The sequence below is a fragment of the Thamnophis sirtalis genome, unplaced genomic scaffold (genome assembly GCF_051295495.1).
Source record: "Thamnophis sirtalis isolate CommonGarterSnake01/CBP01778 unplaced genomic scaffold, rThaSir2_p1.2 scaffold_5, whole genome shotgun sequence".
Classification (NCBI taxonomy): domain Eukaryota; kingdom Metazoa; phylum Chordata; class Lepidosauria; order Squamata; family Natricidae; genus Thamnophis; species Thamnophis sirtalis.
The window spans coordinates 78,455,475-78,903,635 of record NW_028261385.1 but is presented as its reverse complement, the minus strand read 5'-3'; the positions used below and the strand labels follow the sequence as shown (position 1 = coordinate 78,903,635).

At 39.2% G+C, this 448,161-nt stretch overlaps 3 protein-coding genes and 1 long non-coding RNA gene across 15 annotated transcripts in view; 1 reads left to right on the top strand and 3 right to left on the bottom strand.

Annotated features, from left to right (window-relative positions):
- Nucleotides 1–108,229: 108,229 nt before the first annotated feature.
- On the bottom strand, nucleotides 108,230–383,216 carry CCDC171 (coiled-coil domain containing 171). 7 transcript variants are annotated; one of them, XM_087716105.1, is made up of 27 exons: nucleotides 382,762–383,209; nucleotides 380,989–381,135; nucleotides 378,916–379,042; nucleotides 375,186–375,360; nucleotides 372,990–373,180; nucleotides 369,767–369,898; nucleotides 353,205–353,351; nucleotides 347,319–347,411; nucleotides 345,355–345,515; nucleotides 341,912–342,050; nucleotides 317,183–317,285; nucleotides 311,263–311,369; nucleotides 309,137–309,226; nucleotides 308,507–308,707; nucleotides 306,569–306,736; nucleotides 301,728–301,916; nucleotides 289,771–290,281; nucleotides 288,160–288,276; nucleotides 282,474–282,700; nucleotides 281,647–281,829; nucleotides 279,518–279,703; nucleotides 260,744–260,889; nucleotides 258,451–258,505; nucleotides 243,318–243,449; nucleotides 224,206–224,358; nucleotides 220,640–220,693; nucleotides 108,230–108,323 (listed from the first exon to the last, which is right to left on the bottom strand). In XM_087716105.1, exons 2-26 carry the CDS (start codon nucleotides 381,027–381,029, stop codon nucleotides 220,664–220,666), a joined length of 3,804 nt encoding a protein of 1,267 aa, XP_087572231.1. In that variant the 5' UTR covers nucleotides 381,030–381,135; nucleotides 382,762–383,209; the 3' UTR covers nucleotides 108,230–108,323; nucleotides 220,640–220,663. The 7 variants fall into 7 exon arrangements, with proteins under 7 accessions (XP_087572231.1, XP_087572229.1, XP_087572226.1 ...); XM_087716104.1 differs by lacking the exon at nucleotides 108,230–108,323 and adding an exon at nucleotides 197,770–197,906 and having other exon boundaries at nucleotides 382,762–383,208; XM_087716103.1 differs by lacking the exons at nucleotides 108,230–108,323; nucleotides 220,640–220,693 and adding an exon at nucleotides 178,486–179,095.
- A 2,351-nt stretch (nucleotides 383,217–385,567) lies between these two features.
- Nucleotides 385,568–389,459, bottom strand: LOC148045438 (uncharacterized). The gene is made up of 2 exons (XR_015696737.1): nucleotides 387,747–389,459; nucleotides 385,568–385,988 (listed from the first exon to the last, which is right to left on the bottom strand). It is a non-coding gene; the product is annotated as an uncharacterized LOC148045438 (long non-coding RNA).
- Nucleotides 389,460–389,695: 236 nt separating this feature from the next.
- On the top strand, nucleotides 389,696–418,735 carry PSIP1 (PC4 and SRSF1 interacting protein 1). Of its 5 annotated transcripts, none has more exons than XM_087716097.1 (17): nucleotides 389,696–389,714; nucleotides 390,314–390,494; nucleotides 394,150–394,226; nucleotides 397,364–397,502; nucleotides 399,529–399,651; nucleotides 406,475–406,576; nucleotides 407,143–407,205; nucleotides 408,140–408,242; nucleotides 409,278–409,353; nucleotides 410,863–411,091; nucleotides 411,911–412,026; nucleotides 413,571–413,626; nucleotides 414,823–414,893; nucleotides 415,262–415,363; nucleotides 415,575–415,794; nucleotides 417,003–417,114; nucleotides 418,141–418,735. In XM_087716097.1, the coding sequence occupies exons 2-17, from the start codon at nucleotides 390,423–390,425 to the stop codon at nucleotides 418,199–418,201; spliced, it is 1,722 nt and encodes a 573-aa protein (XP_087572223.1). In that variant the 5' UTR covers nucleotides 389,696–389,714; nucleotides 390,314–390,422; the 3' UTR covers nucleotides 418,202–418,735. The 5 variants fall into 5 exon arrangements, with proteins under 5 accessions (XP_087572223.1, XP_087572224.1, XP_087572222.1 ...); XM_087716098.1 differs by lacking the exon at nucleotides 389,696–389,714 and adding an exon at nucleotides 389,908–389,923; XM_087716096.1 differs by lacking the exon at nucleotides 389,696–389,714 and adding an exon at nucleotides 389,939–390,004.
- An 8,582-nt stretch (nucleotides 418,736–427,317) lies between these two features.
- SNAPC3 (small nuclear RNA activating complex polypeptide 3) overlaps nucleotides 427,318–448,161 on the bottom strand; it is a 21,957-nt gene continuing 1,113 nt past the window's right edge. Inside the window, exons 2-10 of one of the 2 annotated variants that reach the window (XM_014069364.2) lie at nucleotides 442,428–442,502; nucleotides 439,594–439,678; nucleotides 438,578–438,682; nucleotides 437,018–437,167; nucleotides 435,224–435,306; nucleotides 432,869–433,033; nucleotides 431,983–432,090; nucleotides 428,302–428,479; nucleotides 427,318–427,797 (exon numbers count right to left, since the gene is read on the bottom strand). In XM_014069364.2, the coding sequence (XP_013924839.1) occupies nucleotides 428,332–428,479; nucleotides 431,983–432,090; nucleotides 432,869–433,033; nucleotides 435,224–435,306; nucleotides 437,018–437,167; nucleotides 438,578–438,682; nucleotides 439,594–439,678; nucleotides 442,428–442,502 (919 nt within the window). In that variant the 3' untranslated portion in view covers nucleotides 427,318–427,797; nucleotides 428,302–428,331. Of the gene's footprint in view, nucleotides 427,798–428,237; nucleotides 428,480–431,982; nucleotides 432,091–432,868; nucleotides 433,034–435,223; nucleotides 435,307–437,017; nucleotides 437,168–438,577; nucleotides 438,683–439,593; nucleotides 439,679–442,427; nucleotides 442,503–448,161 lie in introns of those variants that run through there. The other variant, XM_014069354.2, reaches the window with a different exon arrangement.

Here is a 448,161-nt window from a genome sequence, read left to right as displayed (position 1 = left end):
TTGTATCCACACATCACATTTGATGAAAATCTTTCACCGAGGAAGCCTACCTTTTATCACCTCATTTGGACTCTTTTGTTTTACTGTTTCACCAGCCTGGATTGCTAGCGAACTTTGCCTATAATGGAACTGGAAGATGGTAGTTCCCTTCAGGTTAAGGAAAGCCAGGGCATAAATTGATGCCAATTACACAAACTATAGGAGAAACATGTATTATATTATTAAATTACGTATATCACACGCTGAGGTAAATACATTGCCTGAGGGAATGGACTCATTCACCCTGAGCTAGACCCATCAGCCACTAAATCAGGAACTCTAGCCAGTGATTTTTTTAAAATGTCATCTTTGAATAAAATGGCATTAAAGGCATCATCTCTTGAGTCAAAGGCTTCGTTACTGAATCAAAGGCAGCCTGTCACCCAATAAATCATGCAAATGTGACCCCTGTTGCACAACTAGGAGATGCGTCCTCAATAAGTTAAATATCTGATATGCTAAAGGCTGACATATCCTTCAAGTCGTTTTTTTAAAGAGCCAGATTCAATTTGTCAGTCACTCATCTTGGGAGATCAGCTTTCTCTGTGAAAGGGAACTTGGCTAAAACACTTGGGTTTGATTGAAATTATATTGCTCTACTTCAACCTGGGCAAATGGTCGTCCCCCACAAGTACCACCTTTCACTGGGCCATTTAGATGCCACAGAAAACTTGGGGAAATGTAGAGGACAATAAATATAAGTGGCAAATAGTTATCCTTTTTCACTGGGATAACAAAAAGCTTCTTTCCATTTGAACTACTAAGGACATATAAATGTATATATATACATATTAATGACTGAAATGCCAGGAAAAAAAATTATGTAAGAAAACATTTCGCTCTCTCTCTTTCCTTTTCTCTTTCTCTTGCTCTTTTTCTTTCTTTTCCTTTCTATCTCTTTCTGTTTTTCCCTCCCATACTCTTACTATATTTCCTTTTCTTTCTTTCTCATTCTCTCTTTCCCTTTCCCTCTCTCTATTTCTTTCTTTCTCTTTCCTCCGCCTCTTTCTATTTTTCTATTTCTCTTTCCCTTTCTTCTTCCCTTTCTATCCTTTTCTCTCTTTCTCTTTCCTTTTCCCTCTTTCTTTTTTCTTTCCTCCATTTTTTCTCTTTTTCTCTTTCCTCCACCTCTTTCTATTTCTCTATTTCTCTATTTCTCTTTCCCTTTCTCTCTTTCCCTCTCCCGCTTTCTCTTTCCTTTTTTCACACTCTTTTCCCTTTCTTTCTTTTTCCTGTTCTCTCTCTTTTCCCTTTCTCTTTGTTTTTCCCCTTTCTCTTTCTCTCTTTCCCCTTCTCTCCCTTTCTCCCCTCCCCCCTCTTCTCTTTCTGTTTTAGGTCTTTGGGACTCATTTCTATACATAGATTTTTCTAGTAAAAGTTTCATTCTGATATGTAAATGCAGTTCACCCAAAACTGTTAAGCAAACCTAGTAGCCACAGAATAAGAATGTTCAATTAAACTGTTAAAAAATACAAAGTACAATATTAGGAACTGGATAGATGATGTAATGGAGACACTTGGATTATAGAGATAAAATAATAGTTCTCCAAGCTGGTATACTGAGCTATACTCTGCTCATTTTAATTTATACACACTTGATGTGAAGTTGAAAAAATAGATACATTTTCTGCTGACATTCAATTATTCAGGGCTGGCAAAACAAAAGATAAAAATTATAAAATCCAGAGCAGATTGGAAAATAGGCATGAATGGTAAATATAGTTCAGAGGTGGGTTGCTGCCGGTTGAGCCTGGTTCAGCCGAACCAGTAGTGGAATTCAGGTCTGGGTTGCAGAACTGGCAGCGACCCAGGCCTGCTACGCCCCCAAACTACTTTCCTCGCTGCCGCTTGGCTCCTGCCATTTTGGATTTTAGTGATTGAGTGTGCACAGTTCACTGTAAATTGTTCTGTGCATGTTCGCAGAACAATTTACATTGAACTGTGCATGTACACAGAACAATTTACATTGAACTGTGCATGTCTGGCGCATGCGCGCACATTGCACACGGGTTGCGAACTGACAGTAATGCTGGCAGCAACCCATCCCTGATATAATTCAATGGAAACATGTCTAAAAATATTTTAAAAATCATATCCTGGGGGTGTACTGCAGGTTACAGACCCTGAAAGGGTCTTGGGACTTTGACAATTCAGAAGCAAATTATTAGAACTGTTAAGATAGCCATGAAAATAGGAATCTATAGGTTAACATGTACCTTCAATATAACATAGAATGAAGCTGTTTACTTCTATCTACAATCTAAATATGGATTTTATGAAAATATGGAAGCAAAGGGCAAGGAAAATTATTGGAAAAGTAGGGTTGTGGGTGGTAGAAGAAAGAATCATTACAATGTTTGAGCTTCTTGGCTTAGAAAATGAAAAGTAAAAGGGAACCTTTAATACTGCAAAAAAAATTGCTCAAAATAGAATACAGATGATCGCACATCACTTGAGTTTGGCTGATCTTGAAAAGCTTAAGCAAGATCAGATCTGGTAAGTCTTGGTTAGATCCTTAGCAATAAATATTAGGGAAGATTTTTTTAAAAAGCAAAAAATGCCAAATACACAGTTGTATCCATATGTTATCAGGAGTTGAGCCTGCCTTGGGATTTTACTTTAGAACACAAAGCCAAGATTTTATTCGTCCAGAAGATAAACACTTCCTTACACAGGGTTTGAAAGAATCTTAGACAAATTTAAGGACTACAGACCTATCAGTGTCTATTAAACTCAGCACTATCGGCTATATAATTTTCCAGTTGCCCCTGAAGTTGCTATTTACTGTGAAAACACCTTCAAGAGCATATTAAGATCTAAAAGATGAGAGAATTTTCCTTCCAAAAACCTCACCACAAAAACTAGTCACATTTAATTTAAGCACCTTTTGATGCATTTCCCCCAGATTCAACAAGTTCTTCACAAAGGAGTAGCCCATGTTGTCTTATCATGATGGTCAACTTGCTTCCAGGTTTCAGTCTTGCTTGAATTGCAGTTAGTGTTGCTTCTTCTAATATGTCTACATAGGGAAAACTGGTACGGTTCCCTGAATCAGTGCCTGGCAAAGTATTTTTCCGCTTTCCGAAAAACAGGCAGTAACTCAGCAAAGTACTTAATGAGAATGACCTGTGCTTCCCCATCCATTGTCATCCTTGTGACAATCACGGTAAGGCAGTATCAAAAACAAGACATTGGAATTTCAAAGCCCAGTCAGCTGTAACAGACAGAGGTTCTGTGCTGTACTCCTTAACCTTTGGGAAAAAAAGAGTCTGTATTTTTTGAGTGGCTGGCTGTTCCACCTTTCTTTTTCTCCACTCTCTTTGCCCTCCTCCATCAGATTCCCATGGCTGTAGCCCTGGCGGTGGGAAGCAGTCAGCCACTCAGTCCAATTACAGTGTTTAGAGACTATGGATGTCAGTCACAGAAGGTATGAGCCAAGAAAAGAAAAATCTTCATTTGTGTGACAAAGTTTACAGTGGGAAAAAGTTGGCCTGGGAGGGTGTGGGGGGAGCAGGAGAGAAGGAAAAAAGGACAAGCACTAGAAGGTGTTCCTTAGTCAATGGCTGATATAAACATGAATAAGATTGTTTGTTAGTATATAATATATGTGGGTATATGCATACTTTTGTATTTATTTATTTATTTATTTATTTGTTTGTTTATTTATTTATTTTGCCATGTTTACGTAGTGTGTATTAGAGGTGGAGACCTTTTGAGAGCTATTTGCAATGAAATTTCATTTTAATGTATGCCAATTAGTGTACATTCAAAGTGACAATAAAGTTATTCTAAGTCTTGTTATTATCTCTTTAGGTAAGTGGTTTGCACACCCACAAGCTGCCCTGTGGTTGTATTAAATGTCCATTTTAATTCACATATTTAATAGCTATTCTGGATTGGGATTGCTGGATGATACTAGATTAAACAAGATTACTTTGGGTGTTTCCAGAATATGGATAATCTTGTGACTACTTCCCTTAGGAAAGCTATTTATTTATGAATGACAACAACAGCAACAACGAATTAGTGCTAGTGGAATTGAGAATTTTGCATGTGCCATGGTAGCCTTGGAAAGTTGTTTTCTATGGTCCTAGCTAGATCATCTAGAACAGTGATCGCTAACCTTTTTGTCGTTGCATGCTGAAATTGTGCATATGTGCGACAGCACCCATTCACATGCCCACATCTACAATGCAATGTGCCATTCCCCTCTGCCCCACATGGCATATGTGGAACATGTGCCATAGGTTCGCCTTCATGGATCTAGAAGCACGAGGGTGGGTTACATCAACTCTTTTGATCTGTAGATACAACACATCTGTGAGTACTGACATTATTTATTTGTTTGCTTCATTTATTTCTTACTTTTATTTTTGATGCCACTCATCTCCAACCACCTTTGGCCAGCTCATAAAGTAAAGCACAACATAAAAACCGCAAGTAAATAGGAACAAAATAAAGTGAATACAAAAAGAATTATAAAATAAATACAAGATGGTGATCCAGTCAATACACCAATGATAATGTGGTTACTGTAAGACCTAAGAGAATAGTCAGGGTTTCAAGACCTCCTAAAATGCCGTTGGGGAAGACGTCTGGGAGGAACCTCACTTTTATGACCTACATAAGTCAGATTGTTACATTTAGCACCACTAAAGTGTAAGACTTTTTCCAATCAGAAACTCCACATTCAGAAGGAAGAGAAATGGGAGGGTGGAAAGGGAAACTTCCTCTTGGCTAACTTTGTCCTAGGAAAGGTTGAGATGACCCCATCTCAAGTTTACATTTTGTTTTGTTTTGTTATGTTTTCAACTAACTGAGTTATAAGTTCAGTTTTGCTTTTCAAGAATTACCCTTTATCGTTGGTTTTTTTAGATTTTTGTACGTTTCTGAGGCTCTTGTGATTTGGTGTGGTATAAATACGGCAATAAACAAAATAAATCTCCCTGGAGTATTGGTGTTAGCGGAAGGTGTTGTCTTCTCTTTATATATGACTAGTTTGTGCTTCTTTTTATGGAGATGATTTGCAATTTATTATTGATTTTCTAAGATACAGGTAAAGTAATGCATGTCAAGAGTTTATAGAACAGACTCCTGGGAGCAAACGTTCAACATTCTCGGAAGACAAGAAATTGGGAAATGGGGCTATAGCAACTGCCAATTCAATCCAATAGAAGACCAACTCCACATTACTGTGTAGAAGTGTTGGATTGCTCGTAGGATATTGATACATATTTTTATGCCCTGGGCTATCTTCATTAAAGGAGTATTTGGGGATTAGTTCCAAAGGAGCCAGTTTTTAATATGACTAAAAACAGTCAACTCATCTATAATTAGGGAGGGAAGATTAATTCTATCTACTGTTTTTATTCTAAACTCTGTTTTCTTCTCTTGCTGGACTTGTCTCAGGCAAAAATGATACCAAATAGTTTTGGCTGGATTTCTAAATGTGTGTGTTCCTATTTTTACAAGTTCCAGTTGAGTTCCTTTTCTATCCTAACCCTGTAAGTTTCCAATCGAGGTCTGGAAAAATTAGGAATAATGTTTTTATATGGGGGGTTGGGAGTGGTAAAGTAGATGAACCAAATGCCCCAGAATGTATTGCAGTGCATCTGGCAGTACTCAGGATAAATACTGAAAAGCTCAGTGATCTTCAGCCAAGAGAATTTTTCTCTTCTTGCCCATTCCTCCATTTGTTCAGGTGCTGATAGGATTTATAGGGAAATAACAATCCTACCAGTGGTTATTGCATTTAGCTATTGCTTTAAAAGAAGGCAAAATAAGAAAAGAAAGCACTAAGATCCAAGGGCTTCCTCTTCGCTATCCAAGTAGTCCCTGGAGAAGGGCTACTGCACTGTAAAAGTCCTGGGCTCGATACTTTAGCTCCTTGATGCCTCTAAATGGGATCAGCCATCACTTCTCATTAGTACACACAGGCAATCCAGCAAGGGATATTACATAATGTGCAATCCTCCGATTACAGTTGCAGGACACTGAACTTCATAAGAACTAACATCAAGTTCTGAACTTTCAAGCAGGCCTAAAACAGAATAGCAACAGCAATATTTTATTTATTTATTTGTTTTGTTTTATCAAGCATGTATGAGAAAACAAGAATAAGTATGAATATAACATATAAACATATAAGTATAAGCAGGTCTAAGTATATACATAAGAAATGAGTACAAATAAATGGGAACAGTAGGACAGGGATGGCAGGCACGCTGGTGCGGTTACGCACGCCCCCTTACAGACCTCTTAGGATTGGGGTGAGGTCCATGGTAGACAGTTTAAGACTAAAGTTTTGGGGGGTTGAGGATATAACAACAGAGCCAGGTAGTGCATTTCAGGCATTGACCACTCTGTTGCTGAAGTATCATTTAGATATCACTTAGACTTATATACCACAGAAGTCAGCATATTGCACCAACAATCTGGGTCTTCATTTTACTTAACTCGGAAGGATAGAAGGCTGAGTCAACCTTGAGCCAGTGAGAATTGAACTTCTGGCAGTCAGCAGAATTAGCCTGCAATACTGCATTCTAATTACTGCACCACCATGGCTCTTATGGATGATGGCTTATCTGTTTCTCATTTACGAAGGGAGGGGTTTGATTGGACCTGCTCCTCTATCTTTTCCTTCAAAATAGATAACAAAATAACAGTATTGGAAGGAACCTTGGAGGTCTTCTAGTCCAACCTCCAAGCGGGAGACCCTACACCATTTCAGACAAATGGTTGTCCAATCTCTTCTTAAAAACTTCCAGTGTTGGAGCACCCACAACTTTTGGAGGCAAGTCATTCCACTGATTAATTTTTGTGTCAGAAAATTTCTCCTTACTTCTAAGGTGGTTCTCTCCTTGAGTAATTTCCATCCATTGCTTCTTGTTCTGCCTTCAGGTGCTGAATATCAGGTTTCATGCACTGAAGTTCTTATGCCTCCCAAAGTGTCTTGCTTTGTAAAAAGTGCCTTAAAAGCCCTCCATATATATAACTTTCTGGGCAGTATTACATCATGGCTATGAGAAAACATGGAACAGTTGCCTTCCTTATTGAATTAATAGTTGTCTTTGAACACATATGTTTGAATTGAACCTTAAGGATGAGAAAGAGTCAAACGCATATAAACCCAATGCAATGGTAAAATCACAATCCATTCTGAAGCCATGGAACCATGCCTTTTCCTCTTTGCCCTGAAGACATATAAGTACCAAACGTATGAGAAAACCTATGAGCAAAATAATTTCACTTTGCACTGAGTATACGACAGGGATATGGAAGTATCTAAAATCTGCAAGGTGGCTGGTTCAGCATCAAAAAGGAAACCCCACGTCTTTTGTTCATACATGGGGCTTTGATGAAGCCTCTGACATCTTGCACATTTTGACACCCACCAAGTAAATTTTGATATATGGACTGAAAAATTTATTTTGGAGAGAGTGTTATTTTGCCCAGGTAATTTTGGGTGTCACGATTATGATTTGTGTATATAGGTTCCACCCATTTTTTAAATATTATTTTTTTAAGCAAAAAGACTCTAAAGCATCAACAACAGTTCCCACAATAGCTTAGCCTAGCTTCCTGGTATTAATATGTGAGTGCAGGTGCATCACACCTAAGTGCCTTAATCCTCCCTAGATTTATCAATATGTTTGCAATGATAGCGGATCTGCCGTTCTCTTGTTTTCATCCTTAGAAAAACGACTTGGCAGAGTCTGAGCTGAACCAAGAGTCACCTTTTCAAACAGCAGTATTTTCTAGAAAGAGAGTACTTCGTTCCAACAGATTTGGATATGCCAAAATAAACAGCAGTATTTTATCTGGTTCTGAGTTGGCACCCAACGTACTGCAGGAGCTATTTGCTGCTCCCAATTCAGCTCCCAATGGTTGTAGAAAAGTATAAAGGAGGGTCCAATACTCAGCTACAAGGCAGGGCTGCCATTGTCAAGAAAATATATCATGAGCTACAAGTGACCTTGAAACGTCCTCCAAAAGATACTTTTCTGGATGGCTTCAAAGCTGGCCCAAGCCCTGTGACAAACATGCATAGGACATGCACACTCTACCAACATGTTGGGACTTCAGTGTTTAGAATCCCAGTCAGCAAACTGGTTTTATTGGCTGGAAAATGTGAGCATAACAAAAGCTGGGGAGGAGGAGAAGACAATTGATCTTATTGCTCCATGACCTGGTACGTTGCCATATTCCAAACATCTGGCTTCAGTCTGGACTGAGCACCCCTCGAATGATTTGGGGGGGAAGGGCCTGTCTCCAAAAATTTTTATGAAACTCCCTTCGCATTCCAGTGCACATATGGCCATTGCATTTTACAACGAGAAAATGTTTCCAGCCTTCAGCGTTATTAGGCAAAAACGTTGCCTTTTTGAACTATGCCTGCACAGATTCATAAATGCCATAGCTTCAGCTGCCCTGATGGGGCCAGGCAAGACGGAGCAAGTGAGGTTGGACAGAACTACGATAGATTGCTATGGAATGTATTTAATTTTGCTGGGATGCCTGGGCTGAGGCTGGACAGGCTAATAGATGGGGAAGCAAGGTGCTTTTTTGCCTTCAAATTGTTTTGTTTTGTTTTCTTAAAAGGAGGGGAGAGGGGGAAAAGAAGAAAAAGGACCAAAGGAAAAGCAAATTGAAACCTCTCGGGCTGCATCAACACAAAAGGAATGGGGGGAAAGCCAGGAAGAAATCAAATTCCTGTGTTTTTCTTTTTTTCAAGTGTAAGCTAATGGAATCCAATAGAACTGCTGAAAAGTTGTCATCCTCCCTATCAGTGGGCCTTTGAACACACTAAATCCTTAATCAGTACAGCCTAAGACCCAAATGACGATGTGTAGAAGTGTTAGGCCAGATAAATCCTTGAAGGGTTTCAAAGATTTGAAGGGCGCTGGTGCTTATCCTGTGTAGTGTCTGCCCTTTGTCCTTCCCTCCGTAATGTCATTATTGAAGTTTTACACTCACTATGCATGGGTGTAAGTTGACATTGACAGTTTCAACACTTTCACCCTGACTCTGGAGGATTGTTAGCTTTGAAGCTATTTGGCCTTGAGCAGTGAATTTTGCTTGAGCTCACAACAGCCTCGGAATATAAGGGGGGCAGGCTTGGTGAGCCAATCCAGCTCAGAGTGTAACAGGAAGCAGGTTTCTCATTTGGCACAGAGACCTGGAGACACAGGCGAGAGAGCGAGAGAGAGACAACCTCTTACCAAAGGGAGGTCTATGACCAAGTCACGGCTCCTGAACCCTCAAGATTTTGACCGGGCTTCAGAAGTTGGAGTGCCTTTCTCATGATCCTGGTTGTTCGTAGCACATATATATTGTAAAGTCTGTTTGTTATTAGGCTTGGGGGGGGGAGATACGTAAGGGGTTAGAGGCAACTTACATATGAATTTAATTAAAATAGTTTCTATAAGCAATAATAAGTGAGTATATATCAGGACCGATCATTTATAGTCCGATCCCATGTGTGCTGACTTGGAAATAATCACCAACCATTCAGATGGAGGATTTCAGTCCCCAAATAACAGCTGAGTGAATGTCTTATCGAAATGACTATGGGAACCTTCTTAAATTTACCTAGCAATGACAATGGCATTTTGCCTATGGTTTTCTCCAATAATCTGCTTTTCCCATAACAATGTTTTAAATGCAGAGTTATTAATGTAGCAATAGCATTTAGACTTAGACACTGCTTCAAAGTGCTTTACAGCCCTCTCTAACCACTGTTTACCGAGTTGGCCTACTGCCTCCAACAATCTGGGTCCTCAATTTGCTCACCTCAGAAAGATGGAAGGCTGAGTTAACCTTGAGCAGGTCAGGATCGAACTCCTGGCAATACTGCATTCTAACCACTGCACTATCACAGCTGCTGTATTGATCATTCATGGACCAATAGCTGGGTAGATGAAGATAAAATACCTCAGGGACATTTGAAGCTTCCAGTTACATTTCTAACTGCGTGAAGGTATGGTGGACCTGTGAGGAGGCAATTTTTTTTTGAAAAAGGATAAAAAATTGGCTGGAGGCAATAACAGGGGTTAAAATAGAATGGAAACCTAAAGGTTTTTTTATTAGGAATTATGTTTGTGAAATACAAAAAAGAAATCCAATATTTAATACTTCATATAATTACGGCAGCAAGGATTGCCTTTGCCCAGAAATGGAAAAACAAATTAATTTGAAGCAAAGATGAAATAATAAGAAAGGTTATGGATGTGCAGAAATGGATAAACTAACTAAAGAAATCCAGGGAAAAGAAGAATCAGAATTCTACCAGATATGGGATAAATGGTACAGGTGGATGGAGGAAAGAAACAAGAATCAATGAAAGAATATAACAAAACTCAAAATAATAGTTATGAGTAAAACAAGAGGGTTAAGAATGGTGAAATCCAAATGAAATACAATAGAAGGGGAAATAATATAAGGTGAGCGGTATCGATTGATGATTGCTATTATAAAAAACAGGAAGTTCCTGTTCGTACTGTATTGTATAAATGTGGTGTACATCTAACTTTTGTGTGTGTCTTTTTTACATGTTTGTTAATAAAAATCTTTTTAAAAAAAGAAGAAGGTATAAGGAACTGATCCATTTAAGGCATTTGTCACTCCTTATATTATGCCAATGTATGGCTCCAGATGAAAAATAGTTGCTTTGTTTGATGGGTTGCCTTGCCATCTGCCAAATTAATAAACTATACTTCAACTTTTATTCTGTCCCATCACGCTATGTCTACCTATCTTGCTTTGTTTTTAGGTGCCATTATATAATTCATTTTCCCAGGTATGTCTCAAGATGCTGAAAAGGCACACTCATTGAAACGTGGCACTGGAAACATACGTATTAACTGAATTAATTTTAGCTCTTTTATGTTCAGCTGAATCTTATACATTATTTCCAGTGGTGTAGAATATGTATAGCTCAGGGATGAAATGGGATCCTGGTGTTCCCACTGGTTGGTTTCCTTCTTGCAAACATTTCATTACCAAACTAGGCAATGTTGTCAGTGCTTTGACAGAAAGGAGTGGGGTATGTAGTTCTTTTTACAAGCGGTAGCTCATTCCATCTGTCTTGAACAGAGCTGTTTTAGTAGGTGTGGCTATTTCTGATGGGCTTACCTGATTTGGTTGACTAACTGTTTCATCTTAAATTGTCCCAACCTATTGTTTTAGTTCTCCCTTATCTTTATTAGAATCCAGGTATAAGTCTCTACATCTGTTAATGACTGATCTGGCAGAATGCCAGGTTTCTGATACAGTTTCTTAGAACATATTCATGAATACCAGTTGGCAAACAGAAGACCTGAAGAAAATCTTTTCATTTCACAACACATAGACAAACTATAACCATTTCAAATCCAGCTAAATCCAAGAATACAACAGAATTCCCAGACCATTCTGGGAATTATGGGCACATTGATATTAATCTAGTCTACAAATTATTCAAACAGCAATTGAAGAAAGCTGTTAAAACCTGCCTGTTCCGGCAGGCCTGGGGCTGTTGACCTCATTGTTGAGGTCCAGCCCTGATTAGAACGAATGCATGTGTTTTGTGAATTTTAAACTGTCTTTTCTTATTTTCCTTTTCTTTCTCCTCTTTCTTCTTTTGTAAGCCACCTGGAGTCCTTCAGGATTGGGCGGCATATAAATTTTTAATAATAAATAAATAAAGACCCAAGAAGGAAATGAATCGAAACAGACACACAGACCATAATATAACCTCATCAAGACAGTTAGGAAAAGCTTCCTGACATGAAACAGACAAACAAACAAACAAACAAACAAACAACAATTCTCCCACTCTGTTGTGTCAAACAATCTGGTTTGGCAATGAAGCATTTGCAAAGTGCAATCTAACAGCCTCAGAATGATAGGATTTGAACATTTCTGAAGAGCAGGAATCCATCCTGACCTAGCAAAGCAGCTCTTGTAATATTAGCAGAAGGATGGTTAATTTGGGGGGGGGGGTGTGTTACAAGATAGAATGAGCAGCAAGAAAAGAATGCAGAGCAACTGCTAGTTTGTCCGTCCATACCTCTTCCAAATGCCACTTGTGATTAGCAGATTGTGAGGTGCTGAAAAATCATTGCAAGTGGAAGTCAAACTCCCCCAAAAATGCCATTGTTTAATTAAAGTGCCAAATACTGCAGGGCAACACCTGAAAAGAAATTAGTTGGTCAAAATCCTAAAACCAATGAAGCAGGGTGTCCTAAAGACGTAGCCTTTTATATGTAAGATACTTTCTATCTCTGTGGTGTCTCCCTCTTTCTGGAACATCATTCCTCCAAAGATTAGAATGGCCCCTACTCCGTGATTCCCCGAAAATTATTTTCTTTTGACCCCTGAAATAAGCAGTGGCCTCATTTTCAGGGAGGTCCAGGAGTGGGTTCCTGCCAGTTCTAACCTCTTCTATAGAAGAGGTTCCACAAAACTACAGTGCCGTTTAGAACCGGTTCCAGCTCCCTCCCTCCGCCCATCCACACATCATCAAGATGAAGAGCGAGAGGAGGAATTCTGGGAGTTGAAGTCCACAAGTCTTAAAGCTGTCAAGTTTAAACACCCCTGGGGTTTTTTTCTAAAGGGTTGGGGGTGCAAGGGTCTTGACAGTTTTAAAACTTGTGTGCTTCAAATGCGAGAGTTTCTGAGCCAACATTTTGGTTGCTAAGCAAGAGCATTGTTAAGTGAGTTTCACCACATTTTACAAGTTGGCCACTCCCACCCGGTCACATGACTGCCAAGTCCTCCTACCCAGTCACATGGCCAGCAAGCCACCCCCACAAAGCAGGCCACACCTACAGAAGAGGTTCTAAAAAATTTTGAAACCCACCACTGGGGAGGTCATATTATTTTTGAGGTATAGGAGGTAGAGAGCATGGTCACCTCACAGCTGCTGCTGTGTTGCAATATTTTTGTGAGGGCTTATTTTGGGGGGAAGGCTTATTTTAGCGCATGTGCTCAAAAGCCCGATTGGGCTTATTATCTTATTTTGGGGGAAACAGGGTATTAGTTTTTATATATGATGTTTTTATATTCCTGTAAGCTGCCTTGGGTTGCCATGTGTGAATAGGCGGCAATATACATTTTTAAATAAATAAATAGCTTAATCCTGCAATGAATTGGTCTTTGTATAAACTAGGCAGATTGGAACCCTGTTTCGTGGAAATGTTCTCATTCATTGCTTCTGGCTATCTTTCCAGCTTATCATTTGTAATGTAAAGAAATCATTATCCTTGTTGTTTAAAGCCTTAGGAGACTATGAGAAGAACTTATATGAGGTTCAAAATCAGGAGTTGCTCCTTTCAGAAGTTTTTCTTTTGCTGCTAGAGCATTCCTGACCTTTGAAGCTGTTAACTGCAAAAACTCAGCCATGTATTTTTTAAAAAGTAGAAAAACTAGATGCAATTTTTTTGCACTGTAAACACATTTGTGTAATAACATGGTGGTGGAGGTGGTGACAATTAAGGCATTGAGGCAAGAGCAATGGTGATTGATGATGATTCAGGGTGGTGCAGTGGTTAGAGTGTAGTACTGCAGTCTACTTCTGCTGCCTGCCGGCTGTCTGCAATTTGTCAGTTCAAATCTCACCAGGCTCAAGGTTGACTCAGCCTTCCATCCTTCTGAGGTGGGTAAAATGAGGACCCAGATTGTTGGGGGCAATAGGCTGATTCTGTAAACCACTTAGAGAGGGCTGTAAAGTGCTTAGATCTGGCCATGAGGCCACCCTGGAAACAGTGAAGGACTGGCTTGTGGTGCCTCTGCCAGCGAAAATGGTGCTTGGGATGACTGCACAGGGCCCTCCCAAGCTGTGTTTTCACTGACAGAGGGTTGCAGGAGGCCGTCACAGCTGAAAACCTAAGCTCGGGAGTCTGTTTTTGCTGGCAGAGTGCTTGGGCCACCCCAGGCTCCCCCAGCATGTGTGATGATGAGCTGGCCACACACACTCTGGCCACGGCACCCCCCGGCGCCCTGGAGGTCAAACACAACCCTGATGTGGCCCTCAATGAAACTGAGTTTGACACCCCTGTGTTAAGGGTTGGGACTGTTCAGTTGCCATTCCTATCATGGCTAGCATAGTTTCTTCCCTCAAGAGTTATTTGTATATGGAAAGAAATTGCAAATCTGATCCTAAGGATGTTTGTAGAGAAATAGCTTTCTGTTTGTTAAAGGAATTTAGCTTTCAGGGAGGCTGTTGAAGACAGTAGACCTGTTAGTGAAACTGAAGAGCTTTGTAAATTGATCTGTCATTCTTCACAACTTTGTTGCCACTCAGCAATCAAGGGATGGCTTGCTGTTAATGGGATGAATTTGGTTTGGCGCACAGTTTTCTTCCTGTGGTTTTTCACCATAAACACACATAATTCTTCAAGTGCAGAAGGGAAATCCAGCAAGGATGCAAGGATTCAGCTGTGGGTATCTCTCCTGGTGATTGTAAGAAACTTGGCTTTCCTATTGCAGGCCCCCAGGTCTTTGTCAAATGAGAATGGAGCTTAATTTTGCTGTTTCTGATAAGAAACAAGAGAGAAGGAAGGAAGGAGGGAAGGAAGAAACAAAAGAAAGAAAGAAAGAAAGAAAGAAAGAAAGAAAGAAAGAAAGAAAGGGAGGGAGTGGGAAAAGAAAGAAAAGGAAAAGAAAGAGGGAGGGAGAAAGGAAAGAAGAAAGAGGAAGGAGGGAGGGAGGAAGGAAAAGAAAATAGAAAGACTGAAAGAAAAGGGAGGGAGGGAATAAAGAAAGAAATAAAAGAAAAGAAGGAGGGAGGAAAGAAAGAAGAAAGAAATATAGAGAAAGAAAGAAAGGAGGGAGGGAGGAAAAAAGGAAGGAAAAGAAAGTAGAAAGAAAGAAAAAGGAGGGAGGGAAAAAAAGAAAAGAAAAGAAGGAAGAAAGAAAAAGAAAGAAAGAAAGAAAGAAAGAAAGAAAGGGAAGGAGGGAGGGAGGGAAAGAAAGAAAGGAAAAGAAAAGAAAGGGAGGAAAGAAAGAAATTAAGAAAGAAATTACAAAAGAAAGAAGGAAGAAAGAAAAGAAGTGATGAAAATTGCTTTCAGAGAAACAGTGGGCTACCTGAAAATTTTCCAGAATTCAGAGGTGCCTAAGGGAAGTGATGTAGTACAGAAAGTTAATGCCACTGTTAATATGGAAAAACTACTCTCTCCCGCTCACTGACATATTCTTCTGGGATAATTTTGATATATGTACATGTGTGCTCAAAATGTCAGCCATTAGTTTCAGCCTCCCTCTAGGATGCTCCTTTCCAATTCCAGAGGTATGTGTGTTGGAGTCTGGGAAGAGGCGAGATCCAAATTATACCGCAATCAAGGTTTGTCATTTGGAGTAGGACGCAAGGAATCAGTCATGTTAATTCCTCATTACCTCTTAATATTAATGAGGAACGCAAGGTTTGCGCTTTAGGACAAAAGAGGCCTCTTAACGTGCCCAGGCATCTTGGCTGGGAAGAGAAGGGATGTACAATTAGAATAGATCCAGATCATCCCTGCGTAATGAGAAAAATACATCAGCTGAAGTAAACAAGATTAGGGGGAAACTCTGTCCCTGCTGAATTTTAACAAGCCCGTTGACCTATGGCTACCCCATAGCAGGTGACAGAACACAGTTCACAATAGAGGGACTGGCACATAAGACATGGATTCAAAAGGCAACTCCTTGCTGCTTTGGTGTATGTTAGTTATGCAGGAGAGTGGAGTAAGTTCCACTGAATAGCTACATTTTTCTGTGACCATAAGTGCCAACAAAAGTGTGTATAGTCAAGTCTATGGTTTTCCCAGTTGCAATGTATGGCCGTGCAAGTTGGACCGTAAGAAAGTCTGAGCACCAAAGAATTGAGGCCTTTGAACTATGGTGCTGGAGAAGACTCCTGTGAGTCCCTTGGACTGCAAAGCAATCAAACAGGTCAGTCCTAAAGGGGATCAACCCTGGCTGCTCTTTAGAAGGCCAGATCCTGAAGATGAAACTTGAATACTTTGGCCACCTAATGAGAAGGAAGGGCTCACTGGAGAAGAACCTAATGCTGGGAAAGATTGAGGGCAAGAGAAGAAGGAGATAACAAAGAATGAGGTGGCTGGATAGAGTCACCAAAGCAGTAGGCATGAGTTTAAATGGACTCCAGAGGATGGTACAGGACAGGAAGGCCTGGAGGAATGTTGTCCATGGGGTCGCAATGGTCGGACACAACTTCGCAACTAACAACAGTGAAGTTCCATCCACCAGGGTGTAAGAAACCTAGATCTACCTTTCTGACCCCTACAGTAATCTCCACTGAAGTCAATGGAAATTACTCCATAGATATTTACTGGATTTGCTCAACCGTTTGCAAGAAGATAGGGTTGTTTTTTTTAAATGGGAAACTACTTAGTAACATCTGAAGGACTGACATCCCCCAGTTTGATGTATCAGGTTGTGTTGAAGACTTTGAGTGCCCTGATTTGACCCATGCTGCTCCATGTTACAGTTTCTGGACTGCCAAAGATACTTAGGTTACAGCAAGGAAGGATTAATCCGCCATCATTTCTATTGAAAAGTTAGGACACTCTTTTTGGTGTGTACCAGGCACTAGTGGTGGGTTCCTACCAGATCGGACTGGTTCACTCGAACCAATAGTAGCTTTGGCGGCCTAGGTTGCTAGAACCAGCCATCTTGTTTTTTGCATGTGCAGAGCAATTTTAGTTGTACTGCGCATGTGCGCACTGCACACATTAAGCATGCACACAACCCGCCCCTGAGTAAACCAGCAGTAGTCTCTGTCAGAACCCACCACTGCCAGGCACCCTTCTTAAAAACCAATGCCACTTCTAGAAGCCCTCACACTTTGCAGTACTTAATAAGAAGGTCAAGGCCTCTAGAATCATAAGGGCTTTCCTGATTGGGAAAGACTCCTATACAAACCCAAGAATTATTGCTATCATTGAAGGCATTCCTGAGCTAGCTGTACTAATTCAGTTGGACTTGATGTAAGGTGGTGTAAGACTGTAAGACAGAATCCTTTACTGAACAGTCAGGATACAGAATACAGAAATTGAAAGGCACCTTGGAGGTCTTCTAGTCCAACCCCCTGCTCAAGCAGGAGACCCGATACCAGGGGTGTCAAATTTGATTTCATTGAGGGCCGCATCAAGCCTGTGTTTGACCTTAGGGGGCTGGGGTGGGTGTGGCCAGGATGGCATGGCCAGCTCGACATCAATCATGTCAGGGGGGGCTGTGATGGCCTGAGCACTCTGCTAAGGAAAACGGGCTCCCAAGCTCTGTTTTCGGCTGTGATAACCTCCTGCGAACCGCAGCCAGGAAAAAAGAACTTGGGAGGATGCAGCCTTCCCAAGCTCTGTTTTCACTGGCAGAAGCACTGCGGGCCAGTCCTTTGCTATTTCCAGGGAAGCCTCATGGGCCAGATCTAAGCATCTCATGGGCCAGATCCGGCCCGTGGGCCTTGAGTTGACACCCCTGCCCTATACCATTTCAGACAAGTGATGATCCAGTCCAGTGGTGGGTTTCAAAATTTTTTAGAACCTCTCCTGTAGGTATGGCCTGCTTTGTGGGAGTGGCTTGCTGGCCATGTGACCATGTGGGCATGGCTTACCGGCCATGTGACTGGGTGGGTGTGGCCAACTTGTAAAATGTGGTGAAACTAACTTAACAACACTCTTGCTTAGCAACCAAAATGTTGGCTCAGAAACTCTGGCATTTGAAGCGCGCAAGTCTTAAAGCTGTCAAGTTACAAGACCCTTGCACCCTTAACACTTTAGAAAAAAACCCCAGGGGTGTTCAAACTTGACAGCTTTAAGACTTGTGGACTTCAACTCCCAGAATTCCTCCTCTCGCTCTTCATCTTGATGATACGCGAATGGGTGGGGGAAGGGAGCTGGAAACGGTTCTAAACAGCACTGTAGATTTGTGGAATCTCTTCTATAGAAGAGGTTAGAACTGGCAGGAACTCACCCCTGGTCCAATCTCTTCTTAAAAACCTCCAGTGATGTAGCACCCACAAGTTCTGGAGACAAGCTGCTCCACTGGTTAATTGTTCTCACCGTTGGGAAGTTTCTTTTTAATTCCAGATTGCTTCTCTCCTTGATCAGCTTCTATCCATTGTTTCTTAGCTTGCTTTCTGGTGCTCATGAAAAAAAAGAAGCCCAAAAACGGTTGATGGGTAATACTCCTTTAGTATCAATCCTCATTTTGGTTTCCTAATGATGGATTTCTTTTTCATTCATGGACCATCCCACTCCACCTTTTGTATTTTGTACATGACTCAGAAAAAAAATTGCACCTAAATAGCATTTGCACTTATAGCAATAGCATTTAGACTCCGGATACGCTTCAAGGCGCTAGTCGTCACTTATAAAGCCCTTCATGGTATTGGACCTGGGTACTTGAGAGACCGCCTGCTGCCAATTACCTCCACTAGACCGATTAGATCCCACAGATTAGGCCTCCTCCGAATTCCATCCACCGGCCAGTGTCGACTGGCGACTACCCGGAGGAGAGCCTTCTCTGTGGCTGCTCCGACCCTCTGGAACGAACTCCCCGTGGAGATTCGAACCCTCACCACCCTCCAGGCCTTCCGCAAAGCCCTTAAAACCTGGCTGTTCCGACAGGCCTGGGGCTAGAGAACTGTTGCCCCCATCTCGAATGGTATGACTGTTGTGTGTTTTAAACTATGCATTGTTTGGTGTCGTTTTAATTTTTGTTTGTATCCCCCTTCCCTGGTTTGAGTTGTGAGCCGCCCTGAGTCCCCTTCGGGGGAAAAGGGCAGCATATAAATAAAATAAACATTCAAACATATACCCCTTCACAGTGCTTTACAGCTCTCTCTAAGCGGTGTACAGAGTCAGCCTCTTGCCCCCTAACAATCTGGGTCCTCATTTTACCCACCTCGGAAGGATGGAAGGCTGAGTCAACCTTTGACCGGTGAAATTTGAACTGCCAAACTGCAACTAGCAGTCAGCTGAAGTAGCCTGCAGTACTGCACTCTAACCACTGCGCCTCATCGACTCTATTATAAATGCTAAGTGCTAGTTCCGTTCTTAAAGTTTTACTTAAAGTTCAGACTCCAGTTGTCTGTGTGATCACGCTGACAATTGAGGATGTGGTACCTAGTATACTATGAGAAGTTCATAGAGGTACTTCAATGGTACATAGCAGTACCACTTTGTTTCCTTGCGGGGCAGAGCTGTGCTTGTCATCACTGTAGGGTTAGCACCTCTTTTCCACCGTTGTGCAATGCAGATGTTTAGCTGGATCCTTCCAAATGTTGTAACTGTAGATGTTGCAAAGGACGCCGCAGCCTACAGCTGCCCGTTTCATTACTTTGCTGATGGCTGATTTTCCTAATGTGGATTTGGAGGCAGTTCAGATCAGAGAAGATAAATCTCCCTATTCAAAAGCACCGTAAATAGCGGCATGATTAAGACAGCCTCAGGAATTTGGCACTGCAAACCTGCACCAATCTTCATGAGACATTATTTCATTTCTCCCATCAGTTTCTTGGTAATGCAGAGAAACTTGCTAGGGCTATTAAGTAATGTCCTAACTAGGCATGCAACTTATCACTGCTCGCTTACACAGCAGCCTAATAGACTATAAAGCTGTAGGTTGTTTCTCTCCAGGGAATATCCCATCGGAGAATGTTTTCTTTTTTCTCAAGATTGTTCTAATGGTGCTTCTGGCTGAGCGAAAGAGCAAGACCACCTCCAAGGCCGTTGAGTAAATCTGTAACTGAACGGAAGTCCTCTCAAGTGTTTTAGAGTGGATTATTTTTAGGATAGGTATCAGTTTCTTTGGGTTATACCAGTGGTAATCAACCTGGTCCCTACTGCCCACTAGTGGGCGTTCCAGCTTTCATGGTGGACGGTAGGGGTTTTGTCTGATACTGAAGCACTTTCTTTTTTTAAAAAAATTAATTGACTTTTTTAAAAAATGTCATAGCATTATTTAAAAATTTTCATTAGGTTTTCATAAAATCACCATTACTGTGGAACCGGTAGGCAGTCAGAAAATTTTACTACTAACAGAGATACAAGAGTGGGCGGTAGGTATAAAAAGGTTGACTACCCCTGGGTTATACTATACAGTAGTGTATTCAGGAGTGGTAATCACTTGCCTTCCCTACTGGTTTGCAAATGTGTGCACGCATGCTCGAATGCTTCACTCACACGCACCACATCTGTGCATGTGCTCCGCCTTCTGTGCATGCACTTTGTCTAAAAAAGGGCCTAAATGGGATGCCATGGAGCGGTGGTGGGTGGGCGAGGCCAACCACAATTTTCGCTACCGGTTCGGGTGAACCTGTCCGAACTGGTAGAATACTACCACTGAATATATTCCCTAGTAATCCTTTGAAGTAGGGCCAGTTCTTAGTTGGAAGGAAAACTGCCATCAATAGGAGGTTCTCTCCGGCATGGAATTATGATTCACCAGCTTTTCTGAAATGTGAGAAAAACAGCAGCAATGGTGAAATTAATATATTTCCAAGACTGTGACAGAAAATACCCATGACAACTTAGTTCAGTATTCATAACCAGTCTTACCACTGAAGTTTTCCATATTTCTCCACTCATTGCATGCTACTCCTAAAGCACACTGCAACACATGATGATAGCAAGATCTGGGAACCTGGTGACAGCTTTTGGAACAGCTTGAGGCTGGTTGTCCAAAGGAGACAAACACTGAACTCATATGGTTGTCACTAGGCATGTGAAAGATTGGCCCTGGTTTGATTTAGGACTGGGCACCCAGAGAACATATGAAACTTCCTGATCTACCTTCTCTTTGGACTCCAAAGATATTCCAGGAAGTATCTGGAGATTGAAGACAAGAAGCCTTGCAGATTGTGGCTGTTTATATTGTATACTAGAATTATTGTTTGGGAAGGACTTTGGAAGTTTTCTAGTCCAACCCCCTTCCTTAGATCATGGCTGCCAACATTTGTTTTGAACTTCCAGTGATGGAACAACCCCAAGTTCTATGTTAGAAGAATATTTTCACAGTATAATGGGATTTTTAATTACAATATTGTTGGCACGTTTATATTTTTTAAACCTGATTATGGAGATGGAGCTATGTCACACAAAATTTCAGCCTTTTGAAGCAGGCCGGGTCAAGGAATCAGCACAGCAGGTATTCCAGGAAGATTCTTAATTGTTGAATAATAGGATCTTGAATTTTTGGTAGAGTTTCTCTCTCCCTGATCTGATTCCAAACCAAATCAAGATGAAAATCTTTTGATATTCTTAGCATTTTTGTGTTTCTCATGGCTGAATAAAACTTTCTCATTCCTTCCCCATTTCTCATTCCTTCCCCCAATATACATAGAGAGGCCAAAAAAATGAAGATGATGGACAGGACCATGCAATCAAAGGAATGCACATTAAAAGGGGGGCAAAGCTTTCGTTAAACAATTTGATTTAATTTATTTGATTTTAACTGCTGCTCAATTCCAGAACAACTCTGGCCAACTCAACACATAGTGAAGACAATAGAAGAAAAAGACCAAGCCAATGCAAACAAATAGAGTCAGGGCAAGAGAAAGAACAAGATAGTGGACCTATCAGTTTCTTTGGGTTATACCAGTGATGGCTAACGTTTTCTGGACTGAGTGACAAAAGCACGTGCCTGAACCCCCAAAATGTAATGTGTGCATGGGCCCTGCGCATGCACTCTGCCCTTGCACATGCACACGCCTCCCCATGCACATCTCCCCATGCACATGTGCCTCCCTATACACAGCAGGGATGTTCAGTCAGGGGAGGCAGGGGAGGCAGAGCCTCACCACTGTCATCATGAAAAGAAAAAAATGTAAAAGGAAAAAGGCAAGAGCTAAGGTCAGGCTGAGCTAGTTGCTGCCAGAGTCACTGTGGATGACTCTGCTTAGTGCTTAATAGTTTAAAAAAGCATTTAAAAAAGCGCCCACTACAGGAGGAGGCAGGAGAACAATGTGCCTCATCTAGTCCTAACCCTAACCCTAGTTTTATGATTACTCGAGCAGAGTTAAGCAAGGGTTAAAAGCCTAAAAATTCCTGATGTAGGTGAGGCACGTCCTCCTCCTGCCTCCTCCTGTAGTGGGCGCTTTTTTATAGGCTTTTTTAAACAGTTAAGCAGAGTCATCCATGGTGACTCTGGCAGCAACTAGCTCAGCATGACCTCAGCTCTTTCCTTTTTCCTTTTACATTTTTTTTTCTTTTCATGATGACAGGCAAGAGCAGAATTGAAACAGCTGGAAAAGGTACGTGTGGGTTGGAGTGAGGGGGAGGAATTCAAACTTCATCCTCAAGTGTAGATCCCTCCCCAAGTGTAATTTGATTGCAGGCAGAGCCACGTTGCCTTTTCAAACACACACACAGACACACACACACACAGAGAGCTGGATAAAACTATATAAGCCCAGCTTCACTGATTACAAATTTGAAATGGCAATGTGGCTCTGCCTGCTTCACTGATTACAAATTTGAAAAGGCAATGTGGCTCTGCCTGCAATCAAAGGCTCGGATCGGCTCCAATCCAACTTCTCTGTGTGCATGTGTCTGTTTGAGAGAGGGGGGAGGGAGGGAGGAAGGATGGGGAGGGAGAAGAAATAGAATGAAGGAAACTTTTTCGCAAAGGAGAAAAACAAATGCTGTCACTTTAAATCAGAACTGAGCATGCCTGGCTGTGGAATTCTGGGAGTTGAAGTCCACAAGTCTAAAAAAATTTGAAACCCACCACTGTGTCAGTGCTTCACCAGCCATAAACCTCACCGCATGTCACTGATACACAGGCATCCCACCGCACGCCCCATGAACCCCAGCACATGTGCGGCAGAGACCCAAAGACCAGCTGGCCAGTGGGAGGTGTGCGCACATCCGCAGCAGAGCTAAACTGGCACGGCAGCTCACCTGCCATCAGAGAGGGCACTGTATGCCATCTCTGGCACGCCATCATGGGGTTATACTATTCAGTAATGTATTCCCTAGTTCTTTGAAGTAGGGCCGGTTCTTGGCTGGGAAGAAACATCCCATCAATGTGGTCCTTATGTTTTCTCCGGGATGCAATTATGATTAACCAGCTTTCCTGAAGTGTAGACAAAAAAAATTCCCATATCAACAAAGATTTCAAGGGATTCCAGGTACCCTAACTGAAGCACTGAAAGAACAGCCAGATCTTTAAGGTGTTCCAGAAGACTATTAAGGTGAGAACCACGGGATCTCAGTGGGAACTGCATAACAAATGGCTTTGCAACTATTACTAACCTCTTAACTTTGGGGTATTCATCTCTTCCTTTGCCCATGCTGACTAGAGATTATGGGAGTTGAAAGTACAACACTTCTGCAGAGGACCAAATTGGGGTAGACTGCATCATACAATGGCCTGGGAAGTTGAATGTCCTCCTGCTTTCTAAGGATAACATCACATGGTGCTCATTTGCAATCTTCTTGTTAACACCCATCTGTTGTGGTTAGCATCTTGCTTTGCCAAATAAGATTGGTGTTTAGTCTCTTCTTTAGCTGACCTAGAAAGTTCTACTTTCTACTTTTCCTCCAGCTTTTAAATTACTAAAGCTCTCATTGATGTAGACCCATCTCTAAAGTCAGGGTGGTTTTGGAAAGTACTCTTGAAATAAAATTAATATGTCTCTTAAAATGCAAAGTTTCAAGGTTTCTCTTCTTATTCCCTTTCTTCAGTCAGGAAGTCTGATTATGATAGAGGAGTTGCCTGTCCTCCAGCTGAGACTGTTTCCCAAGCAGTAGAATTGAATCTATTTATTCTTGTTCCTGATCAGCTTAATCCCCAAAAGCAAAAGTAAAAAAATGAGTTCTAGAATTTCCTAATGGAAACGGGGGATTTTATTTAAAAAACGGAGAGTCTAGCAGGCAAGCTATCCACATAGCAATGCTTGCTCATTATATATCAACACATACAGAGAGACATAAAGACCTACAATATGAGCCCAACCAGTGGCTTGCGAATGTATATGTTGCAGTCACTAAATATATAAATCAAGTGTGAATATAGGTCAGGCCTTTCTCCACCTTAGAGTTTCAGATTTTTTTCCCCTAGATCATAAACACTGAGTTGTTTATAAAAATAATAAAGGAAAAAATAAATAAAGGAAAAAAGTAACAATTCAAACACATGTGAGAAATGAGAATACAAACAGATTAGCATCCTTTGGCTCTCTGCTTGCAAAGTCTAGCAGTGGCTACCCTGTGATGGCTGTTGGAGTTACAGATTATGCCAAGATGGTGATGGCACCCCAACTGTGCGCCAAAGTGAGATGTGGTGGCTCAGTGGTTAGAATGCAGTAATGCAGGCTAACTTTGCCGACTGCTAGGAGTTCAATCCTGACTGGCTCAAGGTTGACTCAGCCTTCCATCCTTCCAAGCAGGGGTGAAATCTAGCAGGTTCTGGAGAACCGGTAGGAGAAATTTTGTGTAGTTTGGAGAACCAGCAAATAGCATCTCTGGCTGGCCCCAGAGTCGGGTGGGAATGGCGATTTTGCAGTATCCTTCCCCTGCCACTCCCACCAAGCTGTGCCCACTAAGCCATACCATGCCTGCCAAGCCATGCCTGCAGAACCAGTAGTAAAAAAATTAGAATTTCACCACTGCTTCCAAGGTCGGTAAAATAAGGAGCCAGATTGTTGGGGGCAATATACTGACTCTGTCAACTGCTTAGAGAGAGCTGCTATGAAGCAGTATATAAATCTAAGTGTTATTGCTATTGCTATTTGGGAAGAACTGCTTTCAGTGAAGAAAATTTATTTTTGATTTCTTTCACATCATGGAATGAAAGAGCAACAGGAAGGGGAGATGGTGAAAGGAGCAAGCAGGCAGCTGCATTGGTTGTCAAGGGCCAGAAGATACCAAAAAAAAATTATCATGCATCTGTAGCTACCATTTCAGAGAAGGAGCAAATTAGCTGGTGTTTGGGGAGCTGGGAGCATGAGAGCAGAATTAAATTATCATGGAGAATCATGCATGCTTTTTTTTTTAGGAAGGAAAGAAAAGCAGAAAGAAGAAGAAGACAAAAGTAGGATATCTGTTCTACAAGATTCCAATCCTTTGGAATGAAAGCTGGGTTACTCCAAATCTGTAGGGCTTCAATTTCTAAATCCCCCAACCCATCTGGTTTAAAGGCCTTGCACGCTGCTAAAAAACGAGGACTGAAATCCAATCCCGCTTGGGGTGACTGAGCTGGGGAAAACTAGGTATTCACATGGTTATTACCTAGCATATGATTTGTGTTTTGTGATACGAATAACACATTTGGCCGCTGTCACTCAGTGTGGCTCACTCCATTGCCCCACATTAGATGTATCTCAGCAGACTGCATTGGCACATTTCATTGCAAACTTTTGCATTTGACCTGGTGTGAATGAGTGTTTTTTTTAGGTCTGCCTAGGTTACATTCGGGAAGGGCCATTTGTGCATCATCACTTAATTTTGAAATTACAAATTAGTAAACAAACAGGTGTGAACCACCACAGGTGAAGCAAGTCGTAAGGAAAAAAATAGGGATAGGACTGATGAACACAGCATCTCCATCCTTAGCTTCAGGTTCAGCAACCATCACTACATAATGAAAAAATTCATATGAAAACAGCCTGGTTAAAATAGAAAAATGGGCACTCTAGCTGCACGGATGGATAAAACTGTGGACTTTTATATGGTCTTGCTCTGAAGGACAAAGGAAAATCAACAATAGGAAGGGAAGCAGAAATATATTGGAGGGGATACTAAAGGTGATCACAGCTGGGGACTCCGTGTCCTCATTTATCCATAATAGATATTGGAGCAGGACAACTAAGGGAGTGACTTAAAAGGAGACAATAAAGGAGGAAAGAGAACAATGGTGATTTAGGAAGTGAAGAAAAGAAGGTAATGGCAACATCAACGGTTCTGAAAATGAGCTGAGAATTACATATTTCTCACAACAAAGCAAACAAGGCAACTAGCAAAGTCCTGTAGGGAAAATGACATCACTGCACATTTTTAGGGATAATCATTTAACTGGATTAGTCCCAAAGTGCTGTGTCTAAAATCAGCATCCCTGTCTCTTTATGTACTCCAGATGAAACACATTAACAGAAATATGGCAAGGGACATTCACGAGGCACTGTTCTACACTCTCAGCATTTTTTGCAAATCTGCAATTAGTCTAAAGGGCCTGGATAAATTAGGCCTCTTGATAAATGAAGCACCTAGACAGGTCTCAGATTTATTGGATCGAGCTGTCCTGCTGTCCAGAGCCTGTCAGCTACAGCGCAGCTCAAAGGCGATACAATGGGAAGGATGGTAAAGCCAACAGAATGGAGGAAGAAAAAGTGAGGAACCCAGAAAGGAAGGAGTGGGCTGGAGCTGTGGATTGCTTAACCTTAAAAATGACTGCTAAGGACTCTCAGACAAGGAAAATTTGCCATGATGAACCATCCTGTCTGATCCACATCTCTGCTGAATACTACACCGGACCAATTCGCATATTCTCCAACATAGTTACATTGATATGATCTTACCCTGAAGAACCTGCACACTGCACAAAGATAGGAAGGCATATTTTATTTTGGCTAAAGTATAAGCGCACATCATTGTGACATTTAATGTGCATATGGGCGGGAGGAATTGCTCAGCGCACTCAGCACATCAGGAGCTTTGGCACCCCCTGTCAGAAAGCTCTCAGAGATAGCCACACTTACAGCTATGTTTCCAGATGTTGGTGCAGTGGGGGGGAGATACGAGAGTGATTTGCTTAGTCGTGAGATGAATTCTGCCTGATTTCTTTTTAGGAGATTGCAGGATCAGCCGGAGGATAATTGTGTTTTGCTCACCACAGAGACTTACCTCAATCTTTCCAAAGTTTTCCCACTCACTATCAAGGGGTGGGGAGTAGGAAAATGTCATTTGTGGAATAAATGCCCCTCTGCTATACATCCCCTGTGATTGTTTAAGGGCCCCGTCTCTGATGAAAGCTTCCTTACCAATTTCCCAGCACTGCTTCCAATAACAACTGTTTGAGTGTGATTGTGGACATGGTGACACAGCAGCTTAATGAACTGCCAGCCAGAAATGGTCTACACTCCAACAGTTTGAGCCTGGCTCCACAAGGTGGGGCGAGCTCCTGCTGCTTGCTTCCTGGTTCCTGCCCTCCCAGCAGCATGCAACATTATGAGTAGATAAATGAGTACCATTTTGGCGGGGAAAAACCTAGCTGCCTTCAGGCAGAGAGTGGAAGCTGGTGCTGGTACTGGACCTGGCTGGACACGAGGCAGTGCAACATGAGGTGAGGCAAGGCGAGATTGGCAGAGGAGCCCTGAAGAACCAGCAACCTGAATGCTGCTATTCAGCTGGTATAAGCTAGTTCACCCCCTGCTCTGGACCAAGAATAGGCATGCAGAACTAGCAATTTAGCCTGTCAGGACTGCATTTTGTCTAGCATTTTGTTGTGGCCTGCCAGCGGCCAGCAGAGCTGGAAGCAGATTTGGACAGTGGGGAGGTTGAGGAGGAACATGGGCCAGTCCTGGAGTCTGGAGAAGGCTTGGACGACGGCTGTGCACCGGAGGCAAAGAGGGGACCAAGGCCATCTGGTTGTTATTTGCTGCCTCCAGAGCCTCCGGAGTCTGACATCAACGAGGCAGAAGAACACTGTGAGCCTGTTCCCAGTGTGCGCATGCGCAGAGCTGCCAGAAGGCAAAAACAATTAAGAAAACAGGGTCGACTTGGGAGTAACGTTTGGAGATGATTGGCCCCTCCCATAAGACATAAAAGAGGAGAAAACAGGACATGAGCTTTTGCAGGAAGCAATTAGTTCAACTGGTTGGTTCAAGCTTTGAAAACTTCTGTTTGACTCTGTACTAAGTTTGGCCTTGCTCTGCATTTGGCAATTAGATCTCTGGCAGAATTCCAAGGGAGATAAGGTGGCTGTTTACCAACATTCCCCTGGAAGACTGTGGCAACTCAAGCAGACATCTGTCGGAACCTTCACAGACGTTTGTGAAGCCTTGCAGACTGTTAATGACCATAATTTACAGCCATATAAATAAAAGAAGGTTTTTGGGACTAAGATTGTGACTTATGCTTTCTCAGGAAGCCTAGATCATGAAAAAAACATTTATAGATTTGCAATAGTGGCAAATATCTGTAGCTCGCGTGTAGGATGAGGGTGAAGGTTCATTCTCCGAGTTTGTGGGTTGATTTCCAAACATTTCATTACCAGGCTAGGTAACATCGTCAACCTATTGTGAGTTTAGGAAATGTAGATGTTCTTCTGTTTATAAGGGCTTCAGGTATGGGTGTGTCAAGTGAGGGTCTTGTGATGGGTCTTGTGATAAGGAGGTTACATCAGGTCAGGACCATTGGGTGATTAACTGCTGGTGCACAGCCAACCAGAGACAGCACTGACCCGCAACCAACCCATGCAACCCCACCACCACCACCCCAGCAGTTTACCTCCCAATGATCCTGACCTGAGGTAACCTCCTTATCTCAAGACCTATCACAGGACACACTGATGACTCACACCTGACCCATCACAAGATCCTCACTTGACACACCCATACCTAAAGCCCTTATAAACAGAAGAATACTGACATCCTCTAAACTCTGCTGAAGATGTTACCTAGCCTGGTAATAAAATGTTCAGAAACCAACCCACAAGTTCGGAGAATGAACCTTCACCCTCATTTATAGATTTGCCGGACATTGTATGCCGTATGATAAATAAATACCTTATTGAAGTTTCATTACCCAACTAGGGAATATCATCAGTGTACCATGTTACCTAGTTGGACAATGAAACATCTGCAAACAAACAAACAAACAAACAAACAAACAAACAAACTTAGGTAGCACCAAGGACCCCTTGTTTCAAGCCTGAACTACAAATATTATCTTCTGCTGGGACTGTTTGCTAGTGCTAGTCATTACTTTTAAAGCCCTTCATGATTTAGGACCTGGCTACCTGAGACACCGCCTCCTGCCACTTACCTCCCAACGACCAACAAGATCGCACAGGTTGGGCCTCCTCTGGGTGCTGTCAGCTGGACAATGCTGGCTGGCGACTCCCCGGGGGAGGGCCTTCTCTGTTGCTGCGCCAGCCCTGTGGAACGATCTACCTGCAGAGATCCGGATCCTTACAACTCTCCCGGCCTTCCGTAATGCCGTCAAGACCTGGCTGTTCCGGCAGGCCTGGGGCTGTTGATTGATATCCAGCCCCGCTTAGATGGAATGGGTGACATGAATTTTAATACTGTATTTTTATTTTTATTTTATCTCTATTTTTTAAAATGAAATGTTTCTTGTCTGTTGTGAGCCGCCCAGAGTCCCTGTGGGAGTGTGGGGCATACAAATTCTAATAAACTTGAAACTTGTTTGAGATGTTATCCTATGCAGAATTGAGCCCAGTGAATCTTATTTGTGATTAGACCTGTTTCGGGCTGTACAATTGGTATTACTAGCTCGGGATTGGCTTGCGAGATTGTGAGGATTCTTTACACCTAATTTGGGAGTTGCAAATATTTCTTTATCCTACCAGGTTATCACCATGTGTCAAAAATGATTATTATAGAATACGTTCCACATATTCCAAGTGATGGATAAGGTACAAATATGGTGTATGGAGATCAGAAGAGCCAATAATTGTTTTTGGGAGTTGACGGTAAGATGAATTGATGTAAACATTTAATAATACAGTACAATGTTAGCTATGTAATAGTATACATGTGATTATATGTTATGAAAAAAATAAAAAAAACTTTATATATATAAAAAAGAATACGTTCCACAAAACTAATTGCTCTGTTCCCCCCCCCCCCCCAAATTATTCTGTGTGTAGTTCGACATGCAGCTAAACCCTCCTATCCTTTAATAAGCCAGACTGGAAACATAGATCTTGATACTTTATTAAAGAATAGCGATGCTACATATGAGGTATAGATTTTGTCTTCAGAAGAACATGTGTCCCAGACTAAGCTGGAGTCTTCTAGATGTTTCTGTTACTTCAGAACGTTACAAAATGAATTCTGGCTTCTTGGGATGTATATGTGCCCTATAGAGTCAAACACCATCAAATCAATTTTCAAACAATGAAAGAAGTGTGATCAAGACATGTTAAAGAACAACAACAGTAATAAAAATACACGAATTCTGTGCTGGAAGCATGGCGCTAATAGAAGCACATTGAGTAAATCTGTACGGTCTTATGCTGTTGAACTGCAGCTCTAGCAAACCTATTGAAGACTGCACTGTTAATTTCAAAGTACCTCGAGAGAAATGTACTTTACTAGTTTTATATCATATAGATCAGTATCTGTGTATTTTGTTGCTTATGGGAAATAGAGACCCAGATAGAAGGTAAGACAGAGTATCTATGGCTGTTTGCCTTATTCTGATTTACATCTTGACTTTATCTTCAGCAATTTCCTACTAAAAAGGGGTGACAGCTGCCAACTCTGCTGCTGAACTCAGCTGAGCAAGCAAGTGAGGATTCTCCAGCAGATGTTCAGGTACTGCTACTCATGCTTGCTCTCTGGAACTGTTAAAAAGCAAACAACCCCCCATTTCAAAGCTGTGGCAAATGTCTATTGTCTTTTTTTGCCTGCCAAATTTGATCTGGAGTGGAAAACGGCACTTTCCAAACACTCAAGGCAAAACTTGAACTCGGCGCTGTAACGAACGCTAGTTTGAAGGAGGGGGACAGAGGCAGAGCTGCTCAAGGGATTTTGTTGGCTAAATTACAAATGCAAATGAGAATATTGCAGCCTATTTGAGGTAACTATTCTTTAGGCTCTGTAGGCAGAAAAGTCTCACGCTTCCTCCATGAAAATCAAAATACAATAATTCTTAATTTAATAACTAGCCACGTGCTGTCTTTTCCTGCCCAAAGACAACTACTGTCAATCAGACCAAACAATATACAAGTAAAATAAATAAAGAAAACTAGGCACTTGGGGGGCGGGGGTGCATTTGAGCACTTCTCAGCAAAATGCCTCTTCTAAGTTCTGAAGCCGTTCCTCTTGGGGTAATCTTTCAGAGAGACCTTCCGCACTTCCCAAGGACCAAATCGGGTAGAAGAATGAGTCACAGATCTAATTATCCTCAGTTTGATCCTTCGTCTTCTGAATTATGGAAGTAAAATGGTTTGAGTCGGGATGAGAGACAAGCACCAGTGACAACTGCTGGAGTTAAGAATTTAAAGCACTCCACACATGGTTAAAAAAAGAAGTCTCTTTGAATATCTTCAAAGGGATGGGGTTTTTTTATTCCTTTTTAAATTTTGTTATAAAGTTAGATTTTTCCCTAAAAAATTTTTTCATAGAAAAAAGTTCTGCCTCATCGTATAGCCTTCCTTCCTTCCTCCCTTCTTCCCTCCCTTCCCCTCTTTTTCCTTCCTTTGTTTTTCCTCCCTCCTCCTTTTCCCTCCCTCCCTTCTTTCCTTTTTTCCACTCTTCCTCCTTCCTCCCTTTTTCTTCTTCCCCTTTTCCTCCCTCCTACTCCTTCCTTCTCCCTCCCTCCCTCTCTTCTTCTTTCATTTTCTTTCCCTTTTCCTTCTTCTCTTCTTTCCCTTTTCCTCCCTCCCACACCTTCCTCTCTTATTTTCTCCCTTCCTCTTTCTCCTTCCTTTGTTTTTCCTCCCTCCTCCTTTTTCCCTTCCTTTCTTCTTTCCTTTCCCCTCCATTCCTCCTCCCTCCCTTTCCTCTTTTTCCTCCCTCCCACTCTTTCTTTCCCTCCTCCCTTCTTTTCTTCTTCCCTTTTTCCTCCCTCCCACTCCTTCGTTCTCCTTCCTTCCTTCCTTCCTTTCCTCCTTCCTTCCACCATACTAGGTTTGTTTGCCAAAATACTAGGTTTTGCTTTAGCTTCACCCTGGCACTGAAACTCTGGCAGTAGATTCACACTGAGGCCCGCTTCACAGTGTTGCCAAAAAGCCAGAAGCAATTGGTGCTTTCTCAACCACTGGCTATTTCCAACAGCAACAGATGTCTGACATGAGTCTCCCAGCTCAACAGAAAACCAGGGTTGAACCGCAATGTGGGACTTGAGAGCCCCAGTAGCTCCCACATCGAAAACAGAGAGGAAGTGGGACAGAGGTCATGTCAGGGAGAACCTGGGCATTTGTCACTCATTGCAGTACATATAAGAGCGTGTATATATAGGAGAGAATATCTATGCATACAAATATGCTGTTGATACTACCATCTGAAAGTAATTAACACTGCACTGCTAGGAGGCCTTTTCCCTAAGCTGGGAATGCTCCTAATGATGCAAGAATTTGCTGCTTTCGAATGATAAATCATGTCCTTGGCTATATGGAATAATGTCCCTGAGTGCGCGGGATCCTGGCCAAGATACGTACGTATGTATGTGTGTATGAAATGTATCTGGATAGTTCTGCATTGTGGTAGCCTTTGTATATTTAGTTATCTGTAGTTTTGGCAGAATTCCTTTTACACACATTTGGAAACATTTCCCTCCATGAGCGATTCATGTTTGCACACTTGATAGGAATCTACAGATGGGCAAATCAGTGATGCAGTTCGGGAATTTTAAACTGTGGCTGAACGGTCTTCTACTCCTGAGACAGCTGCATTGTATTATATAAGCTGTGAACACAGGCCTAGTATTTCTGCTCTCTCTGGCCCGGCCTTTCATTCCAGATTTTACAACGGCTTCTCTAAACCCAGCCCAGCAAAACTGATTTACCAAATCTGATAACTCAAAAGAAAACAAAATGTGTCACCTGTCATGCTTGCTTATGTCACAAGGCCGTCATGACTACAGAAGTAAAACAGGACTCACTTATGCTATACGTTTCCTGGAGGAGAATGGGCTTCTAACTATGGGGAAGAATGATGCATTTTAAAAGTAAGAATAACAAAATGAATGTGCATAGCCATGTCCGTGTCTTTTAAAAATAAGAGGAAAAGAAAGAGGTTATGTTGACCAGCATTATGTCTAGTTTAATGTATAGAATGACTAGGGGGAGACATGATAGCAGTGTTCCAATATCTCAGGAGCTGCCACAAAAAAGAGAAAGTCAAGCTATTCTCCAAAGCACCTGAGGGTAGGACAAGAGGCAAAGGGTCAAGCAAAAATCAAGGAGAGAAGCAACTTAGAACTAAGGAGAAATTTCCTGACAGTTAGAACAATTAATCAGTGGAACGACTTGTCTCCAGAAGTTGTGAATGCTCCAACACTGGAAGTTTTAAAGAAGATGTTGGATAACCATTTGTCTGAAGTGGTATAGGGTTTCCTGCCTAAGCAGGAGGGGTTGGACTAGAAGACCTCCAAGGTTCCTTCCAACTCTGTTATTCTATATTATGCTACTACAGAGCAAATCATACCCTACAAGATTGAATCTTAAATCTGGGTCAGTCACCAAGACCAAAAGTTTACTCTTTCAAGCTTTTGGATTCATGCTGGAGCCCATCTTCAGGAATATGTACTGGAATATGTACTTTGGACTATTCTGGAGTTGTATTTATATGGTGCCTTCCTATTGGCTGATTGGTGTGTTGATGGCTGGCAACTGGATGTTGTTTCCTTGTGTTGCCAAGCCCTTGGCTCCTAAGTACTTCATAAGCTGGTGGTAAATCAGCTCTCCTGTAAACTGACAAGGGCCACATTTCCCAGGCTTCAACCATTTCCCTGGCTATCTTTGTACCTGCATGGCCAACAATCTTAGTAGCTGTGAAATTGAATGTGTGTCTTGGTTCATTTCAATGTGAATCTACCAATGAATTCGGGTCTCTTCAGCTGACTGCTCGCTTATGTTTTTGCAATCTGGTAGTTAGCTTCTCTCCCATTTGTCCTACAGTCACAATCCATGTAGAGAATACAGTATTACATTGGAAGTATCTCTGACTTCCAAGTGACCTTTACAATGCCTAATTTTTCCTTGTATGGTAGCCTCTGGGCAGCATGCAATGCCCACTTGCAGATTTACTTAACTGTACTGCTTCCTAATTTCAGTCCACATCAGTTGTACATATGTTCATCTGATCTGAAACTGCACATTTAAATCGATGCATCAATATGCTTAAAAAAAAGCAAAGGAGTTGACCTCTAGATAATATCTGTATGACTGATTTATTCTCCCCTCCCAGTTTGGTAGACTGTTTCTCTGGTCAAGGGACATATCCACACATGCTTAAACAAGCACAATCTGAAACCCCCTGAAACCATATTCCAGGCTAATTTTGCTATGACTAACTCTTATGCTAAACAAGAATTCTGAAAATCACTGGAAGGCAGCTGTAAGATGTTTGTTTGTGTTTAGCAGCTGTATGACTCCACTAGTTCATATTTAATTTGTGGTCAACAATTACACCAAGATCACTTTCAGAAGTATTATTGCCAAGTCTCCCCCATTGTGCCTTACATTTTAATTACTCTTAAATGCCACCCTTTCATTTCAGCCCTTTTTAACTTCTTATGTTGATTTAAAATATTATCCATCTCTTTCCATTTGAGAACATGTGTAGACTTGGTAAGTGGTCCCTTAACTCTCACATTTGTTAAATTCTTGATTAAAAAAAGGTTAAACATTCCAGGGTCTCTAGGACCTCATTCAATTCTTCCATCCAAACTAAATGAGCATTATTTGAGTGTGGCCATTGAGCCAACTTTGAGTTCATCTAAAACTGGTATCATATCTAGACCATATTTTACCATTTCATTGAAACGATTCATTGATTGCTTGACTTTATCAAACACATTGCTCAGGGCCAGGTAGACTCGATCTATAGGAGTATCTTGGTCTTCTAAGCTAGAAAGTTTATTAGACTGGGAGATAAGCATCTTCTGCCTCCTGTAACATGCCTATCCAAGTGCTGACAACATATTGATTGATAATCAGTATGGATATGGAGGTCTAGATGACAGGTCCTCCTCCTTCCACTTTTGAGGGGAGGATATTTGCTCTCTTCCAGTATTCTGGAATCTCCGGAAGCCTTGAAAGATTACCAGGAATGTTTTTTGTGATTGCCTTCATTAGTTCCTTCAGAACTCTGGGTACTAATCCATCTGGCCCTGGAAATGTGAGCTTGAGTTTAAATTAATTAAGTTCTCTCTTGTTCTCTTCTTATCCATCCTAAACTGCAGTTCCCTCTTCATCCAAGGCATAACAGGGACCAATGAGAGCTCCATCTTACACTTCATAGAAGCCAGATGCAAAATAGGGGAAGTTCTGCCTTCTCATCATCCTCCATTATCTTGCAATGAACTTATATCCTCTTTAGAGTTCCGATTATTTCTAATATGCCCAAAAAACTTTGCTGTTGTCGTTGTCATATCTCACAAGCCTCGGATTATTCGGGGCTTTAACAGTTTCTGAAAAATCATTTTTTTTATTAATTGTTAATTTCATTCCCTTCTTTCCATTTCAATTATCTGTCCCTTTTCTGCCTCAGTATTTTAGAGTACTCTGCCTTGTTTTGTTTCAGACTGGCACTGACCCGTTCAGACTTTGCTCTGCTGGGTCTTTTAATAAATTTCCTGCATTGGGAATTGGAGCTAATTGCTCACAAGTTTGGGCTGACTTTTAGTAAACATTGTAAATTACATGACTGCTGACATCGCAACTGCTTCAACAGCATATAACACAGAAGCTCTGACAACGTGTCTTACTTGTACAGTAGGAAGTACAAACCCTTCTCCCCACTGCATCCCAACATTGTCACAACATCTCTGCAAGTACTATCTCTGGAAATTATGGATTGAAAAACATGTTCTGATAACTTTTTTTAAATTGCATCAGAATAGCTTAGCATGAGGCTGAGCGCCAAAGAAATGAGGCCTTTGGCTTATGGTGCTGGAGCAGATTCCTGCGAGTCCCGTGGACTGCAAGGTGATCAAACCGGTCAGTCCCAGAGGAGATCAACCCTGGATGCTCTTCAGTCAGATCCTGAAGATGAAACTCAAGTACTTTGGCCACCTAATGAGAAGGAAGGACTCACTGGAGAAGAGCCTAATGCTGGGAAAGATTGAGGGCAAAAGAAAAAGGGGACAACAGAGAATGAAGTGGCTGGATGGAGTCACCGAAGCAGTAGGTGTGAGCTTAAATGGACTCCAGAGGATGGTAGAGGACAGGAAGGCCTGGAGGAACGTCCATGGGGTTGCAATGGGTCGGATATGACTTCACAACCATCAACAACTAAGTGTGAAAGCTAGAATGCGCTAAGCTCTAAAAGCATATTCAACCAGACAATGGAGATTTTATTTATTTATTTAAATTTATTGTAGCTGCCTGCTCCCTCTCAGATCGGGACAGCTTGTATTGAAACATGCAAGACTGATCTCCTTAAACATCTCTTCCCTCCACCCTCCCCCTCCCCCCAGTGTATTTTTTAAGACACTTTGGGGTTTCGGCAGTTTTGCAAGGAAGTACAGCAAACACTGTAGGAAATTAAAATGCTCTAAATAAGGTCGAACTGCCTCTCATGCAAACAATTGCACTCCGTTTTAATAGCTCCAAGGCAGAATAGGACATAGCTTCCAATGCCTCACTGGATTTTGACTTGGCTTTAGCTAAAACTGTAATGCCTGCTGTATTATTGCTTTTGTGTGCATTTGCTTTTGAGTCTGTGTTAACCCCTGGCAACTGCCTAGCCAAGTCCCTACAGTTTTCCTGACAAGATTTCAGAAGTTTTCCATTGCCTTCTTCCTAGGGCTGAGAGAAAGTGTCTGGTCCAAGGTCACCCAATATGTCTTAAGAGCCAAGGTGGCGCAGTGGTTAAATGCAGCACTGCAGGCTACTGCTAGATCAGCAGGTCAGCGGTTCAAATCTCACCGGCTCAGGGTTGACTCAGCCTTCCATCCTTCCGAGGTGGGTAAAATGAGGACCCAGATTGTTGGGGGCAATATGCTGACTCTCTGTAAACCGCTTAGAGAGGCCTGTAAGGCCTATGAAGCGGTATATAAGTCTACTGCTATTGCTATTGCTATTGCTATTGCTATATTAAGGCAGGACTAGAACTCACAATCTCCCACTTTCTAGATTGTTGCCTTAACCACTACACCAAAATGGCTCTCCTGCTGCAACTTTTCATAAGTTTTTCATAATCCCCAACCTCCGGTCCTTCCGACGCACCCTAAAAAGTTGGCTTTTCCAGCAAGCTGCCCTGGCCTGAATAGAATAAAATATAGGATTAATTTGATTGTTAATTTTAATTTAATTTTTAATTTTTTATTGTAAATATCAATTGGGGTTTTTTGGGATACTTTATTTAATGTCCCTTTTAATTTTTGTAAAATGTGTTTTCTTTTATGTTGTACACAGCCCTGAATCCTTGGGAGAAGGGCGGCATATAAATCCAATAAACCTAACCTAACCTAACCTAGCATTAACTTTCTGGAAAACAAGGGAGAACATCATCCCTCCCAAGAAATCCCCGGGAAGATGCTTTCGGCTTTGGCAACAGCTGCTGAGGACCACAGAGCTGTTGGTCAATTAGGGAAAGGTGCTTTCTGGGTGGTCCTCTGCACGGAGATGACAATGAATCCTACCAACCCTGTAAACCTGGAGGCACCGTATTTTAACTTAAGCAGCAATTCTGCCGCTGCCTGCTAGTCCTGGGCTCCCCATCTTTGAAGAGAAAAAGGAAGGAGGGGTGAAAACAAAGCCTGACATCTGAGCTTGTCACAGACCCTGAAGAAAAACCCTTGTCTCCCGCTTATCGTCACAGTTCAAGCCCTTACAAGCCGGCCGCTCACACGCAGCCTGCAAAGGCTTCCTCTGGTCCCTAACAATATGCTGCCCATTTTGAAGTACCGAGACAGATGATTGTTGAGGGAATATCGGCGGCTGTAAAAAACATGCTTTAAAGTTGGTTAATTTGTTGCATCACTATAATGGCACTTTAATAAAAAGCAGTGTTGGGCCTTAATAGCCACCCAATCAAGGGTTATTTATTTGCCGGCGTCCGTGTGCAGGACTGCCGACATCCAGGTGTGTCCCAGATTTTCAACCACTCAAGTGGTCCAGGGGGATGGCCTCTCTTTTGGAGAACCGAAATGAGGCTGATTAAACCAGGGCCATTTTGCCTAGTCACATCTGACGGCATGTGGCCTGCAGGAAGCTCTTGGCACGCAAACATGGCATTCTGATTTATTTGCATATTACGTTTAATTGTTTCCTTCTTGTGGAAGCCTTAACACGCCAGGCCTATAAATATCAGCCGACCCTTCCATATGGCATTCTGGTTTTCCATTTTCAGATGCAATAGCCCCAGTATAATGACTGTGGTATAACTCAATTTGAGTTCTGCTGCTGGGGACTTTATTACATAATGCTTTCTAATTGACCCTCGTAGTTTAATAAGACAGAACATTTCACCAGAACATTGACAAAAGTTATTAATTTTCACTTCAGCAGAGACCAGTGTCCCAATTAAATCCCATGATAATGCCTGACTGACTTACTGACCTCATTACGGCTAATGCTTATTAGTCTTGCCAAGAGGATAACATCACACAGTTAAAATGGCTAAATGAGCACATACAACTGTGCCGCGTGATTATAATTTACATACATGACTAATTTTACTTTACTGGTCTTTGCCTGGGGAAGTTAATGCTGTAAACGCCTGTCACACAACAAGAGAGCTCTTGCAATGACGGGGGTTTTCATAACAAGAGACTTAGGGTCAGTTTTAATTGCAGAACTGCCACGCAGAGACAGATGGAAGATCTTGCATTAGTGTTGCAGGTCATCCTGCTTTGAATAGACTTGCCCTGTTGAATCGGTGCCTGCCTGTGAAGAATCTCCGCAACAGATTGCGAACATTAGCAAAATATTTTTATTTGCTTAAATTCTAATTTCATTGAAGGAGAGCACATTTTTTGTGCGTCTTTCAAATAGGATAATTTTTGTGAGTTTTGTTTTGTTTTAATTAATAAGGTAGCACATTCGGCCCTGTCCAGGAAAAATTAACTTCCCCCAAAGTTTTCCTTGGTCAATGTCACTTAAAAAGAATATTAAATCTTCACTTGACATTGATTGCATTTGGAACCAAATCAGGGTTAGAGACAGGGGTGGGCTGCTGTGGGTTCATCTGGGTTCGGGAGAACCCTTAGCTAACACTATGGCCAGTTCGAAGAACCTCCAAATCCCACCCCTGGCTGGCCATGCCCATCATGCCCCACCCCTCCAACTCCACCCCTCCCCTCCCAGGGGTCTCCAAGTGGCTTGTTTTGGATGTAAGGTAAGTGCAGGGCCTGCATGGAGGCTCGGGGAGGGGAAACATTGGGTCTCCTGGAAAGCCTCCGGAGCCCGGAGAGGCAGGTTTCACTCTTCTAGAGACTCAAGGAAAGCCTCTGGAGCCTGAGGAAGGTGAAAACTCCACCCCCCATGGAGCAGGAGGCCAACTAGGCCACACCCATCATGGCCATGCCCACTATGGCCACCCCCACCCAGCAACCAGGCAGAGAACCCCTTGTTGAAATGTTTGAAGCCCACCTCTGGTTAGAGACCAATGACCTGCTACCAAACTGGTTGTAGAGCAATGACAAGAGATAAAAGTCAACAAGAGACGTTTCTTCTGTTCTGTTCCCTGTTACTTCCATTGGGGAAAATGGGGATTTTTCAGTCATGAGTTGGAGAAGCAGTTATATCAGTTAGACATGTGAGGACAGGACATATCCTTTGAGCCACAGCTTTCAGAAAATGACTTTGCATCGAATCTGTCTTTTCAACCTTGTCTATCAGGTTTCTTGGATCAGGTTTCTTGTGACAGTAAAAAAGAGAAACCGAAGTAGACATATCTAGGCAAGGGGCTGAGTGTTGTTTTTCTCCAGTTCTGCAAAGTCTCTTCACGAGCAGCTAGGATGAGTAAATACCGTATATACTCGAGTATAGGCCGACCCGAATATAAGCCGAGGCACCTAATTTTACCACAAAAAACTGGAAAAGTTATTGACTCGAGTATAAGCCTAGGGTGGGAAATGCAGCAGCTACCGGTAAATTTCAAAAATAAAAATAGATACCAATAATGTTTTTGAATATTTATTTCAAAGAAAAACAGTAAACTAGCGGTGTATTCAATGAAATACTTCACTCACCTCATGATGCTGATGTCCCGCTGTGATGATGATGTCCCGTGCAGCCGCGGGAGCGATGTCCCACCTCCTATGACACACGGCACAGTGATTCCTATCATTGGATCACTGTACCAGAGGAGGTGGGACATCGCTATGTGGCTGCTTGCCATAACAAGGAGGAGGTGGGACATCGTTGCAGAGCGGCAGGAGGGGGAGGAAGGGGAATCGTAAGACAGCCCTGCACTACATTAGAACGTGAGGAGGGGGGATGGTGCGGTGCGTGCTGCGCGGCAAACTGACACAGAGGGAGGGGAAACTCACAGGGGCACTGGGCCATTCACGAGTGTCACCCAGCGGCATGGCCCCACCCCTTTTTCTCCTCCATTTCGGGCAAATTTTTCACTGACTCGAGTATAAGCCGAGGCGGCTTTTTTCAGCCCCAAAAGTGGGCTGAAAAACTAGGCTTATACTCGAGTATATACAGTAACCTAACCCTCAGCTTAACCCTACTTTATAGATAACAATTAATGGTTTGCAGGACTGTGTAATCCAAGCATAAGTTGGCAGAAGTCTGAACCAGCATACAGTGACTTGGTTGCTTATGTGGAAATGCATCTTAGTAGGGTTAGCTTTTTCTAAATGTGTAAGTAAAACCAACATCTACAAATACTGAAGTCTCTTTTGTTCTCTTTTTGGGGACATGCTTTGTTCTTTGGGATTTGCAGTTGGTGAATCAAATGTATTTGTTCTTTCTTTGATTAGCTGATTAAGAGCCTGCTTTTCTGTTCAAACAAGCACTCCAGGTGGTTAACATAATTTAAATATACAATATAAAAGGCCCAAACATAAAAGGAATGCTAAAATCAATTAACCCTTAGAAGCAAGTTTGCAGTTATTCTAAATCCTGAGAAAGTAGGAGCCAAAGGCATCTGTGACAGAGGCATTCTATATGCTGGGAGCAACCCAGATGTTCTCTTCTGCTTTTCTTCTGCAGTCCAATAGATGAAATTTTGACCCTCCTATTTTGACAACTCCTAAAGGACCTGAGCTGCAGATTTTAATGGCCAGACAGATTCAGAGTAACAGAATTGGAAGGGACCTTGGAAGTATTCTAGTCCAACCCCATGCTCAAGAAAGAGATCCTATACATCCAAGTCATGGTTGTCCCAAAGCTGATTTTTTAAAAAGATGGTGAATCTATGGCATGCGTGCCACAGGTGGCACACAGAGCCCTTTTGTGGGCAGGCGAGCCATTGCCCAGCTCAGATCTACCGCACATTGCCACATGCCTCCTACTTTCCTATTTATCAGTAGCACCACTATCTTGTCTGGATTTAATTTGCATATCCTCACCCATCCCAAATGTACTTTTTTAAAAGGCAACTTTGTTTTGGAAAAACAAAGTCCAGTTGCCTTTTGAAAAAACACCTTTGGGACAACCATCACCTGGATGACTAAGAATCTCCATAGACTGTCTCACTCATCCATTCCTGAAATTAGGTAGCGTTCAAGAAAAATTAGTTTTTCTTGGGGTTTAATGACAAGTAGCTGCAGAGCTGGATGACATCAATATGCTAACGATATCCTACTTGAGTTTCAGGTGACCTCCACCAGCAGTTTTATGTAGATGTTAACCAGCTTAGGAGGGTTAGGAGGGAATATTATGGAACACCAAATATAGTGGCTTAAGTGTAGAGGTCTAGACATGCCTGGCTAATCTTGTTCTCAACATCACATTGATGATAAGAATATCATCATTGATAATGGCAAAAGCCAGTAAGAGATGCAACAAAAATTAGGATGTTCTCCAGTTCAGCTTCTATTAGAGGTCAAACAATTGTCATTCATTTGACTTCCTCCAACACTGGAGTCTAATTCAGAGTGAATTTGCTTCAGCTCCTCCACTCCTATATATTGGTGAAGGAGTTGACTGAGTATATGGAAAATCAAGACAGCCTGGTTCTACACAGCCTCAAGAGTAAGTCAGTTTTTCCCAGAGGTGGTATTCAGCAGGTTCTGACTAGTTCTGAAGAACCAGTAGCGGAAATTTTGAGTAGTTCAGAGAACCGGTAAATATCACCTCTGACTGGCTCCGCCCCCATCTATTCTCTGTCTCCCAAATCCTAACTGATCGGGAAGAAATTGGGATTTTTCAGTATCCTTCCCCTGCCACACCTACCAAGCCACACCCACAGAACCAGTAGTAAAAAAAATTGAATCCCACCACTGGTTTCTCCCCTTTCATTCCAGCAGACATCCTACCTGCTTCATCGCTCAAAATTCCCTAATAACAAAAAAAACCTGATTTATCGGTGCACAAGGGTGGGAAGAGTTTAAGAGCAATCCTCTCAATCATGTGAATATTGGGAAGAAACTGAAATTAGTTTCTCTCACTCGGTTCTTCCCTGTCAGACAGATCCTCTTCTCACTGGAAATCCTTATCTGAGTCCCTTTGTAAGCTAGAGCAATTCCTTTGTATTTGTCCTCTTGCGCAGGGAGTGGTGTGGTGTTACTGTAGTCATTAAGGCCCTTCATGAAATTTACCTAGATGACATTAGATTAATGAAGTGTTCTTATTCACTCTTAGTAACCCTTACAAATATCAACGAATATTTCTGGTAGTTGCATGTGAAAAATGTCATTCCTTCAGAGATAAAGACATTCAGCCCAAGCAGATACATATTTTTAAACATGTCTAATAAAAAATCTGTTGGAAATGGAAGAAAAAGAAGTCAATGATGTTTTTGGCACTTTGGAAATGTATGTATGTTATCTTTTTGTCTTGTTTTTAAGAAGTAAAGCACGGACATGTAAGAGATGTAATGTAGCATATTGGCTAAACGGGGCCTCGGGGAGACGAAGGGTTCAGACTTTGCTCGTTGGTGAAGTTCATCTGGCAAATTGTCACACCAAATTTTTGTAAAGAAAAACAAAACAGTCTCTCTCCTGTAGGTTTCTTGGAGGAAAAGGGGGATCAGAGTGAATAATACCTTTCAGTCCTGATCACCCATGTAATACATTATTCCACGGGTCTCGGAGATTTGATTTATTATAACTATGTAATTGAAGAGATTGCATTTTTATTTATTTGGATCAACCATGGTAGACATCTGCAGGGAAGAAAGGAAAACGAAGACCATGGCATACAGGTGATATTAATCAGACCAAAATATTTTGATATTTTAAGCTATTCTCTACTTTGAATATTGTTTTACAGCAGCCCTATTCAAATAATGTCATATATTTGGCTGAAATATGAATTAGGACAAACAAACCAATATTATTTAGCTCTGTTTCTCTAACCACAATCATTTATTCATTTTCATCTGAACTGCAACTAGTACAGAATGTACAGACGGTAACTGAGATGGTTGGTAAGTGAACTTTGCCCCGTTTTACAACCTTTCTTGCCACAGTTGTTAAGTGATTCACTGCAGTTGTTAAGTTAGTAACCCAGTTGTTAAGTGAATCTGGCTTCCCCGTTAAGTTAACGACCCTGGGGCATTGCAAACGTCATAAATAGGAGTCAATTGATTATGTGACTATCACGATGTTGCAATGGTGGTAAGTATGAAATAAGTCACTCTTTTCATTGTTACATCAAAAGGTGACTAAATGAACTGCTGTAAGTCAAGGACTAAATGTACTTACGAATGACAGATTCCAAAACTGGTTTATTTTGGAAAACATATATTTTAAACTTGGCTTTTCCTTGCCACTTAGCCTATGCAGATCATACCTGAACTTTCTCACAGAGGTATTTCTCTTCACATGAGAGAAAAAAAATACTGATTCAACTTATTTGGGCACTGATTCAATAAGAGTAGTTTCTGCAGATGTGCACAAGCCCTTAAATATCCCCAGAAGTCATTTTTATTGGTTTAAAGCAAAGTAGGGTAGCTGTTCCACTCTGAACTTTAGAAGTAAGGATCACTTCACTTCTCAACATTACTTCAAAGAGATGCTTTGAGAAAGCTTTGAATAATGCAAAGAACATCTTTAAAAATGTGCACGCCCTACTAAAACTTTCTGTAATGGCCTTAGTTCTTTTATTTTAATGGCATTGTTTTATAAAGTCATTGAAAAGTGCATCAAAATTTATATGATCCCCAAATAATATCCAATGTTTTAATAAAAGAATAAAAGGAAATAAAAAGCTGTGACTTATTCTCTGTAACACTATTTAGAATTCAATTATAATTACACACACACACACACACACACACACACACACACACACAGGATATATTCTGGATTTCAATGTCTCTTTCACCTCCTTTACTTCAGCTTAATAATAAAATAATAATAATAATTACAACTACCAACAAAAATAAATATTATTGGTAATGCATTTCTCTCACAGCCACAAGGACACAGTCCATCCACAATCAAAATATTTCTTTCCTGTATAAATTGCTTTTGAATCTTGCTAGATTGTTTTCTTGTAATAAAGCCTCTTGTTTAAGGCATTCTTCTTAGATTTCACATACCAAATAAAATGGAAGCATTTGGCCAGACACTTCACGATATGTGCTTATAACAAGAGTGAAATCTAACCAAGGGAGTATATTACAGCCAAAAAAAGTTAAATGCAACCCTGAGTTTTCTCCTATCACACTTGTGCCCAACTTTTAAATTTAAGTTGTACGCTTTGCATTTTCACTCCCATATTCTATTTTAAATGTTGAAAACATTGTTTAGCTACAGCTCTGACACTTGCCTACAGTGTAATATGATGCCATATGAGGTAAATAAGTCCAGACTTGCATCTGATCACACCCGCCCTGTAGAAATGCCTACCTCAGCAGATACCAGGTGCTGAAAAGGGGGTGCTCAGGCATTATGTCTATCTCAGGGTAGTATACGGTGGCTCACTATTTTTAAATCATCATCAAGGCTCCAGAGAAGGGGGTGCTTTGTAATTGAACCCCAGAGCAGAAGTGAGAAATTGTACTTGAAACACAAGCTGTTGACTCTGGGGTTGTTTTCAATGTCAGCATCATCCCATCACTCATCTTTCTCCTTTAATTACTCATAGACTGTTACTTTGAAAGCCAGGGCTTCAGTTGTATGCACACTCTTGGCCTTTCGAATTAGCATAGCTCAGAAGTGAGACATCCCCTTGATTCTTATTTATCCAAAGCAAGCTCCACTGAAATCAGAACCTCTTTCACAATAGTGATTATTTTGAGTTGAGAATCTGTCCTCTCAATTAGGTTAGGTTACTTCCCATGCAGTCATCTCAGAGTATCACGAAGTCCACTGGATGTTCTTCCGGAGAAGTGCTTCCCCTTTGACCATAGTGGAACATTGCACCCCATCCAAGTCCTTATGTGACCTCATTAAGTTTCCCCATTCATGCAAAAAGTTGGAACGGACCATTCTTTTGACAGCTTCCTTTCCATTTCAGTTGGTGCATAATGAGAAGTAGGAATGACCTTGCGAAACTAGGCAAAATGACGCTGCCAAGCAGGGATGGGCTGCTGGGGGTTCACACAGGTTCGGGCAATCCTCTAGCTAGGATTCTACCCAGTTCGGCAAACCCCCAAGTGCCACCCTGGCTGGTCATGCCCATTCCGCCCTTCCTGCCCCACCCTGCCCTCCCAGGAGTCTCCACATGGCCCATTCATCAGTGTAGGGCCCACGCGGAAGCTTGGGAAGGGGGGGGAGAAATGAGTCTACCCTTTCTGGCCTCTGGAGGGCCTCCAGAGCTCAGGGGAAGCAGTTTTTGCCCACCCGGAGGCTGGAGGATAGCCTCTGGAGCCTGGGGAAGGTGAAAAATGGGCCTATTGGAAGTCCCGGAGGTGGGAAAATGGACCAGTTTCCGGCCTCTGGAAGCTGGGGGAAGCAGTTTTCACCCTCCTGGAGGCTGGAGAAAAGCCTCCAGAGCCTGGGGAGGGCAAAAATGTGCCCCCCCCCCACCATGGTGCAGTAGGCCGGCTAGGCCACACCCACCATGACCACACCCACCCAGCAACAAGGCAGCGAACCCATTGCTGCAATTTTTGAAGCCCACCCCTGCTGCCAAGGGAATGGTGAGATCAGATAAGCTGGATAGGAGCAAGGGAAGAGACTCAGAGGAGAACCTCCCGAGTTTGTTGGGCTGTAAAGGATATGGGGTGTGGGTGAGGAATGTACTTTCAGATTTGCAATATTGATGTCGGACTTGTAGGGGAAACCAGAAGCACGGCCATATGAGTTAATTCTATTTTATTTCAAAAAGGCATTGACAAAATCTAGCAAAAAAACTTGAGGAGGAACCCTACTGGACTCAGGGCACTGACTCACTGAAGGCAGAGGCAGCTTAAAGTTGAGTTTATGGAACCGCTTAAGTACTCCTTACTAAAGTCCCACTGCTTTCCGTCAGTTACGGAGTGTGCACTTTCTGTCAGCATGCACAGAACGGGCCTGTCAGTTTCTTTAGTCAGACTGGTGCAGAACTGGTATTAACTCTGTATCAGAATGGGAGCTTGGGAAATTGGTGGGAAATGCTTTCTCCACTTGTAATTATTTATACAGCGATAAATATTTTAGATGAAAGCAATGAGTGTACTGCTAGACAGAAAATAAATCAGCATGCTTGTTTATGGGTTAAGGGCTGGGCTGGCTGCACTACATTGATGAGGCTTATCAACAGCAAGAAAAGAGGGGCAGGGCAAAACAGGTACTGTGGGGACAGATGGGAAATCACAAATATTTCAGATTAAATATAAAATATAAGGAGAAACACTAAGAGGAAAACAATATTTCACACATCTGGCTGGTGAGAGCTAAAAAAAAAAGAACATATCAAACTAATATCATCTAGACCTGGATAGAGATTTCATTGAAGTCAGTGAAATAAAATTCAAATCAGTGTGTGGATTGTTACTTTACTGTTTCACAGCTAGCCTGAGCATTATGTGCATTTACATAAATTGTATGCTGTGCACTGCTATGTATACAGTATTATCTTCTGAGAGGAGGCCTTTTCCTGCGTTAATTGGAAACTGGTCACCCACTGCGGCATCCCAGAGTGTGTAAAGAGTGAGTAGAGCCACATAGTAGTACTAGAAGTGCAAATGTGTTTCGTTAGTAGTTGCTGTTTCTTGCAGATAACAAAACTGTGGGTGATGAGACCCTGAACCAATGGGCATTGGGAAGTTAGTTCAACAGCACTGAAATGACTGAAGAATGACCAAAATATAAGGAAAAAGCATCTCACATCTTCCATCCACCACCGGTCTTGTCCATCAACAGTGGATTAGATTGGTGATCTTCTGATGGAATGACTGTAGCAGATGAAGAGTTGACTAAACCTGGTCACATTTCCCCCCACAGTGCATTCCATGTACAGTATGGAATTTGAGCTCTCTAAGGAATGCCACAAATATTTTCAGTGAACTTCCCCTAGCAATTCCTAATTGACAGAGAAGGATTGCTTTCCATGAAACTCAGCATCATCCAGAAGATACTGTATGGTAACTATAAATCAATATTATACCTTGGTGATGAAGGAGATGTTGATGGCAAGAAGGCCACATCTGGATCCAGGAAAATGCTATCCTTGTGATTTTTTTTAAAGATGGTTTTTATTTTATAATATATACATACATACATACATACATACATACATACACACACACACACACACACACACACACACACATACACACTTGGTTCCCTGTAAAGCAGTGGTGGGTTGCAGGAGGTACGCCCCGGTACAGATGTACAGGTGCCTGCCCAGAGCACTGGGTACCATTCCGGAATGGTGCTCCGGAGGGCCCACCTGCCTGCCCAAGTTCCTTACCTGTATTTGAGCTCTTTGGTGCTTCCGTGCACGGAGTGCATAGCACCTGCACAACACTCCGCTGAGCAGCTGGTGTGTTGCGGAGGCTGGCAGAGGTGTTGCAAGAGGTAAGGTCGCATGCAAGTGCTGCGTTCATGTGGTGGACGCCGGGCCCACCACTGCTGTAAAGGAACAATGTGCCAATTACTGTCTATATTTAGAAGGCTTCTTTCTTGTTTTCTGATGAGGAAGCAGCATGGCACCCAATCCCAACAGATTTGGGGTCTTCTTGGTCCTGAAGATCTGCTTTAGCTTGTTCCCTCCACAGTCAGTCAGCCACTGGAATTTTGCTGAATATTTGTGTGTCTTCTTGTGGCCTGCCAACACAACAACGCTTTCTGCTCAACGTTGGCAGCTATAATATAGCGGTGCTGTGAAACCCCTCATAAAAGGTAGGTGTAAAAGCCACTCTGAAAACAAAATTAAATATTTCAAAATAGTATTGATTTTGTCTAATAATCTATTTTGTTATTGTACTATAAGTTGTGGTAGCGCACCGGTTAGAATGCAGAATTGCAGGCTAATTCTGCCAACTGCTGGCAGTTCAATTCTTACCGGTTCAAGGTTGACTCAGCTTTCCATTCTTCCAAGGTGGATAAAATGAGGACCCAGATTGTTGGGGGAAAGAGACTGACTCTAAAAAACTGCTTAGAGAGGATTGTAAAAAGCATTATGAAGGAATATATAAGTCTAAGTGCTATTGCTATTGCTTATTAAATTCCAACCAGCTTAAAGAGGTTCCTTAATTCTCCTCCTCTTCTCCTCCTTTTCTCTTGGCCACATTACAGCCACATCAGGTAAGTTAAGATGACAAAGGATGGCTGGTCCCAAATCATAAATTGGTTGGTGTTTCCTACAGCAAATGGGCCCAATCTCTAACCTCTATGTCACTCATTTGCTAGTTCATTAAAGAAATCTGACCAGGGTCACCTTATAGAGGAGATGACCAGCAGAAAATAATAATAAATAAATGTAAATAAATACTCAATGGGCGACCCTCTTTTATGGACCAGAGGTTGGATAAGGAACTCTGCGTTGGTGGAGAAAAGATGTGTAACTTTGCTACTGGCTTTATGAAATCCTATTCCTCCCCTTGCCGGGAAAGTCCTCCTCCCATCAGCTAACATAGCTAGGTAGTATATTTCTCTGTTCACACTACTCAATAATGTAAGGCAGGTGAAAAAGTGTATACCTTGCTTGTGTCCCATGATGCGTTGTGTTGCATTAGTTATGAGGAAGAGAGAATAAAGAGACACAAAGGGGCTGACATTCCTTATTTCTTGAAGAATCTAGTTAGTGGGACAACCGCGAGGGAGGGCTATTGGATTCACCTCTGACTTCAGGGCTTCCCAGAGGTCTCTCGCTGGCCGCACAGAAAAAAGAAAACTGGACTTCACTCTGATTCAGGAGGGCTTTGGTTATGTTCCTACATATTGATCCTGGTGCTGTTGATATAGATGGTTGCCCAGGAGGTGACAGATTTTTTATGTATGTAATGATCTTCTCCTCTTTTGATTTGCTTCCATCACAGATTTACCATTTCATTGCCAAAAACAGCCAAGGTGAGTCAGATGAATAATAAATGATTTTGTAAATAAGCTCCACATGGAGATGATTATTACCTGTTTTGAAACGATTGGTCTCAGGCTGGTTCTAGCCAATCGTGACAAAACTGTAATGAGAACCAACCAACTAAAGGACAAAAGCTTTATATTCTATATTTGGAAATTTATCACATGTGCCTAAGTCAGGGACAGGTCTCTGAGGCTGCAATGGGGGGGGGGGAGCTTTCAAAGCATAGCAAATAAGTAATATCAATATTTATAATTTTATCAATTAAATCTTCAAATTACATTTCATCTATATATTTAATAATACAGCATAAAAGTAGAATGACTGCTGTAGCATCACACAGATGTACAAACACATGCACACATACCTACCTGCCTGTCCCCATTTCTCCATCATGGGAAGCATTGTGGGCTACAATGACAAGTGATTGGGCTTGTGCAAGTTAGAATAGGCTGTGACAATTAGGATATCAGAAATGCAAGGGAATACAAGAAGAAACAAGAAATCATGTCTAGAATTTAGAATCAGAATAGAGCTGGAAGGGACCTTGGAGGTCTTCTAGTCCAGCCTCCTGCTTCTATACCATTTCAGACATGTGGCTGTCCAATCTCTTAAAAACCTCCAGTGATGAAGCACCCACAACATCTGAAGGCAAGCTGTTCCATTCGTTAATTGTTCTCACTGTTAGGAAGCTTCTCCTCAATTCCAAGCTGCTTCTCTCTGGAGCTGCTATATTGCTATAATGTGTGTCCCCCCCCCCCCACTCCAGATCTTCTTTTTTCTAGACTAGCCAAATCCAAATCTTTTTTGTAAGGTGGTAACCAAAACTGTATGCAGCAGTTTTATCACACGGGGTGGGATTCAGCTGGATCAGACCGATTTGGGTGAACCAGTAGTTCCGGCGATCAGCTGGCCCCGCCCACTTACCCCTGCTCTATTCCATCCTATATTTTCCTTTGTTTGAAGCCCAGATGACCGGCGTGGATTGCCACGTCTCAGCTGCTTTACTCACCGGGGCTGCAGGAAAAGGTATGATTAAGTGCTGATTTCAAATGCAATGTGCGCGCAAAGCAAACTGGTTGCTACACTGGTTGAATCTCACCACTCTTATCACAATATAGTGTTTGAAAAATATTTTAAAGCATCTCTGGAAGGGTTTTTTCCGAATACAAAGGGTTCAAGAACTCAGTTCTTCATCTTTTCAAGAAAGCACCATGGTTAGACTCAGCATCATTCTTGAACCATGATTCAGGAGGACTTTGGTAGAGGGAACAGTGCCATCTACAGTGCTGAAATAGTGAAAGAGTGCGCGCACACACACACACACAAACACACAGGTATACAAAACTGTAACATTTCTCATAAAATACAGGAAAAACTACTTGCCCATAATAACTCAGAAAATTAAGGGTAAGGAAGAGGAAGAGGATGTTCACCTAGGTTAAAATGTTTTCAAGCCCCTAATATAAGAAATACGAGGTCAATGAAAGTGGCAACAAGAATTGTTCAAGATGCCCAGAGAAATTTATTGACCAAAAGAGCTGGGGATGGCGGGGGCAGAAATTACATATATCTTTTACCTTCTTCTTGTTCACAAAAGATCTGAGATGAAAATCCAAAGCAGACATAAATTTCCCAAGAGGTAGGGGAAAGTTATTGAAGGAAATCAAGATCATGTCAGATCTGTTTCTCGAGAAATTAGAACCTCAGAAGACTGAGAAATCTTCAGTTAGATTAGGCCACTCAGAAATATTAAAGCAACTCACAAACAGCACAGAAATACAGCAGAGGAATAAGGGCAATTTTTGCAGAAAGTCAGCACTCCTTGACATTTATTTTATGAAGCTTTATGTTACTTATAGATTGGAGATAGTGATGCAGTCGGGACTAGGAAACGTAAAGATTTCAGCACTGGGTGGGAATTTCCCCTGAAGGTTCTTGGAGCAAAAGCTATCGCTATCATGCTGGACTATAGAAAATATATTGATGGAGGCTTTTTTCATAAATAAGGCATACATTGGTTCTATAGTTCTACCGTGTCTAAAACACAAATAGAAAATGTATATTATTTAGCACCAGGGTAATCTGACTGCAAAAATCTAGATGACCACAAGATTAGGAGTTCCCATGCTAGCTGGGGAATTCTGGGAGTTGAAGTCCACACCTCTTAAAGTTGCCAGGTTTGGGAACCCCTGCACTAGATGACCACAAAGAGATGCAGGGAACACTTTTCACCCACTGCTGGTCTTCAGGTCTTCAGGATTATTGTTATCCTGTGGGCCTTTGAATCAGCCTTGACTCTTAGTGACTGGAAATTTCTTAACAAGATGTCTCAGATGGTTTGCTATATTGCTGCCTACCTAGAACTAAGAAAGAGTGAATAGCCCAGGTCACCCTACTGGCTTTGAACCTAAGGAGGGACTTGAACTCACAGTCTTCTGGCTTCTATGCTGATGACTTAACCACTACAGCAAATCAGATCTTGGGATTCTCTGCCTAATTTTATACAGTCTGAGTCAGACTTAAAATGTTCCCTGAAAATAATCAGTTCTGCCCAGAGGTGGTATTCAGCAGGTTCTGACCAGTTCTGGAGAACCGGTAGCGGAAATTTTGAGTAGTTCAGAGCTGATCAGGAGGAAATGGAGATTTTACAGTATTCTTTCCCTGCCACGCCCACCAAGCCATGCCACGCCCACCAAGCCATGCCACAGAACCATTAGTAAAAAAAAACTAAATCCCACCACTGGTTCTGTCTCTCCCTACTCTTTGGTCTGGAAGAGAAGTAAGAAGGCCCCACTAACTTTGGATTCATCTTTATTCTCTTTTGGCATGCCTCCTGTTCTTTTAAAACAAACATTGGATTTGACAGAAAATTGTTTACCCACTGCTGATTTATATAATTTACTAATATGAACTTTTTCAAAGCTGTTTCCTATGTAGTATCAATAATACCCCCGGGTGAGGTATTATGAAGAACATTAGCATATTTTTTTCCCTTAGTCACTAATTAATTGGATAGATTTTAATCGTTTACTGTGAACTACTTTTGATGTTAGGTAGGAATGCTAGGAGATACTGATGCATTTAGCTGTTGGACTGCCAGTGTAGGAAAGAAAAAAATGATTAAGTACACAGAGAGTAAATTACACTAATTGCATGTAATTATGTTAGTTATTCTATTAACTGTATTTTATTAAATCAAATCAAAGTTCATTCTGACCCCACCCGTGCCTTTCTTCTAGCTCTATACATTACTGGAGAACAACTACTCATAGGTCGGATACAACTCTGCGGCTGTGGAAAATTACATACTCCTGCTCTAAGTGGTTACTGGGACACTTATTTAATCAAGCTGGGGTCAGTTCTCAAGTTTTAGAAAAACATGAATTCAACAAAAATATAATGCATAGATGTCTGTGCATGTTCCATGTTACGTTCAACATTCAGCAGAGACAAGGTTGCAGGCATACCTCTATTTATTAGAAAACGTAGATGTGTAACAATGGCCACCTTCCTCAGAAAAGATCATTAGTGTATAAAATTCCTTCCTTCCCAGGATTTATATGACCACTTCATTCATACAATGCTTCTAGGTGGCTCACAAAAATCCATAAAACATCATTAAAACCAAAGGCACTCCTCTCCTCAGGTGCCAAACCAAACATCCTTACAGCTCAACCACTCTCCAAGCCCAATGCTTGGGAGAATAGCCACCTTTTCACTGCCCTCTAGAAGGTTAAATGAGTAGGGATGCCCTGGATCTCAGGTAAGAGGCTGGACCAAAGCACAGGAGCTACCACTGAGAAGACACTGAGGCCCATCAGGTGGCAATAGTTCAGAGATCCTGGAACATACCCACCTTATTTAACAGTGTAGAGTGGGCAGATGCTCTCAAATAACCTGACTCTGTGCCATATAGGACTTTAAAAGTGGTAACCACTATTTTGCATAGAAAGCAACCTGGAAAGCAACTGGAAAGCAACTGGAAACCAGTGCAGCTCACATACTGTAGCAATGGTGTTACATAGGTGAAGCATGGGATATCCCAAACCGCACATGTCTCTGCATTCTGGACCAGTTGCCAGTTCCAGATAATCTTCAAGGGCAGCCCCATGTACAGCACATTGCAGTAATCCTCCCTCCTTCCCTCCCTCCCTCCATCCATAAAATTTAATAGGCATCATATTTTATTGTTATTGCTGTCTATCTCCCTGGGGATGTTACCAGTATTGACTGATGAAATGCAACCAATATGGGACAAGAAATACATTAAATAATGCCAGCAATAAAGAAGAACCAACGTTTTTACTATATCCGGCTTCAAAATCTTTTTCAGCAGCCAGAATATTCTGCACAGGAAACACTATGAAAGCAAACAGTTGGGAAATGAGTACAGGGAATCCTTGATGTATGACAATAATTGAACCCAACATTCCTGTTGTTAAGTAAGACATTTGTTAAGTGAGTTTTGCCTCATTTTACTACTTTTCTTGTCTCCGTTGTTAAGTGAATTACTGCAGTCAATAAGTTAGTAACTCAGTTGTTAAAATAATCTGGATTTCCCATTACCTTTGCTTGTTAAAAGGTCACAAAAAGTGATCACATAACCTTGGGACAGTCATAAATATGAATCTTGCTAAGCATCCAGATTTTGATCAAGTAATCATGGCGAATGCAGCAAAGGCTGTAACTGTGAAGTTTAAGTTTAAGTTTAAAGTTTATTTATAGGCCGCCCTTTTCCCTGAGGGGACTCAGGGCGGCTTACAATTCATGGGGAAGGGGATACAAACAGTGACACATAAGAACAATACATAATTAAAAAGAACACAACATTCATACCATTCGGGAGGGGGTGGGTTACAATCTTTAGCCCCAGGCCTGACGGGATAGCCAGATTTTAAGGGCTGTGCGGAAGGTCTGGAGGGTGGTGAGGGTACGAATCTCCACGGGGAGATTGTTCCAAAGGGTCGGAGCTACTACCGAGAAGGCTCTCCTCCGCGTAGTTGCCAGTCGACACTGACTGGCAGATGGGATTCGGAGGAGGCCTAATCTATGTGATCTAATTGGTCGCGAGGAGGTAATTGGCAGGAGGCGGTCTCTCAAGTATCCAGATCCACTACCATGAAGGGCTTTATGGGTGGCAAGTAGCACCTTGAAGCGCACCCGGAGATCAACAGGTAGCCAGCGCAGCTCGCGGAGGATAGGTGTTATGTGGGTGAACCGAGGTGCACCCACAATCGCTCGCGCGACCGCATTCTGGACTAGCTGAAGTCGCCGGATGCTCTTCAAGGGCAGCCCCATGTAGAGCACGTTGCAGTACTCCAGCCTAGAGGTCACAAGGGCACGAGTGACTGTTGTGAGGGCCTCCCGGTTCAGGTAGGGTCGCAACTGGTGCACCAGGCGAACCTGGGCAAATGCCCCCCTGGTCACAGCTGACAAATGGTGGTCAAAGGTCAGTTGTGGGTCCAGGAGGACTCCCAAGTTGCGAACCCTGTCTGAGGGGTGTAATGTTTGACCCCCCATCCTGAGAGATGGAACACTTGCTGAATTAGTGGGAGGGAAACACAACAGCCACTCGGTCTTATCCGGGTTGAGCACAAGCTTGTTAGCCCTCATCCAGTCCCTAACAGCTTCAAGGCCCCGGTTCATCACGTCTACCGCTTCATTGAGTTGGCACGGGGCGGACAGATACAGCTGGGTATCGTCCGCATATTGATGGTATCTTATCCCGTGCCGCCGAATGATCTCGCCCAGCGGTTTCATGTAGATGTTGAATAGTAGGGGGGATAAGACCGAACCCTGCGGCACCCCATATGTTAGGGGCCTAGTGGTCGATCTCTGCCCTCCAACTAACACCGACTGCGACCTGTCCGAGAGGTAAGAGGAGAATCACTGCAAAACACCCACCCCCACCTCCTGCAGTCGTCGCAGAAGGATACCATGGTCAATGGTATCGAAAGCCGCTGAGAGGACAAGGAGAACCAGGATGGAGGCGTGGCCTCCGTCCCTGGCTCTCCAGAGGTCATCGGTCAATGGGACCAAAGCGGTTTCTGTGCTGTGAAAAATGGTAATAAGTCATTTTTCAGTGCCATGGTAACTTTGGTCACTAAACAAACTGGTATAAGTCAAGGAATACCGGTATAGAATGACAGTGCTCTGTGTATTTCTATAGGGGTTAAATTCAAGAGGATATCCCGTCTCCATTGAATCAGTACATATTATACTATGTAATCAAGTCATATCCATATGTCCTATTCAGAATATCAAAATGACATTGCACTAAGTCTCCCCCACTTTTTGTTGTAATATTATAAATCTTGACACACTTTGTTATTTCAATGCAGCGATATTCCTTCCTCCCACTGTGAGAATCTCACTATTCTTGCATCATTAAACCCACCTTCTTTTGAAAAACTCCTCATCTCCGAAATGGGACACCAGCCAGGCAGGAACAGGTGAACATCTATGGAAGCCTCCAATGTTGAATTGCAGCATGGCAGTGAAAACTGTGTTTTGTCTTGCAGGAAATCCTCTTCAACTGGGGGGGGGAAGCCTGTCAACCCTAAAGCTGGCCTGGCTGAAGCCACCTTGGAGCTTCAGTGCTGCCACACTGGAGCTGAGGGATATGGAGGGGGGATTAGAGGTAGCTGTAGTTGTGTAGTGAAAATAAAATACTTCCTCTTGGGAACCAAGGACGTTCTCATGCCTGGCCGGAGGAAGGAGGAGTGATGTCATCGGGCCACCAGACAGTGCCTTGATTGGACCATGTGACTGATTGTTTGGGGTTGAGGGGAAAACCTTTACTTTTAAGTAGGTGAAAACTGTGGGACTCTTCAGAGTTGGTTTTCACCAGATTTGTGCCAATATGATATATTCAATAAAGCTATTCTTTAAGGAATTCATCTGCCTGGGAGTTTTGCTTAGTATGGGTCTATTACTTGGAACCCCGATATTTCTGAAGATCCTTCAGAAATGCCCAAGGCTTTTGTAACCCTCTGAATGTTGAGTGTTGTCTGACATTGGAAACGGGAATCCTCCCCCCTTGAAGTCCTCCTGCAAAGATCTACCTCATTCTCTTATGGAATTTGACAAAGAGATTCAGAATCCATTGCTATAGAATTATATATTACTGTTACGTGCTTCATCTTTACTGTAAGTCCACTTTTTAAATTGCAAATGCAAGTGACCTATATCAAGGACTTCCGATTGATTGTTCCTCATTGATCTTGCTCTACTTAGAATGTCTTAGAATGGCTTTCAATTCAAACACAGCCCCAAACCTCTTAAGGCATATCATTGAATGTCACCCAAAACCCAGGTGGACGCACACACGTGTCATTTGTACATGTAAATGTTCCTGTTAGTGGTAAAAAAAAAACACTCTGAGGAAAACCAGAATAAATAATAGGAGCTGTGGGTTCGTGGAAGACTCCTCTATAAGCCCTGGCTCAAATCTTAAAATATATGTGGTAATAAATGATGGACAAATGCATTCATTGTGGAAGATGTGTGGTCTTTTTATCATGTTAAAATAGAAATAATTTGTGGAACTCTTTTCTGAATGGAAAAACTTGACCTGAATTGTGCTTTCCTGTTGCAATTGTTTTCTTCTTTCCCCAGCTCTGCCAAAGGATATAGGATACAAGGCTGCTTTAAGCGCCTTTTCTTTGCACTGTCTACCCTGGTATACAGGGAGTTGGTGGCTCAGTGGCTAAGATGCTTAGCTTGACAATCTGAAAGGTTGGCAGTTCAGCGGTTCAAATCCCTAGCGCCGCGTAACAGAGTGAGTTCCCGTTACTTGTCCCAGCTTCTGCCGACCTAGCAGTTCAAAAGCATGTAAAAATGCAAGCAGAAAAATAAAAAGCACCTTTGGTGGGAAGGTAACAGCGTTCTGTGTATCTTTGGCATTTACTCATGCTGGCCACATGACCACAGAGACGTCTTTGGACAGCGCTGGCTCTTCGGCTTTGAGATGGAGATGACCACTGCCCCTAGAGTCAGGAACGACTAGCACATATGTGCAAGGGGAACCTTTACATTTGCTTTTACCCTAGTATTAAAAAAAGAGCCTTTATTCTCTAAATTGATATTCCCTACTGCTCCTCTTCGCTTCCAAATTATCCTCTCCCCCACATTCTTTTCTACAGATATACGGGGGAAAGTTTTTTTCTCCACCCCCTTCCCAGGTATTAGAGAGAGATCTCTGTTCACTAGAAAATCAGTTCCAGGAAGCCCCAGCACATCTGCAACATAAAGGTGAGGCTTGAAAACAATGAAATCCAAGGTGGCACGGGGAGGTATCATCAGAGCGAGCAAAGCGATGTGGGTTGGCAGCCTCTTAAAAGCAAAAGCTATAACGGAGAGCAAAGCAGGGAGCCTTAAACCGAGAACGGAGGGCAATCGACTCCTAATGGAAACATATGCAATATTAAATGAAATTGCAGTCCACCAACTTCCTAAGGTGACACATGGGACCAAAGACTCCACCTATCATGGGATCCATTTAGAGCCATGGTGCAGGGGGATCAGGGAAGGAAGAAATCAACTGCGCCCCAACTGAACTCTGCTGAATGGCAGTGGGGGGCTCCCCATTCACGACGTGAATGAAATATTTACTTCTGCCTATTTAGTGAGGCTCCTTCTCAAGTTTCAAGGGAGAAGACAGTCAAGAGGGAGTTTCTCTACATCGATTAAGTAGAAGTGTAGGAACAGGAGAGCCATTCTACAGCCCAGCTCCTGCAGGAGGCTCTCGGCTAAAGACCTCAATGGGTCTGATTTTAATGAAGAATCAAATTGCATGAGCTAGACTTCTGACATACCTGAGAGTAACCCGCCAGGCCCTGAAGTCTTGAATTCCCCGCCAAGAAAGGAAATAGGTGTGCAGCACATTTCCTGCTGGGTGATATATTCGGCTTATCAATAAACTCAAACTGAGCTGCGATGGGGAAGGGTGATGAGTTATCCACACGTAATTTTTTTTTAAAAAAGAAAGTCACTGGTGACAGACGTTTGCTAGTTCAGGAAACACCAGGACACATACCCAGCTTATTCTTTCCACGGTTTTCTAACTTTGCTGTGTTCTAATGTGCATTCACCATTGCATTAAAATGCTTTACACAAATCAGCTCTGTTTATACATCGCCTTCGCCGATCTATTCTTCTTCTTTTTTTGTACAGTGGTGTGCGTAAAACACTGCTTTATCTATAACCAAATTCAGAGTATTTAGATTGAGTCCAAACAAAAGCCCATTCATCCAAATCCTATAGATGCGCATGAGAGGCTTGTGAGGAGGACATGAGGGCAATGTGGTTTTTTTTGTTTTTGTTTTTTTTACTGAAATTTCTTAGCTTTTGTGTCCAAGAGTTACGGTATTCCAAACAGCAGGGTTTTTTTTCATTCCGTTTCGGATATTGGTTTAAACTTTCTCTACGCTGTAAAATCATCAAGATCAAACTCATGGAATAATTCTTAGTGGATTTTTGTTTTCCTTTGTTTGATTTTGTTTCATTTTTGCCTCTAATGAAATACTTCTGAATGCGGTCGATGTGGACAAGAAATCAGAAAGTAATCCCCCCCCTCCCCTCAACAAATCTATCTTGGGATCAGACTGGCTGTTCTGTGTGATTTGCAAGCAAGCCTTTCTCGTTTCATTCCTTAAACTCATTTATAAGTTCAGCATATACTTGATATAGTTTAAGATATACACTTGGAACAAGGGGGTGGATGTGTTTGCAAAGTAACTAAAGATAAACCGTGCCTAGAGTCTTCGCCTGCATGGTCATTTCCAGAAAGTAGATAGACTTGTATATGGAGAAGTTGGAAATGTGCCAGCTGATCCAATCTCATCATGGCGTTTGACTTGAAGAACATCCGCAGCTGCTGATATCTGCTCTGGAGTTCTGCTGAAGGACATCACTGTTCATATGTCACACTGCTTTTTCTCTGCTGTGCCTGTATCTGTATCCTGCTGCTCTCTCAGATTTGTTCATTCAAATGAATTAAGCACATTGGCTCCATCAGCTGAGAAACCTATCTAGACAGAAACCTACATTGCATTGCAAACCAAAATCCGGTATGCCTTACCTGGACCATTGAAAAAAGAAGGTAGACAAGTTAGAAGAGCTATGCAAGGATGGGTATTGTCAGGGGTGGGATTCAACCGATTCGGACTGTTTCGGGTGAAATGGTAGCTCTGACGATCAGTTGGGAGCGAACTGGTTCGCTCCGACAATCAGTTTGGCCTCCTAACCCGCCCCTGCTCTATCCTGTCCTTTATTTCCTGCTTTCTAGCTCATCTCAATCGCGCAGTACAGCTGATTTCTCCCCCCCTCCCCCCAGCTGTTTTAGTTATCATTGACTTGGAAGGTAAGCAGGTGAGCTTCTAAATACTCCATTTTTACACATATGCGCACACTCACAAACCAGTTGTTCAACCAGCAGCATCCCACCACTGGGTATTGTACATACAGATGGTCCTTGACTTACAACAGTTTGTTTAGTAAACAGTTTGCTTCATTTGTTCAGTTACAGCAATACTGAAACATGTGACATGATTGTTTTTCATAATTATGACCTTTGCAGCATCTCCATGACTATGTGATCCAGATTCAAATGCTTGGCCACTGGTTCATATTTATGATGGTTGCAGTTTCCGGGATCATGTGATCACCTTTTGCGACCTTCTGAGAAGCGAAATCAATGGGGAAGCCGGATTCACTTAACCAGGTTATGCAGGTTAACAACTGCAGTGATTCACTGAGCAACAACTGTGGCAAAAAAAGTCATAAAATGGGGCAAAGTTCACTTAACAAACATCTCATTTAACAACAGAAAATTTGGGCTCAATTTTGGTCGTAAGTTGAGGACTACCTGTATTTGGTTCTTCAACATTATCCCATTGGAAATTAGAACCATCTGTGCCTTCTTGGCCATTAAGAGTGTATCAAATTTTTTCAACTTTCAATTTCCAAACATTAGGGGTACTCAAAAGTTGTGACATGCCTTGGGGATTGTAAAGGTATTTTGTTTACTTAAATATAATTTAGATGCACTGGGTAAGTAACTACATAAATGCCATAAACTTTCTAACATTTTGTTTGTTTCAAACATAGCAAATATGGGCTGTGGATCTCTGGCCCTACAGTAAACCTCACTGCACTGATAGCTCTTGTCCTTTCTGGTGGATTCTGCAGTTAAAAGGTTTAGTTAGCAATTGGATGTTGGAGTATCCCATTTTTGTTCTTATTCTCCTTTCTGATGCATGCATTCTGTTACAAAGGTGGGTATTCAGCAGGTTCTGACCAGTTCTGGAGAACCGGTAGCAGAAATTTTGAGTAGTTTGGAGAACCAGTAAATACCACCTCTGACCGGCCCTGCCCCCATCTATTCTCTGCCTCCTGAGTCCCAGCTGATTGGGAGGGAATGGGGATTTTGCAGTAACCTTCCCCCGCCACACCCACCAAGGCATGCCCACCAAGCCACACCATGGCCACCAAGCCATGTCCAGAGAACCAGTACTAAAAAAATTTGAATTTCACCACTGATTCTGTAATTCATCTGTGACAGCCCCCAAATAACAACATAAATAAAGAACCAAGTTTATAGATGAGCAAAGTACCCATTTCCCCCATCAAAATCCATTTTGAAAGCCTGATTTCTTTTTCAGTGATTTGTCATTATGTTTGTAGGATCGAATGAATGCTTACCTGGACTTGCTGGGATGAGAGATCATTTATGCTGTTCATCCATTCTCATACAAAATGGCACCTTCTTCCTGCTGAGAACAAACTCTAATTACAACAGTTAGAAAAGTCTTATATGCAACATTTATTTCTTATGTCTTTTCCTTCATTTTCAATCACCAAGGCTACAGTTCAGCGCTGGGAGGATATCAGCATTTTCATATTTGCATGCTGATTTCCCAGAGGTAGTTTCTCTTATATTATAAATAGCAAGAGAACTGTTTTGTTAGAAGGAAGGAAGGAAGGAAGGAAGGAAGGAAGGAAGGAAGGAAGGAAGGAAGGAAGGAAGGAAGGAAGGAAGGAACTTCTAATACTTAGTAACGCTCCCCCTTTTAAGTGGAAATGTATGTTGTTTTACTTATTTCAGAACATAGTAAGATTATGATTCTTCATTTGTATTGGGTGGGACCCCAGATTTCTAGCCCCAAAATCAATTTGTCTGTCTGTCCGTCCGTCTGTCTGTCTGTAATATCTATCTATCTATGTTGCATAAGGGAGGGGCAGGGTATCTTCCTTCTTTAAGCAGGTGTCTTATTTCAAAATATTTCATGAGAAGATGTTACTTGACACATCCAGATACTAAGACTGGAGTGAGATATTTTCTCTGGCATAAGAATAAACATTTTATAATCCAGATTACCTTGTACTTCAAAGAAACTAAGCTTCCAGCAAAGCCAAATGTAAATTTCACCAATCTCATGTTTTTTTCCAGATGGGTTAAATTACAATTGCCACCAAAAATTAAGCTCATTTGGTTGCAAATAAAATTGAAGGAAGAACCCCAATGATCCTTCTAACTGTAATAGAAATCAATGTTAAGGCTGAGGCTGAAATGTTACCTGATGGAAATTGTGTAAACATGACACTTAACTGTCTTTGGCCACAACTGTGATATTATTCAAGTGTGGCAATTTCTATCCACATATCTTCTTCAGTGAACTGAAAACAACTGCACCATGCATAATTCTCTTCATTGGGACCATTCTTTGTGGCCAAGTATGGACAACACAGCCAATACTCACAACTTTACAAAACAGGCAGAAGATCCAGTGGTAGACTTCAATGGATTGGAGAACTCTATGAAAAGAACTCTATCAGATGCCCATGCAGGAGGCATAAAAGAAATAAAGAAGCTCTAGTTTCAGTCTATCACTGAGGGGCATATATGAGAGATAGGCAGCACGGGTGGGCTGTTTTTCAAACTCTCCAAAATGTGGAGAGGAAATTTGCTTCTATTAACTAGGTTCTAACAAGCCACCTACCTGACTAATAAATTGCCATGCTGATAAATGAAACTTAAAGTGCTTCAAGATGGAGGATCCTAGCATAACCAATTAAGACATCTCTGCAGCTATTCCATCGCCTCCTTCTTAATTAGCATTTCTGTAGGAACAATTTATGGCATCATCCAATCTAGCTGGGATTATATATTGCCCACGAAAAACGGCTTTATCTTGCTGCCGTGACAGCTGAAGGATGCTATAAATTACTGGTTCAGAAATGCTGGGTGGGATTTGTCCATGATGATGGAAGAGAGATGGTGGTAAAGATGATATCATATGGAGGATCAGATCACATGGATCCTTAATTTCCAGAGGAAGGGCCAGAATGAGAACCTTTGAACAGGTTTGAACAGGAAAGGGAATATTTCAGGAACAGACCTGGAAAATTGGAGTATTTATTCCCTGAAAGAATGAGAGATTGGTGGAAAGGAAAAGGAATCAGGAAATAGAGAAGCAAGACTTTGTTCTTTCCTGCTACTCAAGTATTCAGATATTCCTGCATAAGTGAACGTGACTGACAAAGAGTAGAACGTTTATCTAAGCTCCATGCCTTCATCCAAAAGTATTGTGATTAGAATAAAAATTTGTCAGCCATTCAGTTGTTCATTTTGTTAGCATTCTTGATATATGGAAAATTCAAACAAAGCAATTGTTCTCAGCTTCCAAGGGATAATCTGATCATCTGTATTTTTGCTATCTTTCAGATCCCTCTTTGGGTTGCTGAACTAGCTTTCCTTCATTCCAGGAGACTTTTTCCTATGACATTTTTCCATAGTCACTTTGATGCATGTTCCTAGTATAAATGTTCCTTCTATTGCAGGGGTGTCAAACTCAAGGGACACGGGCCAAATCTGGCCTGCAGGGTGCTTAGATATGGCCCACAGAGCCACCCTGAGAACAGTGAAGGACCGACCTGCGGTGCCTCTGCCAGTGAAACAGAGCTCCGGAAGCTGCAACGGGCTCCTGAAACCCTCTGTCAATGAAAACGAAGCTCGGGAGAGCCGTGTGTGGCCCTCCCGATCACTGTTTTAGCTGGCAGATGGTTGCAAGAGGCCATCACAGCCTCCCGAGCTCTGTTTTCACTGGCAGAATTCTGGGGTCACCACAGGTGGCTCCCAACACAAGTGATGTTGAGTTGGCCACCCCCCTGGCCACGCCCACCCAGCTGCCAAGGCCAAACACAACCCTGATGCAGCCCTCAGTGAAATCGAGTTTGACACCCTTGCTCTATTGGATATACCTGTGTGACTACACAGACAGAAGCATGTAGCTGATCATGGTCAATTTCAAAGCAGCCTCTATAAGCCACTATAAAGCGGATCTCACAGAAAAGGGCACATGTGAGAGAGGGTCAGCCACTAAATGTGCCACTACATCCTGAACTAATTGAAATTGTTGGCTGATCTTCAGGGGCAGCCCTATGTTCAGCCCACTGCAGTAGTCCAACCACATGGAGATGAAGGTGATTCATTATTGTTACAATTAAACAAAGCTGAACCTGGTTAATACTTGGATGGGAGACTACCAGGAAATCCTAAACCTATAGTTTAGATTATAATCAAGAAAAGATCCCAGTAAGAATTGAAACCACTCCTGTACCACTAGTAGAATATGTCATGGGTGTTCCTATGAGTTGAATTTGAGCAACAAGCTCTATATATACTTATCCATTATGAATGTACATATAAGTCACAGAAATATAGAAATATAGAGTTGGAAGGAACCACAAAAATCAGTCCAATTCTGCAATATGCTGGGAAACAATTCAAACCATCCACGACAGGATTCCAGTCTTTTATTAAAAAGCTCCAAAGATGGAAAACCTTTGTCGCCATAGATAAATTGTTCCATTTTTATTCAGATATTAATATCAGGAGGTTTTTTCTTATGTTTCAATGAAATCTAGTTAACCATAACTTACAGAATATCCCACAGCCTGTTTAGTTGATTAGTTGATTGTCTCTGATGTCATATTTCGTTAAAGACACAAAGAGTTGTGGAAGTATCTGGAATCATCATAAGGACTAAGCAAATGTTGTCATTTCCAATATGAATTAAAGGCTTAATATGTGCCAAGAAATGGTGGACTTTTTAATTCTTTTTTGGTCAGCCTGTGTGGATCCAGTTTGACAGGGGGCCATTCTCACCCAGCTAAGTAAATCGGGAAAACGTTGTGAAACGTCACGTGACAGCAACATAATGCAGCAAGTTTGAGACCCATGTTTTATGAGATCTAAACATTAACCATATTCTGTTCCTGCCATCTAGAAAATGCTTGGACAATTATAACTCAGATCTAACAATAGTTTTGTCAGTGTCTTGATTTTGGACAAAATTCATTCTAGTGCTCCCTAAGCTCAGTAGCAATAGCTGGGAAATATGAATCTCATGTAACTAAGACTATTGCAGTGTAAGTGAAGGTTACTCCTAAACTACATTGTCACCTAAGCAAGACCTTTGAGAGCTCTAGAAAGCAGCACTGCATATCATTTTGTCCACAGCTCATGAGTAGCAAAGATCAGTGTCGGATATCAAAGTGGACCATGTCAATGAGAAATCTCATGTACTCACCCTCCTTTTTGCTCCTTTAATATTCTGAGTTCCCAAACAAGCATAAGAATGGTAGGTGGATGGTTCCTTTTGTTGGTACACTTCAGTGCTGAAATCCAAAAAATTTCCCTACCAGTTCTGTGGGCGTGGCTTGGTGTCATGTGACTGGATGGGCGTGGCTTGGTGTCATGTGACTGGATGGGTGTGGCTTGGTGGTCATGTGACCGGGTCGGTGTCGCTGCACAACTGACTCACACACAATGTAAAAACAGCTGGACTTCACACAAAATGCCCTCCGCAACAAGTAGAGACCTCACAGACAATCAGGCATAGCTGATTGTCACATAGCTGATCATCGGAACTTTTTTAAAAAACTTTTTTTTAGTATTTTTTATTATGGGTTCGGGCGAATAGGTAGTGAAAAAATAGTAAAAAAAGGTCCTACGATCTTGCGGCACAGCTGTTTGTTGCACAGCTGATTGTTGGAACTTTTTTTTAACCTTTTAAAGCATTGTTTTACTACCTGTTCGGGCAAACAGTAGCATTGTTTTACTACCGGTTCGAGCAAACAGGCCCGAACCGGTAGCATTTAACTCCTAGTACACTTTCCCCTTCACCACCTACTCTATCGAAACACTGATAATAACTGGATAATATGCTTGACTTGAGCCAGTTTTATCTGCAATCTGACACCTGCAACTTTCTAATCTTATTCTGAATGAATCCAATGGAAATCATGAGATGGCTTCCAATCCTAAGGAAAAAAAATAAACCCATTAGATGCAGTGAGCAAAAAGGCTCATTATAGTATCGAGTGTGAAGGCAGCTTGGAGGCTTCTGGCTAGATAGATGAAATCTTGCTTCCTCCTGACTTCGTGCAGAAAAGGCAAGTGCAGCCAAAACACTTAGAGCAATCAACTGAAGTTGTAGGGTAAAGTTGTTCCTTTCCATGTTCCATAAATTATTGAACAGTTAATTTCGTTTTTGTGCCTTCAAGACATTCTTGCTTTCGGGATGACAGCTTTATCCATTAAAGCTAACGTGGTGACAGGAGTACAGCGAGTGCTGAGAAGGGGCTGCAGGGAAAGGACGTCCATTCTCAACTGCATTACCATCACAAAGTGCTAGGACTCATCAGCATCTTAATCAATAAGCAAGAGTCAATTACTGAGGAAGCAGAAGCTTAAGCAAGATCTGATTGCTAGGTGTACATTCAGGCAGCCAAATGGGTTTAATCAAGATCTCCCTCCTGAACATTTCGGCCAGGCCACCTGAACACATAAACAGTCACATAGAATCAAAATGTTAGTACCCCTTAATAAATCCTTAGTAAGACCACACGTGGAATATTGCATCCAGTTTTGGTTACCATGTTACAAAAAAGATGTTGAGACTTTAGAAAAAGTGCAGGATAAGAGCAACTAATGATGATGAAAGGCCCAGAGACAAAAACATATGAAGAACAATTGGATTTGGATAGTCTAGAGCAGGGGTTTCCAAACTTGGCAACTTTAAGATTAGTGAACTTCAACTCCCAGAATTGCTCAGCCAAACATGTTGGCTGGGGAATTCTGGGAGTTGGAGTCCACAAGTCTTAAAGTTGCCAGTTTGGCGATCCCTGGTGTAGAGAAAAGAAGGACTAGTATGTGTGTGGGGGGGGGGGGGGACATGTATAGTATTCCAGTATCTGCCACAAAGAAGAGGGGGACAACTTATTTTCCAAAGCACCAGAAACAGGACAAGAAACAATGGATGGAAACTAATCAAGGAGAGAAGCAACCTGGAATAATGGAGAAACTTCCTAACAGTGAGAACAATTAACCATTGGAACAGCTCATCTTCAGAAACTGTAGTGCTTCATCACCAGAGGTTGTTAAGAAAAGACTGGACAGCCACCTGTCTGAAATGGTATAGGATCTCCTGCTTGAGCAGGGGGCTGGACTAGAAGACTTCCAAGGTCCCTTCCTGCTCTATTCTGATTGAACCTGAATATAAGGGGTCCTTTCACAAACAGCCCAACAAAATGCTGACTTATGCCTCACACAATCCAAGACATCTGAATACAAAAAGGCTACACATAAGCGTGTCCACATCAATCATATCATGTCTACATCAATCAAGACAAGGGAGATAATACATTATCTGCCAATAAAAGTCAACACTCCCTGGCCATGGACACTGATCATACCAATCTGCAGCTGTTATAAAAAAAGACATTTCAAAAATGGTTTTACAATAGTCCTCGGCCTAAGATCACAATTGAGCCCAATATTTCTGTTGCTAAGTGAGACAGTGGCTAAGTGAGTTTTGCCCCATTTTACAATCTTTCTTGCCACCGTGGTTCAGGGAATCACTGCAGTTATTAAGTTAGTGACAAAGTTGTAAAGTGACCCTAGCTTCCCCATTGACTTTGCTTGCCAGAAGGTTGCAAAAGATGATCACATGACCCCAGGACACTGCAACCGTCATAAATATGAGTCAGTTGCCAAGCATCTGAAGTTTGAACACATGACTGTAAGGTTGCTGCAATAGTTGTAGGTATGAAAAATGGTGATAAGCTATTTTTTTTTCAGTGCCATTGTAGCTTTATATGATCGCGAAACAAACTGTTGTAAGTAGAAAGAAATACAGACTAAGCTACCACTATAATGCCTTTTATATCTTTATATAATTGTTACATAAAGCAACAGATTTATCGTTGTACTACAAAACAGTATAAGCATTGACATCTGGTTGATCTCCATGGAAGCAGTATGCCAGCTTAGAGAGGTGTTTGGTCTATTCCAGCACATGCCATCTTATATTCTCTGTAGTAACAACATCATTGTTAAAGTAACCATCAAATCTTAGATTAAAGTTCAGAACTCCCCCACCACTCCAATTTTCATTCTAAAAAAGATATACTGGCACCCAGTTTAGATCCTGTTGCCATTTTTACTTTGTGATTATATCTGTTTGAATTTCATACTGTTTTATTCACTTTATGCATTTTATATCTTTTTAAAGCCTTTCTTTTGCAAATAACCACAGTGCTCTGGCTATGGAACAGTACACAATTGTAGGTTACAAATAAATCCAAACAGTGATGGGATTCATTTTTTTTTACCACCAGGTCTTTGGGCGTGGTTTGGTGGGTGTGGCAGGAGAAGGATACTGTAAAATCTCAATTCCCTCCCGATCAGCTGGTATTCGGGAGGCAGAAAATAGATGGGGGCGGGGCCAGTCAGAGGTGGTATTTACCGGTTCTCCACACTACTCAAAATTTCCGCCACCGGTTCTCCAGAACTGGTCAGAACCTGCTGAATACCACCTCTGAATCCAACCTGCAGAAAGTTTGGACTGTTTGTTAATTTATTTATTTTTTAAAGCGGTTTGGTACTTATGATTTAAACCATTGAAAGTCTGACCAAGCTGGGGGAGATGTAAATAAACCACAAAACTAACGAACAGAATTTTAGCTGCAAATCTAGGTCTGTTGCTACGTGTCATGAAGGACTCTGGCATAACTCTGCCACTGTGTTCACCCTCTTTTTTGCCCTCCAAAACTACATTTGGATGGAGTTATAAAACATTAACATGAAAAAAAAAATTGGGCTGTCCTTAAAGAGAGAATTCTTGTCCACCTTCTAGGACCACCTTGCCCCCAGATGAGATATGGGAAGCAGCCCCGTGAGGATGTTTTAACATCCTGAACAGATTCAGGATTTGGGTCTAAAAATCCTGTAGTGTCAGCTCTTCAGCTCTTGATGATCTTCAGAAAGGGCTAAGGGAAGGCACACCATCTGTCCCTACCCCAGCACATGGAGTTGAAATGTGGAGCAGGACAGGCGTCTCGGACGTGACTATGGTTGAAAATCCAAGGTGGAAAATGGGATCCTGCTAAGCTGAGGAAACAAATTGGCCCCAGCCACTGCCACAAGCCTCTCCAACTTTTATTATTGTCAGAGGCATGGAGGGCTGGGAGTGGGGTGGGGAAATGTGGTGGGGGGGAATGGCCTGTGTAACAGAATAATGAAAGAATGACATATTTGTCTTTTAAGTATAAATATGAACAGCTATGGAGATCTGGTGCTGTGGTGCTGCTAGGTTTTAACTCCAGCAACATTCATCTATTGCCAGGAAACAGATTTAGTACCTGAGGGATTGCAGTTTCAAATACCTTCTGCATTTCTTTTTTAATACGCTGCCAAGAATTTAAATTGGTAAAAGCTGGGGACTGACAAAAGGGGAGGAAAAAACCCGTCCTGATCCCCAAGAGCTTTTCTGGCACAAGTTTATCAGGGAATATGGTACCGTTATTTTTACTCTATTTATTATTTTTGGGGTGGTGGTCAAGGAACTCATCTATAACTCGATGACTTCTACCCCCACATCTCTTTTCAAAAAATGTTAAACAAACACAGGTTGGATTCTCTGGGTGATGCTAGGAGCTGTCATTCATTTTATATACAATATACTTTCTTGGACTGAACTTATTTTAGCATATTTTTGCAAAGGTTGGGAATGGGCAAAAATAAAAGCTGACTTCGGAACACTCATTCAGGCCGAATAACTCCTAACCAGCAGGAGTATCTCTAGTAGAATAAAGCAGGGCCCAAGATGCTTGGAGCTGCTCCAAACACATTCGCTGGTATTTGAAGAATTTATTGAAAAAGAGGGGAAGAGGAAAGCAGAATTCAAAAGCAATTGAGGAAGTTCAAATCCATGGACATCTTAAATTGCTCGACTGTTTGATTCCATCATAGTGAACAGTTCTGCTTGTTTTAGTAGAACGCCCTTTAAATACTGAGGCACAGATCGGACAGTGGCCAATGCTGCTGGCTTGGTTCACATTGATGGAATATAATGAAGAATTCTAGGGTATCTGCCAGGCTTACCCAGATTGCTCTTAACAGACTGTACAGATGCTTCTTAACAAGGTGTACACTCTCTCCCGCTATAAGTTTGTTGTTTGGGTATGTCAGTGGGAGGATAGCTTCATTAGAGGAGACCCACTCACTTTCTGTGAATTGGACTCTTCCAGAATAGAAACAGTTGAGAAGCTGTTATCCTGGGAGGAGGGGGGGGGCACTTCAAAAATTTCAGCAACGGGTTCTCTGCTCGGGAGCTGCGTGACCGTGGCCTAGTCAGCCTCCTGCACCACAGGGGGGGGATTTTTACCTTCCCCCGGCTTTCCTCAAGCGTTTGGGAGGGCAAAAACTGCCTCCCCCAGGCTTTGGAGGCCTTCCGAGAGACCCATTTCCCCCCACACTGAGCCTCCGTGCTGGCCCTGCACTTACCTCACATCCAAACCGGGCACCGTGGAGACTCCTGGGAGGGGCATGGTGTGTGGCAAGGGTGTGGCATGGTGGGTGGGGCCAGCCAGGGGCGGGATTTGGAGGTTCTCCAAATGGGCCATAACGTTAGCTACAGATTCTCCCAAACCCAGGAGAACCTGTAGCAGCCCAACCTTGTTGTTATCCATGTTGTGATGGCTTCCATAAGAGACCATGCTAATGCATTTCACATGATGCTGCTCTAAAGAAAGTTCAGTTGCTGTAGATAGCTCGAAATAAGGATACACACATCTTGCCAATGCTTAAACAGATGCACAGACTCTCAGCCTGCCTCTGGGACTGGGTGCAATTTAAAGTGCTTGCTTTTAAAACTCTAAATAATGTGAAGCTTAGAGAATTATCTTACAATGAGTCCTGGGGAAAAAACAAAAACCAGGATATGCTTTTGACTGCATTGGAAGTGCTGTAACCATTCTGGTATCACTGCAAGTGAGCAAATCTTAGCTATTGGAAGGGGGAAGAAAGGAAGCATGGCAGGTTGTTTATTCTTCTTCTGCTCATTACATCAGAAAAAGAAAAGAGAGTTTCAGTGCTGACTGGAAAAGACTTGGACACCCAGAGAGCAAAATACATTTCAACTCCATCCCTTCTCTGTTTCTTTGTTCTTTGTGTTATACTTCACTGGTAGATTTTCAGTCTGTGTGTTGGCTGAAACTAGTACAATTCAAGCACTATAGTTAATTCTCTACCTCAATTTGTAGCTCAGAGGGAAATCTACGTATGTTACCAATAACTGGAAAATTCAGACAGGAAGAGGTTAAAGAACATAGGAGCTTTTTCTACTGTTTCACATCTTTTCTGCAAGATGGTGAACTTCTTTTAGTAATAAGAACAATTGTATCCTTATGATTTATATTGATATTGTTTCCTGGTTGCTTATTTGTACCCTATGACTACCGTTAAGTGCTGTACCTTATGATTCTTGATGAATGTATGTCCTTTTATGTACACTGAGAGCATATGCACCAAAGACAAATTCCTTGTGTGTCCAATCACACTTGACCAATAAAGAATTCTATTCTATTCTATTCTATTCTATTCTATTCTATTCTAAAGAATGCATATGATTGTTTTAGTCTACCCTGAGAGAACAAGTAGCACAGGGCTTGTTTTCCTATAATTTATTCTTTTTTAAGAACTTCTGACCAATTGGGTAGACAAATGATTCTTTTCATCTGAAGTGACATGTGCATTTTGTTTTGTGTACAAATGGTCACATTGTAGGCAACACTAAAATTATCCTTAGATAGACTACAAAAGCACTAGTGAATAGTAGCACTGTTAGAGTCCATAAAAGTCTTTTTTAACCTGATACCTCCAGATGTTGGGGAATACAACTTTCAGGCCTAGATTTGGAAAACTGGAATCAAATGGGCCATTAATAAACTGTATTATGCAATTAAAAGGCCTCATACATAAGCAGCAAATAAATTTAACAAATAGTGAATATATTTTTAGCCAAGTAAATGGACAACAAAACTGCAACATTCAGAATTTGTCTAAGAGCTAATATGATATCAATCAGTGTTGAACTTCTCTGGCACAACTTGGTTTCACAACAGAATCAATAACAAGATTTTGGAAACATGTCTGGCATGAACATGGCCCTTTCCTCTGCTTCTACTTTGAGTTGTGAGCATACGCACACACAACAATGTATACAAAGGATCTTTAAATAGGTCTGGACTCTGGAGCCTAAGCCACACAATTATGGCATTGCACAATTTTGAAATAATGGCCACTCATTATATTTTTCAAGGGCACAAAGTGAAAGAATAAAACACAACTTTTGTAGGTCAGTGGAGTAACTTAAAATTAGAGGCTTCTGGAAGTTGTATCTAAACTTTCAAACTAAAGAAAACTTTGCAAGATAGACTTTGATTTTTATAGTGTAGAGGAGAGTTGGAAAGAAGTATTTTGAGGACTGTGATCACAAACACACATCCTATACATATACAATGTAAACATCATGATAGGATTCCTGGATTGTTGTTTTGTTTGTTTGTTTTCTTTTTTTTCTGAGTGGATAGAAGGTAAGTTTCATTTTCTTTGTATGAAAATTTTTGTTTGCTTTTTTTTAGTGGTGCTTTCCTTCTGCTGTTTGACTGCTTTATACCTATCTCTTCCCATGGAATTTAGAGTCTCAAGTTAGCATTACTGGAATTGGGGGTGGGATAGAAGGGGATGGGGGCAAACAGATATAATATATATGTCCTCACATCAGTCATCTGTATGCCTTAGTTTACCATGGAGAAAGCAGCTAAATTCTTTAAGTCAGTGGCAACTTGTCTTGAGTGCTTAATATGAAATCAGGCCAGTTTTAACAAGTAGCAAGGACAGGTTTATCATCAACTAGGTAATGAAACATTCACATCAAGAGACCCATTTTAATGTGTGGAAAGTAATATAAGAAAAGTGATTGGTCCAAAGTATGAATTACATGTGGGCAAATGTCTTGTACAAAAGTATGTTACTCCTAAATGTGCATTTTGGAAGGCAGATAATAAAGTATAGGAATGGCACCCATTAAATAATGCACTGTCCAGATTTAATATGCAGTTCTCATTACGTATATATTTGACATTAAAAAAAACAACTGTCTGCAACCTATTTAGGACAAACCTCTTGGATTGAACCAAACAAAAAAATATTTTTTATTCATTATGGCATTCAGTCCAAGTATGTGTGCTTTCTTAGGCTGTGAGCTAGAGTGTCATCCAGAAGGGTGCTAAGGCAAAATTAAATTACAAACAGAATCTTTATCTATGCATTCTTATCCAATCATAAATCTGTCATTTACCAGCTCTCAAAGAATAATACAAGAAAGATATGTACATCCATGCTTGCTTGGGGGAAGAGGGAGAGGGGGTGGGAAGACTTATAAGTTGTGTTGATCTCTAACATCAAAGGTTTTCCGCAGTAGAACAGGTATCAACACGTAGCATTTGTAGAGTTTTGCTAAGTGACCGAGAAAATTCCAGTTACGTTATCTCGAGATAGATCAGTATTGTACTTATAGATCAGAAATGTGAGGAGGGAAGCCTGAAGATAGAAGTTAAATTTGCAGTAATCTAAACAAAATGTATAGGTGACAACTTCATCATCAGGCAATTCCTGCTTTATCTTCCCTGTTGTACTTTCCCTACAGCATCATGAAGCAAGGCCGAGGTGACTTCATGAATGGAAGCCCATAGGTCCAACCAAAGTTTTTAATGAATGCATGGGAAACCTATGACTTCTTCACGCCACAAAAATACTCCTTTACATTATAATTTAGGACCAGACATCATTAGGAATCCACTTCCCAAAGTTCAAAGAGTTAACCCTTCACTGTTACATTGTCTTCCTCATCTGAATGGTAGTTGTACTTGCTCTAAGATGTCAAGGGACTTAAATCAGAGCTACATTGAACTTTTTATTTCTCTCCAGTTCACGGTGTTTATGAAGTTCGGGGTGCGGCAATGATTTAAATAGTATTTATGGAAATTCAGTGGGCTGGTAAAGAAAGGTTGTCTTAATCAGGACTGTTTTTCCCCTTGATTTCTTTGATCAGTGAAAAGACAATATCTACATTTATTGTTGACTGGAAACCTCTTAAGAGACATTTTGAGTGAACAGCAAAAACTGAATTTAGGATTTATGGTTTTGATGATTAGACAGGATAGATTATAGAAAGAAGAGAGTTATGTCGTAACCACAGAGTAATTACGAGGTAAACTTCTAATTGTATTTATAACTGCTATAAAGATGATTGGAAGCTACTTATTTCTGTGTTTTCTTTCCTTACTGTTGTTTTTTTTAATTCTGTCTTGCACTTTTAGTTTTCTTTTTTATTTCTTCTTTTCTTCTCACTTTATATTAGCTTGTATTGGTTTTCAACTTAGAAAAAATGATATTAAAAAAAGACTTTTTTCCTCTTAAACTTTTTTTTGGGACAAAATTGCAGTGTTAGGTGACTTTTGTTAGGAAAAAGATGTGACCAAGCAAACAGGATTTTTTAAAACTCTAAGTGGAAAAAAGTGAAGATTGCTTTTCAAATTATATCCAAAATTCTTTTACACTTACAAAAAATAGGGTAGATACCACTTCCAAGAAAAGGTTTTTTTTTTATTTTAGAAAAATAAATCTAAATTTTGCTTTCAGGATTTATTTAATATTCTTTTTGTTGGTCTTCAGAAAAATGTTAAAATTAGAACTGGTTCAGCACAAACATTTCAATTCAGATAATGTGCCTTGTTTTACTCTTTATTCCTTTTATTTTCATGGTGTTATTCTACTTTAGTTTGTTATATTATGTACTTGTTGGGGGCGGTGGTTTATGACTGATAGTTAATTTGTTATTTTAATCATACTGGTGGATGTTTTAAATTTTCTTTCTATACAATACATCATGTAAGCTGCCAAGAATTACTAGATTGTGGTGGGATATAACAGCAATGAATCCATCAGTCACTGCATAGTAGGTATGTTAATTACAATCTTTCCCAGCACTGTGGCTCCTGTTTAAACTGGGTCATTCCAAAATGGATTGAACATAAATATCAGGACATCTGATCTCAGATTATCATTTTGTCCATTGTGTTTATAAAAGGCTAGTGCACAAGTGTACCAAACCCATAAGAACAATGATTTCCTTTGATTTCAGAATGAACATTCTTAAACAAGCACTAATATCTTACTCCTTTAAGTACTGTGTCAAAACCTTAGTCAGTCAATAAGAGTTCACAGTCCTTTACTAAACTTTAAAAAAAAGGATAATTATCTTGGAAAATCAATCCTGTGCTCAGGATTTTCAGTGAACAAAACTAAACAAATAATAGAAACAGAATTAGGAATATTAGCACAGGAGGAGACCATGGGCCCTTCTACCCTACAAAAATCATTATTAGAATGTAGCTTCCTAATAGTTATTGAAAGTGTTTGGATTGTTACTTCAGGTTGGGAAAATCAGTTCTCCAGAGGCTGGGATATCTCCTGATTTCATTTGCTAGAGTTCTGCCAAAAACTCAATTTCTACTACTATCTTTGTTACCTCTATCCTAAATTTTCCTACTGTGATGAGTTATTGCCACGGGCTCCCAGATGCAAGTGTTGTATTTGAAGCATGCACATTATAGATTTCCCTTTTAATCTCAAAAACAAAGGAAAAATACCGCTGGGGAAAAAGCTTGATTTGTTTTGAAATACTGGCTGCTTCACATGATCCCCTGGCTTACATAGTCAGTCTATGCACCTTATTAACTTTATAAGAACTATGTGTTTTCATTCTTCATCAGTTCTGCCTTACTAGTTGTTACATATTCCAATCTTTTATTTAATTAAACACTAAAGAAACATTACAGGCATCACTGTAGCTAATTACATTTACTAGACGCATAGACCCTTACACGGTAGAATTTAATTTTTTTAAAAAAAAATTTAAAATGTGGTTGGAGATGAGAATATCCAAATACTGCTAAAAGGATTGCATGCATAAATGGGAATATTTTCAGTAAAGTCACATTCCATTGAACTGTCACTGAGGCAATGACTAAATAATGTAGAAGAGTGGGGAAATCAGTAAATGTAATATGCAATAAACCACTTTTAGGAGATATATATATATATATATATATATATATATATATATATATATATATATATATATATATATATATATATATATATATATATATATATATTCATGGCAATCATGTTTTGTTTTATGTGTCAAGGCTTCCTAATTTATATTATTCCCATTGCATTGTGGGAAACCATGTGTCTATTTTCAAGAATCCGCTTAAAGCAGATACTGAAACTCAGAGCTCATTTAACTTGGTGAATCAAGTTAAAATTGCAAGAATGTACAGCAAGCTAGTCTATGCTCACTGCATATTATACTAATCTTATAGTTTGGCATTAACTAGATTTCTTTTTCACTCCCTCTAATAGAGCAATCCAAACTGACATGTGGATTAGGATTCTGGTTCTAGAAATACAAATAAATAGAGAACATAATGTAAAAGTAGTTTTAAATAGATTTAAAATTATTTATGAGGTATACATGGCCCAATTTACAAACCAATCAAAATCTCCCCCAAAATGTTAAAACCATGAAAATGAAGCTGAGAACTGAGACTGATATTGCTATTGTTACTATTATTACTACAAGAAATACTATGGTATGTTGAATTTAACATTTTCAGATTCGTGAATCTGTGGACAACACAGGATTTGAACTTCATTAAGCATACTATTTCTTCATTGGTCTTTTTGAATCAATCCTGCAGATCCATTTTTTTCTGTTATCCACTGATGGGAACCACCATAAGCTTCCCACAGAAGCAACAGCTCATTTTCTTCTGTCCAGCAAGGGAATCTCCATAATAAAAAAGGAGATAATTTTCATTAATTCCCCTCTTTCCCTAAAGCTTTCACATTTACCTACTTCAGTGGGGTTGGGAATTCTGCATGGAAGTGAGTGAGGTAGCACTGAGGTTACAAAAGAAAGGACAATTAGTGAGAATTGCTTCCCCTCTTCAGCCAGTGGGAATATTCTGAATAGAATTAAAGCCACATGTAAAAAAAAAAACTACCCTCCAGTTTCCACTAGATGATGTTTGGAGACTTGTGTCTCTATCTTGGTTCATGCATAGAAAACACAATGACACCCCATTCTCTATGCTGATCTTTTTCTGTATGTTCAGTAAATGTGCTTATGTGAAAATAAGTAATACAAAACGGAAGATTAAAAGAGAAGGCTGAAAATCACATCATGCTGAGCGTGCTCTCTCTCTTTCTCTCATAATAATAAAGCCTCGGGGATCATTGTACTTACTTAGCAATTTTTAAGCATCTTCCATCAAAAGACCTCCATGTGCTTTGAAAACATTAATTAAACTTGACTGTATTCACTCACCGGTGGTAAAGATTATTAATCCCACTTTACATCTGGGAAACTGAACACTAGGACATGAACAGGTATACAGGTAAAGTTGTACCCTGGATAACTACAGGTAGTCCCAAGTGACTGATTGATAAAAAAATTGCACATATATACCTATATGGGCATGTGCCTATGTGTTTCAAATTAAAGATTATTTTGTTATCGTTCTTTCTTTTTGAAGCATGATAGAAATGTCACCCGAGGGAAAATAAGATAACAGCATCCTTAGAGATGTCATTTATACAGAATGTGCTGTACAAGTTCAATTTCTGTACCAGCAAGCCCCCAAAATGGGAATTGAAATTAAGAAACAGAGGAGTGTTGGTGAGGCTACTGATAGAAGAGTAAAGTTCCGAAAAATAACAAAATAGACAAGAGAAGAGAAGAACCCCCAAAAAAAGAATCCAGAAAAGAAAACCAGAAGACAAGGATTAAGATTCTATTCTTAAATTTTTGTTTTGTTTTTGTTAACAGCTCTTGTCTATCTTGCTACTGTTTTCTAGATTCTGGCCTTCCTAACAACAGTTATGTGAAAGTGTGCCAGATCCTTAGAGAGTGTTGTTGGCTCCTAAGAAACAAAGCATTCAGAAAGAGCTCCAATATCTCAGGTTCTAATGAGGATTTAATCCCTTGTATATCTTGTCTGAAGGTGAAATACCGGACTGCTGAACTTCAGTTTGCATACATTGCACTGTTTTCCCCACATTTCTTCATTGCTGAGAAAAAGCTCCACTGGATACTTATCCTCTGCATACAAGAAGTAAATACTGGGGGTGGGTGGGTGTGCTAGGTGCTTTTTAATTCACTGTTGTGAATTCAACATTCAGTATTCAAAGACATTTCAATCTAATTCACTTTTGTTTTATTCTTTTCTGGGCAGATGAATTTATTTCAAAGAGAGCAGTAGGATGAGTTTGGTGAAGCTTTTTTTATTATTTTCTAAAGGTGCCTAGGAGTCAATGTAGAAACCCAATCACTTTTTTTATAAAGAAAAATAAGGCTAGACTCTAGGCATCTCAGATGCTAGATTCCTGGTGTAAAACAGTTATATGGTATTTTTTAAAACAAATATGAAGTAGGACTATGAGACACAAAAGTGGTGTTCAAGGCACTATAACATTCCGGGTACTTGTTATTATTTATTATTTAGCTGTTGTGGCCACACATACCAGGCTGAGAACCAAAAACAACCCATCGTTTCCACAGAAAAGCTTGGACGAAATAACAAGAACGATAAGCATCTAAGAGGCGAGAGTCACTGGGCTAAGAGCTCGTGCACAAAAATAGTTGCATAAATTTTAGGCTGGAGAGAAGAGATCGGATTCCTGCAAGGCAGGCAGGCAGGCAGGGCGCATCTTCGTTCGGCACCCGTCCTTAGCTTGGTGGCGAACCTCAGGTTGGAGGATCCCGGATCCAATTGGGAAGATTCCCTCAATCCAGGAAGACGACACGCTTCGCCATCCGCGAACACCTCCCCGCCTGCCGCCCTATTCCATTGCTGACTCTTAATCCCTCCGCCCACCCCAAAACACGCGTCAAGCCAGGCCGGCGATGACCGCCGCTTCTTTCTATCTTCCACCCTCTCCGCTCCCGCGCCCTCCTCCTCCTCCTCCCCCCCTTTCAGACGCCTTGGGATTTTGCAAAAGTAATACATCTAAACTCCCAAACAAATCAATGTTCGCGGATCTGTAATAAGTTTCTTTCGGGCGCCCCCCCCTCCCTTTCCCGCCTTGTTTATTTATTTATTTATTTATTTCCTCCCCAGTCCCTAAAAGAAGCGGCGGCGGCGGCAACTTGCAAAGAGCAGCGCTTTGCCAGAGGGTGAATCATAGCTATATTGATTTGATTATGTAAAAGCTCAGGAGGAACCTCGAGCTAGATACAGAAATATCTCATAGCCCAAATCCGCTGGGACCCTCACGCTGGTTGGGGAAAGGAAGGGAAAGAGAGAAGAGGGGGGGAAAGCAATCTTATCCTGTTCCTTATAAAAGCATCATTAGTTTTCTCACAGCGAAGCTGTTTTGTGTCCCCCACCCCACTCGCCGCCGCTATACAGTGCCCGGTGTGTCTCCCCGTCTCTCCCCCGGCTCGTCTTTTCCTTCTTTTTCTCTCGGATCCACTCAGACCTAATTAACCCCGCGCGGCTAGACGCTGCATCCCTCCGCGGGAGAAAGCGGCGAAAGGGCGGCCGAGCCTTCCCCAAAGTTGCCTTATAGGGCCATGTCGCCGGGTCCGTCCCGCGAGGCGCGGATACGAAGCGGTGAGCTATGGCACCCTCTTCTGGGGCGTCCGCTCCGCTCGCTCGGGCTTCCCGGAACACAAAGTCACCAAGCCCCGTCTTCCCTTCCCTCCCCCTCACCTCCCGCAGCCTTGCGCCAGAACTTTCAACTACACGCACCACCATACACCTTTCTCTTTGCCTCCCCGTAAAAGTCTACCTCGGCCGCAGCGCCCCAACGCAGGCGCGAAATATAATATAAAGGCGCGCTTCCCGCTTGTCTTTATAACGAGGTTTGTTCTTCGCCCCTCGCTTCCCTGGCCGGGTCTCCCCACAGCGTGGAAGGGGGAGAGAGGCCAAAAACAAGCCGGGTCGCCTTTTTAATTTAATTTAATTTTTCCCCTGGTTAAGGCCGGGGAGTCCCGCTTCCCTCCGGCCACCCACTGTCGGGGAGGGGGGAAAAACAACCACCCAGCCGCCGTCGCACCGCGTATGCTTCTGTTTCCTCGTTAGGAGATTTAATCCTTGGCCCAAGAGTGATCCGCCTGGGCTAAATTCTTAAGTTTATGGTGGGAATGTCTGAATAGTCGCGGTAGACTTTAACATCGGACTCTCTAATGTTTCCTCCGCAGAAGAAAATACGACCCCTTCATCCGGAGGCCTCTCCTCTCTGTGGGTTATGAAGGATTTCCTTGGAAAAAAGAGCCGATTGTGACAGAGTTAAATTCACGGGCGTTTCTCCTCGTTTCGCTCCCTTCAGCCTGGCGGAAGAAAAGGCTTGGTTTAAGTTTTCCTAATATTTTGGATTTTTTTTCCAACTGGTACGATTCATTTTGTACAACTGGGTGTGATGGCTGGGGATCCCAAAAATCGGCGCTGCTATGTCTACTGCGTTCATAAATGCCTTTAAAATTCTGGCAATTGTAAAACTGTTAGGAATGTTGTTGGGTTTTTTGTATTTTTTAAAAAATTAAGAACAAGGGGGAAAATATGGCTTGGCTTTTAAGAATTTTTGACCAGTGTCCCCCAACTTCTTATCTTTCCAAAAGGTATTTGCTTTTTTTTTCTTTTAATGGGAATTATGGGAGTTAATTCCAGGACATATTGAAAGCTTCAGATTGGAGAAATCTGGTTTTGACTAGGGCAGTGTTTCTTTAACTTTTTTTTTCTCTCAAGACTTTTTCCCATTTTAAAAACTTAGGAAGGATCCCAAAATAACATTTATTCCTATTATATTTTTCAATATTTAGCATATTAAAGATTAAAATTGATGCATTTTGCTACCAGCTCTCATTATTGTTTAATGGGATTTTAATATTGCGTTATTTTTCAATGTAGGTTGGGAAATAATCTTGATTTTTGTGGACCCCTAAGAGGGCCTTGGGGGACCCTCCCCCCCCCCAGTACGCCTCAAGACCACACTTTACAAAATACTGGAGTAGGGCAAATTTGACAACTTCTTTAGACGCCAAAAGTATAGGAAGTCTTGTATTATCCTCAGTATGCCTTCAACCTAGACCTCAGCAATGTAGAATGAGAGTTGAGTTCCCCCCCCATTACTTTGTACAGTACAGCAACAATATGGAAATGATCTGCAATTGCCTTCTTTAAACTTGTTTTACATTTTAAAAACATAACTAATTTATAGTAATCAGTACCATCCCATAAAACTTGTCCCTAGGTCTAAATGGAAATAAGTTCTGATTTAAGACATGTTTATATTATTTTCCAATGTATACTGATCCCTTATCTCAGGCTATTCATAAGACCACATAAATACCTTTTGAAAATACTAGTCTTAGTCTGCACTCTGGCAGTCTCTGGTGTTTTGACTTCCAAATACTAACTATGCCCAATTGTGCTTAAGTAAATGCCCAATAAAGTCAGCCAGGTGCTTCCACCTGCTGAGCATTCCCAGTATATAAGAAGAAGTTTAATGCTTCTAACCTAACCTATGTTCCCTATGAAAACTCATCCCCATTCGGGGCAATGAAGAATAATGAGAACTCTCTCATACTTATTGTGATTGTGCAGTGTTTTTCAACCTTATCAGTTTTAAGATGCATGATAGGAATTCTGGGAGCTGAAGTCCATGCATCTTAAAAGTTGATGACATTGGAAAAATCACTATGATATAGAGGATTTTCCATAATATGGTTGAGAACTGTAAAATTAAGGTTTCTTCTATGTTTACTTTACTTTATGGTCGTTGCACCTTCTACAACGAAATTAAATGCCATATTCAGTGTACATTATAATTATAAAAATAAAACACAAATACATATCCTTCACATTATATACTGTTGAATTGAAAATTGATATTGCATTAATATTGCATTATACAGTAGAATTCAATATAGTTACTGCTCCGGGATAGCAGCTATTTTTCAGCCTATTTGTCCTTGTTTTTATTATCCTGTACCGTCTGCCAGATGGTAATAGTTCAAAAAAAAGATGAGATGGATGTTTAAGAATGTTTTGAACTTTCTTAAGGAGGCAGGAGCTATAAAGCTCTTTCAAAGAGGGGAGAGGGCAACCAGTGATCTTCTGGGCAATGACCCTCTGGAGTGCTGTCTTATCTGCCACTGTACAATTGGCAAACCATATACAGGTGCAGTAAGTTAAAATACTCTCTATGGTGCAGCCGTAGAAGGTCACAAGCAGTTTTTCATTCAGTTATTGTTTCCTGAGAAGTCTCAGGTAGTATAATCTCTGCTGGGCCCTTTTAACAAGTGCTGCAATATGAGTGCCCCAGGTCAAGTCCTCTTTTATGCCGACACCCAGAAACTTAAAACTGTCCACTTGCTCCCCATTGCTAAGCAAGGGCTAGGTGTCTGATCTATTCCTTCTATAGTCCACTATAAGCTCCTTGGTTTTATTGGTGTTAAGGACCAAGTTATTGTCTTCACACCACGAAAGCAACTGGTCCACCTCATCTCAATAGGCAGACTCATCCCCCCTCCCCGGGAGATGAGTCCCACCACTGTTCTATCATCTGCAAATTTAGTTATGCTCTGTGTTTTCAGGTAAATGGATGGAATGGGTCATGCACATGTCTCAAATGCATTTTGTCCCCGGAGTGAAACAATTGCCTCACATTTTGAAGTGGACTGTTCTAAATACTGTGAAATGCTTTGTGTTCAAAATCTTGCTTTTCTGTATCTTCTCCATGCTGGTCAATGCAATGCACCCAAATGATATTGTACATTTAATTTCAACTCCAGTGTCAAGTTTCAGTTGATAAAAATAAAGTTCAGGGTGGATTCAATTTTGTTGTTGTCAGTTTTTCACTTGATGTCCAGCTTTTGTCATTACTCTAATCCAGATATTTTGGGGCAGGGCAGGAGAAACCATTTATTACTAGTAGAATGGTGTTGTCTGCATATTTTAGATTGCTAATGTTTCTTCAACCAGTTTGTTTTCCAATTTCTATCTAAATCAAAGCTCATCAAAATTTCCACTATACGTATATGGAATAGAAATGGGCATAGACTTCAGCTCTGCAACACACCTTTTCCAATCTTGAACCAGTCTGCACCTCCATACATCATTCTGATAATTGCTTCTTGGTTGTTGTAAAATTGTTTTATTATTTAAAGTTCCATAAACAGAACCCAAAACAACAGCTACAATTATATATGACTAATCAAAAGATCCAGTTCCAGATGGTGCACGATCATTACAAAGCAGACTGAGTTACCAAGTTACAGTAAAACACAGAAAAAGGAATGGAGAAATATTACATATCATCTGGAAACTGCAGTTGCCAAGGTGCTGATAAGAGCAATAATTATGGAACATATAATACCCATTTTAAAATATCTGGAATGCTTACCTATTAGTTTTTAAGCCAAAATCAAATATTGTATTAGAATACAGAACCATAAACAGTTTGGGTTCTGGGTATCTTCAAGAACATTACTCTTTATGCAAATCTTCCATATTCTTAGATTTCATCCCATCATTACTATAAATAAAATACATCACATAGTAATATGAGAGGAATTTATCAATGGGGAAATCCTGAATGTGGAATATCACCTTCTAAAATATGGTGGATTACATTATGTTTTTTGATAAATCAGTGCCTGGTTAAATATATGTTTCATGGGTGTATAGTATTGCGCAGTTTGCTTTTTTCTCTCTGCTGTCGTTATTATTGTGATTCCACTGAAGTTTTAGTAGCATCATCCACCTATTTTTTTAAAGGGAGGTCTACAAATAGAAGTAATAAATAACAAGATATAAATTTAAAACACATTTCATTCCAGTTGGAATTGATCCTGTTAAAGGTTTCATTTACAATTTTATAGGAAGGTTTTGTAGAAAAAAATATTCCTATGAGTTTGACCAATGATTAAAACTTCCTTAAATTTGTCCTGTTTTTGTCTAAATGACAAAACTACCATATAAGGGAGCAAAGCATCATAGATTACTATTTTGTTTCTCTTGCCTTACTGGGAGACTTTTTTAGGAAAGAAAGTCGGGTTGCAAGGGGAAAAAAAACTCCTTTCCTAGACCTTTTGGTCTAGTTCTCTTTTCTCCATAGATCCTTTGTTTTGAGAAGAAAATCATCCCATACAGAGTTTCACGTTATGCATTAAATATACATGTATTTTTACTTGGGAGAAAGAAATCGAATGTTTGATGTTTCTTAGTGTACTGTTTTAATATACTGGAGGGACATCTTGAATGGTTTGTTCTTAGGAGTGGAATTTTGCTTTATTAATTAAAAAAGAAGTATAAATATTAGGATGTGTGGAATATTATTGATGCAGTCAAATTACGTTTTGGGATGAAGACATTAAAAGAAAGCCAAACACACTTTATTTCTTCCATCCTCTATCTATACTTCTCACATAAACCTTGATCCTGAAGAATCAAGGGATTCTCTTTTCAGAATGGATTTTCAAAGGAGGATATAAGCAAAAAAAGAATTCTTCTTTAATTCCAAAGAATGAAAATGTTTTCGGCATATAGGGCAGAAGCTCAGGATTTTCTGCTTAGAAATGTGTGTATCTGTGTGAGGGAGAGGGGGGAGGAGAGAGAGATTGTGTGCGTATATGAATGAAATGTGTGTGTGAAATGTGTATCTTGTTTTAGTTCAGGATATTAAGGTGCTTCAAATGCTAGGTATAAGAAAAAGTAAAGCTCTCTCTCTCTATCTCTCCCCCCCCTCTCTCTGTCATATATATAAATTGGATTTCTGAGTGAGTGAATATTTTTCAAGAAAAGTTAAACTTTTCTTGAAGTTCCAAAGTCTCACTGCTTCTTCTCCCACTCACTCAGAAATAGTCTGGAGATGTTCCAAGATCACTTGACTGTCTTCAGATCTGCTGACTTCAAAACTCTAAGAACAAAGAGCAAAAATCATTGCTCACTCCTGAGCTGTCATAGGTTCTACAGTAACAAAATTCCCCTTACTCTCTACTTCACACAAAGGGAATAAATTGCTTGCATATACCCACCTGTGCAGGTTGTCCATTTTGTGTGCAATTATTTGATTGAATGCAATAAACAAACAACTATCCCAGGTTTTGGTCATGTGGATAATCTAAAAAGCACTAAACTGGTTTTTATTTTGATGTATAGAAGCCCAGGACACATGGTGAGGGAACAGGCCACCCACAAGCCCCATAAAGCTTCAGTGGTTTAAAGCATGGAATCATTTTACTGCAGTTTTAAACATGCCACCGTTGTTGCAATGGAAATTGGCTCATAGCTGGTCGAGTAGTCCAGAGTGCCTTAAAACTAGTGCGAAATCCTCTTGTGAAAGTGCCCAAAGCCATCTGAAATTGGCTTTAAAAATGTTATAAATTCTCAGTTGGCTATTTAATGATATTTCTATTTACCTTCAAATTATAATTAGTTCATATGGTGAAAGAGCTCTGTGAAAAACGAGAAGCGCTGAAGAAAAGCCCTTAAGGAATCAAGGTTTCTTTCTCTCTTGTTTGTTTTAACCTTGGGATAAAAGGTCTTCTAAATAACTAGAGTGTGGAGCTGGGTGAAAAGGGGGAGACGAGCCAATTTTACCATTAGGGAAGTACAAGGGAAGCTGATGGTGACAAAAAATAAAAGTTGGATCAGATGTTTGGGGAATTTCAATCCTCAATAGATTGCTCCATAGTTATCTTATGGGTTATTGTTTGTTTTTGGTATCTAGGGGAATAGCTTGAATAGTCTGCTAGGGCCTATATTAAACAATCATTATAGTCAGTAGTATTTTGCCAGACATTGCATTGTTGAAATGAAATGCAGAGTCAAAGGTGGAATGGAATGGACATAATTTGATGATGAACATGTATGAATATTCTTGGAAACAGCCTCAGTAGCTCTACTCATGCATAGACATACTAAACATGATGACAGCAACTTATTTATTCATTTCTATCACAAAGGCAAAAGTCCACTGGAAGGTCAGAAATATTTCATAAGTGTTACTCAACAATAAGATTTTGACACTTTTATTCAGTGGGTAATCAATGTTTACTTTCTGCTTCTGAATCTTTATGAAGCATATCTCTTTGAGCAAATTGGCGAGAAAATGTCAGCTGATGGGTACTACCAGATTCAAAACAAGTTGGCCAGACTTAACAAGTTCTCCCTTCTAATAAAATAGGTTTTAATAGCAGAAACTACTTAAAATGTATGTGGCAATTCCAAGACCTTACCTTCCTCCAATTTTGTTTTATTTTTTATTTTTTTATTTTTTTAAATGGCTCTTTGGAAATACAAACTGATCTCTAAAATAGTCTCCTGAAACTCTTAAGTGGAAACCTCTTCAGGTGGCAATCTGCAAATTTCTTTCCAAGTCATCCGAGCATTCAAATGTAATGTTTCTGAAACAGGAAGATTGTGTCAGTGTCGATGTGTCACTAGACAGGCAATGTAGAAAAGCTGTAGCTGCTTTGAAAACCAGATCTGGAGATTCTTTGCTCATTCATCAAGTGATCTTTACAGGCCTGTTACACAAATCCATGGGGAAAAGGCTATCAGTGGCTATTAATCATGATAGATACTACATCCAGGATCAGAGGCAACATTTCTTTGAATATTAGTCACTGTGGAAGAACATCAGGAGAGGATGAAATACTTCAATAGTGAGTTTTCCATGAGGCATCTCGTTGACCACTGTAGAAAATTTAATGCTAAACCTGATTGACTTTTTGGTCTGATCCAGCAGAGTTGCTCTTGTGTTCAATTTTCCCCGCAGCCACTGAGTAAATTTTGCTTCAATGCCTTCCCACAGCTTTTACCATCTCACTGGGTTGGTGTGAGAATAGGAACCAGCTCAATTAAAACTATCATGGAATTCTTGGATGAAGGCTCGATAATACGATACAATGTCATCATGATGTAGTTGCAATTTTTAAAAAATTACTCAGCATTATTTTCAATTTCCTTATATGGATTTTCATTTGCTATTCCTGTTTAGAGATATGAGGGGAAATTAAAGGCCTAGTAAGTTCTGATAAAACTATTTTTTTTTGTTTCTCTTTTTGTAGTAAACACACATACACTGTAGTAAAGGAATGTGAATTTTTTGTGTGGTATATACAAGTAGAAAAAGATCTTTATTGGAGCATATTTTTCTTGCATTCAACATTTCTCAGGTCATTGGCTTAAGAATCTCTAAGAATTAATAACCTCTGAAAATTTGCTCTAGCCGGCAGCTTTAATGGTCCCTGCTTACTGCTCCCCAGTTTCCACCCCCTCAAACTAAACCAAAACCAAACTATAAATCAAAAGTACTGGAATGAAGTCCAGTTACACATCATAGAGCAATAGTTTTATGGGAAGAACGTGGTCCAGATAATTTCTAGAACAAATAATTGCATTTCATTTAGTGCTATCTGTCCCATATAGACATTTTGATTTTTTTAAAATAATGGCAAAAAGATTGTATATAGGCTTTGATCTATTTAATTTGCATTGGGATCATTTTTCATAAGCCAGCCCTTAGGGCTTCTATCTATAAAAATAGACAATGAGCCAAAAATTCATTGGATGAAACAAACTTCTAATTTACACTTTGTTAAATTATATCATTTAATAATGAGGCCGTTCAGAGGGTAGTTTTATTATTGGCTCCTTAAATCTGCCCATATCTGCCCAGCAGTTTGGAAGTTAGTATATAAGAGTTTCATGTTAAATTTAACAATAGGATTGCTACATTTATTTATTTAAGAAAGAAAAAAAGTCATGGATAGGCAGAAAAGTAAATGTATAATCCATATTCTTTTTTTATGATGAGAAAGGAAGAATGGGGCACGAGAAAGAAAGAAAAGATTAACTTGGAAAAGACTAGTTAAAAGTTTTGAAAATTGCATTTATGGTACTCATTAAAAGAGCTGGAGACCTGTTACTCTCATTATTCCAAAGTGTGACTTGCACACAGCCTGTTGCACATAAAAGATAGCTGTTTGATTCCCTGCACAGTTGGACTCCACTGTTACAGACAGCAGGGCTGCATGGATTTAAGAGCACTTTCTTCTCGAGGAAGTGAAAGTCCCAAGGAAGGGGCCAATTGGAAAAGCCTACCAATGATGTCTTGTATTGATGGACAATTTGACTGAGGGCACAAGGCTGATCAACCCAGCTAGAGAGATCAGACCAGTCTACAGCTAATTAGACAAAGCCACAAGTAACAAATGAGTATTCCCAAAGAGAATAGCACCCATCCTTTTGAATGTTTGCACCCTCTGGGTGACTGATTTATTAATTCAACCGCTTCCAAAACTTCTTCCAGACTATTCTTTGCATATATGAAAAACTTTTTGTTGTTTCTATCTACGTACTTAGATGTGCCGTTGTCTAAGATTAAATCATGTCTTCTGTCAATAAGTCAGAAAGCAGAAATACATCCAAGCCATTTGATTGAGTAAAATACCCATTGGTGTGATAATCATTCTATAAGGGAGGGATGTAAGAATTTTGCTCTGTCACAGCCAGTATTACCACTCTACACCTTTCTATTTGTTTGAAGCAGTCCACAAATGCTTACAAAAGAGCACAATGACAAACGTTTTCCAATTCAGAATGCCATTCTCTTGCAACCAGCCTGAAAATTAAAATGGATTTAAACAGCTTGATCTTATAGCAATAGCATTTAGATTTATACACCACTTTACAGTGCTTTACAGCCCTCTCTAAGCGGCTTACAGAGTCAGCACATTGCCCCCCACAATCTGGGTCCTCTTTTTACCCACCTTGGAAAGACAGAAGGCTGAGTCAACCTTGAGCCTGGTGAGATTTGAACTGCCAAATTGCAGGTAGTCAGCAGTCGGAAGAAGTAGTCTTCAGTACTGCATTCTAACCATCGTGCCACCGCGGCTCTTATACAGGTAGTCCCTGACTTATAACTGGTCACTTAGTGACTGTTCAAAGTTACAACGGACTCCTCTCTCCCAAAGATACTTACAACCTGGTTTCAAAGTCCTAATGCTCCTACTGCATGTCACAGCTATTTGCAGCATCCCATTGTCACATGGTCACATTTTATGACATTTTGCCATACTTCCTTTTTTGTGGGTGGGGGCAAAAGTAGGCAATAGTGAACAATAGATTTTATACTGTACGGCCACCACAAAAAAATGTCAATAAAATGGATTTGATCTGTTTCTTCTAGGAATAATAAAAAAATATTAGTAAAGATATCCAATATATAATGCTTCATATAATTACTGCTGCCAGAATCTCATTTGCCCAAAGTTGGAAACAAAAAACCATTCCCTCAAATGCAGAAATCATAAAAAAGGTGCTAGAATGCTCAGAAATGGAGAAACTAACAATGGAACTAAGAGACAGAGAGGAAACAGAGTACTACTAGATATGGAATAGGTGGCATAACTGGCTTGAAAAGAGATGTAAAATCAATGCATAAGGAACACATAGTAAACACACTGAAAAAGAGATGGCATATACTTAGAAAGCAATAGATATGGAAATATTGTATATAGATCTATGTATTGTAAAAATGAGAAAGTATGAAACAAAGAAGAATATGAGAATCCTAGTGGACAACCATTTAAATATGAGCCAGCAGTGTGCAGCAGCTGCCAAAAAAGCCAACACAGTTCTAGGCTACATAAACAGAGGGATAGAATCAAGATCACATGAAGTGTTAATACCACTTTATAATACCTTGGTAAGGCCACACTTGGAATACTGTATTCAGTTTTGGTCGCCATGATGTAGAAAAGATGTGGAGACTCTAGAAAGAGTGCAGAGAAGAGCAACAAAGATAATTAGGGGACTGGAGGCTAAAAACATGAGGAATGGTTGCAGGAACTGGGTATGTCTAGTTTAATGAAAAGAAGGACTAGGGGAGACATGATAACAATGTTCCAATATCTCAGGGGCCACCACAAAAAAGAGGGAGTTAAACTATTTTCCAAAGCACCTGAGGGTAGGACAAGAAGCAATGGGTGGAAACTAATCAAGGAGAGAAGCAACTTAGAACTGAGGAGAAATTTCCTGAAAGAACAATTAATCAGTGGAACAATTTGCCTCCAGAAGTTGTGAATGTCCCAACGCTGAAAGTCTTTTAAGAAGATGTTGGATAGCCATTTGTCTGAAGTGGTATAGGGTTTCCTGCCTAGGCAGAGGGTTGGACTAGAAGACCTCCAAGGTCCCTTCCAACTCTGCTATTGTGTAAGATAATAGAATGGAAAATGGAAAACCCGAAATCAGAAAAAAAGAAATACCAATAACAGAAAGCTGTAGAAGTGTAATTGGGATTTTAAAGTTGGGAAAATGTCAAGTAAAAAACACTTTTAAAAAATGGATCTGATCTTGTGGTGCTTTACATCCATCAATGCTTATCACTGTAATGGGCATGCTCCATTGCAATCACAAGTCAAGAGCTTCCTATACGTGCATTGTTAGGTAAGCTCCCCGTTGGGAGAGCGACTACGTTCAGCGAAGCATTGTGAGAGTTGTGTTGGAGAACACACAAACCAGCATACAGAGACACTGCAGTTTAAATAGGCTTTTACTTTCGTGGAAATAGAGATATCAGAATCCATCAAACAGTCCAAGTCATACACGGATAAATCAGTCAGTCATCAATGTCTTTCAGTTAAGGGATAATCCAAATAATATAGTCCAGTATCATATAATCAGTCCAGTAATCAAGGTTTGCTAACAGTTGCAAAACGTACAGTAACTCAGGGCACTTAGATCATCCCAGCATCTAACGAAACAGAGAGGGCGAGAGAGCTAACAGTCATTCTGGCTACCTCTTATGGCCGATTGAGGAAAACAGCAACCAATCACATTTTACAGTATGTTTAAAGCAACAGTTACAACATTGTTATATGATTTATATATTGCCAACCCAACCGTTAGATTATATTCCTAACATGCATGACTTCATATAAAAACCAAATCTAATGCATATACTTATTTTGAGACAGTTACAATGGAATGATGTGATTTTCAGTTGATCAAATCAAGTCATGCTGTTGATAATCAAACCTTTGAACAGGCTCTTTAAATCAACTCAAGGTGTAGCATAAGATCAGGAGTTTTCAAAGGCTTTGGAGAAATTCAAAGGCAATTTAAAGATTTGGTGCACTTTTCTGACACTGTTTGCCTTGATCGAGGCTCAAATATTGTTGCAGCTTTCCAGGGGTGAGCTGCTAGGGGTTCGCCTGGGTTCGGGAGAACCTGTAGCTAACATTATGGCTGGGTTGGAGAACCTCCAAATCACAACCTTGGCTGGCCCCACCCCTCCCACCCAATCTCACCCTACCCAGGAGTCTCCACGTGGCCCATTTTGGATATGAGATAAGTGCAGGCCTGCACGGAGGCTTAGGGAGAGGGGAAATGGGCCTCCTGGAAGTTCTGGAAGGCGTCTGGAGGGCCTCCAGAGCCTGGGGAAGGCAGTTTTGCTCTCCCAGAGCCTTAAGGAAAGCGTCAAGAGCCTGGGGAAGGCGAAAATGCCACACCTCTGTGTTGCAGGAGGCCATTTAGACCACACCCACCATGGACACGCCTACCCAGCAACCGGGCAGAGAACCCATTGCTGAAATTTTTGAAGCCCACCCCTGCAGCTTTTCTTCCATAGATGCGCAATAAATACAGAGTTCAGAGTTCAGGAATGAGATGAATAATTTGATGAGTCATTTGCAGCCAATCAAATTGCTGTGCCACAGCTAGAGAAAGAAGGGTTGGACTTTGCTTTTGAGTATAGTAAGAGGTCATTTTTAAAATAATCCAAAGTGTTTAATTTTTCTATTGGAGTAGAACACTTATATTTGTTCAACACAACTTCTTTGATTCTTTTACGGATTCTTGGGTTTTCCTTTTGGAGATTGCTGCATTGTCCTTTCCGGAGCGCTGCTCTCTATGCCTTGAAAGAGCTACTGAGATATATTTCAATCATGGAAGCTACCTGTCTGAAATTTACCATTTCTGTTACTCCCTCCCCATTTTGCCCCAAAACGCAGCAGCTAAAGTTTTGCTTTTTCCCATTAGAATTTGTGGTTGAATCTTTTATTGAATCATGCCACTTTTGAATATCAAATTCTAATCTTGGCTAATGTATAATAAGCTTGTTGATTTAAAATGGGCACATAATTAACTTCCCCACAGTATGGAGAGACGGGATGAGAATACTGATGCATTCTGAAATAATGGTGTTTTATGACTGCAAGCCATGTGCAGAGAAAATCATGAAGATACGCTGGCACTGTCTGAAAGTAAAAGGTCAACCTGCAAATAAGAGTACATTGGAAAATTCCTCTGGCTTCTGGTAGTATAAATGGGTTCCTTTGTGCCATTAGATATCCTACTCCTTTACTCCAGCAATTCTCCATTCTACCAAGTGATACTTATCTGATCATCAAGCTTGCATTAAGTCTCTTCCTACTGAAAAGACACTCAACCTCTGAGTCTTAATATAGTGAGAATGATCATATTAATTTTAAATTCCATGTAGATTGGTATCTCACTATTCATCATTAATTGGTTCTGGGAGGTGTGATGAGTGTCAAAAGCAATGAGTATCAAACATTTTCCCCCAAGTTGTAGCTTGTTCATTGATTACCAAACAAACAATGAGTACCGGGACAAAATTTTCATGTCAAAACACATTGAGTAGAAAATAGGATGAGTTTCAAAGCAGTTGAGTACCAAGATACCACTGTAATTTAATTCAACTGAGTGAGTCCAAAATTAATTTTGTTCTAACAACCTATGTGGTTGTCTTGGACCTACCCACACATTGGCATGCAATCATGGCAAACAGTGGTGAAATTCATTTTTTTTTTTTACTACTGGTTCTGTGGGCAAAGATTGGTGGGCATGGCAGGGGAAGGAAACTGCAAAATCCCCATTCCCACCCCACTCTGGGGCCAGCCAGAGGTGGTATTTGCCGGTTCTCCGAACTATTCAAAATTTCCGCTACTGGTTCTCCAGAATCTGTCAGAACCTGCTGAATTTCACCCCTGATGGCAACCCACTCAGTGGGCCAACCTTCGCCTTCCTAAAATTCTGCAATTCTGTTTTATTTCCTCTTTACATATATGGTGGCCAATACTCCTATGGTCAACCTATATCTTCAATTAACACCTGGAAAAGAAAGGCTGCTGAAACAAGCTAAGTATTCCTATTTATTCTTGCAAGTTGTGAGAGAACAAATGTTCTGCTCTAACCCCAATTAGATAATTATTTCCTTCTTTTGTTGTAGAGGGTTCTCAGTGCCTGCTGGTCATTTAATTCTCATTAATATATAACCTTCCCTTGCTGATACCTTAACTAAGCAACTCTGGGATTGGAGGGGGAGAGAAAACTTGGAAAGCCTTAAAGCTTTCCCAATGAAAGCAACCCCTTTGTTAGCTGAATTCTGGAGACCATCCCTGCTGCTTGGGCTCACAACTGCAAATTGGGGAAAGACGCCTGGTGCTGCAAATAATTAATGGAGATAATTTTTAAAAATTTGGGTTTGGGGTTGTTTTTACTTGCATTCTTTCACCTCCTTCAATTCTTCCTCCTTCATTATCTGTCCTGCAAATTCTAAATTAGCCAGCAACAAAAGAATTTCAGGAAACAATATTGCGAATTTGAAGCAGAAGCCATAAAACGTTCCATTTCCTAAGGTTTCTAAATGCTGGATATCTTGTCTGTCTGTCTGTCTGTCTGTCTGTCTGTCTGTCTTTCTTTCTTTCTTTTGGTGCATTATGATAGGGTTGTTAAGAAAAAAATCAGGCTAAATTTGTTTTCCCCTATTTATGCTGACAACTGGCTTCCAGTGTCAGAAAGAATTGGAGGTGGAGGAGGAAAGGGAAAAATATTTCACTCTTGAGTGTTTTCAGATACTAAATTAATCAAAGCCCTCTCCTTACCCAAGCTATGTTTTGTGGGCTAACTCAAATATGATAAACTTTAAAACTTGCTTCATGGTACTTTTTTGTGATTTTAGTAGGATTATTCTGTGGTCCCAGATTTGAATAGTCAAATAAATAGCCAACATTTCAAAATAGTCAAAAACAGACTGTCATTGTAATTGGTGACAGTGGAAACTCCATACTGCCATTATAACTTTTGCTCATTTTTTGAAAATGTTGTCATTTGAATAGCTATTTAGGATACTCTTTAGTGCAAAATTCTCCTTATTTCAATTTTATGGCTGTAGCTCAGCATGATCTAAGCTCAACAAAGAAGGCAAAGCAAGGAAGATACAGCAATTGTAAAGCTTTTCCAATAGTGTTGCCTAATTGAAGGATTAGTATGGCATCTGTTTTCTGCTTTTTATTCCATTTATATCCCCCGGAATATCAATCAGTGATTTTCGTTATAACCACTTGTGGGTTAGAATTTCAGCTGGGGGTGGGAGCAAACTGTATGGGGTTGTTTCTGTCCAAAGAACTGGTGTTAAAGATTCAAAATGATAGTATTATATTTCTGTCTTGCAAAGCAACATCCCAAATGAAATGCAGCCAAGATACATTAAGAATGAACAAGAGATAAGAGAGGAATTTCACTTATAACTCTTTCTGGAGGATTATGTTTAAGAACATTTGGAAAAGGAATGAACGCTTATCATTCAAAGAAATAAGATATCTTCCAAATTGCTGAAGGTATGAAACCTTGTATTAAACCCATTAAAGTTTACATATGGGAGACATATGACCAGCCTTGGAATGGTCACTAGTAAGATGGGTAAAGAATTCCATTACCTGACCCTTATGCTTGAAATACAAACCCAGCAGTGTAGCTACAAGACATGTCCAGATGCCTGCTATTGGTACAAAATACTCAACAAATTAATTCAATAATCACAGTGTCAGGGTTCCAAATAACACCCCCAAAGAAATAAGACTCCGAGGCTAGAGTTTCCTCCATGTTCCATTTTATTAGAGGTGTCATATTGGCACATCTGGGAAAACCCGAATCTGAAAGTTTCCAGGTTTTCCCCACCCAAGTGAAAGTTCAAGTCTCTGCCCAACACCCACATGTCCATCACATGGGCCAATCAGGCACCATCCCAACTGGATATGCCTCCCAGTCACACCACTCCAGGTGTAAGGCAAGAGGTCCTTGACTCTCTGAGAAAGGAATGTTATTTAGACTATAAATCTCATGTAACCCATATAATCCCACCTCTCATTTTCCCATAGTAGAAAATGTGTCAGGCCTGAAGGCCCAACACATAGGACCACACCTCAACATATAGATTTGTTCCTGTAAATGTTTAATTGTAGCTTTGAGTCAACTGATTAAATTGGGGGTGTGTGTGTGCTTATGTATGTGCAATTAACTGAGAAACATTACTCTTGGTTTGTTGTGACAATTTGTTGCTTGGAACTTTAGGTTATGATACTGACCAGAAAATATAATATAAGTGTGTGAGAATGTCTATCCAATCTGCAGTAATGTGTGGTAATTATATTCCTGCCAGCTATATTTAGCACTATTTCAGGGTTCCTGTAGTTATTGGAAAACAGAGCTCTTTTCATTAGTTATACATTAAAATTAAGAAGGGATTCCGTCAAAATATCAGGTTAACTCCATCCCTGTTAAAGTTCTGGAAACCCCTCAAAACCTGATTATGTCACCAATCTCAGGGGTCCCAGGGAACCAATACAATCTTAAAATGGCTCCACTATTGTTATGTTTACTTTCTCCCTGCCTGTGCTTTATATATTTTATTTTTTAATGTATTTAAATTGATAATATTTTTAATTTTTTTATAATGATTGTGTTCATATAATTGTGGCTTTTATTTGATTGTTGTACACTGCCCGGATTTACTTCTTGAGTGACTATATGAATTTCATTAATAGATCTGGAAATCATCCACAGCATGGAGACAGTTCAGCATACAATTTACAATACCATTATAGACTGAATACTGAATATTTTTGAATAGGATAATAAAGGTAGAAAGTGACATCGTTGGAATTATGCTCAAGCAGAATAATCTGCACCTAACTATATAATCCAATTAACCCACCCATGTCCATTTTAAATACTTCTTAGTTAAATCCTAGTAAGGTATCTTACTTTTAAAAATCTACACCTAATGTATACATACGGTATATGATTTATATAAGCAATACATCTCTTAATACAAAATTAATTTTTTCCATGGTGGCACATAGGACAATAGGAGTATAAAATCTCAAAGCCATCCAGCAACTATGGGCATTAAAATATATTACCATACTTGATTACTGTGGTTGAAGCCTTTAGGAGACCTGAAGAAAAAATTTAAAGAAGAAAATTTTGATCAATGCATATTTGTTTGTTTGTTTGTTCATTTGTAACATGTATATGGTCACTCATCTTAAACATGTAATTCTGGGTGACTATCAACAATAAATAAAAACAATGAAAATAAAAACCAGTATATATCAATATGGAATACAATTAAGAATAGCCATAATACTATAATCCAGGTGACTTCAAAATAATTCACAGCACCCAAAAAACACAACATATTCCATGAATGTCCTGGCTGTACCGTAATATCTCTACCAAATCTTTGTAGCCTTCTGGATCACTCAAAAGATCAGGGTCATCTGGGTATCATCAGGAAGACTACTGTAGTGCAGATGCCATGAAAAAGAGAGAGGGCTCATCTCCTGGGTGCCACAAAATTACATCGTTTCAGAAAAGGGATTTAGATTAATCCCAATCTGCCATATCCAATAGGACAATTGGAAACTACTGGAGATTGATGGTCCTGCAAGTAACCTAGCTCAGGGTCAACCTGGCCCTTTACAGGGTATAACCAGCAACTTGGGAGCCAATGAAGATCACACAGCAGTGGTGTCACATGGGCAAGTCTTAATTCATCCACTGCTGTTTTCTGGACCAACTATGCTTCTAAATGCTTTTCAAGACATATAGAGCAGATTGCAATAATCCAAAAGGGGAATTAACTAATTTATGAATGACTATGAGCAACCCCCCCCCCGATTCAGGAATGTGGGCATGGTTTCACATAATAATAATTCATATGGTTTCACAAAAAGCTGAACAAAAGAAAAAGCTCCTTGCTGAACCATCTAAAGTAGCTCTCTGAATTATATCTTGTTATATCAGAAGGTTAAGGTTGATTTTAATGGCAGAGATTTTACAGCGTTTAAGCCATGCAACAGTATCAGATACGGAAAGTATTCATTTCATTCTTAAAAGAAAGATAAGGGAATTCTTTTCCCCCCCTTTCCATTATTTTTCTCTGTGTAATCCTATCATTGCTTTTCTGAAAAGTTGCTAGCCCAGAAGCAACTGTTGGCTTCCAAACTTGGGGCCATTGGTGATACAATGAAAGAAATGAAATTCAAAGGATCACATGATTTGGTACTGTTTCATTTCCCAGTGTTGCCTAGAAGAGTCTCAACACCTCCACCTGAAGGCAATTGCAAAAGACCATTTGAAGATTTCAAAGAAGCCACTTACAGGATGTTTTAACTCCTCGACTTAAAACAGTTCACTTTGTGACTGTTCAAACTTACAACGGCACTGAAAAAAGTGGCTTTGGACCGTTTTTCGCATTTATGACCATTGTGGCATCCTCATGGTTACGTGATTTACATTCGGATGTTGATCACTGACTCACATTTATAATGGTGCAGTGTCCTGGAGTTGTGTGATCTCCTTTTGCGACTTTCTGACCAGCAAAGTCAATGGGCAAACCAGATTCACTGACAATCTCAGGTAACTAATGTAAGGATTGTGACAATTCAGTTAACAAAGTCATCAACTGAGGCAAAATTCACTTAATAAATTTCTTACTTAGCAACATAAATTTTGGGCTGAATTGTGGTTGTAAGTTGAGGACAACCTCTAATTCCACTTTGAAATGGGGCACCATTTTGCTTTGGGGAGCTGCACTGAAGAGATGTATTACTACTGCAATCTCAATTGAAGCCAACCACTAATTCATGGTTTCACAGAGAATTAGTTAATAATATTCTGTGGTAAGAGACCAAAGGTCTCTTTTAGGGCAAAGCAAGCCCTATTTGCCACTGGAGTGGAATGGTGGTGAATAGGTCACCCACTACTTATTGTGCAGTGAACAATTAGCACTGACAAAAACAGACTAAGGCAGTCATATGTATGTAAACTTTAAATCAATAGTCTTCCTCCCTAATACTTGAACTATGGATCATGTCATAAAACCGATTGACAACAGGTTCAAGTCAGAAAAAAAAAATCAGCAGTTCTTAAAAGCGTTTCCATAATTAATTGATGGAATTCAATACTACAAGATATCATGAAGATATTTTTCCCTTAAGAGTTAAATAAATTAATGGAGGATGGCTATTCACTATAACTACATAGAAGTAACTTCCAGGGACAACCAGGTCTTTGGAGCAGGAGTGGGTTGCTGCCAGCATTACTGCCAGTTCGGTGCATGAGCAGATTTTTCAATAAATTGAATGTGGGATGTTTATATTGGGTTCCGTTCAAAATATCTGGCAAAATATTTTAATAGAGCAAGTGCTTTACATGCACCACACAGACCTTGTGCTAGTTAATCCACTGCATAATGTCCTGTTTTTTCTTCTTCTCTCTCTCGTTTTCTATCTCTTTCCTTTATTTCTTGGGTGTGACTATTTTAATTTAATTTCAGGATAGAGAAATCAATAGATATAAAGGTAATAATTTAATGATTTAATATGTAAGGCAGAACACATTCCAATGACCTAAATAATGAAAGCAGGGTGGGGGGAATAGAAAACATAAAAAATATTATATAGTTTTTTCATCCCCAAAAGAAGAGATATGGGACTGTCTTACAGGGTAAAACAGATTCAAAACTTTAAAAAAAAAACAATTAATACACATATGTTGCTTATGCATCATAAAACAGGTAGTCCTCACTTACCAACAGCCTCTGTTCAAAAGTTATGGCAGTGCTGAAAAAGTAAGCATACAACCAATTCTCACTTGCAACCATTGTGGTGTTCCTGTGGGTAAGTGATTACAATTTGGGCACTTTGCAATTGAAGTGCATTTCTGATGGTCACAGCATCCCACAGTCATGTGATCACTGTTTGCAACCTTCACAACTAGCATTGCTTAGTGAAAGTGTTGCCAGTCTCAAATGTAGTTGGTAAGTATAAGACGCACCTTTCCCTCCCCCCAAAAAAGAGAATGAAAATCTGGGTGTGTCTTATAGACTGAATATAGCATTGTTGGCCTCCCAAAACCCCGTCCCCTTTGCAAAAATGGATGTGCATAGGCTTTGGGAGGCCTGCAAAGTGTTCCTGGGGGCTGAGGAGGGCAAAAATGAGCAAAAAATGAGCGAAAAATGGACCATTTTTGCCTCCGCCCGGAGCACCTTGCAGGCCTCTCAAACTCTCTGAATGTCCCATTTTTCACAAAAAACGAGGCGAAAACCTTTTTAAAAATTTACCTCTTCAAAATCTTGGTATGTCTTATAGTCCGAAAATGTGGTAGTCCTGCAGCTTTACGTCAATAGTTAATTTTTTTTAAGTGTCTGGCAACTATAATGGCCAGACATTAATAATAAAGTTTGAACCAACTGATCTCCATAAATTGTGGTCTGGAATATGCAAACTAAATGAACCATCACTCCTCCCTCCCCCCCCCCAAGCTCCAGTTAATTGCATTTTATATAGATTTGGTAAGGAAATTGAATTCTTTATAGGTTTGGTAAGGAAGCTTAATGACAAAAGACAAAACAAAAAGCCAGAAGTGTCACAATTCCAGTGTCATTTGTTTCCCAACCCTACAGCTACAATGTGGACTTTTGTTTTTCTTGCCTTGTGTGAAAGATCAGAAAAGACTAAAGGACAGCATGTAATATCTATTCTTGTGTACTGAGAAAAGAATAGAATAATAACTTTATTGTCACTTTGAATGTAGATTGATTGGCATACATTAAAATGAAATTTCATTGCATTCAGCTTTCAAAGTGTCACCACCTCCAATATACACTACATGAACAAATGAAAAAGAAGAATCTACATTCTGCATCTACATACTGACGAAATCTACATTCTCTCAAAGTTTATTAAAACCAGGACACTAAAAGCTACAGAAATGTTACCACACTTACCTTGCTTATTAAAAATTATGACCTAAAATAAGTGTATTGAAAATAACATTTTCACAGTTATACAGAGAGCAAGATACATTTATGGTTGGTAGCCGCTTGTTCTGATGGTGACTTGCCATTAGCCCAAAGCCTAGTGATTATCACCTTTTTTTAACTGAGCACAACTCACAACTGACTATACTGTCAGTGATATTTATCTTCATATTTCTAATTATTGTAACGTGTGGGTTGTGTGAGGGAATTGACACGCAGGAGCCGTGGTGCAAGACAGATCTTTATTATAACACAGGTGACAAGCGATTCAAACGTTCCCTGAACGGTCAGGGTATTTATACTAGCACTCAGACCAACTGTCAAACGACCAACCAATCAGGTCGCAGCTGGTATTTGCATATTGAATATGCAACACTCCTTCCCCCCAGTTCTAAAGACCAAATGACCAGCCAATCAGGTCGCAGCTGGTATTTGCATATTCAATCTCTCTCCTTCCCCCCAGTTCTGCGCATGCTCGGCCTCGCTGTTTCAAGATGCTGGTGAGTCCTTCGTAGCTAAATTTTAGAGCCAGGAAAGAAAGCAGGTCCTTTGGGATCTTTGCAGCGGGGAGGCTCTCGTCGTGTTGTCGGGAGGCTCTCGTTGGTTTTAGGGAGGCTCTCGTTGGTTCGAGAAGCAAGCGGTGGCCTTTGCAGTGGAAGGAGGCTCTCGTTGGTTTTTTTAGTTTAATAAGCGGCGCGGAACTAGGCTTTTGAATAGGCTAGCGGCGGAGCTGTAGACGGAGGCACAGCGGAGGCATGTGGATTGCACAGGAGTAGGGCGTGCTCATGGTGTAGAGGACAGTCTGGTGTATGTTGTGAGTGTGCTAGTGTTGGAGAGGCTGTGCGGTTGTTACTTCAGATGCGCTAAAAGCGGTTGCTGTGGAAACTTCGGTTACTGTTGACAGCTTCGGCTCTTCAAATTTATGCAGGCTGAGCCCCTTCAACTTTAGACAGGCTGAGAGAGCATAGCTGGTGTGTGCTAAGTGGCAGCTTGGAGAACGAGGCGGTTGTTGAACGCAGCGGTTGGAACGAGGCGGTTGGAGTGCCGTAGGAATAGCTGGCGGCAGGCAGGCAGGCAGCACAGCTGGCGCAGGCAGGCAGGCAGCGGCCCCATGCGCGGTTTAGCCGTCGCGGTCCATAGCTCGTCCCTGAGTAGCGGCGGCGGCTCCAGTCAAGGTTAAGCGTAGGAAGCCCGTCTCTCGGACGGATGGAGGCCGCGCCTGGGAGCTTACTGAGGTTGGCTACAACCGGAGGCCCACAGCGGTGGGTACTGCTGTTGATGTCGCTTGCTGGCCATAGCGGCGGCCCTGACAGGCCCTCAAATGGAGTAAAGAACAGAACTTTTTTTCTGCGTTCACGTTGGCTGATGATGTTCCCTCGCTTCTGTCTTAGGCTCTGCGGGAATCACATATCAATCCCACCCTCGTCGCCAGTATTGTAACGTGTGGGTTGTGTGAGGGAATTGACACGCAGGAGCCGTGGTGCAAGACAGATCTTTATTATAACACAGGTGACAAGCGATTCAAACGTTCCCTGAATGGTCAGGGTATTTATACTAGCACTCAGACCAACTGTCAAACGACCAACCAATCAGGTCGCAGCTGGTATTTGCATATTGAATATGCAACACTAATATTTTCCACTTTGCATATCAGTCACAGTCCTTACTGTTGGCCTTCAGTTTGATCTCAGCAAAATGTGGGCTCTCGAATGCCCTTCAAAATGTAATAAATGAAAACAGGAACAGTGATGTGTATTTCTATTTACAGTATTCTCTCACATACTTATAAATTAATAAAACTGTTCACTTCTGCAAGCTGTTCATTTTAATGTCTGTATTGCTGCCGCCGCTGCCACTTCTGTTGGAACTGAGAACCTGAACAACCGTGTCCATTGCATAATAATTTATTTTGAAGGTGCCATTTGTAGTGACTGTAATGCCCAGGTAGGTAATCTTTAGCCTCCCTTCAAAATCCCTTTGCAAGCAATCAACTTTGACCTCTGGCATAAGGAGGCTCTTCAAACGTACTAGGAAATGTGTGTGGACAAGGGAAGGAGAAAACGGCAGCTTTGGCAACCAAACTATAAACCTTAAGACATAATTACATTAATTAAAGCAAAAAAGCAAGAGAAAAAAAGAGATGTCCGAAAGTGACATTTACTTTCCCATCTGCATTTTGGTGGGGCTAAACCAGAGGTGGTATTCAGGAGGATCTGACCAGTTCTGGAGAACCAATAGTGGAAATTTTGTTCAGACTAGTTTTGTTTTGTTTGTACTAGTTCGGAGAACTGGTAAATACCACCTTTGATTGGCCCTGCCCTCATCTATTCTCTGCCTCCCGAGTCCCAGCTCATTGGGAGGAAATGGGAATTTTACAGTATCCTTCCCCTGCCATGCCCACCAAGCCAAGCCATGCCCACCATGCCCACAGAATAAGTAAGTACAACAGTACAGCCATTCTAAACCCATAACAGCACAACCATTCTAAATCCACAATTTAAAATATGAAACATTTTAAACACAGTTTTACCCAGTTTTAAAACTAAAGTAGAAACAGTAGGAATAACAATATCAAGGACAAGTTTCAGAAAATCATAAGCTACAGTTGGGCTTCTTCGAAGTCCTTTCAAATAATTATTTTCAATGCTGCTCACCGAGTGCAGTTCTTCTCACACTCATTTGTTAGTAAGGATTCCTATAATTCAATACAGCTTTCTTCTGACAATGTAAGAGAATTCTGAGAGGTATAGAAATGTATAGATATGCACAAAATCAGCTTCATTTTGCGTCTACGGTATTTTTGAGGACAGATTTTGTCTGCCCATAAACACCACTCACCACTCACCCACAAATATGGATTATTATAGTAATCTGGAGAAACAGCAAAATAACTAATTGTTATTTTTACTAGGCTCTTCCCTGTTCCATAACTACCAGCAACTTAAAATAAAACAAATATTTGGAGGGAAATGGAAGGAAATCCCATTTTTAAGCCTATAATAAGGAGGTCTAATGAAGCCAACTGTCTGAACTTGGGCTTTTCTATGCACTTATCCAATTTCCAAGGGTAACATTGAATGGCTGATCACACATAACCACTTCCATCTGTCCATAGTTGAAATTCCAAATATTGTTGCACAATTCAGTCATTATGCCTTTGTTTACACGCACTGAGACTTTAAACAGCCCTAAATCACAGAGAGATTCCAGAGGACATCCTATATTTTCCAGATACCTTCCAATTCTCACTCTGAAAACCATCACAGATATACAATTCTGTTGGTGTGGGCAGAACACATTTTATCTCCCCTAAATATCAACCACAAAAGACAAACTGGGGAAAAGAATGGATTACAGTATAACAAATGTTCAGAGACGGAGAAGGACGAGAACACCTCGGTAAAGGGGGGAAGAAGGATTGTTGATAAAAACAATATACAGTCTGCCATTGCTGATTATTCTCTCCCCAAGTAAAGAATAAATAATCTTTATTTGGAACACATGGGTTTCCCAAGGAATCAGTGAAAAGGTCTGTAAGAGATAAACTTGCATAATCAAATGATAAAATGGCAAACATTAGGAAAGTTAATAAGAAAAGAAATATCAGCTGTCACCATACAAGCTGGGAAATGGGCACCTTTAGTAAAATTCCTTCTTCTTCATCTCTGTCTTTATCTGAACATTGAATGGCCCACATAATCCAGTAAATAATTATGGCCAATAATTCAACAGAGAACTACAATTAGCAAGAGACAATTTGGGTAAATGACACTGCTTCACCTCAATTCATTGTCTAGAGCAGGAGTGTCAAACTCACATCCATCACTGCAGGGTCACGTGACTAGCGGGACTTTCCCCCCTCTTTGCTAAACCAGGTTTGGGTGTGGCCAGCACATGAAGCATCCGGCCAGTGGGCTGGGAGTTTGACAGCATTGGTCTAGAGCAAGAGTTTCCAGTCTTGGCTGGCTGGGAAATTCTGGGAGTTGAATCTTAAAGTTGCCAAGTTTGGGAAGTCCTTGCCTAAACACTCGATTAGTATTGAACCTTTCCTAAAAAGCAGCTATGACAAAAGTTAAAATCTTAATGAAGGCAAAAATTCTAGCGAATTCTGAATTTTCTGTCAGAGTTGGTTGCAGAAAAATCAAATCCAGAAAGCACACACAGATAACTGTTCAGCTGGATTCATTAACTTCTTTATGTACATAATGACAGATGAATAAATGCACAATACTAATAGTAGATTCTTTCAACGTGGTAGAAGTTACAAGCAGGAGAGAACGGCTGACAGACTAGTTTCACTTTTGATTCTCAGCAGAGACTCAGGTCTGTTTAAGCTTCCATTGGCTGACTTAGTTGCTATGCCTATTCATTGGCTGACCTTGTTACCATGTCTCTCCCTGTCATGAATATTGTAACATTTTCATATACATAAATTTATCCCACCTGCTTTGTAAAAAGTGTTTATTATTTCTTAGAAGAAGTGGAATTCGTTACGTTTGTTTGATTAACTGGTTAAATTAATTTAGTTAACTAACAAAGTTTTACTGGAATAAATTATTCTGTGAAAAATCAGAGACTTTCCTGAACCATTTATTCTCTACTTATTCAGTACATAGTAAAGTCTGTAATCTGAACATCTAAAAACTTCCAGAAGGACATAAAACAGGACATCAACCAAAGTAATATTCCAAATAATATTGGAAACTCTCCAAATGACATTCTTAATCCTTAGACCTCAAGAAGAGCGCATAGTTAAAGATATTGTATTCAAAAATCACTAAATTGATGCCATGAATATCTGCATTCTGAACATCAGGAGCAGTTAAGCAGCACTAAATGTAAGACAAAGCTACAAAGCTCTGGGCTGCAAAACTATACAGTAGCAAATAGGTACAAAAAACTATATTTGCTGCCATTTGTGGTACTCTGGATTTATGCTGCCCAGATCTTGTAGCCTTAATATAGGGGAGCTGATATAATTATTGGATAGGTAGTTGTCTCTCTGTATATTTGTTTATTTGTTTTGTACAATCTATAAATAAATATCTCCAACTTGTCATATAGAACACACAACTGGAAGGCTCTGAATACTGTTCAGTTCTCAGATATTCCACCTAGCACAAACACACTTTATAAAGCTTCTCTGAATGTGCTTCTAAGAGAAATTTAATTGGATTTCTTTATGGCTTGTATCAGTCCCGTGGAAAATTATGTAAGAATTGCATGATTCAATCTTAGCGTGCATTTCAGTCACTTTATTTTTAATCACAGCAGAAAGAATTCTCCTTTAAAAATAAAAAAAAGGGTGTGGAATGAAAACAGCCTCTTCGAAGCCATAACCCTGCATCATTTGTAACTTCACAATCAATGTCCATATGTCATTGTCCTAACTCGGGGTAACATAAATGTGCAAATTATAAGCAATTCATGATAAATTCTAAAACCTTTCAAGGCTTGTCATTGTTAGGGGGAAAAGGCTGTCTTTCATGCCGTCCCCATTTCTGAATCAAAGTATATGCTTCATGCACCAAAGAAAAAAAGAAAATAATACTGTTCCATCTCATTATTAGATCTGCCGTTCTGAATAATGGCAAGTCAGAAAATTACAGCTCTAAGATTTTGTGGACAAGCGTACAAGCTTAGAGCTTTGTTATTCCATATTATTTTATAATGAAGAAGAGCCCCCAACATAACTTTATTTTGAGAAAATGATTTGGTTTTAAGTGGACCAGACATAAGTGGGGACAAGGATCCTGTTGTTCTCAGATAGTCATTGCACCAACCATCAATTTTTTTCACTCTGGCGGTATCTTTCCATATTATCAACATTTCTTCTCCTTTTATTTAAATAATTATAAATACTGTACATACATAGATAATGAAACCCACTGTATTGAGTAATGCTGCATTTAATCAATGTGAGAGGACCCACAATTAGATACATAATTAGAAAGGATCACCCAAAAACATTTTCTAGATTAGTGTTGGCGAACCTTTTCGGCATTGAGTGCTGAAATGGGAGTGAGGGCATGTGGGGGAGTGCCGAAAACCAGAAGAGCAGCTCCCTGGCATGCATGAGCGGGAGCACTGGAAGCAGAAGAGCTTCTGGTTTCCGGTTTGGGCATGCATACCAGTCACCTGGTCTTCTGGTTTCTGGCACGCATGTGCATGCAAAGACCAACTGGTTGGCACGCATGTGCGCCAAGGAGCTGCTCTTCAGTTTCTGGCACTCCTGCATGCGCAAAGACCAGCTGACAGCCATGAATGTGCGCACCGGAACCCGGAAGAACAATAGGCAACGGCTGGCATGCCTGGAGAGATGGCTGTGCATGCCACTCCTGGCACACGTGCCATACGTTTGCCAGCACAGTTCTAGACCATTGTTTTTTAAACCCTAGCATCTTTAAGATATGGGGACTTCAACTCCCAGAATTCAGCATGCTGGTTCAGGAATTCTGGGAATTGAAGTCTCCATATCTTAAAATTGCTGACCTTTTGAAACATCAGGCCAAAGTTGTTGGCTTCATTGTTATGTAGACCAAACAACAACTTGGAAATAGCGGCATAAGAAAAGATACATAAAAAGTTGCTTATGTCTATTTGCAAATTGAATCTGCTTTATAGCAGCTACTTTCACTGTATGGCCTTATTATTTTGACTTTAAGAATGTCTATTTTTTCTTGAAAACTTTTCCAGGAATTTTGTTTCCCCCCGCTCCCCCCCCCTTGAAATTTGAGATAGTTTGAACAGCTTGAGTACTGACTGGTTTAAAGGCTAAATTCCAGCTGAATAAATTATCACCATCATGAAAAATGGATACCTATTTCCTATTTCCCTATCTGATTCTACAAGTTTCTACCTATACTGTTCTGATCCCCTCCTCCGTCCAGTAACGAATGCCGAGACAAGCTTAGCTGGAATGCCACAACACTTTATTAGCAGGAAATATAAATCTTGGTGGCTGAAAGCCCAAACACGAACAAACAGATAAAGAACCTTGGCAGCAACTCAGACTCCGACAGATACAGATAACAGCTTCTCTAGCGTTGATAATTAAGTTGAATCCTGCAACCGGCCTCCTCCCAAAGTGTCTCCTTAAATACTATCTTAAGAGGAGCCTAATTACAACCACCTGGGTCCAATTATCTTCTGTATCTGCATAGCTGTTCTCTATGTCGATTGGCTCGCCATTGCCGGGCGTCCAGGACCAACTCCCTTGTTTCCTCCCCACTGCTCCAAGGCCTGACGTCAGGAGCACACTCCCTTTGGCTTTCACTGCTGCTCCGTGCCTCAGGCGCCTCCTGGTGGCAACCAGCCTCTCTGATCCCTGCTCGGAGTCGGAACCCTGTCCAGGGTCCTCCACATCTTCCAGAGCCGACTCATAAGGCCCCTCGCTATTGGAGTCTGTTTGCAGCTCCAACAGCTCCTGCTGGGCCACAACACTATACTATCTTGAAAAACATGCTTTTTGGCTCCAGCTTGATAAGGGTCTTTTGTTCATTATGTTTCATTGTTTTCCCATTTCTTTATTTGGTGCAGGTAGTCCTTGATTTACCAGCATAATAGACCCCAACGTTTCTGCCGCTAAGTGAGACAGATCTTGGCCTCATTTCATGACCTGTCTTGTCACAGTTGTTAAACGAATCACTGCAATTGTTAAGTTAATAACACAGTTGTTAAGTGAATATGACTTCGTTTGCCAGAAGGTCACAAAAAGTGATCATATGACACCAGGCCACTGCAACCTGTCATAAATATGAATCAGTTGCTAAACCTCTGAATTTTAATCACGTGATCTTGGGGATGCTGCAAGGTCATAAGTGTGCAAAATGGTCATAAGTCACTTTTTTCAGTGCCATTGTAACTTCAGCCACAAAACAAACTGTTGTAAGTCGAGGAGTACCTGAATTAGACCCCACCTTATGCCTTTCTGGGTCGCTAAAACCGACTTCTCTCATCTGGCCTTTTCCTTTCTCCACCTGCTTTTCTAAATTTTAACAAAGATTGGTTTCATTTAACAAAGAAAGTTTTATTTTAATGTTAATTGAATACTTACATTCAACACTTACTTTTCAAGTATTTCACAGTGAAAAACAGCCAGATCTGTCCATGCACTCATATTGTCTCTTCTTACACAAACTCTTTGGTTGAATACAAAGAAATATGGCGAAATATAATAATCTTCAGAGTCCAAATGCAACAAGAAAGGTTTAATGCTACATTCACCACTGGTGGAAGAGATCTTGATGTGAGAAGGAATAGGAGAAAGCCATAAAAAAAATACATTTTTTATTACCTCTCTAAGGTTTCCACTTGTTCCACCATCTCTCTAAGCTTTCTCCAGGCTTAGAATCTTTTATGCAAATTTACTGTAGGACTGTGTTGACAGATTGTACATGTCCCTATTTTATACAGACAGACAGACACACAGACACAGACACAGACACACACACACATCTATCTATATATATATGTTGTGTTTGTGCTGATAAATAAATAAAGGGAGATCAGCACAAACACAACACAAATGTAACAAAGGCAACAGTAAAAATATTGGGTTTCTGTCTGGATGGTCTCTTATGACGAGCCGATGGACAGAGAATGGTAGTAGTGACCTTCCTCCCATATCTGGGCACACCAGGGGTTGTGACTATATGTGTGTGTGTGTGTGTGTGTGTGTGTGTGTGTGTGTCTGTGTGTCTATGTCTGTGTGTGTGTGCTTGTGTTTGTGTGTGTTGTATTTGTGCTGATAAATAAATAAAGGGAGATTAGTATAGATCTATTTCAAGCTATTTAGCTCTCATCAGCTAGCCATACCCTTACTGGGATTCGAACCTGTGCTGTATTGCATCTTAGGCAGATGTGTTAACCATTAAGCCACAGAGTTCCTCTCCTTATCAGTTCACTTGACGATAGATAGATAGATAGATAGATAGATAGAGAGAGAGAGAGAGAGAGAGAGAGAGAGAGAGAGAGATAGAGATTATATATATATATATATATATATATATATATATATATATATATATATATATAGAGAGAGAGAGAGAGAGAGAGAGAGAGAGAGAGAGAGAGAGAGAGAGAGAGAGAGAGAGAGAGAGAGAGAGAGCGCGCACACGCTATGGAGTGACAAGTAACTCTCTGAGGTTCCCTGAAGAACGGTATGAATCACCATTTCTTACTCACAGGTACAATAGAACCACAATCCCTGGAAAACATCAGCATCTTGACACTTTCTTCCACTTAAGTAGTAAGAAAACATAAAAAAGTGTTTATTCATCTAACCAGCAGCGCCCTCTCTTCTGAATCACAGAATAATCACAGAATCTCTTCATTCCATTTTTTCTGAAGTCTTTGTGTGTGTATACAGGTGGTCCTCGACATACAACAGTTCATTTAGTGACCATTCAAGGTTTCTATGGCACTAAAAAAAGTGACTAATGGCCGTTTTTCACATTTACGACCATTACAATGTCTCCATACTCACATAATCAAAATTTAGATGCTTGGGAACTGACTCATATTTATGATGGTTGCAGTGTCCTGGGATCACGGGATCACCTCCTGACAAGCAAAGACAAAGGGGAAGCCCAATTCACTTGACTAACTTAACAACCGTGCAAGAAAGGTCATAAAATGGGGTAAAATTCACTTAATTGTCACACTTAGCAACAGAAATTGTGGTCGTAAGTCAAGGACTACCTGCAATGTGTTTCCCTAAATGTTTGTAATGAGGTTCACCTCAGCTTTAGAATGGCAAATCATCACATAGAAATTTGGATTTCTTTTTTTTTGCCAAAAGCTTTTTTATTTTTTAACATACATATAATATAAACCAAAGTATACCATTACATCTTAACAAACATTTTTTGAATATTCAATAATATATCAATTCCTCTTGCCATTAAGCCCCTTCAATTTTTTATTTGCTCTTCTGCTTTTCCTACACCATATTATAGTCTATTTCATCTTCCACTCTTCTCCTCTCCCTCTCTCCTCCTTCCTGCCTCCTTTCTTCCCTCTGTCCTCTTCACTACTTCCCCTTGCTCTCTCTCTCTCCTCTCTTTCCACACCTTCCCTCTCTCCTACTCTTCCTTCCCTTTTACTTCCCTGTTTCCTGTCTCCTATCTCTCTCTTTTCCTCTCTTTATCTGCCCTTCCATTCTCTATTTTACATGGTGTATTGCTGTCTTTTATTAAACCCCATTTATTATCAGTGGTATTAATAATTATATTCTCAAAGAAAAAGGGAAAAAAGATTATTTTCCACATTGCTAGTTTTTCTTTTCAAGGTATACCTTTATATTAATTCCATTTGTGTAGTGCCCCACCCCCGTAACAACCTCTTTTTTGGACGCAGTGCAAGACAGATTGAAATTTCACGCTATCCTCATAATACTGTTACATACTTATACATCATTAAGCACCCATGTTTTTGTCTCATCTTGGAAATTTGCATTTCTGATTGTGAAGAATAAGTATTGAAGGAGACTTTAGAAAACTTTGTTCAGAGAGATTTTTTTTTTGCACTCAAGTTTTTTGATGAGGAAATTGATATTGGGCCAGAAAAAAATATGAATCAAACTCCCTGTCCAAAGGATAAAAAAGTCTTAATCATTAGCACTTAATCATGTTTTACTCCTTCTTTGAGTTTTAAGGCTATTAGAGTAATGGGTAGCAATTGTGTGTTATTTACTTTTTGGGTTGCTGAAGCTGCTAATACCATGTTACATTATCAAATAATTTGTCTCCATTAAAATAACAGGTGGCAACTATACATCTTTTTTTATAGGTGGCCATTACTGAGGTAATTCCTCTTCATTTATGTTCCCCTCCACCATTCTAGGGAAAATCCAACATTTTATATAGATCTGAATAAATGGACTTCTTAGACCCATATTCATTCACTGACTTAGACACATTATGCTTTTCTAAAATTTCAATGTGTCTATCAATCAAATGTAAGTAATAAGATTGAATTTACTGGACTGTCATCTAAATCCAATCTCAAATGTAAATTCAGAGATGTTAATGTTATTTCCTCCAGATGTGTTGACTAGCATAAATTATTGAAGAACCGAAAAGAACAATAATACCACCGTGCATTGTGTTTTATTTTATTTCTCCTTAACAAGGCATTAAGTCTGAAAATTATTCAACTTCCTGCTACAAAAAAGTAGCAGTGGCATGTATTTCTATCACGCTTTCTATTTCTAATTTACTAAAAGTAGCTAGCATTGAAAGACTATAAAAATGATATTTTGTAATATCAGGTGAGTGAGGTTGGACATATAGGTTGACAAAGGCTTCTTATCTCACACAAATTGATCTGAGTGTATAGTAATAAATTTCTCTGTCTGAATTTCTGAGGTGCAGAAGTTTTAGCTATCACTAGCAGTATTCAAACTCTGCCTGCCAAAAGTATTAAAGATTTGAGCTGTATTTTCTGCCTCCATTTGATGGATAAGACTTTTATCATATCATAAATATTTGATCTATGAGAGAATTGCAGAAAGTTTCATCCTAAGATCGACACTTATTTTGGACAAGTATGTTCACTATTTCAGACTCCTTCAAGGATTTTTCTCTCCTAGGCAATATGTCAAAGTATAAACTCATTGGATAACCATTTGGTCATCTGTTTTTAAAAAAATGATTTTGCTATAGACTTTCCAGAGTTGTCTGATTGGGGCAGTATAAGAAATGTGCGAAATAAATAAATAAGCAGCATACCAGTTATTGATTTGAGCATACATCTTATGTGAATCCCTTTGGATGGGTAGTGTCTACCTATTCTCTAAATACAGGGGGATGAGGTATGTTGTTCCTTATTTTCCAAACTGGTAATGCAGATGTAGCTATCTTTAAGCTTACACTTATCCTTGTCATAGAAAATGGAGATAAGACCAAACATGGGAAAGAAAAAAGAAAAAACAGAGTTAAAACTCAAATGCTTCTCCATTTACCAGCTTCAAACATGTTCAGTGTATACATTTATCAAAGAGAAAAATGTTTGTGAGTTTGATTTCAGAAGCTGAAAATGGGAGAGTGAAATTCCCTTTGAGCAGTGAAATTGTTGAGATATTCTTTTTTTTTTTAAGGAAAACGTGTTGAATGATTGTTCCAGATGATCCAGAGGTGGTATTCAGCAGGTTCTGATGGTTTCTGGAGAACCGGTAGCAGAAATTTTGAGTAGTTCGGAGAACCGGTAAATACCACCTCTGACTGGCCCCACCGCCATCTATTTTCTGCCTCCTGAGTCCCAGCTGATCGGGAGGAAATGGGGATTTTGCAGTAAGGTTCTCCTGGAGTGGGGAGGGAATGGAGATTTTATAGTATCCTTCTTCTGCCATGCCCACCAAGCCACGTCCACTGAACCGGTAGTAAACATTTTTGAATCCCATCACTGAGAAGATCCCAAATTGTTGTCCCATTATATGATTCAGCACCCTCTTTCTGTATTGACCACTTCTTGACTGAACAACACCATTATGAGTTACATACGCCATACACATCTTATATAGATCATCCTTGACTTATGACCACAACTGAGCCCAAAATTTCTGTTGCTAAGTGAGATGGTTGTTAAGTGAATTTTGCCCCATTTTATGGCCTTTCTCTTGCCACGGTTGTTTAGTGAATCACTGCAGTAGTTAAGTTGGTGACATAGTTGACTTTGGGATACTGCAACTGTCATAAATATGAGTCTGTGGCCATGCATCTGAATTTTGATCACATGACCACAGGGATGTTGCAATGGTCCTGTGTGAAAACAGTCATAAGTCACTTTTTTTCAGTGCCGTTGTAACTTTGAATGGTCACTAAATAAACTATTGTCAGTCAAGATCTATGTGCACAACTTCATTTTATTCAAAATTAAATAGAGACAAAACAAAATTTGATGAGAACATGTAAAAAGTTTTTTTTTAAAAAAGGACAAAACAAATAATTATTCCCTAGTGGAACACTGATAAATCTATTGCAATGATATAGCTTTTCCCCTCACAAAGCAGGCCCAAAATTTATAAATGTATAAATAGATTTGTACATCGATTTTCAGCCCAGTTGGCCTGTCATACATTACATATACAAAGAAGTTATCTATTCACATGAATCCTAGGGATGAGTTCAGAAGCAGCATTATAGCCACACACATATAGATAGACATACGCGAATGTGTCTTTTTAAATCATAGTATTTACTTCAAGATCAATTTAATATAGCCATTAATTAAGAGGAGGAGACACACAGAACAAAAATCCTGGACTATGAAATCTTATTTCAACAGACAAATAGGACCAAATGTTACTCATAAATATATAGGTTCCTCTAACCTTCATTGATCGGTATATGTTCCTAGAAATGTGTATTTAAGAAAAATGATTGGAGGTTGAAGAAGCAGGATAGAAAGAATGCTGACACTGCTGGTATTCAGAGGTAGTATTCAGCCGGTTTGTACCAGTTCTGGTGAACCAGTAGTGGAAATTTTGAGTAGTTCGGAGAACCGGCAAATACAACCTCTGATTGGCCTCACTCCCCCCCCCCCGCCCCTAATATTCCCTGTCCTATATTCCCTTGTTGTTTAGCTCAGCTGATTCGCGCAACAGAGTGGATTGCCACACTTCAGCTGAGCTAAACAAAACTCAGCTCACCAGCGCTGACACCAAGGGCCGTCTTTGACTGCTGTGCATGTGCACAAAGCACGTGTTAGGTGAGCATGCATGCATGAAGTGCGTTCTCATAGAATCGATAAGAAAATATTTGGAATCCCATCACTGCTGGTATTGTAGAAGATTTCTAAGAATACCGTGGATAACCCAGAGAATATACAACTGGATCATAGAGCAAATCAATCCAACATTTTCACTTGAGGCACAAATGACCAGGCTCAAATTATTCTCCTTTGAACACATTACGGAAAAAGCTGTCTCGCTTAAGATGTGTATAAGAGAAGAAAAGATGGAAGGAAAGAGAAAAAAGAGAACAGCCAGCAGCAATGTGAACAGACTCAATTACAGTTATGATGGATGCATAATTGGAATATCTGAACGGCCAGGCTGGAGACAGATTATCCTGGAGAAGGTCTATCAATGTGATCGCTAAAAGTTGACACCAACTTGATGACACATCTTGCATCCATACTTTATTTTATTTTTAAAAAAAGACTTTTGCCTTATTTTTATACCATTTAAAAGGAGTCCAGTATGGAATCCCTATGGATGAAATGTGCCCCTTGAGTTTCTCAGTGGTCTCTTGGGAAATAATGATTGTGAGGATGCAAAGGGTCCAACTTTTGAGATGGGTTCTCCAACATGGCAGCCAAGAGAAAATGAGGCAATGCTGAGGTTGTGGCTTTCTATAGGATCTATGATCATCTTTGTCCGATCACCTAGGTCTTAGCGGCCCCATTGCCTAAATGACCTTTTTTGATTGAGTATAGGAGGGATTTGCTTCTCACTGTGACACAGCAGCTGCCTGGAATTTAGGCTATTTTGGCGTGATCTTTAATTGGACCGGAGAGTGGAATAGTTGAGACTCTGTTGTACGGGCCAAGGGCACAGAGAGCTCTGTAGTAATGAACAGTGACAGCTCTCTCAGGCTAGAGAAGGACCTTAGAGGAAAGCATTGTGTTGTTGTGCAAGAGTCTATTCCTGGATGGCTTGTTTGGCATGAGTTGTATGTTTACAATTTGAGGATCAGATAGAAGAACTATCAATGTTTCTTAGGCATCATCACAGGGAATTCTGCTTGGAGATTTGGGTACCTGTTAGAGGTATTCCCACAAGTAGCTGATGGCGACTGATGGTTGAGAATACAGACACTCAATATTAGTAGGTATAGGTTATGGCTGGTAGGTCTCTGAAGTAAGTTTGTACAACTTGGATGTTTTCAACTATTTAGAGTTCCTATTTAATCTTCAGGTACTGGCCTCAAAGTAACTGAGATTCTGGGATGAAATGAAAAGAGACATCTATAACAATAATTGGGATCTGAAGTTTCTAGTTCAATGAATGATGCCATCATTGATCTGATTTAATCATAATCACATAAATGTTGGTTTGTTTGGTCATGAAGTGTTAACAACTGGATAATATGTTAATTTCAAATAAAATTAAGAATATTTTATCCCTGTCATGATACCCATAAAAATGAGAAGGAAAGGGTGGGGGACTTGACATGTTTGATATAAACTTCAATTAGTGGCATCACCAATTTCTGTTCCTTGCAGGAAGTAATGTAAAAGTAAAGATATCCTTGAGTCAAACTTGATTTCCACTAATTGCTTCTCTAGTTTTCTTGACCTTGTCACAGAAGTGGTTTGTCATTGTCTTCTGCAATGGTTTTCTGAAATTCTAGTTAACAGCCTTGGAATTCTCAAATGGTCTCCCATCCAAATTCCAGACAGAACTCATTCAGCTTAGCATGCCAAGTTCAGCTAGTTTTTCTAATAGAATGAAGCAGAAGTATCATTGGGTAAATAGTATTTCAGTCATGATTTTTTCTTTTCAAGGATTCATTGCTGGGAAGAGATGGAAGAAGCAGTAGTTGGCAGTATCTAGCACTCTTACAGTAATGTTATATTGCTTGAGCTGTAATCGCAGAGATAACTATTTATATTATTCATTCTCTACACAGATTTTATATTTCCTTCCTTCAACTCCAGATTTTCTTTTCTTTTCTTTGAATTTTGTTTAAATATTTTGAGATTTATTGCCTGTCACCCAGTGATGCATAGACTGAATGGTAATTTGAAATATGTTTAATCGCTTAATTAAATGGCAAAGGTTGAGCCACTGTTGGTTCCAACTACATTTTCTTCAATGAGATTCAATATATGTTTCATAGAGCCTAACTATAATTAAAGTTATCTAAAATTAATGCAACACATGGAAATAAACTTTAAGACTTTTGTGAGGTGCTCAGGGATTTTGTGTTGGTTATGCCACTACTTAGGTTGATTTAGCACAATGGAATGTTCACGGTACTGGCAGTCCTTGCTTAATGACCCTAATGGAGACCGGCAACTCTGCCACTAAGCAAAGTGATCACTAAATCAGAAATCACATGACTAAAACTGCTTTTTCAGCTAAAAAGAGACAAGATTACTTAATTTCTTATCTTCAGCTTTTGTTTGTCTCCTCTTCACTCTGCCCAGGAATGCTTAAGTGTCTGCTTGCTGTCTTCTACATATCAAAAGCAATGCAATCTCTCCTTTCCTTGACTCTTTTCCACTGAAGGCATAATCATATTTTTTTCAATGTGTAAAAGACTGAACAGTTGACTCACTTGAAATCCCTCACCAATGTTTTTGGTCTGTGGGCGAAGTTAAGAAGGTAAAAAAGAAAAAGACCAGAGTGCAGAGCCAATATTCCATGGGTATTGATAAGCATGGATTAACACCAGACAAACAATCAAGCAGAAACCAATACCCTAATCAATGAATTAAGGTTAAAAACATAAAAGTTTCCCTGTTTGATTCTAGGGCAGGTCTGTCAAACTGGCAACTCCTCAAAGGCAAAAAATGTTGCAATACGTCACGCAATACATCACAAGATGCAATCGAATTTGACACCTGTGCTCTAGGGGATGGTGCTCAATTCCATTTCCTAACCAAGAGAGCCAGCATTGTCCAAAGACACTTCCGTGGTCATGTGGCCAGCATAATTATATGTCGAGGTGCATGGAATGCTGTTTCTTTCCCACTGGAGTGGTACCTATGTATCTATTAGCATTTACATTCTTTAGAACTCTAGATTGCAAGACCCTGTGCACATGTACTTGGGTCTTGAATTGCCAACCTTCCAGTCCAAATGTTAGGCACCATGTCCCTCTGATCAAGGAACTATCAACACTGGCAAGACAAGCTACTGTGTATAAACAAGGAGCAAACTCCACATTCACTAGCACTGATGATGTTACCTAGTTGAGTATTTATTTGCAAGCAAACAATAAAATTGGTCAAGATTAACATTGGCAAGAGCAAGAAAAAATTGCTCTGATTAGACTGATAACATCAGCATCAATGTGGTATTCTTTACTTCGTAACAGAAAATACAAGATAGATTTGTGGTACATGAAGAATATAGAATTATGAAAAGTTGATGGGTTGCACAACATCTTTAACATTTCAATCAAGTCCTGATTGTTACATTCTTTCATCATGTTCAAACTGATAAATTTAGTAGGTGTGTGAGATTGTCTTAGCAAGTTGCATTAACCCTGTCCATTTGATTAGTTAATCGTACAGTGTATTGCATAAACTCAGGAAATAGGTTACTTCAGTAACCAGGTTGTAAAAAAACAGCCCTTACCTTATATTACCTTACCTTACTTCACCTTATATTCACAACGATAGAGACCAGGGGGTTGGGGCCAAAGAGTTCCAGTGAGACTCAAATGGGAGCCACTAATCTCCCTCACCTTTTGTGTGGTAGAGATTTTCTCATTGATTATATGATGTGGACCACATATGAGTGGGAAAGATGGTCAAGTACCACTAGAACTTTAAAGTTGATCATCATCAACCTGGACTAAACCCAAATTCTGTAATTAATGCAGTAACCTTGTAAGCATAGGCATACCACCATACCTGTAACACTGAATCAATTGCTTTGAGGGAACAGGTGAGCCACTACATATTATGTCTCAGCATCTGCAACTACACCAGGGGCAGTCTGGTGTAGATTTATTACAGTGGTCTATAGGGAGGTGGCAAGGGCTTGAGTTACTGTTGGCCAGATGTTTTGATCGAAGAAACCTGCAGCAGATGTAGTAGCTGGAGTTGGGCAAAGGCTGCCGAGTTATGATGTCCACTTGCTGCTCCAAGAGGAGCCAAAGATCTAAGAGGATGTACAAATGTCCATTTAGAACCCATCCTAAGAGCTAGAGGATTCTACCACCAACCAGGAATCAAAGTCCAGAAGCTTGTAGAGGGATGCATTTGTATTTCTATTTATGGTACTTCCTATTTAATCACTTCCAAACAAACAACCAAAAATGGTAAAGTTGACATTCTTTTAACCTAAATTGATCTTGTTCCATGTCCTATTGTATGAACATAATAACTAGTGAAATGCCAATTATACTGCAGAAATTAACGACATGTAGAGGATTGCATAATTGATAAAAAATAGAGTAATCCAGATGACTCAACCAAACAAAATAAATTGCAAAATAGGAGGGGGGGGAAGATGATGGAGAATAAGAATGAAAGAAAGAAGGAACCGGTACATAACATCCAAGCCAATCACAGATATTAGCAGTATTTCCATAAACTTCAAAAAAAAATTGATGCACAGAAATAGTTCTATTTCCTATATGTTTGCATATTTGCTTATCTGAATGCATACACTGTAATCACCTACAACTTCTATATTCACCTTTAATAGAAACTCAACTATGGGTTTCGTCCAAGAAATGGGAAACCTTGCACATCCACATGTTATAGATCAACAAATGCCTTGATTTTAACACTGTATCTATGAAGGTTACTTGGTTTCATATGCTGAAATTGTATATTGGAAAGAAACTGGGATTGGCCAAGAATACCAACAGACTATTACAATGACATGACATCAGTGTAGCACACAAATCAACTAAAGCTCTGCAGAACATCTTAAATAAACCAAAAGTCCCAGCAGCCATCTACAGGAGTCATCTACACATACAATATAAAGTAATACTGTATAACATAACATAACTGCTACTATGTACAACAAACAGGCAGAAGATTAACAGAGTGCATCCATGAATACCAACTGGCAATCAGAAGACATAATGAAATTCCATAACTGCACAATACATGAGCAGATTTAAACATAGTTTCAACTGGGAAATTGTGATCATTCTAGGCTAAGCTAACTTCAAAAATGCTATATAATTACCAGAAGCCTGGAACTCAGACAAATCAGCTATCTATGGGCACATAGAGCTAAATAACATATACATACCATTCAAAAGGACGATCAAAAAGCTAAAAAGGAAACCAAAACACCTCATCAGCCAGCATTGTCCAAAGGTGTTTCTGTGGTCATCTAGTCAGCATGATGAACACTGTTACCTTCCCACCAAAGTAGCACCTATTAATCTACTTGCATTTGCATGCTTTCAAACTGATAGATTGGCTGGAGTGAGAATGGGACCTCAGCCCATCGTGTGGCACTTGAGTCTCAAACCTGAGCTGTCAACGTTCCAGCTGACAAGTTCATCATCTTTAACCGCTGAGCTACCACATTACCCCTTATAACCTTATATATGTCTATAATAAAACAAGCCTGTTTGGAATTTACTTTGAGTTACATTTATTTCTTCTGGCTTCTGTCCAGGGTTTGGGGACTGTCCCAAAGAATTTGGACAAAATCTACTAAATATTAATGGAGGAAATATTTGCTTTCTTAACCAATAACTGAGGCCTCAAATTTCAAACTATAAGTATCTTTCATAAGATGCATGGTCATAATAAAACACAAATAAACAGAAATATGATTCTATGACCTTTTTCAAATGTTAGAAATATGATTGTATCAGTATTTTGGGGGGGGGAAAATAACCTTATTGTTCTGTAATTTTAAAAACAAAAAACTACTTTCCCTGTATCCTTCACAAAAGCATGCTCATAATTGCACTTTTAAAAGAGAGAGAGAGAGAGAGAGAGAGAGAGAGAGAGAGAGAGAGAGAGAGAGAGAGAGAGAGAGAGAGAGAGAGAGAGAGAGAGAGAGAGAGAGAGAGAGAGAGAGAGAGAGAGATCTCCATACTGAAGCTCAATGTTGGTGCAAATGCATGCAAATCTTAAGGTTTTCTCCCGGGGCCATTCAGGCAAAAGAGAATTGAGAATAATTATGTAATTATTTAGCAGTGGTATTCATTGCCTGTGGATCTCATAGCCATGGGCAGGTGAGTTTGAAGTATGACACAACATCCTTTGAAGTCACATGAGCATTCTTTCTTTAAGTAAGGATTGGCTTTGAATTAAATCACATACATGATTTTCTTAATACCAAATTATGTACCTAAAACTTAATGATTATACAAATTCCTGAGGGGAGTTTTGTTTTACATTTTTTTTGCTGCCATAGAGTCAATCAGTTTATATTTATGACCAACAAGTGAATAATAAGGAGAAAAAGAGAACGTTAGCAATATAAATTTCTAAACAGTTTAGGAAGCTACCTCAGGTTTGCTATAAAAGGTTGTTTTGCATGGCTGTCATCATCTTGTTCTCTGCTTCTCTGGAAAAGATTTTCAGGTGGTCTTCCACTCTAGCAGAGGTGGGTTCCTACCGGTTTGGACCGGTTCAGCTGAACCAGTAGTAACTTGGCAGCCTGGGACACTGAAACTGGCAGCGACCCAGGCCTGGTTCTCTCGGCATCGCCATAGGCAGTGCCATCTTATTTTTGCCTTCTGCACATGCGCGGAGCCATTTTTATTGCACTGTGCATGCGCACGCAGTGTATGCACACAAATGGCACATCCCTGAGTGAACCGGCAATTGTGGCAGCCAGAACCCACCCCTGCACCCTAGTACTGACTAGGTAAAAGTTGGGTTACTTCTTGAGACATGCCAAGATTGGCAAAGGTCCTATCACTTCTCTGGGCTGTGCTCAAGTACAATGACTGAGTAAGCCTCTCCATTATTAAACATTTTATTATGGAATATGTTTTTCCCAGGTCTGAGCCGATAGTGTTTTCTAGCTTTATTCTCTTTCTTACCCAGAAGAAGAATGAGAAGTGTATGTTGCTGAATGCGTAATTATCTGCTACATTGGGATTGACCAGGGGAGACGACTCCAAATCTGAAGAGATCATTCCATATGGAATTTTCACTTTCTCCCCTACTGTGGGAAGGATCTTCTGAGGTGGAGGAGGAACATTTGAGATGGGCCAATTTGGGGGGAAGGTTCAAGAGTGCAAGTTTCAGTTTGTAGTCATTATAACAACTACATCTGATCTTAGATTTACCGATAAACCACCACACCACCATTTATTTAATATGTAGATATATATAAGTTATTTTTATGGCATGGCCATCTCAAAGAGATACCATGTTTTCCCCAAAATAAGACAGGGTCTTATTTTCTTTTGACCAACGAAATAAATGCTTGGCCTTATTTTGGGGGAGGTCTTATTATTTTTGAGGTGCAGGAGGCGGCAAGCGTGGTCACCTCATGGCTGTTGCTATGTTGCAATATTTTCAGGGACGGCTTATTTTCAGGGGAGGGCTTATTTTATGCATGCACTCTAAATTGGGCTTATTATCTGGGGAGGTCTTACTTTCGGGGAAACAGGGTATTAATACTCTATACAAATTAAAGTGAAAAATAATGAAGTTCCAAGGAAAGCCATGACAAGCCTAAACTACTTTTTAAGTTTCTCTGAATTGTTACCATTTGATAAATCAATTTTTACTTTTAAAACCAGACTAGAGTAGATTGACTATAAACAACTTGGGATTCCATCAAAATTTGTACAAGGAAAAAATATGACAGTAAGTTTAATGATAAGAAGACAAGTTGTACCTGGAATACTTTTGAAGTACTATATAAAATTCATAGGATTAAATTAAGCATGGGTGTGCTGGGTTAAATCAAAGGCAGTATATTCATACCCTATTTTGAGTTGATACCGGCAATGCCAAACTCAGTCAACCATTTGAGTAAACTTGTATGCAGCAAATTAATGTAGCTCAAGTGCTTCATTATATCTCAGATTTGTCCTGTTAAATCCCACTTGGGTATTTTGCCAGAACACAAGGGGGAAAACCAAAGATCTCCATGGTTGATGGTCCTTTCCCCTGGGCTTAAAAAAGAAAAAAAAAGAAATAGCTGAGACATATTAGTGTCTTCTTAAAGCCTAGGGGAAGAGGACAAGTTGAGGCTGCCTACACAAAGCATATAAGCACATATGGGGCAGATGTCTAACTCTGATTCATACCTCTCAATTATTTTGAGAGGTAAATATTTAAGCAACAGAAATATAGGAGGAACATAAAAATAATGGGCAGGTGCAGATCTCACACCCTGCCCTACCAGCTTACTCATCCAAAATCTGGAAGCTGTGCCAGAATAATATTTTGTGTGGTCTAGTTTGTTTTTTTCCTTTTTTTATTAAAAAAAGAACTCTTTGATTAAGCGACAAGCGGATATTCTTGGCTCATCTGTTCTATATTTCATTTTCTTAAGAACAAAGCAAAGTTTCTCCAATTTCATCAGTCGATTCCCCCCCCCCCCAGGCACAACTAAAAGAAAGAGCACACATTTCAGCACATGAATACTTATACAATTTTACCCTATTGGTCACATTAGTGACCCTTTCATTTGATGTAGGCTCTGTAAGGTTTTGGCTTTTTCAACTTTAAGAAAGAAGCTCAGGAAGAAAAATAAAAAATCCAACCTGGAAAACTCTGTGGAAGTGAAAAAGACCTTAAAATGTAGACTCAGGGGCCTAACATTAGTGATGTATCTAGAATTTTATTTGGGCTATGCAGCTTCTTCTTTTGGGCTGGGACCAGAGGTGGTATTCAGCAGGTTCTGACCATTTCTGGAGAACCGGTAGCAGAAATTTTGAGTAATTCGGGGAACTGGTAAATACCACCTCTGACTGCCCCTGCCCCTATCTATTCGCTGCCTCCTGAGTCCCAGCTGATATGGAGGAAATGGGGATTTTGCTGTAACCTTCCCCTGGAGTGGGAAGGGAATGGAGATTTTAAAATATCCTTCCCCTGGAGTGGGGTAGGAATGGAGATTTTACAGTGTCCTTCCAATGCCATGCCCACCAAGCCACGCCAACCAAGCCATGCTCACAGAACCGGTAGTAAAAAAAATTGAATCCCACCACTGGCTGAGACATGAATTTTAAATTCTATGACAGGAGCTGCATTCCCCCCAAAACGAATGGGACATAAAAGTAGTGAAAGACACTAAAACAAGAACTAAACTTCATTTCATCTTAAATTTAATTAATCAAACCAATTAGTCACATGCAACAGAGCTAACAGAATGAAGAGGAGTATATACTTGTATCTGTTTACCTTATCTAGGTCCCAACATAGATCATTTACTAGAATGCTGTCTCAATTCTACATTCAAACTTGAAATGAAAGGAATCCAGATAATCTACTTCTTCTTGGGTACTCTATATCTGAATGTGAACACCAACCTTATCCCAAAAGGGATTGGATAATATGTGATAGTTATCAAACACAGTCAGATACCCAAAGAAGGCCTTCCTTGGAAGGTGGCACATCATAGCTTCTTTCAAAATGCAGGCATCTCTTCCTTCAAACTATGCACTGACCATTTCTTGGGGCTAGATGATAATTGCTCATCAAAACCTCATAGTTCCAGGTGGATATGGATCAAGACCACAACTTGCAGGAGACATGGCAAATAGTATAGTATCCAATGAATTCCTCTGGCTTAATATGCAAACATTCATAGCTCGTTACCTCAAGTGCACAACCTCTGATCACAAATAAGAGGTCTAATAAGTTCAATGACACTCCCTGACCTTGGTCTTGAGATTGCTGCAGGGCTTAAAACTTGGAAGAGCCAACATCCTTCATATTGCTAAATCAGGTATCAGTAATATACATCTAGTTTGTCTGTTCATTCATATTCATAAATAAATGTAGTATAGCATAGCATATCTTTATAAGATAGCTGGCATTTACCAGTAACAACCAGAACCCAAGATCATCAATGATGTAACTATCAGGATGTGGAAAGCAGATAATTATATCAAATTGTTAATCCCCATTCCTCCTAAATGTTGAGCTTATTGCCCCATACCATTTCCCCACAATCCATCGAATGCTGCTTTTATCTTTTAAAAAATGTGATCCCTCATAGATCCATTTCATAACCACACATTCCCACCAAAATCTATCATGCACCTGCATCTAGCCATACAATCACCACCTCTCAGGGCTGCCAATACCATGATCTAGGCAAGCCACTGAAGCTAGGTAGGTAAGCAGACCACACACAGAAAATCCCATTCTCATCACCGTTCAACTTTCCCCAAGATCTTCACCTGCATACCAAGTTTGTATAAATCAACCAGTTTCTCCCTACCCTGAGGGACCTCAGTTCCAAATCTCATACTTCTGTTGTCCAGCTTTCTGTCTCTCATATACTTATGATGGTACTTAGAACTGATAACATTTCCATCTGCCAATTACAAAAGGCCCAGTGCTTGGATCACATACACTACATTGACACATTACAACATCCTGGGTTCTTGGGAAGAACTCAATATTTATGAAGACCAACTAAAGAACTGGCAGCTATGATTTCACATTATTGTGTATATAACAATAATATAGATCAAGCCAAAAAAACAGAACTCAAAAATTGAAGAGGTAATACTAATACATGCATTATACAAGTAGCCAAACATTAAGCCGGCACTAATGTTGATTTATATATATAAAAGCAAAATACTATTCACGCATCATCATGAAATCTCCAGAACCGTAAAGCCTACAAACTTGAAATTTGGCACGTATGTTCCTCTTGGCTTCTAAGTGCTCCTTAAGAAAGGATTTTTTGAAATTACCATCAGATCATTAGTATTTCTTATATTATTATTGTTGTACAATTGTATCACAGCGGCCAGTTGTTTCGCCGGATTTGGCATTGGTTACTAGTCGGGCCCCATCCAGGGGCCTAGGACGTCGTAACGTATTTTCGTAATATGCGTGCAGATCCAAGCAGTGCGGCTTTTTGCATTTGACTGATGGTGATTTTGTCAATTTTTAACTGTTTTAAATGTAATTCCAGTGCTTTTGGAATAGCACCCAGTGTGCCAATTACCACTGGAATTACCACTGCTGGTTTGTGCCATAGTCGTTGAATTTCGATTTTTAAGTCCTGGTATCTTGCGATTTTTTCATGTTCCTTCTCGGCGACCCTGCTATCACCTGGTATTGCGATGTCTATGATTGTGACCTTATTTTTCTCAACCAGTGTGATGTCTGGTGTATTATGCGCCAGTATTTTGTCAGTTTGTATACGGAAATCCCACAAGATCTTGACCATCTGATTTTTGGTGACTTTTTCAGGCTGATGTTCCCACCAGTTTGTTGCTGTTTTAATATTATAATTTTTGCACAAATTCCAATGGATCATTTGTGCTACTGAATTGTGCCGCAATTTATAATCAGTCTGCGCGATTTTTTTACAGCAGCTGAGTATGTGATCAACAGTTTCATCAGCTTCTTTGCAAAGTCTACATTTGGCATCATCAGAGGATTTTTCGATTTTGGCCTTAATGGCATTTGTGCGGATAGCTTGTTCTTGCGCAGCCAGGATTAGTGACTCTGTTTCTTTCTTTAATGTACCTGTTTTTAACCATAACCAAGTTTGTTCCCTGTCCACTTTATCTTTTATTTTTTCCAGAAATTGACCATGCAGTGCTTTGTTCTGCCAACTCCATTCTTGATTTTATCACATCTTTTCTGTATTCTTGTTTTGTCTGTTGGGCCTTCAGTAGATTTTTGTTCTTTACTTCGATTAATAGATGTTCTTGACTTTCTTTTAAATAATCAGCCAGTGCATGTTTTTCTTCTTCAACTGTTTGCTTCACTTGTAATAATCCTCTGCCACCTGATTTTCGGGGCAGATATAGTCTATCAGTATCACCACGTGGATGTAAACTGTAGTGCATTGTCATTAGTTTCCTGGTTTTTCGGTCCAAAAGGTCCAAATCAGCTTGTGTCCAGTTAACTATGCCAGCTGTGTATCTTATAACTGGTATTGCCCAGGTATTTATGGCCTTGATTGTATTTCCACCATTCAATTTAGATTTCAAAATTTTCCTAACTCTGTTGGTGTACTCTCGCCTGACAATAGTTTTTACTTCTCCATGCTTGATGTTATCCAACTGCAGAATGCCTAAGTATTTGTAGGCTTCATTTTCTTTGCATTTAATTAGTTGGCCATTGGGCATTTCAATTCCCTCAGATGCAGTGATTTTGCCCCTTTTTATGGATACAGTGGCACATTTTTCCATGCCAAACTGCATTGAAATATCGGTGCTGAATACTCGGACTGTATTTGTCAATGATTGGATTTCTATTTCTGACTTTCCGTAGAGTTTCAAATCATCCATATATAGTAAATGCGAAATTTTTTCAGCTTTTTTGGCTGTTTGGTAGCCTAATTTCATTTTTTTTAAGATTACTGATAGTGGGATCATTGCGATGATGAAGAGAAGAGGTGAAAGTGAATCACCCTGGAAAATTCCTCGCTTGATATTAACCATTCCGTAGCTCTCATTCCCTACTGCCAACTCAGTTCTCCATTGTTTCATTGCCTTTTCAGTAAAGGATGTAATATTTTTGCTAATGCCAGTTGTTTCTAAGCATTTTATGATCCAACTATGTGGCAGTGAGTCAAATGCCTTTTTGTAATCAATCCAGACCATATTCAAGTTCGTTTTTCTGTTCTTACAATTTTCTAATATCATTTTATCAATTAGAAGCTGATCTTTTGTGCCCCTGCTCCTTCTTTTGTTGCCTTTTTGCTCTACTGGCAAGATGTTGTTTGTTTCCAAATAATCCATCATGTTATCTGCAATAATGCCTGTGAGTAATTTGAAGGTTGTTGGTAAGCATGTTATTGGTCTGTAGTTTTCAGGTGTTGTTCCTTTAGTTGGATCTTTCTGAATCAAGTATGTTTTTCCAGTTGTCAACCATTCATCAATTTGGCCCTTTTGTAAAATTTCATTCAGTTGCCTGGCCAATATTGCATGTAAACTGGTCAGATATTTGAGCCAGAAACCATGTAATTGGTCCTTTCCAGGTGATGTCCAATTCTTTACCTTTTTAACTCGATTTTTGACCATCTCAGTTGTTATTTCTAATACTTGCATTTGTTTGTTGCCAATGCTTTTCTCAAAGTCATGTATCCACTTTGCTTCCTTGTTGTAGTCCTTTGCATTTTCCCACAATTCTTTCCAGAATTCAACTGTGGCCTGCTTTTCTGGTTTTTCACTTTTGGTGTCACCATTCACATTAAGACTTTGATAAAAACGCCGTTGGTCTGATCGAAATTGCTGATTTTGTTTATATTGGATGATTCGTGCCTCATATCTTTCAATTTTTCTAGCTGTTGCTGTTATCTGCTGTTTTACAATCTCTACAGCTTCATTGATGTTTCTTGTATCCAATCTATATCTTCTGATTAGCCGATCTATGATTTTGTTGTTTTTAAGCCGTTGCTCATGCATGTTCTTTAAGTTACTAGCATCTGCCCTTAATTTTTTGATTTTTTGTTCTAGACGGATTTTCCACTTTGGCTTTGATGCTTTTTCTGTTGTGTGACTAGGTACTTTAATTTTAATGCCTAGTTCGTTAGTGACTATTACAGCTGCGCTGTACATTAACTGGTTTGTTTCCAAGATGGATCCCGGTTCAATTGTTGAAAACACTGCATTAACCATTTTCATGATAGGGGCCAAAATTTTCTTAGGCACAGTTTTTAGTGATGGTAAACGTTGCCTTTCCTCATTAAGCAGAAAATGCTCCATGATCTTATCCTTCAATTCTTTTTGTTTTTGAGTTAGTTCATCAGTTGGTTCAGTGATAACTGGTTCTAGTGGTGGTGATGTTATTTCCTCCCTGAGAGCTTCTTCTGGGAGTTCTACTATAGTGTCTTTAGTTGTGTCTTGAATATCAGTTATTTCCGCTTGTGATATTGTTTTTTGGGTTTTGCAATTTGCCTGAATTTCCTCATGTTCAACTTCACTAAACACTTTATTCCGTATAATAAATCGCCTTTGATCTGCTAGTCGTTGTTCACTAACATTTCAATCTGGATATTGTTGTTTCCATAATTCATACATTCGCTTTAAATATCCTCTTTTTTCTGGCTCTGAGTTGTAGTAACAGGCCATTATGGCACGGTTTTCATCTGCACTATATTTTTGTCGTTTTGTTGGCTGGTCCACTTGTAGCCCACTTGTCGACGGATGTCCAGGGACCCCAACATCCGCCGCGGCCCTTGTTAACCCGCGCGACGACCGATGCGGTATGGAATTCTTATTCATTTTTTTCACCATATTGTATGGGTTGGCGGGGGTTTTTTTACGGGACCAGATGCCAACCTGATCCCAACCTTCCTCCTTTCTCATCCGGGCTTGGGACCGGCAACGGCGGAGTTTTATTATTATTATTATTATTATTATTATTATTATTATTATTATTATTATTATTAACACACTCCGATGCTAAGGAGTTAGACATTCTACTTCCCCTTCCCACCTGAAAAGAACTCTGTTCAAACTGCCACTTGGGCATGGGTGTGGCCAACGTGTGACTCATCTGGCCTGTATGCTGGGTGTTTAGACATTCTACTCCCCCTCCCTACCTGAAAAACACTCTGATGCTAAGGAGTGAGACTGAGGGAGAGAAGGGGAGAGGAGAGGCCGATCAAAACTACTCATTAATTTTCAAGATGTAAGTGTCGATTTATCAAGGCCGATCACATAATTTCATAGTGGAGGACGGGTATCCAGCTAGTTCTTAAATAATCCAATTATTTAATGTTTCTTTTGTTGCTTGCTCATTTTCTGTTCAAGTAATTGTGGAAAGGAATAAAATATAATGTCTTCTTTCAGGTTATTTTATAATACTGTATGTATCTATTTGAATAGATATTGATACTACATTTCCCAGGAATGGCTGATGTACGAAGGATAAATTTATCCTCTTTGCATTTGACAGCTCATGTGGAACTCCTGGGGGAAAAAACAGGAAGTCCCATTGACCTCTCACCGTATTCCTGCCCAAATCAGAGAAGTCTCTCCACTCATGCTTTCTTCATCATTCCCTCAGCTGCTCGCTGTTGTTTTTATAGCTGTAATGACCCTTCCATAAATTCATCACTGTAAAACCCTGCTTTCTATTTGCAGTAGTGGAATTATTTGTCACAGCTGGTTACTGTTATTGCAGGCGGATGGGAAATGGAAGGAAATTTACTTGAGATGTCTTTATTACAGTTCATTACAAGGGTGTCTGGTGTAATTGTTTCAAACAGTGGGACACGGGACTTTTGTGAGTGCCAATTCCTAACAGGAATGAGAGATGACCACTACATAGCATATCCTACTAGCAACAGTCCATTTTACACTTTAAATTTTGTAGAATCCTCTGCCACCCATTTTTAATAAAATCCCTGAGCTTTTTCCCTCATCTTCTCAAAATGACTACTGCCACAGCACACAAAATCTCTTCAACTTGATCTTACATGACATTACCCCACATCGATCAGTTTTGGATGTTCAGTTCAGTCAAACTAGACTTTGTTTATGTTGTGGCCCACTGGCAGCCAGCAGAGCTGGCAGCAGAGTCGGACAGTGAGGAGGTTGGGGAGGAACATGGGCCAGTCCTGGAGGTTGAGGAAAGCTCAGACGAGCGCTTTGTGTCAGAGGCAGAGAGGGAGTTAGACAGCAGTGAGGCAGAAGAACAGCTGGAGCCTGTTCCCAGTGTGTGCATGCACAGAGCTGCCAGAAGACAAGAACAACTAAGAAAGCAGGGTCAACTTAGGAATAAAGCCACACCTTGGAGGTGATTGGCCCCTCCCATAGGAAACAAAAGAGGAACGAATGGGGAGTGGATTTTTGCAAGAAACAATTTGTTCATTTAGTCCGGAAAGTTCTCTTTATGATTATAAGAGACTCTGTACCAAGTTTTGCTTTGCCCTGTGTTTGGAAACTAGTTATCTGGCAGTGCTCGAAACGGGATAAAATGCATGGGAATAAACATTCCTCTGAAAGACTGTTTGCTAAGCCTTGCTGACTATGAATGAAAGGAATTCACAGTCATGTAAATAAAAGAGATTTTGTTGGGACCGAGACTTTGGTTCTTGCTTTCTAAGGAAGCCTGGGTCAGAACAGTCTAACAAAATTGCATACAACAAACACATATGTGCAAATAAATAAATGGTATGACTATCTTTCTCTTGTTTCAGACTTTTTTGGGGAGTCTGTGAGTTTAAAGCTGTTTCTGGCTGCTTTTGGTCAGACCGCTTCCTAAAACATTCTGCAATTGGATTCAGTTTTCTGTTTGTAATTTGTCTACCATCTAAGCAGCCATCCCTGGCCTCTAACGCTTTTTCCAGCAGGTTTTTCTGAAACTTTAGATTTCTCTAAATCTTTTCCCAGCAGTAGAAATTTGCTTTTCCCTTTAGCTCCATACCACACACAAATTCCTCAACTACTCTTGTCCGATTGAATATAGTCATCACAATGACTTTCTTGATTTAAAAACCAATCCAGTATCCCTAACCAAACCTATTACCTATGGACTTTCCAACTAAAAAAGAAATCTATATTTGTACTTGTTTGTGTATTCAGCAATAGTTCCTTCTATGTTTGAAATTGCTGCTTCAATCTACTCTTGCATCATTAGTTCTGTATATTTTCAGTAAGAGAGTAATGGAATAATTGATTAAAGAACTAATAATGAATTCATTACCGATAATCTTTGAAGTGTACTTCCTCTATAACTATTGTAATACAACAATATTATTGTATTAATATAGCTACACTTTAAGAAAACCTGACAAGCAACACAAGTGTGATCAAAGGGCTGATTCACACATTGCTTTCAACAATGTGTTTATGTTTATTCTTTTTAAAATAACTTTCAATTCAGCAACAGTAACTCAGTTTGTTTACAACCATGAAATAAATTACATAAAGTGCTTCCACTGTTTAGTCTGCCTTTCCTTGTAGAAGATCTCTTTCACTAGCTAATACCTGCTTCTGTTCTTTTTTCCCCCCAACAAAAACCAGTAATGGATCTGCCTTCTCTGACTTACTGTCAATCTAACTTATATTAGACTTATAGTTTGTTCTGTTTCCATGGCAGCTTTGCAATTTATGTATTTATTTATAAATAAATAAATAGCAATAGCAATAGCACTTAGACTTATACACAGCTTCACAGTACTCTACAGTACTCTTTAAGCTGTTCACAAAGTCAATATATTGCCCCCAACTGGGTCTTCATTTTACTGACCTTGGAAGGATGGAAGGCTCAGTCAACCTTGAACCAGTCAGGATCAAACTGTTGGCAATCTGCAGAGTTAGCCTGCAATACTTCATTCTAACCACTACGCCACCACGGCTCTTAAATGGCACTGTAGTGAAATATTGTGTAACCTATATTATAGGTTATAACTTAGAGTTCTAACTTAGAGTCTAATATAAGATAAAGGTTCCCCCTCGCACATATGTACTAGTTGTTCCCGACTCTAGGAGGTGGTGCTCATCTCCGTTTCAAAGCCAAAGAGCCAGCGCTGTCCGAAGACCTCTCGGTGGCCATGTGGCCGGCATGACTAAATGCCGATTGCGCACGGAATGCTGTTACCTTCCTACCAAAAGTGGTTCCTATTTTTCTACTTGCATTTTTACATGCTTTCGAATGACTAGGTTGGCAGAAGCTGGAACGAGTAACGGGAGCTCACTCCATTAAGCAGTGCTAGGGATTTGAACCGCCAAACTGCCAAACTTTCTGATTGACAAGCTCAGCATCTTAGCCACTATTACACTATATTTCACTAGTGACATTTATTTATTTATTTACAAAATTTGCAAAGCTGCCACAGAAACAGAATAGACTAATCCTGCTTTATAGAATCACATATATCAACCTAAATATCATCAGTTCAGAGAGGCACATACTGTAACACAAGAAATATACAAATATACATATAAACCAAGCCAATTTGTTAATTGCTTTCCTTTTCTCAGGATTTATCCATCGGCAGGTATTGGACAACCCAGCTGACCTACCTAGTAAACGGGCTTGAAGATTAGCTAAAAAGCTCCTGCATCAAAATTGCAGAAGGACAATATATATTTCACTGGCTGTAGCTCCTGATTATTACATGAAGAAGCCACAGAGCCTGCCAAATCCCCACATCTCTTCTCCTACATGCCTGAAAAGAGGTTTAAAAGCCTTTAATGTGTAAGCATTTTCACACACTGTTTGAAAAGGTGATATTATATAGACTGTAATAGTAAAGAATATATGCAATTTGAGGATATTTATCACTTGCTGTGTGCCATTTATTAATAAATCACTATGGATCCATAGTAGCATGTGACTGCTGTATCAAATATGCTCCTTGTTTTTCATTATTTATTTGATTTTTATACCACCCAGTTCACAATTATACTGCACTCCTGTCTAGGATGCCTTGAGAATAATAACAGTGTTCCATAGAATTTTTCTTCAATAGCATTTTTTATTCTCTCGGGGGGGGGGGTGTCTCTTGCTTGTATTTCTTAATTCTTTCCTTTACAAAAGAGAAAACAATTTAGCAGGACAATAAGGTAAATAAAATTAAGATCAAGCAACTAAGATGATTAAAGGCCTGGAGGCTAAAACATGTGAAGAACAGTTGAAGCGTTTGGGTTTGACTAGTCTAGAGAAAAGAAAGACATGACATGGGTATGACATGATAGCAGTATTCCAGTATTTGAGGGGTTGCCACAAAGAAGAAGCGGTCAAAATATTTTCCAAAGCACCCAGAGGACAGAACAAAAAACAATGGAAGGAAACTAATGAAGGAGAGAAGTAACTTTGAATTAAGGAGAAACTTCCTAACAGTGAGAACAATTAGCCAGTGGAACAGCTTGCCTTCAGAAATTGTGAGTACTCCATCACTGGAGGCTTTTAAGAAGGGTCTGGACCAGGGGTGGGTTCCAGCTGCCACTACTACAGATTCGATAGTAAAAAATGTACATGGTTCGTCCTGATTCTTCTATTTTCCAATCTCACCTGTCCACAGAAAGACAGACACACAGCCTGAATCTCTCTTTTAGCTGTACACAGATCTGCTCCATCCCTTTAGCATACTGATTGTTGCAGATTGTCAACTTGCATATTTGGTGCCTGTTCATTGTTCCTTTTTTAATTTTAACAATAGCAATAGCACTTAGACTTATATACTGCTTCATAGTGCTTTACAGCCCTCCCTAAGCAGTTTATAGAATCAGCATATTGCCCTCAACAATCTGGGTCCTCATTTTACCCACCCCAGAAGGATGGAAGGCTGAGTCAACCTTGAGCCTGGTGAAATTCGAACTGCAGAACTGTAACTAGCAGTCAGCTGAAGTAGCCTGCAGTACTGTACTCTAACCACTGCACCATGAGAGAGGAGCAAGTGATTTCAGATAGCAAGCAGAGCAGTAAAGATAAGGTGACCAGACGTCCCGCTTTTTGTGGGACAGTCCCAATTTTTTAAAATTTGTCCCGCGTTCCACAGCGTGTTCAAAAAGTCCTGATTTTCCAGTGCTCGGTCCAAGGCAATGCAGCTCAGCCATCGGAAGTTGGGGGGGGGTTGCCCACTTCTCTTGGGCACCGCTCTCCCTGCAGCCATACCGTGCAAGACGCCGTCAGCAACCTGGTCTGGGTGAGCCAAGGGGAGGCAGGCGGGGATCCAGTTGGGAGAGGCTGGCGATGGGGGTGGCTTTTGAAAGGGTTGGGGGGCATTGGGGGAAGGCAATCAGGGGAAGGTTGCTTTGCAACTGCCAGCAAAGTCCCGTCTAAACTTCTTGGTTCGCCCTCCCCGGCCCGGAGCAGACCGTTCTCGGGAAAGCTGAGTTCTTCCTCCCTCCCTCCCTTCTCTTCCCTTCCTCCCTTTCTTCTTCCTCCCTTTCGCCTCCCTCCCCTTTCCTTCCCTACCATCTTTCCTTCCTTCCTTCCTTCCTTCCTTCCTTCCTTCCTTCCTTCTCCTCCCCTCCCTCCAGCCCAGAGGAGAAGCAGCTGTTTCTGGAACTTCTTGAGAAGTTTCCTTGCCTGCTTTTTTCCTTCTCAAACACCTTCCAATGACTGGCCAAGAGCTCTCCGGAGTCTCTTTCTTCTGCCTGGGAATGGAATGGGGGGGGGTGTTATTGAATAAAACTTTTGCTACCCGCTGCTGCGGCTGAGGTGAAGCCACCAAGCTCCCGCCGGCACCCCCACCCGTGGCAGTGGCGCCTCCCCCTCCACTCGGAGCACCTGAGCTGGGCACCGCATTACCCCTGCTCTCTCCTCCTCCGCCATGCTTTTTTGGAGCCATGAGGCCGCAGGAGCCAGTAGGAAGGCGGCGGAGGGGGCGGGAGCAGAAAACAAAAGGCCCCATGGCTTCTCAAAAGCACGGCAGAGGAGGAGACAGGGGTAACGCAGTGCCCAGCTCAGGTGCTACAAGCGGAGGGGGAGGGAGGCGGCACTGCCGCTGCCACAGGCGGTGGCACCAGCAGGAGCTTTGGCGGTTTCACCTCAGTCGCAGCATTGGGCAGCAACATTTTTAATCAAGAACACACTGCCCCTCCCCCTCATCAAAGGTGTCCCGCTTAACCAATTTTAAAATCTGGTCACTTTAGGTAAAAATATTGGTACAGAGTTGAGAAAGCACAGCAAATATAAACCTTTATGCTGCAGTGTCAAAAACAGATTGCACCCACATAAACAAAAAGAATAACACATTACAATAATTAAGGCAAGCACACACTATTCTTCTCATAGCAAAAAAGAGGATAGTATGTCTCTCCTGAATAAAGCATTCCCAAACAAGCATCTTATTAGAAAGGAAATTTAAAGAGGAAAAATATTGCCAAACAATTAGAACAAGATTAACATTCTCAAAAAAATCCAAATTAAAAGGATAAATCATAGGATAGGAATATATCCGGTTATAATTTGATTCTTTAAAAAACTCTCCCATTCATGCTACAATGAATTAATACAAATGGGAGATTATGAAACAAAACAATGGTTTTAAAGGCTAAAGACAGGAGAAGGGAATGAATCCATTGTACCAGGGTGATATTGTGTTATCACACTTGTAAAAGAAACTGCCATCACTCGTATGTTATATATGATATATATAACGAAATATATATTCATATACTTCAATGTTTTGTTTTAACCTTTTAGAAGAAGCATGGTGTGTAAGCTACTTGACAAATACTCGAGAATCCTAGGTTCAAGTCCAGCCTCAACTCTGGAATCTCATTGCATAACTTTGGGCCAATTATAATTACTTAGCCAAACCTACTTCACAGAGTTATTAGGGGATAAAATTGGAGGAAAAGAATGCCATACCATGCATGTCCCTTTGAGTTTCTGGGAGAAAGGTATGCTATACATCAAATGAATGATACTCACAATCCATTCCATTTCCTTCTAAATACTTTTTTCTTCCATGTAGAAGCAGGTCATCCATCAATCTGAATCCAATCCGTTTCCTGCCTTGTGTACAGTGTAAGCATTGTTCCTTTAGAGCAGTGTTTCTCAACCTCAGGAACTTTAAGGTACCTGGACTTCAACTCTCAGAATTCACACTGGCTGGGGAGTTAATCTTAAATTTCCTGAGGTTGAGAAATACTGATCTAGAAATTCAGATTCTTAGACCTATATTCTTCCAGTTGCATGGACTTTCAAACTGATAAAATCTCATAAAGATATTCTTGCAACACGATGGCACTTATCAAGATTTTCATAAACGATACATTTGACAGACTAATTAGCCTTACTTCCCCTTGCTTGGACACTTTTTTTAGATGCCTGAATGTACAATAGAGATCTCTTTGTAAAACCACTTCTATATGCATTGACTTCCATGTGGTTGAGACTCACATGGATCCAATTATCTCCAGCTAGAGGCATAAATACCTCACTATAGAAATCTATGACAAACACATAGGTGCCTCTCCTGAAATGTCATCATGTTCACAGCATTACAGGGCTCATTATTGTCCTTGTATGGTATGTTTTCCCATACTAGCTGACATTTTATGCCTAGGAGCAGATATGAAAAGATATGCATGAATAACCAGAGTAAAAAAAAAGTTTTTTTTAAAAAAAGACAGAGAAGAAAGATGAGAGCTCATGCAATGAATATTGAAGCTTCAGATAGAACTTGCCCCAGCAGAACTTCATTGGTAAATGACAGTAGCTTTCCAATTTTACAAAATACAGTGGCATGAAGCTCATATGGAAGTCATCCCCTGGAGGTGCTCTTAATTTGAGAGACATGTGAGCTTTACCTTTTGCTGGCAGTGCCAAGGATGTGATACTGGTTGCAGGACATTTTGTGCGAGCTTCTACTGGTCAACTGGAGAGATTGCATTAATTAGCTCATTGTGATCTGAATGTGTGGGGCATTGGGAGTGGAAACAAAACACAGAATTCCCACAGCACTGTCTTACGCCTAAGGATATCTAATCTTGTAGTAGGACTGTATTACTATTATCCTTCTCTTTCCTGTTACCTATTCTTATTGGTAAGTATCATTTTGCTGGTTGTATCTTATGATTTATGATCATATCTAATAATTTTTTATCACTTTGTTGCTTGTATGTATATTGAGAGCTTATGCTTATTGTGTATGTCCAATCACACTTGGCCAATAAAAAATATTCTATTCTATTCTATCCCTACCCCTATCCCTATCCCACTCTATGCTATGCTATGCTATGCTATGCTATGCTGTGCTGTGCTGTGCTGTGCTGTGCTATGCTATGCTGTGCTACGCTGTGCTGTGCTATTTGCAAATGTCCACTATCCACATAGTACTGTATGTACTGGGAAAATAATGACATTGTTACACCAACCGTGTATCTAATAAAGGGGACTCTTTGGAAAGTCAGGCTATTACTAGAATGTTGTTCAAGAATATCTTGGCATGTTGTAAGAATACTTTTCTGTCTGACACATTAGTTTTTGTATCTAGAGTTTTTGTCACGCTCTTAGCTTTGCTGGCCATGATGCTACATTTCATTAGTGTTGAGGTTGACCTAAGAACTGGCTGCCATAGTGCAGTTAGAAGATCTGCCTGCCTTATCTTGAACTTTTAGAAAGTCTTACTTGTATTGCATGCCATCTTTAGCTGAAATTGGTCATGCTTTCCAAACGTGTAAGAAAAAGAAACCTAAGTTTCCAGCAAAATCCCCAAAGCTATTGACCAGACCTTCCCCAGGCTCTGAAATGAAGCTCGCACACTTCCTTAAGCCCTGAGCTGCAGCAGATGAATAGTGAATACAAAGATGATGTCAACAGTTGGTGCAGAAGCCAAAGAAAATGCTCAGGGGTTCTCCAGGGCTTCACCCCCAAGTTTGCTGAATGAGTAATAAGCTGCCTTTCCCTGAGATTCCAGCATTCATATGGGACATCCAAAATAAGGCTTTTGTGCATTTCTTTTGTTCCTTGCAAAGTTAGAATGCTCTGAGTTGAATAGATCAGTCAGAGTTGGTGTGAGGTTCTGAATGCCAGACTCTAGCAATGGTACTCTTTAGCTCAGAATAACAGTAATCATGATAATCATGCAATAAAGCTAGCCTAGCTTCACAGTTTGTACTAATGTAGTCTGTAGTCAGGTGGGCCTCCTTCCGCTCATTATGACTTAGGGGTGTCAAACTCGATTTCATTGAGGGCCACATCAGGGTTGTGTTTGACCTTGGGGGGAGGCATGGCCAGGGGCACCTGCAATGGCCTGAGTGCTTTACCAGCAAAAACGGGCTCCCAACTTATTTTTGGTTTTCCGGAGGGCCGGGAGAGGCTGTTTTTGCCCTCCCCGGGCTTCAGGAAAGCCTCTGGAACCTGGGGAGGACAAAAAAACAGGCCCATGGGCAAACAGGAAGTTCAGGAACGAACTTCCGGTTGGGCTGTTGGGCTGTTTTTCGCCCTCCCCAGGCTTCAGGAAAAACTCTGGAGCCTGGGGAGGGCGAAAAATGGCCCAACAGATCAACTGGAAGTTCAGGACTTCAGGATATATACAAAACAAAAAGGAGACTGTTCTGTTTATGATATCAACACAAGACATCTAAGACTATAACCCTGTGTTATTAGATTCCCTCAAAAATAAGCCCCTTTGAGATTTGCTTCTTAATGAGAGACCACATTCATTTATTTAGTTTATGAATTTATTAGGATATGATTTAGCATGGGAAGAGTTGTGCTTTGAAAAAAATGTTATTGTATAGAGTTAGGTAATATTGCAGACTGACTTATTGATTTGAAAAAAATCAGAAAACATCAGAAAACTAGATTGGAAGAAGCCAAAATACCTCCCCACTAGCAATCAACACTCAGTTGAGTATAGATTAACAGCAAGACTAACATCAGACCAACAATAAAAAAATAAACAATACCCCCGATCAAGGAACTGCCATTGAAATAAAGAAGCCAACCAAAGAACTTCCAAGACCACTCTCACCAATTCCGGTAGGACAAGCCACTAGAATATAAACTGAGAGAAAACCGCATTCTTTACTAACACTGATAATGTTACCTAGTTTGGGCAATTAAACGTCTGCAAGCAAACAACCAAGTTGAGAGAGCACAAAGGACCCCCTGAAACCAAATGCAATTTTCCTGCCTCAAATGAATTATAAAATCTGAGTATATCCTAACTTCACATTTAGTTTCAGGTTCATGCCAACCTACTACATAATTCTATTTTTCAATACTATGTTGTTGCTTAAAAATAGAGTCACTTGGGTATAAATTAAAATATAAATGTTTTATTTTGTTGAAGAAATTGACTGTTCATTTTAGGGTGGGTTTTTTTTAGTTTTTTTAAAAAATACGCATATATTGCTTTGTATCTGATTGTGTCTTTTATTTTATATGTTATAGCAATAAGTAAATTAGGAAAAGGTTTAATTGGAGTAAATCAAGCGAAACAGATGCATAAAGTTAATGAGTACATGGAAAGTTAAGCAAGTCAATTAAATAAGTGAAAAATAAATAAAAATGTGAAAAAATGAACAATCTGGGGAAAGGACGAAGGAGCTGAAAATACGGCTGATGTTCATCAGCCATATTTCTGCCCAATTAATACAAATTCTGCATTAATCCTTTGGAATACAGTATATACAGAATGAGAAAATATGCCTCTTAATTTAAAATGTTCCAATTGTTTTAGCATTTTCTGAAACTAGCAGGTACTATTCATGATAGAAAAAAGAATTATAACTCTACTTGTGGCTTCTGCCAGCACAGCAATGTGTGAACAGTGGTGAAATTCAAATTTTTTTTACTACCAGTTCTGTGGGCGTGGCTTGGTGGGCGGGTGTGGCTTGTTGGGCCTGGCTTGATGGGCATGACAGGAGAAGGATACTGCAAAATTTCCATTCTCACTTTACTCTGCGGCCAGCCAGAGGTGACATTTGCTGGTTCTCCAAACTACTCAAAATTTCCTCTACCAGTTCTCCAGAACCTGTCAGAACCTGCTGGATTTCACCCTTGTGTGTGAGGGCTTTGAAAGAAAGCACATCAGGTCTTACTACCTAGAAAAGTGTCATTACTAACTCAGAAGTGCTTCTTCCATGCTCACAAGTCAACATAAATCAGTACACTGACCAACAGCTTCTTAGCTAACAGCTGAAGAATTAAAAATGGGTCTGTGTTCATTTGTAATTACATTTTAGCTCTTTTCTCTCAAACAGAAAGCAACCCATGAAAAAGGGTTCATTTCAACCCTACCTTTCCAAGACACTGTATAATGGAGACAAAGTCCATCATGATGCCTTGTCATCTGATGTCCCATTGACAAGTGTGGTGTGAATTTGTTGTGGCCAATATAAACTTCATTGGAATCAATAGGCTTCAATTGCAATCTGATTTACATTGGATTGTGCCCAATGGTCTGTACAATCTCAGAAACTTGGCTCCAGCCACCTTTTGCCATTAACTGTTGGTGATGGATTTGCCATTGAATGACCTTACTCTTGGAAATCTGTTTGTAATGAGTAATAATAACAATGAAGATGTCAACAAGCAGTAAAATTCTCCGGAGAGGTAAAATCTGTTCTCAGTTCAGATGAGTATAAACAGACAAAATATATGTGGTGCTCCAGGATCCTAAATTCCTGCCTATGAAAATATTACAGAAAAAGCTTCCCCCTCTGTGCAGTCTCTTTTGGACAATCAGTGAAACTCAAAAGCTCTAGCATCTGCATTAACCGAGCAGAAAACAAAACCCGGGACAAAATCTAAAGTAATCTAATATTGAAGGGACGGATTAAGTAGCATAGCAGATGTTATGTAAATGTTTATTGAAATAATGAAAAGAAATTGGAGGTAGTTCTCCCACCTTAAGAAGGTATGTTGAACTGCCATTTTACAATTCATTTACCTCCATGGAAGGAATTTTATATCTATCTATCTATCTATCTATCTATCTATCTATCTATCTATCTATCTATAAATAATTATATGGCTGCCCACTCATTTAGAAACTTAGGCAGCTTACAAAATTTTGTATGTATGTATGTATGTATGTATGTATGTATGTATGTATGTATGTATGTATGTATGTATGTATGAATGAATGAATATATATATATATATATATATATATATATATATATATATATATATATATATATATATATATACACACACACATATATATATACATACATACACACACACACGCGCGCACAGACACATACACACACACACCATGGCAACTCCACAGCACTGTACAGTAGCCATTTTAAGGCAGTAGAAGCTGCTTTAAGGCACAACAGCCTCTTAACACAACACTCCCCCAAGAAGTGTTAAGGGTGTCTTACCCCCCACAATACAGTATTTGTTTCCAGAGGGTAAATAATCTGTGTACCAAGTTTGGTTGAAATTGCTTAAGGTGTTCCAGAGTTATGCTGGAACATACCCAGACACACACAGCCGTTTTTATACATATATAGATATAATACAATGGAGGAAGGAGCATCACTGACAGTTAAGGTATCAGAATCTCTAAAGATAACTTTGAGCTGTTCCCTTGATTGTACATTGATGTGCTACTTCTGACTCATGACAACTAGTAATATTAAACCTTATGCAACCTGATGTGTCATTATCAGCTATGTCTGCAGCAAAGGATATTATGAAATCAGAATGACAACATGCACATGGTAATATCAACATGCAAAAGCTGTCACTGTGCATTTGCATCACAGTGTAAGATGCTAGTATGTCTTTGCAAAATGTCACAGCACATTTGTCCACATTTGTCCAGCTGATTTTCTGATCTCTGCCATGTATGTGTGGGGGCAGAGTGCATTCGGGAAATGCACACATGTTTGTGTGGAGATGCATACGGAGGGTTGCATGTGGGGGCAGGGGAAGTGCGGGCCTCTCATGTGCATCCATGGGGGGGAGCGGGAGGGCATCACACATACGTTGCATTATGGGTGTGCCATGCTCTTTCGGCACACAATGATAAAAAGGTTAGCCATCATTGGCTTAGAGTATCATGGGAATAATCTTCCACGATGACACAATTGCTTGAGTTAAAAGATGTCTGAAAAGGTTTCATGAAGACAACTGAGGCATCACTAAAGGCCAAAATGTGGAAGAAAATGTGGGGGCCCATGACTAAGTTAAATCTTTGTATCATTTACATACCAGAACTACCAGATTCTGTAACAGTTTTGTTCCCTTGCCATCCACCTGGTAAACTCACAAAATTCGCTTTTCTCACCATGTACTGTACACGTATACATCCAAACTAGACTGTGTGTTTCTCTGTGTTATATATGTGGTACATGCATAATTTTGCATTTATGCAAGAACTGAGCTGCGGTGGCACAGTGGCTAGAGTGCAGTACTGCAGGCGACTTCTGCAGCCTGCAATTTGGCAGTTCAAATCTCCCCAGGCTCCAGGTTGACTCAGCCTTCTAGCCTTCCGAGGTGGGTAAAATGAGGACCCAGATTGTTGGGGGCAACATGCTGACTCTGTAAGCCACTTAGAGAGGGCTGTAAAACGCTGTGAAGTGGTATACAAGTCTAAGTGCTATTGCTATTGCTATTATTTTGTCAGGTTTATGTAGTGTATATTGGAGGTGGTGACCCTTTGAGAGCTGTATGCAACAAAATTTCATTTTAAATGTATGCTCATTAGTGTACATTCAAAGTGACAATAAAGTTATTCTAGGTCTATTCAGAGGAGTTTGGTATGGTTGCCATAAGATTAAGCCTTCTTGGTGGGGGGAGGGAGAGAAAGCCACTGATGGTTACACAAAATATCTTGGAAGCATTGGAGCTGTTATTTCTGAATATAGACTAAGCAATGAGATATCATAAAATGGACACACCCTTGTTGCCCCCCAAAAGGGGAAATTAAACAGTTAAGCTGGGAACAATGGGGAAAGACTGGGGAAAAAACTGGGAAAATTACAATAGAATTAAAAGGGAGAAAAAAAGATTGGGAAGAAAAAAATATAGGAACTACAAAAACAAGAAAAAGAAAAACCTAGGTGAATGGGTGAAAAGAAGAGAATATAAGAGAAGTGAAGTTTCTGAGAGACCAAGAGAAAATGGTTGAAAGGAGGAAAGAAGGAAAAGGATTTACTAGTAGAATAGAATGAAATACATTAATATTGCCAATGGTATATAGCTAATGTGATGTGAGGGAAATAGATTAATACTATTAATTGTGGATAATTCACTTAGTGAAATGTTCATTATACAAAATTAAATTTGAGGGTATATGTTATCTATAGTTAAACAGAAAAATAGATGGAAATGAAATGTTAAATTTGATTAACTTGGAGGAGCAAATAATGATATTGTTTATATATTAAGAAGAAATTAAATTTAAATTGGAAAATATGGAAAGAAAATGAGATGGCTGAAGTTTGAAATGGAAATATGATGTAAAATGAACTATGCATAAGAGAAGATGTTAAGTGGGGAAACCCGGGCAACACTTTGTTTATAAAAGAAGTTAAAATATGTAACAAAAAATAAAAAAAACTTTGTTTCAAAAAATAAAATAAATTGGACGCTCTTATAAATCTATTGCCATCATTAACCATGGGTAACACCCTCTCCACAAACCAATGGAGAAGCTGAAAGAACATTCAGCCAATAAACACTGACACAAGAAGATGCATTCTTAGCTTCATGCTGATGTTCTGTTCAGATGAACCTTACAGATGTTGAAAAGTAGGTGAGGATTATCTGCCCTATATTGTTAATGCCAATAAAGGCACAATGAGAATAAGCAAAAGACATCTGTTTCTCATTTCAAAAGAAGCCGTCCGTATTCATGTTACTTGCAAGAAACCAAAACAAGGCTGTGATAACACAATCAAAAGTTGACAATATCCTGCCACCATGGTCAGACACCAGTTCTTGTATGCAAGCCTCAAGGCTATGAATTTTAAAAGCAGAGTGGTTTGAAAGCCGTCTCATTATAGGGGGGACTTTGTGTTGGTAGAAATGCCAATAATTTATGGGGCAGAATAATCCCTGGGTGCTATTAGAACTGATTTATATTCTACTCATCACATTGGGATTAGGAAACTGAAAAAGGTTGTGGTTGGTTATTGTGTATTTCTGGATGACATACATTTCATGACTTAAAGAAGGGGAAATGCTGTGAAATATGATACTAATCTATGACTAGGAGGCTTCAGTATGGCAGGAGAGTCTAGAAAGAAGAGAAGCAGGATTTAGCTAGTAAATGAGGTCTTCTAGGAAAAGTAGATTAGGGGCTACAAGCTATTATACTATCCATTACAGGTAGTTCTTGACTTATAACCATTTGTTTAGTAACTATTCAAAGTTACAAGAGTACTAAAAAAAAGTGACATGACCATTTTCACACTTATGACCATTGCAGCATCCCCATGAGCAGTTGATCAAAATTCAGATAGCAATTGTGATAGCACTTAGACTTATATACTGCTTCATAGTGCTTTACAGCCCTCTAAGCAGTTTAGAGTCAGCATATTGCCTCCAACAATCTGGTTCCTCATTTTACCGACATCAGAAGGATAGCAGGCTGAATCAAACTTGAGCTGGTCAGGCTCAAACTGCTGGCAATCGGCAAAATTAGGCTGCAATACTGCATTCTAACCACTGTGCCATGTGTCCCACGGTACTGTAAAGACTTGAGCTGGTGCGGCTAGAGCTCGGGCAGTAGCAAACATCTCAGGTCTGGAAGAATTAAGGAAATACCCCCGTCTTCTTTCATCTGATATATCTTTAAAGTCATTTGCGAACAGGAAACATTCGAATCTCTCAATAAACGATTCCCAAGATTCTCTATCAGGCATGAAGGCAGCGAACGGGGTGGTAGCCACCATAATAAAGTTAATTCCAATTATTTTAAGGCTTATAGTACTGACGCTATTAATTTAGAGGGACCTTTTCCTCAGGATCCCATCCTCATCGCCAGGTAAAATATACTCAGCGTCTGAAGTAATGACGAGATTTGTGATGATGCAACAGGTTTATTTCCGAACGGGCAACTATAACAAGAACAACAACTTGTGCTCTGACAGTTCTTGTTCTTTTATACTCCCAGCTGTCAGAGTGTTAACCAATAACAACGTGGCAATTCTCCTGCCTGAATGCAACCGTAAATAGTCCAATCAGCTAACGCCATGCCTGATTGACAGAAAGGGGGCAGGACACGTAAGGACGTAACAGAGGCATGTCAGCTTGATTTGAATTCTTGCTAAAGTGAGCCTTACCAAAGCCAAAGTCAACCCTGGTTTCTTCAATAAAAGGGAATCCCAAAGCATAAATAAAAGATTTCACCTGTGAAGAATGATTTATTATCTCTCTCTCTTGAGAGAGATAGATGTGATTTTCTCCATAGTGGCCACTGCTCTTAGTTTTAAAGTAAAAAAGAACCCAACAAACAAACAATCAATCTTCTGCAGAGAAGACAAAACTTAAAAACTGGTAAATTTGACTTCCACCAAAGCACATTGAAAAGAGCTAGCTTTTTCAGGGGCCATTCTGTGGCACTATTTAGGACAGAGTGGGTCAGGAGATGCCCTTTTTAAACATAAATCAGTATCCTTTTTTCTCACTGAAAACTGATGGCTTTTAAGAACCGGGAAAGGTAGAAGCTCAACAGGATTAGCTTTTCCTCTCTTTCATTGTATGGGCAGGAAAACCCAAATCCATTTCTGGCTCTAAGCAAAAGGCACCATCAGGATACGGAAGAAATACAAGAAGCAAATTTTATTAGCAAGAAGTAAATATGTAAAATTCTCTTCTAAAAATACCATTTGGAGGGGTGACTGCTTAGATAGATGTCTGATAAGAAAAAGCTGTGTGTTCTTTTTCAAATGGGGATAAGAGCAACTGTGGGAAGCCCCGCCTCCTCCCATGAAATATTTTGGGGAATATTTAAAAAGGCAGAATATTACATTTCCCCAAAGGAGGAATGGAATAACATGTTCTTAAAGGTAGAAAGCAGCCCCAGTCTTCCTACCATAAGAAAACAACCTCAAGCAGAAGTTTTAAGAGGCTGTTCTTTTGGAATGGATATTTTTGTATTCATTCAAAAAGGCTGGACCAATCTATTCATAAGCAAAAAGACTCCAAATAAGCAACACAATTAGGCAAGACAGAGCTGACAAGATTAGCTCAAACAAATACCCAGGACAGTGTTGGTGAACCTTTTTGGCACTGAGTGCCGAAACGGGAGGTGTGCGCAAGCAGGGAAGCACCGGAAACTGGAAAAACAGTTCCCTGGCACATATATGTGCGCTGGGAAGCTGAGCTTACAGTTTCTGGCATGGGCGTGTACAGGTGCATGTGTGCTGGTCACCTGATCTTCCAGTTTCTGGTGTGCATGCACATGCAAAAATCAGCTGGCCAGCTGATGGGTTGCTCCCGGTTTGGCCTGGATCGGGCAAACTAATAGTAGCGGCCTCGAACTGGTAGTAAAAACATTGGCAACCCACCACTGATGTGCATGCCGGAACCTGGAAGAGCAACAGGTGATGGTTGGCATGCCGAGAGAGATGGCTCTGTGTGCCACTTTCGGCATGCATGCCATAGCTTCGCCATAATGGCCCTAGGATTTGCATTTCCTCTTTTGCCTGAAGTGCCAGCCATGACCCCATAGGTATCTGGCAACAGCCATTAAAATATTCTTCTTGTTCTTGTTGTGTCATATCCACTATTGGATGTTGGCAATCATATTGGCAATCATTTTTTTTGTTTTAATTAATTAAAATATTAAAGGACACATTCTTACACAGGCATCTCAATCACAAAGCCCCAAAGCATGTATAAAAGCCTATCTATTCCAACCCCATTTTGTGAGCTACCCCAGAAACATGCTGCTGTCACTGAAGTTTCTAGAAAAACAAATAAAGAGGCCTTCTTTCCTTGTAGCAAGCCTCCATTTTATTTCCAGCGTCTTTCTCTCAGCTTGGAACCAGACCAGATTTTTCTTCCAACAGAACTATGTATAGGAGTATAAGAAATTAATTTTTACTAAGCCAGACCATCGAATCATGTAGCTGTGGAAGAGACTCTTAATTGGGGCAAATGGTCAGGTAGCCCTACCTGCAGATGCTAACATTCAAACCTGGACTTTGATATGCAAAGCAGATGCATTATTTTTTTTTAACATAAAGGGAACTTCTAAAAATCAAAGATACTTATTGTTAAAATCATTTTTTTGCCCTTGATGCTGTTTATCCATGATTGTAGCTGCAGTATCCTTTTTAATTGCCCTTTATTTGATCAGTAAAGTTTACATTCACCAACGTCAAGTAAATCACTATATAATAATTTGTTTTCTGGGTATAATTCCTAGTTATGAGGCATGATCACTTGAACCGGCAATAAGCTCTTTGGGCACAGTAAACATGCCAAATAGGCAGTTAAACGAATGTTTAATTTAAGAACCCATAGCAGCAACAAGAGACAGGTGATCCAAAGGTATACCGAATAATGTTATTTTTTTTTAATATCTAGGAAAGTTTTCAGAATGATCTGGCAGTCTCTGCTATTCATTAAGTGAACCTGACCTTTTTCAGGCCTCCGAGGAAATCTGAGAGAAAAAGAAAGATGCCACTTATTTAAGGAATCTGCTCATTAAAGTTAAGGCAGCTCTTAAAGCAATAGCACTTTCTTTAGGCTTGTGAAAAGATATCAGATCAGATTCAAAAAGTAATCAGCCATAGTCTCAATATTTGTGATTGCCTATGGGGGAGGGGGGAATCATCTGTCTCTTTAGGTTCAGAAGCCACAAAGATCCTTGGCAGATCGTCTGATGAAAGACAAGCAGTGTGTTTACATATGAGTGGCACTTTGGTGTTGTGATGAAATTGTTGGTCTGTAACCCGAGATACTGTGAATTCTAATTCTCCCTTAGACACAAAAGCTGGCTGGGTGATTTTGGATCAGGCAGCCTTTTTAGCCCAATCTACCTCACAGGATTGTTATTGTGGAGGAAAGAGGAAGTGTTTTACATAAAGTAAGCACACTACAGGCCATCACTGTGCAGAAACCATTTTACTAGAGAGTGAGTGATACAATAGGAACAGGAAATGCATCAGAGGAACAATACAGAGGAATCCTAGAATGGCAATATGATACAGGAAACAACTGCAATAGAGAGGAATGATAGAACTGCATATAAGGTAGGAATAACACTTGTAACCCAAGGAACGTAGTGGCTCAGTGGCTAAGACACTGAGCTTGTCAATCAGAAAGGTCAGCAGTTCAGTGGTTCAAATCCCTAATGCCGGATAACAGAGTGAGCTCCCGTAATTTATCCCAGCTTCTGCCAACCGAACAGTTTGAAAGCGGGTAAAAATGCAAATAGAAAAATAAGGACCACCTTTGGGAAGATAACAGCGTTCCTTGTGCCTTCAGCATTTAGTCATGCCCACGGAGACATCTTTGGACAGCACTGGCTCTTCGGCTTTGAAACAGAGATGAACACCTTCCCCTAGAGTCAGGAACGACTAGCACATATGCGAGAGGGGAACCTTTACCTTCAACACTTGTAACAGGAAGCAGAAGTATTAGGTATGTTCATTGCCTTGACTTGAGCAAACGTAAAAAAGCTGAGATTACAAAATCTAACAATATTCATTTATTTGTATCTTACCACTATTTTTTATAAATAACTCAAAGCAATGAACACACCTTCCTCCTTCTCTTTTCCCCTTAACATTAACCCTGTGAGGTGGGTCGGGCTGAGAGAGAGAGTGACTGGCCCAAGGTCATCCTGCTGTCTTTCATACCTAGAACTGGTGATGTCCCCTGATTACTAGCCTGGTGTCTTAACCACTAGACCAAACTTATTTATCATCAAATTATGTAGCCTTTGAAGTACAGGCAGTCCACAAGGTATAACCACAGTTGAGCCTGAAATTTCTTTTTTTAAGTGAGACATTTGTTAAGTGAGTTTTGTTCCATTTTACAACCTTTCTTAGCTCAGGTGTTAAATGAATTACTGCAATGAATAAGTTAGTAACCTGGTTGTTAAGTGAATCTGACTTCCTCGTTAATTTTGCTTGTCAGAAGGTTGCAAAAGGGAATCACACGACCTTGGGACACAGCAATGGTCATCAGTATGAACCAGTTGCCAAGCACCTGAAATTTGATCACATGATCATGGGGATGTTGCCAAGGCCATAACTGCGAAAAATGGTCATAACTCAATTTTTTCAGCGCCATTGTAACTTTGATCAGCCACTAAATGAACTGTTGTAAATCGAGGACTACTTGAAATAATTCAGATAATAACCTGACTAAAATAGGTAAGATCATGATGTAAGATGTGTTTCTTCCTTTGGAAAAATCCACCTAATTATTTCTTTTGGATGCCTTCAGTACACAACTCTAACAAGTTAACTCCGATTGTTTTCAACAGGATTTGCAGTGGGGGGAAATGCAAGCACCTGGGCTTTTAGCCCTAAAGCCTTCTGGGCTGGGGCTGGCAGTGATTGCGTTGGATCTCCTTTTCGTCCGCTGCCCCAGCTTTTAGAGGCAGCACTTTTCCTCTGGGTTCCTGCTGTGACGGATGGCAGCAACATGAAGTACAGATACAAGCCTTTAGTGTTAGGTGAATGTGTGTGAAGCATAATCAATACAGCTGAGATACTTCTAAAAGAAAAGACAACTTAAGACTAACCCAAGGACTTTGATTATAAAGTTCCCGATAACTTGGAATTCAGCACTTTTCTTTAAAAAAAAAAAACACCAACCAAGTGTTCCCCGATAAAATTACACTTTTTAAATGATATCTGACTTTTGCCATGATTGTTATGATTGAGTTAATGCTCCCAATATGTTGATTTTAGCCATGTTCATCAAGCTGAGGAGAATCCAAGTAGTTCTCGGTCACAAATGCAACACTTCAACTGATTACTGCATTCGTTCTGAATTTATGGAAAGAAAACAATCGTCTACAAAATGCAAAGGGTGTTCTGTGTAACTTTTTGCCCAAGTAGCAGACCTAGGAGTGATACTAAATGGGGTGGTTTGAGTAGGTTTGAGAAATCATTCATCCGTATAATGGTGATTACAAAACCCCGAATTATAAAACAGCCAATCAGTGCATAGGAAACAGCAGTTGCCATTGGATTTGCTTTGGGGAAAGATGTCTAAACAAACCTCCAACTTAGTATTTCAATATTCACAAAGGCAGAATAAGAGTCCAGTTCCCAGAATGCCAGATGGCACCTCAGAAAGCCATGCAGTTTGTCTCGATAAGAGGGGTGTTGTGGTAAGTGCCTTCTAGTTGTTATTGTTCCCATCATCCTTCACTGCAAGTTATGCCAACCAGAATGTGTGATACCTGGAGTTCAACAGCGTTTCATTCATTGGCATCCCTCAGTCTCTCCGTTTAGGCTATTGTATCTGAGCTGCACAGTAAAAATAACTACAAAGTGACAACAAAGAGTTAGTGTTTTCTGTATCTCTTTGCTGACATCTTATGGACATCAGGCGTTTGTGACTATGATATGACTACCGTAGTTCCAGCTTCTGCATCAGGTAGAACAAACTGATTCCCTAAAAGAGAGATAACAAGGGGATGAGTGAGTATCAACAACAGCTCTTGATCAAGGAATGGCTGCAACTGTGCACAGGATTTACCTGTGCACAGGGACAGAACTTCAACTGCATCTCCTTTCTAATTCAGAGGGTGTCATCAGCATATTGCTGCCTGGAATTCGGCAGCGATGGAGTCTCTTAACCGGATTGCGCCACTACGGCCGCTCCGAGGCAGTGGATCCAGGAGGCCTCCTTGGTTCACCGAGGAACTCCGGGAGAGGAAGCGCCGGAAGAGACGCCTAGAGCACTTATGGAGATCCAATAAATCCGAATCGAACCGAGCACTTCTAACATCTTGCATCAAGGAATACATCAGGGCAATTAGGACGGCGAAAAGAACTTATATTGCCACCTTGATTGCCTCCGCTGAGTCGCGCCCAGCCGCCCTGTTCAGGATAACCCGTTCCCTCCTAAATAGGAGGGATACGGGGGATCCCCTGCAGGGTAGGGCTGAGGATTACGTCCAGTTTCTAGTAGACAAAGTTGCTCGGTTTCGGTCGGACTTGGACTCCGATTCCGCAGATCCAGCCGAGGCACAAGGGGATAATCTGGTAGACCATCGCTGGGTTGAGTTTCAGGATGTTGCCCCTGAGGACGTGGACAAGGCCATGAGAGCTGTGAGTGCCTCCACATGTGTACTGGACCCGTGCCCCTCCTGGCTGGTTGCTAACAGCAAGGAGGTGACACGGGGCTGGATCCAGGCAGTTGTTACCGCCTCCCTTCGGGAGGGGGTCTTTCCCCCCGCACTTAAAGCGGTGGTGGTGAGACCCCTCCTGAAGAAACCATCTTTGGATCCAGCCGTTCTTAACAATTATCGTCCGGTCTCCAACCTCCCCTTTGTGGGGAAGGTTGTTGAGAAGGTGGTGGCCTTTCAGCTCCAACGGTCCTTGGAGGAAGCTAGTTATCTTGACCCATTCCAGTCCGGCTTCAGGCCTGGCTACAGCACAGAAACCGCTTTGGTCACATTGACTGATGACCTCTGGAGAGCCAGGGACGGAGGCTACGCCTCCATCCTGGTTCTCCTTGACCTCTCAGCGGCTTTCGATACCATCGACCATGGTATCCTTCTGCGACGACTGCGGGAGGTGGGGGTGGGAGGCACTGTTTTGCGGTGGTTCTCCTCTTACCTCTCGGACAGGTCGCAGTCGGTGTTAGTTGGAGGGCAGAGATCGACCCCTAGGCCCCTAACATATGGGGTGCCGCAGGGTTCGGTCTTGTCCCCCCTACTTTTCAACATCTACATGAAACCGCTAGGCGAGATCATTCGGTGGCACGGGATAAAATACCACCAGTATGCGGACGATACTCAGTTGTATCTGTCCGCCCCGTGCCAACTCAATGAAGTGGTGGACGTGATGAACCAGGGCCTTGAAGCTGTTAGGGACTGGTTGAGGGCTAACAAACTCGTGCTCAACCCAGATAAGACCGAGTGGCTGTTGTGTTTCCCTCCCACTAATTCGGCAAGTATTCCATCTCTCAGGCTGGGGGGTCAAACACTACGCCCCTCAGATAGGGTCCGCAACTTGGGAGTCCTCCTGGACCCACAGCTGACTTTTGAACACCATTTGTCAGCTGTGACCAGGGGGGCATTTGCCCAGGTTCGCCTGGTGCACCAGTTGCGCCCCTACCTGAACCGGGAGGCTCTCACAACAGTCACTCGTGCCCTTGTGACCTCTAGGCTGGAGTACTGCAATGTGATCTACATGGGGCTGCCCTTGAAGAGTATTCGGCGACTTCAGCTAGTCCAGAATGCGGCCGCGCGAGCGATTGTGGGGGCACCTCGCTTCACCCACATAACACCTATCCTCCGTGAGCTGCACTGGCTACCTGTCGATCTCCGGGTACGCTTCAAGGTGCTACTTGTCACCCATAAAGCCCTTCATGGTAGTGGATCTGGGTACTTGAGAGACCGCCTACTGCCAATCACCTCCACTCGACCTATTAGATCCCATAGACTAGGCCTCCTCCGAGTTCCATCTGCCGGTCAATGTCGACTGGCAACCACGCGGAGGAGAGCCTTCTCGGTGGCAGCTCCGACCCTATGGAACGATCTCCCCGTGGAGATTCGTACCCTCACCACCCTCCAGACCTTCCGCACAGCCCTCAAAATCTGGCTATCCCGTCAGGCCTGGGGCTAAAGGACTGTAACCCACCCGAATTGTACAAATGTTGTGTTTTTTTAATGACGTATTGTCCTATGTGTTAAATGTTTGTTTCCCCCCCCCTTTTTGAGTTGTAAGCCGCCCTGAGTCCCCCCAGGGAAAAGGGCGGCATATAAATAAACTTCTCAATCTCAATCTCAATCTCAATCTCAATATTGATACCTGACCCCCCACACTAGTGAATGACATATCCCAGTGACATCATGTAGATTTAAAGGGGACAGGGTTGAACCCTGTGACATCCCAAAACAGAGGACTTCCAGAACCAATGAAAATATCCCCTCACAGAAAGAACACCACCAAATCCAGAAGCACTGCACTCTCTTATCCTAGTCTCGCACAGGTCATCACAAAAGTAATGAAAGTCTATGGAGATTCTATAGACATCCAGGTCTTGGTTGTCCCAAAGGTGCTTTTTCAAGAGGCAACTGAACTTTCTGTTTTTTCTTTGAAGGCAAAACGTATAAATCCTTCCATTCCCCACCATCCAATCAGAGCTGAAGAAGCTTCTTGGATGAGAGGTGAAACATCTTCAAAGAAAAAACAGAAAGTCCAGATGCCTCTTGAAAAAGCACCTTTGGGAAAAGTAATGAGCACACCTCAATCCCAAACCGAAATAAAAAATGTCCAGATAATCATTAACAAAGGGGCCCACCCAGCTTTAAATAAGAGATCACACTAGAGATCAAAAAATAAGTCCACTAGTTTCTAAAATATAATGACGGTGATAAAAAGAGTTCTGAGGCAAACATAGCAGAGTTGGTATTCAGCAGGTTCTGACTAATTCTGGAGAACTGGTAGCGGAAATTTAGGGTAATTCAGAGAATCGGTAAATACCACCTCTGACTGGCTCCACCCCCATCTATTCTCTACCTCCCGAGTCCCAGCTGATCGGGAGGAAATGGGGATTTTGCAGTAACCTTCCCCTGGAGTGGGGAAGAATGGAGATTTTACAGTGTCCTTCCCCTGCCACGCCCACCAAACTACGCCTACACAACCGGTAGTAAAAAAAATTTGAATCCCACCATTGAAACATAGCTGTTGTGAGAATTCCGATTTTAGAAATACACAAGCTAATATGGAGGTTTTAAAGTTTTAAAGGGCTGATTTATTCAAGTCTGTCCTGGATTGTGCCCTCTTTGAGAAATGACGGGAGGAAAATCCACCCACGGGTGGATTTCCCAGAGAAGTATTTAATAGCCTCGACTATGATGCAAGCCATCATCTATTACACTGATTTTTCCCATTGTGATTTTGCCCCTCTCCTCACTGTCAGAGGGAAGTCAATATTTCCCTAATCCACTTCCTTTAGCAACAGAGAGGCAAGATTGATTATCTTTTTTTTCCACATTACCTTTGTATCGAAGACTTTTCTTCCCATCAATAAGAGCCTAGCTCTGGCTCTGTAATGTGTCCCCCCCCCCCGCCTCCCTCTTATTCCCTTCTTCCCGGCCCCAGATGTCCTTCACATCTCCCATCATGCACACGGCTAGAGGTGACTGGTTTATAAAGGGGGCAGCTCGGATTTATTGACCAGAAACAGGGGAGGGAAGAAATGGGCCATGCATAAAGCTCCAAGGTCCTGCCCTGACGAGTGAGGTGCCGGTAGTGAAAGAAAGCAGAAGACCATTTCAGAGTCGATCCGTCCGATTCGGTGCACGCAGCAGTAATAGGAAAATGTGATAAACTGTCACCAGGAGATGGTTCTTAATTCCCTGGGCCTTAATGGTGGGAGAAGACGAAAAAGATTTCCTTATGAAAATTTTATCAGTTTGGGTAAATTGCTGTGGGAAAGATGCTCAGCACTCAGGCAGACCTGGAACAACTTCTTCTTCTCCTCTTCCTCCTCCTCTTCCTCCTCCTCCTCCTTCTCCTTTTTTTCTTTCTTTTCTTTACAAGGTAAGGAGTACAACCCTTGCCTCTCACCCTTCCCCCCCCCTCAAGATATTAAGGGCACTCAAATTGAATTAACACCAAATCAGGCCGATGCACTTAACAATACAAATGCACTTAAGGGATGCCTCAGGATGATTTGTGACTAAAGAAAGCAAAGAAGAAAAGAGCCTTCCAGACCACAGGGGTGGTGTTGCGTGTCATATACAGGAAAAGCCATAAGTAGAACTTGGAATACCGGAAAGCCCTTGAACTTCGGGGGCCTCTCAAATACCTGAGGCCCAGCCATAAAAGAGATGGGCTATTTTGTGGGAGGCAGGCAGGCAAACAATTGATAAATAAATTACAGCCAATTTTCGCAGCGGTACGGTCTCCATTACCTCTGACAGCAGCAGAGTCCCTGGCTGAAACAATGAGAGGTGAATAATAGTGTATCAAGTAACCAGGGAGGGGATTATTATTTTTTTCCAAGAGTTCTCTTTGCGATAACAACGCTGTTCTGACTGAGGTTTCCCGAGAGCATGAAGCAAATTCCTTGTCCCGACAAAAAACCCTTTTATTAATTTACTGTGAATTCTGCTTATTCACATCCAGCAAAGTCTTTCAAGGGAGGATTTACAGTCACAGACCTTATCTGGCTCGGAGAGCTGACAGGCCAATATCTGCAAAACTTGGCAAGGAGTTTCGGAGAGTCGCGAATCAATTAAGCAAACTAATTGTCTCCTGCAAACTCCACTCCCCTTTCGCTCCTCTTTTATTTTCTCTGGGAGGTGCCATTCATCATCCACCTGTGGCCTGACTCCCAAGTCGACCCCTGTTCTTTACCTGTTCCCTTCGTCTGGCAACTCTGTGCAGGTACACACTGGGAACAGGCTCCAGCTGCTCATCTGCCTCACTGATGTCTGTCTCTGAAGGTATCTGATTAGCATATGGCTCTGGCCCCATCTCTGCCTCGGACACAGAGCCCTCATCAGCAATAGCAATAGCAATAGCAGTAGACTTATATACCGCTTCATAGGCCTTCCAGGCCTCTCTAAGCGGTTTACAGAGAGTCAGCATATTGCCCCCAACAATCTGGGTCCTCATTTTACCCACCTCGGAAGGATGGAAGGCTGAGTCAACCCTGAGCCGGTGAGATTTGAACCGCTGACCTGCTGATCTAGCAGTAGCCTGCAGTGCTGCATTTAACCACTGCGCCACCTTGGCTCTTAGAGGACTCTCAGAGTCTTCCCCAGACTCCAGGACTGGCCCATGTTCCTTCCCAACCTCCTCACTGTCCGAATCTGCTGCCAGCTCTGCTGGCCACTGGCGGACCACAGCAAATGAGACAAAGATCCCTCACCAAAGGGAACGGAGGTGAGCAGGGAAGGAGCAAGGAAAAGGGCCGGAATCTTTCACTGGGGAAGATGAAGTGCTTCTTGATGAGGGAGCAGTACAGATAGTCCTCAACTCATGACCACAATTGAGTCCAGAATTTATGTTGCTAATTGAGAAATTTGTTAAGTGAATTTGGCCCCATTTTACCATCTTTCTTGCCTCAAGGGAATCACTGCAATTGATAAGTTTGAGATAACTAATCAATTGCAGCAATTTGTTTAACAAATGTGGCAAGAAACGTCGTAAAATGGGGCAAAACTCAATTAACAAATGTCTCACTTAGCAACATAAATTCTGGACTCAATTGAGGTCATGAGTTGGGGACTACCTGTATTACTGAAGGAAAAAATAGAATGTATCCACTCTTTGGGTGGCAGGAAACATGGACAAAAATGGCAGAATAGTCACTACAATAAAGAAAAATTGAGGTCCAGCATTGAAAATATTTTGATAAATCCTATTCCCAATTATCTATTTAGTTGGAGTTTTTCTCGTGAAAAAATGAAATAACATTTTGGGGTATGGCTTCAGGCTTTGATCCTTGACATTTTACGCCCATCCATTGATTATTCCTCGTTCTCCACATCTCCAAAAACATCTCTACTGATCTCCAAGTCATTAAACATTTACAAATCACAAAACTGTACTCTGTCATAACACTATCCTAAAAAATATACATGTCGCACATTTTTATCGCCTTTATTTGATTTTTCTAGGGTGGCAGTAGCATCCCAAAAAGTTATCACATAGTCACAATAGGCCGATTTTTTTTAGGGTTCATTTTTAACTTGGAAAAGCCACCACAAGGTGATCCTTCATGAATGTTTCTCACTACTGAGGTGCAGCTTCAGTAGTGAGCTTTGGCACCACTAACATGACAATTAATTTATCTAGCATTTCCGTATTTAATTTAACTCTGGGTATACATGGCAACTTGCATTGTAGAACTGGGATGGCGAACCTATGGCACACGTGCCACAGGTGGCACGCAGAGCCTTCTTTGAGGGCATGTGAGCCGTTGCCCCAGCTCAGCTCCACCACGCATGTGCCTCCCACTAGCCAGCTGGCATGTGCCTCCCACTAGCCATGCATGCACAGGGGGCATGGAACATGCATGAGATACACATGCATGTGTGAGGGGGTTCCATGCAAATATGTGAGGGAGCATGGGGGATCCTGCGTGCATGTGCGGGGGCAGGGGGAGTGCAGGAGGTCACACGTGCATGCGCAGGGGTGGGGTATGTGCTGGGGGCACGCGCATGCACGGGGGCAGGGGAAGCGGGGGGGGTCATGCGCACATTGCATTATTTCGGCATGTGACGACAAAAAGGTTAGCCATCCCTGCTGTAGAAGATTAAAAATAACCATAAAATCTTAAAATTGTTTTTTAAAAATCATAAATAAAAGCAAAACTATTAAAAACTGTAGGCCAATCAACAGCTCTTTGAAAGAGGGCTAATTTTGTCACCTTGTGGAATATCATGAGGATAGGAGCACACCTAACTTAGTTTCTAAAATAGGGGTGAACAACTATGGCCCCTTGGTAACCTCCCAGAATTGCTGAGCCAGTATGGGAGAATTCTGGGATTTGAAGTCCACAGATCAGAAGCAATCCATACTTGCCAACTCTGTTCTAAAGGCTATGCAACAAAATACTTGTCCTTTACAAACTCTTTTCTTTTTGTTTTCGCCATTACTTTAATTCCCTAGGAGAATAAATATAAGATGTATGGTATTCCAGTTAGCAAATGATCTGGAAGATGCTGACCTGGATTCCTATTGTATGTACCGGTAATTACTAAAAGCCATCCTAAAATTTCCCTATAGATACCTTAAAATACAGCACTCCTCTATCCCGTTCCCAAGCCACATTAAGCAATCAAAGCTGCATTTTCTTCCCATGCTTTGCCGGATACTTGAGTTACCTCTTTTATGTGACTCAGTCTGAGCCAATGTTGAGAGCAGCAAATTCAACGAAACAATTTTGTAATGGCAACTCCATTGTTTCAATTGCGCTTTTTTTTTTGCTCCCTTTCTTTTGATTGTCAACAAAATAGGATTCTATTTTATCTGATCTCTCCAAATAACATATAGATAGTCCTCGACTTTCATTTCCATTGCTGAGTAAGGCTGTTGTTAAGTAGGTCACACCCAATATTGCAACCTTTTTGGCCATGGTTGTTAAGCAAAGCACTATGGTTGTTAAGTGAATCACGCAATCATTAAGTGAATCCATCTTCTCCCATTGACTTTGCTTGTCAGGAGCCGGCTGGGAAGGTCGTACATGGCAATTCCATGACTTCAACCATTGTAATTACATGCCAGTTGCAAAGTGCCTGAATTTTGATGATGTGACATGGGGATGCTGCAATGGTCATAAGTATGAGGACCAGTATAAGGGTGAGGATTGATCCTAAGTTACTTTTCTCAGCGTCATTGTAACGTTGCACACTTCAATGGTTGTAAGTTCAGGCCCACCTATATATGCTGCAATAGGAGTGACATAAGACAATCAGTGAGGAACACAATAGGCGTATAACATTTATTTTGGGGTATAATTCAACTAGGTTACTCTTTGTAGGGTTGTGAGAGGTGTTTTGGAGAAGGGCTCAGAGACGAACTCATCAGCCTGGCCAAATTCAGATATACCTGGAGAGCAACGAGTTCTCCAAGCTGCATATATGTTTAGGTATGTGATTTGGTGCTGGTATCATCCAATGGTGAAATGAAGCCCATGTCTTCTTCACCCACTCCACCCCTCTCTATGTTGGAAAGAAGGAGGCACAGTGGTTCCTTCTGACCCCTTTCCTTTCTGAGGCTCCAGTAGAGCCCAGTGCAGTGGTGGGTTTCAATTTTGTTTACTACTGGTTCGCTTGTGTGTGTGCGTGTGCTCGCACACCTGCAATGCTTCTGTGCATGAGCAAAAGCTTCTGCGTATGTGCAGAGCCATCCGGGCAAATGACCGTTCCGCTACCACCACTGCCACTACCAGTTCGCCCGATCCAAGCCATACCGGGAGCAACCCACCACTGCCACAGTGGATGTGATCATAACATATCCAGTTCCCTACATAAGGTTGTGTTCCTGCCTTACTACTGCTTTAGGATATGTTAAGGGAATTGCCAAATCTGACAGCCTTAGAGGGCCAGATTCCTTAAAAAGCTAAAGCAGAGCAGGGAACTTCTTACATCTTCCAAACAGTTCAAAACGCATTTTCAAAAAAAAAATAAAAATGATGCAGGGGTAGGAGGGGAAAATGCTTTTTTTTTTTTTTTACAAAGTCTGCTGTTGCTTTTACTCAGAGAAGCAGTTGCCTAGAGGCAGCATGTACACACATGAATATGCCAACCTGCAGAATAGATTTTATTCCGTTTCACGGCAAAGGGAAGTTCCAAAAAAATTAGGAAAAATAAAGTGAGCTCCAAAGAAAAACATTGACTTGTTACATGAGTCAAGGCTGAGACTGCATTCCTTTTGTCACAGTGTCTCTTGGGACTCATAGATTCCGGGATATACATGTTTTTCATTCTCTGGGAAATTGGGGAATAGATTGCTAAATAGATTAATCACATCCAAGAGAAATATGTTTGTGTCATCAAGTTAGATCCTAGTCAACAGACTGAGACAGTGAGCTTGAAGGCAATTGCAAGCCTGGTGCAGTCCTAAATCAACAGGGGCCACACACGGGTGGAGAAATAGAAGGAAACTTGTGAAGTGCAGAGAAATTCATGACTTACACTTGTTAGGGCAGCCTTAATTTATCTGGTACTTTCTTGGCATGCTGAGCTACAAGGCTGGGATAGAATGTTCAGATCTTTGGCAAAAGAAAAGAAAAAAGAGGGGAGGGGAGGGGAGAGGAGGGAGGATGAGAGGAGAGAGAAGAGAGAAGAGAAAGGAGAGAGAGAAATCTGTCTTCTTATCCAGTCAAAAATTAACTCAATAAAAAGTTTGGGGAAATGCTATTAAATTCAGTCCCTGACCTGTTAAAATCTTTCTCATGCTGGCTTGCGAAAGTAAGAATCAAGTTATCGTTGAAAAGGATTTGGACTTGACTAATTATTTATGTTACTTCCTACAAATCCATTGTAGTGTTTTATTCATTGTCTGATGTGGTACCCAGAACAATCTGAACTACTTGCCTTGAACTACTCCCTGAGGATGAAGAAAGTATCACATTGCTTTTATTTCTTCTGACTTTGACATACCCTCCCCGCCACCCCACACTTTCTTTAGTCACAATTTCCCTTTTTATCTTAACCTTCAATAGGCAGGTGCTCCCTTCAAAAGGTTTTATCTGTGCTGAATGAAGAAACAAACAAAGATCAACCTATATCTGAGTTACACTTTATATAGAGGACGTTTCTTATTCAATTGGATTGTTCACAAAAACTATTTTTTTTATCCTTCCTGGTCTATAACTGAGTAACCGGGAAGCAGGTTCCTCTGAAACTAAGAGACTTGAAAACTCTCTTGGCTTGAGTCTTGATCAGCACAGTGGGCAGTGAACTTCCACCATCCAGCATTGGCCTGGCATATTGTTGGCCCCACTAGGTAGACCATGAAGTCAACCCCACGAATAAAGAATAAGAATAAAACTTATTGATATTGACTATAGGAACAGAGTCGTGCAAATCTGATTGTGCTCTAGGTCCTCCTTTTTACGTTCTGCTGGACTAGAGAAGTTTTTAAATATTTCTCGTCCTGGATTTAAAAAAACCCCAAAACATTTTAGCCTTAGTAATGGTTCCTGCATATTTCCATCAGCAGCATCTTTTTTACTCTCTACCAGGGGTGGGTTCCTGACACCATTACTACCGGTTCGGTGCCAAAAAAGTTTGTGCTTCACGTCCATGCGCATTTGCACTTAAAACGGTCTGAGCATGTGGACAACATTAAAAAATGAATAACAATTACATTTTATCAATGAAGATTGTTCTGTGCATGTGCAGAACAGAAAATCAAGATGGCGCCACCAGGGATAGAACCGGTACGGTCCCGTGTCCACCAGGGTTACTACCTATTTGGCCGAACCGGACCGAATAGGTAGGAACCTACCTCTGCTCTCTACTCCTATGCATAGATATAAGATGACCCATATAGATGGCTGTCTTGACATTTATTATTCCCGATTCTCTCTTGAGTACTTGTGGACCTTTGGAGTAGCAGGGAAAACTGGAATGTGTTGCCTCACATGGGGCAATTCCAGCTACAGAAAGGCTACTTTTCTACTGAATTTTTATTAAAACTCAATGGCTACAAATTCTGTTTTTATCTGTTCCTTAATTGCACCCATTGCAACTTTGAGTATGTACCACAAAAAAATTTGTTGTGTATTCTTGGCGACATGTTTTTGAACATAGTTGCTGTTTTCATCGCAGTATTTATACTATCTATGGAAATTCCCAGTCTTCCAGGAAATGGTTGTCCTCAAAGAGAGTTATATTATGTGGATTAATAGATCCACAAAAGCCAGTATAAATACTGTCTCAGGTGCTTTTTCAAGAGGCAACTGGACTGGCTGGTTTTTCTTTGAAGATGTTTCGCCTCTCATCAGAGCTGAAGAAGCTTCTTGGATGAGAGGCAAAACGTCTTAAAAAAACCCAGAAAGTCCAGTTTCCTCTTGAAAAAGCACAGTATTTATACTGGCTTTTGTGGATCTATTAATCAACAAAATATAACTCTCTGAGGATGTTCTACCATCAACCTTAGGGAATTTAACATAGTTAGATGGAACCAGATGTGACAGTTCCTATCTACATTTTGATTAGTGTTTTTGAAAGTAGAGTAGATATAGTGGACAATATTCATTTACCGCCTGTTCAGTGTTCAATTAATCTCAAATTTTCAATTATATTTTATTGTCTAAAAGCTAATGTCTTTTCATTTTCACCCTCAGGTTATGTCTTAAAAAGTGAAAGGAAGGAGAAGACGATGATGATACTCAATTAGAAGCAACAATAGCTGCAGCATTGGAAGACTTGAAGGACTAAGCTGGGAAGAGGTGCTCCTGAAGAAAATTTATCTCTGTGATCACTAAGAATCAAAAATGATGGCACACAATCAGTCAATCAGCCAATCAATCATTGTATTTGAAGCTGCTTTATCAGAGAGACTGACTACATAAGTCACCTTACTGGAGAGAGGGGCTACATATACATTTAGTAAACAAACAAACAAACAAAATATCCAGTTTCATTTCCAGAAAGAAGCAATGCAAAGCAAAACTGTCATTTTTAATATTAAATTTAATAGTTGAAAATCAATAGATACATCCAGTATCTTTTCAATGATTTATAGATCAGAGCAGTGAGGTTCCATTAATTTGATAGGAAGCTTTTCCTAGGAAGTCAGTCTTGCAAATGAGCTTATCTAGATTTTATATACAGGAATTCACATGTTTTTCATCCATAACTGCCTAGCTTAATAATAAAAACATGACTCTGGAAGTGAGGGGCTTGGTGGTCTGGACTGGGCTTCCAGTTACAGGATCAAAGTAGCTCTTTTCTTTGGTTAATATTGTGAAAAATGCTAGTGGGATGGAATCCAATGAGAATAACTTCAGCAGAACCTGCCAGCAGTAACTGAGGCACACAGAGGTGAAAATAAAGGCCTACAATTCAAGGCCTACTTTAAAGGAAATTCCACTTCTGGAGCCAGGCCTTCTACCTAGAAGAGCAAACCATAAAGCTTGCAGTCCAACTTTAAGACCAATGGACTTTTCATGTGGGCTGGAAATTCTGGGAATTGAAGTCCATAAGTCTTAAAGTTGCCAAGGTTGGATCCCCCTCCCATAAAAAAAAGGGACTGACTGGATTTTCAATTGATTCCCTTCACAATACTCCAGCTGAGCATTGTGGACATGGGCCAGGCTTCCCAGGCTTATCAATAAAAGAGAAGTTGTCACTGGAGGTGGGTTTGAGTGGCTGACTGTGCCTTACTTTTACACTTTCTTTGATTGGCTTGTAGGAAGTTAGCACCCACCCCTCTCCTAGAAAAATGAAATATCCTGGGAAATATTGAAAAGGCAGAATATTATATTTCCCTGGATCAGAAATGGAGAATCATGTTTTTAGGCAGGAAACAGACTCACTCTTAATAGCTCCACCTTTCTCAATGGGCCATTAGGGGCCCTGAGCTAGTTAACTCTACATAACAAAGATAGGATTAGCCTTCTACAGAAACTCACCACATGGCATCTGGGAATTCAACCAAACTTGGACTCAAAACATAGCCTAGAGAGTTGCCCCTGCATGGCCCATGGGAGTCTGACAACCAATCAGAATACATTTCTTACACAGAAACAGGAAACAGAGAGGTGGAGCCGAACAGAGAGTATAAAGCCAGGAACTTTCAGGATCTCGCTGTCTTTTCTTCTTTACCCAACATCTGGAAGCATGTGATTCCCCTTTTCTGTTGAGAAACTCAAGCCATTGAGAAACTCAATGTGGTCCTGTCCACCATTAAACCATCTTTCCAAGCAGCCTCCATGTCTCCAGTGTCTTTTTCCCCACTTGGAGTTGAACCCAGAAGGACATTTCTTCCAACAGGCTGAAAATTCTTTTGGTGAAATTCTATTGACTGGTGATCTGCCAACTTAGTAGTCTCCATGTGGCTTTTTCAACCCCAAAGGAGGCTAAAATAATACCAGAAGAGAAGACCTTATGGTGCAGATCTGTTCTTCTGCCAGCAGGATATAGACTGGAGAGAAGCATTACAACAAACAAATTAAATTAGGATTGGTCAGCCATGATCACACAACTCTTTGTTTAAGTGCATTGACAGTATTGAAGTATTTCATTTGATGCCTTCCTTCCCTTTTTTCTTGGGAAGTTGGTTAGCCTTAAAAAGAAAACTACTGATTCCATCACCTTTGACTTTTTATCAGATATGGACTCCTGTTATACGTTTATCTACCACAAAAAACATTGGTGGTTTTTTTTAATGGTTAATATCCATCTTTAGTTCAAGGGCTCATTGAAGAAGATATAATGCTCCTTTCTCTATTTTTTCCCAGAACAACAACCCTGCACAGTAGATCAGACTGAGAGAGAATGGCAGCCCAAAGTCATATAATAATCTTCCTTGGCTGAGGGGAGATTTGAGCATAGATCTCCTGGCCCAAACCCAATTATTACTAACTCTCAATATTTAGTAATTAGGAGTCACTTTGGGCAGTGAGATGGGCAGCATATAAATTTAATATAAGTAAATACTGATTGGTTTATTAAGAATATGAGTCTATTCTGCCTCTCTTGGACTAGAGCCTCACCAGGATAATGCTCAGAATTGGATTGCACAAAAAGTTAAAAACAAAAATATTGGAAACCTTTGTTTTCTTCTGAAACTGCTTTGAAATCAATAAATAAATCCTTAAGTGTTACTTTGAAAGTGAAGAATTTAATATTATTATTAAACATCATGGATCTTTCAGTTATATAGTAATTCTTACATTATATAGTAATTGCCTATAATGTATTATTGTATCAATTGTTTTATTCTATGTTGGTACTGTCCTCAGTTACAAGGGCATAATAAATAAGACCACTACTACACGTTCAATAGTAGAAAATGAAGATGGGTCTTTATGAGGAACAAAAACCTTTCCTGTGGTGGCATCTCATTTAGGGAATTTTCTCCCCAGGAGAGTTTAATATCATTTTGGCACCCAGTGAGGACCAGTCTGTTTTCCCAGGCTTTTAAACTGGCTTTTAATTGTATTTTATTTTTACTATTTTATTTTAGGCAATTCTCTGATTGCCTTGCTTGCTGCCTTGTTTGTGTGGTGTTTTCATTTTGCATTTCATCCAATTTTATTGTACTTGTTTTCATTCAAACAATATCTTTGAATGTATTCCATTATAAACTTCCCAGAGAGCTGCAGTTATTGGGCATTTAAGAAAGAAAGAAAGAAAGAAAGAAAGAAAGAAAGAAAGAAAGAAGGAAGGAAGGAAGGAAGGAAGGAAGGAAGGAAGGAAGGAAGGAAGGAAGGAAGGAAGGAAAGAAAGAAAGAATAAATAAATTAACTGAATTAGATAAATTAAATAAATTAAACAAACACACACACACACACACACACACACACACACACACACACACACACACACTATGATTATTACTTTCCAAAAGCTACAAGGCAGCCCACTTGGATTTTCACAACAACCCCATAAGTAGGTTGGCTGAGAGACAGGGATGGATTCCTGCTGGCATTATTACTACCATTTCAGCAGGCAAAAAAAAATTGTGTGTATGCGCATTTGCACCTTTAAAGGTCTGGCCATGCGCACAACATTAGAAAAAGAAAAAAATATACATTTTTCCAATGAAGATTGTTCTGCCCATGTGCAGAACAGAAAATCAAGATGGCGCCACCGAGCATAGAACCGGTTTGGGCACATATCCGGCCGAGTTACTACCTACTTGGCTGAACCGGGCCAAGCCGGTAGGAACCCACCTCTGCTGAGAGATAATGGCAAGCCCCAAATGTCCAAAGTTTCTTAGACAGATAAAATTGTGGACGTGACAGGTCTCCAGCCCTAGTCTAACACTTTAAACACCAAAGCACGCTGGTTGGCAATGTTTCCAGCTGAAATTTTGCTCTAGAAGAAACCCAGACATTTACGCAGATCTGTTGTGATATGAGCAATATGTCAACGAATGGCTGGTTAGATATACTGCAGGTTCAGCCAAGGAACAGAAGAGAGGGGGAGAGAGCAGTAAAAGAACAGGCTCCCCCGAGAACTGTAACATCCTGGTGAACATGAATCAACATATTGACTAGGGTTGTTCAGATTAGGAGATGCTGAGATGGCCCAATCAAAACACATTGGAAGGAATCAGGTTATATCTTTGCTTGACATTTGAGAAATGTGAAGGCTTCGGTGTTCATATTACATGGTTTTCTGAATGACAAAGTTATGTACTTCCCTGAGGGAGCAGAACTCGGAAAGGAAGCTGAGAACGTTATTTTTGTTAACTTCTGCTCCAGTTAGCAAAACTATGCATCGGTGGCTCTTTTTATGGGAAAAATCCAGTTTAGGGCATCAATGGTGTTCCTGCAAATTTGTTAGAGCTTTGTTACACATGTTATTTTTATTCTGCAGATGCTCCTTGGAGAAGCCAAATCATATGGTGTCTTCCCATAGCATTAAGAGGCTCTTCCACATCACCATACTAGTCAGCTACAATAGGTGTCCTCATTCCTGTTCCTGTGGAATATATTACCACATTTGTCCAGATGCTATCAGTAGGACAGGACCCTGAAAATATGTGATTCCACATAGATTCATTAGCAGAGGTATTGCAGTCACAGCATGGAGAATTCCTTCCCTAGCAGCTTCAAGTGCCAGAAAGCCTGCATATTCATAAGATTTAACAAAACCAGAGTTCTGAATCAAATACCTAATTCTCACAGTGCTGTTTAATGTCTAAGTGTATTTACCCATGTACAATGGCTGCAGTATTATTATTCATCCTTCTTATTATCTTTTTACTCCTAACTCTTGTTGGGATGATGATGATGATTAACATTATTGTGTTGCTTTGCATGTACACTGAGACCTTCTCCGCCAGAGACAAATTCCTTGTGTGTCTAATCACACTCGGCCAAATAAAGTATTCAAATAAAATAAAGTATTCAACCATCAAACTCGCAATCAGCCTTTTATTGCCTTTTTTTAAAAGTATTGCAACTAATTTTGACAACCTCAGAAAGAGCAGTTGGTTGCACACTCCAGAATGCCTTCCCTCAGTCTGATAAAGGGGAACCAGAGTTCTGTAATTTTCCTGCTCATGCTATTAATTTAATTATTTTTAATAATTAAATTCATAGGCTGACCATTTCACTGCCAGGTGACTCTGGGCAGCTTACAACATAATGCAACAATACTATAAAACAATCAAAACCTGAAATCATTAAAAACACTGAGCATTAAACATGAACAGAATTAATGGAATTCGAAAGAACATCATGATGGTTGCAAAGGATTGTGCTACACACAGAACACCATTTTTCTTTCTGTCTTCCAACATACGAGCACCCTTTTCCTCTCTTCCCAACCTACATTCTGTCTTTCAAGGCCTAAAGGTCCAAAGAAAACAAGGCTGCAATCGAAGCTGAAAAACTATGTGGTACTGTGGGAGCATCTTCACTAAACCCAAATGAAGAAAGAATGCTTAAGTAATGTGTAAATTGACTGGGATAGAAGCAGAATTTGATATTCACCAATCCAACCAAATCCTTAAGAAATTTATTTCTTTGCCTAAGCATTTGTAAACATCACAGGTCTTGCTTTGTGGATCAGCTCAATGTTTGGCAACCACAAGCCACAGCATGGTCTAACAACCAGGCAGGGGCTGCATTATGAAGATGTACCCTTATAAATGGTTAGTCTTCTGTTTGGGCATTTGCGTTTGTGGAAATGAGGAATGTGCCCTAGACAGATATTTTTCAATGGCCTTTGGAATTTTTTGGTCCCTTTCGTGTTAATTTTGGGCCTATGCATAAAGAAGAAATGCACCATAACATTCTTCAAAATTGATGGACAGTGGAAAGGTAGCCCTAGAGTTATGACCCAAATTGGGATTGTAATTTCTGTCACTAAGCAAAGTGGTCATTAAGTAAAACATCACATAACTGCACCACTTAATGGCACCAGTCCAGCTGCTAGTCCAGATTGCAGTCATTAAGCCAGGACTGCATGGTTATAAGGTGAAGATCTCACACTTCGGCCTATGTGCTATTTCCCCCATGAATATTCCTCCATTATTTGAGGTTTTATGAGTCCTTTGAAGATTCCTGCCTCTGACTCTGGAGAGAAACTGCCAAAAAGGAGTTGAGATGGCTTGCATCAGGTAATAGGTGTCCCTGGATATCTTCATATATCAAGTAAATATACAAATCAACAGAAATTGAATTTCAGTTACTTCCAGTGGTATAAGGAGAGCCAGGAAACATAGCATCTGAATGGAATTTACTATATTTCGAAGCTTCTGAATTGTTGAATTGGTGTTTGTGTAAATCTGATCGTACCAATTGACTTACAGTCTAGTCCCAAAATGGGGCCTCAGTCCAGCAGTCCTTTTGGAGAATCCTGGGGGCAAGGTATGTGGTCTGTCACTTCTCAAAATTTGCTTCTACAGTAGAAGTAGCCACTGAAGAGCTAAATGGATGATAGGGTGATAATGTGTATTAGTCAGTTTGCTACTGTATATTTCTATGTTTATCTGTTGGTTTTACCAAAGTTGTTTATTAATTTATGTGATTGATCTTGGCTTCAATCGAACAAATTCTCAGCAGTTTTACAACTTCTGTCAATACAAAGAATAAAACACCTACGATAAAATATAACTAAGTAAACAAATGTGTTGTGGAATATAAAATCTGTATGGAACCACAGTTCTTTCTTGAAATTTGCCCGCCAAAAAAACCACCACCCAATTTGCAAGAAAGTCTTTCCATGGTGATAATAAAATGAAGGGAAATGGAAAAAGGGGGAATGATGTGAAAATAAGCTAGCCCTATCCAAATGTATTATTGCTATAGTCAGAATAGAGGTGGAAGACCATTGTAGCCTCAGCCTTTCTGGGAAACTGTCGGAGGACACATTAGGCGCACTCTTAGGCTGACAGCGGCATTAGTACTGCCCTCCCATAACATCCAGAAGCCGTTTTTCAGCCTCTCAGTGTGGCCAGAAATAGCACTAATGATTTTGTGAAAATTTAATACTCAATAGAACTTTGTGAGTTTGTCATTAGAAATCCCCAAACTCTAAGTAATTTCTGTTGAACGACATCATGGAAGATTAGGGGATGAAGACCATGGCAGTAAAGGACAGAAGGTGGAGCAACTATTGTAAGAAATAAAATGAAATACTCAGACGCTTTAATTTTTCAGGAGTATCACATTTTATTCTTTCTAATGTTGGAAAGAAATTATTTAAGGGGGCTTGGGACTTTATCTGAATATAGCTCTCCAAATGGAATAGGGATAACTTTGATAAGGAATAGACTTGGGACAAGCTGACCAATGAAAATCTGAGTTTGAAAATGGGCCAGTTCCAAACAAGGGGCTGCAGAGGAAAATATATATATCCAGAAAAAGTTTCCCAGTGCATCTCTTGGGAGGGACAGATGGACAATGGCTTGAAATGCTGCCTCTTGCACAATTCTAAGCTTCCTCCCCTTTGCCTGGTCACATGACCTAGCGCCCCGCATAAGGAACTTGCCTTCTGCTTCCTAGTCTACAATAGGAAGCAGAAGACAAATTGCTTATGTAACATGTTACTTCATTCCACAGAAGGAAGGATAGAATGGTCCCTGCTGATGAAAGAGTCTGAAGGAATTCCAGAAGCCATGCTCAAGGGTGAAATACTACTGGCTCGGACCAGTTTGCCTGAAGCGGTAGTAAAAAATACTACCGGTTCAGGCAAACTGGTATCTCCAACGATCAGCTGTGACGCACGATTTACATTAGCTAAAATTGTTGGGTTTCCTGCTTTCTAACTAATCTAAATCGTGTGGCACAGTGGATCCACCCCCCCCCCCACTCTCTGTTCTACTTATCTTTGCAGGCGCACTTGGCAACAAGCTCTGCCTATCTACTCGGATGTCATCACGTCCCGTTTTTGACGCTCTGCGCATGCATGGGAAGTCCTGCACATGCATGGAGGTGTTGCGTGCGAGCGAAACAGTAGCAAAGGTGAGTTGATTTTACCCCTGGCCATGCTCCATATTTTCCCCTACTTCTTTTGTGTTATATATAAGCCCTTCACATTCAATTTTTATTCCCTATTTTTAATTTATCAATGAAATGCCTCCAGCCTTACCTGCATTATACTGAATAGGCTTAAAGGTGCTTTTTCAAGAGGCAACTGGACCTTCTGGTTTTTCTTTGAAGAAAGTCCAGTTACCTCTTGAAAAAGCACCTTTGGGACCCTTAACACTCAGTTCTTCTTCTTCCTAGGCCAGGAGTGTCAAATTGGTGGCCCACGGGCCAGATGCGTCACATGCAGGCCACGTCCACCCCAGTTCTGCACAGGGGAAAAATGTTGTGATATGTCACTTGAGGCCACGAGTTTGACACCCCATTAGGCTTATGTAGGTTTACGTATACAGGTAATGCTTGACTTACGACCATAATTGAGTCCAAAATTTCTGTTGCTAATTGAGACAGTTGTTAAGTTATTTTTGCTCCGTTTTATGACCAATCTTGCCACAGTTGTTAAGCGAATCACTGCACTTGGTTAAGTGAATCTGGCTCCCCCATTGACTTTGGTTATCAATTGTCATAAATATGAACCACTTGCCACTTGGTCACATGACCATGGGGATGCTGCAGCTGTTGTAACAGTGTTGAGATTCAAAAAATTTTACTAGCGGTTCTGTGGGTGTGGCTTGTTGGGTATGGCTTGCTGTGTGTGGCAGGGGAAAGTTTACTGCAAAATCCCCATTCCCTCCCGATCAGCTGGGACTCGGGAGGCAGAGAATAGATGGGGGTGGGCCAGTCAGAGGTGGTCTTTACCAGTTCTCTGAACTACTCAAAATTCCCGCTACTGGTTCTCCAGAACTGATCAGAACTTGCTGAATACCACATCTGAGTTGTAAGTCTGAAAAATGGTCATACATTGCTTTTTTCAAGTGATGTCGTAAATTCAAATCGTCACTAAGTGAACTCCTGTAATTCGATGACTACCTGTACAGATGTCATGCCTGATGCATGCTGGATTGTTGAGAAAGCAAAAAAAAGAAATACCCCAAAGAAGTCAGCATGTGCTTCTTTGGTTATACAAAATTGTGTTGCTCATATGAAGCTATGGAATGCACTTTAGAAAAATGGGAATCTCAGAACATTTCATCGTCCTCGTGAGAAATCTACATACAGGTCAGGAAGCCACAAATACAGACAGAACACGGTGAAACAGACTGGATCCTGTCCAGCAAAGGAGTGAGGCCAGCTTCTCCTTTTATTTCTTTAATCTGCATGCTGAATATATATTAACCAAAGCTGAATTGGAAGAAGAAGAGTGTGGTTTTAAAAGTGGAGGAAGAAATATCAGTAACCTGTGCTATGCTTATGACATTAGCCTAATAGCTAAAATACAAAGGAATAAAAATAAGCACTATGAAAATATGCAACCAAAATTAAATATAAAGATCTAACTAAAATCAGGTAGAACAAGTAGCCTTAAAATTCACAATGAGCCTTCCTTCCTTCCTTCCTTCCTCCCTCCCTCCCTCCCTCCCTCCCTCCATCACTGGAGATCAGCCTGGCTATTTTCAGCCCTTTGTTCATTTTGTTTTATTATTCAATATAGGTGTATTAAGCTTCTGTATGGTTGAATCCATTCATTCAATTCACTTCTTGAGGATTAGAAATCACACACACAAAAATCATGTCCCAGATAACAATAGTTTTATCCTCCTGGTACAATGGCACATTTAGGGAAACTACGGTGCACAAAAGTGAGGACTACATTCTGCAGGTTGCAGGTCTGAAGCTGCCTTTCCTGCTCTAAGCCAATTCCCATGGTGCACACACATCACCTTAGCGGGGATTATACAACACACATCACCTTAGCGGGGATTATACAACACACATCACCTTAGCAGGGATTATACAACTGGTGATGTTATGCCTTAGCAAAAACTAAACAATTAGGGAAGGAGGTCAGGGGACCACTGCTACATTTTTTAGTTATAATTTTAGCTTTGCAAGGCCATAAGGGGAATTTCTAGTGACTGGAGTTTAGAGTTGTATATGCAGTGGTGGGATTCAGCCAGTTTGCACCACTTCGGGAGAATTGGTTGTTAACTTTCTGAGCAGTTTGGTGAACTGGTTGTTGGAAGAAATCATTAGGGCAGAGAACTGGTTGTTAAATAATTTGAATCCCACCACTGTGTATATGTTTAACTTATTTAATACTTCTGCCAGATTTGGTCAGGTTAAAACTTTGTGGAACTTGGCACAACTCTTTCAGGAAAGGGAAGAGTGAGAAAAATACACTGCTGACAATCTGTGGTTTTCCTGCATTTTCTGGTAGTGCGCTCTGTACGCCATTAAACTGGGCCGTGGGGTGTCAATCTCTCACTTCACGTGATGCCTGAACCTGGCCAATTCATGTTAATATTATCTTTGTTCTATATCTGAAGTCTTTCAATGATTGATTCACTCCACAATTTGTAGTGGAATAACTTGGTTTGTGCATCTCAGCCTCTTACTCAGAGTTTAAGAAACATATGGAGACATATATTACTACAACATTTTTATTAATGCTTCTAAAGTTCGTGTAGCTTTACCTACCATCGGGCTTTCCAAATGTGTTGAAGATCATCACGGCCAAAATTCACAGCCAGCATTTATTTCTTTATTTATAGGTAAAGGTTCTCCTCGCACATATGTGCTAGTCATTCCCGACTCTAGGGGGCAGTGCTCATCTCCGTTTCAAAGACAAAGAGCCAGCACTCTCCAAAGACGTCTCCATGGTTATGTGGACTAAACGCCGAAGTCGCACGGAACGCTGTTACCTTCCCACCAAAGGTGGTCCCTATTTTTCTACTTGCATTTATATGCTTTAGAACTGCTAGGTTGGCAGAAACTGGGACAAGTAGCGGGAGCACACTCCGTTACGCGGCGGTAAGGATTCGAACTGCCGAACTGCCGCCCCTCTGATTAAAAAACTCAGCATCTTAGCCACTGAGCCACTGCGTCCCATTTCTTTATTTATATCCTGCCTTTATTATTTTTACAAACAACTCCAGGCAGTGAATGTATCCATCACAATCTGTTCCTCCTATTTTGAGCTTGAGAGTAATCCTGTAGTCCCAGATTATGGGGAAGACGTTAGATTGGGAAAGGTTGACTAGTCTAGTCTTATGAGGTTGTCTAATTGCACATATTTTTCTTTCCTCTGCCCAATCTAAAATCATCTCACTCCCACAAGGCTCACAGGTATTCCAAGTAGTTGGCTGTGGTTACCATAAACCAGACGTAAACATTTAAAAAAAGTAGGATCAAAGAAGTGCCTTTTTTCTGTGAGGGGGAAAAAAAAGAGAATCCTTTTACACAAACCAAGAAATTATGAGTATTACATTTTTACGTTTCACCTCCTAGCCAACCTCAGGGAGCTGCCACAGGACATACAAAATAGAATTCCTGCCACGAAACACTCACGTAAATGTACAGGAATGGTATATTTTTGGCCTCAAAATACACAAGGCGGCTTCCCATTGCAGCAGAGCAGAAAATGGGCAAAATATTCCCTCGGTGCCCATGAATCTGTCATTAAAGGAGTTGTACGTCTCCTAGGGAAAGGATTACATGTTCCCCAACATTGCAGAATGTATCCCTTGCAGAGAATTTCGGCTACCACAAGGTAAGCAAACTGGTTTTTGTTTTCTTTTACAAAATTGTAGGAAATGGCCTCACAGATGCCATATTTCAAACTGATTTTATCCTTCTGTGGTTTCTGCCATGGTCACTCATGTAGTGCCTTTAACATGAAGTCCCTAAGTAATTGGCTGGGGGGGTGTAACAACCCACTGACAGACCACCATTTAATGGAGAAAAAGCAAATTCTTTCTCTGACAAGCTATAAACCAGTGTTTTTCCAAATGTGGCAACTTTTAAGATGTGTGGACTTCAACTCCCAGAATTCCCCAGCCAGGCATGGCTGGCTGGGGAATTCTGGGAATTGAAGTCCATACTTCTTAAAGTTGCCAGTTTTAAAAGCACTGCTGTAAACAACTAAGAAAAAGCCTCTTTTTTCCCCCCTGAGATGCCAGTTAAAGTACAAGTGTGAGATTAGAAGAACATATTTAAATCAAAAAGCCAACTTCCCCAGAGAGAATCCATCCGCTGAGTTTCTTCCCCCTGATCAGTTTGGAGTGTGTTCAGAAGAGAGGAGTGTTGTGTTACAAGGAAAAGCTGTTGGGGAGAGAAACAGCATTCAGGGACTACAATTTCAGCTGACATTGCTCAGTTGGCTCCATTCATAACTTATAAAGGAATATTTTAAAAAGCACATTTAAATACCTTTTCCCTTATAAATCAACTGCTATTTGAAAAGACCCTCATACATACATATTCAACACGTTACATTTAGTTTCCTGATTGGGCCCATCTGCCTTCTTTGGATTGTGATTTTCAGGCCATTTCATACAAGATATATATGTGGAACATGAGTGACCCCTAAAATAAACTGAGTTACGTTTTAAATGTAAGACATGTAGCCTGGTTCCCACAACGTGCTGTATCAGACTTTAGCCAACTTTAGTGTGCAGTGCAAACTAGGACACAATTTCATGGAAGCATCTACCAAGAAGTAAGCACCCTTGATTTCAGGAGCTGAAATTCTATGAATAATAGTTGAGAATGAACACTTTTACATAATAAAGGGGTATTTATCCTGATTAAATGTGGATTACCCTTGGGAAAATCCTTAAAAGGAAAAGTGATTTTTACAATGGACACCTGTCAGAACCTTTTTAGGCCTGAAATCTAGGAGAAAACCACATTGTTTTATTTTATTTTATCCATCTTAGCCTTCCTTTTCTCAGTGCATCTTACGGTTTTTCCTTCCCAAGCCCACCCTTTTTCTTGTGGTTCATTAAAGTCAATGATCCAGTAAAACAAGAAGGTGTGGAGAAATTCAAAACATTGTTAAAATTTTGGGATTCTACTTTGATTAGTACACTGCCTTGAATGAAAAGGTATAATTAATTCTTTAGTATCTCAAATACTGAACCAAATACTCATGATTGGCAACTCAGCTTCTATATCTGAACTGCAATTTTATTCTTTCTTTCAACTAAAAATGGAATTCTGCTTCATTCTTTCATCGCCAAAAATTAAATCCATGCCATTCAAAGTCATTCAGAGCAATTCATTTCTAGCTGATTCAATACACTGGATTTAATTTATCTGAGAACAGATTATAAGTAATCTTTGACTTACAGCAATTTGTTTAGCGACCATTTAAGTTACAATGACAGTGAAAAAGTGACTTATGGCTGTTTTTCACACAGTATCCCCATGGTCATCAAAATTCAGACACTTGGCACGTGGCCAGTGGTGGGTTTCAAATTTTTTTTAGAATCTCTTCTGTAGGTGTGGCCCGCTTTGTGGGAGTGGCTTGCTGGCCATGTGACCATGTGGGAGTGGCTTGCCAGCCATGTGACTGGGTGGGTGTGGCCAACTTGTAAAATGTGGTGAAATGCTCTTGCTTAGCAACCAAAATGTTGGCTCAGAAACTCTGGCATTTGAAGCACGCAAGTCTTAAAGCTATCAAGTTACGAGACCCTTGCACCCTTTAGAGAGAAAACCCCAGGGGTGTTCAAACTTGACAGCTTTAAGACTTGTGGACTTCAACTCCCAGAATTCTTCCTCTCGCTCTTCATCTTGCTTAGCAACAGAAATTTTGGGCTTAATTATGGTCATAAATCAAGGGGTACCTCTATTACAGGATGGGTCTTAAGAGACAGAATTTTCCCTCTTCTCCAAGAACCATGGGATAAAGCAGTTAATAAGACTCTTTATATATTGATTGCTCAATATTTTTTGCAAACACCATAATTTCTTTCTTGAGAAAATTTCACCTCACTTTTCCATCAAGTCTTACTATCCACCACCATATTCCACCAATCCTCCTATGGTGAGTAGCAAAGGATGAAGTGAAAAGCTTCTAATCTACACATTCTGCTAGATCAAGATTCTGTCACATAGAACGGATTTCATGCTCCAATGAATTAAGGGAGGGAATCATTGTTTTTGTTGTTGTTGCTGCTGCTGCTGTATGCTGAGTTAAAGTCATCACAATAAGGTTATGGGTTATGGGCACTTTCTCCTTTGTGCTTTTCAAGAGTGAGCAAAAATTCCTTATAAGGGTGAGCAATTGATCAAATGAAGGTTGATTTATTGAAAGTGTGACACAGAGAAAGGAAGGGCTGACACATTGTACCAAGCTAATGGATTTTTAACCATGATTTGTTGAATAAGATACAATGGCTGAGTTCACACAACATTAAGTTATTAACCATGATGATATGCTAAGCTAAAGTCAAACAAACTACTTCATTGTTTAGCATGAGATGTGAACCAGCTAAATAAGGATATGTCTTCGGGAGTAATTATTCTTAACTCTTGAAGATTTCATTTTATTCATTTTATTTATGCTTCATGTCATCGTTAACCTGTTCTTCCTTTGGCAAGCTTAATGTGGCAACCATGATTTCTTAACACAGTCTAACCCATAATTTTGTAGGTTACTATGAATAAGTTGAGTAGCCTGGGGTCCTGTAGTGATATTCTACCGGTTTGCACAGGTTCTAGCAAACCGGTAGTGCCGGTAAGCAGTTGGCTCCGCCCACCCACCCCTGCCCTTTCCTGTCCTATATTTCCATTTTTTAGCTTAGCTGATTTGTGCGGCACAGCGGATTGCCGCGCGTCAGCTGTTTTACTCACCAGCGCTGCATATGGAAGGTAAGTTTTAAAGCTTAAAATGGGTGGGGTTTGAATGCTGCCTGCACAAAGCGCGCGCTCACTGAACCGGTTATTAAACCGGTTGCATCCCACCACTGTTGGGGTCACAGTGAACCTTAGCTCTGTTTTGATATTTGTTTTCAAACATAAAATCATTACAATGCGTCAGTGGTAGGATTCAGCTAGTTCGCACCACTTCGGGAGAACTGGTTGTTAAGTTTCTGAGTAGTTTGGTGAACTGTTGGAAGAAATCATTAGGGCAGAGAACTGGTTGTTAAATTATTTGAATCCCACCACTGCAATGCATCCAACTGATAAGTAATTAAAAGTCCAAACTGAGGTCTGAGCTCACATTTCTCTATTCCAGGGGTCTCTAATCTTTTTGAACCAATAGATATTGTTTGAATTTTGAAACATGTCATGGATTTCTCTGATGCATTTTTCTCAACCTTGGCAACTTGAAGGTGTGTAGACTTCAACCCAGAATTCCCCAGCCAGCATCTTCAAGTTGCTACAGTTGAGACAAGCTGCTCTAAATTAAATGGTTGTCATGGAGAAAAAGTTACAAAACCACCCACAAACCAACTGTTTACTAGAAGAAAAGTAGTTTCCCCTCCTCCTGCTTTCTGTAGATGCCGAAGATGCTCAACTTATTTTTGCCTGTTTTTTAGGTTAGTTAACCATCCAAATGCCTTTGGGCTCAGTATGAGACCCAGAGGTATTTTTGCAAATAAATATGATGCTTGAAACGGCAGTTTTGCTTTAAGACGTGCTAGCTTCTCATTCTTTTTAATTAAAAGAATCTAAAAATATTAATAGAATAAAATCAAACAGAACATGATGTCTGGCAGATACCAAGAGATCCATCACCGAATTATTCCTAATAGTTCTAATATACAGTAATACTTTAGGGATTGGGGATCTCGAGGTATTTTAGACTTCAATTCCCATCCATCATGGACAAAAACCAATTTAGAAGTTATAGACCAAAACATCTGGGAGCATATTTTTTACATCTGTTCTATTTTTCATGTCTTACTTTCACAAGATACAGGTTGGCTATTTGATGGGTAGCCATTTGTTATATTGCTGGTGGCTAGCGTTTTCCTGACCATCATTGCCATTGCTAGATTCTTTTGGCAATTATTGAAATATATCAAGCTTTGGGAGGGAGGGAGGGAGGGAGGGAGGGAAGGAGGAAGGAAGGAAGGAAGGAAGGAAGGAAGGAAGGAAGGAAGGAAGGAAGGAAGGAAGGAAGGAAAAATAGGAGAAAGCATTTTTTAAAAATAGGCTGCTCTCCATTCAAATACAGGTTTGCAAAGATAAGGAAGTAGCATCTTACTATTTATGAAGTACCCTGATGAAACTCACTCACCCATGTCATAAATGACTCCTTGGATTATTTTTTTAAAATATTAATAACTCTGATAGGCTTGCTGTGGTTTCTTAATGAGTAAAGACAGACTTGTTTATCAACATGAGACAGTTCCGAGAAACTGCAACAAGTGGTGAAAATAAGTTGCTCTTATGTGGTAATGTCATGTCAAGGAGAAGCATTTTCCTACTACATTCTTGGGTGAGTCAGATTTTTTAAAAAACTAATTATGAGTATCAGAGGACAGACAATCTTTTCAGCGCTGGCTTTTCAAGTCATTAGCAAAGAAATTCAAACCCATTATTAAAGAGCATTATGAATGATCCTGTAAGGTTTTTTTGAATGAAAAGGTGAGAAAAGATCAATTTGATATGTTGAAATTGGAAAATCTGTCAAGGAAAATTTGCAGGCGGGAGGTGGGGTTGATTAGTTGGAAAGAGAACAATGTCTTCTATGAAAGATATCATATCATATTTAATAAATATACTATACTATACTATGCTATACTATACTATACTATACTATTACTATTACTATTATTATCACTATACCACACCACACCATACCATTACACTGTTGCTAAAAAGAATTCAGCTCCACATATTATATACACAGAGAAAGTACTGCACATTTTAATTCAAAAAGCAAATAGAGACTGAACTTGTGTGAAGTGTAAGAGAGTAGAAGAAAGTAGTTTAACCCTTCAGAATCTAAAGTTTAGATCCATCAATTTGAACCCTACTAATATCTGGAGTTTTTTTCCTAGTGCAAAGAGATGCTGGATGAATCCCACTGCTTTTCCCCAAGTATAAATGCTTTAGCAGTAGTAGAAGTACCATGGCCCCAATCCAGAGTGCTCCGAGGAGCTCCGGAGATCTCTCACAAGCTCCTTGTTTAGTTCTGAGGGACTATCCAAGCTTGCCTTCAGGTACAATACTGTAATGACTATGTGCCCATAATGATTATGTGCCTAAATCACCTATAATTTCCAGGTTGTATTGAAGTTTGCGGATCCGATTTTGTGCATACACACATACACGCTCTTCTGCCTGTCTTCCTGACTGAGTCCCATAGTAAGTTACTATGGGAATTGAGGACCGAGGCCAAGTTGCTTAGCTCTGGAAGCAAGGACCAGGGAAGTCAAATGCATCAGTGGCAGCAAAATCGGCAACAGCAGCTTCTGCATTGGGTGTGTTGTGGTTCATTGACTGCCAGCAAAGATGGCAGTCGAGTCAGAGGATATGGAGGGGATGCCTGGGTTACCATCAGAGCCGGCGGAAAGCTCTGAGGAGCAGGAGGATTCAGACTCAGATGCAGAACAGGGCCCATGTACTCATGCTCAGTTGGAAAGACAGCTGTTTTGGGGGCCTGAGCTGAGCTAGGGGGAGAAACAGCTGGGCCCTGTCCCAGATGCACGTATGCACAGATAAGTGTGGAGAGGACAGTAACGCTGGGCTGAGAGCCAGCTATCCAGGAAAAGAAGGAGACATTAACAAGCCCCCTCCCTGGCTGAGATATGAGGAGAAGGGGTGTGGGAGGCGTGGTTGTCGGAGACATCCATTCATGCTCCAGAAGAGTTACCTCCAGCAGATTCCTTGCCAGCATTTCCTTGCCACTAACCAGGTTGGTCAGGACTCTTTGTGTTGGGATTGAAATACTAATTGAGGCTCCCTGAGGAAAACTCAGACTCTGCTGAGTGAATCACCTATGAATGTGTGACCTGGAGCTTTGTCAGTGTATTCTAAATAAAAAGTGGTTTCTCCTCATGAGTAGGCTGTTGAGTGGGGCTTGTGAAGGCTGGGTCATAACAGGGTGTGGGAAACCGAGCAGAGACTGAAGTTGCCAGAAGCCCAACCTCAGCAGCTTCAACAAGGTCCTGAGGGATGCCTTTGAAGAGGTCCATTCAACTGTTGGTGAGAGAGAGAGATAAAGAAGGAGAGATTTAGCAGGTTGAATTGGCAACCCCAATTTCTATTCCATCTCAAGCCACTTAATAGTTCTTTGAGCTACCCTGCCCCCATATACAACAACACACACATATGCATTAACATAGTATATGACCATGTACTTTCCATCAGAATCATATCATGATTTCATCAACAAAGGCCCTAACCACATTTTGTGAACAAGCCCCTTTTTAATATTTGGTAGAATGTCCCTGTCTCCTTCTCCATCTTTCCACTAGTATTCGTCAAAACAACAACAACCGAAGTGAATTCTGAATTCCCACATTTCTGAACTTAAGGGTGTCTGTATCAGACTTTAGGATGAAGCAGAGAATGAAGTATGAAGACTTCTTCCAGATCTAGAAATCCTTGAATTGATCTCTAATTTCCTATAGCTTCTCTAAAATGCTGCCTGAAGAATTATGGGAGCTGAAGTCCATATGTTTTAAAGTTGCCATGGTTGAGAAATACTGTTCCATAGCATTCCCTTTCATGGTATATCTACTGACAGAGAAACATTACATTTGTTGACTTTTGCAACTTATGAGATGTTCCCAATACAGGTATGATCCTGCTGGTGTTTTTTTTCTCCAATTTGGAACGGACTTTTGAAACTGACTATTTTAAAACTCTACTTGATCAGATTCTCGACTAGGTGTGCCCAGTCCTATTTCTATGCTGCTGCCTGTTGCGTCACGGTTTTTCGTCTGTATTTCCTTGTGCACAACAGAATTTAGGGTGAAGCAGAAAATGAAGCATGAAGGCTTCTTCCAGATCTAGGAACCCTTGAAATTATCCCTATTGTCTATAGCTTTTATAGCCATGATGGTGAACCTATAGTAGGTGTGCCAGAGGTGGCATGCAGAGTTCTCTCTGATGGCATGTGAGCCGTCACCCCAGTTCAGCTCCAATGCGCATGCGTGCACACCTCCCACCGGCCAGCTGGCCTTTAGGTCTCTGCTGTGCATGCGCGAAAGATGGGGCATGCAGGGGGCTCATGCATGCATATGCAGGGGGAGCAGGGAGACAGGTGTGGACGCATGTGTGTGCATGTGTTGGGGTGGCACATGTGTGTTGTGCAGGGGAAACATGCAAGGGTACATGCATGCATGGGGATGGGCCACATGTGTGTGGGGACGCATTGCATTTTTGGGGTTTGGGCACACACACACGCTTTGGGCACTTGGCCTGGAAAAGGTTAGCCGTCCCTGTTCTATAGTATTTTAAAATAAATCTTGGTATTCTTTGAACCAAAAGTCTGAGCTTTAGTGATCCAAACCAAGTTTTTTCTTTTCTAGAGGAGACTTTGTGAGATGGTGTTCAAAAGGTAGCATGCTCTGTCCTAATATCACTTCTGATGGACTTCATCATTCTTTCGTGAGTTGGAGAACAGCTATCCAGGTAGAGAAAAATATGTTTCTACATAAATTTTGAAGCATGATCTGCAGTTTAGATTTCATTTCCCCAATATAATACAACACTTGTGGATCCTTGTTCCTTAGCAAAGTGTATTGTTTCCTCACTTCTGCTTTGAGGAAGAGAGGAAAAAAAGGAGGGAGATTACACAGCATACCCCATTAACTTGTCTGGAGTCAATTGTCCTTTCGCTATTCCTCTTCTCCAACTGCCTCCATCAGTATCTGTTCTATGTGGCAGTTAAACATTAATGACTAGTTATAAAAAATATCTTTGGGGTGTTAAGTTAATTTTCCAGCTTCATCTCTTTTTAAATGTAACAAGCCTATGAGATTACAAACTTGCAGACAGAAATTATTTTCCTCCTCATCTGTATACAAGATCTAAAAAATACTGGATGTGTTATCAGATACAATAGGACAGCGATGGCAAACCTTTTTTGGCTCGCATGCCATAAGCGGGGGGAATGCAGGGGGGGTTGTGCGTGGGTGTGCCGCACCCATAATGCAATGTGTGACACCCCCCAGCGCGCATGCATGCATGACAGGCACAACCTCCCATCTTTTGCATGCTTTTTTCGCCCTCCCCAGGCTCCAGAGACTTTATAGGAGCCTGGGGCGGGAGAAAACAGCCTGCCCCCCACTCCGAGGCCCTCCGGAGGCTTCAGGAACTTCCCTAAAGGCTCCAGAGGACTAAAAACAGCCCTACGAGCAAACCAGAAGTGACTTCCGGTTTGTCCATTGGGTCATTTTTCGTCCTCCGGAGCCTTCAGGAAAGCCTCCGGAAGGTGCCTGAAGGCTCCAGAGGACTTAAACCGGCCCTATGAGGTTTGCCCAAAGGGCCGATTTTTTGCATTTTTTGAGCAAGTTGGAATTCTGGAAAGTCCATATATCATCTGGATGAGAAGCAAAATGTCTTCAAAGAAAAGAAAAAAAAAGTCCAGTTGCCTCCTGAAAAAGCACTTTTGGGACAACCATGACCTGGATGACTCAGAATCTCCATAGACTTTCACCAGGGGTGGGTTGCTGTCGGCATTACTGCCAGTTTGGTGTGCGCGCAAATTTTGCCTGTGTGCACCCTTGCTTTGTGCACACATGCACATTTGCACATAAATAGATCTGTGCATGTGCAAAATGTTAAAAAATTAAAAAAATGACATTTGTGCAATAAAAATTGTTCCGCGCATGCACAGAACTGAAAATCAAGACAGTGCTGCAATAGGAGAACCAGTTTGGGGGCATGGTAGGCCTGGGTTTTTGCCGGTTCCAGTGACCGAGGCCATCAAACTGGTTGGAACCAGTAGGAACCCACCACTGACTTTCACACATCTTAAAGTGGTTGAGGTTGACAAACCCTGCTCTAAAGCATTAAAAAAGCCACACTGCAAAAGTCATTGTACCATCTTTCTGTTTAATATATAGAATATTATCAAACATGGAATCTATTTTACCAATGATTGAGGGAAAGGGATGGAGATTAAGAATGTAAATTTGTATTGTTAAGCAAATTAAATATCCAGATAACACGATATTTATTAAGCAATAAGAAATGTATTTAACAGAAAATCAATTTAAAAAAAGTCATTGTACCGATTTGCATTTTGTATACATTTTCGATATGCCAGTCTTGCTTAAGCTATGTATGGATTGAAGGCAATTAGGCTTTAAAACAAAGCCCAATTGTTTTATATCTTTTATCAAGTAGCAGTAGCTAGGCAACTTTGGAAAATTCCAGTCATCTCTGTTTAGTAATAGGCTAGAGGAATCACGGGAGATTCTGACTAAAAAGGCAAATCTTTTAAAAAAACACAAATGAAAGTAACAACAAACTTCTTTGTATTATTGTTGGGAAAGCGGTAGAGATGCAGTCAGTAAGAATTGAGCTTGAGACTTCACAATCTTTTACTCATTTTATCATCACAGCATGGTATATGTTGTTCTGTTGTTGATGGGTATATCCTACCTGGCCCAATATTGTAAATTAATTTACTGAGCCCATTAATAATCGACAAAAGTTATGTCCACCTTTAAAATTAGTATTACAGTTCAGAATCAAAGTGAAAAGGGTGTTCTTCAAAGCAGATCACAAAACATTTGATTTATTTTGGTCCTCACATCCCTGGTGACCAAAGACCTTCAAATCAATTGTAGACTTTGTAACTTCATACAAGTAAGTACATCCAGAAGACAAGGTGCATCTTTTCACTTTCGCTCAGGAGTAGAAAAAAAAATTTTTTTTTTGAAAAGTGATGCATGCATTGTATTGGCATTAGATCTCTGAAGAGCAATCAATCTAGAATCAATTCAAGAACCTACAGATACAACCTATCTGTTCTTGTTCATTCACAATGATGGGAAAGGTTTAATTAATATAATATATATTAGTCAATGCTTTCCTTTTAAACCTTACCTTTACCTATTAGTCGATCAATAAGTATTTTAATCTTTCTCCCCTTTTAAACATGTTTATTAGTCTCATAGAATAAGGACAGCAGATTTCACAATCATTAATTGCTCTTATCAGCCCTTTTGGTTTTCCAAACATCAGCAGTTTCTATAAAGGCTACTTTTATCTTCATACTAAATTACCTTGTTCTTCTTCATCACTTAGCTCTGGAGGCACTTAGTAACAGATGAGAAGCAGGTCCATTAAACCTAGTACAGCAACTGATTTAACAATGAGATTTTTTTCTGGATTGCAACAATGGGAAGACCCAAAGCTGTCCCATCACAAATTTCACTTTCTTTTTTGCATCCTCTTGTTTGGATGGCATAAAGACAAATCTTGCTCTTGTCAAAATGCCAACCTGCCATTACATTTCTCTCCGGCATAAGGTTGGGGGTTTACACAGAGTGGCCTCATTTGTGCATCCCATTTGCAATCCAAAATATGGGATGGCTATTCAGATTTCCACCTAAGATTATTACAGACCATTTACCAGTAAGGACATCTGGTAAATTTCAGCAGTGGGACAGAAAAGTTGCCTTTGTGTCTTCTAGCTGAGCAAAATTATAGCAAATATAACCATTTATGGAATTTTTGGGCGGTATTGCTTAAAAAAAAGCTTGCTGTATCATAAGAGTCCAGGTGGTAACACAATGAAATATGTACATGGTGGATCTGGAATATAATAATAAAAAAAAGGAAAATGAAACCAGAAATGATTTGGAGTTCTCAGTTCCAATTCCTGTTCAGTTCATTACGCTTTCTCAGTGATCTTGGGCCAATCAATGTATTTCTCTCAGTCCAACCTACTTTTTCACATGTTGATTGTGAAGATACAATCAGTAACCCTTACAGCAACCCTGTCCTGGATTCTTTGAAGAATGGAGCACAAATGGGATCAATCAGGCCCTCCCCAGATGGTACTTTCCAGGTGGTTTGGATTTCAGTTCCCAGAATATTCAGCCAACACATCTGGTGGGTGTCAGAAGAGGCTGTGATAAATAGATATATCTACCTTCAAGTGAATACTATTTTATCCATTATTTGGCACATTATCTCTGGAACTTTAAATGCTGGCTACCCTCAAAAGTAGAAAGCTTTGAGGCAGAAATCAGGGGCTCCTAATTTTTCTTGAAAAATAGCTGCTTCCCCAGATATTGTCAATAGGAAAGAATATATAGATCAGAAAAAAGGAATGCAGTGGCTCAGTGGCTAAGACGCTGAGCTTGTCGATCAGAAAATTCGGTGGTTTGAATCCCTAGCATTGCATAACAGAGTGAGCTCCCGTTACTTGTCCCAACTTCTGCCAACCTGGCAGTTCAAAAGGATGTAAAAATGCAAGTAGAAAAAAATAGGAACCACCTTTGGTGGGAAGGTAACAGCGCTCCATGCGCCTTTGGCATTTAGTCATGCTGGCCACATGATCATGGAAATGTCTTCAGACAGCACTGGCTCTTCGGCTTTGAAATGGAGATGAGCACCACCCCCTAGAGTAGGGAACGACTAGCACATATGTGCGAGGGGAATAGGCCCAAGCAAGACAAGTGTGCAGAATATTTCAACCGATCCTAAAGTAGAAGGGAGTCTGAGGTGGATAAAAGACGTTGGGTAGCAGGAAATATCTATACCTGGAGAGAACACGACAGTTAGGAGATGCCACACTGCTGTCACAAAACAGCCAACAATAATATATTTGCTTTGCAGTGGTAAATTGGGAATTCAATATTAAAATATCACTGGAAAGTTGCTGTGGTTTTGCAAACGAAGTAATAATTGGGACAAAAAATACCCAATTGATGAAAAATCTTCCCAAAGACTTTATAAGAAAAGAGCAAGGTGAACCAAAAAGTCTCTGCATGTTACACAACATGTATCACTTTTCCAGCTGTTGAAAAATTAAAGGTATCCTGGGTTTGAATGGTGCTTGGACTGTCATTCCACACATCAAAGACAGTTACATCATCTTGTGGTGTCTTTAATTCTCCTTTGTTTTATAGCAGGGAGGCAAGATGACCAGGCAAATCAGAGTTGGAAAAGTTAGTTTGACATTCTGCTGAAATTCCCATCACTATTGGCTATCTTTAGATTTAGTGGATGGGTGGTTAAATGAAATGAGGAAACATAGGCATAAACCACGAATGGGGTTTGATCTCATTCACACAAGCTACAGTGTGAACTAGAATCTATATATCAAATTTGTTTAATACCTGAAAATTGTGACTATTTGAATATAACCAGTGGACACAAATCACAATTTGGCTTATAGTGTTCATGTTATAGTCTACTTTGGCTTTAATGGTTGTTATATATCTGATCTTGCTTTTAAGAGCTGTTTAACTACAAGTTCAAGGTGGAACAGATGAATAAACATATACATGAAACATGTTTAATTATATTCATTCCTACTAAAGATGTTAACTAACTTATTAACTCTTCCCGTGTACAATATCTTGTTTGTATTAGCTCCATCCTTCTTGGTATCATCTCAAAGCTATCTTGGGTCTGTTTTGGATGGCTTAAAAATAAGCAGGCCTACAAGCGGGAACAGGGCTTCATTCTCAAAGCAGAGGTGGTATTCAGCAGGCTCTGACCAATTCTGGAGAACTGGTAGCAGAAACCTTGAGTAGTACAGACAACCGTTGAATACCACCTCTGACTGGCCCCGCCCCCATCTATTCTCTGCCTCCCAAGTCTCAGCTGATCGGGAGGAAATGGGGATTTTGTAGTAACCTTCCCCTGGAGTGGGGTGGAAATGGAGATTTTACAATATCCTGCCACGCCCATCAAGTCACACCCACCAAGCCATGCCATGCCCACCAAGCTACACCCACAGAACCGGTAGTAAAAAAATTTGAATCCCACCACTGTTTCAAAGGGCTCTGTTTCTCAACTTTAGTGTTGCACTTTAGTTTTGCTAATATAAATCTTACTCGTACAGTCCAAGTTGTTTCTTGCCAGCCTATTTACTGAGCTTTTTAGTATTTTTCCTTGCTTTGAGGACGGAGTCCAGTTACGGTAGTTTCTGCCAATATCTGACACTGCTTCTTGAAGTGTTTTCTTCATTCTTTTCCAGTCTGCTTTTACTTTTAATGTAATCTTTCTTTACACAGAATCTGGATCGTTCTATTTCTCTCTCTTGGAAATTCCAGATCCAGTGAATCACTTCACAGCAAGCTTCATCTCTGTCTCAGACATCCTTCAGGATGTGCTTAGCTGTTTCTGCCTGTGGTCTTCTTTGTCCCATCATGTTCAATCAGTCCTCCTGACTGTCCAACATCAATTCCTGCACATGTGGCTTCTTCCTTCAAAGAACATAGTCTACAGCAGTGGTTCCCAAACTTGGCAACTTTAAGACTTGTGGACTTCAACTCCCAGAATTCTCCAGCCAGCAGAGCTGGCTGGAGAATTCTGGGAGTTGAAGTCCACAAGTCTTAAAGTTGCCAAGTTTGGGAACCACTGGTCTACAGGCATATATGCCAGTTTCAGCATAACTTCCAAGTCTACCACCGTACACACTTCTGGTTGCATACATTACTATTGATCATTGGTTGGCTAGCAGGAGATGGTCTATTTTACAGGGAAGTACTTGCATCTAATTTTAGCCCAAATACCATCAATCAGAATAGAGCAGAAGGGACCTTTGAGATCTTCTAATCCAACCCCTTGCACAGGGGTGTCCAACTTGCAGCATCACATTGTCATGTGATGTATCACTTTTTCTCCATCACTAAAATGGGGATGAACATGGCCAACACATGACGCCTCTGGCTGCAAGCTGTGAGTTTGAAACCCCTGCCCTACACCATTTCAGACAAGTGACTTTCCAGTCTCTTCTTAAAAACCTCCAGGGATGAAGCACCAAAACCTCTGAAGACAAGCTGTCCCATTGGTTAATTCTTCTGCCAGAAAGTTACTCCTTAATTCCAGGTTGTTTCTCTCCTTGATTTAGTTTCCATCCATGGTTTCTAGTCCTGCCCTCTACTGCTTTGCAAAATAAGTGGCAACCTCTCAAGTACTGTAATACTGCTATCATGCCCTCTCCCATAGTCCTTCTTTTCACTAGACTAGTTAAATCCTGCAACCGTTCTTCATATGTTTATGTCTCCAGGCCTTTAATCATCTTTGTTGATTATCACTCACCAAGGGCTGAAATCCTCACCAAGGGGTGAGGAGTAGAATGACAAAGTTGCTGCTTGCCAGCCTCTTAAAACCTCTCTAGAGACAAACATGGGAAGGAAGAATTTGTATTTTCCAGATTCTCCTCTGGGAGGTGTTTTTCCACAACCCTATTATTTTTTTTAAAAAAAAAACATGCTATGGGAAAGAAAGACAGCAGACATAAAAGAAGACAGGGGAAAACTAAATAGGAGCAAGTTTCAAAAATGAAACATGCTGAATTTCTGCAGCATCTGCCATCTGTGGGAGTTTCTTAATTTACGTCTACAAAGAAAGGTCTTCCTAATTCTCTCTGTGCTTTCTTAGCCAACGTTGATGACATTATTGTCTTGCCCTTAAAATGTTTGATGCAGAAAACTATCTGGAAAGAACTAAGTTTGTATTCTCCCAGTCTACATGTTGAACCAGAACTCGTTGTTTAACTTTATATGGAAAAGTTCTTGCAGGCTGACAATAGGAAGAACCTTTCAGTGATTAAAAGAAACTTCCTTTTATGGGGTCCAGCACCAAAAGGAGAAGGGACCATCTCTTGCCCCTTACAACTTACAAATCTTTATAATGCAATTCTTTATGGCTAGTAGAAAACCTTCAGACACTTTTTCAAATAACCCTAACAGTTTAATCTGTACCCTTCAAGGAGTCCTGCTGTGTGTATTAGATGAGAGAGAAACATTGCGATTGAAGCGGGAACAATCTCTGGCTTCAGGTTGGCCTTCTCTTAAAAAGTAGCAGAAGACGGGGAATTTTCTTTATAGAAAATGGTATTGCAGGGATCATGAACCTCTATTCTTTCTTAACTTAGACAGAAGCGTCTTTCTCGATGGGAACTCTTGGATGAAAATGCACACAAATCCCTTTTGCAAAACGTGATCTGCTAACGTAGCCATTTGACTTTACTTATGTTGCAAAGGGGCAGCGTTGATTTTAATTTATAGCAAATAGATCAGGCTGGGCTTTTCTTGAAAGGTCTTATTCATCACTTCCTTTTAAAATTTACTCTTAGTGACAATCTCAAACCAGATCAGTCAGGGTGTTCTCCCTTAGGTTTTAAGTAATTTGTTTGGAATCTCAACAAATCTAATATCCCAATAGTAATGTTCATTGATCTCACTACCTTTCCCAGTGTGGGGACTAACCAATCAGTCACGTCTACATGCATAAACCCCGAATTGCACAAATACTCAGAAAATAGTATGGAAGAATCAATGTTACTACAGAGAAAATATTTTCTGCCCATGAAAACATATGTACATCAAAATGGATTCAAAATTTCCCAAGTTTCTTAATATATCCCCAGGCTTGAGGATTGTTTGTTTTCTTTGTTTTGTGAGCTGTGTTATTTTGTTACTTCTTTAATCTTGTTGTGCACACACCTTTTGGTGAGATGGGCGACTATATAAATTTGATTAATAAATATAGCAATAGCAATAGCAGTTAGACTTATATACTGCTTCATAGGGCTTTCATCCCTCTCTAAGCGGTTTACAGAGTCAGCATATCGCCCCCACAGTCTGGGTCCTCATTTCACCCACCTCGGAAGGATGGAAGGCTGAGTCAACCTTGAGCCGGTGAGATTAGAACCGCTGAACTGCAGATAACAGTCAGCTGAAGTGGCTTGCAGTACTGCACCCTAACCACTGCGCCACCTCGACTCTTCTAAATATAAAAGCAATCTTGTATATGTAAAAGGTTAATAGTAGAGAGATGTTTTGGTTGTGTTGATGTTGGTGCAGAAACTGCACAATGCAGAAAACTGTAGCCTTCCAAATGTTTTGAACTACTATGACTACAATACAATGCTTCTCTACTGGCAAGCATTAGGAAGTGAGACTCTGACTATTTGGAAGCTCGAAAGTTCTTTATTGATGAGAGATTGAAATATGAATTGTTTGTTCTTTGAAGTGACACATCTCCATTCCAAAAATCTACTCACACCTGTTTGAATTATAGTTTCCCCATCTTAGATATGAATAGTCTCTTTTCTTTCACAGTCTGGATTTTTTTTAAAATCAAAAATCTTGGATGTTACTTGAATGTATCTACTGTTTTGTACTCTCTACAGTTTTACCTAACACATATTTGTATAAGCACGTTTCCTAAAGGTTATCTGCACTTTTTTTTAACTTATATAAACATTTTTATGCTGGGCCACTTCCATTCCCCTGTATGCAAGGTTGGATCAACATTGCAAAATTTGGCTGGTGCCAATTAAAATATGAATTGGACAAATTTCTTCCCATATCTAGAAATTCATCATCTCATTATGGTGAGAAATTAAGAATTCATGTACTGTACACTGCAGCTAACAGGAGCAATTTGTCGTGTAAGCATTGGCATTGTTCAGAAGACACATTGAACTGAACAAAGGGAGAACAAACTGAATAAAGTTGGAGATGGAAGAGAGATAAAAAGGATTATCTCACAATTGCTAAAAAGGTGCATATTCAACTGAGCTGAAAATTGATCATGGCTAAGACCCTGAGCCTGTCAATCAGAAAGGTCAGCAGTTCGATGGTTCGAATCCCTAGCGCCACATAACAGAGTGAGCTTCCGTTACTTGTCCCAGCTTCTGCCAACCTAGCAGTTTGAAAGCATGTAAAAATGCAAGTAGAAAAATAGGAACCACCTTTGGTGGGAAGGTAACAGCGTTCCATGTGCCTTCAGTGTTTAGTCATGCCAGCCACATGACCACGGAGACATCTTCGGACAGCGCTGACTCTTAGGATTAGAAACGGAGAAGAGCACTACCCCATAGAGGCGGAAATGACTAGCAGATATGTGCAAGGGGAATCTTTCCCTTTCCCTATACTTTTATGTTTTCAAATGAAAAGAGCTATATAATTTTAATCCAGAAAATCCTTGGGTACCAGTGCTGAATTTTAATACATCATAGCAAGGGAGTTTTCAAAGAGTGGTGTAGTGGCCTAGAGGTGAAGCTCTTGCCTCATAATCAGAATGGTGTGTGAGTTCGTTCCTAGGTAGAGGCAGATATTTCTCTCTCTGGGCACAATGAGAATATATCTGCTGAACAAAACTCTGCATTCACGACAGGAAGGGGATCCAACCAGTAAACACTATGCTAGATCCATTCAGTTGCTAAGACTTCACGCCGCAAAAGATTATGGGGTCATTAAAAGTTGATGATAGCAAGAGAGTTTGCAACACACACACACACACACACACACACACACACACACACACACTAAAAGTTGATGATAGCAAGAGAGTTTGCAACACACACACACACACCTGCAAGGCAGAACCAGATATAATTTACTTTCCCATGTTTGGGGAAACGACAAGTGGCAGTACAACCAGAATAAAATGGATGAACTTTGCACTGTGAAAGCCATTTCATGATCATAGTATCACTTCGGCATGCTAGCATGTTGGGTTATCTCTTTTAGGAAACTGTGAAATACAATTTTATTTCCTATTTTTGGATTTTGTTTTGCTTTGCCTGAGGTGTCGTGATGGCCCAGTGGGTGAGATGCTGGGCTTGTTGACCTGAAGGTCGGCAGTTCGAGATCCATGTACCAGGGTGAGTTCCTGTTCTTGTCCAGCCCCTGCCACTAGCAGTTTGAAAACATGCAAATGTGAGTAGATAAATAGGTATTGCTTCAGTGGGAAGGTAATAGTTTTCCGTGCCCTTCAGCATATAGACATCACAGAAACTGTCTTTGGCCAATGCTGGCTCCTTTGACAAAGATAAGCACCATCTCCTAGAGTTGGACAAGGCTGGGCAGAGGAAACCTTTACCTTTTGCTTAACCATAGGCCTTTATATCATGGACGATTAAGAATGATACTTCCAATTTAGCTATCTAAACCAGCTCTCTTCAGACTGAATGCCCCACTCTCACAAATAAATTCCCAGTAAATACCACCCTGACTGGCCCCTGCCCCCATGTATCTCTGTCTGCCGAGTCGCAGCTGGTCAGGAGGGAATGGGGATTTTGCAGTAACCTTCCCCTGGAATGGGGAGGGAATGGGGATTTTACAGTATCCTTCCCCTGCCATGCTCACCAAGCCACGCCCACCTAGCCACACCATGCCCACCAAGCCACACCCACAGAACCGGTAGTAAAAAATGTTGAATCCACCACTGACCTGAATTCACATTCATAGCTATGCTGGCTAGAAAAGATAAGTCATGCAGAAACCCAAACATCAGGAGGCACTAGATTAGAAGCTGATACAAATCACTAAAACATTTCCCTCTTGAAATAGTAGAGAGCCTTGGAGGTGGGAGAGGGGGTGGGGAGAGAAACAGAACAGATTTTTTAAAAAAAAAAAATCCTTGCATGTTGTTTTCTACCTTTTAAGGCTGCTCTCACAGAGATGGCTCCTAAACACAATTCTCGAAATACAATAGTTACGTGAAGACTGGAATCAAAGGCTGCTTTGTCACTGTGTTCAGATAAAGAGCTGCCACTTCCTGATTTTTTATTTCTCTTAGTGCTGATTGCTGTCACTTCTGAATGCAGAAAATCCATACAGGGACAGAGGTCAAATGCCCTTTCTTTCTCTTCTTTTTTTCCCCAGACTATCTGAAAGCACAGATAGTCTCTGTAATCAGGTTTCAGGAATCTCCAAGTTTTTTTTTTAGTTTTTTTTAAACAATTGTAGTGGATCATTACTTGGGGAACATGTAAGAATTCTTCACATAATCACATTTATCATTTGAAATAGCTTGGAAAACTGGAAAAAACTGTTGTACTACCAAACAGAAGTTTCCTTACTACGTTGTCTCAAACATAAGATGCTAATTCAAGCTACATTCAGGCTACATTATCTTGGAATATTTGATTTAAGAGACTTTAATCTTTATATATTTTAGTATACCTTCATTAACATGAAAAACATGTTGCCTGAAAGGATAGCTACAGTATTTTGTTTTATCACTCTTTTTTTTAAAATTCTCATTTGAACTTGCATTAAGTGTTACCAACTATGTGACATTGCAATAAAACTGTAGCTTGGTTGAAGAGAGCTCTACCATAGAATGAAGAACACAGAATGACTGGATTCTCACATTACAGTCAGCTGTTCTTTGATTATTGTTTATTAAGCCACAAATGGCTGGATTTACATTACCTGATATATTATAAATTTAGTTTTATAAACCAGTGGCTAGTTTCAAGTAAAAACCAAACAAACCATTTTTTGACTATGTTGATGTGTGAATTCATTGTCTCATAATCTTGTTATCTATCATTTCAGCTTATCATTTGATCCGAATTCAAAGCCAATAATTGCATCCTTACTTAGAGATTCTAATTCTGTTCTTAATATGGTGCTTAATATTGTTCCAGCCTTTTATTTATTGCTTACACTCATCAAATCCATAGCTGAACATTTGAGACCTATTTAAGACAAAGTTGTTCCTGTGAGTCTATGAAAGCTAACTCAAAAATATATTCCAATGACTTCAATGAGGCTTATTCTTGGGAAGCTAATTAGAAGATGCTCTTCTGTTTCCCAGGTGTATTCCTGGTTTAAATAGAGGCGACAGAGATTTTGCAATCGCCCTTGCTTGTGGTTAGATCATCTCATGATGATTTCTACAATTTATCATAATCAAATATAAATTGCTTTTAAAACCTGACAGCGGGAAGCTATTTCCTGTAAGAAAAGGGATTTTTAAAAATTGCAGACATAACCTAACAGGTATCACAAAAACTAAAGATTGCATTCAATTATCTATATAGAAAATGTGTACAAGCAATCACAAATTGAATGCTCTTCTAATACTTTAATTGCCTAATCCTATACTTGCCTACTGAGAACTCATTAGAAGTGGGTTGAGTGGGAGCTTATATCAGCCAGGAGCATACTGTATAAATATGGAGCCTAGTAGCTTCTTTAGAAGTTTCTTTGGATGCACACAAACTAATATGCCAATACAAAGTTTGCATTTCTTCGTGGCTCCCTTTATTCAGTACAAGAACAGCGCCATGTATCAAAAATAAATGCATTTCCTTTAACAAGAAACTGGTTGTTCTAAATTTCCTGACAGTTAGAACAATTAATCAGTGGAACAGCTTGCCTCCAGAAGTTGTGAATGCCCCACACTGGAAGTCTTTAAGAAGATGTTGGATAGCCATTTGTCTGAAACAGTATAGGGTTTCCTGCCTAGGCAGGGGGTTGGACTAGAAGATCTCCAAGGTCCCTTCCAACTCTGCTATTGTATTATTGTATTATTATTCTGAAAAGCATGTGTGGAGCCCTAGTAAACAGTGTAGATTAGAAAACAAGTATGCTAGCAATATGGTAAAAACTTTGGCGAGTTTTGAAACTAAGCCTGGAAACAGAATAAAAATTACTTTATTTCAAGCCTACTTTTGTGCTAAATCCAACCTACTGCATTGCTAAGATATAATATGGTCAAATCTACTTCCTTAAAATGCTCTTCCATTCTGATTAATTTCATTCATCGGCCTCCCAATTTACAATTCACATGGTGCTTATATACAGCCATGTTGGAACATACAATAATTGTTTCTTGACTGTGTGCATTCAGAAGAAAGAAGCTATTTGAAATGCAAAACAGATTAAAATCTTATGTAGCCCAAACCCAGGGGTGAAATCCAGCACGTTCTGACAGGTTCTGGAGAACCGGTAGCAAAAATTTTGAGTAGTTCAGAGAACCGGCAAATGCCCTACCTCTGGCTGACCCCAGAGTGAGGTGGGAATGGGCATTTTGCAGTATCCTTCCCCTGGAATGGAGTGGGAATGGAGATTTTTCAGTATCCTTCCCCTGCCACACCCACCAAGCCACACCCACACAACCAGTAGTAAAAAAAATTGAACTTCACCACTGCCCAAACTTAAAAATTAAATAAAGGTGTGGAGAAGTTATTGTCAACTAAAATAAGGATGCTCATTAAAAAAAATGTTTTCTAAATGTTCTGAAAATTTTAGTAAATATAACCTTATTAGAATTATATCAATTGGGCCATGTCAATTGACATAAAATAGATCCATGATATTAACCGATTTGATAGACACTGTGGTTGAGAAAGCTTCAAAAACATTGCTTGTTTTCTAGTAGGCAGATAAACTGGACACAGAATGAGCTTAGACATTGGATATGGTACTTATCCAATTTCAATTATTATTCAAACTTAACTGGGTTAGTTTTAGTGGTGCATGTTAAGAACCAATTTTAAAAACGAATCAATGACGTGGAATTGCAATTCTAATTTCTGTTAAGAAATGCTAGCAAATCTTTTCTGTGTAAGAATTTTCCCAATCTTATGAAAAGTACTGCAATCTTTCGTTATATATAAGTTACAGCTGCATGAAAAAAAATACATGTTAAACTTCTTGAAGGAGTACAGTACAGTTTTATATACCTTTACTGGTATGATCAATCAAGTACAGGTAGTCCTCGACTTACTACCACAATTGAGCTCAAAATTTCTGTTGCTTTGTGAGACATTTATTAAGTGAATTTTCCCCTGTTTTATGACCTTTCTTGCCACAGTTGTTAAGTGCACAGAACTATACCTACCTACCTACCTACCTACCTACCTACCTACCTACCTACCTACCTACCTATCTTGAAGGCATGGGGAGAAGTATGCATGTGAGGGAATGGACAACATAAGTGAAATGAAGTAGGCTCTGCCACTTTTGCACATGCTCCTAATATCATAGTGGTAAAGAGGTAGGGCTTGTGTCATGCTGTTGGGACACTTGTGTTGTTATTTTGACCAAACTGTCAGATTGTGTGGACCTGATGCCTATACCTGGCTGAATAATTCTGTGTGTAGTAAGATTTAATGGTGAGTTCGTTTAATAAATGTGTGTTTTCTATTCACAGGGTTGATAAGTTCTGAATATCATCACTGGTTATATAAACATCTAAGCATGTCATGGATTAAAAAAAATGATGATAGAATTGTGATTTTATTACATTCTGTGCATTTATAATAATTAATTTTTAAATGCGGAGCTAATAAACTTGACATCTATACACAAATACACACACACACACATCTCCTAAATTTTGATCAGAATGCTGAGATCAGAAAAGAGGAAAAAATATTGGGAGAGAGAATTTTATATATGAATTCATGAGTATAGATATATTTTGTATAAATAGCAATATAAGCAGAACTGTGCAAATCCTAATTTGGTAAGAAAGCATTGCTGTGAGCAGCAGGGAATAAAGCAATGGGAACAAATTTTATTCTTGAGTATACATGTTTCCTTGGGAAATGCTGTGATAAAAAGATCTAAGATTACTGCTCTCATGTCTGTTCTGTGATGTAGCTGTAACTACTTCCAGAGAATATTAGCTGTGATCACTTTGCTTTGTAAACTCTCTGTTAAAAATATTAAGACTCATTGCTTGTAAAAGGTATATCTATCCATACACTCCTTATGCATTTCCAGTGCTCTGTAAAAAAAAAGGCAAACCAGATCTGTTCCAATTCTCCAAAACCAATAATGTTTAAATTATTATGTTGATTTTAATCTCAAACTGTGAGTTATTATACAGCTGATAAGTAAATCTTATCAGACTTCCATCTTATACCTCCTTTTTAAAAAAGCCTAACTATATACTATAATTAAAAAAATGAAAAACAGCACAAAACAAAGCATGCTAAAATTCCATGTGGAAAAGATAAGCAACCTCTGATTGGAATAACGCATGTTACTTTTTCTGGTTTTTCTCTTGGTAGAAGGAAAAAAAATATTGCCTTAAATAGACCAAAGATAACATGTTATGAAGAGAGACCTTTTTTTTAAAAAACAACAACGATTTGCTCATTTTTTAAATGAACACAGTTGCAACTGCAGGCATGAAAACCCTCTTGATATCTTAAAATAAGAAATACTTGAAAAATTTCAAAGTTCTACAGAGTGGCTTTGGAATTACCAGTCAGGAATTTACATGATTTTACTGATAGTGGTGGGTATATTACATATGCAAATTTATTGTCTTCTGGGATGATAGGACAAAGACAAATGTTAGCAGTCAGGTTTACGGAATCAAACCCTACTCTTATCAAAGCATGAGAAATTACAAATTCCACCAAGCACAATGTTATTTTTCTAATGTTATCTCTGATCTATAATGAGAAGCAATCTAACGTATAGATTTTGCATTCAATAACCCTGTCAAAAACTACATCACACATCAAATGTTAATGGCGCTGGGGAGTTGGGGTGATTAATACCATAACAAATAGTATATATTACAAAATTTCTTTTGTTCTTTCCTCACAATGATGCATACAACCAGAATTTAACCTTTAAGGGTTAAAGAGTTTAATCAATGTCAATGTCTGATCTTCTGAAGGCAATAAAGAACAGACTGTCTAGCGATACCCAACAGAATATCACTTTGTCAAGCCACAAAGCGCCCAAAAGCTTGTCAAGTAAGTTACCAGAAACCTCTTTGTGGTTAGAACTCAGCTCCTTCCTGCTTGACCTATTATTTGATATTTGACCACTTGGTTGCAAGACACTTGCTCTTTCCAGCTGAAATGTCACTGGGGCATCTTGTCAGCTCCCCGACATCTTGGCCTGACATACAATTTTACTTTTGTGTGCTACAAGGCAGAAAATGCAGGGCAATGGCCTTGTTTTAAATTCTGTCAGCATCAAAGATGGGCGTCACTCTTGGGTCCTACCAACAACAACAACAACAAAGAAAAGGAGCTTATTTTGAAGGTCAGAGCAGCCATTACTTTAAAGTCTTGAAACTCGGACTAAATTTATTACCTGTGATGCTGGCTTGAGAACTGCCTTTATTAAAGCACATAAACACGTCCTCTCCAAATCTCCCTACACCATTGTTTCTACTTCCTGATCAAATGCCGACTTGATAAAAAAAAGGCGGCCGTTAGGGACCGGATTCTGCACTTAACTTGTTCAAATGGGCAAGTGGTATCATGTAGCTTTACAAGGCGCAACCTGACCTTCTCACATTGACCAGGAGTGACATAATTGTGCAGGAGGAGAAGCAGTCACATCATTTCTGTTTTGCACAACCTGCTTAAAGTTTGCAACTAAATGCTTGTCTTCAGTTGAGCTGACAAGAGAGAAGAGAGGGCTCAGTGAACCATGGCAGGACTGCCATGAAATGACAGGAATCATTGGCATACATTTCAAATAGCTCTCTCAATCCTATTAAAGTATTGCAGCCCTGTTTTAAAATAGACAAGTATGAAACAACTTTGATAGATAGAGAATAAAATGGCTTATTGATTTTTTTTAAAGTCTGAGGAAAATTACCCCAAATGTGTCATTCCTTAACATTTAAAAATATATTACATAAAAATGAGCTACCACAGTAAATGAAAGTTTTTTTTAAAAATGACCCTTCTACTATGCTAGCCATGGGATGTGTGGCATGTGTGAACATGGCCCCCTCCTTCCTCCCATGAAGAATGTAAAATTAACGCCATAGAAATGCATAGAGAACAAACTTCAATTCAAAGGCTAAAAACATCCTAATAAAATCGGACTTTAATTAATTCTCTTTCGGCTGCTTACAAAATGACTAGATTCTAGCATCCATTTGGCATTGCTCTTTTGGCAGACATGACATGCAGGTTTGAAGGAAAGGATGATGAAATTGGAGATCTATTATGTGCCAAGGTAAAAGGCAGATCATAATCTGATTCGGACTTCAGTGGCAAAAACCCTGGAAGACAGCCTTGATCTAGCTGGGGTAAAGAGCTTGACACAGTAAGGATGCTTGAAGCGTTTCGTGAATCCTGGGGAGGGAAAAGACAACAAAAACATTTTCCATTAATTGGTTCATAAAAACAGTAGTTATTATCTCTAGAATGTAGTCCTTGTTTAGCAATTGCCTCATTTAGCAATTGTTTGTAATTATGATGGTGATGAAAAATAACTTTACAATCAATCTTCACATTTATAACCTTATTGAGTTTGTAAAGCAAAGGAAAAATGAGGTGTGATGGTAAGCATGGACTGTGGTTTCATTTAATGACCAAATTCCTGGTCCCAATTGTGGTCAGTCAATGAGGACTACAGGAAATATGCATAACTTTAAGTCCCACTGATTTTAAAGGGGTGTAAGTATACTGTATGTATCTATTGACTCTGCCCATTAATAACAACTTCTAAAAGTGCAGTTGGTTCTTTGGCTTATATGATGCTTTGATGACATACTGTATGTTCTTTTTAAATATTTGAATATAGTTACAAAGTCTGCTGTCATGAACTGGTTTATCTGTACATCTGATTATCTGGGTTTCTTAAATTTAAAGTAAGTCTCATAAACAATAAATAAAAACAGAAGTGTTTTCTGTTTTGAAAAGGTATCAAGAAATGGTTGTGAGATTTAAATATTTACCAGTTTTACCCTTCTTTGTCTGGAGTATTTTAAAAGTTGTCAATAACCATCTTTTGCTTTTCATAAGGACAGTCCTGTATACTTAAGAGTCCATGCATAGTAAAAGAAATTACTTGCAAACTGAATTCCTGTTTAGAAATCTCTTGTAAAACTCAAGCAAATTTTCCAGATTGTATATTGATGCTCTTGGAATACATCAAGGGTTGTGACTTTAAAAAAAGCTGTATCCAACCTTACTGGCTCCATGGACTGGCAGCAGTGGCGGTGGCAGCAAGGGAGATGGTTTCCTATCCTAGCTTCTGCGAATGAAGCTTTGCGTACACGCCCGCCACTTCCATGGACTAGTTCCCAAAGGGCAGTGGACCGGAACCAGTCTGCGGACCAGGGATTGGGGACCCCTGCTTTAAAACATATAACCTCAAGACAAATATATACACAGAAGAATTTAAAACAGACCAGTCACAATGCACCATTGTTGAAATGCCATGGCTTTGGTGGATTAAATAAATAAATAAAGTTGTTAGATATAAGGCTATATTTGGAATTCTGGGAGATTTTTTTAGAGTTTTTTTTCCTTCCCATTCCCATTACTGTTACTGGGAAGAAGGGAAAATCAATGGCTCTATCTACCACATAGTTCAGCAATTTTCTTTGATGTTGGTTCTTTGATTTCCTGATATTACACAAGGTTATTTTGGAGCTGGGTGGAAGTTGGACCTTTAAGACCCACCTATATAGCAGCAATTTCAAAAGGTTACCGCCAGGAGATACTTTAAAAGTAGTCATACTTTCAGTTCTGCAATGATTAAAAAAAGAATTTATAGACAAAATAGAAACACGCAGTCTTCGGGACAGCTGGATTTTAGTCTAACAGTGCCTAGCTATGCTACTCTCATCAAAGTCAGGTATTTGCACATTTGTCCCAAAGGTGGTTTCTCAGGAGGCAACTGGACTTTCTTGTTTCTTTTCTTTGAAGACGTTTTGCTTCTCCTCCAAGAAGTTTCTTCAGCTCCTTTGGGACAACCATGACCTGGATGACTGAGAATCTCTGCAGACTATTTGAACATTTATTATTTAAATCAGCAAGTTTTATGCATTTAGCTGAACACTTCAGCACAATATCAGAAAAACAATAAAAGAAAAAGATTGGGATGTCTTCATTTACTTTGAGTGAAGAATGAGCTTCTATACAAATGTGTGGTGTATTTTAAATGATGCTGCAGAACAGCAATGAAGCTAAATGTCTTGCTTAAGTAAACGACATCAATAAATAGTAGGAGCTAAAGGTCAGCTAAATGTGCATGTTTGCTGGCACTATTGTCTCTTCAAATCAACCTTGCTTATCCTGCGGGTTAAAGGACATTTTGGGGCTCACATTTTTTCCCTCCTCAAAAACCAGACTTTTTTTTTTTAAGAAACGAAAAAGGGAAGACCAGGAGGGAATACTACAACAACAACAACAACAAAACCCCAACAACCTCAAAAGTCCAAAGAAGGGGAGAGGTTAAACAAAAATCAGGTTTCCTTGGGGAGCCACGCTCAACAAAAGTATGAAACATAATGATTGGCAGCTAGTCAATAGAAATAGAAAAGGATTCAACGTTTGATAGAGATGGGGATGGTGTGGGGGTGGACGGAGAGGTGGCTAAGTTTCTATTCTATGGTCAGGTTGCTTCTCCTAAATTGCTCAGGTAGAATTAAAAAACATGGGATGAAGATCAGGGCTACTGTGACCTTGGCCATTATTAGCCCTCACTTTCTTTAATAAATTGAAGTGGACTGGTGCAGGGTGCAATAAAATTGTTGCCTATATTGGAATAACTCAAGAAATCCATCTCTGGATTAAAGTGGATGATTTGTTTCCAGTATCCTTATTTTCCTTTGCTTTTTAATGCACTTAGATTAGTTGTAGAGAAGCATGCACCACTATCTGAAGGGTTAATATGCTGGGAGGGTTTTTACTTTTACTGAGACAATTGCTTTTACTGATAAATAGTCTCCAAGGATAATAGTAGAGCAAATACTGTAGACCAGCCCCTTTAACAAAAACAAAACAAAACAAAAGGCAGCCAAACCTATGTTGATTGCCTTATAAATGTAAATGAACGTCTAAGGTTCTTAAAAAGATTGTACGAAAAGGAGCACAGAGGGAAGGTTGTAAGCCACCTGGAGTCATCAGTGTGTGAGCTGAGCAGCCACATACATTTGTTTAATAAAATAAAATAAACTTGTTTTTAACTGATTCTTAAAAAGCTTCTTTGCATTTGCTGCCTACATTTCCAGCCATTGTATCCAAAGGCAATTTTAGGAGTTGGGTCTCAAGACATCCGGAAGAACCAGATTAAGAATGCTGGTACCTTATCTTGAATATTCCTTTGTTTTGCTTCTGTTCAGGTTGGGTACTGTGGCAGTATATCATTCTCGTTAAGCATCTGTTCAAGATCTAGGCATTTTGTTGTTTCACAGAGTAATAATACTTGTGGAAGCTCAGGTGAGGGATTCATTTGTGAAAGATCTGAAGAGGCAAAAGTTTTGCTGCCCAGATCATAATCGGGATCTTTAATCACCAGGCTCCAGAACCCTTTACGGAGATGTGTGTCTGTCTAGTGCCCTTCTGGCGGTCTAATTTTTGTCAGAGCCTTGGAGCCCGATGTAGATTCTCGCTTTGGAAGGAAGAAGGGAAGGGGGAGCGTGGAGCAAGAATGAAAGATGATATTTACATTCACTTTGCCAAACATTAGCATCTTTTTGTCCAATCATTTGAATTCAGAAGAGTTAGGAAAAAACAGCTTAGAGAACAAGGGTTGACACTCCAGTGTGAAATCTTAAGGTGCTGGAATGCAATGAGGGAGAAAGTGAGACCGAACCACATTTCAACTCCCTAACTGGGCTGCAGCATGCGTGAACTTTGTGACAGGTCTCTGTCTCTCAGCCACAGTTGAATAGCTCCTGCTGACACTCAGCTGTCAGATAGCATCCCCTTACTATGCCCCTAACATGCTCTACAGCTTCACCCAATTAACTTGCTTTCACTTGACATTGCAGCAAAGAGCTTCATAATAGGTGGTCAAGGTGCAACGGTGCCTGCTTGCCCTCTCCCTGTTCATAAACGGCGAGATGTTTAACTATCTTCCTTTTTTTTTTTGCCATTTTGCTTAGAAGCAACATGACAGTGATGCACCGACTGAAGTGGGCAAGCAAAGCAGGGTAACTTCAAAGCACATTGTTCGAGCTTCCTTGTAAAGGAATCTCTCTCTCTCTCTCTCTCTCTCTCTCTCTCTCTCTCTCTCTCTCTCTCTCTCTCTCTCTCTCTCTCTCTCTCCCTCTCGCACGCGCACACACACACACACACACACACACACACACACACAAACACACACCGCCCCAAAGCAGGAACTCTAAACCATCAGAAAGAATTTGATTATTAAAAATAAAGCTTAGAGGAAACTTTGCTGAAAATTAGAAAAAGACACAAGAGGATGGGGAGAAGGCTCAAAGTAATTATTTCCTATAGTAGTGTTTAAGTTTAGTTTTTAAAAAAAGATACATGTAATTTATATGTTTCTATTCCAATCTTCTTACACTAGAGAAATCAGTAGGTATTTAAATAATGAATGTTATTATACATGCCATTGTAAGTCAAAAGAATAGGACTCTCTAAAATACATATCGAAGAAAGTAAATGTGGAACATAAAGGAAATATATAATATTCATTAATTTAAATGGCATCTCTTAAACAGATATTAGGATACTTAATTTTTTTTAGTTGCCTGGATAATTCTCCCGCTCTCCGCAACACACATATTTTTTAAAAAGAAAAATAAGAATCATGCAAATAATTGTGTATCTTATGTCATGAACAGCAGAGCCATGTATTAAGAAAGCTATAAAAGAATATATACCTAGGGCAGTATAATACACATCAGATTGTAGATGAACAACGCTTTCCGAAAGTTTTACCAGGGTAAGATCTTAAAAAGATTTTAGTTGCTGAATTTGGAGAGGGGGGTAAGAAAGAGAAGAACATTATAGTCAACCCAAATTATCATAATTGATCAGTTTGGATGCACACCGATCATCTCTATGCAACTTCCTGTGTAGCTATGTTTCTTTATATAGTGAAGATACCCATTTTCCACACAGTTCTTCTGAAATAGTTTTTTTTTAAAGACCTATTATTTATTTATCAAATTTATATGGCTAATCTATCTCACAAAAGTGGTTCTATTACAGCCAACCTTCCAAAACAAACTTAAGTATCAGGTGTGTAAACTAAGTAGATCCAAACTTATAGCTTAGTTCCTTTAGAAAATTCTAATTCTAGTCAATGAACTACATAAGTGGGTTCTGAATTGCAGACATATTCAAAACATCTTTCTATCCCTGCTGTGTACTATCTATAAGTTATCATTCTATGCTCACAAGCCAAAATATCTAGTTTCTTTATTAAAATTAGCTATATTTAATACTTCATAACAGAACTTTGGCATCCGGAGAAATGGGGGGTGCTCAATTGGAATGTTTTCTCTGGTGAAAAGAAACAATAGCACTTACAGTGAATCTTTGATAAACTGCTATGGTACTTAGGACAATCTTTTTTTGATGTGATGACTATATGAGATTTATTCTGAAATCAGAATACATTATCTTGGATTTCAGATAATCTTCCCGATACCTCTGAGGTTCTGAATGTAATGTTTAAATTGACTATGGCATTCACCCATTGTTTTTTTTTTAAATGTGCCTTGCATTTTGTTGGATAAAGAAATTAAAATATTTAGCCTTGTTTTCCAATCAATCAGATATCATGCTACATTCTGCCACAGAAACAGCAAGCACTCCACTTTTTATTAGACTGTATATGTCTGAGCCAGTGGTGGGATTCAGATTGTTTTATTACCGGTTCTGTGGGCATGGCTTGGTGGGCGTGGCAGGGCTAGGATAGGCATGGGAAGGATACTGTAAAATCTTCATTCCCGCCCAACTCCAGAGGAAGGATATTGCAAAATCCCCATTCCCTCTTGATCAGCTGGGACTCGGGAGGCAGAGAATAGATGGGGGTAAGGCCAGTGAGAGGTGGTATTTACTGGTTCTCTGAACTACTCAAAATTTCTGCTACCAGTTCTCTAGCTGTGTGAAGTAGAATGTTGTCAGGAAGTAAAGCTGGATGCATTCAAACATCTTTTAGCCTGGTTCGGATTTTACACATATTATATTTTGGATAAGTATAACAGTATTGACCTTGATCCAGCTTTTTCCTGGTATAAGTGGTCCAAAGGGAAATAAACAAACGAACAAACAAGTCAAACAATAAACCACCAGAAAACCCTCCACATTTCACGTTTATAAAACCTGAAATCAGCCAGAAAAGTACATTTATTTATTTTTTTTAAAAATCTTGCACGGGGAGGAAAGGATTCATCATTGTTGACATAGGAATAGCCAAGAGGCAAAAAGGTCACACTTTAGACTCAATGTCAGTTTATGTTTAATATGCATAAAAGCTTTAAATGTGCTAACTGAGCAAGAAACCAAGCTTCATCAGTTCTAAACTTGAATATGGGTGAGTTAAGGTTGCAGCTTCTACTGGTCCTGGTGTCATTCATATCTATGGTTATACTTTCATTTTGCACCTATATGACAATAACTAATAAGCCAAGAAAAACAATGTGTACACTCAGTCACTACAGACAACTCTCTAAGGACAAGAAGAGTATTTTTCTCCCTGATATTGTCATATCAACCAAACTCTCCTAAACAAGTAGAAATCAATATTTCCTACTTTCCAAAAGCTTGCTAAGTATTATGTTTTAAAAAGGAATTAATGGACTGTTGTCCTTTGGTACAAATGTACAATCTCTTCAGAATATTCATGAGGGGAGAACTTTTTTTTTTTTAAACCAGATAGAGTTCCAGGAAACACATCTTATTGATTTATATTTACATTGAATTTATTACTGTTATAATATACTTTTCTTTTATGGAGCTTGAAGAGGCTTACATGACTCTTTGTGTGCATGTAACTCGAACCTCACAACCATCTTGGGTGGTATGTCAGGTTGAGAAATGTGACTGGCTGAGAGGAACTCTGGACTCATGCCTTCTAGGTCTCAGGCCAGCATCTAGTCCTGGGTCCTCCGCATAACGCCTGGGAGTGGCGATGTTTCCACAACACATTGCTTGGCTCCTGCCAACTTTCTTGCCTCACCCACTTTCACATTTTAAAGCTCTTTTCAATTAAAAACTGAATGAAAAGTTAGCATGTTATAAAGCCAAAGCATGCCCTGAAGCTCCAATAATCTCCCATAAACCCTTGAGAAATTCTTACAAAGTAACTAAAAGTGAATGACTGCAACACAGTCCTTAGTTTGCCTTCTAGTATCTAAGTATTTTGTGAGTGGATACACTAACCATTTTGTGACCATGTCTATGATCTACTCCACATATCCTACTCGTCCCCACCTATGGGGGAATCCCAGCTCAAAACATTTTATATAAGAAAGAGCTGTGTGGAAACTTATTTACAATACTATGTTATGCCTGCATGTACAGAATAGACTTTAGGTTCAGATCACCCATGTAAAGGAGATAGGATAGAACTAGAGCCAAGCAATGTGTCTGGCAGATGTTTTTGACATGTAGCCATGGCCAGACCTGCTTAGTATTATGCAGCCAAGACACTGCCATGGAGTTTGACTGGATAAATGGACCACCCTTACCAACAACAGGGGAAACATAGTAAAAATTGAAATCAAGATGCTATATGGAAATAACATCAAACGCCTGGATGAAGAAGATTGCTACAAACATTGATAGTCATCACTTAATAACCGTTGCTTAATGTTGTTCAAAATTACAGCAAAAGTACTGTCTAAGAGCTAGCAAGTTGAAAAAAGACACAGGGGGACTAATTCTGTCAGCACAAGACCAAGCCTTTAAAAAATGCATACAAGGTCAGAATTAAGAAGACAGCAATAGAAAGCAAATACTGCCTCTGTAAAGAATCTGAAGAAACAGTGGACCACCTGCTTAGCTGCTTCAAAAAGATCACACAAACGGACCACAAACAACAACCAGGCCAAGTAGCAATAATGGCACATAGGAATATCTGCAAGAAATACCACTTGCCTGTAAGCAAGAACTGGTGGGATGACGAAAGAGACCAAGTAATATAAAATGAAGAAACCAGAGTGTTCTGGGACTTTAGAATTCAAACAGTCAAACATCTGCCACACAACACCTGGACTTAACAATTGTTGATATGAAAGACAAAACATTTTGGATACTGAACATCACTGACAGACAAATAGAAATAAAATGACTGTGGCAAAAGGGAGCGAAGATAATACCAACTGTAATAGGTGCTTTGGGTGCAAACCCCCCCCCCCCAAAAAAAAATCTGGAGCAACCCTTAAACATTATTAGCATTGACAAAATCACCTTCAGTCAATTGCAAAAGGCAGCTTTACTTAGAAAGCTTACATCCTGCAATAATACCTTTAATACCATCAAACAACAACATCTGCCTTGGAAAGGACTTGATAGATTAAGATGACCAGACATCCTGATTTCAGGGGGACAATCATGCTTTATAACAATTTGTCCCGTGTTCCGGGCTGTTTTTAAAAAGTCCCAATTTTCTGGCTTCATGTTGAAAGCCCAGTGGATTTGCTTAAGAAATCCTAACCGGGGCAAGACAAAAGACACTCTGTCTAATCCCTCTCTCTGTCTCAGTACTTTCATTGAAGATATTAAAAAATTAAAGCAACAAAACGGACACCCTCCGCGCCCCTTTTACCTCATTTTATAAGAAAAAATGACCAAGTACCATAGAGCTGCAGGAAACACTTGGCTAGAGAGGTCGCGAATGTTACTTCCTGGATTTTCCGGAGGGGAGGGGCACGGAGGTTGGAGGGCTGCTCGTGTGGGGAAAATATGGTGGCTTTGAAAAATATTTCCCTGACTAATTTCACCATTTCAATTTGCTCAGTTCTTTGTATTAACATCTACATCATTCTGGGTTGACTTGGAGTGCAAGCCTGCTGGTAAGTGAACTGGGTTTTTTTCTTTTATTTTTTTTAATGTATTTTAAAATAATATTTTATTTATTGTGCATAGGATTTTTTAAAATTCTGTGTGGATTCTTTTTTTAAATTGTCTTAGACTATTTTTAAAAAGATTCTATTCAAAATAAATTGAAGTGAAACCATGTTTAAAAATTCTATGCACAATACTTTGAAATATATTGTGCGTAGAAAGAATAGTTTGAAATGTTTTACTTCAATTTATTCTGTGTGGATTCTTTTTTTAAATTGTCTTAGGCTATTTAAAAAAAGATTCTAGTCAAAATACAAAATACCAGCTGCAGTTATTCACTTAAGAACTGTGGCAAGAAAGGTGGTATAATGGGCTTAGTGACCAAAGTTACAATGGCATTGAAAAAAGTGACTGATGACCATTTTTCACACTTAGCGACCATTTTCACACTTAGCAACCGTTGCAGCATCCTCATGGATCAAAATTTTGATGTTTGGCAACAGATTCGTATTTATGATGGTTTCAGTGTTCTGTGGTCATATAATCACCTTTTGACAAATGGGGAAACCAGATTCACTTATGTTACTAACTTATCAGCTGCAGTTATTCACTTAAGAACTGTGGCAAGAAAGATGGTATAGTGACCAAAGTTACAATGGCATTGAAAAAAGTGACTGATGACCATTTTTCACACTTAGCGACCATTTTCACACTTAGCGACCATTGCAGCATCCTCATGGTCACGTGATCAAAATTTTGATGTTTGGCAACAGTTACAATTTATATTTGTAAATTGTAGTTATGTTAAAATAAAAAAAATATTACAATACTATTTTTGCGTTGTATGAAAAAAAAATTTGCTCTGTATAAATTTTTTAATCAAGTTCCCCCCCCCCCCAGCTAATGAAGGAAAAGAGAGAGAAAGAGACAGACAAAGAGACTGAGAGATACAGACAGACCAAGAGACAGAGATCCCAAATCTTAGATATGTCTCTTCTGGGGATCAACCTTCTCGATTCTCTCATGTTGCTTCCTGGTCCTCTTAACTGGCATTGTCTGATAGATTGCCAAGTGTGCTAACCATCTCAACTAGAGGCCACTTTATTCTATGCTTAGATTTTAGTGAGACCTCTCTGCTCATGGATTTCAGCACTTTGCTCCACTCTAAATTCAAGTTGAGACATTCCTCATGTTGAAATCTCCAAGGGCAGACCAATCTCTGGCATATTAAAATAGTTTCAGTCAAAGTGGTACCAACTGAACAGAGGCAGACCCTGTACTGGAAATGGCTGAAGGTGGTGTGCCAGCCAGAGCAGAGTTGAGGCATTTGTGGCCAGAGCTGACATTTGACATCTAACCATAAAGTCTAGTCCAAAACAATTCTGAGGTGATACCTTTAATGAAATCATTTGAAATCCTTTCTGATTATTTGGATCAATCTGCAACATTTCTATCTGATCTAGACTGGGATGGAAGGCCATTTGTACAGCCACAAATATGTATACACCAAGAGATAACAGTTGAATATTGATCCTGTGTATACATTTATTCCTTTATACAAAAACATGCCAATTAGCAGTACGGTCAAGGAATAGTGAAATTCAAAGCTTTCTCTTGGGCTGTGGGATGTAAAGTGGCCTTTACACATCTACATATTGTTACTGAAGAATCTCAGAAAGTAGTACTTTTACAAATATGAGGAATGCTTGGTTTTATACGCAGCTGCTTTGTTGAAGCGTAAGGGATGGGGGGGGGAGGAAAAGTCAAAGTAGCATTAGCATGAATAGGCACCTCGGATTCCCTTGATTCAGGTGTCACCTGAGTAGAAAAACTCAATATAAGTTTTTTTAAAACCTCTTTCCAAAAGTCTCAGTTGATTCATAACCTCAGAACAAATCTGCCATCCTTTTGTGTTTAACCCACAGTTTAGCACTGAATAATGGATGTTCTTTATCTTGAAATAGTTTCTTCAAAAGGAAGGAGGAAATACCTAAGTAAAAGTGCCCGACTTTGGAAAGAAGTAAATGTATCTACTTTTGTATAGAATTGTTCTTTTCTTCTGCAAAGCCTGTTCAATTATATTCTGAGTTCTATTCTTTGTTAAAAAAAAAAAAAAACTTTCTCCCCAAGGTTAAGCATCCTGATCTAGTTTTCAAGGCAGCAGCCGCAAGCTTTTCCACTCTTCCTGCTGCAATTCAAGTGGTATTGTTGAAACTTTGTCTAACAATGGTTCTGATACTGTCACTTGGAAACAAACGGGAGGAAGGCAGATCGAGGAAAGAGTATATAATGAATGAAAACAGAAAATTAAGTTACTGTTGTTGCATGCCTGTTAATTGTACCACATATCGTTCCTTTTATATACCAAAGTTGACTTGACTAAAGTTAGACCTCTGTGGGCTGAAAATAACTTTCCTTTCAAGCAGTATTTTTGTATTTCTCCCTCCCCCCTGCTGCCCCATTTCATTGGACGATTCAGCCCAATCTACAAAATGCTAAGGATTCCTGCAGAATCTTAGCATGACAACTAGTGATCTGGTTCCAGACAACTTGATTTCAGCTAGAATCACATATTGATGCTACAATAGCCCTTGACTAATAATGATTTGTTTAGTGACCCTTCAAATTTACAAAGGCACTGAAAAAAGTGACTTAAAATGGTCCTCTTATGTACAACCATTACAGCATTTCCACAGTCACATGATTAAAATTCAGGCACTTGGCAAAGATCTATGACAGTGATGGTGAACCTTTTTTGGCTCCTGTGCCAAAAGCAGGGGGAGCACAGGGGGGGTCGTGCACCAGCGTGCCACACCCATAATGCTATGCGCACGACACCCCACCCGCTTTTGCTGCAGTTTTTTTGCCCTCCCCAGGCTCCAGAGGCTTTCTAGGAGCCTGGGGAGGGTGAAAACAGCCTCCCCCATCCCTCCCAGATGCCCTCCGGAGGCCACAGGAGCTTCCCCGAATCATCTGGAGGGCGAAAAACGGACCTACGGAGAACCCAGAAGTTTGGAAATGGTAACTTCTGGTTTGTCCGTAGGGCCGATTTTCGACCTCCGGAGCCTTCATGGGCCTCCAGGAGGCTTCCCTGACAGCTCTGGAGGGCAAAAACCAGCCCTCTGAGCAAATTCAGGGAAGCATCCTGAAGGCTCTGGCGGGTGAAAAACAGTCGTACGAGCAAACTGGAAGTCCATTCCTGAACTTTCGGTTTGCCCGTAGGGCTGGTTTTTTAGGGAAGCCTCCGGAGGGCAAAAAACAGCCTCAAAATAAAGCCGAAGTCAGCTGGCCAGCGCATGCATGCGTGCTGGCCAGCTGACAGGGCAATGCCTCACGTGCCCTAACAAATGGCTCCCAGTGCCACCTGTGGCATGCGTGCCATAGGTTCGCCATCACAGTCTATGACAATTCGCCATGGTCCACTTACTGGTCAACTCGCCATGGTCAACTCACTGCAGGACAAGAGTTACACTAATATCAAATATGGTGGAATAGAATCATTACAGAAAGGATGCAAAAGAAGGGACAGAATGAAATGTGAATGGCAAAAATTAAAATAATTTTTATTCATTTTAAATAATTAAATAGAACCGTTCAATTGTCCCACAATAGGTTGTCTTGTGGTGAGTTGGCCCTGGCGAGTTGTCCTGCATCAAGTTGCCCATGCTGAGATTTTAGATGATGAAAAAGTTGCCTGGGAAAACCTGGTTTTAAAGGTGTTTACAGTGTTTAAAAATATTGTTAAGGACTGAGTGTAATTTCAAATTTTCCACTGCAATAAAGTATGCGTATCAACATATTTAAATGAATGGCCTAATCCTTCCTACCCTTCCACAAAATAAATTAAAGGTATCTTACCCTGCTGAGGCAAAGGAAAGTTAAACTTGTGAGATTTGAAACTAGCCATTTTTCCCATAGTGCAAACATGACAATTTTATCTCCTGAAACTGCCAATGAAACTGTCAAGAAAATTAGATATCATAAAATTATCCTATTAAACCAACACACTGGATATCCACTAAAAAGCAGTTAAATCAATTAAAATTACATTATTATGTCACATCAGAGCAACTGTTCAAAAACTTTATTTTAAAATCCCGCACACACAAGTCTCCTCACCCCATACCAAAAAACCACAAAAGTGTCTTCCTTTGGGTAACTCTTCTACCTTGACTAAAAAAAATATGCTCAAGGTAGTATGCAACTTTTCTAGTGCAAAGTTAGAGAATGGTGGCTTCGGTCCAAGGCTGGCAAGTAACAGCTGATGTGCTCTGGAATCTGGAGCCCTAAATCAACATTGTTTTCACAGCTGTAATTAAACCACCTAATCAGAAGCACATTTTGATGGTACCGTTTCTGGAAGCCAGACACTGATTTTTTTTCGCTCAGAGCACAGTGGCATGTAAGAAGTCCTTATTTAATTTCTGTGTGTATACATTTCAAGAGGCGGGGGGGGGGGAGGAATGCCCTTCCTCCAAAGGAAAATGGAAAAGAGCCTTTAACTGTTGGAAAGAAGCAGCTTTATGCGTTCCGGCCTTCATTAACTCTACTACCCACTCTCCTTCGGCTCTCGGCCGAGTCCCCATCCCTCGAGAGGCAGCTGCACACAGTGAGAATAAGGACTTTTGCCAAAATCAACAGATGAGCTGGTCTGAACTGGCTCTCTGTGTGTTCCAACTGTAAATTGTGCTGTGATGATTAGAGAACTCCAACACAGGATGTTGACTCTTAAAACTGTCCAGAGAAAATAAGTTTGGAGTTACTTGCTTTTAAATTCAGGATGATGATAATGGTGATGATGACGATAATAATTATGATGATGATGATGATGATTGCAATGATAATTCTAAAAAGATGCATTTTGTCATTTGGTGCACAAAGTCCTATCTATGACAAGAGTCTTCTAATATGAATTCTGAAATAATCATTCATATTTTTATACATATATGCAGAGATTCAGACAATGATTTAACAGGCCCTGAAAGCATTCCTACCAATAGACCCATCTTCCTTAAATGTTTTTTCAAGAGAGCAATGAGTCTTGCCCTTCAATTGTCACAATAGACAATTGAAAGAAAAACATGCATCTTACCATCTGTTAAAGAAAATAACTGTGAGATCTTCAAAATTTAGAAACTGGTTACCGCTTCTAATGCTTAAAATATGTTGTTTGAATTAAACAACCACTGAATTATCATCTCATTCAAGTGGATTTAGTAACTTTAATATAAACTTTCAACCTCTGAGGCCATAATAAGGCTATCAGTAGGAAGGCCACAGTCATTGTGGTCTGATTACATTTAGTTCTGCATTTTAATTGCACATGGATTCCATTAAACTTTCTTTTTGCCTTTTAGGCAACATTTAAATCAAATTACTATAATTTCCAATAGCTTGACAAGGTAAAAGTTCACATGCTTAGCATATTCTGCTTTTTAAAATGTTTTCTATAGAAAAGGAAATATTGTGTATACAAATCAAGGATGCAGATATATTATCTGATTATACTACTTTGTTTTTTCAACTGTTGAAGTGGTAGCCCTATTGTGGCATTTTAACAATTACATGTAATATATTAAGAGATTAAGAAGTATGATGCAGGCATACAACATTTATCTAAGGTATATTTGCATTGTGATCTCTAGGCTGGAATACTGCAATGTGCTCTACATGGGGCTGCCCTTGAAGAGCATCCGGCGACTTCAGCTAGTCCAGAACGCGGCCGCGCGAGTGATCATGGGCGCACCACGGTTCGCCCATATAACACCAATCCTCCGTGAGCTGCGCTGGCTACCTGTTGATCGTCGGGTGCACTTCAAGGTCTTACTTACCACCTATAAAGCGCTCCATGGTAGTGGATCTGACTATTTGAGAGACCGCCTCCTGCCAATTACCTCCCTGCGTCCCATCAGATCGCACAGAGTAGGCCTCCTCCGAATTCCATCCGCCAGTCAGTGCCGACTGGCGACTACGCGGAGGAGAGCCTTCTCAGTTGCAGCTCCGACATTATGGAACAACCTCCCCGTGGAGATCCGTACCCTCACCACAGTCCAGGCCTTCCGCACAGCCCTCAAGAACTGGCTATCCCGTCAGGCCTGGGGATAGGATTACTCTCACCCCGCCCGAATGTTGAGTGAATGTTGTGTTTTTATGACCAATTTCCTTTAATCACGATTTTTTTTTTCTTTTTAAGTTTTGTCTTGCACCCCCTTCCCTTTATTGCTGTAAGCCGCCCTGAGTCCCCTCAGGGAAAAGGGCGGCATATAAATTTGCAATAAAACTAAACTAAAAAACTAAACTAAGCATTGTATGCCTTTCATTGTCCAACTTTTTGATTTGGTGCAGATCCTGGTCACCATTGCTGTAGAAAATTTTACTACATAGCAAGTTTTTGTAGATAACTGTTCTATCATTTGTGACAATGTTTTATAGCAATTCACATTATGTCAGGAAAATTCTTCCACAAGAAGGATGCACTTTCAACTTAGTTTCTTGCTTCCAGATGAAGATGAGACTATTATCCAGATGAAGATGAGACTATTATCTCTAACCATAAAATATGTAATTGGAGGCTACCAGGTTGAAAAGAGGAGGAGGAGGAGGAGGAGGAGGAGGAGGAGGAGGAGGAAGAGGAAGAGGAAGAGGAAGAAATAATAATAATCTTTTCCTTAGGGAATAATTCTAATATTTATCTGAATCTAAATCAATTGGAACTAATGTCTATCCAAATTGTTTTAAATTACAGGATTATATAATTTTTGTTTAGAATAATTAGTTTGGTGGTAAACATAGAAAGGTCCTGTTTGAATATTAAATACGGAGTGTACTTTTAAGCATGGAGCCGGTGGCTATTTCTAGTCATTATATAAATCCCTATCTTTATGAATAAATCCATCATCTATTAAATTGTTGTGGGTTTTTTAGTACCTGGAGAAAATTTAATTTACATGCACAGAACATATCTATACAATCATATCTGAAGCATTTAATTACAGAACTCTCACACCATACAGGTCTTGACTGACTAATCTTGTCTTTAAGCAACGACTCAAGTGGCCCTATCCAACTGCTTCAAAATAGTTGCAGAACCAGAAAATATTCTGCAGAGCTGCAGATCATTTTTCTACAACAGTAAGCAAAAGCAACTAGTCTCTTGTCCTATGTATTATAAAGTCATCCAGATCTGGATATTCTATGAAGGTTTGGACATGAATACCAAAGAAAGAGATGCAAAGTTAGTTGATGAATCCAAAACAGACAACTCCATCATGCCATCAACTGTTATCTGTTTCAGATAAAACTGAAATGAAGATCGTATAGGATATTGCTTCAGAAGTATAAGAAGCTGTAGACCAAGAATACCAAGCACTATACACCATGTTGCAGCATCTTGGAGGATGTACACATAGCATCAATGATAATCTTAGCAATACTTGTGGGATGTTTGCATATATTACTGTTAAGTCTATTTTCCATAATCAGTAAAATATTCATACAAATATTCCAACCCTGAACACAAAAGTGAAGAGAACAAATGGTCCATTAACCATGGCTGGATTTCATCCAATCCAGGACTGGTGTGACCAGATATTTATACTACAGAAATTATGGAAGAATGAATCCAAGGACATGAGTGAGTCATAATATTCATTCATTTTGCAATTGCCTCTAATCCACTCTTTGGAAAACACTTGCCACTACAGATTACAAAGTAAGGCATATGGTTCCTACAGCACACTTGTGACGGGTCAATCAGCAGTGGTCACATCAAAGGTGAACTATCAAAAAACATTTGAAATCTGCATGCAATCTGGGAATGCCAAGGAAGTGCCTTCTCCCTGCTGCTATTCAACTTTGCAGTAGATGCCATCATGAGAAAGGTTTTTGCAAACGGATGTGTGAATTTGACTAAGGACAATTCATCGATGAGCTCTTGAATGCAAGTGACATCATTTCTGTTGATCATGAAGTGGAAGCCATCTCAACGGGATACAACCCAGCGATCTGGGACTAGTCAGTGTGGGAAAACAATGACTTAGTCATTATTTATTTAGACTGATTAGACTGATGACTTTTTAGTGGTCATACAGCTAAAAGGAGTAAAATTAGAACAATTCATGTTTAAAAATATTTTTATTAAAAGTTTAATTACAGTAGTAAAAATACAAACTAAAAAAATAACTAAAAAAGAAAATAAAAAGGTGCAAAAAAGCAAAGAAGAAAAAAGGAAAAAAAAACTTTTAAGAAAGCAATTCCCCACCCTGATCATGACAAGTATAAGCAATTTCATTATCTCTTCCTCCTCTCAATTATAGATATAAAACTCATAACTTGTCTCTTAGCTATACATAGACCCAATAAGTAACATATTCTCTAATGCAGGTATCAGTCAAAAGTCCAGACAATAACATTAAAGAGGGGTAATTTCCCCTTTAAAGAGAATAAGATCACAAATATTTCCTACTTGAAGTGGAAAGACAATTAGATAGGGAAGCCAATTTAAATGTTATCAGATTAGAATACATAATGTAACTGTAGAGAAAATGTTTTAATTCAATGTTAATTGTTAGCAAATTCAATGTACAACATTTTTCCAGTCCAGAGGTCAGCAAGTCCCCAAATAATCACCCCAAATAACATGTCCCATTTCAACTGTGATCAAATAAACTGACCTTGTGTTCCCTCTTTTTACATAGAATAATCTTGTTTTTTAATCCAGTTAGATGATTGTTGATCTTTGTTTTGTATTTCTTCAATACATTAAAGAGCCTCTCTTGTTAGTCCAACAAAAAGAAATTATTCCAACTGTTCTCTCAGTTTATCATTTTTATTTCTTCTTAATTTTTAAAATCTCATCCATTTTTTTCCCCATCTAGTAGCAAATTCTTATTTATGTTCTTTCGGACACACTTTGTTGCATATCTTTTCTGTAACATTTTTTTTCTGGGAATAGATAGTTCCCAAGAAAACCCAACAGAACTGACATTATTGATTCAAAGTCCCATTACTGTTCCTCAAAAATGTCTCCAAATGCCATAAGTTATACCTTGTTATATTTCCAATATCAAAAACAGTTTTTCTTTCCCACAAAAATGTATTTATTCCTTAAAAGTACTTTCAAAGGCATAATATTCAAAATCCAATATACTGACATTTTCTGAGCTCGTAATCCATTTAAAACTTTCTGTATTCAAAACCTTGTCCTTTCTTATTCAGAAATAGAGCCATTCTTTTGAACAGTAGCTTCTTTCAAGAAGCTTAAGAACTGGAAGGTGGGCTTGCTTTACACACCCTCAATTTTCTCCTATTGACTGAATAATTTTATTACCTGCATTTGCCTAGATTCTTTATTTGTCTTTATATTTTGGATTAAATTTTGCTTTGTAGATTCTGATTTTACTTGTTGCTAATCTAACTAATGAATTCTGCCCTGTTCACCTACTTTGCTGCAAATTTTAGACACTTTGCCAGAAAAAAATCACACTACATGCACAACATAGTTGAAAACAACATTTCCAGGAAGGAACTTTTACATTTGAATGCTGGGAAAATACAGTGTCTCACAATCACAACTGTCTGGAAGACATATGTCAGGACTCCTTCAACAGATGAGTAAGAACTGTGTTCGCTCTACTTACAATGATCTGGAAAGACCCACAGATGTTATTTTTTGGACTTATTTCCAAAGATGAAAATATTCTCAGGCGATTTTACACTGTCTATCTAAAAGTTTACTGACTCATGTCATTTCTACTCCACTCCTTGCTTAACATGAGGTATTTCAACACAAAGACCTATCACGGAAACAAATGAAGTATCACACACAAAACCACATAAATGCATTCATGACAGAAACATACATTGGATAACAGCATCAATGAATACGTTCATCCAAAAACAACAACTCTTGGTATTTTCTGTGGAAGATGACAGCCCAACTCTTTCTCCAGCTGTTATCTCACTTGCAGCCTCCCTTGGGGATCATTATTCTTTCTCCCGCCTTCATCTGAAGCCATATGTCCTCCTGACCTTAGCAAATTTCCATCTCTGTGGATTCATGTGATTCCTCCATCTCTTCAGGTTCTCTCACTCTAAGCCATTCCCCCAATTCTTCTATTTCCCCTTTTCTTATACAATCTAAATTCCAAAGGACTGAGTAACTACTGGGACATTCTCCCAATATACTTGCCTGGTTCTACAGCCAGGTGGGCTCCTTCTAATTGCTTAAAGGTTTCAATATTTTGCTTATTCTCTTTATAAGCAGATATTTATAAAATTGCCCAGAATTTACAATAAAGCCCATTATCTGGTGTCAATAGCAGGAGTAAAACAAAGAGGAAGCAAGACTTTATAAAGAATGAGGATTAGGATCACAGTGTTTTTTGAGCTCTGAATGAATTACATTTATCCTCAAGAGAACAACACTTAAGGCATGACAAGTGAATCTTCTCTAGATAAAGTAACCTTATTATGCAGATAGCCAATATCTAATTTCATCCGGAAAGTTTACTGCTTCTTATTTCTAGGATAAGATGATTATATGCAAATATTTAGCTACCGCGGTCAAACATTTCTGCATCTTTTCTATCCACTCTTTTTTATTATTATTCAGAATTTCTAAACAATTGCATATATTGTAAGTATGCATTCAAATTTGCAGAAAGATATTGTATTTATTTATGAATTTATTCTACCATGAAAAGATTGTGTCAAGTTCTGTTCACTTCACCGAAACATAATTTTGCATGCAACTGTAGTGCTACAAAAGCTTTCTGAATCTAACAGCAATTCTCTGAACTGAACTTAAGAAAAGCTAATGACGCTCGGCTATTAAAATGGACATCCAGGATACCTTAGATTTATAGAATGTCTTTTTTAAGATAATAGTGGACATTTCTACTGTATTTGAAAGCCCATCTGTCCATTCAGTTTTACAAGACTCTGAACCTCCCCTTCACAGTACTGGCACTATTCATAACTTCGCTTACTTGAAAGCACATGAAGAGTTAAACAAAACAGAACTAGAGGGGTAATTCCTATCAATGTATGTCTTGTTGTTTTATTTATGTATTTATTTACTGGGCTTATATTGCCGCTCCAATCAAAACTGAGTATTCTATTTACCCAAATATGGTTGAAGGGGAGAGTATATTCTGTATTTTCTCCTGGAGTTCAAGGCAATGTTGCCTTGTGGAAATATGGGTGGCAAATAAATTTAATAAAAATAAATAAATAAATTCAGCACTCCTGCCTTTCACCTTTTTTTCCTTATTATTCTGAAAAATATATTGGGCTGAGAGATAAAAGTATAGTCCAGTGGCACTCAGCTTCCATAATTGACAGTAGATCTTGAATATAGGTCCTCTACATCAAAACAAGGCCACCAAGCCCAAGCTTTCCCTTGAAGGTAAGCAAGGAGTCTAGGGTTAGGATCCAAATCAATGATCTGTTGCATTAGGATTTTTCAGTACTTCTGGGAGATAAAGAACTTAGAAAGATAATATGGTTACAGAAGGTCAAAAGATCTCAATTCAGCACAGTTCACATTAAAACACCCAAATCACCAGTCTTACTCTCCAAAATTTTATTTGTCATTCATTTGTTTTAGAGGTCCAAAATCTTGTTTTACGGGGCTTTTCATCTTCTTAACTTCTTTCATCTCCTCTTTCATCTTTAGAAGTCTTTCATTCTTATTTCCGCAAAAGCTCTCATGATTCAGCCATCTTATTGCCCTGTTGCTCGAACATGAAGTTTCTTTCTCTGCAGGTTGTTCTAGAGATCCTCCACTCCATCCTTGGCGCTTTTCCGTGGTTGCCATTATATTATAATCCTCCCACCCCAAAAGTGTCTCAAATAAGGAAAAAAGAAAAGGCAAGGTTTCCCACCTTTTCCTCCTCTTTTATCTTTACATGCTCTTAATACTTTTGTCTCAATATTCCATGGTTAGTTCACATCACAATCTGGCTAATGTTACTTTTATCTTTTGCTTTGCAAACTCCACCATTGTTTGTAGTCTTTAATAGTAAACCAAAAAACTTTCCCACAAAAGTCTGGTTCTTTTGTCTAGCTTAATTTCAGATGGTTCAAAAATGTTTTCATGAAAAAAATATTTCAAAAGAATTATCTACTTTATTTTAGACTTTCTAATATTTTCTCTTCAATAAGCTTTTTGCCAAAAGATTTTAAGTGTTTAAACCTTTTTTTCTTCATTTCTTTATAATCCTTTATAAACCAGAAAAATAATAACTGACTAAGAGGAATCGTCTTGTCCTGCTGCTCTGAAAATCTCTATTTAGCTGTAAAGTAGTTGCATCCAAAAGTAGTTAAAATGAGGCTCATGGGAACCTTATGTTCATATAGGTTGTATTATGGCTGTGAACTTTATTCCAATCCCTCAATTTGCAACTGCTATCTCCTCATGAGGAACAGCTGCCCAGCATGCAAGTGGGAGATCTCATGATTTCTTCCTTCTCCAGAGAGGCAAAAAGTTGTTGCCTGGTGGCTGATGTCCACTGCAATGCTATCCCCATTCTTTCAAAGACATCTAGTTTGCCATAAATCTTCTCCAGAAGCTAAGATCCAAATAATTTCTTTCTTTCTTTCTTTCTTTCTTTCTTTCTTTCTTTCTTTCTTTCTTTCTTTCTTCTTTTCTTTCTTTCAACTTTATTCAAAGTACTGTCCACCAAAGAAAATCAACTCCCTTGATAAATACTGATAGTACCAAGAAAACCCGAATCAAAGGAGTAACCCACTGAAGCAGGGGTGAAATCCAGCAGGTTCTGACAGGTCTGGAGAACCGGTAACGGAATTTTTGAGTAGTTTGGAGAATTACCGGCAAATACCATCTCTGGCTGGCCCCAGAGTGGGGTGGAAATGGAAATTTTGCTGTATCCTTCCCCTGGAGTGGGGTGGGAATGGAGATTTTGCATTATCCTTCCCCTGCCATGCCCACCAAGAACTGGTGGAAAAATGAATTTCACCATTGCACTGAAGTTATAATAAATATGTGAATACAGCAAGGTAACTAAAACACTTTTTTAAAAACTTAAAGGGTTGGATTTAATTTGATTGAATTAGATTAAGATCCTAATCCTAATCCTGATCCTAAACTGTGTACCTACATTGCATGTAATTTGTCCTGGTTCACATTTATGATGGCACCCTAACTTGCCTCCTCCTATCAAAATAATGGTGTTGCATTTGCTGCATTTGCACAAAATGGTAAGATGTTAAAAAGTAAGCAGCGTGCTGCAGCACTCTGCTCTGAATACTACCCCGGCTCCTCCTTTCTAAACTTTGAAGAAGCAGGGTCGGAATAGTATAGATGCTTTTGAATTTTTGTATTGGAGAAGATTCCTGACAACAACATTGACAGATAAAAAAACAAATGAACAAACCAACCCAGACTTCTCACTGGAGGAACAAATAAGCAGACTCAAATTATCCTACTTTGGACACATTGTGCAAAGAGGTAGTTCTCTGGAGAAGTCTCTAAAACTGATAAAGATAAGAAGAGAATGGCCAGCAGCAGGGTTCATGGACTCAGTTACAGTGGCAATGAGTGCATCATTGGAAGATCTGAAAGAACAGGATGGGAACAGATCACGGTAGAGAAAATCTATCTAGAGTGTCACTAAAACCTGGCAACAAATTGATGGCACATAATCAAGCAAGCAATCCTCCTCTTAGTGGACCTAACTGATAAAGCCAGATAGCTTCAATTGAAAACTCTTGTCTTGTTATTCTTAACAAAAACCAGAATCAGTAACTACAAGTATGTCAAAAGTGTGTCCTAGTGGTCTGTCCAAACATGGTTATCATGTCTTAAGCTATGATCAATTAAATGAAACCATGCCATTTAAATAAGTGGAACCCACAGCAGACAACAAAGCAAAATCTGGAAACATAAACTGAGGATGTTTGTGTACTTCACTCAGTCTACATTCAGGACAGGATGATCAGTTAGGATCATTGTTCTATCTCAAAACCATCTTGTATCCTGGGGAACAACGTAATATTATAAAGCCATGATTCTAAGATTTAAACAGATGGGAAACAAACAGATAAATAACTCCTGCATCAAGACTCACCTGTTTTACATCTGGAAGCTCAAATTACGACGTACAGTAGGATTTCAATTTTGACTAGAAAAGATAAAAAATAAAAATGTTCCTCATTAGGCTTGAAAGCAGAAGAGGCTATGGACAGGAAGGGCAGGGCCATCAAAGCTGTTCTGCCGAGACAGAGACTAGTACTATACTAACTCATAGTTTGTCTATAGCTGGACCTCTCTTAAGCAGATCTTCAGTTCTTCCTCCTCATGTTTTAGTCCTTTGCACCTGTTGCAAGCCAAGGAGCCATTTAAAGCACAGAAGAAAATCAAATCACACAGTAATGAAGAAAACAAGCCTGGATGTTGTGGCATGCAATAGTCTTAGACACAAGGAAATGGAAAACAAAAGTCAGGTGTACTGAATATTCTTTACATGCACCTCATTCTTCTTCTAGTTGCTCCTATTTTTTATATGCATTTATGATGATTCCTTTATATGCATTTATGATGGCTACATATAAATATCTGCTTAGGGATGCCTGAGCCTGTACTCCAAACTAACTAAACAAAAAATAAACTGAACATAGGTAAACCCTCCAGTTTTGGAGTTAGCAGCTTGTAGGTTGAAAAGAGTGGAGGACACAAAAGGACAGTTCTCCCCATTGAGACAATAAAAATACATTAGTGTATTTGAAAGAGAAGAAAATTCAAGGTGATTATTCCCAAGGTGCGAGAGAATTTTTTCATCCAGAAAGTTTTGACTTTGCTTGATTGGTTGCTGAAAAGAGTAGTAGTCTTAGCCTTGTCTTTTGTTCCTCAAGAAAATGATGCACCACAAGATAATATAAGCTTTCTCCTTTCCTCTTAAACCATTCTAACTCCAATGGTTTCTTCTCCCATTCAAATTAAAAGTGAGCACATGGTTGGTTCTGTTTCAACTTTCTGTCCCTACAGGCAATTGGAGAAACTAAGTGACAAGACAAAAGAGCACAGAAGAAGCTTACTGAGAGATTGGCTTGCATATTATTAAAGCAGCCGAAAAGCAGATACAGAAGGAATGGACAAACAGCAATAAACTTATACAGACATAAGTTCAATAGTCAGTTGTTTCTGGAAAAATGAATATAAGCATAGCACTGGAGTGTTGGAATGTAAAGACGAAAATGGTGGATAGTGAATTGGTACGGTTTATCTTGATGAGATTGATTAGTTATATTTACTGAATTATTAACTATGAGAACTTTAAAAAACTTTTGCTTTCATTTGTAGATTAACCCCAAACTTGCCATGTTATAACAGCTCAGAAAAGCAATTTCAATTAAAATGCATTGCAGTATGTCAACATCACATAATAGTTTACAAAGTTGTATGCCGCCCTGAGTCCTTGGGAGAAGGGCGGCATATAAATCGAATAAACCTTAAACCTTATGATTCTGTAGTTAGAGTCAGAAGTTTTAAGTTGGCACTGTAGCTGACTTTCATGCAATAGAAATTAAGTCATCTGAAGTTACATGTAGAGCTGGTAGCTTGAAGATCATAGTTCAACTTAGCTGATTACAGGTTGATTTTTTTTAAATTTCCATATCAAGCAGGGATGGAATTTTTCAATCAAATATCTTCATTCAACAATTACAACTATTGAAAAATATGCTTAATCTGACATCCTTAGAAAGTTATCAAAAGTTAATCACTTCAAACAACAACAATAAAAGCAAAACCCTAGAACCAAACTCTTCAATGAAGAAAGGAGAAACAAATAGAAAATATAGAGTGTAAGTGGGTAAAAAATCACAATGACTGGAGAGAGAAGTCAAGGTATTAACCCAACAAGTAGACCAGATTAAGAAACCATTTTATATAGGACAGGATTATTCTTATTGCCACAGCTATGAGAATCCTGTAAGTCTCAATGTATTTCCCACATACACACTAACTTATCCTCATGTGAAATTAGGAAGGGTTTGTCTAAGGTGATTTCTCATGTTATTTTCTTGTCTTGTACTGAAGTCTCTATTATTTGATTGCTGCCTTCATAGCAATTCTTCCTCCTGTTTTTCAGTGCCATTCCCTATACACGTTATTTTTTAACTTATTTTTCTTCATGTAGACTTTATTACTGCATTTAACTTTTTCAAATAATGTTCAGATAACTATTCAATGTTGACCAATACATAATTATTTCAAAAAGTATGAAGAAATAAAGTTCTCATATTGGATTTGTCCAAGTAAGCAAACAAATATAAGTTCCATTTAAAAGAAAATAAATACATTTAAAAGGAACATCTATCATTCATCTTTATAATTATCTGAACCTTCTCTTCTCATCTGCTAACATGTGACATGTTTTTCAAGATTCTTATACCACAAAGAAAAAACAAGATGAGGGGGAGGAAATGATATTTTTTCTCATGGAGTAAAAGGATTCTAAGCAAGTTCTTAAAGGCAGGACTCATCCACATTTAGATATAACACTGTATTTAAACACACAACTTTAAGTAGATTTAGCTCAATATTTACAGGTGTAGGAGATGACTAGGCTGAGCCTGAAGGATGAGTCAAGTGTGTTATTAGTCTTTAATCCCTTTGTGCCCGTGAGAGATCTAATTCCAGCCCACCTTATCTACCACCAACTTGCTTTGACCATTAGTAGTTCAGATTCTTATAGAGAGTGTTAGGATGCAATAATTCATCTTAACCACCTTGATTCCTGATTTCTTGTGCTTGATAGCAAGGATTTTAATATGGCATGCAGAAGACATATAAGGTTTGAAAATGTAAAAGGGATGTTAAAAAATATACCACCAATTTGGAATCCCTAAAAGTGAAGAACTTTAGATTCCTCATGTGTCCTCATCTATTACCCCCATCCCCACCCCACCCCAAAGTTATTTTACTTCAGTAGAAAAAGCCCAGTGTACCTGATTTAAAACCCTGGATTGAAGTTATGTGCTCACTTATTGTCTATATGAAAATGTCGGGGTGGTACTAAGTACTAAGAGACAGAACATTATGCTGTGACATCACAACACACATTTTGTCACTTTGACAAAAGATTGACTTGCTGAAGATAACCCTGTATATGAATTGGTTCTTGGTCAGTGTAGTTTGATTTGATCAACGATTAATTTGCTATTTAGGATCTGATATTTTTCTTTCATATACATCTATTTCAATATGTATTATTATTGGTCTATTTTTTCTGGACATTAAAAACATCTTGCATTTGTTTAATAGAAGATTTTCTTCCTTTTGGTCATATACTAGAAACCGAGAAAAGAAATGTGTATTAAACTTATCACCTTAATATTGATTCTCCTTGAAATTCTTGAAAAGTAATTTCTTAAGACTTGTATGAGGCCAAATTTTCTAATGAGCAGTACTGCACAGACATGAAATTATTTTTCAACTGGATATATTCTTATAGCGCAGGGCAGAAAATATGCCAAATTAATCATGTGTTCTTTAATCAGAAAATATGTTGTGACCCAGTAACAAACCTTTTTCTGACCCAGTTATATAAGCAAAAGGAGGCTTCCAGAAAATAATGTGTCAACATAAATTAAAAAAACAATTGTGTGGAAAAAAAGAAAACCAGAAACTTACTGAGTGTAAGCTTTCATTTTCACGAAGACAAGCTGTTTGGAGTTCTGATTTCAGAGTTGCAATGTGATGCCGATGGGATGTTATTTCTCGTTCTAATGCAGAGACTCTGGAGCATGCAAACTGATAGACATCTATGAAACTTATAATCATCGCCTTAAAGGAAAAGCAAAAGGAATGATTATACTTCTGTATAAAAGATATGCCATTTTGCTGAGTTATATGTTTCTGAAAAGGAACTCTGTGTGTGTGTGTGTGTGTGTGTGTGTGTGTGTGTGTGTGTAAACATATATACAAGCACTAAACCTTAGATGCTGTCCCAAAGAAAAATATTATCACCTTAGAATAGAAAATACTGTATGCCAAATATCTTTTTGTATGCTGAAATTACAAACGGTACGTTGTGATTCAGTTGTTTAAATAAACACTGTGTTTTGATTTGTACATAAAGCTTTATTGGTTCTATTTAAACTCATCCCTCGGTTAATTTTATTCAGCCAAGCTGAGAATACCATCAGAGGTTAAGTATGAACATTCTGAAAATGAATGGAGTTGCTAATTCTCCCACCTCACATTGAAAAGGAATTGGATTTAATTTGGCATGGAACCTAAAGAAAGTAGCAGACCTTTGAAAATAAATAATCTGATTACAATATAGCTGGGAAAATAATTCTCTTCAGATATACAGAAGAAGAATGTCCCAGCAGTGTAATATTGATCCGACTGATAATAAAGTTAACAGCACAATTGAGTATAAATGATCTGGCAGTGTTGGTAACTTGATATCTGACCCAAATAGTATAACAGTGCTGGGATTACTGGAGTTCTTTACAACTGGTTAATCATTTTTTATTTTTTTTAGGTTATAGCTTCCTTCCGAAGTGATCTGCACTGATTTCTCAAATGTAAGAACAGCATTAAAGCTGATATTAGTAAAAAAAACCTATTAACCTCAATAAGTGAAGATTGTTAGACATATTTTCTCAAATAAAGCAACTCGGGGTTTGGGAATGATCAGGCCAGAAAACATAAATACTCATGTTTAAGATACCAAGTACATCCATACATATTCTTGGAACTGTTTTAAGATTCAAAACTTAACTCGTGTGGATTTTTTTTTTAAAAAAAAAGAATATTTCTGCAGAAGTATATTAGCAGATTACACTGTTTATGCGTTATTGGCTTCTCCAAATTGTTTGGTGCTGAATTACAGGTAGTCCTCCATTTACGACCACAATTTCTGTTGCTAAGTGAAACATTTGTGCAGTAAATTATGCCCAATTTTATGACCTTTCTTGCCACAATTGTTAAGTGAACCATTGTTAATCTGGACCCCTCATTGACTTTATGTGTCAAAAGGTTGCAAAAGGTGATCACATGACCCAGGGACACTACAACCGTCACAAAGATGAACCAGTGGTCAAGCATCCAAATTTGGATCAGGTGAGCATGGGGATGCTACAATGTTTGTAAGTGTGAAGACCAGCCATAAGTCACTTTTTTCAGTGCCGTTGTAACGGTCACTAAGTGAATTATTGTTAAGTCTAGGACTACCTGTATAATCAAAATGCCAAATGTGCTATTCTTGCTAAAGCTGAAATGAAAGCAGCTTGCATAGGCACCACAATTAATGCATTCTGCCATTGCTATTAAATAGAAATAAAACTAAGAGTTTTCACACATGATACCAATGAGTGTGCATTTCAAATGCAGCATTTGTAGATAATGTCAATGCATGTGGTAAAAAGCTGTAAATAAAGAGGTGTAAGTAAGTTGACTACTGTATAGTCAACAATATAGCAAGTTCTTCCCCCCAATTTAAATGAAATGCTCATAGATAACATCTAACAAAAGAACAATAAATAATTTAAAATACTTTATCTCAAGGTTTAAATATATTCAGGTATCATGGAAAAATAAATAAGCATTTTCTATGTTTCTTTGTCTCCTTCTCTAGGAGGTCAATTTTTCTTTTTTCTTTTTTACATATAAAAGGCGAAAATTAGAGTTTTATACGTGCAAACAACAAAAAGTTATACAAAAGTCTAAAGCGCTAAGTGTAACACCTTCATGCAATAATAATTTTTAAAAAACGCTATAGCTATTATGAATCTTGTAATAATCCAGTTTAATCTCCCAAGTGAAACTTCAACAGGGCAATATACATTTTAATTTGGACAAGTTCTTTGAGGTAACATTTCCTTGTTTCCCAAAAGGAACCTTGGAATTTTCAGTATCAAGTGCTCAGTGCCTCATATTTAAATCTCAGTGGAAAGATGGTATTTCCAGTAGTCCACTCCACTGTATTTATTAGTGTGCTGCCAAGAACTGATTTATTGCTGAGTCAGCATAAAATATCCTGGGGGATAATTAAGAAAAATCAAGGTTTCTGTTTAGGAAAAAGAGAAAAGTACTTTACTACAGACTATGGGCCAAAGAGTGTATAGAACCTGTAATACAAAGCTCTACTTTAGTTCTGTCAATACCAGACGACAATCTCGTGAAAATTAATTTTAGTTAGTTCATTAATTGTACAATGAAGGGGATATATCTGCACAAAGCTCCTTAAGATGATGAAAAAAACAATCTAGAGTTTTTGTGTTTTAAAGTTCACTGGGCCTTTGTCTCCAAACTACAGAGATTAATATTTTTACCACGTTATTTATAACTACCATTTATTTAAAATTAAATGGTGGGGCATAATTCTGATGTGGAGTTCAGTGGCAAGAGAAATTCTATGTGCAGATAGTTGTATATATAATGGAAAAATGTTTTTCTAGGAGTCATACAAGCATTCTACCTAAAATGTATTAAACTTTTGTATTTGGGTTGTGGAGGGAGGGGGGTAATGAATCCCAAGCAATTCCTAGCTAATTTGTCTTCTAAAATCATCTATACAAGAGAAAAATAAAATTACTGTTTTGACCTTCCATGTTTGCATGTGGAGAGTCATCTAAATTATCATAGAGAAGGGACTTGACTATCCATGTTCAAATTCAGTTTATATTTAATCTTAAATAAATACTAAATAAATTCTTCATTCTATTGAACAATGGAGAAGAGAGAGGAATAACTCACAAATTGTTCAGCCTTGCAAATAATCCTTTTAAATTGCCTACAGGATATATTTAGATACTTCTGCAGTGAATTCATTTATGTGTGGATCTTGGTTTAAGTGCATTATTGTAGACTTTTTAAAAATCCATAGCCAAAGCAGTGTCAATTCACATATAAGTATAACCTATTCAAAAAGCTTGCATTGCCATTTCCATAGACTTCCAGGTCTGGGTAAGATGGATGATGATGATTTCTGTCTCACTCTACTGATTTTAACGAATTTATCATGACATTCTGAATACAATCATCTTTAGGAACAACTTTTAATGAACCCCGAAAGTGCACAGCAAGAAGGGCGAGGTAGGAAATCCTCTATAGAACAAAACAGTAAAACTGTGAACCTACATACTGATTTCACAATTTAACTGAAACAGATGTCTAAAAAGGAATATAATGTCATAAGTATGCAATTTCTTGATTCTTTTTTTCTTGAAGCAATATGGCTACAGGAAAACTAACCAAAGGACATATGATACTAGCCTACCTCATTATAAATAACAGGAAAAGTACAGTTGTACCAGTTATCATATCCTTTATTAAAAAGCAGCTGAGTATTACCAGCTATTACATAGCAAGCAGGTTTTACAACCCACAAATATTCATATGGCACATTCACTTTAAAAATCAAGATCCCTTCCAGACTAAAGACCATTCGAGGATGCCAATGGAGAAGGAAATAGAGCCAAGCTATTTTGAAGGCTAAAGAATTTTAATTTTAAGCATTAAGAAGCCACTTTAAATTGAAATGCAGGATGTAGGTTAATAACATTTAAAACATACATACAGCTGCCAATTTTACAGTAGAAACATAAAAAACTATTCAGGAGAAACCAAAGGAATAAGAGGGGGGGAAATCTATTACCAGAGTGACTTTCTTCCTGTCCTTTTGCCTTCTTACCTTCTAATTATATATTGGTTAAGAATATATAAACATCTTGTGGCAATAGTAAGCATGGTCATAACACAAATGATTCCTAAAGAATTTGCCAACTGAAGAAATGCCCATTGGCAAAACCAACTTCCAAATATAATCACTTGCCAAATATATACAATAATATAGTAGTTTCACTTTGCAAAAAAACAAACAAAACCAAAGGAATTCCTGTGAGCATGGGAACTTGTAATAGAAAGAAAGAAATATTTAAGAAGAGAAAAAGGAATCATGATTTCCAAATGTTTCCAGAGCGAACATTTGTTTATATGTAATCATGAAAATATATAAATAGAAATGGAGAAAAAGATAAAAGAAAAAAAGAAAAAGTGAAAAAAACCCAATACAGATGGAAAAAGAAAAATATAAATCTCCTTTATAGTAGTGACAAGCAAATTTATTAGCTCTCCTCCATATTTAAGATTATATTACATGGTTCCCTTCTTCCCATATTCAACCACTTTTAATGAGAAAATTTATAAATCACCAATTCATTTTTTCCATTTTCAGCAAAAAAATATTCCCAAGAGTGTCCAGTCTTTTATAAGTTTATTCTCCAAATATTTGTTTAATGTGTATATTAGTGTGTGCACCTATGTGTTTAGATGAGAGAGTGAAAAAGAACAAACATTTAATATAAAGATGTCATGTTAAGAGTTGCCAATACGAGTCAATGAAGTTGAAGAGTAGATGGATATATAGACTCAGATTTTTGTCCAAGTTGTATCCATGTAAGGAAGCAAAGAATAGAAATGAAATCTCCAAGCTAACTAGTTCATATAAAATTATATCATAAAGCAAAAAATAAGAAGGTAATGGAGAAATTAAAAATGATTACAAATCTAAAAATATTTCATTAAAAGTATTTCGTATTCTTGTAAAGAAAAAAGAAGAAATATCCAAATTAATACTTTGTTGGGGTTTCAGCCTTTAGGAAATTTCTGAGTATTAGTAGAAAATAAGTTAACCTAATATGTATTTGAAGAATATACTGTATATTATTAAATTAGATATTAAATATGAGCCAACAGTGTGCAGCAGCAGCAGCCAAAAAAGCCAATGCAATCCTAGGCTGCATTAATAAAGAGATAGAATCAAGATCACACGAAGCATTAGTACCGCTTTATAAAGCCTTAATAAAACCACATCTTTCCAGTTTTGGTCACCACAATATAAAAAAGTTGTTGAGACTCTGGAAAGAGGGCCTGGAGACTAAAACATATGATAGTTGCAGCAATTGGGTATGTCCAGTCTGATGAAAAGAAGGATTAGAGGAGATTATGATAGCAATGTTCCAGTATTTAAGGGGCTGCCACAAAGATGAGCAGGGCAAACCATTTTCCAAACCATCAGAAGGCAAGATAAGAATTAATGGATGCAAAGTTATCAAGTAGAGAAGCAACCTAGAACTAAGGAGAAATTTTCTAATGGTGAAAACAATCAACCGGTGGAACAGCTTGCCTTCAGAAGTTGTGGGTGTCCCATCACTGGAGGCTTTCAAGAGGAGATAGCCACTTGCCTGAAATGCTATAGACTCTCCTATTTTTTGAGCATTTGGAGTAAATTATCTATTCCATCAAGAGGGCACAATCAAGCACTTTCTTTGCAATATAGGACTTTTATTTTATTTGCTATGTATGAAATACCCATCATCCTTGAAGTGCAGTTAGTGATGCTTAATGTAACATGCCAGAAAATAATGGCAAGAGAAGGCATCTGGCTTTCATTGCCATTTTCAATGGAAGTTTTGGTTAGCCTCCCACTTTCCACCCCAAAGGTCACTTGTTTCTCTTTTTTGCAGTTCTCTTACAGAGTGTGTAAAAGTTATGTGAAACTTTCCCCCATCCAGCAGATGAAGCTAACAAAGGAAATGAAAGTTCCATGCACCATTTTATTGTTAAGGTATGAGAGAAAAAGGTTGTGGTAGGTGAGGTGCAGAATTTCCCAAAAATGTACTTGTAAAAATCCTTTTGGGTTTCAGTCTTGTAGTGGCTACAGAACAATCTCTTGGGTGTTTTTGTGCAAAAAAAAACAAAAAAAAAAAAAACACTTGGGTGTCTCAAGAGAAAAAGAGAAGAGTATTTTTCCTGGTAAGGTCAAAGAATTTGAAAGAATATGAAATTTTGTTAACTTTGTTAATAAAAATGGTGATAGTTCAGAAAGATTATTAGGCACAAATACAAACATATACTATTTCCATAGTAAGGAAGCAGGAATGGTTAAATTGATTATTTTATTCAAAGAAGAGAATATATTTAAGTACATTTCTCATTTGGATATCACTTCTGTATTTTGTGCTTGTGATGAAAAAATATATATGAAACTTTGACTTTGGTTTTTGTCAATTAGATGGATTTGTCGTTATAGAAATGGCTAGTTATATACTAACGTGTCAAAGCAAAAACTTAAAGCTGAAGTGTTTTTTATCTTGTAGAGATTGGATAACCTCTTATCTAATCTCTACAAGATAAAAACACTTCAGCTTCAATTTTTTGCTTTGACACGTTAGTATATAACTAGCGTTTCCTGCCTACGGGGTTGGACTAGAAGACCTCCAAGGTCCCTTCCAACTCTGTTATTCTATTTTTAGATTGTATTGGGCTAAGAGGAGTCGGAAGTCAATGCCTTTTTTTCTTTATTCCTTTGTACCTCACATGGTCTTTTCCCCTCTCCTTTTCCTTTCCTTAATTACCTATTTCTATTTTTCTTTGTGTTTTATATATTAAATAAATACATAAATAAAGATGATAGCAAGGCAATATCTGTCTCTACCCTCCCTGTAAAAAAAGAAAAGAAAAGAGAGAGAGAAAACTGTTCTTTGCCATTATCTGGTATTCTCCATTTCATAGATTTTTCCTCCCTGGCCCCAACTCTTGTTCTGGACTACATTTAAATATGCAAAATGAGAACTGAAGACATCATGACTGAGAACTAAGTGGCTGTAGATTAATGTCCTATACTCTTTCTCTCTCTCCCCCCCCCCCCATCCTCCCAGAATAAGATGTTGGTAGATACCCCAAGAAGACAAAGCTCTCAATAACAACAGGATTTTCAAGGAACCCGAGCAGAGCAATCATTGAAAATTGATAGATAGGATGGAAAGTGTTTCTACTGGAAACCACAATAGACTGGCATATAAAAGCCATCGGGGCATTTATTGCCAAGCATAGATGTCCTAATACTGTGTTCTAAAATTAAACTTGCTTTAAACTGAATTCCTGATTTGAGCAGGGGTCTGGATTCACTCTCCCCCTCCAATTCTAAATATACTTGGAGGGAGGAAGAGAGATTATGATTATGATGATTAGATAATCATCAAAGTGCAGATATTTTCAATAATTAAGTCTTAGCAATCAGTTTTAAAAGGTAGTGTTATTTCACTGGCAGAGTTATTCATTGCAGTAACAGTTTTTTCCCTGGAAAGGGGCATCTGGGCCATTGAGTCCTACTGCCTGCTTGATGTAGAAGCTCAAACTACAGAAATTCACCAATGGACTGTAAACATCCATGGTGGAGTTGGTAGATAGGAGGGGACACTACTTTTCTGGGTAGGCCACCTGAGCTTGACTATTAGTAGGAGGAAAGAATTCCCAGATAGTTAACTACAATTTGGCCTTCAGTCCGTACATCTCATTGAACTTTATGTCTCTTGAATGTTTTCTAGCTAAACTGCCTTTCTATCAGGTAAATTCATTATTATTACATTCCTACCTTCTGGAATGATGGAAAATTTCATCTGAATGACATCTTTCATTCAAATTTAATGTCTAATCTCCTGATCATCTTCATTACTCTTCTTTGAACCTGTTCCAGTTTGCTAAATGCTTCTTAAAGTGTGATATCCAATTAAACAAGTAATTGGTTCAGATGGTGTGTGTGTGTGTGTGTGTGTGTGTGTGTGTGTGTGTGTCTGAAGATACCACCAGCTGTAAGCAGCTTCTTCCCTTTTTGTGTTGCACTGTTGCACTGAGATATCTGCTTTGAGGTTTCCCTGGATCTCCCTCTTTAATAAGAAAAATATTGCTAGAGTGGAAGGAGAGAGTACCATGAAATAGATTAAAAAGATGTGCTGCTGATACTGTAATTGTGGATATCTTAGCAATGTTTATCTTAGCAAACTATGGTATCTTTCAGAGTTACTTTGCCAGGGTAGGAACATCTTCCTTTTTCTGATAAGCTTTAGAATTGCATTTGCTATCAGAACAAAGAATTGACAATCACTTATAAAGATACAGCTCAAATGGCTACTTGGACCTTGCAGTCATTTCTGGAAATCTCCCTCTATGTCCTTTACCAATCTGAATTTAGGTTGCTTGTGTTTTGGAACGAAGGCAGAGTCAGTTAAGGTGCCTCATCAAAACTAATAATTCTTTGTAGGTAGTCTAACATAGCAACAATACTCCCAAATCAGCATGTCTTTGACTAATGAAAGCTTGAGAGGTGCAAAATATTTTATCCCTTCTGACACATGTTAGTATTACTATAATCACATATTTAGTATTTGATCAGTTGATCTTCTCTCATCAGTTTTATTTTATGATACCATGCTTTGGAAGAGTGGTGTAGTATATGATTATTTAGGAATATTATACTAATTATTACTTATTATTGTTGAATTTCTCATGCTAGAGAGAGAGACACCGGTATAATTTCAGTTTGGTACTTAAGTGTGGCTATTGAAATTGAAATTGTGGCAGCATAAATTCTGACCATATTGTTCTCTTTGTTGAGTAGGTAATAATATTTTTTTAAAAGCATATCTGCTCAAGTCCTATAATCCTCAATCTTCTGCAACACTCCAACTGGGAAGGGTTGAAATGTGAAATTTAGAGCAACAGTGTTCAGAGGTTACCTATTTATTTTGAAGGAGATTAAATATCCAGGACCAGATGGATTGCACTCTAGGGTTTTGAGGAAATTTGCAAACTTGCTGATGCTCTGACCAAATCTTTAAGGTCTTTTTTTTATTTATAGTTTAGCCAAACTTTAATCTTTGGGAAACACTGGGGTACAGGTGGCGTACTAGAAGACAGGAGAAGAGGAAATGTCTTTGTTTTATAAAAGGGAGAAAGGTGATCCAAATTATTACATGTGGGTTTGATGATACTACACTATATTCAACAGTTTTGTTGAAAATAACACTGAAAAGTGGTCATCAACTGCTCATTATCAGATTGAAGATGGTTTTGAGTAGATGTCTAATCTACTTGTATCTTGTCTCTTTGCAAGTTCAAATAATATTTTGTGTACTAGAATTGTGTTCTGAACATAGGTCACAAATATATCCCTAAAAAGTGTTCTTGTGTTTTTAATTGCTTTTGAGAATATACAAGTTATAAACAAAATAATTCAGGCATACAAGAATCTTGGGAATTGTTCTTTTAATTGTAATAAAAGTTAACCATATCTCTGACTAAATTACTGTCATGACACACCCCTCTTCCATTCATTTTGATGAGAAATGATGGCATTAAGAAGATCAGAGCTCTCTATTAAAGTAATTTATGCTATTGGTTAAAACATTGAATCATTTCAGCTTTGGCAAGATAAGCAATATATCCCAGAAAAAGTGCAATTATAATATGATGTCCAACTATGACTACAAGTTTGATATGAAGGGGAACATATTAAATTGCACCTTCTATTAATTTGAAAAAAGGGGACATAAGGTTACATTCAGGCTTGCACACAGTGACACTTATAACAACCATAGTATTCATGTTTTTTTAAAAAAAATCCTTAGATACATGTCATTTTAATGTGCTTAACGTTAATTACTTTGTTATAGTTGTAAACTCAGAAGATTACAGTCCAAAAGAAAAGTAGGATTCTGTTCCTCTAAGGCTAACACTTTAAACATTTCTTCTAAACTAACCCTGTCTTCACATATTGCCTCCTTGGGGTGCAGGTCACATTATTAGGGTGTGCAAAGATTTCTCAACTCTATTTCAGAACCATTTTTTGAACTTGTATCCTTTATCATTATCTTGCCAACTATTCCCATTTTTTGCAATACAGTACTTCACCAATGATGTGTTAAAAGAGGGACTGAAATGAAATCAACCCTTCTCAAGTCCGTTATCAATGTGTGGAACAAAGAACATGGCACTCTTAACACATGCCTCTAAGGAAGTTAGTAAAGTAACAAAATGTACCCTGTTTCCCTGAAAATAAGTCCTCCCTGGATAATAAGTCCTGCTGAAAATATTGCAATGCAGCAGCAGCCATGAGGCGATCATGCTCGCCACCTCCTGCACCTCAAAAATAATAAGATCTCCTCGAAAATAAGGCCAAGCACTTATTTTGGGAGTTAAAAGAAAATAAGACTCTGTCTTATTTTGGGGGAAACATAGTATGCCTCCTGAGAGTGATGCTGCAAACTACTAATAAACTGTACTAAGGTTTCAATAGCTGATCTTATCAACCATTTATTTCCACTAGATCACCAATCCATTCTGCAGACCAGACAACATACATAGACAGATAGACAAAAACATACAACCCCCACCCATATAACTGCATCAGAATAAAATGAAAAACTAAAGTCTCAAAAGCCTCAGATTTGAAATTAGCACTCTCTTAAAATGTAGCCTGCCAAGCCAAGCAAACATTCAGCAGACATCTTGAATATTAAATTCCCCTAAACTTTTTTTCCTCCCTTTAATTTTTTATTTAGAATATTACTTGACACCTAACACATCCTCTTTCTTCAATATAGAAGAATTGTGGAATTAATAATCCAGCCAGTTTCTGATGCACCGTTTTATATTCTGAGCCATTTTTCCTTGCATTTCCCTTAATACTATAGTTGCATATTCATTGGTAGATTCTCCTTTAACTGCTGTCACTTAAATTGTCATGCAGAACAGGGCAAATCAGGGTCAGTTTATGTAAGCGGTATCTCTCTGAAGAACTTCATCAGTCTTTATTTCAATGCATTATGCAAAAAACTTGACATTAAGTAGAGGCTTAACTGACAGCAAATGAAATCAATCACTAAATCACTAAGCCATAATAAACTCGCTCAAGTTGCAGATCAGCCTTCCTTCTCCAGATCTCCACCTTAGCACCCCATCAAATTATATTCTTCTCCATTAAAAAAAACTGACAGTTCCATCGCCAATCCAGTATTACTACATTATGAAATTTCAGATAAATGTTTGACTTTCAAAACTATTTTATAAGGACAAGAAAAGAAATCCGGAATCAATGCAGGCTGCTTCAGACAGGTAGGTAGCCTTAAAAAGTAAAAGGATTGGGACAGGCCGTTAAGAGGCAAACACAACTGAATCTGTCCTTAGTCAAAGACAAGACTAAAAAAATTCATTCCCCAACCTTTTCAAGTCTGTTAGTCAATATTCTCACATTGATTTTTAAGGCGCTTCAAAAGTGACCTTAGTTGCTCATTTCCACATGCAAAACATTCTATCAAAAATAAGACTTCTTCTCTGTTTAAACCTCAAAAGAAAGCTTTCAAGAACGAATGTGGCAACTTTCAACTTTTCTCTACATGGAAGTATTTAATATAACTTGCTGCTTATGTCAAAGTGTAATGTAGCTTTCCCCTGCATGATCCTGTGCACTTAAAAACTCTATCAATCTATCTCTTTCTCTATCACTGTATTTCTCTATCTCTTTCTTTATATCTTTCCACCTCTACCTAAAATAAATCCCATAGGTTCGCCATCATGGTTATAGACAGGAAAAAAACTTTATATATGAACATAGTCACACAGACTACCAAGATTTTAAATAAGTGATTTAAAAAAGAGAGGTATGTGCCCTACCCTCAACTAGTACTTTCATCCTCAAAGCAGCAAATTAATAGTTTATGTTGCAGACAAACGTATCTAGCTAAGGTAGCATCTTACTAACTTGGCTGATCTCAAAAAGCCAAGTAAGGCTAAATTGAAAAGACAAAGGAAAAAAGACAATGAGGAAACCATTCCCATTTTGTGGTCCAGGAAACAACATGAATCACAAACCCACAAAATCAGCAAGAGTTGAGCTTGGCTCTAGAAGACTTTATCTTTTGGGGAGGGACATAAGTCTGAAATGAAGTAATAAAAATTTTCCTTGTGTCAAATTGTACTCTTTGTCCATCACCTAATCATCCTGTTTCTTCTTTTAATGCGATGTCAAGAACTGGCCTCGCAAACTGTCTCCACCGGTGTTTCTCAACCTTGGCAACATAAAGAAGAGTGATCCACACATCTTAAAGTTGCCAAGGTTGAAAAGCACTGGTCTACACAAAGTATGGCCTTCCTCAGCCCCTGGGGAACATACCGTATTTTTCAGAGTATAAGACGGACCAGAGTATAAGACACACCTTAGTTTGGGGGGAGGAAAATAGGGGGGAAAATTCTGCCTACAAGGTATTCATCTAGCTAGCATCTATAGTCTGGTCAGCTTCAGCACATAAGTTTGCTGGTTTTGAGCATGCGCGTGCACAGGCTTTTTGATCTCCTAGCTGGGGATAAAAAACAGCTTCTAAAGCACAGCTGATCATCGAAGAGAGAAGCAATGAAAACAGCAGGGGATGCCTGGAAGATTGCTCCACTCCGTAGCACCTCATTAGGGCTGAAAAACAGCTTCTAAAGCACAGCTGATCTTCGGAGGGAGCAGCAATGAGAAAAGCAGGCAAAGCATGGAAGATCGCTTCACTTGTTTGCCCCTCATTAGGGCTGTAAAAAAGCTTAGAAAAAGCTACATTCGGAGTAATTCAGCCTCTTTTAGAGGGGAAAAGGTGTGTCTTATACTCTGAAAAATACATTATATAAAATAAACACTGTATCCCTTTCCAAAAGCCCAACACAATTTAGAAGAAAATCAAACATCCTGTGACACAGTGATCAAACCAGTAACATCTCTTAGAAGAAAAACAACAAAGCGTAGACTAAATCCACTTCCACCCCCAATTTTCCCCTAAATTACCGTGTTTTAAAATGCTCAAGGAAGGCCAGAAACCAAGCTTTGGCAAGGAGGCAATTTTGTACAGGATAGGAGGACCCGTCAAATATATTGGTCCTAGGTTATTTAGGGCTTTCTGGGTCAATACCTATAATTGTGCTTGGAAAGAGGGAATTCATGCAAATTAATTTGCCCCGGTCTCTTGGTGCCAGAGACCAGTGAAACAATCTCATTGTAGATCGGTTTCGAAGGTACCAGAGAGAGATACAAATCACGAAACACTTTGGGACCTAACAATATTGTATTTATATCTTCAGCAGGAATAAATTGTGTTAAAACTGTCCAGGGTAAGACAGTCTATGGGCTTCAAATCTGCTGCATAGTGTTGATCTGTGTATTTTGCATGCCGGCACACCATCGGTTTGAATGGAAAATAATGAGTGCTACCACCTGGAAAAAAAAGCACTTCTATTTGCCTTCAAAAGTCTTGTAGAGTACATTTTTCTAAGATGCAACGTTTGCCACAATGTTCCAAACAGACAAGAAACAACATAATTATCTTTGTATTTGTAGATAGATATTTTCCCTTGGGTCGCAAATGCTTATTTTCGCAGATCTACTAGTGCTATTGAAAGAAGCAGAAAATGCAGCAGGAATGGAACATCATTTTATGTTACATTTATCTTTGCCCAATTGATTAGAAGAGCAATCTTTTGCTCCTGTGTACAATACGATATGATAAGCCATGACTACATCATACATGGATGCATAATTTACATAAAATAAATGGAGGACATAAGCCCTTTATAAATTTATAATGATTATACTCTATCACTCAAAAGCAGTGTCAACACTTCCTCCTGCTACTATAAAACTAGCTAACACCCTCCTTCTCTTGCTGTAGCAGTTTTCAGACAAAAACAAAAATAAAAACAGGAGGTACCACACTGATAAACTGCAGGTACTTTATATGTTACCTATCTACATTTGCTACAATGCCTGAGTGCTAGCAAAATGAAGTTTCTCCTCACCTTCCCAGTTTGTCATTTCCCTCATCACAAAGGGATAAGGGAAGAAATAAATAATCCTAAATTCTTTCTGGTTATTCCTCACCCTCTTACATCCCATAAAGTTTACATTGATTTTGTGAAAGTGAAGTATGCATGCATGTTTGTGTGTATAGAGCATTCATAAGTTACCACTTAATTAAGTTGAATCTTATTCGTTGATGAGTTGCAAAAGTTTGGAATGACACACATAGCACCTCTTTCACACACCCAAACATCCCCAGGCACCCTATCTATCCTGTGTCACCTCTGCAAACACCATTTCCAACCAGCGTGGCACCTCTCACATACCATGATCCCCCATGCACTCCTGATCTGCTACAATTCCCATGTGCTCTTTGCAAACCACCCAGCACCTCTTGTTCAGCTCCATGTAGCATTTCCTGAAGTGCAACTCTGTGCAACCTCGCGTTTCCTCTCTTATCCAGTAGCAGCAATGTGCCTGGTGGCGTTGAACCTCCATATCCCTGTTGTCTTCCCCAATGACTTTCTCCCCTTCCCATAAGAAAAATGAATAGGGAAGCTGGCAGGAAGGCAGGTAGATGGGAAGGAAGGGAGGGAGGGAGGGAGTGTGGGAAGGAGGGCGGGAGGATGGAATGAAGGGGGAAGGAAGGAAAGAAGGAAGGAAGGGAAAGCAGTCAAAAAAGCTAAAACAATCCTTGGTTGTATAAACAGGCATAGAATCAAAATCACGTGCCCCTTTATAAATCCTTAGTAAGATCACACCTGGAATACTGCATCCAGTTTTGTTCACCACATTACAAAAAAGATGTTGAGACTTTGGAAAAAGTGCCAAGAGCAACTAAGATGATTAAGGGCCTGGAGACAAAAACATATGAAGAACGGTTGCAGAAACTGGGTTTTGTTAGTGTAGAGAAAAGATCCAGGGGTGACATGATAGCAGTATTCCACAAAGAAAAGGGGGGCAAATTATTTTCCAAAACACCTTAGTCTTTAGGGGGGAAAAGAGAAGGATGGAGCGCTATGTATGCTATCTTCAGTTCTTTAAAGAAAGTGGTGTAGAATTCAAACAAACTAACCAGCTAGCTATGAGATAGTAAGGCCTTCACATATGCATGGTACAAAATAACAAGCATAAAATGCAATCAATATCATAATGATTACTTTCTCCTCTTTATATAATTTAGACGTCAATCATATACACACATACATTTGAAAAAATACCAGAAGTAATAGGTTCAATATATATGCTGTCACCTCAGAAAAGAAATATACATGTTCTTCAGCAATATGGCCATTACCATCTATGGAGTCAGCTGCTGGAAAGTGAAACAAATATTCAGACTTTTAACTAATGTGCTAGCAGAAAGAAAACTACCTTTACTTCTAAATAAACACATGGTTAGAAGTTGGAGCAAATAACAACAACAACAACAACAACTTGCTTCCTGTAGAACAGAAAGGATGCTGCAAAAATTCAAGAGGAACAAAGGACCAACTGCTGATTGACAAACTAATCCTAAATAATTCAAAGAAAAGACAAACCAAACTGTTCATGGCTTGGATAGACTATAAGAAAGCATTTGATTCAGTTCCCCATAGCTGGATCAAAAAATGCCTGAAAATCTTTGGCATCAGCAGCAACATACAAAAATTCATGGAAACTTCAATGAACCTCTGGAAAACGAAGCTTATAGCTAATGAAGAAGTACTGGGTGAAATTAAACAAGGCATTTTCCAGGGCGATTCCATTTCACCCCTACTTTTTATACTCTCAATGCTACCACTGACAATCATTTTGAAGAAGATGAACTATGGATATGAACTTGCAAAGAAAGGACTGAAAATTTCGCACTTGGTGTACATGGATGATTTTAAGCTGTTTGGTAAAACAAAAGCTGAACTGAATTTATTAATTGAAAGCACAAAAGAATTTAGCCAAGACATTGGAATGCAGTTTGGAATTGACAAATGTGCAACAATGGCAACCAAAGTAGGCAAGGTCATAGAAGATGATGGAATAGAACTTGAGAATGAAGAAATGATAAAGGCAGTAAAACCAGAAGAAGGCTACAAGTACTTGGGGATTTTAGAGGTCCCTGACTTAATGCATAATAAAGTCAAGGAATGAACCTCAACCAAGTACATTCAACGAATTCACAAGATATTAAAGTCCAAATTGAATGGAGGAAACATCATAAAAGCGATAAATACCTGGGCTATTCCTGTGATTCGATATTCTGCAGGAATAATTGACTGGACCCAGATGGAATTGGACAATTTGGACAGAAGAACAAGGAAGCTTATGATAATGAATCATGCTTTGTACCCTAAAAGTGATGTTGACCGATTATATCTACCAAGAGCAGAGGGTGGTCGAGGACTCCTACAAGTAAAACAGACTGTGGAAGAAGAAAAACAGAGCTTGAATGATTACATCCAGAAAAGTGAAGAACCAATCATTAAGGAAGTAAATAAAGGAGGCATTTTAAAGACAACTAAGTCAAAAGCTGAATATAAGAAAGAAAAGCGAGCTGAAAATTGGAAAAACAAAGTTATGCATAGTCAATACTTGAAAAGTATTGAAGGCAAAGCTGACCAAAAGCTACCTTGGAACTGGTTAAGATCAGGAGCACTGAAAAAAGAAACATAAGGCTTTATTTTGGCAGCTCAAGAACAAGCCTTAGCCACAAACTGCATGAAGGCAAAAATTCAACATGTTACTACCAACAGCAAATGTCGCCTCTGTAATGAGAAAGACGAGACAGTCGACCACTTGATCATTGGGTACAGCAAAATTTCACAAACTGACTACCTACAATGCCATGACTGTGTTGCTAAGATCATTCACTGGAAATTGTGCCAAAAGTTTGGATTTGAGTACAGCAAAAACCACTGGGAACATCAGGTTCAGAAGGTTTTAGAGAATGAAAAAGTCAAGATCTTGTGGGACTTCAGAATTCAGACTGACAGGCATTTGGCCCACAACACACCTGACATAACAATAGTTGAAAAGAAAAAAGTATGATTCATTGACATTGCAATACCTGGAGATGCACGAATACAGCAAGAAAAAATCACAAAGAACCGGGACTTGCAAATTGAAGTTGAGCAACTGTGGAAAAAGAAATCATGTGTTGTCCGGATTGTAATTGGAGCCCTTGGAGCAATACCTAAAGGGCTACCTCGCTATTTGGAAATTTTAAATTTATCAGACTTGAACATTCTGATTCTACAAAAAACCAACCTACTTGGAACAGCTTATCCTCCAATGTTACCTTAACAGTTCCTAGGTCCTTGGTTAGGACTCGAGCTGTTGAGCTACCAACCAGCCCCAAAGGCTGTGAATCTCACCAAAGATCACATATAATAATAACAATAGAGCTAAATATAAACCTTGAGCAGGTGTGACTCATTCTTCTACATTAGTGGGATAGAGTTTACTCCTTTCTTTCTATGCCTAAATTTGAATGGATTATTTCATTTTAAAAAGAAATAACTTGTTGTGGATAGCCTGTTGTCAGACTTAGTTTGGGTCTCAATTTATGATAACTATTTGCAAGATAAGTATTTTGGTATTATCTAATAAATGTCACACATTTCCGCACTAGGCCTCTTCCCAAAGGAATATTTTTGCACCATGATTTTTCTGCTGTAACCATACTTTGTGTAGGAAATGGAATCAGGAATTCAAAACAAGGAAGGACAACTGCACATCAGGATATATTTGTACAATTGGTGTGAATTGTGTTATTCAAATACTGCCATGACACATGAGCCATGTATCCCATCCAGGGGTGAAATGCTACTGGTTCGGACCAGTTCACCTGAACTGGTAATAAAAATGCTACATGTTCGCCTGAACCGGTAATAAAAACCAGTTTGGGCAAACCAGTTTTTCCTACGATCAGCTGGGATGCGCTGTTTATATCAGCTAATCTAAATGGTGGTACATCAGATTCCCTCCCCCCCACTTTTCGCTTATCTTTTCAGGCGCTCTGGGTAGCAGGCTCCACCCACCTGCCCAGACCTTATCATGTCCGGTTTTGATGCTCTATGCATGCACGGAACGTCCTGTGTGTGCACGGAAGTGGCGCGTGTTCACATTGCTACCGAACCAGTAGCAAAGGTAAGTGGATTTCACCCCTGATCCTATCACATCCCAACCCCACCGACACTCACAGATAGATGTTTGCTTGGACACAAAATGCAGAATTTTATTAACTTAATTTTAGTAACAATTTTAGTACTATGCTTATGGAAGGATGAATCCTTTCACAAATTGCTCCATCCATACCCCACTGATGCCCACAGAAAGGATGTTTGTTTGCCCGGGCACAAAATGCAGAATTTTATTAACTTAGTTGTAATAACAACCGTACTAGGACTATGGAAAGATAAATCCTTTCACAAAAACACTTAAAACAACCTGTCTCTGGGATCCTTCTGAATAAACGGAAAGGAAATTGCATTTTAAGTGAAGTATTTTCTGATTAGGTAGTCTTTGTCATCAGAAACTGTCATTCAGAAAGCGCCTAAAAAGATTTAAAAGAAAACCCCAGAATCTTTGTCAGCAGTTGAATAACTCTAGTTGGCATAACAGTCAGTTCATGTGATGCACCTCAAACTCGTTTTATTTCTCTTACATGGCGACAATGCTGATGACAGCCTGTGACATTGATAACAGCAACTGTTTTTATTCCTCAGCCTCTTGGAATATTTTTATATTTATTCTTCCAAAATAAATAAAAAATAAAAAGCCAGACTCTCTTCCTTGCAGCCACCCCTGAATATATATTAGGCACATTTTTCTTTGCTGAATCATTCTTTCAGTACCTGAATAGTTCATTGAAAACATAAAAAATTGTGTTTGTGTGTTTGTGTGTTTGTGTGTGTTTGTGTTTGTTTGTGTGTGTGTGTATGTGTGTGTGTGTGTGTGTGTATGTATGTATGTATGTATGTATGTACGTACGTACGTACGTACATATGAATGATTTGGTTCAAGCAGTAGTTAGTTAGAAACCACATTTCTTAATCACTGACAGATACCTCATGGAAACCTTTATTTCTAGTATGGGTTAATGTTTTGGGACATTCGGTGGTGAAGAAAGGTTACGGAAGACTCTGACCTGGAATGCTATAACCTCTGGCCCGCCTTTCAGCCCTTCCATTGCAAAGGTCTCCAGGTGCAGCTTAGGCAGCTGCAGGGCGAAGTCATTCCTGCTTGCTGTAGTCCATGACAGCGAGATCTGATCTCTGACCTAAAAGGGAAAAAACAGTATCAATGGTAATTCCCCTTCAGACACATTAACTGGGATGAAGTGGGTCCCCTTGAGTCCACTGAGTGGACTTGCATTGATCGCTGGACCTGAAATCCATGAATAAATTTAGGACTAATTGATTTTTCGTTGCAAATAAATCTCTAATTCAGAGTGCTGGGAGAGAATGTTAAGAAGAAAAAGCTTCCTCCTCTCTAGGTTGAAATGAGATAGGAAAGAAAAGTCACTTAAGGCTCCCCGTTCAAGTGGGGCAGCAAGCAACTCTATGTGGAATGTATGGGGTCTAGATTTAAGACATTCAGATGCACAATAAGATGCACACCGTCACCACATTAATTTCAGCAAACACGCCACCAGCGAGCATCTTTTTTTTTTAAAGCTCTCATATTCACATAAATATCGTACTCTCATCAAAGAAAATACTTTTAAGTTAATGAAGGTGTGATGTGGCAAAATTAGATTAGATAATGGAAATATTTTTAAGACTTCAGCTGCAGAACAGCTAATAAGAAGTGGTCATAAGTGCCTGTAGAAACACTAAGTTCAAATATCAAGTATTTTAACAGTAGTAAGGACTACACAAGCAAATAAATGGGAACAAAAAGAAAACACATAATTTTTCCAATGCCAAGTAATTGGGCTTTAAAATATTTCGATGTTTAAGAAACAACAAAACGCAGAGCACCATAAATGAGAGAGATCCGTGTACTTGTGTGGACAACTACAATCTTATGCAATTGGTATTGTACTGCCACCTTCTGTTAAGGTGTGCAATACCTTCACTCATCTATAAAAATACAATGGGCAACATTTAGAGTTTTTGATTGTTAGTTTCTGTTTATACAAGATCAGATTCTAGACATAGATACTACAGAATGAGCCTATTAGGTAGGGGGCCTTCAGCTGAATATCACAGTAGATCTTCTCTTCCAGTAATACCAGAAAAATATCCACACACATATTTAACTCTGCTCATCTCCAGTAGTCACAAGCATTTATTTCTACTTGTAAGTAACAAGTGTCAGTATTACATGTGAATTCTAAACTATAAATTAGGTTAAACAGGTTATCTCAACATTTAAAACAACAACAACAACCCAGCATCATTACCCCTAGTTTATTAGTGTGCTTTGAACTAATCATTGAGATTAATTCGATTTGGATGGATTTTAACAAAACTACGTAAGATTTTTTTTTAAGGGACATAGAAATAATGGAAATTTCTCATCTTCATCTTCCTTGAAGGGAAAGGTACAGAAAATACAAAGGGTCATAACTTGTGATGACTTTGGAATACAAATAACAAGGCTTCCTTCCAAATAGGCAGTGCTGTGTTATATACAAATGTTTGGGGTTTTTTTGTTTTATTAGGGAGGAAGTCAGTTGCTGCACATGTGATTTTGCCTTCTTAGTTTGCAAACTCTACTCTTGCAGCAATTAAACTGAACTGTACTATCCTGTATTTCAGAAGCAATATGCAGCAGCAATGTTTTTAGAATGGAAACAGACATATAAATCGTCCCAGCCACATTCTCCTGCCTTGCTTGTAATTGATGCAAGTCATGAAGATGTTTAAGAAAGCACTGCTTTTATCATTCTTTTTTACTAATTTGGATGTGTGTTTGTGTGTGTGTGCGTGTGCGCGCTCGCGCATGCGCAATTCCTAAAGATGTGTTAAATCAAATGCTGGAGATCTACGTACTCTGCCCCCTGGTCTATGGAATAGGGAATCTTACATTTCCCTGGTTGATATAAAGAATTCCTGTCAATATTGGTAGCTGTCAAACGTATGCACTATAATGCAATTTTTATAATGGAGTGGGCCCTCCACACATTTCTATCTGAACTATTCTAGGTTTAGGGAAGAGTGTCTAGAAGAACAAAAACCATCTCTTGAGCCTTCTGCGGTATATATAATTTTGTCCAGATAGTCATATTGTCTAATGTAGTACAAATGTCATTTTACTATATCTATAATAATACATTATCTCACTTGAATTGTTATAGACTATATATGTTAGCTTTTCGTCTTCTCATTGCAGCCAATGTGCATCCAGATAAAAGAAAACGTTAATGTGGATTAAGGTTCTAAGAATTTATCAACATCAAACCACTAGTGTTTTGCCTTCTACCCTTCTGAACCATAGTCAATAGATCTAAATATTTTACTGCACCCTGGCCAATTCATTGTTTGATGTTTAAAAATGCACCCAGAATCAAAGAAAATTTATTAAATTTGAGCCCCCAAATGAGATACTATTAGCTTTGAAAGTCAAGTTTAACTGCGATATTGATGATTCTCTTTTTTCTGTGACAAAATTCACCAGGGAAACCCCTGATGTCAAAGTACCAAAGCAGATTGCTAATACTGAAGGAGGAGGGGAGGAACAGCGCAAAGGAGAAGAGGGGGTGAGGCGAGAGAGGGAGAGATAAACAATGTAGACGCTGCAGAGATACAACAGTGGCAGGGCCAAGTCCTTTCACCTCTACTTATTTCTGCTTTGGTCCTTTGCCGTTAGGTTATAACAATAAATTGGACAGTAAAAGAAGAAACATATCCTTAAAATGCTGTATAAGGCTAGGTCATCAGCCAAAAGGAATGTAAATGTTCATCAGATGTAAAACTCCGATTTACATAAGTCCAAATATTTATCGTAATGTTTTAATTATTTAGAATGAGCTTCATTGTCTGTCTTTCTTATTCTTTCTTCCCTTCCTTTCCTTTCCCTCCTTCATTCCTTTCTTTCCTTAATTACTTAACTAAGGGGGGGGGGGTGTTGTCCTGATTATTTTTGGTTGTTTATTAAATTCAAACTTTACATGGGCAAAGGAAAGAGAAATGCTTCAGTTATACATAATGCTCCTTTCCCCCTTTTTCACTAGCTCACTCCAAGCATCCAATTTCAAACTGAGTTGGGGATTATGTTTTTTGAATATTGCTATTATAGCATAAACATAAATTCATAGGGACAACTAGCACTGTCGTTGTTGTACAGGAGAAGGGGTTTTTCCCCTGCTTTCCTTCTTGACATGCTAGGTACCCTTGTGAAATCTGTTTGTTTTCGGGGTTTTTTTTATAGGAAGATACATTTCCATTGTGTGAACAATCTTTTCTGCAGTCTGGAATGGTATAGTACAGCTCAGGGAAAAGTAGATATTTGAGGTTTTACAATTCCACTAATGCCCACTAATTCAGTGTACTTACAAAAGAATATCCGCTTCACACATTTTCCCACAGTGTTGATCTGTAGCATAAAAGAAAGCACCTAAGTGTATGGTTAAAATCTGGCATGCTGCATACAAACTGTAGATTTTCAAGGACTTCAAAGCTACAGGAAGGTAGGACATTATACATGTGTCTTTTCTGTCTGAGGTTGAAAATAATCCCTCAAAACTAAAAGAAATTGTTTAACAAAACTGTACAAAAGAAAAAAAAATGGAATGAAGGGGCTCTACATATATCCCCCTTAAAGCACTGGGGGTTTTTTTCTACACAAAGAAAAATATTTTCTTCCCAAGAAGATAAGATGCTTCCCAACTTTGATAGGAATATGCTGTGAAGGAAATTGCAAAATTTAGTTCAATCTTTCTTTATGATTTCCTGAATATGGATGTGATCAATACAAAGCCAAACTGACATCTTTTTCTGTACATATAATCTGCAAAATATATTCTAAAATATAGAAAACTAAAGCTTGCTATAAAAATTATATTTTCTATTGTGAACTGAGCTTCTTTAATTTTTCATGCATCCAAACATACATACCTATATTTAAAAAACAGTTATTAGTTTATATCTGTTGTACAAAACGTATTATCCTGAACAGTGATGAGTTCCTACTGGCGTTACTACCGATTCGCTGAGCACACGCGCCAGACACGCGTTGCTTGCGTGTGCACAATTAAATGAAAATTACTCAGAAAAAAAGGAAAACAGCTGAGGAGCGGCAATTCAAGCTGCTGCCCTGGATCAGCTGGACTTCAGAAGTGGAAATAAAGTTATGTATAACCCAGGGTGGGTGGGTGGGAACAGAGAATTGGTTCCCTCTCTGTTTGAAGGCAGCATTACTGGTTCGGGAGAACTGGTCTGAACCGGTAGGAACCCACCACTGATCCTGAGACAGTATATAGACACCCATGGTTTGGGTGATGGTGAAGGGAAATAGATATAAAGCGAAAGCATCTAAACATATAAGATGGTTGTTTACAAACCAGTTGTTAGTTGTGACACATTTTTTTAAATTAATGAATCAGATCAAACATGTGGTAAAGAAATTTATATATAGGAGTGTAAATATATTCAAAGGTAACACTAGATAAGAAGTCCCCAAAGTGTAAAGGCTACATATGTTTATTTGCTTCTAATTTCTACATTTTGGAAACAGAGGCCGTTTTCTGGGGGAACTGAGACGAGACTCTTGGTGAGAAAAGGAGGGGAATAAAGGTGTCAAAAGTTAGCTTGTAATTAAAATTTTTCTATTTGATGGTGCATCTGGGAACATTTTCCAGATGATTTATGCAAACAGATACAATAAAGGCAGATTTGTCTGCAGTAGCTATGATAGGCAGGGGAATTTTGCATATGTAGCCATTGCTAAAAACCTTTCTCTTTGCTGTAATTTAAAAAATACCCAATTTGAACAAATACTATACAAATATAAAATATTTTTACATGAAGCAAACAATAAGGAACTACCATTCCACATTGCTATTACTGTGTCCAGCTTGTCAGGGACTCTTCCTCCCTTCTCAAAAGTCCTTGCCCAATGTAACACAGCAACAGTCCATGGAGGCCATTGTGAGTGGGCCATTTTTCCCATAGCAAGCTGCTCTAATAATGATTAAAAGCAGGTGCCCGAATTATCTTGTTTTCCTTCACCCTCCTCTGCCATTCTTTTAAAGCTATAACCTTAAAAGTCAGAGGATCTGGATTTTATCATCCTAATAACCTTTAGCTCCTTGATGGGAGCTTTCCCAGCTGAATGGTAGGGCATAGATGCTAGGGAGAAAAGAGAAAGGCAACGTTATTCTTTGAACAAAGTACAAAAATGGGGTTTTCATAATGAAAGCTAAAGACAAAGGACATTCCACTGAAAGCTCTGGGGATCACAGGCTAACTTGGAAGGCATGATACCACCATGGTTTAGAAATCCCTGACACTTCACACGATACTACAAAGCAAAGCAACAAATATGCAGAGGCTGCAGTTTTAAAAATGGGCTGTTTCAATATTCTCACTCTCATTTTTTAACTGAATTTTAAAAACACACACAGCACACATTTTCATAAATTGAAAAGAAATGTTATTAAAGCTTTTAGAGCAAGCAAAAGCAGAAAAGGACATAAGCATTATACATTGGACCAAAGAGTCTGGATCCCAATTAGGCTCATGTCTCAGATGTGCACTGAAATTGATCAAACTAGACACATCAACATCTAGAATTAGCAACATGTTTATAAATGTAAGTCTAATTATTTAGTGTTTAACTCACCTTTTGGGGGAATTTGTTTCCTTGTTTATAAACTATAACATACATAGAAGGAGTGAACAACTCTTCATTTCAGCTTTTGGAAAATAGTCCAAGGACTCTGACTTGTTCTGTTTGCTCAATATAAGCCAATATTTACTTACACTGATAAACATGATTCCAACATTTAGTTTAAATTTGTTGGTTTTACCTATATCCATTATAATCTAGAGAATGTTGAACATTTACTGGGCACAGATGTTAACCTCTAGATACTATAATGTATTGATATATTTGTTCATAATTTGTGGGCTTTGGAAATAAAGTAAACTATAAATGTATGTGTGTTTTCCAATCTTATAAATGTACAATTAGAAGAAATAAATACTTCTTGTAAATGAATGGAGGGAGGTAGAACTTTTTTTAAAAAAACATATGACACAGCTTTCTGAGATGCTCTTTCCTAGCTCGAGCAAAATTGGAGTTTTCTAAACAAAACCTCTGACATTAGGCATTCACTGTATCAAAGACATTCTCCAGTAGTTAACAAATTTCAGATTTAGTATTTGGTAGAAGAGGTGCTGAAAATTAACCAGTGTGAATAAAGTATTGCTATAATGAAAGCTCCTAAGAACCAAATTAATGTGCTCATTCAACTAAAAAAAATCACTGAGTGATTTGGTCTAATTACCATGTTTCACCTCAAGCTACCTTCATAGAGTTGCTGGGAAATAAAGAAGTTGCTGGAAAGATAAAGAAGACACTTGGAATCCAGTTCTGGTTACCACAATATAAAATAAGATGTTGAGACTCTGGAAACAGCACAGAAAAGAGCAACAATGATTAGAGGGCTGGAGGCTAAAACATACAAAGAATGGCTACATGAATTGGCTATGTTTAGTCTAATGAACCGAAGGTCTAGTGGTGACATGATAGTGCTGTTTCAATATTTGAGGTGCTCCTACAAAGACGTGGGGGGGGGGGTGTCAAATATTTTCCAAAGCACCAAAAGGGCAAGGCAAGAAACAATGGTTGGAAACTAACCAAAGAGAGAAGCAACCTAGAACCAAGGAGAAATTTCCTAACAGGGAGAGCAATAAACCAATGGAATAGTTTGCCTTCAGAAGTTGTGGTTGCTCCTTCACTGAAGTTTGTGGAAATTCTAAGTCCTCCAGATCATGGTTCTCCCAACCATGAAATGAAACAACTTCATTCCGCACTATCCAGTCAGAGCTAAAGAAGCTTATTGGATGAGAAATGAAAGGTCTTCAAAGACAAAAACAGAAAGTCCATTTGCCTCTTGAAAAAGCACCTTTGAAATACCTCATTGGAAATTTTCAAAAAGAGACTGGACAACCATTTGTCTGAAATGATATCAGGTCTCCTGTTTGAGTAGGGGCTTGGATTAGAAGATCTCCGGGGTCCCTTCCAATTCTATTATTCTATGTTCTAAAAGAGTGAGGGAAGAGTTCCATATACAGAAGCCAGATCTGTTTGGCAGGATAAAAATGTAATCATCAGTAACCTCTAAAATCAGTTTTAGTTCTCTAACTCATCAGAAAGATCAACATGACTTATTTCACCTACAGAAGCTAAAGTGAGAGCAAAACTCAAAATACTGGGCATAGGGAAAATCTGACGATGGGAAGGAGTGGCTAGCTTTCATAATGATTAAATGCTAAAAGATGTTAAATATTGTGTTCCAAATTTAAGGAAGGCTAAGGCTTCTTTTCCAGAAACAGTATAGACTTTTAATGATTGCAGCAACCATGACAATATTCCAATACGTTATTGGCCCAACAAAAATTGAAGACGTACTCTTGATTTGTTTAGCTCAACTGGGTAGAAGAATGGTGGATCAAGAGGGAGACAGCTTTCATTAATTGTTCAAGTCAATTTGTTCAAGTCAACTTATAAAGGTTTTCCCAAGGGTCTCAGAGGCCAAAGTCCTATGTTACCACAAAGCTCTTCCAAGATATCAATTAGTTCAAAATATACAAATGAGACTATTAATTCTGTTTGACAACAAATTGCCTCTCAGTTTATTTCTTAGCTCAGTTTGAAGTATTATTCTTTACTACAGAAGTGCTTTGCTTAATATTACTGCTGTTTTATAGTAACTATAAAATTGCTTTTGTTTACATTTTGTTTCATTGCAGTCTCTCTGAACGATGAGATTAAAATGAATGCAATTACTTTACAGATTTTAGTATTTTAGAAAAAGTGAATTTCTGCATGTTAAAGACAAATTTAAAGTCTAACTATCAATAACAACCTAAATTTGTAAATCCCAATTCATTTTAAATGTTTATTTGTTTAATATATCACAAGATGTTCTTCACTGATAAAAATGGGGAAAAAGTAAAAGAAAATACACACCCACACACATATACCCACACATTAAACAGAGTCTATGTCTTCTTGAATTAAACAGGAGAGCTTTAAAGTCATGCTTAACTCTTTCTTTTCAAGTGAAAGTTCTTAAATTTGCCTGGATTTTGTGATATATTTGGCTTTTTTAATCTCTTGCTCTGTTTCGTTCCCCTTACTGCAAAACTATTTTGTCACACTTCTAATTTGGTAGGTATTTCCTATTCAGATAACATAGTAAAGTGCATCCAGAGATAATACTGTGCAAAGTCTAAAACAATTATCTTGATTTACATATGGCATCAGATGACCACAGTTCAAGTCAGGAAGGAATTGTTCTTTAGAATAAATCAGCCACAAGTCTGTTGGGTTATTATCATCCCCCTTTTTAATTAAATGTGCTTAGGCGAAAACATTGCCTGAAACTTCTTAGCTATTTTGCTTTACATCAAAGAGGCACTTTTGTCACCCTTTTTAAAGCTTGCCTCCAGATAGTGACAAGTTCATCTGTAAGAGATTTGATGTACAGTAGATAATTTATTTGGTACTTGGAGGATGTTACTCCAGGGAGATGCTGTGAACTGGATGACTTCAGGTCTCTTCCAAATTTCCTTTTCTACACTATATAGGCTTTTACATTCTAGTCCAGTCCACTCCAGTCCAGCTTTCAATAATTCAGAAATAGCCTAACATGTTCAGTTAGACTTATTCCTAGATCAGAAAGTATAGGATTGCAGTGAGAAAACAGTATCACTGCATGATTCAGTTAATTGCCTGTTTTTTTAATTAATAAATAAATAAATAAATAAATAAATAAATAAATAAATAAATAAATAAATAAATAAATAAATAAATAAATAAATAAATAAATAGATTGTACAAGAATAACTATGCAATCCTATGCAAACCTTCTGGTCATAGGTCTAACTGCAACTGATTGGATTTATTTCTTAGTAGACACACATATGCCTTGCACTGTCAACATTTCAGCCAGAATTAAAATGAGACAGCTTTCTATTATTTATCAATAGAAAATTCAATATAATATAATGTAATGTAATTCTGCAAACTTTTTCCTAGCATGTAAAACAGAGTATATACTAAAGTCTGAACTCAGTTGGGTGAAAGTATAATTTGATCCAGGCCCTTTTAAGCAAACACTACACACTATGCCAAAGCTATTCTGTATTTGTGGGATGTGCACAATAATTTGTCCCTGATGAACAGATTGCATTGACCTTGAGCTGGAAGTGAACCCATGTCTGGAGAAAATAACTGCATTAACTAATTTCACAGTACTCCACACAAGGATGTTTCCTCACTTAAGGCAAAGTATGCAATACCCATGAATTAAAAACAAAACAAAAAAAAACCCTTCAGATTTTTAAAAAAAAATTAAACCAGACAAGCTCTGGCATTAGTTACTTAGATATGTCTCAGCTAAAACAGTTAAAACACATGGATATGACATTCTGCAATATCTTTATCTTTAGTTTGTCAAGGTTTTTAAATCCCTCTTGAGCTAGAGTGCCATTTTTAGCTTGGCTAGGTCAGAATGACACTGAACGATATGAGTGATGACACACTAGGCAGCTATCTGGACAGAGATGTCATCAGCAAGCCAGCTGTGCTAACACCTGTATGTCCTGCACAATTGATCCTTGGGAACACAGATCAAGAAAATCAGGTTACTGGGAATCTAAACAAAGAAGATGCTTAAAGTATTTGCAAATAGCTCCCTAAACAGCAAATGGGATTATTCAAAGGAAGGGTAGAAAAGAATCTCTCAATGTAATCAGAATGAAGATAAAACAAGCAATACAAAATTTTTCCCCATTGGGATAATCTTAAGAATTAACAACAAATGTTATGCTTTCAAAATGTTGGTATTTTCCTGTTAGTTTCTGTACCGACTGGCTTGTTTCACTGGTGGCAGGTGGCAGGTTGGTAGGCAAAAGCCAAGAATAGGTTCAATCACCTAAGCACTGACTCCAAAATCTGTCACTTTCCTGCCAAGGCTGTTTGAACACTGTGTTTGTATTTCCAGCCCAAGTAAAAACAAGGTCATAACTCTAAAAAAAAAGTAAAGTACAATAAGAGGTGTACCAAATTACAAGGGCACTAACCTAGCATGCTATACCAATAAACAGTGAATAAAAATAAGTACATCTGTGCATAATCCCAAATAAATAAAGTTCCCTGGCCCTTTTATTTGAACATTTTAATTCACTTAAAAGTTGATTGATTTGGATGTTCTGATCTATCTGTATTCACTATGGATAATTCAAGTCCTCAACACTGCTTCAAGGTTCAATACACAGCTAAAGATACAAGTGGCACAAAATGAATACTAAAATAACACAACAGTGCCTCCATGCTGAGCACTAGAAGTAACACCAAACAACATTCTGTTGATACAGCTACAATTGGTGCTGACCTTTATGATAAAGGCATTACAATAAACAAGCCTGAATTATGTGGTGTGAAAATCATCAGAATTCTTGGAATACCCTCTGTTAGAGAGCTGGAATCCTTGGGTTTTTAAATGAGTTGTTATACCTGATTCTTCAGAGGAAAAAACAAAGTGCCATCTTAAGAAGATACAAGCCTTTACTAAAAAAGACAAACACATGTGTCGCATTCTTCTCCATGTTTTGTTATATGAGTGGGCCGTGCCTCCTAATTTCAGACAGTGGCAAGCAGTGGTGGGATTCAAATAATTTAACAACCGGTTCTCTGCCCTAATGACCAGCAGGGTAGGTGGGGCTTGGTGGTCATGTGACTGGGTGGGCATGGCCAACTCAACATCACTCACTTTGATGGGTGCTTCACCTTAGCTGTTGCAATGTAATAAGGGTTAACCAGAGAGGCAGTTTCTGTGAGCAGGGCAATAAAGATTAGGCTAGAAACAACACCAAAATGTTTCTTTCCTGCCTTCCTTATAGGATTAGCCCTGTAAAGTGGAAAAAAACAAAATGAGATTTCTTCCAACAACCGGTTTGCCGAACTGCTTAGAAAGTTACCAACCGGTTCTCCTGAATAGGTGCGAACTGGCTGAATCCCACCACTGGTGGCAAGTAACTTTTTCAAAGATGGACAAATAAAAATTACCTTTGGAAAAGTAGATGTAATGAAATACAAACGTAATGTGGGAATCACTGTTCATGAATCTATTTTCATTCTTTTACATGCATAAGTAAGGTAGTTTCCAACATATATAATATCCAACAAATATCTCCACTTTACTTTCCATACTTCTTTTAGTGATACACTATGAGGTTTTAGGTTAGGAAAAATGTTATGTATGTTATGTTATGTTATGTTATGTTATGATAGGTTATGTTAGGTTATGTTAGATTATGTTAGGTTATGTTAGGTTAGGTGACATGGCCCCTGAACAAAATGTATGTTAGTTTCAGCTGATATTCTGAATTACATTAACAGCGAGAACCGATACAGAATCTCAGTTTGCTTTATAGCCATAAAACCTTTAAGATTTGGTACAAATCCCATACATATTGGTAGTCCTCAACTTAGGACCATAATTGAGCCCAAAATTTATGATGTTAAATGAGAATTTGTTAAGTAAGTTTTGCCCCATTTTATGGCATTCCTTGCAACAGCTGTTAAATGAATCGCTGTACTTGATAAGTGAATAACCTAGTTGTTAAGTGGAATCTGGCTTCCCCATTGACTTTGAACCCGGGAAGCTGCAATGGTCATAAGTATGAATCAGTTGCCAGGCATCTGAATTTCAGTGCACATCTGAGTCATGTCACTTTTTTCAGTGTTATAATTTTGAACGGTCACTAAATAAACTGTTCTAAGTCGAGGACTACTAGAATTAGTTAAATTTAAAAGATTACTACTGTTCTTCCATCCAGCCAGTTACTTGTTGACAACTGGTTACTTGCCAGTTACTAATCAACTTGTGTAAGATGATGCACATTTACTTTTGAGTAGGTCTATTGGTTTCAAAGAAATTTCCTTTCAAATTAGTCACACCTTTAACTACCATGAAGAACAAGTGTCTGAAATTCATAATAGATTCTGAAGGACAAACCTCAACATCAGAAATTTATTCTTTCTTCAGGAGAGAATTGAAATTTGCTTGCTGTCCCTATATTTGAAAAGGAAATTGCTTGGCTAGAATGAAAAAGGGATGAGACTTAAAAAATATCTTCTTGAGAAGTCTGTTGATTCCTTTATATTAGGTCGATTTAGGCTTTGTTTTTTGACAGTGCACTAGAAGTTTCAATGACACTCTACTGTCTAAATGTGTTTATTACATGTATTTATTACTGTAGAAAGACTGTGAGTTCAAGTCCTGCCTTAGCCATGAATGTCAGCTGGGTGAACTTGGGCCAGTCACTCGAGCTCTCTGCCCAGCTCACCAAAATACAGAAACAAATATGAAACATAATTCCTAATTATAGTACTAAAGAATTATTTTCTCAAGACCAATGTTATGACTTCTAGCTATATCTGTTTGCAGTGCCATATTTCTTGTCAAAGGATGGATGGATGGATAGAATTAGAATTGAATAGAATTAGAATAGAATTCTTTATTAGACACACAAGGAATTTGGTGCATATGCTCTCAGTATACATAAGAGAATATTTATTTATTTATTTATTTATTTATTTATTTATTTATTTATTTATTTATTTATGTAATGTAATGTAATGTAATGTAATGTAATGTAATGTTATGTTATGTTATGTTATGTTATGTTATGTTATGTTATGTTATGTTATGTTATGTTATGTTATGTTATGTTATCGCCCGCCCAATCCTGCAGGACTCTGGGCAGCTTACAAAGCAAAAAGAAAAGGAAAAAATAAAAATAAAAAAATGATTTAAAATTCACAACACACATTCGTTCTAGTCGGGGCTGGACCTTTAAATAAGGTCAACAGCCCCAGGCCTGCCGGAACAGCCAGGTTTTAACAGCCTTCCTTAAGGCCATGAGAGTGGGCAAGGTCCGGACCTCTGGGGGTAGCTGGTTCCAAATGGTCAGAGCAGCCACAGAGAAGGGTCTCCTCCAGGGGCCCACCAGCTGGCACTGACTGGCTGACGGCATCCGAAGGAGGCCCACCCTGTGGGATCTTATCGGCCATTGGGAGGTATGTGGCAGTAGGCGGTCTCGCAGATACGCTGGTCCTAAGCCATGTAGGGCTTTAAAGGTAATGACCAACACCTTGAATTGCATCCAGAGACCAATTGGTAGCCAGTGCAGCTCGCGGAGGACAGGTGTAACGTGGGTGTACCTCGGTACACCCAATATCGCTCACGCGGCTGCATTCTGGACTAACTGTAGTCTCCGAACGCTTTTCAAGGGTAGCCCCATGTAGAGCGCATTGCAATAATCCAGCCTTAAGGTGACAATGGCATGAGTGACCGTTTGAAGTGCCCCCCGGTCCAGATAGGGCTGCAATTGGTGCACCAGGCGAACCTGGGCAAAGGCCCCCCTGGTCACAGCCGACAGATGGTGTTCCAGTGTCAGCTGCAAATCCAGGAGGACCCCCAAATTGCGGGCCCTCTCTGAGGGGTGTAAATTTTCACCCCCCAGGATCAAGGACGGACTATCTGGGCTGTCCTTCGGGGGCAACATCCAAAGCCACAAAGCCAATAAAATACATTCATCAAGAATAAAAAGATACAACAGTGATAGTCACGGTTACTAATAAGCTATCAAATCATACTATGAAACAAATAAAAACAATATAAATTGAAAGATACAAGCAACATGGTTATAGGAGAGAGAGACAGACAGACAGACAGACAGTCAGACAGACAGACAGACAGGATGCATTAGCAATAAACTAAGCTGTAGAGAAGAAACTGCATAAAAGGCTTTAAACAACATAACTCAACCTAGTAACTCCAAACTACTGGAACTTCAGCTCCCAAAATCCATAGCCAGCATAATTATTTGCTTGGGTACTCAGAATTCAGAGTCAGAGAATGGTAAACTGAAGGCTAGATTAGAACCAGGGAAAAGAAGGAAAGGTCACCAAATCCAAAGGGAATAAGAAACTCATCCTCAAATGAATAGTTTGACAAAAACAGATTAATATTCCATTTCACTCAAAAATATAAGCCACTGTGTTAAATAAGCATTGTAAGGCTCTGCTAAGCTGGCTAAGGCATTTTAAATAGTTATTTGAGCTTCCCAAATTCTAACACAGCTCATCTTAGAGGGCAAATGATTAAAGAATTGGTCTGAGATTATTTCTGAAGTATGCCTTCTTAATATTCTCTTTTGGCTTTTCATTTACATGTGATACAGAATGTATCCTTCCCTCAAGGTGTGGCCCACACTACAATCTGTGTGAGGTGGGGTGGGGGGACAATCCCTTTGTGTGTGCATGTGAGCATAGGCATAAATATGTGCTCCTGAACTAGAAAGAACCACAAATTATTTTCTGAACACTAAAGACTGAAAGTAATTTGCTCATTTCCAGCGGTGATATGATGAAATTGACAGCAACATTAGTGATCCAAAACACAGAGATACCTTACTGGTGTCACTCTCAACATCACATGCTGTATTTGATCCAATTTATTTAACTTAAAAGGATGGAGTCATTTAAAGAACATCCATTTGAAAAATATGTGTTGTATGCTCATATTCTGTTCCATTCCTTCCTTCATTTTTGTTTTTAATATGGCTGGGAATATTTAAATGATTTACCAAAGCATACAAAATCTGTGCTGTGATGGGTTTTTTTTTTAAAAAAACATTATCTATAAAGTCTCTCTCTCTCTCTCTCTCCCTCCCTCCCTCCCTCCCTCCCCCCCCTTCTCTCTCTCACACACAAGCAATCTAGAAAATCAGGCCAGAAAAATAACTGACTAAAATATTAATACATACTATTATTTGGATATTTTTGTACAGTACTACAGTGAGTATTACCAGAAAAAATTAAAAAGAGTGTATTTTCTAAATCTTTAATTGTAAAAGCAGACCTATATAATAGTTAGAACTTTATTGTATATATTTTGACTGGTTATTATTTTACAATTATATTTTTCAAGTTCCATTAGCATTTTCTAGCAGAAAAGGCACTAACAAAGTACAATTGCTTGAAATACAGCTATACCAGTAGATGATGAAGTGTTATAAAAAAATATTACTTACATTTTGAAAGATAGATTCCACTGATTTCATATGACTAACAATTAATTCTTTGTCTCTGTTGAATAAATAAAAAGATCTTGTTCTTATTCCTGTTTTACTTTTAAAGTTTTATTCTGTTGCTTTTACTCCTGTATTGTGGTCTATTTTTATAATGAATGTTTTTGTTAGTTACCTATCACCATTTCCATTATAAATTTAATTTTTAACTGTATATTATTTCTTTGAACAGAAGCTGAAGAGCAGCTTTTATATGTGACATTCATCATTGCCTTTGCCCCAAAATTTATCGTCTTCAGGTAATTTCAGTGTCATATACAAAAGTGTTTAGCTGAATTAACTACAAAGTAACTAGCACAAGCAATACTTTCCATTCTTTTTTTGCTGCTTTAGAGTCAACTCTATGTTTCTTGCATACAGTTGATTAATATCACGTCTAGTTTATAAAGGGTATCAAGTGTTAGCAGTGGAAGGGATGAAGGGATGACTGTCTTTCTAAGTTTTGTTATGGAACTTTTGCACATGCTTCCAGAAGTTCAGAAAATGTTGAAAAAAATTCTAGAATTCTCTACAAGTACAACTCAATAAGAATTTTTGAGGAGTAAAAAACGCTCTTGTTTAGTCATCAATCCATGAATTAAATACGTAAGAAAAAAAACCTGTCAGATAGATGAAGTGGCTGTGTAACCTCAATTTTCTTGGCACCACTGAAAGAACGAGAGCAAGAAGGAAACAGCTAGATCAAAATAATCCATTTTGTGCAGATGAAGAAACCTTTCTATCTTCAAATATTTTTCACTCATAGGCTATTTGGTGGAACATGAATGTGAAAGTCTCTGGAAACACTGTAGCATCTTCTGGGTGCTAGTATGTGGGTACATCTAGATAACACCTGGTTTTCTACATGGTCTATGATTCAAAAGCATGGACTAACAATGATTATCTCATGCAGTTTTTATCTGCCCTAATCTTTAGTGGAACGCTTTTTTACCCATTTAAATCTGAAGAAAAACTTGACACAGGGAACGTATCTAAAAAGCTATTTTGTCTGTGTAAATATTGCTGAAAAGTTGCTGGTTTTGTCTTGTATGAAAGCTGTACTAGGTGTACTTTCTGGTATAGACTGTTTTGATTACCCTAGAATCGTGATGGTGAACTATGGCACGCAAAGCCCTCTCTGCAGGCATGCGAGCCGTTGCCCCAGCTCAAATCCACCCTGCATGCGTGTGCCCTCCCGCTGGCCAGCTGGTTATTGGGTCTCTGCTGCGCATGCTTGGGGTGCGGGGGCATGCAGGAGATGTGTGCATGCACGGCAGCGGGGGAGCATGGGGGCAGCATATGCATGTGTGGGGGAGCAGGAGGCACATGCAGGGGTTGTGGGCGTATGCGCAGGGTCACATGCGTATTGCATTATGTAGTGCACTTTCGGCACGCAGCAACGAAAAGGTTAGCCATCACTGCCCTAGAAGAACAATGGGCTGCTTGCTTTTTCTATTCATTTATTACTTGCCAATTCTGAGTTTTTAGTCAAGAGATACAAGAATGACTGTACTTGTGCGCTGTTACAACCTCAGGGCCAATGTGTACTTCAGTGGTGGGATTCAAAATTTTTTTACTACTGATTCTGTGGGTGTGGCATGGTGGGCGTGGCATGGTGGGCATGGCATGTCTTGGTGGGTGTGGCATGGGAAGGATACTGTAAAACCTCTATTCCCACCCCACTCCAGGTCAAGTTTACTACAAAATCCCCATTCCCTCCCAATCAGCTGGGACTCGGGAGGCAGAGAATAGATGGTGGGGCGGGCCAGTCAGAGGTGGTATTTACCGGTTCCCTGAACTACTCAAAATTTCCGCTACCAGTTCTTCAGAATTGGTCACAATCTGTTGAACACCACATCTGGTGTACTTGTAGGTACATGAGTATTTTGATACATGTGCTGTACCATTCAACTATCATTTATACCAGCATATACTAATGTCTCTTCCCATCAAAACCACTTTGACCTTTGATGGTTCGTTCAACCCAGGTAGACCTTAGGGGCAAAACTCAAGACAAGTTCATGCTTCTGTTGATCATGACCCGTTCGAGGACATTGAAATGATTGAAAAGGGCCATTAATATCTTGAACTAAGTTCTTTCTCTTCAATAGGATCTTTTACTACCATTTCAAAGACAGGCAGCTGTACTTTTTGTTTTCCAGCGCTGCATTATCCAGGACTAAAAATCCTTTGCATGAAAGTAAGAATTGATCTTTTGTCTGTTTCAAGTGATCTCCCCAAGGCCCCCCGTGCTCACTTGGCTGCCATGCGGAGGGCACTCTCTGCATCATGGATGCTCTCTTCCAGCCGACGCTTGTCCTGCTCCAGCTGGGTAAGATGTCTATTGAGCTGACGCAAAGATTGATCTTTTCTTCTCAGCTCCATCTTTGCCTCGGAGAGACTCTGAGAGCAGACAGAAAACAGAGTTACTTGTCAGCTCTGATAATTAACTTCAATTTATGCCATAGGCTATTAAACAAAGAGGAATACAGACTGACTGTGAAATAGATTGGGGCTATTTTCAAAGAAGAAAATAGCACAGGATTCCTCTTAAACATCCAGAACGTTGCAGATTTAACTGTTTTATATTAATAATAAAAACAAGAACTGTCCCGATCTGTACATGAACACATATGCTAAAGGCGCTCCATAAATATATACGTATTATCTTAGGGTTCATTAATGTGAATTAAAAGAAGAATTATGCTGGATTGCACCTAAGGTCGGAGTAGTCCAAGATTCTGCTCCAAGAGCAATAGCTAGATTTTATGGGAAGCCTACAAAAAATAGTCTCCCACAGCAAAGAACATGGAGCATCTAGATCCATAGGTGGAAAGACAAAGAAAATTGCTGCTTGGAAAAGCAGGAAATAGAAGAAGTAATTGGGGGGGGGGAAGGAAACCCTACCTATCCTACAGCTCTTTTAACTGTTCAGTAAAGTTCCAATTATAAACATTACGATATACACATTTTTGTCATTTTTCAAAATGGATTGCATAGTTTCTCTTCCTTCAAGGTTGCTCCAGGATAGGCTCTAATAGTCAATGCTTCAACTAGAAAATTAGTTCAGATGGATAAAATGCAAACTGTTTCCCAAAGGAGAACCACTAAACAACTTTGCATGCAAAATGCAAACAAGTCTTTTATATGAATTGCTGTAAGGTTATATTTTTTCAAAGGGTTCTGAACTGCTGTGGTACAGTTTCAATTCAAAGCTTCGTTTTATTTGGCTTTCTCAAGTGTTGGACGGTCTGACAATTGTTACAGACATTCTTCTAATGTCAGCACTATATTTGCTTCATGGTAATATGCTTTCTTCCTTATGGCATTTATACTTACTTGGACAAAGAGATAATTTCTAAAGATGCTTTTTCATAAATGAATTTTATTTTTGCTACTATGACGATTAGTAAAGGTTTTCTAGGGACGCGGTGGCTCAGTGGCTAAGACGCTGAGCCTGTTGATCAGAAAGGTCGGCAGTTCAGTGGTACAAATCCCTAGCGCCGCATAATGGAGTGAGCTCCCGTTAGTTGTCCCAGCTTCTACCAACCTAGCAGTTCGAAAGAATGTAAAAATGCAAGTAGAAAAATAGGAACCACCTTTGGTGGGAAGGTAACAGCATTCTGTGCTTTTTCGGCATTTAATCATGCCAGACACAAGACCACAGAGACGTCTTCGGACAGTGCTGGCTCTTCAACTTTGAAACTGAGATGAGCACTGCCCCCTAGAGTCAGGAACGACTAGCACATATGTGCGAGGGGAACCTTTACCTTTACTTAAAGGTTTTTTGTGTCTGGAATAAATTCCTATATGCTTTATGGACAAATTAAAAAGTGTTATAATGAAGCCAGGAATTGTACTGTATATGCTACCAGCAATACGTAAAAAGCTGGCTGTCAGGTCTGCAATTATATTCCTTTTAGAATTTTGGCCTGCCACACTTTCTCTTATTTCATTATGCTGTTTCTTTAGTATAGTTGATGGGAGGGGGGAACAGACAGGAGTGAGATTGTGGAATGTATTGTTTTCATTCTTTATTAGAAGCCAAGGTCCTCCTTTGTCTCCGCACCAGTACACCTGACCGGAAGCAGCTGGGTGTGGATGACAGCGTGGAAGAAGAAGATTGGACCATGTGATGGATTGTGGGTGTGGGGACAAGATCATGAACTTTTAACTGGGTGGAATTCTGATGTCATTTCCAGTATTGGGATTCCATAGCACGATGCCAACATGTCTGTCTTATTAAATTGGAACCTTAAGGATAGCTTTGCCTTGGACTCTGATTTAATCCTGCATGATATTTGGAACGCTGACATTGGCATTGTATTGAATGCCTAGGAAATCTATAGAATGCGTGATGTTTTTAGAAAAAGTATGAAATATCTGTAGGCACTATATATAATACCTAGCCATTATGCAGATTGACAAGAACTATTTTGGTAAAGTATGAAAGGAGAGTCATGAAAAGGGTTAGGGTTAGGCTAGTTCTAACCCTTTATTGGAAAGACATATATGAAAATGAAGGACAAAATGCAAAATAAAGTACAGGACTTTCTTATTGAAAAACCAAGAGAAAAAGACTAGTATTGACCTATTTGTTGCAAGAAGGAAAGCTAGAATGGAATTTTAGCAGGAATATTTTTTACTTTATCAGTTTGCCTTTTGCCATTGCGTAGAATGCCCAGAAATGTGTGAAATATTAAGCATGTCATACTTTGACGTCCCATTTTGAGCATTTTATAGATTTCTTGGGCATTCCATAAAATTTCACACACCGATGGTAACATACACATATTTATGCTTTGCAAATCTTTCTAACTTTTTTATTGACAGAAGTTCCAGCCCCAACTGTGGTCATGAGTTGAGGACTATCTGTAGAGGCCACCATTATGTAGGTCAAGGACTCACTATGTCTCTAAAATTGCTCTTTTAAATCCCAGCAACAAGAATTGGAGTAACAAACCACAATTTAAATCTGCAGTTACACCTTTCTTCCAGGAATAAACAAAGTTTACTGATAGGACTAACTGGGTCTGAAATCCTTTCAAAATTTGGGGGTTTTTTTTGTTTTGTTTTTGGTATTTGGTATTTATTGCACATTTATAGGCCGCCCTTTTCCCTGAGGGGACTCAGGGCGGCTTACAATAAAAGGGGAAAGGGAGTGTAGGACAAATACAAAAAGAAATGTGAACAAGAGTAAATTAAACAGTAAAACACAACATTCACTCGACATTCGGGAGGGGCGAAAGTAAACTTATCCCCAGGCCTGACGGGCTAGCCAGATCTTGAGGGCTGTGCGGAAGGCCTGGACGGTGGTGAGGGTACGGATCTCCACGGGGAGATTATTCCATAGCATCAATTATCAAAAAGGATAATTTTTCCAGGACTTTAATGAACAAGCTCTCATGTGGCCTTTTATGGAGGGAAGGTAAAGGTAAAGGTTCCCCTCGCACATATGCACATATATGCTAGTCGTTCCCAACTCTAGAGAGCGGTGCTCATTTTCATTTCAAAGCCGAAGAACCAGCGCCGTCTGAAGACATCTCCATGGTCATGTGGCCAGTATAACTAAACGGTGAAGGCGCACGGAAGACCAAAGGTCCTATTTTTTCTACTTGCATTTTTACATGCTTTCGAACTGCTAGGTTGGCAGAAGCTGGGACAAGTAATGGGAGCTCACTCCATTATGCAGCACTAGGGATTCGAACTGCCGGACTGCCAATCTTCTGATTGACAAGCTCAGCGTCTTAGCCACTGAGCCACTGTGTCCCAATATTATGGAGGGAAGACCAGATTCCAAATGCAAAAGAGCATTTGACGCACAGCAGGAATTATGGCACAGCTCTTAAGAATTTGGATTATTCTACTCACCTCTGAGGCCGTTGTGTCATTGTCACTAGAAAAACAGTGAAAATAAAGTACAACCCTCAACATTTTATCCCTGATTAGGACAAATTTATTGCCACTAAATTATAGAATTATAAATCTTTTCAGCTTGGACTTCATTTCTTTCCAGACGTAGAGGAAAACCCCTCCACCAATTTAAAATCCTTGACTTTTCAACATAGAAACCATTTTTGTGCCAATTGTGCAAACAGCATGCCTCTTTGTAAGTTGAACCACTTTTGTTTTGCAATAACCGACAGCCAATTTTTCTTCACTGCAAAATGTTTTAGGATTTCAAGTTCTGCTTTCTAGACATTGTATCCTGGACACAAAGACTGCGGCACAGACAGAAAGGAAGGAAGGAAGGAGGATGTAGATTTATTGGCCAGCTTTATTGAGCAAAACTCACTTTTAGACAAAGCTGGAATGATGATGCTGATATAGATAGGTCTGGACTTGTACACCACAGTTGGGATCAGAATTTTCATTGGTAAGGCAGGCAGTTGTTAAATGAATTGTGCCCAATTTTACGACCTTTTTTTTGCAATGGTTGTTGTATGAATGACTGCGGTTAAATGACTCACAGTCGCAAAGCAAATCCAGCTTCCTCCTTTGACTTTGCTTGTCCGAAAGCCACCTGGGAAAGTTGCAACTGGTGATCACATGACCCTGGGTGCTGAAACCATGGTAAACATAGGTAGTCCTCGACTTACAATAGTTCATTTAGTTACTGTTCAAAGTTACGACGACACTGAAAAAAGTGACTTATGACAACTTTTCACACTTAACAACTGTTGTAGCATCTCCATGGTCAGATGATAAAAAATTAAGATGTTTGGCAATTGGTTCATACTTATGATGGTTGTCATGTCCCAGAATCATGTTATCAGCTGTTGCAACCTTCTGACCAGCAAAGTCAATGGGGAAGCCAGATTCACTTAACAACCCTGTTACTAACTTATCAACTGCGGTGATTCACTTAACAACTGTGGCAAGAAAAGTCGTAAAATGGGGTAAAGTCACTTAACAAATGCTTCACTTACAACATAAATTTTGGGGCTCAACTATGGTCGTAACTTGAGGACTACCTGTACATGAGAATTGTTAAGTGCCCAGATTTTCATCATGTGATTCTGGGAATGCTGTGATGGATGTTAAGTGCAAGTAGTAAGTCTTTTTTTTAAGGGCCATTGTAACTTGGAGCAGTTCTAAATGAATGGTTCTAAGTTGAGGACTTCCTGTAAAAATGGACAATTAAAGGAGCAACTCTGCATCCTTGCTTAATTACTTTTAAGATAAGTATTGAAGCTATCATCTCCTGAAGGTGGAGCACCTACCAGTGTCAATCAATCAGAGAACACAGTTATCAATAATGGTGTCCCAATTTAGCACACAGATTCTCTTGGGATATCAAGGTGAAGGATATTAAATTGCCTTTGAGAAGATACAAATGCATCAAATATTTATTTCCACCATCAGTACTTCTGTGAGGTGATAACTGCTTTTGAAAACAAGGCATTAACATAAGCTGTTACAAGACCTAAAGTGAAAACCTAAAGCCAAGTAAAGCAGGTGTATCCAACCCACAGTCCATGGTCATAGGCGCCCACAGACAGCTAGTAATTTGGCTCCACAAGATCATAAACGTTTCACAATATTATACGATTGATATATATATTAACTATATTATATATTTTATATGCAGCCCAAGATATTTCCTCTTCACTCAATGTGACCCAGGGCAGCCAAAAGGCTGGACACCCATTAAATAAACCACCCATGATATAAATAGACAAAATAATGTTCTGGCTACAGATTCTTTCCAGTCACCCCTACTACTCCATAAATGATTTCAGAAGAAAATTTCTTCTTTATATTTAAGTCCTGATCTTCAGGGGTTAAAGATAAGCCATTAAAACTGTTTGACCACAGTCTGCAGTATTTTGAAGTCACATATTTTCAGTTGCTAAATCTTCCTCCTCCTTCCCTCCACCATCCTTTTCTTCCGATTGATCTAATTAAAACCCCCAATAAACTTTATGGACTCTAATATTTCCAGCTGAATGACTGAAACCAAGAGGGTGGGCCTCCAGGCAGCAAGCAAACAATGATAAGCAGCAGGTTAGCCACTAATTTCTCAACCAGGATAGATTGAGGAAGGGTGATGCTCTGCTATCCCAGAAAGTGTTCAGGAGAGAATAGGATAAATCAAGTTTAATAACGCCGGTCCTAATTGTTCCCCCAATGCTCAACTCTAATTACTTGGAGAAACTCTCTTGACTGTCACCTGATATTAAGTTGTTGGAAGCCGCATGTGGAACAGTGAGATAATCAATAAACATTTAGAGGGGAGAAGAATGAAGATCCCCGTTAAGCAGTGGGAACTGGCAGCACCCAAAGCCCTTCTGCTCATGAGAAAGCCTAGGGGAGAATCACCGAGATTGCAAAGCAATAAATCCAAAGCGCCGTTTTTTGGGCCTTGAGGCAGGAGTGCTTTTGAGAAGGGGGGGAGGTTAACACGGTCACCCTAATTACAGCCCACTCTCACATGCTTTGTATCGAAGGGAAGACAGGCCAATTAGGTAGAAAAGAAGATAAGAGAAGTTTTATTTGTATACTAATTAAACCCCTGATGAAATTAAAGGAAAAACATACAGCTCTGTAATTGTGTCTGAGAAAGGTCACTTCAGGTTCACTTATCAGAAAAGCACAGCCTTGAGATATTTCACTTAATCCACAATATAGCCGTTTATTTTGCTCCCTGGGCCTTAATATTTACAAAAAGAAGAAAATTTCAAAGCTTGATAACCACCTTTATCTGGAAACGGGGCCAGAGACTAGCTCAAACTGTTCAAAAGTTGAAGCTGAATAAGGAGCCGAGTGTGACTGGAAAAAACAAAATAAAAACAAAACAAAGGCCCATTCTGGATTGCTTTTAACAGAACTGAAATGGCGAGTACTCTTTTGTGCAAAAAACTTTTAAAACTCATTTTAATTATGTGAGACCAATTATTCTACCATTAAATACAGCTGATATTTCAACCACCAGGATTGCCATGTCTATTTGTGATAGGATTAGTTACAAACCCTTACTCTCTCACCAAACATCAACACATGCATATTTTTTAAAAAAAGAGCATGGTAGAAAGCAAAATACAAGGAATGGTAGCAACCCAAACATCTTGATGATATTATGTTTACATTTATGCACCTAATTAAAAGTTAAGCAGGGTCGGACTTGGTTTGCACTTGGAAAGTAGGTCGTTAGGAAAGGACAGTGCTCTGGGACAAACTGGGAAATAATAATAATGAAAATGACCCACACAAAGCCAATGGCCAAATCTCTACTGCGACCACAGAAACTACAAGGATGAGTCCATGAATTCTCCAGAGTGGAAACTGACTTAAAGGAAACCTTGCCTTAACAGTTATCACCACGCGTTGGTTGACAATTTTCTACACAAAAGAAAAGCAGCTGGCACAGAGCAACTATACCTACCCGTAAGCACAGCATTGGAAAAATCCATTCAATGTCATGTCTTGCTATTCCTTTTGAAAAGTGCTATGCAGAATTGCTGCACCTTGGAGGTCTTAATGCTACACAAAATTTTACTCAGGCATGAACCAGGTACTTTTGAGGGCAGCTGATAGGTACCATTAAAGGTCGGGGCATGGGGATTTTCCCCCAGCTAGTAGAAGAGGGGTCACAATTTCCATAGGCCCCAGAGAAAAAGTGTCTCTACTCCCTGACAGACTTAATCCACATTTCTCTCCCCATTATTGGTTCTATGGCCCTACTTAATTATTCTCCTGTAGCACAACTATCAGCAGCCTGTTCTGATAGGCATCTTCATATATTTTACACTGATTCCGCTCTCACCCATCCTTCTGGTGATGTAAACAAGGCTCTCCAAAAACTTAAATCGAAATATAGCAGTCCTACAAACCCATTCATTGAAGCAATCTATAGAAAACTATGGGGATGGTCTTGAAGAAGGTGTACAACAATTAGCTTGTGTAAAAAGGAAGAAATAGTGAGAAAGAAACACAAAATTATCTCACAGCAACAGAATTGTATCAGGTTCTGTGGTGTCTGTTCGCTGACCTGGCCCACTTCAAAGGCGTGACAACATGAGGGGAAAAACCAGTAGTAGTTCAGTACAAGGTTCAGTGGTTAAAGAAGCTGAGCTTGTCAGATGGAAAGCTGACAGCCTGAGTTTGAGACCTGAGCGCAATGGTATGAGGTCCTGTTACTTGCCCCAGCTCCTGCTCATCTAACAGTTCAAAAGCTTCCAAATGTAAGTAGATAAATAGGTACCACTTTGGTGGGAAGGTGGAGTTCCATGCACCATTGTTTTCTGACAATGCTGGCTCCGCTGGCTAAGAATAGAGATGAGCACTGTCCTATAGAGTCAGACAGGATTGGACCAGGAGAATAGCAGTAGCATTTAGACTTATATATCACTTCACATTGCTTTACAACACTCTCTAGTCTAGGTAGTTTACAGAATCAGCATATTGCTCTAGCAATCTGGGTCCTCATTTTACCGACCTCGGAAAGATGAAAGGCTGAGTCAACCTTGAATCAGTCAGGATTGAACTTCTGGCAGTGAGCAGAGCCAGCCTACAGCACTGTATTCTAACCACTAGGCCACCACGGCTTTTTACCTTTACCTTTATAAAATGCTTTGACTTTTGGTCCACCACTTTTATAGTTCAACTTAGGGACTAATGCAATGTGTTTACACTTGTGAATAGCTGTTAGAATATACAAATATCTGTATCTTTTGAAGTGTAAATTTTATGAAGAGTTTTTTTCAATACAGGTTGATAAAAGAAGTTGGGAAAAAAGTCCATCAAAGTTCAGTACTATTATTTGACTTCTGGAGCACAATGGAGCAGTTTAGACTACATAGTAATCATTAGCTCACAGAAAATCTTAAGTTTCTCTTAGCAGTGAGGATGGGGTTTTATCTTTAGTGGTTTATTTATCAAATTTATATTGTCTCCCCTCTCAGAAGAAGTGACTGAGTGGCATGGAGCAAAAAAACATATAAAACAATAAACCTGTCAAAGATAGTTAGACTTTAAAAGTTTCACACACACACACGGACACACACACAGAGACACACACGATTCAATTAGCAATGGAGTCCCCTCAAAATCTCACTGGTTCCCTGAGACTCCAGGTCTAATAACAAAGCCAGGCCTTGAAAGCCTTTTGGAAAATAATGAGGAATGTAGTTGACCTAACTTTGATGGGGAAAGAATGCTCTATAAGGTGGGCACAATGGCAGAGAAGGCATGCCCCCTCTAACCCATCATATAGTTGTCTGACAGACAGGACCTGTAGCATGCTTCTCTTGCTGACATTTCTCTAAATGTTAAGCTTCCTAGGGAATTCCAGGAAACTTGGCATTCAGACAAATCAGCCGTCAATAGACACATAGAAATAAACCATATTTGCGCACCATTCAAACAAGATAATAAAAAAGCTAAAAAGGAAACAAAAAGACATATAACATAGAATAATAGAATTGGAAAGAACCTTGGAGATCTTCCAGTCCAACCCACAGCTCAAGCAAGATACCGTATTTTTCGGAGTATAAGACGCACCTTTTTTCCTCAAAAAAGAGGCTGAAAATCTGGGTGCGTCTTATCCATCGAATACAGCATTTTTCACCTCCCGAAGCCCCAGCCCTTCACCAAAATGGCTGTGTATAGTCTTATGGGGGCTTTCAGAGAGCTCATGTGGGCTGGGGAGGGCAGAAATGAATAAAAAAACAGGCCTTCGCCCCGCCAGCACCGAGCAGCACTCTATAAGCCTCCATAAGGCTATGCATGTAATTTTTGTGACAAAAACGGGCTCGGTTTTGTGAAAAACGGGCCATTTCTTGCTCGTTTTGGGGGCCCCCACCCTCCAGGAGCACTCTGCAAGCCCCCACCCCACCCCCCAGGGCGATTCATGTCTTTTTTTTTCTTTTTTTTTTGAAAAAAAACGGGCCTGTTTTTGGGAGGTTTGCAGCGTGCAAAAACTTTTTTTTTTCCTTTTGGAAAGCTCTTTAACTGACTGATGAGAATTACATTGATCAAGTGCTGTGCCAGCAGAAAGACCTGCCTATCTACTATATTTCTTTCTATCTCTATTTCTCTCTTTCTTTCCCTCTGCCTAGCTACCTACCAGTGATGGGATTCAAATAATTTAACAACCGGTTATCTGCCCTAATGATTTCTTCCAGCAACCAGTTCACCAAACTGCTCAGAAAGTTAACAACCAGTTCTCCCAAAGTGGTGCGAACTGGCTGAATCCCACCACTGCTACTTACCTTCTCTCTCTCTCTCTCTCTCTCTCTCTCTCTCTCTCTCTCTCTCTCCTCTCTCTCTCTCTCTCTCCCTACCTACCGTATTTCTCTATCTCTATTTCTCTCTCTATCCCTTTATCTACCTACCTACCTACTCTCTCTCTCCCCTACCTGTGTACTGTATTTCTCTATCTCTATTTCTCTCTCTATCCCTTTATCTACCTACCTACCTACCTACTCTCTCTCTCCCCTACCTGTGTACTGTATTTCTCTCTCTCTCTTTCTCTATCCCTCTACCTACCTACCTACACACACACTCTCCCTCCCTCCCTCCCTACTGTATTTCTCTCTATTTCTCTCTCTCTCTATCTCTTTCTCCACCTACCTACCTACTCTGTCTCCCTACTATCTACTGTATTTCTCTCTTTCTATCCCTTTACCTACCAACCTACCTACACTCTCTATTTCTCTCTCTCTCTCTCTATCCCTTTATCTACCTACCTACCTAACTACTCCCTCTCTCCCTACCTACTGTATTTCTCTCTGTTTCTCTCCCTGTCTATCCCTCTATCTAGTTCCCTACTTTTTTTTAAAAAAAATTGCCTCTTCAAAACCTTGGTGCGTCTTATACTCTGGTGCGTCTTGTACACCGAAAAATATGGTACCTTATCACTTCAGGCAATTTCAGACCAATGGCAGTCAAATCTCTTCTTGAAAGCCTCCAGTGATGCAGCACTCACAATTTTTAAAGACAAGCTATTCTATTGGTTGATTGCTCTCACTGTTAAGAATTTTCTCTTTAGTTTTAAGTTGTTTCTCTCCTTGGCTAGTTTCCATTCATTGTTTCTTGCCTTGCCTTTTGGTGCTTTGGAAAATAGTTTGACCCTCTCGTCTTTGTAGGAGCCCCCCGAATATTGGAACACTGAACATATCCTCTCCAGCAACTCATACCAGGAAACACCAACAGGTAACACCAGGAAAAAAAACAACAATAATTTTCTAATAATGGAACGACCAAGAGGGAAAAAAACATAGCCCCACCAAAACTGGCAGGGCAAGCTGCTGTATATAAACAGGAAGCAAATCCAATTTTCACTCATAGTGATGGTGTTGAGTAATGAAATATCCGCAAGCAAAAAGCCAAGCACAGAGAGCAACACCATTATCTGAACAGCCATTATGATTTCATAGGCATTTTTTAAAACACTCTATAAACACAAGCTTCACACATAAGGAAAAGAGGGGGAAAGGTGCTTAAGATTAATAAAGACATTTACAAAATAGTTGCGGGATACATTAACACTCCAGTTTAAAAGAACAAAATCTGTTACGCATAAAGAACTGGAATAGCAGAAGCCAAAGAAAAGTCCTGGGTATTGATATTAAAGCTACTAGAAAAAATAGAGTTTAAACCATTAAAAAAAACCTTCTATGCAGTTTTATAAGTCTATTGATTCTCTCTATACCTCTCAAGCTAATATAGCTGCTTTGTACAGTTCATTCAGCACACTAACAAAAATCTCTCAGGAAACTGGATTTAACAAGAAGCCTTCTTGTCTTCTGAATAAAAATTAAAGATCCATAAACATTTTCAGATATCTCAGATAAATTAAACGGAAGTACACTTTGGCGCTTTGTTAAACAGTTTCATCCCGTCCATATCTATATCAACAGACCTTTTTCCCTTTCACTCTGCACTTCAAGGTCATGGACAGAAGCGTTTATTAGTATAATTACCAAAATGAAGTAATTCTATTAAGCCTATAATGACAGACTTTAAAAAAATTACCATGGAAAAGAAAAAAGGCGTAGAAGATATTTTTAAGTTAAGAAAAGCATGGAAACCCCTCAAAACGCATTTTCATTTGTTAGGGAATATTCATACACCGGTATATGCACTTTCTTTTAATAGCCTATGATAGATTGTATTGGAAATTTTCATCCCAAATAATACAAAACTTAGGTAAAGGTAAAGGTTTCCCCTGTCCAATCATGTCCAACTCTAGGTGGTGATGCTCATCTCAGTTTCTTAGCCAAGGGAGCCAGTGTTGTCCTAAGACATTTCTGTGGGCATGTAACCAGCGTGACTATATGCAAAGGCACATGGAGCACTGTTACCTTCCCACTGAAGTGGTACCTATTTATCTACTCACATTTGTATGCTTTAGAACTGCTGGGTTTGAAGAGCTTGGGCAAGAACAGGAACTCATCCCATCGTTCAGTGCTCAGGTCTCGAATCTGGACTGTCAGCTTTCCAGTTGACAAGCTCAACATCTTTAACCACTGAGCCATCATTCAGCAATCTTATCTCATCTCAAACTTAGGATGATGCAACATACAATGCACAACATCAAGCTCAGTTCTCTAATGAAAGTTGCCTAGGAATTCCACCATGGTCTTCTGAACATGACATAGCAACAGGGAGAAAGCAAACCTCTGGAAAATCAGCACAGAGGAAACTTCAGAGCATATCTTTCTCCCATCTCTTTCATATGTTTGAGGAGGTAGTGAGATGATTACACTTACATTAACTATCTATGATATCATCAAAAGAGTTGAAGAATTGAAATGGAAATGGGCTAGTCACATAGCAAGACGAACTGAAGGCAGATGGACCAAGGGAGTTATAGAATGGATCCCACTTGATAAAAAGCGTCCATGAAAGAGACCTAAAGCAAGATGGATCAATGACACCATTGTATTTCAGGTCCAATTGGAGGAAGAGGCCTTCATCTTGCAGTGGATAGACAATGGCTAAAATGATGGTGGTGGTTGTATTATCTACCAAAGACACTGTCATACTACACGAGAATGGCTGTTTTTTAGGCAGAACAGATTGAATATGAATCTGTGTTACTCACAAAGGGCAGGTATAATGTCTGTTTCATACCAATTTTTATCAATTATTTAGGTGCCAAGTATACCCATTCTGCAAAACTTTTAAAAAACTAAATCCTTTAACTAATGAATGAATTATGAAATTTAGTCTCCAAACAATTCAGAGGGGATCTCTCGTCCTCTCTCTGGCTTGCTTTAACATGATACATTTGATTAACAGTCTACTATTAACTTGTTCGCTAATGAATAATCAGTTACATTATGTTCTTTAATGAACAACAGCTTTTAATTTAATAGATAGTGTTTAGAATTGCTCTTTCTTGCCAAAGTGACAACACAGTTACTGGCACTCATCAAGGCTCCTTCGAGCAATCTAAATCTAGCCTATTATCTAGAGGCAAAAGAAAAAGAAGCATTCCTTTGTATTGCTAAACGAAACTCCCAAATTTATGTTCTGAGTTTACAATGAACATTTCACTCGCATCTGAGACTTTCATCAACTGTTTTTAAAAGGATGAGACAAAGAAAATCACAAACGAACACTCACAGTCTAGAGAGCCGCACCTAACATATGCTGATTACACTTGGCAGTAGGATTGAGAATTCTTACAATCAGACAGCTTTCCTAGCAAATACATTTGGAATGTACAAAGTCCAGTATTATGTTATGGCATTGCTAAACTCCAAGTGCCTGAAAGTATTTCAATCAATGGGTGGAGAAGGGAAAAGCAATAAGTTATAGTCTACTCAGGCACTAGGTTGAGATTATGCATGCTTTACTATCATTCTCTAAATCTATAGATGCTGATGTTTCAGTTTATGATAGGCTTAGTACTAACTTAGTACCAACCATTCTTAATCCTTGCATATGAAGATAATAGATAAAACCTGCAATGACATATTCTTCTATCCAGTGGTGAGATCCTACCAGTTTAACAACAATACTGCACGCACATGCAATTTTGCCGCTGGGGAGGCAAATAGCCGAGGCATGGCAATCCGCTCTTCTGCGCGGCTCAGCTGAGAAGATATAGGTGAGTTAAGCGCAGGGGCGGGCAGGCAGGCCCACTTCATCATCAGAGCGAAGTGGTTCGCTCCCAGCTGATGGTCGGAGCTATCGGTTCACCAGAACCAGTCCGAACCAGTAAAATCCCACCCCTGCTTCTATCCCTGTTCATTAAGAATCCCATAATTATGTGGTAATCACTCAGAATACTTCCCAATACAATCTTGCAACCTTACTATGATGCATTAATTATCAACTCGTCTTACAGTCAGGAGCATAGACGTTGCTAAATGATACATCACGTGATGGCAATGTGACACTGCAAGTTTGACACGCACACACACACGTGCTATACATTATAATGTAAAGTACAAGTTCTAATTGTGATGGGCAGTTTTCCAACCTGGCAGTCTCTGGAAGCATCCAGACAATACAACTGCTTATAATACTGACCGGGTATTCTGGAAGAGACAAATGGACTCTATCTGGAAAATGATTCAGGGTTTGTTTTTTTTAACCCGTGGGGTGAAGCTTATATGTCACCTATGCCAAGCTTTCCCCACCCCAAGGCACCCTGCACTCCTTTTCTTACTGAGCTGCCTATCCACTCTGGGGCTAAAAATTCTTTCAGCTCCCTCTCATCCCTGACTGAAAGAGTTCCCTGCTGAAGGATTTCAGCTCTGTACTTGCTTGCAGAGCTGAAATCCTTTGTGTTTATTTGCACAGAGCTGAAATCCTTCAGCTGGGAGCTCTTTCAGCTGGCCCACAGAGATAAATGGGATCTGCCAAAGGATTTCAGCTCTGTGCCAACAGGCACAGAGATCCTTTAGCAGGGAGCTCCTTTGACCACCCTCAAGAAACAAGAAGTTCTTTTAGGAGGCAGAGGCAGCAGCTTGCAAATTTCCATGTAGGCAACTTTTTGTGATAGCCAGGAATACTTTACATGCACTTCATTCAAACTATCATTAAGTGAACAGTGGTAAGTTGAGGACTACCTACTGTACCAAAGATTGTTTCAACCCTCTTTTGTGCAATTCTTTGTCCCCAGCAAGTTGACTTAATGGAAGTGAAGACACTGTCATTTCAGGATACTTTTCACTAGATCAGTAACTTGTCAGTTCTCTTATCATGATTTATTCTGGTTGGGCCACTCCTGCCTTTGAATGTTGCTATTTGCTGTTTGATTTGTAATAGTGATGTATGCATCTGCTATTTTTATGACTGACTATGTGCCTTGAGTGTCTGCATGGATGATATATGCTTAAGATCAATATATAAAACTTAACAAAAATTCTCTCATGAAATATTTTCAGCCATACATTTTAGAGAAGATGAAGGGCCACACGTTTTTAAAAAAAACAGCAAAAAAACTTAGGTGTTTCTAGTATTTGTGGACATAGAAAATGTTTCAAGCAGTATGTTTTATTGTTTGAAATTACCAGATAGTTTTATTGTGCAAAACAGTATATATTCTTGCTCTTGTAAGCATAAATTTTTGTTGCAAAATGAGAAAGCTAGGCTACTATCTTTCCTTGCCTTAGATTATAAGAAATAATCTAAGAACTATGCTTAGCTCTGACTGACCTTGAAACATAATTGGCAAGCATGCCTGTCTCTATGGGATATACCATTGGGTAGATAAAAAAATATGGGATTATAATTAAAACCGATAAAGCTGCAAAATTAATCAACTGAGTTTTTAAACCTACTGGATGAAAATAACAGAATAATGTACATTGCCTACTTAGTAATACATGTTATATATCTTACAAACCAAAGTATATGGTATATAATTATCAACTTTATTCTTTGATGCCTTTATAATCATTAATATTAAAGGTTCTTAAAAACTACAGGTTTTCAAACTCAATGAATAAATAGACAAAATTTATTTTTTCCTATAAATATTGTTTTCTGAATTTTATGCATCAATTGAGTTAGGTGCTTCTATAATTAGCTGTCATCTTTGTGAAGAATCTTACTATTCAGTTTGTTTTTCTAGGGGGAAAAAACTGGATAAAGTTTGAATGTTATTCCTAATTATTCCTTATTTGTTTACATTGTGCTTTACATAGAAAAATACTATACAGGTAGTCCTCAACTTACGACTATAGTTGAGTCCAACATTTCTGTTGCTAAATGAGACATTTGTTAAGTGAGTTTTGCCCCATTTTACCAGCTTTCTTGCCACAGTTGTTAAGTGAATCACTGCAGATGTTAAGTTAGTAAGATGGCCGTTAAGTGAATCTAACTTCCCCATTGATTTGCTTGTCAGAAGGTTGCAAAAGGTGATCTCATGTCTCCTGGATATGAATCACTTTCTAAACATCTGAATTTTGATCATGTGACCATGGGGATGCTACAATAATTGTAAGTTCAATTCAACTCAATTCAAATTCAAACCTTTATTGACAAAGTACATGTGTACAATGAGATTGGCTGAGCCTCCCTTCATGCACCCCCACAACACAATACAACTCAGTGAAAAACAGAAAATCCCCAGTCCAGTGAATCCTGCTAAACACCCAGTCCTATTGCACCAGGTGAACTTAGTGCACGTTGCGCCAGTGTTAAAGACGGTCACCTTTTTCCAGTGCATTTGTATCTTTGAATGGTCACTAAACAAACTGTTGTAAATCGAGGACTACCTGTAATCCAGTAGTTCTCGACCTGTGGTTCGTGTACCCTTGCTGTGATATTTTCGCAGGGGGTCCACAAAGGCTTGAAGAAATGTTATGATTTAAATCTTGAGTTAAGTCTTGATGGTCTATGGCCATGGTCACTGGCGGATTAAGGCTCATTGTTGCCCTAAACACTTGCAAATCTTAGTGCCCCCCCCTCCTTTGCACATACTGTATAAACAAAGCCAAGCTTCATTGGGTTTTTTTCCTTTCTCAACTTTGTGGTGCCCCCTTTGGGCCTGGTGCCCTAAGCACATGCTTAGTCTGCTTAATGGTTAATACACCACTGGCCATGGTTTGTGGCCACAAAAGGTATTTAAAGTGGGTCGGTCCATGGTGAAGAAAAGATTGAGAACCACTTGCTATAATCTTTGACATGTTATTCACTGATTCCAGTTATACCGAGAAATGGTTTTTTAAAATAATAACATCTGTTTACATTCTTGAACACTAATTTTAACATCCAATTCTTGAAAACACTAATTTTAATATCCAAGCATGATTAATCTCCTCTGGTGATCTGCCCAGGTGCATCAACATTTGACACCCTGTTCAAACTTGGAATGGTAATCAGGATAAAGTAACAGAAGGGGAAGAAAGTCTCAAATTATTAAGAGATTAACTTCATTAACTGTATCTAATTAGTTTAACTTTAATTAAAATTTAATTTAATAAACTCTGTTTTCCCTCACCCTTACACTTATTTCGATAAACGGCATTTCATTTTTCTCACAGACTCATTTACTTCTTGGTTCTGTTTCATTGTCTATTTTAACAGTGTGGCCATTAAAGATGATTTGGAGAGGGTGTGTGTCTTCCCACTTTTGCCAGGAAATTAGTCTGCCATTCTGTAGACATCAATTTTATTTCCAGGCAGAAGTCTTGCAAAGAGATGTTGGCAATCCTGGAATGAAAGTACAGATGGCCGTCGAGTTACACAAATTCACTTAGTGATTGTCCGAATTTGCAACAGCACCGAAAAAAGTGACTTATGAGCATTTTTCATACTTACGACAGTTGCAACGGTCACGTGATTTGCATTCGGGTGCTTGACAATCGGTTCATATGTATTATGCAGTGTCCCGGGATTCATGTGATCCAGTGGTGGGATTCAATTTGTTTTACTACCAGTTCTATGGGCGTGGCTTGGTGGGCGTGGCTTGGGCATGGCTGGGGAAGGATACTGCAAAATCCCCATTCCCTTCCAATCAGCTGGGACTCAGGAGGCAGAGAATAGATGGGGTCGGGGCCAATCAGAGGTGGCATTTACCGGTTCTCTGAACTATTCAAAATTTCCGCTACTGGTTCTCCAGAACTTGTCAGAACCTGCTGAATACCACCTCTGATATGATCCCCTTTTGTGATCCCCTGCTCACAAGCAAAGTCAAGGGGGAAGTCAGATTCATTTAACAACAGGGTTACTTATTTAATCACTGCAGTGATTTACTTAACAAATTTGGCAAGAAAAGTGTGTAAAATTCCCCAACCCACTTAACAAATTTCTCACTTAGCCACAGAAATTTTGGGCTCAATTGTAGTTATAAGTCAAGGATGACCTGTGCCTTGCAATATTGAGCTGTTTGAGCAATACAAGTAGCCATATTTCCTTCCCATCCATCCCCCTTTTCCTTCTTGATAAGAGAAAAAGAGTTGCAGCAATAAAGCCACCATCGGCCCGCACCTCTAAAGGAAAACCGGTTACATCTTCTTTTTCAGGAAGTAGTAAGTAGAACAGCAGAGCTATATAGGAAAATGCGCTGATTACATAGCTTGCCCCGTTCCCCAGAGGGAAACATGCATATGTAATAAATACTGCAAATTTGTAGAGCAACTGGCCAATTAACTGCCTCCTTGGCCTTCTGAAGAACAAACGAAGAAAAATAACCATGGCTTAAGGATCAGGAGCTGACCACAAGAATATGAGCTTTCTCCTTTTTGGTTTTAAACAACTTCCTCTCTGTCCAGACTAATTCTTTGAAAGATGTCAGAAGGATGAAATGAATTACTACATGCATTTTAAATTCAACACACTGGGGCCAAGGGGAATGGACAGGACCTCTGTCCTTTTGTTTTCTTAACAACAAACCCAGGCTCAATCTTTATATTTTATTTAATTTTAAGAAGTCCCCCTCCACTCTTCCCTCAACACTGACTGCTTTTCTCTTTCTATCTGGGTGGGTTTCCTACATCAGCTCTCTGTTTACTTGAGCGGCTATACTTTATATCGTTTCTGTTTTCCTAAAAACCTAAACGTTGCTTTCAAGTGAATGTCGCATATTTATTCTTTTTTTTTTACTTTTGAAGAAATACCATCCTACCTTTACAGCATCGCTGAGAGTTTGTTTTTTGTCTGCCTCTTCCGAAGAATGCAATTCCAGTTTAAATTGCAACTCCTGGAGCTGCTGTGCCTGTTCCTTCAAAAGCATTTGGGCCTGCTGCTCCCGGAGTAATGCATTATTTAGTTCTTCACATGCACTTTCAAACCTCTCGTGGGTGATCAATTTCTGATAAAGGAAATAAATTGTGTTCTGTCATGAAGCAGCAGCATTGTTTATATGCTTGATTTTCAGTATCCCACTTGCCAATATGCAACATTCTAATGTAAAAGTTTTAAAACGCTCAATATATTTGCCCTAGAGAGGCTCTTCTCTCCAAGCCAGGGCCATTAGACAATGTTAATGCCAGGTGATTTTTATTTGCAAGATTTCTCAAAAAGCTGAAGCAGAAGTGCAGGCATCAAGAAAGCTTTTCTTTCAAATTATCCCAAGAAAGATTTTATTATTATTATGACTACTACTATTAGTAGTAATATTACCTATTTTATTCATTAAACATGAAACTCAGTCAACTGAACATTTAAAACTGTATCACAAATATCACTGATTGGCTCTGATGGTTGACACCGGTTGCTGCCAGCATCCTAGGTATCAACCAAGTATCTTCTTAAAATGTATGTTGTTCCGAGTAGCACAGTTTTTTGCAGTTCCACTTAGTATTATTATTATTATTATATTTTATTTATTAAACATGAAACTCAGTTAACTGAACATTCAAAAAGCATCACAAATACCATTGATTGATGCTAATGGTTGATACGGGTGGCTGCCAGCGTCCTAGGTATCAACCAAGTGCCTTCTTAAAATATATGATGTTCCAAGTAGCAGTGTTTTTTGCAGTTCTGCTGGTGTTATTGCAGGAAACTGCAATTATTGTTGTTGTTGTTACTATTACTATTTATTCTACAAAAGGAGTTAATTTGAACAGAATCTCCATATTGCTCCATGTGTTTAATTACAGAGTCACCCAGACTTCATCTAATGTCTTATTTGGCACTGCCTAAAATGTTCTGGAAAAACTGGCTACCAACCTATAGAACCCTAGTCCTTATTTATCCATTCTTGTCAATTTACATGTTGCAAGACAAAATGAAATAAATAACAGTTAAAACTTTGTCTATCTGCTTAAGACAAAGACAAAGCGCAAGCAAAGGGAACCGGTAGTAAAACCGGAAGCAACCCACCTCTGATTTGTACCCTATGACTATCATTAAGTGTTCTCATTATGATTCTTGATGAATGTATTTTTTATTTTATGTACACTGAGACCATATGCACCAAGACAAATTTCTTGTGTGTCCAATCACACTTGGCCAATAAAGAATTATATTCTGTTTTATTCTTTAGTATTGTCAATGTTAATTCTTCCTTTCCCAGGAATTCAGACTATTTCCAGAAGACATGTGGCTTTTACAAAGGTCCTCGACACAAGCAATGTTGACATGTAAAGGAAAAGCCTTCAGAAATCCAAGCTACTACATGTGACAACAGGCGGACCTTCGTGAATGGTGATCACCTTCAGTCACATGAAGCAGCAGCAAATACTGCCCATCTGCAAATAAACTGCCTCCTGTATAGCTGCCAGGGAATAATCCTTGTTAGATCACTTGTTCAATCTAATGTAGACCTGGTAAATGTAGACCTTTTGCAGCACGTGCAGAAGACTTGCTTTGTTTGCCAATTTTGCCAACCATTTGCAAAATGCAGTGTGGAATACAAGTAGAATGTATATAAAAACATACTGAGTGATGTTGCCCATACATCATTTGAGTTTTCAAATTCCAGTTGTCCCACAGCTCAAACAGCCTAATTCAACAGACCAAGAATTCAGCTTTTCTGAATAGATTATTGATTCTATCTACCTTATTCTGCAATATAATGGACTAATTGTACTAGGAGTGTCTTCGGCCTTTTCTTTTAATAGAACTGACTCCCAGCTGAGAATTCACAAGACATAGAGAGGGGTTTTGTGCGTGTGTTAGGGAAAGCAAGAATGAAGAATCCCACCTAAGTACGTAGAAGTTCTTCAATGGATATTTAAAGCATGCTAAATAGAATCCCCTCCTTTAAAGCTGATTATTCCCTCCCTCCTTCTAATCAAATAGACTTACAGATTGCTTAAACACATATAATTGCTCCTGAAAACTATGAGCTTTGTCAGCCTCTTTCTTCATCTCATTCAAATTCCGTTTGAATTCTGTGAGCTCCAAGCGCAATGACCGCCGTTCTACTTCTGCTGTGTGCAGCCTTTGTGTAAATTCAAATATCTGCTTCTGCAAGAATGCTATGGTTTTCTGGCATTAAAAAAAGAACAGGAACAATGTGTTATCTAGAAAATATGCTGATTGGGCAATAAATCAGTAGCTTCGAATACCTGAGCAAATTAAGACGAAGCTTCCCTTTTCTAAATTCAGCCATAAGTGTAAAGTATTCTCAAAGCAACTCTAGATAGATAGATAGATAGATAGATAGATAGATAGATAGATAGATAGATAGATAGATAGATAGATATAGAGATAGATACACACAAACACACACACACACACATACAGTTTTTTCTTAAAATGAAAATAAGTATGGAGAGCAGTTACTGTATTTTGGGGGGGAAATGTCTTTGGTAACAGCATGCATCCCGAATATGCAGTGGGTAATCACAGGGTTTTTGAAATTAAAATCATCCATTACCTTACAGGGGCATTTTAAAAGAACACTGCACATTGCCTTGAACAGCAAATGACAGAAACAATGCTAAAAGGTTTTGGGAAAGAATTACTGAAATAATATCAAATTGAGGGAAAGCCTGAAAAATATTGCCTCTTTTCTTGCACCTCCTTTAATTTTCCTTTAGAGAGCTAAGCAGTCTGATGAGTAAAACTAAGAAAGGATTAACATTTCAACACAATGGGAAAGCTTCCATAATGTAACTGATCATACCAACCGTAGCAGGGGTCCTGTCAGTTATGCCAGCTTCAAGGGTCTGTGCGTTTATTTTATGGAGCCCACGAGCCAGTCTTTGAACCAAGGAGTCTTTTTCTACATAAGTCATACTCCGGCTGCTGTCCATTGGAGTAACTTCCATCACAACGCAAAGTTTCTCCATAAGTTTTGAAAAAGAATTTTTGGCTGCGTTGGTGAGCAAGTGCCCCGAAAGCCAGGATTTCATATCTTTGAAAGAAAAAGAACCAGTCTGTAAATAGAGTTGGGTTGTATCTGTGGACACATTTTTAAAAAAGGGGGGTTGGAAATATCTGATGGCAGTAATAATCGATGACAAGTTCTTGCATAGGGTAGAGTCTTCTTAAAGCTCCCATTCTAAGCAATTTCACTGAAAGCTGATTAAGAAATTCTACTGAATTTCTACTGAAAAATAAAGCTGGGTTGTTTACCACGTAGCTGATTTCCCAAAACCTCTTTTAGTGAAGTGGTTTCAAGCAATCTAGTCTACAATCAAAACCAGGCAGTTTCTGCAGAATATTTTTTCATGAAAATTCATTTGAATTTTAGAAAAGGCCAAATGAAACTTTCTAGATAAACCTCTTAAAAGGTGTGATGCAAATAGTTTTGGAATAGAAGGTTTGCTTCACTTTGAAGCTATAATGCTGTTGGTGAGAAAGATTTTTTTTTTTTTTTGGTCCAGCTTCACAGATAGAGATATTAAATTCCTATTGATAACCATTCAGATTGCACTTCCATGTTCAATAACAGACATTGGTTCAAGAGAAACAAGGGATTGGTTGGTTGAACAACTATATGCTCTTATGCAACCCTGGGGCATTTTTGTTCTTTCATTAATCCAAAGGTAACAATATATGACACTTAAGACTTGCCGGAGGAGCAGACTCAAAGCTGCTTATCACCATCAATGAATTTACTAATTCAAAGCAAAAAATAAGTTAACTGCTACAAATATAACTGTTTCTTTTTCTTGTTTCTTATAGCTTGGATGTCTAAATCATGTGCTGCTTAAAACTACTGAGGCTTGTACCTTAATGCCATACTATTTATATTCTAAGACAAGAGAATATAATTTACCTTTTTCCAAGGCAATTAAAATTTTACAACTACAATTACTTATTTCCCCATAGGGTTCTGGTAATCAGCCTTCTCATATAATGGGCTTAAGCCTCCAGCACACCCAACATGTTCTGCTTACTGGTAGATTCGTCAGGTCTGTAATTAATAATTGTGTTTAATGTTGATAAATAAAATTGTCAGTGCTCCTTCTACTAATTGGTATTCTAGATAATGGCTAATAGGTTTATTTATGCCTTAATAAAAGTCTTGTAATTTAGTTTCCCCTCTGCAAGTCAGGTCTTAATCTGTCATTACTTGTCTTGTGATATTATCAGGGTAAGATGACAACTATGGCAGAGCTTATAGTCATTCAGGAGAATACCAGATCTCTTGTTGCTGTAGAGAATTAAAATATTTGTTCTAAAGTTTAAAGTAGAAAGCCTCTCAAGGCATATTTTCAGAGCAAGCCAGCTTCCTACAGACACATACTCTCATATGCACACACTGCTAAGAATGAAAATGAAGTGATTTTCATTTTCGAGGTAAAATGAAATACAAATAAGAGTTCCAGAAAATTATTTCCATCTGTTACCAGATGTAAACTGATCTGGTAACATCTGAATAAAGTAGGTGCTGCTGAATCAATTTATTTTCTATGAAATAATAAGCGCAGCATTCATTTTTTTAAAATCTTAGTATGTACAAAACTTGTCCATCTATAAAATAATATTTTCCAATTACATGCCACCTTGGCAGAAATCCAAAGTTTGCTGGATGGCTTACTCAGAGGGATGGATTTATTTATTTATTTGTTTGTTTGTTTATTGGAGAAATCTTTGATTTATGGACCATTCACCTTTCTTTACAAATTGGGCTTAAAAAGCCATATTGTTTTCAGAAATGGTGTCCTAGGTGACAGGGTAGGGTTCTTCTCTGAGAGCATAAGCTTAGGCTCCTCAGATCACTCTGGAAACTTCTAGAATTCTGAAAGATATGGTCCAAACACATCTGGAAAGCACCAACTGCTGGAATCTGATCTTAAATTCCAACTAGAAATGTCAAAACAGTTATGTAAATTTCTTAGCTTTTCTAGTCATTGTATGGAATCAGAGACTGGGAGATGAATTGAATTAAATAATAAAATATGATAATGTTTTTTAAAAAAATTTCATCTTCTTTTGGCAAGAGTTTTAAATAAAATTGTAATCTGGTCAAGCACTAGAATCACACAGGTTGAAATATCATAATACTTAACCGTACCATTCCATATACAATTAGAAGTATAGACTGTGATAAACACAATTTTCAGATTAATATCAGAACAATTGTATTTAAGGCTTGCCAGACAGATTTGAAGGGTTAAAAAGAGACAGGGAAAAAAGAAAACTTATCTAGGACAGAAAAGCATATACTATCTAAAAGCAAAGCATCACCTCTAGTCAATTTTTAATGAATAATGGTTTTGACTAAAACAAAGAAATGTATGAGTTAGAATCATTCATGGTTTTGAGAGGTGAAATGAGAATAGAACACAATTCCAGAAGGTACTGTATTCTGCTGTATCTATAACCAGAGGGAAAAGAATATATACACTTTAAGTACCTGGCCACAAATATCTAGGAATTACAGTAAAAGCACTAAATAATTTATGTTATGATGAGTGTGTGAGAAATGTCTTATACAAACAGTTACAGTACAAAGAGCAACAAACAAATGAAGCAAGTGAAGCAAAACCCAATGAAAAGTGACAAATATTACTCGGGTGACGGGAGAATGGCATGCATTTTTCTTCTTCAACAAAGGAGAAGGAGGAAGAGAAGGATAAAATTCCTCCCTGATATTTACATGCCAAAAAGATCGTGGACCTTTGAAATTCCGAACTGCAAATGTTCACAATCACTCTGTCAAATCAACGTACCGTTGGCTTCCCTGTAAACTTGAGTCTAGTGTTAAAAAATAGCCCTCGTGTAAGAATACATTCCATGGCCTGCTTCCAAAAAGCTACTTTACGTGCACTCTAGAGGTTGTGCGATGTGCCCAGTGGGATTGTATGTTTATATGTGCCTTTGAATAGCAGACCTCAACATCCTATCTAGCTAGTTTGAAACCACTCTCAGTTTCCAAAAGCTGTGGTCAAACAAAGTTGGCTGAGGTTTCAAAGCAGGACCCAAGTACCCTTTGACACATGAAACTACTTGCAGCGTTCTTCAAATCATGGATTGTTGTTGTACATTTTAACTTAAGGTAAAGCTCCTTGCCTCGTTGAAGATAGTTTTGAAGATGTGCCATCTGGAGCCCTCAGTGGAATTCATCTTTGCTTGAGCAACTATGTTTGAACAACCTGCAATCCCCTCCACCACCACCCCACCACCAAGCTGATTAAGAAATGCATTCTGACCAAAGAGAGCTGGTGCAAAGTGTAAATATTTTTCACCTCGCACAGGCATGCCAAGACGTGACATTTCTTAAGCAGTAAAATCATAGTCACCTAAAACATCACTTCAAGGGGTGAACTGAAAAAACGGGCCCACGTGGGCAGAAAGAGTTCTACCCAGAATCATATATGTGAATATTGGTCAGCAACTTCTGAGCCACAACATCCAGTCTGCAGGCATCAGTCTTCGGCACAAATAAGACATTCTAGAAATGTTGCTAGATGTTCAACCCCTATAATATGCCATGGCCTTTATTGCTGGAATTTTTAACACTAACTGGCTTATGCAGTACAGGTAGCCCTCGACTTATGGTCACAATTGAGGCCAATGTTTATGTTGCTAACATGAGAAATTTGTTAGGTGAGTTTTGCTCCATTTTACGACTTTTCTTACCACATTTGTTAAGCGAATCATTGCAGTTCTTAAATTAGTAACATGGCTGTTAAGTGAATCCGGCTTTCCCAATAGCTTTGCTTGCCAGAAGGTTGCAAAAGGGGATCACATGACTCCAGGACATTGCAACTGTCACAAGTATGAGTCGGTTGTCTGGCATCCAAATGTAAATCACGTGACCATGGGGATGCAGCAACGGTTATTAAGTATGAAAAATGGTAATGAGTCACTTTTTTCAGTACCCTTGTAACTTTAGACTATCATTACACAAACAGTTGTATGTCAAGAACTACCTGTTTCATCTACTTTTTAATTCCCTGAAGTTTGGGTATATTAAGACATTCATTTATTGAGCATAAGCATAGAATTAATGTGTGGATGAGCACAGGACGTCATGTGTTCCATTACTGTATTGTCTCTAAAAATTGCCAATTGTAATGTACAGAGGTGTTCAGGTGTTAACTGCAAACGTAGAACACTCTTGCATCACTTATTCTCACTGCATTTATCACCACTACTACTACGTGCAAAGTGGTTGATCAAAGTCATGAACCAATGCTTTTTATCCAGCTCTTTTATTAAAACCATCTGTAATTCTAAGGTAAGTCACATCTTTTCTTGCAGCTCCTTATTTTTCAATTTTCAATTTGGAAAATGTATTTGAAAACATAGTATTGACAATCACTTAACCATGTTGCTTGTATGCTTATGATTTATATTGTTACTTTTTAGTAACCTATAACTATCAATAAATGTTGTATCTTATGATTCCTGATGTATTTTTTCCTCTCTTTTTTCCCTTTTATGTACACTGAGAGCATATGCACCAAAGACAAATTCCTTATGTGTCCAATCACACTTGACCAATAAAGAATTCTATTCTATTCTATTCTATTCTATTCTAAAGTCAGTGCAGGACTCTGTAAGCAAACTCAGAAATAAGTCAATTAAGTCAAGGATCTTTTGACATGGTGGTACTTATACTATACCTTGCCCACTGAAGATCTGCATAGGCAGAGTCTAAAATGAGTTTTGAAAGCCTCACTGCTTTGCCTTTGCCAACAAAGCAGGGACGTTGTCAAAATGGACCCTCACATTGCTTAGGCAAATTCTGCAGCTGGCTTGCTTAGGCAGTGGGCTAAGCAGACTCCAAGCAAGTTTTGGCAATGCTCCCCTTCTTCTTGCGAGATAGTGATTTTTTAAAAAAATAGTGTGCCTTACTCTAAGTTGTCAAAACTGCTCAGGAAGTCCTAATTGACAGTTTGAGAACCCTTTAATTAAATTACAGTGGTCACAACTGAAAACATACGCTGGCCTAATAAGAAAGAAGGAATCAAGTTAGGAGTTGATTCACCAGACTCATAGAACTCTGCATTGATTTGGACCATTCTGGTTCTTCCAAATACCCATAAGAACACCCAACTATAATTATGAGCCACAGTGTTGCAGTGTTTAGAGTGCAGTACTACAGGCTATTCTGCTGCCTGCAATTTTGGCAGTTCAAATTTCACCAGGCTCAGGGTTGACTCAGCCTTCCATCCTTCCGAGGTGGGTAAAATGAGGACACAAATTGTTGGGGGCAATATGCTGACTCTGTAAACCACTTAGAGAGGGCTGTAAAGGACTGTGAAGTGATATGTAAGATTTATTGCTATTGTTATTATAGCCAGTTCACTTATTTCTAGGTAATAGTAGTTCATGCTATCAACAGTTTGCCTCACCCCTATTTTTTAAAGGAATTGATTTATCAAGGCTAATCCAATGAAGAAACTCAGACATTACCTGCCTTGCTAATTACTTCTTGTAACTCAACCATAGAATTAAGGACTGCAGTAAGAAGGTCACAACTGGTATACCAACTGAATGCTTGAAGGCAGTGAATCTCCTCCTTTTGTTGTCCTGCATTACAAAAGAGAGGGGAAAAATAATTTTTTTCATCCTATAGAAACAGACATTATTAATTACACAATTCATTATAGCTTGGTATGAAATCAGAACTGGGCACATTTAATTTTGATTTTAATATAATAAATTTGAATATACTTTAAAATAATTTCTGGAGTCTTATTTTCATATTGTTCTTGGAAAAGAAACTGTTTTAATTCCGAAAAATGCACAATAAAATCTTTCTAATATATTTCAAAGAAAGGTGAAACAAACAATTTCCACATGAAATCAGAAGTTAAAAGTATAATTATTAAATACATCCACCATAAGTATAGATTTAGTGATCGATATAAAGCTTCACATGAAATAAAATGAATGAATAGGCAAGTTCATTTTTATCAATGTACCCACAAGTTAATTTTAAAAGTGTCTGCCTCTGTAGAAAGACTATGTTTCAAAGCAGTTACAAAAGAAGAACAAATTTTACTTTAACAAGATTGTGATTGATCTGAAAGTGGATTTAAAAATGACAGGCTACAAGAATGATATGGAAATACTGGACTACAAAAGAACTAACTGATCTCTCAATAATTAAAAAGGATATACAAATAAAATACCAAGGGAGTGACCTGGACAATTTTTTTACATTACATTAACAAAAGAAGTTTGTTAAAGCACTGAAGAATTTTGTGGGGGAAAAAAGAAAAATGACAAGTTTTAGGACACTGTTTGAAGGGACTACAGATTGTTAAAAGTAAAAGGAAGGAATATAAGGTTGGTTTATTTGATCAAAGTTAAAACATTTATGATGTCATCTTTGTAACCCTTTTTTGTTGTTTGTTTAATTTGTTTTTTGCCCATCTCACCACAAGGATGTTTGATGATCAGGACTGAAACAACAAACCTTTAAGGATATTTTTTTTTATAAATAAGAGATAACATGTATGAAAAAGAAACAATTTGTTGTATTTTAAGAGAAGATGATTTAAGGTACTAAAATTTGTTTAAACTTGTGATGAATGGAAAAGTCATTTTGCTATCTATATTCTTTTCTTTACTATTTTTTTTCTATTTTTGTTTTCTGCACTTTCTATTTTTTCTTTTATTATTTTTAGTTTCTATTAGTTCACCTTTTTAATTGTACTTGCAATAGTAATTTTAATAAAATTACCATTGAAAGATTTTCTTCTTATAGTTTAATATGACATTTGAACCCAAGCATCATAATTCTTACTTAGCATGCTATCTCATCCAAATGCAATTAAATTCAGCTCCAGTTTATTATCAATTCAGTAAACATTCCAATACATTTATACCAATGCTGGGGGTTTCAATTGATTTAATTCACTTACTAAATTTAGTTTTGACATTTTAAACATAATTTCTCCCCTCAAATTGTGAAGCATCAGTTCTCCACCCCCCCCCCCAACTTAGTAGGATGGTTACTTTAAGTACTAAAAGTGTAGTTTGACACAACATATATAAAACATTAGCATGTTATCTTACTTGACAGATTATGCACATCCTTGGAATCTCCAATGCAGACAGGGATTGCTATGCCTTCTCTGACACCATCTACCCAGGAGAAAAGGGAGCTGCACGACTGGCTGCACAAAATCTGAAGCCTGTGGACAGCCAGCACCGCAATAACACTTTTTCGGAAAAGGTGTATCCAGCTTCTGGAATGCCTTTTCTTCTTCACCTTGCTGTTGCTTTGCCTCCTCTCCTCAGTTTCACACAATGCACTGGCCAGTCTCCTGATTTCTTGCTTGAACATGTCACAGGTGTTGACCTGATCCTGGAGAACATCTCTCTGAGTTGAGAGGGCACAGGACCGACAGTAGAGGGGATACAGTGCCCCGGACAACAGCGCGCAAGCTGCTAGCAGAGATCTATGTTCTTTCTGAGTCTGCGTCAACAAAGCTTTAAGGTGTGAATTCTCAAGGACTAATTGCTCTTGGACTTTTTCAGTAGCAGAGAACTTCTCTTTGGCTTTTTCTGCCATGTCTTGGTATTTCTGTATTGGATAGAGGAAAAAGATGTTAGCTTTTTACAAAATATGGATACAGAATGAGAATTGATCAGTCTACTGATGACCGGTCTGGAGTAAATGAAGCTGATCTACTTTTCTTATATATATTCTGTGAAATGTGTTTGGCTGACAATTGATTGAGTAGGCCAAAGTCATACCCTGATTCTCATAGACAAGAATAAGTTTGCACACAAGTTCAACATTCCAACCACTACATCATATTGGCTATATCAAAACGCATTTCTGAACAAGCTTTGAGATTTAGCCTGAATGCCATTATCAGTAAACTATCAATAAATCCCATTTTCCTGGGGGACGGGGGGGGGGGTCACATAGTTGTAAACTGCAGTGATCAAGATGCACATCTGTGGAACAAAAGAGACTTTAAACATTACTTCAACACTAATTTCTGTTTTGTTGCTACAATAATTAAAATATACAAATAGTCCTTGACTTACGATCATTCATTCAGTGACTATTCAAAGTACAATGGTGCAGAAAAAAAATTGACTTATGTTCTGTGCTTTTAGTTATAGCAATTGCAGGACAGAGCAGGGTGGCTAAGGGACAGAGATGTGGGTGGGTAGATACCGTATTTTTCAGAGAATAAGATGCACTTTTTCCTCCCTAAAAGAGGGTGAAAATTTGGGTGTGTCTTATACACCAAATGTAGCCAAAATCATGAAGCACGGAGGAGGCGATGGTCTGTGGCAATCTCTGCAGCCTGGAACAGCTGATTGGGGGGTATGCCGGCAGGCCGATCCACCCGCCAATCAGCTGCTCAGGCTGAATCAGTCTGAAATAATGTGCTGATGCTGACCTAGCTATTCGCTATTTGCTGGTTAAAGCTGTGACCTGGCACATTACAAGAAAGTGTCCATTATTCTTTCCTGCTTAACTTAATAACTAGTAAATCCAAGAGTACAGCACATCTTAATCATGTTATCTATACAGAAGAAAACAAACAATATCTATGATTCAGAAGAAAAATTATCCTGCTTTGCAAAGATGACACATGGTTGGGATAAGTTAGTTTAGCAAAAGAGAATAGTGAACTAGGGAAAACCTGCAGAGACAGAAATAGATAGGTAGCAGCTGGAAAGAGGAAAGTAAAGGTGATCTTTTAATTACTTTGTAATCAACCCCCTACTTATATATTCACAGATTAATTATATCTCAGGAAGAATTTTATTTTCAAGAGAATCTTCTTTGTTTTATTTTATCAATCATACATCGCTTTACTTTTCACAGCTATAAAACCTGCTACTCCAACAAGCAGAAAAATGAATGTGAAGAAAAACCTCAAGCCTTAAAGGACATTAACTACAGCATAAAGACTTAATATTTCTTACAACGCACAACATGAGAGAACAAATTTTACAGAGATATCAGTATAAGAATATCAAATGATGACTTTGTTCAAAGGTAAAGGTAAAGGTTCCCCTCGCACATATATGCTAGTCGATCTTGACTCTAGGGGACGGTACTCATCTCCATTTCAAAGCCGAAGAGCTAGCACTGTCCGAAGACGTCTCCGTGGTTGTATGACCAGCATGACTAAATGCTGAAGGTGCATGGAACGCTGTTACCTTCTCACCAAAGGTGGTTCCTATTTTTTCTACCTGCATTTTTACATGTTTTTGAACTGCTAGGTTGGCAGAAGTTGGGACAAGTAACAGGAGCTCACTCTGTTATGCGGCACTAGGGATTCGAACTGCCGAAATGCCGACCTTTCTGATCTACAAGCTCAGTATCTTAGCTATTGAGCCACCGTGTCCCTCTAAGCTACAGCCCTACTAATGCTCCAAATCACCTTCTTAGTTCATGAATAAAGAGGTGGGAGATGATGGCAACTGGAACTTGTAGGTCAGAATCCAGGATTGCTCAAAGGAATGTTTTTCAAGATCCAGATTAAATCTGAATTGGTTGTAACTTTATACATTCCATGGTCCTCACTATGATTACCACTGTGGAACTGTAGGCGATGACCAGGCTGAACCCAAAAAAGTCGATTGCATTGTAAATCATGAGTCCCTACATGTGTAAGAGATCTAAGTCCCAAGTTAAATACCTGTCTTATCTCCCCCACATTTCCCTTGACTCTGAGTTGGTCAGATTAATGACATGCGCCAGGGAAGTCAGGAGACTGAGGCAGTCCGAATGAGTATAAAGATTTATTACAAGTTTAAGATTTCTACAAGAATCTGGCCAACTGACCATTAAAAGAAATGTGTGGGAGATAAGAGAGGCATTCAAGTTGGGCTGGATTTAGATGTCTTGTGGGTACGCAGACTTACGGCACATTCAACCCCTCTCTCTGTCTCAGCCTGGTCATCTCCTATAGGAACTTCCTTTGGAAGCCCTTTAAATTCCCTAGAAATGTTATAAGATACTGCCAGTCTGCCTGACTAAATTCAAAGGAAAAGATGGTGTAGAATATTAATTATTTACTTAGGGATCAAGGGTCCCCCCCCCTCGCCTTTTTCCTGTTATATTCAGTAGCTGAATGTACATGGAGATCCTGTGTTGTCTACAAGGCTAAGTAAGGGTCTTTCTCTCATTATTTTTAATCTTGGTCTGGATAGTTTAAGGAAGTTTACAAGCTGTTTAAATTGCTTTTGCTTTTCTGAAATCCACAGGTACTTTGATTTCCCACCAAAAATGATGACCATGGATGGAAATTTGCTACGGAATGGAGGGGCATGAGCTTGAGCAACTAAGAGACATTGCCTAGTTGTTATAGTTTTAAAAATGTCTAACTGAGATTTCTAGGGCCATCCAAATCTCACTGATCATGGGTGCTGTACAAAGTTTAAAAAAAACAATCACATTCAGGACCAGCCCTCCAAAAAAGATGGTCATAACAAGAGGAATAGCCATAAAGCTAACCCTGCATGCAAACTCAATCCCTTGGTGGAGACACATCCCATCTTGGCTCAAGGCCTGGGGAAACAGCTACGCTTTCAGAGTTGGCTTGAAAGAAAGCAGACCCAGGACTGCTCAAACCTCTTGAGAAGTGGTTCTTAAACTATTGGACTCAGTGACTCTTTTTTCTAGTCTTGATTAATGCCATTACACACACACACCCTTTCAAAAAAAAATCCTAAACTATGTTGCTTTATATAAGGATCTTGGCAGTGGCAGTTCCCAAACTGCATCCTTGACTCTCAAGCAAACAAATGGATCCATATTAACCCCAGGATATGCCCAGATTACCTCAGTTTAAGAACTATTGCTCTGGAGGAATGCTAGTCAAGAGGGCAGGAACGATGTCTACGTTTAGTTCCCCCCAAAGTGTCACTAATTTATAGATGGGAGTCGGAACATGCCATTTCTCAGGTTTTATCAGATTTTAAAGCTAAAAAAAAATCAACATAAAAATGGTTATGAAATAGAGCGTGGAGGTATAAAAGTCAGCCAAAACCTCCCTCCATTTAAATCAACAATATTTGCCATGAGGACAAAAGAAAAACTGGGCAGATATGAGCTATTGTGTGGGAAAAGTCAGAAGAAGCCTTAAGATTGTACAAATAGTATAAGTGAAATCCAAGAACTATGCTGACTCTGCAGCAGCTCCCAGCAGAAAATTATTTTCACGATGACACTAGCCAAACCAAAAAATAAAATATGGCAATTGTGTCACTAACATAAAGCATCCAAAAGCTATTTTGGCTGAAAGGCAACACAACTAGAGCTGGATATGATGACTGCTTTACGTTACCCTTCTTCACAATTTAAAATGTTGAGACCTCAAATTACAACTGCTCATTTAACAACAATTCTAAGCTAGGTTGGCTTCGGAAAAAGGGACTTCTGACTTGTACTCGCACTTATGGTGTCACACCCACACCCACAATCGCATGATTGTAATTGGGGTGCTTGGCAACTGTCTTGGTGACTGTCCCTGCATTCTAAGGTCACATGATTGTGATTTGAGACTTTTTTTTTTTTTTGCTGATTTTCAGCAAAAAATACCTATTGGGAAAACTAGATTCGCTTAACACCCTCAGGATTCAGTTAACGACCGCCATAAAATTATCATAAAATTGGGTCCCATCCCTGTCCCAATTGTGGTCATAAATCAAGGATTATCTATAAAAAAATTTCCTCCTTATTGTCACAATCCCTTGTACTTTGAAATCACATGACTGTTCAGTCATTGTTATAACTGGGATTTGAATCTGCAATAAACAAAATCAGTATCTATTATCACCTACAGCTTGCTATAAACAGGACCTATAGAAAACAAACTTTCATCATTTATTAAATATCAGTTAGTGATGAACCAACCAGTTGAGTGTATGTATGAGTGGTTTTCTTTCTTTTTTTTAATAAACCATAAAGAATGAAATTTGGACCAGCAAGAGGTGTAAACCTCTTGGTTATTTCTCCCTTTGTTACATAGAGTGCTTGTCATTTAAAGTAAATAGAGATACTTTCGGCTTTTCCTGTGTCTCTTGTTATAGAAGAAACAGATGAAGTCCTGCAAGATTCAAGCACTCTCCGTCATCAAAACTTTTCTTTTTCTGTTTGAAAGAATAAATACAGACTGGGATTTTATAGTATAGTAGTTAAATATTCAAACAGAAGACATGCAAGCCAAACATAAAACAGAAACTGGATTTACATAATGATGACGTTTACTAATGACTTCCCATAGCAATAATTTCCATCTTCTGTTATATTCAATACTACAATTCAGAGTGAGCTTTTTGGAAGGATTTTGCAAGCTACGTGTGATTCTTAACATCACATCTCTGTATTCATTTCTGTATCACTCATCTCTTTCAAGATGGTTAATCTTGAAAAGCCCTATTCTTCAAAAATAAGAGCTGTCTGCAGGAGGGGGGGGCGGGGAAACACCTATAGTGCCTCTTAAAGACCACCTGGTTTCCCTTCATCAAACCTTAAAAATATTTTAGTTCATATTTCATATTTATTGCATTTTTTTTAAAAAAAAATGCTTTTAATTCCTGAGCAAGAATAGCTGCATTTAAACAAGAAGAGGAAGAAAACAAATACAAAATAGAGCACAATAGTATGGAGTATGAAATGTAATTTTGACTGCAACTGTCCATAATTGTACTAGAAAATGTTCCAATCAGGAAAGCTTGTTGGAGCATTACTGTGATTTTTGTAAGAAAAAGAAGTATCCTTTATAAAAAGAAAAGGAATAAAGGAGATGGGAGGAAGCCGTCAGTTAACCACTTTGCAAAAATGTGTGAAATATGATTGGGTTGTATACATAATAAAACAAATAAACAAGCAGTGACAATGATGAGGATAATCCTCAATCACTGTATTTGTACACACATCTAATGAATATATAAAGTGGAAACAGAATGGATATTAACGTTTCTATTAAACAGAAATACAAGATCTAATTTTACATTAATTTATTCTCATTTATCCTTAGGAGTCTATAAATGCATTACGTTACATGCCTTTCCCTAAGTTCCATTTCAAAGCCCAGACATTAGGAGTGAACTCCGGGACAGGCACAAAACCTGATACTGTACTTAAAAGAAAGAAGGCACAATATTCATACAAGCAGACGAGATGAATGTTTTTCTGATCAGTACTTTTGTAACTATTTTCTGCTCCACGTTTAGCTACTTAGGTGACACAAATATTAAAATTACTGTGGTTGACAAACATTCCTCTTGTAGTTCTTTCAAAGGGCATTCATTTAGATTCTCTTCCTCTACTTTAGCCATTATTTTTCTCTTCTGTTCCTTCCCTCAATTTGCCAATCTTCTTTTTCCAGTATTATCAATTATTGAGTCTGTCATGTTTACTTCTATAACGGTTTGGTTTGACTTCTTAAGTTTGTCATTGACTTCTCTGAAGTTAACCTCTTATTAACTCCTCCATCATACTGCCCATCTTTGTTCTTGGACTCAATAAACAAAACTATCTACCATCTTCACTTTATCACTTCATCAGTTCATTGAGCATGCTGGTTGAGATCACCCTAATTAACATCTTAATAGTTAACATTAATTCAGATTCTCACTTTTTAGTTTCATAAATGGCTCTTCTAAATCTGCTTTACTTTGAGTTAACAAAGTAATGTCATCTACATTATCCCAACTATTAGTGTTTTAGCCTCCAATTTTGATTTTAGCTATCACAATTCTAATAATCATTTTTATTGTGTAAATTAAACAAATGTGGGTGCAACAGGCATTTTTTTCTCATTTTCTTGCCTGAACCAGTCTTTTTCTCCAAATTCTACAGTACTTTCTTGTTTATTCTAAAGATTCCTCAACAGAACAATGGCATGTTCTGTCATAACCCTTGTCCTTAAGATTATATGTTCCACATTACTGCATTATTTTCTCTACTGGAGAAGTTTCTATGGTGAATGAAGATAAGTTTATATTTTTCCTGCCTTATCCATTTTCATCTAATGTTAGCTATCTGATTTCCTGGCCTTCTCTTTTTCCGAAAGCAGCTTCCTCATTTGGCATGTCTCTCTGCTTAAATGGTGACATTCATTGGTGAAGATCTCAACCCAAATATTGTTTGCATAAGAAATTAATAGGGATTCACAAATTTGCACACCCTCTTACATTATCCTTTATTTTTTAGTTCGAGTATCTATGCCTCTATTTTCCAACAGAGATCTCCACAAGGCTAAGGACAACAGAGGATAAAATGATAACAAAAACAAAAAACAATATTGCAGCATTGCTACACAAGCTCTGCCCTATGCATGCCCTACAACAAAGAGGCGGAGATTATAGTACAATGTTCTGACACTGACAAAAACAAAATAGCAGATGCTGTCTTCCAATGTCTCAACTGCATGTCCCTCATCCATATTTCTGATGTACAGCTATTAAAACTTAAAAAACGAAACCTCTTTCCCTGCAGTTTTAAAAGTTTAGTGGCTATATCAACTGGATCTAGGGCAACTCACTTCTTCCAACTCGCCCCCATCAAGTTTCTCCCTCCGGCTGCCCATGGTGAGTTGTCCCTGTGGTGAGTTCACCGTACGAAGTTAGCAGTGGCAAGCTGGGGGTGGTGAGATGGCAGCAGCGAGTTGTCTCATTCCAATGTCATCTGTGGCTGGTGATCTACTACCTGTAGTATCTTATTTTCTAGACAGGTTGGTACTTGAATATATTATCGCTACAGATGTTTTGTCACTCTATAATCCCACCTGTAAAGGATTTAGGACAACCTTTCCATCTTCTTTTAATTTCATTTCTTCTATCAGGTCTCTTTTACTGTTAAGTATTACTGTCATAGCTGTAAATTTGCCTGTGATTTTATCTGATCTTCTCTAAAAGAGTCTCATTTTTCTTTTCTCGCAATATTTCTCCTTATGATTGAATATTTTTTCTTGTCTTTTCTTGCTTGACAGTGAAATTCTGCATTGAGTCAGCTACATCCATCTTGTTGCCCAAGGCTTTCATCCAGTTTTTCTCTAGCTAACACAACAACTGATCCTGAAAGACGTGTGGATCTTTTCATCTCTGGAATTTTGGGATTTTTTTCCCTATGTCCATGTCATATAGTATTACAATAACTCTTCTCCCTTTCCATTGTTTTAAATTTCCCATGATTTAATTGTCTAGGTTTAACCTGTTTACTTGATGCCAATAATTCATGATTTGTTCTACAAATTACACCTAAAACTAACCTGGTTGATTTGATTGCACTTATCAATCTTTTATTTCCTTTTAGGAACAGTCTGGTGTCTTAATGGCTTAATGAAGTTAGAGAAAGTCTGTACTCTGGCAGTTCAAGCCCTAGCGTTGCATGATGGAGTGAGCACATATCACCATCTGCCTACTTAGAAGTTCAAAAGCATGCTACATGCAAGTAGATAAATAGGTACCACTTCAGGGGAAAAATAATGCCATTTCGTATAGTAGTGTGAATCCAGCTGGTACTGGACTTTCCCCAATGTGATGCTTGAGCACAAAGCAACATTGGTGGAGGGAGAAGCCCTGAATGATGCTGTAGAACATTGTTGAAATTTTCTGAGTGTGCAACTAGTCCACCCCATGTGATGCACTCTGGTTAGCATGCAAGCATGAACTGAATGGACTACCAATTGTCAAATCCAAGCAACTACTTTGTACTTACTCTGTATTCTCCTTGCTAATCTAACTTTGTTATAGGAGGGATGGGTGGATGGATGGATAAATAAACAAATGAATGAATGAATAAATAAATAAATTTCTGACATTTGTCTCAGCACTATGCTATACCAAATGTTTCTATTGAAACTTGAAAGCACAATTCCTTGAAAAGAACAGCAAAGTGTGTGCCTTAAAAGATTTTCTGGACTGGAGAAACCCTGAGAAATAGCTTACTACATTAGAATGCACTTCAAGAATTCTAGAGAGAGAGAGAGGGAGAGGGAGAGAGAGAGGGAGGGAGGGAGGAAGGAAGAGAGGGAGGGAAAGGGAGAGGGAGAGATCAGTCACTCCCCTTGAATGTACAACTCTATTTTTTATCCTGTTTCTTGCTGGGTCTATATCAATAGCTAGAGCGCAGGACTACAAACTGTGAATTAATGATATTTGAACTTCAAAAGGCTTCTCTTTATTCCAACTATATTTTATTTTTCCCTCTTACAACTCTCTTCTTGATAATATTGAATAGTCCGGCCTTCAGCTAATTCACCTGTTCTGATATCAGCACTGCTCCTTAAAAGAGCAAGTCAATACTTCAAAGGAGGTAATTTTCCTTCTTATAGACTCTTTTTTTTCCTTTCTGGTTGGTGAAGTTTTGGTATTTACATTCCTTAAAGGACTTATTTGCTTTCAGTTGTTTACAGATACATTTCTATCTTTGTCCCTGTCTCTTGATGCAAAAATATTAGTTTTCTTAATAATGAAATTATTCCTTGTATAGATTAAATACTCACCATAATTCCTTGGGTAGCTTTAGATATATTAGTTATCAGTGGGGCTGTGATTACTCAACAATTATTCAGAAGTAGTGGTTTTGGAATCAGCACAAGATCAGTATTATTCAGAAAAAAGTACATTTCTACTACCAGGATCCCTAGATTTCCACGTAAGCCTTAGAAAAGAGGTGTTGCCTTAAGGAGACAACTCAATGTGATTCTTAAAGCAATCAAAATTCACTTTCAGGTTAACAAGAAAGCCTTTAAAATGCTAAATTGCTTCCATGAATAGCAGGAAGATGCTGTACTTGGGATAGATTCAAACCACTTTTTGAAAACCATTTCTGAAAATAACAGTCCATTATTATTATTTTATTCCTTTAGATTAAAAACCAATGATAGGTATCAAAAATTTGTAGCCATGGTGCCCCACCATGATCATTTGACTTGTATTAACATATCAGCTTTACTTTTGTCCTTTTCCTGATATCATCCACCCCGTAGCCCCAAAAAAGATTCTAGCATTGAATTCTAAACAAGCTAACGTAATTTAGAAAATTCTTAGCTAAATAGAGAGAAGGGCATTTGTTAAACATCTCTCTCTCAAATAATCTGCCACTCTGTTGAATTTCTAGAGGTATAGCTATGTTAGTTTTTGGCACAAAAATGATAAAGAATCAAAAAATTAAACACTAACTCCAATGCAACACCTAAATGAATTCAAGATTGTTAAAAGTAAAAGTGAAAAATATAGAATTGGTTTGTTTGACCAAGATTAAAGTAAGGCATGTTTCAACAAAGCTCTGGTAAACCTTTTCAGACTTTTTTTATGACATCAGGACTGATAAATTGATGATTTATGGATCTGCATATACTGTAGATAAGGGATGGGGCATGGGAAGAAGAAATATTTGTTTATAACCTTATAGGGGGGAAAGAGCTATTAAGTTTATTTATACTTATTGTGATGAAGATCAGAAATAACTTATATACTGTATATATAAATTTTAGCTTTCTGTCTCTCCTCATTTTGAATTTAGTTTGCGTTTGCTTTTAATACTGTAATTAAAATGTTCAACAAAAATATATTTTAAAAAGAAGAGACTGATAAGAGGGGAAATTAAAAGAAAATAGAGGTAGAATTGATTTAGATCATAAATATAATGTAAATAATAACAAGGGGGGAGGGGTTCCCTAGAAGGATGGGAGGGGTTTGCAGTTGCAACAATGCAGAGGATTATGGCACTTGAAAACACAGTTCATCTATTCTCATACAGGTAACCATTATTTGGAGAGAGAATAGAGAGAAGAATGGTGAAAGGCAAAATTAAAGATGGGAATGTTCTTCTTTTAATACTCATCTTTATCATTTTCATTCCCTCTTCTACGCCCAACTATTGATTTATTGATTATATGCCAGCAAGTGGGTGTCGACTCTTAGCAACCAAATAGATTTTCTCCGTTACACTCTATCCCCAACCTGGTCTTTCAAGACTTCCAATCATGCATCCGCACCATAATTTAGTTCATCCACTTGCAACCCCAAGTAACTCTGTGCCTATGTGTCAGATCTGCCATCATACTACTTCAGGTTCACTTCGCATTAATGGCATCTTGACATAAAGGGGGGAGACAAAAGAACACAGGGAAGGATAATGACAGGAAATAGAAGTGCCAATCAGAGACAATGGTTGAGAGATCTGGGACACAACCGTGAGAACGGAATGCAAACATCCACTAAAGAGGTGCCAAATCCAGAACTGTTACCAAAACAATGAATTTGAATACTATTGGACACTGACCAAACGGCCAAGGGGAGAACATAAGGGAGTCCATTGGAAGTGAGCACTTGCCCATGGTGATATTAGGAGAGAAAAAGAAACATCTATCCTTTCTGATCCATGGTGTGTGTTGTCTTACATAATGAACTGGTTTAGTAATCCATTTTTTTCAATGTCTTAAACTAACTGAAACAATAATGACCTTTCCAAAGGAATACTTGTTGTAGACTTCTACAATATCCACAAAAAAGGTAATGGTCTTTAGCATTTGTGAAGTTCAGAAAAATAAGTGAAGTAGAAATTATCTGGGACAGCATCCATTTCCCTGAGATATACCAGTTTAATTTATTTTCCTGTCTAATCTGGAAGATTTGCCTTTCAATATCTTTTTTATTACTGTTAGCAACTTGCCTACAAGCTTATGCTTGAGACACAGTTCACCTTAAAGTAAATTTCAGAAACTACTGGTAGAAGCCATAGAAAAATAGTTATCATGGGGGGCAAGCATCTGGTACGCGTCGTAATAACACAAAGAAGCAATGCTTTTACTCTGTAGGTTACTTTTGCATGGTAACTAAATGAGAAATACAACTGCAGGATTCCAAGACTGTGTAGGTTCTGGAGTGCCTTCTCATAAATCCAAAAAAACACCCACCTCTCAAAGCGTAGTAAAATTCCCAAGCAGTTTTAAAATGCATTGGAACAAAACTGCCAAAATAATATCCTAAATATTTAAAGAATGAATTTAAAAGTTAATAGTTTCCTGACAGAAATATTGTACCTGGGCTCTGGTGTGAACTTCCCCAAGGAGTCCAGAATATTGCTGTTCCAAGTCTTTCTTCTGCTTTAACCAACAGCTTTCTTGAGCTTTCATCTGTTCTACAAATTTCTTCAAAGTCTCTTCTTGGGTCTGTTGAATCTCCTTCATTGTATCTGACTTATTCTTACAAACATATTCAAGGTGTGATACCTACGTGATTGGCATTAAAAAAAAGTCCTTCAATCTTCTCAAACAAAGTTCTATTTTAAAACAGACATTAATAATACATTTAGGGTGCTATAATTAATCCCATAACCCACAAGGAATTAAGTACCATTTCTCAGCAATGGAAACCTTCCAGTCAAATTTCCTCAGCTGGTCACCTGTGACTGGATCTTTTACTATCTATACTTGACTACCCTTTCTAATGCTGAAAGTTTTAGGACCAAATTTCTGTACCAGTCCACCAATTTTTAATGCAACATGAATCTGAAAGAGAGCACAGTGATTGGATTTTCACAATACAGTATACAATTCTTGATCTATTTCTGGGCAAGTTGTTGGTTTTGTTGTTTGTATCTGCTACTGCAGTTTTCAAAGAGTTGGCCTCATGCTGAAACACTCCCCTCCTAAATTAATAATACCCTGTTTCCCCCAAACTAAGAGCTTCCTGGATAATAAGCCCAATCAGGCTTTTGAGCGCATGTGCTAAAATAAGCCCTCCCCAAAAAATAAGCCCTCCCCAAAAATGTTGCAACACAGCAGCAGTCATGAGATGACGATGCTCGCCACTTCCTGCGCCTCAAAAATAATAAGACCTCCCCAAAAATAAGGCCACACACTTATTTCAGGGGGTCATAAGAAAATAAGACTCTGACTCTATCTTATTTTCAGGGAAACACAATATGTAAGTCTTTTATATCCAACAGGTTCCTAACAAACCTAGCAGACAACTTTGTTTCCCAAAAAGTAAAGAAGGGAACAAGGGGATCAGCCATATTGGACTTAATTCTCACTAACAGAGAGAGGAAATGATAGAAGGTGTTGAAGCCACAGGAACCCTGGGGGCAAGTGGCCATGCAATATTGGAATTCAACATTATGCAAACACAAGTAGTAGAACAAAGAGTCTTGGACTTTAAGAGAGCTAATTTCAATAAATTTAGAGCTTGGGAAGAATTCCATGGATGAGAATCCTCAAGGGGAAAACAACTCAAGAAGCTTGGGATATTTTGGAAAATGAGATTACAAAAGCCCAGTCTAGCACAATACCAATGAAGAAGAAAAATAACAGCTCCCAAAAGAACCCAGCATGGCTGCATAAAGAACTCTCTGGCAAATTAAATGACAAAAAAAAGATAAGTATAAAAAGTGGAAAGAGGGGGACATAACTAAGGCAGAATATCAGCAAATAGCCTAAGCCTGTAAAGATGAAGTGAGGAAAGCTAAGTTTCACAATGAAGAAAGGCTTGCCACAAAAGTAAAAAAATAACAAAAAAGCTTCCTCCAACATGTTAAAAACAAGAAAAAAGTTAAGGAAACATTTGGTCCATTGCTGGGAGAAAGTGGCAAGAAGGTGACAAGCAGCAGAGAGAAAGCAGAACTATTTAACTCATGTTTTGCATCTGTCTTTACACAAAGGGATAAAACAGTCCAACCTATCAAAAACAACACCACAAAAATCAGATTAGGAACGCAAGTTGAAATAGGGAAGAAAATGGCAAGTGAGCACCTGTCTATCCTAGACCAGTTCAATCACCAGGACTGGATGGATTACACCCCAGGGTTCTGAAAAAACTAGCAGGCGAGATCTCAGAATCACTGAACTATATCTTTCAGAGATCCTGGAGCACCGGGCAACTGCCAGAGGACTGGAAAAGAACTGATGTGGTTCCCATCTTCAAAAAAGGGGAAAAAATAGATCCAGGAAACTATAGACCTATCAGCCTGACCTCAATACCAGGAAAGATTCTGGAAAAGATAATCAAGCAATGAATTAGTGAACACCTAGAAGTAAACAAAGTAATAGCCAAAAGCCAACATGGGTTTGTCAAAAACAGATCATGCCAGACTAATCTTATTGCATTCTTTGACAAAGTAACAAAATTAGTGGACCAGAGGAATGCCGTCAATATAGTTTACTTGGACTTCAGTAAAGCATTTGATAAGGTAGACCATAACCTATTACTAGATAAAGTAGAAGAATATGGGTTAGACAGCATCACTACCAGATGGATTCGTAACTGGCTGACCAAACACACTCAACATATAGTCCTCAATGGAACTGCATCTACATGGAGAGAAGTATGCAGTGGAGTACTCCAAGGCTATTTTAGGCCCAGTACTCTTCAACATCTTCATCAATGATTTGGATGAGGGAATAAATGGGGAACTCATCAAATTTGCAGATTACACTAAGATGACAGGAATAGCCAACACTCCAGAAGATAGGCTTAAGATACAGAAGGATCTTGACAAACTTGAACATTGGGCATTATCTAATTCAATGGTGAAAAGAGTAAGGCTCTATATTTAGGCAACAAAAATGAAATGCACAGGTACAATATAGGTGGTACTTTGCTCAATAACAAGTAACTGTGAGAGGGATCTTGGAGTCCTAGTGGACAACCATTTAAATATGAGCCAGCAGCGTGCAGCAGCTGCCAAAAAAACCAACACAGTTCTAGGCTATATAAACAGAAGGATAGAATCAAGATCACGTGAAGTGTTAATACCACTTTATAATCCCTTGGTAAGGCCACACTTGGAATACTGCATTCAGTTTGGTCACCACGATGTAGAAAAGATGCGGAGACTCTAGAAAGAGTACAGAGAAGAGCAACAAAGATGATTAGAGGACTGGAGACTAAAACATATGAAGAACGGTTGCAAGAACTGGGTATGTCTAGTTTAATGAAAAGAAGGACTAGGGAGACATGATAGCAGTGTTCCAATATCTCAGGGGTTGCCACAAAGAAGAGAGAGAGAAACTATTCTCTAAGGCACCTGAAGGTAGAACAAGAAGCAATGGGGGAAACTAATCAAGGAGAGAAGCAACTTAGAACTGAGGAGAAATTTCCTGACAGTTAGAACAATTAATCAGTGGAACAGCTTGCCTCCAGAAGTTGTGAATTCCCCAACACTGGAAGTCTTTAAGAAGATGTTGGATAGCCATTTGTCTGAAATGGTATAGGGTTCCTGCCTAGGCAGGGGATTGGACTAGAAGACCTCCAATGTCCCTTCCAACTCTGCTATTGTATAGTATTGTATATACAACAGAAACTAACGAAGGATATGATGTTACTCCATGGGTAATACATTTGTATAGGAAAGCAGTCCAAATGATGAAGGTTGTGGTTGGGTTGTTGTTTGTCTTACATATCACATTTTTTATAGATAATAACATTAGATGCTGTAGCTGCAGCAACCACACAGAGTTGGGGAAAAGACTGGCAGTCAGCTAAACCATACAAATAGTTTGTAGTGGGAACAGAAGAAACTTTTCATACAAAATGGTGCTAATGATTAAATGTGCTAATGTCCATTTTTAATGGGTATCAAAAATAATTTTCATATTGGATAATACAGAGGCCTTCGAAACAAAGACCTTTTGAATAGACCTTTTAAGGAGGCAACCAATACCATATTATTTTGCCACACTTTTTATAAGCCCTTGATTTCATTTTTCCTTTATGCCTCCAATTTTATTTCTTCAATTGTTAAAAACTGAATTGAACTTTATTCATCGAACAGGACTAAAAAGCAGACTAAAACTATACTTGCTCAAAGTTAGCCAATAATACAAATCTAGTTAAGCCCTCCTGACAACTCCTAGAAGCACGTTCTACCCCATCTGAGACATTTGCCCAGAAGCTCATATCAGCAGGTTTCTTCTAGGTTAAGACATTAGTTGAATTTCTGATTGCACTCTCTGTTATCATTTTGCATCAACTGGTTCTTAAACTTTAAAAATAAAGTTCCTTAGAGTTATACTTCATTTCCTATGGCTTGCCTTAAACCTGAATGTGAGATGAATGGCTCGGCTCATATGAAATGCTTTTCTTCCTACCCTTGGGGAGCCTAACCTAAGTGAGGACCAAACTCTATAATTCTCCTAGATCACAGAAAACTATGGCAATAGTGAACAAGTCAGGAATGCGGAGGAATGGAAATGTTAAAAGATAGGTGGTACAACTATTTGTACATAGCAAAAATGTTTCTTTTTAAAAAAAAAAGTCTGACCTTGTTTTACTAATCTTCAGCTAATGTCAACTCATGTCAATATATCCTTGAACTTCATTGTTAAGCTTTCTTAAACATTATCTTTTTTAAACTTATGATGTATAGATTTGCAATTTCGATATATGTTTACAAATCCAAAAGGATCAAAGAGCATCTGGCATTTCATGGAAACATTTTTTTCCTTCCTCAAATAATTCCTCCAACCCAACAGCAAATATTTTAAAGAGGATGTTCCTCGAACAAGTGCGTTTTGTTTCTGTTTTATGCTGAGATAAAGAGTTGGTTTATTAGTGTAAATGACTCAGTCCTTTGAATAGCTTCATCAGTAAGATTAATTTATTTTCTTTTAATTAGGTCCCTGTGGCTAACACTGGCTAATAGTATTAGCAAGTCCTGAACAGAAGCTGGAGCTTAGAGATTTCATACAGACTTCAGTCACATTTACATGCCCACAGCAATGGCATCAAACTGAGCTGTAGACAAGCCATAATTAACGGTACTGAATTATTAACACCCAAATTCTTTTTGAAATAAGATGAATGTCAGTCCTTTTTAACGATATTGTGATGTGGACAAATGTCACTGAATTTAATAGAGGTGTCTGGTGCCTGAGGACAGTACCTTCTCATTAGCCTTGTTGAGGTCTAAGATCAGTGTATCAACATTTTCTTGCAAGACGGTGCAAAGCTCCGACCAAGAGAATTTATCCAAGATGCCTTCTGATTTCTTTATAAGAACACAGCCTGCTACCAAGTGCTGGTACAAAGTATGGAGGAAAGTTAACTTCTCCTGCAAAATGCAATTCATATTTTTCAGGGGGGAGGAAAAGAAGGGGAGAGGAAGAAAGAGTTAATGGCAAATATTTCTACATCAAAAAGTTTAATATAAATAAAAATGAGTGTTCCAAAATGATGATCTAAGCTCAAGAAATCAATCAAAATCACAAAATAGGTAATAGCCTATTATATTTACACTAGGGCACAAACTGAAGACCTTTTATTTAAACAGTGAGGGGTTTCCCCTTGTTTAGTAAAGTTTAGAATGCATAGCCTACTAAAGATTACAGAGAATCAGACCTTGTAGTACTTTTATTATTGTATCTATTCATAAAATGCTGAGGGCATTTTTTTAATGAATAAAAAAAGATCATACTAAGAGTTTGCACAGGGAGAAGCCCCACTATCTTCAATGAAAATATTTCCACTGCTTTTAGTGTGCTTTAGATACAGTTCAACCCAAGCCATTTCCAAACAAACTTTACAAAAGCACTAAAAGCAGAATTACAGTTGTGATTCTTCAAACCCTAGTTCAGTGTTTAAATCGCTCAGAAGAAAACACCAGCAACACATGGCGAAAATAGAAACAAAAGCATTTCCATGCAGTCTTTCACTTCTCCTTGTTAATTTAATATGTCGCCATTCTGTCCTTTTTGCTTGGGCTGTGATAAACCAAGCATAGTAATCATCCATTTGGCCTGGAAAAGGAATCCAAAGGCCTAGAATCAATTCACACATGTTAAACCCAACCACAATACTGTAGACATGCTGACTTTACAATATTGTCAGGCTTCTAGTTTCCTCTACTTTAATCACTATCTGATGAGCAGAACAATTCCAGCTGATTCATATGGACACAATTTAAATCCCAGACTGGAAGAAGGGTGGAAATAATGTTTCCTTTTAGTCGCTTGGCATTCTTTCTTAGATTCGTTAGAATAATGAGCTCAATATGCAGCACAATCGATTTTTTTTTTAAAAAAGAGAGAGAATACATTTAATATACCTAGCACAGAAAAGCTGTGAGCGCAAAAGAAAATGAAACTCTAAACACAAGCAAACGATGTATTTTTAAAATAGGATAAACATCAGGGTGGAAAGCATGTTTCAAAATAACACTTCATGAAACAATTACTATACACAATGCTACAATCAGTTGCTATCCCCAAAATAGGCAAGCTAAGTTGACTTTGTTGATGGGTGAGTAAAATGATACAGGTTTTTCTCATCTCTTGGACTTGCCATTTGAAACAGTTAATAGGGATTGGTGCCAAGGGATTAAACAGCTAATCTATTCCAAATGCAGACATATTTGGAAAGTGTGTATTTGCATTCAGCTAAACATTAACTTTCAAAAATTCCTTAGGCATATATTTACATTTTTGTCTCAAGAGAACAACGATATTCTTTAAATGTAAAGAATCAGATAAGTTGAGCAGTTAATATTTTTAAATCCTAGTAACAATAACAATTTATTACATTTATATGCCACCCGATTCCCAGAAACTTTGTGTAGTTTACATATGGATTAAAATATTCAAGGCAATAATGAGAAAGAAACCAGAAACAAAAGGCTAAAAATGGCGGGAAAATAGAAAAACAAGCCAGGTTACCTTTAAATGGAAAAATAAAATCAAAACATAATGCCAGAAATAAAAGTTCACAAAAACATTGGAAAGCAATCATTTAGATCTTTATCTACAAAACAAATGATCTGATATAGAGAAATATGAAAGGTAAAGATTAAATAATATTTTGACAGACATCTTGTTTCTGGTAGTACCTCTGTATTTTGCTCATAAGCCTGCATGAGAGTCTGAATTTCATTTTTATATTCTGCACAACACGCTTTCTCTTTCTCCAAGCAATTCAATACGTTTTGTAGTTCCATTTTTAATGTAGCTATTAAGGATTCTCTGTCTGCACACTTAGTTTGCAGATTATTTAACTCCTTCTTGTTATCAATGAGACTGTCATGTTTTACCTAAAATAGTATATAAAAAAGGAAAAATAAAGGCTTCATGCAATAAAATACAACCTTCTTTATCTGATAACTCTTTTCAAATATACATGTCTGGATGTTGCACAAACAAGACAGTTTACTCCAATGGTTAATTACAATAAAGCAAACCACATTTAAAACCACAGAATTTAAATTTAAATTAAACAAGTCCCACTTGTGGGACTTCTGTGGAAGTGTTATTTTACTTTTAGGCTTGTTGCACTGACATTTTTCAAAACCATCACCACACGTTAATAGACTTAAATCCTTTATTCTGAAGGTATCCTGCTGCACCACCAAGTCCTTTGATTAGAACTTTTCAAGGTTATAACTACAATCAAGACAAAACTTATTAGAAGAATATACATTTATTTAACTTTAAGTTAACAGACATGTTAAAGACACAGATACCTGAAGTTCTTGACTTTGAGATCTTAGCTGGTATTGGGAAGCCTCAAGTTCTTTTGACATCTTCTCAGAAAGAGCTGTCATTTTCTCTAGCTAGCAAAAAAACAATGTAGTAAACAATACATCATATTCAAGAGAAATGAAATTTCATTTTAATTGCCTACAGAGTAAAACTGAAATTTCATGCCGACTGATTTTCCTGGCCGATATCACAGCAATCGGCAGTTTGACACTAAATTAAAGATGTTCCCTTTCTTGTGGTGTCCCTGTCTGCTCTATATTAGTATCTTTAGTTGCCTTGGGTATATTTTCCATTTTGCAAGGATTGGATTCCCCCAAATAATTTATTAATTTAATGCAGCAGTTGCACACACATTTACTTGCAAGTCATTAAGTTCAATAGGAGCCTATAGATAAATGCATTTAGCCTCATAGTCTCAGCCTGACTTGGCTTAAGTGGTAAAACTACTAAGTTGTTCTAACTGAACAAATCAGTAGAAAAAAGTTATCATGCTAAGCATTTTTAAAATGGCTGTGCAAAGTTTACAAGCACAATAAAGGTAGACTACCCCCCCCAAAAAATATGGCTCTGGTTATCTTATTGCTTAATTGCTCAAAACAAAAAAAGTTTCGCTATTAATTACAGTGCAAATAAAACAGAACACCAGAAGACAGGACTGCTATCAAGAAGGCAAAGAAAGGGCACAGAGCTACCCCATCTGCCTATCAGGAGGATATGCTGTGGTCTCTGGCGCCATATGACAACTTCAGGGTCAGCCCCATTGAGTCCTACTGGGAAGTCTTGTGGCAGGTCATCTGTTGGCCCTGGGCTGCTTGCAATTTATTTTCCTGACAGTTCATTCTTCTTGCTGACAGAATTTTTCTTTCTTCTTTTTTTTTATCAGTCACCCCTTTGGTCTCTTCCCACTGCTGTCTCTGGCATCAGTTCGCAACAAAACATGTTCCTCAGCCAAAGCCTGCTGAGTTGGCTTTTCAGTTGTGTTGAAGATCAGGTGATGTTCATCCTCCCAAATAACAATTCACAGTGGGAATTAAGGGCCTCTCACCTCCAAAGGCCACTAAGCATGTGAGTTGTTAACAAAAGAAACAAGTAAGGGTGGTAGTATACCAAGACATGTAACTGCTCCCCTTGGGACTTATCTGGTGGCTCTCAGATAGCAGGAAAGATTTGACTGCAAAAGATTTTAAACTTAGCTCTTGTTTTCAGTGTTAGAGTGGATCAAACACATTCTAAAGTAAGAAATTTGTATTTTTGTATATTTAAGTCAAAATTGTAACAGTTTGCTAAAAATCTAATCTTTTTCATGTACTCAAGTGGCATAAAACTGATATATTTTATAGATCCATCAATAACTTCATTAAAGTGAACTGAACATTCTGAGAAGGTAATAAGAGATATGATGAAGATATAAGAAGTCTTATAAAGTTCAATTAGGTTTATCCTTGAGTAGTGAATGCAACATTACAATCCAAACTGAAATCATTCAAAAAAATACCTGCTTATATACACTGTGGGGGCACAAGGATCTATTTTATTAATTTTAAACACTAAAAACAAAGCTAAAACCAGGTTGAACTATTTCTCCTTTGAGGACCTTAACAAAAATGCTCCAGAAACATATTTCTTAAAATGCTTACATTTACATTAAAACAACAAGAAATCAAATTCTAACACTTACCCCTCCGATGCTATAGTCTCTACATTTATTCCACCTGCTATCAATTTGTACTGCGTGTAAACACTTGTAGTAAAACTATGTGAACATAGTTTTATATATTGCACTGTATGTGAAATCTTAAATGGGTAATAAAAATCAGTCACGCACAGAGTTTAGCTTAAAATAATTGGGCATTGAAACATTTCAATGCAAAAAATAATAATAATCACATAAATACATACACAGAGCTAAACACGTTCTTAAGTTAAAGTGAATCATGACCACAGGGCAAGCTTAAAGGAAGAGCTGTGACAAAAGATTATTTCTTCTTCTTTTCTGCAAAGCTGTCAACTCAACATTCCCAGTGTTTTGACCTCTGTAACAAGCAAGGAATCTCTAGCATTGTGGGCTGAAGGCAATATACGTGGAGCTGAGCAGTGCAACTGTTACCTCATTAGATGCCTCTTCCTGCTTGTTCTGGTAATCTGTCAAGGTACACCTCAAAGTCTCAAGGACAAGAGTGAAGCTCGGAGGTTTATCTTTGTCCTTGTGAATGCCTGAAGAAAAATGCAGAATCAAAACAAAGCCCTTAGAGCTGAACAGAGAGACAGGAAAATCTCTCCAAGAGCAACAGAGATATTTAAATCAGTTGGGCTCCAGTGACAATACAGAATGTTGAACAACCCCTGTGTTTTCTCCAAGGCACACTGGTGGATCTGTTCTTTAATATCAAATAAAGCTGAAGAAGAATTTTTGCGCTATGGCTACAGTTCACCACATGAAAAAATATGAACTCTGGCTTGTTTTCCTACACATCTTGAGGCCTACCTCCAATCTTATTTAAAGGTATCTAATGATTGCAAGTCTGCGTGTCGTTCAAAAAAGATCATCCTCCAAACGAAACAAACATTTGCTTTCAAGCGCAGAACATTCGTGCCTTCAATGATTCATGTTCTGCCATGCACTTTGGAAAGAAACTTTCTTTCTATGCCAAAGGACTGCAGGGCTTCCTATTTTGCCTGGGTGCAAGTTAAAGGACTTGAAACCTCAAAATATTATTTCTTCTCATACCCTGTACAGAAAAAAAAGGAAAAATAAAACCCAAATGATTATCTAACCTAATTTAGCTGATGGCCACATTTGTCAATAGTGACATCTCCTAATTCCTCTTTTTCCCAAAAACTGTTTTTTCACTATTCATTAATTAAGTCATGGCAGACCTTAATCAAGAGTTTAATCATGGTTCATCAGCAAAGATGTCATCTGTAACCAAGTGTAAAATCAATAGTTCAAACAATGGCCACTTCATTAGCAGCACAATGTCTGAGAGTTCAGACTACGATAACTGACTTCTTATTGATATCATTATCATTATTACTCTGTGTTTTGCATGTACACCGAGAGCTTCTGAACAGGAGACAAATTCCTTATGTGTCTAATCACACTTGGCCAAATAAAGCTATTGCAGCCCTGAAGCTGACCTGACAAAAGCCATTTTGAGGCTTCAGTGTTGCCACACTGGAGCTGAGGGATAGCGAGGAGGGAATAGAGATAGCTGGGGTTTTGTAGCCAAAATAAAATACTTTCCCCTGGGAACCAAGGACATTCTAGCACCTGTCCAAAGAGAGGAGTAGCAACATTTTTAGCCAGCCGGACGGCACCTTGATTGGACCATGAGGCTGATTGTTTAAGGAAGGGGAAAAACTTTTACTTTTAATTAGGTGAAAAACCCCAGAAACCTTCAGAATCGGTTTTCACCAAAACAGTGCCAATATGATACATCCAATGAAACTATTCTTTGAGGAATCTACCTGCCTCAGAGTTTTGTTTGCTATGGGGGTATTACTTGGAACCCTTACAGCTATTCTGTTCTGTTCTGCTTTGCTCTTCCTGAGAACTGGCACTCAAAATGAACTTGTACATAGCATACACAGGTATAGGTTGAATGAGTGCTATTCTTTTTAAAAATAATTTTCTAAAGTTACAGGAAACAAGCATGATCTGGATATACAGCATGATCTGCATATACTTTTAGCCACTGTGCTTTTGCCTTTCAAAAGGCATAAGTGAAAATGATTTTTAAATACAGCAAGGTCTTACGCTGCATGTTGGCTAAACAGATGTTTCCAAAATCTTCAATTCTATAACAATATTTTAAAACTGAGCACTGTTAGCTTCTATAAAAAAATTTGTATTTATGAAATGTATCTAAAAGAATATGCAAGTAATTTTCTGAAGATGATTGGAGATCACTGTGATTTCTTGAGATATTAAAGGTATGGCCTTTATTAAGAGAGTTGTTCCATACATATAGGTTTTGGAGACCATTCGTTCTGCATCTCACATTTCAAAATCATTGTCATATAAAAAAGCAATCTAAAAAAATCTTGAGAAATAACTAAATAAACATGAAGCCAGCACAATTCTTTATTCTAAAGACTAAAGACCCTTCAAGCCAAGGACATATCACTTTATTCATATTTCTTTTCTTTAAAAATAAAACTCTTTAAATTGACTAAATTTATTTTGAAGAAAAAGCAACTCCAAGGAGCTTCAATCCAAAATGTGCTCTGTATCTACACTGAACCTCTCCTGTTTCTCATCCATTCATTGTTGTTATTGCAACCAAAATTTCTGCTTGCCACAGCCACAATTATTTTTGATAAAAACCATGAAAGTCAGAAGCCTTCACAACTTGTGGCAAAGAATATTCTAATGCATTTTCCCCTGGATGTCTTCAGTCTCTTTGGCATGAAAGTTGAAATACAAATAGTAAAGTGAAATAAAGTTATTGAAATGAGAGAATAATGAAAGTGTTTAACTCAAGAATGTTTTGATATTATTTATTTGATTTGTATCCTGTATTACAACATGGCCATCACTGACCAGATCATGAAGAAAAACAGCTGGCACAGGTATCTGCGCAGACAACATACAAACTGTTCTTCGTTACAGGCATCACTGTAGTTAAGGATCTAGAAGCACTGCAAATCTGCACCTTTGGGGAAGTCCAAAACAACTCAAAGCCAGATGAATTTCAGTTTTATACTCATTAACAACCCCTTTAGATTGATTAGATGTAATTTCGGCTTATTCTCTTTTATCTAACCCATTATGAAATTTAAGCAATTTTCACCAGTTCTCAAAAATTCCAGATACTTTTTGAGAATGGTTTCATATAGATGTTGAGCAACACTGAGCAATAAGGTAGAACCCTGAAGGAGGCCATTAGTTAAATGACTGATACAGAACAATCGTCCCCTAATGCCAGTTTCTGAACTCAGCCCAATGAAAGCAACAGAACCAGGATAAACTGTGCTTCCAAGACCATGATCAGCCTAAAACAAACCACGGAATGATGATCTGTCAATGACAATAGAGCAATACAGTATTCCTCCATAGGAATACTTTCAAACAAATTTCTGGGCTGCAGTCTCTCATTAGTAACATATATACTTTCCAAAAATGTATAGACAGGGGTGTAGAGTGTGAGTTTGTGCATGGATTATAATTCGGATCTGTGTTAGTGTGGGGAAGCCTTCTGTACATGTTGCCAGCAAATCAGAGCAACAATTGGTCTTTTGATTAACCTCTGCCTCAAGAAAAAGTAATGTACTAAGAAACGTTAAATAAATATAACAAGCACAAGTGTTTTATGAGAAATATATTGGATAGAAGGGATAACCTGAAGTAAGACACTTGATATTAAAATGTAATAATATTTTATCTGGGATGAGAAGCTTCCTGGGCTCCTCAGAGGGAATAATAAACTTAATAGGTAAGACGTTAAAAGAAAAAAATATATCTAATGTTAAAAAGGCACTGCATGTTCTATATATCTGTTAAGAAGCGGTCTGGTAGCACCTCATCCACCTAACCAATTTTATTAAAAGACATAAGTTTTCATGAGCTGCAGCTCACTTCATCAGAAGCACAGAACAGGTAAAACTGATGGCTATGAGCTCGCTTCTCACACTGCATGTTTCTTTCTATTTGTTTAAATATTTTAAAATTCTGAAACTCATAAGCAAAGGCAGCTTAAGTATGAATTCCATTCCAGTTCTGAGATTCCTACGTTCTGGTAAGGCAGTTTTTCTTTACTCTATATTCTAGGATCTCCTTAGAAAACAAATCCACAGATCTGTCTATGGGCACAGCCTTGTGTTTCCGCCTCTTCCCAGTGCTACGCTACTGGGAGGGCAACTATGGCCGCTTTATGACCTGTGGACTTCATGGATGGCTCAGGAATTCTGCGAATTGAAGTGCACAGGTCATAAAGTTGACCACAGTTGCCCACTCCTGCCCTAAAGCAAAACTAAAGCAAACCACAATAGTTGCCATACTCACTGTGCTTGATATTACTCTTAGAAGACTGTGTGTTGAAATGCTCAGCCCCACAAAAAATTATTTATTTAATGTATGGTTTACTTTACACCAAAGTTGGGGAACGATGGCCACTTTATGACTTGTGGACTTCAACTCTGGAATTCTGGGAGTTGAAGTCCACAAGTCATAAACAGGCCATCGTTCCCCACCCCTGCTTTACACAAAAACTGGGTCACTGTTCTTTATTATATTGGCCATAACCATTCATTTGATCTCTCTTTTTTCAATGTGCTGAAAAGCAAGACATGACCCTGGTCAAAAGACTTAAGGAAACTACCAAATATGAACCTATTCTGTTCAGCCTCAAGACATAACCTACCTATGAATCTGCTTGATGTAGTGGCACATTACAAAAATGTTAAGTCTATAGAAAGAAGACAAAAAATTGTCCCAAAAAATAAGATAATGGCATATTTCCCATCATCATCTTTTCCCCCAAGACAACTCTAACATTAAAACTAAAAATAATACCTATATACAAAAGCATATGTTTCATGTGAATGATTCTTTTCAACTTGCTTTGCTTTGGCTCTTTCTTTCCAGGCAGCTCAATCTCCTTTGCCAAAACCTCTGCTCTAACCAAGTTGTTCCAAAATGCTCTGTTCAGAAATTTATTCAATGCTTCTGAAAAGAAGGAAATGCGCTCCTAGCCAATTTCAATAGTCTCAGTTCCCCTGGTTTCTCTAAGCTTTGTCCTGCGTGTCTCCCTATCTCCCCAGATGCAGAACGGATTTTGGTTCCAAACCTTTGGCTGGGTTGGAGGAGGGCCATGAAAAATTCATGGTAATTACATCAATACTCATTTGCAGTGAAAGCTGAAATGCAAGAGGGAACAGCAAGTAAATCCCTGCTGTGTGAAAGAAGAAAACAAATCTCAACTATGTAGTGGGAAAGTCCCTGCTTCCAAATCGTGATTAATACAAACTGGGGTTGTATCACCATGGAACTGAAGGCCAGAAGTCTTCCAGTGCCACTTCTGTCATTGTAAAAAGATGTATTATCAGGATCCTTTCTGTCTAGAATTACTTCCCCTCTGACTTAATGTGGGTGGCCCACTGGCAGCCTAGTCTTGAAAAATAATACAAGTGGTAGGACAGATTTATGCAGAAAGAGTAGAAGAGGGGGGGAATTCAGTAAATATGGTTCTTTTTTTCCACTTTTTTGGAGAAAAAAGAAAAGGGTTGGGGGCTATGCTTAAGACTACTTGATACCATTTTAGGAGATTATTTTAATGCATATTGTTCTGCCTCTGAAAAATGCAAGTGTTTACCCAAAGTAGAATAGAATTAAACTCTCCTTTGTGAGCTTGGTTACTCTTCTGTCTACCAGAACCAGACCAACTGGAAAGGAAGACAAATGTGTGTAAAGATGGAATTACAGTGGCTCAACAACAAATCTCAAAAGAATGAGGGAAAAAGACCTTTCATCTCTGAAATTTCTTTCAGCACTTTCCTCCATTTGAAATTAACATTACTGATGATGCAGGGCAGACAATGAGGTGGGAAAAAGCAACTTCTGCACTTGGGTTGGGGTGGAATTTGCATTGGCATCACTTTAAACTAACATTGTTAGGAGTCATGTGATAAACTCTGTGTCCTACATGACTTTTTTTTCTGAACACACAACCTTTAAGTAGCTGAAGGTTGCCTGTGAATTTGGCTCAGTTCAATCAAAAACATCTGTTCCCCTGGTAAGTCTGCTGTCAGGACGTTTTTCTCATTTGGCTTTCGCCACAACCTTTCCCAGCCAATCGCAAACAATCCAACACTTGTAAATCAAGTTTGGGCTGACACTAGCAGGCCTGCATTCAGTCACCCCATCCCAGCCAGTGAGGCCACTCAACTGCTGTGAGAGCTGCTCTTAGCATGTCATCGAATCAAAGCATGTTGAGAAGAGGGAATGTAAGAGGCATCTGCAGAATTCCCCTATTTAGTGATGTTGGAACATTGACAAATGCATCTGTCATTTCATAGCTTCAACTAACCTGCTGTCCATTGGCTTGACATAGTAAAGCTGTCCAGAAGTGACTCCAGTGCTCTCACATTGTTTTCACATGTCTCTGCTAGGAAGGCCTGGCGTTTCCTGGTCTTCATTTGGCAGGAGTGAGAAGAAAGGGGGGGGGGGGGAAAGATAGATATTAAGGGCATAGAAGAGTCATTCATAACCACCAAAACTGTTGCAGGACACACCGTGGAATAATATTTAAGTGAAACAAAAACGAATCAGAGGAATTTCCCGTTACCAAAATAACAAAATTGAAGAAAAAAGTGGAAAATATATCAAAGAAGTAGTGCCATGATTATTGCTTTTCCAGATTAATTTCCAGGTAAATGGTGGATTTTGCATCATTTTAATGTTCTGCTGCTAGAGCAAAGTCCAAGTAAACTGTCAGGAACTAATTAAAACATTACCCAGGAACCATTCATATTTTTCTGTGTTGCAAAAGACAACCTGGCTAGGAAATATGGCAATCCCAAAATCTGGCATGGCACCAAGGTGCCCCTGAAGAAGTCTGATAAATTGGTCCTCTGCTGAGATGTCTGGTAGATGTATTTAATTTTGGTTTTCCAAAGTAACTTCTTTTGTTCAATCTCATCTATAGGAAGCCCAACTGGTGAAAACTAGACTCTGCATTTATAACTAGGAAAGTACCTTCCTGATGTAGTGTCTAAATCAGTATATCTTAACCTTGGGAACTTTTAAGATGTATGCACTTCAACTCCCAGGATGGCTGCTTGGAGAATTCTGGGAATTAAAGTCCACCCATCTTAAGGTTCTTAAGGTTGAGAAGCACTAGTCTAAATGTGGAACAGAGCAACTCACTAGAGCCAAGTCATTGTGTTCATCTCGCCACGGCCATTTTGCCGCAACCAACTTGCTGCAGCCAATTCTCTGTGGGACAACCCTCTGCAGGACAATTCCATGTGGGATAACTTATTGCAATAAATGTTATCTCCAATTGTTCTTTCAACATTATTTCTATTGACAAAAAATGGAAATAATGTCAAAAAGCCAGTGGCGGATAACATTGCATTGAGTTATCCTACAAGGAACTGTCCTATGGCAAGTTAACCACAGCGAGTTGACTCATGGTGAACTAGCTACAGCGAGATGGCCGTGTGGAAATAGCCACAACAAGATTGCAAATTGGCCACAAGGAGATGGCTCCAGCAAGTTGGCTACGGCGATCTGTCCTAGACCCTCTAGATGACAGTCTAGAGATGAAGATGAAGATGAAATGTCATCCTTGACCAGGTAAAGCAAAAAGTCTCTCTAACGAGGCAGTTGGTGTTCATTCACATTCTGTGAGATTAGGGATAAGTATTCAGAAAAAAAGCAAAGCAAGAAAGAAGTCAGAGGAACCAAAAATTCTTGCATACATCAAAACAGTGAGAAGATTTTTCTTCAGCCAGTATCTCTGCAATAAACATGTATGGAATCCAAGATCTTCTTCAAGGATATAGCAAGTGAACTGATTATATTGATTTTATTCCTAATTCTTTGTATGTGACTGTTTCTTGCCCTTGTTTTCTTATTTCCACTTTTCATATCTAAAGACTGAGTTTTATTACTTTTATTTTTTCTTTATATTTACCATTTCTACATGTAAAACTGTGCAGTTGTATATGAGCAGCACATTGTTAGTTAAGTTCCATAATCTAGGGCTTTGGGGTAGGAAGATCCAAAGTATTTTCCTTTATTTTCTTAGAAAAGGGCTGAGAAAATGTTCTTGTGTAGGAAGCCAAAGAGCTAAACAGCTTTGCTTAGTTTGCCAGAGGTGGAGGCATCTAACTGAGTATTACAAGTTACTGATGATACCTCACCTCCTGACAATGAATGATCTCCCCCAGGGGCTTCATGTAGACGTTAAACAGAAGTGGAGAGACAGTGAACCCTGAGGCATCCCACACAGTAGGGCTGATAGTGGGATCTCCCATTCCAGATCAATACCAGCTAGTATCAGTCCCTTAGGAAGGAAGAGAAGCAGCATAAAACTATGCTACTTGTTCCCAATCCTCAGAGCTGATCATTGTCAATGGTACTGAAAGCCACCAAGAGATCAAGTACAGTCAGGATGGACACACTACCCCTCCTGAAAACAGGCTTGCTAACTTCCTGCCTAGCGTCCCAACCACTCAAGCCACCATGTTCCTACTTATGACATAAAACTTGAACAATACCATTAAGATGGTCTTCCACATTTTGTTATAGTACAACTGTATTATATCTAGTGCTACAGTTTAATAAGCAATACAAAGCACTACAAAGACACGCTGAAAGCCTCCTTCAAGTCCCTTGAAATTGACACCACCTCCTGGGAAACCCTGGCACAAGATTGTTCAACATGGCGCATGCTGATCCACCAAGGCTGCCAGACATCTGAGGACAGAAGAACAACCATAGCACAAGAGAAGGGGGCACTCCGCAAAGCCAGAGCTGCAAATGCTGCAACAATGGTGCCCACACATGTCTGCCCGATCTGTGGCAGAACATTTCGTGCCCATATAGGCCTGATCAGCCACCTGCGGATATATCATGGACAGCCCACAATCTGTTAGATGTCAAGGTCCACTTCGAACACGATGGACGAACATCATTACAGTTTCACAACTTTCATTTTAACTAACCCTGCAGGATGATCTGTAAAGAAGGGCACGACTTATAGAAAGTTGCCAAAATGAGTCATTTGTCACTGATATTAGTAGATACCGGGTCAGAGTTTGGTTTATGATCGAAAATACTGGTTAATTATCAAAAGATTGCATAGTATTTCATATTTCTTGTTAGACCTCCCCTTTTTGTCATGTACTTTTCTTTCTCTAGATTGCATTTTAATTATTTTTATTCTTTGACTGGAAATAATTAAAAAAATAAAAATAAAAACATTAACAGGCAGTTTATTTCGGGAGGGGGGAAGAAATAAAATAGATCCCTTATCAACTTTTCTTCTAAACTGAACAGGAAAAATATGTTACTTCAATTTGTGTCAACTTTCTAAAACCTCTATACAGGTCAACTCCCCTTTTCTTTTCTTTTCTTTTCCTTTTTTTTTCTTTACTCCAGTGACCCACAATCCAATTTTGAGTAACAGTCATCTTAGCTTTTGAGTTATCAGCACTTCCCACAACAAAAAGTCAGCCTGAAGATAAGGATTCAGGGTTTTTATGGTGAGAAACATCTTTTTCCTGTTAACTGAGCTCCGTTATGAGCCAACAGTGGATCATGACTGACTGGAATGTATGCGGATCTCTTCTGTGTTCTCCACCATTCTGCTTAAATATTTTATAAATTTGCTCTACCATTTCAATTTTAATTATATGTTCTGTATATCTACTAATATATTATTCATATACATTTCAGCGTTTGATCCCCAGTAGCATTTACATGGTCTTCCCTGTGTGATGGTTAGTACTATACATCACAAAGAATTTCCAGTGCCGATGGAATTCTCATGCCGAGATTTTTTTTCTTTCTTAAAACATCAGTATTCCAAAAAGAAGTATAAAGATGCATGCAATTTTTACAGGGTATAAATAGGCTAGAATGCTGAACTACACAGAATTCTGTCAACCCTATTTTGCCGTCCCCACAGAAAAAGCATATTGCCCACAGAACAGCATAAAAAGCAATGTCACACCAATAAAGTAAATATTTTCATGCATGTATATGCATTTGAATCAGAAGATACTCAAACTGTGCACCAGCAGAATCTCTTCCAGCACAAAAGGTTTAGGCAAGCTGTCCAAACAGCACAGAGCAGTTTATCTTTTCACACAGATGCTTTATTTTTAATCTGCCATATATTAATATATTTATATTGGTGCAACTTTTCTGTATTGACATATTAAATTCATGTTGGCCCTGTGTAAATCAAGTTTGGCTACTTGATTTTTTTCAAAATTCTCCCTCTGTCTGTCTCTCTCTCCCCCCACCCCCTCACCCCAAGATATACATATACATTAAAAATTTCCAGCAATCCTGTGTACATTCTAGTTCCAGCCAATTGGGGATGCAATGACTTTAGCAGTTAAGAAGCTGAGCTTGTCAGCTGGAACACTGACAGCCTGGGTTCGAGATCCGAGCACCACATGATGAGGCGATCACCCATCCGTGCCACAGCTTCTGGCCACCTAGCTGTTCAAAAGCATGCAAATGCAAGTAGATAAATAGGTACCACTTTAGTGGGAAAGAAAGAGCTTTTCATGTTTCACCACATACTCTGCGCTGTGGCGTGATATTGTAGGAAGTTAGCACTCACCCCTCTCCTAGAAAAATGAAATATAATAGGAAATATTAAAAAGGCAGAATATTATATTTCTCTGGATGAGAAATGGAGAAACATGTTTTAAGGCAGAAAACAGACTCACTCTTAATAGCCCCCACCACCCACAATAGCCCACAGCATATGTCCGCACTTAAGAGATAGAGATAGCTCGGTCTATTCATAGGCAAATGCCCTCATCAAAGATTCAACAAAGGCAGGATTACCCCTCTACCCATCTCACCACATGGTACATGGGAAGATTACATCACCCAGCAGGGTTCAACCAAACCTGGGACTCAGGACAGCCTACAGAGTTACCCCTGCATGGCCCCATGGGAGTCTGACAACCAATCAGAATACAAGTTCAAATTCAAAAGTCCAGAGAGGGTATAAAACTCAGGCACACTCAGCATCTCTTCCCTTTTTTCTTCACCCAACATCTTCAAGGCATGTGATCCTGTCTACCATTAAAACCATCTTTTCAAACAGCCACCATATTTCCAGTGTCTTTCTCCCCATTTGGAACTGAACCCAGATGGATATTTCTTCCAACAATATCATGCTGACCACATGACCAGGGGCATGTCTTCGGACAACACCAACTTCCTCGGCTAAGAAACAGAGATGAATACTGCCCCCCTAGAGTCAGATACTACTGGATAGGGGAAATCTTTACCTTTATCCAGCCTTGCATTCTTTTCTCCCTTGAGCCCCCCTAGTTCTATGAGGCTCCCCAAATCTCCTTTCTATTTGAAAGCAACTTAAAATAACGTATGCATAGAAGCAGACTAAGAAAAGTTGTTCTTCATATCTGAGCTTCCCAACAATGTGAATGAGAAACTCAGAATGAGCTACTTAGGCTTGGATTTCCCAGGCAGCATTCTGCCTCTTGTCCAACATATATTGATCCTCTGGAAAAAGGTATATAAGCAAGAGAATCCTGACAGCAAGGTGCAAGAGGAACACACAGATGCTAGCGCCTGACTTTGGTGTAATTCGCAGCTAATTGAGCTTTCTCTTTCTCCACTGTTACTTAATCAAAGAGCCGCTCTGTTGCAGCCTGTCAAACTTGGGACTCAATTTATATGTAAATGCCTTTCCAACTACCAAGAGGACACACAACCAAACAGTATACCTTGAAATGGGCCAAATGCAGCTAAACGCAGCTGCAGAACCATCAGTTCCTCGAAGCCTTGGAGGTATTCACTACGTTTAGTTACATGATAAAACATCAGATTGATTTTCAACCTGCCTACCATGCCACTCCATATTCAAATCATTCTGTTTGTACTCAAAATGACTGCATGCCCTAAACTCAGAATCCAAATGAATGCCACCATTTGATAAAATCACTATTGACACGTGCCTTTGTGGTTAAGGTGCTAAACTACAATAAGGAAACCAGGTTTAAGCCCAGAGAGATAAGACCACTGCAAAAATCTCAATGAGCTAAGATGAGAGTATGTTAGATATTTGGGGGTTCCTTTGTGGTTATCTCATGGTCATCCAGACTTCGCAGCCCAGCTACAGTAGCCCTACAATCAAAAGACAAAACTACAGGTAGTAGCAGAAGTGGGTTGCTCCCAGTTTTACTATTGGTTTGCTTTGTGCTCGTGCACGCCAGACGCACACTTCGCACGCTGTTCAATATGAATTGTTCTTCATGCATGTGCAAAACAGTTTACAGTGAACTGCGCACATGCGTGCACTACTAAACAACATGCTGGCAATGACAGCGGCGACCAGGGAAGCGGTTCAAGGTGTGGCCAGCCTGGATCACTGCCAGTTCTGCGACCCAATTCGAAATACCACTACCGGTTCGACCGAACTAGCCGAACCGGAAACAACCCACCTCTGGGTAATAGTTGAGCCCCAAATTTCTAAGTGAGACATTTGTTAAGTAAGTTTTGCCCCATTTTATAACCTTTCTTGCCACAGTTGTTAAGTGAATCCTACAGTTGTTAAGTTAGTAACACGGCTGTAGCGTGAATCTGGCTTCTCTTTTGACTTTTGTTGCCAGAAGATCGCAAAAACGGATCATACAATCCCAGGAAACTGCAACTGTCATAAATATGAGCCAGTTGCCAAGCGTCTGAATTTTGATCACATGACGATAGAGAGGCTGAAAAGGTTGTAAGTGTGAAAAATGGTCATAAGTCATTTTTTCAGTGCTGTTGTAACTTTGAACAATCACTAAATGAATTGCTGTAATTTGAGGATTAACTATCTTAAAGTGCTAGCTGAATACCCATGCTCCGCTACAAAACTATGTGATCGGGCTTGATAAATCGACATTTACAGCTTGAAAACTAATGAGTAGTTATGATCATCTCTACTCTCCCCTTCTCTCCCTCAGGCTTGCCCCACAGAGGCCTCTCCAAATTCCCAGCTCGCAGGCGGGATGAGTCATGCACTGGCCACACCCAAGTGGCAGTTGGAACAGAGTTCTTTTCAGGTTGGGAGGGGGAGTAGAATGTCTAATTCCTTAGCATCAGAGAGTGTTGATAATAATATAAGAAATACTAATGATCTGATGGTCATTTTGAAAAATCCTTTCTTAGCGAGGACCTAGAAGCCAAGTTCAGTTCAGTGGAATAGAGATGCATTCTATCAATAAATTACATGTAATTAAAATATTTGATCATAATTTGCTCCTGATGCAAAAACATTACAGTGTAAAGCCCTTAAATTATTATCAGTATTGGACACTTGTTTTAGACTTTAGAGCAGTCTAACAGTACATTTTAATAAACAAGAAATAATGTTTTATTAATTTAATTTAAATTGTTAAATTTAATTTAATTTAATAAATAATAAAACATTTTTTGTGGTGCAAGCATTATTTGCCAGGAGTTTGGAATAAAGAAGTCAAATATCTCCTATTTAAAAAATCAGTGGCTTTAAAGAATATTAAGTATTATCCTGTTGCAGTTAACTCAACAACAATAACAAAGATCATATTTAGCGGACATTCCGTAGAATCATAAAATGCCATTAACTTAACTCAAGGGTTACCAGCTATTGCTTCATTTTGGCTTAATAACAATAAATGTGTTTGCATGATCTTACAAAGATGAATATAGTTTAAATTTGTGGATGTAGTCTTGAATTATATATTGCAAATTGGAATTGTTCACTACATCAAATATTTTATATTTATCAAGCATGAGGAAAAGCAGCCTTAAATATTTCTTTTCAAAGACAGTGGAATTTTACATTTACTATCTCGGAAAACTGAGATGTTCACTTTTTGTTTAACACTTTGTCTCTTTACCAAAGCAATAAAAAGGCTAATCAATATTATTCCATGTGCCAAGATTTACAGATGCATTTAAAGATTGGCCAGAATGAGTTCATATATGCTGTTTCTTCTTTTACGGCTTTTGTCCTCTTTTTTTTTTTAAATTATTTTGAAATTTTGAGTTTTCTCATACTTTGAGGAATGTAGATTGAGAAAAGCTACACAATTGTGTTCATAAACATGACAACTATATTTGCTATCAAGAGTCAAAAGCTAACTTTGCAAATTTAAGCAAACCATCCACTCAGGTCTTAAATTATATCACCTGTTGCTTATGAGGATACATTATATGTTTAGAAAATTATTTTCAGTCTTTTTTCCAATGAATTCAGATGTGAACTCATTTCAACCTATGATTTATTGCATGTTCAAATTAAGCTCTAGCTGAAACAGACAGAACCTCCTTGAGCGACATCTGGAAAACTAACAAGTCATCTAAATGTCAATATAACAAGTTTGTGATCTTTGTTGGATGAATGAGCAAAGATTTCAACGAGTGGCCTCTGAATAACCCGAGATAATCATCAGCTAAAGTATGGCTGGAATTTTTAACAACTGGAAAGTCCAATTTTGATGGTCAGGTAGATATTTCTCCTGTGAAATGACTACGATTTCGTGAAAGATTATTCCGAAGGACAGTGGAATAGAAAAAAATAAGTAAAGCATGCAAAGAGGGGCAGATGGCTAGGAAGAGGAAGAAAAGTGGCTGAAGAAGCTTGGAAAAAAAGTTCCCCGCTGGAGCTTAGAATTTGCCCAGCTCTGAGCTGACTACGCTCCCTCTAAAAATAACCGTGTTAATGCAATAAGCGATGGAAGACACATAGGTAGAGAGGCAAGACATGGCTGTCTGTGTGGGAAGCGGGTCAAATCAATCAAGATGGTGGCTGCAACTATACAGCCAAATTTGCCCCTCTTTTATGTGCCATCAAAGCTGGGGCTCTCATCATGCAGACACACCTGTCACCTTGATATTTGTATATTATAATCTAGTCTAGTCTAAGCTAATCTTATCTAAAACTCTGGGATTTCTGCTGGTCTCCTGTCCACACACTAACCAAATTCAGTTTTTTTTTGTATTTGTTTGAGATCAGTCAGGTTTTGCTAAGTACCAGAATATCTGTTACCTGTATTGGTAAAACTGTAAACACATCTAAATCAGGGATATGTAATAACAAAGAAGAATTATATGTAGTATATGCAATTTTTTTAGTGATTCCGTTATCTCTCCAACGTGTGTGTGTGTGTGTGTGTGTGTGTGTGTGTGCGTGTGTGCGTGTGTTGGGAACATAATATATATGTAAACTAGGCTACAGCTTCTGAGTTTAAGATTGCTCACGTCAAAGATCGATTTTGCAAAGATAAATGCCATAGACTGGAAGAGGACTTCTCCCTAGCAGAGAGAAGACCGTACTTGTCAGTCTTAAAGACTAAGCATGCTAACAACAGAACAAGTAAACGGATGCAGAAACTGAGTAGATAGAAAGCTACACTAATCCCAACGCTTCCTGCTCTTTCTAACCTTCAGAGACTTCTCCAGATGAAAACGCAGCACTACAAGGGAAGCCATTTCAATAAAAGCACAGTCAGTGATCCTTATTTTACCGTAAAGTTTCCCTCGGTGATCTTCATTCTGTTGCAAAGTGACTTTCAAAGTCGGTAGCTCATTAAACGTCTTGCCTGCCACCCACTTAAAAAGTAATTTATTTCCCTATTGGAATCCTTGATTGTTATACGGTTCTTAAGCATCGTGTCCTATACCAATAAGTAGAAAGACTGAGGACAACCGCATTTGACAACAACAGCACTGATAACCTTCAGCATAACAAGCAGAAAGGAATTCTGTAGCCTTCCCTGCAGTGTGCTGGGGAGACCCTAAATAGGCTGGCTGGAAAATTCTGCGCACGTGAACTGTAAAATACTAGGAGGGTCAACTCCAAGATGCAGCTGCTTATAAATACAGTAGTGTAGCTATGTCCTCCCTTCCCAAAATATCCCAGAGTTGTGGCTCTCTAGCAGACCTGGCAGCAGATTCAGATAGTGAGGAGATTGGGAGTAACATGGGCCAGTCCTGGAATCTGGGGAAGGCTCTGACGAGTGCTCTGCATCAGAGGCAGAGATGCGGCCAGGGCCCTTTGACAGTTATCAGCTGCCTTCGGAGTCAGACTTCAGTGAGGCAGACGAATAGCTGGAGTCTGTTCCCAGTGTATGCATGTGTAGAGTTGCCAGATGAAGGGAACAGCTAAGGAACAAGGGTCGTCTTGGGAGTAAGGCCACAGGTGGACAGTGAATGGCACCTCTCAAATGGAATAAAAGAGGAGCGAAAGGGGAGGGATGTTTGCAGGAGACAATTAGTTCATTCTTGGATTCTTGCCAAGTATTGCGGCATCTGAAAGATATTGGCCTGGCCACTGTCCAAGCCTGATAAAGGTCAGTAATTGTGAACTATCTTGGAGAACTGTGGGCCAGGATATTGCTGGAGAGGTATTCACTGTAAATTAAATTAAAAAGGTTTATTTAGGAGTCAGCTTCGTGCTGCTGGGGAAGCCTAGGTCAGAACACCCACTTCCAAAAGTGTAGAGGGGAAAAAAGGGGGATACAGAAAATAAAAAGTCATTAGCTACACCAAAAACAATATAATTGCTAATCACTCATCACTTCACAGTTAATATCAAATATGGATGACTCCCACAGCCACAGATTTAGAACAGATTTATAGTTTTAGGCAATATGAAGGTCTTCTCCAGCTGTAGAACTATATTTATTTACAGAGTTAGTCTTCAATTTACAACCATTTGTTTAACGGCCATTCAAAATTACAGCGGCATTGAAAAAAGTGACTCACAATTGGTTCTCACATTTACAACCATCACAGCATCTCCATGATCACATGATCTCCATTGAGTGATCTGGCTTCTGGCTTCTGATGAGCAAAGTCAATGGGGGAAACCAGATTTTGCTTAACAAACAACTGCAGTGATTCACTTAACAACCAAGGCAAAAAAGGTGATAAAATTGGGTGTGACTCACTTAACAACCAGAGAGCTCCTGGGGGCTGGGGAGGGCAGAAATGAGCAAAAAACAGCCCATTTGTTGCTCAAGTTTGCCCCGCCCCCAGGAGCACTCTATAAGCCTCCTAAAGGCTATCCATGCCCTTTTTTGATGAAAAACGGGCCATTTTTTGCTTGTTTTTGCCCCCAACCCCTAGGAACACTCTACAAGCCTCCTAAAAGCTATACATGCCCTTTTTTTCCAAAAAAAGAATAGAATTCGTGAAAATGGGCCATTTTGGGGAGGTTTGTAGAGTGCAATTTTTTAAAAAATTTGCCTCTTCAAAACCTTGGTGCATCTTATACTCTGATGTGTCTTATACTCCAAAAAATACGGTATGGAACCCAATGTTTTCCCAACATTGGCAATTTTAAGACCTATGAACTTCAACTCCCAGAATTCCTCAGCCACCATGCTGTTTGGAGAATTCTGGGAGTTGAGGATCGTGTGCACCTACAGCTGCCAAGATTGGGAAATCCTAAACTATTCAAATACTTTATGGAAAGCTTTAAAAAAAATCATGTACAATAGACGAAAGTAAAACACAAAAACACAGCAAAGTCCTTGAAGCAAGGGAGTCACTGCGGATAAAACAGAAATCGACTTCTATATCTGGAAGTACACATATTGACATATAACAGTTCATTTAGTGACCATTCAATGGCACTTAAAAATGTGATTTATGACTGTTTTTCAGTTCACCATGATCATGTGATCAAAATTCAGATGCTTGGCAACTGGTTCATATTTATGACCATTGCTGTGTCTCAAAGTCATGTGATCACCTTCTCACAAGCCAAATCAATGGGGAAGCCAGATTCAGTTAACAATGGTATCCCTAACTTAATGACTGCAGTAATTCACTTAACAACTGTGGCAAGAAAAGTCATAAAATGGGGCAAAAACTCACTTAACAAATGTTTCACTTAACAGTAACTTTGGGCTTAATTGTGGTTGTAAATTGAGGACTATCTGTATACCTTTTCATGAAGCAATCTCTCTCTTTTGAACGAATGGCTGTGTATCTTTTATATCTGCAGACAGCAATAAAATTGCCACAAGCCCAGTTTATCTTAATTTTCTCAACTTTCACAGATATTTCATTATCATTTTGGACCCACTGCCAAAACACTGTTATACACTCAGGAGTGACCGCTGCATTAGTAAAACCACTTCACAAAACAAGATTGTTTATTGCCCTGGATATCAGTACAAAAGTTAGCTATGTATCATATCATTGAGTAAATAAATATTTCCCCAAAGAATGATTGGGACAGCTAGCTTCATTTGCTGAAATTGGCCGCAGTTCTGATAAAACCTTAAGCATTTTTTTAAAACATGGAGCAATTTGCCAACAACCCTCCCTCCTGGCCCCCTTCGTTTAATTTATATACCAGAACTAAATTGGAGATGTTATTTATTTTGGAAGATGAGCTTATTAGCATTATTAGAATTGTATAAATCAACTTAATTGTATGGATCTCTTTCAATCAAAACAAAAATGTCTGGCATGTTATAAAATGTGAAGTTACTACTTTTTAATATAAGCAGTTATGAATATTTAGCAACACATCTGAAGATGCAGCTGATGTATTTTTATCGTCAGAAGCACTTTTGGGGGTAGACGAGTGCTGATTGGCTGCGACTGGTCAGAAAAGCTATGTGATGCTTTGCCCACAGGGTGGCATTACAAAAGGACAGCCAGTGTTTTTAATACAGGTATTGGCAAACTTGCTCACTTGCAATACTGAACGAGTCCTGTGATGAAGGAATGACAGGCAGTCATTAAGGAAGTGTTAACTTAATGAACTCATCTGGTGTACAGCAGCTGCTTTGCTTCCCATAACTCCATCGAATGCCGCATAAAGTGAGCCATTGATCACTGCAGCAAAGAAAGGGAAATTGGATAATATTTTGTTCTGAGACTCTGGCATAGCTCCTCATGGATTATTCATCTGACTTGGAGAGAACTATTTCTGGGTTTAGTCTGGCTTTTCCACACTCAGAAGTTTGAATCTGGGCTTGTCTGAATGGCTCCCTAACCGGTACCTAAACCCTACTGCTTGCCCATGTGTCCCTTTAATCTTCCCTGTCTATTTAGTCTCTCTTCCTTACCGTGCTTCATATCTAGCAGACTGACATTTTCTCTACTTCCTTGCATTCCCAAGCCCGCTCTCTACTGCTATGCAATTCCATCCCTGACTTTGCCTCTACCTTAAAAGCAATCTGCTTTCTAAATACAACCAAGAATTCTAGTGGACCATTAACCCATCGTGATTCAAATCCGAATCTGATATCTTTACCTATTTCCACTTTGTTCACGTGTGTGCGTGTGTGTGTGTGTGTGTGTGTAAGAATGTTAGGGCAGGTATTTAAGAATGTTAGGGCTTTGGGGGTTCATAACATACAACAGCACAGTGTAAGACTTGAAGTGTTGGCCCAAAATTGAGGTGACCCAGGTTCCTACAGCTCAACTATTTTGCAGAGTTGTTTTTCAGGCAAAATTAAGGATGAAATGATATACACGCTTCAAGCACCTAGGAGGAAATAGAGGATACAACCCCAATAAATAAGTGTTCATCTTAATGGTTAAGTGAACTTTAGGGTACAGGTAAAGGTTCCCCTCGCACATATGTGCTAGTTGTTCCCGACGGACGATGCCAGGGGCGGTGTTCATCTCCGTTTCAAAGCCAGAGCCAGCACTGTCTGAAGACATCTCCATGGTCATATGGCTGGCATGAAGGAGCACGGAACGCTGTTACCTTACCACCCTATTTTTGATCCCTATTTTTCTAATTGCATTTTTTACGTACTTTCGAACTGCTAGGTTGGCAGAAGCTGGGACAAATAACAGAAGCTCACTCTGTTACGCGGCGCTAGGGGTTCGAACCACAGAACTGCCGACCTTTCTGATTGACAAGCTCAGCATCTTCAAGCCTCCAAATGAACACAACTCACACTTTCTTTTAAAAAAATTGTCCTATATAACATTCTCCTCACTGGCTCTTGAATGTGCAATTTCCCTTCCCACAGATTTTTACATTATTTTATTATTTATTTCCCAAGGTATATAATCTATACTTCTAAGGCACATAGAAGGCCTTGCTTTGGGTAGCTGAATTATACATATAAGGTGGGATATCAAAAGCAATATTTTTATTTCAGCCATAAAAGAAAGGAGATTGATCTTTTTTTTAAAAAATGTTTCAGTTTTTTCCCCTTCTGGTTGTTGGAAAAGAAAAAAAAATAGGCTCAGGGCATTTATCCCTGGGCAAAAGTAATAAGTGATAGAAAAGTGATGTGCAATGTCATCTTTCTTTGCATATTTTTTTGCAGATTAAAGTGAACAGATGAGTTGGGAAGACAACCAGAAAACAATAGGAAATTGCCTAGTTACCCCTCATTGGTAACAAAAATCAACAACAAATCATTACAACACGCATACACCAAATTATTTCCATCTCCACTTCTTATATGACAACTAGGAAAATACAAGGCAGTTGCAGTATCAATGGATGAGTCTTAAAATATAAATTATCATGTGTGAAAGCTCACTGGGGGATTTTAAATTTTCATAATAGTACAGAGAATATTTGTTCAGCTTACTCTTTCTTTGCACACATACAAATTAGCCAGCCCACCAGAGACTATCATAAAAGCAAGAGAAACATGCACTTTTCACTGAGAATAGCTTTCACGTTCATTTTTCAGCAGAAAGGATTTTAAAAAGATAGAAAAATAACATTTATCTACATTTTTTTTTATTTCAGCCCAACTATATGACAAGCTTATCACTATCCAAATTGGTGATATAGCCAAATCCACCAGTTTTATCCAAAATATTGCATGTATTGTATTTATTTTGGAGGCACCTCCCATGCTAAATAACTGAATTGTTCTTGAATTTCTGTGGTTATCTAGCTATAGATAACCTATTATTTTCAGTGATTTCCAGAAAATATTGAATCTATTAATGCTTAAAATTTATAGCAGTTTCATTCTTATCTTAAAATTCCCCAATAATATTTAATATTTAATATTAACAAGGTAAATACCAATAAAGTTGGATTATCAAATCAGTCAGGAAGAATGGTATTAAAAATGAGCAAAAAAAAAAAAAAAAAGAGGGGGGGGGGAATCTTCCAGCAGGGTTGCAGGGATTCACATAAATTTCCCAAAGGGAAGAAAATAGACAAAAAATTTAATCTCTATAAATTTTGAATGTAGTTCCTCGGTTTACAACAGCAATTGGGACTTGAATTTCTGTCGCTAAGCGACCTGCCCATAAGCTGCAACATGATATGAATGTTGCTTAACAAGAGAAGTTCCAGCAATCCTAATTGTTATCATTAAGCAAATCACTGCAAGTTATTAATTGAAGACATCACGTGGTTGCCATTTGAAACCTCCTGCTGGCTTTCCCATTGATTTTTGATTGTCAGAAGCCCGCAAAACATTTCAAATGAGTGCTCATGTGATACTGCAATGTCTGGAACTCCAAGGGTAAGTCAAAGGTACCTCTTGTTTAAATACCATCACAGGGTTGAAGGCAGTGGTGGGATACAATTTTTTTTACTACCGGTTCTGTGGGTGTGGCTTTGTGGGTGTGGTGTGGCTTGGTGGGCATGGCTTGGTGGCCATGGCAGGGGAAGGATACTGCAAAAGGATACCCTCCCCACCCCACTAACCTACTTTCCAGCTCTGTTCTCCTGTTCAGGACAACAAAAGTAGATCAGCTGGGAGGCTGGGAGGTACCAGGGGTGGGGCCAGCCTATTTGCCACTTCACCGAACTACTCAAAATTTCTGTTACTGGTTCTCCAGAACCTGTCAGAACTGGCTGAATACCACCTCTGGTTGAAGGGTTGAAAATAGTAGTAACCAAGGACTACCTATAATGAAAGTTTAGCCATGACTAACTTGCCCTATTAATTTTCAGGCGGGCCTGAATTTAGCTTAGTTACTGTATTTTTTGGCATATAAGATGGCCTTTTTTTCCTCAAGAGAGCCTGAAAATCTGGGTGCATCTTATATACTGAATACAGCATTTTTTGCCTCCCGAATCCCCACCCCCTTCACCAAGATGGCTGTGCATAGCCTCTAGGAAGCTTTTAGAGAGCTCCTGGGGGCTGGGGAGGGCAGAAATGAACAAAAAACAGCCCATTTTTGCTCAATTTTACCCCCACAGTCCCCAGGAGCACACTATAAGCTTCCTAAAGGCTATCCATGCCCCTTTTTATGAAAAATGGGCTCATTTTTGTGAAAAATGGACCATTTTTTTGCTTGTTTTTGCCCCCCTCTCCACCCAGAGCACTCTGCAAGCCTCCCAAAGGCTATTCATGTCTTTGGGGGGGGGGGGGGGAGAACGGGCTATTTTTGGGAGGTTTGCAGAGTGCAAATACTTTTTTAAAAAATTTCCTCTTCAAAACCTTGGTGCGTCTTATACTCCAGTGTGTTTTATACTCCTAAAAATATGGTGATTTGTTTCTAATGAGCTGTCTTTGGACAATAACCAGTTAGGTACCAATCATATAGCAGTGCTATGTTTAATTTGACCTCTGATAATCAGAGAGTCACAGTAGTGCAATGGTTAGGATGCAGTACTATAGGCTACTTCTGCTGACTGCTGGCAGCCAGCAATTTGGCAGTTCGAATTGCACCAGGCTCAAGGTTGACTCAGCCTTCCAACCTTCCAAGGCTGGTAAAATAGGATCCAAATTGTTGCAGGCAATATGCTGCCTCTGTACACCGCTTAGAGAGGACTATAAAGCACTGTGAAGTAGTATATGTCTAAGTACTATTGCTAATACTGGCCCAGTTAGAGCTAAAAATATATCATTGTAGGTTTGCAGATATATGGATATAAATGGAGTAAAAAATTATAAAATAAATAACTGGGTGAAAGAGGAATCCAAAATATTTTTGTCCTCCAAAACAGATAACAAACCTATTACTGCAAGTTACATCTTATAAATAAATCTACATCTCTATCTTCTTTAGCAGCATAAATTCTCTGTCTTCTGATCCAACTTGCCCAGCTTTGATAAAGCAATCGCCTTATAACTTTATGCATCCTAAAACAAAGACTCCATGATCGTTCACAATTCTGAGGACTCATTTTAGCAGAAGCCTACTCGGAAATGTATTTAAATACTTCCAGCTGGAAGAGTTTTCAAGTGTCATTGGCCGTACGGATATACACACACACAAGACACACACAAGACACACACAAGACACACACATCTATACATGATCTGGAGGCTGTGTGGGGACAGTGCCAATTCCCAGTGCTGATCTCTGCTAGCCCACGCAGCAATCTGGGAACTATCAGAATAAGTGCAAGCAATATAATCAAGACCAGCAACGGCTGTGCAAAACTCCCTGGCTACATCGCATAATCCTCCCTTTCTAGCTGTCACTTCCAATACTGAACTAAGTCAGACATGAGAAAAGTTGGTTGCTGGACAACCCTTCGGAGATCGCAATTGGTAATGGCCTCACAGCATAAGCTCCTCACATTCATGGGATGATCATGGGAAAAGCAGAAAAAAAAAGTCCAGACTTCTACTCAAATACCATACACAAGGGAAGGATCATAGCTTAAGAAGAATGTGGCAATACTAAAACGGGGCCTCCTCGAAAACTTAAATTCTGAGACTGTCTACTAATGTCCTACAGGAGGAAACATTTCTGGGCAATTTGTTTCCCGCAGATTAATCAAAGACTGATAAGGGCATCATTTTTTTTTCCAGACAGTTCCCATTCCCCCTCCCCAATCTGTTACCCTCTATGGGAGATTATGGTTTTTGTGTTCCCAGAATTTGGGGTGAGAACAACTATTTCTTGTGCTCCTGAATATTAGGTATAATCTGATACAAAAAATATATACAATAACACCTTGTTTAGTCTACAAATTCCTGTCTGAGAATGACTTTGATCTGCTGCAGATTCATGGATTCGACATAGGCCTAGTTTGGGGACTTTCTTGCTTCTTCACTCCTTTTAAAACAGTATCTTTGATATTTTTCCCGACGAAGATTTCTGAAGAAAGACTGCTTATGTCCTCATGTATGTTCATCTATCCTAATGTACGTATTACTGAGGCATGATTTTTTGCGTTCTTCTTTTTAAACTCTCCCAAGCAGAAGATATTGAACTTACCAAAACCCTAAAATTATGCCTTATGTGGAGATTTTCAAATTAGCTTGAGGGTCACCAATAGTTTTAGGCCCATGGTTGTCTAACACTGTAGAAAAGTAATAATAAAGGGAGATGAAGCTTGGTAAAAAAAATCAGGAACCCTCAGACGTTGAAGATACTGCTCAATTTTATTGAGCACATCAGATTAGATGAAGATTCCTTCAGAAAAGGAACTTTTTTACCTAGCCTGAAGAGACAACAATATTAGTGCCAAATATGTCTTCCAAGGATGTATGTTTCCTAGACAAAGCTGCACAACTGCGAGAGTCTTATACATATACCTACCTGCCTCAATTTACCCAGAAAATGACCAAAGAGCTTCAGCATATACTGTATATAAGGGAGGAGACATTTCTGGAGATACTTTGGTCCTAAGCCATTCACAGCTTTTAAAAACTAACATCAAATCTTTGAATTTTATCCTGCAATGGACTAGTAGCCAATACAACTTTAAGAGCACTAGTATGAAACAATTATATCTATTTTGAACTCCTGGAGGAAATGCATCTTATAATTTAACTAAGTGAATAAATTGTTGACTCTATATTTCTTTAAAAATTTGCAAAGGCAACCTTGTGTCCAGAATCCCACTAGGCAATTGCCAGAATGTCTAATCAGTAAGTGGTCCTTGGTGCTCCCTGAGCTTGCAGCAGGGGTGAAATCAGCAGGTTCTGGAGAACCGGTAGCGGACATTTTGAGTAGTTTGGAGCACCAGTAGCGGAATTTTTAAGTAATTTGGAGAATTGGCAAATGCCACTTCTGGCTGGCCCCAGGGTGGAATGGGAATGGAGATTTTGCAGTATCCTTCCCCTAGAGTGGGGTGGAAATGGAGATTTTGCAATATCCTTTCCCTGCGACGCCCACCAAGCCACGCCCACCAAGCCACACCATGCCCACCAAGCCATGCCCATAGAACCAGTAGTAAAAACATTTGAATTTCACTACTGGCTTGCAGATGTTACACTACCCAAACTAGGTAACATCATCAGTGCTAGCAGGGAGTGGAGTTTGTTCTCATTTTATATTCTACTGCCTTGCTCTGTCAATGTTGGTGAGAGTAGTCTTGGTGGTTCTTTGGTTGGGCTGTTTACTGTTAGCTTATTCAGCAGTTCCTTGACTGTGCTATTGTTTGCGTGTATCCATGAATAGCAAGTAACAGTAAGAAAACATGATGAAAACTCCTTAATTTCATAGCACACGGACCAGACGTAACCATAGGTTCAACTAGGAACTGTGACCAGCAAGTGCAAATATGCTAGAGAATTCTGGAAGCCTGGCACTCTTAACAAATCAGGCATCAACATGCACATAGACATAAACAACATTTATGTACGATTCAAAAAATAATAATAATCAACAAGCCAAAAAGGGAACAGAAAAACCAAAACATCTCTCCATCAGCTATCAACACCCAGATGAGCATAGATTAACATCAAGATTAACATTAGACAAACTATCAAAAGTTGCCAAACAAACTAATAATAAACAGCCCAACCAAAGAACCCACAAGATCACTTCCATCAACACCAACACAGTGAGCACTAGAATATAAAATGAGAACAAACCCACTGTCTACTAGCACTGATAATGTTATCTAGTTTGGGTAATGAAATATCTGCAAGAAAACAACCAAGCTCAGGCGGCACTATCTACCTGTGTGGCAACCATGTCCATGCCTGTCCCAAAACTGAACGTGAAGCTGGAATGAAGTGGATTTAGAAAATTAGCCTTCAAACATTATCTCCAGGTTGTTTGCAACCATTTACCCATCTTATTTCTAGGTATAGGATTAAATAGTTTATTTAATATAATTATTTTATTATTTGAAGCAATTGAAAATGGACCTTGGAATGAAGCTCTATTCCACTTCAGTTCTTCCCATTCATTTTACTAATAGTCCATCACAGCTTATTAACTAGAGTTAGAATTTAGTGTTAGGCAAAAGTAACAACAGTAAATGCATAACCTCTAATTGTGGTCTAATCACCTATAGAAAGATGGACAAGTATTTAACCCTGTGGCTTTATTATATCCTTCAACCATGTTTCAGGGTTGCATTAGAGTCTGAGGCCTTGGCAATGCAAATACAGTGTGAAACACATTTTAATCCCTAAAAGCAAAAGTTACAAATAAAGAAAGAGATTCAATTTCATATACTGTGTATGATTACCGTGAACCACTTATCAAACAACTTACTGCATGGAGTTTCTAAATGAAATATGAAATCTCTGTGGAAGGTACACTTCAATTCAACCAGGATGAATTTTGTAGCCAGTATGCATATGAGGTCAGACTAGATAATTGTAATAGTCCCCTAACTGGTCTTAAAAGTATATGAATTTAAATTGCTTCCATACTTAATAGTCTAGAAGCAGCTAAAGGGTATCCAAATTATGGTCAGTGAATGAGACCACAAAGAGGTTTAATACCAGTTGGGGCAGATAAAATAGCAAGAGAGCACATAATAAGTTTTGATCCACAGAAGGTTCTTGAAATGGAGAAGTGCATTTAAGTGTTTTCCAACAATGAATCTACTTGAGGTTTCCATTGTTCAATTTAAAGTTTGAACTTCCCCCTCCCCCCCACAACAAAGCAAGGGAATACATTGTTTTCTCTCTTCAAAATCAGAATTAAAATGGAGTTTACTGCTTTCATAGTATATCAAGATAGCACAGTGAAAGAACTGATATGCAAAAAGAGGAAAGTTTATCTAATAGTAATAATGTTCTGTTCAATAGGTATGCTAGGATTTGAAAGCAATAGACTCAAACTAGGGTGACTTGCTATTTAGGATTTTTTTGAATTAATATTAATGTTAACAGTGAAACATTTCCAATCCACATCCTTTCAGCATGCCAGGAACTCTGAGAATAACAGCAGGCACACCTTCTGAAAGCCAGTAATACAGGTAGAGTCCTCAACTTACGATCACAATTGAGCCCAAAATTTTGTTGCTAAACAAGACATTTGTTAAATGAATTTTGCCCCATTTTACGACTTTTATTGCCACAGTTGTTAAGGGAATCATTGCCTTTGTTAAGTTAGTAACCCGGTTGTTAAGTGAATCTGGCTTCCCCATTGACTTTTCTTGTCAGAAGGACGCAAAACGTGATCGTATGATTCTGGAACACTGCAAGTGTCATAAATGTAAACCAGCTGCTGAGCATCTGAATTTTGATCATGTGACCATGAGGATGCTGAAACTGTCATAAGTGTAAAAAAGTCACTTTTTTCAGTGCTATTGTAACTTTGAATGTTTGCTAAATGAAGTGTTGTAAGTCAAGGACTGCCTATAATACACAGTAGCCTCCCAAGATTTTAATAAACAGGGAGAACAAATAACACCTGGAGATGGTCTGGTAGCACATCCTATCAAGAACTTTATTATAACTTTAGACAGCAGTATCTCCAAGCAAGGGTATTTCTAGAGAAGACAAAGGTCTCCAGTAAACAGTACCTACAGATGGTTTGATTCTATACTTTGGGGGGGGGGGGCTCTTTGTTTATGAGACTCTTAAACAAGTATTGTTCCCCCTCAACTTGGAAGATGTTAGAGTATGGATCAAGTATTGTTTTCTTTACCTTAATATTATGAATATATAATGGATATAGCATTAACCAAAGGGTGGTTCAATCGACAAAGGTCTGCTAAGTAACTTCTTTCAAGCATACATGTGGAAGAATATATATATTGCCTCCGCCAGCTAAATAACACTTTCTATACTGTTACTTCTAGCATGTACAAAGAGTAAAAGGGGCCCACACTACTTTCTCAACAATCCTCCAGTGTGCCAATATAAATGTCGGAGCAACAAATTGTATCGTGCTCTTGCACATCAAACACTTATTTGTACATTATACCAAATTAAGAAGTTCAGTGCAAAAATGGAACCAACTGATTATAGCATTAAAAAAAACCTGGCACTTCCAAGGAAGAAATGATGTACTGAAGACAGCTCCATTTTTAAAGATCAAGATTCTTAAAAGTAAAAGGAAGGAATGTAAAGTTGGTTTATTTGATCAAGGTTAAAATAGATATGTTGCTATCTCTGATATGCCTACTGCTGATCAGGATTGAATAATAAGGATTTAAAGATTCATTTATAGATAAGAAATGAGATATGAAAAGACAACATCATTTGTTATGGTATATTTTAAAAGTAAAATTGTTTACATTTGTAGTGATGATGGGTGATGTCATATCTCTGTATATTTTCTTTTGCTTTAGTATATTGTATTTTTTTCTTTCATTTCTATTTTTCTTTCTATTTTTTATTTTTCTCCACTTTCCATTTTTTCTTTTTATTCTTTTTAGTGTGTATTACTCTTTATTTTTTTAATTATATGTTTACTAAAATGACTATTAAAACCCTTACTTAATGTCTAACGAAAGTTCTTTCTTGAGTGTTTTTTCAATTATTTTAAAACAGAACAATATTCTAAAAAATGGTCCATTTTTAAATTGCAGTCATAGACAGAAAAAGTACAAAACCAAAGCAGTGAAATGTAATCCAAAATTTAGCTATACAATCTAAGCAAAAGATATCAAGACACAAAGATTTAAGTGTTAAGGACTTCAAAGTCCCCTTTATTCTCAGTCCACCTGTACATGAACATGGAGCCACAGAATACTTAAATCCATAGTATCTGAGTTTAATTTAGAGAATTATTATTGACGATGGGTATGTGGGGGAAAAAACTTCAACATAAATGTGAAGTTGTAGAGGGAAAAACAGAATGCTCAAAGGTTAAAAAACTTTTTTCCATCTATTTGGTCACACCTGTCACCTAATTAGAAAGAATTCTCCCTCTTAATATTGAAAAACCTAATCATTCAATGAAGGAGGAGAGGCCCAGACAGTCAAAAGGAAATATGTCTTCCCACATTATCTACTTAATCAATGGAATTCACTACTGCAGGATGCAATGGTACCTATCAAGCTGATCTGCTTAAAAGGTGATTAGGTAAATAAGGCAGGAGAGTCAAACTGGTGGCCTATGGGCCACATGGATTACATGCAGGCCACGCCTACTCCAGCTCCACAAAGAGAAAAACATTGTGATACGTCATGTAACGGCAACATGACACAAGTTTGACACTCGTGCAATAAGGTATAAAGCTATCAGTGACTACTTGTTATTTCTACAACAAAAAGTAGTTTTCTTCGTCTCTTACTGTACTAGCAGCTGCAAAACATTAGGAAGAGGTAGCTCCTACCCTTTTTTAGATTTCTGTTAGGTAGATGGCTAGCTACTACAGGAAACAGAATATTGGACTAAATGAGGCTCCCCTTACTAGTATGCTCCAGCTATTTTTCTAGCTAATTGATAGGAAATTTAAAAATGATATGGAGAATATTATGTGGCGCACAACCCTTTTCTTTCCCGTTCAGTTGATGAAATGCAGTTACTTCATAGGTGCTGTTTAAAGAGCCATTGTGTGTTTCATTTTAAGACCCTGAAAGGATCTGGTTACATAGTAGTGGTGGGTTCCTACCAGTTCGGTCCGGTTTGGCCAAACCGGTAGTGATATGGCGGCCTAGGATGCTGGATCCAGCAGTGACTCAAGCCTGTCATGCCCCCAAACCATTTCCCCAGTCTCTTCTGCTGTCGCCAGCATATTTTTGCGCATGTGCAGAACAGTTTTCAATCAACTGCACATGTGCAGCAATGTCCGGCAGGTGGGCGCTATTCGCTTTGCTAGCACGCGCAAAACACCCTCTCAGCCAACCAGTAGTAAACCGGTTAGGAACCCACCACTGATCCATAGCCATATTTAACTGCCATTACATTCATCTCACAACTAGATTTGGTACCTGATGACAGTTTGGGATAAAATGATGAATCTGGATTACACACAGGGATAGTAAAAAGAAGTCACGACCCGCTTAGAGTAGAACATTTTAAATTAAATCACTTTTTTTCATACTCCCAAGAATGTATTGACACAACCTGAAAGGCTAAATTCCAGATCAGTATATAAACTCTCTTTGTTCATATCTTCGGCAAACCAATCATGGGTTCTTTGGAAAAACCAATATAAACCTCAAAACAGCCACACTCAGATTCAAAAGAAGTTTATTTTGAGGGGAAAATATGCAAAAATTGAAAGGTTAGGTTTAGTGATCAGGCGGGTTCATGAGTAGTGCATTGCATGCAAAAAGTTGTGTAACATGCAGCTCCTTCTGAAACATCCATATTCTTTCCTTCCCTAATTACAACATCCATTTTATTGGTCCTTAATGGATGTTGTCAAACTATATGCTTATACTGGAGTGTCAAACTCAAGGCACACAGAACAGATCCGGCCCATGGGGTGCTTAGATTTGGCACACAGGGCTGCCCTGGAAACAACAAAGGACCGGCCTATGGTGCCTCTGCCAATGAAAACGGAGCTAGAGAGAGCTGTGAGCAGCCCTCCTGGGCTCCGTTTTTGCTGGCAGAGGGCTGCATGAGGCCGTCGCAGCTGAAAACTGAGCCCGGAAGGGCCATGCGCAAACTGCAGACATCAAGCTGGCTATGCCCACCCTGGCCACGCCCACACTCAGCCACCTAAGACCAAACACAATCCTGATGTGGCCCTCAATGAAATCAAGTTTGATACCCTTGACTTATACTGTTGAGTTGGCCACAAGTTGAACCTATTTATTTATGAATTGTGTTATTTCACGAACAGATTTGGTTACAAGTCTGATAACTTTAAGACTTGTGGATTTCAACTCCCAGAATTCCTCAGCTGGCTGGGGAATTCTGGGAGTTGAAGTCCACAAGCCTTAAACAAGATTAGACACTCTTTTAAATGTTTTTTTTTAATAGAAAGGTTTCTAAAGAAAAAAGAATATAGCAATAAGCATAGCATGTTCGCACCAATAAAAGAAATGCCTCAGGGTTTCTCTCTTACCAGAAGAAGTTCAGTCTGTAATTCTTTGTAACTTTTTTCATTATCCTGGAGTGTCTCAGAGAGGTCTTTAATTACTTTCTTCTTTTCTTCTAACTCTTCGTTTAGTTGTTTGTTTGCAGCTAGATGCTCCCTTTGTAATCTGAAAACACAGATCAGCGTTTTTGGGAAGATTTAAATTTGTTATATACTCTTCTCGACGAACCAACAATACGTCTATGCTATCATTTTACTAACATTTAAGAAAACCAGAAAAAAAATCTAAAGAAATGCTAAGATACCAATAGACACACATGCTGCAATCATAAGCTATAGGGTGTTCATATTTATTTAGTGTATGGCACATTATACATGGACTAGCAATATATATTGGGGTGGGAGGTTATTGTTTTATTATTTTTCTTTTTTATTATTATTTCTCTTATACTGTGTTTTTACATCTTTGTAAGCCTCCTTGAATTGCCATGTGCAAGTAGACAGCAATATAAATTTTCTAATAAATAAATAAAATAAACACTAACATTTCCACAGGGTGAACTGGGCACAGCAGGTCAATAGATGTGGTACCCTTTATCTATTTCAATAATCCAGTACATCTTCTGGGAATAATCAGATTATTTAAACTCATTGAATGGTGTCAAATATATTTGGCTAGCTAAAAGATAAAATCTGAAATACAGGTTGTCTTCAACTTGTGACCTTTCATTTAGTGAATGTTTAAACAACGTAACAACTGTCTCGCTTAGCAACAGAAATTTCGGGCTCAATTGTGGTCGTAGGTTGAGGACTAACTGTAATAAACTGTTCATGTTCATTTCATGTTCTTTACAATGAATGTTGTGGCCCGCCAACGGCAGCCAGTGGATCTGGCAGCAGATTCGGACAGTGAGGAGGTTGGGGAGGAACATGGGCCAGTCATGGACTCTGGGGAAGACTCTGACGAGTGCTCTACGTCGAAGGCAGAGATGGAGCCAGGGCCATCTGACAGTTATCAGCTGCCTCTGGAATTGGACATCAGTGGGGCAGAAGAACAACTGGAGCCTGTTCCCAACATGCACATGTGCAGAGTTGCCAGATGAAGAGAACAGCTAAGGAACAAGAGCCAACTCAGGATTAAAGGCACAGGTGGACGGTAAATGGCCCCTCCCATAGGGAATAAAGAGGAGCGAAAGGGGAGTGGAGTTTGCAGAAGATAATTCGTTCAATTCATTAGGGTGAAGATCTGTTCCTGACTTCTTGCCAAGTATTATCTGCTACAGAGTAGTGTTTGGAAGATATCGGCCTGGCAACTCTGCAAGCCTGATAAAGGTCTGTAGTTGTGAAATCTCTTGAAAAACTGTTGGCCAGGTCTTTGCTGGAGAGGAATTGACTTTAAACTAAATAAAAGGGGGTTTATCAGGATGTGGAGTCAGCTTCATGCTTTTGGGAAGCCTAGGTCAGAACAATGAATACATTTCAAAATAACATGAGAAAATGTAATCCAAATGTTGTTCCTAGCTATGATGGCCAACTCCGCTGCTGGAGTGTCTCCAATATCAAACAAAATCGGAGAAAAGAAAAAATCATTTAAAGAATAAGAACCATAAAGGGAGGGGAAGAGGAACCCCCATCAAGCCTTGCTACCCTTCTGCATTACCAACATGAATCCAGCAGGGCTAATATTGTGTTCCTCTGGTAAAAGAATTCACACAGACCTTCCTACACCTATGGGATTGCTTTGATGTATTGCAGTAGTAAAATTGCCAAGGATATTCTGATAAGAAGACAGAAACCATTTGGAGTATAGTTATAAAGGAGAATTTTTATGGGTGTTCTTTTTTAACATTTCTACTCCAATATGCATATCCATCGCTTAAGAGAATATTCAAACAATATTGGAATTCTAGACTAACATACTGAAAATTACTAACAGGTCCACTTAGAAATCTAAAAGAATCAATAAATCATATTTTGTTTGAAATCAACATCCTGGAAGAAAACAATCTGATCAATAATTTATGAGTGATGTAAGAAAAAATGGTGTTTGATATTATCTATGAAATATTTTATCTGGGCTATTTGTAATAAGAGTAAAATAACATGGAGGGAATTGGTAGTTTCTTTTTAATACCAGATATGTGAAAGAAAGAATTCTGTAAGGTGCAGTGAGACCATCTTTAAAAAAACAAGACAGGAATATTCAGAAATATTTACTCAATATGTATTCTAATGTACTTTATTGCACTTTTTATTTAAATTTTATTTTTCATATTTCCCATTTCTGGCCTGGCATGAAATAGCTCAATACTGCTCTAACTCTTCCTACAAGCAGGAAAAGGGTCTGTTTTAACATTCCTAAGCAAGGGAGAAGGCAAGGCAAGGCAAGGCAAGGCAAGGCAAGGCAAGGCGGGCGGGCGGGCGGGCGGGCGGGAGGGAGGGAAGGAAGGAAGGAAGGAAGGAAGGAAGGAAGGAAGGAAGGAAGGAAGGAAGGAAGGAAGGAAAGCAAGGAAATGTTTTAAACACTGGTTTCAGTTCTCATTTTGCACATTTACTAAATCAGGAGTAGTCAGTTATAGACTTCTAAGGATGAATACTAACTATAAATCTATATCTATATCTATATGAATAGCTATATCTTTAAAGTTAATAATAATATTATTGCATATTTTATAATATTAACTAACATTTTTAGCTTTCCAGGCAACTAACTATTATCCCAAATGCATTGTATCTAATTTTAGTATCACTACTAAAGGATTTCCAAAAGGTACATATTAGAGAATGTATCGGAGATCATTTGGATCATTTTCCTCAATGAAGAAATGAACAAGTGTAATATTTTGACTCATATGTTGAATTTGGTTCTCTTTATATTGTTTTAGAACATATGTGCAAAGCATATCACATTTTACTCATCTTTATGCTGAAATATTGAAAATTCCAAATGGTTAAGCCAGTGGTGGGATTCACTTACCTCCCCTACCGATTCGTAAAAGTGAGCACACAAGTGCAAACTCTCGTTTCACACACCGTATCTGTGCATGCACACCGCCTTCTGTGCATGTGCAATGCTCGCGCATTATGTCAGGGCGGGTGGGCAGTGTCTCCCACAGCCACCACTACTAATTTGCCCGAACCGGAAAGAACCAGCTAAATACCACCTCTGGGTTAAGCCTTACTTAAGCACTGAACAATCTACAAGTTAAACCAAAACACTTGGCAAAATATTGCAGCCTAAGTTTTCAAAGGGATCCATAGGCATGGAATTCTTTTAGGATCGTGAAAATGATCACTACAGAAGCCAAATGACGCAGCAACTGCATTAACTCCATATCACATCACCCATTTAAAGTTACCATGTGTTCTGTGCTGTGTGACCCGTGGGGGCAGATGAGTATTTTGGGGACCATGTCAGTCTTTCCCCTCAAGAAATACCAATTCTCAATCAGGAAAGAAGCCAGACTCACATGCTGAATTTTTCCAAGTTGTCGTGAGCATTACGCTTCTCTCTCTCATAGGCGTTTTCCACCTCTCTAAATTTGCCTTTGAACATTTCCAAGTCAGAGATTGCTTCTGCTTGGCTGGCCTTCTCCACTTGCAAAGCCCCTTCAAGGTCTCGGATCCGTAACTGCAAAAATCACAGGAAAACAACAATCAAGGCTACAAGAGGCTGCAGAGCTTTGCTCTGTGTCAGATCAAAACGAGGCAAGACCAAACAGGTAGGCCAAAATCATCACACACACACAAACACACACACACAAACACACAATCCCAATTGCCCAATCAGAGTGAGCTTTTGCTGCCCTTAACCATGACTCTGTTGGAGCATGATCAATAGAAAAATCAAAGCACTGAGACATATACACCAAAGTGCAAACAGTTCGAAACATTTGAAAAGAATCATATGGATCCAACAGATTCTAAATTTTATAGAGAAAACTGATGAGAAAAAATGCCTATCGGCATTGCTTAGCTTTTCCTTTTTCAGGAAATGTACGTCTTTCTTAGTTATTATTGGATGAACAGTGCACAAACAATTTTCTTTTAGCTTGGTGCTTTGTACACTGTTGTGGTGCTTGGCAATGGGGCAAAAGATCTTAATGATATAAATTACTTAGGACACAGGTTTAAACACATTCCTTCACAGGGCCTTGGTTCAGAATTTGACAGAGAACTGAGAAAGCACGTAGAATCAACATGGCAAGCCTCTCAGATTTATTTGTTCAGAAACATATGCATTTCATGACTAAAATGGAAAAGAGACATGGTATCCTGTGGGCATCATTTTGCCTTGATATTTGTAGTCTGTAATCCCTCTAGAGCAAGGGGTCAAACTCAAGGCCCGTGGGCCAGATCCTGCCTACAGGTGCTTAGATCTGGCCCTCGGAGCCGCCCTGGAAACAGTGAAGGACCAGCCAGTGTTGCCTCTGTCAGTGAAAACAGAGCTTGGGGCCCCCATTTTTATCCTGGATGGCATCCTGCTGCTGTCTGCCAGCAGAAACAATGCTCAGGGGGGGCTGTACGCGCCCCCCCGGCTCCATTTTTGCTGACAGAGGGCAGCAGGAGGCCATCCAGCCACAGCCATCCTGGCCACGCCCATCAATTCCCAGCCCCCCAGGTCAAACACTATCCTGATGCAACCCTCAGTGAAATTCAGTTTGACACCCCTGCTCTAGAGGTATTCATAGAACATAGAAAAATAGAGTTGGAAGGGACCCCCGGGGTCTTCTAGTCCAACCCCCTGCTCAAGCAGGGGGCCCTATATCATTTCAGTTCAATGGCTGTCCCTTTTGAAAGCCTTCAGTGATGGAGCACCCAGAAGCTATTTCATTCTCTAACTATTTTCTGCAGATCAGCCTGAAGAATTCAGTTTAGTTCCTAGACTTGAAAGCAGGGTGTGCAGTTAGTTACAGAACTTGCATTGTGAGAATTCTGCTTCAGGATGAATTTTGAGATCATAAGTATATATAATCTTTATTGTCATTGTACTTAAATACAACAAAATTGGTCAACAGAGGAAGACAAACAGACAAATAGTGAAGAAGGCTACATAGCCCTATAGCCAACTCATCACTATTTACCATCCTTGAATCGTATTTTACAGATTTAACCTTAGTAGAATAACTGTGGATCCAGTCTGGGATGATGGCATGTGAGGCTACATCAATTTAGGACCCAATCCGGGGTGTTTAAACTTCACTTTGCTGACTGAGGCATAAAACATGTAGTCCAACATGTTCTATTTTGTTGGTTAATTGGTTACAAACCAATTGTCCAAGCACTTTCAAGGAATTTCTCTTTAAATAGGAAAACATTTCATACACAAAAGCATAACACTAAATGTAAAATAATTAAACCTGGGCTGACTATCCAGGTGTGCAAAGAGCCTGCAATTCACTTATCGGTTCCACATGGTGCTTTCTCAATTTACCTGAATTATTTCAGAATTAAATTTGGATTCCAGATGTGCAGCCCTCTCTGCCTCGATGTTTTCCTCCAGTTTTTTTACTCTGGCCATAGCTAGCTGTTAAAAAAATAAAAGTTAAGAAGAGGTTAACATCGCCCACACCCACACACCCACCCCTCAAGTGCTTCTCGAAACTCTCAGCTTCAAAAGTACGACTAATATCAATCCAAACTTTGCTCAACTGCATTGGCTCCTAACTACTTCCAGATTGATTCATGTTCTGTGAAGTTTTACAAGGGCCACATTCGGCATACCTAAGTGATCTTCTCATATATAAATCAGCAGATATTTGTTTCATAAGAACTTTATTGCCTGGAGGTATTCTCAGTGGGTGGTGCCATAGTAGTAGAAATATTCAGAATCCAATATCCTACAAATAGACTGCTCACAAACGCCTTTGAAACTATGCCATTTTAAAAGGCCGTCAAAGTTCCTTATTTTGCCTAACTTTGGCCTCTACATGGTTTGTGACATTTTCTCTAGGGTGGCCATGTTTTTAAACCAGTTTTTATTATAAATTATAATTAATATCTGTGTAAAACAATTCAGAGGAGGCCTTTGAGAGAACCAGTAAAAGGCCCTTGAAATATACTGCTTGATGCACAGTTCACTTCAGCAGGATGGTCAAATCATCAATTGTCCTTGAACCCATACAGGTATTCGTCGATTTGTGACCCTCAACTGAGCCCACCATTTATGTAGCTAAGCAAGACAGTTGTTGTGAGCTTTGTCCCATTTTACGACCTCTACTGTTACTGTTGTTAAATGAATCACTGCAGTTGTTCAGTTAGATTTATTTAACATATTTGTTAAATAAACTTGGCTTCTCAGTTGATTTTGCTCGTCAAAAGGTAGCTAAAGGTGACCACATGACCCTGGGACACTGCAACTGTCATAAACCCATGCCCATTGCCAAGTGTCCAAATTTTAATCACATGACTAAACAAACGGTCGTAAGTTGAGGACTTCCTATACCCATGATGACGAACAAGTGGCACACGGAGCCCTCTCTGTGGGCATGCGAGCCGTCACAACAGGTCAGCTCCACTACATATGCGCGCACACCTCCTGCTGGCCAGCTAATTGTCGGGTCTCTACCGTGCATGCGGGAGACACACACGCATGTGTGTGAAGTAGGGGGAGTTGCTTGTGCATTCACAGGGGAAGAGTGGAGAGAGCGGCGTGCCCCCCATGCCCCATTTTTGGTCCCAGGAGACTTCAGGGAGGCCTGCTAGCCCCAAAATAGGCCACGGGGGTGTGTGCAGGCCTCCCACCGGCCAGCTGATTGCTGGATCTCTACCGCACATGCGTGGGAAGTGGGGAGGACACTCACGCATTCACGGGGGAAGTGGGGGGGTATGGTGTGCCCCCCCATGACCCATTTTTGGTCCCAGGAGGCTTCAGGAAGGCCTGTTAGGCCCAAAACGGGGCGTGGGGGTCATGAACGCATGCACGGGGGGCAGGAGCAGGGGGAAGGGTCCCGCACGCATGTGCAGGAGAGGGGGGTGTGGGCACACATGTGCATTCTGTCAATCGTGTCCGCTGTTGTTCGCATGCGTTTTCGGCACAAGAGGACAAAAAGGTTAGCCATCACTGTCCTATACGCTCATAACATATAGCAGTTCTTGTGGTGACTACTCTGGCCGTTTGAGAGGATGCTGGTTTTAGAGCCTTTCAACGGTCATTTTGAACAGTTGCTTCCATGAAATACACCTCTAAATGATTTACACAGCCTCCATCCATACTGCATAGGGGTAATCCTTGTTGAACAACATTCAATGACTTTTCAAATTTAGGACAGTGCTGAATGAGGAAGACTTATGACAGGTCCTCATTGTCACAGCCATTACAGCATCCCCACGATCACCTGATCATAATTTGGGTGTTCAGCACCTGACACACAGTTATGACATTGCAGCATCCTGCAGTCGTGATCACCATTTGAGACCTTCGCTGCTGACTTCGAACAAGCAAAGTCAATGGGGAAACCTGCAGGAAATCACTAACAGCAAATCACATGACCACAACACACTGCAACCGTACAGGATTTTCATAATGAAGTCAAATGGAACTGCTGCAATCACCATTGTAAGTTGGCACAGTCATATAACATCAGCCTTTACAACCAGGGTGCTTAGCAATAAAGTTGCCACTCTCAATTACCATCTTGAAAGGATGACTACCTGTCCTCTTGCAGAAAGTTTAACGAAGGGATAAGCAGGACAGAACAGAATAACAGAGTTGGAAAGGACCTTGGAAGTCTTCTAGTCCAGCCCCCTACTCAAGCAGGAGACCCTATACATTCCGGACAAAGGGCTGTCCAGTTTCTTCTTAAAAACCTCCACTGATGGAGCACCCACAACTTCTGAAGGCAAGCTGTTCCACTGGTTAATTGTTCTCACTGTTAGGAAATTTTTCCTTAGTTCTATGAGCTATGAGCTAACAAATGAATAAAGAGACTTTTACTACAAAAATCCCCTTCCAGAGTAGATTGCTTGAAATTTTATTCCCAGTTTTTCTTTGAAAAAAAAATTAAGATTCTCTGGCTCTTCTAAAAGAAACAGATGAACTGTTCTGACACTGATTTGTCTGAAAAGGCATACGGTTTCCTGACTGAGCAGAGGGTTGGACTAGAAGACCTCCAACATCCCTTCCAACTCTGTTTTTCTGATAACTTACTCTGATAACATTCATACTAGTTAAAACATGCTCATCTAAACACATTAAGACCCATTATTTCTTCCAGCACCTAATGGTACCATCAACATTAAGACACTGGGGTAAAAAATAAAGACTTTATCTATAAAGTCAATGCAGAAGTTGTTTGGCAGTATGTGCTAACTTCAATAAAAAGAATGTCTAGAAGCCAGGAAGTGATATTTTTATTTACAACACATTTCTTTTTTATAGGATTTTGGCAGGTAAATAAATCAAATTAGGATTCCAGTTCCAGATAACTGAGCTGGTAGCCTCTTGATTCATAAAACATAATAACCTAATAATTTATTCAGACTATAAATTCTTATCTCCTCCCCATAAACTTTTAAAATATTTCCTTCATCTCATATTTCAGATTACGTTTAGTCCATACATAATAAAAGCTACGGTTCAAAACCAAAAAAGAAAAAGAAGCAAAAATTAAGCCAAGAGTGTGTGAAATGCAAATTGCATATCAGCAATTTTCTGGTTCTAATAGAGATAAGGATGCCTGAAAATGTATAGACTGAAAAAATGTTAAACCAAGGAATCAAGGTTACATATTCTACAATTGACCTCAAAAACCACTAGAGGGCACCAAAGGAACACTAACGCTAAAACAACATTTTCCTTTTGGTATCAGATTGACATGTGCTGTGTTTAAAAATATCTTAATTACCTAAAAGAAAAATAATACCCAATACTCAGATTAGCCTCTTCTTGGAAAATTTAGAGGGCTTTCCACATAAGGTTGGGCAACAGCTATCTCAAACTGCTAGGATTTATTATTTAATGCCTAATCTTTTCCGCTCTTGAGTATAACCACAAGCCATTTAATTTCATCTCCTTTGTAATTCCAGACTTTAAAGGTTTTTCCTAATTCAATATTAGCATAATAAAAGGCTTTTTTTATTGTTCTTTTTAAAAAAAAAATATCCCTGAACTGTGTAGATCAGTGGTCTCCAACCTTGGCAACTTTAAGACTTGTGGCCTTCAACTCCCAGAGCTTTGCTGGCTGAGGAACTCTGGGAGTTGAAGTCCACAGGTCTTAAAGTTGCCAAGGTTGGAGACCACTAGCGTAGATCTATAGGCCCAAGCAAACTAGTTGCTCACTAAAAAAAAAAAAAAAAAAACTCTCCAGGGACTCTAATTTTTTTCCAAACAAACTTTTGGGCAACCTTTTTTTTATTTTGTATTCTATAGCACACTGATGATTTGGAGTGGTGGGATTCAATTTTTTTTACTACCGGTTCTGTGGGTGTCGCTTGGTGGGCATGGTGTGACTTGGCAGGTGTGGCTTGCTGGGCATGGCAGGGAAAGAATACTGTAAAATCTCCATTCCTTCCCCACTCCACTCCTTTTTACTGCAAAATCCCCATTTCCTCCCGATCAGCTGGGACTCAGGAGGCAGAGAATAGATGGGGGCGGGGCCAGTCGGAGGTGGTATTTACTGGTTCTCTGGACTCAAAATGTCCGCTACCGGTTCTCCAGAACTGGTCAGAACCTGCTGAATACGACCTCTGAGTGGATCCTATCTCTATATCTACCCTCCCTATTTTATTCCTGGCATTCTTACCCAACCTGATACACTCTGGATGTACAGGTAGAGCTCGACTTACAACAGTAAGACTTACAACAGTTCATTTAGTGACTGTTACAACGGCACTGAAAAAAGTGACCTCACACTTATGACCGTTGCAACATCCTCATGATCATGTGATTTACATTGGTAGGCTTGGCAACTGGTTCGCATTTATGACGGCTGCAGTGTCCCAGGGTCACGCCGTCCCCTTTTGCGACCTTCGGACAAGCAGAGTCAATGGGGAAGCCAGATTCTTCTTAACAACTGGGTTACTAACCCAACAACTGCAGTGATCCACTTAACAAACGGGGCACGAGAAGTCGTAAAGCGAGGCAAAAGTCACTTAACTCACTTCTCACTTAGCGACATACATTTTGGGTTCAATTGTGGGGACAAGTCCAGGACTGCCAGTATTATAATGAATTATAATTTCTAGGGTTGAGGGTAAATGGGAGCTGCTCTGCGAAAGGCATCAGGCTGGAGATCGCTGTCTTGTGCCGATTTATTTCAGAGGTTTATTTGTGGAGCGGTTCAGGCCTCTTCTATTCAGCCGATTTCTGCTTATGCAACAGACTTCCTCTGGGGGGCACTCAACTGGCAGAGGGTATCATTTCTCGGCACCCGTTTCCTATTTTATTGAATATATCTGTATCTATATTCATAAAATCAACCAGCTGGTTTTGTAGCTAAGGTGAGACTAGAATTCACTCTCCTGGTTTCTAATCTGGCGCCTGAACCACAAGTAGATAGCCTCTGTAATAAAAGCTCTTCTTTTAAAATTATGGATATGAGGCTGTATCAGGACAAAGCCAAATATAAATAGAATACAGGTAATCCTCAACTTACAACAGTTCATTTAGTGACCAGTTACAACAGCACCTACAAATGTGACTTATATTACCGTTTTTCCTACTTATGACCTCTGCAGCATCTCCGTGACCATATGATCAAAATTCAGATGCTTGGCAATTGGTGTATATTTACGACCATTGCTGTGCCCCAAGGTCATGTGATCACCTTTTGCGACCTTCCAAAAAGCAAAGTCCATGGGGAAGCCAGATTCACTTAACAACTGGGTTACTAACTTATTAACCGCAGGGATTCACTTAACGACTGTGGAAAGAAAGGTTGTAAAATGGGATAAAATCCACTTAACAAATGTCTTACTTAACAACAGAAATCTTGAGCTCTGTTGTGGATGTAAATTGAGGATTACCTGTATAACACAATGCAAAACAGAACAGGAGTTGACAAAACCCTCTCTCATGTGAGTGGAAATATCTGGCCAAAGCCCAAAGCCTCTCACAGGGATTTATAAACTCATTACACCAAAGTTGTGCAAACAAGAGAAAAGCCTCCTTCATCGGACTTAAATTACGGAAGAAACTGCTTTTTAAAGTATTGTCCTTTCCTTTAGGCCTTTCACTGGTATTTCCTTATCAACTTTTACTCCAAAGGGCCTCGACAAGGTCTCCTCGCTCTTAACAGCTCCTTTGCAATGAAACAAACCCCAGGAACAAAACGGAAGGCAGCTATCGGATACCAACCTCATTATTTGGTGAAGTTCTTACCTCAAGTTCTTTTCTAAGCCGAGTCTCTCGCTCAGCACCAAACTGAAGTTCGCTGGCCTGCCGCCTCAAGGCTTCTGAACAGCCATTATGTTCTCTTTCTAGCTCTTCTACTTTTTTGTGGACATTCTGCACTGTGCTGGTGCTTTCCTAGTGGGAGAATAATAATTAGTTCCAACTTCAGCATTTTCCCTGAAGAGAAAGAGATACTTTACTTTAAATCGGAGAGTAGGATCAAGAGTCCTCACACAATTCAGAACCACACATCAACTGGCAATTGTCCCACTGAAAGGTCCCCATGGTTTTTGACTACCAGTAGCCCGAAACACCACTACTTAGAAGCAGGATCTGCACTATCACTATCAATAAGTTTCTAAGTAAACATGTTTTAGTGGTGTTTTCTTCTTCTTCTGTATTCATTTACCTAGGACATTTAGAGGTTCACATGCCATTTTAACTGTTTCAACTTCAGATTCGTCACAGATTTCCATAACACAGTACTTCTGGGTAAAAGTAACAGGAGTAAAATTATTCTGTCGACATTATGGTTGTTGTTGTTGTTTTGAATTTATTCCTTTCCTTTACATTCCACCTTTTTGCCACAAGTCTCAAGCCAGTTTCTGCTTCAGTTCAGTTTCAGTTTCAGTTTCAGTTTGATTTTATTTGTAGGCCGCCCTTTTCCCTGAGGGGACTCAGGGCGGCTCACAGAAACCAGGGAGAGGGGAATACAATACAATACGATACTAAGACAACAACACATAATAAAATAATACGCAACATGCATACAACATTCGGGCGGGGTAATGGTCCTTATCCCCAGGCCTGACGGGCGAGCCAGTTCTTCAAGGCTGTGCGGAAGGCCTGGACGGTGGTGAGGGTACGGATCTCTACGGGGAGCTCGTTCCAAAGGGTCGGGGCCACTACTGAGAAGGCCCTCCTCCTTGTGGTTGCCAGCCGGCATTGGCTGGCCGATGGAATGCGGAGGAGGCCTAACCTATGAGATCTTATAGGCCGTAGGGAGGTAATTGGCAGAAGGCGGTCTCTCAAGTATCCAGATCCACTGCCATGTAGGGCTTTATGGGTGGTCAATAGCACCTTGAAGCGCATCCGGAGATCGACAGGTAGCCAGCGCAGCTCGCGGAGGATAGGTGTAATGCGGGTGAATCGGGGTGCACCCGCGATCACTCGCGCGGCCGCGTTCTGTACTAGCTGAAGTCGCCGGATGTTCCTCAAGGGCAGCCCCATGTAGAGCACATTGCAGTATTCCAGCCTAGAGATCACGAGGGCCCGAGTGACTGTTGTGAGAGCCTCCCGGTTCAGGTAGGGTCGCAACTGGCGCACCAGGCGTACCTGGGCGAATGCCCCCCTGGTCACAGCCGCTATATGATGGTCGAATGACAGCTGTGGATCCAGGAGGACTCCCAAGTTGCGAACCCTCTCTGAGGGGTGTAAAATTTGGCCCCCCAGCCTGAGTGTTGGATTAATAGCCGAATTTTTGGGAGGAAAACACAACAGCCACTCGGTCTTTTCTGGGTTGAGCACAAGCTTGTTAATCCTCATCCAGTCCATGACGGCTTCAAGTCCCCGGTCCATTACGTCAACCGCTTCATTGATTTGGCACGGGGCGGACAGATACAATTGAGTATCGTCCGCATATTGATGGTATCTAATCCCGTGCCTACGGATGATCTCTCCCAGCGGTTTCATGTAAATGTTAAATAGTAGGGGGGATAAGACCGAACCCTGCGGCACCCCATATTTTAGGGGCCTTGGGGACGATCTCTGCCCTCCCACTAACACCGACTGCGACCTGTCCGAGAGGTAGGAGGAGAACCACCGTAACACGGTGCCTCCCACTCCCACCTCCCGCAGTCTTCGCAGAAGGATACCATGGTCGATGGTATCGAAAGCCGCTGAGAGGTCAAGGAGGACCAGGATGGAGGGATGTCCTTCATCTCTGGCTCTCCAGAGATCATCCATCAATGCGACCAAGGCGGTTTCAGTGCTGTAACCGGGTCTGAAGCCTGACTGGAAGGGGTCTAGATAGTCTGCTTCCTCCAAGGACCGTTGGAGCTGGAAGGCCACCACCTTCTCAACAACCTTCCCCAGAAAGGGGAGGTTGGAGACCGGGCGGTAGTTATTAAGGACAGCTGGATCTAGGGATGACTTCTTCAGGAGGGGTCTCACCACCGCCGCCTTCAGTGCGGCGGGGAAGTTCCCCTCCCGAAGGGAGGCGGTTACAACCGCCTGGATCCAGCCTCGTGTCACCTCACTGCAGTTAGAAACCAGCCATGAGGGACACGGATCCAAAGCACAGGTGGAGGAACTCACAGCTCTCATGGCCTTGTCCACATCCCCGGGGGTAACCTCCTGAAACTCAACCCAGAGCTGTTGAACTTGGTCCCCCTGAGTCTCGGCTGGAACTGCAGATGTGGAGTCCAAGTCCGTCCGAAACCGAGCAATTTTGTCCGCTAAGAATTGGGCATATTCTTCAGCTCTGCCCTGCAAGGGTTCCCCCGCCTCCCTTTTATTCAACAGGGAGCGGGTTATCCTAAACAGGGCGGCTGGACGGGACTCAGCGGACGCAACCAGGGAGGCTATATGTGATCTTTTAGCTGCCCTAAGTGCCCTAGTATATTCCCTGGTGCAGGTGGTTACCATTGCTCGGTTCGATGCGGACTTATCGGACCTCCAACGGTGCTCTAGGCATCTCCTCCGGCGCTTCATCTCCCGGAGCTCCTCGGTGAACCAAGGTGGTCTCCGGGATCCGCTGCCACGGAGGGGCCGCAGTGGCGCAATCCGGTCGAGGGCCTCTGACGCTGCCGAGTGCCACGCAGCAGCCAGAGTCTCTACCGGACTGTGGGTGAAAGTATCAGGAATAACCCCAAGTTCTGTCTGGAACCTTACTGGCTCCATAAGACGCCTGGGGCGGAACCACCTGGTCGGTTCCTCCTCCCTACAGTGGGGGTTTGGCCTCCGGAAGTCGAGCCTCAGTAGGCAATGGTCTGACCACGACAGGGGTACGATGTCACTCCCCCTCAGACCAAGATCACACATCCACTGCTCCGAGAGAAATACAAGGTCAAGCATGTGTCCCGCCGAATGGGTTGGGCCTCGGATTACTTGAGTCAAGCCCATGGCTGTCATGGAAGCCATGAACTCCTGCGCCCCATCAGAGTTTTCACCGAGCGTCGGCAGATTGAAGTCCCCCAGGACCATCAGCCTAGGGAACTCAACTGCCAGCTCGGCTACTGACTCGAGGAGCGAGGGGAGGGCTGCTGCAACGCTGTTGGGAGGCAGGTACGTTAGCAGCAAACCCACTTGACCCTTGAGGTCCAACTTTAACAGCAAAGACTCACACCCGACAATCTCCGGAGCAGGGACCCTACGAGGAACTAACGACTCCCGGATAACAGCGGCCACACCCCCACCCCTTCTCTGGGCTCTCGGCTGATGCAGCACCTGAAATCCTTCTGGGCACAGTTCTACAAGGGGGACTCCTCCCTCTGGGCCCAGCCAGGTTTCAGTAATACATGCCAGGTCTGCCCTCTCGTCTAAAATTAAGTCCCGGACGAGAGGAGCTTTATGTACCACAGACCTGGCATTTAGCGACAGCAGCCTGAGTCCAGGGTCCTGATTACTTACGCCATCTGGTCTCGGAGTGGGACTCACAGGGCCGGAAGGAGGGATCTCTGTAATGTAGCGAACCCTCCTTCCCCGGTAATGGCCTGCCCTGAAGTCCCCGCCATATCTGCCCCTCCCTGTTACGACCGTAATACCCCGACCCTCTCCCGTGTCTCTAGCTCCCCCAACCACCCCCATGGCCCCCACTTCTCCCGGCAGGTCCTCCGAATCAGGCATACTCATTCATTCACCCAAGCAGTCCCCACAAAAAGTTAAAACACATAAAAATACAATGATAATGGATAATAAAAGTGGGATCATTCACTCAAGCACATACAATCCCATACACTCCTCATACCAGATAAAAATTGCGCGGATAAACGGTTGTGCAGATTGGTGAAGGCAGGATCTTAGAATTGGCCTTCTCGTTAATAAAGTCTAATGGGAGTCCGATAGAAAGCTGTAAATGGTCCAGAAAAGTATATGTCCAAAAGAAATACTGACAATGTCCACTGGAGGGAGTCCAAGTTCTTAACACACTGTCTCTCTGATGTAATAGTGCTGGGTGATGGTAAAGGTTTCAGATAAATACCCGTAATGACCACTAGAGGGAGTTCAGTTTCCCAGCTAGCACAGCACTCCTGAGGCAGTGATAATTGTAATGGTGGCAGCTGATGGTAATGGCTGCCACAGGGAGTCCGTAGATTAGTTTTTCCAGTTTTTCTCCTAAGCCAAGCCAATAAATGGTAAGATCTTTTAAAGTCCTGCAAACACAGTGATGAAATCGTGGCAAAACGCCCTTTTAAAATGCAGGGAGGGATAGGAGCGAAGCTGTAATGGAGACAGGAAATCAATTCCTCTGCCTCCCGGTCCCAGTCCCAGTCCAGTCTAGGCATCTCTCCTGGGCCTCCCACTTCCTCTTCGGGGCATAAACCAGCCCCAAAATGTTGATCTATCAGTGAGGGGGTTCGGCACTCCTCCAAACGGCAGGGCCAAAGCCTCCGCCTCTCGCACAGAGCCGTCGCCGCCGCTTCCCAGCTGTTTAGAGCGTCCGAGATAAAAAGCCATGCCAGGGAGGGTCTCGTCGTTCCGGAGCTGTTCCTGGAGCCGCTTAAAAGCGGCCCCCACCCGAAACGACCACCTCCCTGGAAAGGCTGAAGGCTGATACCCAAAAGGAACCCCTCCGTTACCATATTTGGGGTCCTGGGCGCCACGGTTAGTCTCTTCTTGATCGCAAACATTCGGAGCGGTGGGGTTCGGCAGCCATTCTAATTCCCACGCATGCGCCACAAGTCTCAAGCCAGTTTCTGCTTCGTTTTCCACTCACCCAATGTCTGCCACTCAGCATCAGTGCCAGTTTGCATTGAGTCCAGTGGATTACCCAGAGAAATTCCAATTTCAATGTATATTTGTATCCAGACCCCTCCACAATAAATCCTACGTGTTAACCATTGCTCCTTGCTGGTTCCCTTTATTTCCTAATTGTGTGCGGGGAACACGCACATGCAATCATCTAGGCCACTGGTGGTACGCAGCACCCTCTTTGTGGGCACCCAAACCATTGCCCAGTTTAGCTTCACCACGCATGTGCGCGTACCTCCCATCAGCCAGCTGGGAGATGAGTCTCTGCTATGCATACAGGAACGTGGGAGGGGGGCACACCTGCACATGAGGGAAAGCGTGTGCATGCAGGGGGGTGGGGTTGCACGGAGCTGCGCACATGTGCGAGGGGGGCGCATGCGGGGACCGCACTTGGGCACTTGATTCAGAAAAGGTTAGCCATCACTGATCTAGGCTGTACAGTATGATCAAATATGCTTAACATGAGAGTCCCAGGGTCCTTCAAAAAGCTATCACCACAGAGCTTTTTTATTATTACTGCAACAGATAAAAACAACAGCAATTATTATAGCGATATTTAGTTAAAACGTAACATTCCATTAATTCAAACGATTTCTGCTTCTGCCTTTGTTTCACTTTCTTTGTTGGCTGATATAGTAAGTTTTTAGAGAATCCTCCTAGCATCAAGCCTAGCCAAATATATTCCTTAGCTCAAAAGTGGGTATATACTCCTACCATCACACAGAGTATACCCTCTTTTTCAACACCGGTAGTCCGGTGACTTACAACTACAACTGAGCCCAAAATTTCTGTTGCTGAGAAAGTTGTTAAGTGAATTTTGCCCCATTTTACGAGCTTTCTTGCTACAGTTGTTAGGTGAATCCCTGCAGTTGTTAAGTTAGTAACAGGTTGTTGAGTAAATCTGGTTTCTCCATGGATTTTGCTTGTCAGGTCACAAAAGTGATCACATGACCCAGGGACACCGCAACGGTCATAAATATTAGTCAATTGTCAAGTGTCTGAATTTTGATCTTGTGACTATGTGAATGCAGCAACCGTCGTAAGTGTGCAAAATGGGCATGGGTCACTTTTTTCTGTGCTGTTGTAACTTTGAACTGTCACTAAAATAACTGTTGTAAATCAAGGACATATTTTTCAGAGTATAAGACGCACCTTTTTCCCCCAAAAAAGAGGGTGAAAATCTGGATGCATCATACACTGAATACAGCATTTTTGGCCTACTGAAACCCCACTCCCTTTGCAAAGATGGACATGCAGAGGGTTTGGGAGGCTTGTAGAGTGCTCCTGGGGGCTGGGAAGGATAAAAACGAGCAAAAAATGGGCCGTTTTTGTTCATTTTTACCCCCCCCCCAGCCCCCAAGAGCACTCTACGAGCCTCCTAAAGCTCTGCATGCCCCCTTTTTTCACAAAAAATGAGGCATGCAGAGGGTTTGGGAGGCCGCAGAGTGCAAAAACTTTTTTTTTTAATTTACCTCTTCAAAATCCTGGTGTGTCTTATACTTCAGTGCATCTTATAGTCTGAAAAATATGGTACCTGTACCGAAGAAGTGATACTTTAATAAAGTCATCTGCAAAAGCTGAGATGTTTTGTCCTTAAGGCTTTGCTTTTAGTAAACAGCTCGTTGTTTTATTAACTGATAATGCAGCATGTTCCTCTGCCTCAATTTTGTTATGTAAGAGCATTTGTGACAAGGAGGAGAATGTAATGATGTAAAGCAAGTCCAATCCAGAAATCATTGAATAGTTCTGTGTTTTAATCACCGAGAAACATAATCCAAAAGAGCTTCACGATGAAAATTAAAAGCAAAGGTCTTGAGACTATGGATTTTCAGATCTGCAAATTCTCATTGCAATGCATTAAATCAATTTAGAAAGGGGAACATGGCAGGCTGGTTATTAGTCTGCCAGAGCACTTCACCTCCTCCCTTGCTACATCAGTCAAAACGATCTCAGTGGGGCATGTATTTACTGCCACTGTTTAACTGTCTAACTCAATGCTTTCTCTGTCATTAATTTCTAAGCTTCTTGGTCTTGTTTTAGCACAGATGCCTACAACTCCTCTGTGAGCAGAAGAAAGATATAATTAGCTTGTTTGCCTGATAAGAATTCAGCAGCAAGATCAGAGTATTTAAAGCTGTACTGAAAACTAGTAATTTTGTTCTCCCTGAAGCGACATTTGCAGTCTTAATCCCAGATTCTAGGCTCACAAAAAACGGACAATTCAAAGATGACCAAATTAGAACTAGCTCTGCAGTCTTACGGTAGAACAAGCCTTCTAATCCAATCACGGTGACAGCCTGATATAGTAGAACAAAGCAGGTTGGTCCCTGCTGGTTGGCCTAACAGTAACATGCCTTCTAATATTTTTAGTTTTTCCAATCTCACCATCTCTATTCACTTGCTGCTCAAAACCATGTTGGATTAAACCCTTTATTTTCATCAAGCTTCAGTTTGTACTAACAATCAATGTTCCCTCTAAGCTGCGCGGTTGCCCAGCCGTGCACCTGGCAACAAAACACTGTGCAGTAGTTTCCAACTGCCGCGCAGTGGTTTTTGTGAGATGCTTTCCACGATAATAGGAGAGGAGAGCCAGCCTGGAGACAGCAATCAGTTCTAGGTCCACAAGGCAGAAAGTAGCTGAGAGAAGGGGCGTGGGGGTTGGGAGAAGGCATGGGACGGGCTCCCAGCAGCGGCTGCTTGGATTTGCCATTTGCAAGAGAGAGAGGGAGAGGGAGGGAGGGGGAGAGCGCGAGTGTGTGTATCCCTCCTTCCTTCAGCCCAACACTCTCGCTGGCATCCCAGTCAGATGAGAGTGACTGCAGAGGGTCTCCTCGAGTCTAGGGCAGCGAGTCATTCGATGGAAAAGTTGCCTCTTGGAAGGAATGACCCGGCTTGGCTCCTGCTTTGTCTCTCCTGCCTCGTCTCTCCTGCCTCTTCGCTTCTCCGTTCGGTCGTTGGGCAGCAGATCGAAAGTGGGAGTCAAGCCGGGTCATTCCTTCCAAGAGGCAAGTTTTCCATCGAATGACTCACTGCCCTAGACTCGAGGAGACCCTCTGCAATCCCTCTTGTCTTGCCAGGATGCCAGCGAGAGTGTTGGGCTGAAGGAAGGAAGGATACACACACAAGAGAGAGGGAGAGAAAGAGAGTGTTAGTGGGCAGACTTAGCACTTTGTTAAGTTTGTTTCTCTGTATGTTGTGTATATATACATGTCTTCATGGATGCAATTGTGCAAGCATTTTTTTCCTCTTTAAAAGAATTTTTGGATTTCTCCTCACCAAACCTTTAAGACTGAAAGAGTTAGAGTTGAAATATAAAGAGATTGACAGTCGCCATACTGTTAGATTGATAGGCAATTATGGACTATCTTGATTATATCCTCCTTAGAAAGAATATGCTACTGTATGGTTGAGAAAAAGATCAAACTTCATTCCATGGAAACCCAACAAAGTTCATAGGGAGGGTTTCTTTCTACGATGGGCTTCTTGGGTCAACAGTGAATATCAGTTATCAAAAATGTAGGTAGAAAATTAAGCAGGCAATTGGCAATTACAAAAAGGGAAGCCAACTTTCTGAATTCTGTTTCTTTGCATTTAGTGACTTATAAATAGACTAATATTCTCAAAACATGACCTAAATTACTATATATTTTAAATAGCTGTAAAGCTATGCTGAAAAGTTGTTCTCAAGGTATTGTGATAAATTCAATAAAAAGAAGGGAATTCTTGATGAACTTAAGGAGAAATGAGAGTATTGGGTAGTAAATGGACAAATAAAATTACCAATCAAAGAGAATATTTGCACATCTCTTCTCTCTCCGTCTCTCATCCTCTTTCTCTGTCTCTCTTCTCTTTCTCCTTATTTTCCATTCTTCCTTCACTTTCTCTCTTTTCCCTTCTCTCCTCTTTGTCTCTTTCTGTCTCTCTCATCCTCTTTCTCTTTGTCTCTCTTCTCTTTCTCTCTCCTTCTTTTCCATTCTTTTGTCACTTTCTCTCTCCTCCCTTCTCTCTCTTCCTCTCTTTCTGTCTCTCTCACCCTCTTTCTCTTTGTCTCTCTTTCTCCTTCTTTCCCACTCTTCTGTCACTTTCTCTCTCCTTCTGTCTCTTTCTCTCTCTCTCTTCCCTCTTTTTTCTTCCTCTCTTCCTCTCTCCCACTCTTTTATCACTTTCTCTCTACCGCCCAACCTGTCCCCATACTTATCTTCGACTGATCTTGTTTGCAATAATTTACCTTTTCTAAATAGGCAGAGTTCCCTTACCGGATCCCTCGCTCACTCAAACACACACACACACACTCACGCACAAAACCATTTTTCTCCATTCCAATTCGGATCCTATAAATCAATTGCTCTGTGAAACATCTGTGAAAAATTTCAGTTGCTCAGGCATAAAAATGTGCCGCTCAAACACTATACTTTTCCACACACACTGAAAAAAAAATTAGAGGGAACATTGCTAACAACCACTTCATACATTCTCTCACTAATTCAACCAGGCCTCTCTCCTATTGAATTAAAACATAGCCCCTGAATCTATGCATGACCCTAAACCATGCTTTAATGAAGTTGGATTCCCACATAACAAAAAATAGAACCAATTGCTGCAACAACTTAGCTCAATGGGTAAAGTTAGCCCTTTCCCCACTTTCATCTAAATTTCCTGTAGCAATTGTTCCGCACCCGCCCCCCTCCCCACCTGCCATTTGGTTGGTGAAATCAGTTAAGCACCTGTTGGTCACTTCAAAAAGAAGACCAGGTGGGTAACCAACCTTGGCAACTTCAATTTCAAGAATTCCCCTGCCCAGAGACACATTGAAGCCCAAAGGTCTTAAAGTCGCCATGGTTGGACACTCCTGGTGTAGACCCAACTCTTCCCCTTTAGTCTCTGCCTTTCGGGGCCATTTTGCTTTGACAGCACAAGCATCTGGTTCTTTCCAAGCAGGTTCTCCTCAGCCCAGAGATACTGATCAATCTGGTCATCAATTTATCTGTGGGGATAGAGGCTGCATAGAGAAAGAAAGAAGAGAGCTGATTTACTCTCTGCTACCTCACAGTGCAACAAAATCTGTCAACTGCTATGAGCTACAATGTTCTTAAGTCATTCCAGTCTTCCTTTAGCAGACAGTTCCATGGGATGGTGGTATAGGAATGGTCAGCCCTACGGCCACTCCAGGGGTGGGTTTCTCGCCCCGTTCCAACCGGTTTGGTTGGAACGAGGCCGGCGGCGTCCTCGCGCACGTGTGCGGTGTCCTCGCGCACGTGTGCGGCGTCCTCGCGCACGTGTGCGGCGTCCTCGCGAAGGCGTGCGGCGCACGCGTGCGTACTAGCGTCTGTGCGATGCTCCAGCTGCTCCTGGAGGATCGCGCAGGCGCTGTATGCGTCCTGCGCATGCGTGGAAGCGCAGAATTCATCAAAACCGGGTAAGGAGCGGGCACGGGGGCGCGCGCGCGGGCGCGGGGGGGGCCTTCGCCGTTCCCAGAAGTTACTTACTTCCGGGTTCAGCGACCAACCGGTTCGCAGGGACCGCCGCGAACCGGTTGAAACCCAGCCCTGGGCCACTCCAATATGAAGAGCCCTAGATTCAGTCTTCTCCCCCCGACCCCTTTCCATGGTTTTCAGCATCTCCATGCCATCACCCGGTCACATAATCCATTGATTTGGAAGCACATAATTTCCAACTGAATATCATCACCTCAAGTCCAGCTAAGAATACTGTCTTAATTCTTGAAAGTTATTTATTTCTCATAGTTGTCTGTCAGCCCCAATGATGTCTCTTAGGCGAGAGGCACTACCCCTGAGAAAGTAGGTCTGTTGTTTATGGGTCTTTGTGAATTAACAGTTACTACCAGATGGAAAGGGAGAAGTTTTAGTCATCCTATCTAGAACAAAAGGATTTCACAACAGTGATTCACATTCTTATTGCAACTCACACTGGCATGTCATAATGTCCTCCTCATAGAGCCATCCTTATAGACCACCCAGAAACTCCAATTAGCAACTAATACAGCAGCTAATTTGTAACCAGGCAGTCATTGTCATGAGCACATACAACTGTATTGTGAGCCCTATATTTGCCACCAGTAGGTTCTCACACACAATACAAAATGCTTGTGACATGCTATCAAGTTCTTTATGTGGGTTAGCACCTGAGCTGCTGAAAAGTTGCCTTCCTCAACCTCTTACCTAATACAACAAAACTGGGAGAAACTGCCTGTTGTTACCACCTTCATGAGATGAGGCAAAAGAGGCCTACAATTTTTTAGTTGAGTTTATTTTGTGACTTAGTGCCTTTTGAAGTTTGTCTAACAGGGGTGGGTTCTGGCAGAGACTACTGTCGCTTCGCTCAGGGATGCAATGTGCATGCACGCTTTATGCACACTGCATAAAATTGCTCTGTGCATGTGCAGAAGCAAAACCCAAGATGGTGCAGCCTATGGTGCCACCGGGAGAACCGGTTTGGGGGTGTGGCAGGCCTGGGTCGCTACCAGTTCCAGCGACCCAGGCCGCCAAACTACTACCGGTTCAGCCGAAACGGTCCAAACTCACCACTGTTGTCTAGCCTCACTTTTGTGGACTGGAACATCTAATAGATGTGGGCAGAATGGAAGAAACAAGAATGTTGCAAAAGACACATCTGAGCCCAGTTGGAGGGGATAGCATAAAAAAGAGACTCTGAATACTTATGCTTAGATTATGCTAAGTACAGGTTGAGTTGGAGAATTCTATTATATTATCCCATATGTATGTATGTATGTATGTATGTATGTATGTATGTATGTATGTATATATGTATGTATTCCAGCATAACTCTGTAACGCCTCAAGCAATTTCAACGAGATTTGGTAGACAGATGACTTACTCTCTAGAGAAAAATACTGTGGGGGTAAACACTCCTAGCACCCATTGAAGTGTGTGTTCTGTTAAGATACAGCCTGTTGTGCTGTACTGATATACTGACTTCTATTGTACAGTACAGTGGAGTTGCCATGGTAACAGCTTAACAGTACTCCACAAGCGGGCTCCTTCTGGTAAGGGGGAAAATCCAATCTTAGAAATTACGTTTGGTCCGGACATTTCCCCCCTATGAATAAATACCCAGGCAACGCCAAGTTATTGGGTAGTCAGCAATAAATATCTTTTCAGACATCCTAATATGTTCTTATTTCTTGTTTCCTCTGTTTGCTCGTCACTCAGGACCTGACCGCTGCCTTATGGAAACAGAGTCAGAGCTTTTCCAACAAGCATTTGGGATTTTATTAGAAAAATATATCATTTATTTAATTATTTACAGGCATTATATTTTATTAGTAATAATGCACTGATTAGTTCACCTTTGATGCTTTAGTATATATTGGTTTGCTAATGATGATTTCTGAAATAAATTGCCAGAAGCTCATCATGAATCTGTCAAAGTACAAATGCTATAAATACATATGTACAATTTTTAGTGTAGGATAGAGAATGATGTGGGGGAGGCAGTGGCTCAGTGGCTAAGACACTGAGCTTATCGATCAGAAAGGTCGGCAGTTCAGCTGGTTCTAATCCCTAGCGCCACGTAACAGGGTGATTTTCCGTTACTTGTCCCAGCTTCTGCCAAAATAGCCATTCAAAAGCACATAAAAATGCAAGTAGAAAAATAGGAGCCACCTTTGGTGGGAAGGTAACAGCATTCCATGTCCCTTTGGCGTTTAGTCATGCCAGCAACATGATCACGGAGATGTCTTTGGACAGTGCTGGCTCTTCGGCTTATAAAAGGGGATGAGAACTGCCCCCTAGAGCCGGGAACAACTAGCACATATGTGCAAGGGGAACATTTACATTTACCTTTTAGAATGATGTTAATTCCATCATTCCCAGTCAGTTTATCTGTAAGCCGCCCTGAGTCTCTCGAGTGGGCGGCATACAAATCCTAATAAACAGTAAACAGTAAACAGTCTCTTCACCTCATGAAGGAGATGTCTTCATGTTGTATTAATGGACTAGCAAATACTTGTTTGTATAACAGGCCATTAACTGCATTTAAATAGTTCAGCAGGCAACTTTTTTTTTTTTTTTGTAAAATGACATTCTGTTTTGTTGCAACTTAATGCTAATTTCAGTCAAAAAGGTTTATGGCACTTCCATCAGTCAAGGACTATGCCAGGTTTTCATTGCATGTCAAAGGCAAGCACATCTGCAAATTCAATGGCATCAGAGCTTGTTCTGGGAGGTGGTTTGAGAATTTTACGCAATAAAATTGGTGCAGATTTTGCCACTTAAAATGTCCACTCATCAAAATTGTAAATGAGAGGGCCAATTATGAAAGCCAAATTTAAACTGGGAGTGATAAATAGCTCCTACAAAGCAAAGTACACTGACACCAGTCATATAGGTAACAAAAACATTTTTTAAAAAAAATAATTCTGAAATGGCGATTAAAAATGGAAATTTAAGTTAAACTAATAACAGCTAAATTAAATTTACAGATACATTAAAAAGTGGAAGAGAGGAATCAATCACAATATGACCGGATAGCGTGCATCAATTTGACCATATATCTGCTTAATAAGCCAAATCAATGATACATTGGTATTCCCGTCATGCAGGAGAAAGCCAATTTCATCCAAATCAGAAAACTATGATTTATGGCTTTAACAAACCAATGTATGAATGCAAGCAATAGGTTCATCGCATTCCAAATCCATTAAATCATAGTTTTCCAGTTCAGATGAAAGAAGCTGTGTTTTACTTATGCAAAAAGGTGGAGGGGGAGGAAGGGATTACATGCGTTCAAAAAAAGATGTATTGACATTTCAGCTTATTAAAGCAAGCCATGATCCCTGAAATGTAATACTGCTACATTAGAATGGCATTTGAAAGCACAGCAAGTATAAAATGTAGTTATTTCTTACCATCCAATCTCACTATGTGAAAGGATATTGATTTCAATACTTAATCCTCACAACTCCAGTGGAATTAAAATAGGTCTATAGTGTATAACTAAAATAAAGATTCCTCTGTTATAAGTAAGCTTAGAACTTTCTCATGCAATGTTGGACTGTAAGCCACAAGATGATGCTGTTGTATTTGTTACAGAAAATCCAATCTTCTTTTAGGAAATAGGCAAAAGATTCAATATACATCTTCTAAAAGCCCATCGGTACATATCCCTCTGCTAAAAATTCTTCTAAGGGCTTATGATTGCACTTCTCTTCGCTACAGACAATCATTTTTATTCTATTTTCACAGATACGTCTAAAATAATATTTACAAGCCATAGCTTGCATCTGGTTCAACTGACTTATTTAAGGGACTAGATCTTCCATTTCAAAGTTGCAGTATAATTGCTCACAGATAACAGAAGGGAAAGTTTAAAAATCAAACTGTTGAAGTAGCAATGAACAAATACCAGATTTACCTAAAAATATAAATAATGCTAAGAAAGATCGAAGGAAAGATGAGAGGATGCCTGGCAGCAATATGGCCAGTTTTAATTACAGTGGATGCAATGTTACCCTGTTTCACTGAAAATAAGACCTCCCTGGATAATAAGCCCAATCGGGCTTTTGAGCTCATGTGCTAAAATAAGACCTCCCAAAAAATAAGACCTCCCCAGAAATATTGCAAAACAGCAACAGCCATGAGGTGACCACACTCGCCGCCTCCTGCACCTCAAAAATAAATAGGCCAAGTGCTTATTTCGGGGGTCCAATGAAAACAAGACCCTATCTTATTTTGGGGGAAACACAGATAGTAAACCTGAATAATCAGGTTTAGGACAGATTGGCATAGAAGAATCTATCTATGTGACTTCTAAGGATCGACACTCACCATAATCAGATCAAATTAATGCCTCCCCCCCCCCATTTGATTTTATATGCATTTATGAACTCACATACACACAAACAGACACTTTATTACCCAACAGTAAGTAATTTGTGGCTGTTCAGAGATAATTGAATTAAAAATCCTTGTGTCCTTCATTTTGGCTACACTACCATGGCTGAACTGTAATTCAACATTTCAGCAGCAACAGATACCCATTTCTGCAACCTGTTAGCAAAGACTGTTATTTTATTCTGTTATTCTATGTTCTATATAATAAAAGTATAAATTTACTTTAGATTAAAACTACTTTACAAAAATATTAGCAATCCAAATGTAACAACCTGAGTGCACAAGTAAATCTTCGGTTGGTACAATTTGTGATGCCAACCATAACTGAACAGGGAGAAACTTCTGTTAGCAGGGTCAGGAGTACCTTCTCTTAGAAGACTGTAAACTTCTAAAGATACAGCCTCATGAAAGAGGACATCCCTGCTTTTACTAGGCCAGTACATAAAGAAGTTGACCAATCAGATATCCAGACTAAGCAGACTTTAATATTTTAGTAAAAGTGTTGAATCTTGTTGTACAGCATCCTACCCTTTGAACTGCAAAAATATTTTTGCAGTAGGCTGCCTCCTTAACTACCTTGCACTAGCTGCAGCCCATGGTCTAACTAACTCTTACGGCATACCCATCTAAGGCATGCAGTACTATAATCATTTGGTCTAGAAACTTGGACTCTACTAGTGCCCTTTCAATATTAAGCAAAAATAATGAACGTGGGGGGAGCATAACCTCACACTGTCAGCAGGGAAGTTCAAATGTAATGTTAGAAAGTATTACTTGTTAGAAAGTATTACTTCACAGAAAGAAGAAGTGGAAGCTTGGAACCAACTTCCAGCAGAGATAATGGATCAATTATCAGTAAGCTTAAACATGTTTGGGATAAACAATTTTCCATCATCCAACAAAAAAAAAAAATAAACATTAATAAAATATATAAATAATAATTAAAAATGATAAACGAATAAAGGGGGGGGGGGAACCAAGCCAAAAAAACCCTCAAAGGACAGACTCAATGGCTATTTTCTGCTATTAGTTTTATATGTATCTATGAATTATTGTGACTGAGATATTCTGGCCAAAGATAGCATAAACAGATACCTTTAAGAAAAGATTAAAATTAAGGAGAAGGAACAGTCTACCACTATAGATTGACTATCGTGTTGTAAGAAGAGACATCAGCTTACAATATGCAAAGGGCTAACATGAAATAATATAATAGTACTGCCATTACAGGTAGTCCTCAACTTACAACAGTTCATTTAGTGACCATTCAAAGTTACCACACCCCTTAAAAAATAACTTATGACAGTTTTTCACACTTACAACTGTTGCAACATTCCCATGGTCATGTGATTAAAGTGTGGATGCTTGACAACTGGTTCATATTTATGTCCCATGGTCATCTGATCTGCTTTCACAACCTTCTGACAAGCAAAGTCAATGGGGAAGCCAGATTCACTGTTAGTAACTGTGTTACTAACTTAACAGCTGCCATGATTCACTTAACAACTGTGGCAAGAAAGGTTGTAAAATGAGACAAAACCCACTTAACAAATGTCTCATTTTAGCAACAAAAATTTTGGACTCAATTGTGGACATTAGTCAAGGACTACCTGTATTTTTAACAATTAATCCAATACTATATTTGGCTTATAATAAAGATATGACTACTTCTAGTTTAGCAGCATTGCCTAACGAAACAAAAGATACCTGCAACAAAAATTGGAGTTCCTTTCTTTCTGATTTCCAATGTTCTGCCTGACACCTAAATTCTTCTTCTGCCACTTTCATGATCTCTGACTCTATCATGTCCTTCTGTTCCTTCTGGCATTCCAAAGTCTCCTTGGTGAGGACACAGGTTAAAATGAACTTAATCATAACATACTGCAGGCTTTACATAGAGCTATATATATATAGATATATACATACAGGAATTAATTAAAGCTATCAAACATGGTGTTACAGATCCATGTTATTATTTCATTATTTTACCAGGGAGAGGAGGAAACAGTTTTATGAGGTTTCCTGTGCACTCAGTGAATCAAGTTGGAATGGATTCTACCTTTATTCAGATACAGTACAAGTTGTCCTCCAGTTACAGCAGTTCATTTAGTGACCGTTCAAAGTTACAATGGCACTGAAAAAAGTGGCTTATCACCATTTTTCACACTTATGACCATTGCAACATACCCATGGTCATGTGATTTACATTCAGATCGCTTGACAACTGACTCATATCTGTGGTGGTTGCAGCGTCCCAGAGTCACATGATCCCCTTTAGCGACCTTCTGACAAGCAAAGTCAATGGGGAAGCCAGATTCACTTAACAACCGTGTTACTAATTTAACACCTGCAGTCATTCACTTACCAAGTGTGGCAAGAACAGTCGTAAAATGGGGCAAAACTTACTTAACCAATTTCTCATTTAGCAACATAAATTTTGAGCTCAATTGTGGTTGCAACTTGAGGACTACCTGCCGTTGAAACTACTTAGATTGAAAGAAAAATAATATTTTTTTGCTACACGGAAGGGAAAGCGAGACATCGTTCTTTAATAAGCAAGAAAAACTGCCATTGTATCTGAACAAATCACAGCTCCAACCGTTCTGCTTGCAAATCAAAATCCTAAACTCTGTTTGAACCAGGTTTGAAATTCTGCCTCAAGCAAATAATTTACCACGGGGACAGTAACTTTGGTCACTATAAACATTATTGAACTGCAAGTCCCATCAAGCCTTTCCTGTAGATAGAACAGGTGGTGCTGATGGAAACTGCAGAGCAAAAACTATTGTTACACCATGTCCATCTCCGCTTTGTGGATCAGGCTAATTTTTAACGTGTGAAAAGCTCTCACTCTTTTCTATTTCTCAACTGACCCTGCTGAATTCAGCTACAAATCACTATTTTTTTCTTTCATGAAACATTTGCTTTAAACATCTGGCTACCCTGGACAAGGAGCCAAGGTGGCGCAGTGGTTAAATGCAGCACTGCAGGCTACTGCTAGATCAGCAGTTCAGCGGTTCAAATCCCACCAGCTCAGGGTTGACTCAGCCTTCCATCCTTCCGAGGTGGGTAAAATGAGGACCCAGATTGTTGGGGGCAATATGCTGACTCTCTGTAAACCGCTTAGAGAGGCCTGAAAGCCCTATGAAGCGGTATATAAGTCTACTGCTAAGTCTACTGCTATTACAAGAACATCCCTACCCAAAAGAACATCAACCTATACTCTTAGATGAGAGTAGGAAGTTACATTCTTCACCTTGAATGTCTTGGAGGAAGCAAGGAATGCAATTTATAAGAACACCACACGCTAGACTACGCAAATCCAACCTGTGACCCATTGGTTACATGTGTCCCTGGACAGCTAATAATGCCACCCCACCAGACTGTACACTTTTAAGAGTGGTGCAGTGGCCTAGAGGTGGCGCTCTCGCCTCATCATCAGGAGGCTATGAGTTTGATCCTCGGCAAAGTTAGATATTTCTCTCTCTAGGCACCATGAGAATATATCTGCTGAATATAACTCTGCATTGGTGACAGAAAGGGCATCCAGCCAGTAAACACTTGGCTCCATTCTAGTTTCCCAGACTCCGCAAGGGATTATGGGGTCATTAAAAGAAGATGACCAGATTGTATACGTTTAACATTATGTAAGTTATGTACATTAACTATATTATAACTTTTATATGTGGCCCAAGACAATTCCTCTTCACTCAATGAGGTCCAAGCAAAATAAAAGGTTGGCTATCTATGTTCTAGACCAGTGGCCTGTGGACCTCCTGGGGGTTCATGAAGGCTTGAAGAAATATTATTATTATTATTATTATTTAAATCTTGAGTTACGTCTTGGGGATCATGGCTACACGAATTATTTAATGGGGGTCCATAGTGAAGGTTGAGAACCACTCCTCTAGACTCTTCACTGGCCATTAACACATTTTTCCTTCACCTCAAGGAACATTGTCCTTTCAAAGGAGAAAAAAAAATCAATCTTCCACTTAATCATCTAGTTTTTAGCAGTTTGCTTACCTCTGTGCCTGAAAAATAAGACTTACTATATTTAGCCAGGGAAACAAGCCTGAGTTTAAAATCCTCCCCCCCCACCCAATCCTGCAGAGCAAGACAAAAGCTAATCTCTCTCTATCACTGTGTTTTAGAAAACATGTAATCATCAACTCATTTTAAAGGTAAACCCTTTGCCAAAAAGCAAAGATCCCTTCAGATAGTCAGTTCCAGAATATTGCAATCAGAAGCAAGTGCCAAAACTTTCTCTTTTCTTTTTCCCATTGAATCCCTCTTCAGATTGTGTCATATCTTTTAAACTGCAAGGTGGTGTTTTTTTGAGCCTAAACAACTTTTTTTGTGGAAAAACAGCAGAAAATACTACATGAATAATATTCTTATTATTATGTGTTTACGTTCTTCTGAATCATAAAATTTCTCTTAAATACAGCAACAGCCATAAAGTGGGTCAGAAGAATTGCAACCACATTGACCTTTTGGACAGATATGCCGATGCATACCATACAGAAGTGTTTCTGAAGCTTGACCACTTGAAGATGGGTGGACTTCAGCTCCTAAAGTTCTATGCTGTCTAAGCCCTACCCTTTATACATACAGTACGTCCTATGTTGACATATACCATAGACAATGTATCTCGACTTTGTTCAATTGAAGATGAGTGGACCTCAGCTCCCAGAATTTCCCAGCCAGCTATGCTTGATAATGATGGTTATCATTGAAGCTCTATACTCTATGGAGTGTTTGCCTTCACCACTAGGCCAAACTGGCTGGCTGGGGAATTCTGGGAGCAGAAGATCACCCATCTTCAAATGTTAAAGTTGAAAAATACTGCCATAGAGTATACCGCTCCAATGATAACCATCACCATCAATCATGAATTCCCTGAAGACACCACTAAATAAAGGCTTACCTTCAAAATATCATCCAATCTCATCCTTTCCTTCAAAAGGGTTTCATATTCAGCATGACAGGTACTAATAAGCAACTCCTTTTCTGATAACTCATTGATAAATCTTCGCTGTTTATCATCCCACTGACATTTATTGATGTGAAATGTTTTCTCTGCCTCATTCAATTTCTGCTGAAGAGCTCTGATGATTTCTATTGAAAAGAGATTCAAGTGATTCTCAAATACAATTAAAATGTGAATTAAAATGGCATAGGTTCTTCTCCTACAATATGCAAAAAGAAAAATATTTTACAATGAACATTGCAATAACTATTCTATTAAAAGCAACAATCCTTTCAAATTAGTCATTTTACATTAACAGCACACAAAAACAGGTTAAAAGACATTTCTATTAATGAAGATGTTTTGTTATACATATTTGTTACACCAAAGAACCAGTTTGGTCTAGTGGTGAAGGCATCAGGCTAGAAACTGGGAGAACTAAGAGTTCAAATCCTGCTTTAGCCATGAAAGCCAGCTGGATGACCCTAGGCCAATCACTCTTTCTCAGCCCAATCCATTTCACAGGGTTTTTATAGGAGGAAGGAATATTAGATGTATTTACCATTATTATTTGTAATAATAATAATAATAACAACAACAACAACAACAACAATAATAATAATGATGGCAGGATACAAATAAATAAAATACTCAAGACAACATACTATCCCAAATGATAATTTTGTAAACAATCCATGAATATAAAACTATATTTAAGGCTAAATATCTAGCCTTAAACACTCAACAAGTACTTTGTCTTCTACAATTTCTTGCCTATTTATTTTCATAACGGTCTCCTTAAAGTATTTAAGTCAGAGCTTTTAAACCAATGAAATTAAAATGTCAATATATAAATCTTAAAGATACCACAGGTCTATCCCTAAGTGGTCAAGGCTGAAGTGTTAGACAGATACTGTCCTGCAATGTCATTAAGAACACAGTAAGTCAGACAGGCACATGCATATTGGGGCCAATCTACAGCCCTAACAAGGAACAAGTAGTTTTTTTGCATAAACATTTTACATTAAACAATTGCAGGAATGCAGGAACAGATAATTAATATTGGTCAGGAAAAAGGATATAAAATTTAATGGATTTATGGAAAAGAGTAAATTTAAATGGAGGAAAAATGCTACTAGTTATACGTAAATTATGAATGTGCTTACTTGGCATCAGTTTATTATACTTGGAAAGCAAATAATCCACTAGCTGTGGTTTAAAGCTGCTATTCAGCCAAGTATACAACATAATCATCATGTTAATATCTTTTTAATTAGGTAGTAATGAGCACCCAACAGAATCACAACAATTTCAAAATTATGTATGTACCAGTTCTGCAAGGACTTTGGGACCAAATATTTTCCCATCTTTAATTTATATAGACACTGACTCTCTTGTTATTAAAAACAAATGAGATTACTGTTTTTTTAAAGAAATCCAGAAATATTTCCAAATTAATAAGCAGGTAGAAATTGAAATATGTATAATATAGGATGCTATGAAGATACTTATAAATATTACTCTATTAAACATAAACCAGAATAAAGAAAATGGAATAGAATGGAATGAAATATTAGAATCAGGAGACAAGAAAAACAATAATTCTGATGTATTTACTGCATTAAAGTATAAGAGATATAAGTGATGGGTAATAAAACATTACTAAAAATACAAGATTTAGTAAATGTAGATATTACAAATGTCATTTTTATGAATCATTATTCTAAACTGTTAGCAACTGCTGTTAGAAAACAAAATAAAATTAAAAAATGAATGCATCATTGATACAAAGAGAATCTTTTTTAACCAAGCAAAAATTGTAGAAATTACAAATTATTATTAGATTACATTCTACATATATAAAAATAGACTTTAAATTCAGAATCAATGAAACTGACTATGAAAAAAGTGTCAAACAAATTAAAAACTCTACATCTGAGAAATTGAGTAAGGAACATAACAATGATCTTAACCAAACAATCAGTAATGGTAACAAAATGGGAAAGACCCAGGAGATTCAGACCTGAACATTATAAGGTGTTCCTAAAATAATAACTCCCTATTTATGTCAGGAAAGCACTGTTACTAAATTATGTTAATAGGGGATATGTTCACAAATCTGTTCGTTATTTATTGTAAATATTCTGAATTTACCTTGCAGCTGTTCTATTTGTTTGTTTGCTCCGCCTAATTTTTCTTCTGATGAATGCCGTTCTATGCCAACTTCTTTCCTTGCTACGGCTAATTCATACTCCAGACTTTGTCGGACAGCTTCACTCTTCTCAACTTCTGCTCGTAGTTTTGCAATCTGGCTTTCATAGTTTGATAGCTATAAATGAAATAATACTTTTTTTAAAAAAATTACATGTAACTTTACTCATAAATTATTTTTTGAATACCCGTATTATGTAACTAACAGGGACGCGGTGGCTCAGTGGCTAAGATGCTAAGCTTGTCGATCAGAAAGATCAGCAGTTCGGTGGTTCGAATCCCTAGTGCTGCATAACAGAGTGAGCTCTCATTACTTTTCTCAGTTTCTGCCAACCTAACAGTTTGAAAGCATGTAAAAATGCAAGTAGAAAAATAGGAACCACCTTTGGTGGGAAGGTAACAGTGTTCTGTGCGCCTTTGGTGTTTAGTCAAGCCAGCCACATAACCACAGAGACGTCTTCAGACAGTGCTGGCTCTTCGGCTTTGAAACAGAGATGAGCACCACCCTCTAGAGTCAGGAACAACTAGCACATATGTGCGAGAGAAGCTTTACCTTTACCTTCATTATGTAACTCTTTACACTCAGATGCCTTGAAACAAATTGGGTTGAAGGGTTTGTGGAAATCATTTTGATTTTCCTTTTTTCCTCCTTCTTTTGACTATTGTTAAGATGCCAAAATGCCTTTACATGATTGTTAAATTACCTACTTAGCAATTAATATATTTACTGTAAAACATTACAAATCCATAAAAATCTTCAATGGCATGTCCTCCTCTTTGCAGTGTGTTTCCATCTTAGGAATGAAACAATTGATGAATCTCCAGTCTAGAAATAAAGCTGTTGAGTTCCAAAAGGTTTTGGATTTGAATAATAATGTATAGATAGAAAGAATAGTCTTCTTGATGCCTTTAAATGGAGAAAAGCTTTCCAATGATGAAACAGTTTAGTTTGTCATCTCCTGCTACAATAGCTCCAGACAAAAGCGTGTATTGATATTTCACAGCCTTAAAAGCTTGCATTGTCTTTTCCTCTTTGGAAGTGTATATTCTTTTTGACGCTCTCTTCTAGAACAATTCTGTGCCATCAAAGCTGAGGATCTACTGTGCTATTTCATCAATTTCATTGATAGCTTCTTTATCATCAGGATGCAGATCTTTGCTTCATTTCTATTACCACCAGCAACTTCATAATTCACTTTCACGTTCTGAAAATTAGAACGTGAAAGTCTAAGTCTATTAAATTACCACGAAGTTTGCATGATATTCATCATACTTTCCTTCACAATGTCAGTCACTTTTTCACTTCAAATGTTCCTTTCATTTGAATGCTGCTTTGTTAGCTGATTTTAAGTTCAAACTTTTCACTTGTTAATTGTTGAAGTGTTTTCTTTACTATTGAATTAAGGAGACTTACAGTAGCTCATATGCAATGTAAGACAGGTTTTGCATGTCAAGACTCTTTATTATTTTCACTTTCTGCTCTAAATTATTTTATACAGGTAAATCCTTGACTACCCTACCCTATTTAGGGACTGTTCAAACTTACCACAGTGCTGAAAAAGTAGGTTTACAACCAGTCCTTGAACTTACAATAATCCCAGGCCAGAGGTGATTTGCCAATTTTTTTACTACTGGTTCGCTTGTGGATGCATGCGCAGAAGCATCCGGGCGGGTAGGTGGAGCCTCCCGCTGCCACTCCCGGTTTGCCCATTCTGGGCTGAACCAGGAGCAACCCTCCTCTGCCCCAGGCTCACATGATCTCCATTTGCGATCTTCACAGTCAGCTTCTGACAAATAAAGTGAATCGGGAAGCTGGCAGAAACTTGCAAGTCATAGTAAATGTAATGCTGCATTGAACAACTACAAGTGATTTTCTTAACAACCATGATGGAACTGGCATCATAAGTCAGACATGGTCATGTGATGTTTCACTTAACAACTGCACTGCTTAGCAAGGGAGATGTTGGTCCCAAGTGCAGTTGTTAAGTGAGAACTTACCAGCCAGGCCTATATTCTTGTTATTGTATGATCCCTTTCCAGTCATCAGTGAACAGCAATGCAGTTCAGTGTGAAATAACACTGGAAATTGCTTTTTTAAAAATATTCCACTTTTGAAAATTGGGGAGCTTATCTTAGCACCCCAACTTTATAAGGACTGCGGGAAATTATCCATTCATATTTGTGAAAAGAGAAGAAGATAGGAAGCTTTTTGAAGCTGGGTTGTTGTTATTTTTTATATGGGAAAGATTAAAGGTAGGAATAGGAGGTTTCAGGGAGGTAAACAGCTTTTATTCCTATATTTAAAGCCTAGAAAACATGCAAAAATAAAAAAATCAAATTTTCCTAATTTTGCTGCTGAATTTCTGCAGAACAATCTCAATGAGGTGGAAGCTGTACGCAGCCTCCAGGCTATTCATCCATTGAGGAGAAATGCATTATTTCCAGTCTTCCAAGTCCAACAGGAATTGTATTACAAGCAAAATGGAAATTACAGCAGGAATCTAAGTAGTTAATTAAATCCATGAGCCCTCGGGAACTTTTGACTTGTATCTCTTAAACAACAATCCCCTTACATTCAGCTTTGGTTGTAAAAGCTAAATAATCCTATGTTTATTAAGATCAACATCTTAAACAGTTCATTCTGATTAATACCTTTTGGGCAGTGATGGGTTTTAGGGTTTAGTGATTGTGGTCTAGAAAACAGATTGATTGACATTTCCTGGCAAATGTGGACAGCGCCTGTAGAGTTCCTAGTGAAACATCAAGAAATCTGCTTTCTAGACCACAATCACTAAACCCTGCCAAGAGATATGGGTCATGAAAACTTACACAGTATATAATGCCATTTCTTTTTCTTTTGAATAGCCTAAGTCATCTAAACCTTACAGTGTTAAGGATCTCTAGCCAACACTGTATAAATACCACTGTACAAAAATAATATAATGCATTGTATAATACTGTATAATAAACAAATTTTATTGATACAATTTTATAAATAAAGGACAATAAAAAATGCTATGTTAGAAACAATTGCTGGGAACTCCAACGTGAAAAGCAAATTATGTACAACATTTTTTTTTAAATGCTAGAAGCACATCGACCTTAGAAGATCCCACTAAGGTAGATTATTGAGTTTTTGTTTAATCTCATACAACCTACCATTTGTTTTTTTAAAAAAATAAATGAAGTTTTATTCCCATGAGAATTATGAGAATTATACCCATATTCTGGTTTCTCGTTTAAAAAAATGAGGTGGAAAAACTCCAAGAAAAACAAAGAAAGAAACATTCGGAAGTATATTAAATATGGCTTCCCATGTTCTGATTATGACTTAAAAGTGCTTTGGATCTCATGAAGCACAGTACCTCTGGTACTCATTAAAGCAGCTTCCTCTTTTATGCGTTAGTGTGAGTCTGCAAAATGAAAAAATGCTACAGCTGTTCTAAGAGATGTACTAACTTTAATACCACAAAGACTGGACTGGGACAAGATTGAGAGAAGTTCTTTTAAATCAGGGTCCAAGAGTACACAAGTCTAATACAAATCCTTTCATTAACATTATAGATATATCAGAAATGTGTCAAGATGGAGAAGGCCATCCTTCAACATCAATAGGATGAGTAGTTTGTATAACTATGTTGCACACCCAGCCCCACAACAATGAAATTGTTACCTCTGCATTATGCTTAGCAGTTATGTCAAGTTTATCTTTCTTGGCTTGATGGAGTTTCCTTCTCAGATCTTCCTTTGTTTCCATATCAGCTTCACTGTGTTTGTGGAGAAATGTCTTTCCAAAGTTCCTGTTTAAAAATACAAGGGGTTTTCACCACAAATGATCTCAGTCATACCAGCTCTGAATTTTCAAATAATCAAGGCAGCAAGGTTGAATTTCTTACTCAGAACTAAGTCCCATTCAATCAATCAATCAATCAATCAATCAATCAATATGTGTGTGTGTGTGTGTGTGTGTGTGTGTGTGTGTGTTGTATTTGTGCTGATAAATAACTATATATATATAAAGGGTTGTGAGTCACCCTGAAAAATGAAGACAGGGTAGAAATAAACACAAATGATGCCGCTCATGATAAAAGTCAATCTTTTTCAAACCTTACATCTGTTACTTTCTCTCTCTTGAAGAAATAAAATTAAAAATAATGTTTATTTTGTTCTACTCTACTTAAAAAACGTGGCAGCATTGATCATTAATAATGCAGTTCTAATAATTTTGTAGGAGAAAGTCCAGGAGGAATGGCTTATCATGATAACTGCAACAAATAAAATATTTCGTGTGCAAAGCTTTTAAAGTATAGATGTTTTGCATTTTGCCAGTCCCTATACATTCATTTAAATGAGAAACAGAGGGAGATGTTGACTGGCTTCCTTGATGTCCAGGGAAAATAAGTTTACCCTGATGAATCCAGCCTCAACTCTAATTACTATTAATTCATAATTAGTGGAAGATGCACACACACAACTCTCTTAATGTTATCTTTTTAGGCACCAAAATATAAAATATATGAAAGTTGCATATAATTTTTAATTCACAAACCTCATTCAGCTTCTCAAATAAAAGGGAGAAGTTCACAAAACGAAATGAAATCTTATACCTAAGTTAATGAGGTAACTATGGCAACCACTCCAATGGAATAACAAGGGTTTTTTCCCTTGCATTGACAGTGTGATAAAATACCCATTTTATTTTACATAATATACCATGGAAAACTAAGCAATTTTTTAAAGTACTGCATCCACTTTTCATATAACATAGGAAGTGACTGGCAGAACAATTCAGGAATAAAAACAGTGATACAGATATGACATAACATGATAGTAAGCAGGAAAATAAAAATGTAAACATGATAAAACAAGAGGAAAAGCCATGCTGCTCCATTTAAAAAAAAAACCTTAATTGTCAGCAGGCAATACACAAAGTTTTAAAAAGATTTCCTGAAATATCACATCTTGAAGACAAAATGGAAACAAACTTCTGAAGGGGACTAAGTACACTTCTCTGAATAATTTTAATCTCACAGTTGAAATGGTCCTGTTCATTAGAACAGAAGCTGAAATTTTATCAGTTTTGTTACCCTAATAGTTGCCATTGTATTTGGTAAGTAAAATACAGAATTTGGAAAATAAGTTATTTTTTTTTGCTTTGATAAGTGATGTTTTGTTAATTAGCAAAACTGGACTGAAACCCATTAAAACCTTATATATGCATTTGGGGTGGGTGGGTGGTATAGTACATGTTTATATGTATGTGTGTATATTCTTAAAGGAATTTCAGAAATGGATGGACATCAATTGATGTTGTCTTAGATACATTTATAGCACAATCCCATATTTGTGTGTTATTTCCAACCAAAACTTGCTAATGATTTTATGATGCAGGTGTTGCAAATTACTTTTAAAAGCAACTATAGTTAGCTAACACAATCCTACAGAAAGCTGAACTTCCACTAAAATACCAGCACTATGGATGGCTTAAATTACCTGCTAGCTACTGCAGTAATATTACTGTGAAATATAAAATTATGAAGTATTAATAGCATGATTTGTACATTCTCAATTGCCATCTGTACTAAACATTTTTTCCCAAATATGCATTTCCTGCAGTTAACATTCTATTAGAAATTTCATATTATAGAACTAAAAATTGGCAGAAAATTGCATGGTCAAGAGTATTATTCAGAGAATAGAAATTTTCATAACTGTATTTTTTATTAATTATAGGAATTAAACTCACTGTTTCATTTCAGAGACAGAGTAATTCACTTGAGAATCCATTACAACTAATTTTCTGCTTTATGTTCTCTGAATAGCATACAATGCTATTGTCATAGGTAATATTGTCTGCACCACAAGATTTCAAACATCATTTGTTTTCCAACTCCTATAATACACAAATTTAAACAAACATCTCCGTCACATCATTTTTTTCAGTAATGTATTCGGATTTAATCACAAATTGTAGAATTTATTATTAAAGTATATGCCCAATAGTTTACTGAAGCAAGCAATGATAATCCCAAGAATCATAAAATTAACTTTAACTTTATTTATTAACTTTATTATTTCCATCTCCACTCATCTTCATGTTACAAAAATAGATTATAAGCTTAAGGAACAGTTTAGGAAATAAAAAATAGGCTTAAGAAAAAAACATAAATCTTGTCAGATCCTTATTGCTACCATAATCTAAAACCCAAAACAAAGACCCCAAACTCTATCCAAATAAATTTTCTGGATCATACAGACTGCCTAGCTCGTCAATTCAAGACAGGGCTCCTAAACTTTTTGCCTTTATATCTCTCTTTAATATAATATTGATGTTCATGCTTCCCCTAAAAAAACAAATGTAAAAATGAACACAAATAATTAAATTGATAACATGAAACTTTGCGAAAGGTGGACAACGTACACCTTATAATAACGTAACTAAACCATTCTGCATGCACAAACACATGGATTCTCTCTGGAGTTCACTCAAGGGAGGTACAACTCATAGTTTGGGAACCCTGGTGTAAAGTATGTGAGTACAAGATGGTCTTGAAGAAAGTATATCAACAGCTGCTGTGTAAACATCAACAAATCCTTGAAAGGGAATGAGAAACTCAAGATTGTTCCACCTTGATCCTCTCTGATATGGGGGAAACTGGGACAGGGAGACAATATGTCTAATTTTCAAGACTCAGTTATTACACAGTGCAACAATAAAGAGACTTTTCTGGGATCTTTTGGGTGTCTGTTTCCCGATCCAGCCAACCTCAAAGGGCTGAGAGGATGGAACTGTGGATACAACCCATCTCCCTAATGTTTACTAAATAGAGGGACGTCAAAATCATACCCAGTTAGAGTCCCATCATTCCTTTTTGCCATCAGGCTGCTCTAAAGCTTCATTCCTGTGCTCAAGTCAAGTTGCTTAGCAACAAGTCTTATTTATCTTATTTTTAAATGGTTGAAACAAATCGGAACCATCCCTAAATCAGTTGGCATAGAGTAAGATTTTTATATCATCTACCAGGAAAGCACCTTTGAAAGAGGGGCAAAAGCTGTCATTTGTACGTTGTCAAGTTTCTATCGTTTATATAGAGCAAGTTCACATCGGGCAGGACTTGAGATAACTTCTTCATACCTAAATCCCTAATTCATAGTTTTAGAAAAACCTCAAGGGTTCAACAAGTGGCAGTTTTCTCATTATATCGCCTCAGGGCTACGGAAGACTCCGCAAGTGAATTTATATTACTTTCATCCTGCTTCCTATAAACGAGTATTCCTCTTTATAAGGGCAACAACCGTAGGAGAATTTGCCGGATTTATTACCGCTGCTTGTAATCCGTTTCACACCTTGTTGATCAATCCGGATTAACCAACGGAGACCTGCAATTAATACATCTTTGGTGTTTGTTTGTCTTCAGCCCAAGCAAAACAATCCTCCTCCTTCTGGTTTTCAACTCTTCCCTCCTATCAATCTACCGTAACACCACCGTCGAAATCTGCCGCCCTCCCATCTTCGTACCTGTTTGCCGCGCCTGTATTTGAAAACAGGAATCATGAGATCGCCAAGCTATCGGATATGAACAATCTGCAAGGCACCGGGGTTTTTTTTCTGGGCAGGCTTTAGGACCCAGAGAGTAACAGGAAAGCCCGGACATTCATGCTAGCTTCACACTGCCTTTACAACGGCTTTTTCCGGTTAGAGAACAACTACTAGCGGTTCGCTCAGCGGCTTCCCGTCTTTTTCCGGTCTCAGGCTACCCATTGGAAGAATGTGAAATTGTGACGTAACGCGTTCTAAACGGGAGGTTTATTCGCCCGCACTCTATCTGCTTCAATCAGCTAAACTGGGCATGCGCTAAAGGAGTTGTAAACATTTTGCTCCCGCTCTGTTTGCCGCTTTAAGAATTTATAGGCGCTGTTAACGGGTGGACGCTAATAATGGATGGGGAGGAAAATAGATGCGTGAGTTGTTTTTGCTGTCCTCGGCACTTTAGCACGAGTACTAACATTTTAGCTTCCTGGATTCAGTAGAATGTATTTTCACGTTGTTTTACGTATTGCAGTTCATTTTTATTAAATTGCAATTGTAATATTCAAAATAAAAAAATCTTTATTTTTTAAAGAAAATATATTGCAATTCATACAGCAGTCTTGTGGAGTGTCATTTGATTACAATAGTTTATAAACAATGAATTGTGTTCACTGAATCCATATACCACAATAAATCATTACTTTTCAAGAGCGCATATTGCAAAGACCCCAGATGGAACATCTATGATCAACTCTCTCTTTTGGTCTTACACTGTCTCCAAAGAATACTAGCTCGGTAGGGTCAAACTTATATTGGTACAGCAGCATCACATGACCTATCTGGATCCCCCCCCTTCACTAAACTGGCGGTGGGCGTAGCCAACATGTGACACATCCGGCCCATGGGCCAGGAGTTTGACAGCCCTGTCTAGCTTAATCTAGTGCTGTGTATGACTTGCAGCTGATCTGGTGATACTGTCCCAGACAAATCTGGAGCACAATCTTGGGCTCCTAGACTCATTATTCCTCAAAGAACTGGGAGAGGTTGTGGCTGAGGGAGCATTGCACAGCTTCATATTATGCATGTTGTACTCCTTTGATCAGGAGGCTCCACTCACAGTCCCTCAGGCCCTAGTCACCTCCAGATTGGAATACTGTAATGTGCTTTATGTGGGGCTACCCTTGAAGAATATCCAGAAGCTTCAACTGGTGCAGAATACAGAGGCACAGGTTATGTGTGCTCCTTGAAGAGCACATATAACACCTCATCTTTATAAGCTGTGTTGGTTTCAATCTGTTTTGGGCCCAATTCCAGGTGCTGCCTTTCCCTAACTGTACCAGCCCATTCCATTAGCTCTGGTGGTGAAGGCATGTTATCATAGGGCAGGACTTATACTTCGTCTCAGGCCAGTGTCCTCTCCCTTGACACCCACCTTACACAACGCTCTCCCCATTCCCCACCAAGTTAGGCAACCTTCAATCCTTCAATTGTTTAGAAAATCCCCCAAGAGCTGGTTATATCATCAGGCCTGGGGGTCCTTGGAAAATAAAGACAACCATAAATGGCTCCACTGTGATTGGTATTTTTGCATTCTCTGGGGTTTAAATGATACTATTCTCATTTGAAATGTTTTTATTTTTTTTATCTATGCCATTTTATTCTATGGTTGCACATTGCCCAAAATCGCTTTGTATAATATGGGCAGCAATATAAATCTGATTAATAAAATATTAAAAAATCAAAATGATTGAAAGCAGCCTGAGTTTCCCAGAAAACAGCATCTTGACCAACTCACATCAAAATTGGAAAAAAAAATAAAGATCCACAGTGGCCCAGTCAAAATAAGAACCATCACAGAAGTGGTACTTTGCATTCATATAGGAAAGGGAGAGTTATTAAAAAAGAAAGAGTAACCACAAATGGAGCAATCCATTTTCGGCTCTCTATAGCATCCCATAGTACCTGTGTCTATATCGGAAGAAAGGGTTGACTTCTTCTGCCCAGGACCGAACAGGATAGAAGTTAGGGTTCAGGTGAGCTAACAATCAACAAATTGTGTTAAAATATTGTTTCATCTTAATATCTGAATTTAAATGACAAGCTATCTTTAAAATGACACTACTTCAGTCTCTTAATCAAGGTTGTCACAGAAACAACTCCAAAATTAAGGACTGATGCGTGTCCACTATTCCTGGCCTATTCCTGGAGGAATTGGATATAAAATAGAAATTGTGAAAATATAGGTAGAAATTCAGCCTTCTGCTATAGTACTTGTGCATAGTAATTACTATTTAATTTGAGTATTTGCAGATTATAATTTTTGGACTATTTTAGAACAAATGTTTCTTTTTAAACAGACAGACATCTCTAAATTGTGTTATTTACTTTCATGCATTTCTAAAGAAATCCTTGACTCCGAGCAACTATTTTTTATGCCCTGGAATATATTTCCATTAATTGCTAAAGGCAATTCTATCTGTAAAACATGATATTCTACACTACCTGAAGAACTTTACATTTTGTGAAATTACGGTATGTATCAGTTTGAATTAAAAAAGCATAAGATGAAGGTCAACTTTGGCCAAAGTGAGATATTCTTGAGTGGCAATTGGCCTCTTTGGGAGATCTAATTTATCTATGCTGCTTGTCAAATGAATATTTGGTTCAAGTATACCTTACTGTTAGTTTTTAAGCAAGACAATAGTCATTACAATATAGGTTTCAGTGTATTCTTCTACAAAGATGGAAATCATTGCTGCTAAAATATCTTTTCAGAAGCAAGATGAATAACAATCGATATACATTCATTTAATCCAGGCTATTATTTCCCATCAAAAGTTAATACAATGAAATAAAGCTTTCAGAAACAATATTCCCAAAGTTAGTCTATATAATGGAATCATTAAATTTACTTAGTTGTCTCATTCATATGAACGCAATGAAATTAACCAATGTACAAAATCCACTGATATGAGTAGGATGTATCTATAGATAACGTATAAGCACAAATACTTTTTTTAAAAAAATGAGCCTTCAAACCATTCAAGAGTTCTACATGATCAGCAGATTCCAATTTTATTAGTAATAATTTAAAACATATTATTTTGTTTCTTGTTCTGTAGAATTGACTCAATTACATGGATTGTATTAGGTAACTGTACAGTATATTCTTCTACTCTTCTTTTTTCCTATTTTGAAGATGGTGCTATTGGAAACTGATGGAGAAAGGATACAAGGTTGAAGTTAATTGTCAGAGTTTGAACATAATCCTGTAAGCATATTTTACAATACAATCTAATCCTGGGAGCTATTTCCCTTACAGCAGGAACATTTATCATTTTTAAAAGAATAGCATCAATAGTTTCAGAGGGTTTTTTTTTGTACCCAAAGCAATTCAGCTCAAATCAAAGTTTTCCCTGTGGGGTAAAAACATTAGCAAAACTACAACAGTTTGTGGATACTATTATACCTGTTTTCTTTTAAATCTGCATTTGAACTAGCCTAAGAGGAAGGTAGCCTGCTTTTATTATTCAAAACTAAACACAGAGACTTAATCTGCTCCAGTTTTTTTCCTTAAAGAGTCACAATAAAGCAGGCATGCCAGCAAATATTGTGAGACAGCTCTAATCTGTTTATACTCCTAAAACCGTTCCTGAAAAACATAAATTCAACATTGCTCTAGCAGTACTGCTTTTTCTGTATCCAATCTGGAAATCTAGACATTCAGATAATGGAAAGCACTAATTTTGGTTTTTGAAATGCATTTTTGTTTGTATTCAATGCAGTGATTTATGAATGGATGGATTACTGTAATGCACTTTACATGGACCTGACTTTGAAGAGAATCTAGGTTCAGCTAGTGCAAAATGCAGCAGCATGGACAATTACGTGTGCTTAAATCAGCACATATTACACCTCTGCTCTGCAAGCTATATTGGATATCAGTTTGCTTCAAGCTGCTGCTGATCTATAAAGCCCTACTTGACATGAGGCTGGGATATTTGTGGAATCACCTCATCCCAATTACATCTACTAGTCCCATGAGATCTGACAGAAAGGGCACATTGCAGATCCAGTCTACAAAGGAATGTCAGCTGATGGCACCCAAGAGACCTTTTTCTGACAGCCCACCCTTTGAAATATCATTTGCCCTGAGGAGAGATTGGTCCCTACTTTGTTGGCCTTTCAGAAGAGCCTGAAAACATGGCTTTTGTCAATTGGTTCAGAACTTGGTGGAAAGCCTGCTAAGAGGTTGTACTTTTAGATACAACATAATCTCCACAGATTATGTTCTAAAGTTTTTAAGTGTTTGTTTTTTAATTTTGGGATGGGGTGGAGTTGGGTGTATTGTTTTCTGGATTTTTAACTTCATAAGCCACCCACAGTCACATAAGCGAGATGGGTAGCTATAAAAAATTAATAGATTCATTAGGAGAGCCAATAGATGTGATCCTTTTAAACACTGCAAAGAAATCAGGAGACTAAATGAAGTCCTGCCTCAGCCATGAAGCCAGCTAGATAACTCTCAGCCAGTTATTCCTTCTCAGCCCTAGGAAAAAGGCAAAAGCAAGCGCTTCTGAAAAACTTGCCAAGGAAACTGTAGGGACTCATTCAGGCAGTTACCAGGAGTCAAGAGTAATTGGAAAGCACATCCAATTTCATTAAGGAATGCAAGATTTCTTCTTTTACTCAAACCTTCAATGACTGAATTTGCAGTATATACTGGCATAAAATGTGGCTATGTATTTGATTCCTTAGTGTGTCTTGTGCAAATACAATCAGTATAATTTTATATTGCACAAGGCTACTTTTCTAAAGCAACATATTAAGTATATATTAGTTAGAATGCAACTACAGACACTTATTAGGTTATGAAATGGCACTCTGAACTTCACAGCATATATTTTTGTTCTTTGTACCATCATAGTTTTCAATATTGAATATACAATTGTATCTAATATGACAATGCTTACCTTACATTTTGAATTAGCAATCTGTGTTTAATATTAGTGTATTGTATAAATCCAGCTAGTATCACCTGCACAAAGCTACTCATGAAGAAATGGCAGCATTTCATGTTATTTAGATGTGAGCACTAGATTTATTGCATTTGTATTCATTATTCCCTTTTTGAAGCTCATGGCAGTATTTTAAGTCATTATAAGACTATGACCAATTTAACTGAGTGGAAAAATAGGTTCCAGGGTACCTATTTTCTAGTTGAATATGGATTTGAATTGATGGCAGGTACATACATGTTATATAAGATTAAATTAATATTCCAATAATCTATAATTCTGTTCCCTCTGGCAATCAAGCAGACTTCTGGAAAATCAGGAAGAGAGTTGGGTCACTTTCTGTCATGCCACATGCATCATCTCCTACCCATCCAGCCTGAGGAGATTCATGCTGCTATCAGAGGCACAATGTTGCTTTATGCAGCTGTTTATCACAAAGCTAATAAATTCTGTATACCAAATAAATCCAATTATTACTTCAAGAAACAGAAAACACCTCACTGACTGCATTTTACAACACTCTGAGCCACAAAACAATCACATTTTAGCTTAGAGTATTATGCAAACCTAGCAGAAAAGATTTAATTACAGTTATTATGTAAAAAGCTAGAATGATATAGTGATTAAAGTACTAGGCTGGTTCAGGTCTATCACAGCTGTGAAGGCCCATTGTGACTCTGTGCCTGTCACTCTCGGTCTAGGCTCACACATTATTTTGTAGGGCAAAAATGGGGCCAGGATTATAAACATGCCTCAAACCTCTGAAAGAAAGGTAGAGTATAAATTAGTCATACATATAAAATAATCAACATTGAAAAGTCTACATTCTAGTATGCATTCTATATAAAAATGAAGATAGGTCTCTGCTGAATTTTGGCACAGAATATTGAACTCACAATGCCATAATCAGTTTGAAAAGAACCAGTGAATATCTTTAGTCACACCAGTTTAGTAGTAACTATACTGGCAAAATTAAACATGCAAGAGTCACATTTGTGAGATAACAATTTGATAAATAAGCAAGGTATGAAAACCCAGCCGTTGTGGCTCAGTGTGATATACTACAAAACTGAGTTAAGAATAAATTTAACTATTAGTCAGAAAGCATATTATATGAACAGTCTTTTTTATTAATAGCTACTGTTATTAAAAGCTACATCAAGATTCTGCTTGGCGACACAATTTCCTAATACAGAACTTTAATCAAGTCATATTGTACAGTGCAATTTAAAACCCATATTATTTATGTATTTACTTTTTAAAATCTAAATACGTCCTTAACTATCATTATAAAAAAAAATCTGCCTGGATTGGCAGCATTTTCCGGAGAACTCAGCCATGATTTTTACATTTCACTGCCTTGTTTTCATCTCGGAAGAGAATGGAAAAATTGTAAAACTAACGACCTAGAGCATGAATCCTACTACAAACCTACTAAAATTATACTCGGCAAAACCTTCATCCGGAGCAAGTTTATATCAAAGCCAGGCTGACTTATTCCCAAAGAAAACACTCTGCATCCGGGTGAATGCAAACCTTTTATGTCCTATCCACGGAGCATTATAGGATACCCAATAAATATGACCTTTTTTTGTTTTTTTGTTTGTCACAGCAGGATCAAGTACCCCACACTAACAAAACCTGGCTCTGCATAGGATGTTAAGGGAACCTGCGGCTGACCCTTTGGCGATACCATTAGGCCCATTCAAAGTTGAAGCACACCCCGCCCCCGCGCTGATAACGAACTCCCTCTTGTTTGCCTTTCGGCCTTGCAAGAACGCGCCAACAGAAGGAGGAAAAGGCGGAGCGAACCATTGTGCTCGAAGGAGGAGGATCCCGATCAATGAGGCTCTTGGGCCGGCTCTTGGACTTTTCCCTACCACTCTCTCTCTCGACTTCAATACACCGCTGATCCCCTACCCAGTAAGAAAACCAAGACGGGCCAGAGAACTGTACTCGCAGCTTCTCCCACCTGACTTTCACCCCCCTCACCACCCCCTGATTTCGAGGCAAATCTTTTGGTGCGCGCCGAGTCGGAGCGAGCCTCCGAGGCGGCTGGCGCGAGGAGCGGCGGGTGCGCGCCCTCGAGCTCGCGGCGGCCGCGGTTTGGCTATTGCGGGGGGAGGGGGAAGGTAGAGCAACGGGATAGCCGCGGCGGGGTAGGAGGAGGTGGGGGTGTGGGAGAGGGTTCGGCGCGCGTGCGCGCGGGTCAGGTAAGCGGGGATCGGGGATGGTCGCGCTCCGGCGGCGGCAGGGAGACAGAGGGTGGCTGCCCTTTTCTTTCTTTCTCCTGATGATGGGGGACTTTTCTTCCCGCCAAAACGGGAATGATGAAGGCTTGGGTTGGCGGGAACCGCCGCCGCCGGGAGAAGGGCGGGTTGGGAGGTTTCTGTGGCGCAACCCCGGACCCTTCGGGGGAAAGGGGTGAAGGGCACCGGTGGGCTTAACAGCCGTGCGCTGCTCCCTTCAGCCTCTCCCCTACTGCCTTTCCTTCTCCTTCCCTCGCTCCGCCCGCGGAACAGCGGCTTATGTTTTTGAGGACGGCGCTCGCCTGCAGCAGCCCGGCTCGGTTCCCTCCGCAGACTTGACTCGCCTTTCCCCCTCCCCGCCAGCGCAGCGAGAAGGAGCAGCATGAGCCGCGATTTCAAACCGGGAGACCTGATCTTCGCCAAAATGAAAGGCTATCCCCATTGGCCAGCCCGGGTAAGCCCCCTTTCGGCTCTGTCCCTTCATTTCCTTTCGCCTCCCGCTGTTTTCCCGGTTTAAAGGGGGTGGGGAGGCTCCGGATGGTTCAGGACCTGGCCGATCGACCCTTTTGGCTCTGTGGGGTCCCTGGCAGGTCCTTGAAAATCTCCCTTTGAACTTAATGTATCTCCTTGGCCTTTGTTTGGGGGAGGGGCGTGTTTGTTTTGGGGAAGTCTCATTACATATAGAATAACAGTTGGAAGGGACTTTGGAGGTCTTCTAATCCAACCTCCTGTTTTGGCAGGAAATTCTACACCACTTCAGACAAATGGTTATCCAATACCTTAAAAACTTCCAGTGCTGGAGCATTCACAACTTCTGGAAGCAAGTTGTTCCAATGATGAATTGTTCTAACTATCAGGAAATTCCTCCTTAGTTCTAGGTTGCTTCTCTCCTTGATTAATTTCCACCCATTGCTTCTTGTCCTGTCCTCAGGTGCTTTGGAGAATAGCTTGACTCCCTCATCTTTGTGGCAACCCCTGAGATGTTGGAACACTGCTATCATGTCTCCCCTAGTCCTTTTCATTAAACTAGACAAACCCAGTTCCATACCCAGATACCCCACATGCTTCTTTTTTTAGCCTTCTTGTTTTGATGGGGTATGATCTACAACATATTTTCCACAGCACCCAAAGGCCAGACAAGGAATAATGGATGGAAACTGATCAAGGAGAGATTCACCCTAAAAATTAAGGAGAAATTTTCTGAGAGTAAGAACAATCAACCCAAGGAACAGCTTGCCTTCAGAAGTTTTGGGTCCTTCATCACTGGAAGCTTTCAAGAAGAGATTGTCAAAAATGGTATAGAGACTCCTGCTTGGTGGGGAGATGTTGGGATAGATCAGGGGTTGCCAACCTTTCAGATCTCTGGGATCACTTAATTCATAATTTTAAATCCTGCGGACCACTACTATGATTTTTTTTTAAAAAAAAAATAGTATTTAGTGCAATATAAAAATGCAAATAATTTTTCTGCGGACCGCCAAAATTTTCTCATGGACCACCAGTTGGTGACTACTGGACTAGATGACCTACAAGGTCCCTTCCAACTCTTGTTACTCTGATATACTTCTTCGGGTACATAGTGTCGATTCAGTACCCTAAAAGTGGCAGGCTACTTTTGGATTCAATTCAGCACCTTCAACCTGTTGAGTTTTATTGCTTAGAAGGATGTGTGGACCAGGACATTTCAGTATGTTGATGAGTTAGCATGTTGTGTGACTACAATTTCAGCACTAGGGATCTAACCTTGACTTTGTCCAAATCAGATGGTTTGTAACTTGGTAACCTCCTTGTAGAGAAAGCTTTTTAAAAGTAATTAAAATGATAGCCTCGTTTTAAAGGACTCTTAAATGTATAATTTTATTACTGTTAGCTTTAAAATATCAGATGATTTACTAGTGCTACTGAATGCAGTGCAGAAATTGTATAGATGTCCAAAAGTGTTTAGTTAAGTTATATAATTGCTGTTAAATGTAACTAAGATTTCAACAAACCACAGATCCAGCTCTTCAAAATATAGAAAACCGTAGTTCATAGCCAAGTCTTCATAATTTTGCAGCTGAACTCTTTTATCGTTGTGGGGTTTTTTTCAGATTAGCAATTATAGTAGAAGTAAATAGCTTTGTAGTAGTCCAGTGGAACAAAATCTGTCTTGATATTAGAACCCGTCATTTCTGGATTTTCCATTTTTTCACCTAACAACTAAACACATTATGTTCACTCCTTTAATTACATCATTCAAACTGTTGATTAACAACATGAAGTAGCAGAAGTAGCAGTTGGTAAAATTTATTAGCTTCTCTTTTTTCATTTTAATGCCAAACTACACTTTCTAAACAGTTTACATCCGACAAATATAAATGATCACAATTGGATTATAACATGCTTATTCAATATGTTAAGGGACTATTGCATTAATGAGTAAATAGAGACAGAAAGGTTTATGTTTGCATTGTTTTCCTTTTTTATATGAATTTCTGTATTCCAGAAGAAAACATAGATGTACAACCAAAATGTTGTTTGGAGATAGTGTTCCTCCATTCACCAAACGAAGCTATGTTACCAGGGATTACACAGTTGCATGATCCCAGGAATAATATGCATTTGGCTTAAGGCACAGACAGTGCACCAATGCCTGCTCCAAAATAGATTGTGGGCCCTTTTTTAGCTCAAATAAGGTATTTTTCTGTCATTGGCAGCTATCAGGAAATTCTACAAGATGCATCTTATTTAAGAAGACACTGACAGTTATGATATGCATGCCTATACCCACTTCAAAGCACCATTAGGTTTCTGATGCAAAGTGTACCACATCCTTAGCAATTACATGATTATGCTAAAATATAAGAAACCAAAAAAGTTTTAGCACTCAAAGATTCACACCTGTATTGTGCCATGAGCATTCAGAAGCTCATACCTGATGTGTGGTTAACTGTTGTTGATTAATGAAGTATATATCTAGGTAGAATGAAATATAAATGGAGAATTAAATGGCACTAAAGTAGAAAAACTAATGAGTATCAAATTCAGTGACAAGTTTGAACATATAGAAAAAACTGATCTCAGTTTGCTGTTAGTTGACATATAGTTAGCAGTTGTTCTTGTTCATGTTAAATAAATAGAATAACTATTCTGGATAAAATCTAATTGATCATTTATATATTGGATATTCCCTTTAAACTTTCTTCGTTGACATATAGGCAACTATACCATGCAACCTTCTATTATCTTGACACTGAATGGTTCCTTAGAATAATGGACTGTTGAAAATAAAAGTCAAAATAAGTAGTTTCTCTCCAATCCTGGTTGATCCCCAAAAGCTAAACAGGGTTGGATTTGGGTATCATTGAATGGAAGACTACCAGGAAATGGCAAGACATTTTAAAAAAAATATCCACAAAAGTAGCAAGCCAGTATGCTGTTTATAAAGAAAAATAAACTTAAATAACACATATATTCTTAGACGGGAACTAGAAGTTGAGCTTGACTTGGGGGAGACTTTATTAAAATAAATAATCTTTCCTGTATTGTAAATTGCCAGTACACTTCTTCTAAAGAACAGTAAACTTGGGTACATAGATTAAACTAAGCCCAAATAAAGCAAACTGAATAAAACAACTAGTTTTTCATGTGCCTTGACCTAGATTTATTTATTAAATTTATATGCCACCCATCTCATTATCCAGAGTCACTCTGAGCAAGATGAAGAGACTAAGTCAGAATCTGAAAATATTCCATAATTATTAGTATAGACACAAATAGGATGCTGTTACAAGTGACAGAATGAATGTAATATACAAATCTATATTTCCCATGTTCAGATACTGCTTAAGCTTTTGCCACAAATATACTTAGATTAATCTCTATTAGGTGATATTGTATACATTCATTCATTGTCCCAAGCATGCCACTATTAAAAGGGACTATCTTATTAAAGTAAATCTTAGAGGAATCACATTTTTCAGTCTTGGATGGAAGCAAATTATAGTTTTCATAAGAATACAGAAATGTTATGGTTGCATTTAACACATTGCTTTTTTAAAAATCCTTTGTTACCTATAAATATTTGGATTAGATTTATCTTTTTATTTAGTTGTTGTTTGTTGCTGTAGGTTGATGAAGTTCCTGATGGAGCAGTGAAACCACCGACAAATAAAATGCCTATATTCTTTTTTGGCACTCATGAAACGTAAGTCTTTTTAGGGCAAAGTTACATTAGACAACGGGACAAATCAATCCCTAATATTTTATTATTTCTTTTTAATAATGTCTGAAAATATTGCCACCAAGCCTTTTATTCTAAAGGTCATTTCTAAAACTGGAATAAGATAAATAGGCAGATAACATGCCTAATTACAATATCAGATCATTACAATTCTTATAGTTTGATGATGTGTAGACAGTACAACTTTAAAATGCAAGAACGTATTTCTTCCGTTAATATTTATGCAACAAGATAATTTAGTCATTCTTTGCTTACAAGCTGGCTTTCTTTTGATTTTCATTTAGAAGGTGATGATTTTATTCTTGTTTTCTACCGTGCTTCCAAGTGCTTAGAATTAGACAGATATAACTTTAGCATTAGCACCCATTTATGTCTGCCATAAGTACTAGAGATAGTCCTCAACTTACCGACAGTTCTGGGTGTCATAAAATACGGCACCACCCCACCCCCGTGATCACATGACCACATTTCAGGCACTTGATAACTAGCTCACATTTATAACTTCGCAGCATTCCACAGTCACATGACCTCAATGTATGACTTTTTTGCCAGTTTCCAGCGAAAAACACCCACTCAGAAGAATAGGTTCAGACTTACAACATCATGATTCTCTTAGTAACCATTATAAACTTGGATCCAGTCACATAGGTGCCTCAATTTTATGACAGAATTTGCATAATTGCCCAGAACTACCAGTAAAATTAAGTATTGTAATGAAACAGTACATTGCCTGCATTCTACGAGCGATCCTTTGCAAGGCAGAGCTGAGGACTACGTCCAATTCCTCGCGGATAAAGTTGCTCGGCTTCGGGCGGACCTGGACTCCAATTCTGCAGAACCAGCTGAGGCACCAAGGGATAATCTGGTAGGACATCACTGGATTGATTTTCAAGCTGTTACCCCTGAGGACGTGGACAAGGCCATGAGAGCTGTAAGTGCTTCCACATGTGTACTGGACCCGTGCCCCTCCTGGCTGGTTGTTAACAGCAGGGAGGTGACACGGGGCTGGATCCAGGCAGTTGTTGCCGCCTCCCTTCGGGAGGGGGTCTTTCCCCCCGCATTAAAGGCGGCGGTGGTGAGACCCCTCCTGAAGAAGCCATCTTTGGATCCAGCCGTCCTAAACAACTATCGTCCAGTCTCCAACCTCCCCTTTGTGGGGAAGGTTGTTGAGAAGGTGGTAGCCTTTCAGCTCCAGCGGTCCTTGGAGGAAACCAATTATCTAGATCCCTTCCAGTCGGGTTTCAGGCCTGGCTACAGCACGGAAACCGCTTTGGTCGCATTGATCGATGATCTCTGGAGAGCCAGGGATGGAGGTCATGCCTCCATCCTAGTACTCCTTGACCTCTCTGCGGCTTTCGATACCATCGACCATGGTATCCTTCTGCAACGACTGCGGGAGGTGGGGGTGGGAGGCACTGTTTTACGGTGGTTCTCCTCTTGCCTCTCGTACAGGTCGCAGTCGGTGCTGGTCGGAGGGCAGAGATCGACCCCTAGGCCCCTAACGTATGGGGTGTCGCAGGGTTCGGTCCTGTCCCCCCTCCTCTTTAATATCTACATGAAACCGCTGGGTGAGATCATTCGACGGCACGGGATAAAATACCACCAGTATGCGGACGATACACAGCTGTATCTGTCCGCCCCGTGCCAACTCAATGAAGTGATTGACGTGATGTGCCAGGGCCTCGAAGCTGTTAAGGACTGGATGGGGGTTAACAAGCTTGTACTCAATCCAGATAAGACCGAGTGGCTGCTGTGCTTCCCTCCTACTAATTGGCCAAGTGTTCCATCTCTCAGGCTGGGGAGTCAAACAGTACGCCCCTCAGACAGGGTCCGCAACTTGGGAGTCCTCCTGGACCCACAACTGACTTTTGAACATCATTTGTCAGCTGTGACCAGGGGGGCATTTGCCCAGGTTCGCCTGGTGCACCAGTTGCGACCCTACCTGAACCGGGAGGCTCTCACAACAGTCACTTGTGACCTCCAGACTGGATTACTGCAACGTGCTCTACATGGGGCTGCCCTTGAAGAGTATTCGGCGACTTCAGCTTGTCCAGAATGCAGCCGCGCGAGTGATCATGGGTGCGCCTCGGTTCACCCACGTAACACCTATCCTCCGCGAGCTGCACTGGCTGCCTGTTGATCTCCGGGTACGCTTCAAGGTGCTAGTTGTCACCTACAAAGCCCTTCATGGTATTGGACCTGGGTACTTGAGAGACCGCCTACTGCCAATTACCTCCACTAGACCAATTAGATCCCACAGACTAGGCCTCCTCCGAATTCCATCAGCCGGCCAGTGTCGACTGGCGACTACCCGGAGGAGAGCCTTCTCTGTGGCTGCTCCGACCCTCTGGAACGAACTCCCCATGGAGATTCGTACCCTCACCACCCTCCAGGCCTCCCGCATAGCCCTTAAAACCTGGCTGTTCCGACAGGCCTGGGGCTAAAGGCTCGCTGCCCCACTTCGAATGGTATGATTGTTGTGATTGTTGTGTTTTTAACTATGCATGGTTTTTATGTTTGTTACTTTGTTTGTATTTCCCCTCCCTTTTGAATTGTGAGCCGCCCTGAGTCCCTTCAGGGAAAAGGGCGGCATACAAATAAAGAAATCTAAATCTAATCTAAATCTAAATCTACTAAAACAAATGTTTATCTGGATATTTCTTTATCAGAAAGGCAGAAATGTAATACCAAATAGAGAAGAGTTAAGAGAAAGGAGGACTAACTTAATATGCATAAAAGCATAGCTTTTATAGCATAGCTATATAGCACAGCATAGCTATTTTGCATTATACAGTTCTTTCTGTTTGGTTGTCACTGCAACAATGTTGCTGAGCTAGTTGAGTGTTATTGGATTAATTGGTATCAAATATAAACTTCAGTATCTTGCTTGTTCCTTTCCAGTTTTACATTGCATAGCAGTAAATATTGCATGGCTCATTATTATTTAGTAAGAAGACACATAGTATGCTATATTTATAAAGAGTACTTATTCCTGTCCCAAGTGGTATAAAATCCTAGCATTTAAAAATATTGTAAACAGTTTTTGTAAAGAGTAAATATTATACTCTTATGCAGATTTTTCCCCATTATTTCCTTTGTAGTGCATTTTTGGGGCCAAAAGATATATTTCCCTATACTGAAAATAAAGACAAATATGGCAAGCTAAATAAAAGGAAGGGCTTTAATGAAGGATTGTGGGAAATTGAGAACAATCCCAAAGTTAAATTTTCCAGTCAGCCGGTAAGTTATCTTATAATTTGATTTCTATTAATAATTTGCATCTCAAGATTTCTTTCAGAATATCCATGTTTCTATGTGCTATAATCCAAATTACTGGATAGATTATAGAAAAAGTAAATCTCAAAACATCTTAATTGTAGTTGAATAGACCAAGCTTACCAGAGTAGACCATAATAGCTACCCATTATATAGTCAAAAGCCAGTTCTCCTGTAACATCCATTATTACTGTTTTCCATAGGAAGCAATAGTTATAAAGGACTTCCAGCACCTATGTGCTATTTGCAGTGATTGACATCTCACACAGTCATAAATATTTGTTCCCAGATATTGGAAATTTCTGCTTATTCTTGAGAGAAGGAATGTTCTGAAGATTTTAGAATGAAAGCCCTCTTTTCTCTATTCCCTGACAAAACAATTGAGAGATATAAGTATTATATGTATATCTCTCATTTCCAGGAGTATACAAAATATTCTAGAAACATTCTACATTGTGGAAATCGTTTAGAAACCAAAGTAGCACATAGAAAGAGTGATGGAGAAGCTTGATTCCATGTTTTCTATCATTAAAAATGTAATGTATGCCATACCATTGACATGGCAGTGATTTCCATAGTATAACAGTCATTACAATTAATTGAATTTTATGTTTCATTGAACTTAACATTTATCCTGCAAGCCTGAAAATACTAGGTTTTTTTTTCTGATGCAAGTTTTTAAAAATAATGTAATAACAATTTTAAGAGAACAATTGCTAAAATCCCACCCGGGGTAATTAACTCATTTAGTATTACCTAATTAAACTTAGTTCATTGTTACTTACTGAACAGCTATATTTAAATATTATGAGATGCTCTTAGACCATCCTCATGGTAAGGTGTTCCTAAGAGAGATGAGTAAAGAGAAGAAAGTTATAGTGTTTCTTTATTTATTATATTTTTTTAAAATCTTGCCTTTGTAACTTTATAAGTACCTCAAAGCAGTAAACATTCATAATACTCCTTCCTCCTATTTTCCCCATAACAACCCTGGTTAGGCTGAGAGAGAGTGACTGGTCAAAAGTCCCACCTGACTCTTGTACCTAAGGCAGGCTTAGAACTCACAATCTCCTGGTTTCTAGGCCACGTTAACTGCCATCAACAATGTAGGCTCCCAGCTGAGTCATCCAACGCTTGATTATCATATCACCTAGCCAGCTAAAGCAAGCAGATACTTGAATTGGCAAAAATGGTATAGGAAGATGTTGGAGGTAATTGGTAATTTTACTGACAATTTTTAAGGCAACCTTCACCTGTATGGAGAATGTAATTGAAAAATCGCTCATTTAATTTTGCCAATAAACTCTACGGATAGTATAAAATGACTAACAGATAGCATCAGATGATGGAGACCTTGTATCAGATGGTACTCAACATCTGATGCTCAACAACATGCTACTAAGAGCTGGGGATATTTAAAAGTATGAACATGGGAAACCTTTACATAGTGAAAAATGAAATGACTAGTACACATTGACATCTTGGGTAGTAGCAAATTGAAATTAACTAGAATTGGATGTTTCTGTTTACCATACTGTATACATTGCCCTGAAATCAGATAAACCAGGAGTATCAAATTCAAGGCCCATGGGCTGGACCCAGCCCTTAGGGTGCTTAGATCTTGCCTGCAGGGCCATCCTGGAAACAGTGATGGACTGGTCTGTGGTGCCTATTGCAGCTGAAAACTGAGCTCGTGAGGGTTGCCCGCAGTCCTCTGGAGTACTGTTTTCGCTGGAGGAGGGTTGCAGGAGGCCATCACAGCCGAAAACAGCTCATGTCGCCCCCAACATGAGTGACGTCGAGCTGATCATGCCCACCTTGGCCATGCCCCCCCCCCCCCCCCGATTCACCTGAGGTCAAACACACAACCCTGATGTGCAATATAAAATATTTATATGGACATTCTTTTAACTGACAAGAATGGAAAATATTGTTGCACTTTTTTTCCAGTATCTATTGCTCAGTTACTTACATTTTTGCATTTTTTCAGTCTCAGCCATCAATTAACACTACAGTTGTTAAAGAAATAGATCAAGAAGAAAGCATAGACACTACAGAAGAAAATGAACAAAAAATGGGTCCCAAGCGAAGAAAATTAACAGCTCTTATTAAAGTAAGTGATTTTAAAGTTTTAAGGAGCTGAATGCCTATGGAGATTCTTAATCATCCAGGTCATGGTTGTCCCAAATGTGCTTTTTCAATAGGCAACTGGACTTCTGAAACATCTGATTGTTCTTTGAAGACCTTTCTCATCTAAGAAGCTTCCCCAAAAAGTCCAGTTACTCTTGGGGGGGGGGCATCTTTGGGACAACCATGACCCGGATGACTGAGAATCTCCATAAATACAGTCTTGTGGCTGTAGTCAACATCTTCCTACAATAGCTCCATAGTTTAAAAGAGACATGGTGATTGTAATGAATTACAGACAGGTGCTGTTTTGTATACTTACACATTCTGAAGCATTCAATTTTAATTTCAAGCCTTGTATACTCTACTGCTTTCAAGTTTGCTGAAAACCAAATCAAATAAGAACACAATGAAGGCACTTTAAGTTTGCTAAAAAAACATTTTTAATGGAAGATGCCTATACAATATATACAAGTGCAGCCAGGTATGGAAAATACACACTAAGTAAAAGGTTAAGTGAAGAAGTGTGAATGAATCATCTTATAACTTAATAGGTTTACAGCCTGTAGTCAAGTCTATCCAGTAAAGGAAGAAATTTATAATAGAACCCAAGGCAACAAGAAATAAACATATGCACATCAAAAGGAAATAGGCCCTAAAATGTACTTCTTATAGAGATTGGAGGATCTTTACAACAGTTTTGGAGCACTAGAAGTTTGTTAGCAGGGATTTGAGAAGAATTGATACAAGCGTGTCTTACTACAATTTTTTCTCCTTTTCTCCTACCACTCAAAATTTCCATTTCTACAGAGGCACTATGATAGATAGCCTTGATAGTTTGATTCAACCTAGACCTGGGGGAACTTTCCAAGTGCCCCTAGATCCTCACTATAGATAGCACAGTATTATTTATTGTGTCTCTGCTTGTTCCCTGATTTCTCCTATCAGTCACATGGTAGCTGTCTTTTGACCAGTTGGCCGCCCATGCCACTTGCAATATCTGTGTTCTCTTCACAATCTTCCTTGGGTTCTTCTTACTTCTATTCCCTACTTACAACCAAGAGATGGAGTAGTTCTGAACCTGTGGAAAGTAACAAATTTGACTCTGACACAACTATACAGTTTCAAAAGATTGCATTTCCAATTCTTGTAAAGTATGTACACTAAATCTTGAAGAACCCTTTCAAGGGGCAGCTGAGGCATATTCTTTGATTTTTGACTATATTATTGTTTTACACTCCTTAGAGGTTTTTAAAAAAATAAATAATAAAAGGGGGTTTTCCTTGGTGAACAAGGAAAGTCTTCAGAACCTGCTCAACTCTGTCAACTGATTCCTAGACTTCTGTGTCAAATGCTGTTGTGAACAAGAATATAGAAGACACACCAAAAGAAGATCTGAGTTAAGTGCATGCTGGACTGTTGGCATATCAAAGACTGTAGCTCACAAGACCATAAAAATATGCTTGGATATAGATACAACTGTTTAATAAGTACAAATGCACAATGCAGTTTAATAGGTATAATAGCGCCCTCAGCATTCTCATCAGTGGCTAATCAAACTGAAGAACGAAGACAAATAAAATTCCAAAGGAGATTTTCCAAATGAGAAATGGACTGAAGACAGCAGTGTGAAATACAGTAGAAGGAAAAATTACAAAAAATTTGGACAAGAAGGCTAAAATTGAGTAAAGGAACAGAAGTGGGAAAGCAATCAAAGAAGAAAAATCAAGATTTGAGTTTCCGTTTTATTAAATAATTAACTTTAATTGAATTCAGTTAGATTTACTTTCAAATAAATGTCAGCATCTTGGTCTATAATTGACTAAAGGGGAAAAATGAAAAGTACTTTGAGTACAGAACAACAGTATTAAGATAAAAGTTTGTTTATGAATAGCTTAATTTGCTTCTAAGAAATAAAATGAATGTCTAGTGAAGAGATGTCCTATTTGCTTTTCTTTAAATTAGCCTTATCTTCATACACATTGAGAACAGAATGAAAATTAATATTGTTGCTTTTCAAAAGAGGTTTTGCTTACTGTGGATTACATAATCACTTTGTTTGAATCCTCTTTATATTCCTTACAGAGAAGTGGCTGTATCAGCCCTGTGATCTGAAATATTGCCTACAGGCAAAAAACTTAACAGTAGAAGCCCTTTTTTAGCAGCAGACGGCAAACATAAATATTGAAGAGATGAAGTTTTTGCTAACAGTGAAAACTAGAACATCTATCTTTAATTATTAACTGTTGATCACACCATTATAAGGATCTAATTATCCAACCTCATCAGTTTTATGTCCCTTATTACAACTATGCCCGGTGACTGCTCAGGAAAAAGATCTTGGATTAATAATTGAGTGAAAATGACCACCTTATGCATACCTGTAAAAAGAAGGGATGGGGTTAAAGACAAATTCCATGCTAGAAATCATTGTAGGAAAATGTAAATATTGCTAGACTATATAAGAGTAATATAAATATGCAGCATAACTACAGGTGCAGTGTTTTGTTCTGTTGTAGTAATTGAAGTTCATGTGAATGATAAGAAAAGGTTAATTAATGAACAGGCCAGCTGATAGGGACTAGTAGCTGGTTTTGAGTGAGAGTTTGGATTTCTTAACTTTTATTTTTTTTTATGCATGCATAACAGAGATGGGTTGCTCCTGGGAGGCTCCGCCCAGATACTTATGTGCAGAAGTGTCACGGGAGCGCACCCAAACCAGTAGTAAAAAATGGGCAACCCATCACTGATGCGTAACATATTTGGGGAGTTCAAATAGCTCACTGAACCATAATCTAGTAAGCACATTTTAAGTCATTCTCTTGTACAAAAATAGCACATACCGTTTATGTTCACTGTGTTGTAAGAATCCTTAAATGGAATTATTAAAGTGAAGTATTAATTTCAGATTATGTGATCTGTCACTTAAACATTGCTTCATTGAATAAGTTAAGCTTGTTGGTCAAAATATATAGGAGTGTATCTATAAACAGGATTAACCCTTTCTCTATCCTCTTTTCAGTTTACTTCTTTTTATTACAATGAGTTGAAACTCAACCTCAGCTGGCAAACAGCATTTTTTTTCTGCAATTGCATGAATCTATTTTTTTCCAAAATTTGGGCCAGTTTTCTGTGTTTGCCTGAAGTGTTGGCATGATTATTCAAAGGACTTCAATCATTTATTTGGAACTAGATTAAAAAAAAGAAATCCCAAGTAAAGGGAAGGAAGAAAAATTGATAATTGTAAACAGTGTTAGAAGGGGGGGGGAAATGAAATGCCTGTTTTCTGTGTGGGATATTGTTATAGGATTGTTTTGAAAATGTGGGACTATGTGCATACTGTAATTATAACACTTGCTTGTGGCTTTTTTCAATAGCTTTTTAATCTGTGAAACTTTTAAAAGTCTGCACCTGCTGTGGCAGTAGCAGGAGGTTCAACTTGTCTCCAGCATTTCCTGTAATGTAACCTTGTGTCATCAATGCTGCAGCTATGGGAAAGTTAGGGCTGAGTGTTGAAGTTTGAAGTAGTGATTGTATTTGTACAATATGATAATTTACATCTTGTTGTTTACAAACAGCAATAGTTCAAACCAAAAGTAGATGCTAAAAACTACCCTTCAATATTGCTTGTTTCATTTTACCTTAGCTTATGCAAACTCACTATAGTTTCTTCAAAATAATGATTTAATTTATATACAAGCCAGGTCAGTATCTTGCAGGAAAGTCTTTGTTATCTTTTCCATTCCCTTTTCAAAGTACTACCGTGTGAGCAATCTGTAATTTCAAAAAAAAAATCATGTACCATTGTTATATGGAGAAAGCAAATAGACTATCTTTGTTCGGATGAGAAATAAGTATTGTATAAAAATTATACTTTGTATATAATAAGCGTGATTAACCAAAATATAATAAGCAATATAAGAATGAAAAGAGATAGAAAATGCCAAAAAACCTGATAATGCGAAGAATGTATCCTTGATGCTGTTCTTTCTAGTAGTTCATTGAGGGAGTGATTCTATAAACACCGCTTAAGGCTGCGGTGGTGAGGCCCCTCCTGAAGAAACCGTCCTTGGATCCAGCAGTTCTTAACAACTATCGTCCAGTCTCCAACCTCCCCTTTGTGGGGAAGGTTGTTGAGAAGGTGGTGGCCTTACAGCTTCAGCGTACCTTGGAGGAAGCTAACTATCTTGACCCCTTCCAGTCTGGCTTCAGGCCCGGTTACAGCACTGAAACCGCTTTGGTCGCATTGACCGATGATCTCTGGAGAGCCAGAGATGGAGGCTACGCGTCCATCCTGGTTCTCCTCGACCTCTCAGCGGCTTTCGATACCATCGACCATGGTATCCTTCTGCGACGACTGCGGGAGGTGGGGGTGGGCGGCACTGTTTTACAGTGGTTCTCCTCCTACCTCTCGGACAGGTCGCAGTCGGTGTTGGTGGGGAGGGAGAGATCGTCCCCGAGGCCCCTAACCTATGGGGTGCCGCAGGGCTCGGTTCTGTCCCCCCTGCTATTTAACATATACATGAAACCGCTGGGCGAGATCATTCGGAGGCACGGGATTAAGTACCATCAATATGCGGACGATACGCAGTTGTATCTGTCCGCCCCGTGCCAACTCAATGAAGCGGTGGACGTGATGAACCGGGGCCTTGAGGCTGTTAAAGACTGGATGAGAGCTAACAAACTGGTACTCAACCCGGAAAAGACCGAGTGGCTGTTGTGTTTTCCTCCCAAAAATTTGGTCAACGTGCCACCAATCAGGCTGGGGGGGCAAAATTTATACCCCTCAGACAGGGTCCGCAACTTGGGAGTCCTCCTGGATCCACAGCTGAGTTTTGACCATCATTTGTCGGCTGTGACCAGGGGGGCATTTGCCCAGGTTCGCCTGGTGCGCCAGTTGCGGCCCTACCTGGACCGGGAGGCTCTCACAACAGTCACTCGAGCCCTTGTGATCTCTAGGCTGGAATACTGCAATGTGCTCTACATGGGGCTGCCCTTGAAGAGCATCCGGCGACTTCAGCTAGTTCAGAACGCGGCCGCGCGAGTGATCATGGGCGCACCACGGTTCGCCCATATAACACCAATCCTCCGTGAGCTGCGCTGGCTACCTGTTGATCGTCGGGTGCACTTCAAGGTCTTACTTACCACCTATAAAGCGCTCCATGGTAGTGGATCTGACTATTTGAGAGACCGCCTTCTGCCAATTACCTCCCTGCGTCCCATCAGATCGCACAGAGTAGGCCTCCTCCGTATTCCATCCGCCAGTCAGTGCCGACTGGCGACTACGCGGAGGAGAGCCTTCTCAGTTGCAGCTCCGACATTATGGAACAACCTCCCCGTGGAGATCCGTACCCTCGCCACAGTCCAGGCCTTCCGCACAGCCCTCAAGATCTGGCTATCCCATCAGGCCTGGGGATAGGATTACTCTCACCCCGCCCGAATGTTGAGTGAATGTTGTGTTTTATGGATAATTTTCTTTTATTCACGATTCTTTTTCTTTTTAAGTCTTGTCTTGCACTCCCTTCCCCTGATTGTTGTGAGCCGCCCTGAGTCCCCTCAGGGAAAAGGGCGGCATATAAATACTCAATAAAATACTAAAAAAAAAAATACTAAAGCTCCAAGAGAAAGATCAATTTTGCCTTGATATGTACAATAATTAGAGCAACTTAAAAATCAAAATGTAGTTTAGAGAGGATAGTAATGCTGATACTTCATAAAATTTTATCTGGGCTTCCAGCTCTTGAAACTTGAATGTGTGCATTTGATTTCAATATCACATCAACTTTTAAATGCATACTGTCTCATACGTATTTCCTCTGGTAATATTTTCCCTTGGAATCTCAAAAATATGGTTGCAGACTTTTGTATATGTATATATGTGTATATTTATTATATTTGGTTGTTATTAGCAAACATATAATCTGACTATGGATTAGGGGATTAGAAAAAAAATATTTCAATTTCATAATTTAAAAAAGGCTTTGTACTTTGCCCCAGGCCATAGTTTAGCTATAATTTATTGAACAAATAGCTGGTAGCCTGTATATAAATGGATTTAGTGGAATAAAATGCAACTGGCTACAATTTAGCAAGTAATACAATGTGCCAAACTAAAACTAAACAATCACATAGTGGTTCAATATGTGAATTTAACCAAACTATTGTTAAATATTTGTGCAAATATTTGTTCAGGTTAATTGTTATATGATTATTATATAATTAATTTAAATATCAAAATAATAGTTGAGTAAATCTAAAGATGTGCATCATTGGTTTGAAGATTAAAAAGGCTTAATTTTGTTTTCAGACAAGGGCAATCATACTCAAGGAAGAATTAATTCTGAGTGTAGGCATTATTGAGTTTAATAGATGATAATTCAGCAGCTTTTACAAGCCACTTGAAAATGTGAGACAAAATAGGATTTGTTGGTTTCACTTAACCTATTGTCTAGTGAATACCAGAATGGGAGGTTCAGCCTTAATGTCTTTAAATATTAATTAGATAGTATACATAATTTTGTAAGTTCCATCTCTCATATGTTGAACATCTGATGCATTCTCTGATAGCAACAATGGCCTTTTTGCAGAACAAAGAAGTTGAAAGAGGATATTCAAGAAAAAAATATTTTACATTTACCTGCTCCAAGTAAATATAAAAATGAGTTTTTAAAACATGACAAATATGTACTCCTTTATATTTGGGCATGTTTATTTATCCCTTCTGAAAATTAAGACGGATTGATAGAATATAAGAATAAGAGCTATTTTGACCATGTTCGTAAAAAAATATTCTGATGTCTTGTTCTAAGGGATCTGCTAAACCAGACAATGAAACTTCTGAAGCTGAAATTGAAGAAAAGGAACTGGAAACTTTAAAAGATGATGATTCTCCAGAAAAACCTAGCAGTGAAGTATGTTGATGTAAAGCATTTGAATTATTCTGCATTTTATTGCATTCTAATTCACACAATATGAAAAATTGGGATTTTTCATTCACTCATACTTACAGCTCTGCTATTTCTCAAAGAAAATCACCAAATGATATTACATATTCATCGATTGATAGATTCAGAAAATGATACATTGAGGGTTAGTTAAAATTATTTTAGAGCAGATATACTTAGGTTTTCTTAATAGTAAATTGGTTAAAAGTGGTAATTAGAACAATGTGACCTACAAACTGCTTCTGAAACTTTTGTTGTCAAACTTGCTTAAATATCCTCAAGTACTTTGCTGATTCTTTGAATTCTAAGTGTTATTTTGGGAGGAATATTAGTCAAGCAGAGGCTATTAATAATCAGTATATATATTTATTGCAAATAGCACTGCAAATTGATTTAAATTAATAACTGCTTTGGTGTAGATTTTTTGGTAAATTTGATTGCAGTTTTTGTTTTATGTTAAAATGTTAGTTTGAGTATTAAGAACTCAAAAGTTCAGTAATTCAGAATGATTTTAATAATGTTCTTATCCATAGGATATGAATAAAACAAGTGATACGTCAGTCCCTAAAGTTGCTAGAAGGGGGAGAAAAAGAAAGGTAATACTTATTAACTTATACAAATATATTACGATGTCGATTTTATTTCAAACAATAAATATATACTTTAAATAAAGAATACTCTTTCAGAATATTTTGCTAGGCTATGGCATTTATAAGATTGCTCTTGTCAAATCCAGTAAATATATTTTTCCACAAGGAGCATGAAAAGTTAGTTTGTCTGAAAAATAAGGGTCATTCAGTTCACAAAAATGACTTTAAATAGGCATGGATCTTTAAACTAGCAAAGACATCTTACTTTTCTCTTTAGTTTTCTTTTCACCTACTTCAAAACATGAACAGATTATAGAAGCAAGAGAGACAAACAGAGAATTATTCTACCCCATATTAATAAGCACTGGAATCTTCCATTTTGTTTCTTCTCATACTCAAAAAACCTATGGTGGTCTCCTAGTGGGTAGAAATTTCTGCTTTTCTGCTCCCAGGCTGCCACTTCATTTAAATCAATGAACTGTGTCAAATGTTTTTTAAGTCAAATATATTATATCCTTTCTGAAAGGAGGAAACAAGATGTTTCTTGCATGATTATTTTTGACAAAACCATTTTGGCTCTTAAAATTATAACATTGTCTTCAGTGTGTTTCCAAGTGGTTTATTTTATTACTTGCTCCAACATCTTCCTAAGGATTATTGGGATTGTGTTTTCATTTCTTGAAGAAAGGGGCTGCCCTTGAAGAGCATCTGGAAGTTCTAGTTGGTGCAAAATGCAATGGCGCACATGGTTTTGTGCAGACCTTAGTGTACACATATGTCATATGTTGGATTTTGCTTTTCATTAGCATTTTGTTAATTTTGCTAGTATTTTCCAAAGTTTGAAAAGAAATAAAACAGTAACTCATTTTTAAGTAATTTTCCATTTGGAACCAGTAGTATAATTCTGTCAAGTTTATGTAAATACATTATTTTAACACAGGCTGAAAAACAGGCAGAAGTAGAAGAAGCAGCAGTGGTGGTGGCAGGAGCAACAGCAACAATTACAGCTCCAAAAGCTAGTCCTAAAAGAGGAAGGCCTGCTGGTGAGTTATAACACATAAAGCATTCTTAAAAGGGAAAGAAAGCAACAGAAATTTTGATACATGCATTCTGCTAGGCATTATACTCTGTTCCTTAGTATTGCTTGATAATAAGCATTAGTGAATTTATTTGCAAAGCAAATAATATTTGTGATTGAAAAAAATCAAACAAGGCTTTTTCATATTGGATTTTAAAAATTAAATTGAATTAAATTAAATGGACTGCATTGAATGAAGATGAATTATCTTGGGCCATATATATAATATATAATATAATTAATGTATATAAATAACAAACTTCCATTACTGCTAGCTATCCAGGGCCATGTGCATCCTTGAGCTGCAGGTTTGGCATGCCTGCCTTAGTTCATAAAGCTATACAGTATTTTTATTCCACTAGACTCCTGTAAGACCTAAATTTGTGTGGGTGAGAATACGTGGTCAGTTTATTACATAAATATTGAGCTGAGAATTCTCTGGAACAGGAAGCAAATAGCCAAAAATATGTGGACTCAGGTGGATGGGAGGAAAAGGCCTAGAATTTTAAACTTGAAGAAAATACATATAGCTAGATTTTGTAGGAGCCAGATATTTTGTTAATATGACTTCTCTTCAGTAAAGCACCTTATGTAACTCTAATGTTTAAAAGCTTCTGTTGCAAGCAAACTCCTGAATAAAGGGTGGAATCTATGAAGAGTCAACATTTATTTTCATATCTACTATAAAATGTATATACTTGTGTTCATTAATAGCTATATTTATGTAATACAAGAAGAGTAACAGCAGTTTGGTCTATCTTTAAATCATTATTAGTTTGCTTCGTTTTATAAGCATCTTGGTTTAAAATATATTTTGAAAAATTGTCTTCTAATAGGAATTATTCTAATGAAGGAATTGCATTTTAAATAAAATTAAGTTTATGAGATATATTCTAATAAGTACGCTTTATTAACTTATTAATGGTTAAATTTTGTCTTTGGACAAATACTGTTATTGAAAGTTAATACAGTTAATTAAATCATTTTTAAATGACACTAGCTACTGAAATAAAAGTTCCGAAACCAAGAGGGAGACCCAAATTGATAAAACCACATTGTCCTCCAGAGGGTGACAGGTAAGCTTATTTTTAAATGTTGCTGTTTGTTCTATAGCGATATGAATATACCATGTTTAAGTGTAGATATTGTATAGAATTCTATGCATTGGATCTAGATTTAGCTGCCTTAATGAGGCTGAAATGCATATTGTTACAAAATATATATATATATAATTCATTGTTATCCACTATTTCTTTCTCACATGTAGAGAATTAATCCCATGCAATTTTCATATAGATTGTGACCTTAAGCATTGTTTTAGACCTCTCAATAACTTTTAGTGCTTGAAAGCATTCTTGGCAGGCTTTGTTGGTTAGAAATTTGAATCACTGCTTTCGTAGTTGACTGCTTCCAAAAGCTGGTATTACAGATCCTTGAAAAATCTAAATGTGTCATCTTCCTAGTTACCTATTTACTTATTTGTATCTACATTAGAGTTTTGCCATACTTCATGGATCTGCTTTAGAGGAATTTCCATCTCATTTAATACAGCAACCAGATTTCTAAGTTCAGTTATGTCCAATATATTTTGCAAATTATTTGTGGTTCATCAATCCCATATTAGAATTGTGAGCCTTTGTACTTTTTTTTTTAAAAAAAGAGCACTCACTTTGTCATAATTAAATAGCCAACATAAAAATAGTACAAACATTCTTAAATTACTGTGATAAAATAAAATCCCAAACAGAACAGTGAAACCAAGAATAAAGATGTTATTTTATCACAGAAAAATCTGAATGCATAGATTACCTAAAATGCCACTGTAGTAGTCCTAAAAGAAATCAGTCAAAAGGTGGGGACTATACCTTATGAGTATTTTTCTTACTGAGGTTCTGGACCCATCACTTGTTCTTATTAGTCCAGATTTTTGGGGGGATCAAAATATTGTGCCATTTATAGATGATAAAAAATAAATGGTGGGCTAATGGTTTGAAGGTGAATTGTAGGATTTAGATTAAAAGATTATTGTATCAGTAAGAAAGATTCTGTTTTCCTGTTAAAATAGATGTTCCCCTCATGAAACTTGGGTGGTTATTTTTTCTGATAAGTATCTGTTCCTTCTACGTTGTGAATTGGGGGAGAGGGGGTCATCTCAAATGGACCTTTAGAGTAGAGAATCTGAAAACGCATTCCAGAAGACTCAGTCATAAGTGCAATCGCAAGGGAATCTCTTTAAACTCTACTGATAAACAGACTCGCTCTCTTAAACAAGTGCAATAGTTTTCTTTAAACTAGATAACCCAAAATACCTAAAGGAAAGTGTATGCAGCATACATCATTCTGAAATTTTGAAGAACATTACTTCAAGCACCGGGATTCTCCATTCAGCTGCTTGTTTATTGAACTGCCAAAGATTTCACTGTCTTCAAAGTTTGGTTATCAATTTTCTTTTAAGTAGGTGTTATCATATCAAGAGATAATACTTTTTTTTAGCAAACACAGAACTAAAGGTAAATTTGCTTTTTTAATATAATTTTTAAATTTGAAAATAAAGCTAATATTTATTTTGTTTTGATATATTTTAGTATTCATGAGGAAGATAGGGGTAAGAAAAAGAGTGTTGAAGAGAAGCCACCCAAAAAACAGCAGAGAAGAGATGACGAGAGTCAAAAAGAGGAGGACAAAATTAGAAAAGACCCAGATAAAAAGGAAAATAAAAAAGACACAGACCTGAAAAGGAAAAATACTACTAAAGTGGGATCAGCATCTGCCTCTGATAGTGAAGACGATGGAGAAGAGCAAGAAGGGAATAAAGTATATGAATTTTATTTCTTTCATTTCAGATACAGACAAATGTCCTTTATATATTGCATAGCAATTTTTCTTGAGCTATTTTTTTATTAAGTACTGTCAGGCACAAGAAACCAGGAGCCAGGCTAGAGTTCAAAAGCATTGAGAATTTATTCTATGCAGTGTATACAAGAATCTGATCTACTAATAGTGAAGGCAAATTCGTGGCAGATAAGAATCAGCGGACTTCAAGCGGGGACGGACATAGGTCTCTTTCGGGTGGTGGGGTAAGGACTCCAGACTGATGATGCGTTTGACTCCGCTGTCAGGCACAGCCTAGTCATCTCCTACAGTAAGATGATACTATTTGATGTATTTTGAGTCCCATGTTAATAGGAGTGTTTAGATTCATGATAAATTCAAATATAAATACTGACATTATGACATATTATATTTGATGCTGCCTTTTCTTATGATGCTTCTCATCAGCTATAACTTTTCTTTCATCTAGTAGCACTATGAAAGTTAAATTATCATGAAATATTCCTGCAGTCGTGGCTCAGTTGTTTCTTTTCATTTTGTTGAAAGTTTAATTCAGTTTCAAATACCTGGATAAAACAGGATTTCATAGGAATTAGTAAATTTTTAAAATGGAGTGGAGAAGCAATGCAATGGAATGTAGATTACATGTAACTTTTAAGAATGATAGAATTTTTACTCAGGATCATTCACCTGGTGTAAAATTAGAATAAACAGTTGTTTTAACAACTAAAACAGATGTTTCAATAATAGTTGTTTCAACAACTAAAACCTTTCATTCCTGTTCAAATTAAAATGAAAAAGAAGAAAAAAGGAAGAAATGTTCAAGGATCGCATAGAAGAAACATTTTAAAAGGCCAGCATGAACGTGAAGTAGCAGAAAGGAAACGTAAACAGGAAGAACAAATGGAGGGAGAATCGTGAGTATATCAGGCAGTTAGTTTTATAGACATTAAATGGTTATATGATTAATTACCTTTTCACATTCCAAGGCTACAGGAATAATTCAGTAAGAATCATGTACTGTATAATTCAGTCTTTTATTACTTAGCTTTATAACTTTTTCTTTTATTTATCTGCCTTTCTCTAGACAATATAATATAGCACACTCTTCTTTAGAATCTGGTCACAATTCTATGAGATATATTGGGCTGAAAAAGTAACCCAGAGTTACCCAGTTGAGGATGGCTTTGTGCAAGATTCTCCCTAGCTCCATCATAACCATTCTGCCATATCAGAAGAAAATGAAGAACAGCTAACTAACTTTATCTAAGATTTACATAAAAACACCAGTGGGCAAATTTCATTTTTTCCTCATGAAACTGATAATAAAAAACTGCAATCAAACCCGAAAGCTAAATCAGGCTATTTATTAGAGAATTACAACAGCATCCAAAATGTTCTAACATGATGTTTTGAAATAAATAGGGTTTTTCATTTCTTCTTAGTATTCCATAATAGGAAACAATAGGAACATGAAATAAGCCCTTTTATTTTATCATAGGGCCATGCAAAAGCTCCAAAATAATTATTTTTCAACGTTAATCGATTTTCAAAATATCCATATCATACTATAGAAACAATGTTTGAACATGATTTTTGCAATCTGTCTGTATATTGTTTAATTTATTAAAAAATACAAAAATCATCCCTATTAGCGAATTCTTGTTCATGGGCCTTTTCAGATTAGGCTTCCAAAATGTTTTTGTTTCATATCCATTTCCAGTTCAAAACTAGGACTCAGCTGACAACAATGTAGAATTTATTCTGGGATAAGAGTGATGGGTAACCTAAATCATTGTCAGGAAGCACTAGCTTAGTCCAACTTTTAAGATTTAATATTGTTAAATTTTGATTTAATTAAATTTTTAAAAGGTTATTTGATCTACTTTTCAGTATTTAATAATTCTCCCTTCTGTCACATAAAAATTGCAGATTGTAATAGTAATAATTTTGGGAGATTTCTGGATACAACACAAAGCTTTCAAAGGCTGTTTGCAACCAAGGGCTTCATATCCTGCAGTTCAATATACTTTATGAAATCGGCTATTATGCGACATTAATTATCTCATTCTGAATCAGAACAATGTTAGAAACATTGACTGAGATAATGGCAGCACTAGAGAAATAACTTTTTATTAGATTTGTACAGTGCCTTTTCATTTAGGAGCTGAAGGCAGTATTTGTGATGCTCCCTTTCCTATTTTTACCTATAATAAACTCTGAGCTGGCTTGGATGGAGAAGGGCAAAAATGCAATAGCTATTTAGAACTCGATGTAATACTCTAGATTTTATACAAAATCATATGCAACCTCCCAATTTGATGAATGTTGTGTCTTACATTCTTTCTGAAACAAAATCAGTCATTTATTCAAGTTATTTACTTTGTAATGATTAGCATGACATTGTACTCATTTTATTCTTTGAATCTGTAGTCTAATTTAAATTGAATATTTTGAATAGGCAGAATAGAGAAGAATGCAAGAAACCAGAAATTAAGAAGATAGAGAAAAAACGAGGTCAGTGGTCAAAGCTTGTTTTCTAATTCTTAAAGTATTTTTACTTGGTAATGTAAACAGTATTAACCTTCTGAATGAAATTATGTAAGCATTTTAATACAACATATATATATAATAAATTCCATTTCCTTATATATATATCTATCAATATATATATATATATATAAACAAACAGAAATGGCATATATATATATGTTGTATTTGTGCTGATAAATAAATAAAGGGAGACTAGTATAGATCTATTTCAAGCTATTTAGCTCTCATCAGCTAGCCATACCCTTACTGGGATTAGAACCTGTGCTGTATTACATCTTAGGCAGATGTGTTAACCGCTAAGCCACAAGGTTCTCCTCCTTATCAGCTGAGCCAGGGAAATAGGTATGTATTCAGAGTCACAACCCCTGGTATGCCCAAATATGGGAGGAAGTCTACTGCTTCCATTCTCTGTCTATCGGCTTGTCACAAGAGACCATCCAGACAGAATCCCAATATTTTTACTGTTGCCTTTGTTACATTTGTGTTGTATTTGTGCTGATAAATCTGTCTGGATGGTCTCTCTCCTTCTCCCTCTCTCTCTATCTCTCTCTCTCTCTATCTATCTATCTATATGCCATTTCCGTTTCTTAATTTCTGCCTGACTAGTAGGATAAATTTGCTTTATGTCATGAAAGCTGCAATAGTGGTCAAGATTTGCTCTTCCTGTTTGTATATTGCATAGTGTTTGCTGTGCTTTGTAGATTAAGCTCTGAAATTGTTAAGGACCAGTTCCTCTTCAGATAGTTAACACTTCTCAGCCCAACCTACTTCCCAAGTTCTTGCTGTAGGAAAATACTGCAAGAAGAGGATGATATGTGTTCTGCATTAGATCCCAAAGAAAAAGTGAGCTATAAAATAACATTGCAGGATCTTTATTATTATACTCTTCGGCATCCTCTCGTATAGCTTAGTTATCTACTTATTCTTTCTTCTATATGTAGATAACATAAGTAGTGTTGCTTTGGACAGTTGGTTTTATTAAAACAGTTTTATTTTCTCTGTAAGCAAACAGCATTCCCTACGTTTCAGCCATATGCATACAACATTATTTTGATTATAATTCAAATAATTTTATTGGTTCATCCCTTTTGATATATATTCTGCCATTTAGTTTAAAATATTCAAAATACTTATCCCTTAACTTTTTAAAAAACATTTAGAGACGTCAATGGATTCTCGGCTCCAAAGGATACATGCAGAAATAAAGAATTCACTCCAGATTGATCATCTTGTATGTATGTTATATTGACTCCATTTTGTAATGAGAAAAACAAAGTTGCAAATTTTGTCACAAAGCTATTTACTTCATACATAATTTATTTCATTTTTTTGTACGATTTTTGAACCATTTTAGACCCACTTGCATATTTATACAATCTGTTACTACTACAACTCTCAGAGACTTGAGATACTATACTGATACTAAAGTAGAGTAAAATATAATTATATTTTAAAACTTCAGTGAATAATAAAATCATTTAATTGTTTCTCCTGTAAAATTATATTAAACTCATGCATATATTTAATTATGTCTTGCTAAATTTGTAGCAGTAGTGAGTTTTCCCCCCCTAAGAAATGAAACTTCAAATGCTGTTATAGGATGTGAACAGATGCATTGAGGCTTTGGATGAACTTGCATCACTTCAAGTTACAATGCAACAAGCTCAGAAGCATGCAGAAATGATTTCCACACTCAAAAAAGTAAGTTCGGCAGCTAATTAAAAATAATAACCTTTTATGAATTTTCATTATAATCTTAAATTTTTCATGAATAAAATTATAATTTAGTACTACAATTGGTCCATTGGTTTATCCATTACAAACTATTGTCACAAAATATGGCATTCAACAGCTACATGTTGTACTCTCATTTATAAAATATATGCTTCCCCCCGCCCAAATATCTTTTCAGATACGAAAGTTTAAGGTTAGCCAAATTATAATGGAAAAATCCACTATGCTCTATAACAAATTCAAGACTATGTTTCTTGTTGGGGAAGGTGATTCTGTTCTTTCACAAGTACTAAATAAGTCATTAGCTGAGCAAAAACAGCATGAAGAAGCAAACAAAACCAAAGAACAGTGGAAGAAAGGATCAAACAAGAAATCTGAAAAAGACAAAGAACAAACAGGTCTGTACAATTCACTAAAAATGCATATGTTCATTGTCCCAACTGTGATGCATATAATCATTTATATGTCAGTTTGAGACCTCTGAATTAAGAATAAAAACACATTTATATTGAAAATCAGAATGTAAACATTTTTATCACATTAAATTTTGGAGAAGAAGTAAACCATTTCAATGTTAAAAAACATTTAATAGTGAAATGTACACAAACAAACACATAGATGTATGATATTATTGTTTTTAGGCTATGTAAATCTTATTTTGGGTGGGTTGAAAGCTATTTTTTCTGAGGCTGTTGTAACTTTGTAGTTTTGTTAAATAAAAGGTCATAAGATCTCCCTATAGGGGAATAGCAAGCATCTTAAAGTATATTACTGTAAATAATACAATAAATAACAAGTTGGTACATAATTAAATTGGGTCCAACTTTGTGCTCAATATTACTCAGCTCAAACTGTAAAGTAGTTTGTGTAGAATACAAGGTAAATAGTACAAGGCAGTACTTATTCTGATTCCTCCTGTACATCAAAACAATGTCCCAAGCTTTTCTACAAAGTTAGATATGTTAAGCTTCCATCTATCTTTACAAGATTTTAGAGTAGGGGTGTCAAACTCAAGGCCCAGAGGCTGGATCCAGCCCACGGGGTGGTTAGATCTGGCATCCGGGGCCACCCTGGAAACAGCGAAGGACTGACCCACAGTGCCTTTTCTCTGGCAGAATGTACGGGCCACCACAGGCACCCCAACACGAGTTACAATGAGCTGGCCACCCCAACCCTGGCCATGCCCACTCTCCCCCTCCCCCCCCCCCCCGAGGTCAAACAACCCTGATGCGGCCCTCAATGAAATCTAGTTTGACACCCCTAATTTAGAGATTTATAAAATGTTTAGGCAGCTTCCAGAGTGCTCCTGGGGGCTGGGAAGGCAAACATGAGTGAAAAACGGGCCATTTTTGCCCCAGCCCCCAGGAGTACTCTACAAGTCTCCTAAAGGCTTTGCATGCCCTTTTCTTGACAAAAATGTGTCCTTTTTGCAAAAAATGGGCCATTTTTGGGAGGGCTGAATAGTACAAAAACTTTTTTTTTTTAAATTTGCCTCTTCAAAATCTTGGTGTGTCTTATACTCCGAAAAAAACGGTAGATGTATAATTAACTTATTTTTTGAATCATTTAACATGCTAATAAATATTTTTTTAAAAAACCATTAAAGGCACAAAGGTAATGAATGGTGCTTCTGAAGGTCAAGATACAAACCAGTCACAACAAAATGGGGACACCACAGATGAAAAAAAAGAGAAGCTAGATTCTGGCAATAAGAAAAAGTAAGTAGAAGGTTTCCAATCCTAAAAAAATAATGAAAATATGCTACTTCAACAATGTTTTGGCTGTTGTAAAATGTGCATAATCCACTCAGGGACAGGACAGTGTTTTAATAAAGTGGATTAGTTAGAAAGCTACCGATTGTGATAGTACTTTGGATTTGGAAAATGACCAACTAGGCAAAACTCTAGTGCAGTGATGGCTAACCATTTTTGGCTCGGGTGCCGAAAGCACGCACATGTGATATGGCCTCCCTTCCGCCCCACCCCCGTGAATGTGCGCATGACCTCCGTTACTCCTCGCATGACCGCATGACCGCCACCACCACCCGTTGCCCCTTACATGCACGCACGACACACACACACACACACCCTCTTGAAGCCTGGAGAGAGTGAAAATGGCCTCCCCCAGCAGCCCTCCGGAAGCTGGAAATAGCCTGTTTCTGAACTTCCTCTAGGCCCATTTTTCCCCCTCCCCAGGCTTTGGAGGCTTTACTGAAGCATGGGGAGGGCGAAAACTGCCTCCCCTGGCCTACCACAGGCCCTTCAAAGGCTGAAAATCAGCTGGCTGGTGTGTACATACACGCTGCAGCTAACCTAGGGCAATAGCTTGCATGCCCTCAGAGATGTCTCTGCATGCCATAGGTTCGCCATCACGGCTCTAGTGAAATGTGCATTTTGAATCTTGATTCCACCCTTTTTCCAATTTTTCTCTTGAAATTAGTATCTATTTGGCATAAGGCAAGGGAGGACCAATTCCAGACCTCTGCTATAATCTTAATATTTTCTTCTGTTTTATACAACTTCTTGTTTGCTTCTTCTGAACAGCAGAAATGAAATATTATTTATAGTTTTATTTTAACTCAATTATTTTCTTATATATACTACACTTAGTATAGTTATTTTATACATCAAACACATTTTTATAATCAATCCAAGTTATATATTTTAGAAAGATACAAAATATTTTTGTCTGCAGAGTTATTCAAAGTGAAGTTTTCCATAATTGGTACTGTGTTTCTTCTATAGGATGTCTAGTGATGGAAGAGAGCAAGAAAAGACGAAGGGTTCCACCGCTGAAAATGAATAAATGAAACATAATTTTTTGTAAAGTACATATTAAAGAGGACTTAAGGGTTGGCAGCTAGAGAATGCTATAACTTTTAAATAATTTTATAGGCATAATATTTTAATGTGTACAATTTGTGAGGGGTATGTAAAGTCAAGGTAAACATTTTTTCAAAGTATTTAAACATCCTGATAGCATTTGGCTCAGTATTAATCATCAAAATAGTTCAGATGAAAAGATCATATTCTTTTAGAGATTGAAAAGTGTTTATACGTTTCAGGATTAGTTCTATAGTAACTTTACTGACTACTGTATGTTTTACCTTTTGATTAATGATAAGAAAAGTAACCTTTCTTTTAAATTGCCAAAATGCTCTACTTGTATAAATCTATTTTACCCATGTTTTTCTGTGTATAGTTTTCAGAGTTGTTGTTTGCCAAAGTGTCGGTTTACTGTGTTTTGTAAGAAGCTGAACAAATTTTGTAGCATTGGAGAAGTTATGTATGAGTATATTCATCTGGTTTATTAAAAAAGAAGCTAGTTTTGTTCTTTGGAGGTAATTGTGCCAATTTAATATGCTTTGATTTCCTGCTTTCTGTATTCTTGATACTGTACTAAAGATGCTCATGTATCTCAGTCGGCATTGATACACATTGGTCACAACATATTGTCTTAAAACCATTTTTTAATTTTAAAAAACCCTCTACATTTTAACTGGCAATATCTCAGTTGATTCCAGCCTTAGTGACCAACTATTGCTATATCAAAGTTATATTCCCACAATGACGTTTAAAATATTGCTCTTAAAACTTCTTTTGGGTCTCGCTATAACATTTAAGGACAGTTAAAACTGTACAACCTGAAGTATTTCTCAAATGAGTCAACCAAACTAGGCAACCATCTCTCACTTTCCCCTCCATTTTGATCCTTGTTGCTCCTTACCAGGTTAGAATAACAAAATATCAAATTATAGTGATTAAGGTCATATATTTTGCTTAATGGCAAATTTGGAGATTTCAATCCCAATGTCTCTCTGGGGAAATATTTAAGTACTCTTTTGGGGTTCATTTTCACAAGGTAAAAAAACCATTGAAGTATTTGTATTGTAATTGACAGCAAAAGGTATTTAACAAAGTAAGTGTACTTTCCTAGTTGATGGTTAAAATTCTATTCTTTTCTGTGAGAAATGTACATGTAATCAATACCATATAGACATCCAGGGATCAAACTTGCTGCGTGACATCATCATGTGATATATGGCAACTTTTTCCCTCTTCACTAAAATGGGGGTCAGTGTAGCTAGCACATGTCACATCCGGCCCACGGGACATGAATTTGACAACTGCTATCGACTGTACTGCAGAACATACAGATGTGTGTGTATACATCTATGCCAGAAAAAAACAGCCTGCCCACTGAAAACAATGCAAAAGGGAATATGATATTTTATAGTTATAATCCAATATTTTACATTTATTTTAATTAAGATTATTGTAACTGGGGAACTAAAGCACTGAGCTTGATTGTCACATGAACACATCTGTATTTCTTGAGGCAAAAATTGCATTCTATTTCAAACCTCTTTGCATTCCTTGAAACTAGTTACTCTAATGTTGCTACAAGGACAGCAGGTGGCACTATTACATTTAAAATAATTGTAATATAGATCACAAAGCACTTTTTGATGCTACAGTATTTCAGAACTTTCAATGTGGAAATGGGATTATGGTTAGCCTTAACATAATCACATTTAGGCTGTAAATGCTGAAACTCCTGGTTATAGTGGAAAACTTTGGAGACAGTTTTAAGAACCCATGTGCTTTTGGCTAGAATACAATAACAAAATATGAGCCACATAACCAATAAGCAGAATTTTGCTCAGATTAGTAGAATAGGAAAAGTCAGAAAAGAATCATGGGATACTCTTTATATATCACAACTACAGCGAGATTATTATATGCACAAATATAGAAACAAAGGGGTGGTTGGTGAAAATGACTGCTTGCTCAGGACTAGTTTTATTAGAGAAAAGACAATATATTTATTGGTGAGTGGAAATCCCTTACAGACTATTGCAAAAAAGGGGGGAAACTTGTAATTTATGGATTTGATGATTACACAGGATAGATTATAGAATAAGGGTCATTATATAACTAGAGAGATTAAAATAATTGTATTTACAATTTCAATGCTTTGAAGAACATTGGAAGCCAGTCTCATTTTTTTCTTTTTTTCTAATTTTGAAGATTTTTTTTTGCATTTTTAGCTTTTTCTTTTAATTCTCCCTTTCTCTTTCTTATTTTTGTTCTATTTTAGTTGGTGTTAATTCTTACCATTGTTAACATTTTCAATTTAAAAAGTGAGGGTGTAAATAAAAGATTAATGAGATAGGAAAGATTTTGCTACAGATTTTTCATGCATGCTTTTATCTTCCTAACTTTGCACAAATTATACTTCAACAATCACTGATTTTGCCCCTTTATGGACAAAAATAATATAGAAAAGCAGTGGGGATAAAGGTGGCATTTTAATTGCTTTTGCCATTAATTGTATTAACCAGAAGCTATAATATAGATGTGGGGAAATGTTCTTATTAAACTTTATTGCTCCGTTGTCCATTCTAACCAAAGCCAGTAAGAGAAAATTTAGGAATCCATACTTCCCAAATTTCTTACATTTATATAACGTATCAAATTGATTCTTACCACATACTGGACTCCTCACATCCATTTTAAGCTGGTCTAGTCCCTTGCGTAAAAATAATTCAAAATAGAGAATAAAAATTTTATATACACCCATTTTCACTTCCGTTCTTTATTGTTTATGCTCTTGAACCAGCCTTCCCATCTAGATTGAGAAAGAATACATTAAGTGTTCCCATGTAATCCATAGAAGGGTGGCGGGGGGGGGGGATACATTGCAGAGATAGTCTCAAATTGTCAGAACTGCTATATGAGGAAGTATTCAGTAGCCTGGCATAGTAATAGCGATAGACTTAGACTTATATACCGCTTCACAATGCTTTACAGCACACTAAACAGTTTACAGGCTCAACATATTGCCTCCAACAATCTGGGTCCTCATTTTACTGACCTCAGAAGGATGGAATCCACATTTTCATTAGCCCTTTTCATAAACTGATTTGCAAATTGAAAAGTGAGTTAAAAATGAGTGACATTCTGCTACTAAAAATAAGTTTATTGAACAAAACACTAGTATTGTGAAATAGCCATTTTACTCTGGCCATTTAGATGGCAGTTTTCATTAAACAGAACATCATTTTCTTGTTGGAAAATAGTTCCTCAGAATCATATCCAGGTGAGGAAATCTAAAAAACCCTTTAAAAACAATCAAAAACCTGTTTTGCTTCTTTCTTGGTGCTGTTTATGAAGTTTTTCATTGTTTTTGTTCATATCCTTTGATTTACAGAGCTTGTTATTCACACTCTTGTCTCTTTGCTCGACAGAGATTACCTTCCTAGGAAGGCCATCTCCTTTTCCTCTCCCTGGAACAACCTGTGCTTCCTGCCCCAAGTTCCCTGGCCAATCCTCTCCTGTAGTCTATGGCCAACATCCATTGTAGCGCACAATCTGGCAGGAACTTCTAAAGGGCAGTATTACAAGACACAAAGACTTCAACATACCAACTGGCCCTTCCAGTTTTCCAGGCCATTAATGCCCTCTGCAAAGTTGGGCAATGGCTCTCTACCATGCATTTTCTGTGGACTAGCCCGCAGATCAACCATCTGCTTTTACCTGCAAAATAGCACTGCAGGCCACTGCACGTTTCATTTCCCTGGAGAAAAGGAAATGCTGTTGAAATCACTAACATATGCAGCTAGATTGTAAAATACATAGCAGGTGACAACAAGCAAAGCATGGCTTTTAGAATTCTTTGCAACCCTTTCATAATAACTTTATTCAGTCATATGACTAGCAAGGATGAAGACAGGGGAAAGGCTAAAAATGAAAGGCCACATTCTGTGTTTTCTTAACTGCCTCAACCATCTTAAGGGGAATTACAGTAAGTGGATTTTTTTTTCCTCCTGGGCCCCAACTAAATCCGGTCTATTTGTCAAAGTAATTGTTTTTTTGCCAGCAGTTTTCCTACAGCAAAGTTGGTTCTGTTCTATTCAGTATTTAGATTTTTACCCAAGATGACCCAAAAAAATCCAAAGTACCTTTATATAATTTCTTCCAATGTTCCCATTGAGCCTGACAGAATAAAAGCAATGTGCTTTCAGCAGCCTTGTCAAATGCAGGCAAGAGGCTCGTAGAATTCTTAAGAATGGTAGAGAGTCAAATCCAATTCTCTGCAGGAATCCAATTTGTATTTATTTCATTATTTGCCCATTTATTCAATTTAAAGTATCCATGACAAATGGCTGTTTGGCCTGTACTTCATCATATCACCTGAAGGGGAGACTATCACCTCTAACCAATTGATTCTCATGATTACCTTCTGAATTTAATCAATGCAACCTAACCCCATCAGTTCTGGACCCAGAGAGGCTTTCTAGAAGGAAATATTTGTCAATGTTAATCAGAGCTGCCACAAAATCAGAAGTAGTAGTAGTACTCTTGAAGGTTTTTTTATGGCCCTTTTTTGAATGGGTGATTTCATCACTGATGAAGTTATGAAACAAATTAGTAAATGAAATAGCCATTACGAATTAAGGGGAATATACGTGTCCCAGGATAATTTTGCAAGATCCAACCTGGGTCTGTCACCAAGACCAGAGGTTTTGTCTTCCGAGCTTTTGGACTTGTGCTGAAGCCCATCTTCAGTTTAGGAGAAATAGCCATTCTCCTAAACCACGCTGGGTTGATGAAGCATGCGAACAGCATTGCCCCCTGCCATAATGTGTTCAAAACAACTATGTGTTACTGCTCATAGTGATGTGTTTTAAGCCAGGAGATCTCAAGGATTGTCTGGCTGCTGTCATGGAAGAATTAGCTGACTCTGTGTCATTGCCCAAGGGACACCCAAGTGATTCCTACATTCTTCAGGGCAGGGAGGCCTCTTCCTTTCCCCCCAATGTTACTGCTAATGAAACTAAACTGTACTGTCTCATGGTTCATTTTGTCTCTAATACCTGCCCCTCCTCTTTCAAGTATATCATGTCCTCTTACAGAATCTGCCTCACTTGAAGAGCTATTTGTTATTTAGCAGAATGCAAGATAATAATCTCTTTCCTCCTACAGTGTATTCCAATTTTTTGTGTGTGTATCTGTTACCAAGGAGTACAGCTTCTCTCAAGTATGCGAAGTTTAGAGGAACATGATCATGGAAACTATTATCTGTAAAATCTACAAACCCACTAGGACCGTAAATACATAGCTCCCTTAGTGATTTAAAAATAGGCATACAGTAGGAAAAAAAACATGAGCACATTTAAAAGCAATACTTGGGTAGCATTCTTATTTTTTTAACCTTTCCCTTTGGATATATACAAATAATGAATTTAGAGGCATCAAGCTTTGCACAGAAACAGTCCTAAATATAATATCCATCAGATTCCCATACAGTTTCGGAAATAAAAATATAACTAGAAAAACTGGTAGGCAATTACATAATTTAGACTTAACAAGAATTTTGCAATAAAGAGCTGAGAAGATAGATTGTTAGTGGCTACTACACAGGCCCAACATACATAAAACAATAATGATGCTACTCAAGTTACTTCCTGGCTGCATGTCAGGAAACAAGTGTAATCCTTTGCCATCTATTTAAGACAGTGGTTCCCAAACTTGGCAACTTTAAGACTTGTGGACTTCAGCTCTGCTGGCTGGAGAATTCTGGGAGTTGAAGTCCACAAGTCTTAAAGTTGCCAAGTTTGGGAACCACTGATCTAAGATGTTCTGCAGTAGGTGGGTATAAGTGGGAAAGCTGCTCAATAGCTGACTTTTCCATCAAAAGCATAGGTTGCAATAATAAAACTGCCAATTGTTAAGTTTCACAACTTTTCATTGCCTCCACCACCTCCCAATAGAGCTTGCAGTGGATGAACTTGCAGTGGATGAACTTGCAGTGGATGAAAAAACAATGCAAGACAATGGGTTTGAAGACACAAATAAGCCAGTGTAGCAGGTGTGCCCACGGGGTCACAAGGAGGGGGAGGGGCAGCCAGGCAGGAATGCCTGTGGTGGGGCAGCAGGGGTGCCAGGGTGAAGCAGGCAAGGCCAGCCATCTATGGCCAATTGTTTTATTCTGGGCCACAGGATAGGGTCAAAAGAAGCAAGACAATGCAGTTGAAACTGTTTTTTATGTGTAATGTATATTATGATCATCCTGTGGACACCTGCAGTGCAGAAAATCTGAAATCACCCCAGCCCTCAAACCAAAGCCATAGGAGGAAAAACAGAAAGCAGTATTATTTGGGAGAAGCCCATTTCTGAAATTGTTCCAATCTGCCCTTCAAAAGCTTTTCCCCAAAGAGCAGAACTTAAACATAGTTTCTTAAAATACAAAATATTCAAGCCTCCTCAAGTAGGCAACATTTTCCCCCATATCAGATAAGCAATATCTCCAAAAACCTGTGTATGAAAACTATGAACTCTGAGGATGTGCTGATATGACTCATACCCATTTCCATGGGAAAATATTCTGAGTCTACGTTTTCTGGGAAATCTCTTTCTCTCTGCCTGGGGACTGCCCAAGCAGAGCTTTTATTGCAAAGAAATGCTATAAACTGTTTTATTACATTTTGCAAACCAAGGAAATAATAGATTTGGATAGAAAAGTGCAGAGGTGGAAGGAGGTTTCTAGAAATTCTACAATCACAGTGGCAGGGTTTTTTTTTTAAATCCCATTATCCTAACTTAAAAGGATATGGACAATTTAGAAACACACTATCATATAGTGTTAGTGAAATGCTTTTTAGGCTAGAATGTATTCAAAACATGAAATATGAAGTCTAGAAATGCAACATTCGGAAAAGGAGCAGATGGCAATCCTCTGCTGCTGAAACTCTTGGAACTCTTTGCTTTAGTTTGAAACTAGGTAAAAATAAAGGTTCCCCTCGCACATATGTGCTAGTTGTTCCCGATTTTAGGGGGCGGTGCTCATCTCCAATTCAAAGCCAAACAACCAGTGCTGTCCAAAGATGTCTCCATGGTCATGCTAAATGCCAAAGGCGCACGGAACAGTTACCTTAGTATAATCTTTATTGTCATTGTACTTAAATACAACGAAATTAAATATAACCTTCCTACCAAAGGTGGTTCCTATTTTTCTGCTTGCATCTTTATGTGCTTTCGAACTGCTAGGTTGGCAGAAGCTGGGACACTCTGTTACACGGCGTTAGGGATTCGAATTGCCAAACTGCCGACTTTTCTGATCAACAAGCTCAGCGTCTTAGCCCCTGAGCCACCATGTCCCTAGTTTGAAACTAGAAGCATCTAATTTGCAACTGTTCTTTCTCTTATCCCACTAACAGAGGTACCTTTTCATACCTCCATGTAAATTGCTACAATAATACAAGCAAGCAAGCAATTAATTAGGCCACAGTGGAGTGAGTTTCTCAATCTCTTGGCAACTTTTTAAGACGTATGGACTTCAATTCCCAGAATTCCCTAGCATGTTGGCTGAAGTCCACTAATTTTTAAAGTTGCTGAGATTAAAGCAGCCCAGTTTTAGAGGATGGGAACAAAAGCAAGTGTGACAGTATTGTGGGAGGCAAAGAACAGTATATTAAGCCACGCTCTTAACCAAATCCTAGAGCAGAAGAATGCATTTAGCTGAAAAGTCTGAATATAGTTCTGTGAATTAAAAAATATACACGGAATTAAAAAATATACAAGGAATGCAATCTTACAATGCTGAGTTATAAGTCATGTACTTACCTTTGTAAACTCAGGCAAAAAGCTTCATTTTGACAAGTACTGTAACATTGTTCTTTTGCCCCCATTGCATTATTTTGCCCCTTCCCTGATTTCAACCAACATAGGAATTTAAACTTTGGTTTTAAATAAGTTTAAATTGCCCCAATATTCAACGTATTTTAAGGATGCAGAACACCTAATCATAAATCGTCACAGTGTAAATATGATAAGTCAAACCAAAATGGAGTCTCTCTCTCCCTCTCCCCTGATAATGAACTAGATCCGAAGAGAAGAAAAATTATTTTTTTGCTACAATCTGGGCTTTGATATTTGACCACTTAAATGCTAACATCATTAAACAAGTTGCCAAAACACAAATACACAGCTGGTGGGAGGAAAATTTAATTAGAATTTGACAGCTGGGTCCTCTGGCTGAGACTCAGAGGAGTCATTTCTTCCTTCAATACTGAATACAAACTAGACCCAGCTGTTCCCCATGGCAGCTTCTGGGATTGGTGGAATTAAGAGTTGTAATGTTTTCTACCTGATTTATTGTTCATTGTGTAAACCCGCTATAGGAGTGAAAGTAGGGATGCAATAGAGTCAGCGTAACATATACCTCACACCAGAGGTGGTATTCAGCAGGTTCTGACCAGTTCTGGAGAATCCTAGTGGACATTTTGAATAATTCAGAGAACCGGTAAATACCACCTCTGACTGACCCTGCCCCTATTTATTCTCTGCCTCCCGAGTCCGAGCTGATCAGGAGGGAATGGAGATTTTACAGTATCCTTCCCCTGCCACACTTACCATGCCACGCCCACCAAGCCATGCCACGCCCACCAAGCCACGCCTACAGAACCCGTCGTAAAATTTTTGAATCCCACCACTGCTACACACCCATAGTCTTTAATAGTGGCTGATCTGATAGAAAGTATTTGCAAACCGTATTTCCCCAGTTCATACCATGGACTTGCAGATACTGAAACATGCACTCATTTAGGATGTTCTCAGGATCTAGAACTGTGGGTGATTATAACTCAGATTTTCCTTACCACTGATTTATTATGTGGCAGCAAGTCATTTTTTAGTCTTAGCAGGCGCACAGATTTTCTCCATGATAACTTATCCCTAACCCCACCCACCTTGTTCTTGGTCATCCTTTTGTTCTATTTCCTGGAAGGCATTAGAACAAATAAGAAAATGGGATAGTTTGGGAGGCACGAGTGGCAAGAGGACCACAGAAAAGATAGAAGGAAAGATAGGAAAATAATCCAAGGAGGCAAGTTATTTAAAAAAGGCTCACAAATCCAATTATATTTAAATAAATATATTTGAAAGGTCAGCCACTCAAAGCAACTGAGATGCACATGAATTCCCAAAAGAAGTGAGTGATGTGAAATAGCTGAATTAATTGTGGCAGCACAGCAATATCGTCTGCATAGCAATGCTTAATCTCTCACAGAGAGAAGCCGGAGACTCTTAGCAAAAACATGGGAGAGATCCAAACACCAAACTGCCAATTTTGCGATCCTGAAATGCTGTGTTACAACCACTAATAAAATGATTGCTAAATAAAATATAGAGAACATTTATTAACAAAGTTAATAGTAAAACACAACAAAACTAAAAAAAAAACCCTAAAAATCTGACGATATCCTTCCAAAAAAAGTCTTGCCCTTCAAAAAACAAAATAATAGAGAGATGAATAAGGATCCATTGTCACAGGATGCCAAACTGGAGCAGGGACACCATTCTCATCATTGGTCTTTTCTCTGCCAAGTAATTCTTCTCCTGAAAGAGAAGATAGACACACACACCACACTTGCCTCGATTTTGATACTAGTGTAAGCAGGGGTGGGTTGCTGTTGGCCTTACTGTCCGTTTGGTGCAAGCACAATTTTGTGCAGTTGTCCATAAATAGGTCTGTGCATGCACAGAACATTAAAAAAATGGGAAAAAATATGCTGCGCCAACTGGGGACACAGTTCAGAGGCATGGCAGGCCTGGGCCGCTGCTGGTTCCAGTAAACCAGGCCAGCAAAGCACTACTGGTTCGGCTGAACCAGCCCAAACCAGTAGGAACCCACCTCTGAGTGTAAGGCAGGAGAGTTTAACTTTCATTGGCCTCTGAAATAAGATTATGAACAACTGTATCAGGGACAAGGATTAAGATGTAAAAATAAATTGGAATGTGTGCGTGGGTGTGTGTAAACATAAAGCAGAAATACTGAAAAAGTTGTCCATTGCTTAATTACAGGACGATTTATGTTCCAACAGGCAGTGAAGCAGATGATACCATATGATTTGGTCTTCTTTCTTCTTGACCTCAGTTGAAAATTCCTGGATCAACATAAGGGTAGGCAAGGAACTCTCCCAGCTTGTTCCCATCTGCATCATAATGGAGTGTTTGGAAACAGACATCACAAAAGAATGAGGGCTCTTGTGGAGCAAGGCTGTCTTCATTCGTTACCCACCTGTAAGGTCCAATGCAAAGAGGGTCACTTTGTGAAGAAATTCATTCATTCATTCATTCATTGCTTTGAAGTTGCATCAATATCTGACTCTATAATCAGCTTACAAACATATACATAAATACCATAATTTTAAAAACATTAAAAATATTGATATTATCAAAAATACCTACAATCCATAATTATATTATTATAAGCATAATACCATATTACCATAAGTTACCAACCAATAAAGATTCATTCCATGTTCAGGTACCTCTAAACCTGCTTGCTTCAGTTCCTAAGTGCATATTTAAACACACATTTGCAGAGGCTCCTAAATATTAAAAATGAGTGAAGCTTGCCAATTTTAACTTTGAAAATAGACATGTATCTAACCAGACTTCAGTTTTTCCCCCTACTAAAGAAAGATGTTTGTTAGGAATATAATCTAACGGTTGGGTTGGCAATATATAAATCATGTAACAATGTTGTATGTTTCTTTAAATCATACTGTAAAATGTGATTGGTTGCTATTTTTCCTCAATCGGCCATAAGAGGGAGCCAGAATGACTATTAGTTCTCTCTCTGGTTGTCAGATGCTGGGCTGATCTGATCTGATCTGATCGCCGTATTGTAAATTTTGCAACTGTTAGCAAACTTTGTGTACCGGATTGATTATATGTTACTGGACTACGTTATTTGGATTATTCCTTAATTGAAAGACGTTGATGACTGACTGTCTTAACTGTGTATGGCTTGGACTGTTTGATGGACTCTGATATCTCTATTTCCACGAAAGTAAAAGCCTATTTAAACTGCAGTGTCTCTGTATGCTGGTTTGTGTGTTCTCCAACTCTCCGCTGAACGCACTCGCTCTCCCAACTGGGAGCTTACCTAATAATGTTGGTTGTAATTATGATTGCAACTTCAAAGAAAAAAGAGAAGGACCAAGACAGCACATTTCTTCCAGTGATAGGATTCAAAAACTTTTACTACCCGCTCTGTGGGCGTGGCTTTGTGGGTGTGGCAGGGAAAGGATACTGCAAAATCCCTATTCCCTCCTCACTTCTGGGGGAAGGTTACTGCAAAATCCCCATTCCTTCCCCACCCCACTAATCTGCTTTCCAGCTTCATTCTCCTGTTGAGGGTAACAAAAGATCAGCTGGGAGGCAGCAGGGGTGGGGCCAGCCTATTTGCCAGTTCTCCAAACTACTCAAAATTTCTGCTACCGGTTCTCCAGAACCTGTCAGAACTGGCTGAATACATCTCTGATCTCTTCCTGCTTCATGTCAGAAGCAGCAATACTGTTAAGAGTTCTCCACTTTTTCTGAGTTTTTCATTTATGGAGTAATATTAATAGCAAATAATCCAACAAATTACCTACAAATGTATTGCTCTGCATTTTGTTACCAATCTATTAAATGTAGTTACATGGGCAACATGGAACAACGTTCTTCAAGAGATGTGGATGCCCCAACCCTGGTGACCTTCTACAAGCTCTAAAAACCTGGTTCTCCTCAAACTCAGGTCAGTGTGGGATGATCCCATTCGCAAGTGAAAAAGTGGAAGATATGATTATTAGCCTTGGTTATTTTATTTTCTGTGTGTTTGCCTTGGTTTTTTTAATATGATTGGTTGCACAGTCAGCCAGATATTTAGACAGCATCAGGCATTTTTATCCATCTACCTAAAGGACATGGGATAGGTAAATGTTGGGTTGTCTCATACTATTCCCAGAACTGCACGCATTCTTCTTTGTCAGGTGTTGGCTGGCTCTCTGCATCCTCCCCATTGATGGATTGGTAGAAATGATTGTGATTCAACTGAAAGCGGAAATATTGCCTACAAAGTGCAATGAGCTTTGTATCTGCTGATCTTGGCTACGGTTGTTATTTTTAGGTTCCTTACAGTCAAGGTTGCCTTAATCTTCCTCGTTTCGAAGTAATATTTCCTGATCAAGGATTCTTTGACATTCTTGTTCTTCAACATCTTTCATCTGTTCTAGCCTGCTTTCATCTGATCTCAACAGGCTGTTCTTATTTTGCAACCTGATCTACCATTTTGGTGGTGCACTGTTTAGCTTTTTTCATTTGTTGATTTTGTATCCAAGATATTTAGTTATTACTGCAGCCCTGCTATACCTTAGATAGTTTGTTTCTTGGAGTGAACTTTTGCTTATATTTTCTTTACATATTATATTCTCTCTGTCTCTCTATCTCTGTCTCTCTTCTATGTCAAGGGACAGAACATATCTGATAATCCCATTTTCCCTACAACGGCCATATGAAGTGGGTTTGGTTGAGAAAATGTGATTGGCCCAAAGTCACCTAGCCCACTTTCATGTCTATAACTCACAGCCCCTTGCTTTCTCACCCAGCACCTTACTTACTACATTAACCTGATTTTAGTTTTGTTCCTTTGTTTTTATGTTTCTAACCACCTGTAAGCTATCTAGGGTTATTTCTGTAAGATAGGCAACCGCTTAAATAACTGTAATGGGGAAAGCAGAAAACACTATCTAGAATGAAGCTAATAAAAAAGGATTTTCTAGGAATACACATCCCCTGTGCTTTAAAATGAGATGCTACCTCTATTACTGAAAAAAGCAAACACATAGCACTGCTTGAAACCTACAGTATTTCAGGAAGATGAAGCAATAAATCAACATTGTTTTACTTCAAATCTTATTTGCTTTTAGTTAGAAACATTATTTGCTTCGGGGTTATAGGTGAGAGATAACACAAGACTCCGAAGATAAATATATTATATTGGCATGAGTTCACATGATAATTTTAGATAAATAATTAACTGCAAAGTGGTTCTTGTTTGTATTACGTGCATGAAATGGTTGTTAATGATATCAAATCTTCAGTTTCCAAGGGCATAAAGAAAAAAAAAACAAAGAACACAAAATAGTTGCTTAATCAATATATTTAAGGCCGATTTATTTATATTCTTGATGCATTTCAAGCAGTAATATTTTTTCAAGATAATACTCTAAAATAGTGTTTTCTAACTTTGGTAACTTTAAGGTAGAAAGCCACTTTGGTGAAATTGTTAAGGCATCAGGCTAGAAACTGGGAAATTGTGAGTTCTAGTCTAACTTTAGGCAAAAAGGCAGCTAGATGACACTGTGTTCTAGGAAGGAAGCAATAACAAACCACTCCTGAAAAACCTTGTCAAGAAAACTACAAGGAGTTGTTCAGGCAATCTCAGAGAACTGGACACGAGTGAACCGAAGGGGGGAAAAAACATTCAAGATGTTTGGATTTCAATTTCCCCAAGAAAACTGGGAATTGAAATCTACACAAAAGCTATCAATATTGAAAAAAACACTGCTCTAAAATGTAAATTGAGCAAAAAGCCTATTTCATATGCTACCTCAGTGTTTCTCAAACTTGGCAACCTTGAGATTTCAAGTCCCAGAATGCTTTGCTTGCCTACAGTGATTTTGATTCTTATTGTGTGTGTATGTGTGGTTCAAATTTACTTTCTCCAATGGAAACATCTGCGCTGTTACTCACCTGGCTGTGTACATTTTGCACACAAAACACTTTTTAGTCCATAGCCAATGTTTTTTTGTTAACAAGGGGTAGAGGCTTCTGTCTAGGCAGTCATCTCGATGAATAAGCCTTGTCAGATAAAAGATTGAGAAAGGAATTGATTAGTCTACACTAGTACAATGAAGTGGGACGTGGTGGCTCAGTGGCTAAAACACTGAGCTTGTCGATCAGAAAGGTTGGCAGTTCGGCCATTCGAATCCCTAGTGCCACATAACAGAGTGAGCTCCCATTATTTGTCCCAGCTTTTGCCAACCTAGCAGTTCGAAAGCATGTAAAACTGCAAGTAGAAAAATAGGGACCACTTTGGTGGGAAGGTAACCGCATTCCGTGCTCTTCGGCATTTAGTCATGGCGGCCACATGACCACGGAGATGTCTTCGAACAGTGATGGCTCTTCAGCTTTGAAATAGAGATGAGCACCGTCTCTTAGAGTTGGGAACGACTAGCACATATGTGCAAGGGAACCTTTATCTTAGTACAATGAAAGGGAAAGAGAGTCAGGCACCTTTATATAATTGATAGTATTTGTTTCAAGGCAACCAAGGCTGCAGAATAAGCATACACCTATCATTTAGAGAAAGCCAATGCCCAAACAAAGGAGCCAGGGTGAATAGAAGGGAAGCAGGAACTAAGAATCTGAATTCTCTTTAAATACCTTTCCACACGCAAATCAGCCTGTACGAATCAAACAAGAATGGTGGGATGATTGGGGAGGAGATGAAAAGGTAATGGATCCCCAGAACACCAGCAGAGAAAGCATAATTATAGGTAATAACCCCTTTTGCAATGCTAGCACATGAAGAATGGAAACACAAAGAATCTCAAATTCCAAGAAACAAGGGTCTTACCTGATATCTGTGATAATAACAATGTGCTCACAATCTCCTTGGTGACAATAAAGGTACGGGAAACCTATTTTTATGTTCAAATCATTAAAGGTATAGTCTTCCATTTTAGTGGCATAAAGATTTCCATAACCTCGGTCACGGGATTCTGACCACTCAATAATTGTCCTGAAATTAGCAGAGACAATATTTTCATTCTCTAAATTGATGATAGGTAGCCCTCGACTTACAACCACAACCGAGACCAAAATTTTGTTGCTAAGTAAGCTTTGCCCCTTTTTATGACTTTTGTGCCATGGTTCTTAAACAAATCACTGCAGTTGTTAAGTGGATCCTTTGGTCATGAAGCAAATCTGACTTCCCCCATTGATTTTGTTTGTCGGAAGCTGGCTGGAAAGGTTACAGATGGTGATCACATGACCCCAGGCCAGCGCGATGGTAACAAATACATGCCAGTGCTAGGTGCCCATATTTTGATCATGTGACCATGGGGATGCTGCAGCGCTCCTGAAGTCTGAAAATGGCTATATGTAACTTCAAACAGGCACTATACAAATGGTTGTAATTTGAGGACTACCATTATTTTTGCTACAGCAATTATCAAAGAGGGGGAAAAAATCAATAAACCAGGTGTCCAAGCTAGAATAGAAAACATGTTCCTCTCAACCAAAAAAAAAACATTTTGTTTCAACATGCTGGACAACATTCAAATTAAGTCCTAGAGCAGGGGTATCAAACTCGATTTCACTGAGGGCCGCATCATGGTTGTGTTTGACCTCAGGGTTGCCGTAGGAGGGGGGCATTGCTGGGCCCGTGTGGGTGTGGTCCTCTGCCAGCAAAAATGAAGCTTGGGGGGACCATGCGTGCCCCCTCCCCAGCTCCGTTTTTGCTGGCAGAGGGCCGCAGGAGGCCGTCCCAGCCAAAAACGAAGCCTGGGAGGGCTGCACGCAACCCTGCCAAGCTCCATTTTCATTGGCAGAGGCACTGTGGGCCAGTCCTTCGCTGTTTTCAGGGCACCCCCGCAGGCCAGATTTAAGTACTCCTTGAGTTTGACATCCCTGCCCTAGAGCATGATCCATGGGGACTACAAACAGATCAGGTAGAAAATACATGATACAATTACATTGTTAATACTGCTGCCTTAAGAGGAGAAGTAACGTGATCAGACATAACTTGTACAAAGGATAGTGGGACCTCCACAATTTTAATAAGAGGCAACCTATTCAAGGGTCAGGAGGCAACTTCTAATGCATTTAGACATGCAGCAAATTCCAACTGGAAGACTAACGGTGATAATTCTCAGAACTCCTGGATATCACACCAATATTTGGAAACCAAAGGCTGAGAACCAGAACTAGAAATTCTTTTGGAGAAAAAATAAAGCATGCACTGCAGAGCATTTGGACAATCAAATCAATGGGCAAAAGAGCAATGCTTAATCCATCTGCTTCCAAATTTTGCTCTACAATCCAAGTCCCATCATTTTAAAAGCCCTGTCTTCAGAGTTCAAAAGATCTTGAAAATCAAGAGATCTTGGTTAGTAGAAGGCAAGAGTTTTCTCCTATTAACTGTCCTTTTTGTCTACCCTTTAAGTTTATCTGTCATCTACTAAGTCCTGATCAAGAAGCAAACTGTCATGGAAATATATATCTTCTTAAATCAGTAAATTCAACCATATACCATATTTTTCAGAGTATAAGACACACTTCCCCCCCCCTAAAAGTTGGTGAAAATTTAGGTGCTTATAGTCTTGTTTTGGCCTCCCGAATCTTCCGTACATTGCACAGCCCCCAAAGCACCCTGCAGTGCTCCGCATGGCCTGTTTTTGTCAAAACGGGCCCGTTTTTTTGGCTCCCAACCCTCTGCACATCGTGTTTTCGTCATCCCCGGCTCCCAGAAGCATTCTACAGTACTCCACATGGCCCATTTTCACCAAAAACATTTTTGGCAAAATTGGGCTGTGTGAAGCACTGCAGATTGCTTCTGGGGATCTGGGAGGGTGAAAAAGTGATGCTTAGAGGGCTTGGGAGCCCAAAAATGAGCCATTTTTGGCAAAAATAGGCCGTGCAGAGTACTGCAGAGTGCTTCTGAAGGCTGGGGAGGGCAAAAACAGGTCCCTTTTTGATGCAAACGAGCCATGTGTAACACTGCAGAGTGCTTCTAGGAGCTGGGGAGGGCAAAAACACGATGGGCAGAGGCCGAAAACTTTTTTTTTTAAAATTTCCTCCTGTAAATTTAGTTATGTCTTATAGTCCGGTGCGTCTTATAGTCAGAAAAACACGGTAGTTGCAACTAACTTGATGGAGAGGCAGTCTAGGTTAGTAAGACTAGGGTTCACAAATGTCAATTATTCTTTACCTGCTCAAATCTCTGCATTCAGCATACCTGCTATCATTATAAAAAACACCTTCAAAGTAAAAGAAGGCAGACTTGTAGAGATCCTGGGGGAAAGGAAGAAAGATGAGGAAAAAAATAGTTTGCTAATTAGAATACACAGAATTACATATATGGATGATTATCACATCTCCTTCAGTTCCAGTTAAATTTTTGAAATGCCAACCTAACTCATCATTACATCACATTATTGTGTCCAGTAGCCAGGTTTTTAGCAATAGATTGATGCATTTTAAGAAAAAAAAACCAAGACTCTATGGAAGCATTTACATAGTCTAGTCCTTTCCTTAAAATGCATCAAGATAAATGTGGGTTGCACTCTATGGGCCAGAAAAAGGGGGCTGCAAGACTAGATGGAGATGGAGTCTTTCTTGCTCTTAACCACTACTTGCCTTCTAGGAATCTTTGATCCAGTCTTGAGTGGAAAAATATTTGCTTCTAATAGATGGGTCTCCTTTTGACCTGACCCTTACAACTGTCAAACCCCCTTCAAAGTGTCAGGCCCCAAGAACCAAGAAAGACACATGGAGTTCCTGCTGAGTAGTTTCCTTCATTGTTCCTGATCTATAGGCAGAAATCTTGCCAAACTAAAGTAACCATTCGCATCACTATAAATCAGACCTGGGCATTTTACAGCTTGTGGGCCACATCTGCTCAGTGGGCGGCCCATGTCTAGCCTGCAGCATCATCAGTGCAGTGTGGCAATGTTGGAAGGTGGGATGTCAGCACAGCAGCGACAGGGGGTGGGGCAGCAGTAGTGCAGGTGGCAGAATGGCGACAGCCATCCCCAAGAGTCACACTTGTTCATGTGGCCCGTTGGTAAAATCAATTGCCCACTCCTGCTATAAATATACTCTGGGAATCCCTAGGGAGGAGAGTTTTTAACTCTTGTTCTCTCAACCAAACTTTCCAAATTTTGCTGCCTCTTTGTCCTCTCGAATGCAGCCCCTCCCTGCTGGAATCCAGACTACATTCCACCACAAAAGTGATTCAGACAGATTTCCTGCTACACAACAAGAAAACAGCAGCATGTCGTCCTGCTTTTATAGAAAACCAGGAGTTGGCACATCAACTCCTCAAAAACCACCTTCCAAGCATATCATCTTAAGAGTACTCTATACATTTCAAATCTAGCAATATTGTTTTTAATTCAACAAAATTATGATTAATACTTTTCTGTAAAAATAAGTGTTATATTAAAGAAATATGAAGTTTTATATTAAAGTTTTATATTAAAGAAATGTAAATTTTTAAATACTATCAATACAAAAACATGCATAGGGTTTTTTTAAAGAAAAATTGTTCCTTTACAAAAATTCCTCAGAGGAAACAAGGATCAAGTCGACCTGATAGCACAGAGACTTTATTTCCTTCCCTTTTTCTCCTGTCTTAGATATCCATCAGCCTTTTTCCGTGTCATTTTAATTTATCATCATGGCTGAATGCTTAGGGTTTTTTTTACATTTTTAATTTTTGTGGCACTTTTCTGAGAATTCCAGATATTAAGCAATCTAAAAGTATAATTCATAAATCAATCAGAAAAATAAAAAGGCTGACTTAAAAATAGAAAAAGCCCCATTCAGTTCCTACTTACATTAAATTCACCTACTTATTACTTGTCAAATGAAGAAAACACTTTATTTGTTTTTCCCCAGGAATTGATAAACATACAAGGGATCAATAATTCAAACTTTAAGAAACTGTTTTGAAATTAAAATTTCTTTTTTGGAAAGGCTTTAGAAATCAGTATTATGATACCTTGCTGATATTTTCTGGGGCCTGAGCAGGATTATTGCTGAACTCGCCACCAATCTGAAGGTCACTAACACAAGAAATGCAATCTCGAAGCTCAGTAAGTTTTTGGCTCCCGAGGACCAACAGTGTCTGATACGGCTTCCGAAGCTTATGCTGTAAAATAGAGAGGGCAAAACAAGATCAATCAAAACATTTCTGAACAGGCAGAATTTACACATCAGGTTATTTCATAGTGTAGTTCTGGTTTAGTAAGTTGAAACCAGCCAATCAGCCCGTTGCAAGGAATATAACCAGTCAACTCTATCATTACTTCTCCATATCTAAATGTGATGGCTAACCTTTTCCAGACGAAGAGCTAAAAGCGCAAACGCGCCCAAACCCCCAAAATGCAACACATGTCCCCTGCGCATGCACCGTGCCCCCATGCATGTGTACATGACCCACACACACACCACCCCTGTGCATACACATATGACGCCACGTATGTGCCCTACTATGCATGCATGTGTAACACCCCCACACGCACCATGCGCAGCAGACCCGAAGGCCAGCTCGACGGCAGGGGGTGCGGACGCATGCACACCGGAGCTGAACTGGGGCAACGGCTCGGGTGCCATCAGAGAGGGCGCTGTGTGCCACCTCTGGCATGCATGCCATAGGTTAACCATCACAGCCTTAGACTGTTTCGTCCAAGAAACCAAGAGTAAATATCATCCATATTGGAAAATTACAACATATGAGGTTTGTATCATGAAGGCTACCAGATCTGAACTCTCCAAATCTAGGGAATGTCTTTGTGGCTGTCTAGCAGTAATCTGAATTTTTGCAATCCAAATCTAGTAACATTAATGAAAAATACATTTAGGTGCAAACAACACAAACTTTACATATTGTTCTTCATTTGGCTTTAGCTAAGCATATTCTATTCAACTGTAATTGTATTCAACAATGCCTAGCGTTAAATAAACTCTAGCTTAGTGTGATATGTGATCTAGTCACAGAATTCTATCATTAGTGCAGACATTTCAATAGGGTCCCTGTATTGATTGGCAAGTAAGAGTCCCTTTGACCTCAAATGGCAAAAAAAACAGACCAAGCAGAAAACATCCTGCAGCCAAGAAGGCTACACACCCATTTGCACTCAGGTGACCCTAAGAACACAAATAAATCTCCAAATGGCCTCAATGACTCTCTAAAAGAATGCAGATGACCAGCTGTCCCCACAATCCAGTCAGAGCTGAAGAAGTTTCTTGGATGAAAGAAAAACAAGAAAGTCCAGTTGCCTCCTGAAAAAGCACCTTTGGTTCACCTTCTAAGGCAATTCTGGAAGGATTAGCACATTCCCTAATTAAGTGGGATCCAGCCAAAGCTGGAATTACTTTTCTTTAAAATAAAGGGCACCTTGTGTTTTGAAATCTTTCTGCAGAAAAGTAGATTCTACTTTGTCATGTTGCCAAAGGACCATACACCAGCAGGCTATGATTCCTCACACAAGATTCCAGAGAATAAATTGATCTATTTGTTAAGAAGCCATTAAAATAGATGCTAAGCTCAATTACCAACCTTTTGAAATATAACTGGATAAAAAATGTTGAGAGTTAACACAAGTTCAGCTTCGTCAATCATATTCCCAGGATCTTTGGGCCTTTTTCCAATTGCATGAGATTCCTAGGAGGGAAAATACATTGGAATGTGAGTCAGATGCTTCATATAATAGAGATCAAAAGACCTGCATAGATATTCTATCTGCCGTTACCAATCTTCCAAGTATGTTGGGAAAGCAGGGCAAATCTATTTGAAGTAGAGCTTGATCAAGTAATGTGAATGGTAAAAGTCGTCTTAATGGAACGATTCCAATGTTTGTTGCATGCTAGTTAAACAAGTGAAAGGGTGCAGCACTTACTTCCCACACAATCCTCAGTCAAATTCCTAGGCTATGGACTGCCAATTAAATTGCCAAAATGTCACACTTGGTTTCAAGTAAGACACAAGGTTAAGATGTGTCATGCCACTTCCATCAAATGACACCCTTTGACAGTTATTGGGGCAGAGTTTTCTTGAAATTAGAATGTAAAATCCAAAATTCTGTAATTATTATGTAGTTGGAATAACTTCAATATATGATATATGAGACTAAAACATATGAAGAATGGTTGCAGGAACTGGGTATGTCTAGTTTAATAGAAAGAAGGACTAGGGGAGACGTGATAGCAGTGTTCCAATATCTCAGGGGTCGGCACAAAGAAGAGGGAGTCAAACTATTCTCCAAGGCACCTGAGGGTAGAACAAGAAGCAAAGGGTGGAAACTAATCAAGGAGAGAAGCAACTTAGAACTGAGGAAAAATTTCCTCACAGTTAGAACAATTAATCAGTGCAACAGCTTGCCTCCAGAAGCTGTGAATGCCCCAACATTGGAAGTCTTTAAGAATATGTTGGATAGCCATTTATCTGGAACGGTATAGGGTTTCCTGCCTAGGCAGGGGATTGGACTAGAAGACCTCCAAGGTCCCTTCCAACTCTGCTATTTTATTGTATTCTATTGATACAGGAAGGGCAGCAAATGAGAAAGGAAGGCTTACCATCTCATGAACAAATGTTTCTTGTCTACATGCACGATCAACAAGGATGGTTTCTTCTCGTCTTTCCAGAGCTTTCTGCCGAATTCTACAAATGAGAAGAAAGAAAGAAGGGGTAAATGAAGACTCAATCACCCAGGCTCAAAAGTATCTTTAAAAAAGGTTAAATCATGGCAACTGGACCAAAGTTCATTAAAACTGGGATGTTTCATTACTCATCCAAGTAAACATCTCAGTTTTAATAAACTTTGGTTCAGTTGCCATGATTTAATCTTTTTTTAGAAAAGGAAAGAAGGTGAAGGATAAGTCCCTAAATCTAAATGTAGGGTCTAATACTCTTTTAAATCAAACTTATAAAAATAGAATTAAGCACCACATTAGAACTCAACAACTTTTTATTCCAATGCGATATGAGCTATCTGCAGAATAGGATCAAAACAAGTCAACATCATGTTCAGGATGATGCAAATAGAGCTCAGCCTGTTTTTTAATCTGGGATTTAAAAAAATAGGTGGAGATCCAATCACACCACCACACTACTATTAACTACCATCTTGAGCTTTTTGACTACACCCTGTGAGAACCAATTACACAGAATGCTTTCACAGATAAGTGTTTTCTGGATGGATACGTGGGATGATCCTGGGCAGCTCTGCAAAGTGTTTAATACAGGAGTAGTCCATTTTGATCAGTCATCTGGGATTCTGAGAACACGCAGACATGTTCAGACAAAATCCATTTACCAGAAAGTCCAATCAGAAAACGATTCCCAATCATTTCTTCTGACCCCTGATGCACAACTTTGCCCTTTTTTCTCCCCCTTAACTTTGTCCCTGGGCTTGTCAGTGATTAATAAATAAAAAGCTGGTCAATGACCAAAACTAATGTACTTTGACTTTAATTAGCAAACATTCATAATGTTAAAAGCTGATATTTTATTTTTCAGTATAGCAGCTTGCAATCTGATTATGAAAGATTGTTGACACTTTGGGGGAAGAGGGGAATTTCCTGGGGCCCAGGGAGGCATATCTGTACTCTGCATCACTTCTCCCTGATCAAGATGGTTGAAAATACGGGTAGTCCTTGACTTATGACCACAATTGAGCTCAAAATTTTTGTGGTCAAGTGAAACATTTGTTAAGTGAATTTTGTCTCACATTAAGATCTTTCGTGCCACAGTTATTAAGTGAATCAGTTGTTAAGTGAATCTGGCTTCCCCATTGACTTTGCTTCTCAGAAGATTACAAAAGTTGATCATGTGACCAGCGACCCTGCAACCATCATAAATATGCCAAGGGTCTGAATTTTGATCATGTGACTACAGGGATACTGCAACGGTTGTAAGTGTGGAAAATGGTTATAAGTCACTTTTTTCAGGGCTGTTGTAACTTTGCACAGTCCCTAAATGAACCATTGTAAGTCAAGGACTACCTATACATCATTTGAAGAAGGCTAATCACAGTGAAAGAGCAGTAATCACTTTTAATGCTATTTCAGTATTTGATATAGATAAGCTCATTCCTCAGAACAACTAATAATCAAAATAAGTGGTTTAACTTGATAGGACCAAATGCCTCAGCCTCTCAGATAAGGTTGATTGGGAACTTTATAGAAAATTAGAAGAAAAATTAGAAGAAAAAAATCAATAGGCAAGCGGACATCATTTATATTACATCTCTTCTCTATAGTTACGTTTTTATTTCTCTCTTCTCTTCTGAAACACCCATTTCCCTGCACCAAACAATGCAGAGCAACTGTGCAGCTGTTAACTAGACATTTCTTTGTAAGATTGATATACTGCTTCGTTCTACAGCAGAGATTTCAACCTTAGGAACTTTAAGATTTGTGGACTTCAATTCCCAGAATTCATAGGAGCTGGCTAGCTGGGGGATTCTGGAAATTGAAGTTCACGGTTGCTTAAAGTTGCTAAGGTTGGACACCTCTGCTCTAGAGGCTTTAGGCAGTACAAAAATACCAAATCACAATTTAAAAACAATGTAATAAAAACAATAAAACTGTAAGCAATAACAAACTACAATAGTACCCATTTTCCCATAGCTACTTAATCAAAATAGATCATGTATGTGTTTAAATACTATTAGCTATTTCCCCAAAGCCTGTAAGTGAAGACCACTCTTGAGGGCATAAGCTTTTCTAAAGGAAGGGAATAGCCAAGAACATCCATATCTATTTCTCTTTTGCCCCCTGTACCTCAATAGGCATTTGATAATTGGCCAAGGCAGTTTGCAAGAGCACCAATGACATGCATTCAACATTCCAAAGGTGTCCAGGGCCTTGCTGATTCAGCTTATAAACACATAATAAATTACAAACTGTTTAGGAAACAGATTTAATCTGATAGCGAGAATACAATACAGATGTAGGCAAGCTTTGTGCTAGCAAAAAAAACCCTCAATAATACAGTAAAAGATCCAGCATAATGGAAGCATTATTGGAATCAAATATGTGGTCATAAAATTATTGGGAAGAGTTGTAAACAGAATATTTGGCTTTATCCAAAGAGTCTGTAAAGAGGAGGTTACCCAAGGCCTTACAGAGATAAACACAACATCTCTTTGCATGTTAGCGTATAGTGAAATACAATTATGACAATTTGTTTAAATTTAAATTAAATTTAGTACTGAATAATGACCTAAAGTCTATACTAGTAGTATGCAATCAGACAAACTAACATATCATAGTTTGTCTACTTTGGTTTGGAACGCTGTATCCATCTGCTCATTGCCTTAGTTCATAAACTATTCTTAAAATTACTTGTGGATTAGAACAAACTTCCAACTAATCAGAATTGCAACTGAAAATATAATGCAATATACTTAAGAGTTATTAAGTTGGTATCTTCAGGTATCACTTCTGTATCTTCTTTATCAGAGCTCTTCAGTGCAGCAATGCTAAAAACAATACAAAAATTAATTGCATAATTGTAGGAAAAGTCAACCTGTAAATATATAAATACCGTATTTTTCGAAGTATAAGACGCACCATTTTCCCTCAAAAAAGAGGCTGAAAAGCTGGGTGCGTCTTGCACACTGAATACAGCATTTTTTGCCTCCTGAAACCCCTTCACCAAAATGGTTGTGCAGAGCCTCTAGGAAGCTTTTACAGAGCTCCTGGGGGCTGGGGAGGGCAGAAATGAGCAAAAAACGCCCCGTTTTTTGCTCAATTTAAAACTCCCCCAGCTGGTACTCATCTGAAAGATGAATTGTCTTTTATGCTTAAAAAAATGAGAAGCAAAATAAAAAATTAACAGTTCTATAATACAGTAACACACAATATTAAACAAAACATTTTTTGTCTACCAGACTACCAGTAACCTCTAGAGCCAGTACTAATTTTGTATAGGAGAACAGCCTTTGTTAGTAAAACTAGTTACTGTTTCCTGTTTCTCTTAGTAAAAAATCAAGTATTCCTGTATTAAGAAATATGGAGTTGAGACAAAAATTAGCAGCTCTAAATCTGCCTCACTAATAATATGTTTTGAAGTTTTCCCATGACCCCAACATCATCTTAATGATGCTTATTCTCTTTTCCCACATCTTTGGCTGCAATAAAAATATATACCGTATTTTTCAGACTATAAGGCGCACCAGAGTATAAGACGCATCAAGATTTTGAGGAGGTAATTTTTAAAAAAAAGAGCTTTTGCCCTCCCCAGCACCCAGGAACACTCTGTAGGCCTCCCAAACCCTCTGCATGCCCCATTTTTTGTGAAAAAGGGGCCTGCAGAGAGTTTGAGAGGCCTGCAAAGTGCTCCTGGGGGCTGGAGAGGGCAAAAATGCAACATGTGGGGAGTTTGAGAGGCAAAAAACGAGGCGTGCAGAGGATGTAGGAGGCCTGTAAGTGCTCCTGGAGACTTGAGGAGGGCAAAAACAGCCCCATTTTTTTTGAAAAGGGGCCCAATTTTTGCTCATTTGTGCCCTCTCCGGCTCCCAGGAGCACTTTGTGAAAAAGTGGATGTGCAGGTGCCTTGCAAAATCTGTTTGTACAGAGCCTAATAGATTGCAATATCTGCCTCGGTCAGTTGAACTGTTTGCATTTCATTTTAGGACAGTTCTAAAACATATAGGCATACACATAGCATAATGTTATTCCAAAGGACTCAGTATATGTTCATGTGGAAAGAACACATCCAGAGGTCATAGTGCACCTGTAGAGTTGGCGTCTAATTTTTTGATATTTAGAGGAATTACTGTCATTTGTATCTCAATAACTGTCTGGTTTGGCACAGCAACCAAACAGAACACGTATAGACTTCAATGGATAGTTAGGACTGCCAAAAAAACAACTGCAACTAGCCTGCCTTCCATTGTGTATGCTGCATGAACCAGAAAGAGGGCTGAGAAAATATCTAAAAACACTTCACATCCTGGACATCAACTGTTTCAACTTCTCCCCTCTGAATGCCACTATAAAGTATTGCATGCCAAAACAATTAGATTCAAAGATAGTCCCACCCACTAGTGCCATCACTCTGCTGAATACATAATTCTCACAGCACTGTCCTAGGCCTAAATATATTTATCTATGTAGTAGGCTGTATTGATATTATTCTAATCTTTCCTACTGTCCCTTCTCTTGTTGGTATCTATGATTTATCACTTGTATATTATGATTAATGATTGTAACTACGATCTATGATATAGGACCTATCACTTTGTTGTTTATATGTACACTGAGACAGTGGTGGGTTGCTGCCGGTTTTACTACCAGTTTGCAACCCACTTGCACGGGCACACAACGTGCACTGTGCGCATGTGCGCTGTTCAATGTAAATTGTTCTGCGTGCATGCCCAGAACAATTTACAGTGAACTGTGCATGCGCAGTCACTAAAAACCAAAATGGCAGCAACCGAGCAGCAGCAAGGGAACCAGTTCAGGAGTGTGGCAGCCTTGCGACCCAGGCCTGAATTCCACTACTGAGTCAGCCAAACTGGGCTGAACCGGGAGTAACCCACCTCTTCACTGAGAGCTTATACACGGGAGACAAATTCCTTGTGTGTCCAATCATACTTGGCCAATAAAGAATTCTATTCTACTCTATTCTATTCTAATTCTAATTCTATTCTGTTCTGTTCTCCTATTCCTATTTCCATCCCATCCCATTCTCAACCCTTCTAATACTAAGCAGAGCATTCCTATCAAAAACAGAGGCATTCACCCTTACATGATCACTGGAGTGACTTGGGATCCATCACTCTCTCTTCATAATCTCACAAGGTTGTAGTTACATAGAAAAATAGGGTGGAGAGAACATCGTCTCCACAACTTTCAAAACACCTGAATGAAAGATGGAATAGAAACCAAATTACTGTACTTTTTCTTTGAGACAGTATACATTTTTGCTGCAGTGGATAAGGACAAAACACTAAGGCTGCAATTCCAAAGGGAAGCTGAACAGTTAGAAGAATTCCAGGATTGACAGCATTCCTACCACCCTTCAAGCACAGAGTCCATAGACTCTAAATCTATTTCAGTCTTCATCCAGAGTTTTCAGTAGGCAATGACAAAGCCCAGCAGACAGCAATAGCTGGTCCATAATGTAGCCTAAGTACATTTGAGGGAAGCTACCGTTCCATTTTTGCTAGTACCGTTTTATTGATTGACTGAATATTTGCCATTAAATCCGTATCGATACTTTGTGTTATAGTTCTCCATTAATCCCAGAGAGGCTTAATTCTAAGCAAATGTATACATGATCAGGCTGAAAGTATAATTAGGACTAGAGCTATGTATAATTAGAAACAGAGCTATGTTTACACTGAAAAAAACATGAGTCCCTGAATTTAATAGGACTTGATGAAGTGAGAACAGAACTCAAGGGGTGTTAATATTGGCCAATCTTGTCTGAACTTGATTAGACTTGGAAATTTGGAAATTACCATATTTTGGGGACTATAAGAGGCACCGGAGTATAAGACGCACCATGATTTTGAAAAGGTAAAGTTTTTTTTTAAAGTTTTTGCATTCTGCAGGCCTCTCAAACCGTCTGCACGCCACGTTTTTTGCAGAAAAAAGGGGAGGGACATGCAAAGGCTTTGGAGCCTTGTAGAGTGATCCTGGGGGCAGGGGGAATGAGCAAAAATGCCCATTTTTTGCTCATTTTTGCCCTCCCCGGCTCCCAGGAACACTTTGCAAGCCTCCCAAACCCTCTGCACATCCATTTTTGCAAAGGGGGTGAGGTTTTGGGAGGCCAAAAATGCTGTATTCAATGTATAAGACTCACCCAGATTTACACCCTCTTTTTTGAGGGAAAAAGGTGTGTCTTATGCGGTAAGCAGAATGGGTTTGGATGGGAAACTGCCAGGGAATATAAAGGTGGGAGACTTTTCAAAAAATATTTTAGAAAAAGGTAAAGACAGAACACTTTCATGCTACTTCTAAAAAAACCTCTGCACAAATACATCGATGCAACTGTCAGGCATTGAGAAGGTGGAAAGATATTGATATAAAGCAGTATTTTTAATCATGCCTTTCTAACATGGCTGCTAGCATTGCCGCTTCCCCAGAAGATAATGCAGGTTACTTTCAGGAATATGGGGTGGGGGGTATTTGTCATTAATCAATGGGAAACCAACTACCAGCCGATGTCATGAATGTGCAGTTGGGCAGGATTTAGATTTCAAGCAGGTTCTTCTCCGAGGTCTCTTTGAAGATGGTTCATTTCAATTCTATGATACTGTTACTATGGTCATTAATGAGGTTCACACTACTCCATTAAACATAAACAGAAGCTGATCGTGTATTCTTTGCCTCTATCGTAGGGATGTCAAACTGGAGGCCCGCAGGCCGGATGCAGGCCCGTTCAGGCCACGTTCATCCCAGCTCTGCAAGGAGAAAAACTGGACACCGCGAGTTTGACACTCATACTCTATCGGCTTCCTGCAATACTTTTCTCTCGAACCACTTCTCTTTTAAGCTACTGCTCTTCCTATAAGGAAACAGCTATGTCCACACACACACGACAATCCCTTCCCCAATCAACAGCAGCATGTTTACTTAACAAATGGAGTTAGAGTACAGATAGTCCTCAACTTAGAACAGTTCATTTAGTGACCATTCAAAATTGCAATGGCACTGGAAAAAGTAAGATATGACCCTTTTTCAAAGTTATGACCTTTGCAGCATCCCATGAACATGTGATCAAAATTCAGATGGTTAGCAACCGGCTCATATTTATGACTGTTGCTGTGTCCCAAGATTCAGTGATCACCTTTTGCGACCTTCTGACAAGCAAAATCAATGGGGAAGCCACATTCACTTAACAACCAGTTTCCTCACTTATCAACTGCAATGATTCACATAACAACTGTGGCAGGAAAGTGGAGCAAACCTCACTTAACAAATGTCTCAGTTAACAACAGAAATTTTGGGTTCCATTGTGGTCATAAATTGAGGACTAGCGGTATTGGTAGTCTTCGACTTACAATCACAACATTTCTGTTACTAATCAAGACAGTTGTTAAATGAATTGTGCCTCTTTTATGGCCCTTTTTACCACAGTTGTTAAGCAAATCACTACAGTGGTTAAGTGAATCATGCAATTTTTAAGTGAATCTGGCTTCCCCATTGGCTTTGCTTCTCAGAAGCCAGATGGAAAGGTTACAAATGGTGCAACTATCATAAATACACCCCAGTTGTCAAGTGTCCAAATTTGGATCATATGATCGTGGGGATGCTGCAACAGTTGTAAGTGTGAAAACCAGTCATAAGTCACTTTTTTCAGTGCCATTGTGACTGCAAACAGTCACTAAATGAATGTTTCAAGTCAAGGATTACGGATATTTCAGGCCTTCCCTACTCATTATCTTCCATCTCTCTTATGTTCCAAGTGTTTCTCAAACTTGGTAACTTCAACTCCCAGAATTCCAGTTTTGTTCCAGATCAGACTTTGGGGAAACGATTTTAGATAGATCAAGGTTAATATTTTTCTACAACTGCCCCCAAGTTTTGCTACAACTAGTCTCTGCTTTGCTGGAGAAGATACTCAGAGACTACTTGAAAACTCTTTGTAGTAATTCCCCAGTTCACACAGAATCTAAGCTTGTGACAGAGACTGAAATCACAAAAACCTTTTAAAAGTTCTTGCCATAAGAACACTAACTTTTTGATATTTAGGGTAGCCACAGCAATCCTGTGATGATTTTAATTTAATCTTCTATCTTCTGTAAGATCCACATTCTACCAGCTCTGTATTGCCAAAAGTATGCAAGGAATTGACTGCACTACTAAGGAATCTCATCTCTCTGTTACCACAGCACAAATAGTTACAAAAATGCACAACCTGCAGCCAGATATGAGGTGTGATCCCACAGCAAACCTGTCTGGGTCAATGTGCCCTAGAATGGGGTGATCGTCAGCTGCCATATGAGAGAATGTGTATTGGGGAAAGTTTTGACTCTCTTGACCATCGACTGTTCCTCAACCAGGGTTAGATGTGAGGTCATATCATCAAGAAAGGGTTAGCAGAATATTTTTGTCACCCATATCCATCTTGTGAAACATCATCTCCCTTGAAGGAATATTAGCCCCCATCTTTCATGTCCTTCTGGA

Bases quoted from the DNA above. Each gene is read 5' to 3' on its own strand.
- PSIP1 (XM_087716097.1), top strand. From the start codon at position 390,423: ATGAGCCGCGATTTCAAACCGGGAGACCTGATCTTCGCCAAAATGAAA. The intron at 408,243-409,277 runs GTGAGTTATAAC...AAATGACACTAG, and splicing joins TAAAAGAGGAAGGCCTGCTG to CTACTGAAATAAAAGTTCCG. The intron at 415,364-415,574 runs GTAAGTTCGGCA...ATATCTTTTCAG, and splicing joins TGATTTCCACACTCAAAAAA to ATACGAAAGTTTAAGGTTAG.
- CCDC171 (XM_087716100.1), bottom strand. From the start codon at position 381,029: ATGGATTCTCAAGTGAATTACTCTGTCTCTGAAATGAAACA. The intron at 353,352-369,766 runs GTATCTTTTGTT...TTCTCCCACTAG, and splicing joins AACTCCAATTTTTGTTGCAG to GAAAGCACCAGCACAGTGCA. The intron at 260,890-279,517 runs GTAGGATGGTAT...GTCTGCTCTCAG, and splicing joins CTCTCAGCGATGCTGTAAAG to AGTCTCTCCGAGGCAAAGAT.